The 470,827-nt window shown below is 38.1% G+C and overlaps 36 protein-coding genes and 6 non-coding genes across 55 annotated transcripts; 16 read left to right on the forward strand and 26 right to left on the reverse strand.

Annotated features, from left to right (window-relative positions):
- Positions 1-623: 623 nt before the first annotated feature.
- Positions 624-9,256, reverse strand: LOC148063467 (eukaryotic initiation factor 4A-II-like). The gene is made up of 10 exons (XM_087811766.1): positions 9,104-9,256; positions 6,049-6,181; positions 3,312-3,451; positions 2,794-2,962; positions 2,601-2,724; positions 2,190-2,325; positions 1,974-2,111; positions 1,817-1,906; positions 1,332-1,411; positions 624-1,271 (listed from the first exon to the last, which is right to left on the reverse strand). The coding sequence occupies exons 1-10, from the start codon at positions 9,254-9,256 to the stop codon at positions 1,127-1,129; spliced, it is 1,308 nt and encodes a 435-aa protein (XP_087667892.1). The 3' UTR covers positions 624-1,126.
- Positions 2,403-2,581, reverse strand: LOC148063468 (small nucleolar RNA SNORA81). Its single transcript, XR_015713601.1, has one exon. It is a non-coding gene; the product is annotated as a small nucleolar RNA SNORA81 (small nucleolar RNA).
- On the reverse strand, positions 3,050-3,124 carry LOC148063469 (small nucleolar RNA SNORD2). The gene has a single exon (XR_015713598.1). It is a non-coding gene; the product is annotated as a small nucleolar RNA SNORD2 (small nucleolar RNA).
- On the reverse strand, positions 3,532-3,606 carry LOC148063470 (small nucleolar RNA SNORD2). The gene has a single exon (XR_015713600.1). It is a non-coding gene; the product is annotated as a small nucleolar RNA SNORD2 (small nucleolar RNA).
- LOC148063471 (lactosylceramide 1,3-N-acetyl-beta-D-glucosaminyltransferase A-like) lies at positions 7,476-11,265 on the forward strand. 2 transcript variants are annotated; one of them, XM_087811974.1, is made up of 2 exons: positions 7,476-7,693; positions 9,647-11,265. In XM_087811974.1, the coding sequence occupies exon 2, from the start codon at positions 9,835-9,837 to the stop codon at positions 10,990-10,992; it is 1,158 nt and encodes a 385-aa protein (XP_087668100.1). In that variant the 5' UTR covers positions 7,476-7,693; positions 9,647-9,834; the 3' UTR covers positions 10,993-11,265. The 2 variants fall into 2 exon arrangements, with proteins under 2 accessions (XP_087668100.1, XP_087668101.1); XM_087811975.1 differs by lacking the exon at positions 7,476-7,693 and adding an exon at positions 7,706-7,906.
- A 9,681-nt stretch (positions 11,266-20,946) lies between these two features.
- Positions 20,947-25,964, reverse strand: eif4a2 (eukaryotic translation initiation factor 4A2). The gene is made up of 11 exons (XM_087811973.1): positions 25,855-25,964; positions 24,119-24,176; positions 23,914-24,046; positions 23,584-23,723; positions 23,066-23,234; positions 22,887-22,996; positions 22,454-22,597; positions 22,238-22,375; positions 22,081-22,170; positions 21,613-21,692; positions 20,947-21,552 (listed from the first exon to the last, which is right to left on the reverse strand). Exons 1-11 carry the CDS (start codon positions 25,881-25,883, stop codon positions 21,408-21,410), a joined length of 1,236 nt encoding a protein of 411 aa, XP_087668099.1. The 5' UTR covers positions 25,884-25,964; the 3' UTR covers positions 20,947-21,407.
- On the reverse strand, positions 22,675-22,853 carry LOC148063473 (small nucleolar RNA SNORA81). Its single transcript, XR_015713603.1, has one exon. It is a non-coding gene; the product is annotated as a small nucleolar RNA SNORA81 (small nucleolar RNA).
- LOC148063474 (small nucleolar RNA SNORD2) lies at positions 23,322-23,396 on the reverse strand. The gene has a single exon (XR_015713599.1). It is a non-coding gene; the product is annotated as a small nucleolar RNA SNORD2 (small nucleolar RNA).
- LOC148063475 (small nucleolar RNA SNORD2) lies at positions 23,804-23,879 on the reverse strand. The gene has a single exon (XR_015713602.1). It is a non-coding gene; the product is annotated as a small nucleolar RNA SNORD2 (small nucleolar RNA).
- Positions 25,965-27,435: 1,471 nt separating the features above from the next.
- On the reverse strand, positions 27,436-28,393 carry setd9 (SET domain containing 9). Its single transcript, XM_087811264.1, has one exon. The coding sequence runs from the start codon at positions 28,377-28,379 to the stop codon at positions 27,582-27,584; it is 798 nt and encodes a 265-aa protein (XP_087667390.1). The 5' UTR covers positions 28,380-28,393; the 3' UTR covers positions 27,436-27,581.
- Positions 28,394-28,736: 343 nt separating this feature from the next.
- Positions 28,737-31,727, forward strand: dcun1d1 (DCN1, defective in cullin neddylation 1, domain containing 1 (S. cerevisiae)). The gene is made up of 7 exons (XM_087811497.1): positions 28,737-28,952; positions 29,212-29,425; positions 29,532-29,700; positions 30,591-30,721; positions 30,788-30,870; positions 30,947-31,043; positions 31,108-31,727. Exons 1-7 carry the CDS (start codon positions 28,929-28,931, stop codon positions 31,182-31,184), a joined length of 795 nt encoding a protein of 264 aa, XP_087667623.1. The 5' UTR covers positions 28,737-28,928; the 3' UTR covers positions 31,185-31,727.
- Positions 31,728-32,084: 357 nt separating this feature from the next.
- On the forward strand, positions 32,085-41,906 carry ccdc39 (coiled-coil domain 39 molecular ruler complex subunit). Its single transcript, XM_087811854.1, has 19 exons — positions 32,085-32,156; positions 32,517-32,636; positions 32,798-32,917; positions 32,999-33,304; positions 33,379-33,471; positions 33,546-33,674; positions 34,243-34,434; positions 35,210-35,313; positions 35,394-35,526; positions 35,682-35,876; positions 35,954-36,118; positions 38,423-38,560; positions 38,744-38,952; positions 39,020-39,143; positions 39,199-39,358; positions 39,416-39,522; positions 40,211-40,351; positions 40,417-40,596; positions 41,561-41,906. The coding sequence occupies exons 1-19, from the start codon at positions 32,154-32,156 to the stop codon at positions 41,696-41,698; spliced, it is 2,757 nt and encodes a 918-aa protein (XP_087667980.1). The 5' UTR covers positions 32,085-32,153; the 3' UTR covers positions 41,699-41,906.
- A 189-nt stretch (positions 41,907-42,095) lies between these two features.
- LOC148063479 (uncharacterized) lies at positions 42,096-42,748 on the forward strand. 2 transcript variants are annotated; one of them, XM_087811768.1, is made up of 4 exons: positions 42,096-42,180; positions 42,280-42,339; positions 42,415-42,491; positions 42,564-42,748. In XM_087811768.1, exons 1-4 carry the CDS (start codon positions 42,129-42,131, stop codon positions 42,636-42,638), a joined length of 264 nt encoding a protein of 87 aa, XP_087667894.1. In that variant the 5' UTR covers positions 42,096-42,128; the 3' UTR covers positions 42,639-42,748. The 2 variants fall into 2 exon arrangements, with proteins under 2 accessions (XP_087667894.1, XP_087667893.1); XM_087811767.1 differs by having other exon boundaries at positions 42,280-42,491.
- Positions 42,749-50,940: 8,192 nt separating this feature from the next.
- On the reverse strand, positions 50,941-56,885 carry LOC148063480 (Y+L amino acid transporter 2). The gene is made up of 9 exons (XM_087810310.1): positions 56,387-56,885; positions 54,572-54,697; positions 54,365-54,509; positions 53,236-53,359; positions 52,941-53,044; positions 52,783-52,879; positions 52,571-52,720; positions 51,346-51,529; positions 50,941-51,279 (listed from the first exon to the last, which is right to left on the reverse strand). The coding sequence occupies exons 1-9, from the start codon at positions 56,871-56,873 to the stop codon at positions 51,185-51,187; spliced, it is 1,512 nt and encodes a 503-aa protein (XP_087666436.1). The 5' UTR covers positions 56,874-56,885; the 3' UTR covers positions 50,941-51,184.
- A 1,887-nt stretch (positions 56,886-58,772) lies between these two features.
- Positions 58,773-67,943, reverse strand: ripk2 (receptor-interacting serine-threonine kinase 2). The gene is made up of 10 exons (XM_087810309.1): positions 67,543-67,943; positions 65,078-65,231; positions 64,779-64,934; positions 63,318-63,487; positions 63,090-63,139; positions 62,857-63,018; positions 62,014-62,099; positions 60,758-60,902; positions 60,528-60,692; positions 58,773-60,030 (listed from the first exon to the last, which is right to left on the reverse strand). Exons 1-10 carry the CDS (start codon positions 67,734-67,736, stop codon positions 59,642-59,644), a joined length of 1,671 nt encoding a protein of 556 aa, XP_087666435.1. The 5' UTR covers positions 67,737-67,943; the 3' UTR covers positions 58,773-59,641.
- LOC148063482 (sorting nexin-16-like) lies at positions 67,906-71,474 on the forward strand. Of its 4 annotated transcripts, XM_087810312.1 has the most exons (7): positions 67,906-68,031; positions 68,982-69,012; positions 69,070-69,201; positions 69,710-69,796; positions 70,687-70,835; positions 70,971-71,037; positions 71,110-71,474. In XM_087810312.1, the coding sequence occupies exons 3-7, from the start codon at positions 69,094-69,096 to the stop codon at positions 71,248-71,250; spliced, it is 552 nt and encodes a 183-aa protein (XP_087666438.1). In that variant the 5' UTR covers positions 67,906-68,031; positions 68,982-69,012; positions 69,070-69,093; the 3' UTR covers positions 71,251-71,474. The 4 variants fall into 4 exon arrangements, with proteins under 4 accessions (XP_087666438.1, XP_087666437.1, XP_087666441.1 ...); XM_087810311.1 differs by having other exon boundaries at positions 68,982-69,201; XM_087810315.1 differs by having other exon boundaries at positions 68,982-69,201; positions 70,976-71,037; positions 71,110-71,130.
- An 11,150-nt stretch (positions 71,475-82,624) lies between these two features.
- Positions 82,625-90,715, forward strand: asip2b (agouti signaling protein, nonagouti homolog (mouse) 2b). The gene is made up of 3 exons (XM_087811391.1): positions 82,625-82,737; positions 89,472-89,554; positions 90,271-90,715. Exons 1-3 carry the CDS (start codon positions 82,638-82,640, stop codon positions 90,445-90,447), a joined length of 360 nt encoding a protein of 119 aa, XP_087667517.1. The 5' UTR covers positions 82,625-82,637; the 3' UTR covers positions 90,448-90,715.
- A 1,489-nt stretch (positions 90,716-92,204) lies between these two features.
- LOC148063484 (V-type proton ATPase subunit d 1-like) lies at positions 92,205-97,951 on the forward strand. 2 transcript variants are annotated; one of them, XM_087810974.1, is made up of 8 exons: positions 92,213-92,367; positions 94,797-94,968; positions 95,076-95,254; positions 96,151-96,230; positions 96,306-96,383; positions 96,442-96,618; positions 96,680-96,757; positions 97,399-97,951. In XM_087810974.1, the coding sequence occupies exons 1-8, from the start codon at positions 92,238-92,240 to the stop codon at positions 97,561-97,563; spliced, it is 1,059 nt and encodes a 352-aa protein (XP_087667100.1). In that variant the 5' UTR covers positions 92,213-92,237; the 3' UTR covers positions 97,564-97,951. The 2 variants fall into 2 exon arrangements, with proteins under 2 accessions (XP_087667099.1, XP_087667100.1); XM_087810973.1 differs by having other exon boundaries at positions 92,205-92,367; positions 96,151-96,383.
- A 3,219-nt stretch (positions 97,952-101,170) lies between these two features.
- On the reverse strand, positions 101,171-139,412 carry apoltp (apolipoprotein lipid transfer particle homolog). The gene is made up of 72 exons (XM_087811366.1): positions 139,246-139,412; positions 139,111-139,181; positions 138,260-138,425; positions 136,999-137,136; positions 136,737-136,911; positions 136,537-136,667; positions 135,986-136,089; positions 134,979-135,144; positions 134,738-134,920; positions 134,511-134,663; positions 134,246-134,390; positions 133,133-133,291; positions 132,923-133,041; positions 132,658-132,855; positions 132,408-132,566; positions 132,167-132,351; positions 131,921-132,103; positions 131,011-131,102; positions 130,681-130,850; positions 130,455-130,608; positions 130,318-130,394; positions 130,069-130,249; positions 129,428-129,583; positions 129,179-129,312; positions 128,590-128,748; positions 128,345-128,528; positions 128,065-128,276; positions 126,996-127,184; positions 125,997-126,136; positions 125,759-125,918; positions 125,589-125,672; positions 124,615-124,752; positions 124,371-124,487; positions 124,218-124,310; positions 123,932-124,152; positions 123,140-123,333; positions 122,824-123,063; positions 122,145-122,374; positions 121,915-122,079; positions 120,588-120,665; positions 119,025-119,396; positions 117,779-118,135; positions 117,101-117,436; positions 116,889-117,020; positions 116,464-116,616; positions 116,283-116,399; positions 116,050-116,223; positions 115,803-115,992; positions 115,569-115,723; positions 115,390-115,502; positions 115,237-115,318; positions 115,042-115,179; positions 114,015-114,177; positions 113,728-113,843; positions 113,517-113,663; positions 112,210-112,323; positions 111,569-111,685; positions 111,338-111,496; positions 110,809-110,970; positions 108,728-108,890; positions 108,470-108,657; positions 108,306-108,401; positions 107,567-107,771; positions 106,112-106,299; positions 105,889-105,986; positions 104,531-104,715; positions 103,851-104,050; positions 102,968-103,133; positions 102,794-102,903; positions 102,610-102,723; positions 101,488-101,611; positions 101,171-101,397 (listed from the first exon to the last, which is right to left on the reverse strand). The coding sequence occupies exons 1-72, from the start codon at positions 139,375-139,377 to the stop codon at positions 101,387-101,389; spliced, it is 11,280 nt and encodes a 3,759-aa protein (XP_087667492.1). The 5' UTR covers positions 139,378-139,412; the 3' UTR covers positions 101,171-101,386.
- Positions 139,413-141,754: 2,342 nt separating this feature from the next.
- On the forward strand, positions 141,755-149,707 carry LOC148063486 (Krueppel-like factor 9). The gene is made up of 2 exons (XM_087811148.1): positions 141,755-142,693; positions 146,873-149,707. The coding sequence occupies exons 1-2, from the start codon at positions 142,219-142,221 to the stop codon at positions 147,115-147,117; spliced, it is 720 nt and encodes a 239-aa protein (XP_087667274.1). The 5' UTR covers positions 141,755-142,218; the 3' UTR covers positions 147,118-149,707.
- Positions 149,708-151,950: 2,243 nt separating this feature from the next.
- tsen15 (TSEN15 tRNA splicing endonuclease subunit) lies at positions 151,951-152,879 on the forward strand. Its single transcript, XM_087811149.1, has 4 exons — positions 151,951-152,094; positions 152,154-152,235; positions 152,360-152,495; positions 152,555-152,879. The coding sequence occupies exons 1-4, from the start codon at positions 152,026-152,028 to the stop codon at positions 152,724-152,726; spliced, it is 459 nt and encodes a 152-aa protein (XP_087667275.1). The 5' UTR covers positions 151,951-152,025; the 3' UTR covers positions 152,727-152,879.
- A 1,972-nt stretch (positions 152,880-154,851) lies between these two features.
- Positions 154,852-159,875, reverse strand: LOC148063488 (uncharacterized protein C1orf21 homolog). 2 transcript variants are annotated; one of them, XM_087811694.1, is made up of 7 exons: positions 159,770-159,875; positions 159,557-159,696; positions 156,878-157,015; positions 156,359-156,438; positions 156,215-156,282; positions 155,686-155,749; positions 154,852-155,436 (listed from the first exon to the last, which is right to left on the reverse strand). In XM_087811694.1, the coding sequence occupies exons 3-7, from the start codon at positions 156,966-156,968 to the stop codon at positions 155,398-155,400; spliced, it is 342 nt and encodes a 113-aa protein (XP_087667820.1). In that variant the 5' UTR covers positions 156,969-157,015; positions 159,557-159,696; positions 159,770-159,875; the 3' UTR covers positions 154,852-155,397. The 2 variants fall into 2 exon arrangements, with proteins under 2 accessions (XP_087667820.1, XP_087667819.1); XM_087811693.1 differs by having other exon boundaries at positions 159,557-159,868.
- Positions 159,876-159,923: 48 nt separating this feature from the next.
- Positions 159,924-161,718, forward strand: LOC148063489 (vesicle-trafficking protein SEC22b-like). Its single transcript, XM_087811703.1, has 5 exons — positions 159,924-160,092; positions 160,640-160,749; positions 160,821-160,981; positions 161,038-161,184; positions 161,243-161,718. The coding sequence occupies exons 1-5, from the start codon at positions 160,018-160,020 to the stop codon at positions 161,398-161,400; spliced, it is 651 nt and encodes a 216-aa protein (XP_087667829.1). The 5' UTR covers positions 159,924-160,017; the 3' UTR covers positions 161,401-161,718.
- On the reverse strand, positions 161,615-162,997 carry imp3 (IMP U3 small nucleolar ribonucleoprotein 3). Its single transcript, XM_087811704.1, has 7 exons — positions 162,763-162,997; positions 162,594-162,701; positions 162,442-162,516; positions 162,283-162,362; positions 162,130-162,181; positions 161,991-162,063; positions 161,615-161,922 (listed from the first exon to the last, which is right to left on the reverse strand). The coding sequence occupies exons 1-7, from the start codon at positions 162,897-162,899 to the stop codon at positions 161,896-161,898; spliced, it is 552 nt and encodes a 183-aa protein (XP_087667830.1). The 5' UTR covers positions 162,900-162,997; the 3' UTR covers positions 161,615-161,895.
- Positions 162,318-173,097, forward strand: LOC148063491 (electrogenic aspartate/glutamate antiporter SLC25A12, mitochondrial-like). Of its 2 annotated transcripts, none has more exons than XM_087811695.1 (18): positions 162,318-162,401; positions 165,895-165,948; positions 167,680-167,825; positions 167,956-168,071; positions 168,158-168,297; positions 169,141-169,287; positions 169,356-169,494; positions 169,559-169,652; positions 169,728-169,812; positions 169,877-169,958; positions 170,021-170,179; positions 170,663-170,715; positions 170,793-170,873; positions 170,947-171,087; positions 171,144-171,282; positions 171,347-171,505; positions 172,187-172,277; positions 172,357-173,097. In XM_087811695.1, exons 1-18 carry the CDS (start codon positions 162,342-162,344, stop codon positions 172,568-172,570), a joined length of 2,100 nt encoding a protein of 699 aa, XP_087667821.1. In that variant the 5' UTR covers positions 162,318-162,341; the 3' UTR covers positions 172,571-173,097. The 2 variants fall into 2 exon arrangements, with proteins under 2 accessions (XP_087667821.1, XP_087667822.1); XM_087811696.1 differs by lacking the exon at positions 162,318-162,401 and adding an exon at positions 165,225-165,278.
- On the reverse strand, positions 173,047-183,647 carry LOC148063492 (dynein, cytoplasmic 1, intermediate chain 2a-like). 5 transcript variants are annotated; one of them, XM_087811700.1, is made up of 17 exons: positions 183,524-183,647; positions 181,421-181,529; positions 181,217-181,349; positions 180,671-180,755; positions 179,881-179,943; positions 179,213-179,340; positions 179,043-179,129; positions 178,239-178,401; positions 178,064-178,163; positions 177,812-177,937; positions 176,836-176,982; positions 176,646-176,759; positions 176,434-176,567; positions 176,229-176,373; positions 176,010-176,150; positions 174,956-175,081; positions 173,047-174,805 (listed from the first exon to the last, which is right to left on the reverse strand). In XM_087811700.1, exons 2-17 carry the CDS (start codon positions 181,526-181,528, stop codon positions 174,704-174,706), a joined length of 1,902 nt encoding a protein of 633 aa, XP_087667826.1. In that variant the 5' UTR covers position 181,529; positions 183,524-183,647; the 3' UTR covers positions 173,047-174,703. The 5 variants fall into 5 exon arrangements, with proteins under 5 accessions (XP_087667826.1, XP_087667825.1, XP_087667824.1 ...); XM_087811699.1 differs by having other exon boundaries at positions 179,043-179,126; positions 180,671-180,806; XM_087811698.1 differs by having other exon boundaries at positions 180,671-180,806.
- A 1,258-nt stretch (positions 183,648-184,905) lies between these two features.
- On the reverse strand, positions 184,906-186,462 carry and3 (actinodin3). The gene is made up of 5 exons (XM_087811313.1): positions 186,104-186,462; positions 185,972-186,029; positions 185,847-185,891; positions 185,619-185,758; positions 184,906-185,559 (listed from the first exon to the last, which is right to left on the reverse strand). Exons 1-5 carry the CDS (start codon positions 186,113-186,115, stop codon positions 184,906-184,908), a joined length of 909 nt encoding a protein of 302 aa, XP_087667439.1. The 5' UTR covers positions 186,116-186,462.
- A 1,381-nt stretch (positions 186,463-187,843) lies between these two features.
- On the forward strand, positions 187,844-193,343 carry pcyt1aa (phosphate cytidylyltransferase 1A, choline a). The gene is made up of 9 exons (XM_087811413.1): positions 187,844-188,108; positions 189,189-189,302; positions 189,802-189,901; positions 189,984-190,100; positions 191,158-191,309; positions 191,388-191,466; positions 191,541-191,683; positions 191,751-191,939; positions 192,005-193,343. Exons 2-9 carry the CDS (start codon positions 189,189-189,191, stop codon positions 192,218-192,220), a joined length of 1,110 nt encoding a protein of 369 aa, XP_087667539.1. The 5' UTR covers positions 187,844-188,108; the 3' UTR covers positions 192,221-193,343.
- Positions 193,344-193,996: 653 nt separating this feature from the next.
- On the reverse strand, positions 193,997-205,149 carry ap2m1a (adaptor related protein complex 2 subunit mu 1a). The gene is made up of 13 exons (XM_087811916.1): positions 204,960-205,149; positions 203,622-203,743; positions 199,872-200,137; positions 199,589-199,671; positions 199,179-199,184; positions 198,942-199,077; positions 197,699-197,843; positions 197,497-197,514; positions 196,980-197,099; positions 196,253-196,388; positions 196,088-196,185; positions 195,872-195,983; positions 193,997-194,962 (listed from the first exon to the last, which is right to left on the reverse strand). Exons 2-13 carry the CDS (start codon positions 203,693-203,695, stop codon positions 194,828-194,830), a joined length of 1,329 nt encoding a protein of 442 aa, XP_087668042.1. The 5' UTR covers positions 203,696-203,743; positions 204,960-205,149; the 3' UTR covers positions 193,997-194,827.
- Positions 205,150-205,667: 518 nt separating this feature from the next.
- dvl3a (dishevelled segment polarity protein 3a) lies at positions 205,668-217,676 on the reverse strand. Its single transcript, XM_087811918.1, has 15 exons — positions 217,177-217,676; positions 215,129-215,198; positions 213,954-214,066; positions 212,808-212,917; positions 212,566-212,701; positions 212,136-212,226; positions 211,978-212,047; positions 211,767-211,906; positions 210,748-210,824; positions 210,589-210,656; positions 210,354-210,503; positions 208,538-208,669; positions 208,304-208,471; positions 208,019-208,219; positions 205,668-206,810 (listed from the first exon to the last, which is right to left on the reverse strand). The coding sequence occupies exons 1-15, from the start codon at positions 217,335-217,337 to the stop codon at positions 206,452-206,454; spliced, it is 2,046 nt and encodes a 681-aa protein (XP_087668044.1). The 5' UTR covers positions 217,338-217,676; the 3' UTR covers positions 205,668-206,451.
- Positions 217,677-218,286: 610 nt separating this feature from the next.
- On the reverse strand, positions 218,287-224,406 carry LOC148063497 (coatomer subunit beta'). The gene is made up of 22 exons (XM_087812050.1): positions 224,299-224,406; positions 223,780-223,917; positions 223,627-223,713; positions 223,373-223,499; positions 223,163-223,311; positions 222,941-223,087; positions 222,729-222,828; positions 222,511-222,653; positions 222,134-222,333; positions 221,940-222,050; positions 221,679-221,767; positions 221,493-221,599; positions 221,232-221,375; positions 221,025-221,155; positions 220,715-220,922; positions 220,537-220,647; positions 220,242-220,456; positions 220,029-220,167; positions 219,127-219,264; positions 218,981-219,055; positions 218,766-218,903; positions 218,287-218,686 (listed from the first exon to the last, which is right to left on the reverse strand). The coding sequence occupies exons 1-22, from the start codon at positions 224,299-224,301 to the stop codon at positions 218,591-218,593; spliced, it is 2,796 nt and encodes a 931-aa protein (XP_087668176.1). The 5' UTR covers positions 224,302-224,406; the 3' UTR covers positions 218,287-218,590.
- Positions 224,407-226,262: 1,856 nt separating this feature from the next.
- On the reverse strand, positions 226,263-231,611 carry LOC148063498 (coatomer subunit beta'-like). The gene is made up of 20 exons (XM_087812051.1): positions 231,540-231,611; positions 231,131-231,268; positions 230,970-231,056; positions 230,723-230,849; positions 230,490-230,638; positions 230,258-230,407; positions 230,040-230,139; positions 229,821-229,963; positions 229,217-229,413; positions 229,025-229,135; positions 228,796-228,884; positions 228,609-228,715; positions 228,352-228,492; positions 228,059-228,189; positions 227,497-227,704; positions 227,319-227,429; positions 227,032-227,237; positions 226,826-226,955; positions 226,615-226,752; positions 226,263-226,548 (listed from the first exon to the last, which is right to left on the reverse strand). The coding sequence occupies exons 1-20, from the start codon at positions 231,540-231,542 to the stop codon at positions 226,468-226,470; spliced, it is 2,547 nt and encodes an 848-aa protein (XP_087668177.1). The 5' UTR covers positions 231,543-231,611; the 3' UTR covers positions 226,263-226,467.
- Positions 231,612-233,873: 2,262 nt separating this feature from the next.
- On the reverse strand, positions 233,874-235,040 carry rbp2b (retinol binding protein 2b, cellular). The gene is made up of 4 exons (XM_087811986.1): positions 234,934-235,040; positions 234,666-234,844; positions 234,011-234,112; positions 233,874-233,942 (listed from the first exon to the last, which is right to left on the reverse strand). The coding sequence occupies exons 1-4, from the start codon at positions 235,004-235,006 to the stop codon at positions 233,892-233,894; spliced, it is 405 nt and encodes a 134-aa protein (XP_087668112.1). The 5' UTR covers positions 235,007-235,040; the 3' UTR covers positions 233,874-233,891.
- A 4,462-nt stretch (positions 235,041-239,502) lies between these two features.
- Positions 239,503-243,112, reverse strand: rbp1.1 (retinol binding protein 1, cellular, tandem duplicate 1). The gene is made up of 4 exons (XM_087811985.1): positions 242,999-243,112; positions 241,711-241,889; positions 240,658-240,759; positions 239,503-239,587 (listed from the first exon to the last, which is right to left on the reverse strand). The coding sequence occupies exons 1-4, from the start codon at positions 243,069-243,071 to the stop codon at positions 239,537-239,539; spliced, it is 405 nt and encodes a 134-aa protein (XP_087668111.1). The 5' UTR covers positions 243,072-243,112; the 3' UTR covers positions 239,503-239,536.
- A 1,639-nt stretch (positions 243,113-244,751) lies between these two features.
- On the reverse strand, positions 244,752-253,032 carry nmnat3 (nicotinamide nucleotide adenylyltransferase 3). 2 transcript variants are annotated; one of them, XM_087811984.1, is made up of 5 exons: positions 252,999-253,032; positions 251,619-251,765; positions 248,348-248,531; positions 246,715-246,794; positions 244,752-245,992 (listed from the first exon to the last, which is right to left on the reverse strand). In XM_087811984.1, the coding sequence occupies exons 2-5, from the start codon at positions 251,728-251,730 to the stop codon at positions 245,583-245,585; spliced, it is 786 nt and encodes a 261-aa protein (XP_087668110.1). In that variant the 5' UTR covers positions 251,731-251,765; positions 252,999-253,032; the 3' UTR covers positions 244,752-245,582. The 2 variants fall into 2 exon arrangements, with proteins under 2 accessions (XP_087668110.1, XP_087668109.1); XM_087811983.1 differs by having other exon boundaries at positions 244,752-245,995.
- Positions 253,033-255,385: 2,353 nt separating this feature from the next.
- clstn2a (calsyntenin 2a) lies at positions 255,386-367,619 on the forward strand. The gene is made up of 17 exons (XM_087811982.1): positions 255,386-255,491; positions 315,130-315,252; positions 332,813-333,008; positions 336,007-336,215; positions 339,946-340,095; positions 342,596-342,781; positions 343,631-343,888; positions 346,269-346,390; positions 353,886-354,048; positions 356,314-356,480; positions 357,706-357,854; positions 362,065-362,270; positions 362,329-362,496; positions 363,858-364,003; positions 364,070-364,193; positions 365,699-365,889; positions 365,949-367,619. The coding sequence occupies exons 1-17, from the start codon at positions 255,419-255,421 to the stop codon at positions 366,138-366,140; spliced, it is 2,823 nt and encodes a 940-aa protein (XP_087668108.1). The 5' UTR covers positions 255,386-255,418; the 3' UTR covers positions 366,141-367,619.
- Positions 367,620-370,887: 3,268 nt separating this feature from the next.
- Positions 370,888-421,213, reverse strand: LOC148063503 (SPRY domain-containing SOCS box protein 4-like). Its single transcript, XM_087811711.1, has 3 exons — positions 421,072-421,213; positions 394,039-394,997; positions 370,888-372,487 (listed from the first exon to the last, which is right to left on the reverse strand). The coding sequence occupies exons 2-3, from the start codon at positions 394,769-394,771 to the stop codon at positions 372,360-372,362; spliced, it is 861 nt and encodes a 286-aa protein (XP_087667837.1). The 5' UTR covers positions 394,772-394,997; positions 421,072-421,213; the 3' UTR covers positions 370,888-372,359.
- Positions 421,214-421,902: 689 nt separating this feature from the next.
- On the reverse strand, positions 421,903-433,308 carry LOC148063504 (solute carrier family 25 member 36-A-like). The gene is made up of 7 exons (XM_087810964.1): positions 432,884-433,308; positions 431,585-431,749; positions 430,948-431,025; positions 428,612-428,712; positions 425,006-425,072; positions 424,652-424,941; positions 421,903-423,728 (listed from the first exon to the last, which is right to left on the reverse strand). Exons 1-7 carry the CDS (start codon positions 432,922-432,924, stop codon positions 423,535-423,537), a joined length of 936 nt encoding a protein of 311 aa, XP_087667090.1. The 5' UTR covers positions 432,925-433,308; the 3' UTR covers positions 421,903-423,534.
- Positions 433,309-440,980: 7,672 nt separating this feature from the next.
- On the forward strand, positions 440,981-448,856 carry LOC148063505 (E3 ubiquitin-protein ligase MARCHF2-like). Its single transcript, XM_087810263.1, has 5 exons — positions 440,981-441,527; positions 444,176-444,422; positions 444,485-444,680; positions 446,514-446,723; positions 447,886-448,856. Exons 2-5 carry the CDS (start codon positions 444,238-444,240, stop codon positions 448,039-448,041), a joined length of 747 nt encoding a protein of 248 aa, XP_087666389.1. The 5' UTR covers positions 440,981-441,527; positions 444,176-444,237; the 3' UTR covers positions 448,042-448,856.
- Positions 448,857-450,219: 1,363 nt separating this feature from the next.
- LOC148063506 (ras-related protein Rab-11B-like) lies at positions 450,220-455,975 on the reverse strand. The gene is made up of 5 exons (XM_087810264.1): positions 455,813-455,975; positions 453,728-453,923; positions 452,458-452,651; positions 452,292-452,372; positions 450,220-450,847 (listed from the first exon to the last, which is right to left on the reverse strand). The coding sequence occupies exons 1-5, from the start codon at positions 455,850-455,852 to the stop codon at positions 450,702-450,704; spliced, it is 657 nt and encodes a 218-aa protein (XP_087666390.1). The 5' UTR covers positions 455,853-455,975; the 3' UTR covers positions 450,220-450,701.
- A 1,328-nt stretch (positions 455,976-457,303) lies between these two features.
- LOC148063507 (mitochondrial import inner membrane translocase subunit TIM44-like) lies at positions 457,304-462,531 on the forward strand. Its single transcript, XM_087810801.1, has 13 exons — positions 457,304-457,378; positions 457,988-458,092; positions 458,183-458,347; positions 458,457-458,537; positions 458,609-458,758; positions 458,828-458,961; positions 459,694-459,779; positions 460,063-460,155; positions 460,266-460,390; positions 461,124-461,174; positions 461,287-461,376; positions 461,452-461,562; positions 461,633-462,531. The coding sequence occupies exons 1-13, from the start codon at positions 457,349-457,351 to the stop codon at positions 461,750-461,752; spliced, it is 1,341 nt and encodes a 446-aa protein (XP_087666927.1). The 5' UTR covers positions 457,304-457,348; the 3' UTR covers positions 461,753-462,531.
- Positions 462,532-469,453: 6,922 nt separating this feature from the next.
- ctxn1 (cortexin 1) lies at positions 469,454-469,732 on the forward strand. Its single transcript, XM_087811399.1, has one exon. It carries the CDS (start codon positions 469,454-469,456, stop codon positions 469,730-469,732), a length of 279 nt encoding a protein of 92 aa, XP_087667525.1.
- Positions 469,733-470,827: the final 1,095 nt, after the last annotated feature.

Genomic DNA, 470,827 nt, shown 5'->3' on the forward strand with positions numbered 1-470,827 from the left:
AATGTTAGAGATCCACCCACTGAAATGTACTTAAGCAATTTAAGAAGCGCCACTGTTGGGTCTGTCAATTCGTCATGAAGGTCAACATCTTGACTGAATTTAACACGAGTTAATGTTTCATGTTTTCACTGCTATAAAAAAAAGGGAAACTTAAGGGAGCCATTTCGATAGATAAACCTTTAGGGTGCAGGACAGATTATTGGTCAGAAAAATAATGTCTTCGAATCTTCACCCGTTTATCGTAACTAGTCGCTTCATGAACTTCCTCGAATACTCAGTAAAAGGTGTTAAACTAAATGCATTAATTTAGAACATTTCGCGCACTGGCCACGAGATGTCGCCAAAGCACATTTAAGCCAAGGAGCGTAGATACCGTAAAATTAAAGTTTAAATTGATTTGTGCAGATAATTTAAGGCTCTGAGAAATGTTGCTCAAGTCAGACAGCTTCGTATTACCATGAACACTGAACAAATATTTGATATCATTCAGGACTCAGACTGCATGCAAGCAGAAATAATTCACCCAGGAGGAAGCAAACCAAGTTACTTCACATTGAGCTTAGATCTGCATCTTCACTCAAAGATTACACCAATATATAAGTGCAATGTACAGTAAAAACAAGTTCACTTTAATATTTTTTATTTAATATTTATTTTTTAAAAGACAAGTTATACAATGTTTAAGGAGAAAGTATATTTAAAACATTAAGTAGAGACTATACATTGTGATACATGATAAAGACTAAAACTTAAGCATGCACAATACAAAACATAATTTAAACTACAAGAGGCAGAACATCGCACCAATGTTACAACATAATTGGCAGACTTTAGACAGCACTTATACCTTTTTGTCCACAAGAAGGTTACCAAGCGGTGGAGCACATCAAATATACTCATTTGAAATATACAGGGAAAGTATCTGAAATAGACCGAAGCGTTTGAAGCCTCCATGGCTCAAGAGCTCCAGTAGTTTAGAATCTACGACTTCACCTCGCCTTTAAACACATGCCAAAGCCGAACACGAGGTTTAGCGCGGAAAACTTCTGCCCTTTGAAAACAGTAGAAGCACAAAATGCAAGAGGACTTTCACTGGTCGCTCATCGAGAACAAGACGAGTCTACTCTCAAATCAAGTCGGCCACGTTCATTGGCATCTCGTCCACGGTCGTGTTGTAAAACGTCTCAATATCGCGAAGACACCGGCGGTCGTCTTCGTTGACAAAGTTAATGGCCACTCCTTTCCGGCCGAAGCGCCCACCACGGCCAATTCTGGGAACAGAAGTAGAGTTCAGCATGTTGTGGGACGCCATGATGGTACGCAACACTCACCTGTGTATGTAGTTCTCTCGGTTTGTAGGAAGATCGTAGTTTATTACCAGAGAAACTTGCTGCACATCAATACCACAAGCCTGATGAAGAGATTTAAACAACAGTTAACAGAACGAACAGTAAAAACTAAGTTTAAACAGAAAAAAGTGTCAAATTAACATAATATCCTGAAGTGCAATACATTTCTCTTGGTGAAGAAGACATCCTTAGCCATGACTATAATTTCAGTGCATTTGGTCGGACCAATTCCACTCAAATTTTAGCATCAATTACTCATTTAATTGAGTTACAGGATTTATTTTTAAACAACTTTGTCGCTCAATTTTAAGTTATGGAATCTTACAGCAGAAGAAACCACGGTGGAGATCGAGCCCTAATCTTCCAAACGTTTATACTGCCTAGTCATCACAGGACGGTTGCAGTGTAAAAACATTTGGGTTTCATGCAAGACATTTAGGTGGAAAGAAGGGTCAAGAGAAACTTACGAGAAGGTCAGTTGTGATCAGGACTCTGCTCGAGCCTGAACGGAACTCCCTCATAATCACGTCACGCTCCTTCTGGTCCATGTCACCATGCTGCGTGCAATGAAAACTTTTAGGTAAACTGCTGACTTGTGCACAAACCATGGAGGTTGATACTCACTAGAGCCGATACAGTGAAGTCTCTCGCCTGCATCTTCTCGGTCAACCAGTCCACTTTCCTCCTGGTGTTGAGGAAAATCACAGCCTGGGTGATTGTTAAAGTCTCGTAAAGATCGCACAAGGTGTCCAGCTTCCATTCCTGCGACATTAAATCTTAAATTAAATCAGCTGATGCAGTTTTAGCAGATTAACAATAGAGCAACAGAACCAAACACACCTCTCGTTCTACGTTCACATAGAACTGCTTGATACCCTCGAGGGTAAGCTCCTCTTTCTTCACCAGGATGCGGTAAGGGTCCCGCATGAATTTCTTAGTCACCTCCAAAACATCTGCTGGCAGAGAGCAGAACAACCTGAGAAAACAGTAGACATTATTAAAAAGGACATAGCATCAACATTTAAACATGCACGATGTAGCTTCATGACAAACGTTTGTAGCACTGAGCCTCGAGATAGAGGCCAACGAACATTAAGAAAGAGGTTCGACCACATCTCATTTTCAGCACAGTGATCAATCATCTCCTTCTGCGCAATAGCCGGCTAGCATGATCGCGAGACACAGCGAACTGAGTCACACAATTTTAGCAGGCTTCTGTTAATGCAGAAGTCGGGGCAACCACTTAGCTGCAGCGCAACAAATACCTGAATGTTGGTGCTGAGTTTCTGGAAGATCTCATAGATCTGATCTTTGAATCCTCGACTCAACATCTCGTCGGCTTCGTCCAGAACAAACATATTTATTGACTTGGGATCTGGAGACAAGAGACAAATGTGTCAGGACCACAATAGGGTCAAGATGCTGTCCAGCGGCTGATGCTTACAGAGATGCCTTCTGTTGAGCATGTCAAACACACGACCCGGGGTGCCGACCACAATATGAGGAGCTTCAGCTTGAAACTTTTGTATCTCACTGCGGAGGTTGGTGCCGCCAATGCAGGCGTTGCAGTTTGCCCCCATGTAGTCACCAAGAGCCACAATGACCTTCTGGATCTGTTGACGGTCAAGAAAATGGCGAAAGAAATGCAATCAATAAATGAGTCAAGAAGGTGGGAGGGCAATATGTGAAGTGTGCCGTGTGAGTGATCAGTGTTTAGATATGATATCTCCAGTTGTCAAGTCAGTCCCGAAAGATGGTATGCCATCATCTCACCCACAACAAATTCAACAGAGCCAGATCTCTTAGACCAATGCAGCCACTGACAGACTACACCAACCCTTAAGACAGTTATTGGATTCAGAATTTTGACAAGTTTTTGGAAAAGGGTACCTTCGCATTTCAGTTTCCTCAGTGTGCTGCTAGGTCTGTGACAGAGGTCTGTTGACCTCAGGAACAGCATACCTGCTGAGCCAGCTCCCTAGTGGGAGCTAACACCAGAGCCTGAGTCTCCTTCTGCTCTATGTCCAACTGCTGCAAGATAGAGATGGCAAAGGTGGCCGTCTTGCCAGTGCCTGACTGTGCTTGTGCAATGACGTCATAGCCTAACGACAAGAAGGTCAATTAGTGGTTTATTCAAGTCAAGAGAGGAGCATCATTGTCAAAAGGACTATCAAGGGAACAGGAGTGATCAGTATTGAAAAAAAAGTATCCCCATGATTGGGTAAGTCCCGAAAGATGGTAAAGCATCATTTCACTCAAATTCTTAAGCATTATGGTCGGCTCTCGATTGGTGATTGATGGCAGCTGCCAATCAGCCTCGTCTCCCAACAGCCAATCCTGAAACACAAAACATAACCCTGCATGGGGCCGTAACACTCCCAACCATAAAGATAGGGTCCCCACTGGACCCCTGGCCACTAACACCATATTCAACTCCTTTATCAAATTTACAGTTCATCCAAACCACACGTTACCCCTTTCCACACACCTGCCTTGGCTCAGCAACTGGTACTCTGAAACGAAGCAAAAGAAAGGCAAGAACGAGCAGGGAACACTGTTCACTGGTGCGGGGCCCTTGACGTCCTTCTTCATCAAGTTGTAGAGGAGTCGATCTCTGAGCTGCTTCTCTCTGCGCTGGAACTCCAGCGCTCGCTGCTTCTCCGTCTCCACCCTGCTGAGCTCCTCCTCCTACTTCCTGCGACAGGCTTCCAGTTCGTGAAGTTGCGCTGAAACTCTTCCTTCTGTCGGAGCAACTCCTGCTGCTGCAGCTCCCCTCGCTGGGCTCTCTCCTTCTACTGCTGCTTCTGCTCCACCAGTCGAATGGACTCCAGGTTCCGTTGAGCGAGCCTTCTTTCCTCCATGGCGATTTTCATCTGAAGCCTTTTCTGCTCCTCTTCCTGTCGTTTCCTCACGATAATCTTTTGCTCACGCTTTTGTATTCGCTCCCCTTTTTTTTCTCTCCTTATCCTCCCTCTGTTTCTCCAGCTCCCTTAACTTCTGCCTTTCCAAATTCCGACGAGCACATGCTACTGGTCTCCCCTGTGTACCAACATGCCTGCCACGAGCCTGGCGCACCGCACAGTCCTTTTTCCAGTGATCCCCCTTTTGTGACAAAAGTGGCAAACTCACGGCCGCCACGATCACCCCTCAACTCTGGGACAAAACCTCCACCTGAACGCCTGGAGAAATACCCTGCCTGACCCATACTCGTGTGTCAGCCAATATTCATCAGCTAAAGCAGCAGCTTCTGCCGCAGTCTTGACCTTTTGTTCACTAATGTACATGGCTATTTTCTGAGGGACTGAGTTCCTAAATTGTTCCAGCACCATTAAATTACACAAATCATCAACCCCAGATGCTGCACACCAGCGAGTGAAGCGAGTACCCAAATCACGGGAAAATTCCCGGTAAGACCCATCTCCCTTTCCCCAATATCTAAAACGCTGCCTATATGCTTCGGGGACTAACTCATACACTTTGAGCACCGCAGCTTTAACTTCAGCATAAACAGCACTGTCTGCTGTAGACAACGACGACAAAGCCTCCTGAGCGCGTGGGAGTCCACCCAAGCCCTCGCGTCTGCCACACGTTCGAATAAAGAAAAAAAAAAAAAAACTCAATCTCCCGCTCATTAAATTTAGGCACTAAACTGAGACTTCTCAGAATATCACGGCACCCTCGTCATCTGGCGAGCCTTCCCTCGCCCCCATTTTGTCACCCAATATTCCTTCTTTCATTACCTTTAACTTCTCAGTTTCTACCTCCAATTTAGCCAATTCGGTCCACCGTCTCAACTTCTCAAGAGTAACCTTCTCAGTTTCCAACTGCATGCGTAAGCACAATAATTCCTTCTGCTGCTCAAAACTCAGACAGCCGTCTCTCCTGTGGGACAAACTCAGTTGGACAAACAGGTGGGAGTGGCATCACAGATGATTTCAAAACCTTCATTTCCCACAAGCTTGACTTAATAATATCCTTAACATTATCTTTAAACCATTCATCACCCACAGAAATGTCAAAATGTTCTGCTAGTTTAACCAACTGTTCTCGTGTGCACTGCTCCAGCAACTCCTCTGACGGAGCCTCATAGAAAGCTTCCACAATACTCATCTTGCACGTGAACATAAACCAGCAAACGGAATCACAAAAATGCACTGTATTGACCAGAAATGCGGCACTTGCTCCGAAAACCACCTCTTAGTCAAATATCCCCTCTAACTACCCAACCTAACTTAACTGCACACTAGTCTTCAGGGGCTACTGACGGCGGTTATGTACCCACTGTGAACCAGTAGAGTGGCAAAAGCGACCAGCAAGCTGGCAACCCCTCCAAGTCTCTGGAGTGCTCCCGAGACAATTGCTCTAACCACTTTCACCCCACACTACAATCACACGCCAACGAATCCCAAAGAGGGAAACGCGCTACTCCTACAGAGGAACTCAAAAGAGAACCAAAGTACATTTATTTAACAAAAATGAACCAAAACTACAACAAACAGGAATGATCAACATGTGTGACCCAAGAGCACTACATGCTATCCGAGGCCCACAGCGACACAGACTGGCCCAGCTTTATTAAGGAGGAGTGATTGATGGCAGCTGCCACCAATCACCAATCAGCCTCGTGTCCCAACAGCCAATCCTGAAACACAAAACATAACCCTGCATGGGGCAGTAACATTTTGAAATTCATTGTTACCCTTGATGCACGGAATTATTGCCCTCTGTTGAATGGCAGATGGTTTCTCAAAACCATAGGCATATATGCCCCTGAGAAGAGCTTCCTTCAGGTTCATGTTGTCAAAGTTGTCGATAATCTCGTTCCAATTGCTCTGTAAGAAAAGGAAAAGAAAGTCCAGCGATCAAAACATTAGACCAGAAGTTTTTTTTTTTAATGCCTCATTACCTCAATGATTCCATATTAATCATTATATTCTAAAAACCCTTAGTCAAAATAAGGGAGGCATGAAAATTAGTAAATTTAGAATTTTGGGTGAACAAACAATTTATCTTGATAAGCAAAAAAATTACTCTTACAAGTAAATTTCAATTAGTTTATGCTTGAATTAAGTTTAAGCATTTCAGTCATCTTACCATTTTAAACCGGAATTAAAACACCAATTTATCGTGGAAGACATCTTAAATAACAATTAGAAGTTCAACACAGCAAACTTTATATTATCAAAACAAAAGTCCTGAATAAGCTTTTTTTTTTCTTTTTTTTTTTTTAAATTGGAGTTTCAAAGTCCAATAAGTTTTTCTTCGTAGAGAGCGCCATCATGTGGCATATGTGCGATAATGCGCTTTTTGCTTTAAAACCATTTCCCATTATGAAAAATACTTAATTCAAGTTGGTGAACAAACTCCAGTCTGAGTTCTACATCCACCCTTCATACAGTCTGAGTTAAGGGATGTCAAAATAAATAAAAAAGCAAGTTGCATGTAGTCCTCATTTTATTGAGTTCCAGGATTTCTTTTTAACAACTTTGTCGCTCAATTTTAAGTTATGGAATCTTACAGCAGAAGAAACCACGGTGGAGATCGAGCCCTTCTCTCCCAAATGTTTATACTGCTTAGTCATCACAGGACGGTTGCAGTGTAAAAACACTTGGTTTTCATGCAAGATTTTAACGATTGCTCTGAACATTCTCTCAACCTTAGTCGACCTAAAGTAGAGTAAAAAAAACAATTTGGAATTTCGGATGAACCATCTCTTTAACAAGTGAGTTTAGACATTTGATAGGGAAAAGTTACTCTAGTTAAACCAAACAAAATGCTTCACAGACCAGGGACCAGAGCTATAAAGCTTCTCTTTCACTCTTGCGGTCATGTCCGCCACTTCCACCCTCCCTGCACTCTCTTCTTCGCCTCCCTAAAAATCATTCTCCTTCCGCGCATTCGCACATATTCCGTTGCTTCTACAAACTTGTGTGTGAACCCAAATGAAAAGGTAACACATACTTGTGCATTGTGTACAACCTAGTCATTCATGTTGGGTTCTGGTGAACACCCCCCCCCCCCATAGCTACTGAACCTATACACTCACCCTTCACTCATGGTGGAGAGGGAGGGAGGAGGGAGGAGGGACACCATGACAATTAACTCACTCGTACTCAGACACTCGCACTGAGGGAAGGAAGGAAAGCACTAACCTTGTGACACTGACTCTGGATCAATGCTGTCCATTCTGAACAATATCTGGCCTCTGTCTGCTGACGGAGAAACCACCAGCAACTTGAGGCCAAGAGCCTGCAGCTGCTGGACTCGTGGAGCTGCTGGACGCTTCTCTGTTTTCACTTCTATTTTTACTCAGTGAGACTTGAGGAAGGGAGACAAAAGTTTCAGTAAGTGTTTTATATTCTCTTCTGTGTTTGCTCTCCGCCAGTGTCAAATAGCAGAGCTGGATCCACCCAGAGACAACAGACTCACTTCTCCTCAAGGCTCTTTTCAACTTCATCTACAAAAAATGAGTCGTATTTCATTAGTCGGAACTTTTTTCACCTGGTGTTCTTGTGGGCGTGAACGCACCTGTAGCAAACGGTAATGGTCTGATTATGGTAAGTGGTAGATTTCTAGAATTGTTTACGTAAATCTTAAAATGTGATCTGGTTGTTTAAACTATATTAAGAGTGAATCTGTGTTATTATTTACTTGTTTTTTTAAATATCTTTGTCCAGAGTGATTCATCTTTGTAGACGCAACAAAACTTAAATGACTCAAAATAAAATGTAAATGGTTATGAAGGATTCTTTTGTAAAAGACAAAAAAAGGATAAACAAAACTACAAGTTCAGCTCTAAACTCCTTACAGTAAATAGAGGTTTGTGTTTTTATTTGACTTTATGTTGGTATTTATTTGAGTTGAAAAGAACAAAGTATTATGTCAATATATTTTTATTTATTTTTTACAATTTTTTTTTTACACCCCGTTTTTTGTAAAACAAAAATAATTTTGAAACCAAAACATGACTCACTCACATGTTTTAAATGTAAAATGTTCCTCTCCAAGATGCAGTTAGTCTCTCATAATGACCATGTTTTGAAGTTATTACTTTATAAAGTACTTTACTGAAATCTGAAATCTCGTCAAACAAGAGGTTACAAGAGCAGGGTCCATTATGACGTAATAATGTCTCAGCTCCTCCTCCAGCCAGCTGTAATCAAGCCCTGCTTTGTTTATACAACAAGTCCCTTAGAGGTGGAGACTTCTGGGATTGATGACACGTGGTGACAAACCTTGATGTTTGACCAATAACAGCAGAGTGGGTGTGGTTATGGTAAACACTATTTAATCTCTAGACACAGGATGTGTTTTCAGAGGGCGGGGCTTAGGTACATTTTCTATATTTGAATCAAAAAAGAGTTTTGTATAAACAGACACAGACTGATGAGTACAATAAGGTCCAATATCTATTTAAGACACTTAAATCAACACATTAGTTGCTGTTTAGAAAAATGTTCTGAATGTGCGGTTTCTTGTTTTGTACATGATCAAAAATCTTTTTAAACAGGAAGTGTCAATAAAGCTTCCTCAAGATAAAACATCTGTTGCCTTTACAGTCATTTTTAAAGTAAGGGATCATAGCGTTGCTGAGCTCAGAGGGTCAGAGTTTAGCTTCACCCAGATCTTTTGTTAATCGACAGAGAATTTATCGTGGTCATGATCAACAGGCTCACTCACTTTCCGTGTCATCACAATTGTCTCTTAAGGGAAGTCTGTCTGTTTCCAATGCACAGCTTCATTATAGCGTGAACTCCAGTGCCGGCGACCCCCATTAGGCACAAGCCACCCAGCAGTGATTTAGAAGCTCTCAGAGTGTGATGGGAGTCCCAGGCCACAGGCCCATCATGATCTCCCCCTGCTTTTAGCTCATTCCTGCTCGGAAGCTCGCTATTCTTGTCCCGCATTGTACGCGAGCCTTTTTTTTCTGACTCTGTCTATTGTGTCTCAATGGTTTCTCTGACCCTCAGCGGTTTCACAGCGTGGGGAGTAAAACCCCTCCATTATTGACACTGCTGCGCTGGCTTTTGTATTCAGCATCACCGGCCTTCATGAGCGCCACCTTTTTAATATTTTCATAACTGGTGCACGTGGAAAAAAAACACAACCTGCTCTAGATCTGGAGTCTAGATGGAAATGGGGGATGCATTTCATAACTAGGAGGTTACCCAACTTTGCTTGAAAATAGCTGCACTTCCACATTTATCTATTGGGCAAGTGCGTTTTTCAACATCTTTTGAAACCTGCAAGTGTAACGTCAACGTTTCTTAACCGCAGCCCTTTGTGTCCTGATTCAGGTGCAGATGACAGTCCTTGTTGAGTGCCGGTCTTCCAGGTAACTCGGCGACTCACACCTTCTCGATGTCACCATCTGAACGCCATGACTGGATGACCAAAAAAGCAGTTGGAAGAACACTGGAAAGCTCCGCACACACTCCACCACCACTACCAAATAGCAGTCCACCGCCAGAGGAAGCCCGAGCAGATGACCTCGACCATGTTTTTCAATCTCCGTCGAATTAAAAAATGGCATCTGATCAAGCTGTTGGCAACGTTCCTGCTGCTGTCAGTATTGATGGTCTTCTGGGACCAAAACGTACTGAGCCACATCAAGTCCTACTCATACCGCTACATAGGCAACAGCTTTACGAGTATTAACCAGAGCCTCACCATATCCAGAGACCAGGCCAGGAGTTTTAGCAACTACCACTACCTGCTGAACCACCCGGATAAGTGCAAGGAGGATGTCCTCCTCCTTCTCTTTGTCAAATCAGCTCCTGGAAATATAAAGAGGCGCCACACCATCAGGACCACTTGGGGAAATGAGGCCTTCATCCAGAACACTCTGGGAGCGACAGTGAAAATCTTGTTTGCACTAGGAGCACCACCTAAAAACGACCAATCCTCCTGGAGCAGGAGAAGCGGCGCGTTTATTCAGAGGCAGCTCAGCCAGGAAGACACTCTGTTTGGCGACTTAATCCAACAGGATTTTCTGGACTCCTTCTGCAACTTGACCCTCAAGTTGATCCTGCAGTTCCAATGGAAGCACAGCTTCTGTCCTCACGCTCGCTTCTTCATGACCGCGGACGACGACATTTTCGTCCACATGCCGAACCTGATCGAGTACCTGCAGGACATGGACAGCAAACGTGTCAAAGACTTCTGGGTGGGTCACGTCCACAAAGGTGCTCCGCCGATCCGCAGCAAGGATAACAAGTACTACGTTTCCTACGAGATGTACCCGTGGAATGTGTATCCCGACTACACGGCTGGAGCTGGATACATAGTTTCTGGGGACATGGCTGAAGGAATCTACCAAGCCATGCTGACCTTGAATGCGTCGCTTCCCATAGACGATGTCTTCATGGGAATTTGCGCCAACTCGATCGGCGTGTCGCCACAGGATCATGTTTATTTCTCAGGGGAGGGAACGACGCTGTACCACATGTGTCTCTACAACCAGATGATTACCTCGCACAGTCACAACGACAATCTCTTCGATCTGTGGAAGGAGGCAACCGACCCCCAGGTGAAGGTGAAAACATCTGGAACCATCAGCAAGATCTACTGCACTATGGTGAAGTTTTCACTTCTCTGTACGGCCAGAATGCAGACGTACTCCTGCAGGGCAGCATTTATTTAAGCATGTGAGAAGGTAAAGCTCAACAGTCGCTCCTGATGCCGTTTCAAACACTCATTAACATGTGCTTTTTCTGTCAAGAGATCTGTATTTGTCCGTTTTTTTAAGGATTGAACTACAACAAAATATTCCACAAACAACTGATTTCTTTGGTTCTTTTGGTCCAAATATGTCGCATCTCACCCAAGTGTCAGATCTAAAACTGTTTTGGCCATGAAGTGAGAGATTCCACACCCTCTGGTTAACTGTGAGTTTCGATGTCTAATGACAATAAAAATGCTTTCAAAAACTAGTAGGGTTTTTTGGCCATTTCTTTTTTATGTCATTTACAGTCTTAGTAATTATTTGTGAGCAACTGGTAGTACCATTGATACATTTAGCCTGTTAAGTCCTATTGACATTTGACTTTGGTCACTAACTATGAAAGTTGTAAGTAAGAACCTCTATATTCATCCATCTGTTAGAAAAACAGTGAATCTAAAGTAAAACTTAAGTGATTCTCCGAAGTAGTCGGCCCGGTGCAGTTCAGCATTGAGATTAAGGACAATTGAAGCAACGTTTGAGGAAAAAGGAAGGATTTTTGAGACAGAAGGCAGTCAAGCCGGCTGACCTGGGAAGATAAATGCTAGCAGAACACCAATTCCAAAAATGCTTTCAATAATAGAAGTGTTGAATTTATTTTCATCAATTAACAAAATGCAGTGAATGAACAGAAGAGAAATGTCAATCAAATCAATATTTGGTGTGACCACCCACGCCTTCAAAACATTTTTTTGGTCCAATCATACGCCTCCCGGATGGTATGGCATGATGGATTAGTATCTGCCTGTATTTCTCAGCATTGAGGAAACCATTAATCCTGACCAAACCTCCAACTCCATTTGCAGAAATTCAGCCCCAGACTTGCAAGAACCTCCACCATGTTTCACTGCCTGAAGACACTCATTATTGTACGGCTCTCCAGCCCTTCGGCGAACAAACTGCCTTTTGCTTCAGCCAAATATTTACAATTTGGATTCATCAGTCCAGAGCACCTGCTGCCATTTTTGTGCACCTCAGTTCCTATGCTTTCATAGTTGAGTCGCTTGGCCTTGTTTCCATGTCGGAGGAATGGCTTTTTGGCTGCAACTCTTCCATGAAGACACTTCTGGCCAGACTTCTCCCGACAGTAGATGGTGTACTTCGGTCCCACTGGTTTCTGCCAGTTCTGAGGTGATGGCACATCTTCCGATTTCGAAGGGAAATAAGCTTCATGTGCCTTTTAATCTTCTGCAGTTTCCTTGGCCGACCACTGCGTCTGCCTCTCCTTAACGTTGCCCGTCTCTTTGTGCTTCTTCAAAAGAGCTTGAACATCTTGAAACCCCAGTCTGCTTTGAAATCTTTGTCTGGGAGAACCTTGTTGATGCACTAGAACTACCTTGTGTCTTGTTGCTGTGCTCAGTCATGATGTATGACCTTTGACATGAAACTGTCTTCCACAGCTTGGTAGCAGAGTTTGTTCCTCACCCAGTTTTAAGCTACACAGCTGTATCTTTTTCACTTAATGACTGTGTTTCAACCTACTTGTGAAATCGATGATCATTAGCAGCTGTTTGGTATCATTGGTTGATCATACACATCACTATAATCCTACAAAACCCCAGACTTTGTGCAAATGTACCTATAAGAATTGAGGCTGGTTTGAAGGCAAAGGATAGTAACTGTTAGATTAAAAATTATTATACACTATACGTATACGCCATACTTAAATTAATGCTAAAAGATAATCAAAATATAAAGTATAGGTTACTGGCTTCATCTAGGAGCTTGGACGTTTGAATACACATTCACAGTCAACATTTCACTCCAGACTGACACACTGTTTTCGGGGCAAGCTTGGAACAGACGTAGTCAACGACAATGGTTATTGAAACGTGTTTTTCTGCCCTTTTCACACCTTGGGTCGTGGATCAAAAGAACGAAGCAGGGACACACCCGTGAGGGGGGGCTAGCAGACAGGAGCTTCCACCGAAGAGCATTTGAATGATTGGAAAAGGAAGCAAAGTGGCAGGAGCTCTCCACAGGAGATCGTGACACAGGGAGTTTGAGGGAACCAATAGGGCGATAGGGGGAGGACCTCTTGGCCCGCAAATTTGCCTTAAATATAGCGATGTTATTATTGTTCGGGACCGTCTTTCCCGAGCTATTGACCTGTAGAGCTGCCGGCAAAGAGCGTGTCCGATCGATCGTAAAAGTTTGTATCTTTGTTTGACTTGAAGCGGTGAATAAACTACCCACTACACTCTGCATTGACCTCTTTTCTCCATAAAGCAAAGTATTAAGACCCGGAGGTGACGTCGTGTTGGAGCGACGGAAACGGACTCAGTTTTAACCGTTTTATAACAACAAATATTGATTCGATTTTTTTTTTCGCTCACTTTCAGTTTTTGATTTGATAAAAATAATAATTATTTTTATTTTTGAAAGCATTCTTAGTTTACAGCCTTTTTTCACACCTGCAACTTTTGCACAGTACTGTATATATTTAGTTTTCCTCTTCTTTTTTTATAGTTTAAACGAACAGGACTTTGTTCAGAGATTCAAATTTAGATACAGATTCCAAAAGGTTAAAAAGTCCTGAAGTATATTATATATTATTATAAATATTTTTTTAACCTAATATTATTACCTTCAGTAATTTGATTGATTCTTTATTTATAAGGTGTATTCCTTTCATATATATATATATATATATATTTGCTCAGTTACAATTATACATTATTTCTTAACATCATGTGACAGTGAAATGTTGCAACAGAACCATTTTGACTAAAAGCAAATGAAAATGATGGATCCATTCATGTACCTTCGTTTTGTCTCTTTGGAATCATTGTCCTCTAAATCTGTTCTCATTTTTCAACTGCGTCTACAACATTTTTGATTCAAGCGTCAGCAACCAATAACCACACAGCAGACTAGAATACACCATCCTGTTATTATTTCTACCAAGCTCTTGTACCAAAATCCTTGACTTTCAGCTCCATGAGACTAAAAGACCATCCTCCCCTCACTCATGAACAAGACCACCGAGGGCAAGAGATCTTCTCCAACCAGGTGAATTAAGAATTGGAGGTCTTCATGAAGCCGGCAGGACCACACATCTGCAGTACACAACATTCTTGAGGTCACCGAACCGATCTGGTGGAGCAAAATCTCTCTCTGGAAACCAGAAATGTGGACCAGACTCTGGCACCAGTCATTTGGAAACCAGATGTCTCGTTTCCCTTTCCTTGTACAGTAGCAGCAGAGCGGATTCTTTCACATTCACAAGAGCTGAGTCAGCTTGAAGGCTCATAAAAATCATCACTTTTCTCAGAGAGCTGTATTTCCCAAATTAGGGTTTAAAATTGTTCCAAAAATGACAATTGATGATGATATGATATTTGATGATATTTTTCTCCAGTGACTAAGCGGAGTTTCCGTACACAATGAAAAACACATTCTCAGCAACAGACGTTTTTATATATCCTGCCGTTTCAGTCTAAATAAACCAGACGTGCCTGCTGAGAACTTTTCGCTGCTGCCATCTTGACATGTCCCAAAAATACTGCTCTTCTGACACACACACACATTTATATACACACTGCTTATGGAAGCTCTGATGCCTTTTTATTAGCACAACACTTATTAACCTTTGTATTCCTTTCGGAACATAGGCCATTGATGAATAGTTTCCACCCCCGTCTGTCTTGTGCCATCCTCTCCAGCTGTTTCCACGTCAGTCCCTTCTTTTTCACATCTAGCTCTGTGCTCCTCCTCCAGGTGTTTTGGGCCTCCCTCTGCTCCGTTTGCCTTGTGGGTTCCATGTTAGTGCCTGTTTGGTTATTGCCGTTTTGCTTTTTCTTAGTGTGTGAGCTATCCAGCTCCACTTTCTCCTTATCAGCTGTATCTCTATTGGCTCTTGATTGGTGCGTTCCCACAGGTTGATGTTACTGATACGGTTTGGCCAGAAGATTCTGAGGATACGTCTAAAGCAGTGGTTGATGAAAGTCTATAGTTTATTGGTGATGGCATTGGTGGTCCTCCAAGTTTCTGATCCATACAACAGTACGGATCTGACGTTGGAGTTGAAGATTTTGACCCTCGTATTGAGTGAGATGTTCTTAGTTTTCCAGATCTTATTTAATATGTTGAATGTTGTTCTTGCTTTCCCTATTCTTGACTTCACATCTTCCTCTGTCCCACCGTCCACTGCTATCACACTTCCCAGGTATGTAAATTTGACGACCTCTTCCAGTGTCTGGTCCCCGATGTTTATAGGACTCATGTTTTTGTTGTTTATCCGCATTATTTTGGTTTTTGCTCCGTTAATTTTAAGCCCCAGTCCTGCTGCTGTTGTTTCTAGCAGTTGGGATTTATCTTTCATCTGCTGGTGGCTATGTGAGAGTATTGCAATGTCATCCGCAAAGTCGAGGTCCTCTAGCTGTTCTGTCAGACTCCATTGGATGCCAGTATTTGTATTGTGGGTAGCTTGCTTCATAGTCCAGTCAATGCACAAGAGGAAAAGGAAAGGGGAAAGCAGGCAGCCCTGTTTCACCCCAGTGAGCTCGGTGAATGTTTCTTGTGCCTGTCCCTGGTGGAGCACTTGGCATTGCATGTCCTGGTATGTATTCTTGATGATGTTTATGTATTTGGGGGGGATTCCATAGTGTGCCATTAAATCCCATAGCAGCTTTCGGTCTACACTGTCAAATGCTTTTTCGAAGTCGGTAAAAGGTAAGTAAACAGGTGTGTTCCATTCTATAGATTGTATAGATTGTTCGATGATGATCCTGAGGGTAGCAATTTGGTCACTGCATGATCTTCCGTTTCTGAAACCAGCTTGGTTTTCTCTCAGTTCATCATCAACCGCCTTTCGCAATCTCTCTAAGATGATGCGATTTAGCACTTTGCCTGGTGTTGATAGCAACATGATTCCTCTGTAGTTATTGCAATCCCTGAGGTCTCCTTTCTTAGGAATGATTGCAATAAGCCCATCCTTCCAGTCTGTTGGTATATTTTCTTCATCCTCCCATATTTCCTTGATCAGCTGGTATAGCATGGTGGTTGAGGTTTCAACATCAGCCTGAAGGGCCTCCGCTGGGATGTCGTCTGGTCCTGCTGCTTTTCCACGTCGTAGTGCCTTGATGGCCTTCTTTACCTCAGATCTTGTTGGGAGGGCACAGTTGATGTTAAGCATGTGTGCTGCTGGTGGAATCTCTATCTCTTGGACCGAGGATGGTCTATTGAGCAGCTCCCTGAAATTCTCTGTCCATCTTTGGTGTTGTTCTTCCTTGGTGGTAAGGAGTCGTCCCTGTTTATCACGGATTTGTGTGTTCGTCTGTCTGAACTTTCCTGAGCACTCGCACATGTGTATTATTGTGTTGACTTAAGGATTCAAACTGTTTATTTATGTCACCTCTTCCACTGTAATGGTCCCTGGATTAGTTGGACTCCAAACATCTGCTGTGTTGCCGTGGCAACATGAATACAAGATCCCCCCCAAATTCTTATTGAAGACAAGCTTCTGTTCAACACTTGCTTTATTCAAACGCAAACATAAATCCCTGACTATGACAAACATTCTCATTAATTGTTAACTCTATTGAAATTGAATATGTATGTCCGGGATGTCTCCTGCCTCTTGCACCATGAAGCTGATATGAGCTGCCACTTCCCAAAAGATGATAAAATAATCATTTCAATTCCCCAGGTGTTTTCCTAGGACTATAACAACTAGATTTATTTAACAATGACCTGTTTGTAAAGTGTTTTCTCTCATTACAACTAGATAAGCACTAAGCGACCTCCACAAGAAGCATTCACACAATGAGCTCTTTTTGTGGAGGTCGCTTAGTTCTTTAGTTAGTAATTGAGTTCCTGTTTCTCTTTATTCTTCTTTTTCCTCTTACTTCTTCTGACCCAAACTTTGTTCCGCTTCTACTTCCACAAATTTCATCCGATTTGAACCGTTCAAACTTTTATCAATTCAGCTCGATCCCGTCATTCCGGCTATGTTCTAGCTCTCTTTTATCTCTTCCCCTCTTTCTTTTATTCCTCTTTTTCTACCCTTTATTTCCCCCATTCATTTCAATGGGGAAACTCTTCAACTCAAGATTCAACTCCTATCACTACTTTCCACTAATAATTCCACTACTACTGCCTTATACTTATACTTATAGTTATACTTATATTTATACTAATAGTTATACTTATACTTGTACTTATACTTATACTCTTCCACTCCTTCATTCCTTTACTCTTCCACTCTTCCATTCCTTCACTCTTCCACTCTTCCATTCCTTCACTCTTCCACTCCTTCACTCTTCCACTCCTTCACTCTTCCACTCTTTCACTCTTCCACTCATTCACTCTTCCACTCCTTCACTCCTTCACTCTTCCACTCTTCCACCCCTTCACTCTTCCACTCCTTCACTCTTCCACTCCTTCACTCTTCCATTCCTTCACTCTTCCACTCCTTCACTCTTCCACTCCTTCACTCTTCCATTCCTTCACTCTTCCACTCCTTCACTCTTCCACTCCTTCACTCCTCCACTCTTTCACTCTTCCACTCCTTCACTCTTTCACTCCTCCACTCTTTCACCACTCAATAGTTAAACTTATAGTTATACTTATAATTATTGTTAAACTTAAACTAATAGTTATAATTATAGTTAAACTTATAGTTATACTTATAGTAATACTTATAATTATCGTTAAATTTATACTTATAGTTATACTAATAATTATACTCTCCTTCACTCCTCCACTCCTCTACTCCTTCACTCCTCCACTACTCTACTCATTAAATCCTCTAATCCTTCACTCCTCTACTACTCTACTCATTAAATCCTCTACTCCTTCACTCCTCTACTACTCTACTCCTTCACTCCTCCGCTTCTTCAATCCTCTACTCCTTCACTCCTCTACTCCTTCACTCCTCCACTACTCTACTCATTAAATCCTCTACTCCTTCACTCCTCTACTACTCTACTCATTAAATCCTCTAATCCTTCACTCCTCTACTACTCTACTCCTTCACTCCTCCACTTCTTTAATCCTCTACTCCTTCACTCCTCTACTCCTTCACTCTTTCACTACTCTACTCATTAAATCCTCTACTCCTTCACTCCTCCACTTCTTCAATCCTCTACTCCTTCACTCGTAGTAGAACTACACGTACGAGTACTACTACAAATACTAGAACTACTACGAGCACTACAAATACTAGTACTACTAAGAATACTAGTACTACTACACATACTAGTACTACTAGGAGTACTACAAATACTATACTACTAGGAGTACTACAAATACTAGTACTACTAGAAGTACTACATATACTAGTACTTCTACGAGTACCACGAATACAATTACTACTACGATTAATACTAGTACTACTACGAGTACTAGTACAACTACTTGTAGTACTATAGGTACTCATACTACCACGAGTACTCGTAGTAGTACAAGTACTAGAACAAAGAGTAATCCATTATAATTAATTTAAAGTGTCTTATAACAGTAACAAGTTATGTGAAGACACTTTACAGTTGAAGTAATACTATAGTGGAGAAAGTAAAAACAGATCAATAATAAAGTACAGTGCTGGAGCAGGAAAAAGTTCCTTTTAGAAGAACCTGGAGCAGAAGTAAACAGTTGATGAATCAAAACAAGAGCGTCCAGGTTTACTTGTTGAACAAAGACCAAGATGACACGATTGATCAGGTGAAAGCAATCGTGGATAAATGAACACATGACTTCCTCAACCAGACCCTGCGATGGATCACAGATTCACTGATGCACTGAGACAACAATGTTTTTAGAACATATGAAAAACTCAAAGACAAAATGAAAAAAACAGGAACCATTGCTTAATGCTGTAAAGGTATATCAAAAAAGAAATGTCTATGATGGTCTAGTGGTATGAACCTCACTCTTGGTGACTGAGGTCCTGGGTTCATAACCCGGAGGTGACATAAAACTTTAGTTTCTCTCTTCATTTAGATATGGTTTGTGTATAGTCTGTGGAAAAGTTATCTTTTATCTCTTCCATTCTTTCTTTTATTCCTCTTTTTCCCCCGTTCATTTCAATGGGGAAACTCTTCAACTCAACTTTCAACTTCTTCCACTGTAACCTACTACTTCTACTACTAATTCCACTACTACTTCTACTACTTATTCCACTACCACATCTACTACTAATTCCGCAACTACTGCCACTAATGCTGCTCAGCATTCACACTGCATTTTCTTCTGTAAATGCACTCTTTTCTAGTTTCATATGATTTTAAATGAAAACAATCAATGAAACAACAAGGATTATTCAGGAATTCAGTTGGTTTACCTCATAAATGACAATTCCCCATAGGAATCAAACACTGGGTGTGAATGCACATTGTCTCAACTACTACTAAACAACGTTTTATGTGACAGTTTACCCTTCCACTTTAATAAGATACTGATCTACTTTTAATTAATTAAATAATGGATTATAGAGGATTTTCTTTTAATTATATGACGTACAAGGATGATATTGACCTACTTGATCCTCTGAGGTGTTGTCTCTTCCTGCATCCATTCGTCCCGACTCTGATACAAAATAAATAAATAAATACTGGTATAATGTTATCTCATAATAAATACACATTTTATCATTGTGACTTTTTGTAGCACACCCACCTGTCACTCAAGTGCTGCCATCACTTGGTAGCTGTTTTGAGCTTAAATTTGAAAGACAATTACACAAGTTAGTTTCAGTTGACACTGACAGGAGAGTCAATAATTTAAAAAAGATTGTTCCAACCTGCTTTATTCGAAATATGTTTGTTTTTTTTCCACTAGCCAGCGTTAGCTTCAAATGCTAATAGATTACATTAGCGACTTGCTAGCAAGAGAAGCAACAAGACATTTATGTCCGCTCAACATCAATAGATATGGACAAAAGATGTCGTCTGGACAAAGATTAACAACTCACATTATTTCTGTTTATTTCCCCTCACCAAATACATGCGTTTATTTCAAAATCTGCCGCTTCTGTTTCCACTTCCGGTCGCCACCTGTCGCGCACCTGCGTCTGCGACGAACATATGTTCTATGTTGCGCCTTCAAAATAAAATAGTTCAATATAACTTGTGTCCATATTCCTGCGATGATGTTAAGTCAGTTAAGTTTTCAAAAACGTATTATCTAAAAATATCACTGCCGTCAAAGGAGTTTTTTTTTCTTGGTGAAAATATTTGGTGAAATAAAACGACGCTTTTCGGGTTTTGAACGGTGCTGCAACGCAAATAAAACCGGTTGCTTGTGAATTATTGACTATGGATCAAACAAAGATCTAAGAAATGTTAGAGATCCACCCACTGAAATGTCCTCAAGCGTTTTAAGAAGCGCCACTGTTGGGTCTGTCAATTCGTCATGAAAGTCAACATTTTGACTGAATTTAACACGAGTTAATGTTTCATGTTTTCATTGCTATATAAAAACTAAGTGAAACAACTTAAGGGAGCCATTTCGATAGATAAACTTTTAGGGTTAAGGACAGATTCATGGGCTTCTTCGAATACACAGGTGTTAATAAACTAAATGCATTCATTTAGAACATTCCGCGCACTGGCCACGAGATGTCGCCAAAGCACATTTAAGCCAAGTAGCGTAGATTCGGTGAAATTAAAGTTTAAATTGATTTGTGCAGATAATTTAAGGCTTTGAGAAATGTTGCTCAAGTCAGACAGCTTCGTATTACCATGAACATTGAACAAATATTTGATATCATTCAGGACTCAGACTGCATGCAAGCAGAAATAATTCACCCAGGAGGAAGGTTACTTCAAGTAACTCAGATCTGCATCTTCACTCAAAGATGACAAACATTTAAGTGCAGTGTAGCCAAACAGTAAAAACCAGTTCACTTGTTTAATATTTTTTATTTAATATTTTTTAAGAGACACGTTATACAATGTTTGAGAAATTATTTTTAACACTTAAGTAGACTATAAATTGTGATACATGATAGACTAAAACTTAAGCATGCACAATACAAAACATAATTTAAACTACAAGAGGCAGAACATCGCACCAATGTTACAACATAATTGGCAGACTTTAGACAGCATTTATACCTTTTTGTCCACAAGAAGGTTACCAAGCGGTGGAGCACATCAAATATACTCATTTGAAATATACAGGGAAAGTATCTGAAATAGACCGAAGCGTTTGAAGCCTCCATGGCTCAAGAGCTCCAGTAGTTTAGAATCTACGACTTCACCTCGCCTTTAAACACATGCCAAAGTCGAACACGAGGTTTAGCGCGGAAAACTTCTGCCCTTTGAAAACAGTAGAAGCACAAAATGCAAGAGGACTTTCACTGGTCGCTCAGTGAGAACAAGACGAGTCTACTCTCAAATCAAGTCGGCCACGTTCATTGGCATCTCGTCCACGGTCGTGTTGTAAAACGTCTCAATATCGCGAAGACACCGGCGGTCGTCTTCGTTGACAAAGTTAATGGCCACTCCTTTCCGGCCGAAGCGCCCACCACGGCCAATTCTGGGAACAGAAGTAGAGTTCAGCATGTTGTGGGACGCCATGATGGTACGCAACACTCACCTGTGAATGTAGTTCTCTCGGTTTGTAGGAAGATCGTAGTTTATTACCAGAGAAACTTGCTGCACATCAATACCACGAGCCTGATGAGATTTAAACAACAGTTAACAGAACGAACAGTAAAAACTAAGTTTAAACAGAATAGTGTCAAATTAACATAATATCCTGAAGTGCAATACATTTCTCTTGGTGAAGACATCCTTAGCCATGACAGTGCATTTGGTCGGACCAATTCCACTCAAATTTTAACATCAATTCCTCATTTAATTGAGTTACAGGATTTATTTTTAAACAACTTTGTCGCTCAATTTTAAGTTATGGAATCTTAGAGCAGAAGAAACCACGGTGGAGATTGAGCCCTAATCTTCCAAACGTTTATACTGCTTAGTCATCACAGGACGGTTGCAGTGTAAAAACATTTGGGTTTCATGCAAGACATTTAGGTGGAAAGAAGGGTCAAGAGAAACTTACGAGAAGGTCAGTTGTGATCAGGACTCTGCTCGAGCCTGAACGGAACTCCCTCATAATCACGTCACGCTCCTTCTGGTCCATGTCACCATGCTGCGTGCAATGAAAACTTTTAGGTAAACTGCTGACTTGTGCACAAACCATGGAGGTTGATACTCACTAGAGCCGATACAGTGAAGTCTCTCGCCTGCATCTTCTCGGTCAACCAGTCCACTTTCCTCCTGGTGTTGAGGAAAATCACAGCCTGGGTGATTGTTAAAGTCTCGTAAAGATCGCACAAGGTGTCCAGCTTCCATTCCTGCGACATTAAATCTTAAATTAAATCAGCTGATGCAGTTTTAGCAGATTAACAATAGAGCAACAGAACCAAACACACCTCTCGTTCTACGTTCACATAGAACTGCTTGATACCCTCGAGGGTAAGCTCCTCTTTCTTCACCAGGATGCGGTAAGGGTCCCGCATGAATTTCTTAGTCACCTCCAAAACATCTGCTGGCATGGTGGCAGAGAGCAGAACAACCTGAGAAAACAGTAGACATTATTAAAAAGGACATAGCATCAACATTTAAACATGCACGATGTAGCTTCATGACAAACGTTTGTAGCACTGAGCCTCGAGATAGAGGCCAACGAACATTAAGAAAGAGGTTCGACCACATCTCATTTTCAGCACAGTGATCAATCATCTCCTTCTGCGCAATAGCCGGCTAGCATGATCGCGAGACACAGCGAACTGAGTCACACAATTTTAGCAGGCTTCTGTTAATGCAGAAGTCGGGGCAACCACTTAGCTGCAGCGCAACAAATACCTGAATGTTGGTGCTGAGTTTCTGGAAGATCTCATAGATCTGATCTTTGAATCCTCGACTCAACATCTCGTCGGCTTCGTCCAGAACAAACATATTTATTGACTTGGGATCTGGAGACAAGAGACAAATGTGTCAGGACCACAATAGGGTCAAGATGCTGTCCAGCGGCTGATGCTTACAGAGATGCCTTCTGTTGAGCATGTCAAACACACGACCCGGGGTGCCGACCACAATATGAGGAGCTTCAGCTTGAAACTTTTGTATCTCACTGCGGAGGTTGGTGCCTCCAATGCAGGCGTTGCAGTTTGCCCCCATGTAGTCACCAAGAGCCACAATGACCTTCTGGATCTGTTGACGGTCAAGAAAATGGCGAAAGAAATTAAATCAATAAATGGGTCAAGAAGGTGGGAGGGCAATATGTGAAGTGTGCCGTGTGAGTGATCAGTGTTTAGATATGATATCTCCAGTTGTCAAGTCAGTCCCGAAAGATGGTATGCCATCATCTCACCCACAACAAATTCAACAGAGCCAGATCTCTTAGACCAATGCAGCCACTGACAGACTACACCAACCCTTAAGACAGTTATTGGATTCAGAATTTTGACAAGTTTTTGGAAAAGGGTACCTTCGCATTTCAGTTTCCTCAGTGTGCTGCTAGGTCTGTGACAGAGGTCTGTTGACCTCAGGAACAGCATACCTGCTGAGCCAGCTCCCTAGTGGGAGCTAACACCAGAGCCTGAGTCTCCTTCTGCTCTATGTCCAACTGCTGCAAGATAGAGATGGCAAAGGTGGCCGTCTTGCCAGTGCCTGACTGTGCTTGTGCAATGACGTCATAGCCTAACGACAAGAAGGTCAATTAGTGGTTTATTCAAGTCAAGAGATGAGCATCATTGTCAAAAGAACTATCAAGGGAACAGGAGTGATCAGTATTGAAAAAAAAAGTATCCCCATGATTGGGTAAGTCCCGAAAGATGGTAAAGCATCATTTCACTCAAATTCCTAAGCATTATGAAATTCATTATTTTACCCTTGATGCACGGAATTATTGCCCTCTGTTGAATGGCGGATGGTTTCTCAAAGCCATAGGCATATATGCCCCTGAGAAGAGCTTCCTTCAGGTTCATGTTGTCAAAGTTGTCGATAATCTCGTTCCAGTTGCTCTGTAAAAAGAGGAAAATAAAGTCCAGCGATCAAAACATTAGACCAGAAGGTTTTTTTTATTGCCTCATTACCTCAATGATTCCATCAGGCTCCATCCCACCTGGCCCCCCATGGTCACGGTGTCTTGGGCTGTTGAATAAAAAGACATATTGTAAACACAAAGTAGCACAAATCAGTTAGCGTATTAAAATATGGAGGTACATTTCCTTTTTACACCACATTACTCATAATATTCTAAAAACTCTTAGTCAAAATAAGTGAGAAAGTTAGAAAAAAATTAGTAAATTTAGAATTTTGGGTGAACAAACAATTTATCCTGATAAGCAAAAAAGTTACTCTTACAAGAAAATTTCAATACGTTTATGCTTAAACTAAGTTTAAGCATTTCAGTCATCTTATCATTTTAAACCGGATTTAAAACAATTTATCATGGAAGACATCTTGAATAACAATTAGAAGTTCACAGCAAACTTTATATTATTAAAACAAAAGTCCTAAATAAGATTCTTTTTTTTTTTTAAATTGGAGTTTCGAAGTCCAAGAAGTTTTTCTTCGTAGAGAGCGCCATCATGTGGCATCTGTGCGGTAATGCGCTTAGGGATTATTTGCTTTTTGTACATCTTTTGAACCATTACCCATTTCTCATTATGAAAAATACTTAATTCAAGTTGGTCTAACAAACTCCAGTCTGAGTTCTACATCCACCCGTAATACAGTCTGAGTTAAGGAATGTCAAAATAAATAAAAAAGCAAGTGGCATGTAGTCCTCATTTTATTGAGTTCCAGGATTTCTTTTTAACAACTTTGTCGCTCAATTTTAAGTTATGGAATCTTACAGCAGAAGAAACCACGGTGGAGATCGAGCCCTTCTCTCCCAAATGTTTATACTGCTTAGTCATCACAGGACGGTTGCAGTGTAAAAACACTTGGTTTTCATGCAAGATTTTAACGATTGCTCTGAACATTCTCTCAACCTTAGTCGACCTAAAGTAGGGTAAAAAAAAAAATAGGAATTTCGGATGAACCATCTCTTTAACAAGTTAGTTTTAACACTCGATAAGGAAAACAAAAAGTTACTCTAGTTAATCCATTTTCAATAAGTCTGCTTCCTTGCGTATACACCTGACCACCATAAATGCAACTTACTATTTTTTCGGTAAAATTGAAGGAAATTACTTAAACGCAGCCATAATAGCTGATAGATCTTAAATAGATTGTTTCATGTAATGCATTTTATAACCAAACACTTGTCGTTAACATTGTGTAAATAAAGTTCCAGTTAAACTGGCGGACACGCGGTGGCAGCGTGGTGAGCGACCCACGTTGCACCCCCCCTAGAATGACGCTCTTGACATGCGTTACATTCCATCATGTGCAATATAAAGTTACTTCTTATACAAAATGTACTATTTAAAAAAACATTCTGAATTCATAGTTTGTCGTTGATCCCATTTCTCGATATTCAATAACACTTCCGACATGTCGGACGCTTTGGCCTTCTCTGCATTTGAGGGAATCCTTATCCAACTCATTTGTATTAAAAATGTGCTTAAACGTTATCTCGTTTATTAAACTTTATTAAGTATTAGCAATAGATACACTGAGGAATCACCAAGAATAAAACTTTTTCGTGCACTGGTTTACAAAGCTAACAGTTAGCATGTGTGCTGCGGAAGCTAAAGCAGGCCTTTCTTCAGATTTCACATTAGTTTACGCGACTATGGAGATATATTATGACACCACTGTCATTTGCTGCGATTCTAAAACTAGGAAAATGATTATTAAGATATATTTGAGGGAGTTTTACCTGTTATAGTCTGCAGGGTCGCTAGACATGGTCCGTCCACGACTTCAGCATGCGCCTGGAAAGATCGTCGTTACAGACGTCAGCTGCCTTTATCTAGCCGGACTACTTTCGCAGACGATGAAAAAAAATTAATCGTAATCATTGAAAAAATGCATGACATGAACCTAGAATGGTAATACATTTTTATTGTTTGCAAAATTCTATATGTGAGATGTTAAATATAAGAGTATATAATAAGTGAAGAATATTTTAAGACTATATGTGTTTGCGGATGGTTATTGCAGCAATTGGGGGTGCTTAGGTAACTACGGCGTCCCAGTTGTATCAGAATTAATCGACACGGTTTTCTCAAGTTAGGGATGAGGACTTTTTAAAACTAATGGAAAATATTTCTTATATGATATGAATATGATATATGTAATTTGGGCATGGACGTGTGTAAGATAAGTCCACTTTCTACACATTTAATTTCTCCTGTAATTTCTGAGGAACATTTTGTGATTGACTATTGAAAGAAAATCCTTGGTTGCATGTGTTATAAAAGTGTACGTTTTATGTTTTATGTCAGTAAATATTGCTATATACAATCTTTACTCAGTACTAATAAATTCTAAAATATAATAAGAGCTAGTATTATTTTTTATTTAGAATTCATACACTTCTTTGAATGACTCAAAACTGAAAAGCTGGGGAAAAAAAAGATGTACAAAAGAAACATCTCAGGATAACTTATTTCCAATGCTGCTATGTTTACACAGCAACTTTTGGCTAAAATACACAATGTTAGGTCTTAGTTGTTATAGTTATTGTTGTTAATGTAAACAACAGTCCAAAAAATTCAGTTTCGAACCTACTAAACTGTTACCTTTCTAACAAAGGATTCAACATTATCTACTCAAGAATCTAATCTGTTCACCAAGTTCTGCAGTTATTTGTCAGATAATACTACCACAGTACAGGACAAATGTTTGGACACACCCTTTTATTTAATGTGTTTTCTTTATTTCCATCACTATCTGGATTGTAAATTATGACTGAAGGCATCAACATGTGAATAAATATGTTTGGATTTAACAAAATTGTCTTATTGTCTAGTTTCTTCAAAGTAGCCACATTTCTTTCTAGTCACTGCTTTGTAGATTTTTAGCTATTTACTGACAAAATTCAAGGTGTTTCTGGTCTGGGTTACTTTGTGGAATAACTTTTTAATAGGGTTGGTCCATCAGTTGTGTTGTGCAGAAGTAGATAGGTAGGTATGTAGAACTCTATTGATCCCTCAGGAAATCTCCTTCGGGAAATTGTTTTTTTCCAATTATCCACAGCAAATCCAGCAATTTTTCATAAAAATAATCAAAATAAAATAAGAACAAGAAAAAATAAAAATAAAGAGAAAGAACAAGATGATACAATCTAAGTCTAAAGATAAAGAATAAAATAAAGTAAGGTTAACACAGATCCAACTGACAACTGTTTGAATTCATTTTATTAAAAGAACCAATCATCTAAATAAAGAGAAACAAGTTACCATCATTACTTTAAGATATTAACGTCAGCCAGACAGGAAGATTGCAAAAACTTTGAATGAGCATGTTAGGCGTGTCCAAACTCTTGGCCTGTACTATATGCAAATATAACAAAGATGTCAAATGAATAAAAAACAACAGGTTGATAGGCAAGAATGTAACATGAAGTTGTTTGAAAAAAAATCCTCGTCTGGTGCTTAGAGTTTAATGGACAATGGTGTAGTAGTTGGAGAAAAGCTCCTCTCCTTCAGGAATGTCTCGGAGGGCTACAAGGACAACACAGCGTATAGGCCTCTGCATCTCGTGACCATAGTTTACGTTGGGAACGAACGTTCGAAGCTCAATGGGAAACTTGTCGGGGAGGTCGTACTCCTGGTAGCAAACGTTGGCGGGCCACTGGTTGGAGCAGTTGTTCACGTACTGACCCACTGCAAGAGGGTTCAGTGGTTTACAAGACAACCAGCTGGTGTCACTCATCGTGAAGGGCCCGACTCGGTCCCTGCCACTGCACGACTTGTAAACCATCTTCGATATGCCCTTGTCATTGCCGTCTATTAGGATGCCATCGATGCACCTGAAGACAAATTGGTTTCTGATGGACTGCAGTAGGATGGGTTCGTGGGGCTGGTACACTGAGCCGGGGTACATGGCCACTGTGGCCCCTTTGGGAACAGATCCTCTGCTGACAAACACACCGGTCCCTGCATGTGGCAACAAACTCGGTCTCCTGTCAACGCAGAAGCCCAGACATTCCAACATGACGCTCTGAGGACAGGCAGGGGAGAGAGTTCCGAGGCCGCCATGACTGCCAAGGAGAGTCTTGAAGAGTTTCAACAGGTTCCTTGAAACTTCCTCATCGGTGACCAGCTTGTCTTTAGCGCCTCCTTTCACCTGTCGGAGGGTTTTCTCATTTTTACGTATATTCAGTAGAACCCACGGTACAAATCTGTGACGATACAGCTTCCATTTGGCGTAAAATCTTCCCAAAACTGTTTTGAACATCCGGAGTGCGGCGTGTACTAGCAATACAGCAAACTATAGTTACAGGAACTGCATAACTAGACGAAGAATGCGTTGTATTCCAAAATAAAGTTCCCTTCCCACGAATACTATAAGATGGACGAGTATAATTGAAGCCCTGAGTAAGAACACATATAAGACAATATACTTATTCATATGTTAACGACAATTTGATTAAATATGTTTTAAAATCTAATCGTAAAAATGTATGTTATGCTTTTATTCTGTAAACAAATGTTCCCCCGGAAACAGTTTACTTGTATGAGCCAGCTGGATGGGTGAAAAGTGAGTCGGAGAAGATAAACATGGTGAGGAAAATATTTATTTTGGTAAAAATGTCTTGAGTGGAAATACAAGTAAATTAATTTTCAATAATTAAAGTATATGCATAAGGCTCGCGATTGGGAAGATAATTGTCGAATCGCTTCTATATAATAATAACTGTCAAGCGTAGCTTTTCCTCGTTAGCATAAGCCACCTAGCTTAGTGTTAAAGCAGCCAACTCGTCTAGTTAGCTCTCGAAGACCGGCGATGAAGAAAACAACCCACATGAAAGTAAGCTTATCCATACACAGTGTTCATCAACTTGTGGTTATAATACTCAACTTTTTTGCAATACTTAAAGCATGTGTCACAATAAAACAATATTCTTGCATATCTGCCATGATAGCGTGCTAGCTAGCGTTGGCTGTGGCACGTATTGTAACCAGAATTCCAGCTTTTTATTTTTGTTACAACGCCGCGATTAACATGTTTTTTTTCCTGCTATGTATTGGTCGCAAGTGTTTAACTTATTCACCACGTGTTTTCACAGAACAAGCTGAAATCCTCTCAGAAGGATAAAATTCGCCAGTTTATCATTTTCACTCAATCCAACGAGAAGACTGCACTGAGCTGTCTGTCCCAGAACGACTGGAAACTAGATCTAGCTACTGACAAGTTTTTTCAAAACCCCGAGCACTATGTGTCAACTTTAAAGGCTGCTCTAGACAAGAAGAAGCTTGATCAACTTTACAACAGATACAGAGGTATGGATGATGAATATACCGGCCGATTACAGATAAACAAGAAACAAAAGTTAGAATGTGAAGTTATTCCAAGTGTTATTGAGGTATTTAACTTTGTATTTATTAGATCCTCACGATGACAGCAAGATTGGTATCGATGGCATCCAGCAGTTTTGTGATGATCTTGGTTTGGACCCAGCCAGTATCAGTGTTCTCCTCATAGCCTGGAAGTTCAGGGCGGCCACACAATGCGAGTTCTCGAAACAGGAATTCATGGAAGGAATGGCGGATCAGGGGTGAGGATTATTACACTCATGCTGTGTTTAGAAAATTGAGATGTGAAGTGCAGAATGAAATGTTAATGTTAAAATGTGATTTTTCAAATCCAAAATGATCGAATTTTTCTTAGTTAATCAGTGTGTTACTAAAGATGTCCAACTGTGTCAAAGAATGACTCGTGTATAACAACTGTAACAGCAGCAATTGTTGGTTTAACTGCGACTCGTGACTCCAGTTGGATATACATTGAGCACCGTACGGGCCCCGCCCAACCTTCTTCAGTCATTCGATCTATCCACTTCGTATCTTGTCCCTTATTTTAAATTATTATAATTATTATATTTACAGCATCATTGTACATGGTGGTCCAGTTAAGCTTTACTAGTAAAGAAAATGATAGATAACAAGTAAAATAGAAAAACAATAATAATGATGATAAAAGAAATGAACATCTTGGAAACACAACCTCCACCCCTTCTTCTCAGACCAATAGTTCATACATTACTGCAATATTACAGTCAACACATCATTGAAGCTCAATTTAGATGTAATCATCATTTCAAGAGTTGGAAGTCAGGCTTGGCAACATGAATACTTTACATAAATAATCATAATCATACACCGGTGTTCACAGATCAGTTAAGGTGTGGGCGGAAAAAAACATAAATAGTATAGAGATAATTATTTTCTAGGTTTAAATGGTTGTCTTTTGTGTTGTGAAAATTTGCAAACAAGGTATTTTCTAAAGCATTTTTTATAACAAAAACAAGAAAACTCAATAAAAGCTCTATCAAGTTCATATGCAGGTCTTGAAGGGATGTCATTGATTCAACCTATGGTACAGCAGTTGACCTGTTCCAATGTTTATCAGTTTTCTCATCATGTATAATGTTCTGCTCTCTTTCAGTTGTGACACTATTGACAAACTCAAATCTCAGCTGCCAAAGATGGAGCAGGAGTTAAAGGAGCAAGGGCGGTTTAAGGATTTTTATCAGTTTACATTTAATTTTGCTAAGAACCCTGGACAGAAAGGTTTAGGTATGAAGCTCACCTCTGCTGTTTCAATGAAAATGGTATTGAATTCTAACCCTTTGCCTCTCTCAGATTTAGAAATGGCTATTGCATATTGGAATTTAGTACTGGCTGGAAGATTCAAGTTCCTTGATCTGTGGAACACTTTTTTAATTGTAAGTTGATCCACCACACAAACCCTTAAGAGTCAGAAATGATTATCTAGAAGTGATTTTTCATTATTTCTTTCAGGAGCACCACAAAAGATCAATTCCTAAAGACACCTGGAACCTCTTATTAGACTTCAGCACTATGATTACTGATGACATGTCCAATTATGACGAAGAAGGTTTGTACAAGTGTAGATCTAAATTTGCATTTCTGAGGTTTGATCCCCGTTGTCCTCCCAACAGGAGCATGGCCGGTTCTCATCGATGACTTTGTGGAGTTTGCTCGACCACATATTGGAACCAAAAGCACGGCAGTCTGAGCTCCTCTGTGAACAACGAGAACGTTTGCTACGAGGATTGCAGTAATCAAAGAACTAATGGACCACACTAAGCTGAGAACTTGGTTGCCTTTTAAACACTCAGGACTGGAATATTTTACACAACAGATACTTTATACAGAATGTATGTGTTTGTGTGTACATGCATAAAGAAAAAAAAAGGCGTACAACTCTGTTGGTCATCTTGTGATGGTCTTGGATCTGATCATCTAAAGTATTGGGGGGTTTTTTGTTTGTGTGATCAAAGCCAACTAGGGGATGAATTAGTCTTGGTGTTCTAGGTTTTATCATGTGCCAGCATTCTGCTCAAAGCGGGTCAATGGATGCACTTCTGAATTGTACTCCAGTGAGTTCTGTAGTTCTCACAAAATAAAATTGTCATTTTCTTGTGAGCATTTTTTTTTTGGTCTTATACTATTATTTGACAAGTTACTTCAGATCATTGATTGTTTTTTTTTAGCACATTGCTGTTCCTTTAAAACAAATGTATGAACATGAAATAAATGTTGGAATTTGGTATCTTTACAGTGAAGAGTTTATCTGCTCATGTGAAAGGTGAATCAATGACTGTCATTTTGTTTTCTGCCAATGAACTCGAGGCCCAGTGTGTAATAAAATGTACATTGACAATAATTATTTTATTCTGAAAGTAATTTAACTAGAGAACTGTGGGCACTAACAGGTGGAACAAGTTAATTGTTTCGCCCCAACTGAAGGTTTTATAAATTGACAGTCAAAGGAGTATACTGAGCTTTGTTATGTGTTGATTCCCTTTTTGTCACGTATTGATCGCATGTGTTTCAAAGCCAATGCAAGAGTATAAATGCAACCAAAGCCAATGTGTTAGTTTGAAAAAAGTCGGAGGAGGATGTTACTGTCAGACAGAAACACTGGTCTCTGTCAGCTGGAAAAGTGAAGTAACACCAACGCACCGTGCAAAATAATTTCAAAATGGCAAGTCTAAACAAATATATATTTTCATTTCTCATCGGTTGAAATAGTAGTCATAACTTAATATATATAGGGTGAGAAAGTGTGAAGACTTTTAAAAAAGGATTCCACATTATTCAGTTAAACTGAGTAATATAGCAAATATTACGTTTTTTTTATTTTAATTAGTGATCAATAGAAAAATGCATGACATCATCTACAAGTGTATTGTATTGTATATTAAAATATGTTTATCGCGTTGTCAGTATCACGTGACCACCGGAGTTTACTACTTCCGCTTGTTGCTACGGGAGACGGACAACAAATGCATCTCAAAAACTAGCACAAAAAGTGATACAGATCTCATTTATTTTATCTTTACAGGTCAAACTGCAAAGCAAGAACATGTCGTCCATCCTGTCGACGGTGTTGACGGACGTCGGCTGGGACACACGGTTCGCCATACCTGAGCCCAACGCGGAGAACCGAGCTCTGATCGACCAGGTGAGACAGACCCGAAAATATTGGAAAGTGCATTTGTTTTTGGAACTCCACACTAGCTATGGAAATACATTTTCATTTTTGGAAAGTGCCCCCCCTTTCTAATAATAAAATAGAAAAAGTTCTGAAATTTTTGTCTTGATCTTTTTCTATTTCTCCGACAGATTGAAATAAAACAGAAGCAGTTGTTACACTTGCAAAACAAACGTGAGCGGAATAAAGACCAGAAGAAGCTTATGATTGAATTTATCAGGAATTTAAGACAAGAGCTGGAAAACACTCAGGTGGATTTATTTTTCTTCTTCCTCTTGATTTACTGAATTTTTTTTTTTTTTTTTTTTCACATCTTGAATATATATGTTCAGGCTCTATGTAAAGCGAAGGAGAGAGACGTGGAGACGGAGAAACACCTGACAAACCTCGCCCAGAGGGAGTTGGGACGCCTGGCTCAGGAGAATTCCAAGATGGAAAACGAGCTCAAAACTCTTGCAGAAAGCAAGAACACGTTGGAGAACCAAATCTTCAATGCCGAGCAGAAGCTGGAGGACTTCAGGATGCAAATGGACTGGGACACGCAGACCCTGCATTCCTTTTTGCAGGATGAGTCTCAGAAGCATGAGGACATGATGGCCATAGCAAAGTACGCCAAGGAAGATGAGAGCAGGGTCAAGGTAAAGTGTTGACCTCAGTCTTTTTTTTAAATATTCAGTATTATTATGAAATAACCGCTGCTTTTCCTCTCCAGTCCCTCACTCTAGCTATAGAAAAGGCCACTGCCGAGGCCACTGAAAAGCGTAGAGCTCTGGACAAGGAGAAGACGGACTGTATGTCCACTCAGGTAAACGAACACCGGCTGAATGAACTGAACTCATTTGCGGATACGTTTATCTATTCATACCCCTTCTCCTTTAGCTAACCCTGGACAAGACCACAGAAAGTCTGCAGCAGGAGCATTTGGAAACACAGCAAATCATCCAGCAGTGGGAAAACACCATCAAACAGCTGAAGCAGCGGGACGACGAGATGCAGCAGAGCTCGCTGGTATGTTTGTCTTCACTGAAGCTCAAGAAAACATTTTTTTAAATAGAAATTCACCTCATATAATGCTCATGATGAGAAGATATATCATTTTCCCCTGGAACACGTTTTTCTATATCTATCTGTTATCTAATCCATGTAATCAAAATGAAATAAATGATAACAGCTGATGTGATTTAACAGTCTGACGTTAAAAAAAATGGGGTCCCCTTGCTCTGCCTGCACTCATAAAAACTTTGACAACAAAAGGAGGGCCGTGGAATACCATGTCCCGGACATGGCATGGTTTCATTATACAGCTTTCTCTCAAAGTTTTCATGAACATCTACCCCACCTTAAACCTAGTATTTACTCCCATTATCTTGAGTTACGGAATAATCATAATGTTTTTTTTTTATTATTGATTACACGTAAATAAAGGGTAAGTGTTGTAAATGTACAATTTAGAAAAAAACATTTTCAACATGGAGGAGCACGAACTGAGTCGCTTCTAGAGTTCCATGGTCATATTTTCTTTGAATGTATTCCAGACATCCTGTGGTGGCCCTGACATGTTTGTTTGGTCTTTCAGAAACTTGCACAAGACAATCAAAAGATTAGGGAAAAAAGCGCCGTCATAAACGAGAAGAAGGAGTTCCTGGACACGCTGAAGCAAACCAACAAGGACCTGGACAGGAAGATAGTGATCGGCAAACAACACGCTGAGAAACTGAGACGGGACTTGAAAGATCTGGAGAACGATCACACCCGACTACAGGACGAGGTAGGACTTGAACCCTCACCTAAACTAATGCCTGATGGATTTTGCTATTCGGTTATGTCCTGAATGCTGCTGTTGACCGATGAGCACATTGCTATCAATGATATGAAATGCTATAACACTGAGAAGCATATCATATAAAAACGGTAATCATTTTCTGTGAAAAAAACAGGTATAAATTGTAGTTTTTTCTTTATTATTCCTGTAAATAAAAGAAGTTGCTTCATTAAAAACAAAATCAAATGAAAAAAGATCTAAAATATGTTTCTCTTCAGTATTAAAGGACTTTAAAACTACTTGCCCTTCAGTTAAAAAAAAGACACCATAACTTTTCTCACTTTATTCAAAAATGTAATAAATACATTTCCTTCCCATGATATGGCCCAAACAAAAATTATAACTTCAATCAACAAAACTGTTTCATATACAATAGTGTTCAATTTTTATTATTCTTTTAAAGATAATATTTTCTTGATTTAAGCTTTGTGTTAAATTAAACCTAATTTCTAAAATCAAATATATAAGTAAGTAAGTAATTTGTATTTATAGAGCGCTTTTCCAGACCAGGGTAACAAAGCACTTAAACAATCAGAAACAATATTCAATAAAATATATACTTTAAATGTCAAGATAAAGTAAAAAAAAGGTTTTTTAATTGAAGCAACCTCTTCTTGATTGAACAACAGAAACGAAATACCTTCGTATGAAAAAAGCAGCTTACCAGAGATGTCCACTCTCTCAACTTCTCTTCTTGTTTGCGAACTTTCTCTTCCCACAGGTGAACAGTCAAAAAAGTGCGTTGGACAGAGTCACCTCAGACGTGGATGCTACGATGGCGAGAATATCCAAAATGAAATCCGATATTAGGGACAACAACAAGAAGTAAACTTAGCCATCATACAGTGTATTCATTATTTTCTGAACAAATAAGAATGTTTTGAACCGTGGTTTTGCTCCTTTAGACTGGACCAGGCCAAACTATTCAACGCCTCGCTTGAGCAGAAGCTGAAAGACGTGATGGATTCCGCTCTCAGCGAGGAGGAGAGAGCTGCACAGCTGGAACAATTCCTGAAAAATGAAGAAGAGAATATCAAGGTAAGCAAATAATATGGATTCATAACATATTCATGAGTCTATTTGAAGTTAATTTCTCCATTACTTCCCCATTATTTAAACGTAATACATCCGTTTTTTCACGTGTCTTTTTCTTGATATCCCTCATCTTATCCATTTGATGCAACTTCCTCCAGGCGTTAGACCTGCAGCTGCACAGCCAGAGGAAGGAGCTGGTGCGTCTGAAGGAACAAGTCAACAGCCTGAAGAGAAAAGAGAAGGACTCGCTCGCACACATCTCCAAGAGCAAATTCACCGTCCACAGTCTGACTGCTCAGCTGAAGAAAATGGAGAAGGAGTTGATCCGGCAGCAGATGATCATGAGTGAACAGGTCGGATGAGCAGAGGAGAAGACGACGTCTTCGTGACACACTCTCTCTAACTGGCGTCTGTGCTCTTGTTTGACCAGGACACCCAGATTGCCTGTCTGGAGAGAAAACTGGGTCGTCTGCAGGGCGACGTTGACTCGGATGAGAAAAACGTGTTCGAGCAGAAGATCGCCGAACTGGAGCAGGTGTTAGAGGAGAAGAGGAAATCGTCCGTCGTTCTCAGCAAGACGGTGAAGGAATCTGAGGTAAGAGTTGATAAGAGACGGATCAAAGTAGGACCGACTGCTCACTTGAAGCTTGAATGTTGCTCATTGTCGAACTATGGAATGGGTACAATTTGATTTTGCCTCCTCCTCATTAAACATAGACAGACGTTTCAATGCCTCACCCTATCATGGAAAATATTACACCTTTGGTTCCTAACTTTCTCTTTTAACTGTTCCTCTTATTAGGTTATGGATTAGTAAACGTTTGCTATCAACATATGACACAGGAATCCATCTTATTCCCTTTAAACAAGTATATATTCTCAAGAGATATTGGATAAAAGCTGGAGCTAGCTATATTTTTAAATTAATATTTCGAAACCTTTTCTTCGGACTCTCCCTTGAAGCCACGCCCCCCAAGCTTGGCCTCATATTGTCTGACTTCCTCTATGTTTTCTAGACGTTTCCATTTTTATTTTGATGTAAAGGCTCGTAAGAACAGCTGATTTTTGTCTTAATGTTTACATTATTTTTAAGGACCTACCGAAAATCTCTCTCTCTCTCTCTGTAGTGGAGATATTCTTTGTGCAAGTAATAATCAGGGAGTTTTAACGCCTTAATTAGCATTAAATGTCAATAACTAGCGTGAATTACTGCCACCAAAAAAAATGTACAACACTGACAATAAAAGTTTCTGATTCTGAATTAGCTTGAACTAGCTTGATTTTGCTATAACTACGTTGAACTAGTTTGAAGGAGCGGGAACTAGCTTGATTTTGCTATAACTACGTTGAACTAGTTTGAAGGAGCGGGAACTAGCTTGATTTAGCTATAACTATGTTGAACTAGTTTGAAGGAGCGTGAACTAGCTTAATTTAGCTATAACTACGTTGAACTAGTTTGAAGGAGCGTGAACTAGCTTGATTTAACTATAACTACGTTGAACTAGTTTGAAGGAGCGTGAACTAGCTTGATTTAGCTATAACTACGTTGAACTAGTTTGAAGGAGCGTGAACTAGCTTGATTTAGCTATAACTACGTTGAACTAGTTTGAAGGAGCGGGAACTAGCTTGATTTAGCTATAACTATGTTGAACTAGTTTGAAGGAGCGTGAACTAGCTTGATTTAGCTATAACTATGTTGAACTAGTTTGAAGGAGCGTGAACTAGCTTGATTTAGCTATAACTACGTTGAACTAGTTTGAAGGAGCGTGAACTAGCTTGATTTAGCTATAACTACGTTGAACTAGTTTGAAGGAGCGTGAACTAGCTTGATTTAGCTATAACTACGTTGAACTAGTTTGAAGGAGCGGGAACTAGCTTGATTTAGCTATAACTATGTTGAACTAGTTTGAAGGAGCGTGAACTAGCTTAATTTAGCTATAACTACGTTGAACTAGTTTGAAGGAGCGTGAACTAGCTTGATTTAGCTATAACTACGTTGAACTAGTTTGAAGGAGCGTGAACTAGCTTGATTTAGCTATAACTACGTTGAACTAGTTTGAAGGAGCGTGAACTAGCTTGATTTAGCTATAACTATGTTGAACTAGTTTGAAGGAGCGTGAACTAGCTTGATTTAGCTATAACTACGTTGAACTAGTTTGAAGGAGCGTGAACTAGCTTGATTTTGCTATAACTATGTTGAACTAGTTTGAAGGAGCGTGAACTAGCTAGAATCATCTTGCATTAGCTTGGATAAGCTTTAACTAACTGAATTAGTTTGAAAAAGCTTGAATTACCACAAACTGGCTTGAATTCCTCGAACTTGCTTGACCTATCTTGAACTGTTTTGAACTAGCGTGAAATAGCTTGGATTCCTTGAACTAGTTGAATCAGCTTGAACTGTTTTGAATTGGCGTGAAATAGCTTGGATTCCTTGAACTAGTTGAATCAGCTTGAACTGTTTTGAATTGGCGTGAAATAGCTTGGATTCCTTGAACTAGTTGAATCAGCTGGAACTGTTTTGAATTGGCGTGAAAAAGCTTGAATTATTATAAAGACAGTCGCAGGATATTTTTTTAATAAACTTTTAAAATCTTGTTTTGTAAAAAAATAAGGTTGTGTGCCACTGTGCCACCTGGGTGCAAGGTTAGCCATGATCGCCTCACGGCAAGAAGGTTGTCGGTTCATTTCCAGGTCGGGAAGGGAGGCAACCTTTGACCTTTCTCTGTGGATGTTCTCCCTGTGTTTAGTGGGTTTACTCCAGGCACTCCGGTTTCCTCCCACAGTCCTTAAACATACAGAAATTGATTAGAAACTTGGAGAAATGTATATGATATTTTCAAAGCTGTACTTACAATGCTGTAGTTGGTACTGAAAATATGAATTCATTTTTCACCTCCAGGATAGCATTCGCTTTTTCAAGAAAGAGATGGAGAAGTCGGAGGTTCAGAAGAAGGAGTTGGCTGAGAAGCTGGCGGTGATGTCGGTGCAGCAAACCATCACAGAAAAGCAGCTGAAGAAACTACGACTCAAGAAGCAGGTAAATAGTCCTGATGATCTGCAGTGGAAAACTTCAATTTAGATGTTTAAAGATGTTTATGAACTGGTCGTTGGGTTTGTATGGGAAAATTAAATATGCAATGTATACATTTTTGTTTAAAGATAGGAGTGAGTTTTATGTTTAAAAAGAAATGTCGTTCTACTCTGGGACTCTTCCGTACAGGATAACATGGTGGAGCACAACATCCTGAAGATGAAGGTCAAGCACATGAGAGATCTGCTGCACAACAAGGCAGACAATGTGTTGTCTTTGGAGAAGAGGAAGCTCAACCTGCAGAAAGCCATGAAGGAGAGAATCGATGAAATCCGGATGCACAGAGAGACTCTCACGCAGCAGCTGAAGATGTGCGAGAAGGACAGACGAAAGGTCAGGTAAAGACGACGGGTCGAAAGGCGATCGCATCTCGAGACTCTTTCTCAACCGTGAATTCTGTCGCAGCGTGGAACTGAATGAAAAAATGGCCAAGATTGAGTTGTTGAAGAATCGCTATGAGCTGGTGACCCTGAAGATGGGGCCGGGAGAGGGCGAGGAAGAGAAGGGACAAGCCTACTTCATCACAAAGGTGGGAACATTTCACATCTCGTCGCAACTCTTGATTTGAACGACTGTTTCTCCAGGCGGCTCAGGATAAATGCGATCTGAAGATTAAAGGAGACACTCTGGATTCCAAAATTCAAAAGATGGAGCTAGAGAACCGAGCTCTGGAGAACACAAATCTGTTGTTCGACAGCAGCAACTCAGAGTATCGGAAGACCCTCAACAAAGCCAATGAGAGCAGTAGGTTGAAACAAAAAAATGATTTGTATCAAGTTAAAAAACGTTTATTTTGTTCAGGTAAAGACCACCAAGAAAAGGTCAAGTTGGAGGAGCAGCTGAAGGTGGCAAAACAACAATCAGCAAAGAGCAAAAAACAAGTCCAAGAGCTCCAGCAACATATAGAGGTTTGTTACTCTGACACTAAGATAAAAAAACACTTGTTTTAAAAATGCTTTAAATTATGATTAGATGGGTTATGTAACTGTAACCTTTTTTTGCCGGTTCATATCCAATTTTTTTTGTTTTAAATCATCTCAACCTTGAATTGAAATGTCTCAATATATTGTTAATATAATTCCTAAACTTTCTTACAAAAATATCTCTTTTTTTTTAACCATAAACTTGATCATTATATATGTAGATGTACTTTATACTGAAAACATATTCAGTGAATGGAAATAATATATTTTACTTATATACTTTTACTTAGCACCTCGTAACGCTTGCATGTTCCGTTTATTACAAAAACAATGTTGCTTAAAGTGAGTAGCAAGGTGATGGCATTACTCAAACCCTTACAGGAGCCAAGGTCTCGAGCATGCAAGTCCCAACTTAATTTAATATGATTTATTGTTTTTTATTCTAGGTAGCTACTGAATATAGTTTTTGAATCTCAATCGTACCACCCTGTATATTTTTCAAATAAGAATCCTTAAAAATAGTTAGATAAAACTGTTTAAAATCTCAATATTACATTTTTTATGACAGGAAAACATTTAATATTTCAAACTGAATGTATTTTTTTTCTATTACGCAGTGTATCGTGTGAGTTATAAAACACTTTGAAAATAATATCTTGTGGTTTTTCTCCAGGAAATAAATTGCACCATAGAGAGTCTGGATGAAGAGGAGCGGGAGGAGAAAAGAAAGATGGAGGAAAAGCAGCTTCTACTTGGAAAAGTGAAGAAAGAAATCACCTTACAGCAGGAAAAGATTGAGCGAGCGAGAAAACAGGTTTGACGCGTCGAAAAATTTGAACATCTGAGCAAAGTTAATATTTGAAAAATGTCTGCCTTCAGTGCGCTAAACTCACCAAGGAGATCCGCTCGGCTCAAAACACCAAAGAGGAGACGCTGGAGGAGAAGGACATCAAGCTGAAGCAACTGAAGGAGTTCCACAAGAGTGTGGACAAGATGCTGTGTGATGTGATGGAGGAGAATCCTGAGCTGAGGGCGGTGCTGGAGAAGTCTTTCCTGCAGGTGAGAATCAGGAAGTTTAACACTAGCCTACTTTTTACTAGAATGAACTAGCTTAAAGTATCTTAAACTAGCTCGAACTAGCCTGAACTAGTTTGGAGTAGCTTAAACTATCCCAAACTAGCTTGGATTAGTTCAAACTAGCCTAAACCAGCTTGACCTAGCCTGGAATAGTTTGACCTATCTTAAAAAACTAGCCTAAACTAGCTTGATATAGCCCGAACAAGCTTTAACTAGCCTGAACAAAACTAGCCTGAACTAGCTTAAACTAGCCTAAACTACTATCGCTTGATCTAGCCGGAACTAGTGTTAACTGAACTGGCTTAAACTAGCATATACTGAACTAGTGTGATCTAGCCTGAACTAGCTTTAACTAGCCTGAACTGAATTAGCTTAAATTAGCCTGAGCTAGCTTGAACTAGCCTGAACTAGCTAGGATTAGCTTGAACTGAACTAGCTTTAACTAGCCTGAACTGAACCAGCTTGAACTAGCCTGAGCTAACTTGAAATAGGCTGAACTAGCCTGAATTAGCGTGAACTGAACTAAAGTGAATTAGCTTGAACTAGCGTGAATTAGCTTGAACTGAACTGGCTTTAATTAGCGTGAACTGGCATGATGAGAATCAGCTTAAACTAGATTGAATTAGCTTGAACTACTAGCATGAATTAGCTTAAACTAGATTGAATTAGCTTGAACTACTAGCATGAATTAGCTCAAACTAGATTGAATTAGCTCAGACTACTAGCATGAATTAGCTCAAACTAGATTGAATTAGCTTGGACTACTAGCATGAATTAGCGTGCGTGAACCAAATTGAATTATCTTAAAATATCTTGAACTAACATAAATGAGCTTAAAGAAGACTGAATAAGCTTGATGAACAAATTATTTTAAACTATCTTAAATAACCTGAGTTATCTTAAACTAGATTGAACCTGATTTCCATGTGTTTTCCTCTCCTTATAGGCTAATGTGCCGCTTCCTGTTCCCTCTTCTGGCCCGGCCAGTCATCGAGGTTCCAAGACCAGTCTCTCGGTCGTCGGATCTTCTCTCACCACCACCAGCAGCATGAGCAGCATGAGCAGCAAGTTCAAGAAGCCCTGATCTCCCTGATATGATATGAACCTTAAATTAAAATTTGTTTTAATTGATTCTTAATGCTTTTGGCACTTCCTGGTTTCCTCAATGAAGTCATCCGTGTCATACATTTATAGATACAAGCTTTATGATCTTTTTGAACATCCGGGATGACAATAAAAGTTTTAAAAGTTAAAGTGCAATATTTTTCCCTGCTTTTAAAAAAAGACATGACTCTGTTTTTTGCGTTTCCTACATGTTTGAATAAACAAATTAAATGAAGTAGCGTTTCCTTCAATATCATCTCAACAACAATTCATCTTTATAGTAACACCCACAACAGATCCCTTACAGTTCTGCTACGTGAGCACCTTTACCTCCTGAGGCGTGGCTGCTCTCGTGTTTCAACAGAGATTTGAAAGAGAAAAACTCAGACTTTGTCACCTGCTGATTTACCATGAAGCTGTTCCTGTTCGCTACCTGTTTGGTCACATGTGCCGCACAGACGGGTGAGAAAAGTTGTTTTGAAAACATCTTTTTTAATTTTTTTCCTGAAACGTTTTTTTTTTTCTTAATTTCCAGTTTTTTTTTTTCTTAATTTCCAACAGCGACTCCCAGCACACCAACGCAGTGGACGGCGTCTGACGTGACACAGTTACAAGAGAGCGGTGAGCAGGTTCCTGAGTCTTTAAGTCGGGGGAAAGTTGCTGGATTTCCCACAGTTAAACAGGCTTTCTCCTCAGATGTGGCTCTTCTTAAGTTACTGGTTCAGTCGTACGGCGAGCTCACTGAAACGTCAGTTGCTGCCATTTTAAAAACGGTACATTTTCCTCCAAATATTAGATCACGATCTCCTCATGATTCAGCAGTGAAATGATTTCTTTTGTTTCAGCTGCATGAGCTCATTCAGGAGCTTCAGCCGGACGCCTCTTTCAACCTGTCGGTCCGGAACATCACCAGAGTCTGAAGCCTTTCATCAGTTTCTATGCGTTTTTTTATTCTTCTGGAAATATTCTCTAACATATACATATATACACATACATTTGATGAACAACAAGTCAAAAAGTTTTTTTTTTTTTTTAAATAATATGTATCCACACTATTCCTTAAATCCTTAAACATTGTAATTATTTTGTTAAATGTAAAGTTGCCTTTTCTGAATAAATTCTTGTGAGACACACGTTTGTTTTATTCTTCTTAGTATTAATTTTAAGCGACTATTCTGAGCTATTTTAGCGAGCACGCATTTAATTTACTGGCACCTCCCGATGTGCAGTGTGTTCCTGGCATCATTTCTTACACCCCTGATTCCTACCATATTTACTGGATTTTACCTCTCATTTTCAGACATTTGTACTTGCAACTCGATACCCTGTGTCTTTACCGGCATCTCTGCTTCTTGGCATCTTTACTGGCACCTCTTATTCTTGGCATCTTTACTGGCTCCTCTAAAGATGCCGCTGATCTCGGGCATCTTTAGCAGTACCTCTGATTCCTGGTATTTTTATTACCACCTCTGTATGTGCCTCTAATTCCTGGTATAGTTACTGGCATCTCAGGTTCCTGGCATCTTTACTAGGACCTCTGTATGTGCCTATTACTCCTGGTATCTTCACTGGCACATCTCATTCTTGGCATCTTTTCTGGCACTCCTAAACCCTGGTATCCGTATTGGTTCCTTTGATTCCTGGTAACCAGTACCTTTGATACTTGGCATCTTCACTCGCACACCTGATTCCTCTCATCTTTACTGGCACCTCGGATTCCCTGCATCTTTACTGGCTCCTCTAAGATGCCGCTGACCTCAGGCATCTTTAGTAGTACCTCTGATTCCTGGTATTTTTACTGGCACCTATGATTCATGGCATAATTACAGGAACCTCGGATTCCTGTCATCTTTACTAGGACTTCTGTATGTGCCTCTTATTCCTGGTATCTTTAATGGCACCTCTAATTCCTGGTACCTTCACTGATACCTCTGATTCCTGGTATCTTCACTGGCACCTCTGATTCCTGGTACCTTCACTGGCACCTCTGATTCCTGGTATCTTCACTGATACCTCTGATTTCTGGTATCTTCACTGGCACCTCTGATTCCTGGTATCTTCACTGGCACCTCTGATTCCTGGTATCTTCACTGGCACCTCTGATTCCTGGTACCTTCACTGGCACCTCTGATTCCTGGTATCTTCACTGGCACCTCTGATTCCTGGTACCTTCACTGGCACCTCTGATTCCTGGTATCTTCACTGGCACCTCTGATTCCAGGTATCTTCACTGGCACCTCTGATTCCTGGTATCTTCACTGATTCCTCTGATTCCTGGTACCTTCACTGGCACCTCTGATTCCTGGTACCTTCACTGGCACCTCTGATTCCTGGTATCTTCACTGGCACCTCTGATTCCTGGTATCTTCACTGGCACCTCTGATTCCTGGTATCTTCACTGGCACCTCTGATTCCTGGTACCTTCACTGGCACCTCTGATTCCTGGTATCTTCACTGATACCTCTGATTTCTGGTATCTTCACTGGCACCTCTGATTCCTGGTATCTTCACTGGCACCTCTGATTCCTGGTATCTTCACTGGCACCTCTGATTCCTGGTACCTTCACTGGCACCTCTGATTCCTGGTATCTTCACTGGCACCTCTGATTCCTGGTATCTTCACTGGCACCTCTGATTCCTAGTATCTTCACTGGCACCTCTGATTCCTGGTATCTTCACTGATACCTCTGATTCCTGGTACCTTCACTGGCACCTCTGATTCCTGGTACCTTCACTGGCATCTCTGATTCCTGGTACCTTCACTGGCACCTCTGATTCCTAGTATCTTCACTGGCACCTCTGATTCCTGGTATCTTCACTGATACCTCTGATTCCTGGTATCTTCACTGGCACCTCTGATTCCTGGTACCTTCACTGGCACCTCTGATTCCTGGTATCTTCACTGGCATCTCTGATTCCTGGTACCTTCACTGGCACCTCTGATTCCTAGTATCTTCACTGGCACCTCTGATTCCTGGTATCTTCACTGATACCTCTGATTCCTGGTACCTTCACTGGCACCTCTGATTCCTGGTACCTTCACTGGCACCTCTGATTCCTGGTACCTTCACTGGCACCTCTGATTCCTGGTACCTTCACTGGCACCTCTGATTCCTGGTATCTTCACTGACACCTCTGATTTCTGGTATCTTCACTGGCACCTCTGATTCCTGGTATCTTCAATGGCACCTCTGATTCCTGGTACCTTCACTGGCACCTCTGATTCCTGGTATCTTCACTGGCACCTCTGATTCCTGGTATCTTTAATGGCACCTCTGATTCCTGGTACCTTCACTGGCACCTCTGATTCCTGGTACCTTCACTGGCACCTCTGATTCCTGGTACCTTCACTGGGACCTCTGATTCCTGGTACCTTCACTGGCACCTCTGATTCCTTGTACCTTCACTGGCACCTCTGATTCCTGGTATCTTCACTGGCACCTCTGATTCCTGGTATCTTCACTGGCACCTCTGATTCCTGGTATCTTCACTGGCACCTCTGATTCCTAGTATCTTCACTGGCACCTCTGATTCCTGGTATCTTCACTGGCACCTCTGATTCCTGGTATCTTTAATGGCACCTCTGATTCCTGGTACCTTCACTGGCACCTCTGATTCCTGGTACCTTCACTGGCACCTCTGATTCCTGGTACCTTCACTGGCACCTCTGATTCCTTGTGCCTTCACTGGCACCTCTGATTCCTGGTATCTTCACTGGCACCTCTGATTCCTGGTATCTTCACTGGCACCTCTGATTCCTGGTATCTTTAATGGCACCTCTGATTCCTGGTACCTTCACTGGCACCTCTGATTCCTGGTACCTTCACTGGCACCTCTGATTCCTGGTATCTTCACTGGCACCTCTGATTCCTGGTATCTTCACTGGCACCTCTGATTCCTGGTACCTTCACTGGCACCTCTGATTCCTTGTACCTTCACTGGCACCTCTGATTCCTGGTACCTTCACTGGGACCTCTGATTCCTGGTACCTTCACTGGCACCTCTGATTCCTTGTACCTTCACTGGCACCTCTGATTCCTTGTACCTTCACTGGCACCTCTGATTCCTGGCATCTGAACTACGACCTTTGTATGTGCCTCTTATTCCTGGTATCTTTACTGGCACCTATGATTCATTGCGTAATTACTGGCACATATAATTTCTGTTATCTTTACTGGCACCTTGGATTCCTGGCATCTTTACTAGGACCTCTGCATGTGCCTCTTATTCTTGGCATCTTTACTGGAACCTCTGATTCCTGGTGACTTTATTTCTACCTTTGATTCTACGCCATATTTACTGTCGAACCCGGCCAGTTAACAACGAGATTTCGTTGCCAGTTTCACTGCTGTGGTTTCTGTGCAATGACAATAAAAGAAAGTCTAAAGTCCGTATGTGGCTCTTATTTCTGGCGTCTCGCAATGATGCCTCTGATTTTTTGTTTTTTCAACATGAAAACCAAGCAGATTTTTTTCAGTCAGAAGGCCAAAAACTCTTCGTGGTCTTGACGAAATACAAATAAATGAAGTAAATCAAGATTATGTTCTAAGTAATAAACAATAATTGACAAGTATTAAGGAAAATGTACATTAAAGATATACATACTGGGACGTTTTTCAAAATAAAAAACAGGTAGGGTGGGTGACTCACACCAAGGGTCGGAAATCACCAGATGCTCACTGTTGACTCCACAACCTGTGACTCGTAAAGAATGACCCGTGTCAGAGAAACACATGATGAGTCCACACTTAATTTTTTTAAGCCACCTTAACCCTCACAGACAGACACCTTTCAAACGAGCATCTTATTGTCATGCAAATACAGGCATCACTGTTTTCTACACGCAACTTCACAAGTCCTCAGTAATTGATTTCAACGCTTCATTGTTTTTCTGTAATTCTAAATCCATGAGGACCGAGGATCCCCCGCCTCCTCGCCCCCCTAAATAATCAATGTTCTGCTCCACGTCTCATAAGCACTGCTGAGCCTCAGCCAGAGTATAAGAGTTGGAAGGAGGTCAGCAGAGAAGAAGCCAGCGAGAAGACATCATGAACCAGAAAGTTCTGCTCCTGGTTTCGGCCGTGGTCCTGTGCTCCACGCTCGCCATCTCTCTGGGAGTCCCCACGGCACAGTGCAAGGTCATATGGTAAAGTAGCTGCTTTTCATTAAGATGTTTTCAAGGATAATTAAGAATGATTTTTACTTGATTTTAGAGTTTAGTTTTCACACCAGAATTCATTTTTAAATCTCATGTAAGTCTTGATCTTAAACTTAATTTAAATTACTTTTAAACCCTTTTTGATATCTCTTTTTTCAATTTATCTCTTCGATATTTAACCGTGTCGTTTGGGCTTCAACGTAATGCAGAAGATGCTTATGTATGTACAGTATTTAAAGACAATAATTTGGTGATATTTTCTTTCCCAAAAATATGATAAAACAAAGTTTGTTTTGTCAATTTTATAAATAGCTTTTTAGATTTATCACCGTTTAACTATGGAGAAGACATTGGTTTGATAACATTTAACTAAAGTATCTTTTCTAAGGCGTCCACCTCTGCCAAGCAGCTAATCCCATTTATATGATTTTCCCTAGTACTACAAAAGTCCTATATTATTTATCTACGTGATTCAACGCTTTTTTAGTCTTTTAAATTGACAAAAAACACAAATCGGGGTTGGCTGTTTAGACTCTAAAGAACCTAGAACCACCACCACTTTATCTTGATTTGTCTAATATTGTCATTATTAGAAAAATCAAAAGCATCAGCTCTACAAAGCACGGTCAAAGTGTGGCCTTTATCATAATTCCTGTGGTCCGTAGTCTCCATTATGTAGAATTGTAAGGGTTTAATTGCGAAAACAAACCTTTGTCCCTTTTCGAAACCCTCTCATTTTCGAATGTGGCCTTCTCCCAGAAAATTTGGACACCCCTGGCCTTCATTAACGGTGAAAAAACAACAGTATTTATATAAGCTGTAGATCTCAAAATATTTTACCAAATATATTAATGTTGTTTGTGTTTGTTGACAAAATAATGAACTGAAATCACTTTACAAGAAGACAAAAGCAGGTTTTCATGACAGGCATGAAATGACTTAATCTGAAATTTACGACCACACAGTCATGAGCCCAAATAAATGACACAGTTGCGCTGCTTGTAATGACAACTTAAAATATGCTAATGCATTTTATGAATCAGATTAATTACTTCAGAAAGAAAAACAATTCGAACAGAGGAGGCTGTTCTGTTTAAGCAGCATATATATTTTGACGTTATTATTATTATTTCATGTAATAATTGTTTTGATTTTAAGCAGTCTTTGTGCGGTAGAGCGCTCAAAACTACAGTTTTTCACAAACCTCTTCCATGTGTCCCCAGAGTTAAACAAAATTGTAGTTACCGTTTTTGAACACTGGAGGAGCAAGATTAATTATCTTACATGTTGCACCTTTAAGGATCATTCAGATAATTCTGCATGATAATATCAGTTGAATGAGGATCATCCAAGTAAATTAGGATTTATGGAAGGACACAAAAATAGTTAAAATCCCAGTCACCATAAATAACAGCCATCAACACTGATCCTATATATAATAGTAGCATACTAAATCCTCTTTTCCGGATGCCAGAGCTTGTGTTAGCTGAAATGTCTGGTATTTTGTTGCGACAGTTTGTAAGTCACAAGAGTAAAAAAAAATCCCTGATTATAGAAAATTGAATTCTCATAGCAAATCACCATTGCAGGAGGTTTGGCATCCCCTGTAGCGAGGTCTACGCCGGTGTGGTGAATCAGATCATGGCCTGGCAGATCGGGAAGAGCTGCGGTTACACCGGAGAGAACTGCTCCTACGAGGTCAGATTCACTATTTCTTTAACGTTATCGACCGGTATTACATTTTCTGTTGTTGAATCTGGAGTTTGAATCCATCCTTAGCTCATCTCGGCCGGACTGAACCTGATCAAAGCTTCGCACACGTCACCGAAATCCATGCTGGTCAACAACCTTCAGTACAGCTTCGATCAAACAACCACCGTTTGTAAAGTGATGGTAAGTGATCAGATTATATTTTTTATTTTTATTATAAACCTTGTTAACACACCTTTATATTCTGATATACATATCGAAAGATCTTGAGGTCGACAAATAATCACTTTGTCCACACATACATAAATCTCACTTTAAAGCTATATGTAAAGTAAAAGCTGAAGTTTCATGATCATCAGTGTAGTTACTTTTTTCTCCACTAGAGGCGCTGCACTTGGGCCTGCATGTGGTTTAATAAAATATGCTTTTGCTTTACTAGTTTAGTTCGATCAATATTTAGTCCAGTTGTCTGTCTAAATATGCTCTAACATAGACAGGAAATCTGTCCCGGGTTCCCCCCGGCCTACACCCAGAGTAGCTGGGACAGACCCCCGCGAAGGGGTCGATGTAAAGGAACTTCCTGTCGTAACCTCTGTTTCTCTGGTGATCAGGGAGATTCCATCTGCGAGGCCTCCACAGACCCAGCCGACAACTCCACCAACTACTGCGGCCTCCAGAACGTGATGAACGGTGAGTGGAAGATTTTCAAAACGGGATTTTCTTTGTGTCGGGAACAAGCGAGTCTGATTCAAGATCTGTCCACACAGGAAGTGACCTGGTCAGCGCGGCGGGCTACAGCGGGTTCAGCAACAAGTGGATCTGTGCCGGATTTGACGTGGCCAACTGTACCTTATCATGAGTGACGTCACATGTAACAAAAACGAGGCGACTGTTTGAAGGTTGTAAGACGTACAACAGTGTGAAATAAATGGCTAAAACAAATCATGCTGACATTGGTATTAATACAGGAATATTCTGGTTAGACATAACTTCCCCATATAACGCTTTTTTTTAGAATTCATTTAAGATTTTTATGTTTTTGTATCTTTATTTTCAAACTGTTTGAATACATTTGAATGAGTGTACAGATAAAACCCCCAAAATGGAATTTAATATTTAAAGGATACGCAATTCAAACTTCTCTTATTTTTTACTCACCCTCATGTCGACTAAGTGTTGAGATTATTATTAGATACTTATAGAGTTATAGACAAAAATGTTTGTTCATTTTAATGTAGCGACTGAAGCTCACTTGTCTTCATCTTCGTCCAAAAAGACACTAAAAAACATACAAATACCTCCCTACTGTCCGTCTTTTATTGAAGCCTTGACATAAGGAATTGTTCCAGAAAAAACTTCATTTAACTTCAACAAGTCTGTATTTTTAGCCTGTTTTTAGCAGACGCTGCTAGGCTAGCTGCTAGGCTAGCTGCTAGGCCAACATCCTACACTGACAGGAAGTACCAGTCTACTGTCTACACAGGAAACGCTCGCAATGTAGGCAGCTAGCCTAGCAGTGTCTGCTAAAAACAACAAACATACTCAAGTTTTTTTCTGAAACAATTCCTTATGTCGAGGTGTAAATACAAGATGGACATTGCAGATGAGTGGTATAAGGACATATGGATGTTTTTATGTGTTTCTTTTTGGACCAAGATAAGGACAAAAACAACTGAGCTACATTCGCTACATTAAAATCAACAAACATTTTTTACCAATAATTCCAAAAAAAAAAGGATTACGCTGAAGTCAACATGAGGTTGAAGAGAAAATGAGTGATGTATGAATTTTGGGTAAACTATCACTTTAAGGAGAACAATGCACTGTCAAATGTTCAAGTAGTACAGATAGATTTGTAGCATTAACACAAGAAAAAATAGCTACAAGGTACTCAGGGAGCACAGACCTACCATATTATAAATTACCCAATACTATGGCCAAAAATCTATATTTGTAATTATATACAGCAATGAGTTAAACCCAACAGGAGGTGGTAGTAACATGTATAAACTTGCTTGCACAACACTTTTACACAGAAGAGTTTGAGCTTACATAGACATTTGTGGATCCAGATGGTAGGCAACAACACCACCAAAATCTAAACTCGTTTTCTCGGTCCCCACTGTCAACATTTTTTTGTTCAAAAGTCAATTTTCATTGACAAACCGATACAGAAGAATTAATATTTTAATATGATCATATTTTAAGTTTTAACACTTTTTTTCTACTCTTACATCGTCACGCTTCGTTCACCAGCCTTACAAAGGTAAACAAAAAGAAGAAAAAGAAAAACACATTTATTTCATAATTTGAGGTATTTCAACAGAGATCATTATAAAAAAAAAGCGCTTTATTTTCTTTAAGATTAAAAAACAACATGGAATATCTGCATTCACCCCAGAGTCAACACTTGAGGTAATAGTTGGAAAAATAACAAAAATTCCAAGAGGAGTCTCCAGAGTTCCAGGCAAGTCATTCGAGAAGGCAGGACTGTTTTTAACTTGACCTGGCAGAACAAACAGAACTCTAGTTCTCTCCGTGCTTCCCAGCAGCCACAGACAGGACACAGTGGAATAAATAAACTTTTCAATTTCCAGGTCAGTGGGACTTCATGTCTGCTTGTGTCTCCTCTTCCTCGTCGAACTCAGTCAGACAGCAGAAGAGCAACTTTTGGGTGAATCTGGTGGTGTAAACTGATGGAGCAGGAGGAGAAAACAAGGCGTTATTTTCCCTCTTGGGTCGAGGAAGTAGAAGCTTACCGTTTAACGGACTCATGAACTTGGGCCTCCTCTCTACAGGAAGGTAAATAGCAACGTAGTAAACTGGAATTCCCGATAGCGCGATGGCGATACCGATGAGAGAGTTGACAGTGTCTCCATAGAGCGGGACGATGACCAGGAAGAGGCTGCAGACGCAGTAGACGATCGGGAAGAACAAGCTCAGCTGTGGAGAGATGATAATGTAGACCATTGTTTAGTCATGAAACACTTCCTTATGCGTTTATTTGTTCTCCTCTCTCAGTCAGGTGGTCCACGTCCTGTATTTTGTGGACTTTGTGAGGTCATGGGGAAACTATAAAACCCATAATGTAGAAATGAGTCAGATTTAGTCGGTACCTTTTACGTTAGTTATTTCTACTTAGTTTCAAAACAGTAAAAAGTATTAACAATTCCTTTGTTGTTTTTGACAATTGACAATTTCAGTTTTCTGACTTTGATATTAAATGCAAATTTAATACTGAGGTACTTTACAATTTAAAAAGTCAAAAGTTACCACCAGAACATGATCAACAAATACAGAAAAATACAACAAGTGCAAAATATAAATCTGCCTTTAGGGACATCAACAAGTCTATTTCTTAAGATTCTCAGTAAAGTATCTTCTATTTTAAAGGTTTAAATAATGGTAATGAACTATGATAAATATTTTTTTTAATGTATGAAATTAAACTCAGGAACACCAATAAAAATTAATCATCTGACGTTAATTCCATAATAAACATTTTCTAAAAATGGAAAAAAAAAGTGAAAATTTAGAGTTATTATGCTAACAAACAGATAGATAAACACACAACTAATAATAGAAGCCATAGATAAAACGGAATAAGAAATAGTCATCATTTTTCTACTTCATCAGCAAAGAAAATATATATTTTGTACAAACTGTAGCTGTAAAACTTAACAGAAAAATATAAATCTGCCATTAGGGACATCAACAAGTCTATTTCTTAAGATTCTCAGTAAAGTATCTTCTATTTTAAAGGTGTAAATAATGGTAATGAACTATGATAAATATTTTTTCAAACGTCATTTTCAGCTAAAAAGGTTTCAATTTAAACTTTTTAATTAAATATTTTTTAATAACTAGAAGAAAGAAATGAATGGATAAAGTGTAAAAAAAAGTATCAATTAACAGCAGGTCTTTGAGTTGTAAAGTTTCTCTAGGAGCTCACGGGGGCCGCATGTGAATAAGAATCACGAGCACCTTGACGGGTCGGTGTCGGTCGGGCTGAGTGACCCTCAGGTAGATGAGTCCGGCCACTGACAGGCCGACGTAGAGCCAGTAGCTGAAGCTGAAGTAGTTTATCAACTGGAAGACATCTTCCACGCACAAGAAGATCAGACCCATCAAGCACTGCGGACACAAGGACACGTCACGTGGTTTTCGGCCTGAGTCGCTCATGTGCTTCCGCTCACGTTGAACAGAAGCGCAGGTATGGGAGTGAAGCGCTGCAGATGGATCAAGCTCAGGCTGTCCGGGAGGTGACCTTCTCTGGCGCCGACGAAAAACAACCTGAGAAAAATTCCCACAGAATAAAAAAAGTTCTCTCAGTTTAGGTCCTTCAACAATTTACCGTGACGCCGCGATGATGGAGGCGTTGAGGCCTCCGTAGCAGGACATGGCGACTGAAACGGGAATAATCCATTTGAACGGCCCCAAGGCTGCATTCCCAAATGTCTGTGGGATCAGATGCAGACACAGGAATCAGAGCCGGAGATCAATTCATTGGTCACAATGAATGGGATCCTTCACAGTGGCCTCAGCAGACACTCACACCGTCACGCTTAGGAAATATACTGTAGGTCGAGCTCTTCAGCTCCTAATAGTGGTTTGATCGTTGTTATAACATGATTATTACACGTTCTCACCACGGCGACTGCATCACTGGCCAGCAGAGACGGCATGTCCAGGACCACGTAGTAGGCCACGTTGGTCAGCAGATAGATGATGGTCACTATGGGCATCGAGATGGCGATGGCGAGGGGAAGATTCCTGAGTGACGATTCAAAACAAATACATTTTAAAATAAAACTTCAGTAATAAACTCTCAGAAATAACATTTAAGCTCATTTTAGGTTGCACTGTTGGCGACAATATTTACGCTAGATAATTAAGTCTCTCGCCTTTCACCCCAACTAGCTGGGATTAGCTCCACCAGTTTAAATGGAAAGCAAATGAATGAATAAATAAACCATGTTATTTCTTTACTTCAGTTTGACTATTTTGCTCTATTTGATATAAATAAATATTCAATATTGTGTATTTCACAGTTTTAGAATGAAGAAATAAGTCACTAATTTAAAGTAAGCTAAACAATGTATTACATATTATGTTATTATTACAAGACTGGTTTTAGTTTTCCTCTTTATTCAAAACAAAACTGTTAAGCTCACTCGACGTTAGTGAATTTGTTTGATTTTGTCACCGCTCTCAAATGCAAGTTTTCCTGTTTTGACCCTTTAGAGCTGCCGTAGTTCCTACTATAAACATCTGTTATTAAAAGCCCTAGAACTGAAAACCTTCTTTATATGAAATTAAACTCAGGAACACCAAATAAATTAATCATCTGACGTTAATTCCATTATAAACATTTTCTAAAAATGGAAAAAAGGTTTAGAAAAGTTATCATGCTAACAAACAGCTAGATAAACACACAACTAATAATAGAAGGGAATAAGACATAGTCATCATTTTTCTACTTCATCAGCAAAGAAAATATATATTTTGTACAAACTGTAGCTATAAAACTTAGCTCAAAGTTGATTAATGGTCCCATTGATATGGTGACATATAAAGATGCGAATGTTTAAGATAAGATTGACAATTTAAAAAAAATATATATATATATATATAGTCCGTCAGGCCCTTGATTTAGTGGCCTTGTAAAAGTTTTTGGCCCCTTGTGTTATTGAGTTAGACGCCCCTGATCTGTAGGTAGGTGTAAAGCAGTCCATATTTTAAGACAATAAAAGCCTACAAACGAAGTGGAATCATTACCGTTCAGGGTTCTTTATCTCCTCCGTGACGAAGTTGAGAGTGTCCCAGCCCGAGTAGGAGAACAGAGCCGAGTACAGCGCCAACGCAATGGCCCCCGGATCCGTGGTGGAGCCTTCGAACGGACTCTCGAAGCTTTTCGTCTCTCCTACAAAAAAAATGGGTCAAATCTTCTTTTTTTATTTTTATTGTTCTTCACCATTTTATTACCTGTGAACAGTTTCAAAAGTCCCACGATGATGATCAAGATCAGAGCCATGAGTTTGGCGTAGGTGAAGACGTCCTGGACCAAAGTCCCCCACTTGACGTACGCACAGTTGATGAAGATGAGGGCGCCTGAGGGCAGCAGAGGTACACACACATCAACACAACATACATCGTGTCACGTCCTGGAAGTCGGAACAAAACGCTCGTAAAGTGCTCTCTCACCTAAATACCACTTCGAGCAAGTGTCCCTCAAGCTGGCGTGTGAATCATCGGCCGGTCTAACTATAGCCGACCTCCTCTAGAGTTTGAGTCTGATGGAGCTTCACGCTCGCTCACCTACATGCACAATTCTTAAATATTCTAAACAAACTAAAACAACAGAAACATCTTACTAAGTCAAGGCCAAGAACAGCTCGAATATTTATGTATGTAGTGTGGTAAGTTTATCTTTATAGGCTTCTTAAGAAATGTAACACTATAGGTTCTAAAAAACATGGCACATACTAGCTAACTAGCAAGCTAACGAAACAGTTGCTCTAAGGGTGAGTTTAAATGAGTGCTTTACTATTCATCGTGTCTTATGATACAACATTTTTGAACATTAGTTCAACTTTTTGTTACAGAAAATAAATACATTTTTCAAGTACAGAAATAAGCGTATCAATGGGACTTAGTCACGTATATACGACTCGTGGCGATTTTTAACCAGATAACTGTCATTGTCATTGTCTTCCATTATGTTTGCTTAATGTTGGCATGTTTTGCAAGTGTAATAATTATTTCACCCAATAAACAATATAATCAATTATTTTGCTTAACTCTAGCACTATCACCACAAACAACTGAACTTGTGTTATTCAGAATTTCCGTTTAAATTGTTCCGTTTGGTTGTGTTTGCTATTTTTTTATTGTACACACTTCCAGATTTTACGGTTAATTTAAGTACATAATTAATACATTTTTTTCATTGACTTTTATCACCGAAAGAACACAGTTGTAATGTTGTTAAACTGGATACGGTCAACATAAGTGTCAACACACGCGTCACCAAGATTCACTTCCATCAGTTTGTCTTCATGTAGTTCCACACGTTCATAAATCCACATTGTAAATATAAGCAATGGAAAGACTAAAAGAAACCCGGTGTCTGTTAACTTTCCCTGCATCACCTGTCACGAGCGAATGATGCATTCAATGACATTGGGATTTTTAGTTTTTGTACAAAATTCCAAATACTCTGTATCTAAAACGGTATTCACTGTAACAGGTGTAAGAATCACCTATGAAGATTTCTTGTTCAATTTATGTGTAAATTAGTTTCAATTATAAACTATTATTATTTAATATTTGACAAATTGATAAATCATGTTATGGGTGAGTATTCGCAAAAATCTGACAAAACAATACGTATCACAAATCAGGGGCAACGCTACAACATATTGCAATACTAGGATATATTGGTAGTATTGTCGAGAACTTGACTCTGGTGGTGCAGAATTAAAAGACCACATGACTCAAAAGAGTTTCAAAAGATGCAAGAGTCCTCTCGCTGGATTTTTATGAACCTTTAGCTGCGGAGGACGTGACAAATGCCGCCATCTAGTGGCCGGAAGAAATGGAAACAAAAAAAATAACAAACCCTGTCAATATTTGCATGTTAATTGTAAATCAAAAAAGTAAAAATTAATAATTTATGACATAAACTTACGGTGTTTTAGTTTTCTCCCTTGTTTACCTGATTTTAGATTTCATCCAAGAATTATACATTTCGTTGCGTCCCTAATGTCCAGTGTAGGTCAAAGGTCAGGTGCAACTTACAGAGGCAGGCTGCGGCGATCAGGCGAACGGCTTCGTAGGGCGGCTGACAGGTGGGATAGAAAGCCTCCACCAGGTAGTTGGCGAAGGTCAGAGAGATCACGGCCTGGCTGGCCGGCTCGATCAGCAGGATGGACGTCCACAGTCGGATGAAGGCCAGGAACCCGCCGAACGACTCCAGGATGTAGACGTAGCTGGCGCCGGACTTGGGGATGGTGGTGCCCAGCTCGGCGTAGCACAGCGCCCCGAACACGGAGAAGATCCCCCCGAGGGCCCAGATGAGCAGGGACAGCCCGTACGAGGAGCTGTGCATCAGCACTCCCTTCGGGGAGATGAAGATCCCGGAGCCGATCATGTTGCCCACGATGAGACAGATGCCGTTCACCAGCGTTATCTCCCTCTTCATCTTCATCTTCTCATCTTTTGAGGCCTTCGGGTCTTCACCGGCGTGGGATCTCGGGCGGATCGTCGGCGACACCACTCCCGTCATTTTTCTTTCCTAGACCTCTGAAGAGAAAGCAGGGTCTGAGTCATGAAGGCTGATCCACTGAGCTCCACGTGTGGGACTACAAATAGACGACATGTCATCACCCCTGGTCTGAAAGCTGTTAGTAAGAAGCGTGAGGAGACGTAGAGAAGCTCACCAACTTTGTTGTTCCTCACACTCTCGGGCCTTGTTCCCGTCAGCAGCGGCAGCAGCACAGTTTAAATGGCAGTTCCTGTCGTTGAAGCGCGACCAAGGACTGGGTTTTTTATCCAAGCGGGTCACTCTCGTGTTGCTGCTGCGTCTATTTTCAGACAGGAGTGGGGCCTCATTCCTGCGCCCCCCTGCCCAGGCACACCAACATTCAAGACGGGCGGTGGGAGTCGTAGCGAGGCCAGAGGAAACTGTCTGGAACAACATCTCACGATTGTAACCAGACCTGGGCCAACAAGACGAAAAGGAATCGGCCATAACATTACGACTTCTTGCTACAACCTGGCATGATCCAATGTGTTCTGGTTTGTGTTTTTGTGTCACCTTACGTCCTCTCTATGGAGGTTGTTTGGGATACATTTTTACCAACTTTACATTTTTTTCACACATCTACAACAGGGCTGGTCAAGTGTCTTTTTTTGGGAATTAAAGGATATGCTTTAACTAAGTTAGATCGCGTGAAAAACACTTTAGCTGACCTGAAAAATCCAGAACATTTTGCTACAACTCCTCTTGACGTAGACAAGTCGGCTCTGAACCAATGGATGGATGGCTTAATGGATGCAAAAAAAAATACAACTTCTAGCTTTGGTTCCAAAACGTTTTCAATCACTTTTTTCAAAAAGGCTTTAGCATAAAAAAAGGCGATATTTTTCTTTTCTTTGAATTGGAGAGTTCCTTGTCAGCCATTAGTTCATTTTCCCCATTATCACAGTTCACTTCCGGGGATATAGAATCACAACACATGTGCGGGATTAAGAGAATTTCGATTGTCTTTAGGTTGAAACATGTATTTTTAAAGAGCAACTAATGTGTTAATTTAAGTGTCTCCTGAAAAGACGTTCCTCTATTGTACTCATCATTATGTGTCTGTTTGTACAAAACTCTCTTTTAATTGAAATATTTATATTAGAAAATGATCTTAAGCCCCGCCCACTGAAAACAATTTCTCTGAAGATGAATTCTCATTTATCATAACCACACCCACTCTGCTGTGATTGGTCAAACATCAGCATTTGTCACTGCACATCTTCAAATCCAGAAGTCTCTGCCCCCAAGGGATTTGTTGTATAAACAAAGCGGGGTGTGATTACAGCTGGCTGGAGGCGGAGTTAACCTACTATAACGTCATCATGGACTACGCTCTCGTAACCTCTTGTTCGCCGTGCTTTGATATTGGGCAGAACTTTATACATTTTCAAACATGGTCATGATGAGAGACATGTGAATTTAAAGCAACAATTCAGATTTCCTGAGTCAAGACAACGGTCTGAAAAAATACATGGTCACGTTCTGTCAGCATTATTTTGTACTTTATAACGTTGCTAAAATACCTTTCTCAAATACCCAAAATACATTCCAATAAGTTGGTGGCAAGAATGCATCAAAATATGTTCCATAAAAATAATATTTAAAGGAGCCATTCTGGACCCTCGAGGTCACCGTTTATAAAACACTTAAACAGCAAAACACATTAAAATATGAAACTCAGCAGCAATAAAGGGGATAAAACTGATGGGTTTTGAACAAAGGACTTTTTGGGGGGAATTTGAAAAAAACGTAACAAAGAAAACGCAATAATCTGCTTTGGTTATCGGTACTGATCACTACTCATAGGTAGTGCAAGCTAATCAATTCAATAATTCAAGTTTTTTAATACTTCATTTCTTTCTAATTGAACCACGAAATTGGAAACATACAAAAGTTTTTTTAATAAAAAGATGTTCGTTAAGTCCAGTTAAACCAGAAACAACAACTATTCCTTACAAGTCTCACGTGAACTTTCATACAAAAATAGATACAAAAACCTCCACAATTCTTAAAATTGTTTCAACAAAAGTGCTCGCCTTCATGGCAGAAACATCAGACATCAAACGAGGCACGGAAAATAATAATAATAAACATCATCTGACATATTAAATACATATTTTCTCTCATTGTAACGATAAAATTAAAGACATTTGTATTTGAAGCTGCACTCTAAGGATCTTCATTTAAGTACAGAATTTAAAGTTAAACCATGATATAAAAAAGTTATATTGCTGCCACTCTTCGACTGGAAGACACCTAAAATATATCATAAAATCGTAACAGATTTTTAAATAAAGTCTACAAAATACAATTTGACGGTTTCCGTCTTTCGCTTTAAGGAATAAATCAACTTCTTTTCATTATTTCAGAACATAAATTAAACATCAGTTTTTTTTTAAAGTAGGCAGTGGAGAATGTAACGAAAATGATTTATTAAACGTATTAAAAGTCTCTGACAAATGGAATGTGTCAGTTTTTAAACGACCTTAAAGGTAGTAAAGTCTGGTCCCATTTGAAACCATCTATCGGACCATTGAACCTGCCTCAAGCTGAACTCAAGACCTCCTGTGTCAACTCAAAAGTACTACTAGTAACTAGTACTACTAGTTACTAGTAGTACTAGTAACTAGTTTATCTGCTCATAATAGGAACCAAAATGGCAAAGAAGGCTTAATCTTCTAACTCAAATAAAGATCTTTAAAAAATTGTTTCTTTAGGAAAACAAAAAAGTTTGAATAATGCTGTCAGAGCTATATGTTTTTGGGAATGTTGTAAAACATGGTTGACGTGTTCGTGTGCGGCTGCGGCGCCGTGGGAGACGCGTTCACGACCTCCTCCGGGAAAGGTTGCAGGTTCATCTGCTTGTTCTCCCACAGCTTCCGCACGAGGACGAGGCAGAAGTCTTCGCTGTGCTTGTCGGAACAGTCCAGCAGCTGGCGCGCCTTGGCCGAGGGCGTGGGCTGGCTGAGGACCAGCTCGTAGTCCTCCCTCATGATCAGGGAGGCGGACAGCAGCGCGTCCAGGTTCTGGTAGAGACACGCCTCGGTCATCCTGGAGATGATCTCCTCTCGACGAGCCGTGATCCACTGGGAGATCGGACCCTTGGCGGGAGGCGAGCGGCGAGCGGGGGGAGAATTATCTGCAGGAGTGTGGAGGTCAGTATCAAAGTATATCAGTATTATCAGAATATTAAATTAATTTAACATTTATTGTTTTTTTTTTTATTGAAACTTTATTTAAAGAATATTTTCCTTCAATCATTTTATCAACCTTGTGTTGTGTTGGATCAGCATCAAGGGGAACAAGCTTTGGGTCACTTTGACCCCTGATAACCCAAGGGTTAAATAATTGCTATATTAAAAGTTGAATTTATTTTATTTAAAAAATGTATTTTAACAAGTTGAAAGGTATATTTGTCATTTAAAAATATATTGAATGTTTAAAAATGAATAAATAAGTTATTGTTTTGTTTTTTCACACATAGTATAATGTTATTATTTAAATAAATAAAAAAATTTAAAGAAATAATTCAATATTTAAATAAATAAAACATGTTAACTGTGTAATTCAACATATTAGGATGATATCCTTCCACACGTTTACATGTCAGATTAGACTCGTGAACGATGCGTGTACCTGCCGGCGGAGACTTGGCGCTGACGTCGTGGTTATAAGAGGCCGTCACGTTATCAGACACGTGGGGTTTGTCCCTGACGTTCAGATCGTTGATGGTGGTCCGATCTTCCATCAACGTCTTTCCAGGCTCCAGGGGCGTGAATAAGACCGACCCACGACGCCCGTCTGGAACGAGAAAAAAAATGAAGGGTCAGAGAAGAGAAGGAGTTGATGACGAACACGGACGCCACCTCTGGAGGAAGATGGCGGGTCGCTGGCGAGAGGTCCGGGGAGGGACGAGAAGGGGCTTGAGCTGCACTTCCTGAGGGAGTCCTGGTCCCCTCGACTCTCAGGCTCGGGCTGGGACAAGCAGTAGTCCGGGGAGGTCTGCCTCACCTGCTCACACAGCAGAAGAAGAAGAAGAAGAAAGTTTATGAGTCACAGTGACGGGAAAGAAAAAGCAGAACAAGCCGCATTGTTTTGACCCTCATGAGATCGAAAAACCGAGAACAAACGTGTTTGACATCACGCCTAAAAATGAAAGGCTTTAAACAACATCTGCCACTAGAGGGCGCACTAGCAGTCCATTTTGAATATGGATCGTAATTTGAGTTAATCCTCGTCACTGCTAGAGACACAAAAACTTTGAAAGTGTCATCAGAATATTAAATGGTCGAAATTAACATTTTAAATGTTAAAGCTTTTAATTTGAATGAAACGTCTATTAAGCATTGTTATTTATTTATACACATTTCCATTCATAATTCTTATATTGAAAGGCTGAATTTGTTTTTCGAATAAAAAAAAAAGAAATTCGAAATTAATTATCATTAAAACTATTAGAAATGCTAAAATACTGGTACTATAATACCAACATTGTAATACTCAATTTAAAATGAAAGGCTATAAATTAAAAAAAAATATTATATCACGATTATTTAACATGTATTCAAATGTTTATTTGTTCATCAACATTTTCTAATTCAATTATAAAAACGAAAACAAATTCAACCTTTCCATATCAAATAATCGAATTAAATTATTCAATAAAAACAAACGATTGGAATTAGAACGACAAACTCTATTATGTAAAAAAAAAAAACTGCATTAATTTTGAAAATGTTCACTTATTTAAACTAAGAAAATTGATTAATTCAAACCTTTAGTAAATAAACGATTTAATTATATCATTAAACAAACAATAATAATAATAAATGCTAAAAAAAAAATCCACATTTGAAATGATGAATTGTGTTTATTGTCAGTAAAGTAAAAAAAATCAATGTCTGTGACTCAACAGTAAAAAAGGGGAAGATCTTTTTCTTCCTTCGTCAGCTCATCATTCTCTGACACGACCAGAATTCCCCCTTTACATTACACATGGAAAGTACCTTTGGTGATATTTTTTTAACCACGTAACCTTATTTACTTCCTTATTTCAGTCCTGCTTGTGAGGGTTTTCCCCCGCTGTGTGGGTTAAGAGCTGATAAAATAAATAAAAACACACCTTTGCCCTCTTGATCTCCAAAACGGCTTCCAAGAGGAGGATTTCGTCATAACTCCTCACCATGGGCTCCAGCTCCACCAGACACACTAAAATAGAGAAAAGCGTTAAAACCTGATTAATTGTCATGACGTCCATCCAATCATATCCGGATCAGGTCACACGTGGGTGAGAGGAGCAGACCTGCTCGACGGGTTCATCACCGAGTGCAATAATAAAGTGAGGCATTTAGAAAATCCCAGAATGATTCAGGATTTCTTAATCAATGTGACAGTGTTATATAAACATACTATAATACATAGATAAACATCAATATACATTTCATTATTAGAGAAGGAGCAAACAACGGATCCCGCAGTTACTGTGTTCAAATATTCTCAACGTTTCTAAAACAAATATAAAACTACACTGTGGGGCCAAAATGTAAACATGTTATATATTAGCTTAAAAACATGATCATTTTTAATTTATCTTGGATAGAATGTACAGAACATTTTTACATTCTAATGGTAAAATGCGAATCCGAGGGAATTATATGTAAATATTAATATTTAGGATATTTTGGTAAATCGCAATTATATGCAAAAAAGTGTTCTAAATAAATGTAACTCTTGTGTTAACTTATGTTAATGTAATTTAACTATATAATAAAATAGAAAATTGACAGAAACAAAACCTTAATTAAATAAAAATGAGTCAAAACTGTAGCTTTTAGGAAAATGATTTGCACAGATTGTCCTTTAAATAAAAATGTTAGAATAAACAGATAATAACAACAATCACGATGATGATTAAAAAGAAGATAAAAACCAACTTCCTTAGATCCGGTATAAAGTCTGAGCTTACTAAGGAAGGAGGGTCGATCATCAGGGTTGGTGTTCCAGCCCGATTTCATTAAATGGATGAGGGTCTCTCGACTGGGAATGTCGGCGGACAGGAAGTCCGCACTGGTTTCGGGGCGCAATCCTTGCAGCACCCTGAACATGATGGTCAGAGGGTTGGGCACGTCTGGGACACGATAATTCAGAGTCAGTCGAGGAATCCGCAGAAGGAAAGAGACGTTATTTAAAACGACCAACCTTCAAATGGGATCCGTCTGGAGAGGACCTCCCACATGATGATGGCGAAGCTGGAAGAAGAACAAATAGAGTAGATTTACACTGAGACGGTTGAAGGAAGTGAGACGACTTTCAGGCAAACAATGACATTCAGCCGGGGTGACCTGGACTTTCCCTTCAGCAACAGCCAAACTTTCATTTTCACACCTCCTTTTCCCTCTCGACTAGAGTTTGCTTGTAAAGTCGTACCTGTACATGTCGTGCTTCACATCGGCTCGGTGGCTCTTGCTCGGCTCCTCCTCGTGCTTGTACTCCTCCGGAGGCATGTAGATCACTGTGCCCCTCATTTCTGTCGGCTTCGACCCCGAACCTTTGCTGACGGAGAACCTCCGCCACTTGGACAGACCGAAGTCTGCAATCTAAAAGAAGAAAAAAAAAATGGATCAAGCACCAAATAAAGATACTTAACCCGACTCATCCTTCTTTATCAAGAGTTGACTTCATTTCTTAAATACATTGCTGTGGAATGTTACTTCGATATATATCTACGAGATAAGCGACACGTTTCTTGCAACACGACATGAATTGAACTAAAGCTAAAAGAAGCAAAACTCCAGGAGCTGGTTTTGGATCTGATCCAGAGATGTCAGTACATTTTTTTGTTCCCTTCATGCTTCCACATTAGATAAACAGCTTTACCAACTGTCGCTTCTATCAGACTGACCTACTTCCTCAGTGTGTGGGACAGCAGGAAATTCTATTCTATTATCGGAAACTAGGTTGATGTGAACTACAGGAATAATTTGGGAGGGGCAGTTTCGGGGAATATTTCGAACCGAGTGGTTTTGGAGGCAAGAATTCAAAATGGAGCTTCTGCATAACGTTTTAAGATCACCGACCCTATCCTTTAAAGTCCCAATCAGTATGGTTTAGAAAAGTGTATCTGGCTCCCCCTTTGACGGAAAAGTGTTACTGCAATGACGGACATCGTCAGTTCTGCCGTTGTCAATTTTCTGAATGTCATTCGTTTAAAATAACTAATTCCTCATTTTATCCTCCTAGTAACGAAAAGACGATCCGTACTTTATATGAAACTGATGTCTCTGACCTACTTCTGTAAAGGGGTTTGAGAGCCAAGTGGCACTGACTCCCAGAGTGGGGCGAGCAAAGAAAATGACATTGAAAAAGCATTGTTAAAAATACTGTTAAAAAAAATAACAACCAAATAATACAGAAAATATGAGAAGAAAATAAACTTGCATTCAATTTATTTTTTACTTTCATTTAAATCCCGCTTTATTTATCTTTCATTTTACGTAATGTTTTTGAGAATATTTTCAAAAATAAAAGTATACGCAAACCTTTCATTTAAACAGCTAATGGTGCCTTCACTGACCACCTAGTAATGTCTGATAAATCATTTTTTGGTTTTAAAGTAACATCCAAAACATCACTAACATTTTAAACTTTTGTTATTCTTTATTTGACCAACTCTATTTTGTTCTTCTTTTAGTCAAGACCTCTTTCAACAGTTTATTTCTCACTTCCTCTCTGACATCTGATAACCAGGGATTATTCACTACTTACTTCTGCTACCCGCTTGAAAAACAGACGACTTGAACTTTATTGAATCGTAAAACCTTTTGGATTTTTGACAGACACTCAAGAAAGCCTCACTCTTGCTTCTCAGCTGATCTCTTCATAACTCACCTTTACATGGAATTCACTATCCAGGAGAATATTTTGGGTCTTCAGGTCGTGGTGCAAGAGGGGTGGGTTCATGTTGTGGAGGAAGTTGACCCCGAGGGCGATCTCGTACAGGATCCGAAGACGCAAGGGCCAGGCCAGAACCGGAAACAAGTCCTTCTATATCCAAGGAATTCCCAAATGTTAAGACTGGCATGCGTGACTTAAGACAGTATTTCCTCTCATGCGATTCTACTTCCTTCTTACAGTAAATCTCAAAAGCAATCCTAACAAGTAAAACAGGAACAGGCGAGTCAGCCTACCTGGTGCAGCAGCAGGTCCAGGGAGCCGTTACTCATGAACTCCGTCACGATGCAGAGGAACTCTGGCTCGTTGCAGATGCCAAAGATCTGGATGATGTAGTTGAACCTGACTTTGTGGAGGACCTCGGCCTCTTTCATCAGAGAGCTCCTCTCCCTTAAACACAGCCAGCCGCGCTGATTTAATAGCCTCACACGATGATCATTACAGCATGCGACAATATTTATCATGGACCTATTATCAGTCTCAGATGGAGCCCGGTGAACAATGCCGTGTGTTGAGGATCATTAGCCGGATGATTTATTTGATGCGAACCATAGCAACAGAGCGTTTCAGGAAAAACATGAAAAGGTGTGCAACGAAAAGGTAGATTCAACGGAGCCGTGAAAATAGATAATGAAGAAAAATGTATCTATATATGGTGAAGTAGCTCCAGCTGGAGGGGAAACACAGGGCATCCTTGAATTATGTGGACAGGTCAAAATGAAGGAGCTGCTGGAGTCGATCTAGGAGGTTTGGCAGTCGTTGATGGAGGTTTTGAGATTTAAGAATAACATTTGAATGGATTATCTTGACTTGCTGACATGAGGTTTACATGAAAGGATCAAAAGATTTTAATGACTTGTAAAGTATACAATTAGTGTTATAAAAATCTTTGTTTTATTAAGAAAAAAATGAGGGGAAATGAAATTAGGTTACTCTAAAATGATCGGAAGACTTGTGTGTATTCAGGAAACAGTAAATGAATGAAGCTTCTGATGGAGATAAAACCAACAGAACATTCCTTTCACATTTGCCGGTCTGCTGACAGGTTTCCTGACAGTCCACTCCTCGCTTCAAAAAACGCGTTTCCTCACAGTAGCAACATGTTGCAGAGTTGTGACTTTTTGACCTTCGGTTCAGGACCAGAGGAGAGAAATCCTTCCAAGCTTTGGAACGATCTTCCTCTCTCTTTGCGCTTGATAGAGTGTACTGACTCCTTTAAGAAACATCTTAAGACATTTTTATTTGTTCAGGCTTTTACTTGATTTTCTGGAACTCCTGTTGTGTTATCAGTTTTATCTTGACCTTTAAAGTTTATATTTTATTGAATATTGTTTTGATTGTTTAAGCGCTTTGTGACCCTGTTCTGGAAAAGCACTATATAAATAAAAAATACTTACTTACTGGAAATTTATCAGTTTTTTCACCCACTATGGACCTGTAGCTCTGAGGTGTCCATAGTGGGTCGGCGAGCACAGCCCACTAATAAATGAAGGAAACTAGTCGAGAATTAAAAGACAACATCACACGAACAAAGTTTTTTACATGTCAGAGATGTAGCTGAGGGATAGATCAGTTTAAAAGCAAGTTTAAATGAGAAAAAGGTCGATTTTTATCAGATAAATATTGTCTCCAAAATGCTAAAAAAAAAAAGGAAGATTCAATTACTTACATTTTTGGATGAACTTAATATCGGTACCAATTGAGTGGGTTTAACTTTGGTTAACCACATTTTGATTCTGTAAAAAATATAGTCCCTGATCTACCTCTAACCAAACTCTAAAAAGATGTAGTAGCCTTTTCAACATTACTGGCCCGACGCCTCATCTTGACGAGATGGAAATCACCAGCAACTCCATCACACACATCGTGGCTGAAAGAAGTGCTCAGCAACTTAAAATTGGAAAAAAAATACATCACACTTTAAGAGGGTCCAGCACTAAGTTCAAAAGGATGTGGGGACCTTTTCTGGCATATGCAAGGACAATGCACTTGACTGTCACCTCATGACAATCTTTTCTTTTATTTCTTGTTTGTCTTGAATGCTTGTTTAGATTGACAATGTCATTATCTACAGGATCTGGGGTGGGGTGTGTGTGTGCGGACCATTTGTGTTTCTCTTTTTTTTTTGTTGTTTTGCTTTTGTTTTTGTTTTTATTTTGTGTTTTTGGTTCTTTTTTATCTTCTCTGTTAATTATACAAGTATGTATCTTTACATCTTTTCATATTTTTTTTAATGAATATACTGTATATGTTTGAGTGTGTGTGGATATATATATCTATATATATATAGATATATATATATCTATATATATATACTTTTATTTTTACAGCTGCAAAAATGTTATTTCCCTTCTTATGATGGACATTTTCTTCTTTCATATTTTTTATTTTTTCTGTGTATCATACCATTTACACTGTTGAGCTGTACTGGTTGTTTTATGTAAAAAATCAATAAACAAATATCTTAAAAATATATATATATATATAGTCCCTAAATTTTCCCGTAGCAGAGTTTAGTTTTTCAGTATTTTTATGAATTGATGTCATTTGTTGCACAAGTAAAAAGTGACTTATGTCTTTATTATGTGAATCTTGATTTATTAATAACAAACCATGTTCATATATTGTTATTAGATTTGAATAAACGGTCTCGTGTTCATATGTTTGTATAGATCAAATCAAAAAGACATTTTTATAATACCTTTCTCCAAAAGGTGAGTCCAGGATGAGGCACTTGACAGCCACGGTGGTCCTCCAGTCCGAGTGCTGAGCCTTGAACACGGTGCCGAAGCCGCCTCTGCTCAGGTAGTACAGGTCGGTCAGCTTCTGGTAGGGGATCACGGGCAGGGTGCTGGTCAGACTGTCCAGGGTCAGGCAGCCCATAGCCGCGTCCATGACTCTTGTTTCCGTCGTTCCTTCTTCCCTCTTCTTCTCGTGTGACAGAAAAGCAGAAGTTTTTTTCTCAGTGATGGCGAGCTAAGCTAACGACGCCGGAGCAGGAGGTCAACGGCGGGAAGAACCGGCGAGAGATGTTTGTGAAGATGGAATGTTTTTGACTCTGCGACTGATCTTCTCTCGCTCCAGTGACATCGATGACACGAGCAGAGACGCATATATACGGCGTCGTTGTTTCGGGGGAAGGCAGGTGGTTTGTTTGGCTGATGACGACACACTTCCGGGTTTCCGCGAGGTGCGTTCAGGAACATGTGTTTATGGCGGGTGACAGAGCGTGGGAAAATGAATGGATGTTGCGTGTCATTCATTATTTGTAACGTGTTTACTTAAAGGACAATTCATGAGTAAACCGACCCATTAACTCTTTACTCACGCGTTTCAAATGTTGAAGTCTTATTGGATTTATCACTTTATTAAGTTCTCCCCCCCGTCGGAAATCTGAGCGAACGAGAGGTTACGAGACCAAAGTCTATAATGATAATAATAATGGCTTCATTTATTTTTCTCCAGCCGGCACGCAACGCTTGGAGATGGATTAATGACGTGTGGTGACCAACCCAGATGCTTGACCAATCACAGCAGAGTCGGCCTGGTTATAATAAACAAGATTTCATCTCCAGAAAAAACAAGCGATTGCAGTGGGCGGGGCTTAAAGCAGATTTTCTAATGCAAATATTTCATTTTTGAGTCCAAGATCTATTTATGACACAATTAAATCATCTCACAAGTTGTTGTTTAATGGAGAAACTGTGTGTGGAGCCTGTCCCAGCTACTCAGGACCATTTTTAAAACTATTATATAATCAATTCTACATTTTAAGTTTACGACATTTTCCGACTGATCATGAGAATGAAAAATTAATCGATTTTTAAAAAATATTATTATTTTCATGTCTCACTGAAAACACTAGCTAGGCTACTACAGTTGAGTTTCCAGAAAGGCGCCTTTAAATAACATAATCATAATGAGAATTAACAATAATAGTTTTATTTACAAGTTGCTTAACAACAAACATCTTTGCACATGGCAATAAAATTGTATTATGATTATTGTTGCAAGATTCAACTAAGATTTTCCCCCGTACAGATCATTAACTTTTACAACCACGTTCAATAAAAATGATTTTAACATAATAAAACACAGAGTGAGCAACTGGGCATCAATGAGTAACTTCTTCTTTTACAGGTAGAGAGTAAATCAGTCAAAAAGAAAAAAGGTACGATCATCACATGCTGTTCGGGTATTCAACTCACAAACACCTGCGTCTGGACAGTGTTCGTGTCGGCTTTTAAACTTGATGGACAGTTTAGACTTCGAGGATTCGCTGAGAGACGATTCCTGCGAGCGATTCTTCTCGTCATCACTGCTGGGATATGAGACCCGAAAAGAGAGGACCAAAGTCACGGTAAATGTTAAGTTATACGTCTATTGCGGTTGGTTTTCAACATCCTTGGGTGGTCAAAACATTTCCTAAGGGTCCACGTTATTTACAGTGACTGTCTTAATATGATATGGAAACACTTACTTTATAATACTTGAGATAAAAAAGTAGGATATAATAATAATAATAATATAAGATTTTTTATCAGTTTTAAATGCATTATTTTTATACATAGGATCAATAAAGTTTTACCTTATCTTATGTATTTATGTAAAAAAAAAAGGTCTTTCTTCTGGGAACTTAACTTATCTTAACTTTTCTAAATGCGTAAGAATTAAATAAATACTTTTTCGGGTCAAGATGAAGATATGTTCCCTAAAAACATACATATCTTTAAATAGTTTGAAAAGACACATTTTCAATATGATTAAAAATCATATCAAATTATATCAAATTATGATATAAAAAAAAGGAAATTCAATGATTTATTTTCTTTAATCAGGAATTCTAACTGGGTTTTTGTGTGCTGGAGGTTTACAAGATCCTGGTGGTCAGAGGTCACAGAGACAGCTGGGTGATCTTCCGACGGTACAAAGACTTCTGTCAGCTCTGTGAGCAGGTGAGGAACCTTTTTTTTCTTCTTTTTTTAACAGAAACTATCCATTACAAGTTAAAATGTAACTCTGAACACGGACGTCAGCAAGAAGGTATTCACACAGAGGAACTATTTTCTGCTTCAGTGGGCGATACTTTTGCTCTTTTGCCACTTTTTTATTCTCTCATCTGTAAATAATAAGGGGATAAATAAAAAATGCCAAATACAATAAACACAGATAATTATTTGGTTGACGTCCTCAAGCTTTTTTTACCTACAAAAACATTGTTTGTCGTTTTTATTATCAGTCACCCGGCCCGAAGAGGTCCTGGGACTATTTAGATCAACCTATTAGTCCAGGTCCTAATGTTAAAAAAAAAAGTAGCTTCAAGGAATGAAACACTCTCGTCCGGAAAAAAAGGTCCATGTTTCAAAATAATTGGAGACGGCGTTGAACTATGTCTGGAGGGTCCGAGGTTGAAATTTATTTTGTTCTCTACGTGACCCGGGTCTGAGTCTGGTTAGCTTCTTGGACCAGTGAATATTGGACCCTGCCAAACTATGCTCTAAAAGTCTCTGATTCTGTTCTTAATTTTTTTATTTCTCCGGGCACAGGCGAAGTGAGGACAACATCAAGGTCTTTCATGTCAGAGGGTTCTTCGTTAAGAACGTTAGATGGTTCTAGAGGAGAAATTTCTTTAACTTTGATTTGTAAAGATCAAAGTTGATCCTGTGCGACCGGAGTGGGCCGGAGATGGCGATTTTGTTCATTTCCTTTAGGCTGCACTTTGTGGTTGCAGTTACACTGTTGAAACAATGGGGGGAGCCACTTTCCTCATGAGTTCTTCCATTAAAAAGGCTATAACTTAAAGCGCTGGTGTTAAATGGCTGCACTATTATCTGTCCTGCTGTAGCTCAGGGTTGACTTCCCAGACGTCCACCTCCACCTGCCTCCCAAACGTTGGCTCAAAGACAACTACGACAAGGAGTTTCTCCAGGAGCGACTGAAGGGTCTTCAGACGTTTCTGTGCGACCTGATGACGTACAAGGAAGTCATCAACAGGTTCGAGTTTAACGGAAGATGTTCATAGTAAACCTGTAACATGAGATCTGTATCATGTTACAGGTATATGTGACTTTGTTTACCTTCATACACAGATCATCACTTTCAACTTAATAACTACATTTATCTCGTCAGTGAAGCTGTCAATCACTTTCTCCGTGGGGCAGATCCAACAGACCTCTTCTGTCTGGAGGAAAGCAGGGTAGAATTTTACTCATCAAAAATCGAATAATTGATGGTCAATATTGATCTGTGATATATTTTCTTCTTTCAGGTTTTCGGTAAAACACTTGAGGAAAACTACCAACGACTGCAGCGAGAACTTTTTGAAAAACAGACAGAGTTAGATCATCTGAGAAGAATCCTGGACGAGAAGGAAACTTACATCGACATCCTGTTGAAAAAATTCAAATAAAGACATTTTTATTTGTATTTCGCTCAGAGCATACGACAGAGCAACTCCCAGGAACTCAAGCTATTGTATGAATGCCTTTATTTATCTCCTATAATGTAAATCATAACGGAAATGGAGACTTTTGACGCGTCTCACCACAGGGGGGCAGTAGAACAATTGAATCTCGCGGACAGCAGGTTTACAAATGTGGAACTTGTTTTAGCTTTATTAAAGATAAGAGACGATAAAAGGATGACGCGTGGATTCTGTGGGAACATTTTTTATTTCTTATCTATCTATCTATTAAACATCAGAAGTTAAAAAATTAGATTTGACTGTTTTTGTTTTAGGTGTAATAGTACACTGTGCTCCCTTCAGAACATAATTGATAAAATGTGAATCAGATTAACGAGAACAAAGCAACTTTATCAAAAGAAAATATTGTAATAAAAAAAAGTTTAATCTATATTAGAAAATTAAAAAAGAAGACTTTAAACAGTAACAATAATATCCATTAAATAACTCTTGATTTTCTGGAACTCCTGTGTTGTTCTCAGTATTATCTTGATCTTTAAAGTATATACTTTATTGAGTATTGTTTTGATTGTTTAAGCGCTTTGTGACCCTGGTCTCGAAAAGCGCTATATAAATAAATACTACTTACTTACTTACTTCATTTTTGCTTCTTTTTATTTAAATATCCGGTTCTCCCTTTCAACAAAAGTTTACTAACTTGCAAAGAAATATTTTGTAAAATAAATGTTTTTTTGTTGACATTTTTAACAGGTTAATAATAACCAATACGATAACAACAAATGACTAAGATTCAATATTTATTTTAAAATATTGACACCTCTCTCTGTGATCAAAACGTAACAATAATTTTGTATTTATTGCTGTTAATTCTGTCCTAATAATCCTGGCAAAATCAACGCATCATGCTAGCTTAACATTCCCAAATCAATCTGGTTTGTCTATGTAAATAAAAAAATAAAACATCTATTAAAGATCTTAACATAAGTTGTTAAGCTTCACATGAACACTGTGCAAATGTTTTGTATATTAACTACAAGTAGCAGCTTGTTATTTTAGCAATATCACAAGAGTCTCCAGATTGAAGATAAAACTCTAACGTATTAAAATAGACTGATAGATTCAAGCTTTCAAACGGCCTTTTTTTTTTGTACCATTTTATTCAAAATACATCATGTCAAGCCGGATCTTCTTCTAAACTCCCCTGAAGCTTGTTGAATGTGTGGTGAAGACAACTGTATGGTCTCACTGGGATTTGTTTTGGCTCACGCCTGCCTTCACTCCCTATCATCAGTCTTACAATCTCAGACCGTCATTGTTTAGAATTTAAATCCGCAGCTGGAACTACAAGCCGTAGGGAGACAATGTGGCGGGAGATTGTGTGGATAAAATCTTTCCCCAAATGGTTTCCACCAAACCTGTCAGACGCGGGAAGATTGATGATCCATCTCAGGTTTTTTAAATATCTGCTTTCAGACGATTCTGCTTCCATCCAACAATGGAAGTGTTGCACACAAGTGTCGCTCTTGATCAATATCTTGAAACTTTCCTCCAGATCAAAGCCTCTCCCTTCGATTAATATTCTCATAAATACACGATTTTTTAAAATCTTTAGGGGCCAGAAATCCGAGCCTGGGCACCGGCTGCACTGGAAGTGTTTTTCAAAGTCGTTTCTAACCGGTTCGCCGTCCATGAAAAATGTGGAGCGTGGACCACTAATCGCCCACTTTTATCTCAACTATTCGTGTTTATGGCTTTTATTTTCGTATTTGATGCCAATTTAAGTGAAACGAAAATACCGCCCAGAAATTGTGTTTTCGGCATCGTAGCGGCTCATTCTTTCATCAGGTATTTATTTGATGTTTTGTTGAGCCAGAGGCTATTTATGAAAAACATTTATCTTTTTTATGTCCCACCTGAATTTGAAAGTGTACAGCAGGAGCAATAAGAAATTGATGTCGTGCAGTCATCAAAGTAAACCTCCAGATGCTCTTTGAACGTTACCTCTGCTGACTTGTTGCCGGCGCTGCCAAAGTATGCAAACCAAGCACATCAAGTTGCCCTTTATGGTGATAAATATACTCGCTGTGGTTGATTGATGCACGTTTGCTCCTGGAGGTGCTTCGGTGGAGGTCAGGCCGCTGCTCCAGGCGAGTGGATGATGTGTTTGGTCTTGATCCGTTTGTTGTGTTGATGAAACGGTCAATTATTTTTAATAAAAATGTGAGATTCAAGATGGCTTTACAATGTCCATATGTGTAGCGAAGAGAAAAGAATGACCTCTCAGACGTACAATATATAATCTATTCTGATGTATAGCAGTTCTTAACACTTCTACCATAATACTGCTACCATATGACTATAAGAAATCCATATTTTATATTTTATGAAACACTTGATATCTTTTTGGACCAAATATTGTTGAAAAAAAAAATGTTCAGAGTATCTTCGTTCGCTTGTCTACTGCATTTTATTAAATAAGTTTTAGTCTCTGATGTCTCCTCATGGCTCTATAAACATTCATTTTCCTCTTGTATAAGAATCTACCAGTGCTAGTTAGCAATGCGGCTATTTTATTAGTTGTAAGTCAGGAAAAAAGTAACGTCGTATAAACACAAATACTGTACATACGATATACATCTAAGCTTTATTTTTTATATTTAGTTTTATGTGTTTAAACGCATGGTTTGAATACAAAAAAGTACATGATTGGGAATGTTTATGCTGGCAGGAGATTATTCATTTGCACAAACATTTTAATAATCAGTTTAAAAGTGACCCAACTCAGAAAGGATCACATTTTTGTACAGTAGTTTCTCCTGTAGTTTGTATTGGTTTTCGGAAGGTTTTTGAAAAAAATCGTCACTCAATTTTAGGCTTATTAGCATTGATGCTAACGTGCCATGCTAAGTAGAGAAAACTAGTATACATTACGTACATGTGATGTGGTGGCAAATTGCTTTGTATAATCGTTTTCCACAAGAAAGTCAAAGTTTACCACTGCAAAAAATTTAAGAAATGTGTTTATTATATTCTTTGCGGTGACAGTGTTTATAACACACATTTGAATTCACAAATAAATAAAATAGTTGTCATGATTAAAAAAACAACAAGCCCAAGTTTGTTCAACTGAAGCTTCCTGGGGTTCAAAATGGAGACGTTATTATATACAGTACTGTGCAAAAGTTTTAGGCAGGTGTGAAAAAATGCTGTAAACTAAGAATGCTTTAAAAAATATAAATAATAATTGTTTATTTTATATCAATTTACAAAATTCAAAGTGAGTGAACAAGAAAAAATCTAAATCAAATATTTGTTGTTACTATCCTTTACCTTCAAACCAGCCTCAATTCTTAAAGGTACATTTGCACAAAGTCTTTGTAGGATTATAGTGATGTGTATGATCAACAAATTATACCAAACAGCTGCTAATGATCATCAATTTTACAAGCAGGTTGAAACTTAGGGGCTTAAAATCTTCTAAACTAGGCTTAAAACTGGGTTAGGAACAGACAAACTCTTCTACCAAGCTGAGGTTGTGGAACAGTTTCATGTCAAAGGTCGTACATCATGACTGAGCACAGCAACAAGACACAAGGTAGTTCTAGTGCATCAACAAGGTTCTCTCAGATAAAGATGTCAAAGCAGACTTGGATTCAAGATGTTCAAGCTCTTTTGAAGAAGCACAAAGTAACAGGCAACGTTGAGGGTCGGACAAGGAAACTGCAGAAGATGAAAAACATGTCAAGCTTATTTCCCTTCGAAATCGAAGATGTCAAGCCGTGTCATCACCTCAGAACTGGCAGAAACCAGTGAGACCCAGGTACACCATCTACTTTCCAGAGAGTTCTGGCCAAGATGTTTGGAACAGCCTACCAGCCAAGTTCCTTCAAAAACTGTGTGCAAGTGTATCTAGAAGAATTGATGCTGTTTTGAAGGCAAAGTGTGGTCACACCAAATATTGATTTGATTGACATTTCTGTTCATTCACTGCATTTTGTTAATTGATGAAAATAAACTATTAACACTTCCATTTTTGAAAGCATTCTTATTTTACAGCATTTTTTCACACCTGCCTAACACTTTTTGCACAGTACTGTATATCCTACAGAAACAATAAAATAGATGAGAACACATTTTTGCTCAATAAACTTTCTTTGGGTGTCAGTTCTGCACTTCAACTACAACCACGTATCAACTATTTAAAAGTGAATTTCCAATTAAAAAAAAATACTTAATGTTGTTCTTTTAACAGCCCAAATGTGTAGATCAAACTCAAGGTCATTACACCCGACCCACTAACTCAATGTATGCGTACTATCTAATCAAATTAAAGCAGATTAACGTTCATTTTTCACACTGTAAACTATGAAGAAACTGTTGTGTTAGCAGATCTTTAGCCTCCTTGCGTGGTTGAGTTCGACACCCTTGACAAACTACCTAATTAATCGTTTATCTTCTTCTCAGCACCATGAGGTCATGGTTCATGGAGCCAATCCCACTTTGAAGCACAATCTGCTTTGACTTGAGGTGATAGAACGCTTCATATGTTCCCCTCTTGTTCGCCTAAAACCTTACACTGGTGTTTGAAAGGTCTTTCTCCGCCCTGTTGAATAGCCACGGCTTTTATTATTACCAATAATTTGGTTGTCAAGTAATTTTAAAAAAGGTGGAATCGGAAAGATTTACATCCAGACGAAACATATTCTACTTCAGTCACGTCAACTGTTTCACGAAATGTAAAATATTTATCAATATAATAAAGTTTAGTCATTTAGCATCGGTCGTTTTCGAATACGGCCGCATAAATATCCGACTCCATCTGGGTGGATCGTATCTTAAAATGGCTACCAGAAAGACATCTACCATGAAATGACTGACTGGTTCTTACGTTCCTGGAGAAAGTGAGTTATTGAATCTCCAGCGTTTCAGTGGTCCAGGGTGCATAAAACCACCAGCTGCAAGACACTGGGAGATCAGAAGTGGTACGATTAAATGTGGAATTATTGTTCAGACTTCAGACAAAGACCAGACCTCTTAAGACAAAAAATGACTATTACACACCCTTCATTCTAATTTTCCAACCCACTAAATCTGTCTGGAATGACGGGGAAAGCTGCCTCAACAGTGCTCGCGTCAGGTGTTGCAAATGTTGAAAGAAATCTTGACTTTTCTTCAGGTGAAAAGATTCAGCATATGTTGCGCGGCAGCATTCTTCCATATCGTTATTTGATTAAGTCTAAATAGTTTACTTTAAATGTTTATCCTCCGATAAGTTTCGTGGCAAGATCCTCTCATCATGTCCAATAAGTTGGCAAAATCTACTTTAGAAAAAAATTGGTTTGATGAAATGTTTTGTACTTTGTTTTCCAAGTCATCCTCACTCCTCACACTTGTCCTCATGGATTGTCTTCTTCTCCTGTCTCCACCTTCAACAGTTTCCATGTCCCTCACAAATTTGTACGAGAGAAACATCAAACATTTGAAGACATGGTGACACAAAAATTAACCAAAAAAGGTTTGATTCCTGATTCCTCCTTCAGGGGATTTCTGTTCACGTTCTAATTGTCTTTTTTCACTTTAAACCATCTTTAGAAAGTTGAAAAAAGAAAAATGTAAAGAGGAGGGAATATGATAAAGATGATAAAAATAAGTCTGGATTGTAGTCCAGTCGAGTTTTTTTAAAAAATACAAATATATTTTTATTCACCCCATTGTTTTTTCACATTACTGTTACATAAATCATGTATTTAACCAATGTTTTCTTGTTAGTCAATTATTGGTTAACTAACCACAGGTAAAGAATATGTATTTTTTAATTCATTCAAATGTTTTGAGGAATCATTGGTGTCACAAAGCATTTAAATACAGAAAAGTCTATATTTTTACATATACTGTATATATATATATATAAAACAACACATTTTCCACCGTCAAAATGTTCTTTTTGCATTATATACTTTCTCTAAAATGTTTATTTTTTGTGCAAAAAAAGCACATAGAATTTTTTTTCTACGTAAGTAATTCATACATTTTGGCGTTTCTTTTGTATAAAACTTTCATCCTTATGTTAAAAAACTATAAATCATAATCGTGGTTATTATTGGCTTCACTTTTTGTTTCTTACTGATTTACTTTCCTAAGAAGATGAAACCAAAGCATTTCTTGATACTTGTCTCGTCTCCTCCAAGACAAATATGAAATGTAATGAGTTGAAACGATAACAAAGTCACTGAAACTATGTTATTTTTACCCTATTTTTACTGCTCCAAGCTTGAGCCGCTGCAGTGCATTATGGGACATCAAGTGCGGGTGTTGACGTTTCATTAATGATGTATCGACTGCAACTGAACAGAAGCTGCGATTGATTTTGACTGGAAAACTGTGAACTGGAAAAAAAAAATCTCAAAGACGGATAAAAAAGGCCATAAAAATGATTGTCAATAATCACGGTGGAGAAAAACTCTTTAGTTATTTATCGATTTAATAAAATCCTCTCCTGATAAACAGTGAGATGGGAGGCCAGGGTCAATAACACAGCGGGTGGACAATTTAATACACATAAGAATGAAAGCAATAAACCAAACAACCTGCTGCGTTCTGAGGAATATTGCGATGCACCCCTCCATACTGACTTATTCTTATTTAGTTTTACATGCAATACTCTTTTAACTGTCATTCATCACGCGCGAAATGAGCCGTGCGTATGATCTATAAAAACCCCGACCGCGGCACATCCAATAACTGACATCTAAGATTCCGACGAGATGTTCCGATATTTATTGTTGCTCTCGCGCGGATTATTGAACTCATCAAACGATCACAATCTGCGTCTCCCCGGTTTTTGTTCTTCAAAAAAAACTTTTCCAGATGGATTTGTGTTCCACATGGTGACCTTGAGGTATGATTTTATCAGTCGACCCTCTCCGAGCCAAACTATGAAGATCTCCTGATAGAGCTTTTGTTGCTGTCTCTGCGGGGATTCGCGAAACGGCCAAATTCTCCAAATTTAAAAATCCAGGTTCTGAAGCACAGATGAAAGATGAGCCCCGGAGAAGAAGAATGAGCATTTTCAGCCTCATTGCTCAGTGTTGGCCGTGGAAAGTGCAGCCAGGATCGCTGATGTATGGATGAGCTGAAGGTATAAATCTACATGTTTAAGTGTGTAGTCACATTCGGTTTGTGTAACATTTGCAGAGTGGACTTACACAAGTCTTTGGTTAGTACTTGAGTACTATTACATTTGCTCAGAATTAACAGATATGTATTCATGTGAGTCCAAGTTTCAAGTGACTTGTTGTTTTTTTAAGTGTTTGAAAGATGGAGGCCAGATAAGAAAAGTGTCTTCAGCTATATTTATTCATTTTATTCTGAGATGTCACGACAAACAAAATTCTGTTTGTGTTTACTACACTGGCATTCAAAGTTTCTGATTCTGATTTGTGGTAGCAATAATTTGTACTATTTACTAATAAAAGGCTCAACAAATACCTAAATTTTCAAGTTTTTCAGGGTCCCTAATGAAAAGTGGTAAACTTAAATACGGATATTTAATACATATTAACACAAAAATAGAGCTTTCGGGATGTCCACAAACACAATTAAGCCCCAAATAAATACGGACAGAACGGAATAAGTGGAAATTATGTTTTGTTTTCTTTAAATATTTGTTTACAACATCACTTTAATTTATTAAAGGGAAATATTTAAGGGGAAATTTGAGTAATCATTGATTAAAATGATATCAATAATCTTCTGGATGCAACCTTGGAAAAAAAGAGTCAAATTAGGGTGAGATCACACTAAAATAACTACAATACAATAATGATTAAAAATATGTTTTTGTACACAAGATTTTCGGACTTTTGTAAAAACAAACAGGTCCGGCCTTAAGGAAAAGCAGGTGAACAAGGGTCAGGATAGAGTGTGGAGATTCGGTGCCTGGACTTGAGCCATGACCCTGTAGCACATCATCTGTCAGGTGGAGTCAACTCTGCTCTTTTCCAACGACTCCTGCTGAGCTCGAAGTTCTCAACAAGAACAGAACATGCAGACGAAGGATAAAGTTGTTACTAGTCTTGGTCAACCTCGGGGGCAGACTTTGATCTGATGTCTCTTGAAGGCATCACAATGTTTTGAGTGATGTCACTTAAAGGGCAACTAACGTGTGGATTTGAGTGTCTCTTAAACTGATCTAGGACCTCCATTGTACCCGTTGTGCTAGCGTAACCTCTCGTTCGCTGACATTTCAGACTCATTTTTATGAAGTAATAAGTTATAAAACATCATCATGATGAGATCATCTTGGAGAGAATGAATTTTTTAAAGCATGTGAGTGAGTCAGGAAAGTTTGGTTTGACATTAGTTGCACTTTAAAGAAACAGTGTCATTGCAATAGGCATGAACATTTAAGGGTAACAGCAGAAACTGGCAGATTTCCTGTCAAACTCAAGTCAAAGAAAACAAACATTACATTATTTGAAGGTTGGGTATTGGGTTATATAAAATTCAATATTCAAATATAAAATAACAAAGCAATTACAAAGTGCGATAATAATAAAATTCAATATTAAAATATAAAATAACAAAGCAATTACAAAGTGCGATAATAATAAAATTCAATATTAAAATATAAAATAACAAAGCAATTACAAAGTGCGATAATAATAAAATTCCATATTAAAATATGAAATAACAAAGCAATTACAAAGTGTGATAATAATAAAATACAATATTAAAATATAAAATAACAAAGCAATTACAAAGTGCGATAATAATAAAATACAATATTAAAATATAAAATAACAAAGCAATTACAAAGTGCAATAATAATAAAATACAATATTAAAATATAAAATAACAAAGCAATTACAAAGTGCGATAATAATAAAATACAATATTAAAATATAAAATAACATAACAATTACAAAGTGCGATAATAATAAAATACAATATTAAAATATAAAATAACAAAGCAATTACAAAGTGCGATAATAATAAAATACAATATTAAAATATAAAATAACAAAGCAATTACAAAGTGCGATAATAATAAAATTCCATATTAAAATATGAAATAACAAAGCAATTACAAAGTGCAATAATAATAAAATTCCATATTAAAATATAAAATTACAAAGTGCGATAATAATAAAATAAAATATTAAAATATAAAATAACAAAGCAATTACAAAGTGCGATAATAATAAAATTCCATATTAAAATATGAAATAACAAAGCAATTACAAAGTGCGATAATAATAAAATACAATATTAAAATATAAAATAACATAACAATTACAAAGTGTGATAATAATAAAATACAATATTAAAATATAAAATAACAAGCAATTACAAAGTGCGATAATAATAATATACAATATTAAAATATAAAATAACATAACAATTACAAAGTGCGATAATAATAAAATTCCATATTAAAATATAAAATAACATAACAGTTACAAGAGCAATAACCATAAAACAATAATAAAATATAAAATTAAATAACAATTACAAAGTGCAATGTCAATAAAGTGCAATATTAAAATATAAAATAACAAAGCAATTACAAAGTGCAATATCAATAAAATACAATATTGAAATATAAAATAACATAGCAATTACAAAGCGCAATAATAATAATAAAATACAATATTAAAATATAAAATAACATAACAATAACAAAGTACAATGTCAATAAAATACAATATTAAAATATAAAATAACATAAAAGTTACAAAGTGCAATATCAATAAAATACAATATTCAAATATAAAATAAAATAACAATTACAATAGCAATACAAATAAAACAATTATAATATGTAAAATAAAACAACAGTCTTCACTATTAGCTAAAAAGTGCCTGTTAACCATCCCTTTAGGGCATTTTTTAAATAAATAAGTGAGCTAATGCTCTTCACAGATGATGGCAAACCATTCCAGGCCACACAAGCTGTATATCTGTCTGTTTTTGGACCTATATTTCTTTTAAATCTGACAGGAACCAGATTAAAGGATCCCCCCTGGTACTATGGTCGTGAACGTTACTAACTTTAGTAAAATAACTCTTCAGGTAATCCGGGGCAGCAACTATACACCATACATAGCTTAATTTGAGTAACACTCTCCTCGACTCTGAGCCATTTAAGGCTGTCAAAATGTTCCGGGAGGAGGAATCTTATACGTTTAGTTTACATTCAATGTGGAGAATTGTTAGCCGCTCTAGTAGAAGAACTCACATTTTCCTGATCCTTAAAACTCTTCACTGGCAGTCAGTTTCTTTCAGGATCAATTTAAAAATTCTGGTTCTTCAGATCTATTCATGGTCATGCTTTGATCTGATTCAGACTTACACCCCAGCTCGGGCTCTGAGGTCTGTGGATCAGAATCTACTGATGGTTCCTGAAGACGCTTTCGGACCAGAGGAGAGAAATCCTTCCAGGCTGTTGCTCCTAAGCTTTGGAACGATCTCTGTGTTTGATGATCTACTGACTCCTTCAAGAAACATCTTAAGACATTTTTATTTGCGCAGGCTTTTCCTTTATTTTCTGGAACTCCTGTGTTTGTCTTTTGTGTCTTGATCTTTTAAAGTATATATTTTAACTGTGTATTGTTTTTAATTGTTAAAGGCTTTTCCTTGATTTTCTGGAACTCCTGTTGTGTTATCAGTTTTATCTTGATCTTTAAAGTATATATTTTATTGAATATTGTTTTGATTGTTAAAGCGCTTTGTGACCCTGGTCTGGAAAAGCGCTATATAAAAAAATTACTTACTTACTTACTTACTTACTTTGTGACCCTGGTCTACAAATAAGGCGCTTTACAAATAACCTTTACTTACTTTCTTTCCACAGGAAGGAATTGTCCATATTTTTGGCGATTTATTTTAACCTAACTTTGTATTTCAATCGACAAATTACTAAAAAATAAATGATGCAACTTGCAACAAAATAAGTACCAGTCTTAAAACACATGTGACACATTTTGACCCAGAAAAAGAGTCTCTTGTCTAAGTTACCTGAGCACTCAAGTGTCCCAAAAAACTTTTATGTGTTCAGCAATTCAACAAATCTATTCTAAACATCCAACTTGTTTAAGTTGCTTTAATCTCACTGGGGGGGCACTGTGACAATCCTTTCTTTCTCTTGTTCCTTTATAAAAAAAAAAGAAGTTTTTATTCGGTTGCCAGGGCAACCGAGCCTGAGCTCGCATCCTCCACCAGCAGGGCGGCGCATCTCCGTCTAAAAGTCTCTCTTCCTGCCCCTGACGGGAGTATTTAGGACTCGTCGTCGCAACAAGTGCAACTAGTCACAGGTTGTTTCCCCGAGAGGCAGGAGCTTCCACGCATCTTCCACGCATCTTCCACGCATCATGAGGATCTCGCTCAGCCACGTCTGCCTGGTCCTGCTGCTCGTCTCTCTGTCCGCCGCGCTGCAGCCCAAGAGGAGCGTCAGGAGAGGCGATGTCTCAGGTGAGCGGCCGCGTGGACTCCCGGAGAAATGAAAGAAAAACTAAAGAAAATAAGAAAAACATCTTCTTTTTTTTTGACGCTCATTTCTTTGCGTGTTTTTTTTTTTTACGCGGGGAGTTTTAGATCGTTAAAAAAAAACACGCAAAGAAATGAGCGTCAAAAAATATGTTTTTAAGAATCGATGTATTTCTTTTGTTTTTCTTTTATTTCTACGGGAGTCAATTATTTTAATTTTGGTCATTTAATTTATTACAACCAAATATATTTAAAACACATGTTTTGGTATTTTAACTACTCTTCATATTGATTTTATTTTCAAAATTTAAACTTTTCTTTTAATTTGACTATATATTTGTTGGCTCAAAGCAAGTTATACCATTGCATTGATCTAATATTTGTTATATAGTCGAGTTTATATTTGATAAACAAGGATCACTTGATGATGAAGTCACCTGACATGTCTTGTTTCTCGTGAAATAAGACATGACACCAGCAAATGTTGGTTGAGAGTCTCCACAGGCGTCTCACAGATGCCGCGGAGTTCGCTCTGAAGTCCGTCCTGTTCCAAAGGAGAACATCCCGGGACCCCGAACCAGATGGAGAGATAACATCTCTCCATCTTTCACAAGGCTGTTCTGGGTTTTAAAAAAATATATCTTGGAATGTTATCTCCTGTTTGTTGGTGGAAATTTAAATTCTCCCCACAGTCCGAGTTAATTGATGACACAACATAGAAACAAAACAAACTCTCAAATCTCAAAATATGGTTTGTGATCGAGCTGGTTGCAAATTCAATACTGTTTTATCTCATCCACAAATAAAGTTGTCACAAAGATATGATCAAACTAATGACTGAGTTGAAAATATTTCTAAATAGTGTAAAGTGAAGGAGGATTTCTTTCTGACGTGATGGTATTCTATCCTGACACGCCTGGGTGGCGCAGTTTAGTCGTCCGCCTTGAGCTCGGAGAATGTTTGAATCTTCCTGAGGCAGTGGTTCCTGAACAACATGTGGTCCAACCTTTGACCTACAGACCCTCATCGTGATGCTTCAGATCCGGGTGGAAGTCTTCCTCGATTCCTCGTTTGAACTCCAACAGATCTTGTCTAATTGATTTTATATGACTGGATTTTTTTCTCACATCCTTTGCGTATGGAGGATAAACTAGATTAATCTCTTGTTATTTTTTGTGGGTCTCAGAGGGAGCTCTTTTCTCGAGGCTTCAGGGCTCACTCAAGCGCAGCCAGAATCGCCAGTGTCATGAAACTAGCAGCAGGTGTGCGACCGCAGAAGGGAAAATATTGTGAAATGGTGGAAAAGAAGTACAGTGAGCTTAGAACTGGCTGGTCCCACTGACAATACCCCTGAAGAGAAACCAGTACCGTTTTATAGCCAGCTGCTGTCCTGCTTTCAAAGTCAGTCGTGAAGTCAAAAGTTCAATCTCCATGCTTTGTTTAACGCGCACATTTCTCATGCTGTTTAATGATGATTTTATTTAGGAAAAAGGCTTAATAATTTAAGGAACAATATAAAAAAGATCATATACTGTAGTCGGCGATATCAGAAGGCGTATCTGATTAGAGCTCGGTATCGAACTCCGGTTCTTTTGTGGCGCAAAGGTGCCAAATTTCGATGATCAAAACATGACAAGGATTTTATTTGTAAGCAAGTTTTCTTTTACACTGTAAAATTATTTGTCATTAATTTTTTGATCTTTTAAAATTGGTATTGAAAAAGTTTTGTCCCTAGCCATTACATTTTTTTTATTTAATAGATGAATATCAACAAATGAAAATGTTAACCACATTTTTACAAAGTTTATTTTAAAGGCTGATAAATACTTCACAAAAGGCTAAATGGTTGAATTCAAGTGAAATTATTTGGTTGCAATGGTTGGAATCTTTAGTCATAAGATTACGAGGAGGAACTTCCAGGGCAAAAGATCTAGATTAAGACGAATTTATTTTGTAAAGATAATTACCATTAGCCTAATTTTCAAGTTAAAACATAATGTATTCTTAATATAATCTAATTAATTTATAATCCTTACGTGTTTTTTTTAAACATTGAAAGGTGTTTCTACCTTGTCATTTCCCAGAAACACTCCGAAATGTTTCTAAATAATGTGAACTATTGGTCGTCATGCCACAAAATACCATTTAAAAAAAAAAGTAGTTTACCATTCAAACAAACTCCCATGATCTTTAGCATCACTTTTTCTTAACTCGTAATAATAATAATATAACACAGAGGATGTTACATAAGTGTTCTATTCTATGTGGAAAATCACGTGTGACAAAATAATTTATTAATAAAATGAACAATAGAAAAAACACCTGGATATTGTAAAATCTTTATGGACATTTAAATTCAAACAGAAAACATTCATGCCTGTAAAAACATTCCTTGTCAAAAGGTTATGGAAAAGCCGTCTTAGGGAAAATCAGTAAAGAGCAGAGTAGAGCAGAGAGTCTTGAGAGTAAAAGCCGATAAAAAAAGCAAAGATAAAATGCCATGAGGAGACAAATATATCCTTTCAAAGATTTAAGTGAACTCAAAATATTTGATCTCCCAGTATGGAGAGGGGGAATGTGACTGGGAATCGTTTGTGTTGCTGGTTCCCTTAAGAATCGGTCGCAGATGTTGGAGTGGAAACATCCGTCGGCTTGACCACTGCATTTCTTTGACAAGTAGCTTCAGGTGAGAGTGAAGCAAAACATGAGCGGGACATGTGCAGAAATGTAATGCCTGATAAATCACATTATTCCTCCGATCCCTCTTGAGTCTTTTTTATTGCTGTGGAAGACATTAAGTCTGATTCTCAAGTGTTGTTGATGCGTTGGGATTTCTTCAGTAAAGTCCCTGGTCTTTCATAGTTTTTAATGAAGTAATTACAGCCAGCTGCGACGAGGAAAAAAAAACATCGGCTTTGGGAGCGTAAAGACGAGGCTACGCTAGAGTTTCAGCCGCACAGCTGACCTGCAGCTCAACAATGGAGGATGTTGTCTGATACCATCACTGTGGTCAGAAAGAAAAGATGACCAGACCTCCAGTGGTCCAGCTTCCACTCACAAATAACGAATGTTCTCCTGCCAAGAAACAAATTTAATCCGACTTGTAGAGCATTCCTGCACAGCCGACTGATGTCACAATGCCAACAAGTGATTATCATTTCTTTCTTTGACAATTTTTTTTATCAGTTCAGTGACTCCTTTTATTTTCAATTCCAGTAACTGCACAGCTATGGATCTTACAGTGCACATGGATGGCAGTGTTTGAGCAGTGACTTCAGCAACATAAAAAAGTCAAGATTATTATTTAAAAGTCATAGCTATTTATAAATATTATGTTGCGCCATGTGACAAAAGTTTGAATATAAGTTAACTATAAGTTGAAAATGTGACTCGCCCACCCATTTAATGAGTTATATATTTACTCACTTACCTACTGACTTAGCTATTCACTCACCCACTCATTTACTTAGTTATCTACTTACTTACCTACTGACTTAGCTATTCACTCACCCACTCATTTACTTAGTTATCTACTTACTTACCTACTGACTTAGCTATTCACTCACCCACTCATTTACTTAGTTATCTACTTACTTACCTACTGACTTAGCTATTCACTCACCCACTCATTTACTTAGTTATCTACTCACTTACCTACTGACTTAGCTATTCACTCACCCACTCATTGACTTAGTTATCTACTCACTTACCTACTGACTTAGCTATGTACTCATTTACTTAGTTATCTACTCACTTACCTACTGACTTAGCTATGTACTCCCCCACTCCTTTACTGAGTTAGTTATCTACTCACTTACCTAGAAAAACGTTTTGCAAAAGTTTTCACAGACAAATTCAGTTCAATAGCAAAAGATTCATACTCACACCAGAAAGACATTTGTCTTCACTCCGGAGGGAGAGCAGAACCAACATGGATGTCAGATCTCACAGAAACGAAAGCTCTTTGTCTCCCCTCCTTTATTCAGTTTGTCAATAGTAAGATTCATTGTGCAGGTTACATCACAGCATCGGCATCAGCAGTTCAAAACAGTCATATCAGTACATACAGATAACACTCAAGGTTTGGGTGCATAACATAGTCTCATAACTTTCTCACCTGCCCCCTCCCGACTCGTCCCCTGTTTTTCACTTGCCCTTGCTGACCCCTGATGGGATACATCTTGTGAGGAGTTTCAAACACATACACATTGTGCTAAAGCAATCAGCGGTTTCGAACATATATGCATTGTGGCAAAACGAACACATTAATATTGTGATAAATTAGTAAGCAGTTTAAAACACATTAATATTGTAATAAAGCAATATTTTTTTCACACTTAGCTATGTATTCACCCATTTATTTACTGTATTAGTTATATACTCACTTACCTACTGACCTAGCTATGTATTCACCAACTTATTTACTGACTTAGTTTTCTACTCACTTACCTACCGACTTAGCTATGTACTCACCCATTTATTTACTGTATTAGTTATCTACTCACTTACCTACTGACCTAGCTATGTATTCACCAACTTATTTACTGACTTAGTTTTCTACTCACTTACCTACCGACTTAGCTATGTACTCACCCATTTATTTACTGAGTTAGTTATCTACTCACTTACCTACTGGCTTAGTTATGTATTCACCCACTTATTTACTGACTTGGTTATCTACTCACTTACCTACTGGCTTAGTTATGTATTCACCCACTTATTTACTGACTTGGTTATCTACTCACTTACCTACTGACTTAGTTATGCACTAAGTCACTCACTCACTCAGTCACTCACTCACTCACTCAGTCACTCAGTCACTCACTCAGTCACTCACTCACTCACTCACTCACTCACTCACTCACTCACTCACTCACTCACTCACTCACTCACTCACTCACTCACTCACTCACTTGAATGTGATGAAAGTTAAGTTGAAGGAATGATACTTGATGTGGCTTCTGTTCCCAGATCATCCATAGATCTCTCTATCGACACACTAGCAAATCCCCAAATCCCATAGTCGTCCAGCTGCTCTCCTCAAGAAGAACTTCAGGTTCCACCGCTCGTGCTGGTCGGACTGATGTCGATCTGAAGTGTATTTGACTGAGATCATTATTCATGTGCTCACGCTCGTCAGGGTGATCACGGTCCATCATTTGTCGAAGGAGGTTTGTTTTACTAAATCAATCAGCTCTTGTTCCAGAATCAGAAGTCGTCCAGCTAAACTAGATGTGTGCGGCTCGTGAGAGGATCAAGTTTAGTGGTGGAGGTTCCTGAAATGCGGCAAAACCCGCCGTCTCCGTCTGGAAACACGAAACTCCTCAACCTATTGCCAGATGGTCGGATCATTAGTTCTTCCAGGGTTAACAAACTTGGACCGGTGCCCCAGGATGAGCCAATCACGGGTCGGACCCCTGTGGCAGACTTCACGGTGCCCGAGTGATTAACCAGCATCCTTTATGAACTGAGACTCTGACAGCAGCTCCAATCCAAACTTCCTGAGCCCAAGAAAGACCATCAGGCTGCCCCACTGTGACCAGACCACATGTATTAGTGGCCTGCTGAAGATATCGGTTCCAGATGGTGTTAACTGACAGGACATGCAGCAAGTGTTAGCAAGGTCAGATTTCCATCCCTTCATCCGTGCCCCCCAAAGATGACTCGTCGCACCTTCAACCTTTGAAGTTCCCGCGGAGCTGCTGACAACTTACCAAGGTGGGGGGGAACTGACCCTCCTTTGGTTACCAGTGTGAGTGACGGCTGTGTTGTTAACAACAGTGTTGGGGTCCCTTCATCAGCGGGTCTTGAGGTACCCACTCTCCTAATTATTCACACGTTTACCGAAACCATGAGTTGAGAAAAGAAAGAGACGTTTGGAATCCATTAAAAAGTAGAATGGTCTCAGGTTTGTTTAGCCCTAGGTGACTTCTGAAGATCTCCCGAGCACCTAGTAATACCGCCGTGTTAACGACCCCGTGTCCAAGCTGTTTCGCATTCTGGCGTGACCTGCTGGAGTGAAGTATTGATGGTCCTACACAGGTCCCAGGATTCCTCTGTTTCCAAGTGGCTGCTGGTGCTGTAGATTTCTGGGGTGCTTTGGGCGCTTAGGAGATCTTCTTGTTTGCCTTGGACCTTAGAATGGGTGCTTCGTTCCATCCAAGACATTGAGGCTGCTGTCCATCTCAGAGCGGATGAGGTGACTTGGATCCACACCTTTGGCTTTTCTGGTCTCGCGTCAGTTGCCAGGCCTTCTTGAGGATGCTTTTCCCCAGGTCTTTATTTGAGAGACCACATGGACATTCATAATTGAGTCCATAAAATCTTCTACGGATTCTCGTGGAGGTGCACTGTCGGGGACATGATGGGGATTCTTGGGATAATTTATAGGCTTAAAAAGCTTTAGTGCAACCCTCCGTGATAGAGGTACAAATGTATCCCACAAACTTGAGTGGTTGAGATCTTTAATTCCCTCCATGTGTTCCGTGGGTTCAGAGTGTCGGACACATACTGAGCCGTCAAGTTGTTTCTCTTCACCGACTCTGTTTCAAGAGCTGTTGACTCAGTCGGTAACTGTTTCTCATAATTTGGCCGTTCCTCCGTTTCCCAGAAGAATCGAGGAATCAGGATCAGAGGAAAACGAGGATCAGCTTTTTGTTTGAAACCAATAAGTAATGTTGTGAAAATTAATCCTGGTGTTTTTCTTTTTCCGAACGTAGCCTGGAACCAGGCGAAGAACAGACGACTGTTCGCGAGACAGAAGATTGAGAAGATGTCGGCCCCGCTGGATCATCGCCTTCCTGTAAGTGCTCCAGACCGACATCGATCTCCGTCGACCGACCGCTCACCTTCAAGTCTGTCGGACCATCCTGCCGTCGGCGCCATATGACGAGGAAAGAATGCATAGAAAAGAGGGATAGTCAGGGCAACCTGGATAAGAGGATTCATGAATGAATCTTAAAAAGTGGTCATTAAATTAAAAAAAAGGTCTAATTTAGTCATATATCCTGATGTTAAATCACTAAAAAAAACCACACGATTCAAAGGAACTTTATCCCAAATCTTTTCATGATCCAGAGATGAAAAACAAATCAAAGAAAAGTGGAAGCGACATTGCATGACTTGCATTCCTCCGCGGTTTCTCCAGTTCTTATTAGACAGCGTGAGAATTGCGACACCGCGCCCTGGATTTGCAGTTTTTCTCACTTATCCTTGTTCTTAACTAAACTGATGCGACGCATTTCTTGTTGTAGCCTGTAATTACAAAAAAACGGCGCCATCAGTAGAAACGAGGGCTAACAGTTATACGAACAGTTGAATAAGTAATGAATGGTTGAATGAAGAAAAGTGAAGTTAGCTGTAACATTTACATTTGATTAGTTTTTATAGTTTTACTAATAATGTATAATAAAGTCAAAGGGCCTGCAATTGGGCTTCCAGGGGTCCCCTTACTTTGATGTTGATCACGATGTTCACATAAATTAAATACTTTTATTTGATTTCTGTTCTTCTTTCCAGGGTCTCCAGAGACACGAGGTGGACAAGAACAACACGGTGCGGCGCTGTGGCCGCCTGAAGGAGGCCTGCTCCGGCCTGGTGTCGTGCTGCGACCCCTGCGCCTCCTGCCGCTGCCGCTTCTTCAACACCATCTGCCACTGCTGGAGGATGAACGGCCTCTGCTTCAGGAGGATGTAGCTTCCACACACACACACACACTCACACACACACACACACTTTCACAGGTGCTCTTCATAGAATGTTATTACACTTGAGAAGGAACCAGAAACACTTTGGACGACCATAAAAGCAGCTGAGATGAAAGTGAAGGACTCCATTCTTCCGTGCATGACAGACTTTTCTGGACGATATTAATTTCTCCTCGCGATCGAAGGACGAAGCGCTGCCGCGGCTGAACGTTTACCAACACGGATACAAAGTAGCAACGGTTCGTATCTATAGCATGTACGCGCAGTATCTACCGTAGGTATTTATTTAGGTTCTAGACTGTAGATATGAAGCATTATCGTCGAAAATAGCTTTGTAGTCACATTTATTTTGTTATTAAATAAACACTTTTTTATGTGAATGTCCTTGTAATTGCTTTTTTTTTATATTGTTTATTGTTATTGTTATTATGTTTAAACAGATGAACAAGTAAATACAAGAACAAAATGAACAAAGTTAATGACACTACATTTTAATTCATGATAGTTAATCATGTGTAACTTAATCATACGGAGGAACAATACTGACACAATTAAACGAAAACATAAATAAATAATTAAATAATGGTTTTATTAAAAGATGAAAAATACGAATGTAGTATTCAATTATTATTACTATTTCAAGTTCTTAGTAACACATTTTGTAAAATAAATATATAAAAGCCCCATTAAAACATACAATAAATGTTTTGTTCCATAGTTTAATAAATGTATTATTTTTATTATTGTAGAGGAAAATAAAATAAAAGCACCTGAGAATGATTTAGTCAAATTTAAAATAACATAACTAATTGTATATTGATCTTTTTAATGGTTATGTTTGGAAGTTGTAAGAATTATAAATAATTGTTAATATATACATGCAATAATTAGAAATAAATATATTAAAACTGTGATTTATGACTCAAAACTTTCGAAATTGTAAGAAGAAAAAAATGTTTATTTTGCTAAAAAGTACTTATTAACCCATTAAAGTTAAAAGTAAATACGGATTCTTTTTTTTAATGTAATACTATGTAAAATTGTATGATCAATTATAGGAAATATTACGAATAATATTGCTTAAGATAAGTTAAAAGGGACACAATGATAAAACAAATCCATTAAATAACCCATATATCAATAATAAACCATTTTTTTTCCAATAGCCACAGAAAATACAGCAATTTTTCATAAAAAAAAGTATCAAAATAAAATAAGAACAAGAACAAAGAGAAACAAAGAGAAAGAACAAGATGATACAATCTAAGTCTAAGGATAAAGATAAAGAACATTGATCAAAGAAATATTAAAACAGGTATTTTACATCACTTCACCTGTTCAGATTTCTTATTTGAGAAACAGAAACATTAAGAAAAGAACAACTCAGTGGGAGATAATCCTCAAGTCCATCACATCTCTTATTATTAAAACCATCCTCACAGTTTAGTTATCGTCCACCGGGTCCAGGTGACAAATCTGGATAAAGAAAGAGTGAAGATGAAAGAATAAAACTTTATTAACACAGTTCTGTTGTAGTTTGAATGTTCCAACACCAGAGGTTTTTAAGACCTGATCTCCAGATCTTCTCTTAATATTAACTTCACCATCTCACACTTTTTTTTTTTTTGACGTCTGAAAAATGAGGAACTGGGATTATTTCTGAGCGAAAATGTGGAAACTGTGTGTGTCAGCGGGAGCAGGAACGACTGCGAGGATCTTAGTCAGAGGCGGAAATAATAAGTCGAGCCGCCGAGATCGTTCACTCGTCGACCGGGCGTCATGGCGGTTCCTTCAGAGCTGAGCTTCAACGTGGATCACGGATATCTGGAGGGTTTGGTTCGAGGGATGAAGGCCGGGATTCTAACCGTCAACGACTATCATAACCTGGCACAGTGCGACTCCTTGGAAGGTAATTTCAAGAATTGAGTTTTAATTATCATCATATCCCGATGCCTTCTTAACTATACATGTAATATTTGTTTTATTTTTAATTTTAAAAAGTTTCTAAAGTTCGCTTGTACAGGAAACACCTTGAAATAAATGCGTGAAAAGTCACATTTTTAATAAACAAAATGTTTATTAGTTTTTGTAAATATAATATTGATTTAATTGGCAAAAATAGTAATTAGAGAAAATAAAGTAGCTTCAGATGATATTTATGTTTTCATCATAGTCATTTTATGATTTATACTCAAGAAATCTGAATAAAGTTAGTTTACATCCTAGTTTTATATGTACATGTTTAAATCTTATTATTATAGAAAATATGTGGAGGTGTTTCCTGACCTGGACTGACCCACACTTCCATGTTCATTCATTCATTTCCTTTACCTCTCAAACTCTCATGGGCGTCGCGGGGGACACCCTGGACAGGATGCCAGTCTGTCGCAGGATACACAAAGACACACAACTATTCACACACACACACACACATACATACACATACTCATACCTACAGAGAATTTCCCAAGTTTTAGTTTCCAAGTTCTCAAATGAACTGGTCACATGAGCAGCAGCAGTTCGTGGCCATACAAGAGAATCATTCAATTCAAAACGCCACCAAAATGTGATCATCATCATCGTCATCATCTTCATCTTCATCTTCATCTTCATCTTCATCTTCATCATCAACATCAACATCAACATCAACATCATCATCATCAGCATCAGCATCAGCATCATCATCATCTTCATCCTCATCATCCTCATCACCATAATCCTCATCCTCATCATCATCATCAACATCATCTTCATCATCATCAGCTTCATCATCATCATCATCATCATCTTTATCTTCAACTTCATCTTCATCATCATCATCATCATCAGCTTCATCATCATCTTTATCTTCAACTTCATCTTCATCATCATCATCATCATCAGCTTCATCATCATCATCGTCATCATCACCATCATCATCATCATCATCATCATCAACATCATGATCATCAGCTTCATCATCGTCATCGTCATTGTCATCAACATCAACATCATCATCATCATCATCCTCGTCATCCTCATCTTCTTCATTATCATCATCACCATCACCATCACCATCATCCTCATCCTCACCATCATGACCATAATCATCCTCACCCTCATCATCATCCTCATCACCATAATCATCCTCATCATCATCATCAACATCATCTTCATCATCATCAACTTCATCATCATCATCATCATCTTTATCTTCAACTTCATCTTCATCATCATCATCATCATCTTTATCTTCAACTTCATCATCATCATCATCTTTATCTTCAACTTCATCATCATCATCATCATCAGCTTCATCATCATCATAGTCATCATCATCATCAACATCACCATCACCATCACCATCATCCTCGTCATCCTCATCTTCTTCATTATCATCATCAACATCACCATCACCATCACCATCACCATCTTCATCATCATCATCATCATCATCATCATCCTCATCCTCATCCTCACCATCATCACCATAATCATCATCATCCTCATCTCCATCTCCATCCTCATCCTCATCACCAAAATCATCCTCATCATCATCATCATCATCATCATCATCTTTATCTTCATCTTCATCATCATCAGCTTCATCATCATCATCTTCATCATCACCATCATCATCATCAACATCATGATCATCAGCTTCATCAGCTTCATCATCGTCATCGTCATCGTCATCCTCATCCTCATCAACATCATCATCATCATCATCCTCGTCATCCTCATCTTCTTTATTATCATCATCACCATCACCATCACCATCTTCATCATCATCATCATCATCATAATCATCAACATCATCATCATCATCATCCTCGTCATCCTCATCTTCTTCATTATCATCATCACCATCACCATCACCATCACCATCTTCATCATCATCATCATCCTCATCCTCACCATCATCACCATAATCATCATCATCCTCATGCTCATCACCATAATCATCCTCATCATCATCATCATCAACATCATCTTCATCATCATCAGCTTCATCATCATCATCATCATCTTTATCTTCAACTTCATCTTCACCATCACCATCACCATCATCATCATCATCAACATCATGATCATCAGCTTCATCATCGTCATCATCCTCGTCATCCTCATCTTCTTTATTATCATCATCACCATCACCATCTTCATCATCATCATCATCATCATCATCATAATCATAATCATAATCATAATCATCATCATCATCATCACAACCATCACCATCCTCATCCTCATCTTCATCTTCATCTTCATCTTCATCTTCATCTTCATCCTCATCCTCATCTTCACCATCATCATCATCATCATCCTCACCCTCATCATCATCGTTCCTCTGGTCAGACATGAGGCTGCACCTCCAGGCCACAGACTTCGGGAAGCTGTTTTCTGCGACAGAGGAGGCTCTGACGGTGTCTCTGCTGGACACCAGGCTGAGGGAGAACCTCGTGACCGAGTTCCGCTGCCTTCGCTCCAACGCTCTCCCTCCTCTCTCCCACTTCCTGGATTACATCATGTACGTCACTGCTACACCTGGGGCCACTTTTCAAACTGTCGTGAGGGAAACGTCAAGCAATGATAGAAGAAGAATAAGTTATTGAATCTTCACGTCTGTTGCCATAGTTACAGCTACATGATCGACAACGTGGTGATGCTGATCACGGGAGCCTTGAAAAAGAAGGACATGGAGGAACTCCTGCCTCGATGTCACCCGCTGGGAGCCTTCGACCAAATGGCCGCCGTGGGAATCGCACTCACGCCAACGGAGCTTTATTCCAACATACTGGTGGACACACCGCTGGGTAATGGTTCGTTCATTCAGCAAATGATGAACATGTTTAGCTATTCAAATGATAAATGCGATAAAATGTAAAGTTTATATATGTTAAGTTTGAAAAAGTTCAAGTGTAAAAAATAACAATAATAAAACAAGTTCATATCAAAGAGTAATCTACAAGTCGGAACAGAAGAAAATACATATCAACACCCAAATATGAAAAATATTCTTAGCTAGAAATGAAAAAACCTAAAGATGCTTTATTAAAAATCTGATTTCAGCAAAGACGAATACAAACTAATACACTATTCATGATTTTGTTGTGTAAATATGAAAAATATAGTTAGTTTAGATAGAAGGGCAAGTAAACTTAATTTTTTTATAAACATGTTTGTTTTTTTCTGAAATATTTCGTTGGAGAAAACAACCTGTTAGTTTTTTTTTTAGATTCACATTTGTGTGTAGTTTTTTTTTAATAATATTTTTGTAATATGTGCAATATTGAGGCACATTTTCTGATGCTTTTTTTTACATATGGAATATCAAGAGTGAAATTGGAGAAAAACAAAGTTTAAAAAATAATTTAGTCTATTTTAGTTACAGTAGACTATTATTGGTTACAGTTAATCCATTTTTCCTTTTTTAATCCCCTTTATATATTTAATCTTGCCGTATTTATGACACTCCTGGCATACCATACTTTTGTAGTCTCTCAAAAAAGAGGAGAAATTTAAAAAACAAAATGGGTGACAGAGGGGCTTCTTGATGTTTTTTGAATGAGATGGTTTTCTGTGAAGAATGAAGCAGAAGTTGCTGTTATTGTGGTATTTTAGAGCGAGTACTAAACACATCCCAGAGACAGAAGTATAACTAAATAAATAAATAAACAAAGATCATTACAGTTTATAGTTTGTGTTCCAGCTCAGTTCTTCGAGGAGGCTCTGTCCGACTCGGACCTGGACGTGATGGAAGCTGAGATCCTCAGAAACAAACTCTTCAAGGTGATCACTAAAATCATCGTCGACTTCCACCAAAAAAAAAAAAATGGCAAAAATGACTATTTGTTTCTCCTGAAGTCATACTTGGAGTCGTTCCACTCGCTCTGCAGAAGAGCAGGTGGTTCCACCGAGAACACCATGTGCCCTATCCTGGAGGTACGTTAACGCAAGTTTGTGGTTTTGTTGCTGTGATGATGGCACTTGTTTGGTGCAGTTTGAAGCCGACAGACGAGCCTTCATCATCACCATCAACTCCTTCCAAACGGACCTGGGCCCTGCTGAGAGGGGCTCTCTGTTCCCCACCTGTGGACGCCTTCACCCCGAGGGTCTCCTCCTGCTCGCTCAAGCAGAAGGTCCGGAGCAGGTGAAGGCTGTGGCCGACTGTTACCCCGTAAGTCTTTCACAAAATAAACCTAAAACCAGCTGCAGCTTCATCTCCCTCCTGTTTCCAGGAATATAAACTGATGTTTGAGGAGCCGGAGCCAGGATCTGACTGCAAGACTCTGGAGGAGAGATTCTTTGAACAGGAGGTAAAAGTTTTTTTAAGAGGATATATAGGACGTAACATAAAATAATTATTGATTATGATGAGGTTGTTACATCTTTATTTTGTTTTATATCATTATTGTTAATTAATAAGTATGACTCATTATAAACAAGGAGGAAAATAAACAAAAAATAAATAATGAAATTAAATCTCGTTATTTTAAATACAATTTAAATTATATAAAATTATTTTACTACAGATTATAGGTATAAGCAACGTTACAGTTTCATTAAAATATATATATATTTTTTTTTATTCCTTACACATGCATTAAGATAATTGATTTTAATTCATTTTTTTCAAGTGGCAAATTATCCACTTAGTATTAAACTTTTTAATGATTAATACCGACATGCATTTAATTTTTAAAAGTCTTTAAAAAAAATGTTAATATATATTTTAAAAAAATAAAATAATTGAGTTTAATCAATAAGAATAAATAATTGTTCTTATATAATAATATTTAAATAAAACAAATGGTAAAAAATATATAATTAAATATGGTTATTTGTAATCAAGACACAAATTAAATTAAATTAAGAATATGGGATCTGATAATAAGAATGTAATTATTTAATTATAGTACAAATAAAGGATTTCAAACATGATTTTTGTTTCTCTCAGGTGAGACTGAACTCCCTGGCTTTCCTGCAGCAGTTTAACTTCGGGGTGTTTTACGCCTACGTTAAACTGAAGGAGCAGGAAATTCGGAACATCGTGTGGATCGCCGAGTGCGTCACCCAGAGGCAGAAGGCGAAGATACACAAATACATCACGATGATCCAGTGAAGTCTGTAAACATCACTGAAATATTTGAGTCATTTGGATCAGTGCGAGGTTTGGACATTCTTAGTTATGAGCGAAGGGGTCGTGTCGGGATAAGAGAATATTAATCCATTGTCCAGACGACCTTGTTATTCATTACACTAACATTTATTTGGAAGGTTTTCTGGCGACATTTTTCTGGTCCACCTGCTGCAGCTGCGAGTACACTGAGCTCTGGAGATCATGTTTGTGATTATTTAAGCTGCACAAAGTCCCGTCACAAAAAGCTGAATAAACAATTGTTACAGTCCACTGACCGAGGTCTGGTTTCAAAATAAACTTTCTCAACGGTTTCAGCTGTTTTGTTAGGATTCAACATCGCTTTTGTTGTTTCATAATAAATTTAGACAAATTCTTACCATCCTCTGTTTGTCAGTCTTCACTAGAATATTTTCAGGTATTTTTTATAAAATGACCTCCTCCAAAGAGATTTTGGGTTGTTTTTTGGCTTTGAAATGTACCTGTAATGGAAGATTATCAGTACTAGTAGGAAAAGGAATCTTGGAGAATAAGGTTTCAATATCTATATCTATAATTATTCACACAACACAAACATCTTCAGACTGTTGAGTCGGCATTAAACTAGGACGAAACATTGCTAATGCTAGTGCCAACAAGTTCATTTTTAGAGTTATTGACCAAAATGTTTGTTCATTTTAATGTAGCTCAGTTGTAATCGTCATCATCTTCATCCAAAAAGACCCCTTAAAAACATCCAAATACCGCTATAATGCTCGTGTTTAACGTCCATCTTGTATTGAAGCCTTGACCAAAAAAAAATGTTCCGTAAAAACTTAAACAAGTCATTATTTTAAGAGAGTTTGTAGCAGAGAATCCAGGCTATCAGCGTAAATCTTGAGCATCTGCGGAAACTTTTAATATACAGACTTATTCAAGTTGGTTTCGGAATAATAACTGCCATTACATCCAAGAATTATGGAGGTATTTAGATTTTCCTTTTTTGGATGAAGATGAAGACAATTTAGCTCCAGTTGCTATTACTCCATTAAAATGAACAAAGATGTTTGTCTATAACTCTAAAAAGGAACAGAATACTCTGAAAATAATCCCAACCCTTAGTCGCTGAGAGGGTGAGTAAAGAATGTGAAGAAGAAGTTTAAATTCTGGCTGACCTTTTACTTGCTCTGAGAACTAAAAAATTTGGACTATGCGAAGGTTGTTGAAGTCCTTGAAAAAGTCGACAAATCCATCGTCCAGTTTTACACATGCAGTATCATCTCTGGATCTTCCCAGAGAGTTGACATTTCCACGGTTTCAAATACATATTTGTCACATCTCAAACAAGCTAACAACTACATGCAGACCTACTCGAGCCATCGGTTAGGAATCCTTTTGTAAATTCCTGCCATAGTTTAAATAAACGGACTACAACGTCTGCGTGGATTACTCTCCTCAGAAGGAAGTTTGGCACCGGTAATCTTCACCATAAGTCACTTTTTCAACGGAGCATTTCTTCAGAGCCATACATTTAAAGATACCAGTCAGTATCCCATCGTGAACATCTTGGTTCTGTTCCAGAGTGACTTATTGCACTCAGCAGGGATGACTATCGGTATGTACGTCTGTCGGAGAGGACAAGAAGCAGATGCTTCTCCTAAAAAAACAAGATCACGGTACAAACGTCACTTTTTGTCGTCTCTTATTTCGTTGTTTTATTGTCGACCAATTCCCTCCAAAAATTCAAAAATACATTTCCTTCTTCTACGTCCTTCATGTACTTTTGTTGCTTTTGAAATGAAGAAATACAGAACGAGAGATAGAAACTAAATCATTTTGCTTGTATTATCTGGGTGTGTAAATCAGGTGGACACGAGCTTCAGAGATCTCAAATTTTCGGCTAAATCTGCCAACACTGCCTGTTTTGAAAATATTGAACACATGCAGCGCATCCTGTTCTTTTTTATTTATTATAAGGCTCAATAATGGAGTATTTCTACTTGAAATGAATACGGTTGTAAAGTCACTAATTGGACAAGTAACGTTGTGTTGCCCACCGACTGGCATGGAACCACTTTGAAGTCATGCTTGGCCATTAAAAAGCCAGGGTCGCTGATTTATACCGAGTGAGTTTAATGGTGATATAAGACCCGGGAGAGAAGGTCCTGTGACTGGCTCCGCCAAAATAATGTTCACAATATAATCAAGTGCGTGTGAAGCGCTGGTCTCCGTGCGTTCAGGCATTTAAATTACATGTTGAGGCTCAAAGAAAAATCCTACATCCCACACACAAATCAAACAAAGGAGCTTGAAAGATAAAAGTATTCAACAGCTGCGTCTGCTTGCAGATACAAAATTGTTCAAACCAATGATTCCATACTTAGGGATACTAAACAGGGACAGCCACCATACATCACATTGAAACCACATCCTGGAGGTCATTAAAGAAGCACTATGCAACATTTCACATTAAATGTAGAGTGACTGGTTCCGGACAGTGGGCTCTCCAGCTGTTTGGGATACTCCTCACTTCATAAATTTGACCAGGCAACCCGCCCAGAGTGGAAGGGACGACCAAAGAGTTTTATAGAAGGTTAAACTAGAAGAGCCTTTCCCTTGCAAATACTGTGTGGCACCAGATGTTCCAAATCATCTAGGTTGTCCTGTTCCAACACTAGGGGGAGCCAGTTACAATATCTTCAATCTTACGTATTTGGCAAAATGAAATGATTTTTCTACTCACCCTCATGTCTGCTAAGAGTTGAGATCATTTTCGGAGTAATCCGTTTTTATTCAGAGTTACAGGCAAAAATATCAGTCAATGCTAATGTAGCGACTAGCGCTCAGTTGTCCTTGTCTTCATTCATTCATTTTCTATGGCCCCTAATCCCTTATGGAGGTCACAGTAGGGTTGGAGCCTATCCCAGTTTCTTCAGGCAAAAGTCGGGGGACACCCTGGACAGGACGCCAGTCTGTCGCAGGACACACAACCATTCACACACAAAACAATTTCCCAATCAACCTCTGTATGTTTTTGGACTGTGGGAGGAAACCGGAGTGCCCGGAGCAAACCCCTGCAACACGGGGGGAGAACATACCACACAGAAAGGTCACAAGTTGCCTTTCTCCCGACCTTGAAAGCAAACCTACAACCTTCTTGCTGTGAGACGATCGTGCTAACCCTGCGGTAACATGCGCCACGTCCTCGTCTTCATCTTCATCCAAAGAGACACTTAAACGCATCCAAATACCTCGATACTGCTCATCTGTAACGTCCATCTTGTGTTGAAGCCTCAACATGAGGAATTGCTCTAAAATAATCAAACAACCCTGTTTGTTTTTAGCAGACGTGCTAGGCCATCATCCTAGAGCTCGTGCACATGCAACGCGTTTCAATGAGAATACACTTCTGCAACAACCAAACTTAGAATAGCTTGGAACAGGATCTAGTTTCTAATATCTTTCACATGACAGCATGCTTTTTAAGAACATGTAGAGGTCACACCTTTTACTATATTTATATATCTGAACGACCAATCATCTTAAGTGAGAAGAAGAGGTCTGTTCAATGTTTTGACTTCAAAAAATAAACTTTATTCCCCAAAACAGTGTTAGAAATATGCTGTGGTTGCATTTAATCTGATTTAGTTTAACTAAATGCATCAAACTAAGCGGTTGGTTAGAAGGTTCACATGATTTGTACAAACACTTCAAAAGTCGTCCAAGGCCTAAACATGTGTTGTGTAAGAGTGGTATCAAAGTGTCTCTTTTAGCAGCTAGTGTGCATCACAACTCACTCGTCTCCGCTCCTCGTCCACCTCTAAAGCTGTCATACTCGCACTGAAACATGAAGAAAACAAAAGTCAGTTTGTCAAAGTACGTTTTAGCCAGTATCATTCGCTCCTTAGGTTCTCTTAAAAATGTACTCACCACATGGTGGTGGAAGATTTAGCGGGACAAAATTCTGCTGGCAGAGGAGAACGAAAGCAGCTGCTAATGGACAAGCATCCGATGAGCTCATCTCACACTCCTTGAGGAACCGGCCTGGATGCACCTGACAGCAAACACTCGATTTTAACATCACATCCACTCACATTCCTTTGCTGTTGTTCTGCTGCAAGACCTCCGTGCCTTAATTATGGGTCAAAATTAAGACTACAATCTATGTAAACTTTAATAATCATTTAGAACTGTAAATGTGTCTCAAGTATAAGTGAAGTACAAGTGAACTGTAAATGTGTCTCAAGTATAAGTGAAGTACAAGTGAACTGTAAATGTGTCTCAAGTATAAGTGAAACAAAATCCTTATCTATCATGAATAAAAATCGTATTTACATTTATCCTTTTTAATCCAAGGGTAGCCAAACTATATCCCTTAAACCAGCCACATGCAGCCCTTTTATTGTATTTATTTGGCCCTCATGAGGTCATTTTATATAATGTTATATAAAGTTATTCATAAGTCCTTTCACTCTTAACCAGATTTTTTTGTTGTTGTTTTTTTTTTTTTATTTCCTTCCCCCCCCAAAAAATATATTTTTAATAAAAGTCTTTTGATATCATATTTAAATGTTCAATTTTTTATAATGTTAGGGCATAATAAAATACCTTTTTTTCCCCCATCATATGAGGTCTGGGGTTAGTCTGAGAGGGGTAGGTCTAAAGTTAGAAGAAACTCAAAATGGAAGCTGAATTCTTTAACTAAAGTTGAAGTGCTATACGTGTGTACAAAGGTACAAGGTACACAAGTCGTTTTCACAGAGTAACTTTGGTATTTGTGAAGTTATATAAATAAAATACATGCATTTGAAAAGGTTTTTCAAACACTGGTGGTGACATTTGCAGGGGAATCTGTGTATGGTTTGTATTTCTCTGAAACTGGTCGAGCCAGACATCAAAAGTGAAGACAGATCTCACTATTCAGAGACTTCGAATGAAACCATCAAACTGAGAAAGGTTCCTTTAGCGTAAGAGGGCAGAAGAAGCAGGTCATTTTGACACCCTGTCACATTAATACTCTGTTCGACCACATGTGTGTAGTGAGATACTCACAACTTTAAAACAGGAACTCAGAGGAGACTCAGGAGAAGAGAACAGAGAGCCACATGTCACTGGGCTGACAGCAGGTTCTGGTGAAGCTGAGCGTCTGGTACATTCCTCATTCAGCTTAAGACACAGGAAACCGTTTTTAAGAACTTATGTAGAAAAATGCGTGTCAAACCCTCCGTGTACCAACCTGCCAGGAGTTGTAAAAGCTCTCCATGTGTTGGGCCTGGAGGCCATCAGGTAGAGGTAAATCATTACCAGCTTCGTTGTCGTTGGTGCCCAAAACACCGGTGAACTTCCCTGTAACACATCATGAGTCAAATTAGCGTCAAATAAATCACTTTTGTTTATTTTCATCTTCTACCGTGCAGCCATCCGTCAATGGTCAAACTGCAAACCCTGAGCGTCAGATCACATGACAGGGATACTCCATTCTCAGTGGACACCTCAACGACGTTGGGTCCTCTTCGGATGGAGACGCCGGCGTCGCTGTGAGACGTGTGTGTGACTATTGTGCAGTCAGCCTCCACCTGCCACACACACATTCATATTACTCGTTTAGAATCATGTTTGACAGTTTGATAGTTTAAGAAAACTGGACGTCAACATTAAGAACACTATCCATGACAACAACTTATATAACCTTGCAAACAAAAAACAAGAACAACAATTCTAACAATAACCATCAAATAAATCAAATTACAGACATAAATCAATAAATGAAGGTAACAATTATAACCAAAAATATATCTAAAACAAACCTTTTTTTTTTTAAACACTCACCTTAATAATGACAACAAGTTGAACAGTACAAACAAAAAAGACAATAACAATATAAAAGCAGCACAAACAACATAAATGCAAACAATGGCTCACAACAACTTTAAATAAGAGAAGAATTGATGTCACAAAAATGATAACATTAACAACAGTAACGCAGTAACAACAAGAACTAAAACAATAACAACAACAACAGCATCAATAACATCACAGGCAAAAAACAACAATATAAATGACAACGTAAGTTACAACATCAACAACTGACTTTGGACTTCAATGAAGAGCATTAAACCAGAACTTTCCTTCTCTTTGTTCCTTTTTCAGTCGCTACAATCTGACGAGACTTCAACCATGATTAGGAACAACAAATGAAATGAATACAAAGTTGAGTAAATGCTTATGGAAAAAAGGAACAAAAGGGGCTTAATATGTCAGTAAACACAGAGACATCAAAGGTCGAAACATACCTGTCCGTCGTTCCGAATACTGATCGATCTGTTGTTCATCTCCATCAGAAGGAAACTCTGTGAGTCTGAATTAAGAACGAGTGTGAACGAGGGATCTGTGCTGATGTCTCGTGATAGAAGGAGCGGGCATGAGCTCGGAAGTGTGTACAGGTGACCGTCGAACGTTAGAACGAACCGATCTGCCACTAGCAGAGCTCGATCTAGGGAAGATAACAGAGTCAGAAGATGAAGCGAATCAATCATTTAAACACCGTAAGACAGAAACAATAATTCTGCACCACAATGTCAAGTTTTGTTGTCTCTTATCAGGTATTTCTTAAAGGGCAGCTACTGTGAAAACCCAACTCTCTTGACCCACTCTCCTGATTTCAAATGACGATTTAAAAAAGAAATCTCAGCGAACGAGAGGTTACGAGAGCAGAGTCCCCCCAACCAGCTGTAATCACGCCCTGCTTTGTTTATACAATAAGTCCATTGGAGGTGGAGACTGTCTGACCAATCACAACCGAGTGGGTGTGGTTATGGTTAATAAGATTTGTAAATATTTCAATTAAAAGAGAGTTTTGTACAAACAGACACTGATGAGTACAATAGAGGTCTAAGATCTAATTAAGAGACACTTAAATCAACTCATTAGTTTCCCTTAAAACTCCCTTAAGTACAGTATGAAGCTTCCTCACGAAGAAAGGGGCTGTCCATGATTTTTCTCTTCAGACGATAGAGTTCAGCTGTGGGTCTGATGGAGAGCAGAGTCTGCAGAGGGCTCAGGATCCACTGCTCCAAGAGGATCTCCACCACGCCCACTTGAGCCAGCCTGGACCAGGAGAGTGGAGGCAGCGGCAGAGACACCACTACTGAGCCGTCTCTGGAAAAAACATTAAAAAAAAAACATCTAGTGAAACCATCTAAACCAGATGGCGTTGTAAAAAATACTTAAGACTTCAAGCAGTTGTCCCCAACCTTTTTAGCACCGTGGACTGGTTTAAAGTATGCATTATTTTCATGGACCGACTAACAGATTAAACAAAAATGCACGACCTGCAAAAACCCTTTAGTGCAGTAAAATACATCTCACCATGACGCTGAATCAGAAAAAGCCCCCGAGCTTGTTTCTCTACAAGAGTTGTACAAAATGTTCTGCTATACAGTTAGTGTTTCACTCTTTTTCACTGCTTTATTTTTAAGTAAACTTGAACGAAATACTATCTTGACATGAGTCACAGGTTAATATGACTTTGGAGAGTTTTTTTTTTCTCCAAATAAAACCGCTTACAACAAATACAATATCAATGCAACACATATAATTTCTTCCATGATAATGCCTTTCTTTACGGTCTGGTATCAAATTCCTCTTGGACCGGCCCAGTGGTTTGGGACCACTGTCTTAAAGCACCAATAATTTACATTTTTATTTTTTTTTTACCACACAATTTCTCTGATTTTTGTCATCATTGTTTTCAGGATGACAAAACAAGAAACTGATAAGAGCCTTTATTTTGTAAATAAACTTGTTTCTGGCTCCCTTCGCTGTTTGAGCAGTTTAATTGCAGCGTCACAAAACGGATCAAAGAAGTCCGAGCGTTAGAATAACACATTCATCGTCAATCTGGGCCGCATCTGGTCCAACCCGTATATATATATATATATATATATATATATATATATATATATAAGTGCTGTCAGAAAACATGACTTTACAGTGTCATTAAAGATTTATTTGACACAATAATTTGTCCGATTTTTTCACATGCAAATACAAAGGCCCCTTGGATATGAATCGTGCAAAGAGAAAAAGCAGGTAAGTGGAACAGTTTTTAAATCCCCCTCAAGTCATTAAGTCATTAAATGACCCCATACTTAAATGGCCCTCCGTTCAAAGATTTGTAACCACATCATGGTAGAATGATCATTTACTTCCTTACATTCGCTTTGTAGTTGACATGCCGGACATCGTTTCGCTTCCTATGTAGCTCTTTAAGGAGTTAAAGGAAAACAAGGTCGTAAAGGTTAGCCTTCATAGGAGACTCATGAGGGGTACCTGGGAGAAAATTTGTAGACAGACGCCAGTTGTTTTCCAACTCCAGAAAGAGCCACCGCCATCCGAGAGTCTGCCCACTGGTATGTGTGCTGTCCTGCCTAATTCACGGAAAACACCATCAATCACTGTCTGGAACATCACACGTGTAACACAACCGTATAACTCTATTTTACTATCCACTCAAAAAACAATTAATGGGGTCACAATCTGTCTCAGGACGTACCACGTCAAGGGCCATACTGAGCGCACCGACACCTGCCTGAGCCAGAGGCTTCAGTTGAGGGTTTTCCAGAAGTCCAGTCAGGACTTGCGTTAGACCATCACTACACATGGACACGATTTCCCTCCACAAGGCCTCCACTTTTTGACCCTTGACGTCTTGATACACACCTGCAAGAGTGGCCAGAGGCCCTGGAGACAAAAACAATGTTTTAAATTTAACTTTATATATGAGTTTGTAAAATATCCATACTCTATAAATGTTCATATTTTTTACTTTCATTATGTTATAGACTCCAAAAGTACCATATATACATATAGATAATTGTGGCTAGATGAATATATGAGCAGAATCTCTGTCATGTCTTGTCTCATATTTTATTTTTAAACTTGTCCTTTCTGTTTCCCGAGTTCCACGGTATTCCAGGTTATAATCGTCACTCCCTGGTGTGTACGTTCTATATTTTGTTTTCATGGATTAGACTTTTCTCGTTTATAGTGTTTTTCCCTGATAATGCCTGAGCCTACATTTTGTCATTTTAGTAAGCACGTATTTTTGTAGCTCTCTTTGTTTTTTCAGTCTCCTTGAGTTTTTGTTCTCCGCCCCCTCTTTAAGTTTGCTTCGAACTGTGATATGGACTCTTTAAAACTTCTTCCCTTTGCTTTTAATTGCATTTATTTTGGAACTATTGTGATTAAACATTGTCATTTAATTCTGTCTTGTCTGTTGTTTGGTTGTTGTATCTGCATTTGAGTCTGGCTCTAGTCAAATCCTCACAATCTCTAAAAACTAGACTATGAATTTGGATTTTATTTTCAGGGTTGGCTGGAAATGGGCAAACATGTAAGTAACTCAATATTCTATTTCTTTATACGGAGATAAAGGAGCCCTTTTTTTTGGACACCAACAAAGGTTTCTAGTGTGTTCCAACTTGGAAATAAAAGCAGATATCTAGATTACTTCGAAAATATTGCAACATGATGACATTTTCAAATGTTTAAAGCCACAGTATGTGGATCTAATTATTGTTTCTGGCTCACCCTAATGTTGGTACACTGTAACTGCAACAACATAGTGTTTCACCAATCTCACTACTGTTTTCAAAACCAGATAAAGTTTTTCGTTCTATCTTCTTGGTAACTTTTAAAAGTCTCTCAGTACTTTATTTGGAAGCAAAGACTCTTTGGGTTGGTCGACCAGACAAAGTTACATAGTGAAGAGAATCATAAAAACATTAGTTAGACAATTCTGTAAAATATGAGAAGAAAATAAGAAAGATGAAACGCTTGTGTCTTGTATCATAGAGGCTGAAAAGTCTTCCAGAAAAGTTATAGCAGACGGATATTTCTTTTTGCTGAATCAAACATATCAAAGTTAGCTGCACATGTGGACACTAACTGAGGACACAAGCGCACATTTCGCCCGTGGGAACTAATCTTTGTAAAAGCCAGGACTCACTCCTCAGTTCCTGTTGTCCCAGTATGGAAGCATGCTGTAGAACAGCCAGAACACGAGGGAGGCTGACGGTCACGAAGTGGCGAAGGGAACTCGTTTTCCATCTGGACGCCAAACCTCCGTCTCTGTGCCCCAACAGAGCCTCTGCTTTCAGGTGAGTGTGATACAAGATGGTGCTGAAATCCTGCAGCAACTGACTGTCTCTGGACTTAGAGAGAAAAGACAGGAAGGAAAAAGTTTTTGAAAACGTTTGAAGAAACATATGGTAAAGTCAGATGTAGGTTAAGTACAGAAAATAATTTAAAAAAGATGAAATGAAAATGTTATTATAAAAATATAGTTGTATATATACATATACAAAATAAAAATACATTAGAATATATTGTTACAGAAATTGTTAGGGTTCGGTTATGTTTCAAATTGTTTTTGCGTTTTATTATTATTATTACATTTGTTTCTTTGTACTTTTGACATTTAAATAGTTTTACTTTAATATTCGATTATTTTAGTTGTACTTCAGTGTATTTGTTAAGCTAATTTATCATGCAATTATTTGTGTTCACAAGTATTTTTTTATATATAAAATGTTTTCTTTATTTTTTACTACTTTTATTTTATCATTATACTTGCTTTTTTTGAACTTCATGAACAAATTAAAAATAAATGAAAAAAAGAGGAAAAAGACTTTAAAGTACTAGTACAAGTCAGATAACCAAACATGGACATGTGTGCGTCTTTTTACTGCCTGATGCTGGAGTTCCCTGATGCTTAGTTGTATTGTATTCATTCTCTCCAGCATCATATTTCGTAGCTTCGTCTCCAAATAAAGAAGTCGTGCCTGTGGGAATAAGAAAAAAAAAACGTCAATCGTAGCATGAGACATGACAACTTTCTTGTTGTACCGACCTCTAATGCAGTGAGACAATCCAAACAGCCTGTCGCTCTCAATATCATCTTCTGATTGGCTGTTTCCATGGATAAACTAGCTAAGCTTTCAGGTTTACTGCCATCATCTCTTTTCTGAACATCAAACACCAGACCACGAGTTGATCCCACACACACCAGTGCAGCGACGCTCTCACTCAGTCCCGTTCCTGCAGTAAATCATGTTCATACGGTATGTTTATGGGGCTTTTACAAGCGTAGGAAATAGGAGTTATATACCGTTTTTATGGCCTGCTGAGGTTTGAAGACATTTCCCCTCTAATGTGCTGTCGAGCCACATCGTCTCTCTACCATCCAATCTAGCCTGCAGCTGGAAACCAGACACTAGAGGGCGTGACAGAGCGCTGCCCTGCAGGTCCAGGGTCCAGTTCCCGATTCTAGACTGAGAAATACACACTTCAATAACAGCTACAACACACCTGGAAAAGGCGTGGCCGAGGGGCCACATACGGCCCGATACCTGCACTAATGCAGGTCAGATCCAAACTATAAACCTTTACTTAGAAATGTTTTTGATCCTCATTATAAAACAAATCAAAATCTTTTTTAAATGTCATGTTGCACCATTTCATTGTTCAAAATATGACATGTTGAAGGTTTTAAATCATTATATGAAAACATGTTTTAGAAAACAATTAACTTTTTAGAGTTTTGCAGTAAATCACATTTACTGTTTGTGGTACTCTGACCTATACATTTACTACTTTTACATTCTGGTATTTACAATGAGAATCTTCAAAATAAATGTTATATCAAATAATCCCTTATATTATTATAATCTTTGCTGATATTATTTGATCCTTTTTCTATATATAATTTGTCAGCATTAACACTTGTTTTTCTAGTTGATAAAAGGTCATAGTATAGTGGTACATCTCACCCCCCCCCCCCGACTGTAACTAAAAATAATTATTCACAATTTAAATCTGAACATAACAGGACACAGCGAATGAAAATAATGTTCCTGCCTCGCAAGAGTTTCACATTTTATGATGATCAACTCTGGTGCAATATTTTTCACATTTAATGTTCGATCATTTATCACACTACATCAGCAGATTCGCAATTTATTCAGGTTTATTGCCAAAGATGAATTCAATCAATTCCATATACCTTTTCAATGATGGTGAAGTTTGTGGTGAAAGAAAAATCTGGCATTTTTTTGTAATAAATAAATCAAATCGGACTCTATGCCTCAGTCATTTATGTACAATCATTCACAAATAATGTAGAGATTTTTTTCAGTCTTACCTTTTTTCATAATTTGTACTAAAGTTTTAATTATTCTCTTGATTCTGTGACAAACTCTATGATAAATATATGATATGATGGGTATAGTTTTCTTCTGAATTAGTTAATAAACACAACTGCAACAATTTTCATGTCTTAACAAGAAGGAGCTGTCTCGCCTGCAGTTGATTCAGAACTCTGCAGCGAGAATTCTGACCCGCTCTAGTAGAAGAACTCACATTTCTCCGATCCTTAAAACTCTTCACTGGCTTCCAGTTTCTTTCAGGATCAACCTTAACATTTTGGTTCTTACTTTCAGAGCTATTATTGGTCAGGCTCCTCCTTACATCACTGATCTGATCCAGCTTTACACCCCAGCTCGGGCTCTGAGGTCTGTGGATCAGAATCTACTGATGGTTCCACGCACACGGTTCAGGACCAGAGGAGAGAAATCCTTCCAGACTGTTGCTCCTAAGCTTTGGAACGATCTTCCTCTCTGTTTGCGCTTGATGGAGTCTACTGACTCCTTTAAGAAACATCTTAAGACGTTTTTATTTGTTTCCTTGATTTTCTGGAACTCCTGTTGTGTCATCAGTTTTTATCTTGACCTTTAAAGTATATACTTTATTGAATATTGTTTTGATTGTTTAAGCGCTTTGTGACCCTGGTCTGGAAAAGCGCTATACAAATAAAAATGACTTACTTACTTACTTACTTACTTACAAATGAGGATTTAATAAAGAGAAAACCACAAGTTCAGTAATTCTGTGAACAAAACATTGAGAGCATTTGTACCGAGTCGTACAACTTGAGAGGCAGTCTCTCCTCTCTAATAATGTCTAATTGAAAGAGGCACTCTGAGTCTGGCAGTTGATTTAATGGATTACTGAAGGCCCCTTGTCTGAAATGAACGATAGTCACTCAACAGATCATAAGTGCAGTACGTGGCTGCTTTTGTCCCATGGGCGTAGTTAAGAGACTTTCTTGTGATCTCTGGTATGTATAATAACAATGTCATGTCAAGGTCTCTGGAGAAGAAGTATGACATGCAAGTCCTTCAGGGCATTTACCTCAGTGAAGAGAGACATGTTGGTGCTCTGAGCATTGGAGGAGTTGATCACAGCCAGAGTGAGACTGCAGAGGGGCGGCTGTCCAGTCACAGACAGACGAGATCGGGAATAGAACTGCTCTTTCCCCGAGTTCACTCGATGGGTTCCAGCCCACGACACGATCTTGGGGAGAATAATGGACAGTGATTGGGTTGGATGTGGTTTTAATCGTGGGATCGAGTGTTGCATTCAAAGCCAGTGTGGGGAAAAAGACTTGTTCCTCATAAAATAACCATAAGTTGATCTGTCTTTTGATTGAATTAAACGTATTTTCAAAATCTCTAATTAAAATTTTAAAAATTGTATACAATTGTAATACTTAAATAATTATAAATAAAATAATATATCATTTTTTGGAAGAACATTTTACCATATATTGTCTGACATTTCATTAAAATGAGTACCTGATGTAAAAATCATGTTTGTTTGGCCTTAAATGACACAGTGATATTACACAAGTTCTTGACAAGGGAAAGTGTTGCAAACTGACCGGTTTGGTTGGGCAGAGCCCAAGAAACACTGTGTGCTCCAGGCGATCTCTGAGGTTGGTTCGGATTTTAGCCAGCAGTGTGTGTGAGTGACAGTGAGTTGGAAACATTTTGTCGAGGCTCACGTTGACTTGGACACTCTGCATTCCTCTTGCAGCTCTCTGCAACAAAAACAAAACAAGAGGAGTCACATTTAAAGTCTGCATTCACACACAAAGAAAAGTTGCGTTTACCTGATACTTCAACCCTTGCTTGATGCTCCTGTCGTCCCATTTCAGCTCCGCATTTTGTGTGTAAGAGTTGCCCTGCCGACCAACTGACATGCAACCTTTGATAGTGGATAGTGTCATCTGCACACAGACAAACACACAACTGATTCACGGCACTTCTGCCAAATATGGCCGCCAAGTCATTTTATGTGGCCTGCACATTGGTTTAAAATGTAGATTAATGTTCATGTTGATATTGCCAGTGTCTAAGAAAAGATATGGAACAGAGATTATAGATGCCAACAGTTATGAAGAGACACCTTACAAAAGTAAAAGTGATGTTGACGGAAAGGAATTGTAGTGTTTAGTGAGGGACGAACAGAGATCATTAAGAAAGAGTGAGCCTATAAGAATAATCAGAATCAGAATCAGAATCCCTTTATTATCCCACGAGGGGAAATTCTTTTTAACAAACAGCAAGAGCAATATACCAGAAGAAAAATAAAAACACCCAGAAATAAAATATTAAAAAGAAAAGAAAGAATCTAAATAGAATAGAAAATAAATCTGCACTATATTATATATACATATTTACAAAAATAACAAGACAATATTAACCCGACCCAATGATAAGTCCCACTTCATATTTTGGTGTGTGAAACTACCTGCTCCGGTGAAAACAGGACACAGGCTTGTCCCCTGCTGGAGTTGAGCTGCCACTGCTTGCTCAGGGTGATGGAGACGTTTCCCGGCGTCGCGCTGTCCCAGGACACATGGGTCTAAGTCGGAAGAATTTTGTGTTTAGTGTAAACACATGTCTCTGAGAGGAACGTGTTTTCTGGAGGTAACAATATTCAAAGAAAAAGTGAGAGGTAATAAAAAGCATGTTTAGGGGGAAAAAGGATGCTTATACAGAAAAGTCTATTAACTTCAGCTGTTGTATTACACACTAGTCTCTCCACACCTGTGTGGAGACAAACATGCAAATGCCTTGAACTCCAAAAAAGAGCTATGAGAATCTTACATCATGCCAACTACAGGGCACACAAATCAGCTATACATTAAATTCAACATTCTTAAGTTATATGACTTAATAAACATCCGCAGGGCACAAATGATGTACAAGGCTGCTAACAAAAGCCTCCCTCACAACGTGCAAAAACTATTTCATGACAGAGAGGAGAGACACAATCTTAGAGGAAATATGTACTTCAGGCAAAGGAGGGTACGGACTACGCTAAAATCATCGGTTGCAGGTGTTAGACAATGATGCCATTGACAGAGTGTTCTCAACAAGATGTCCGGCTACACCCTGGATGGTTGGGAAAAGTGGAGGGTCTCGTGCCTTCCCCCGCACTGGATGTGGACATATTCTCGTTCATGACAATCGGAATGGTCGCCCTGGGATGTGGGATCTTCATGCAATATCGGAAAACAAGAAAAATCGCCAACCAACTACTCGGAGCGCTGTGGTTTCGGGATGAGCTCTGACATGACAAGAATGCGAGATGACCTGACCAAAGCTCTGGAGTGTATGGCCGAGTTAAGCACTAAGGAAGCCGCAGAGGATTTGGATTCAGATGAATAAAAGAACACGGCATAAAAGGGCCCTCACACCATCCAGATAACAATAACAGATAATAAAATACACTGGACTTTTTTCTCTCTCTGTCAAATGGATCCCCTGGTGACATATCAGGCTATAAGATGAGACTGATTGCCTACTGTTGTAACATTTCATATCCCTTTCGGACATCTACTGTATTATTTGAACCAAGATGAAATGTGATGATGATCTTGTAAACAGTCATGCCCGTAATGAACAAACTAGATTAAGTAACAAAGTTGAAAGTTTGCTCTAGATGAGTCCCATGTGTTTATGGACTGAATGAAAAACCTCTTCAGGAGAAGCACGGGACAAAGAAGTGTAAAAGCTCTAATTAGAATGATTTAAATGAGATAACTCAAGCACCTGCTGGTTGCTGATCTGTTCCCTCTGCGATCCGCTCGAGAGCGTGTGAAAGGATATCTGCCGAACCGCTGGGATGAAGGGTTGTTTTAGCTCCAGTCTGGTCTCACTCATCTCCTGGGATTGACTCCACCAGCTTGCAGCACTCACCTTGACGGAACCCAAACATGTATGTTTCACAGAAAACAAGTTCATTTATTTTGTGACACCACACCTGCTCTTGTCTGCCGTGTCTCGTCCAGGCCAGCGACACACTGTCGTGGCGACTCAGTGGAGAACCCTCCAGCGTGGCGTTCAAACTGGTCAAGCGGGGAGCACAAGTGATCTGGACTATATTTAAAAACAGAATAAACAGTATTAGTTTGTTATTTTTCATATTATGAGGGAAAGAATTCAACAACAAAAGCATGCAGCCACATGTAACGACCTAAAATTATTTATTTTAGTTTTAAATTAATAGAAAATGCTTGAAAGAAAAACTAAGAAAAAAAAGATGTTCACCTTTAAAAGTCTGGTTCCCATATTGTGGTGTTGGAGGAGACGAGTACAAACCAAACAAGCGGAACTCCTGATTACCAAACACAGATCCATGTTGAACTTGGTAACTCCAGTTTCTTGCCTCATAGACGGTCCTCACTGCGACTGTCCTCGGCAGCAGTTTGAGCTTTTAAACGACAAAATGTATATTATTTGAAATGGTGACTTAAACTAACACTACGTAACATTTTGAAATCATTTATTTTGTTTTCATATTTGATGACCAGCCATCAGCAGTAGATCCAGATTTTATTTAAATTATGCTCTTTACTAGAGAAACTTCTCTATTGGTTGCACTCATTTCCAGAATGGCTGAGTTTTTGTATTTTGACTTAACCAGGTAATAGGAAAAAGATCCAAAGAAAGCATTTCTCTCTTTTTGTAAACCAATGTACATGCGGACTGTGGCAGCAGGACTTTTCAAGACATCGCAGTTACACCGTTCTACCACAGGGGGAGTCATAAGAAAAAAATGTTCGTGCATAGTGTGCTTTCAGAAATCAGGAAACGTTCATTGCCAGTACTGTTAAAACATCAAGGGATTTTCTCTGGTATTTTGAATACATAATTAAATTAAATTAAATTAAATTAAATCAAATTAAATCAAATTGAAAGAATACATGAAAATTAAATAACTGTTGTTTTTGTTTATGAGGTTCATAATTTGTTTTTGTAATGGGATGATCTGATCTAAGACTTTTCAAGAAAACATGTCTTTATGCTGGCTACAGCAAGAGATGGAAGGATAAATACACCACATGTTTTCTGTGGGAGCAGAGTGAGAGGAGAGAGCGCCCAGATTTGTCTGAGCGCTTTGTTTTCCCATCTAGTCCTGGACAAATAGTCATTTGTTTATTGCTTTTATAATAAATGCACTGCAAGCACCGGCACTAAGCACCTTAATCTCAGTCAATTGTGGCGCTTCTGCAAATAAATGAAAGAAATCAAAGCAAGAGAAAGACTAAAAACACATTTATGATCTGAACATTACCTGGGGATATGAGTGTTTGAGCTCCACAGTCTGACGGTATCCACTCTCTACCGCTGCCAGCTCTCCCAGCACGTAAAGCCTCCTCCGTCCTGAAAAAAGCTCCATCGAGGCCCCCAAACTGGATCTGGACTGATTAAGCTGCAGAGAAATACTTCTAAAAACGTGTCCTTTAAGGAGTCAAAACACTGAATTCACCTGAGTGCGCAGGTTGAGTTGAGAGGGGATGTGGATCAGTATCTGTGGCACATTCTGGACCACCTTCACCATCAGGTCCACGCTGAGCAGAAGCATTTGTCGTTCACTGTGTAAGTGTGAGTTTTTTTTCAGAGCAAATATTTAAGTGTGTACCTCTCGGGTAAGTGTTGACCTTGAATTATAAGGGCCAGGGAAGAGGTGAGTTCTGGGTTCACGGCCACAGAGCACCTCAGCTGGGAGCCAGACAGTCGCCCCCATGCCTCCACCTGCGTTCAGGGCTCAATTGAAAAAATGCTCAGAGACGACAGATCCTGAAGCTTTTTGTGGATTACCTGCAAGGCGGGGCTGCTTTGATCCAGTACCATGTGTTTAAGAGTAAATCTTCCTTCCTTAGACACACTAAGTGACCCCCAGCCCCCGACGTCCCCCACCAGATGACTTTTCCACTCATGAGTTTGAACATCCACTGAGAGGCTTCTCAAAGGCCCTTAAGTGAACAGTAGCACTGAATTACCTCACAGACAATAAAACTGACAAATGGTATTGTTGCGTAACTTCAAACCAACCTTTGACCTGGACTGTCAAAGCTGCGTTTAGGCTCTGATTAGAAGGCCGGGGAGAGAAGACGAGGAGAGTGGCGAGACGTCCATCAGCCGAGCTCACGTTCAGGCCAGAAACGAGAAACTTGTAGCCGTCAACTTCTACCTGAACTCCAGAATGAAGTTGTGACAAAGGGCCATGAACGTAACAAGAGCCCTATAAAATAAATCATCCTGTCACTGAAGGCAACATGGCATTTTTGTGAACATTTACCTGAACATGAAAAGGAAAACCTCTTTCTTGGAGCCAGGTCCAGTTGTGCCACATGACTCCTCTTATCTCTTTGACGGAGGAGAAATTTTTCACCCGTAGTTTAAGTCCTGCATTCTTCTGTCCGAACTGTGACTGTAGGTTCAGAGTGCTTCCTTCGGAAGAGCCCAGTTCTACCTGCACATAGTTAAACAGTTACAACTTATTTATTTATCATTCACACAACATACTTTCACCTGGACGCTGCTGTTTCCAGACACACCGAGTTTCTTCAGAAAACTAAAAGTGTGTCTCAACTGACTCTCCACCTTTGTTGTCGTCGCCATTTTCTCCATTTTAATTTCATGGCTCAACTGCAAATATTGAGAAAAGATTTTCGCAATAATATCGTCGATGATCAAATTTAATTCCACTTACCTTTTGCTTCTGTACACTACAGTGCAATAGGCAGTAGCCGGACTGGTTGCCATGACGAACGGATTTCAAAGTTATTTCAGCATTTGACACAAAACCAAAGCTTTTCAAAAGAGGAATGGTTTGATTAAACAGCAACTGCATCTCATTCTGTTCCTGAAACAAACAAAAACACAAAGATTTTCCTTATATATCGTTGTTGATAGATTGTTCTACTAAAATAATATTTGATTCTATGGAATGTTTACTGTGTTGCCAATTATTGTTTTGTATTAGTATGGAAGTTGTTTGTCTATCATACTTTTAATATTACTTTATGACTTTATTTTAAAAGTGTCTTTTATTTTTTTGTATTTTCACTGGTGAATGTCGCTGGACAAATATTGAAGTATAACATTAAATAATCACATTTAATCCAGACTACGAACCTTGTTTTTTTTGAGAGACACCAAAGAATTCAACTCTGAACTGTCTATTGCCACCAAGACTTGAGCTTTTGCAACCGCAGCAGACACAGCTAAAGATCCAGATGCTTGTACTTCATCAGGACTGCCAAGTTCCTACAAATACAACATATTTAATGATCAGATCCGTTGTTACAATGAAAACTAATGTCGCGCGATAACAGGAAGAGCGTCACCTGAATGAAAGTGCAATTGTTGCGGTACAGCACTGACCCCTGCAGGCCGGGCTGTGACATCACAGCTCCAGCAGCTTTCAGCTCACAGTTGTCCACGTTAAAGAAGGCTTCAGTTTGGTACTGATGACGCTCACCTCGGGTTTTTAGGCTCATTTTGCTGCGTTCAGGAAAGCCTCTGAGAAAAGGAAGATTCTGACGGATCTCACACTCCATCGATAAGCCCGGCTGTGCATGAGAACTCAACTTAAGGAGACCTTTTTTCCCTTTGACGCTGGTCTCCATCATGGCCTGCCATGAACCCTGATGGTCGTACCATGCTGAGCCATTCAGATGAGCCTGGCACAAGAAATACAGAATATAATATTATTATTATCAACCTTTTAGGAGTTTGAGAACATCACTATTATTATATAATTACAATTCTGATATTAAGTGGATGAATATTTAATTTTCTAAACACCCAAAAATAAATATCTATTACATTGTTTATTATTATAATTATTTAAGTTAGATAGAGATAGAGAAAAAAAGAGATAAACTATTTCAAGTGAAGAGAATTTGCTCTTATATTACCAATTTCTTGTCCCGTCAAGATTTAGGTTAGGTTAGGTTAAGTAGAACTTTATTGATCCCTCAGGAGGTCTCCTTTAGGAAATTGTTTTTTTTACAAAAATGTACCTGAAGCAGTGGACACTTGGACTGCAGCCTCCAAACCCATCGTGTTCTTCCTCTCACGTCTCTGTCTGTATCCACTTGAAAGTAACAATTCCCCAATTTGATCACCAAGACGCCGGTCGGCTGTGGATCACCAGGAGCGGTTACTTCTATGGAGAGGGTCTGTGGGACGCCTCGGTTTTTCAGCCCAGTGAGCGTGTGCTTGAGGGTCCCGAAGACTCGTGGAGACCTGCTGCAGGACTGCCCCAGATCCAGGGACAGCTCCTGGCTGTCGGCTTTGAGGAAAGTCGTCAACATCAGTTGGCACGGGACAAGGGAGAGGACGCCCGAGTAGACAAGGCTGACTGGAAGAACAGTTTCCTGTGAGACGAATGAGAACATTAAAATTGAAAAGAATCAAGGACATAACTTAATGTATCTTTTGAACAATACAATTTTTAAATGTGAGCACCAAAAAGGCACAAATTGGAATTTTTGTACCACAAAAATGTAATAACACATTCATATATTTTATATCTCCAGGTGTTGGAGTTAATTGTCGATAAAAACATGTGTATAAACTACATTTATAATTTATACATTTATATAAAGTTCATAAATATGCATATTATTTTTAATTACATTTGACCCACCCATTAATAATTGGTTATTTTCTATTCATAGCTCTAAATTTGAATTATATTTTGTCTATGAATTTAAGGGGTATTTCTTGAAAAAAGTAAAGTGTAGATACAGAAAGTTAATCATTAGCTAGAGCCATTTGTTGATGTTGAATGACACTGTTAAAAGTAGAGAAATATGAAAACTTTTATCGTTATATTATGTTTAAATTACATTTTTTAGTTTGCATTCATATTTTTGTTAATAAAAATTAACTAGATTTATAGGAATCAAGTTCCATTTTAATTCCTCAAGTTGAAAAACTGGCAGTATAGTGGTACATATTAACCCCTAACAGCAATACAAAGATATACCCTAAAACAGTGTTGCTCATCAGAATAAATAAATAAGATTAAAAAAACATTAATAGGGAAAAATATTTAAAAAATGTACGTGATTACCCCACGTATTAGTATTAAATTACATGAAAACTTTTGTTTGTTTTACATTTAATCATAAATCAATCGTATTTGGAAATATTTCAGACAAATAGTACATAAGTTAAAAAACATTTTCTCTAAATATTCTTGTTATGATCACACATTTAAATTAGAAGAACATAAGATATGTTACAAAGAGTGGGACTCACCTGAAGTGCAGGACAGTAGCTGCTCAAGTTAACGGCGTACAAAAACCTGCTCATGTTAGCATTTGAAGATTTCGTATTTCCAACATTTCCATTGAAGTAACACCGGCCGAGGTCCAGGTTGACGTTCACGGCCGGCAGGGGGTCAGTCGAGACATTCAGGACCATCAATCCTTGCTGGAGGAACCCCATCAGGTGCAGCGACTCTATAGAATGCTGGAAAGATGCTTCCACACGACGACTGGGATGGCAGGAGAGCGACAAGTGCAGTTTTCCTTTCTGCTCATCCGGGAGGCGAACCACGGCGCTGAGATCGCTGGAGCAGCCGGATCGACTGAGAGAGAAGTTCACTGACATTTGTGGAGGCAGGAGAGTCTGTTGAGGAATAAAGGGGAGTTAATTCATTCTGAAAAGTTAATATGTAACATAACTGTCAGGACACAGGAGTGGTTTATGCTAGTTAGCAAAGAGGAAAGTCACAAGTCATCTCTGGAAAAGATGCCTCTGTGAGTTTCCTACTGATGGGAAACAAGTTTATGGACTTGTTTCCTGTCGAACCTTCGCTAGGGAACATCGCTGATGGACAGAAACAATCCAGCTCCTCTTTTTCTCCTCCTCCACTACTCTCTTCTCTTGATGGACGAGCACGCTGCACACGTCACTGCCGACCTCCAGTTGGATGTGGGAAGATGTCGCCCTGATGACCAACACTTCTGGAATCCGATGGATGACGTTTTGCTGGAGCTTGGCGCTGAAGGCGGGGGAGGGACCCGAGCTAACGGTTGCATTCATAAGCACCGACCCACTGTTGAGGAGAAGGTGAGCGTCTGCAGTGAAGGACGTGTCGTTGTGTCGGCCTGAACCTTTGAAGGTCACCGTTTCTGGAATGACGGAGCTCAGAACAGGCCATTGGTGGTGAAGAGTCCAGCCCATATCTGCTCTGTAGTCCTTCATCCGTAACGACCAGGACAGATAGATCATATCATCTAAACTAAAAAGTCCTTTAGATCCATAGTCTCCCACCTGAGCATGAATAATGATGGCGGTCTTCTCAAAGACACCCTCCTGCTCCCTCCTGACATTCCACACCAGTCGCCCCGCTCCCTTGCAGCGCACTGACAGCAGCAGGCTGGTACCAACAGAGTCCCACGATCCGCCAACGTCTGCCCAGATGTGACACCAGCTTTCCACCCTGACCCGGCCTCTCAACTCAGCCCGGTGGATCATATTCTCAGACCCATAAAGCAGAAGTCCATGCCAGCCGTACAGCCCGTCCCGCTCCGCCCTCACACCCACGTTCACGTCCGCTTTCCAAGAAGCGAGTGATAAACTAGCACTGAGGGTGGGTCTGCGACCACCCGGGCGGGACGCGACGCTCAGGCCGGACTCGGCTGGCAAACCCAGATGTGTTAACAGCAGCTTGGAGGAGTGAGAGATGTTTGCTCGGAGATACTTCTGGCCGTCGGCGCTCACACAGGCTTTACCTTGAGCGCTCAAGCTGGAGTGAGAGAGTGAAAGGAAGAAGCAGAGTCTTTTTTCAAGTCTGCGGGAGCGAACGAGTCGTACCTCCACAGCACGACCGGCAATGTTTCCATGACACTCGGCGGTGAGACGGTCGACTTCAGTGTCTCCGGAGCAGTTCACCTGTGGAGACAAACCCTCCAGTGTCAACGATTCTTTAAAAGTTCCAATCAATTCTATTTTTTATTTTAATGTGAGTAAATTCTAAATATATATTTTAAAAAATATATATGTTTTATTAACAAGAAGATGGACATAAAATCATACATACATTATTGAATGAAGGTAAAGAAAAAAGATAATGAAAATTAAAAATAAAATTCCAGTCACCTCTGCTTCCCAGTTCATTGCTATGAGAGAATAATCTCAAATTCTTTTTTTTTTAATTTGAACTTATTTTTACTTTACTTTTTTTTCATATATAATACAGGATCGTCATTATTGCTGTCAAATAAACAGTAGGGAAAAGGGGAATGCACATTTTTAAACCTTTTATTTCATTTATTTATTATCTAATTGGCTTTAGAAAAGGTGATATGGGTGAGCACTGTTAAATAAGATTTTCAATATATGGTTATTTAACTAACAGGGAGTTATTTTCTGAAAGATAACACCTAAAAAAGTATTTTAAACTATTATAGACATTTCTAATCAAAACTTTCACTCTTATTCTTATACTTAAATTGAAACTAAAGTTAGTTTTTAGTTTGTACCAGTGGTCACAAACCACCGTAAAGAACAGACAAAAACAATTGTATAATTTATTTTCTATTGATTATTACTCACTGAAAGGTTTTGTTTTAAAAAAAGATTGTATTTTCTTCTAAACAAAAAATTGCTGGTGCGACACAATGCAGGTTTCAGTCACATTTACACAGAAATAACCCTATAAACTAGTGAAAATGTTTGCAACACAAACTTTTACATGATTTATTTTTTACCGTTTTTAATCTGAAGTTCAATCCATGAAAATAAAGCCTTCAATGAACCTGTCACAGGTTGGGAACCATTGATGGTTTAAAATAAAATAACTTTTTACATACATACTCTTAAGCTCTTCAATTTGTACTCGAGAACTTCTCTTTCATTGTCTTACTCCCTCTCATTAAACTCATCACTTAAGCTCGGTGCAATATTGTTACCATCTTAATTTATGCATCATTAGAAATATTTGATTATTTTAAATTATTAATTTTTAATCAGACCAAAACTTCAGGAGGATGTACTTTGGATATACAGTCCAAGAGTAGCAGTTATTTTATTTTAAATGTTTTTTTTTATTTTTGAAACAAAGTTATATAGGTAAAAAAAATAGTAACAATGTTTTCCTCATGTATAATCATGCAATAGTAATAGTAAAACACATTTTTACCTGCAGGTAGTTGGGTATGATTCCGTTAAGCAGCTTCATCTGTTGCCATATTGATGCAGCAAGTGTCACACCAGCCTTCTTAGATCCAACAGCGAAAAGAAAATCCACAATAGGTTCATCTTCCATGCGTACCTGCAGGCCTGTGTCCATCCCATCCTCGTTCATCTGTAGGTTTGACAGAATTATTAAAAAAGAATGTGTCTCTGCCTCTTACTGGCAGAGACACAGACCTGGTAATGTGCTCTGGCTCCAGATGAGTCGGATATTCCTCTTTTCAGCAGCGACTTCAACTGCTGCTGCAGGCTGCAGGTAAAATCCCATCTTTGACTGAACGCTCTCGACCTTCCTCCATTAAACTCTGCTTGAAGATGTTCCGTTCCGACCTCTGCCTGGGCGGTGACCCAAAGTCGACCGCCGTCATGGGCCCATCCGACCTGAGCAGCGCTGCTCATAGGTAAACCTAAATGTTAAAAGAGACTGAAACTTGAACCCTTGTGTCGTCTCAGGGTCAAGGTGACCCGAAGGCCTGAAAACAAATGTGTTTGTAGTATCCCTTGTGTTGTCTCTGGGTCCAGATGAACAACTTCCACCCTTGCATATGTGTTAATGGAAGACATAGTTTTTAAATACAACAAGATTCTATATACATTTAAATAAATACATATCATTTCCTTCATAGTCAATGAATGATTTTGATGCATTATAATAAAACAGCTATTAAATATACTTCCTATACCAACGTATTTATTTTGTTTTTAAATACACCAGATTAGATTGATAAAACTTGAGCTTGACCCAGATCATGGCTATTGATTTTTAGTAAATTTAAAAAAATTGTACATCCATTATTCTAATGAAAATAAAAGAGTATTTTGACACTGAGTGAAGCAGACCAGTGTAAGAAGTTACCTGAAGCGTGGAGCTCGTGAAAGGAATGTGAAAGCCGCGTGGAGATATTTCTCATTCCTTTGGGTGAAATCTGATGACTCGCATTCAGACACAAATAATCCACACCGGACCGAACACAGATCCAGTCGAGCGCTGTGTTGGCTTCCATTCCTGGATCTTCTCCTCTGCTCTGATCTTCTCCAGGATGATGCTGCAGCTCCACACCGTACAAACTCTCCATCACACGGACTCTCATCTGTCCTGTGTGTCAAACCGCCGTCACAGTATGTGTTTTTTTTTCAATTTTCTACTAGTTAATCGTCTTTAGTTCACCCACCTTCGATCACTGACTCTGACCGAGCAAACCCTGCATCTATGCTCAGAGTGGAGGGGACGAGGATGAAGTTGGAGAACGGGTGTCTCAGGTCCGCAGACACGTCAAGTCGAACGCCACTCGTGTTATTTACAGACACTTTGATCTGGGCTAGTATGACATCATGTCCTTTTGTGAACGAGCCATGTAGAGAAACACTGGAAGAAAACGAAATTACTGAAAAATGATCAAATGTTTGTTGACCGAGAGGCTACACAAGGGTTAAAACCTTAAATTAAAACAAAATAATTATTAACTTTATTATGTTTACACTTTTTAAATTACCATTAACCAACTATTTTTTATTCAGATTAATTTGCTGTCTGAAATAATTCACACCAGAATATATACACATAAATGTACAGTATATATATGTATATACATACAATTTATTAAATTCAACTTCCAAACTGATCATACCAAATTATTTATGATTTAAATTTAACGTAAATGTATGTAATAATGTATTCATATAAAAACATATGAACTATTTATAAGATATATATAATAATAATCAGTCTTAAATATTGTTAATAATTTCACTCTGTGACAGACTTTCTCTCAACATAAATTTTTGTTTTTATTTTGTCTAAAATTAAACAGATTTTTGTCCCTTCTTTATTGATTTATTATTATTATTATTACTTACTGATTCATTGATTGATCAATTTTATCTCTACTAGCCTACTTTATCAACAATTCTGCCTTAAAATAGAGAGACTTGCAACTAAAAACCACCACTGAAACCCAAAATACCTGTTTGCTGACATGTTGGCGGTTGTGTTGACGTACAGGTCAGGGAGTGCAGGCAGCAAACTCTGGGATAGGTTCATCCTCAGGCCCACGGATCTGCTTCCCTGCTGGAAGGACTGAGACATCTGGGCCTCCATAAGGACACGGTCTTTCCCGTCAGCCTTCACACGCATCGAGCTCTCACCTCCTCCAGCCGACGGAGAAACATATGCACTGGCTTTTGCCTGAGGAACCAAAAAGTGATCATTTTCATTGCGGAACCAACTGACAACCCTTAAATGAAGCCAACCTCAAGTGTCTTCGGGAGCTTGGATTTAAAGGGATGTTTCACAAACGTATACAGATCCAGTTTTCCTGAGGTTCTATTGAGCTGTGCAGAAATCTAAAGACACAAACGCTGAAAGCAATAAACACATTAATGCAGAAAGTGTTTGTTACTCACTTTACACTCTTGTCTTTCGACTCTCAGTCTTCCTCGGGTTCGATAATCAAAGTCAGGGCTGTTTTTGGTTGTCCAACTTACGTCTCCTTCTACCACGGCTGAGGACGGGAGTTGCAGCTGAAACAGCAAATACATTTGAGCCGGTCAAAGGTTTGAGCTTCACGCTCTACCGACTAACCCTAGACTAAACTATTAAACAATCAAAATTTACTAGAGCAAAGTTGTATCTTTAAAAAAAATATACCTGAAGCTGTTGGCTGATGTTGGCTTTGACTTTGATCATTTGATGTTGCAAGAGCGCAGGGTTTGCTTGAACTTGTCCAAAGAAATTCAGCTTCTCTTTGCTTCCAACACGCAGCCTCCCATGAACCTCCTTGAGAGTCTGAAGACGATTTATTTTTTAAGGAGATTAACACTTTTTAAGAAATTTAAACGATAAAGGAAACCACACTTTGTTATTTAAAAATTAAAGCAATAACTTGAAGGCTTTCAGTGTAATAAACACAAATAGTTGCAAAAAAAAAAAGCGGCATTATTTTGATAATAGTACAAATTTGAAGGTTCTAATGCCTCTAAATGTTTTGTAGAGTTCATTTTTGTAAATGTTAACTTGTTTTTGTTAATGCGTGATTTCAATTTTTAAAATAAATAAATCATATCTAACAACTTAAATGCTAAACATATTTGAGGATACATTTTATTAATGGATGTTTTGCCATTAAGGCAGAATAATTGTAACTAAAGGTTTATTGTACTAATTAAAATAAAAATTAATCTAGTGCCAGAATAGTGTAGATAGTTGTAAATACTTTGTTTTGCCGTTACCAATTTTGCCGTTACTATGTGTACATTAATTTTTACAAAACCAGATAAAGAATTTTTTTGAGGCAGTTTCTACTTTTATTTTCCTGGCAATTTTCAAAAGTCTCTCAAAAATACTTCATATGGAAACTTTCTCTGACCGTTTTGTAGTCACGAGGACACTGGGTTGTTAAGGCAAAGTTACAGAGAGCATCGTTAAAATAATATTAAATATATTCTACTATATGTATCTGACTATTTTACAACTAAGCCAATCATTACAGCTAATGTTGAGGTTCGTAGGAGATGTGTTTTACTGTCTCAGCGGTGGACTTATCAACAACTCTTTCTAGAGAGAGCCTCCAATTCTCACTCTTAACTCCTAACCTAAAGTTAGTCCACAGAGTAGTAGCTCACCTGGTTGCTTGATACAGTAACACAGAATTCAGAATCTGCTGGGAGAGTTTGCGAACTGAAAGGATGAACCAACGCCGAGCAAACCTGCTGGGGGAGATAAGCAGCTATTGAACATATGATAAGTTCTCACTGTTTCTTATCTGTGATACTGCTGTGTCCACTTCACTTACAAAAGGGCTCGGTGGTCTGTAGCCGACGGTGAGTGTGTGAACGATCTCTCTGTTGTCATGGAAACCCACTCTCGATTCTAAAATGTAAAGACCCTCGAAAAGATCGCTGGTAAACGTTTGTCTGAGGAGAAAACTGGGAGGAAAAGTCTGGAAGGGCTGCCTGTGTGTGATTTCAAGCATTAGTTACAAACATTACACGACTTCATTACGGCAGGGAAATTGCATCACAAACACAAACCTGAAATGGACGACTGCAGTTTTTTGGTACATTTTCTTGTCCTTTCTCAGCTCCTCCAATGTTCCGTTTATCTCAAACTCTTTTTGACTTTTAGGCCCAGACAGGTTTATCCTCAGTTTGACTTGCCTCTTTTTCAAATTCTTGGACAAAAACAATGACAAAAGTCGCACACGACTCAGGACCAGAGGAGAGAAATCTTTTCAGACTGTTGCTCCTAAGCTTTGGAACGATCTTCCTCTCTTTGCGCTTGATGGAGTCTACTGACTCCTTTAAGAAACATCTTAAGACGTTTCTATTTGTTCAGGCTTTTCCTTGATTTTCTGGAACTCCTGTTTTGTTCTCAGTATTATCTTGATCTTTAAAGTATATACTTTTTTGAATATTGTTTTGATTGTTTAAGCGCTTTATGACCCTGGTCTGGAAAAGCGCTTTATAAATAAATATTACTTACTTACTTACTTACAATTATAACACTAAATATAAAGATGAATATCAGTTAATTACATTTAAACTAAGAAAGTTTAAATTATTAAGTTACATTATGTTATGTTTTTTTTATTTTATAGCACAATTTGTAATTACTTGTGTTGCCTTAGTGCTGCAGGTGTTTTTCCGCAATGACATTTGTTGAAGTGAGGATAAAGGATAGTCGTAAACATACACATTTTTTTAAGGTATTGAAGATGACAAAAGTCAAAATTGGTGATAGTGATTCAGCCCCTCAACCAAAATCAAATACTGTGCTCAGCAGGGTTTGTTTCAAAGTGTTTCAGCTTAAGCAGTTTAAGGGATTTTATAATATCAGGATGATGAAAAATATCAGTTTTATTTCCATTCGCTTGAAGCAGTAAGTATGTGTTTCAACTTATCAGGTGGCTTATCAACCCCTAATGACAGTGGGTTTAGTGAAGATATCTCCTTAATCATCAGGAAACAATTACAGCTGCTAAAAAAAGGCGAAGTCGGCTATTTTAAAGAAATCATTCGGCTTTCACCCACCTTGTTGACTGTGGTCAGGGCAGCAGCCAAGCTGGCGTTTTGCTTCCCAGAACTCAGAAGCAAGTGTAGGGTGTGGCTGAGTTTTAAAGTCTCCAGAGAGAGTTCTCCTCTCAGAGGTGGCGTCCACAGCGTGACCAGGGAGCAGTACGTTTTAACATGCTGCTTCCCGACAAGCCCCCAACCTTCTGCCTGGTGGGAGAGAACATTGGGGTAACTTGGAGTGGCCTTGTTAGTAGTTTAATTATTAATAATAATAATAATAATAATAATGGAAAAAAACACTTTTTAGCATCACTCAACATATGTATGTTGAGGAAACCACAGTACCCAGACTAAACCCATGTAAACAAGAGCAATTGTATTAAATAGAGTACTTAAATATTAAATATAATAATTCAGGGTTTCAAACTAAAGTGAACTGTGGGCCACTAGATGTGCAGCACTCGGGGCTGGGCCCCTTTTGTATAATTGTATGTTTTATTTATTTAATATAATATACTGTATGATGAAAGGTATATAAATGATAACATTTGATATGTTTAGCTTTATTTATTAACAGCTGACATTGAACAAAACTTGCATTCATTGCTCATAAAAAGGATAACTGTAACAATAAATGAAGGGCCGTAAGTTCAAGACCCTCTGTTCGAAATGGAACATAAATTTCAATAAATTAAAGAAAATAGTTATTTCGTTTACCATTACAAATTACAAAATAAATTGAGCAAACTTTGCTACTGATCTGTTACTAGAAAATGATAAACAAACAAGTTGCCCTGCTTTGGATGCTTCACTCAAAGTAGAGAAATGAATTTGCGATAAAGTGATTTTTCTTTTCTTCCTAATTCTTATGTAAACGTTGTCATTATATGTAATATTATTTCACAATGGACAATAAAACAACTAGTAATATTTATTATTATTTATTAAGTTAAAGCAAGGATCAATATGGGGTAAAAATTACGGTTTAATTGAGAAAATGTTATCAAATTAACTTGAAAAAGTGGTATACCCCAAATCTAGGATGAATAAACCAATTAATACTAAATGCTTAAAGGTCATTGCTAACCTGGACGTAGATGGCGGCCGGGGTGTAAAGCTTCAGTTGGGCCTCCTTCTCTCTACCCCTGTCATGGTACACTCCCTCTAGGACAAGATTACGGACAGTGATCCACTTGCTGAGCGTCAGTTCTGACGACAGCTGCAGAGAATGCTGCTGGTCCTGGTTGAACATGTGAGTTGTGTAGATGTACAACCACGGTGTGTCCATGCTGAATGTTCCTGAGAACAAATACATACATTTTTAAAGATTAAAAATGTTTGGGTTGAGAAATGGTGACAACAAATACCTTCCCAATTATTCTGCAAGTCCTCACTAGAGGGGCTTTTCCAGTGTAAACCAGCCACCAGTGGAATCAGGTTGTTGTAGTTGACTTTGAGGTGAGTGCTGCTTTCAGACCCAAATTGTCTCAGGTGAGAGTGGAGCAGCTGAGTACGGTAGTTCAAGTTCTTCTCCGGTACTTGAAGGTTGAACTGAACGTCAAAAGTGAAATGTTAAAGCTGATATCTGGGTTAAAAGTTTGTTAAAGTTTACCTCTAGTGTGTAACTGGTGTGATTGTGCGTGGATTGGTTTTTGAAAGACTGGCTGAGAAGGAGAGTTTTCTTGTTGTTGATCTCATCCCAGTGTTTACCGTAGCTCATGTCCAGAGAAGATTTAACGTGACTGGGGCTTTCCTCGTGCCTGAGGTGGACCTGAAAAACAACAACAGTTAAGTCTGCACTGAAATCTTACTATTGAAAAACAACTAGAACATGCGTGTCAAACTAAAGTCCCGAATAGTTGGCTCAAAATTCAGAAAGATTGATGTTCTATGATGATGACCCATAACGACATCAGTGTTGAACTCTTTATCTTAGAGAGATAAAGAGAGTCAACAATTATACAGACGTTTCCAAAAAGAGTAGATGGGGGTGTTTGATGAAGGAGGGCAAACACAGAGAATGAGATAGATTTGTCGTTCCTTAAATGTTTTGCCCAAAACCTAAATTGTCTAATGATTTTGGACCTTGTGTGATTGAGTTTGACACACCTGCACAAGAACAAAAAGTAAGATGGACCCAAAGAGGATATCGGGACTGTGAGAGGTCTCTTTGAGATCAATAAATCAACGGAACAGTGTACCCGGTGGTTGATCAGAGCCGTGTTGGAGCAGTAGAACTCGTGATCAGCTCTCAGGTTATTCGTGGAGTTGAAGTGTCTTTCGCTTCTCACCCGTTGTGCCGTGTAACACTCGTCACGGAGGTGGCGAGCATCACCTAAACAGGGATACATTTTTTTTTAATAATAATGATTCTTTCTTTTAATATGTATAGTAATTATATCTTAGAACAGTCACAGCCGAGAGTGAGTTGATACCGGTGAGGCTTTTACCTCCAACACCATACTTGAGTCGAAGAGCTGAGCTCCACAGTGAACCTTTGTGCTCCATCAGTCCCAACATCCTGCTGCCAAGAACACCAGGGAGAAGAAGCTCCGCCTCCACGGAGTATTGTTTACTGCTGCTATCTCGCCGGCGCTCCAGAGACACTGTTGACGACCGACATCTAGTTAAACATGTTTTGTTATCTACATTTTTGCAAACAGCTGCTCATTTGGACAATCTGTATTTAACAGGTATATATGTATACCATGTTGATTAACACTTTTAATAAACTAAATGTCAATTTATTTTATTGATTTAACTGCAATTCCTGAACTGCTTTCTATGCATGAACAAAAGAAAGACAAATTAAAATAATTAAAAAATAAGCAAAATGATTAATACAGGCTGGAAATTGCAACCTGTTTACACAAGTTTCACGTTTGCTATTGACATTCATCAAGAAAATAATAGAATGAACATGTTTTTTTCATTAAGACGGTTAAATAAAATATATAGTTGCTATTGGTTGGGTTGTATTTTCTTCTCAATGGAAGATGGTAAATGAATATATCGAAAACATGTTTGGTCTTTAGGAAATCATGTGGACACGTCACAGTAGACCCAAAGTATTTAAGTACGTATTCTGTACCTGAGACTGTGGCGGTTTCCCTAAAAACATTCTTCACAGTGGCAGAAAAGCTGGTTTTGCCGCCAAGGCCCCGCGTCACATTGGCAGAGAGGATCATGGGACTTCCATCATTGCCCGTTTTGGCTTCCAAAAGGTAGCGTGTTTTCTTCTCTGACGCAAGAGTTTGACTCTCGATCAGACCCTAGAGTGGACAAAAAAAAACTATTTCAAACGTTTTCTAATTTAAATTTAGGGTAAAATTGTTATTACCATGATATAATAATGAAAAGTATCAATAATTAATTCCACTTTTGCTCGTTTTACACTCTTCTCGTGTTCAAGTTGGCCTGAGAAGAAATAAGAGATCATCAGTAGTTTTCTTATTTTTCTTAGTGTTTCTGACTGACCTTGAATGACGATAGTCTTCAGAGGATGGGTGACCCTCAGCAGCAGCCTCTGTGAGCTGAAGGCCAAGTCGAATGACATGTCTCTGGGTATGGAGGACTGAGGAGTGGCCAGGAAGAAGTGGACTGAGGCCTCTTTGGGAAGCCAGCTGCCTCTCTGGAAATGTTTTTGTTACAACCCAAATATCTTTTAACATGAGCATTAAAATCAATAAATGATTTCGAAAACCTGCAGTAATAATGAATACGCAGCCTCCAGCAGGTAGTAGTGGAGGCCTCGGTCCAGCTTCAGCAGTCTGAGTGAGAGGTGGACCGGTCCAGATGGAGGAACAGAGATCCCAGTAGCCGCCAGTGGGTAGGACGTGTTGGAGCAAAGTTGCCAACCAATCACTTTTGACACTGGAAGAATAAAATCATTATGTTTTGACATCAGTTAAAACTTTATTTAATACTTAAACGTAAAAATGTATATTTATTACACAAATACATTGCGGTTTACATAATTGTTAAAGCATTTGTATATAGTATAATCAAAACTTTACATATTAAAATAACATACAGGCCTTAGGGGTGCAACTGGTCTTCTGAACGCGAGTCTTTGGCCCCCTTATCTCTTCTCTGTGGTCTCCACTGAGCTGAAACACTTGAGAGCTGTAATAAGTCAACATTATTATTGAGGATTGGAGTATTTTTAGTACCATTCTGGGTACACAATTGAACATTTTTTAAAGTATCTAAAGTCAAAGTAAGTTTAAATTATGTGTTCGTCAAACTACAAGAAAAGTATTAAATGTTATATTATTCTATTCCATTTATCATATTTATATTAAATAAATATATAAGCAGATATAACCTTTAAAATACATTAAAATGCGTTGCAATACAAATAAACTAAGTACATTGAATTATGATATTTAGCGGTAACTGAAAATGAACAAATAATTGTCCTAAAACTCTTGTATTTAATAATAATAATAAAACATTACATTTAAATGCGCCTTTCTAGGTACCCATGGTGCTTCACGAAGAAAACAATTAAATAGCTTAATACAATAATCACATAATACACAAAAAAACATGAAATACAATAAAACATAATTTTTTGTTAAATGTGTGTCTCATGCTTTCACTCAGAGTTATGATGTTCTAAATCTCTATTACTATATCTTTTATAAGAATTTAGTATTTATGAATGTACTTCCAGGCCATATCTGTAAACCAGAGTGTGAAGCACACTTTTCTTATCTTGTAAAGTAGAATAATCTTAATAGATTGACAGTAATTATACTAATGTTTCGACTTCCTGCTAGATTTTTGTGGTTCTTTTATTTCATTGTTTTTATTTATTATGAGTAGGTAATTGTGAATAACAAATAATAAGAAAACTGGGGCAGAAGGGAGGAATGTTGATAAGAACATGATCCGTGATTAGGGATCAAACTAGCCACAAAAAAAGTCGAACAACCTACTTGAAAGCGATAATATCCATGACATCCTCAGGCGTGTTCAGTGTGACTCGCACGTCCTGACCCTCCTGCAGCTCCACACTTCCATCCAAACTTGTGGAGCTTTTCAGATCAGACATCCACTCGACAGCAGAGCGACCCAGAGCGCCGTCGACTCCCATCCTGGCCGACAGGCCCGCATGCACACTATCGATAAAAAACAACAACACATCAGCTGCTGATAAAAGCTTGATTTATAAAAATGAGGACCTGGGTTTGACGTAGCCCATCACTGAGAAATGTGACGTGTCTCTGTAGTTGGCGTTCCCCTTCAAATGCAGGGAGAGCAGCGACGTCATGTTGATGCTCAGCTTGACGGGCAAGCCAGACAGAGACGGCAGAACCAGCTGGTCTGTCATCAGCACGGCCCTGTGGTTTAACTGAATCTCCTGACCCTGCAGTTTAAACAGGAAGTGAAACACCAATGGATCCAGAAACAGAGGAAGCTCACCTTCAGTAGTTTGACAGCGAGTCCTGCTGTGCTGAGCGACAGCTGGTTCATTTGCTTGTAGATGTCTTCACAGGTGAGAACACTGATCTCATTCCCAAAGACTCTAACAGCAATGGAACACCTCAATCCATTGTCTTTCAGTTGATCTCGACCTGAGAGCTGCAGGAGACAAAATAAAAACCTCTCTTCTGCCTCATCGTCATTGATTTATGTCTCGCTTTAACCTCAAATCCATCATGCTAGTTCTCACCATGGCTCTGGCCTGGTTCAGATAACTGCTGCTGCTTGACAAACACGCATTCTTATCTTCCCCGTTCCCTTCGGTCTTTACAGTTCTCACTGCTCTGGAAGGCTCTCGTTTTTTATCTTGAGAGGTCTCTCCATCCTGACCGTTGTGTCCAAATAGGCTCTTCAGGAGAGGTTCTGCATTCTCGACTCGAACTTCCACCTGTTCGTTTGAGAAGATTTACAGGCAGTGCTTCATTTACTCACGAAGTAAAAGAAAACTAACTTACTTCTAAAAGGTTGCTGGCTCGACCGTTGAAAAACACAGTGAGGTTGGCAGTCGCAGAGCGTGGAATGAATGATTTCGGGGAGAATATGAGCGATGATTCGATATTTGCCATGCCAGAACCTGGAATTTAAAAAAGAAAAATACAACATGAATAATACATTTTGAAGCCCACAGGATTTTGGTGATCTGAACTTTATATACAAAACTAAACCTGAAAGGAAAGTGTGGTCTGAATAGGACGAGTATTTGAGAAATTCAGATTCAAAATCTTTGCTGATGATGTCATCAGGCAGGGACTCTATTAAGGCCTTCTTCATGGGGTCTTCGCTCCTCAAGATGTTCGTCAGGTGACTCCACACAAATGATCCGACTGGTAAAGCAAAAAAAACAAAAACGTCAAGACAAATAGTCAATATAAAACAAAATTGAATCTTGATAGAGGCTGTGAACCTGATTCTGGAAACTTAAACTAAATGTGTCCCCTTCTTACACACACTTTTGTTTTAATTAAAATAAATTAATTAAAGGACAACTAATGTATAAACACAACTCTCTTGACTCACTGACGTGTTTCAAATATTAGTCTTTCTCTCCAAGATGCAGTAAGTTCCTCATCATGACCATGTTTTGAAATGATTACTTTATAAAGTTCTCCACTGTCTGAAATCTCGGCAAACGAGTGGTTACAAGAGTGGAGTCCATAAGGACGTAATAATGGCTTCACTCCTCCTCCAGTCAACTGTAATCACGCCCCGCTTTGTTTATACAATGATTCCCTTGAAGGTGAAGACTTCAGGGATTGATGACGCGCGGTGACAAACCCAAATGCTTAAACAAATGTTCTAATGTTAATATATGAATTAAAGAGAGTTTACACAATCAGACACATAGTGAATACAATTTAAGAGACAATCAAATCAACACTTCAGTTGCATTTTAATTCCACTTCTGTTGAGGTCTTGTTTTAAATCATAATTAATTAAAATAAAAAATAATAAATGAATAATATTAGAAATAAAGATTTTCTAAATAAAATCCCATATTTATAACCCATAAAGTGTTTTTTTTATTAAATTGAAGGTGCCTGATTTTGTTATTTCCATTTATATGAAATGCAAATTGGAAAATGTTTATTAATATTGTCTCGGATTTAAATAATGCATTTGTTTTGTCCTATTAAATTTAAAAAACGTATATATTAGGAAGGCAATAAAGTCATTTAGCCCATTTAACATTGAAAAAAATAACATTTTAATCAGCTTTAAGATTTAAAAATAGAGGCAGCAGGGAAGTTAAAAGACTAAACTCGCTTCTAAAACTGAACCTTGGCTCGACGTCTCTTCTCTCAGCGTGGTCTTGACCACTTTGTACACGTGCAGACTCGGGCAGCGCATGAGCTGCTGGTATGCAGCGATTCTGACCTCCGGATCCTCCCGGGAGGAACCATACAGCTGCAACAGCACAGACCTCTGGAATAAAAAGAGAAGCTGTCAGACTCCTGCTAGCCTCCTCACTCTCACGTTCGGTCATCATGCAATGATTAACGTTTCTCTGTCAGCTTTTGAAGTCCAAATGTAATCCTGACTTACATCGCTCGTGCAGCTGAAGCGTCTGAAGGCTTTGAGACCAGCGAGTCTAATCTCCGTCGGTGCAAAGGTGTCCAGCACACAGTGGTTTAGAAGCGGTATCAAGGGTTCAGCAGGTACACCAATGTTGCCCACTGATTTCAAAGCATATAAAAGCTGTAAAAAAAAAGTAAGTATTTTGATTTGTATTTTAAAATGTAAACAAATCTAATATTTTCATCACATTTTACCTCTTTGAGTCGTTGTTGTCGTCCGCCGTAGCTGTTCTTTAGGACGTCTTGTATGGTTTTGACAAGGGTTTGGACTTGAGGGAGGTCAATGCAGGGGGTTGTGGACTCCTTGCAGAGTTGATGGACCAGAGAAGACCCGGTCAAGAGTGCCTTGAGGAAGAACTCGGGGACGGCTACCAGAGACTGACGAAAACATCAGAGATTAACAAGAAAATACACAAGAATTAATAAACAAACCTACATTGATGAGGTGTATAATCTTGGCTGAAGGATGAGGAATAAGTGATATGGAATCCAGCAAACTGCTCGCCTCACTTTCATCTACTTCCTTTTTTTTCAGGAGCTCCATCAGTAAGACGACGCAGTTTTCAGATCCACATGCAGGGAGAGCCTCCAACAATGGCTGCCTGTGTAGCATTTAGCACTTCTGTTAGCCTTAAGGCTATCAAAGTCTGTTACATTCAAGCATGACAAGTCTTGAGCGTTTAACAAGTACACAAATAACAGTACATTCATTTAAAATTGTGGTGAGAGAAAAAAGAAAACAAATCTAACATGTAATAATGTACTAAAGCTAGCCAGATAGCTAGCTAAAGTAGCCAAGCTAGCAATAAGCTAAAGCTAACATGCAAACGGCAATATGGGTAAAGGACAAAATTATTTATTTAAAAAAGATCACATCAACTAAGGTTATATCAGGTTTGAAATATTTTATTATACACATTTTTTTATATACATTTTCTCATACAGTTTTTGTCATATGAATTGTTATTTTCTTTTTTAAATTATTATCAGTCTTATAGTGACAATATTGTTTGATTATTTTTTTGATTAATAATATGTATTTAAACCAAAAATATTGAGATACATTTATTAATCTGATTTCAAGAAATCAAGCAAAATAAATTGCCTGTATCATATAATTTCATTTTTATTTTTTGTAAATAAACATAGAAAATATATACAAGAAACAATAATACTGTTGTGCGTGTTAATTATAATAATAGTACGTACATACATACAATAATAGTCTTGTTTATTAGGGAGACAAATATTGGATCTAATCCTTTTTTTTGAGGAAGTTAAATATAAAAAAATGTAAAAAATATTTTAAGTGATTCTACAAATTCAAACAGGTGATAAATATTTGATGTTATGCCAAATAAATATATTTGCAAGACTGGCAATATATATAATCCTGCATGTGTGTGTTAAATATAGCTCACGAACTCCAGACCAAACACTTACCAGTCACTGCGGCACTTAAAAGCGGCTTCTTGCCACAGTAGCCTGAGCTGTGGGAGCGTCAAGTCTCGGAGCTGGAAGACCAACTGAAGGAACTGTTGAGACACCTAGTAGGGGACATAACCCAGACCACCAGTCAACTCAGGAAAAGCAATGAATAAACTTTCTCTTCTCATATATTTTCTAATCCACACACTCAAGTAATCAAATCAGAGAAAGCGTCTACGTTCGCTCCCATGTCAACATATTTTGACGGCGGCTGCCAGGTGAGTTTAAGACTAAGTTCTTTGTCGGCGGGTCTTTTAAACCGTTGGCTCGTGTACACTCGAGCCTCAGGAGTAGTCAAGCTATTACTTATAAATGCAAACACCTCAACAGTGGTTTGGCAGCAGGCGACCTACTTAAAAGTGCGGGGGATTCCACTCGCAGTTAAATACAGGTAAGCTGCACATATGAGCTGTCATTAGAGATGATTGTTTTGGGGGTTAAAGAAAATGGCTGCCAAATTAAACTCCAGTTAAAATCACAAAATGGTGTTGACTGGTGAGAAATACCTGCTGTTGTTCTGCTCCAGCCACGCACAACACGCGGGCGGTTTCACTAGCGTGTCGATGCGTGATCTGTTTCCTCTGAGCGGCTTCGTTCTCGAACTGGAGGTCACTTGACACGACGAAACCGCCGAGCTCTGCGAGATCCAGAGCGATGGTTAACAAACTTTTCATAATATAGATGCATTTATTTCATCTTTTGAAACCTGCTGTCGACGGCGAGCCGGGTTGGACTCTTAGCAACTTGACGGTTGACACGGTTTGGGTCTTGACTAGTCCACTCCTGGACCATATCACCAAGGAGACGGATTCGGTACAGTTGACCTCCTCCACTGCTGTCGAACCAACCTTCTGGCTGCAGTGTAACTCTGACTGCACAGACTGATGCTGAAAGCACACACTTACAAATTTAATTTCCTTTTTTTTTTCTTTCAAGAGTGAAAAAAAAAAGAAAAAAGATGAGCTCACTGTGTCGTCGGTAAAAGCGACTGAATGTGGCCAGAAGTGTTCCAGTCTGGACTGTTGACATTGTTTTATATCCCTGGTTTTCAACAGTAGAGTTCCTCGCCTCTCGTACCTGCTGGCACATGTCCCATAGACATCTGTCTGAGGAAGAGGAATTAAGCAAAAGTCAGATAATTACTCAGTGAAAACGCTACATGACCGATCAAGCTTTTTGGCTGTTTTTTTTGTCAGGCTGCAACTTAGAAAACACTTCCCTACTGATCAAAAATTTACCTTTTTTATTACTTCATCCTTACCTTATTATAATTTTATTTTACATTATTGTATTTCTTTGCTATTTATTTCTACTCTTATATTAAAGTACTCAGAGTTTAACACATAAAACAACTTCTCTTTTTTAGCAAACATATTGTTTAACTGTATTTTTTTTAGTTGTGATTCACAAGTTGATGTCTATTTTCCCTCATTTTATCATCTATTAATAAAAATATAATCTGTTTTTCTTTTTAATCTTTGACTTTTCCCTCAATACGAAAAAAAAATTAATATCAAGAAAAAAATATTCATTATGATATCATATCATTATAAATATTATATTAATAGAATAGGGAAATAATTTCAAGTATAAATATATATTATATTATAATACAGTATTTTGTCAATAGAGAATTTACAGAAAAAACATTATGACCATATGTTTTTTTTTATATCGAGGATAAGCTAAAAGATCCAAAGAAAATATGGAAAACACATTTTTAATTTTCAATCACAATAATTATTTATTGTTTTCTATCTGCATTACAAAATAATTCATATTAAAGCAAAGCAAACTTCATTTTATGTGGCCCTCCGGATTGAAGGCTCTAAATTTACGTGGATCGATGTTTATGTTCATATGGTGACTTATTATTTATTCCAGTGTTTAAGATAAGATGAGGAACAAAGATTATGGACGTGAACAATATGATAAAAAGTGGAATTTGTTTGGTAAAGGACAATAAATAATAAGATATTTAATATAAATAGAGCCTCAAATAATGAAAAGAATTTTTAAAAAAATCATATTAGTAAGCCCTGTTGTGTAAATATAAATATAGTTTGGCTAAAAGATTTTTTTTAATTAATTTTGACACCCCTGTGTTAAAGTATTACTTTTTAAGGTTCTTTGGTTGCTCATTTATCAAAGTTTTTACCTAGAAACGTCAACAAAAGAACTTAAACAAGTGACATCAGTGATGACAACTCAAAAGATGAACCATCTCACCTCCTGCTCAGCTTCTTGCTTGGAGCTGGTACGGGAGGTCTGCAGCATGCTCAGAAAGGCCCTTTTAATGTTGAGGGTCCACACCTGCTCCCCCTCTTGAAGACAGAGGGCTGTGACCTTCCCCCCCTGGAGGGAGAATTTGAGGCGCGTTTTCTCCAGCGACTCTCTGTGAAACAAAAACATCAGATGAACCCCCTGCCGTCTGAAAACACAGGCGACCCCAGCATCTGAATAAAGTATCATGTTCATAAGATTAAATTGTCGCTGTGTTTCACAAATGTGTAAAAATTATAAAATAATCGTATTTTTAATGGTATGTTATGTTGATTGTTTATGTCATATATTTTTTTATTTCTTTGTGCTAAATAACTAAAAATATTTACCCTTAAAATGCAACAGTTGGATTTGTTAAACAGAATATATTATTTGAAACAATAAATGAAAAATAGATATAGAGATAACATTAAATAAAAAAATTAATGTGTGTCATTAATAATAATTATAGAGACAGATTTTTTTAAATTATATTATTGGGGAATTTAATTTGTATCTAAATAAAACTTTTGAAAGAATTAAATTGCAATATTAAAATAATTTACAAAATATCATGGGGAATTTATTAAAGAGATAATACATATTTAATACAAATATATACCTAATAAATATATAATTTCTTATCAAATATGTAATATTTGTAAAAGATTCAAACATTATGACTTAAAAGTAAAGATTGATAGATATAGTAAGTAAAGTTCAATCAAGTCCATGTATGTTTTTAAAAGTTTAAAAGTACAAATGTATAATATTTTTCTTAAATTAAATGAATAGTATACAAAAAAACAGTTCCCCACCTTAATTTTTTCAAGTGTTGCACGGAATGTTCCTTCTGTGGGGAGAGACGCTTAATCTGTGGATTCCTTATCTATTAGAAAGATGGTTAATGGTAAGAATACATTATTATTTTCCGAAGATGTAATTGCTTTGACCTGCATGACGAGATGACACTTGGAAACCACGATGATATCAACCACACAGTCCAGAGCCAGTCCAGCTCTGCCCGCATTAGAGCCCTGCAGGGTTGTGGTGATCGTTGTGCTGAACCTGTAAGTAAACTTCATCCCTCTTTGAGACGACAAGTCCGATGCAGGGATGTCTATAGGAGGTAAATATAAAGAAATGTTTTTCATGACCAGTTTCATTATATTAGGAGTAGAAAGTCTTACCAACACAACTTGAATCACAGTCAGACTTTAGGGAATGTCCGCCTGCAGAGCCAAAAATACTTTTTAATACAAACACAAAAACTCCTTATTAAATCATTAAAGAAAACAGCTTACAAAAATATCAACTCACCCATCAGTAGACAAACCATCACCAAAAGTAGACAGTAAATCGAGGACATATTAACCCCGATATCGGCCCGTCTGAGCCTCCACATGCACACAGTATGAAAACCAACCTCTGTTCACGGTCGCTGAATGACCGCACTTGTATGTGGCTTCCACAGCGACACACTCTGCTCCCGCTGACCAATCAGGAAATACCTTCCAGGCTGGAGCTACAAACATTACTTGAGCCAATCGCATCGCTCAAAAAAAGTTTGGGGCCCCCAGCAAAATATCAAGCATTCAGGAACCCCCCACTAGCTCTCAAAGATGGTTGTTTATTTTTTTTGTTTTATTAATTGGAACAGCTTGTTGCATTCGTCTATTTTCGTCCACTTAATCCCTCCATTGGGTTGCGGGGTTGCTTGTCCCAACAACAAGCTTAAAAACCCCTCAAGAGAAATTGATTAAAATCGAATTGGTTTAACCCACAAAAATAAAAGTGGAAATTAGCTTTACTTTAGCTTATCTTGACAATAACAGAGGGGGATTGTGAAAAAAAAAACATCTCGCAAAATGACGTTTTGCACTTTATTAAGACTGTGGATATGGACACTTGTCTTGGTCTTCACTGTGTTGTAACATATTTTGTAATAGGTGTCAAATTCAAGACCATTGGGGCAAAACTTGTCCCTGCCAAATGTTTGTATGTGAGTAGTATCGGTTTGAGTACCATTTTAAGCACTCAAAAGATCACCACAAATGCATCACACAGTGTATATATAACCTTTCCTGATTATTTCTTATTACACAATTTATCTTTTAAGAAAATAACTTAAGTCATCGAGTGAGGATTTAATGAAAGACTATAGTTTTGCTTGAGTTATGAGGTAAAGTTGACGGTAATATGGGTGAATATATATATATATATATTTTTTAATAACCACTGAATAATACGTTAAAATGTGTTTTTAATAAATAACATACTGTGTTCTCGATCTTTTTGTATGTTTTTTTTCATTTGGACAGTTTTCTAATCTATCCTCCCTTGTATGATTTTGCACTATTATCATTATATTACATTATGTAATTAGAATGTTGAAATGCAAGGGGCCAAATTCTTAAACTCAGTCCTAGTCTTGGGGCCCAACTATGTTTCCATTTGTTAAAGAGTCAATCGCTTACCGACCATTTAAAGGAAATGAGCCTAAAACAGAGTGTGGGAGTGTAAAAATGTGGTTAGTGTGAAAACACTTCTACAGCACACTTCATAAAAGAAAATCAGATTCAATCGTTTATGATCTCACTTTGATAGAAAACCAACATAAAAGCCCTTTGCAGGCCACATACATTGACTTGGTATTAAGCCTTACATTTTTGATTATAGTTTTTAACACGTTTGTGCTGCCAGGTCAAGTTTTTAAAAGTTGAAGCAGACTTTCTGCCTATTATTGTTTATTATATTATTTGGACATTATGTAATTCTTAGAATTAGATACTTCTGACTTTGAAGTGATAGAGTTTATTTTAAAGTGTGAATTCTGAGACTTGTTTTTACCAAATTTACTAAATTATCTTCTGAAAGATTCAACTCATTTATAGTTTCGTTTTGTATCTTTCTTTCTAAATACAACTCTGTGAAGGATAATGATTTATAAAGCCATGATCAGCTCGTTGAGTCATATGTATGAGGCGTTATAGTGTTAAGACTCTTTAAAAAAAAAAAAAAAGAAGAAAAAACTCAACATCCGCCATGTTGTCCTCTCAACAAGGCAAAGACTTTATTATCCAACACGCCTTTCATTCGCATCTCCTTCCTTCCCCCATCATTACTGCCACCTACTCACCACGATGCATCCACTGCCACGGTCCACGCCCGCCTCCGACGTCAGCCTTTACTCCGTTGCTGCTCGTTGGTGGTGCGTTCAAGCTTTCACCAAAGGGTCGTATTTATTAAAGTCGCAGGGTAAAAAATGTGGTTTATATATTAAAACCAGAATTGTTTAATGAAAAAATACCGCTTCGCACACTATGTTAAGAAACTAATAAGTAGATAGCGATGGAATTGTATTTATTATCACTAATCTACATTTAACTATACAATTAAGTAGGAAGTGAAGTGGATTTCTCGTCGAATACGTTTTTATTTATTTTAGTAAATTCATCTAGATGTTGGTTTTTACGTAATTATTATTATATAATCCAAAACATTCGCTATAGTTTTTCTGCGATTGTGAAGTTCAACAGCGAACTTTTTTTTTTTTTTCCTGACAGCCCTTGAACGCAGCAGCAGTCCGGACCAGGGGGCGTAGGTTTGACCGGCTTCTGTGCGCCTCAGACACAATGAACCGTCAGACTGAAGGGGACCCACACATGTCGGGGACAGAGGTACCGGTACCATTTTAAGCACATCCTTTTTTCACTCCCCCCCCCCGTCAAAGTCACTCCTTTTTTTTTAAAGACTCTTTATTCTCGAGACTTAACGTTGTATGGCGGTTCAACGACTCGCTTGGGATCCTTTGCGTCGTCGAGTTCCATGAAAACGAGGTCAGGACCAGAGCCGAGATAACACCCCCTCCTCCCTCCCTTCCTTTTTTTGTTGTGTTTTTTTGTGTTTTTTATATTTTTTTAAACATGTCACTGACGGCTCCCTCCGACTATTTCGCCGCCGAGTGTCTGGTGTCGATCTCCAGCGGTCCCGTGCTGCACAGACCCACCCCGCTCGCCCCGGCGGCCCCGGGCCTGCTGCTCCCCGGGGAGCCCGCCGACGGGGGGTCGCGGGAGGACCGCGAGGTGCGCGAGACCCTGCGGCTGGAGGGGGCCAACATGATGACGGTGGCCGGGATCCTCACCGACCTCCACGGCAAGTTCCGACCCATGTCGGCCTACTCGGAGAGCAGCAACTCCTCGTGCGGGGGGGAGAGCGGCTACACCACGTTGTCGGACCCGACCACCCCGACCATGACCCCCTCCGCCACCCCGGTCCCCGGTCAGCAGCTCCGGGGGGCCCCCCGGTCCCCGGTGAAGCGACACCAGTGCACTTTTGACGGATGCGACAGAGTTTACGGGAAGTCGTCGCACCTGAAAGCACACATCCGGACACACACAGGTATGGTTTTTTTATTTCACTTTTCTAACCACCATGTTGTCCCATCAAATGGCGGATCTCGTTTGTACTTATTATTAACCACTAGTTAGTAACGTGGTGCTAGTCGCCCCCCCCCCACCCCACACCCACCACCACTAACTAGCTACAATAGCTATGGCCGCACAAAAGACAACAAGTCCCGTGTAAAAAAGGGTCTGACAAAGAAGTAAAAGTAACAAAAGAAACTGGGCTGGACGTTGGAAAAGCGGTGACGAAGGTCTTCCTCTCGCCGCGCACGCATTTGCATGTGAAACGATCGTAAGACGAGCCTCGACAGAGGAGGTTCACTTCAGCTGCAGCACTTTGATGTTACTCTGGTGGTTTCTCTCTATATATTGAGGAAGTCCTCGTGAGACCCATCATTTGAAAGTTATTCAACTTTTGCACAATCTACTGGATTTCCTAAGCGAACAAGAACATGTAACAGTGCTATTAAAAAGCAGAAGTTCTACCATCTTCAGCTACTTTTTAATTTTAATTTACTTGTACTTAAGTGTACACACTTAAGTATCAAAGGGCTAACAAAGACTTAAGAAAGTTCTCCACCGTCGGGATTCTGGGCGAACGAGGGGTTCCGAGAGCGGGAGTCCATTGTGACGTAATAAAGGTGTAATCATGCCACGCTTTGTTTATACAAAAAGTTACTTCCTGGGTCGATGACATGTTGATTTTCTGGAACTCCTGTTGTGTTCTCAGTTTTATCTTGACCTTTCAAGTATATACTTTATTGAATATTGTTTTGATTGTTTAAGCGCTTTGTTACCCTGGTCTGGAAAAGCGCTATATAAATAAAAATTACTTGCTTACATGTAAGAGTGCTATTAAAGCAGAAGTACTTGAGCCTCTTCAGCTACTTTTATTTACTATTACAGCTATTGTCTACTCTTAAGTATCAAAGGGCAACAAAGACTTTATAAAGTTCTCCACCGTCGGGTTTCTGGGCGAACGAGGGGTTACGAGAGCGGAGTCCATTGTGACGTGATAAAGGTGTAATCATGCCACGCTTTGTTTATACAAAAAGTTCCTTTTGGAGGCGGATACTTCCTGGGTCGATGACATGTGGTGACAAACCTCTATGATTGACCTATCACAGCAGAGTGGGTGGGGTTATAGTTAGATTCCTGTCCAGAAAAAAACTGAGTCGTTTTAAGTGGGTGGGGCTTAAGTACATTTTCTAATGTAAATATTTCCGTTAAAAGAGAGTTTTGTACAAACAGATACATAATGATGAGTACAATAGAGAAGATATATTTAAGACACACTTAAATCAAATCCATTTTTTTTTTAAATAAAATTTGCTTAACCTGACGCTTATTTTACTTTTCGGTCCTCTGGGTCACCCTGACCCAGAGACAACACAGGGGATACCACAAACACATTTGTTTTCGGGCCGACACATGGGGTTAAATTAACACATTAAATGCCCTTCAAGGGTCCATAGCTTTAAAGGTTTCCGAGCTAGAGGCCCCAAAACTATAATCTCAACCAGACGTGTCCAACTCACTTTACGTCAGGAGCCACATGGCGAACATGCCTCGCTTCAACGTTGTACTGTATATATATCACTGTACTTTTTCCTCAAGTACCCATCGCAGGACACAACTTACCTAGTCAAGAAGCGGTGCAATACGTTTTAAAATAAGTTGGCATCCAATTATTTGAGATAAATTGACTTTGATATTAAAGTTTAGCAAATATAGACGTATCAATCTTTCTTTTTTCGCATTCATTATCTTGAGAGAATACCTGGTTGAACGTAATCTTGGCTAATGTTCAATGTCTTTCTTCCTCTGCACTTTGATTAAATAAGTGAACCTCAACATTTGGAGTCCTTACACTCTTGGAGGTTCTGCAGCTTCACACTAGAAGGTCAAAGGTTCAAATCCAGCTTGGGGCATCCCAGGGCGAGTCCTTTCTGCTCGAGTGGGTATACTTCCCCCAGTCCTCCAGAATACAGAAGTTGATTGTTAATTATCAATTGTCTGCTGATGTGTGTGTGTACTGAAGTGTTTTTTTTTTTAATGTGGGTCGTCGTGTCCTTATCATCTGCCCTGTGTAGCTGGGATTGCGTAACAATGACAGACAAGTCCTCTTGGCTAAACAGCATGTATTTCTCAGATGGTTAAATATAATTCTTAAATAACATTTGTGTGGATGGTTTTATTTGATGAATTATTTTGTTTTTACTAAACCAAGTTCTTGTACTATTCCACGTTTTATCTGTTGTGTCGTAAATAACGTCTAATTGACCGAAACGGTGTTAAAAGTGCAGGCGAGTTCTCTGTCAAAACAAAGGGGAGTGGTGCGTTCAGGGTCGCTGAGCAGGCGCAGAAGGATTAAGGACAGGAAGCAGCACAAAGATGTGGTGTGTGTGTGTGTGTGTGTGCGTAGAGTTCCCGCGACAACGACGTGGCTGGACTGTGTGATCTTGAAGAACGTCTCTGAGCATCCTCTTCTGTCAACCCCTCTTCTGTCAACCCCGGTGCGAATGCAGGGTCGTGGCAGATTAAGGCTAGTGGTAGCTTAGCCGCGCTAATCTCATGTCTCTGGAGCCTGGATGTTTGGTCATCTCTCATTTATGTACGATACACTCTGGAGCTCAGAGGGTTCAGCTACGACACTGGGATTGTTGTGAAGACGCCAGGAAGGATCTTGGGTGGACTTGTCTTTGTTTGAGCAGAAATTGGGTGATTCCTTCCTGAAAAGTCTGTTTTCTTTGGCTTCGCAGTGGATTGATATTGACAGTTGGATCCTTCCCTTGTTTTGCTGTTTGAAGACTTTCTGGTTTTTTTTTTTGTGTAACGATGACACACATGTTGTGTATGTAGATCATGAACTGAAGAGTTTATCCACATGGTTATCATTGAAGGCTTGTTAATAAGCAGAAGTAAACACAGCGCATCATATAAAGGAACCCTCGAGTCCAGAGGGCCAAAAAAAATGGCCCACCAAGTGATTTTCTATGCAGTCCTAAAATGGAATACGAGGTATATTCATGTTGACGCGTGACTTTTAAAGATAAAGTAGGTGAAGAAGGTGATATTAAAACCATCCAGTTGGTAGTAAACTCTTTATTTGGCCCAAAACTGCAAAAAGATTTTCGTCCTCCTGTGGGATTTTGACACTCCTACGTTATGCAATATTAAAATAAAAAACATGTCACTTGACTTTAAGGTTTAAATTTTAAAGGTACGAGCACAAAGAGAATCTGTGGGAGTATATGCCATAAAGTAGAAAATACTTTGAACTTTGATATGCATCAGTCTCTGACAATAAGGTTAGGTAAGGTAGAACTTTATTGATCCTTTAGAAATAGTTTTGTGTATTGGCAAGAATCTGGCGTTACGATACTTGTCCCGATACATGCAGCGATCAGATATATTACAATACTGTAGTAACAAGGATATATTTGTAGTATTGTCGAGTACTTGATTTTGGTGTTGCAAAATATGTCCAAACATCAGCTTTAAAAGCTGCTGGAGTCAACTGTATCCTCTCATTCTCAGTCATCGCCAGGGTTTCAATCTAGTGTCTAAGTTTAATTGCAGCTGAAAACTCGCTGGATATTTGCATGTTAACTTTAAACTAATAAATTCAAATTAATATATTTCATACAAAATTTTAAAAATAGGTTAGGTTAGGTTGAACTTTATCGATCCTCAGGAGGTCTCCATCGGGAAATTGTTTTTCCAATTAGACACAGCAATACAGACTATTATTCACAAAAATAAGAACAAGAACAAAGTTTCTATAAAAAGAAAGAACAAGATGACACAATCTTAGTCTAAAGATAAAGAAAATGGCTCAAAGACAAAGGATAGAAAGATTAACATAGAATAGAATGTCAAGATACTTTCGCTCACTCCTGCCCCCAAACTCAGAATTGTACAATCTAATAGCCCGAGGAATGAAAAGAATTGATAAAAAAAAAAAGTATTATATGGAAGCCAATGTTTCTTTCATTTTCAAGTGCGGTTGAATGTCGATAATGTATCATGAAGAGAAAAAAAATGCGATATTTAAGTGTATCAATTTTCTTCCTACAAGCCTTGGTCACATGCAAGTAAGGGTGTTATTCATTAACTATTGGTCGTCGTTTTATTGAATCTTCTACTCAACTGTGGACCTACTTTTTTGCAGGCGAGCGTCCGTTCCCGTGCACCTGGCCCAACTGCGAGAAGAAGTTCGCCCGCTCGGACGAGCTGGCCCGCCACACCCGCACCCACACCGGCGAGAAACGCTTCCAGTGTCCGCTGTGCGACAAGCGCTTCATGCGCAGCGACCACCTGATCAAGCACGCCCGGCGCCACCGCGACTTCCACCCCTCCATGCTGGGCCGCGGCAAGGGCTCGTCTCCCTTCCCCGGCCCGGGCATCCAGCACTAAAGATGGCGAAGGTTCCAACTGGACCAGCTACAATCAGCGTCACCGAGGATAGTTTCGTCTTCACCGTGTTGTTCTCTACACACCCTCACACCCTATCAAGTCCATGAAGTGGAAGTCCTGTGATCTAGTCCGACGAGGGTGAAAAAAATAAATAATTGAAGTGACGCCGTAGAAGAAGTGTCACGATTGTCTGTCATCAGCGGCAGCTTTAAATATTTTCCGTAGTACGATGAACACACACAAAAAAAAAGAAGGTTCACAGAACAGCGACACTGTCTGTCATGAATTATTATTCTTTGATTTAAACATTTCACTCATTTTGTTCTCCGGAGCGATGAATCAATTCATTATCTGTATGTACGACAAACACAAATTGCAGGGATTTTTACACACTTTCTGTAACAATCTGTCATCAGCCAAAACTTGTTTTTTTTTTTCATTTTGAAATACTAGACGATTGTGCTCTTCGGTATCTTTTATTTACAGTATGTAGCACAATATTGTGACGCTAGCTAGCAAGGCAGTGACTAGAAGCTTTTTTTAGCTCAATTTCTTTAGCTTTGCTTGATTCATCAAATGTTTTTTTTTTGTTGTCGTGAGACATTCCCTTTGTACCCGCTCACTGGGTTATTTATCTCATGAATTTAACTATAAATATACATTTTTGCCCGCGAGTGGCTCGCTGTAAAAGAGCCGGGTCTCCATGAGTTAGAATCCCGACACATAATACGCTGTTGTATTATGTCTAATACTGATGCAAATGTACATAAGCTTTAAGCTTTTAATGTAGAAGAGGTCAATTGTAATGCTTCTAGCAGCATAATTAATACATGTGGTGAATTGTAGTCCTTATATTAGGGGTGTTGGTATATGCTTGATAGGTTGGAATTACCTGTGAGTGTTTGTCCTTTTTTTTTTTCTTCTTTCTTTATAGACTCAAGCAAGAAAATATATATACGACACATCTGGATTGAATATAGTCTGATAAAGCAGACCCAACAAGTCGAGTGGCTCTGCCGAGTCACTTTAAAACAATTACTACTGAAAAACAAAGTTATTAAATTTGCTTCTATCCTAACAACGAGTGACACACAAACCTCTCAGTACAAAACAAACAAACAAAAACTAAAGACGCCTCAAGCTCCACCTCACGTTCTTTTTTTCCTCTCAGTGAACAAAACGTATTCAGGAACATTCTGAAAGCCTTAAACTTTTGTCATAACTACTTTGCACCGTGTTTACAGCAGAGTCATTGTACAGGTATATCTGGCCTCACGCGGCCTCATCACAAACTCATTATGCAATACAGCACTTTTTTTTTTTTTTTCCTTCCTCGAGTTTATTCGGCTGAATGGTGTGACGGCTTGCACTGTTATGTTCACGAGCCAGCGCTGCAGAACTTTGCTAATGTGTTAATAATAGCTGTTTGTAAAACTGCCTTTTGTCCAAGTGCTTTAGAAAGCGTGATAAAGGAAGTGGGTAGCTGGGTTTTCTCTTTTTTTTCTCTGTTTGTGATGTTGTGGAATTTGTGGCCATTTAAAAAAAAAAAAATGAAATCACTGCTGTTTCTCAATCTGTCAACTCCTGAACAGGCTGAGATGGATCGTCACCACTGACTCTCATCCATCTGTTCTTTGTCACTGTTCCTTTTTTTTTTTTTTTTTTTTTTCCCGGTCATGAGCGAACGCTCGTGTGCAGGTCCATTTTGCCGATGGTCTCTGGTTACTGCTGGCAGTACCCACAAAACTCGCACAGATAAACCTGTTTTCTACCTTTCTTCAGTACTCTGGGTCTCATCACAATAACAACATACCTCACCGCTCTTCCTTCCGGACTCAACAAAATGTATTTTCCCGACAACCTCAAGATATCTCAAAATGTATCAGCTGTGTGAGTGTGTTTCCTCTTCTTTTTTTTTTCTTCTTTTTTTTATGCAACTTCAAGCTTCCCGTGTCTGATTTCTTCTCTTTGCCTCAACGAGCCGGTTTGAACGGAGCGACCTCGCGCCGTGTCTTCCCGGGATGTTCACGACTTCAAATAAACACACGTTTACGATGTTATTTCACTGCAAGATGTCGCTTGCAACAACAACCACAAAAAAAAAAGCTCAGTCCAAATCTATTTGTTCATATCACTGAATGTGGTCTTAAGTCGCCGCAACAATTCAGATATGCACATTGTACAGAAACGGATGTTTTTAAATTGATGCCTAATTTTTACATTCATTTTTAAGTCTTCATAAAAAAGCTTTAGCTACAAATGAAAGAGGAACTGTGGAACTAATTACTTGCTGCAACAAGCTGTTTTTTGATATTTATATTCTCAGGTGTCTTACATTTTTGAGCATTGGAGTTTCTATTTTTCCTGTGCACCACCGAAGTACAAGCCTGTTTTATTTCTTTTGTTATGCTGATTAATTTATTACCAAAAAACTGCGTATCATTTGTGTGGTTTAATTATTCTTTTCATTACTCATTTTGTGGAATGGAACAGTCTTACAAAAAAGGGCTTCCATTGTTTGCTTGACATGAAAATGCCAGTGCTTTTTTTTTTTTCGTTTTGTTTTTCCAAATAAAATCTGTAAATTTAAGCCTGTGTTTGTTGTTTTCTCTTCATAAGTGTATAAGTGTGTAATGAACCTGCAGCGATGGAAAAGTTATTTAAACTTCGTGACATATTTAGGAAGGATGGATGTGTTTTAGTCAGTCTAAACATGTGGAACTTGACATATAGTCATGAAGTGTGTATTGCTGAGTCCGTGTACTGACAGGTGGTGTGTGTGTGTGTGTGTGTGTGTAAAGCGGGATTACCATCCAGCTGGCCCAGGGCCCCCCAAAGCTTCAGCTTACTATTATTCAGCTGTGTCAATTCATATGATCATTAGTTCACAACTAGTTCACCAATCAAACTGAAGATCTGTGTGTAATCTCTATTAAGTTATAACCTGACAGATCAGTGTGATGTTAAAGTGGCACAATTTAAAAAAAGATTTTAGGTCAAAATATACATTCAATTTTTTTTTAGCTTAACTTGTTGTTTTTCACTTTCTCAAACCTGAGAAACCTGATGTTTTAAATTATATTATCTCTTAAATTCTAACAGTGAATATAATTACATACAATCAGTTGCCGTAATTTCATGTATATCTATTTAACATAAATAGAAAAAGTAAATATGAGGCGCCACTTTAAATTAATAACATTGTTGTTAATTGTAAATCAGGAATAAAATACAAAAATACAGTCCACCAATGGAGCAATGTGCTACTTATTTTTATGTGAATTTAGGTTTAACATTAGCTATTAAAGTTGGATTGACGGATTAATTAATTGTTCCTGTATGTTTTTATCTATTGGTTTTCTGTCATATTTTCATTGTTTTTGTGAACATTTGGGTTTTTTTCTGCCTTTTGGTATTTAAATGTAAGTACATGTTCTGGCTCTCTTGAACATTTAAGTGAGCTAAAATCAGTGTCCATTAGAAACATCAGGGGGGATTACACAAAAATATAATCTGGTGTGACCCCGACAACAACAAAGAGATCTACTCTTAGAAGTATCCTAATGTATCTAAAGTAAAGTATCTAATAAAGCTATTTTCAATACTTACAATGTCATAGTATATTTATACTACTTTTTTGTCTTTTCTCTGGTTTCCCAAACTGAAAGAATGAAACCACTGAAGTTAAAACTTTAGTAAAATGTTGCTTTTTTATTAAAATGGACATTTTCTAGTCTACCTTTCGCCATTGCTTGACTCCATCCAGCAATGAATCTCAATATTTTGAATGGGTTTTTTCTACACATCAGCCTAACTGATAATCTCTGACTCATTTTATAGTTCGTCATTTAGGGATACATTTTGTGATCGTCTCTGACAATGCAACTGTTTTGACAGACTCTGAAGTTATAATCTAGTATCAACTGAAATATCTGCTTTAAATACCTTCCCCAGTACATAGTATAAATGATTCTCACATGAACCTCAAACCTGTTTCCAGATGCTACAGCAGAAAAATTGCCAAAGAATAATGGTCTTTGTCACACTCAACTAAAGAAGGAAACTTTCCACAATGAAAGAAATTCCTTCCATGGAAATTTACGCTTTATTTGTTTAATGAAAAGTCATACATCATCTGCACTCTAATCCTTTCAGAGAATACTTCTTTCGTGTTGCATAAGTGCCCATTTTAAGGTGTTGTAATTGCACAAAAAGACATTTTAATGTCACAAAGTGCCATAAATGTAACAATGTCCTGCTGTACTGTTGTCACCCCCGCCCTCGGATAAGAATAATAATAATAATAATAATAATAATAATCTCTATTTATATAGCGCCTAATGTCCCTTAATTCCTCAAATGTACTATCCAATATTGAATTAAATGTTTATAAAAAACCAACAAACCGTAAATTCTTGATCCTCCTTCATGGAAACACATAGGATGTCCATAAAATATATATACTTTAATACTTTCATGGAGGAAAAATCTTTATTTGTTGCTGCTATTTGTTCATTGATATAACACTTAACAATATTATTTTAAAGCTCCAACAGATATTGTAATTGGTACTTAGGAGTAATGGATGACAGACTATGTATAATGTTAAAATATAAATTAAAAAGATTATCATAAAAAATGTGTTTTTGCTCAGACAACTAATTGGAAACTACATGTTAATTAAAATAGATAATTATAAAAATAAAATCATTATTGTAACCTTTTATTAAAAAACCAAGTAAAGTAAATCTTAAAACGAAGAGTGCTGCAGGAACGCTTAAAATACCTCGTCTGCAATTTCCACCCGGACCCGTTACCGTGTAACACCCAGTCCAAGTTGCCCCTGCATGAGCACATCAGAATGTTTGAAAGTGAAAATAAATGTATTTTGATATTTAAGTTACAAACATGTCGGACGAAAATAAACTGAAGGAGGATGAGAAGCAGCATCCGGTGTGGATCCTCCATCATCCGGTGGTGAGACGTTGAAAAAAAAACGGTTATTTGTTGTGAAGTATCAAGACTTTTTATTTCAGTTCCAGCAGATGAACTCTCTGGACGTGGATGACAGCTCTCAGGTCTACGCTGCTTTTTTAGTTTTCATGGATCTTACAGAAGGTGATACATTTTATTTTGTTGCTCCTCAAACGTGAGGTGATGACGTCACTTACAAGTTCCTACTTTTAGCTCAACAGATGTTGAAAGCTGATCTGTAATCCACTGTGTGTCCTGTTGTTGTCAGTGCGTCACTGGACCCAAGTGTCCTGTGTCAAGAGTGCAGAGCTGCAGCTTGTGTTGCTCCAGGGCCAGGAGAAGGAGGGCTCCAGCATCCAGACGGTTCTGCCATTACCTTCCCACAGAACCTTGAGCCACGAGAGGTGATGGAAGAGTTTTTATGTTCCTTCGTACGTTCCTCAAACTGAACTCTCCTCCGCAGCATCCGACACGTGCTGGACCGAGGTCATCCCATGCTGCTGTGTGCCGTGGCTTCGGACTCCACTCTGGTGTACCAGAGGATGACCGATGGTCTGGTGACCCCCGACCCTCCTGTCGGTCCGTTCCAGGACGCCGAGCGGCGAAGGCTCAGGAAGAGGCGGCAGCAGGTGTGAAGAGAGGACGGTCCAGGAGGACAAAACAACAGACCAAAATCATACTTTTTTTTTTTACCAATCTTTAGGTGTCAACACATTTTTTTTATATAGAAAATGAATGGATTGAGTGACTGATCCACGACTGCATGAATAAATACAACTGAAGCTGCAGGACACACTTGACCTTCTTATTCGGGGTTACAAGGAATTAAGTCTTGAATGTTAAAATGAGGCCTGTTAATGACATTAAAATGTCTTGAAACACATTTTTTAAAGTCTTAAAAATGTAAACACATGATAAATTGGATTATTTTAAGTTTCAAATGTTAAATAACTTATTTTAAAGATAATAGATTGAGACTCTTGGCAACATCGCACAATCATAATGTATTTGGTCTTTAATTTAACCTGAAATTATGTTTGAAAATTATGGAATTTAACTTGATTTAAGCTGTAGGAACCCCGTTATTAAATCGACCCAAAGTTCTTACCACTTTTCAATTTTTCAAAGTGATGTGTGTTGTTCGCTCTTTTTAAGTGACTACACAACAATGATTTTTATTAACTGATCGTTTTCTCTAGGTTTCTATCATAGTAAATATCATGTCTAATTCTAAAAGCAGTAAGATTTTACGTTTCTAGTTGTTTTGCCGTTTTTAAAGCGAGGTGAAACGAATTAAGCAATGTAAAAACTAATTTGTTGAAAAAGAAATGAAGGTAAATGAGGTTGTGTTATTCTTCTTTTTAAGTTCAGTACCAAACAATTGAAAAAAACACATTTTGCATGAATGTATGATGGTGGGATTTATGTATGTTATGTTAAGATCGATATATTACTGACAGGAAGTTGATAATTATGTTGCTAACAATTCACTAAGAAGCTAATATAAGTTCCTTTCACGACCATTACACCATCCAGGTTGTCTCCATGTGAGACTCTTCCCAGCAGCTCTAGATTTACTCCCCACGGCCCGACTTACTTTCTCTTAGATCCATACCTGATTTAGAATTCCAAAATTATTTCAACTTTGGCTTTTGTATAACGTAAACTGCAATTGTTGCATTGCATTGTGGGACTATTTTGAGAGGTTTTATCTCAGGAATGAATGTGTTAAACTTCTAATAAGGTTTGAGAATCCCAATCATTTCTGAACGAGCCCTGAAGCCACGGTAGAATTTTAGGTTGCTGAAAACTCCTGCAAATTTAATCCGTGTTAATAATGCAGAGCTGCACATTAGAGTCCTGGAGGTTTTTTACTTCACGGCACAAACAACCTATTGCCACACTTTTTGACAAACACACAATCATCTGCGTGATCAATAATACAGTTGAAATAAATAGTTAAGCAGGTAAGGTGCTAAAAAAAATTACACGAGATGGCATGTTCTTTATGACTCAAATCACAGACAAACCCCTGCAGGAGCCAAGGTAGCATTGTTTTCACATGATGTCACACAAAATAGAATTGTTTAGTTAATTTTTCAACCAAATGCTATATAGCAATTTGCTAGGCTGGCTAGTGGATAACATTCATTAGTGGAAATTGACTTTGCGTAAAACAAAAATATAATTTTTGAGTTATTTTTTAAGATAGACAGAAAAAGTAATAAAATAATTTATGTTCTGTTGATTTTTGCTGTCTTAAATGTGTTTTATGACACATCAAAAATGCTCATTTGAGTCAAGTTTACTAAAAAAATAAACCTACAAATTAGTGAGGAAATGTTTTTAAGTTCCGTGAATATAAAGCCCACATTAAACTGGTCCACGATTCAAAAAAAGGTTGCTATATATCACTTGTTAGCTTTGCTAGTTTTATAGCGATGCTATCTATTTGCATTTGGTTGAAATGTATCGATTTGCGTTTAATTTCTTATGCTATATAGATTACAATGTTGATACCAAGGATAGTTATAGTCTATCCAAGGGAATAGTTTTGTTTTTCAACTGCTATATAGAATTTGTTAGCTTAGCTAGTTGGAAACCAGGCTAGCTGCAGTCATTGTGAGTGAAAATGTTGCTAAATAATGCACTACTTTTGTGTATATCTTAAGAATAAATAGCATTTGTTTTTGCAGGGCTCTCTCATGAACTCAAACGATTCTCACGGAGCCGTTGACACATCATGACACAACAATGTGGTGACGTGTCGCTGCAACACTTTATTTTGTAAAAAAAAGAAAAGAGAAACCAACATGAATGGACACGTAAATACTGGTGAGTGAATACAGATTAAGACTTAGGTGTGAGCCAAGAAGAAGAAGAAGCGGTTACAGAAGCGCTGGGTGTGCAACAGTTATAGATGTTTACAGGCGACATGACGATGAAAACACATAAACCCTGAGCCTTTTGAACACAAACAGTGAAGTGTACGAACAAACACGTAAACACGGTAGAAAGAGTCCAAACCTGCTGACATTTCAGAGAAACGCTCACAGTGACGGACAGTCTGTTTTCACTGTTGACGCAGGAGGCGGGCTCTTCCCACCCTCGCTTGGTTGTCCCGTAAAATGGCTTTTCTTAAAGGAAGTAAACTTGAACTGTAGTTGGGTTTCTTTCTTTTTTTTTCGTCTGAAGCTGCGAGCAGGCAGGGGGGAAAAGGTGCTTGATACAAATCTGCTTTACATCAGTCCCATTTTGGAATATCTGGTTATTGTCTGTAGTGACGACTCCCACTTAGCGGCGGCGCTATGTCATGTCTTCCTCCTCGGAGCAGTAGTCCCGGCCCTGTGTGCGACACCAGAGAACTTCCTGATTAAAATCCAGAACGAAAGTGTGAAAGAAATCCTGTGTCGCAATCGCAATAAAGCCACAGATGAAGCGGTTTTGCGGCGACAGATGGAGGCTATTTTCTCCCGTCATCCGCCGGACTGGCACAGATTTGAGACCAAAGGTCAACGGGATTAACCTCCAGTATCAATATCAATTCTCCTTTTCTTTTTCTGTCTTTTAAAACAAACCATCGTTAGTCCGTACCTTTTCAATCTTCTCATCCAGCATCCTGAAGAACTCCTGTTGACTCTCAGAGGAGTGGATGCTCCTGGGATGATTTGATGTTGGGGAGAAGAGGGACAATGGTTACGGCAGTGGAAAGAAGAGTTTTCAAAGTCGATTAATGTTCATGTTGATCGTGGTGATCTATAAAGGGGTCAGTGTTTAAGATAAGATCAGGGACAGAGGTGATGGATTTCATAGATAAGAGTAAACCTAATGTAGGACAAACACTAAGATTATTTGGATAAATTGAGCCTCAAAGAAATTAATTTAAAGAAGATTTTGGCCCCTTGTTTAGTTGGGTTTGATACCCCTGATCTAGACTTAATTATTAACCTCTATGTTTTTTGTTTTTTTGGGAGGAAACCAGAGTTCCTAGAGGAATCCTGGCCCAAGCCTGTGAAAACAGCAAACCTCGAAAATTTGCCTCGAGATAAAAATCAAACCTGTGACCGTGCTGAGCCGATAAACCAAATCAAAGCAAATTGAGTTTAATGAAGCCGCCACTCACAGAATCTTTCCATCTCCATCTGATCCTCCTTCCACGAGTGGACTTGAGCCCAGGAGAGCACTCTTCTCCTGCACAAGACAAACAACAGTCAGCTTTGTGAGCATCATGGCGTCCAACAATCAAGAGTGAAGCCCCGTCACAGACCGTGCTGTCCTGGCCGTCCACTCCTCCCTCTTCTCCACTGATGTACTTGACTTTCTCCACTTCCTTCATCTTGTACTCATCTGAAACAGAACAGACGGGTTTTCTTGTGCGAGGATCGCCGAGGAGGAGGATGATTACCACCGTATGTGGAGGAATAAGTGATTACAGCCGAGGACTCGAGTCTGATTCTTGCCCCAAACTATTAATATTTTCTCTGACATACTTGACCCTCTTGCTAACTCAGTCTTATAGTTGATTGATAAGCGGTTAATATGATCATTTTAAATACATTTGAAACATTTAAAACTGCTTTTTAATAAATAAAAGAAAGAGTTTGCAGTTTTGTTCTCACTATTTAGATGTATTTTTAAATGACTTATATTTTAAAATGTGCTCAGAATCTTAAGAGATACATAGACATTTACCCAGTTATATTTTAAGGGTAGGAGAGTCAAAACTTTCGAATTAAAAGCTTGAAGAACATCTACCCCATGTTTGCATCTGAAAGCCCAGACTGACCTGAGAGCAGGTCTCCGTTGCTGTGGGCTTTGCTCTGCTCCTCCTCGCTGCTGGGCACGGCAGAAACCTGTTTGGCGGAGGTGCAGCCCATCTCCTCCTCCTCCTCGTCGTCCTCAGCCCCGAGCGACACCAACACACCTGAGGAAGAAGAGCCGCAGGTGATATGGCAGATGGAGAGGTTTGTCAAGCATGGAAACAATAAATGCTTCACAGAGAATTTACAACACAACACATCTAACTACTCACTGGTCCTCACAGAATGTTGTGACTTCCACCTTATAATGTGCTTTTACCTTCCCGACGTCTTTTAATTCAGCAGAAGGCTCATTTTCAGAAAGTACCAGAGACAATTATCACCAAAAGTATAATTCCTATATTCCTTCTTTTTAAAAAATCAAAATTATCAAAGAGTATTAAAAAAAATATGATTTATCCTGGTCCCTCAGTTTTACATCCCACTCTGCAGGCCTACAAGTTCTGGCTATCTAAATAAATATCACATACAGCAGGGACCACTACTCAAACCATTTCGGGAGCCAAGGTCTCAATCAAGTGGCCACAAGAACATTTATGATCTTCTTTTTTTTTTTTAAGTTAGATCACCTCATGACTCATGAAAAAATGGAGAAACTATTTTTTTTAACTGTAATTAAAAAGAGCAGAACATCAAAAACATAATGCCTACTAGCTAGCTTAGCTATTCGATAGCAGTGCTAGCTGTAGTCATTCTGAGGTACTTATCTTTAAGTACTTCTGTGAATTAGAATCCAAATTATATAAATCTATAGTTAACAGCCTTTATTTTAAATCAAATTTAGTATTATTTTTATGACAGGAAAACATTGAAAAAAAGCAGGAATTATGTTTCAAATCGAGCACATCTTGTATGTCTCCGGTATGGTGTGGTAAAGACTTTATAAACACCATTGGTTTATAAATGTTTACATTATAATGGCTTCATATAGGGAGTGAAAGCATTGAGTCAGAGTATCATAGATACATTTATTATTATTAGTATTGTAGCAAATTATCAAGTTAGCTTAACTGTTTACTAAATAAACAATATACCAGGTGACCTAAAATGGTTCACAAACGTAACTGTTGTTGTTTGTTAAGAGTTGTTGTTAAGTACTCAAATATCTCTTAAATTCACCATCACAAACAATATTTCTCTGTAAAATCTAACAGCGCCAGTAGCTATAATGTCTTCTTTATACACGCCAAGCAGTTGGCCGTAGTTGTAACTAAGTTGACTTAGCTTCACATCATCAATTTGCTATATTTAGCTTGCATTGTTTTCACAACACTACATCACTGATCGCTGATCTGATCCAGCCTTACACCCCAGCTCGGGCTCTGAGGTCTGTGGATCAGAATCTACTGATGGTTCCTGAACACGCTTCCGGACCAGAGGAGAGAAATCCTTCCAGACTGTTGCTCCTAAGCTTTGGAACGATCATCCTCTAACTTTGTGTTTGATGATCTACTGACTCCTTCAAGAAACATCTTAAGACATTTTTATTTGTTCAGGCTTTTCCTTGATTTTCTGGAACTCCTGTTGTGTTATCAGTTTTATCTTGATCTTTAAAGTATATACTTTATTGAATATTGTTTTGACTGTTTAAGCGCTTTGTGACCCTGGTCTGGAAAAGCGCTATACAAATAAAAATTACTTACTTACAACTATTACTGAAAAAAAGATTTATTCCGATTAAAATAAGGAAACTAATATGAAGTACAAGATAATGAAATATTTGACATATTTTTTCCGTGAAGGCCTCTGTATGAAAGTGGCCCCCGAGGATTTGAAGGGCCCCAACACTTCTCAAGACACTCGTGGAGCTCATCACTCATACCTGAGGAACTTGAGAGAGAGATGGAACTTTATTGATCCCTTTAGGAAAAACCCATTTGGGAAAACGAGGCCCCAGCCTGACATATCATGTCTCCACTCTGGCTCGGGGACATTATCTCCATGGTAGGGGGGGCCACTAACACTAAGCCTTGTTTACTCCCTTTTGTTGAAACTAGTCTGCGGGTGTGTATCAGATTTAGGTTAGATGCGGACAATCTCGGGCACCATCTGCCCACCAGAACCCCGCCTGTATCACTGGAATCCGGATCAGGAATCTTCTGGACTCCATCAAGGGAAAGAAGCCACCAATTTATCACCATCAATTAGTCATGGCGGGCCCCGCCCTCCGTGAGCGACACACCGCAGGACACAATGAAATCACCGGCTCGGTTCCCGCACCAGCTCCGGCACCAATGGGAGCGAGAGCTGCCAGCTGCCCGCAACAATGAGGCCTTTCACAAGCACCGGGGAGCTTCCCTGTGCCAAGGAGCAGGATCTCCTTACAACTGTCTGCGGATCAAACCTTTTTAAAATGCATTTCTTGGAGGAAACTAAAAATAATTGAATCGACGTTTTGTGTCGCCATTTGCAGTTGTGTTATGTAGTCCAGCTGCGGTCCAGCATCCTCTTCATCACTTGGATTTCACAGCTCAATAAATCATCGCTCGTGCATATAAACCAATAATAATAAAATAGCACGCTATGGTCGTTCAAAAAAACCTTAATCGTTGTTTTTTTTTAATATTCTACAGCAGCTCCGAACGAGCTGAAACCATGAACATGCGCGAAACGCATGGGATCGTGAAATCGACTCGGAAAATTACCGTTCTTTTAGATCCATGATTCCGGGTCCCCACTTTAGTTGAGAGGTTTTCCTCCAGACTGGAGGACCCCAACACACCGCATCAGCACCTCAGTGGGAGCTGCAGTCCGTCAGTCTGCCAGCTGTCTGCTCCGCCTGATCCTTCCGTCCCGATTGGAAAAAAAGATTACCCTCGAGCTGGTCCTCAAACTTGATGGGGAAAAATGTGACTCACGATCGATCCTTCTCGACTATAATCTCTCGACTTTCACGCCACAATACATCCTACATAATGTGATGCAAATCCACGACCCAGCTGCGAATCTTTTCTGTTGCGAGCCGGATGGAGATCAGCGGTGCACCGCCAACTTCCGGCGTTTCCGCTCTTTTTTCCGACAACGTCATTACGTTTGACAGAGGAAACAGTTTTGGTTGAAAGTTGACATTTCTGTATTTCGAGACATTGTTCACTTTCTCTGCAAAATGATTTTACTCACAATGATCGCCCGGGTGGCGGACGGGCTTCTTCTCACGGGCTCGGTGCAGGACAACGACCAGGTATTGACGGAACCTGCCAACGAGGCACCAAACTCCATTTAAAAAATTGGATATTTTTTAAGAATAAAGCCATTCGCTAAACTTTAGAACTCAAAATATGATATATGGCTATCGTTTAAGTGCTTGCCAAAATCGGCATTAAATCCAGTTGGCATGGTGTTCATTTGTTTTAATTTTGAGTTGTTTTATTTTAAACAACAGTATTATTTAAAAATAAAAGTATATGAACGACGTTATGTTTAAAGCTTGACCTCACATGACTTTAAATCAACATTTCTTGATGATCAATTATTATTAACGTTTTAACATTTCGTTTTATTTATTTATACTTTGGTATTTAACGTAGGAAGTTGTGTATAAATGAATTATAAGTATACCTGACTTAAAGCTTATGGTACTAATTAGATTAGATGGACTTTATTAATCAGCTAATGGAAATCACTTCTTTATTTTAAAGAAACCGTCAATATATAATTTATTGAATTGAATTAATAATTATAAATAAAATAATTGTGATCAATAATGAGGTGATGTGTTGTGTTTCCAGGCTGGGTTCGACTTCACACACTACCAGAGCCAAGCCAAGCAGCTGTTTCGTAAACTGTCGGCTCAAAGTCCCGACCGATGCACGCTGGAGGCCAATGACAAGAACTTCCAGTGAGTTTCTTCAGCGGTGAAGTGATGCTAAATGTTGAAGAACCCGTTTGATACTTACTTTTTTTTTGCAGCTATTTAATAGCAGAAGGAGTTTGCTACCTGTGTCTTTGTGACGCCTTGTTCCCAAAAAAGATGGCCTTCGCTTTCCTGCAAGACCTCCACACTGAGTTCTATGACCAGTACAGTCGAAAAGTGCCGACCGTCACCAGGCCGTACTCCTTCATAGAGTTTGGTAAGAAGAACGTCTTTCATTATTGAAGACAAACTTAATGAAACTGTGTTTTTTAGATACATACATCCAGAAAAAGAAGAAGTTGTACATTGACAGCAGAGCCAGGAGGAACATAAGTGGCATCAACAATGAGCTACAGGACGTCCAGAGGATCATGGTGGCAAATATTGAGGAGGTTCTGCAAAGAGGCGAAACTCTCTCAGGTGAGATTTCATTTCAAACGTATGAGAAGACCCATCAGACCTCTTCTTTCTCTCCCAGCTCTGGACACAAAAGCCGGCAACCTGTCCAGCATGTCTAAGAAGTACCGGAGCGACGCGAAGTACCTCAACACACGCTCCACTTACGCCAAAGTGGCTGCCGTGTCCGTCTTCTTCATCACTCTCGTCATCTATGTTCGTTTCTGGTGGTTGATTTAGGTCTTTTTCAACTTTAGAGATATTTTAAATGTTTACCATACGGCCTTATAAGGGGTTACACTGGTCAGCATGAGGTTTATACTGCCACCGATTCATAAACATGTATGGGGTTCATTTCAAGACATCACTGCAACACAGCATTCCTTCAGCAAATCTTTGGTAATTATTCAATGGCAGGGTGTGTGTATTTAAAGCATTGAAACTGTGAAAAATGTTTACAGATTTGGAGTCTTTATTAAGAGTTTATTTTATACAAACGGTTTGTAGTTTATTCATAACAAACTTTTTCTATCCAAAATAAACAACGGCAAGACATCATGTGGTTATCGGCGTTATCTTGTGGTCACATTGAAGAACAAACTACACCGAAAGTAGCTTTGAGTGGCACAACAGGGTCTCATGTACAGACCCCCATACACATACATCTGAAGTACAAAGTGAATATCAGCTAAAAAAAAAAACATCTTGGTGTAAACAAATGGTTGAGTGACACGTTTATGTCACCAGATCAAAGTCGTCTCTCTGCAAAAGATAAACATGATTGTGAGATGATTAAAAATGACTTTTGTTCCCTCAGAAACTAAACGCACCTCCTCATTGTAGTTCAGAACATGCTGTTTGATCTTGGATGAGTCCACCCACGTGACGAAATCTTCCATATTTCTGTGAGAAAGACAAAAAGTTAGCTCGGCTCAGAATTTTTCAGTCAGGAGAAAAAAAAAACATTACCTTGTCACAAGGAAAGCCGGATCTGTGATGATCTCGGGACCGACGCGCACATCTGAGCCGGAATCAAGGACATAACTAAACAAACGCTTTATTGCCACATATTAAAGATCAACAACATATCAAAGATAAATAACACAACACTGACAAGGATACGCCCTTGTTCTATGAAGGTGATGGCCGTCCTCAGGTTTTGAGCCATTCGGAGCTTCAACATGATGGAAGGAAGCCTCCTCCTGGAAGAGTTGGAAGAAGAAGAAGATGACGACAACAATGTACGTTTAAAAATGATCAAAATTGTCTTTGTTTATTTACCTGCAGAAAGAAGAGGCAGTAACTTTTTCAGTCAGCGACAGATTCTGCTTTGTGGGTACAAGTCCAATACTGTAACTATTAAGGAAACAACAGTCACAGGCTGCTCAAAAACGTAGAATGAAAGTTGATATTACTAAGAAAGTGTGAGTTACAGTTTCTCCAGCAGTTGTTGAGTACTTTGAGCTCGGAAACCATCTTTTTCATTGAGGTCTCGGATTTTCTGAGCCAGATCTCTGATGTTACGACTCAGTTTGTTGTATCTGATAAGTAGAGAAACGCTCAGAATGCAAAAAAAATGCGTTAAATGTAACCTTCACTCACTTCGTGTAGTCTTCTCTCTTCTCGATGTGATATGTCCGAAGCACTTTGACCTCGTGTAAGTTGTTGTCAACCTCCCAGTTTATGAAGTCTACCTTCTTTAACAGCTTCTCCTCGTGGAACTTAAGCTTCCGAACCATTTTCGATGTAAATTGGAAAAAAAATGTATTATTCTTTTAACAAAAACTCTGGTAAAAACCTTATACAGCGCCACATGAGAGCAAACAGGAAGTACGTGTTCTTCTTCTACGGCCGCTGATCAATACACTCATGCTGCCACCTAGTGTAAAGGAGGTCTATATTGATTTGTAGAAAGTGCGTTATTAACAGGGAAAACGTTCGCGTCTAATAATAGTTATGGTTGATAACGTAAAATATATATCATTAATAATAATAAAAAAAAAATACATTAATCAACAACTGTTATAAAGTATTTTAGAAAAAACTAAATAACCAAATATACATACATTTTATTTATTTATTCTCGTTTTATGAATATGTATTATAGATTAATTGAAGGTCAGTTTATTTAATGTTTTTAAAATCAGAATCATATTATATTTAATATGATCAATCATTTGTATTGCCATTTTCAGTGAAGGGTTCCACCAATTAAGAATTTGCTTGGGTAAAGTTGTCTTAAACATAAATAAAGATACAGTTGAACTATCTACATAGTGACCAAGAGTCTCCAAAATCTTAAGTGACTTTCCTCTTTAGGTGCTCGTATTAAACTGCTTCATTATCTTGACTGTCGCTCCCAAAAGAAACACTTTGGTGAAAAGAGGAAGTGGTTAAATTGATTAGGTCATCACTTTTTTTTCAGTCAGCAGAGGTTGTTGTCACATCTAACTTGTAGTAAAACAACATACAAGTCGAATCAGTCAAGTTTTATATACCATGTGACTGTAACGACTGGTTGTAAATACACGTCTAAGATCTCCTTTAAGATTTTATTTTTACAGTTACATTCCTTCTCCTGTAAAAGTTGTAAATTATATTGGTAAACTCACTTTGATCCAGACGCCCATTTACAAAACCACATGCTACAGATATCAACCAATCAATGGCACTTAAATAAATAAATTCAATATCCTTGTATAGACCTGGTTCCAGCGCTCACCATCTTACGGTTTTTTTTTTTTTAATTCTCAACTGACATAGTGAACTTAATATGAGCTGTGACCTGTGACACAGGTGAGTCGAGTTCACTGTCTTATCTCCACGAGCAAACCTTGTTATCTCATATCTGGTCACTTAGACAAGGTCAACCAGATAAGACTTGTATAGTTGTTAAAAAGGGAAAGCACATCTGGGCGTACGATAAACATCTGCATGAATTACGTTAATCATAAGTGCCAGTCGCCTTAAATACAATTTACATTATATACATTATATATTTTTTTAAAACAACCATAAGATATTGAGTATACACTTCTTCTATCCTTCAGCTATTTGAGAACATAATATGTGGATTCATTCATCTTAAGCTGCATAGTGTCTCACATTTGAGCCCAAATATACATTAATAATTCAACTTTAAACGTCATTGCAAATTAAACACGATTCTTAGCATTCTTACCTAAATCAGATAACACTTTCTACAGGATTAAAAAACGTTCATTATCAGAACAGAAATATATCAAAAGCAAAGATTTAATAAACAATAAAGTTGTAACAAGCAGCAAAAACATTATTCTATAGTGAAGTAGTTGTAACTTAAAGCAAATGTACTGATCGCACAAATAGCAGTTACAATAGAGTTGTAAGTAGTTGAATATTTTTATGTATTCAATCCTTTTCCTTTGCTTATGATCACCAAATACTTTTTTATTTTCACAAATCTTTTAATATTATTGAATAAAATGAGTGTTGTGATGTTAAATAATGAAACTAATTATATTCAAATATACACTGGTTAGTAAAAGTAACATTTACAAGGAGGTATTGGCAATAATATCAATAGTATTTGCTAGCACTGCAGTAGTAGTAGTAGAAGTAAATCGGTTCAGGTTTGTAGACCTTTATTTTTCAGTTGGATAAACGTTTCAGATGATGGTTAATAATCAAACTGCTGCACTTTATGTGTCACTTTATGTGTTTATGTATCAGACGTCCTCAGTGAACCGGCCACACCTGAACGCATCACGTTTTTCTTTTTTAAATTTCTGTTGATTCATTCTGCATTTTATCAAATACTGCAACACAAACATCTGTTTTTATTAAAAAATACTCAATGATAATGTGAATGTATTCCCTTCACGCAAGTAACGCTCGTTGTTACGTCAGCCTCCTTTTAACTCGTAAAAATCGCACAACGGTCATAAAAAATCATCCCAAATATTTCTTAATCTACGAGCACAAACTTGACAAATCATCTTCCCACGGTGTTCACTTATCGATCTACTGATCGATCGATAAATCTGACAGGCGTGTTTTCTTTCCTCCTGGTGGTGGCGGGGAAAGGGGGCGTGCCTACGCCTCACTGTACGTGACGTCACACCAGCATGGCGGTCAAGGTGACTTCGGCATCGCGAACCGAGCGATTTTTTAAACCTTTATCTTGTATTTCTCGCATGTTTCTTCCGGTTTTGTCCGTGCACGGTTAGACGTGGAGGTTTTTTTCCCCTCCCGGGTCCAGGCGGGGAGAGGACGCGGCGGAGGCGACGACGTCCTCCTCGGCTGTAGCATCACCGGGGCTGCTAGCTGCTCCCCGGGTCGGCCTCTGAGAAGAACATCCTCAGCCTCCGAGTTAGAATCAATGTCTACCTGGAGGGGAAACAGATTCACGTGTTTCTCTGAGAAAAGAGTTTAATTTGTTTTGATTGTCGCCATGTTTTGCTGTAGACGCAGGAGCGCGTCCTCGCAGCTGTGATCTCTTGTTAGCTAGTTAGCTGCTTACAAATGAAGGTTTATTGTTGCTATTTTTATTTGTCAATGTTTAGTTTTTTTCTAGTGTAAACGCTTGTTTAATAATCCAGGTGTTGCCACTTGAGAAGGTCGCAACCTTGGTGTTTTCAAGAGTCTGACCCTGAGGAATTTGGCTTATTGTGATTTATGTCACCAATACAGTCTTAGTTAGCATCGTTTTTTAATAGTTTTTAATACTTTTTTAACTTGTCTTTTACGCTTTAGGTGCAATCCACCAAGCGCGGAGACCCGAGTGAGCTGAAGACCATCTTCCAGAAGGTAAGGATTTGCACAGATTTTGGTCTCTGTTTGAGGTTGTTTGTCGAGACACACCTTCCACTTCCTGCCTGCGTCAGCTGAGATGTGTGGAGGATTCGGAGAAAGTCGTGCGAGTTTTACTGTGTCATGGGATCTCAATCTGCATTAGCTGACCCAGGATTAGAGGAAGAAGGAAGTGGAACTTGATGGTCAGTGATCACAGCTGAGAATAAATGTGACTCTCTTGAGATCAAAAGATCATGTGGAAACTACTGTATTTTGTAATCAATTATTAGTTTTTGTTTTATGACTTTTATTGCCAGTATTATAAAGACAACATAGGTATTTTGTTAAGACTAAAAGGATGAATGAAACACACAAAATAAGCAACAGAAAAACAGAATCTTTTTGTCATTCGTTTCTATTGACCTTCAAAGAGATACAAGTGAAAATAAATAATTTATTGCAGGACACGTGTTTAAATATCAGATTAAGAGTGAAACAAAGTCACATAAAATTTAATAAAAATAATAATTTAAGCATATTTTGCACCATTTGATACTTTGAGGTCAGCTACTGAATCTTCTGAGGAACTTGAATTGCCCACCAATTGCGTTAGAAGATGGTTTTGCGTCGGATGATTATTGTAACCCGAGTTGTTGTTTGGCTTTGCCTTAAGGTTGAATTGTTGAATCTGCTGATTCTGAACACGATGAACTTGTTTAACTTAAACTGCTGTGGCATGTGCAAGTAAATATTGACCTCACTTAAAATCCAGCGTTGTCGCTGCAGTAAGATTATGTTCTCACGATCTTATAAAAAAAGCCTAATGAAAGTGGAACGTGGCCCTAACAGTCCGGTGAACGGCCTTGTGCTGCTGCCCGTGTATGGATAGACTTGAGCCCCGCAGTGTGACGGAGATTAGCGACGGTGTGACCATGTCTTAGGTAACCGTGGCGGAGGTCGACCTTCAATGTCAGCATACTGATGAACATTCTCCTGATGTCGAGCACAAGGCGTGTGCAGCAAATGCTAACCACATGTTTATATACATGACCTTTCCTGACTTCTAGAGAGCAATAATATTTTTAACACTGACGCGCTGAAGCTGTCCCTCGTAGCACTGAAGGAATTGTCCTTTTTAAATAGCAGCTGTTGAAACAAAAGCTTCTTTACCTGGCGGTCAGTGCAGTGATCCGGCTCTTAACATGCTGGTCTAACAGGTTCTCAAATCGACCACTAGTAACTACATTGACATGTTGTTTCATAAAGCCTCACAGGATTATTGTGTAATTGTTGCATGTGTAAATATTTAGACTTACTTCAGCTTTGAATTTATAAATAATATTAAAAAAAAGTGTTTGGTGTTGTGTAGTTATACCTATATCTACAAATGTTAAGTTTTAAGGTTTTTTAATTCACTTGTATGGCCTCTATGCGCTGCTGCTCATGTGACCTGAATGATCAAATGGAGCATATCCGGGCAGATTAATTTTGGGGGGAAAAATAATCAAATTGTGTTCTATTTTTTTGAACAAATATTTTTTTCTCTTACTATACAAGTCATGTTAACACATTCAAAAGGATAATTCAGCCCTAGAGAGGTCAATATCTGCTCCAGGACCTCTTAAACCAGCACAAATAATATATATATATATATATATGTTTAATGATATCCTTGGGGGAGGTATGTGCTCTCTCTGTGCTTGTCTAGTTGAAGACACCTTGACGTTTGTCTCTGTCTCCTCTCAGTACTCCAGTGTGGTGGACAAGGATGGTGAAAAGTTTATGACCCCGGGAGACTTTGTCCAGAAGTTTCTCGGCCTGCACACACAGATCCACCACAACCCCAAAACTGTTCAACTGATCGCTGCTGTGGCTGACACCACAAAAGATGGGTATGAACGCAAAACTGATTATTCTTATCGTTCGGTTATCTTTCATTACCTCTGAGATAAGATAGTTAATAGCTGCTTCTGGTTGTTGTTTTGGTTGTCCTCATCTAAATGTTCTCGTCCATGGTTGCAGTCTGATTTCCTTCCAGGAGTTTCTTGCATTTGAGTCGGTGCTGTGTGCTCCAGACACACTCTTCATAGTTGCCTTCCAGCTGTTTGACAAGAGCGGAACAGGAGCCATTTCCTACGGTAAGAGGGTTTTTTCTTTAGATTATCTCTGATGTCCAGCTTTGGTTGAATCGGAGTTTGAGCGTCCACTTGTCGTCTTCCTGCAGAGAATGTGCGAGACATTTTCAGCCAGACGACGGTGCACCACCACATTCCCTTCAACTGGGACTGCGAGTTCGTCCATCTGCACTTTGGACACGACCGCAAGAAGCGCCTCAACTACCTCGAGTTCACCCAGTTCCTGCAGGTACGCTGAGCTCGTCATCCCGTCTCTAAAACTGGATCCATTTCACCTTGATTAAAAAAAATAAACCTTTAGGGATAAATAACATTATAGATGAGACGAGACGATAATCTCTATTCCAGACACGTTTTATTTACACACATTTAAAATCTTTCTAAATATACAAAAGTGTTAGGCAGCTATTGACCAGGTAATAGTCGTGTAAGAAAATATCCATGCACTTTAATATTTGGGTTATCTTTTTTTTCAAGATACCATATCTATAATAAACAGCACTGTTGATGTTATCTACATATTATCTTTTGACTTTTTAAATCTTTTTTTTTTTTACCATATTTCTTTTAATAAAATAAAAGCATTTTTGCTCTATAAATTTTTTATATTTCTTTTAAAAAGGAAATTTGTTAATTTTTGATAGGCAACAGTCATTATCTCCTGAGTAGCTAAACATTGATATCCTTTGAGACCCAGCAGTGACTGAGGACGAGAGGATACAGTCCACTCCAGCAGCTTTTAAAGCTGATGTTTGGACAAATTTTGGTTTTAACAAATGAAAGCAGTAACGACTTCTTCAAGAGTCGTGTGGTTTGTAAATTCTACGATTCCAAAGTGAAGTACATCGTGGTTTATTTAGTATCACAATATATTGCAATATTATGTTTCACTGCCACTGTATCGTGGTACCAAACATATCGCCTGATTCTTGCCAATACATACCTACTAACTAAGCCAGCAAGGAAAGCATTTTGATAGAAATTGTGTTCACTTGTATCTAAAAAATAAAATGTCTATCGTTCTGAGTTGTGTGATGTGTAGTTGAAAGGTGGTGTTGTTGTGTATTTGCAGGAGCTACAGTTGGAACACGCACGACAGGCGTTCGCCCAGAAAGACAAAGGCAAGAATGGAGTCATCTCAGCCATGGACTTCAGTGACATCATGGCCACCATCCGACACCACGTGCTCACACCATTTGTCGAGGAGAACCTTGTCTCGGTGAGTTATAAATACTAAAACCGGTCATTACTGTGACACAATAAATTAATGGATGTCCTCCCCTCCAGGCTGCAGGGGGCAGCACCTCTCACCTGGTCAGCTTCTCCTACTTCAACGCCTTCAACTCCCTTCTCAACAACATGGAGCTGATCCGCAAGATCTACAGCACACTGGCCGGCACCCGTAAAGACACGCTGGTCACCAAAGGTACGCCCTTCTCCACCTGGTGGTTCAAGGTCGTCCGCTTAACTCCTGACCTCTCCCCCCGCAGAGGAGTTCGTTCACGGCGCCAACAAGTTTGGTCAGATCACGCCCATGGAGATCGACATCCTGTACCAGCTGTCGGGGCTGCACTCCCCCTCTGGGTAACCCCCGAACATTGCAGCTCGTCGTCACAGTGACGCTTGTAGGTTGTCTTTAACGCTCTCCGTGTGCGCCAGGCGTCTGAACCTGTCCGACATCGAGAGGATAGCGCCTCTAGAGGAAGGATGTCTGCCGCACCACCTGGTGGAATCCCAGAAGCACGTGAGTGTCCGCCTCGGACTCTCTACGATGTTGTAAGTGTTGACTCTCCTCTGATGACTCGCAGTCTCGTAGCGACGGTTCCAGGCCTCTGTGGCTCCAGATAGCAGAGTCCGGCTACAGGTTCACTCTGGGTTCTATTGCCGGAGGTGAGTCCGATTTTCACATGGTGTTCGCTGTGTCCATCTTGACCGTTTTTTTGCGTCAAAAGCTACCGGAGCGACGGCCGTCTACCCCATTGACTTGGTGAAGACTCGCATGCAGAACCAGAGGTCCACCGGGTCCTTCGTCGGGGAATTGATGTACAAGAACAGCTTCGACTGCGCCAAGAAGGTGCTTCGCTACGAGGGGTTCTTCGGCTTCTACAGAGGCGAGTGATTCTGTCTTTTTCTTGGTTTTTAACCACCAGCTCGTTGACTCCCAACTGATGGCTTAGAACTTGGTAGATGCTGGTGTAACTGGACTTTGTGCTCAGACCAGATTCACCTTCACACGCGTCAAAATTCAGTGTCCATTTAAGTGTTTTTTACCATCTTACGGTAGTTTCTACGACTGAAAAAACACTTTTTTGCATACCCCTGAAGTGATGAGTTTACTGAGAGGGAGTGAGTGGTGTATGGGCAAGAATCTGTCGACGCGATGCGTATCGCAATACAGGGGCGATAAGATGATACGTTTTTAGTATGTTGCAGTACTGTTGGAGTGAGGATTTTTGTTTTACTATTCTTTAAGAGTACTTTACTTGGGTATGTAACTTCTCCCATGCGAGAGTCTCTTTGTTACACATATTTATACGTCAAGAAAATCCAAGTAAAGCCTTGAAAGTGTTGAGTTAAAAGTCTGGCTCCTGCAGGTCTGGTTCCTCAGCTGATCGGCGTGGCACCTGAGAAGGCCATCAAGCTCACGGTGAGTAAATAGAATCTTCCACGTGTCACATGATCCGCGGTGTAACGTGGAGGCACTCGTGTGCGTCTGATCCACAGATGAACGACTTGGTGCGAGACAAGTTCACCAACAAGGACAACACAATCCCGTTCTTTGCCGAGGTCTTGGCCGGTGGTTGTGTGAGTACTTGAACGTTTGAACGTTTCCACCTTCGAGAAGAGCGTCTGGAAAGCATCTCTTGTGTCGTTCCAGGCTGGAGGTTCTCAGGTCATCTTCACGAACCCTCTGGAGATCGTCAAGATCCGTCTACAAGTTGCAGGTGAAATCACCACCGGACCTCGGGTCAGCGCCCTCAACGTGGTCCGCGACCTCGGCTTCTTCGGCCTCTACAAGGTAACGTGCATCGGTCGACTCGCCCTCTCGAGTTCACGACCCATTCTCGTCCGCAGGGGTCCAAAGCCTGTTTCCTGAGAGACATCCCCTTCTCGGCCATTTACTTCCCCACGTACGCCCACACCAAGGCGGCTCTGGCCGACGATCAGGGCCGGGTGGGACCTCTGCAGCTGCTGACGGCCGGAGCCATCGCAGGTACCATCACAGCCTCGCCCTCCGACCGCTGCTGCTGCTTTAACGCCTCTTCCAAATCTCCCAGGTATCCCTGCAGCCTCGCTGGTGACCCCAGCTGACGTGATCAAGACTCGCCTGCAGGTGGCAGCACGGGCGGGACAGACCACCTACTCCGGCGTCATCGACTGTTTCAGGAAGATCATGAGAGAGGAAGGATTCCGGGCCTTGTGGAAAGGAGCGGGAGGTTTGTTAGAGATGAGCTCATCATCTTCGTGTTTATCATCTACGCCTTCATCCACTTCTTTTTCTTCATCATCTTCTTCTTCATAAGACATTTGAATCCTCAACTTCGTCTTTATCATCCTTATCTTCATCTTCTTTTTCATCATCCTTCTCTTCATTTTCTTTTTCATCATCCTTATCTTCATCGTCCTTATTTTCACCATTTTCTTTTCCTTCAACATTTTAATCTTCATCCTTATATTCATCTTATTTTTCATCGTCTTTCTCTTCATCTTCTTCATCCTTAACTTCATCTTCACCATCTTCTTTTTCTTCATCAATATTTTAATCTTCTTTTTCATCATCTTCATCAACATTTGAATCTTCTTCATCCTTATCTTCATCATCTTTCTCTTCAACAACATTTTAATCTTCATCTTCTTCATCATATTGATCCTCTTCATCATCATTTTTATCTTCATCATCATTATTGATTTTAATTTTCTTCATCACCCTTATCTTCGTTGTTTTCTTTCTCTCCTTCATCATTCTTGTCTTCATTTTCGTCCTTATCGTAACCCTTATAAACGCAATATTCGTCATCTTTCTAATATTCTTTTTCATTTTTATCAATCTCCATTATCTTTTCTTCCTCGCCGTCATCTTCATCAGTGTTAACCTGCAGCAACTTTCTTCTCCACAGCTCGTATGTGTCGCTCGTCTCCTCAGTTCGGCGTGACCCTGGTCACCTACGAGCTCCTGCAGAGGTGGCTCGATGTCGATTTTGGAGGACAGTAAGTAGAACAATTGATTGCAAAAAAAACCCCGAGCTAACTTGGTTATAAAATATTAAAATGAATTTCTCGTCTGCAGTCGCCCGACAGGATCAGAACCGACGCCAAAGTCCCGCATCTCAGAGCTTCCTCCGATCAACGCCGATCACGTGGGCGGATACCGTATAGCCGCCGCTACCTTCGCTGGAGTGGAAAACAAATTCGGCCTTCACCTCCCCAAATTTAAATCCTCTGGCGTCGTTTCCATCCATCACCCGGAACAAGATGCTGCCCAGCCCGCCCAGGCCCAGTGAAGGTCCTGACCCTCGGTTTCACTTCGCCATCCCACCCGACCTCCATGAGCCCAGACACTGAGATTCTCACGCCGGAGTGAGCTGAGGCTCCGATGGTCCATGTTCTCATCTTCACCCCCTCCTGTCAATCAGAGCCTTGGCCTCCGCCTCTTAGTAGCCGCTATGATTTTGTATTCAGTTTTCTTTCCGTCTGTTACTCGGCGCGAGTAGGACATCCTATTGGACTGTGGGCATGAAACATTAGAATGGTCTTGATGGTTGTTCAGGGCGAGGTGTTACCATGTTCTCGCAGAAGTGCTGACGAAAACTGTCACATGTTACAAGAGCCCTGTGACGTTGAGTCGGCTGACGATAATCAATGAAATGTTCTGAAAACAAATCCAGATTACTGATGTACAGACATTTTCCATCATCTTCTTGATACAACAAGAATATTGAGCAGAGAATTAGATATTAATAAATTAAATGCATTTAAATCCAGTTATTGTATTTTATTGAAATAAATCATCCATATGGTTTTAATTTTACTCGCACGACTGGAGTTTCATTTCACTGGGAAAGCAGCACCAGTGCTTTTGTCCTGAACTGTAGTGATGAGGTCCAGTCCACACGCACACAGACTCGAGGCCAGATCTGGGCCATCAAGTAATTTCAAAGGCCTGCAAATGCTTAACTAATTTGACTTCAAAATGAATTTGACCTGGTTTGACAGATGGTGTAGAAATAGATGGATATAACAAAGAAATAAAATAAAAAGATTTCAAGTTCTGTTTTTAATATTTTAATTAAATCTCTTTTTTTTCATCCCCGCATTTGGACTGTATTTAATATCGTGGCTCCTTACATGCTTGAGTTTCTCCACAACCATCAGTCTAATGCAGCAATGCAGTGACAGTTCTTAAACCCACCACTAAGGTGCGCCAAAGCTGAATCACAAATACTAGATCAGCTTTAAGTTCAAGTTTAAAAAGACAGTGATAGATGGATAGATAAATGTTATTGATCCCTCTGGAGATCTCCTTCAGGAAATAGTTTGCTCAGAAATCAGAAAAATAATCAAACATATCCTTCGTCCACTTAAAAAAAAAAAAAAAATCTAACGGTAGAATCCTTGAAATCCCTGAGCCAGAGTGCAGGTCCTGGACTCGCACTAAGTCTCGGGTGGCTGATGTTTTTCTCTCAAACAAAGATTCTGTCTGAAATCTGGATGTTTGTTCACTAAAACAAACTCATCCTGCCTGAGTCAACATGGCTTTGGGGAGCTGTTTTTATCACGCTTGAATTTGGGTCATAATACTGATTTCAAGATTAAATTATAAGACAAGATGACCTAGAAAACATGGCACTCTGAGACACTCTGAGTCTTGTCCATCACATCATTTCCTAACGCCTTATCAACGTTCTGTCCCATAATGCACTGCAAAAGTAGCTCATTTAACTAACACTGTTCATCTTGGAATTTTCATTTCATCAATGTTTGTTCATTTGAATGGTTGTTTTCAAGCACCTCGGAGATAAATCCAAAATAATTCCAACAGGAATATTTAAAATTCCAGCAGGTTCTCATCCCGACAGTCAAAGTGACGTCACCGTACCATTGTTCAGTGAAACAAATGGTCGCTCCTCGTGCACGCGTGGACTGGACCCGCCTTCACCTTTGATTACATGTCATAGAAAAGTCAGAATGGAACACAAAATATAAAAGCGCTGTAACGGCGGAGGAAATGGTTTTCTACCATTCTTGACAAACGGTATCAAACGATGACCTTTGGTACAGAAACGTTAGTGAAGCTCGCGGTGATGAGTTCAGGATTGTGCTACGTTTAGTACAAAGCTTTTAGTGCCACCACTGGAATAAATAAATAAATATCGTATTTAAGAGCAGATATGCTTGTTTGCGTTGGGGGAGATTTCAAATGAAAAAAACACTTGTGGAGAGTAAAAAAAAGAAAAAAGGTGCATCTTTCCGTGACAAAAGGGGCATTTAGAAATGATTTAGAAGAAGTTATTCAACCTTTTTCTTTCCAGGCTGCTACACACGATATTCTACAAACCTAAAATAACCTCCTCACTTATCTGCCGGGTCCGTTATTCTGTAGTGCTCTGAAAGTGTTTCAATGAGGGTTCGTGAAATCAAGCTTTGGCCAGTTCCTCGGCCTCGTCCCTGTTCTCGTTGATCTCCGCCAGAGTCCGGACGAATCGTGTCCACTCGTCTGCCTTGGGCACGCAGATTTGCTGAGGACAGAAGAAAGTGACGTCAACTAAAAAGACCTTTTTGGTTTTTATCCCTTTAGCTTTCAAGTGTCCCATGCACCCCGCTGGTCAGTCGTCTCCACCCTGCCTGCACTCTCCTCTTCACCTTCCTTATTGTCTGTGTATTCTCACCTCTCCGACATCGTACACCCGCACTTGTCCCTCTGAGTCTCCGGTGGCGATCTCCTTGCCAGAGTGAGCCCACCTGACCCGGTTCAGAGCCGGAGCCCCGTCCACGTACACACTGGCAGTGGGAACCTGGAACAGCAAACAGATTTCAGGTTTGTAAAACGAATCAAATTGTAGCTCACAGCAGCTTTTAAATAATATCTCAAAACATATGCAACTTAAATAGCTTCATCTTATAAACTCTTCCTTGATTAAAATCAAGGCAGTGAGGTCAACGTATAAACAAAAATAAAAGAAAATAAAGGCACAACACCCTCATTTCTGGATCAACAGTCAGCATTTCAAAAAGGATTTTCAATCCAACCTTTTTTGCATTTTATTTAGGTTTTCTAAAGGTTTTTTTTTGCCATGAAAACCTTTACCCTCAAATTATTAGTAATATTAATATTATATCACTTCTATAACTATAAATGTAATATTATCATTAGGATTCTTTTTTAATTAGTCTTTTTTTAAATGGCTTCACTGTTAAGTTTCAGATTTTTATTTTGTTAAAGCTCTAAACCACAATTGGCAAACAAGCTGAGGCCAAATCCTTTTAATTGGTCACCAAGATGGGTGGATCAAAAAATCTTAGTAGATTAATACTCATGTTGATATGGTGGCATGTAAAAATATCAGTGGGGCTAAAACAAAGACTTCCATTAGGAGTAAAACTGAAGTCAAAGGAAAGTCATTTGACTGCAGTGTTTGTAGAAAAGGTAGTGGAAATCAAGATAGATCTTTAAGATCAGACTCATACTTCCTGTTAAAAAATGCACATCCCGTAGTCCAACCTTGGCTGCTAAAAGATTGTGGCTCCTTGATCGTATTGGATTGTGTATTTTATTATTGCTTGTGTGTATTTTATTTGTTTTATTAACCCTCGTATAGCCCTTCATGTGTGTTGTTTTTAACCATTTACCAAATTACAATGGTATGGTATTAAGCATATCATATTTTAATTCTGTATTTCTATTTTTCTTTTTGTGTAACGCTGCAGTGTTTTTGTACATACTTCAGTATCATTGTTGAGGTTCCACAGGTCCAGACGTCCAGCCAAGTCCACACAAGCAAACAGAGCCGGGTGTGTTGGAGACCACATGGCGTCATAAACGTAGTCGCAACTGTCCTCAAACGAGTAGAGTGGACGGGTGCTCTGGGTGGACAAAGGAAGGAGGACAAAGTTGACGTTTGTAGCTCGAAACACGTCATTTGTGTGACTGTAGAGCCTCACCTTAGTGCTCCAGAGTTTGACTGTCCAATCAAAAGACGAGGAGATGAAGAGGTGAGAGAAGTCGACTGGACCTCCAGCGCTGTGGCAGCTCAGGCCGGTGACGGGACCGTGGTGACCCTCGAACACCTCTGTGATTCCAGCTTTGCTGTAAGACAACGTTTGATTGACACATCCCACTTTACCGGCAGGTTGTTTTGGAACTCACCTTCCGTGCCGACAAGCTGTGTAGACGGAGCCGTCCTCGCTCCCCACCACAAAGTTGTTGACGTCACCCAGAGGAAACGCCATTGAGGTGACGGCCACCGCCTTGCTCTGCTTGAACACCAGCTCCAGACTGTCCTGTAGGGAAAACACAGAAACATCTGTCGGTCCCGGAAGATCACAAGAATAAAGTTTTCACGGGAATGAGTGCAGCACCTGTGGCTGAGACAGCATGTCCAGACTCCAGGAGCACATTTTACCATCGGTGGAGATGCTGATCAGATTGTTGGCGTTCTGGGTTCCTACCACGTTTACACAGTACACAGGATGCTGGAGGAAAAGAAATCGGATAAATTAGATAAATAAACCAGTAGATGAGGTAACGACGTATGTATGAGTGCATTACAGTGTGTGCTGAAGCCGACAGCGGAGTTCTTTGGACAGGAGTGTGTTTGTTGCTCCTGTTGTCCCACAAGACGATCTGTCCGGAATATGTTCCGCCCACCACCAGGTTTGGGTGAAACTTTGCAAATCCAGCTGACATCACCTCAGACTGGACACAAGGAAGAAAAGATTTGATGGTTTTTCTTTGCCCACCTGCAACATTTTTAATGTTTCTATATCTATGTGTTTTTGTAACTATATTGCACTGATGTATTAGCATTTTAACTTTTTTTATTTTGAGTAATTTGAAGCGTAATACTATGAAATAAATACTTGCTTTTACCAAACACAGTGTAATGAGAGTAAAACTGACTAGCTGGTTTTGCTTAATGTAGTTGTTTTCTTTGTCTTCATCTGTTCACACGTCCATTTAGTGTCTAATCCCATTGCACAGGATTAAAACTCAGACATTCCCTGTAATTATTACAAATTACCAGAGGTACACAGGTAATACTTATCCGGTGCGAGTAGGGCTATAGTCGTAGTCTTTTCTTTTCCCTACAAACTTGTCCTTTAAATATGTAAATGTTTTTTCAAGGAGTATTTTTGTCATATCCATGTGTTCAAATATTGCATTGGGTATATTTTGTGTTTCTGTCTTTTAACCTTTATAATAAAAAAAAAGTGTGCTTCCTTTCTTAGTAATTGATTTTTTCTATCTATCTTGGTAGTTGTTTTTTTATGTTTATACATAAACAAAATGTATACTTGAAAACATGAGGAATATATTGTTAAATAAATACTTTGTTTCCTTCTGCATCTGTTTTATTTATTTCCTTTTTACCCAAACTTGTCCATCAAAATGTAACATTTTATACAGTAATTTCTCATTGTTGTATAAATATCGCATTTACTTATTTTTGTCATTGCTTCGAGAACCACTTCAGGAACACTTGTGTTAGTTTTGTAATACAATAATAGTTCAATCTTTTATCCACCTGGCAGTGGAAGATGTACTCAGGTGTCCCCTTTTTGTACTTCAAGTTCCAGACCAGGGCGACTCCATCAGGCTCATGTGGAGCGTCTTCATACTTGTTATATGATGCCACCAGCAGCTCCGGATACTGAGAGAGAGAGTGAGAGAGAGCAAGAGAGAGAGAGAAAGAGAGAGAAGCCCGTCAACATTCTCTAATATATTTTAGCACCACAGGGGGTATTTAATCAATCTGACTACTATGATGCTGTCATACCTGCAGCGACCAGTCCATACAAGTGACCACTCTGTTCTTGGTCCAGCGCTCATCTGCAAACTGTCTGTTGAGAACCAGCTTGGCACCTGCCTGCAGGTCACTGAGGAAACAACGTGAATTATTTAACAAGATCTAAGCTTTCCACTCTTCCTCTTTCCTTTTCTTCAAGCCTCACCCTTCCTTATCCTCCAGATCTCTCCCGCTGTAGTCGAAGCAGACGTCCACCTGCTCGGCCAGCGCTCGCTCCACGATCCTGCTGCCTCGCTCGAAAAACGACACGAATTCCTCAGAGTGTAAAATCTGCAGCTTCTCTTCTTCTGTCAGCTCTTTTGGGGTGTCTGAAGGTTAAAGCAGACGATTGAGTTGACTTCTTGAATACTGTCTTTCACAGACAGACAAATCATAAAACGTGTACTGGTTTGAGGACAAACTATTTCACTGACTAGTTCTCAGACAAACGAGCTCATCCAGTACGAGCAGTTGGACTCAAGCTAGCGTTGATCAACATCTCTTAAACGCTAAATGTCTTGTTAATATGTGATTTTTCTTTTTAAACTCATTGAAGTATAATCCAGCAGAACTTCAAGAATTACACAAGTAGATATTAAAGATTAATTTCTATACATTAATGTAGGAATTAAAGACGTCTATGTTGGTTCATTATAGACATGTTCATCAAGTTAAAAGGTTAGTGATCAAGATAGAATTTCAAAATTCATTATCTTAAGGTCGGGAGGCAGCCAACTCGTGACCTTTCTGTGTGGAGTTTGTATGTTCTCCCCGTGTTGCGCGGGTTTACTCCAGCACTCCGGTTTCCTCCCACGGTCAAAAAACATACAGAGGTTGATTTGGGGTAAATTGTCCGTAGGTAAGTGGTCTCAATAAGGGATTTAGCAGCATAGAAAATGAGTGAACCTTAGCTCAATGAAAAAAATGGTTTGGAAAAAGATTTCCGACAACTTTCATCATCTGTATTTACCCTCTTCGTTTTCTCGCTGCTCATCCTTCTCTTCTTGTGACTCTTCAGCAGGTGGAGGCGCAGGGATCTCCTCGTCTTCATCTTCTTCTGGTAAAAAGCAGAGAGATGTAAATCCGATATGATTCATTTAGCAAATAATGGAAGACAAAAGAGTGAGTGTATTTTATTACCTGCTTTTTGATCAGCGTTTGTCAGAGTTTCTGTGGGCGTCTGCGTTTCTTTACAGTAAGACACCATCTCTTTGGGAAGGAAGTCCACCTGAGTCAGTTTGGAAATGGTCAGCTTCACGGCTCCACGCCTGCAAACCATCGTCAACGCAGAAGTACAAAAGTTAGTTATTGGCATTTTTATTTATTTCCGTCAAAACCAACTGGAATTTTCCATAAATTCCATGGAGCTGCAGTTTAAAGATACTGGTTTCTATTTAAATATAGATAGGGGATAGATAGATATATACTTAATTTATAAAAATTCACAATTACAGTTGAAACGAGCCATTAGTCTCAAGATCAATAGTGTGGTGTTTATGGATTGTCACTTATTCGTCGTTATTATCATTAGCCAATTGTCATGATCAATTATTTTGTTTATATTTGTCTATGAATATATTACCAAAGTAATCAGACACCTTTTTTGCATGCAAAATATTTTTTTCTAACATTTTCTTTTTTTGCATTACAGAAATGTTCATTTATGTCGCATTATCTGCAACAACAATTTATTGAGAGGAAACAGACAAAAATTACGATGCACAGAGATATTATCGACACTCAAATGTATTTCGACATGTTTGAGATGAAGCCAGAAGACAAGCCTAAGGAAAGAGGAGGAGCAGTACCCAATCAGCTCAGAGTCGGAGTGCAGTTGCAGAGTAGAAGGGTCAGGATCCCAATGCAACGTCCTTACACAGCCAAAGACACACGGTGTTAGCCAGAGACGAACAGGACAACCAGAGGAACAGGTGGAGCAGTAAAAACAAGTGGATGGAAAACGAATGGGGAAGAATTTGGACCATAGGTGAATGATTTAGAAGGTAATAAAGAGAAGACAGAGGAAAGAAAAAAAGAAAGAAAGAGAAGAGGAATCATTCAGTAATCATCAGCATGCCGGAGAAAAAGCAGAGGAGATTGTTCAGAATTCAACAATATAAACAAGAAACTTTAAACCAATTATTTAAGAGAGTGTAACAGAACACAGACATTTAAGTCCAGAGCATACACTGGAATTTAATGAACAAAAAGGATTCTCTCTCCAAAGTCAAATAAATGTTGATAATACAACCAACTTAACACCAAATAATTATTTTCTCAACCATAAGACAGTATTTTCATTTTTTATTTTACTTTACTACTAAGGACAAGATTTGCAGATAAAAAATAGACATAATTTATTTATTAAAAAGATGAAACTTGTGGGTTTCTAACTTAATGTAAATGGTTCATTCAATAGAAGACTTATTGTCCGTTCCATGTGTTTTTATCTCAACTTTCCAGTGACAAATAATTCTGCAGACCAAAATTTGAAAAACGTATCTGATAAAAATGCCTCTGAGTCTGCAAGTCAGTGAGAACTGTTACACTCCCTTTCACCATCAAAACCACAACGATCACTTGAGAAATCATGCACACCTTGGTCCGGCGTTGCCATCTCCAGAATCTTGACTTCCTGCATCACTGCCCACTGATTTGTTGGAGGGAGACATGGGGGCGGGGACTAGGTAGTGAAACAGACATGTATCTTCTGTTACTACCCGGAGGGGTTGAGCTGTGTGAGTGAGTGTGTGTGTGTGTGTGTGTGTGTTGATCAAAGGTGAAGTGAAAGAGGAAGGTGAGTTCAGCCAACAAGTGATTGAGTGAGGGATATATATATATATATTTAGGAGAGGAGAGACGTGTGTGAGCGAGTGAATGCATGCAGTAAAGAAGACAAAACACAGGAGGGGAGACAAAAGGGAGAGAAGAGAGAATGAACATAAATGACAAGCAGGTTTAGGTGCCATGCTTTAAATGATCAGGTCAAGGTTCGGCTGCTGTGTGAGGGAGTTTAGACATTTAGCCAAGCTAAGCCAAACCACATTGTTTTTATTATAATTGCCAAGCAAATAATCTCAAGTGAAGCAAGAAGAGTTGTGGATAAAAAGGGGGGAGGGTGGGGTGTTATCCTTGTGTGTGTACCATGTTGTATGTCAGGGGTGATGCCGACACTCTGAAGAAGGGCCTCTGCTTCCCTCCTCTTTCTCTCTAGGTCTGAGTCTTCATGGCCCGCCGAAGAACCTCCTCCCACGTCAACTCCACGCTTGGAGTCACCCTGCAGAAGAAAACCATTCAAAAAGATAAATGTTAAACTCGATAAACTTATTCAACCTCACAAAAACGTACATCTTTCTTTTTCTTCTCTTCTTCTTTTCTTTTTTTCTCTTCTCGAATCTGGGCGATACGCTGCTTCTTCCTCTCCAGCTCAGCCTTCAGCTCACTCTTGTCAGACATACTGCAGGAGAAAATTGAGTAACCAGTTAAAATACACATTATATAATTTTACATTAATCTCTTTAAAAAATGATTCAGAATTGCTAAATGTAAGACAAAATAAAATACATTTCAGAGGATATAATTCATATCAATGATCTTTGGACACTTAAAAGAATCCTCACATTTTCTATTGCAATAAAAATATAAATCAGTTCTTACACAGAAAATAGCAGTAGTTTTATGAAGGTAGATTTGTTTTAGTTTTATTATCCCCCGAAAGATTAGTTTATTTTATTTAAAAAAAAACATGACTTCAAAACTTTTTTCATTTTGGGTGGAATGGGTGAAGAAAAGTGTCATGGGTAATGTGTGAAAAAGAGTATAAGCCAGAATGAAAGGAAAGATATACAAGACAGTGATGAGAGCAGTGATATGTATGGTCTAGAGACAGTGGCACTGAGGAAGAGGCGGGAAGCAGAGCTGGAGGTAGCAGAGATGAAGATGTTGAGGTTATCTTTGGGAGTGAAGAAGATGGATAGGATGAGGAATGAGTCAATCAGAGGAACATGTTAGATGTTTTGGAGATAAGGCCAGAGAGGCCAGAATGAGATGGTTTGGCCATGTACAGAGGGATAGTGAGTATATTGGTAGGAAGATGCTGGGGTTGGAACTGCCAGGCAGGAGGTCTAGAGAAAGACCAAAGAGAAGGTTTATGGATGTAGTGGAAGAGTAAGTAAATAAGTAATTTATATTTATAGAGCGCTTTTCCATATCAGGTTCAAAAGGGCTTAAACAATCAAAACAATACTCAATAAAATATATACTCAAAAGGTCAAGATAACACTGAGAACAACACAGGAGTTCCAGAAACTCAAGGAAAAGCCTGAACAAATAAAAATGTCTTAAGATGTTTCTTGAAGGAGTCAGTAGATCCATCAAGCGCAGAGAGAGAGAGGAAGATCGTTCCAAAGCTTAGGAGCAACAGTCTGGAAGGATTTCTCTCCTCTGGTACTGAACCGTGAAAGAGGACATAAAGTTGGTTGGTGTAAGAGAGGGGGATACAGAGAACAGGGTTAGATAGAGTAGGTTGATTCGCTGTGGTGACCCCTGGGGGGAGCAGCCGAAAGGAAAAGAAGAAAAAAAAGGGAATTTAATTATTTAAAAAACAAATGTCCTTATTATGGCCATAAAAACAAAAATGACAACTTTAATCATAGAACACAGTTACTCTTTTTTTTCTCATTAAAGCATTTTTTAAATTTAATAATAAAAAAACAAATCCACCCTACATGTAGTTTTAGGTTTATTGATTGAAAGCCAAAAATATGTTGCCTCTTTAGTCTAAAAATTAATGGAATTATCAACTTAGTTTCGCCTTATTTGCCGCTCAACAATCCCTGTGTATCAGCAAGGCATCATGCACTCTTTTCAGCACAAGGTTATCTTGTGGTCTGACTATTATTAAATGTCCCACTTTCTGGTTCTACTTACTGGCTTGTATTGAGACCACAGAGGAGCCCAGGGCTTGTCACACTAGAACCATGTGAACACCAGGCTTGTCAAAATAAAAGTTCTCTTTTTCTACAATATATACAGATGGAAAATACAGCGCAAAAGAAACACCTTTGGAAAATGTCATTATGACTTTGTATTGCTGCTGGTTTACAAACAAGATTTAGTTGGAACATAGTCATGTAATAACAGTGTAACAATAAGTGAAAAACAACGCCTATTCAAGACACAAATTACTAAAATAGAGCAACAAACACACGCGTATTAAACGTAAAATTCTTCCAAACTTAAATTGTATACATGTGTTTCTATTTTAGAACCGAAAATACGATTTTAATCTTATTAGCGGTTAGCTGTGTTAGCATGCTAATCTTCATAGCAGCACAGGCCCCGACATTAACAGATAGACGGACATCGCGGACATACGGTGGTCATCTCAGTATTACTCCTTTAGTTTACAGCCACAATGTTTATCGTGGTTGTGGAGATGAAGAAACATACCTGACGTCGATTTTTAGGGCGTAGCAGAGCGATGCCGACAGTTAGGAGGGACGTCTGAGCAGAAGTGATGGTGATGATGCTGGAGGCTGACACACACACACACACACTCGCTGCTTCCTTTCTTCTTCACACGCTGACATTACCGACCCCTGCCGGTAGGAATCAAGTACTGCAACCAGGCTGAGAGGAAACACCCAGTTTATCGACGATTTCGTTTGTAAAAACCACGAGACATTTTCTGAAAGCTGACTTCTGAAACCCAACAAGACCCGAGCACAAGCGACAAATGAACTACTGTTCTGTCCTAAAAAAGAAACGTTATGTGTCGTCAAAGATGACACGTGGCGATTGCAGTAAACGGTAATGTTGCATGTCATGTAAATCAATATTATTTTTATATAAAGACAGGAAAAAAACTAAAATCAAAAACACACCATTTTAGCACAAGTAGAAGTTAGTTTTAAATTATAATATATTACTGATTGTTTCCTGTTTTCTCATTGAAAGTGACTCAAACAAATATATATTCTGCAATAGATCCAACAGCATCAAAATATTTGAGGATGAATTTGCAAATTATATTGAAAAGAAAAAAATACAATCTGTATCTGTCATGCTCCTATGTAGTACATTAAGTGTAAGCTAAGAGAGAATTTATGTAAGATTTTATAGGAAAACTCACGTTTCAGCAGAGAAAACAATACAGACGAGAACAGAAAATAAACAAATATTTGTATAACTATTTAGACTGTGTAAAGCAAAAATAAGGTGATACCACGTGCAGCAAGATACACGAGCAGTGATACGATATATTGCAATACTATAGAAATATTGATATATATTTTTAATATTATCTGAGCACTTGACTCTGGTGTTCCAAAGTTTACACACCCCATGACCCTTGACAAACTCGTAAATGATGTACAAACAACAGCTTTAAAAGTTGCTGGAGTCGACTGTATCCTCTCGTCCTTAGTCATCATCAGAACGACATGGGATTTCATTAAGCTCCGTAACTTAAGGGAGGACATAATGATTATCTAGCAACCAGTTTAATTGCAACACAAAAATGTGAATATTTTATTATTTATTATTTTTACATAAAGAAATGGAATTATTTTAATTTTAAACATGTATTGCCTTATAAACCATCAAAGACCTACGATAAAATATAATTTGAAGTAAAAAACACACAGTGAAACCCCAAAATATAAATAAAATACAACAATTCATTCAAAATCCTAAATAAAGCACAGTCATGTGTTTTATATACTGTGTATATATTATATTGTTTATTTTTGGAAGGAAAATCTTTAAATGAAGCATCAAACATGTACATTTTATTGGTAATTTCCGTTCTTTTGCTACAGAAGACAATCCTTTTATTCTTCGGCATCAGGATTGGCATAACGGAACGGGTCATACAGGTCTCGTTTGAAGTCATAAGGGTCAAAATATGGGTTCAGGTTTTCCTGTTTGTCAGCTGGAACACTCTTCTCAACTTCTTTAACTTCCTCTTTTACTACTTTTTCCTGGACAGGTGCCTCGGGGGCTGTTGTTTCCTGAAGGGGGCGGGGTGGGTGGTCAATCAGGCAGTCGGGGTCCCAGTATGGATCACAGTCGTACTCCATGGCCTTGGCGACGACAGCAGGAGGTGGAGGTGGGGCGGACTTTTTAGGAGCAGGAGGAGGAGGAGGAGCAGCAGCAGCAGCTTTCATCTCTCCTTCAGTTCTGGGTCTGCAGGCCGGGTTGCTCCGTGGGTCGCACAGAACGGGGACAGCTCCGGTCGGCAGGTAAACTATCTGAGGCTTACAAAGGGGGTCTCTGGGATTGCACAGGTAGAACTTCTGAGCGTCCTTTAGAGGATCTGGAGTGGGGGCCGGGGTGGTGGGAGGCGGCGGAGGTTTGGTGGAAGGTGGTGCGGCACTGGTCAACACACCCATGACATTTTGGTAATTAGAGGCATCTGGGCCGTAAGTCACCTCAAAAGAGCGCATCTGTTGATACAGCATCCTGAGCTTGTCGATCTCATAGAGCTAAAAAGAAGAAAGAAACATCAGAAAACAATAAATGTACGAGTCCAGGAGTCACTTACCCCCTCGATGTGTCCAATACTGCTGTAGAAACGGTAGTAGGATTGAAAATCCGGAGTTCCTCTGTACCATTTTGGATCAACGTTCCTCTTTGGTCGAGAATTAGCCAAGAAAGCATTAGCTCGGGCAGAATCAATGCTCACTGCGGATGAACATTCAGAGGATTATCACTATGAGAAAATCATTTTAAAGGCAACATCTTTTTGGATGAATGATAAAATGTAACTTACAAGCGGGAGCCTTCACTTTCATCAAAGATGTTGCATCCAGCAGACCTTTACAAAAAAAATTGTACGATATTAAAACAACTAAAGATTGCATTAATAATCTTTTTTCTTGCAATTGTTATACAAACCTGACATCAATAGAAGGCAGCTGAGGGCCCTGAACGTCTGGGGAATCATCCTTGACATCTGTTAAAGTGACAAAAAAAAGAACTAGAAGATGAAGGTCAGCAAAACTAAATAGAGAGAGTAGAAATACTCACCTGCTCCTGCATCTCCTCAGACCTGATCTCCTCTGTTGCTCATCATAACTCTTCATAAATACTGCAATCAATACAGGAGGCCTTACCATAGGCCGCTGTGTCCCACCCAGACCCAACCCCTTCTGTCATGGGGGACGTGGATCATCGAAGCTGTTAAAAGACCAACTTCAAACAAAATCAGACGCCTTGTAAATCCACACGAAAACCGGGAAGCAACAGCCTGAAGATCAATGGATAAACTCACAATCTCTTCAGATTACTAGTTCAACCAGAGACGTCAACTTTTATCAACTTTGAATTGCAGTTATTGGTTCAGAAATATAGGTACATTCTCTGTCCTACTGTTGAGTTGCACTTGACAAAACACGTCTGTCTGGTAGAAATTAACCCCCTGGCTCAAAAACAGGTGGTCTTGTCCACTCAGAAAACAGAGGGTAAAGTCAAGTACTGTTTAGGGCTTTAGGAAATATGCAGAAATTATGGGTCACAATCTCACAGTTTGTCATTTTTATGTTGAAACGGTACATTACTACATTAATATTTGTGTTTACTTTGACCTGCTCCCCTTTCATACCCGCATAAACCACTACACTTTTTGTATTGGACTTTATATATTGGACTTTTTTCCATCAAATGTAACAAAGCCCAAAGAAAATCTACGTGTCTTTTATATCTTAAGGACATATAGGATGAAGAATAAAAAGGTGAAATAAACCCTCCAAGAAGTTGGATATACGGCAAGTTCGTAGTTTAAAACCATGAGCAGGAATATTATAACAAAAGTCAAATTATAACTCAAGGGTATAGAGTGTTGTTTAAGCTGGTTATCTTTGGTCTTATGAAAAATGATTCATTGCTGTCCTCTCACACACATTTGCTGCAACAACTCTACTTGACTTTGTCATTTCAACAGTTAGGAAAATGCTACCCTTAAAAACCAGCAGGCCAGGTTGCGATCAAAGAGCAGAAGAGGGAGACAGTAAGTCTGGAGAGTTTTTGCCAGGTGGCTAACTGTTCTGCAAATTGCTCTGTGCGCGTAACAAAAATGGAAGGTTGTGCGTTGGAGCGTTTGTCAAAAACACAAATAAAATAGTGCATTCATTATTTTTTCTTGCATATAGAGAAGAAAACCTGAGTTTTCAATCCTTCCAATCCTGTAAATAATAATACTGCTGACAAACCCAAAGATATATTTCTTGTCCTATTATATATTAGATAAGATATAAACATATCAACAAAAAATAAACACTGTCTTGGGTCATTTTGAGAACTAGTTGCAATTATATACTGCAGAATATTTTTAAATGTATGGGGAGTGAAGCAACAAAATTTCAATTTAAAATTGATTGTTATATAACAAATGTCAACAGCGAAAGTCATATTTTCAAAGTCTGTTATTGACTTTCTTGTTCTTAAAATTGATCTACCCTCCTACTTATAGATCATAAGTGTTTATAATAAAGCAGAAAGAGACCCTTTTTTCTGCTAAAAAACGTTTTAGCCATTAAAAACCACCAGAACCAAGATTAATCCACTTAGAAGATCAAACTTGACCATGAAGAAAAAATTATAAAAGGTCATTTGCCTTTCATACAAACGAGACAATATAAAAGTCTGTTTATTCCTCGGGCTGATAGCATAATGGCTCTCCCCGCTAGATGGCAGCACAGGCGAGAGGGATCACCGGGAGTATCCCTCGAAACGTCACTTCCTTTAGGGATGGCGCACTTTTGTAGTTCTTGTGCTGTTGACCTGTCAGCGTTGTAGTACAAGCTGTCACTGCCCGTCACTTCTCTGTCCTTCCGGTCGCTATAACCGGTCGGACGAACCGCTTTGCTCGATTTATCTCGTCTAAAGAACGGCGGCGAACTAGAGACTTGATAGCTAAAGTTAACTAGCAGTTCCTACAAGTTGACAGCTAGCTTGTTAGCCTGTCGTTAGCAGCTAGCTAACTAGCCGGTATTAAGAATCTAAGGAGCACCGCGTTGAAACAAAGTGGTCTGCGGTAAGTGTGTTTTATAGACGTTCATTTATGGTTAGTTAGGTTGCAATCCGATGGGATTTAAATCGACTTAACAAAGTTATGCATGGGTTGAAAACGCCCAGGCGAAGTTGAACCAGTATCTCCAGTTCAACGGCAGTCATCGAACCGTAAATGTTAAAGGACGAGTGTGTTTATGCAGTGTTTGCTGAATTTCTATCTCAGATTAAACACAACAACGGTGGTTTTATTATGGTGCTGTTGAATGCACCCAAGGGGTCAAGGATGTATTTTTTTTCCCAGAAACTAACCAGCTGTAAGGACGTGAAAAACGAAACACTTTCACCTTGAAGTTTTGAAACACGTTTTAACACGTCTTATTTATCCACAATAATGTGTGATGTTCTTTCTTTGCACAGTTTCGAAAAAAAAAAAAAATCCAGCTAAAAATGACATGCAAAGTCATGTTTCAAGTTATATCACGAATCTCACAGGCATCCGGCTGAGCAAGCCTTGGCTGCCCCTCTTTTGTTGCCTTCTTATTTTAGCTGTCAGCCGGTATGAAGGCATTCGCTGTGCACTGGCTCAGGGTTCCTCTGCTGGAGAATCGTTCTGACCTTCACATATTTAAAAGTTATGCATTTGACATTTTGCACAAAGCGCTCTCTGGCATTGATTGTCCTTTGGTCACAAATTCTCTTTTCAAGTGTAAATAAATCCCCTTTTTAATTTTCATTACCGATTATAATAAGTGCTCTTAAGCAACATACTTGCCCCTGGCTTAACCCCCACACCCCCCCTCCTGCTTGGTCGCCCAGCTTGCCGGGGTCAATGCAGTGAACCTTTTTTTTTAGTCGTGTCAGCATGTGCCGTCAGCAGATTTTCATGCAGCTGGATCACACAAGCAAAACTAATTTATTCAATTATTAGACGAGTGCAGATGATGTCATCGTCTGTCTTGTGTTAAAACCTGCAGGTGTGACTGTTTTAATGTCTTAACTGGATTTGTGCTTGTCTGATTTATCCAACTATCTCACTGTATTCTGTGTAAAGTGCTTTTTATTGTTATTCAGTTGGGTTCTTTTGGTTTCGCCTTTTCCCCAGATGGAAGCAGAGAGCTCCAGTGGGCTAATTCTGTCCAGAAAAAGAAGGAGAGACGGCTCAAATGGGGAGACGGAGGAGTTTGAGAGGCTTGGGAAAATCCCCAGATGTGAAGTGGTGAGTCCTCCTCTGTTGCACCAGCAGTGCCACGATTGTAACGACAAATGATTAAAAAATAATCCTCTCTTTTGTTTTATTGCCACATCCATTCACAATAGATTAACTAAACTTGACCACATTGAATAATTGATTAGCTTTTGAACAATTAAATAATAAGTACAATAATATGTCAGTTAAATAATACTTTATTGATACATTGACCAGACAGAAATATAAAGGTACTTGGTGATTAATATAAATATATAGCGGTTTATTTTCAGGTGTCATTAGTTGAGTTCATTGCTGGAGAGTCGAGCAATATTAAAAGTTATTCCAGATTACAATATATATTAAAATACGGTTTTATCGCCAAAAATACATCGGCATGGTGATTAACTGCTGCAGAGAAATATTTGAATAACATTTTGGCTTGATAAGACGAACCATGTTGTTCTACTTGTTTAACAAAATGGTTCCAAACATTATGGATATGAGAATGTGCTCTCCTGGTTTGCAGGGTTTGAAACATCCTGCACCTTTCGCAGACGAGCTGGTACCAGCTAGCAGTAAATCCTACAAGAGGGTCAGTATGGAGGAGGCCAAAAGAGGAACGCTACGTGAGTTTCTGGCTTTTTTTTTTCCGTGTTCCTTATTGTTCACAGAGTTTCGGCAAAGCAAACAATGAGTCTCTTTGTCCAGCTGAGCGACCAGTGCGAGTGTACGCAGATGGAATCTTTGATGTTTTCCACTCGGGCCATGCCAGGGCACTCATGCAGGCAAAATGTCTCTTTCCCAACACACACCTCATCGTGGGAGGTGAGTGACATTTCCACAGAGGACGCGGCAGACACACTATTGCAGATGAGGAAATAAAATGAGTCACAAACACTGCTTGGGATAAAAAGATTATTGTTTTTCCTGTTATGGTCGTGACGATAGAGAAGAAGCCTATCAAGTCAGCTGACATTTCAGCTGACTGTTTCATTGTGCGAGTGGAATCAGGAACAACACGGAGGAGACGAGATAATGTGAATCTAAAGTTCTGCAAGGGACACTGGAATCGGAGAGTAAATCTAATCTCGATGATAATTCAATTTATTGCATTTGTTTTTTTGTTACATATCGCAGCTAATAGATTGATCTTCTCAGACGAACCATCTTCGTTCTGATGGATTTTCAAAAGGTCCAACAAAACAGTTAAAATGGTCATTTGTCTGATGTCCCTCATTCACATTGGTCAGGACTTCAACAATCTAAAGTTTAAACACTGTCAGGAACCGCAAAAACTTCTAACATTCAACCCGTAAATGACTCATTGATAACGTCTCGTGGCTCTGACTCAGGCTCATGTGCAAGGAGAGGAACTTATTTAAGGTATTGGTCGTGATTGTTCGTAGATTTACTGCGATATGTGTCATAGATGCAGCAAAAAAAAGCGTTTTTTAAATCACAGATGCTCATTAAAATTACCTTGCATGGACCTCATGACACTGTTTACTTGTACAGTAATACAACAAAGTAGTTCGACTCATAATAATAAGTGTCGTATTATTTTTTTTAAGTGTTGGCATACAAGGAATTACCCTTGAAAAGTCTTAAAAGGCATTCATTTCATGAATCAAAAAAACTTTTAATTAGCCTTAAATGGACTTAATAAAAACATCAACGTAATGTTCATGTGGATGATCTATTATGATGCCAGCGTTTAAGATAAGATAAGGAACAGACTGCCTTTGTCAACACTTGCACAGGGACTTTCGACAAGAGTAAAAGTTGTATTGAACGAAAGGAATTTGATGGGTGTGTTTGTTAAATCTCGACTGTTGAGTTTGACGCGTCTGTTCTAAACAAATGTGTAACTTCTCCTCCTCAGTGTGCAGCGACGACCTCACCCACAAGTACAAGGGCTTCACCGTCATGAACGAGGACGAGCGCTACGACGCCGTCACACACTGTCGCTACGTGGACGAAGTGGTGCGGAACGCTCCCTGGACATTATCGCCAGAGTTCCTCGCCAAACACCGCGTCAGTAATCGATATACACGTGTGATAACGTTTCTTGTGTAGTTTCGTGTGCATTAAGTGTTTTTTTTCTTGTTGCAGATTGACTTCGTGGCTCATGACGACATCCCGTACTCTTCAGCCGGCAGTGACGACGTCTACAAGCACATCAAGGACGCAGGTTTGTAAAATACTCTAGTTGTATGATCGAGCTGACGTTCAGGGAGTTTAACAGGGTTTCTATCTGCACGACAGGAATGTTCGCGCCCACCCAGAGGACCGAGGGCATCTCCACCTCTGACATCATCACACGCATCGTCCGCGACTACGACGTCTACGTCCGGCGTAACCTGCAGAGAGGATACACGGCCAAGGAGCTCAACGTCAGCTTCATCAACGTGAGAGAGAGCCTCTGGTAACGACGGCTTTTTCCTACTCTGTCTGACCTTCGTCTCCTCCGAGCAGGAGAAGAAGTACCACCTGCAGGAGCGCGTGGACAAGGTGAAGAGGAAGGTGCGCGACGTGGAGGAGAAGAGCAAAGAGTTCGTCCAGAAGGTGGAGGAGAAGAGCATCGACCTCATCCAGAAGTGGGAGGAGAAGTCCCGGGAGTTCATCGGCAACTTCCTGCAGATGTTCGGCCCAGAAGGCGCTCTGGTGAGGACTTCGTTCGGGAAAAAAAAAAGGTCTCGTTGTGATCCTGACACGTGTCGTCCGCACAGAAACACATGCTGAAGGAAGGGAAGGGTCGGATGCTGCAGGCCATCAGCCCCCGACAGAGTCCCAACAGCAGCCCCACGCGCGAGGAGCGCTCCCCCTCCCCCACCTTCCGCCTCCCCTTTTTCACCAGCAAGACCTCCCCGCCGCCGTCGCCGCCGTCCCACCACAGCGGGGCCCGCGGGTATCTCATCAGCGAGGATGACGACGAGGAAGACTAGACCACCACCGGTCGCTCGCCAAGTCCAGTCATCTCTTTGTTGGTTTTATTTTAACAGTTAGCACTTCCGAGTCCCACGACACTCGCGTCTTAGTTTAGCGGTCGTTTCACTTCATCTCATCCAGGTGTTCCACTCGTCGTTGTCACAGGTGGCCGAGGGTTCTGGTCGTGAGTCAGCAGCGGTGCTTTTCGTCTTCCTGCTGGGTCAGTGTCGGAGATCTGAGCGTGAAAATAATTCCAGGAAGCTCCAGATCATGGAATCAGCATTTTTCCTCTTTTTTTTTTTTCTTTGTTGCTGCTTTCAAGTGAAACCAGACGTGCGACTTCAGACTGAGATCAAATCTGAGCCGCGAGCGAGAGCAAATGTGTGTGGAACCGGAGCGTGAGTGCGCGTGTGCATGTGAAGTTTGTGCGTGTAAGCGGCATGTTTGTCGAGTCTTGCGTCTCCCGACAGGTTTGAGTATCTGTGCACAGAATAATTAATGTATTTGTCGTCTCCTCACAGACACTCAGAGGTGTTTAAAAAAACTGTAGAAAGAAATTATTTTTATAGCTTCATTTGTTTTGTGAGCGCAGATTAATCAACACAGATTCAACACGGGTGGCGAGGAACTTTTAGTCGAAGCACAAAAAAATGCCAAATCATTGCTCGCAAGTAGATTCTCCCTTTCGATTGATGCCAGCATCGTTGTTAACGTCCGGAGAGTCTTGGTTCCTGCAGCGCTGATACGTGACCCGGTCAAATATTTGACATTCTTCCAGCCTCCTTCCTGAGAATGTTTCCTTTACACAAACTGACAATTGAGCACCTAAACCCACCCAGAGATGTGTAATGCATGACTCGGCCCCAGACTTTGTGTCTAAAAAGTTACCAAAACTAATATAACCAATTGATTTTTCAGTGCTGCTTTTGTAAACCGTTGCCTTGATTCTCGTGGAATCTCTTTCAGGAACAGCATTGTGGGCCACAACTACGAATCAACTGTACATGTTTCTTTTCAGTGTTTTGGTCTTGTTTTATTTTTACTGTTGGCTTCATGTTTATGGATGTAGACAGATGGAGAATTGTATTAAACTAATCCAAATAAATTCTTGAGCCGACTGATCTGTAGAATAAACTAATGGTGGTGATGGAATGGTATCTTTTTTTTACACAAATAGTCACTTTAATCAAGAAATGTTTTTTTTTTTTGTCGAGTTGCCACTTTAAGAAAACTATTTTTTATGTAGTTCTTTTGGGTATTTTTAGGCTTTCTGGTTTGACTTAAAACCACTGCAGCAAATTACATTCATAAAATTTTAGACCGCATTCAAAACAAATGGTGTAAAATACTTTATTTACGGTGAATATTTAATCATAAATTAACCGTCACGTGTTTATTAGACCGTTTTTTTTCTTCTAATTTTATCACGTCCATGATAACGTTCTACTTTCTAATCTAAGACTAGAATCTTAATCGCATTACGAGGTGTTTTTTTCTTTTTTTAGAATCTCGTTTGTACTTCAACTCCCATAATGCTTTGCGGGGGTAAAAGCTCATTTCCGCCACTTAGCTTTAGCTTCAACTGTTAAAAAGTACTTTTTTTTCGAATGCGACGAAAGTTTTAAAACAATTCTTACTTTTATCAAGTCCTCACATTTTAGTAGGTCGGGATAGTAGACACGCTTGGTTTTTAAAAACGAACTCTACTAAGCAAGTTACTTTAACCGAGTTAATCGATCGTCTGACTTAGTTTTTCGACCACCGGTCATAAAGAAAAACAGCTGGTGAAGTAGTTTGGTTACATAGTGAGGTTTTATTGGACACAACGGTCACCAGGGCAACAAACATGAAGAAGCAGACGAAGTGAAGAGGCAAACACCAGGGGGAGACATCACCTCACAGCAAATCTGCACCGGCCTTAAATCTCCTCAAAACATCTTTCAGTTGGTCTCACGTCACATTTTTAACAAGCTTTGGACAACACACGAGTCTGTCTGGAATGTTCTCTGGTCGACTTTACCAAGTGCTGACAGAAATAAACCGTGGATGAAAGAATCAGCTCAGAGGATCCGTTTATTTCAGATCGACACGCGTTTATTTTATCGTCTGGTTCCTGCCGCGGCGAGAGGAGAGTTTTTTCCGGGAAAAACACGGGTCAAATATCCATCGGTCCACAACACAAATCGGTCGAAGGGGTTCAAAGTGGTGAGAGGCTCATTTACAAGAATCATGAATCATCTTAAACCACAACATCTACGGGTCATTTTAGCCAGTTATTCTCTACACTAAAGTGGTCGGCCAAACAATAACACTGAGTAAACGACAGAGTAGACCCTTGACTCCCCCTGGTGTCGCTGCAGATCTCATCCTCTCAAGACACCAGGCGGCTTCCAGGTTTACTCACCACTACAAGATATATACGATAACATGGGTCACATTTGCATATATCTGTGCGTTATATGTCATTTTTTTTCTTAAACAATTTCATCTCCAACATCTAAATCTGGAGGGCGAGGGGTGGACGAGAGAAGCTATAAGATGGGATAGGATAGACAAGGAGAAAAAGAAAATCAAAATAGATGGGGGGTTCGGGGGGGTCAGCTCGCTGCCTGGCGGGTTGAACTTTAGCAGCGTGTTTCGTAAATGCCGGAACGACCGATGTACCGAACCCATTTGATGACGTCGTGGTCACTGTAGTTGAGTTTGGACTCAAACACCTTCAGGTAGCGAACCTTCAGACCAGACGGGGCGAAGGGAACCTGCAGAGCACAGAGGAGTAACGTTACCACGAGTCTAGGCATGTTTGACAGTTCAGAGGAAGCTTGTCAAGGTTCTCATTCATCCGGGTCATGGTTATCCAAGTGGTTCAAAAAGCGAGTCACTGTGTAGAGTTGTGGGAAGAAGTTTAACTGCTAAGAGCAGTTCCGAACTCTTTTGGGAGTGTCACAGAAAGTGTGTTAATGGCACTGATTGTGAGAAAATACTTATATACGCCTGTACATAGCAATTTTTCACAGTACTGTATAGTAGTTTTTGAGCCTTAATATCATACTTTAATTATAGTTATTTCATAGTTTGCATTTCAATACAATCATACATATAAAATATTCACAGCGTTAGTTTATATTTGTGCTCAAATTAATCAGTGATGACTGAGGTCGAGAGGATACAGTTGACTCCAGCCGCTCTTTGAGGATTTTGAGGTGGTGTGCCTTTGATTGATTTTTAAAATCAAATAGATAAATGTGAAACAAAATTCACAATAGGGGTGTTAAAAATATATAGATTTTTTCCCACGATACTGTATTTTTTTTACTTAAAAATATATTTATCATTATTATCGTTATTATTTCGGCCACAAGACGGCAGCAGTCATTTTATCCTCCACCGCTTAAGGAACAATGGAATCTAGTGACATGTTTTTGATGACTGAGGACTAGAGGATACAGTCGCAGGTTTTAAAGCTGATGTTTGGACATATTTTGGTTTCAAAATAAATTACGCTACAAATTCATTAAGAGTTATGTGGTCTGTAAATTCTGCAACAAGAACTTGGACAATACTACAAATATATCTTTGTTACTACAGTATTACAATACATGGCATCGTTGCCCTCTGTATACACACACCAACTGATTGTAAAAATATGATTCTGTGTTTGTGCTGACCTCGAAGTTCATAGAGATGGGAGGTCTGGCCCACTTCTTTTTGTCGTTGGTCGGCAGTAGCTCGATCTCAGCGCTGATCTGAGACTCCTTCATTCCCGCCATGCGCTTGATCCTTCAAACACAAATATTGAACATTAGTTAAATGCAAATCAAAAATATTAATTTTGAGTGCAAAGTATTCTTCCATCCATTTAAAGTGCGTCAGTTACTACTCACTTCCAGACGATGGCGTTCTCACTGGCCTTATACTTGGCTTTCCCCTTCATACAGATCACCTGCACTCCACTAGTGTTAAGAGGTGTTGGTATACGGACCTGAAGAGTGGAACGTTATAGAACAATATTTTTGGGTTGAATTTCTCCGGTATACAAAATAATGTACCTCGATCTTCTGGGCCAGTAGAGAAGGTTTGAAGTTGGACTTGATGACAACCTTCACCTCCAGTTTAGTGCGTCCGACTTCCCTGACCAGAGGAATGACCCTGAATGGCAGGATGATGTCCTTAGTGGTTCGATACCTGAGTGCAGAGGAAGTCAGGATTATAGAAGCAAACATGTCAATTGTACTTTTTATGAGTTTATTGAGAGGGGAGTTTAAAACATTTTGCTATACAGTTCTCCCTCTCCCGATCGAGGTTCCCCTTCTAAGGTCAGGCAGTTTCACAGAAACCTTCTTTGTTCAAACTGTTACAAACAGCTCATTTATTTGAACAGCAGATAAACTTCAACACAACCACTGAACTTAGTAGAGGCAACAAGTACGTCTTCACACTGCTCCGTTTACCGACGACCGAAAAAATACTGTATTTAAATGGTACTTCCGAGTTGCTACGTGAAAGGTGATTGGTTGGCTGGGCGGCAAAGCATTATGATACCTCATGTGCAATGCTGAGTTTGCTAGTTCAAATAAATGTCGTTTAATAAAGATATTCAATTTGAGCGATTAAATGGTAACTATGCTGCAAATTTCCTTTAAGGGGCCATTTTACATGCAAAATACTTGAGAAGCATATTCAGGCAGCATCTACAGCAAACCTCACATAAGTCAAGTTTACAAACTTCAGGAGCTCATAATCTGTGCCGTTAATCATGAGAAAGAAAAGACGCACCTCATGAGCTCGTACTCTCCATCGGGCGGGATGAAGCTGATGCTCCGCTCAGAGTCAAACTTGCTGAGACGCACGCACTGGTGGAAAGTGCAGTCGTCGATGGCAATGGACTGTTTCCCACTGCGATGGAAACAAAAGAACACATTTGAAATCACAGTCGTCGTCACCGAGGGAGCAAACTAGTCTACACGACATCTACACTGCAAATGTGTATGATCGACACGACGTCTAACACAAACACATCCAAATCTGCTCGGAGGTTAATGATTGTGACGCTGAACAAATCATGATTCCACTTGAGTGAAAACGGTTAGAGGTCAGGCAGGGGTCGTCAAACAAAACCAAAGAAGGGGGGGGGGAAACAACCACAAGGCAAAAGGTGTGTTTGCTTTGAGTGAGGTTGTGAAGAGGTGTGTTGTCAATTTCTCGCCCGTGCCAGTGAGTGCCACCATTTTGTTTTTTTTGACTATCTGTGTGTTTGTGTTGCAGTAGGCGAGGACACTTGGCAGTACAGTACCTTCCTCCCCCTAAATCACTGAGGTACAGCACATAGAAAAGAAAGAGAAGGAAAGAAAGGAGAGATGCATCCAAAGGAAAGAAAAATAAATAAATAGATGGCATGAAGCCAATCTCGTCGTTGACAACAAACAGTACAAAAGGTACGACAGACAAGGTGAGGTCAGAAATCTTCTTGAATGGAAGCATTGAGGCAGACTCACCTCTTGCCAGCGTCATCAGAAGCTCCTCCTTTACCCTGTTTGTCGATCACAATCTTGTCGTTCATGCCAAACTTGCATTCCGGCATCCCACTCAGGTAGCTCTTCATCACCACCCGGCCCGACACGTGGGCACTCAGAACCTGGCCTGGACGGACAGAACAGGGTTGGTGGAGACGCATTTATTTTCGATTCCAAACAACAGTGCAACTTAATAGAATAAGATGAAATGGGGAAAAAAAAGTTACGGAAACTTTACAGTAAGGGGCGGCAAAAACAAAAGCAGTCGGAAGCCTTTCATTATGTTTTTGCCCTTTTTGCTTGTAGTACAAATGCAAAAAAGTTTTACATTTTATATTGGTGTGGCCAATTTAGACTTTGCACTTTCATTTGTTTAAAATCTTTAATTATTTGTGACCTTGCAGGTGTGTTGTACAGACCTGTGTTAAGTGCAAGTTTTTATTTTAACAGTTCAAAATTAAATAAAGATCTTTTCATCAAATCAATGTATGCAACAAACAATTCATCTCTTTTTATAATAATATGCAGACATGGCCAGGGAAGTGTTAGATGTTAATTCTATCAAATGTTGTGTTGCTCAAACTATACAAGGACTTGTGTCGTTATACAAAAAAAGAAAAGACACATACTGAACCACAATCACAATACTGGTTGTATTAATACAATAACTAAAAGGAATTACAATTAAATCTTTTCACCCAAATCATTCAGACTTGGAGATATACATTTAGCTTTTATCATTCCAGATATTGAGACGTTTAATGTGATTTAAATCATAAATAAACAGCATGTTACAGCTCATAGTTGCTAAAGTTAATTGTAAAGTTGTTAAAGACTTCAAAAATGAACCACATTTTGTTGTATTTACCGGGAAACAAATTATTTAGGTTTAAGACAGATTTTGTCATCCTTCTTGTTTTTTGTTGAAGGCTTTTATTTTGAAGAGCAATGTTTCAATCCCAGGATGCATATCTACTGTTAATTTACGCCGGTAAAAAAGACGAAGCTGGTTTGTTGTTCTTGTTATGGAGAGATCTGCAGAAGTGCAGTTTTTAACCGAAAAGGTACATTTTTATTTTACGTCACAATGTGTTTCAATTAAGCTTAATCTTTGTGTTAAATTGTTTTTTCACAAACTGCAGGGAGAGAGTTATTAAACTTTAACTTAGTTTGATGCTTTTTATCCATCCATCCATATGGTTAGGATGCTTTATAAAGCACCGACCTTGTGGCGACATGAGCAGGTTGACGCTCTCCAGCACGTCCAGGAAGAGCTCGTTGCGGCGATACTTGATGCCCTCGCGACGCCAGCCAATCTGTCCCGTCACCTGGCTGGTGATCTGAGACTGCTCCTCTTTTGTCTGACGGACAGCAGGAGAGACATTAGGACCGAGGACAAAGGAGAGACCATAGAAAGACAGCAATGAAAGGAGACACTTGTAAAAAGGGAGCTGATAATTACCTGGTGCTGAAGTCAGCATGAAGGATGACGATGGTGGTTAAATAAGAGAAAGAAAACAAGTCAGTTTTTAATTTGAAAAAAAAAGAAGAAGTTACTATCAAAAGCAACATACCTGATTAATAAATTATTGTTACTTATTTCCAAGTGGTTACTTAACCTTCACTGTCATTTTAAAACTATGCGTTAAATTGTCTTAAACTGACGTAGAGAAAGACATAATATATGTCTGCAAAGCATTGTGGGACGTGTGGTTCATGTGGTGACAAGAGCTTTTAACCAGCAGCGGTCAACAACAATTAACAGGCTCACCAACATCAGTAATTAAACTTTATGCGTACAACAAAACAAACACGTCTTCACGTCTCCAACTGTTCTATTATGATCCAAACCAGGACTCTGATCCGGCCTACCTGTCCTTTAATGCCCTGCTGGGTGATGAAAGTCTTCAGAGCTCCGGTCTCAGAGTTCTGGGGGTAGCCAAAGTCCAGGATCTCTGTGTGAGCAAACACAAGCGGTTCATGGCAGGAAAATGAAACCAGAGAACAAACGTGACACATGAACGATAAGAGGGAGAAGGTCAAGGTTCAGAGATGATGCTGCTGCAGCGGTCATTGCAGTTCAAAGAATCTGTTACTATATTAATCCTCAACCTCGTAAAACATCTTTACATTTTTATAGAAGTTGGTGTCGTACCATCCAGCAGCTCGTAGATGAGCACAAAGTTGTTCTTGATGTTCTCCTCGCTGATCTTGCCAAAGTAGGCGGTCATGACGTCGCACATCTTGTACAGGAACTCGAACACCATGGCGGCGTTGACATTCTGCTTGGTGACGGCGGCCAACCAGATGTTGGAGCGCTTGACGTGGAAGAAGCTGGTGCGGGCGATGTTGGTCACCGGGGATCGCACCTGCTGCCGAGCGTGGATCACGTTCACGCGGAACGCATCCACGGCATTTCGCCTGCGAGGAAAGAGAGACGACTCGTGAGTTAACAGAAACATGGCAGGTAAACACATCTGTGAAACCATTATGGTAATTATGCTGATGCTTGCATTTATAAAATGTTACGTTATGAAAATAGAAGTTTTTTTTAATGATAGTGCTTCGATATGCAACATTTTTTTTTACTATAGTTCCTTCATGGTTTATATATCAATAACATGTGTAAAATAAAAGTATTTAACATTTACAATGAACATGCAAATATTTGCGGCCTTTGTTCATTTTGGTGTTGCAATTTAACTTCCGGCTGCTAGATGGCAGCAGTAAATACATTACCACCCACAGCTAAAAGGCACAATGTAATCCTGTAAAATTCAGGAGATGACTGAGGACGAGAGGATACCGTCGACTCCAACAGCTTGTAAAGCTGATGTTTGGACATATTTCGGTTTCAAAACAAACGAAAGGAGTTACGACTTCGTCATATGTTTAAATTTTGTAACACTAGAGTGAAGTTCTCAGATATTACTAAAGATACATCTGTGTTTCCTCGGTAACACAATATATCGCAAGGTGTGGTATTGTAACCTCTGTATCATGATCTGTATAGTATAGCAAGATTCTTGCCAATATACACAACTACCATACATCTTATGGTAAAAATTGATACAATTTTCATATTTTATCTAGACACTATTCACGATATTCTCTACTTATAAAGTAGCATCAAAACAATTAAAGATTTATTTCATGGGAATTGTGGAACAAAAAACAGATACCATAAGGAAAACATTAATGCGCTAGAAATCCTTGTTTCATTCATTTAATCCAGTAAAGTTCATCCACTTAAAGCCACCATGTAAAGAAAAGTCAAAAGATAAAGAACAGTGAAGTGCAGGATGTCGGGGCACGTCCAGACTAGAACAGCAAATCTGTCCTGAGAACATCTACAACCTTAATTCCCTACAAACAAAACGTGAAATGAGCTGTAATTTAGTCGACTCAATCGTGTCACTGATGGCAGTGTTCTAGCAGAAATTAATTTAGCACTTTCTTTCGATAATAAACAGAAGCCGAACCCGAGAAGCCACAAAGTCCTTAATACTAGAAACTGCACAGAACGTCGCCAAGAGTTCAGTGAATAAAAATTGAATAAAAATCAAGATAAGTCAATAATCTATTAGTTTTTTTTGTAGATACTGTAGAGGTTTAAAACATGCATCACGACTGGTGTTTAACACGTTAACCTCACAATTCAGATCCTATTGAAAGGCAAACGTTACAAACGCTTCTACCTATGCATTGATATTTACTTTACTGATTTCACTTGACATTGGCCTTTGAGCCCCACAACTGAAGGGGAGGGTATAAAGAATGCAAGGGTGAAATCAACCTTCACATGCTCAAACTACATGCTTCACCTCCGAGAGGCATTTCTAGGCTTCAGGGAGAAAAAAGAAAGAAAAAGGAATAAGGATTATTTCTTGGTCCAACTCTGAAAACGGGCCTCAGCTGGTCTCTAAAGAGACGCCATGACTGGTGACTCATGCCAACAGGATGTTAAACCGTGGAATGAACGGACATGCAGTCAGGGTTAAGTGATAGTGGCCAGGTGGAGGAAGGGTCATGCTGGTAAGGCCGGAGCATCTCTTACCTATTCCTACATGAGCCGAGATGGACAGATGGAATGGTGATACAGAGAGGAAAAGAGAGGATGAGGTAAAAAAAAAAAAAAAGAAAATCAAAAAGAAAGAGGCAAAAATGCACCGAGACATTTTTGGGAATCACAGAGAGACGGACAAAGATACACAAATGTTGATATGATGACACTTAGACCGTCACAAATGGAAATTGTGTAATTTGACGGCGAGCCCGGATGTCTGAGTCGACAAGGATATAAAACCAAGAAATAAATAAACCACAGCAGCATTTTCCAGTGTAATTCTGATCCATTCTCCTCTGCATTTTAAATGGTTCCGGAAATAAATAAGTCGTAGTTTTTCAAAGAGGTTTGCCTGTTAAAACACTGTATTAAAACACATCGGTGCTCTTATCATAAAGGAACACAAGCTAAATTAAACAATGACTGGTGTTATGTGGTAGGAAACGGATGTAAAAATATCAATTCACTTAAACACCGATAGTTAACATCCTGTTTTTGATTACAAATTAAAAACAATTCTACTTTTATTCAATTTCTTTTTCGAAAATATTCTTGTATTTTTCTCTTGCGCAGTATAGATCCTTTATCATCTGAATTGTGTGTCGACTAGGACATGAAAATTAGTTAAATAGAAAATGAATGTACCATTGATCCTACGGTATTGCAATATATCGTATTGTTCTCCATGTATCATGAATGGTATTGTATCGCCAGATTCTTGCCAATACACACCCCTAGTTGGAATGGTTGACTAACTAACTGGATAAGGAACATTTTACATAATTTCATCCCGAGAAACACATTTATATTGAGACAAATAAGATAAGTAATATATACCAAGAAAAGTAACATATTATAAATACTTATTGCTAAATTGTAAATGTATGAAGACAAACGATAATTGGATCAAGTCTACCTTGGCACTATTTAATTACAAATCTAAAAATATCTATCCAATTTGCCTTTAGTTTAGCTGTTAACCGCCATTGCTCTGTGAAAGATCCCACAGCTGAAGAGATCCAGACGCCACCTCAGGACATCTGGTAATAATTACTGACTCACGGTTTGTTTCTACATGGAATGCCGTGTGCAGGAATTCTCTTTCGTCAAGTTGGAGTTAATTGTCGAAATCTCACCCGCGTCCATCAGCTGACGGAGGTTTGATAACGACCAAGGCTTTTCTTAGTTTGGTCAAGATAACCTTGTTTTATAACAACTTTTTTTTATGAATGGCTGTTTAATTATTTTTTTTTTGCATGAAGGGAAATTACTAGGTTTTTGATGAAGACTAACAAAGTTCATTCATTTTCTACTCGCCCTCATGACGACTTAGGGAGGGGGGTTTATTTCAGAACAATCCATGTCTTATCAGAGTTATAAGCAATCATGTATTTACATACGACGGTTACCACTGTGGCTCACTTTTCTTCATACAAAAGGAAATGCCAAAAACCATACATGTATGTATACACACACTTATATTAAAGCCCTGACATGAGAAATTGTCCTTATTTTCTTAACAGATCTCAGGCACAGATACCGGCAGCAACGTGAACTCAGACACTGGGAAATTGTGTGAGATTTACATTTTAGAGATTTTTAGACACAGGTAACTTCCCCCAACAAACAAGCTTAAAGAGTTATTGATTTCTCGTGTCAGGGTTTCAATATAAGAGGGACACAACGAGCAAAATGGAGGTATTTGGATGTTTTAAAATGTGTTTTTGGACAAAGAAAAGTCAGCCCCTTGCAGCTTCTGCTTGTAACCCTGTGGGTGAACGATCACTTAAAGGCTGATCATAAACGTGACATCATGTTGTGTGAGTAGACAAGATGTACCCTATATCATCGCGATAGACCCGGGAGATGAGGACCTCCCCCTTGTGATTGTAGATGAACAGTCCCCCTATCATTGTGGCTGCTCCTCAAACCCGACAGGCCATGATGAATCCAAACTCCACCTGTGAAGAGACACAAATGACAGAAGGAATTACAGGAAGGAAATCGGGGGGGGGGAGAGGAAAAGTGGGTGACAGAAGTGAAAGCGATGACCATGAGGACAGGGAGGCGATTGTGCCCCATCTTCCGCTTCCTCCATTTCAAGCGTTCTCGACCGTCATTGTGACACATATTCCACGTTCTCTCTCACGATTAAATGTCTGCGTCTAAATTCTCATGATCGAGGAATGGAAGTGTAAAGTACGATTAACCCCAGATTAAGAGACAGAGTTCGAAGATGAGGATTCGTCTGGAAAGATCTTAATCTGTGGCAGTTATGTCAGGGTGATCAAGACGATTATTAGAATATATATATAAACACAAAAATAGAAAGAAAAGGCGCTTCAGTCCCATTTAAGAAGATCCAGAATCCACATCAATGAAGCTTCTAAATGAAGGGCATGCTTGGAATTTACACAAAAAATGTACTCCAATCCCGAATGCGGGTTACACTGCCTTTAAATCCCGGGTCTCCCATTTCATTTGTGACTTTCCTTCGAGATGATATTTCTAGGTCGTGACTTATCGTTCAATCGTCTTCAGCCGCAATAATCGCTCGTTTATTGGCCGAAGTCAAGATGTCTGCTCATTCAGGCCATTTCCTTTACGCTCATAAAAAAAATCATGTTGTCCAGACATCGGTCTAAAACTATAAAACATGTTGCAAAAAGACGCACAGGTTTAAATCCACATCGTCGTTTACCGTTAGGAGGGAGACTTGACCTTCAGCGAAGATCAGAGTGATGGAGAATCGACGGCGAGAGATGTAGCGTTAGCAGGCTAATTTAGCTCATAGCAGGCTAGCTGGCAGGATAATAAAGCCACAACGCGTATAGTCCCGAATAGGTTAAATACAACTTCCGGTGATTTAAAAAAAGGACATATACCAGTCTTAAAATTAAACAAACGTATAACAGTGTATTTAATACACCTCATAAATATAAACGTAACTCGTGATTCTAACAGGGTATGTCGAAAGATCGACAGAAACACCAACTAATCCAACCGTGCTTTTATTGTGAAAGACGGCGCAATCCCTCACAAACGAACACTTGATGCTAAGCTAGCTATGAAGGCGCTAACGTTAGCATTAGCTAGCTTTACCGGGTGCCTAGTAAATGGAGCGAATACGCGTGAATAGCGATATATCGTGTTACCGACGTGCCGCGGCGACCTTACCCTGACTTCTGCACAGACGTTCCCCGCAAGGGTCGTCGTTTTGTCCGTATCCAGACCACACACCTGCTAATTCCGCGGCTTCCTAGGGCTCCTCTGAAGGATGTCAGCTGACGCGCCGTCCTGACGCACGACCGGGGACAGGAAAAGGCGCGGCGGCGGAGTAAACCGCACCCAGGCCTGGATCCGATAAGCTACACACGACCGAGCATTTAAATAGTAATTATTAAAGTTTGTAATTTCAAATATTTTCTCATTTAATCGCTATTAGGATTCATGCGTAAACATTGTCACCCGATATTTAGCCAGACTATTTTTTACCTTGTAGTGGCCCTGTATTACTGAACCTTGTTCTTTATTACAAAACGTCTCTTTTGATGAGAAAGTAAACTTTAAAATGCCCCCCCCTACAAAGAACAGCGTGTAATATTACTGTCTATGACCATTTATTACGCTTAATTCAAAAAGTTTACATATGTTCCAGTGACATACATTCATCTGGTCAATGTTTTTTTTAAATAGAAAGTCTGACCCTCCCCATTTTTCGGCCATTCCCTCCCTTAAAATGGTGGAACATTAGTTCAGGGTCAGCCACATCTAAAGTACACATGCTGATCTCTGATAGACAAACATCTGTGCACCAGATTATTTGAAAACCTTTCCTTTGAAAAAAAAACACCAGCGTGCAGATCCAAGAAACACAGAGTCAGGTTAAGTCATAAAACTATATTTATAAATAAAAAGACACATTTTCTTGATAAAAGAGTAGTGTGAAAGACATGGAAAGATATTTTCACTATACATTCTCAAGAGAGACTAGAAGGCTCTTGTTGACGATTGAAAATGTCGTTTGTTTTTGCGTAAAAATTACTCTTGAAGCTGAATGAAACTAGTTGTGACCAGCTACATATAAAGATATGTAAATATAATAAAAACAGTTGCATTCTTACAGTAGAAAACAGGTCATCTTTTCTTTCTTGCACTACATAGACTTTTTCTTTCTTTCATAGGACAAACAATGTTGGGAGAAAAAAGTTAGAAGTTAGTGTTTTTTTTTCTTGTCAGGCATCAGGAAGTTGGAAAGACAGCGGAATATTTCTCTCACGGATAGAGAGAGAGGATAGCTCATAAAAGATAAGGAAGACAGAAGGGAGGGAAGAGTGCAGAGAAAAGACAAATGAAAAACATCCATGCAGGAAAGCGCCGAGTCATCTTTCTCTTTTCGTTTGTCCTCTCGTGAGCTTCCCCATTGAGGACAGGAACTAGAAAAAGGCGCTTTGGTTCCATATTGTGTGAGGGGATTTCTTCATTGAAGAAAGTATGCCACTACTGCAAAGAAGAAAAGCACAGGAAAAGGACAAACACTTCCTCTCTACAAGCAGCAGGACTGGTCATCGTGTGCAGGAACCATGGTTATTCAAACCATAACCTTAAGTCCTGCTGTCCTTCCCAATCCCGAACCCACACAGTCCAAACTTCTCTTTTTGGATAGCGTTCACATGACATCGACGAAGAACTCTCCAGCGTTGCCGACTGCCATTCTCAAGGACTGGCGTGACCCCGTGAGCTCCGGGGGAACAGCGACGACCTCTCTGCCCGGCGGGGCGCCCGGGGCAGATGTAGGCAGATGTGCGGGTTGTGGGGGCAAGCCGGGTGGGCCGTAGATGAGCCCAGTCGCATAAGCTAAAGAGTGGGAATTGGCACTGCGATGGCTGACGGAACTGCGGATACTTCTCTCACTAGGAGGCGCCACTGAGCGTTCACTCGGAGCTCGGTGGCTCCGGTTCTCGGGCTCGCTGCCACTACCTCCAGATTTACGAGCCTCGTTCTTGCTGCAGTTCGATCCACTGCTCCCTGCGAGTAGAGAACAGAAACAATTCTGTAAATCAATTCATCCCTCATAAAAGTTGTCTTTTCAGCTGGATATGTGGGCACAGATAAACAGCCTGATGAAAGCTGACTGATGGGAAGCAGACTGAATCTATTGTGGGCGATTACCAAGAGAGAAGAATGACTAATCCACTCGCAGTCAGGGCGGATTCACCGTCTTTCACACAATAAGCTGTTAGGGCCATCATTAGATCTGAACTATTATCGGACTTGGAACCATTATTGGACTTAGCCAAATGATTGGAAGCAGGTAAAAACTTAACTCCCTTCCAACTTTAACAGTCAACCATTCACATGCTCAGGGACTTTTTGAATGAGGACTCTCTGACATCCTTTTCTTGTTTGCAAACATTACCAGAGCTGGGAGCAGTCAGAGGGATTAGTAAATGTCTATTACGTAAACCAACTGCTGGCTTAACCACACGTCTGGGGTTTCTACAGATACACAAAATACCATTTTGTAAATAGGAGAGGCTTTGAGTTTTCGAGCAAAGTGTCTCACACTCATGAGTAAACTATTTATACTTGTCTGAAAACAGATTCCTCATTTGTATTTCATCAGAGAACATCTTTAGGAAATGTTTCTTCTCGTGAAAAGAATTTTCTTTATCTCAGCTGGTTTTTGGTATAAAAGTACTGGTTTGTCTATGATTTTATAACAAGTATAATCACAATGAAATCCTTTAGCTTTTTAAGTCGCTAGGCGGTCAAAAAGTAAATTTGCCACAAAGCACAAGTCTGACTGCGATTTGGTCTTTCTCGTCATATATATATATATATATATATATATATATATCCAAATAATCTTTAATGTGGAAGGACGGGAATTTGCTAGATGAGTCTCATGTTTGACGTCTCCATAATTGTTGACATAAATAATCTCAGTTACTTATCTTAAACATTAGCATCTTGATAAATTAGGATATCACATGAACATTAATCAACTTTACTATGAGCCCATCATCCGACGGACCATGTTAAATTACTTAGCAGGCCCCTGGCCCTTGAAATAGAAACATGCTGTTTTATAAAGTGGTTGTTCATATGAATCCAATTTTACTCAGACTGAGAACATAGGCCTCGACCACGACGACACACTGTAACTTTAATGTTGATGTTAGATCCTCCTTCATTGCTGTAAACTGAGAGTGAATGTTAAAAAGTCTGCTCACCACTGTGCTGGCTTCCTGCACTGCCAGCTCCAGGACCATGGAAGGGCTGAGGAAGGTCATATGGGTGTGGAATTGGAAACTGGTATGGTATGGTCATAGGCCACGGTGCTGCTCCCGGGTGAGGCAGGGGGAGGAGAGTGTCTTGGTCTGAGGCGCCACCACTGGAACCGTCGTGGTCATGGAGAGACAGATGGGTCATATCTGGCAGAGAAAAAGGGAAAATTAAAAACCATCTTTTGTGGACCTCTGACGAACCGAAACGGCAGTTGAAAAAAAAATACTAACTTCCACATAGGTCACCGAAAATATAGTAGCACTGTTCAGAGAAGGTGATTTTGTTCACGGTGTGCCGGATGTAGCCGGCCTTCAGTAGGTTGCTGGCATATTTTCGAGCTTCCCTGCGATCCGAGAAGCCCTCGACATGATGAAAGAGCCAGTCGACCACATCCGACCCTGACACGGGAATACATACGGTGTTAGAGAAGCAGCCATATAAACGAGCTCACAATTGTTTTGTACCAATAAAGGCATTGGCGATTGTGATCTTCAGCCACATCCGGTCTCGCACCTCCAGACCAGACTCTGGACACGCCATGGCCTTAGCAACAGTTGCCATGTCGCTATGGATGGATAGGTGGAAGTCATCAAATCCTATGAAAGAAGAGAGATTTTGTTAAAGATACGATTAATTATGTACTGAAAACTAAATAATAAATATGTAAATAAATGACAAGAAAAGGTTCATGCATAGGAATGGAGTATTGTGAAGAAGAAGTGCGACCTTAAACAAACATTTATCTTTGGAGAACACACAACTAATCTGAATCTTTTTTCTAATGCAAAATAAATCTGCCATCTTTGACAAAAAAAAATAAACAAGACAATTCAATGAACAAACAATGTAAATTTAAGATAATTAAAACGTTTTTAGCCATTTAAAACTTTAAAACTACGAAAAGCATTGTAAAACTACACTTGATCTGCATCGTGTCAGGTGGAAAATTAGTTAATCCTTGAATTATTTGAATTAAAATATCGGCACTTCAAAGGAGAAAAGAACAATGAAGCCAAGTACAAGCTTGTATCTTTTTCCCGGAAACATTTTTGTAACTCTGTCCTTGATCCTTTGGGAGCAAACAATTCCCTTTTTGGCACTTAAGGCTTAAGATAAAAATGCTTGCTGTGTCAATTTTGGAACTTATCTATGTACAGGTTCAAATATCAGAGTAGGTGAACGCTGGGAAACTACATCTGATATGTGACCAAAGCCCCCCCAGAGTTTGCTTCTCTGCAGGTGAGAACATGATACGTGTTAAATATGGGAGGTGAAGCAGCTTATCTCACACGCAAGAAATATACTGCGACTCTTGTTCAGGACTCTTCCGGATACTGATAGTTCATAAAACAGCTGAAATAGATAGATCATTTATTGATCCCTCTGGAGGTCTCCTTCAGGAAATTGTTTTTCCAGCCAGTACACAGAAATAAGGAAAACAAGAACCAAGTTTCTATAAAAAGAAAGTGGAATGTTTCCTGTCATTGCTCAACTTTTGATATGCGGTACAGATAGACTATAGAATGCACAATAGATGTAAAACTGTAGAAACTCACACAGTACTTAGTGGCGAGGGACTTATTCACGCGACCAACTCTTCACAAGGCACCATTTAGTAACGGCTAATTTGTCTCTGCAATAATGCATTTAAAATTCTAGTGATTGACAGTGGTTATTGTTTGGCTGGGCGGCAAAGAACTATGAGAGTTGTTCAAGTTAATCTTACTGAGAGGGTTGTTGAGAAGGATGGCACCTCATGCATTGTTGAGTTTGCAAGTTCAAATAAATGCTGTTCATTTAAAGAAGTGGAAAATGTATCTCGATACTTTGTGGATCTGTTTATTGCAGGGGTTACCATTTGAAACCTCCGCAATAGACGAGGGACCAATGAGTTCCTTCCCTGGTTGATTTATGATGACGTCAGGAGGCCAACAAAAATGTTTTTTTGGAAAAGAGAGAAGTCAAATTTTCGAAGAAACTCTGTCGAAATGATCAAGAATATTATTAAAAAAAAGTGTGAATGAATCAATCACATCTTGTCTATTGAAGTAGAAACATATTTGACGGGTTAGTGGATCAAAACCATATGGTCCTTTCACAGATCACAGGAGAAGCAGGAGGTTATGAGTTATGAGTTATGGTTTCACTTTGACGAGGGTAGATGGAAGCAGAAGAAGATGGTCAGCCGCTTCTAAATCAACTTTAATGCTGTGACCTTGTTTTGCAACCATGACAAAGAAATGGAGATGTATAAAACTAAAGGCGCCACATAAGACTCACGCTCAGTTTCAGGAATGGAGCTGCTGATGGAGGAGCTGGTGGAAGTGACTGTGCTCATGGAGGGACTCATGCCATAAGCAGGATACACTCCAGTCATAGCAGCTGTGTGAGACACCCAAGCTGCGGGGTCAATGGGTCGAATGGGTTCACCTGGAAGACGAATAGGCAAGACATAAGGTTAATAAAACAAGGCGTTATGGAACGAGACGAATGATTTAATCTAACAGGTACTTACTTCTCGGCAGAGCAAAGCAACTTCGAGGGTTTGGGTCCCAGCACTTGGCCACTGTCAATGTTATTGGTCTGATAATTAAAAAAAAATAAGTTGGAAAGTCACCTTTACAATTTTTAAAAGGCCAATTAGGAAATGTCAAAATTAACGAGAGGTCCTTACCCGGGTTTGTGCACAATATCCCTCAGGACTCGAACTGCATCATCGTTGCTCATGTTCTCGAAATTGATGTCATTCACCTAATGACGCAAATACAAGAGAGAAAAAAGCAATTGTTGAAACATATTTCTATGCGATCTATTACATCGTAGAGGAAGATATTCTATATTGCCAAAGGCCACCGTTATACTGTAATAAAAGCCTTTAATTTAACCCTTGCGTTATCTCAGGGTCAATGTGACCCAAAGTAAAGAAAACAAATGTGTTTGTGTATTTGTAGAAATCATTTTCAAATTGCAGAGCAATTTTTGACTTTCTGCAGATTTGCAAACTGAAAAAAAGGATTTCTACCGCTGATGTGTATTTCTGGAAGCCATGGAGGTTGTTCACCCATAAGGGATATCACAAACAAATTTGTTTTACGGGCCTTCAGGTCAACTTGACCCTGAGTTAACACAATGGTAAAAGAAACATGGTATATTTGATATTGCCAATTTAAAAAAAACTGTATATACCATTTTAATTGATGCACATATTCAGTGGTCTTTAGTTAAGCAGAGGCTTAAGTTGATCTTAAGGTTAAACGACTTTACTCCTTATTAAACCCTCTGGGGTCAAGATAATTTTCTTTAAAACAAAAATAAAACCATTACTATTAACGTCCTGCATGTTTTTGTGAGGTCAAGTAAACTGTTGGCAACTTTCCATTCCATTAAGAGTCGACAATCCATTCACTACTCTCTTTCTGATTCACACCAGTGGGAAACTTGGGAGTCGCCTATAAACAGGCATTCTTTTAAACTGTGGGGGGGAAACCAGAGCAACCAAAAGGCAACACAACTTCCCAACCTTCAGGCTCAGAATGCCCTCTAAAGCATGTCAACGCTGCAAAGATATGGAATAACTGAGGTTTTATTGAAATGAAAGTTTGCAAAATATATCTTTACACTGATCTGAATCATGGAATTTGTGTATTTGAGTATCAAGTATTTTACAGATTTTGTGTCTGCGTAAACACACACCTGCAACAGCATGTCCCCGGGCTCTATACGTCCATCCGCAGCCACAGCTCCTCCCTTCATGATGGATCCGATGTAGATCCCACCGTCTCCCCGTTCATTACTCTGACCGACAATACTGATGCCTAGAAAGTTGTATTTCTCTACAAAAGGCAGATAAACCCCAAAATAAGCAACTGCTGATCTCAGCATTTACAGAACCAACCACTCTTACCCATGTTCAGCGTTACTGTGATGATGTTCAGAGACATGGTGGAGTCTGTGATGCTGCTGAAGGAAGACGACTGGACACATGATGAGCAGAGAAGGAACAAATAAGTAAAGTCATGGAGCAACAGTTTTTTTTAAGGATTTGCAGCTGATTTTTCTTACTCTGTCCATATTAGAAGCTTTGGGTTTTCTTCGACGTCGGCGATGACGTCTCATCAGACGAGAGGAACTTTGTTCAGTTGAGCTACTAAACCTGGAATTAATTTTTTTTTATCAAACTCAATGTAGGTTGATCAGTCACATCTGCTTTTTTATGTCTTCAACGTGTAATTGAGTTTCCGGTCTATAACTGTAACATTCACTTTGACCCGTCAACAAATAGGTATGCTTGAGAAAACATCTCCAGGCTGTGAATAGAACCATTACTGGATACACACACAGTTTGTCTACTAGACCCGCAGTGGAAAAAAACCACAAAGCATGTTGTGTTATTTCTAATCACCAGGACCCACCGACCACATTCCCTTGTTTAAGAAGTGGTTTGTGTTGACGCTCCTCCGAACAAGCCTATAAGCGACGCAGGATATCTGACCTGCTAGTGGCGTCGTCATCCTCGGAATCGAAGCAAGACGTGGACTCCAGCTCGCTGCTCATGAAAGACGAGCAGCTGTCGTACTCGGCGGCGCCGCGGCCCATTGCTCTTGATGAGTAACCGTTTTGCCTCCCACCTAGAAGAGACGCTTGACTGGTCATTGGATTCACAGAAGAGCAATTTCTGCTGATGGATGAAGCTTATAAATAATGGGAAAAAAATCAGTTGAATATTTTTCCTACCATGGTCCGAGTGCTTCCTGCGCGGCTTCTCTTTCTCTCTCCTTTGCGACACCATGGAACCAGTCTCAGTGTCATTGTCCAAGCTGTCTCGACCACTTGCTGCTTTCCCACTAGAGTAGAATAAAAGCTAATTTAATAATGATTATTTGTATTATTTGTATGTCAATAAAAAAACATCCCAGTGCAGCCGATTTCAAACATTAAGGGAATAGAATATCAACACTGTAATTACCAGCAGAACAACTTACAGTGCAATAACAACAATAAACTTTTGAATTTAACACTTTCAATGCTTTCAAAAATAACTTGAAGTTGCAACATTTAAATATTTCTTAACAATTTATTTGATTAATTTCTTTTTTTCTTTTTCTTATAATAATGTATTTAAATTATTTGTATTTAAGAGTTTTATTTATTTATTTTTAATAATTAAATACAAAAAGAAAATCGAGCTTGATATTATAATTCCAAAAAAAAAAAGGTTTCTTGATTCTATCATTGTTTAATTTGTAGCCTTTTAAATTAATTATAAATAATTTTGGTACACAATACCAGAATAGTACTAAACGACACGCAGACAATCACTTGACAGATCATTTTGCCGGATACTAAAGCGTTTTTTAAAAATGTAACTATGTCTAAAGGAATATTTACTTATTTGGAAAATATTAATAACAAAAAAAAAAGAAGTTCCATTATTAAAAAAAACAAAAAAAAACAACAATTTATACAAATTACTGAAGTGTATTATTTAAAAAAATAAAATAATAACTTGACTATTCAAATGTTCTGATGTTACTAATATATTCCATAATTCAAAGCCAAACATTCCATTGGCATGGAATGCAGTTTTCATGTTTTGGCAGTTCCAGTAATTGTAAACCTTCCAGCAGTAGGTTTCCTTAAATGACTTAATGTAATGTAATAAAGCTAATTAGTTCACTTGCGATGGTTGTAATAGATGGTGCAGAAATACTTCATTGGTGTTCTGAATAACAATCCCTTCAAGATTGAGTCACAAGATGTCAGGGAATTTAGAGAGATTGAATCAGACAGAAGATTGAATTAAAGACGTATATTATCTTCTTTTATGCACAAGGTGAAGAAACACTGGTACAAAAAAGGGGATTCTAAGGCGTTACTCACTGGTAAGATGGTGGTCTGGAGTCTCCGATCCCGCCCGTCCTCTCCAATGGGGGCGCTTGCTCAGAGTCTGCCACAGAGCCTGCATCTGTGTGGGCTCCGTCTCCTGAAACCAGCTGCACACAGGAAAAGCTTCAAGTAAAAGAGGACAAGAAACCACAGGAAACTAATCCAAATAAATAATGGCAGGCAGAGAATAAAAAAGGGATTCAGTGAGCTAACATTTTTAGCATTTATGAAACTAATAATGGCCAATTTAGATTGAACTCTAATGCTGCTCTTGGAAAGAGAAACAGGAGGAGTATCGGAGGGGAAAACCCGGATAAAACAAGAAGAAGCATTCATATAATGACCAGGATAGAGAGTATTTAAAGCAAAAAAAGCTGCTCGCTCTAAAAATGTTCCTTGGGACTTCGACTGTCTACTCCTTCAATCAAAACAAACACCATTGTTAGTGCTCTTGAGATAATGCAATAAATATGACAGCAGATCACAGGAGGTTTTCTCCGTTTAAAGGCTTTAAATCAGATGTTTTTAAGAGATTGAAAAACACAACTTCAAATGTATAAATAATAAATGGACCCAAAATAATTACAAAACCAAACAGTCTATTGGGTGTTGCCTGTTTTGACAAGACAATCGGTCAGATCACTGCAACAACATAACTTACTGCTAAACCAGCAAAATCTCATGGTTAAAGAAAATACTTTTTATCTACTTTATTTTCTTACCAATCCCCTAAAAATAATAACCATTGATTTTAACTAATTTTTAAAAGTCACGCTACGAGCTTAGACACTTGCAGAAACTCAGTTTAACTTTTAATCATAACCACACTGTCAAATATTATCCACACACAAAATAAAACTCGTAGATTCTTCACTCGAGATTCAATCTTCTTGTTAGAGGAGACGCGTCTAAATATTTTCCAGTTATTTGAGTCGTTTTAAAATGTAAATCGTAACACTGGAGTTCTTGCTAAACATTATTTTTTTGAAAGACTGATAATAATTTGTATTAAATGGTTGAAACACGATAGCATCTTATATGGGAGTGAGCTGACGGGATTCTTTTCTAAAGCTGAAAACCAAATGTTGTTGCACACAGCCACATAAACAGTTCAAAATAATAAACACAACAATAGGCCACTATTACTATTACTGTGCTGTGTAACATACCCATGACACCACACGTCCATTAAAGCAGGGCAGTTTAGCGTTGTCGTCCGATATTTCCTCTTTTACCACCCTGTGAAGAAAACAGTTTCAGTAAACCTTTACCATGACAAAAGCACTCTCAAGGCAATAAAACGTGGAGCTGCATTAAGAGGCGAAGCAGACGGGCAATAGCTCCCATAACTGGGACAGACCGAGACAGAAAGGGCCCATCCACGGCAATTTAATTGTGCACATATGTTGCATGCAGTCAACCTGTTCTTTAAAGTCCCTCATGCTTGAGACTAATCCATTATGTATAAAACATTCAGTACGCAATGTGAGCCCTTAGGACACAATAGTATTACGCAGTTTTAGACTTTTGTACATCTTGTGCGACGTTACAAAACAGATTATAGATACTGTATGTTTATTATTAAACTGGGGATTGAGCATTTTAAATGCATAGAATCTTGGGATTGGTTAAAACCTTTTGAATGAATGAGTCTGTTTCTGTTTGCAGGGAACGGTATCTATAGCAACACTGTTTTGGGTTGAGTGACTTCCAACCGTTCTCAGTATCAATCCAACTGGATCCTCACGTAGGTGTTTAACTTGAGACATTAGAAAAATGCTTCACACAGGTATTTTTACCGTTTGATCAGGAACATAAAGCGTCTAAATTTCAGGCCGTGTTTAACACAAACCGAACACGCCTATAAAGATGCCATAGGACATTCCTGCGTGCAAGTCGACATTCCTAAAACTAATGGACAACAACAGCAGGGGCCTGGACAAAACTCTTAAATCGTGACGCTAGCTCAGTGAGTGGCAATTAAAATTCCTCAAGGGACACATTTTATACAGTGACTGTTGTAAGGGGCTGTCAAGCCAGTAGAAAGAAGGAACATATACATACATATATGACTATGATTCAATCTAAAATGTATGAAAACTGTGGAACCATTGTTAAGGATTTCTAGGGCTTTTTTATTAAATTGACGTACCTACACAAAGCAAGAGAAGTTTTTGCAAGCTATTTATTTTTGTTCTTTTTCCTGACGGTGCGGATTACCTAAGGTTTTTTGTCGAACACCATGTTGTGGCCAATGAGGGTTTCTTTTCATATTTTTGTTATTATTGCGTTCACACCCCGGTGTATTAGTGCATGATCGCCATTGCAGTGAATCACTTCTTGAAGCTACATCCTACAATATTATAAAATATACTTGAATTATACTGGTACGTATAGGCGTTTTAAAATGTGGTTATTGCTCAATAAACGCATGTAAGCAGAAAACTATTGTGATGGCCGTTCCCAGTTGATGGGGGGATTCACAAATACTTTGACCACTTTAAGTGAGTGATAGTTTCACTCACTTTCTATTCACCTTCAGGAGCTCAGACTCACTTAAAAAAACATCTGAATAACTCCATACTGTTGGCATGTAATGTCCTATACAGTACCTGTACTTACTTTTTCAAACATAACTCTAAAAAGGAACGTAATACTCTGAAAATAATCCATACATTTTTGAGGGCAAGTAGAGAATTTTGCAGTGTTTAGATTTGTTTTTTCTGTCATCTTATTTCATAATTTTATTTTTTACTGCCCCCACATAATATGTTGTGTTTACAACACTGTCAAGCTTAGTTTATGATCACTTTAAGGGCCGAATAAATGGGACCTAAATGTTCAGGGTTAGCTTGTTAGCATCAGCGTCTGACAGTGACGGACGCGGTGACTTGTTATTTCCGGCGTTGACAACATGTCTTTTGAATGTACAGTAAAAATGTTGGGGTGCACACACGAGCCTCCATGTGGCTGCTTAACACCAAACTTGGTTAAAACACAGCAGAGCTTCAGAGCGACGCGTAAACTCGCCACACAAGCAATGTAAACAAACGCAGAGCAGACCTGGGAGCAGCTAACAAAGGATCTACAGCAGCTAACCCAGGTAACCAGCCGGCTCCAGACCCGTGACAAGACACTGGGGTCGGCAAACGAAACTCGTAAAAACAAATGGAGTACAGTGGGAGCAGAACGAAAAAAACACGGCGCCATTAGTTACCCGAAGTCATCGTCCATGGATTTGAAGAAATACTTGTAATTTGGCTTCTTGAGAACATTTTTGAAGTCTGCGAGAGTGACTTTGTCCGCCGGTACAGGCACTTTCACCAGATACGGCGTCTCCTGGTCGTCCAGGTGGTAGATGATCTTGGTCTCCCCCATCTCGCACTGCTGCTAGAGCAGACCCAGTGCATCAAGCCGAGGGCCTCGCAGGCTCCCTCTCGGGCCCCGACTCCCCGTGGCGCTGGAGTCGGCGGCGGCTCTGCCGTGGTCCTCCCGGAGCTCCGTGGGTCGACGGACTGGTGGTTCTCGTCGGCGGTCTATGACGCCACGCCTGTCTTTCAACCAGGAGGCTTCTTCCGTGGACTCGGTCCGTCGACAAATCCTGTTAAATCCACCAATTCACTCCCCGAATGCCAGGGAATATGTTTTAAAAAGCAGTGTTTGTTGAGGCAGGACGGGTCTGCTGCAGGAAGCTCGGCTGCTAACTCGCAGCTCCCTGGTCTGGTACGGTCGCACAGGCCTGTCTGTAAATGACGCCATCTACAGGAGAGGAGGCGAACTGCTCGTCCGAACCCCCCACCCCCTCAGCCGTGTCATGTAAAAATGCTTCTGACAGCAAACAACTAACAATTTTAATTACAATTACAATGAATATAACTTAATGTAATGATTTTGAAACAGTTCTATCGTGTTTCTTATTTCCTTTAAATTATTCTTATCCCTTAACATCAATTAAAAGATAATACAAGACATTTTGATAGTATTTTTCGTTATAGTCCTTTTGTGATTCATATTAAAACAAGTGTTTGGAAAAAAAAACAAACATAATCAATATCTTATTTTTTGAATATCCTTACTACTGAACTTTTCATTGGGTTTTTTTATTTTTTTAAATTGAATTAACTAATGATACAATTAACACAAGGGATTTCATGCCTCTGGTACGAAGAGAAAACACACGGTTTAAGGCAATTTTATGAACCAGTTATTAAATAAAGTGGAAGGCGGTCAACAAATGGCAGGCCGTAGACTTTAGGTCTGTGAACACAATTTCAACTGGAACTTGACATCTCATATATTGTATATTTTCTCAGTGACGACAAACATATTATGTACAGCAACTGCAGTTTAATGGATTAAGTGACTTTTCCATGAGACAAAGATGTAACCGTAACCAGAAAAAAGGAGAACTGAATACAAGCTGAATAGAAGTTAATCAAAGAATGGTACATAATAGAAGCAGATGATTCTAGATGGTTTCATCTATTTGGAAGAAAAAAAGAATTACATTTGCTGTCTATTATCCACTGCAGTCAATATAACATTTTATTACGTACAAATACAAAAAGGTTGTGTGTTTGGTCTCTGATTTTTAAATATGCTCTGAAGGTTGTAAAAGGTTAAAGACGTTCCTAATCATCCAGGAAGTCATCGTCAAGGTTCACGTCTGAGGTGTCAATGTCATCCAGCTCCATGTTGTCCAGGTCCTCCTCCAGTTCGTCCAGAGACTGTGATGATAGAACAGTAAGTAAGTCATAAGTGAAAAACATACAACATCAGTATTTACAAAATATGTTGTTGACTTACCTTTTCTTTTTCTGGCTCTGACAGCGAAAGCACTTCATGCTCAATCTCTGACAGAGGAGACACCTCTGGCTCTAAAGGCTCCACCTCTACAGGAAGTGAAGCTGCCACTGGTGTGGGCTCTTCCTTTTCCTCCGTCTCCTGGACAATAACAACGAAAAGTTCAGCAACACAATGAAAGTTAACCTTTAAATAAGTTCGTCACCAGTGATATATACCTGTGTTACAGCAAGAAATGTTCCTTGCGGCTCAAATCCTTGTGCTTCTTCCAAAATGTTCCTGTCTTCATTGGCCTAAATAAGTAGATTTTGATATTATTAAGCAGAGAAAGGTGAAGTCTGTTGAATGATTCCTGCACACGTACTGTGACAAGAGGGTAATCTGTTGCCGGTCTGGTGGCGCCCGAGCAGGATTCTCTGAGGTAATGTTCTGCTGCAAAAGCTTCTTTAAGTCCAGGGAACAGATTTTCATACTCGGTGGGGTCAGCTAACGAATCAGCAGCCTATAATAAACAACAAAGGAATGAATTAAGAAACCAGGAAGACATTTTTTTTAGGTTAGGTTAGGTTAGGTAGAACTTTATTGATCCCTCAGGTTGTCTGATCCCTCAGGAGAAATAAAGAGAAAGAACAAGATGATACAATCTCAGTCTAAAGATAAAGATAAAGAACATATATCAAAGAAAAATAACAAAGATAAAGGATAAAAAGACTAACATAGAACAGCACATCATGATACTTTAACTCCACTCCTGCCCCCGAACTCAGAATTGTACAATTTAATAGACCGAGGAATGAATGAGTCCTTGAGTCTATTTGTTTTGTACCTGGGAAGGAGCATTGGTGCTCTCATTCTACTTCTCTGCTCACTGATGACAGTGCTGAGAGGATGACTGTCATCATCCATGATGGACAGTAGTTTGTCCAGTGATCTCCTCTCAGCAACTGTCACCAGTGAGTCCAGCTTCATTCCAACCACAGAGCCAGTCCTTCTGATCAACCTGTCCAACCTGTTGACACTCCTCTTGGACACATTCCCACCCCAACACACCACAGCATAGAACAGGACACTGGCCACCACAGACTGGTAGAACATGCAGAGGAGCTTCCTGCAGATGTTAAATGATCGGAGCCTCCTCATAAAGTACAGTCTACTCTGAACTTTCTTATATACATGGTCTGTGTTGCAGGACCAGTCCAGTTTACTGTCCATCCACACACCGAGGTACTTATAGTTGTCAAATTGTAACTGATTTGTCAAACTAACCTTCTGGTTAACCTTGGCAAGACTTTCTCTCCACAACTTAACCACACGAGAAACCTGGCTGGGAAGATAAGTACGAGCCAGGAATGCTGCTTCAGGCAGACGATTGGTTTTGATCAGGAGGTCCAAACAATTATCCAACCTGTGAATAGATAATAATGAATAGTAAATAAAATAAATGTGTATCGTTTACATTAAAACACATGTAGCACTTACTTTCCCTGCAGGAAATAGGTCATGAAGGCAACATTGTTCTTCCCGTCCCTTTCAGCTCCTTCAGCCAGCTTCCCCACCATGGTAGCATTCCCTGAAGCGGTAGCGAGGAGAAGGAGCCCACCATAGTCCTGGGCATGATGCAGGCACTCCTGGGCCAGCCCAAACTGACATTTACTTATTGCCAATTCTGCCAACTGCTTCCACTTCTGCTCCGACTGAAGACACAAGAGAAATGTTTAACACTGGACTCCACAAATACAGAGCAGATTAACCCCTAAGAAGTAGAGGATCATACTTCTGCCTCGACTGCAAGCTGGTAAGCGATCTTCAGCTCTCCCAACTGTAGTGCCAGCTCAAACCTGTGCTCCGGGTCTGTGGAAACAGCCAATGCCTGCTGCTTGAAGCCCTGGAACACGAAAGGAAAACACTTGAACTGGTCCGCTCAAACATTCTAGATTCTTTTGATCCCTCACCTGTTTCTCCAGGAAGTGTGCCACCCTGGTGCGCTGCTCTTTAGGAATAGTGGGAAGAACCTTGTCAGCCATCCCAAAGTCCCTCCTCATGACAGCAGTCTGGTACTCCAGGACAGAAACCAGCAGAGAGTAGCTGACGATGTTGAGCTCCTTGTCTCCAAGGTATAGGCGGTCATCTTTGGGAATGTACCCCAGTAAGTACATTGTTCTGTAGAGAGTAGAATTTGTTAAGCATTAACACAAAGAAGTCTGTGGAATCCTATTTTAAACAGGTTTTTGCATCAAAAAAAGTAAGAAGTGCTTCTTGTACCTGTCCAAGTGGGCAATAGTTACAATCTCGCCTCCTACAAAGTAGTTGAGTCTGTTGACGGAGCTGGTGTAGATGAAGCAGTCTCCCACCCACAGTCCGGTTTTCACAATCTCCTGGATCTCTCCCTGGACCTGGAAATACGGAAATGCGTGTTTCACTCATTCATCATCCAAAAATTGTGCCTTTTATTCCCCCACAAACACACACCTCAAATGCATCCTCAATACCGTCCTCCGTCACTCCTTCATTGTTTTCTTGAGAGGCAGCCACTTTATCTGCCAGATAACGAAGGATGAAGAAAGACTCTTCTGTGGCGATGCAGACCAGCTCACCCGAGTCTGACCAAAAGATCTGATCGACAAACAATGAAAAAAAAAAACACATTAAAATGTAAACAATGTAGCATGATTCTTTAAAGACGAAAAAACATAAATAGAAGAGCTAAAAATGTAAGTGATGCTATCATACATGTTTCGGTTGGATTTCAATGCGACGGACAAGTTCCGTATTTTCCCAGTCATAGAAAGCGAGGCCATTCACAGACCTGACCCCCAGCAGGAAACCGCCATAGATTCCTGCAAAAAACAGAGTAAAATGTTCAAAGATTTGAGTAACTTCCAAAATGACAAATCGGAAAACATTTATTTGTGTTACCTTCCGCTCCGAAGTCTGGTTTAAAAGATTTCTTCTCTTTAAAGTTCTTGAAGAGTTTGACGACACTGCTACTCTCTCTGATTGCATACCTGCAATAAACAAGTGACGAGCAATGTTAAAGAAATTAAACTTTACTCTGAGAAGTTTTATGTCCACCATCAATAAACACATTTAACATAAATAATAAGTCAACTTGTATACGTGTTATAATATCATGATTTAAAATCTCTCACAAATCCACCTGTAAGACACTGAACTTACTCAGATGAGTCGTGAGCCCAAACAAACTCCTGCGCTGAGCCAAAGCTCTTGTTCCTCAGAGCCATAGCTGTGTAGATGATGTACTCTCCATCTCCACAGACAACCACAAACCTAAAATTACATACATCAAACTATTGTTTTCACATTTTCACAATACATTTTAGAAACACAAAAGTCAGAAGGATCCTGCGTACCGTCCATTAGGATTGTGTTGAATGGTTTGTGGGTAGATTTCACAGCTGCCCATATCTTTGACAGCCAGCGGAAGTCTTTCTCCATCCTTTATCTCAGCATCTCCCATGGCCTTCAGGTTGGCCTGCTGGATTTCACTGTGTTTGGCCCAGATGATTTTCCCATTGGTGTCCATGGACATGGCTGGTTCCTCACGACCAACCTAAGAACAAAAAACAAACACAAACACACAGAAGAACAAAAGTTAGATTGCACTCTACTCTCAATAAATGAGAACAGATATGGATTTGAAAATAATATCCTATGTCATTTTAGAACAGATTAAAAAAACCTTAAGATAATTTCTGCCTCACAGTTAAAGACAAGACAAATATCTCACCTTGATAATGATGCTGCCTTCATCGTAGCCCAAAGCTACATTGTTTGACCCTCTCAGTCCACAAACACACCAAACTCGCTCCATGCCATAGTTCAGAGTGCTCTCCAGTCGATACGTGCTTGAGTGCCAGATACGCACGGTGCCTTAAGAAGGAAATATATCATTAATTTGAGACAAAGTAATCTAACTTGAAGCATATTTTTTTTATTCCAGCTCACCATCTTCTGATCCAGTGATGATGATCGGCAGCTCTGGGTGAAAGCTCACACAGGAGACATTCTGGGCATGACCCTCCAGAGTCTGGACGCAGGTTTTGTTCTGTAGAAACACATACATTTTTGCCGTGTTTATTATTTGACTCAATAATTAAAAAAGAAAAAATATACTTTCAGGATCATCATTGCAGCAAAACCAACAAAATGTCCCTGACCTGATAGTCCCAGATTTTGACCTGACGATCATCAGCCCCTGAAATAAGGTAGGGCTTGTCACCTCCGCTGTAGTAGTCGATACAATTGACTCCTTTCTCATGGCCCTCCAGGGTGAAGTTGGGAGCCGAGGAGCCGAGCTGCCAAACCTAAGAACAACAAATAATATCTTAGGAAAATAGAAAACATTGCAAGATCAATGATAAGCTAATATTCTGCCACACCTTTATTGTTCTGTCCAGGGAGGCACTAGCAAACTGGTTGTTGTCCTTTGGATTGATCACTATTTGCATGACATAGTGAGTGTGGCCTTCAAAAACCTGGCTGCATGACCACTTTTTATCCCAGTCCCACAGTTTGATCAACATGTCATCTAAAAAAACAAAAGTGTTTTAATAAATGCGAGCAAAAAGATGAATAAGTTATTACCATACCACTGCTAGTCAGGATGTAGGGCTGGGTTGGGTGTACTGCAATGCAGCGTATGTAGTCTGAGTGGGCCTCGAACATATGGACACGCTCCAATGTGTTGTAGTTGAACACACGGATCTGCATGTCATCCTGTAAGGAGAAAGAACATCTTTAAATGTTTTTATTTAGTTTTATCTAAACAAGGACACAGATAAAATTGTTTATGTTTAAACAGAAAATATTTTTTAAATGTTAAAATTGGAAAAATGTCACTTACAGCTCCTGTGATGACCCAATTTTTCCTGGCCACAAATTTGGATGCCCTCACAGGGAGATCGCAGACTTCAAAAGTTTTGACCAGTGTCTTAAAAAACAAGTACATGAAAATGTTTAATACAAATATTAAATATTCATTCTGGGGGGGTCTCACCTGTGTTTCATGGTTCCAAACACAGACGCTGCCATTGTAAAGACTGGCCAACATCCATGGCTCAGTGGGATGAAGATCAACACTTTTGACTCGGTCAGACCTGGCTGTCAGCCTCCTCTTAATATCCAGCCTCAGAGGCTGGGGGGAAAAAATGACATTTTCTTGATATTGCATGTAGTCAAAAAAAGCAAGTAAACGCAACTACCAATGACGATAACATTGACTGACAACTAAGGTTAGCTTGACACGTCATAGCGTTTAACAACACACAATATAAATAGAAAGCAATAGAAAGCAAACGTTAAACTCGTCAGTACATAATTGTGATGTTTGTTGAATTAGTAAAGCGTTAATAAAATAACCATAGAAACAGTCTGCATTAAACCAGTGTAAGAGATCCGCAGTTAGCTAGATGCTAGTTAGCAGCGGAGATAAGTCAACAACGGTGGTTTCTGCCTTCTCAATATAGCGAACCAATACCATTACGTTGTGTGCCAGAAAACAATAAGTTGCTCTTACCATTGTTCATCGACGAGTTGCCACAATAAAAGCAGAGAAATCTTAGATACGTGTCAATGGCAATCGGAGTCTCAACAAATTCAGGGTACAGCTCATTTGCGACTGACGTGGAACTTCCTGGAAGTAAATCTCGCGAGAATTCCAGGTTGGGAATGGTGACGTGCCATGAAGAAAAGTAGATAATTCAACAAATACGCAAAAAAAAGTTAATTATCTCAAAATAATTGGTGTCTTTTTACTGGTTTTGAAAATATAATTGTTTCTGATTAGAAAATCATACAGATCACATCAATGGATACAACGTTAGTGTCTTGAATACAGAGGATACTGTATGACATACTACAATAATTGAAAGCATTAACTTCCATCTAGAAGTTTTTCTGTTATCAAAAGTGACTTCGACTGAGGCAGCATAAAAAACTAATTGTTGCTTATGAAGCTGTTGAGCCAGTTCAAACTACAAATGTTTGCACTGCTTGAGGTAACACTTTCCAACTTTAAAACATCCGAGAGCCTATGGTAACACATGGCATCTGTTTTCTTGACTATTATATTTGTAGCCAGTATTAAAATTGTAAGTTACTAAAATGTAATTGATATAATTAAGAGTCCTTTTATTATTTTCATTTTTCTTATGACTGGTAGAGTCTATGTTGTGCGATCAAATAAATATGTTGACAGTGAGCAGCCTTGACACGTTACCTTATGGATTTGGTTTGAAAGACACGTCTCAAGTTCAACACTGCAGAAAACTGACCAGAAACTGTTTCCTTCAACTGAGAAAAATCTCCAAACTTGTTGTCATAAAATGATCTGGAGCTTGTAATCCATGCGTTTGTGTCTTCTGTGTTTTCATGTCTAAACAAGAGGGAGCTGTCACGCCTGCAGTTGATACAAAACTCTGCAGCGAGAATTCTGAGCTGGTCTAGTAGAAGAACTCACATTTCTCCGATCCTTTCCTCCGATCCTGATCTATTCACTGGCTGCCAGTTTCTTTCAGGATCAATGTTAAAATTATGGTTCTTACTTCCAGAGCTATTCATGGTCAGGCTCCTCCTTACATCAGTGATCTGATCCAGCCTTACACCCCAGCTCGGGCTCTCAGGTCTGTGGATCAGAATCTGCTGATGGTTCCTCGCACACGGTTCAGGACCAAAAGAGAGAAATCCTTCCAGGCTGTTGTTCCTAAGCTTTGGAACGATCTTCCTCTCCCTCTGTGTTTGATGATCTACTGACTCCTTCAAGAAACATTTTAAGACACTTTTATTCTTTCAGGCTTTTCCTTGATTTTCTGAGACTTATGTGTTGGTCTCGGTGTTATCTTGACCTTTTTAGTATATATTTTATTGGGTATTGTTTTATTGTTTAAGCGCTTTGTGACCCTGGTCTGGAAAAAGCACTCTACAAATATAAATGACTTACTTACTTACTATACAATAAAATGCCTTTTCTTTGTCAAGTGACCAGATAACTTCTGGACAAAAAATAACCTTTTATTTTTCAGGTTAAACCTGCTGATAATGAACAGCTCCTCCAGGATAGACAAATCAAATAATGTCCCTCAAAATTGACGTTCGACTCAGTTGTTTTGATTTGTTAAATATGGTAATTGAATTGCGCAAAGGTTACATTAATTTAAGTTACAAATGGACATTACAGAATACTATTTATAGCTCTATATGTAAAAGTTGGAAGTGTTTCTAAGCATCCAAGAAGTAATCATCAAGGTTCACGTTTGAGGAGTCAAAAGTCATCCAGCTTCATGATGTCAAGGTCCTCCTTAAAGTCATCAAGAGACTGTGCAGATAAAAAAGTAAGAAACTTATAAGTTAAAAAGAAACCCCAGCTTATATCAGTATACATAAAATAGTATGTCATTGTCTTGTCTCCAATTAGTGGAGGTGGCTGCAACGATACTTTAGTGGGTTTGTATAACTCTGATATGAATTGAGCACAGACACAGGTTGCAGCACGAACAGTTTACTTCAAGTCACACACACGCTACAAACACCCTGCATTGACTAAACCAATCGAACACCGAATTGTAGTCGTAGAGTTTAGAGAAGAAAAAAAAACAATAGCAATACAATGAAAACGATGATTAAATGATGATGTATAACTCGGTCACTGCAGCGAGGAATGTAAGGTAAGGTAAGGTAAGGTAAAACTTTATTGATCCCTCAGGAGGTCTCCTTCGTGAAACGGCTCGAATCCTTGTGCGTTTTCCAAAAGGGTCCAGTCTTCATTGGCCTGTAAAGTATACTTTGAATTAAACAGAGAAAGGTGAAGTCTGTTGAATGAATCCTGCACACGTACTGTGACAAGAGAGTTATCCGTTGCCGGTCTGGTGGCGCCCGAGCAGGATTCTCTGAGGTAATGTTCTGCTGCAAAAGCTTCTTTAAGTCCAGGGAACAGATTTTCAAACTCGGTGGGGTCAGCTAACAAATCAGCAGCCTATAATAAATAACAAAGGAATGAATTTAGAAACCAGGAAGACCTTTTTTTTTAACTGATTTGCCAAACTAACCTGCTTGTTAAGACTTTCTCTCCACAACTTAACCACACGAGAAACCTGGCTGGGAAGATAAGTACGAGCCAGGAATGCTGCTTCAGGCAGATGATTAGTTCTGATCAGGAGCTCCAAACAATTATCCAACCTGTGAATAGATAATAATGAATAGTAAACAAAAAATAATTGTGCATTGTTTACATTAAAACACATGTAGCACTTACTTTCCCTGCAGGAAATAGGTCATGAAGGCAACATTGTTCTTCCCGTCTCTTTCAGCTCTTTCAGCCACATCCCCCACATTCCCTGAAGCGGTAGCGAGGAGAAGGAGCCCACGATAGTCGTGGGCATGATGCAGGCACTCCTGGGCCGACTGGGACAGACATTTAATAATTGCCAAATCTGCCACCTGCTTCCACTTCTGCTTCGACTGAAGACACAAGAGAGATGTTTAACACTGGACTCCACAGATATAGGAGCAGATTAACCCCTAAGAAGTAGAGGATCATACTTCTGCCTCGACTGCAAGCTGGTAAGCGATCTTCAGCTCTCCCAACTGTAGTGCCAGCTCAAACCTGTGCTCCGGGTCTGTGGAAACAGCCAACGCCTGCTGCGGGAAGCCCTGGGAACAAAAACAATAACACTTTATCTTGTCCACTCAAACATTCCAGATTCTTTTGATCCCTCACCTGTTTCTCCATGAAGTGTGCCACCCTGGTGCGCTGCTCTTTAGGAATAGTGGGAAGAACCTTGTCAGCCATCCCAAAGTCCCTCCTCATGACAGCAGTCTGGAACTCCAGGACAGAAGCCAGCAGAGAGTAGCGGACGATGTTGAGCTCCTTGTCTCCAAGGTATAGGCGGTCATCTTTGGGAATGTATCCCAGTAAGTACATTGTTCTGTAGAGAGTAGAATTAGTGAAGTATTATTAAAAGTATTAAGAAAAAAGTCGGTGGAATCATATTTTAAGTACATTTTTGTATCAAAGTTAAAAACTTACCAAACGTAATGTTCTGTTATTTTAATTTTGATACTTCCTAATTTAACTGACCGCCGTTCTTTTTATTTGTAGTAGTTTGTTCTCAATCCGGTTTGAGTTAACCCTTTTGGACTCTAACTATCATGGAGACCTCATTGGATCTATTCGTGAATTTTATTTAAACGTCTATTTTCTTTTTTTCTATTTTTTGGTTGCTTCACTGTATTTGTGGTTTACTCTAATGTAGACTTCACAATTGTTACTTTTCTTGTACCTGTCCAAGTGGGCAATAGTTACAATCTCGCCTCCTACACAGTAGTTGAGTGTGTTGACGGAGCTGATGTAGATGAAGCAGTCTCCCACCCACAGTCCAGTTTCCACAATCTCCTGGATCTTTCCCTGGACCTGAAAATAAAAAATAAAAATACAATCTAGTAAAAATGCTTCATCCAGGAAATAGAAATAGGAGGTTTGTGTTAATACTGTTTCTTTAGAACACCTTCTCATTCCCAGGAAACGCTATACTCACCATTCAGTCATATCTGACTTTTACAAAAAACCACACACCTGAAACGCATCCTCAATACCGTCCTCCGTCACGCCATTATTTTCTCGAGCGGCAGCCACTCTATCAGCCAGATAACGAAGGATGAAGAAAGACTCTTCTGTGGCGATGCAGACCAGCTCACCAGAGTCTGACCAAAAGATCTGATGGAAAAACAATGAAAAAAAACCCATATTAAAATGTAAACAATGTAACATGATTCTTTAAAGTCGAAAAAACATAAATAGACGAGCTAAAAATAAAAGTGATGCCGTCATACCTGTTCTGGCTCAAATTCAATGCGGTGGACAATTTCCGTATTTTCCCAGTCATAAAACGTGAGGCCATTCACGCACCTGACCCCCAGCAGGAAACCGCCAAAGATTCCTGCAGAAACCAAATTAAAACGTTCACAGATGTGAGTAAGTAACAACATGACAAATTTTGAAAAGTATTTATCTTGTTACTTTCAGCTCCGTAAGATGGTCTAAAACATTTCTTCTCTTTAAAGTTCTTGAAGAGTTTGACGACACTGAAACCCTCTCTGATTGCATACCTGCAATAAACAAGTGTTTTAGACTTTACTTTGAGAACCTTTGCGTAAACATTCAATAGAGCAAGTTAAAATACATTTTCGAACAGATTATATTTTTATTGATCATGATCATAAATCACCCTGTAAGACACCAAACTTACTGAGATGAGTCGTGAGCCCAAACAAACTCCTGCGCTGAGCCAAAGGTCCTGTTCCTCAGAGCCAAAGCTGTGTAGATGATGTACTCTCCTTCTCCACAGACAACTACAAACCTAAAATGATATTCATCACACTCACATATATTATTTTACAGGACATTTAAGAAAGAGAAAGGTCAGAAAGATCCTGCGTACCGTCCATTAGTATTGTGTTGAATGGTTTGAGGATAGATTTCAGAGATGCCCATATCTCTGGGAGCCAGAAGAAGTGTCTCTCCATCCTTTATCCCAGCATTTCCCGGGGCCAGGTTGACCTTCTGTAATTTTCTGAGTTTGGCCCGGATGATTTTCCCTTTTTTATCCATAGACATGGCTGGCTCCCTTGAACTAAGCTGGGGAAAAATTGTCACATGAAGTTTAAAACACAGGATGTGAAAAAAATCAAAAAACGTTTCAGAGTGGCCTCTATTCCCAGTAAATGGTAACGGATCTGGATTTAAAGCATAATAATAGCAAATTTTAAACTTCAGTCAATGTACTCCACACAGTTAAATAACAAACACCTCACCTATACAACACAAATACATAATAATACAAAACATGACATAGTATTCTATCCTGTTTATCTTTGTGTTATTTCTTTGATCTGTGTTCATTATACTTGGATTTTGCTCTTTTGTATTGCGCTTTGTTCTTGTTTTTATGAATCCATCATCTGTGTCTGCTGTGAAATGGAAACCCAATTTCTCGAAGGAAATCTTCAGAGGGATTAATAACGTTTATCAATCTATTTATCTACCTGGACCATGGTGCTGCCTTCATCGTGGCCCACAGCTAAATTTTTAGACCCTCTCAGTCCACAAACACACCAAACTCGATCCATGCCACATTTCACAGTGCTATCCACAAGATACGTCCTTGAGTTCCACATATGCACGAGGCCTTAAGAAGATCATACATCATTAATTTTAGACAAAGTAATTTTAACTTGAAGCATCTTTTTTTTATTCCAGCTCACCATCTTCTGATCCAGTGATGATGATCGGCAGGTCTGGGTGAAAGCTCACACAGGAGATATTTTGGGCATGACCCTCCAGAGTCTGGACGCAGGTTTTGTTCTGTACAAACACAAACATTTTTTTTGCCGTGTTTATGATTTGACTCAATATTTAAAAAAGAAAAAATGTACTTGCCGGAGTTCATCATTGCAGCAAAACCAACAAAAATGTCCCTGACCTGATAGTCCCAGATTTTGACCTGGCGATCATCAGCCCCTGAAACAAGGTAGGGCTTGTCTTCACCTCCGCGGTAGAAGTCGATACAATTGACTCCTTTCTCATGGCCCTCCAGGGTGAAGTTGGGAGCCGAGGAGCCGAGCTGCCAAAGCTGAGATCAACAAATAATATCTTAGGAAAAATAGGCAATATTCTGCACTGACTTACAATAAACAGATTGATTACCAATATACCTTAATGGTTCTGTCCAGGGAGGCAGTGGCAAACTGGTGACTGTCCTTCGGGTTGATCACTACTTGCATGACATAGTCAGTGTGGCCTCTATAAACCTGTTTGCATGACCATTTTTTATCCCAGTCCCACAGTTTGATCAACATGTCATCTAAATAAACAAAGAATATTTGAATATACATGAGAAAAAAATAAATAAGTTGATCTTTAACCAGAGGTATTAAAGTCACCCTACCACTGCTAGTTAGGATGTAGGGCTTGGTTGGGTGTACTTCAATGCAGCGTATGAAGTCTGCGTGGGCCTCGAACATGTGGACACGCTCCAATGTGTTGTAGTTGAACACACGGATCTGCATGTCGTCCTGCGAGAAGAAAGGTGTTTTATTCATTAAGGGATTTCGTCTGAATATGAGTAGATCGTTTTTCAAGTTTAAAAGACAATCTATTTTCTTTTTAATGTAAATCAGAAAAATGTCACTTACGGATCCTGTGATGATCCAATACTTCCTGGGAACAAACCTTGATGCTCTCACAGGGAGATCACAAACTGCAAAAGTCTTCTCCAGTGTCTTAAGAAATTGTTTAACACATGTTTAATACAAATATTAAGTATTAACGCGGGGGGGTGGGTGGGGGGTCTCACCTCTGTTTCATGGTTCCAAACACGGACGCTGCCATTGTAATGTCCGGCCAACATCCATGGCTCAGTGGGATGAAGATCAAGACTTTTGACCCGGTCGGAGATGGATGTCAGCGCCCACTGAATGTCCAGATTTAGAGCCTAAAAAAAGCAAGTTGGAGCAAATGTGTCTTATTATTGAGCATTTAATTAAAACTAAATCTTGCTTGACACGTGTAATTACATTTATATTTTAAAAACAACCTTGAAAACGTAACTCTAACGTTACAACTGTATTTGAGTTTGTATTAAATAAGTAATGTAGTTGTAAACTACCAGCCTGTAAACGGTGTAATAGGACCATTAACGTAATAAGCAATAACAGAAGCACTTCAAGAGCATCTTAGTTCATACAATTTAACGTTTTTCTCACCATTATTCAAGACGAGCACAAAAGCAGAGAGATATGATACGTGTCAATAACAAACAAATACAGAGGGCAGCTCACTTTCTAGCTGTGAGGAACCTTTTGACATTTTAAAGGCACATTCTGACTTTTAAGTCCCACTTATTGCTATGAACTCTGGGTAAACATCAGAGTTAAAGGAAACTGAAAATAAGCACATAATGAACATATTTTAAAAATCATTTTGATAATAAAAGACACAAATCTCAAAAGTATGAATACTTTTGGAATACAATAATAACATTTATAAATTGGGCGAAAACGCGGTTTCTTATACATCGTCTTTGCATTTCAAATGAAACAAAATGCAATTAAAAATGGCGTCAGTTCTGTCAAAGAGAACAAGAACATTTTCAACAATTCCGTTTGATTGTCCTAAAACAAAACAACTGTGAGGATTTTGCAAGTTTTTATTAGGAAAAGTATATACGTAAATCTAAATGTCAAACTCAAAGGCATATTGTTTCATTATCAACACCACGGAAATTAATAATACGATGTTTAAGATCGTTTGATCATCACCAGCAAATATCTAAATTTCAAAATAATCACCTGATGTTGAGAATTTCATTTGCGAATTTAAAAAGTATCTTGGAAATTGATGAAAAGTAAAAAAGCTAATCATTCAAGTACATTTAATCATGGATTTATGGATCATTCATGGATTATACATACGATATTATTATTATTATTATTATATTTTAAGAACAAACCTTGAAAACATAACTTTGACATTAAATTTGTAACTACTGTATTTGAGTTTGTATTAAATAAGTAATGTAGTTGTAAACTACCAGCCTGTGAACGGTGTAATAGGACCATTAACGTAATAAGCAATAACAGAAGCACGTCAAGAGCATCTTAGTTCATAAAATTTAACGTTTTTCTCACCATTATTCACGACGAGCACAAAAGCAGAGAGATATGATACGTGTCAATAACAAACAAATACAGAGGGCAGCTCACTTTCTAGCTGTGAGGAACCTTCTGACATTTTAAAGGCACATTCTGACTTTTAAGTCCCACTTTTCGCTATGAACTCTGGGTAAACATCAGAGTTAAAGGAAACTGAAAATAAGCACATAATGAACATATTTTAAAAATCATTTTGATAATAAAAGACACAAATCTCAAAAGTATGAATACTTTTGGAATACAATAATAAAATATATAAATTGGGCAAAAACGCGGTTTCTTATACATCGTCTTTGCATTTCAAATGAAACAAAATGCAATTTAAAATGACGTCAGTTCTGTCAAACAGAACAAGAACATTTTCAACAATTCCGTTTGATTGTCCTAAAACAAAACAACTGTGAGGATTTTGCAAGTTTTTATTAGGAAAAATATATACGTAAATCTAAATGTCAAACTCAAAGGCATATTGTTTCATTATCAACACCACGGAAATTAATAATACGATGTTTAAGATCGTTTGATCATCACCAGCAAATATCTAAATTTCAAAATAATCACCTGATGTTGAGAATTTCATTTGCGAATTTAAAAAGTATCTTGGAAATTGATGAAAAGTAAAAAAGCTAATCATTCAAGTACATTTAATCACGGATTTATGGATCATTCATGGATTATACATACGATATTATTATTATTATTATTATATTTTAAGAACAAACCTTGAAAACATAACTTTGACGTTAAATTTGTAACTACTGTATTTGAGTTTGTATTAAATAAGTAATGTAGTTGTAAACTACCAGCCTGTGAACGGTGTAATAGGACCATTAACGTAATAAGCAATAACAGAAGCACGTCAAGAGCATCTTAGTTCATACAATTTAACGTTTTTCTCACCATTATTCACGACGAGCACAAAAGCAGAGAGATATGATACGTGTCAATAACAAACAAATACAGAGGGCAGCTCACTTTCTAGTTGTGATGAACCTTCTGACATTTTAAAGGCACGTTCTGACTTTTAAGTCCCACTTATTGCTATGAACTCTGGGTAAACGTCAGAGTGAAAGTAAACAGTGACCTGACTTGAACAGATTTTAAAAATCATTTGATAATAAAAGAAAAAAAATACTCAAAAGTATGAATACATTAAATAAATTTGTATTTTTAATTTAATTAATGTATATTTTTTGCAAATTATTTTTATATTCTGTCAGTATTTGCTCCTTGTTTGTCTTTCAGATCTGGATTGTTTGAAACAGAAACTAAATGTAACCCCCTGTCTTTTGTCCCAAAAGGTTATTAAAATGGTGTTTTTTATTTATTTAATTTAATTCAGACAAACACTGGCATTAATGCGAACAATGACATTATAACACAACATGAGTTGATTCTTATTTATTATTTTCTGGTGAAGACTTGACGACACACCACGTCTTCACACGTCAGCTCCTGTAAGAAAAGTAAAAAATCAATTAAACCCATATTATTATGATCTTGACAACATAAAAATATCTCACCAGATATAGCTTGTCTCCCTCGATCCAATGCTTCCACCCACGATTGGATTTTTCTCCCTTCTGGGTGCAGACCAGCATGTCCCCATCCCAGGTCACCAGACTCTGGAAGAAAAAAAAAGGAATATTAGAATTCAATTGCAAGTCATTTCATGTGGCCCGTTGAATAGTCGGCTCAAATCAAAGTAGATTGATGTTAATGTTGGTGACCTATGGAGATGACAGTGTTTAAGACAAGATAAGGGGCAGAAAATATTTAGGTCCACAATCTGAGACGTCCAAAAAGATTAAAACCGAGTTTTGTTTGTAGTTCTTCCGCCAAAAAAACAAACAAATATAAAATTAAGATATACGGAGCCATCGAGAATGTTGATAATAGATAGATAGATGAACTATCAGAATCATATTTTCTGTTAATAATTATTTTCTGCCCATGACCTTGAATGCTAATAACATTGTGACCTCTTGAGTGAGTATGACGTCCCTCATTTATAGTCCCAATATGCACTGCAACAATGGTTTTGATGAATGGTAGTAGAATTATTATTACTATTGTACTTTATTTTGTCTGTTAAGACGTATATTTTCCTGTGTACAACTTATTAGACCGGCTATTGCCATTCCTGAACTTCTGGACAAATCAATAAGATGGACTGACCTTTACATTTCGGTTGTCCAGACCTTTGGTGTACTCGTCAAACTCCACTCCCACGGTGAAGCCCAACTCATAATTCCGGAAGGTGCTGAGAGTTTTAAACTCAAACTGGTCTCCCTCTTGTGCCACCACTTTGGTCTGGGACAGTGAAATGGCTATTTTTCTTGTGGCAAAGTCGATATCTGGATCAAGAGAGAAACATTTATCACAGTATTTTTTACAAAAATTGATTGAATAAATGTATTAGATGAGTTAAAAAAAAAAATCTTACTCAGTGCTTTTAAGTAGTCCTCGAAGTTTTCGCTGGTTTCAAGTATCCATTTTCCTTTAAAGTTTACCGGCATGATGGCGCTTCTAGTCTAGCTAGTGTGTGGACAGTGTGGGGAGACGGAGGGGGGGGGGGGGGGTTAAAAGAGTGTCCATCTTTATAAGAGAGGGGCAAGAGGGCAAAGAGCTATTGATAAGTGACATTAGCTTTAACACGATTGGCAGTAGTTCAGCAAGGGAGCTTCCCGCCCCCTTTTTGCTTTCATTTGATCATAGAGGACACACAGGTTCATCTCCCACCTATTGTCCACCTCGCCGTCAGTGAACAGAGCTGCGTTATCACATGCTGCCCAGGGCGTGTGTGAACTTTGACTTGATAGACATTGTACAATGTACAGTGGGGGCGGGGGGAGTTGTTTTGAAACATTCAGGGATTCTGTGAAAACACACAATTTCTAAAAGGTTAAAAAAGTTCATTTCTTTACAACGACAAATACTAACTTGATTAAAACAACAATTCCTCATCAGATTTTTGTGTTGTCTAATTTTAATAAAGTACATTTAAAAAAGTAATTAATACATTTAATTAAAAGGGTTATATTAATAATTCCTGAAAACTATGTTATATAACGTGACTCTAGAGGGCTGTCAATCCAAAAAAATAAACGGAAAAAGAAAACATTTGTTTAAAATCCCCTTTTTCACTTCCAGTGCAATATTTAGCTCAAAGATCGAGATAAAAAAGCTTTTTTTTTTAAAAAAAGAATGTTGTTGAACTATAAAGTATAACATTTTTAATGGCTGTATCAAAATAAATGTATATGTACACACACATGCAAGCAATACGAAAATGTGAATAGAATGTTCTAGAATTAAAAATGGTCAGAATGGAGCTTTGACTTATAAATAATTATTTTAAATGTAAAAATAAAGCAAGTGCGGAGTTCTGTAAGGAAATGACAACTTTACTGTAATCAATCATCTAGATTTAACACACATTTCAAACAGTCACTTGATTAACTGATAATCTTACATATTTAATTCATATTAAATAATCATTGTCTTGCATTACATTCACTCACTGCAACAACTCAAAGGCCGAGGTCACAAAGCCCTGCAGACACACAGAAAGATTATACAATCCCAGATTCCCAGCAAGTCTGTGGACACCTGTTTGAGAACTCCCACTGAAAGACACAACAGGCCAGCAAGTCGCTGGGAACAGACTCTCTAAGAGAAGACAACAACTTTTGGTAAGTTTCCACTACTATCACGTGCGACCGGCCATCTTAGAATCAAGTGTTTACAGTTACTGACCAATCCTACATTCACATTTGACTAGAGGCGTTAACCTGAATATTCTATTATAAAGATCCACCATTTTGTCTGATCTTTGCGTTCTGGCATTCGAAGACGTCTGCGATAGATCTCTCTGCTTGTTAGCGCCCGTGTTCACGTAAGTTTGTCTCTGACTTTTGCATAATTCACTAAACAAGCATTTTTCTTAAACTCATCCATGTGTCTGTCCTTCATTCCACCACCACGTACGAGGCTGGGGAGGGGTCGGTTCACAGAAACACAAAATCCCCACAACTTGGTGGCCGTGACCCTTGGCGTGGACTGGTGGTTTGAAGGCCTTTTCAATTCCGAGACGAACTCTGAGCTGATTGTTCTCCAGGCAACCAGAGGCCTCACAATACCTTACTTCAAGAATCAGGTGAGAAAGATTTTATCTTATTTTTTACATAGATTTTTTAAGTTTATATTTTTAGTTAGGAAAGATTACTTATATTTATATTTTATATTAGCTTTGGTTGCCTGGACGAATAAACGTAAGTCTCTGGTTCTGTCACAAATTTACATTATATATTTCAACAGTGTTTTCATAAGCTGATGCTCGTTTTTTGGTGTATTGCATGGTCAGTTGTTGTTTATTGTTGTTTTAAGTGTAGACGACATTATCGTGTCCCGGGAAGAAGAAGCATCGTTGAAAAAAGAAAAAACGTTGATTAGAATTTAATTTAAAATGGATAGGCAGAGGAGCCGGTTACACGACCTGGTAACCCCTGGGATTCTGAGTAGGGGTGGAGTATAACCGGCTCCCTCTACGGGGCATCTGACGTTTTTCCAGGTTCCTATACTAGTTAGGATACTTGGCCTATAGTTGATTATGGTAGACGTACTTTTTCGGTAAGCCAAGTAGCTATCATAAATTTGGGGATATGTGGTGATTTTTAGTAAATTAGGGAATGGATTTTTATCTTTTTAATTATTGGAGGAATATTAAGTTATATGTTGTATTTGGTCTTTAGACAGTCACTCTTATTCCTCTTTGTCAATTGTGCTATATATATATATATATATATATATGCAGTATACATTTGATTAGATCTAATTGCATTTATTATTTTCAAATTATTCCATTTAATTTTAATTTTTATTGTTTTTATTATTAATATCCTAGTTTACTATTTGTTTTTTTTTTATTATCTTGTATTTTATAATATTTTAATTAGTTAATTAAAGTTTTGGTTCTTAATTTAGATTCTTCCTCTTTCATATTTTCATTTAATTATTTATTTTGGTAATTGCTTCTTTACCTATTATTATTATTATTTTTAGCATTAATATTAATATTATTAATATTATTATTAATTTGTTCAATTAATTTATTGACCTCCTCTTTTTAAAAGTAACTATTACTACAGGTGACAAGTTAAAGCTCCTGACAGGGAAGAAAATAAGGAACATTACTCTACTTTTAACTTAATGGGAAATCTTATTATGAGTGGGTTACTCACATCAATGATTTCTGAGAATTCATAATAAATAGAATGGTTAAACAAAGTGCTCTTATTGAGCTAGCTTGATACAGCTAATTAAGATTCAACTTAAAGACTCACCGAGGGACAGTGGAAGTAGCAGCTGAATACCACACAGTGATGGAGGAGTGTGTACATATAAAAGCTTGAGCTATTCTGATATTCATTTACAGTATGTTATGGTTCATTGAAGAGCTCATTGTCATTCATCCAGGATGAGATCAATCTACCGAAGATAAAGAGGACATAGATAAATTTCCCCTCTTGTGCTGATTCACACTTCAAATACCTCGTTCCCGGCAAGTCAGAGAGCAGAGATCAATGAGACCCGTCTGGGGAGAAATAAATGAACAGTGCCTGCAGGTAGATGGAGCTAAGGAGTGAATAAACAAGAAGCAGCAGCAGTGAGAGCCTAGAATGAGAAGTGAGTGGGACAGGTTTAAGATGCTAATATAACAGAACGAGAGGGCAGATGAGATTTATCAGAAGGCGGCATGAATAAGGTTGTCAAAATAACATGTAGAAGTCTAGTCAATTATTTGTTGAGTCACTTATGGGGCTCATGATGTATGTATTGTTTGAAACATCTTCAGTGTGATCATCACAATGTAAGAATTCTACTGTCAAGTTTGATTTCTACACTCGTCAAACCAAATAAAAGCTAAACAGGTGCAGGAAAACAAAACGAGTGTCAGTATTCCTCTGAGAAATGTGAATTAAATCTTCTTGGACTGAATGTACAAAAATAAATATAGTTAGTAATCTACAAATATACACTCATGGTATCAAAGGCAGTTCCTGAAAGGTTGAAAAAAATACTGCAAAACTAAATTGAAAGAAATAAAGAAGGAAAAAGGAGGGTTTAAAATCAGTAAAAGAAAACAAATGTCCCATTAGTAAAAAGCATTATTTCCGTTTAAAAACTTTGCAAACATTTAGGCCAAAAAAGCAACACCAAAATAGGCCAGGCAGGTCGTATAGTCCTTGAACGCAACATATCGCAACACGGCGCTTTCTATTTTAACGTAAACGGGTTATTAATGTTTTTAAAGTTTTTTAATCAAAACTTTCTTTACATCTGTCCTCATATTTCCCATGTGTAGAAAATCACAGTATTTCTTAAATAAAATATATCTATTTAATATCTCTGTCATGCAAAAAGGACAAGATTTATTGTCAGACATTCCAAACTTCAGTTTTTAAGATCTTCGTCAGAGTTAATTTTCAGTCTTGATTACCTTCAAAATGCCCATAAGTCAATGAAAACACACTCATTTCTAGTTGCTAGTTTCGAGCAGCACCGGTTGAAGCCATAAAAGTGAATTATAAAGATCACATGACCTCCTTGGCAGAGGTCATTAAAAGGTGAAATTCCAAACACCAACTATGTGTGGGTTCATTTTATGATTTTATTTGCAATTAAAGGCACATTTCCAAAGCATTTTGAGTGTATGTACACAATTTTTCTTCATTCCGGGGACTGGATGAGAAGGAAAGGCACTTAACAAGCTTTCACAGACACTCCTTTCATTAGAGCCCGGGATCAGCGTTTCTCTCCTGTCAGATCAGCTTTATCTACGGATGCACCTACAACTTCTAAGCATGCATATCAAAGGAGCATCCTTTGATTTAGGCTACAGAATATAGACTACGATGGAAGTGATTGTCTGTTTGATGAGTGTCGGAGGAGGAGGATGAGTAGATGGAAGGTTCGAGGCTAACGGAATGCGAGCCAATCGCAGCAGGGATCAGGGGGTCACCGTCGCTTTAGATCAAACCGGCTTCTTAGGTCTTTTTGAAGACCTGCTTGGAAACAATGCCACCAGCTCTCAGCTCCTGTAGGACACACACACACAATAGATGTTCCTGAGGATTCATGAAGGGATTCCAAAGTTGATTCATCTTGTTTGAATATATGCATTCAATTATCTTTTTTCTAGCCCTAACCCATCTTCCAGCTACTTGAGAATGTATGTACAAATGTTGAAACAAACAAAAAAAAAATACTTGTAAATATTTATTGTAACTTAAAACCACATTTTAAATTGGAAATATTATGCAATGAACTGTTTTGTACAAAGTTATTTTAGGCAGCTATTTATTAGCTTTATTACCATCGTATTTTATATATATAACGACTTTATTATTTTACTTCAGATTATTTTATGCTTTATTATTTTAATGTTTATACTGTGAATGTTACTTTTTGTATGTAGTATTTTCTCTGAATATCGAAACGATCCACAAAAATATATCTATGTTTACAATATATAACCAAATCAATGTAATTCATATTTCTAAAGCCGACTTATTTGTTTCTGATACTAATTCGGTACATTTTTTACAATTTAAAACAAATTCAACAGTTTCGTGTCAAGCAACATAGTTTTGTTTAAATTAATTTCTGGTCGTTTGAAATTCCGTCAAAGCATCTTACTGCCACTGGAGGTCGCTGTTGCTCCACAATCAAACCCCCCTCGTCCTCTCACTAAAAACAATTTAATGTGTAAATGCGATTGAAAAGACTAGGTTTGAATTAAATAACACGGACGAATCTTTCTTTTTTTCTCCCCCCGAGCTTTGATATGAGTAATCACACGAGAGAATCCGATAACAGCGCCAATGAAAAAGATAATGTTCCTTTAATTCTTATCAGATAATAACACTCTCATTACAGGCCGCTGTGTGTGAATCTGGCGCAGAAAAATGAGTTTATTGAAGTCAGAAATTAAATGTCTGGATAATAGGAATCACAATATGACAAGGTTGGTTAGCTGGGATTGATGAAAGGCCATTTTAAAAGGCGATTATGGTGGGGAAATAATTGAGGGGAGGAAACAGTGCACGAGTTTCATTAGGATATTTCATTAACGTTGACAATGACTTTCTGTAGTAGGATCTCTCACCAGATGCAACTCATCTCCTTCCACCCAGTGAGTCCAGCCTCTTCCTTCGATCTCACCCTTCTGCACACACACCAGCTTGTCGCCCTCCCAGCTGATGGTGGTCTGAGAGGAGAGACACACACATTAAATATCATATAGTGCCTGGGATTTGTCTCCAACAGAGGTGAAGTGGAACACTGCTTTCTTAATATAAATCTTAATATAAATATTAGATCATGAGGGCCTTTCACAGCCAAACACCAGCGAACAGCTTATAGTAAATCTATAATCTGCCTGTGGACACACAAAAGGCTTGTTTGACGAGAGAAACTGTGAGTACTTCCTGATCCCCTTCAGCACTGAAATCTGATTATAGTTTCGAAACCATTCGTCATGAAACAGCAGCTGTTGATGTGAAAGAAGAAACTAAAAAAAGTACCAGCATGAGCCTTCATGATAGTTACATTCGTTATAAAACAAAGCAATTTGTTGGAAAATGAATATAAATATACATCCAGGAAATCTGTTTTTGTCGCAGAAATATTTGACTAAATTGCTTAAATATTATGTCAGACTTAATTGCAAAAAGGGTCACAATTATATTTAAAAAAAAAATCCAATTAAGGGAAGAACAAAGTCTTTATTTGTTGAACAGTCCGAACATAATTCAATATCAGTTTCTGGTTAATTATTGGAAGAACTTTCAATTGGTTAAAAAAAACGTTTTTCTTTAATTGTGCATCGACTTTCTGCATTAACTTTTGGGTTGAAATTAGTATTGAATTAGATTTTGTGCCAAATGTATTTATTAAATAACTATTTTGGGATGCATTTAAATGAAAACAACATTTTATCTTTTGTTTTATTCACATTTCTCACAATTTTTTTAATTTTTTTTATTATATTAACACATCTGTTGGTCAACAGTATGTTTTGATAAAAGCCTTGTTAATGCTGTTTAATAACCATTTATACAGTTATTTTATTCAGCTCATACTAAATGTTGGCTTCATACAAACAGTTGAAAACATTGATTTGAATTGTTTGCAATGATTCCGGGGGTTCAGATCTCACCATGCACTTCCTGTCGTCGACTCCTGACAGATCCTCTTCGAACTCTTTGCCCACGTGGAAGTCCATGTTGTAGTTCTTGAAGGTGCTGAGGGTCTTGATGATGATGTGGTCCCCTTCGTGGCTGATCTCCTTGTCCGGCTTCAGCAGAGTTGCGATTTTCCTGATGGCGACGTTCACATCTGCAACAAGACGAGTATCACTGCGATAAGTTCTGACGTGAGAAAAACGAAGAAAAAAAACGGCTGGATAATAAAACGCTGACTCATCATATTTAGCATTATGGCAGCTACTGGAGAGGGGACACCCTGGAAAGCCATCTTGTTAGGTTGCAGAGTTATCTCATATCCCATCATGCTGTCCAATAATATTTTATAGTAAAAAAATATTCACTCTTTTTAAAGTAGAAACTACACAATCCGCAAAATATAACCAATTTAAGATTTATGTACAAGTAAATGTACATATGTGGCATTTCATTTTTCAAAAAAACACGTAGATAAATTATCATAAATTATCTTCCAGACTGCAGAGCAAAAGATGTAACTTTTTTGAAAACCAAGAAGTAAAAACATGAAAATATAGGTCAATTAAAACCAAACAAAACCTTTTTCTTATATTGTGTTTAAATGATGTCCAATGTATCCAACAAAAATCAGGAACAGACCATAACAGTCCACCAGAACAAGCCTCAGAGATGAGGTCGTGGAAAGAGTGTCTTTTGTCCAGTTTCCCTCCTTGTTCAAGTGTATGTTTGTCATTGAATGCACCACATTCACCCAGTAGAGCAGGGGCCTTAAACACAACTCACCCGAGGTGAATCCAGACTGGGCTGCATCTTTTTCAGCGAGTCTACGATCCTAATATCCTCGTATTTTATTGTTCAATTGGTGTTTTTCTTCTTGTTCGTTTTCACTGTGAATTTTGGCCCTTTTGTCCAATTGTATGTGTTTTTTTTTAAATCTGATAAATATGAATCATACAATCAAAGATACATTAATGTTTAATGTGATATTTACTAACATCTAACGGAGGACTTTAGAATATCAGCTCTCGAGACACAAGTGGCCCCCGAGCCATAAATGTGAGAATCCTTAAATAGTTCAATAGATGATCATTAAGAAATGTTAATTTTTTCAAGTTTTTTTTAATGCTTTTGAACCTTGATTCCTTTGTGTAAAAAGGTCAATAAGGACCAACAGATAGGATTCTGAAGATGGATGATAAGAATTAGAAGAAGCTAAAATCTGTGTATAAAAGAAAAATTGGCTGATGTGTTGGTAACACTCACCGAGAGCCTTCAGGTACTCCTCGAAGTTGTCATTGGACATCATCTTCCAGTATCCATTCAGATCCACGGGCATGATGTCTGTCTCTCTGCGTTCTCACCTCCCGTTGATAGAAAAAGATCAGCGATGACCAGCGACTGGCGAGGAGTGTACGGTCCGCCGTCAAAAGCCTCCTTTTGAACCCAACTGCCTTTAATGCGATTACTCACCTGCCTTTCACTCGTCAAATAGAAACCGGCGCTCTCTCCTCCCGACCTGAGAAGGTAAGCCCCTTAATCCTCGGCATCACACCGCCCGCCTGGGCCGCGACGCACCACGTACACTGGAGCGCTTTCTTCGAGAGAATGCTTACTGCGCCAGAGTGAGATTACAATGAATGCACTTCCTTCAGTCATTAACCAGAGGCACATATGTAATTCCACGTGTGACAGATTTGGACCTTACTTCTTTTGGGGAATAATGAGCTCTTTTGAGTCAATAGCATAGTCTAAAGAGATTAAAGGGTTGATCAGTTGTACCTTCTTTATTTTTAACTCACTAAATGGAATTGATGGAGCTTCATTAAGAGAACTCAGGTCGGTCAGGTTAGATTACTGATAATCCAACACTTTCAATTGATGATGGATGATGTTCAGACTAAGGGTAACCAGGGTGACTCGGTTTTAAACCTGGATCCTTTCTATTTCAGGGTTTTTATGCTGCTAGTACAGGTTTCTTTGGGGCAGTCCAAGAGTAAATACAAGTAAACATAATTTCTAGTGCAACTAATGTGAAACTCCAACCATACTGACTCACCCACATGTTTCAAATGTTGAAGTCTTCTTCTCCAAGATGCAGTTAATCCCTCATCATGACCATGTTTTGAACTTATTACTTTATAAAGTTCTCCCCCGTATAAAATCTCAGCAAACAAGAGGTTACGATAGCAGAGTCAATTATGCTGTACTTATGGCTCCACTCCTCTAGCCAGCTGTAATCAAGCCCTGCTTTGTTTATACAACGAGTCCCTTGGAGGTGGAGACTTCCAGAACAAACCTCAGTGTTTGACCAATCACAGCAGATTCGGTGTGGTTATGGTAAACAAGATTCCAGTGGGTGGGGCTTAATCACATTTTCTAATGTAAATATTTCAATGAAAAGAGAGTTTTGTACAAACAGACACTAATGAGAACAATAGAGTCCAACATCTATTTAAGAGAACATCTAGACAAGCACTCGATAGTGCAGACAAGATTGTCATATATATAATATAATTGTCCTGAATGAATCTGCTAGATATAATTCGGAACCTTGTTAGAATTTGAAATATTGCAATACAGAAATTAGTTCAATGGGACAGCAGGTGGCAGTAGTGTTCTTAAACAATTGAGCACACAGTAGCAGCGAGCAAGAGTAGAAGCTGCCACAAGAGTGAGGAATCCATCTCACTTCGTAAATCATTTCTTTGTAAATCTGTTTATACAGTAAAGGCCAAAAGTTTGGACGCACATGATGAGATCATTCAACGTTCTCTTTTCAATTTTCCAGTCTTGCGTTTCTTATAGTAATGATGGTCACTGGTTTCTCCTAACTTAGCTGATTGATTCTTGTCATAATATGAATTCTAACAGTTGAATTAGGATGTCGACAGTGTTTCAACCTGACCGCTGCACAACACAAGACATGTTTATCATTTTGTTTAATCCACATGTATTCATTCGTAGTTTTGATGATAATCTACAATCCAAATAGTGGTGACAAAAAAGACAATACATTGAATGAAACAGTGAGTCAAAACTTTTGGCCTGTACTGTACTTTCTTCTACTTATTTTGCTATAACAGACTTGGATTGTTCAACTGAAAAAAAGAGTGAATTTGTAAAATTGTAATGTTTACAGCAACACAGTCAAGAATAACGTTGGATAGTTATATGAAAGGAAATGTAATATCATTTAATATTGACAGCACAACAAAAAACGTCACATTTCTGTCCATGTTTCCAACATTGTTACTGTTTCCGTGTTTATTTTTTATCAAAAACAGATATTTAAGATTCTTTCAAATGGTTGTGTCAGTTCTGGCTTTGAGTATTGACAGCTTTACTTGTGATGAGGCTCAAATGTTTAATTGCATTTTTGTTTCATTATTTAAAAACTATGAAAAAAAGTTTTATTATTAATAGTTACTTTAGATGCCGCATCAATGTTTTCATCTCACTAATGTCGTCGGAGAAACACAAAAGTTTTATTCAACACTTTAGCTGCAAGGCAAAGGAAATAAAATTGGAGCATACTTTTTGGAAGTGGCTTTTATAAAAAGATCCAATGTGAGCTCCAAGTCTGCCCGCTTCAGAATGTTTTTCCCGATAGATAGAAGCAGATGTTATAAAACACTCATGGTGTGGGTTCCCATTCTTTTTAGCAGACTTTATTTTGTAAGTAGCTGAAATGTATTCGCCAACAATCTCAGAAGACATTTTTTGTTCAAATCTCTGCCAGACTGCAGAGCAAAAGCAGCCTTCAGTCCCTGAAGAGAAGCAGAGATGTGGTGCTGGAACTCATGCTTGAACGACTCCTGTGATGTGTCCTAGCAGCACCGAGGCTCAGTCAGTCATCCAGACTCTGCACGGGCTGCTGCGCCAGCTTGGTGAGAGGCCTCAGCGCCGCATCCTTATTCCTCTTCTCGCTGTCCTCCGTGTACAGTCTGTGCCGGTGGATGTATTCGATCACGGCGTCTGGGATCAGGTACTTCACGCTCAGTCCCCTCCTCAGAGCTCGACGGACCTCGGTGGCGCTGGTCTCGTTTCTGACCCATTCCCTCACCAGGTGGATGTTCCTCTCGTGGCGAGAGAGGACGTCGGACTGGTGCACGGCGAGCTCCGGCTGGAGGCCCCCGCGGCTGACGCAGACCAGGCCGAAGCGTCCGGCCAGTTCCTCCAAGTGCTCGTCCGACCACATGCCCGGGATATCGAGGGTGTGTAGGAAGTCGGCGCCACAGAGCAGCTTTAACTGAGGAGCTGCTGGAACGACACAAACGTAAAGATGCTGGAAATACATTTTGGATCAACAGCTGGATTATTTTTTCAGTATAAACCAAACAACACAATTGTTACTTTAGCCCAGACATCATTTTACTGCTCTTTAAAACAACAAGAGAAAGTAGATGGATGACTATAGTTTAGTTAGTGTCTGCATGTCGGAGAGTGTGTGTGTGTGTGTGTGCATACAACGGTGTGTCTCAACAGCAAAACCACATCTTTACTTAAAATCAAACTGATAAACTTCCCTTAATGCAGCTTTATGAAAGATGGCTCCCCCTAGTGTTAGAATGATTACACTAATAACTCTGTAATAGTAAAAACTACTCCAGCACTGCTGCCGCGGTCAGCAAGTGGATTTGTCTATAAAACAAGAGAAAGACTCTATTTGTGGCCGTTTTCTCTCCTTGGAAAAAGTCTATTTCGTACTTGGTAGCCATTATGGAAATAAATGCAACCGCCATATCCAATCCAAATATATATATTTTAATTAAATGTGACTGGTGATTTCATCAAAGTATAAACCACCAAAAACGGATTCCAGGTCAGGCACAGATATACCATTTTTAGGGCTTTAAAATGTAGTTAAAATAATAACAATAATGGTGTTTTAGGGTGATAGACTAGATGCTCAATCCCCACTTTATGACCTTTAATTTTGATGAAGTAAGATTTGTCTGGACACAAGAGAAGCTACTTACTTGAGATGGGAGGAGGGTTTCCATTGGAGTTCTTGTCAGTTCTCTGCTCGTACTCCTTCTGAATTCGCCCATAATGGTACCTGGACATAAAGAAAGAGGATAAGATGAACTCCAGGACTTTTGCAATGGAAGCTCCCAAACATAGAGCAGATTCATGTTGCCATGAGTCAAGAGCGACGCAGGCCTCTGGGTTAAAACAACCCCAATAATGACCAGTTTGATAAAAATACAAAATAAAAATACAGTCAATGATTTCCTAAATCAGAAATCAAGAGCTTTTTAAATAATAATTTTACAGCCAAACATCTAAAATAAAATCTATGCTTAATATATATGCAGAAACTGTTTCCTTCAACTGAGAAAAATCTTTAAACTTAGGAAAATGTTGTCGGAACATGATCTGGAGCTTGTAATCCATGCGTTTGTTTCTTCTCGTCTGGACTATTGTAACAGTTTGTTTTCATGTCTTAACAAGAAGGAGCTGTCTCGCCTGCAGTTGATACAAAACTCTGCAGCGAGAATTATAACCCGCTCCACTAGAAGAACTCACATTTCTCCGATCCTTAGAACTCTTCACTGGCTTCCACTTTCTTTCAGGATCAACTTTAAAATTCTGGTTCTTACTTTCAGAGCTATTCATGGTCAGGCTCCTCCTTACATCACTGATCTGATCCAGCCTTACACCCCAGCTCAGGCTCTGAGGTCTGTGGATCAGAATCTACTGATGGTTCCACGCACACGGTTCAGGACCAGAGGAGAGAAATCTTTTCAGGCTGTTGCTCCTAAGCTTTGGAACGATCTTCCTCTCTCTTTGCGCTTGATGGATCTACTGACTCCTTCAAGAAACACCTTAAGACGTTTCTATTTGTTCAGGCTTTTCCTTGATTTTCTGGAACTCCTGTGTTGTTCTCAGTATTATATTGACCTTTAAAGTATATACTTTTTTGAGTATTGTTTGATTGTTAAGGGATAAATAAATATTACTTACTTACTTACTTAGTTACTTAATCAGAACTATTCCGCACATCAAAGGATTTCACTCTCCAAATCTACTCACTTATTCGCCACATTATCACGTCAAAGAGTTTTCCCAAAAAAGAGCAGAGAAATTTAAAACAAATAAATAGGTGACATGTTCAAGAACCTGTATTTTAACATCTGTGGGGAAAGAGTTCAATCCCCAGATAAAGCGTGAGACGGAGGCAGCGTGGATGAATCGAATCTCTTTGTGTGAGTACGCGTGAGCGTGATGACGAATAATGCGTCAGGACCTGCTCAGAGCTCGGGGAACAACAGGCTAATTCATGTTGCACAAACGTCTTAGTGCCGCCCAGCTGGGGGACGGTGACAACACGTAAGTGGATTTGTGTGAAATGTGAAGAGAAAGAAGGGGGAGCAGGTGGATTTAATGGACTTTTAGTGGTGCAGAGGTGGAGATTCTTTCTGAAAGTAAAAGTGTAGATTGTTGGCAGGAGCCTAGAGAGTCTCTTTCACCGACACATCATGTTGTTTTTTACCTTCTCAAAAGCCTGACGACGATCAAGTCAGACTGAGATACGCTTTATGACTCAAAACAAACATGGGGATCATCTAAGAATTTCATTTTACCCGACATTCATTCAGATCTTTGTACCTCATAGTCACCACTGTTTCCGTCCAGTCCGGCTGTCTGCTCTCCCAGTCGTCGACGGTGACCCAGTTCGAGGTCCGCAGAGCCAACTTTGCCATCGCGATTCTGTGTTTGGACTCGACCAGGCCCTGTTTCCCATAGCCGTCGCTAACTGGAGACACTATTCCGCCAACTACCTGGTACTGACCTGCAAGTGGAGCTCGATCAGTAAAAGATGGCAAATTGAGTGAGCTATGGATGTAATACTACTACATACATGACATGTTTGTTCTTGTTAAATAACTCAAATATTTTAAATGGTTACATATCGGCTCAAGTCTGAGTTGACCTTGGACAAAGGGCAAAGCATAAGAGCATTACTTATGTGTCGGCCCACTTAACACTTCATGGTGCGAAAGTGTCTTAACGGTGACTCAGAACATTCAATCTCTAGTCTTCATAGGTTTCTTTGCATGCAGTGATAAGTAAGTAAGTAAGTAATTTTTATTTGTATAGCGCTTTTACAGACCAGGGTCACAAAGCGCTTAAACAATCAAAACAATATTCAATAAAGTATATACTTTAAAGATCAAGATAAAACTGATAACACAACACAAGTTCCAGAAAATCAAGGAAAAGCCTGAACAAATAGAAACGTCTTAAGATGTTTTTTAAAGGAGTCAGTAGACAGTTGGGGTTAAAGACAACGTTTTAGTTACAGTTACATATGCAAACGCATTCACAAACGATCAAATCTACTTTCGTAAAATCTGATTTTATTCAGCTTCCTGCCTCGGGCATAACACCTATCATTTGTGACTTAAAAGCAGCTTCAAACAGAACTCCAGTACGTTACATTTTCACATTATAATTATTTCTTTCAGTCTCAAATAATAGGTTTACCTTTGAACATTCAAAAAGAGACAACTCAAAATCGCACAACTTCCAAAGCACAGACCAATCAGCTCTTCCTGCTGTGGTTACAATTTGTGTATGTTTTACAAGATATGTCTGTAAATGTAGAATTTGTTCGGATGACTCGTTTCCACCAGCAGGTGGCGCTATCACCTCCATTCAAGTAGGGTTGCGGCTCAAGAGACTGATACTTGCATTGACTGTTTTGAAACAATAATAACCCAATAAGGTTTTTTCATGGGAGTTACACTTTTTAAACACTAGAGGGAGCCAGAAACGATTTGTTCAATGCTGCGTATTTCGGCTTTAAGATAATTTTGATTAAAGTTTTTCCAGTGTGGTCCAATCAGTTAAATGAAGTTGCGAAAATAATCAGCTACAGTTTTACTTTTTTTTTTTAGATTACAATGAATGCACTTCCTTCAGTCATTAACCAGAGGCACATATGTAATTCCACGTGTGACAGATTTGGACCTTATGCGCCTACTTTTGGGGAATAATGAGCTCTTTTGAGTCAATAGCAAAGTCTAGAGATTAAAGGGTTGATCAGTTGTACCTTCTTTATTTTTAACTCACTAAATGGAATTGATTGAGCTCCATTAAGAGAACTCAGGTCAGTCAAGACACATTACTGATAATCCAACACTTTCAATTGATGATGGATGAAGTTTAGACTAAGGGTAACCAGGATGACTCGGTTTTAAACCTGGATCCTTTCTATTTCAGGGTTTTTATGGTGCTAGTAAAGGTTTCTTTGGGGCATGTAGTCTAAAGTCTATGTGTCTAAACAACTGAGTATTTTTTGAAAAATGTTTTTAGTTCATTGCTGACCTTGTACCCTACATTTATTTGAGGCTTTATAATGATATACTGTATATTGAAACATTATTTCTAGCAATGAGCTTAAATAGACAGGAGGTGGAAGTAGCATTATAAAACGTACTTGCACAACACAGTAGGCGAAGAAGAGTTGTTAGAGCATCTGAAACATCACCCAAACTTAATAATGCGTTCCATTATTAACAACTTTAGTCGAACGAAAGTGGTGTCCTCTAATGTTTGGAAACTTTTAGAAGACATTTTTGCTATACTGGCCAAAGGCCCTAAAAGAAAGGAAATGGAAGGTTAATGATTAATGAAGTGCTTTAATTAAAACCTCATTAAGTATGTCAGGATGATAAACTGCAACGACGCAGGACGTATCAAAGTCTGGGACGAGCTAATGTCAGAATATTATATTTTTATAGTCCACCTGTCAAGGTGACTGAATGTGTCAGACACTGTAGTGTACTTTCAATTATTTTTTTTTAATAAAAAATAGTATAAAATAACCTCAATATACAAAGATTACTTTTATAGACTAGCTTTTCAATTGATGTCGTTTTTTAAATGTCAACTGGTTTTACTTTCCTTTAATCAATCACTGTGTTTTACCTAAATATATTCCACATTAATAAATGTTTCTATCCTGTGACTATTGTGCTATTATCAATGTATTGTTCCATTTTTAAATTGATCCATATAATTAAAAGTATTATTATTATAATTATCATTATTGTTAAATAGTGAACTAAAACAATGTTTAGTAGGATCTTTAGGGGTAATGGATTAAATAGTTGGTAGGACTTGTGACACAATATATTGTCGCCAATGAAAAGATCAACTTCTGTTCTCGGCTGATTGAGACAATTAAAATGGCCAGTTGCTCACTCTTGGTAATAATTCAAGTCTTCCTCCCTTTACTACTTGTATTCATGTCAATTTGCTGTTTCCTTCACATTCGTGCCTGAGTAACATGAATAACTCTCCTGTGTTAATGTTTGATGTCTACATGGAAAAATAGGACACACGACTTTCCCTCGACATCAGAAACTGCACCGAAAATGCTTCATGTAATTTCATGAATGATTAAATTAACTCAGTGTGACTGTTATAAATGTGTGCAACTTATTGTTATTGTTACAGCTGATAGCAGACACATCACGATGGCAGCAGGGGTTCTGAATACTTTTCATAATGAAAGCCTCACTCTGGAGATTGAAAGTATTTTTGACTTGCCTCTCAAAAGCTTCATTGTTAAATCTAAACTTCACATTAAAAAGCAGCCTCTTCATGGAGAATCATGGACATTTAACTCAGAAAATTGATTAAATCCTTGTGTTATCTCGGGGTCAGGGTGACCGGAAGACTTCCAGGAATATATATGCAGTGGTGGAGGTCGTTCACGTTGACCAAGAGACAACACAAGTGACACCACAAACACATTTGTTTACAGGTGTTCGGGTCACCTTGACCCAGAGCTTACACAAGGGTTAATGATGCAGGATTAAAAGTCAGCTTGACAAATCATTTTGTACAGATGGTAAGAATTGTATCTCACCTGTGCCATGCATGTGATCTCTGGCCAGCTCAAACAGCCTCATGTGCTGGTTGGTGATAGGATTGAAGGAGCCACAGGCCAACAAAACCAGTGGAATGCGCTGGATGCCCATATCGGCGACAGCACTTCTGGTCTCGCTGAAACAACCTGACAAGAACAGATATTGATGGAATTGTATTCAGGAGTAGAGAGTATATTTATTGAATTTTAACTATCGCATTTTAATCTCTTCATGTTTTTTTTATATTATTTTTATTTACCATTAAAAAATACCATGTTGTGTTTACAAATACTGGTGATACATGTTTTCGGATTGCTGATATAAAATGGTGTGATGATAATGGTCAGTAGGTAAATTAAATACTGAGAAAATCACCGAGACAATTCATGCCTCCACCAAGAACCTACTTTCCAAATAGTTTATAAAAATAAATCATAATTTTTTAGTTAAGCTGTTTATAAAAGACGAAAAAAGCACATGAAAAAAGACAATTTTCTTTACATTGGTTTAGTTTCGGTGTTTCATATCTTACATAAGAAACCTAAATAAACTAAACTAAATATTTACACTTTTGTGTCACTTTCGGTTTTAAAATCATGTAAGGTTTAATTGAATTAGTGGTTCAGAACCATATTGTACATTATGAAGCAGAATTTCATCCAATGGCTATTGAAGATGAGAAAAATATTGTAGCTGGACAAACTTTTGAACGTTTCAACGGTAAACTGCTTCAGAAATCTGCCCCCCCATATACAGTATAAGATCAAAAATAAGAACAGGAATAACAGTGTGTGTTGTTTAATAGAGAACCTTTAGTTAAAATACATTGTGATTTCTCGTTCGGTTTGATTAAAATGAAAATATAAACCTGCATCAAATGTCTCCATTATTTTCAGAGTCGTGTGTAACAACTACTTGTTCTCAACAGGGATCAATGATTATTAGAGTTTGTCAACTTGCTACATCATCAAATTACATCATTAAAATATGAATAAAAGTCAAATAGTTCTGTTATGAAGCATAAAAGGACGCGAAATACGTTACTTTCACGCAAATCATTGTAATTAAATGAAGTTTAGGCAACTGGCCTATAGATTTTAAATTTGCTTTAATTTAGTATTCACATGATGCACATTTATGATACTAAAGTTTCTTTCATTCATAGCTTTAATAGAACACTATTATTGGATCTTTCTGATCTAAAACCATTTAACAGTAGCATTTATTCTGTCACCATCGACCTCATAACATTTGACTTTGACGCCTTCGATGACGCAAGAACAAGCAGATTAGCTCAACAAATATACAATAGTGCAGTTGTATAAATGACATGCATAGATCTTGAATGACAGTTACAAAAAAAACAAGATAATTCTTACTCCAGTTGGTCTCACATTGTTGACATTTGGTTGCAGGTGTCGCACACAATTCCTTCCGCCTACTGTACAGCTGCCATGGATGGTTCCGCGGCAGATACCCGGCTAAAGTGCGACTCCTCGTGGACAGGCAGCGATAACATTAGATCTCTCCATGGTCCTGATTTATTTTCTTTATTTTTTACCAGAATCCGAATCAGACACTTTTATTGCAAGTGTTGTAAACACAGCATTGGATTTTTGTGGTGGCAGTTTAATATAAAAGAAAGGAATTGAGTAAGACACAAAATATGCTATAAAGAAAACAACAGAACTAATGGAATCATAAAAATGTCAATAATACAAAATATATCAATAGTGAATCTGTTGAATGAAGATTATATCAAAAATGAAAAATTTATTTTAGTGCAAAGTCATCGTTTTATAACTGAAACCGCTTCAGATGTACACATCGTTTCCTTGTTTTTGCCCAAAGTGCCGTACTTCTGTTGAGACACATTTTGTAATCACAAGGTGACCTTTATAGTGGCACTCACATTCCGCTACCAAAGTCTGCTTCTTGTACGGGGGAAATAAACAATGGCAAGCAATAATTGACTGCTTTGAAGTGCACAAGTGAATCCAACTATTTATATTGAACTCTGATAAACAACAATAGGGAAATTTCGCTGACAAAAAAAACAATACGTTGGCCAGAATAAAGGTGTAGAAAGCGCTCTGACATTTTACAGACCACAGCCTGGCATTACTGCGGGGCAAGTTTTCCGAACAGAAGTGACATTTTGCTACTCCTCCAGTGCCTTGCATTGGTGGGAATATGACATTTGTTTCTCCAAAGTTACTCATCCGGAGCCCACATACACAGAAATGTTCTCTTCTGCATTTACTGTCAAAACATTTATTGAATCAAAATCAGATCCACTTTCATGGATGAATAAAAATGGTCATATATATAGACATCTCACAGTTTATATTTGTAGTTAAGACTTTAAAAAGATTAGATAAATTCAGTTGCAACTACAGTGTGAGCTTCCCCTTGGGATTTTGAATATGAATGGACATGGATAATATGTGAATATATTCCTACACTGTTGTCTGCCTGCCAGTGTTGAACGTCTAATCCCCGGCACATAAACCAAACTCCAGGGGGAGGCACAGGGAAGAATGTAGGAACATATTGCTAACAATTTGTCTGTAGGGATTTTGCCACAAGAGACAACATGTTGGTGGGTGTATTTAGAATCGTCTCATGATGAAGCGCCCATGCATTTAGCGAATATAGTTGGATTTACATAATTTTTCAATTTATCTTTCTTTTGTGATCATTTTTTATTGAATGACATAAAGATATTTATTTTTCCACTGTTGTATACAAAAGACCCAGACCCACAGCTTACCCACATCTCAATGAAAAAGAAAAATACCTTAAGAATAGAATTACTAAAAGCAGAGTATATGTACAAGTGTTTGATTCATCTTTCTACATACTTTGCTAGGGGTGTGGCCGATTTTCATTTTATTAAGTATGGTTTTATCTTTTTTTCCTTCTCATTTTTTTTTAAAATTGTCATTCACAATGGCAAAACAGACATAATCGAACATAAGGAAAAAATAGAATTAACTTAAATAATAATATTATTATTGTTTATACAATATTCATTAACACCCTTTAAGGAGGGACTTATTATTTCGTTTTTAATCGTTTATTATGCATCTTCAGGATTGCCTCTCTTATTTTCTTCTTCTTATTGTTTTTATAAACAATAACAATGTGTAAATTGTCTTTCTGAATTTACATTATCCAGCTTTGTTTTCTCAATATTTATATTTAAAAAAAAAACAGTTATTTTATTTTATTTTTACTACATTAACTTATTTTCTCTACTCCGAGTCAGAATCATTGTATGTCAAATTTGAATTAAATTAATTAAATATAATATCAAAAGTAGCAACAATGAACGCACTGTCAATCTGTAGAAACTGTAATTAAAATGCTTAATAACATTATGTTAAATATCGCTATTTTTTCTTATTCGTTTCCTCGGTTACCTATTTATTATTTCAAGCTGTTAAAATTAAGTTAGTTAGCGGAGGGAACAACCGGTTAGAGAATAAAATAATAAACATGAAATATGACATTTCTTTTAAATACTATGAGTTATTCACGGTAAATAAAATGTCACGATAAAATGGGCGATCGTGTGTTCAGGCCACTGTACAACGATAACCAAACAAACGTCAACAACAACAACAACACCTTGTGTTTTATTTTGACACCGGAAGTCTATTGCGACTTGACGCCCGCAGCGTCCCTCCCGCTCTCGGAGTGGGTTTAACAGTGGAAACATCGTCGCTCCTCAGAACTGAACCACAATCACAGAAGACAGTGGAAGACGAACCAACACCCTCGGAACTGGACCAACATGCGAACCGTCGGGCTTTCTCTCCTGCTGGTCTGGCTGCTGCGGATCCGCACCTGTGCTGCCGGAGCTAAAGGTAGGAAACGCTGAGGTTTAAAAAAGAAAAAAAGATGAAGTTGTTTTTTTTCTCTGTTTAGTAAAATGAGTCGCAGATGCAAAAACAGCAACTTCGTGTTGTTTAAACTTTATCTTTTTTTTCAAATGATCTGATTGCGTTACATTATAAATATAGCGTTTGTGAAGTTGAATTTATTTATTTATTATTTTTTCCAGCATTTTTACCATTTGTCAAGTGCTGTCGGATGTTGTGATTACAGTAAACAAGAATCTGTAAAATTATATTTCAATTTTAAAAGTTAATCTCATTTCTTTGTGTGGGAAAAATACTTTAAGTTGTAATAGTATCTGGTGTATCAAGTGTTTAAAATATCTTACAAAATAATTAGAGCCACATGATTCGATATTTATATATAGAAATACACAAATTTGTGCCACAAAAAAACATTAATCTAATTTAAAACCATTATGTATTTATTTATTTATTGTTATAATGCTAATTATAAACATGATGTATTTTTTTTAAAATCTGCATCATGCAAAGACCTACATCAGAACTTTTGAATGATTTAAAATGTAATTAAAAAAAAAAAACTTCACTCGCTTAGTAGCTAGTGCTAATGGAAAGCTGCCAAAAACAAGCATATACAGTACATGACATTTCAAGATTTCTTAAAGCTATAATTGTTTGTTTCTCTATTATATGATGTCTATTTTAATAAGTAGTTGGTGTTGTTTATTCTTAAAAAATGTGTTTTTAAATGTCTCTCTCTAGCGACGTATAGCCTGTCACGAAAGGCAGATCAGAGGTAATTTTATAGTGGAGACTGACGGATCATAAAGCGCTCTAAAGATGATTTTGCCTCACAGTTATTGATTATGATTTGGCAGCGACGGTGGGGAGACCGAGGTCGATCATGTCCTCGGTTTGGCACCGCCATTAAAGTCTTCCTTCCACTCTCACACGCTGACAAATACACAGGTTGTGTAGCCACGGAGGGCAGCAACAGTTTACTGGTGGTATTAATTGGGTCTCTGGAGTCAGGGCTGAGCAGACGGACTGTCTGTGCTCAGCCGAACATTAGCGTCATTATCCTTGTGTATTTGCAGAAAGTGTGACGTCGTTTCTGGGTGGGCTTCAATGACCCGTTCAATTTTTAAAGGTGATGTTGAAATGGTACCCCCTGCTGTCAGCCTAAACCAACTGAATATGCTGGATGGAGATTTTTTTTTTGAAACTTTTGAAAAGCCATAACATTACAATCCAACTGTTCTTTGAGATGATTATTATGGAAGAAAAGATTCTTTGTAGAGCCTTGAAGATGAACACAGACTGAGAGGACGCTGTAAAAAAAAGGAAGAAGAGATTTATGACTGTTATTCAATAGAGGCGTCTAGCTGCATTATCCATGGCCAAACATAAATCGTGAAAACCATGTGGAACGCTGAGGAGTAACTCAGGATTTTCCTCTTCAGAGCGAAGACTGATGATACAAGCTGTGGCAGGGACTTGCGGTGTCAATCTTCTCTTCTTCAATATCATCCATGCCCTTTTCACTTGGGCTTGTTTTCCCGGCTCCCTCCTCTTCTCCCCTTCTCATTCCGTCCTTTATTCCGCGTCCTTTGACTCCGCATGACGTTTCGCTGATCCGCTTCGATGCGCTGCCGCCTTTCCGAGGGTCAAAGGCCACGAGAGAGACATGTTTCATCATTCTTCTCCCTCGTCCTTTCTTTTCAGGCTTGAGCAGATTTCTGTGGAGGTTTTCCTGGTCCCTTCTTCGCTGCACCGTTTTGATTTATTCAAAAGTTTGATGAGCTTAAAGTGAGATCTGGAGCTGCTGGTTGACTTTCTCATACTCTGATTCCTTACTTACAAACCTCTTCTCCCAGCTTATTGGTATTCTCATCCCCTGCTCAGATGTCCACATTTCTCCCTCTTCCAACACTATTCTGCTCTTAAATTCAACTTTCACCCACACCGAGCTGCTGCCTCCTCCACCCAGCCAGTGTTTAATCCCAGAGTCGAATTCTGCACAGAAATAATGACGGGGTCATTTTCTCCGAGACGTTATTAGGATGTTTCTATTCTTTGCTACAGCCGGGTTTTATCGCTTGAAAACGTTGCTTTTCAATTTGGTTTGAATCACAGCTATTTGATGGTTGAAGTTTATAGCTCAACAGTTATAGTTTTTTGTTTTATTGTTGTTAAAAATGTTTGTTTATCCTCTAACAACACTTTTTAATCTCAGAATTCATAAAAAATATAAATATTACTGATAGAAGAAGAACAAAATGGCCAATCTTCAGATCAAAAATTTCATAGAATTACATAGAAAATAAGGCAGGTTTTACACAAAAGGCATTCAACACAGTACAAGACTTCACTGTGATATGTACAGTACTGTATATGTATTGACTTTGTTCTTCTTCTTGCTTTTATGAAACTTCTGTAGCTTCTATCGTCTACTGTTTACTGGAAATCTAATTTCCCGACGGAGATCTTCAGAGGGATTAATATAAAGTCTATCTATGAATTCCTTAATGCTCATTTCAGCATAAAGCATATCAAAGGTTTACGCCACATTTGAAGAAAACATTAGCTTTGCTTTGTTTTTTCTTTATTCTCAAACTGTTTGCTTGCTTTGTCGCCTTTAATTGAATTCCCCAATTTTCCTCATGACTTGTTGATTTTTTTTTTTAGATCTTTGCTTGAATTGAAGACAACTCTATATTGGCAAATATAATTATCTCTGTCCGCTTTGATTTATCAGATGTTCTTTAAGTGCCTTTTTAAACACACTCTTAACCACCTGAATATATGTAAGTTTATTGTGGGCAGTATAAACTGCGTTGGTGAGCAGGATGTGGCCCCTGGACCTGAAGTTTGTTCCAAAGTTGAAAATAATAGTAACTGAATGTACTTTTCACATTTTATCCATGTATTTATCTCATTCAATAGTTGTTTTTTCTTCTGTTTTTCATTGCAAGAGATTCAATAACAAATGTTTCTGCAACAACTATCAAGTTACAACGATTTAACTCATCTGCACTCGTCTTTACAAACATAAAAATGCTGGATTTGTGAGTCATATTTAGTATTTTGTCATTAAGGTGCATCCATGCTTAATAAATACTAATCCTGTCTAAGAAGTCCATTCATATTATTGTGGTGCTAACAGTAACTTACAGAACTTGTGTGTCTCTTCACGTGAAAATGACAATGTTGTATGTAAATGAGTTTTGTGTCCAGTACCGACGTTTCTTTGTTTTGTCCGCGTCAGCGAAAAAATCATTATGTAGATCTTGTCAAATATGCAGATTTAATTCCTAATTTGGGTGTCAATTACTCCACATGGCTAATTATAACGTTGGCGAAGAGGCAGAAGGTGAAGATGAGAGAGGATGAGGTCTGGCGTAGGATGATGAATGTGTGATGAGGAGAAACAAAGTGTGTGGGAGAGGAGAGTTTGCACACACACATACACACACACACACACACACCAGTAGCTCACCAGCTGGTGCCCCGGATCCACCGGGGGCTCGGGTTGGTCATCCAATATGCGCTGGATAAACAATTTTCTGCATCTCTGACACTGCAGACACATTCTTCCCAACAAACATTTGCACATCATTTGCTTTCGGTAAACAGAAGGGATTTATTTTAAATGAAAAGCTCCGCCATGTTTGTTTGATCAAAGGTGCAGCTTAAGATGTGTGTGTTTGTATATATCGTTATTCATTATTATTCATAACATACACTTCATTCACTTGACTAAGTTTAAACTTTAATCGATTTTTTTTTTGTTAGTCATTTGAATGCTATATTGGCTAAAACAAGTTTTTGCGTGAGTGTCACAGCTAGCGTTGTTGTGCTATTAGCTTCCGTAGCCTGTGTTTCTCAGTTAATAGCTAACAGGAAGTAGCTGGTCCACAGGAAGTAAGACATTGGCTTAGAGATGTCGGTTTCTTCTCCCACTCTTGTGTTGACCAAAAACGCTGTGTTCGAACCTTAGAGCAAGGCCTTCAAACTTGTGGTTCACAGGCCATTTGTGGCTCTGTGAGATGCTATTCTGTGGACCTTTGTACTTATTCATGAGTAAGGGACTCCATCTTTGTACAAAGTGGGTTAATAAACAAATATAAATGCATTTAAATATATATGATTATATTTTATACAAATTGAACAGATTGTGTTCCTAATTCAACATCAGATTAGACAAAAACACCCCAAATATACAGTGAAACAACATAAGACATTATTTTTATTGCCCCCCATCCAGTTGAGCTTGAGGGCCCTACCAGAGGTGATTGATTTTTTTTTCTTCTTGCGTCTGAGGTTTTGATCCTCAGAGGTAATAAAAAAAGGTTGAGGTTCTCAAGGTCACATGTCACATATGGTCGAGTCTGACGAAAGAAAAGAAGTTTAATTAGGCTCGAAGACGGATGACGTCAATAGTTTTAATAATTCAGAGTCAAACGTGAAAAGGATACAATATTAATGGTTAATACTGTGGATTTGTTTTTACGTTGTCTGGAACAATAATATTTTAAACCAAATATTTGGAGAGAGTACTTCCTGGTTTTAACTGAGAGTCAACATTTCTAAATGACATAAAACAAGTAAATTAATTGCTTTTCCTACCAATATTTATAATGATCTGCACAATTATATGATAATATGATTTTTTTTTAAATAAAAATGTGAAGCTCTTGTACGTTACCTATTAGATTCAGGTCTATTCGTAGTAGAAAACTTTAAAAAAGTGAACAAAATTTTAATATCTCATTGTTTTTGGACTGTTCTCCTCCTTAGCCTGAAAATGCTTAGCGTTTAGCAGTGATAGCATTTAGCTAATGGTTCATATGCTAGTTGCTAACTGCTATTTTCCACAAAAATGCACAAGTACTTGGACAAAAAGGATGATTTTTACGTATTGAGATCAACCGAAAGCCTTAGTAGAAGTATGAAGGAAGGAGAAACTACTTAACAATCCAAATGTAGTCTTGTCTGTCTCACTGTTTAACGGACGGTTCTGAGAGAAAGACGGACTAAAGGTCTCAACGAACGAACTACGAGATGGATCTTTTCACTCACAACAGTGGTTGGAACAAGAGTTGGAATCAATCTACCATTGATTTAAAAGTCAAACCAAATAATGAAGATTAATGAAAGAATACTTTTTTTTTCTGCTAACACCGTTAGCATCCATATATTTAGACTTTAAAGTTTTAATGCCTAAAAGTTGGATGTGAAAGTGAAAATTATCGCCTCCACCTCACAGTAGCTCAAGTATTTCAAAAAAGTCCAGTTTTTGTTCTACTTTAAATTATTATATATTGCTAAAAATTTAAAACTAATGCTGGCCGGATAAAGTTACTCGTTGGGTCGCATTTGTGAGTTTTTACACACAGTCAATTTGGGTGTTTCAAGTGTTACAGTTCGGTTGTTGAAACCTGAGAATAATATATATAATTAGAACAATAATTGGACTCTTAAATGATCTTGAATTTGAGTTAGTGCAGTTGGAGATAGCGCCCCCTTAAGGATGTGTCTGTCAGTCAGCCGGAGATTAAAGATAGTAAAAAATGAAATGTTCTCTCATATTTATTCAATCATTGTTATTGTGTAGAAGAATCTTGTCTGAGAAGAACCTAATGGGTTGAGGCTTCTTCTCTGTCTGAAACGGTTTGTCTTAGCAGAGATAAGTCAGCCTAAAATGAATCAAGTCGTCTTCAGAGGGAGGAGAACAGAACCTTAGTCGATACACAGTGGGGACCCTTGGAGGAGAAATGGTGAGAGAAAAGAAAAATATATTTAAGAGTCTGCATCAACCTCTTCTGTCTGCAGGGTATTGATTTGAAAAGCAAACAAGGGATTGTAGTACATGTACTCATAATGGAGTCTAAACATATTGAGATACGCATCATCCGTGTACGAGCCACCAATGTTTGATGTTGCCGTGCTGCTCACTTAAACACAGGCTTCTTGTTCCGTGTTGCCGACCACTCAAATGAGTCATCGCCTTCATCTCCTGCGCCGCCGCTCCAGCGTGAGGCTTTTGTACATCCATCTCTCGGCTCACAAATGTCTTTGTATGATTTTTCATGTGCCGCCGATTCCCTTCAGCCTTGGAATAATTGAGCGTTTTTTCATCTTGACATTCCTTATAACACCAATGGTGACGCTACTTGATCTGAAAACTTTTTTTTTTCCCTTTTAGGCTCATTTCATAAACTTCATGCATTTTGATTAGTTGATGGTAAAATGACATTCAAAGTCACAACAACAATTTAAAATTCCTGAAGGTTTTGTTTTGTTCCATCACTGTCATCGTCGCTTATTCCATCTGACAGTCAACTGTCATTTGAAGTTTAGAAAATGAGGAATATTTATGTTCATTGTCGGGTCTCTTTTCAGGGACTTTTCAGAATTCAACGAGAGAAACTAATAAAATTCCCAAAATATTTTGCAATATATTCCAATATATACTGGCCATAAGACAATTGGAATATATCACAATAAATGAAAGTCATTACTGTAGACAGAAAATGAATATAGTGATCTATAATTGTATTATTGTAATACAATTAATTGTAATTGTAATTGTAATTGTATCATCTTCTTTCTCTTTATGTTCTTGTTCTTATTTTATTTTGATTTATTTTTAATGAAAAATTGCTGTATTTTCTGTGGCTATTGGAAAAAAAACAATTTCAAATCAATAAAGTTTTACCTTACCTTACCTTACCTTAATTCAAAAATTATATAATTTTTATTATTACAGTAATTTTTCCTAGAAACGCGTTTGGAAAACCTTTTATAATACTTAAAATCCACAATGAAGAGTTAGTCAACAAATTCTAAATTATACAATTTTATAAATAAAATAACCTTGTGTAAAATATATGGTGACATTAAAATAAAGATCCAGTTTATTTTTCTGGGTGCAGGGTTCTCACCAGGAGTTTTTCACAGCGTAGTGGGACCTGTGCGCGCACAAGTGTGCCGCAAACTCGAGTACTGTAGGGGGATCCGGGGGTTTAGATAAGGAAAACAATGCAATCTTTCCCTTTCCTTTATTTACGCGCCTCTGTGCCGACATGATCAGTTTCACTGGACTTGCATTGGTTTCCCGCGGAACTGATCAACATCCTCTCTGTGAAGTTTACGAAGGAATCTTGTGAAGTGCAATACAAAACAATATACACTGAATCAATAATAAACCCCATTTCCTTATACACGCACACGTAACAGTTTATAAATGACCTGACGCTAACAACTTAGCTCATTAGCATATGGCGAAGACGGACAGGTTTACACTTGGTTGGAAGTCTTAAAAAAACCGACGCTAAAAACAACTGAGACGAGATGAAAAGTACTTGCAAAATGTTGCTTTTGTAAAGGGGGTTGAACCAGATTAGCGCTTGCTGACTGGAACACTCGCGTTTGAGTAGCGCTCATAAGCTAATCTTACTTCCGTGTATATACTGAGCGGCGCTAAGTTAGCGCGTTGGCAAGATGCGTCGCCATAGAAACCGAGCCTAGCAAGCTCACAGACCGACGGACGTAAATGACAACGAGACGCACAAGTACAAATTGACAACTTAAGAATGTGACACATGCATTATCACGGCGGTACGATTAAGACACAATTCACACCGTAGGGGATCAAAATCAGCCGCCTACGCTGAATGGCGCTGGCGAGAACCCTTGGGTGTCTTTATTGCTTCCGCAGCCAGCCTCATGTGGTACCTTGATGAACTGTGGCTCTATCAACTTCTGCATTGGCTTCTCTTTTGAGAACCAGGTGCGGAAATAAAGCCAAATACCAAAGAAAACAAGAAAAGAAAATATTGTAAAAATTGTAATAAAGACTTTGAAGCATATATTAAATCAATGACATATACAATGAAATTTACAATATATATAAATACTGGCTTGTTGGTGAAGTACTGAAACGTGCATTTCTGTCCATGCACATTTTTACCCTCCATCCTGGCAGACAGGTGGATATTTCATCCCACCAGCTCCAGTTGGACGGCTTATATCTGTTTCGCTTTATCTTCCTCTTTGACGCTCCACCAGCCTCCTGTCTCGCTCTCTATTCATCTGCCATCCTTGAAAGTCAACACCTGTGTCATTTCCCTCCGATTGCTTCTCATCTTTACCTTTTTTTTCCATGTGAGATTGCTCACCTTTTTCCCGGTCTCCTCTCTCTCCCCCTCTCGCTCCACCTTTCCTCTCCTTCTTCCTACGGGGATTCATAAAACAAAAGTGACGTTTTATTGTATCAAATAGTTCGGCAGAAGCTTCATTGTACCCGACGCACATCAGTTCTTTATCAACACATAAATGATTTGTAAATCTGGCTCGCTCGGGTGCGATGGCATTTTCTGTTTGTTTTATTCATGGTCTACAGCCTTTTGTTATTAAAACTTTGCTCCTTGTCAGCAAAAAATCCCATTAATCTTTCTGCTGGTTCAGCTCTCTCTCTCCCCGATGATGCCGCTCGCTGGGTTTCCCTCCTTTCAGCAGCTTATTACTGTTAAATAATTGCCGTTTGTCATCATGTTAAATGAAACATCTTCTTAATAAAGCTTAATTTTCTTGGTATTGGCAGCGTGTTCATCATATATTCCTTATTTATTCCTTTTCTATCCTCTTCCCACGAGCCTCACTTGCTGATATTAATTGCAGACTTTCTGCTTCAGAAATGGTCAAAGTTCCCCCTTTTATCTGTGGAAGCATAAATATTCCTGCCAAGATTCGGGTGTAGAGAGAAGAATGTTTGTCGCTCTTGAAACTCTGGTAGTAGGCTGCAGAAAAGGGCCTGCTCCTGGCCCGAGATGAAACAACAAATATTATTTCTAGTGTATTCCGTCTCTTGTGAGCTCTTTAGATCTGCAAAGCTTTGACTGCAGTAGCATCTGTGATGCATGGTTTTAGAGAAAATATTATGAACCAAAGTACCCACCAAATTTTATATGTTATAATGTAATTAATGCTTCAAGTTCATTCAAACTAAACCCAAGCTTTACTTGCTTTCCAGTAGCTCAGACATTTGTGAGACTTGATCATATACCAAATGGCCTGAACTTCATTTTCATTAAACAGAAAACATTTTTCTAAAGATACATTCAACTTTTCAATAAGAAATTGCAAATGAAACCTAATATTAAGACAATACAAATCAGATCAGACATTTAATCAGAAAATGTCCAGCCCAATATAAAACTGAATCACTAAACAAAATAATTAAAAAAAGTATTATATTAACATTTGAAAGTTAAATTACCAAACAAGTCAAATGAGAAACGTAAACGCTTATAGCTAATACTTAAAATATGTTTTTCTGTAAAGAAGTTAACAATTACTTCTGCGATGTGTTGAGTTAAACTGAATGATAGATGCTATTAAGTTGAGAGACTTTGAGGAAACACTAAAAATGTGTTGTTCAAAATATGTATACTTTTTCTCAGTAGCAAAAGTATTTGTTTCTCTTTAACTTAATCTGTATTTGGTACTGTCAAACCAAATAATGAAGATTAATGAAAGAATACTTTGTTTTTCGCTAACACCGTTAGCATCTATATATTTAGACTTTAAAGTTTCGTCATGTGACCGCCATACATTTTTCTACGTAAAAAATTAAATAAATGTTTGGACAACACGGTTTAGGCTAATTCTTACATTGACGGCAGTAGGTTGTGATGCCAGCTTCATACAGGTTTATTTACTTTAGTGTTATATTTGCTTCTTCTGGGACTAAACTACAGAAACCCCTCCATAGATGTTATCAACTCTACCAGTCGAATGTTCTCTTCAATCAAAGCATTGATCGTGCATTTGTGCAATTACTTGTATTCTATTTTTCATATTTTTTGGGGCAGATTTTTACTTTTAAGTTTAAATGTAATTTTAACATTTTGTGAATTTGTATTACACATTTTGGTGTATCACCTTAAGCAACATTATAAAACATGAAATAGCAACATTGCATTACTATGACCTCTAGTATGATATAGATGTTTTATATCACTAGAATATTATCAAAAGTACATACAGTTGAACAATTCAAAGTTTCAAGTTAAACAGGGAGCACGAGCAGTGAGTAAGAAAAAGAAAATTAGGTCTTTCTGATGTTAAATTTAGCATCTTTCATCTTGAAAAACACCATTCAAATTCACAAAAACCCAACTAACTAGAGGAATTCGCAATATATCTCGATATGTGATGATACTGTCATAAAAATCTTTGAATGATAGTGTGATGTGTATCATATCGTGAGGTACTTTCAAGTACTCAACCTTAATATTTTGTCTTTTTTCACTAAAGTGACTAGTTTAGTTATTTATTTAAAGACTATACAGGCATACCTTGGATTTGATCTGTAAATCAGCATTAATTTATCTCCAAGCAACGTTCATGTCAAACACAATCTAAGCAACATGTCAAAAGCCTGAACTATATATGTACAGTATATATATTTAGTCCACAACTTTCTCCATTGGGCTTGTTGCTATGGAACAGCTACTCTTGAATCAGAATCAATAACCTTCTCCTACAGTCAATAAGTTATTGAGTGAAGTATAGTGACAATTATGTGCACATAGGAACGATGAAAACAAGATATCATCATTGTACTGCCAGTGTTTCTTCAGGATTATTCGTTTGTTAAACTATTGAAATGATCGACTCTCTCATGTCTTCTTTTAACTGTATTTATGGATATTTAAGGAGGTATGAATAAACATAAGAAGCATGTCTTACCAGGGGCAGTTTAAGAGAAACGCTGACGACGAAAACCTCATACAAGTGAATATGAGCATCGACACTGCGACATTTAATAAGGATATATTAGCTCTGGATCCTTCCACCTCTCTCCCCGTCTCCCCGTGTGACCACACTCGCTTTGTAATTAATTTAAAAGTAATTGCTGTGGAAAGTCTTCAGAGATGCCATCAGAAGGGAAATTCTCCCTATTAGCAGCTGTTGCAGTTGCGGAGACGCTTTTCTTATCGATATAATGGCTGTTAGTTTTATCTTCCTTCTTCCCTTTCTGCCTTATCTCCAACCGTCCCCTATGGCAGCCCCCCCACGTCCATTAACCGTGGCTTCTTCCTCCGTTTTATCGCCGTTATTCCCGGGTACGGGGGATCAGTGTGTTAGCGAAGTGATCCGAAGAGACGAGGCAAACTATCAGACATGGACTGCCCCTCCATCCAAGGATGTGAAGCCGTCGTGCATTAAAGGTCGTGTCCAGAGTTAATAAAACGAGACAGTCGAGCTGAACATTTCTGCTTCCACAGTGTTGCACAAACCTTTTGTGTGTGTGCTGTCACAGTTCTTAATTACAAGACATGACAAGGTAAAAAAAAAATAAAGCAAGTCATGGCCACGAAATAATCAGTTGTCGATCCCAGACTATTGTCACTTTTAGTGATTATTTTTGAAATCCTATTGTGATGCGGCTATTTATATATTTTGGCCACAATAAAATACATTATTTTGACAATGAAACTGCAAAGAATGGGCTAATTCAATAGTTTTTTTCTTTTTGTTCAAACATTATTTATATTCTCATATAATTGACATCTTTATAATTAGTATCACTATGATTGGTTAGCCTATTAGAGAGATATTAGATTGTATTTTGTTCAAATGGCCAAAGCTGAATCTCCCGGGGTCACAAAGCGCTTGAACAATCAAAACAATACTCAATAAAATATATACTTTAAAGGTCAAGATAAGTTGTTCACATTCCTCTCTATTGTTCTTAGTTCCTGTCCCTAGTGTTGTTTATATATATATATATACTGGCTTCGAACCCCAACTTGTTTGGACCTGAAGAAACTTCTCGGATGAGCAGTGAAATGTCTTCTTACATCTCTACACAGTCCAGATGACTCGCTTTCGAACCACTTGGATAACCATGACCTGGGTGAATGAGAACCTTGACGGTTATCTCTCGGGTCACCTTGACCCAGAGATAACAGAAGGGATACCACAAACGCATTCGTTTTCGGGCCACTGGGTCAACTTGACCCAGAGACTCCACAGGGGCTTAAATAAAAATATTTGTGGATGTTAATGATGGTAAATCAACTGATTTATTGACTTGTTCTAGTTACCTATTTGTACTCACTTTATTCTTGTTTTTATTATATTTCCATTTTCATCCAACTGCTATAAATTCCAACATTAATCTTATTTAATTATAACTGTTGTTTTTTCAAACGTTTTTTTTGTATCCGAATTGTTCTTCTAACTTTGAGTGCGTGTTTGGAAATCCTCTATGAAGATTTTTTTCAACATGCTTTAAATCAAACAATGAAACCTACAGGTAACAATAACTTTTTTTCTTTCTTTCTTACCCAAGTGTGTTTGTTTCTGTCCAAAAAATGATGCACAATTTTATTCCATTCTGTTTTTCGGAGAGGATGCCAATTTAAAGATTGAATGCTGAAGAAATAAAAAGAGGGGACGCAGATGGTAATTTGTAAATGAGCAAAATGTTCCTCATTTTATCCTCAACATTCCCTAAAAAATCTCATTGAGATTCCTCATCCGTTTTTGAGTTATTTTGAGTGCAAAAGATTGCATGACCTCCATGGCAGAAAGACATATTCAACATTTTTGAGAAAAAAAACTTTCTATATCAAACACTTTGAGGATGGAAAAGAGAATATTTAACCAGTTTTGTAACATTCAGGAGCAAATTCACAATTTTGTCTCGGTAACTATTGGAGTGTGTGGGATGAGTTATGTTTATCATCAAAAAGCCAAAATACACAAGAATCGGCTCACATTCTCCTTCCTGATGTGCGAATGAATAATTTAAACCGGTGTTTAGCGGGAGAATCATGGGACTCGAGGAGGATAAGAAAAAATATTTCTCTTCCATCGGTGTATTCAATGGTCTCGCACACGCTGAGACAAAAATGTTAATAAATACTGTGTTTACCTCTCTCAGTGCTGTTTAATTCTCAAGCATCATTCCTCTCTTCAGACAGTCGCCTGGAGGAGCCGAGAGAAGCAGAAATACTGATAATTGGTTTTTGCTGACAGCAATACACTAACTTTTAATGTCTGCAAACTTCACCCACTTGCTTGAAAATGTATTTTTGTTTGGGCAAATTGCTTGTCACGCTTGAAATCCACAAGTGAGATGACAAATATTTTAATTTGGAATCATTAATGTAGGAGCTTTTTCTCGCAGATTTCAAAACTGTCTAATTTGTAGTAAAACATAATAACAATTATTTGTTAAATGTCGTTAGATTTTAGATTTGTCATATGTATCTCTTTTAAGATTATTCCCAGTATTTGCAGTATTATAGGGACATTTTTTTTAAGCAACAAGGAAAAAACTAAAAATAAAGCCTGTATGTCATAAATAAGGATATTGATTTATGATGGAAGTAATAAACAGATTTTGTTTTTTTCATTGTATTCTATTTCATTTAATGCAGGGCTCCCCACACTTTTTTGAATCGTAGAAGGATTTAATGTGGACATTATATTGCCAGACCTTCATACAAAACATTTTTCCACTTTATTTTTGGAGTAAACTTGACTGAAACGACCCAAACGGGCATTTTCGATGTGTCAAGAGTCAAAGGGTAATGTTACTTTGGAGAAAATACCATCTTTTTTCAAAATAAAACACCTTTAAGAGAGTAATAATCAATAGAACAGAAATTATCTAAATATTCTTTTCTTTCTGTACGGCCCAGTAACAAATACCCCACCGACTGGTACCAGTCCCCAGACAAGGGGTTGGTGACCACTGATTTAATGTACATATAAACCAGACCCCGGGCAATGTCGGCCTGGGGGCCACATGTGACTCCAATTATGCAGCTAGATGAAGCAGATAATACTGGCTCTCTAATAAATATATAAGTAGTCTACATCCTCTACATATTACTTGATTAAGGTATTTTTTAAAACCTGTTTTCCCTCTTGTCTTTTTTTTTTATTGTTATGGGTATATATATATATATATATTTTACATTTGTGTATTGTTTTTATATCTTTAAAAGAGAAATGGAAAAAAAACAACACTTTTTTGCATTTTAAGTTATTGCAAATTGTATTAAATACAATTATTTTTCCTTTAGAATATATACAAATGAAATTCATTAAAAAGAAAAAAAATCTTATAAAACAAAATAAACACTAAAGCTTTATTTTTAAAGTATTCCCATCATATTTCAATTTTAATTTGTCCCTTCCCTTTTTTTTGGCCCCTTATAACAGTACCAGGATATAATGTCCCCCCCTAAGAATTGTAACTGCCCACCCCTGATATAAACCACATATAAATTCTGGAGAAAAAATAACACTAAACATTTATTTCAACCTTTTTTTTCTTGTATTTTGTTGGAAAATGTATACTCGCCAAAAAAAACAATCTCAATCTTAACCCTTTCTCTTTCAGAATTAAACCGTTAGATAATAATATTTAAAAATATATATTTAATAGATCAGTTTTATATTTTATCATGACAACATAAGGGCTGCAGTCCTTTGTCCTTTGTTCGTGATGAAGCAATAACAACAAATCAACATGAAGTTTTTCTAGACGCTCACTAGTCATAGTGCATATAAAACCAGGCCGTGGACTGACTCCCAACCTCCCCCCGGCCTTGAGGTTCTCACCTGAGCTAAATGATCTGTCGCCGAGCTCCGTTCAAATGGCAACACTCTGGTGAATCACCGGGAGTAAGAGAGGAGAGACATCTGTTTAGCAGTCCTTGAGTCTGAACGTCTTGTTAAATTGGATCTTCTAGTGAAGCATCGAGTACCGAAGGACGCCGTGACACAACTCTAAATTTAGACCAGCAAGATGAAAACATTTGTCACGCTATGAAAAAAACCCACAATATCTACTTTTTCAGCCTCAACAGTGCGAACCACTGTATAAATTATTCACATGTGAACACAGACTAATGTAGACAAACTTTTGTTCAAATTCACTGAGACAATAGAAGCAGCATGTCACAGAATTAAAACCCACCTTTGTTTGCTCAATTTTTGGCAGCGTGAGAGTCTCTGGCGACAGAGTCCTCCGTGATTTATCACGATTATATGGCGTTGGCAGGTAATGTCACTGCAGGACATCGAAGCTGCTATTGTTTGTAGCCACATGTTCATATTGTTCCTCTTCTCCTTTTCAAGTCACTGTTATCTCAAACATGGATCATATATATATATATATATATATATATATCAGTATATATATTTTTTTACAACACAAAGGCAAAAACATACGTTAAGTGCCAAAAAAAATACATCCCACTTTAATGCTAACTCAGCAGGAGTTTTGGGCTAGTTTTTTTGTGATTATAGTCTCATATAAAGTTAGTGTTTAACCCATTTTAGGTCTTGAACAGCTGTTTTTTTGAGTTAACTTTATCAGACAGTCGGGTCTCAGAGAAAGTTGGTCAGTTCTCAAGAAGAAATGAACAGATCTCAGGAAAAAAAATCAGATCCCAATAAAAAAATTATCAGGTCTCAGGAAAAACTCTCATTATCCAGGAAAACATCCATGAGGTTACATGAACTCAAAGAAACATTTGTCTGATCGAACATTCTTAATCTTCAAAATAAACGACCTATGACAGACTGATGGTTGAGTCTCATCAGGCTGATTTTTGCTAATGTTTTTTTCCCTCTCTGACATCAAAACTCACATAAAAGTCTATTGATTTAATTGATCACATAAACCTATTAAACAAAAACAAAAAAGAAAACTTGATAACATTCATAACAACCTGAAAAAAATATAAATAATTATATAAAAACAACACAACGTGTTAAATAAAATAAATAACCTGGAAACTAAAACAAGTTAGTATTTGTTTCTTCTGGTCTGTCCCTCATCCATATAATAAAACTATAAAGTTCTAAATAAGATAAATAACTTGAAAGGTAAAATAATAAAATGCAGACAAAAGATAAGTAATTAAACCCACAATGTAAACTTTATTTATTTCTCAAATAATAGCATTTTTTCTCCTCAAAATGTTTATGAATTGCATTTATGAGAAAGCCATATTTTATCTGAGTGTTTTGTTTATTGAAGTGAGTTCCCTTAAGTTATAGTGTTTCATGTTTAGTTATGAAATATCGTAACGCATCATAACCATCCTGATGTCATTGAATGCATCATTCACATATGATACAATGAAGTGATGTATTTGTCAAAGAACAGATTGGAATTCCAATCAGATACCACTGAACTCGGATCTGAATATTGGAATTCCAATCGGTCCTTGAAGGATTCCAGATTCTACTAGTGAATTCCAATCTCTCCTATTAGAGATTGGAATTCACTAGTAGAATCCTACTACTGTATTGGGATCTGAATATTGGAATTCCAATCTGTCCTAGTAGGATTACAGAATCTACTAGTGAATTTCAATCTCTACTAGGAGAGATTGGAATCCTACCAATGTATTGGGATCTGAATATTGGAATTTCAATCTGTCCTAAGACAAAAGGAAATTCTATCGATCTCCAATTCTAATATGAGAAATTCAGATTACATCAAAATAACATTTTGTATCAATATTAAGATCCAAGTACAGTAGCAGGATTCCAATCTGTACTAGTAGATTCCAGATCCTACTGGATTCCAATCTGTACTGTGACACATATAAAGTCATCAGATGTTTAGTTTCTTCCAGTCTTTTCCTCATCCATGCATTCATTGATTTATTTTAATGGAGTAATAACTAAAAGTTCTAGCCGTCCACGAATATAAACAGCATCTCATAAAAGTATAAAAAATCTGTGTATATTTGTCATTTGATCGATCAGAACTTTAAGAGGAAATGAATAAAGAATGTCTTTACTTTCCAACGACTTTAAGGAAATACAAGTCGACATTCTAGTCCATCCTTCATCCGTTTCTGTCTCCCAATATCTTCTGACATGGGGTGGCTCCTCTTTTCTTTACGCCTTTAATTCCTCTGACTTTCTGTTCTGCCGTCGTCTGTCACATCTAACCTTGATCCGTCTCTTTTGTGTTCCTTCTTTACAATTCCACCGAGCCACCGTTCACATCTTCTGAACACAGAGCACACTTTGTGCCGGAGACACGGCTCCCATTTCTAAACAAACAAACAAACAAAATAAAAAACCCCGATCATGTTGTGTCGGTGTGTGTAGAGGGTGTAAGTGACATGCGTCTGCGTGTCGTAATCTGGTCCACAACAAGACAGTAATGCAGAGGGTAGCAGCCGAGCGACTGAATGATTCATTAAGAGTTGTGAAGTGAGTCTCTGAAGGCAGGAGCAGAAGCAGCATCATAAACTTCCTGTGCTCGGACCATCAATATTAGATGAGCTATAGACTTGTCTAATGAAAGGCAACGCAGGCCTGTTCAAATGTAATTCAGGGATATTTCCAGCACCTGTTAAATACATGTAGTACGATATTTAATTAGGAAAAGATGCATTTTCTTAAGGCTAACAGGAAAAGCTGCAGCTTTACCTTTGTCTCTGGTTTTAGCAAAACGAGCATCGGTGGAAGGACATCCATCTTGAACCTCCTCTTTATGATGCGTGTCATTCGTGTTGAAGTCACGAGTTCAAGGACCACCAAGTATCGCACTGTACTTGAGAGGCAAGAATCACCTGGTTCATAAAATGCATGCATAGAAGCCCCAGCATCACACACCGAGCAATGGTCAATACTTTTTATATTCATTCACTAAAAAATATATAATTCAATTATTTCTGATGATTTGTTTAGAGTCACACAGTCGATCTTCATTCTCAACTTTAAATATTTCTATCATCGCTGAAATACCAATAGGACTTTTGGAGCTTACAGGAAGATAAAACCTTCTGAATAAGACCTTTTCGCTCTCGTAAATAAAGGTCTGAACACCATTTAAGTAAATGCTTTGGCATAATACTACTGCCACTTGTGGAGTAATACTATGTAGTGTTGCATTGTAAAACTACAGTGATTCTCGGTGGGGCTTTGTAGTTGACCAACATGTTTGATGGATTTTTTGAAAGTAAAACCAGAATTAATACAGGCGCACTCTCGATTTTTGAGAAGATTTAGGAATTTTAAGTGCGCCTTTTCGTCGAATAAATACAGTAAATAAAGCATTGTGGTTTATCTGTTAGGTTGATTATAGTTTATTACCTATTCAAAGAGGGTTTTTTAAGAATAGAGCATTTTTTTCTCTGATAGCTACTGGAAGGGCTTTGCTGTAATGGGATTAGGAGGTGTTTGAATAAAGATGGTAGCCTCTAGCGGTTATACACGCATGTTGTTTGTTTCTTAACAGGATGTCTCTTTCTAACAAACTTTAATCTACATTTACATCTGTTTCTGGATATGCATCTCCAGATTTTTGTTTATACTACTTCCCATGATGTGAGGTCTACTTCGGTGGAAGGACTCCAACCTCCACACAGACATTTCTCCATCTCCGCCCGAACATTCAGTACCTAGCTAGTCGAGCTGTTCCATCCCGCTGCACTTAAGCCGCCGCTGAAGCCCTTTGACAGCTCGGCTCCTGAACCCAGAGACGTCGCAGTCTTCACATCAGGGGAAGCATCCTCGGCATCGTTCGTCTCGTTCACCGTCCACATCCTCTCACCATGGCGTCTTAAATATATACTCTCTACATTCCTGTTTGTGCAGCCAATGACGTACATGAGATCCTCGACGTCTTCGTCCAGATGGCCTCTCGCGCTCCTGGATATGTAAACAATGCTCTGAGGAAATTTAAATTCCCAGGTTGATATGCTGCTGTGCAGCGCTCCCAAAATAATCCACCTTTGACAGTACGTTAAAAAAAATCTTGCACCTATAAAAGTTCTGACGGCAAATCCTACCACTTTGTTTAAGGATGATCCAGGGATTTGGAGTGAGGAGGAGATGGAGAAGGCGAAGAAGAGAGTGCAGGCAGGGTTCATTTCATTACAAATGATTAGAGGGACAAAAGTAAATAAGGGACAAAGAAAGAGATGTTTCGCACGTTGGGAAATTATGGAAATAAAAGACTATAGCGGTGAGGAAAGTAACAAATGCAAAGTAAGAAAAGTGTATTAAAACATGGATTTATGACTGGACATTGAAAAATATACAGTATATATTTTATTGAAAAAGTTTGTAAATATGATACTTCATTTGAAGGCATTATATTTTATTTGTGAGGTGCAAAACTATATAAAACAGTTAGTCCTGAATAAAAAACTTTTACATTAAAAAATAATCTATTGAATAATGTGAAATATTTTATACTTCTGACAGTACAGGTTATATATTTCCACAAGTTAAAATAAAATAAAGCATATCCTATGCTGAGTTTCTGCAGGAGTATTTAAGAAACAAAAACATATTTATTTGTTCTCCACTGGCTTCACCTGCTGGACGTCGTTCAGAGCAGATGATTGTTTGAAACGAGGCTGTTACTCAACAATAAATCATCATTATGTAATAATGTGTGTGACGTTTCCATCGCCGCGAAGGTAATGAGGACGCCTCCTGTCGCATGATCTCAGCTGAGACTGCTTCACCTGTCGTAAACTGCAACACCTGTCGTAAACGCACACCTGGGGCGGCCCTTTGACTGTATTAACGTGGCCCTCATGATTTTAATGTTCTACGCAACTTACAATAAAAACATAAACATGAAACCAGTGAATTCAGTACTTTGTTTTAGGTATTTTTCTTTTGTTCTGTAATATTTTGCTCATCATAATAGCTCAAATAAAAAGTAAAGAAATATTTGTTTTGTTTCGTCTTTTATTTATTTACTTTGAGAATATTAAAATAAAATGAATTTACGATGAAGTAAATCAAATGATTACTTCAGCTAAGTTTCCTACCCTTTCTTATATATATATATTTTTAAACCTTTTTCTTGTTCTTCTCGACGCACTTCTATGATCTGTATTTTTCTCATCAAATTCTATAATTCTTATCCTGTTGGTCATATTTCTGACTGAATCTGCTTGCTTTTCAACAACCTTCTGCTGTAAATTCCTCATTAATCTTCAGAACAGAAGCTCAATTCAAGCTTGTATGTCCCAGTTTAAACTTTACCCTTTGTACACGATTCTTTTTGTGCGACGATCCTAATATCCCTCCATTGAACATGCTTTCTTCTCTGTCCTATTTCACTGTAACCAAAACCAAACCCCATTTTATGAGCTAAAAATAAGCCACCGAAGGTTTCCCTCCCTATCAAAGTTTTCTTTGATAATAATTAAATGGCCTAGAAAAGTCTCGATGAAGCTCTATTTATTTCTGTAACTAGCTTTTGTTGGATCTTATTGAAACAAGTCCTAATGAGAGATTTATCCGTCAGTTTCACCCACAAATACTCCTGTTTAGCCTTTTGTTGGACGTGTAGGATGAACAGATCATTTTTAACGTTTTTTCTAACTAAATCCCAGAGTGGTTAAAACAACAAACACAAAAAACTGGATTACAATTAAGGATAAAGAGTTATTATGGTTAGAATTGTTGCAGTGCATTGTGGGAATCATAATAGGAGTTAAGTATAACTAAAAAAAGGTTATTTTGCTGTTCATTACTGTTACTGTTGTCATGTTATACAAACTCTATATTAATTAATTTCAAGGAATATAAAGTGGGGTTTTGAAAACGCAATTAAAAAGAAAAACATGGTTTCAACAACAGTAAAAACAGAAGCGTATATTGCCGTAAAAAGATAAAATCAAATCAAAATCTGAATCAAAAACATGTATTTCCCGCAAAAGACCATTGAATAAATTGACAAAGTTATTGAAAAAAGTTTTTTTCTACGTTTATTATAATATTACCGTTATTTTTAAAGAAAAATAAATGTTGAGGAAAAAATACAACTCTATAATTATGAATGAAAGAATATGTTTAATAAGTTGTATTACTCTGCTTCATGTATCAATTGATGTATTTTATTTAGTATAAAGTAAAAATATATGATCATCTTTTTGTATTAAAAAAAAAATCACAGCAAAATTAAGAAAAAAAATCTTTCATTAATCTATTAAATTAATCTTTAATTTAATAGATTGTAGTGTAATGTAACAAATAAATGTTGCTGTCTGGAATTATAAATATTATTTAATAAATACAATTTATTTTATTTTATTTTTAATACGTGTAATTTATGTCAATGTAACTTGGTTTATTTACATGTATTGTATTTCTTTGTATGAATCTTTTTATTTTTTTATTCCGCCACAAAAGAATCCTGTCTTGTCTTTAAACCACTAACAATAGCAGTTTCTGATTCCAATATCATATTCAGATACAGCCTTTAAAGTATCGATACTTTTCAAGTATTTAAGGACCCGTGTACAAATGAGAAGATTGAATAGATTTTGGAAACTGAAATTGTCTATATGAGATAAAGATAGTAGAATTGTAACACAACAGTGGCTTCTAATGCTACACAACATTGAGTCTATTTGTACTTTTGGTTTAAGGCGACAAGAACGAATAAACAAGTCGCTTTTATTGCATGAACAAAATCATTCTGCTATTGATTTGAAGGTATTGTTTTTAAATTATTACAATTAACAATGATTGAATAGATCTTCAAATATCCAATATACTTGCTTTTGTGTTAGTGTTTTCCTGATATTCTTGCTTTAGAGCTTCAGTTAATAACAGGATCAACAGGAAAGTTTGATTCTTCTTGACACGCTCTCCAGCGTTTTCCAACATAATGGGTTTTACACGCTGTAGCCTGTAATTCGCTTCCATTAAAAAGCATTTGTTGGAAAATGTTTGTTTACTTTTAACGGAGATCTCCCCCGGAGAGTTCCATGTGACGACCTGCTGTTACACAAAAGCTACACACTTTTCACACTTAAATGTTCCCTGTTGAGGTGAGAAGATAAGCTGACAGAAAAAACAGTAGAATCAGGGAAAGTAAAGAATCTAAACTAGTGAACGTGTTGTATCCATATGTTTACAAATGGACACACACACACACACACACACTACCCCCCCCACAAACACACACACACACACACACGCGTGAGAGTAATTGCTTTGAAGACAAACAAGGCTGAAAATAATGTGATACCTAAGTAAAGAAACTGAACATGAATCATTTGATGTCATTCAAGTTAACGCACTTTTATATAATGCAAAACTAATTAAAATCCAAGTCTTAACGCGCAGTGAGTGAATAATGACTTTGCTTTAATGGGCTTTGACGGTAGAAAGAAACAACTTTAATCCACTTTTCTTCCGTCAAGTTAAGCTGCCTTATTGACGTACGCCGTCGCCTGGATGAATGAAGCACAAACGTTTACTTGAAGGTTATTTTCCGTTTCTCTTCCCATCATTTGTGTCGGTAAATAAGTGGAACAAAACAAAAATCAATGATAGTATCAGTAGTTTCCTTGCAGTATTGACAAGTGCTAACGACTATTGAATAAATTGACATAAAGCTATTGTATATTATAATAATAGTATTAAGGTTATTTATAAGGAAAAAATACAAATGAACAATTATGAATGAATAAATATGGTTCATTAGTTGTATTACTTTGCTACATCTCAAGTATTAATTGATGTATTTTATTTATTATTTATATCAAAAATATATATATATTAGATTATTTTTTTAATATATAAATACAAAATTACAGCAAAATTAAGAAAAAAATACAGAATCAAAGATTGTCTTTTTACAAAACATTGTTTTTTTTAATAATTGAAAATAGTATACAAACAAATAACAATGAACAATATGATAAAAAAAATACCATTATAATAAACAATTATAATTATAACAAATCAAAACACTAGTGATCGCAATAAGTATTAAGAATCACACCATGAGAGAAAAATAAATAAAGGATATTAAATATAACCAGTCACTTTTTTCAATTGTGTATCTAAATGTAAATAAATAATATCTTATTTTTCAGGTTAATCAAGATAAGTTTACAAATGTTTGCACATTTTATCATCTGTTTGTTCCATTTTGGTTCATTTATTTATGCCTGAAATCAAAATATTATTATGTTATATTATTATATTGGCAAAAAAAGGAACTATTCGATTGATAAATGAATAAATGCATCTAAATCTAAATAAACAGATATAAAATACAAAAAAGTGTAAATAATTCAGATTAAATTAGGACAAAAAAATAAAAACTTGTGGTCATAATGTTATGGCCCATTTAACCTAAGGTTGTCAGAAAAACGTTTAGTAATTTTGTCAGAACGTTATTATGACCAGAAACATCTATTTCTGGAGTTCGAAGCCGTCAGTCACGTTGTGTGGATGTGAGTGAAATGATATCGGCTCGGTTTTATCTTTTCCCACCATGTGTTCTTTCCCAACTCTGGCACCAGATGAGAGCGAACATCAGTGGACAGCTGAACGGTTCCTGATTTGACTTCACGCCCTGGAAGAACGAGCGAGGATTCCCAAAACTGCCTCAGAGAAAACAGAAATAATCTCCCTGCGCTAAACTTTTTTATTTTTTTTTAACCCCCCCGACGTCGCTTTACCTGTGCGGCGAGATTAAAACCGTCGCCTTGTTTGATCTAAACAAACAACAACAAAACCTGTAGTTAAAAATCCTGTTCTGCTGAGATGTATCTTTTAATAGAACGCTAACTATATACGTTTCATCTCAAGGAAAGGCTGAGCAGAAATGTATAATTAGAATGAAATTAGAGAGAAAATAGTAGATTAAATTAAGTATAATAAAGTATAATAATATTTGTGTTGTATTTATCAAAGATTGAATTAGGTCGGGCCACAGAGGAGCTACAAATGGGTCAAATTTGGCCCACGGGCGAATGCCCAACTTTTTGAAGTTACAATTTTGGTAACTTATCAAAGTTCATTTTCTGTTTGGATGTATTTATAGAAAATATTAAAAAATATTAAAATGGACATACACATGTACAAAGGTATATTTTTTTCTTTATTTCTTAATCAAAAAGGAAAAAAACAGAATCCAAAGTTCTGTTACATTTTGTTGAATCATTAAAAACTGCCTAAAATGTTGTTATTAAATCCAAGAAAAGAACGTTCAAATTAAAGAATAAAATTCCCCACAAATAATTGTGTGAATGCTGGGAAGCACTAGTACTTCTACTTTTACTACTAATTCCACTACTACTTCTACTTTAACTACTAATTCCACTACTACTTCCACTACTAAATGTACTACTAATACTACTACTATTTCTACATTTACTACTAGTTCTACAAGTACTTTTACTTTTCTACTACTTCTACTTTTACTAATAATTCCAATTCTTCTACTTTAACTACTAATTCCATGAATACTTACACTACTGCTTCTACTACCAATACTACTACTACATCTATTTTTACTACTAATTATACTACTACTTTTACTTTTCTACTACTTCTATTTATTTTTACTACTAATTCCACTACTACTTCTACTACTAATACTACTACTACTTCTACATTTAATAATAATTTTACTATTACTTCTACTTTTACTACTAATTCCAATTCTTCTACTTTAACTACTAATTCCACTACTACTTCCACTACTAATACTACTACTACTTCTACATTTACGGCAAGTTCTACTACTACTTTTACTTTTCTAATACTTCATTTTTCTTTTACTACTAATTCCCCTACTACTGCTACTATTAATACTACTACTACTTCTACATTTACTTATAATTCTACTACTACTTTTAATATTCTACTACTTCTACTTTTACTACTAGTTCCAATCCTTCCACTTTAACTACTAATTCCATGAATACTTACACTACTACTACTACTACTAGTAATACTACTACAATATCTACTTTTACTACTAATTCTACAACTAATTTAAATTTTCTGCTACTTCTATTTTTACTACTGATTCCACTTCTTCTACTTTCAATACTAATTCCACTACTACTTCCACTACTAATACTACTACTACTTCTACATTTACGGCAAGTTCTACTACTACTTTTACTTTTCTAATACTTCATTTTTCTTTTACTACTAATTCCCCTACTACTGCTACTATTAATACTACTACTCGTCTGGACTATTGTAACAGTTTGTTTTCATGTCTTAACAAGAAGGATCTGTCTCGCCTGCAGTTGATTCAGAACTCTGCAGCGAGAATTCTGACCCGCTCAAGTAGAAGAACTCACATTTCTCCGATCCTTAGAACTCTTCACTGGCTTCCAGTTTCTTTCAGGATCAACTTTAAAATTCTGGTTCTTACTTTCAGAGCTATTCATGGTCAGGCTCCTCCTTACATCACTGATCTGATCCAGCCTTACACCCCAGCTCGGGCTCTGAGGTCTGTGGATCAGAATCTACTGATGGTTCCACGCACACGGTTCAGGACCAGAGGAGAGAAATCTTTTCAGGCTGTTGCACCTAAGCTTTGGAACGATCTTCTTCTCTCTTTGCGCTTGATGGATCTACTGACTCCTTTAAGAAACATCTTAAGACGTTTTTATTTGTTCAGGCTTTTCCTTGAATTTCTCGAACTCCTGTGTTGTTCTCAGTATTATCTTGACCTTTGAAGTATGTGATGTTTTGAGTTTTGTTTTGATTGTTAAAGCGCTTTGTGACCCTGGTCTCGAAAAGCGCTATATAAATAAATATTACTTACTTACTTACTTACTTCTACATTTACTTATAATTCTACTACTACTTTTAATATTCAACTACTTCTACTTTTACTACTAATTCCAATACTTCTACTTTTACTACTAATTCTACAACTAATTTTAATTTTCTACTACTTCTATTTTTACTACTGATTCCACTTCTTCTACTTTAACTACTAATTCCACGAATACTTACACTACTGCTTCTACTACTAATACTACTACTACATCTATTTTTACTACTAATTCTACTACTACTTTTACTTTTCTACTACTTCTATTTATTTTTACTACTAATTCCAATTCTTCTACTCTAACTACTAATTCCACTACTACTTCCACTACTAATACTACTACTACTTCTACATTTACGGCAAGTTCTACTACTACTTTTACTTTTCTAATACTTCATTTTTCTTTTACTACTAATTCCCCTACTACTGCTACTATTAATACTACTACTACTTCTACATTTACTTATAATTCTACTACTACTTTTAATATTCTACTACTTCTACTTTTACTACTAATTCCAATACTTCCACTTTAACTACTAATTCCACGAATACTTACACTACTACTACTACTACTAATACTACTACAATATCTACTTTTACTACTAATTCTACAACTAATTTTAATTTTCTACTACTTCTATTTTTACTACTGATTCCACTTCTTCTACTTTCAATACTACTTCCACTACTAATACTACTACTACTTCTACATTTACGGCAAGTTTTACTACTACTTTTACTTTTCTAATACTTTATTTTTCTTTTACTACTAATTCCCCTACTACTGCTACTATTAATACTACTACTACTTCTACATGTACTTATAATTCTACTACTACTTTTAATATTCTACTACTTCTACTTTTACTACTAATTACAATACTTCCACTTTAACTACTAATTCCACGAATACTTACACTACTACTACTACTACTACTACTACTACTACTACTACAATATCTACTTTTACTACTAATTCTACAACTAATTTTAATTTTCTACTACTTCTATTTTTACTACTGATTCCACTTCTTCTACTTTCAATACTAATTCCACTACTACTTCCACTACTAATACTACTACTACTTCTACTTTTACGGCAAGTTCTACTACTACTTTTACTTTTCTAATACTTCATTTTTCTTTTACTACTAATTCCCCTACTACTGCTACTGTTAATCCTACTACTACTTCTACATTTACTTATAATTCTACTACTACTTTTAATATTCTACTACTTCTACTTTTACTACTAATTCAAATACTTCCACTTGAACTACTAATTCCATGAATACTTACACTACAACTACTACTACTAATACTACTACAATATCTACTTTAACTACTAATTCTACAACTAATTTTAATTTTCTACTACTTCTATTTTTACTACTGATTCCACTTCTTCTACTTTCAATACTAATTCCACTACTACTTCCACTACTAATACTACTACTACTTCTACATTTACGGCAAGTTCTACTACTACTTTTACTTTTCTAATACTTCATTTTTCTTTTAATACTAATTCCCCTACTACTGCTACTATTAATCCTACTACTACTTCTACATTTACTTATAATTCTACTACTACTACTAATACTACTACAATATCTACTTTTACTACTAATTCTACAACTAATTTTAATTTTCTACTACTTCTATTTTTACTACTGAATCCACTTCTTCTACTACTACTTCCACGGCACAGCAGGGTCAGCATTCACACTGCATTTTCTTCTGGAAATGCCCTTTTTCTAGTTTGAAGATGTTTTTTAATGCAGTCAAAATATTTTTATTTCAAGCCTCACAAGGAGACATGATCCTGCAGCTTGTTGTGGAGTAAATATGTTCATTGAGCTGCTGCTGCTTCACAAACCTCGAGTGTGTCATGTTTAAAAGGCGTGCAGCACACATGTACGTCCGGTCGGAACCAGCGTTCACGCCGCTGAGGTTCGTCCCACAGCAGCGGGACACGCATGATGAGAGGTTTTCTCAGAGGCAGCTTTGTGGAAACTGTGAGTGTTTGTTTGCTCACCATGCAGATGTGAAGGCGGAGAGTGTCAGGCTTTGTGTGCGAGAGATGAAAGCTCACACGCTGCTGCAGAAGAACTCACTGATGCGCTGACGCTTTTGGACCGACTCAAATATGTCGACAATAAAAACACAAACTGAGGGGAAAACGGCAGAAACATTTGTCATTTGTCAACAGGACTGATGGAGGGATCGTAGGAAATGTATGCGGATAATACGTTTGTCTAAGCATGATTTTAACAATATTTTGAATTTTAAGTGATTTAAGTGTGATTAAAAAAACAAACTTTTATATTTTTCTTACTAGTTATTCGCTTTGTTTTTGCCAATATACTTGTTTTCTTTAATTTTAAAATTGTCTTTAAATTTCACTGTAGCATCAGTAGGGATGTTTATCAATTTATTAATTTGTGTAATTTAGGATTTTTTTGTTCAGCATTGAATCATTAAATATATTTATTATATAACTATATTGAAAGGTTGAATTTGTTTTTATTGAACAATTTAATTCAGTAGTTTGAATATTTAAAGGTTGATTTTCTTTTTTATTAAATAATGTAATTTAAGAATTTGAATGTTAAAAATGTTGAATTTGAATTTGTGATTATTGAACAATTCGAATATTGAAATGTTAAATGTATATTTTAATAATTCAAATCAATAATTTGAACTTTTTTATTTAATCGTTTCCTTTAATAATTTGAATATCGAAAGTAAGAAAGTAAGTAATAGTTATTTATAAAATGGTTGTGTTTTTGTTTATTTAATAATTTCAGTCAACAAATTTGAATATCGAAAGTAAGTAGTTAGTAATATTTATTTGTAAAATGGTTGTGTTTGTGTTTATTTAATAATTTCATTCAAAAAAATTGAAATATCGAAAGTAAGAAAGTAAGTAGTAAGTTATAGTTATTTGTAAAATGGCCGTTTTTGTGTTTATTCAATAATTTCATTCAAAAAATGTGACTATTGAAAGTAAGAAAGTAAGTAGTAAGTAATAGTTATTTGTAAAATGGCTGTGTTTGTGTTTATTTAATAATTTGACTATTGAAAGATGAAATAGTTCAATCAAATAATTGGAATATTTCAAGGTTGAATTTGTGTTTATTGAATAATTGATTCACCTTTAAATACATTTCAAATCAAAAGTTTCAACAATTTAAATGTTAAATTCAAACATTGAATATTCTGTTATACTTCCATACATCAGCTTTGTTCTTGTTCTGTTTTAGACGCAAAGTTCACATTTTGTGCTGCTGTGATTTCATCCAATAAGGTTAATTGGACGAGCGTCCTTCTGAGAACATGGAGTCCTTGCTGTGATGCTAAATCAAGGGAAGTCATTGCAAAAGAAAAACAACAACAAGGACATTAGAGTTTGACTTCTGTAACGTTTAACCTTGAGTTAGCACTGCTAGCTTAGCGAGCGGCGGAGGAATCAACTCAACAGGTATCAGGGAGCGTCGACCTCTGCAGCAGAAAACCGCACAGTGATGACGGAGGTGATAATTGACGTCGGAGGTTGGACCTCGGCAGGCGGACTCTTGTCCTTCTGGGTCGGATCCAATGATGTGTTGATGGAGCAGCGAGAGATCCGTCTTTGAGCGGATCCTGATGGACGAGGTGTAAATCGCTTGATTTGTCGCCTCCTGTCCGACAGGAAGTCTATTATCATTATTTTCTTTCCATTTTAAAAACGGCGACTAAATCTGTTACTCCTCGTTTAGAGGACACATCTCCAAATGAATATAAATGACCCATTTTCTACGTGAGAGTTTAATATACTTTATTATCTACAGCAGAAGAAGAAAAAAACAAAAACAGTGTTTGTTAATTTCACATTAAAGCATGGCAGCTGTCGCAGTGACAAGTCTGTTTACTAAAGATAAGCTGTTAAGATGGCTCCTAATTACTTTGTCTCACGTCGTGTGATTTGATGTCAAACTGATAACAAACTAAAGAAAACAAGTGGTGTTTACAATGTGAACTTGATTTGACGGGGAACACGGTTCTCCTATAAACGACTGATTCCAACTTTTTCATTCCTTAATCTGTCGTCTTCTGGACATTTGTTGGAAACAAGTTGAGGAATAAGTGTCTCCTCTGATGCTCGTCTCTCCTCCTCTCTTCGTCCTCGCCTTTAAAAATAGCGGCGCCACGTAACTGCCTTTAAAGGTCTCTGTGTCTCTCGGATAAATGGTCAAAGCGACGAGCTTTTCTGACCTTGATATTTTTAGCTCTTCGCAAATATCACTAACGTCACTTCAGGTTTACCTCGCTGTTCTTCTCTCGCTGTTCTTCTCTCGCTGTTCTTCTCTCGCTGTTCTTCTCTCGCTGTTCTTCTCTCGTTGTTCTTCTCTCGCTGTTCTTCTCCCGTTGTTCTTCTCTCGCTGTTCTTATCTCGTTGTTCTTCTCTCGCTGTTCTTCTCTCGCTGCTCTTCTCTCGCTGTGCTTCTCTCGTTGTTCTTCTCTCGTTGTTCTTCTCTCGTTGTTCTTCTCTCGTTGTTCTTCTCTCGCTGTTCTTCTCTCGTTGTTCTTCTCTCGTTGTTCTTCTCTCGTTGTTCTTCTCTCGTTGTTCTTCTCTCGCTGTTCTTCTCTCGCTGTTCTTCTCTCGCTGTTCTTCTCTCGCTGTTCTTCTCTCGCTGTTCTTCTCTCGTTGTTCTTCTCTCGCTGTTCTTCTCTCGTTGTTCTTCTCTCGTTGTTCTTCTCTCGCTGTTCTTCTCTCGCTGTTCTTCTCTCGCTGTTCTTCTCTCGTTGTTCTTCTCGCTGTTCTTCTCTCGTTGTTCTTCTCTCGTTGTTCTTCTCTCGCTGTTCTTCTCTCGCTGTTCTTCTCTCGTTGTTCTTCTCTCGCTGTTCTTCTCTCGTTGTTCTTCTCTCGCTGTTCTTCTCTCGTTGTTCTTCTCTCGCTGTTCTTCTCTCGCTGTTCTTCTCTCGCTGTTCTTCTCTTGCTGTTCTTCTCTCGCTGTTCTTCTCTCGTTGTTCTTCTCTCGCTGTTCTTCTCTCGGTGTTCTTCTCTCGCTGTTCTTCTCTCTCGCTGTTCTTCTCTCGCTGTTCTTCTCTCGCTGTTCTTATCTCGCTGTTCTTCTCTCGCTGTTCTCAAATAGATCTTATGGTAAAACGATTATATTTCTGATTGTCCTTCGATCTATGTTTGCCATGATTAAGATTTGATTCATATTTTTCAAACTGTTCTTATCCTGAGCTTCTTTAACGAAAGTTCTTAAATAGCAGAACTCTTTTTTGAGTCTCTGAGGGATGACGGAGCTTAGTACCAAGAGTACCTGGAGTAGAATAGAGTAGATAGAGTAGTAGAAACTGCCATTGTAGCCATGAGATAAGAAGTCTTACCCACGACAATTCCAACCTTTAAAAAAGGTTTAGAATGTGAAGCTAACTCATCCGCCAGAGGGAGAAATACTATCTGCAAATAGTACCTCCTTTTTTCACCCCAATTGTTGCTGATATATATATATACAGTTTATATATTTAGCAATTGGCATCGACTCTTCATAGCTTCAATTTGTTGTATTTTTTATTTGTTATAAAAAACCTTAAAATATTTAAGAGATTTATTTTTCAATTATTCATGTTACTGATGTACTGATATCATGGCAGCGATAATTTGAAGCGGAAATCACCAGGAAAGGGCAAAAAGTTCAGGTTCAACTAAATGTTTGTCATAGAAATCAATTCTGACCATCTTACAGTGGAGCATGGTCATCTGGGAGGAGGCCCTGGGGCAAACCCCAGGTCGCACTCGGGAGCTTATGTACTATATCTTCTGCTGGGGAAAGAGAAGTCTGGATATATTAGTTTATTTTTCCGTATCCAATTATGAAAACATACAAAACAAAACAGCCTCCACCACTGCATATATATTCCCTGAAGCCAGGGAGGTCGTTCACTTTGTCCCGGAGATAACACAAGGGATACGACAAACACATTTGTTTTCAGGCCTTTGGGTCACCTTGACCCAGAGATAACACAAGGGATACCACAAACGCATTTATTTTCGACCCTGTAACCTTGACCTAGAGATAACACAAGGGATACCACAAACACATTTGTATTCAGGCCTTTGGGTCACCTTGACCCAGAGATAACACAAGGGTTACTACAAACACATTTGTTTTCAAGCCTTCAGATCACCTTGACCCATAGATAACACAAGGGATACCACAAACGCATGTTTTCGGCCCTGTTACCTTGACCTAGAGATGACACAAGGGATACCACAAACACATTTGTTTTTTTGGGCCTTCGGGTCATCTTGACCCAGAGACAACACAAGGGATACCACAAGCACATTTGTTTTCAAGCCTTTGTAACACCTTGACCTAGAGATAACACAAGGGATACCACAAACGCATTTGTTTTCAAGATTTAAGATCACCTTGACCCAGAGATAACACAAGGGATACCACAAACGCATGTTTTCGGCCTTGTTACCTTGACCTAGAGATGACACAAGGGATACCACAAACACATTTGTTTTTTTGGGCCTTCGGGTCATCTTGACCCAGAGATAACACAAGGGATACTACAAACACATTTATTTTCAAGCCTTCGGATCACCTTGACCCATAGATAACACAAGGGATACCACAAACGCATGTTTTCGGCCCTGTTACCTTGACCTAGAGATAACACAAGGGATACCACAACCACATTTGTTTTCAGGGCCTTAGGGTCACCTTGACCCAGAGACAACACAAGGGATACCACAAACACATTTTAAAGGTTATTTGGGTCGCCTTGACCCATAGATAACACAAGGGATACCACAAACACATTTTAAAGGATATTCGGGTCACCTTGACCCAGAGACAACACCATTTGACTTGATGATCTTATAGTTTGGATGCAGCACAATATGATTGATCCGTTTTTCAATTCACTCCAATTTCCACTACAGCCTCGATAATAATTGAATTTCCGCTTCCATGCAAGATATGAATTCTGTATCTTAAATCTCTGACTGGACCTGTTTCTGCAGCGACGGTAGTGTTTCACAGCTGCATACGGTTCTGTCTTCATTAAAATTTAAATTATTTCCCCTCAGAAACCAGTGCTCCATTTTTGCTTCTGACTGAGCTGTGAATCTTAGATTACACACACACACACACGCAGACACACACACACACACACCTCCACTATCTAGGCCACTGCACCTCCGGCCATGAAGATACTGTAGAGACTGTTACACAAAGACACACACAGGTAATGGAGGTAAGACAGAGGCGCACAAATGTGGAACCCACATCTTCCTACAAAAGCGCACACGCGACACGAAACCCAACCTTCGATTAAGAGGTAGTTTCTTACTTCCTAATAGGTCATTTTTCAACAAACCAAAGTTTTTATAAAATGAGTCTTTAGCCACGTAATAACAGACTTAACTTGATCTTTTTGTTTTGGCTTTGATATACGTGAGAACTAGGGATGCGCCGAAAAGACGATTCCTGGACGAAAACACTTAAATAACTAATGATGCTAATTATTGGTACATTCTATTCATTTCTATTACTGTGTACTTACCTCACTAACATAAGTGCATTCAATTGCTTTAAATCATTCAAAGAATAATTCAATGACAGAATTCAAAAGACTATTTATTTTGCACTGATATTTCAAAGCAAAATGTTGTGGTCGTGTAACTGAACCACACTCCTGATGAGTGAAAAGGCCTTGGTAGGACTAGCCTGCTGAATGATATTTACAATTGGTGAATTATGAAACATTTTCTTCTTAATTAAGCACATTTAAGTCAGGTTTTATAAAATATATTTGTAGTACGACAACAAAGTGCGTTCAGAACATTTAAGCTTGTCTTTTGCCTGACATATGAGTTCATATTAATATGAATTATTTAATAAAGCATCGGTCAATTGTGAAATAATCATTATTAGTAATAACTAATTGACATATAAATAAGTAAGCACATGTGTTAGTTTGTTCAGAGAAGTAAATATTGTTCTGTCATAGTGTTTTCGATCTTGTTACGATAAATCCTACTTTCTTGAACGCACCATTGCAATCCCAGTGTACTCATTAGTAAGTGGAGTATCTGGAGATTCATTCTTGTTTACTATAACCACGCCCACTCTGCTGTGATTAGTTTAACAAGTTTTTTGTCACCACAAGTCATCAATCCTGGAAGTCTCCACCTCCAAGGGACTCTTTTTATAATCAAAGCGGGCGTGATTACAGCTGGCTGGAGTATGAGTGAAGAGCATTCTTATGTCATAATGGATTCTGCTCTCGTAACCTCTCGTTCGCCATGATTTCAGACAGAGGGAACTTTATAAAGTAATAAGTTGGAAACATGGTTATAATGAGGGACTCACTGCATCTTGGAGAGGAAGACTTCAACATTTGAAACATGCGAGTCTGGAGAATTATAGTTGACCTTTAACAGACGATGTGTTTCATCAATTTCCATCACACAATTGTACAGTGTTTAATTATTGACCACAGGAATAAAACATGACATCTTTACCCAAGGAATTCCATATCCTGTCATCATCACAGCCTGAGTTCTTTCAGTGATGGAAGTGTTTATGACGTACATTTTGGTGGCTGAAAATTCGGTGCATCTCCAGTGAAAACACGTCTAGTTCTGATAAAAATAAGGCATCTTCACCTCATCTAAGGGGGGGGGGGGTTGATGTTCCCTCACCCAGTATGTGATCGTCTTTATTTCACCATTAACGTTTGAAAGGTCAGGTGACGGCAGACGTTCTAACGGATTAGACGCCATTTTGAACTTCATGAAGCCATTTATATTAGTTTGCAGTAAAACTTCTCTCTCTTCCGTCGTCTCTTTTCTTTATTGGGAAGAGGTTGGTGTCAATCATGACCGCAAGAAAGACCTCATGACCAAATCCTCATCTCATGACTCTTTACAATCATCAGATACAATTGCTAATAAATGGCCTTGAATGAGCCTTTATTTTTGGAATAGAATCCCGACGGACTCTCGGTTGTGTTCGAAACGGTTTGGTCCTCCTCTGATAATTATTAACACGATGCTTGTTATGGTAAGATCGTTGTAACAACAAGTTTCTCTCTAATAAAGCAGCTAATTGGAGCGTGGAGAAGTGTGGCGCCGGGTAAACAGGACAGATCGCTGCCACATGATGCTAGAAGTGTAAACACAGGCCTGAAATAGAAGCATCTGAAGGACGCTGTGCAGGGGGAACGTAGAGGAAACACAGATGTGCCCTCCTGGAGAACAAAAAAAACCCTGCATAAATAATACATGTTTCTAACCACTTACCCAGAAGAAATCAGAAAAAAAGTGGATCTCGCGGGGTCAGCGAGGGATCTTTAGTGTGTCGAGGAAGCCTCAACTCTCCGTTCATCAACTGCTCATTGAAAGTATGATGAAGAAAAATGTTTTGCAGTGAAAAACATGAATTAAAGAAGAGGAAATACACGGGAAGTGGGCTCGACTTTGGTCATGAAGCTCCGCGTCAGAGTCGGTCGTTAACATCGAGACTAATTTAGTGCATCGACTGAGGTGATGGACGCAGACGGTTTTCATTTCTTGTCCTTGAACTCAAGTAATGCATTTCAAAATAAATCATCCATTCAACCTGGATTTTTTTTAAATTGCCACCCCACTTCCAGCTTGTTTCAAAATGGCGGCCATTTTGACATCAAGGAATGACATGGAAAAAACGAGCAAAGGTCCATTTTTCAAAATAAATTCAACTATTAATTGAACCAGTTACACAAACTTTGAAAAGACAGGAAGACAATTTTTCAATATATATATATTTAGAAATTTTCATTGACTCTTTGTATTTTATTTGTTATATGATACTTTTATTCATTAGTTACAGTATTTTCATTTATTTAAATCTAATTTTATGTTGCCACCACGACAAATTCCAATGTTGTGTTTTTATTGAAATGATCTTGATGATCTGATGCTGAATTTTTGATGTGAACTATTTTGAAGATGATACAAATTAAACTTTGGTTTACGCAAAACAATATTATAAGACGTGCCTTCATGGTGCATTGTACAGAAGATTCGTCTTTCCAATTAATGTATCGTTAGCTTCCAGATTCGCAAAAAGAAAATACAGACACGTTTCCACTTATAAGTAGTTTTTCCATTAATTTGTATTAGTTTGAATTCAACATGAACTTAGACGATATAGGATAATTTCATGCTAAATATTTATGCATAGTTCCAACCATCTGCATGCAAAAGAGATACAATTACTTGTTGACATTTGGTCTTGTATTTTCCAGATATCAGATGTGTGTCATTTATTATTATATAATGACCAACATGTGTAAGCGTTGCATGGATGAAATGTTAAATAACAATTTGTGGTCACTTGTTTTCAGTGCCATAGGGTCACCTTGACCCAGAGATAACAAAAGGGATACCACAAACGCATTTCAAGCGTGTTTAGTATAGATTGTTGACACCAAATACGATTTTTTTTTTAACTTTTGTAGGAGAGGTGGAGGATGAGATCTGATCAGGCCATAAGAAAGCCAGAATACTAGGATAATAGAAAATTAGTATTTTACTCAAGGTCAGGGTGAAAATATCACTCTTAAAACATCTGCCAGGTATGACCTTCAAAATAGTGATTCCATGAACATTTTCATGAGGATTTAAACATGGTTTCATCGTTGTTTTTAGACGATCTGTTCTTCTCATCTCTCAAAAATAAACATCACTATGCAGGAAAAACAATGTGCGAAATAACTAACGAGACTTTATATTTATTCCTTTAGAATCTCACACACTCACACAGACACACACACACACACACACAAGGTTATTATGACAGCCCGATGACCATCAACTGACCTTTCCACATTTACTGCTTGTCTCATCTTATCATTTATGGACCTAATGGGTTTCGCTAATGTGATGATTTTATTGTGGTCAACTGAAAGGTGGAAAAAAACGACAAATGAAGGGCGATGATGTTTCGGCGCCAGCGCCACTTCCTGAGGCGAGAGAGAAGGAGAACGAGAGCAGATATGCAAAATAACGTGAGCTATTTTTATGCCTCGCTGCTGTAGGTGGACCCAAATAGCAGGAAATCTAATAAAAGACAATTTGAGGCTGTTAGCTGCTGCTCAAATCACCCTTTATATGTGTGGATCTAGTTCAAGACGCACCTCTCCTGAACCTGCACACGAGTGTATCCTCCTGGATCCTGGAAGAAAAGGTGTCAGAGCTGCATCACAGTTGGTTGCATCTGTGAAGGTGTAACTGCTGACTAGTAATGGGGTCAGCGCTGACGGCTGGCAGAAAATAATGGGCGCAGGATGTAAGAGAAAACTTCAACATGCATGTTGATGCTTGACACTGTCTTTTCAACTCATTATCTCTGCCCTTCGTTCATATGGAACATTCAACACTAAACCAAGAGTCTGAGACCAACTGATAGTTTCAACTTTCCTACAGTTCAAGTCACAAATTTATGATTAAAAAAATAAATAATTCATCTTATTAAACTTTTACATTGGTGTCTAGTATACATGTTATCTTATCATACAAATTAAAAACCATTTCCAAACGTAGTTGTGTAATAATTACCTGATCCATTTAATACTTTACATTTATTAATAATATATATATATATATATATCAATAAGTGTCAGTGTTGACCGTCAAAAGCTGAAATTGGTAGCAGTGAAAAAAGCTTATATAGAAAGAGTTGATATAGAAAAACACATTAGTATTGAAGCAATAATAAAGCACCATGATAGAGCATACATCTGCCAAGGATGGTTTTGTAAAGAGTTTCATGAAAGCTCACCTTTTGCATTACTTTATATATATGTATATATATAAAGTAATGCAAAAGGTGTATATTATATACTCATTAATTAATTAAATATATTATGTATATATATATATCCTAAAAAACATTCCTCAACCAAAATGGTGTTTATTTATGTATATATATATATATATATATATATATATATATAAAAATAAACACCATTTTCGTTGAGGATTTTTTTTTTTCGTGAACATTTTTCACAGTACATTTTCCGAAGCCCTAATATTTTTCCCCACTTTTTTTTCAATGCAAAAGTAACTTGGCCAAAATAACAAAGAAAAAAAACAGACCACAACTATAAAATAAAAAAAATGATGAATTTTGTCGAACATTTTACAATTTATTTATATTATAGCCAATATTTTAAATAGTCATTTGACATCTTTATTTTAGCGTATTTCAATTTTGATTGAATCCGACGTTCAATGTTTTGAAACTTTTCATCATCTCTGCAGTCTTTTCTCTGATAACTTGAAAAAACACTGTCAAAAACAAGAATCCGTCTCATCTCTAATTCATTAAAAGCACAACAAAATGACTCTTCAAATGTACGTCAGGATTCCCGCGATAAAATCTACGACGAGTCGTTCAATAATGCATCATATTGTACGTTTTTGGTTCTGACTTTTAAGGATTCTCAGATCAGCTGTGATCATCTTCAAATGCTCTTCATCTCCAGCGAGCGAACAGACGCCGCATCAGATGGCTGCTGCTCACGTACTTCAGTGCCAGGTCGGCACCTCTGAGCTGCTCGGCAACCCGCCAGCATCTCAATACTGGGCCATCTCAATATTTCATTGCACAATATTCCCTCGTGCGCTTTCTTCTCCGCCTGTTTAAAAACTCTACAGCTTCAATTGCAAGGATGGGAATAAAACAAAGTGTGACTTTTACGGATCCCTAGAGTGGGAATCAAACCATGAAAAAGGACTCATCTTAGATCACCATTACAACAGTACAACAATGCCCTGATGGGTTGAAAATCATTTAAAAAAAAAGTGTTTTGTAATCATCATTAGGATCGTTAAATAACAACTACTGTTTGTATATTATCAGATATATCAAATTTTAAGTTTATGTTCCACTTTTACACACACAAAAGAAGTTTCTTCCTTCAAATCCAAAAATACAACATGAAATTCGAACCTAAAACTCATCATAAAATGTGATTTTTAAGTTTATATATACTGTATATGTCCGTTAAGTTTTCAGATATGTTAAGAAAAAATATTGCACTTTTTTGTTATTGGTAATTAATGGATATTTGGTTAAAATCAAATGTTTTCCAAAGCTGTATTTGTATTCTGGTCCACAATATTTGCTGCTTATGTGATAATTAGATTTTTGGATTTGTTTTCTCCTTCTTGTAGTGGGCGAGGAGGAGGAAGATGGGGGGGGGGGGGGGGGGGGAGGAGGAGGAGGAGGAGGTGGAGAAGGAGAAGAAGGAGGAGGAGGTTTCTGAAAAGATCTATGGGAGTGTCTAATGGAAAGACACAGAGAGACAGATGGTGATCTATCAAATAGACTACAAAATGTTATTTAATTCCGGCTCCGGTCCTGGCAGCCAGGAGACGCATTTTCGGGATTGACTTATTGCCGAAAAATGACGCAAATTGAAAGTGAGGAGGGTGTAACAAGATTCAATATGATTTTTTTTTTCTGTGCTTTCCAGCCCCGAGTTAAATCACCTGTGGTTTGTTGTTTGTGTGTAAATATATCAATCTAAGACAGTCTGTCACTTGTCTTTATAGAGAATAAACTCTTTTATAAAGTGGCTTATGTAAATTTTCTTCATCAAACTTTTCTTCACAATATCAAACTCACTGAAAGAAGATATTCGACAAACATCAATCGACCTTGACGTGACTTTCCTTTCTTTTAACAGCAAAGCATATTTGTTGTTCTAGGTTTGACTATCGGCTCAAGAAAATATATTAAAATAGGGAAAATGTTCTTCAAAATGATCTGATGCAATTTGTTGTTTTTTTAAAATGAAATATTTATCTGTTTCAAATGTTCCCAGAAGCCACACGAACAAAGCTGCAGCAGCAAATTGTGTATAAAGCTCTTTACAAGGCTCTGGTTGCTGACGGGGAAGGAGGGCAGGGCAAAAAATGGGTACGTTTGATTGACATTTTACAAACCAATCATGATAAACGGGCCTCTTGACAATGATTGAATGATGTTCTTACAGTTGTGCACATTCCATAGGTGACCAATTTGAGTTTAAGTTTAAAATAAATCGGTAAAAACCTTTGATAAAGATTGAAAGTAGAAATTAAAAACCCACCATGTGGACAAAAAATGTACCCACAACTAATAGTGTCAAAATATGGAAAAATAAGTTGAACTTTACTGCAAAAGTTTCATAGATAATATGTTTGTTTGACATGTTATTGGCACTGGTTCCCGCTTTTGTGAGTGAATGTGTGTTTTGTTGATGAGTAACGGGGAACAGAACCTGCTGGAACAAACTGTGTCCTCTTTGTTCTGTCAGCAATTGTTTTTAAGGATCGTTTGGTTCAAGCATCAGTGGAGTGGTGAGGCAGCAGTTCTGACTCACTAAATTTTTGTTTTTTTCCGAAACCTCAATCATACCCTTTTTGTTTATCACCTCTCTGAATAAGTGTATTCGTAAAGAAAGTAGAGGTTATTTGTAAAGTGCCTTTCTATGCCAGGGTCATGAAGCGCTTTAACAATCGAAAACAATACAGTTACGATACAGAAGATCGTTCCAAAGCTTAGGAGCAACAGCCTTCTGGTCCAGAAGCGTGTTCAGGAACCATCAGTAGATTCTGATCCACAGACCTCAGAGCCTGAGCTGGGGTGAAAGGCTGGATCAGATCACTGATGTAAGGAGGAGCCTGACCATGAATAGATCTGAAAGTAAGAACCAGAATTTTTAAATTGATCCTGAAAGAAACTGGCAGCCAGTGAAGAGTTTTAAGCATCGGAGAAATGTGAGTTCTTCTACTAGAGCGGGTCAGAATTCTGGCTGCAGAGTTTCGTATTAACTGCAGGCGAGACAGATCCTTCTTGTTAAGACATGAAAATAAACTGTTACAAGAGTCTAAACGAGAAGAAACAAACGCATGGATTACAAGCTCCAGATCGTGCTGTGACATTATTTTCCTAATTTTGGAGATTTTTGAAGTAAACAGTTTCTGTTCAGTTTTCCTCAGTGTTGAACTAGAAATAAGATGATTTGGTGAGTTTCTACACAAGCAGCACCATTTCAAAATATACTCACATCTTCAAATCCTGTGAAGTAAGTTGAGCATAAAGAGGTGCTTTTTATAACAAACTCTGAGAGTGTATTTTTACAGTTTTTGTCACACTACAATTTGAGACGTCTTCATCAGGGCGACTGCATGATAAGGATGAAAGCTACTTATTATAAATAGATTTTGGAAGTAAAATATTTTATTCTTCTCATTTTACATTTTAAAAATGAGCTTCATGAAATTTTGTAACAAATTCACATTGTGTACATGAGTTTTGGGGAAACTTTAAGCCACAGAATGCCTTCAGAACCAAATGATATAAATGTGTTCTTTGTGTTTAGCTTTATAAAAGTAAAATGCAATGTTATTGTGGGCGTCTGACCCCGACTGACCTCGGTTTATTACTGTAAAAATAATGAACTGAAGCTTTTCTAACCACAGCGATAAAAGTATTCAAGACATGTTTTGTGTTTTTATGAGAAATTCTAATACTGTATTGTTTATAAAGATAAATCCTTGAGGAAACAATCATGAACTTCAAAATTCTTTCTTGTTTAAAGATTCATATTGAAAAATCTTGGTCCGAGCGTTCGTAGAATATTGCCTAAAGCAGGAATGGATGTTGAGCAGCTTCACTTCAGATCTTCATATAATTAGTGAGGATTTTGGCCCTGATGGCTTCATTAACAGTCAGTGAATCTGTTTCCCTGAACTATTGAGCTCCTACGTTCACTGTTTTTTACCGAGCCCGTCTCAAGGGTGCCTCAATAAGCTGGCAGCAAGAATAATCTAGCAGTGGTCTTGAATACAAAGTTCAAAACAAGAAATGTTTCAACAAATAACTAGAGTTATTTAGCACAAGAAATAAAGCTGAGAATGCTCGCAGTAAATATGTAAGTAGATATTAGGGTCATTTCGTTACTAATAATGAAAGTAGGTATTACATGAATGGAACTTGATGGACCAAATAAAGGATAAAATGAAGGGATTAATGGGAGGTTTTTAATTTTGGACCTTGAGAGCCTCTTCAGTGGAGTCTTGGCGCTAAAATCATTATATTCCTTCCATTTATGTTCTCACGGTGATATTAGTGCTTTACGTGATTATACAGTTAAATACTCATCCAGTTTGTGCCATGAAGAGTCAAATATCTACGCACCATACCATAACACGTCAATGAGTTTTTATCATGGAGACATGTAGTCTTGACTGAGGAGTTGTTGAGGAGAGAGTCTAGTGACACGATGTCAGAGCCGTCAATTTAATGTTAGTTCTTATAAAGGAAATAGTTGGTCTGGCCGGAGGTAGACGGAGACAATAAATGCCAATCCACTCAGGAAAAGAGCTCGAAGACCTAGAAGAGAAAATGAAGACGCACACAAATCAAAAACGGTTTAGAAAGACTTTAGCTTTATGTGACTTTTGTTTACACCCATTGATGAATACTTTAGACACAATAGGAACAGATATTTCTTTGCCTCTTATTTACATGAAAACACAGCTTTATTATTTCTATTTACAGTGTGTCTGGTTCTTTTTATTTTTCTTAATTTATTCATACTATATTTAATGTTTAAATATTTGTATTTTAATGTGTAATGTATTTTTCAATAGGATTCATGTTCAATCTAATCATTTAAAGTCTGATTGTGCGAAAAAAAAAAAAAAAAAAAAAGATTGAGAGGAAAAAAAAGACACAAAAAAGATTTATTTTCCATTTCAACATTAAAAATAACTAACCTGGCAACAACGCTTCCAAGATATACTGCAGGTACATGATCTGCATATATTGTTTAAATATAGAAATACTGCGAGCAACATGTTATATTTAAAAATGGTGGGAACAGAGGGAAATATTAACTTTTCTAAATAGCTGGTTATTAGTAAATTTGGCATCAATAAATACGCAGCATAATTGAACATGTTTTATTTAAGAAATTTTAATTATTTATATTTATTTTCCAGACCAGGGTCACAAAGCGCCTAAACAATTAAAACAATATCCAGTAAAATAAGAAAGGAAGTAATTTATATGTATAGAGCGCTTTTCCAGACCATATATATATATATATAAACATATATTATTTATGTTTAATATATGACAAGAAATGTAATTAGTCAATAGATGAGTCAAAACTGATACTAAAACTGATACTAAAAAATAACGCATGCAATTTGCCAGCTCAACAATAACACTCTCTATTCATCCCTATTTTATTCAACCACTCATCAATTTTTCTTTCAATAAAAAACAACGGTTCAGCCGCACGGAGAAAACACATCCGTCATGCTTCATTATCTTTGTGCAACACTAATGCTCTGCTTGTTAATCGCAACAATCTCTAGTTGGTGTGTGACCCACTTTGTTTAAAATGTCTCAGATCTTTACAGCGCTGATGAAAAAATGGACGCTTGAAACACACTAGGGAGTTTGTGTGATTGATTCTCATCCCATGAGCTTCTCAAAGCTGCTTATAGATATTAAAAAGTGAGATTCATAAAAGGGTGTTTAAGATGAAACGTGGACAGATGTACGACGGAAGCAGATTCCTATATTGTTGGTGGTGTATTTACTTTATTTTATAAGGTAGAGGGAGCTTCCCTACAACAGATAGCTGGAGGCAGGGAATAGAACTTGAAGAATCCGTAGCCGACTACAAAACCCCCCCGACGTTCTCACAGCATGAAGCCCAAAACCCCAGAACACCATCCTCTCTCATAAAAGTGAAACTATTGTTGTAACCGTGGATCACGGATCAGTGTGTGTGTGTGTGGCTTCTCTGTTCACTCTTCAGATTCTTATTCATTCATCTGGTCTGAAGTGTAGGCGTGAGATGCCGCTGACTTTCAGGTATCTGTCCTTCTCTAATCAGTTTATCGATTCCTCCTAAAAGTGTCCTGTAGATCTATCTCGCTCTCATCTGTGCCACATAAAAAAAAACAAGGACACAGAGGACGTATCCACAAGGTTTATGTCACCTTTTCTCATTCATTGACGAGTAATAATAGTTATTTTGTTGTCCGTCGATCATATCGGCTGCATCGTACTCTGAAGATTTTATTAAGAAAATCTGTGTATGAGTGTTAGATACAGAGCCTTGTCATAAAATATGGTGGATTTTGTTGATTTTTTAGCAGGTGTACTATAAAAAATGAGTTGTGAAAAAAGGATTGATGACTAATTACCTCTGCCAAGGAGGTATTTGAGCCTTGTTTTATCTGATAAACGGTTCAAAATGTTAGTTTTTTTTCAAATTATCTGAATCTATTTAGTAAGGTTTTATATAGGGCTGTGTGTTGACAATATACATGTGACAATACCATATATTGCAAGACTATAGTAACTATTGTTTCTTTTAAATAATTTAACTGTACAATAACCATCATAGCATAGTAAACGTTCAATGCTATTACATGCTTAACATCAGCCATATTAGCTGCACATGAGTTACAGTCGGATGTAGAGAAAAATCATTTACTCAAGATCTTTCTGGAAGACAAGCTGGTCCATGTGCCCAGATTTGATACTGCAGACTCTTCGAGGTCGCCACCGTCTTGTTTTAAAGCCAAAATAAGTCTAAACATCAGCTTTAAAAGCGTCTGGAGTCTTGTGTATCCTTTCTTTTTCACTCATAGCTGCCATTTCGCCTTTTTTTTTTGTTACTTTAGCACAGAGGAAATGACGAATGTTGCCAACTAGTGGCCAGAGGTTTAATTGCATGGCACAAATGAATGAACGCTGGAAATATTTGAGTGTTATTTGAAAATAGAAAAAAATTGAATGATTGTCTTTTATACCCACACTATTAAGATATGAACCATAAAATAACTATGAATTTAAATTTCAAAGGAGATTATTATTAATTTTTATTATATATATAAATATACATAAAGTACTATTGTATATCGATACAGCATCGGAAAAAGAAAAAAAAAATCGAATATATGGTTATATGAATATTTTCTTACACCCCAGTACTAGCAAAAAAGAATTCCCAGAAATAGAGTTGTTTTAAAAAAAAATAACCAAAATTTTAGCTTGCTAGGTAAGAGCGCAAGATGCTAAGAAATGACAACTCCCTTTTATTGAATTAAAAAAGGAGATGTATCCCGCTTTAAACATAACAGCTCCACTCATACCTTGAACTAAAGAAGTTAACAAATCTCTACAGTGATTCATTGATTTAACCTGAGCGAAAGAAGGCCGTTGTAAAGCATGTAAAGGGCTTCATATGGCCCCTGAGCCGCACTTTTTTTTGTGTCGAGTTGTAATAAAAAAATAATTAAAAAGTTAAAAACACTATTTTAAATCTCAATTAAAACTGCTGTTTACCCTCGTTCATCCGTGTTTGCCAAATGATTATAATTTCCTGCCGTGTCTTAATTGGTTAGTCGTAATAAAGCAAAAATTAATTTGTTTCTCCTGGAAAGACGACCTTCTTTGAAAAGTTTCTCTTCCACTTAATGAGCGGAAGCGTGTCTGTATTTGATTAATTCTCAAACACCACTTTTCATTAGAAAAAAAAAACCCAAGCTTTTATTTTCTGTCATAACAATCTTGGCTGAAAAAAGCTCCAACTTTAGTTCCTCAGTTGGAGGACAGGTGGTCATATCTGCACTGCCAATAAATAACAGTTATTAGACACAATGATGGCTGAGGAGGATATTTCTCTCTTCCTCTCGCTGGCTAACCGGCTGCCGTATCAGAGGTGCCGTTCAATTGCAGTCATTTATCTTAGCTCTGTGTATATGGCAACATGAGTAATGGTACTTTCACGCTTCTCAGCCTCCTTGATTACTTTGGCCCCCACCTTCACTCCCACACATGCCTTTTTATTCTAATGACACATTCTTTCAAATGTTTAACTTTGACAAAGTCGGAGACAAACTACAGGAAATGACATTTGCAAAGCACGACAACAATCGTGTCCCAGTAGCTTCACGATTGGATGAATTTCTCTAAGGTTGTTCATAGTGTTGCAATAATCCACGTACGTTCTCTGAAACAATGACGCTCCGTATGAGTGAAGGTTGGTTTTCTCTGGCCGGTGACCAGTTTCTTCATGGAGTTTGGAGGAAAATCCTGCTGGGAAAAGTCTGATTAGTCTCAGCGACGGCTCGTACATCTCAGCTCGGTCTCCACTCGTACTTCTCTCTGTCTGACGCATGAGGCTCAAGGCAGAACAATTGAACTCACGTCATTAATCCTTTTAAATCATCAACCAAGTAAACAACTTAGTCACCTTTTCGACTCATCTACTTAGGTTCCTGTTGTAGACCTCGGCTCCTGCAAAGTTTTGAATGGTATCAGTATCTGTCTGTGATTTCAGTTAAATAGTAAGTAAGTAAGCAATTTTTATTTGTATAGCGCTTTTCCAGACCAGGGTCACAAAGCGCTTAAACAATCAAAACAATATTCAATAAAGTATATATTTTAAAGATCAGTTAAGATAAAACTAATAACACAACAGGAGTTCCAGAAAATCAAGGAAAAGCCTGAACAAATAGAAACGTCTTAAGATGTTTCTTAAAGGAGTCAGTAGATCATCAAACACAGAGAGAGAGGAAGATCGTTTCAAAGCTTAGGAGCAACAGCCTGAAAAGATTTCTCTCCTCTGGTCCTGAACGTGTGCAGTAGATTCTGATCCACAGACCTCAGAGCCCGAGCTGGGGTGTAAGGCTGGATCAGATCAGTGATGTAAGAAGGAGTCTGACCATGACCAATAGATCTGAAAGTAAGAACCAGAATTTTAAAGTTGATCCTGAAAGAAACTGGAAGCCAGTGAAGAGTTTTAAGGACCGGAGAAATGTGAGTTCTTCTACTAGAGCGGGAACAGTGTCATTGTAATAGCCAGATCATGAAAGCATAATGGGACGGTATTTATCTATCATATTTTTATCATTATAATTATTATTTTATTTGTATAATATCGGCTGGTAAAGAAATGAAGGTTTTTATTTTCTTCGCTTTGTAATATATATCATTGTTGTTGTTTTGTCTTTGTTTTGTTTTTAAAACACAATACAGTGTCGAACATAATTCACAAAACATTAAACAACGAAGAAAACAGTTCAATGATTTTTAAATTGTTATGTTAAAAATAACATCATATAGTAACAACAATATTATCAAATGATGAAAAAAATGCAAAATTCAGTTTCTAAAAATGAACATTTAGGAGATTGTCCCTGCCCTTGTTATATAGTAAATAAACGTGGATTTAAATGTATTGTCAGTCCAAAAACATACAGAGGTTAATTGAGAAAAAATTGTCCATAGGTATGAGTGTGTGTGTGAATGGTTGTCTGTCTGTGTGTGTGCCCTGCGACAGACTGGCGTCCTGTTCAGGGTGTCCCCTGCCTCTCGCCCTATGACTCTGGGATAGGCTCCAGTTTCCCCGCGACCCCGACCCCCGGGATAAAGTGGTTGTCATTGAATGAATGATGATGTTTTATGTCATTTTACATTTAGAATTAGTATAGTAAAAATGATTTAAAAAAAGGAATTAGTTAGTCAAATGTACTCTAATTTCGACTTTTTTTGTGCTTCTATATTCATTTACTTTTTTCCCCTGACTTTCATTTTATTATTTATTATTATTTTTCCCACATAGACATCAACATATGAGATTCACATACGGATTTAAAGAGCATGAACCCTATGGAAAAAGTACATCACACCTTACAAAACACTTATTTGAACATGAAAAAAAAGTTACCAAATTCTTGTATTTTGTTTATTTTTTGGCTTATTTTCGGTGACTTGCTGCTCCACACACTGGATTCCCCTTCTTTATCCGCCTGAAATGATTCTTACTTATACACAGAGACTCTTCCACCTCGACGATTTCCTCCTCCAGAGCTGCCAGTTACCCTTTTCACATTCCAAGGAAAGCAAGCGCGACTGTCTAAACTGCACACCAGCAGCAATTAGGGCTCCGTGGTCCGGCACACATTCATGCTGGAGTGAACAAGTAAACGACCAATTACACAAGCACATCGCCCCCCCCACCCTCTCTCTTATAATGCTAGACTTTACTCCGGTCGAGACACTGGGCTCAGAGTGGATCATGGTCGCACGTACACTTAATGGTTTTTCTCCACATTCTCTATGAACCTGGTATAATAGTCATGTGTGGGATCATCACTTCGTTCCTATAATTGCGTTGAATTACTTTCCTCTCTTCAAAGCGACCTACATTCCCAACATGGACACGAAGACTTGAATAGAACAAAAGTTATTTTTGGTTTTGCAGCTCGAACTGAAGATCCTGCCGTGGCCTTCGTTCCTACAGTGAATTAGAAAAAGCTTAGTTAAGGATTTTTCTACTTTTTTATTTTTTCTGTGGCTAATTACTCACATGTTTTTTTATTCTTGTAGTATTTTTTGCTATTTACACCAATGACAATGGACACCCTGGACCACTAGAGTAATAACCACTTTGTTTTCCCTCCCCTGGTGGGCGACTGGGGTTTTTTTCTTTTGAGAAAGTGTGACGATCAGAAAGCCACACCAAATAATCCTCGCTGATTTCTTCAGGAAAATATAATTTTATCCACTAAAATGTTCATATCTTTCAAAGCAGACCTTCTTAGAAAACAAAAAAAATAGGTAGGTGTAGAGTATTTCAACAGTATAAAAAAGTGTAAAAATAAATACCCTCTAAAAATGGCTGCTCCTATATTTTTGTCACACACCGTATGCCAAAAAAAAATCAAAATGGCTCTCTAATATCTTTCATGGGGCCCTCATTATGACCTTGTTTTGAGGTTATTTCTTTATAAAGTTCTCCCCCGTCTGAAATCTCGGCGAATGAGAGGTTACGAGTCCATTATGACGTGATAATGGCTTTACTCCTCCTCCAGCCAGCTGTAATCGAGCCCCGCTTTGTTTATACAACCAGTCCCTCGGAGGTGGAGACTTCGGGATTGATGACTAGCGGTGACAAACCTTGATGATTGGCCATGATGTAATTATTCAACTTAGGCTATTTCAATTATTATCTGCATAAAAAAAACATTTATTTGTTTTCTTTAACGAAATATTTATATTAGATTTTCACAGATTTGTTTTTTTTGCTAGTACAGTTCTACTTATTACTAACTTATACGTTTTCTGGCTCATAGTTATTTATTTATGTAATTTTGTGAGCAGATATGAACTTTTAAACATACTCGTACTATAAAACATGAAATTGAAAAATATTTACCGTAATTTATACTTTTGCCCTTTTTCTACACATACTTTTTAAATGAATACTTAAATAATAGCATCTATCAATGTACATTTAAAATGAAAACAAATGATGTGATGGTTTCTGTTTATATTCCATTGATTTTCAAAATTTTAATACGTTTTATCTCAAAAGTGTGTTAAATAAAGAGTGTGTTTTCGGCAGAAATGTTGATTATTTCCTTCATGTTTTGGTAAAACACAGTATTTTATGCGACGAAATTAGTCGACTGCTTTGACTCTCCATTCTCACTGGAAACTATATTCTTCTCTCGCACTGATGAACTGAAGAGGTTCTTAAAAGTCAGCAAATCCCCTGCATTTTCAAAGTTTGTCTCCGGCTTTACAGGGTTGTTGTTTTTCATTCTGGGCTGGAATTTAGTCTTTCTGTGGAACAGCAGTAAATCCTGCCCCCCATAGACGCGCTCACACAGAGCGAGGTAGCCCAGGGCTATCACTGAAATGCCTCACTGACCACCAAGAGAAGCTGAACCAGGCTGGACCAGTGTAGACCAGCGTAGACCAGCATAGCCGGATCTCTCGAGGATGCTGTGAATTCAGCAGAAAAAAGCCTGAAAACAAACCGTGGAAATGTACAAATAGAATTGAAATGAGGTTATTGTTCATGTGAAGACACTTTCAAGTTAATTAATATAATTAAAATAAGATGTTTTTGTCACATTTTTTCCACTTATAAAACATACATGTTGTTGTTATAGACCTGACATCGATGATCGACTCCATCTCCCTGTTCAACATGTCTGATGAAGATCACAGTCTTCATCCTTCACACCAGAGGACAATAACATATACGTATCATGATGTTGCTAAGCAACCAAACACTGTTAATTCCAACTAAATGATTTGTTCTTAATGGAACGTCTGATCTTTAAAGCACATTTTCAAGTTGATCACTGTGATTCACTGTGAATCATCTCAGTGTTCTCACACTCGATGTGGGTCTTTGTGTGAGTTTGTGCGAGTGTTCAATCTTTCTTGAGGGGACTCATCGCTCTCTTCAACCATGACTGGAGCTTTTCCCCGCTTTTTGATAAACCTCCAAAGAAGAACATCGTGTGGATTTTGGCAACAGTCTGTTAATTATATTCATCTCTTGGAGTGAACCCTGGGCGTATTGGCTGTCAACCTGTGCAGGGTGCCCTCCGCCTGTTCACCCAAATAGCTGGGACAGGCTCCAACCCCAGACAACCCTTTAGGGAATAAAATGAATAAAGAATTTTGAGAGAATTATATTGTTTGAGAATGTTTTATTGCTTTAAATCGGGTATGTTTTTGGATGAACACATTTGATTGATACCTTGATACGAGCTTTTACTGCTGCAGTGCATCATGGGAGCTAATACAAGTTGAAACATTAAATGAATAACATTGGTTCACAAAAACAAAACTATCGACTAACACAATTCATTTCAGAACAATCAATCATTTTAATCAAAACACAAATAAATAAACATACAAACTTAAACAAAAAGTCTTAAGAGGCATGTCATGAAAATAACGCCTTTATTGGCATTGAAATGTATTTATTGATATTTTCAAAAGTCTTAAAAATGTGAAAACACGATAAGTGAGATTTTATGTCGGTTCTTAAACATATATATATATATTTTTTTTTTTGTACGAAGCATGATTTACTTCATGCAGGACGTTTCTCAAAATCAGCAGAGTTCAGGAGAGTTTTTCAAATGACTAAAAAGCTATTTTTTTGTTGTGTTAAAATTAACCTTTGGCTAAATTTGTCCCTAAACCGTACAAATAATGTGTTTTAAAAAATGTTTTATATTGTATTGATTGCAAAGTTGGTCTTAAATTTTATTTTACATGGGAAACGGCTTATTTTGTGGTTATTTATATATAGTTTTGAAAGGAATATTAAATGCAAAAACGATTTTTCACACCCGCGGACAGAGTTGTGTGACAGTGATGATGTGAGACAGATGGTCGTCCACACTTACCGACACAACTCATGGCGGAGAATCAAGTCGCCACATTAGCGCGTCGCACGCTCTCCTCCCGCCGTGAATCAAACGCTCGCATCAATCACCGCGTCGAGACGATCACATCCTTCTTCCCAATATGTGACAACTTCGACGCAGTGGCAAGTTCCCGGCGTGTGAAGGAGGCTGGAGTCGTTCGTCAGTCGACACCTTTCATCAGCGGCGACGTTAATACCTGCTCATTTCGAAGTCACAACTCGCTGACGCGACGCCAACATGCCTCGTGAAAACACTGATTAAAGACAGCCTTGAAACCTTTACTCTTCGTTGTGTTGCTCTTTTTCTTTTTCTTAGAATTTGGCGTAAACACGGACAGATTTGTTTTGGAAGCAAAACAAACTTGTTACTTTTATGTCAAGACGATCAGTATTTTTAACATTATTAGTCATATTTGTTTTATTGCGGGAGGAACACCATAGTTAAGTGAGTCGACCTCAGACTACTATGTTTCTTCCTCCACTCTCGCTTCTCTCCGTTCTAATCCTTCGCTCCGGCGTCCTCGCCGGCCGACTCGCTGAAACTAATCGGCAATTCTCCGTCACTTAGAGAAACACTCTGCATTTCTTTCATTCGCTGGAAGAAAATCAGCGACTCATTTGCTATTCCGGAGCCGTCTTCGAAACTCCCTCAGCGAGACGTAGACAAACCGCCACACAAATGTTCCAGCAAAACCCAGGAGCATGCTGGGAAGTCGTGGGCTCTTCATTGTGTTTGATTTAAAATGAACCTAAAGATATAACATCGTTAAACATTTGAGAGAAAGACTGATCTAGAGGCGTATATGCTTCAGAAAGTTCTACCTTCTGTGAAACCTAAAACACTAATGTGTATAATATACATTAAAAAAAATAGATTTAGCATCTTTTAAGGCTCATTCATTATTATTATTATTATTATTTTTTAGCAAAAATATAAATTTAAATTATGAAAAAGTTCAGTTGTCTTTGCTATGCTTTGTTCAACACTATATAATGTATTTGTTGGTTACGAATTTATAACAATGTCCTGAATTCAAATTTAAAATTAAGAAAATGTACCTTTATCTAGTTTCCTTAATTATATGAGTGTCATCTACACCTGTTTTATTTAATACATTTCTTTAGATGTTAATACCTTAAGAAAAAATACAAATAAAGTCTCACTTATTGAATCATTTTAGCCTATAGTAAACTTTTTTGTTTTTTGAATATTTCATGAATAATAGAAAATAGCTATGTCAATTTAATTTAAAAAAAAAATCAAGTAATGCCATCGCTCCTTAAAAATGCATAAGTAAAGAAAAGAAAAATAATATATATATATTTTTTTTTTAAACGTTTTTTTCAAAATGTTTTGCCTTTTGGCTTCAAATAATAGACGATTTCAAGTTTACATTAAGAAATTAGGTAAATTTACCTTATTTATAAAAATTTCTTTAACCATCTACAACCGTTTTTATATACCTTTTCAGAATTTAATAAAATTGAATTTTACATGTTATTCACAAGTTGCTGTTCGGCTTCTTACAATTAATACAATAAAACAAATACAATAAAATAAATTGTTTTGGTTTTATTCTCATGACATTTGACAACCTACAATTTTAACAAAATGCTTAAATATATGTGTTTTATTTGGCTTCGCTTCATCCATCCTTCTATTGATCACCTCTTATCTGAGGCGGGGTTTTTGGGGGTCAGCACCTTCAGTTCTGAACCAGAAATGAAAGTAGGACCATAGAACAATCGAAAGCTTTTGTTGTCTCACAAATATCCTTCATACGGTGAAGCATAAAATAACAGTCTCTCGATAATACGCGTTTGAAAATTCTCCAGATCCGGTTCTGAGGTTCTGTGTGTTTGTTAGACGTCAACCTTCTAAACACCTGGTTCCTGCTCAGTGTTTGTGAACGGCTGGAACCCTCCAGAGACTCGACTATCGATGAAGCCATTACCTGGCGTTTAATTAAAATAGCAACTCTTGCCTCTTAACCACATCTCACTTCTGAGGGCGTGCGTGAGGAGATGCTGCCGGGGGTCGAAGGTCAGCCGTCTTGTTTTAATTGTGTAAAACACGCACGAGCATCATGTCAACTGTGCAACACGCCGCCGAGTCCACGTGATTAGTGGGATTTCTCAGCGAGTGGGCGCACACGAGTGTTCCCACATGTGCAGATGTCACGATGGGTTTGTGGTGAAGAACAAATCGCCCTCGACTTCACAACTTTACCAATCGCCTAATTGCAATGATGGCCGACGATGACAGAAAACATGTTCTCAAGCAAGTGTTGAATCTGAATGATTCAGAAACGTAATTTAATGCAAATTAATAAAGGAAAAAGAAGCAAATATTTTTAGGAAAATGTTGTCACAACATGCTGTAGAGCTTATAATCCATGAGTTTGTGTCTTCTCGTTTAGACTATTGTAACAGGTTTTTTTTTGTGTCTAAACAAGAAGGAACTGTTTCACCTGCGGTTTATACAAAACTCTGCAGCTAGAATTCTGAGCTGCTCTGGTAGAAGAACTCACATTTCTCAGATCCTTAAAACTCTTCCAGTTTCTTTCAGGATAAATTTTAAAATTCTGGATTTTACTTTCAGAGCTATTCATGGTCAGGGTGACACACTGGACACCCTGGACAGGACTCCAATCACATGACACAAAAATACACACAACCATTCACACACACACACTCATACCTACAAACTTTTCCCTCAAGTTCCCAATCAACCTCTGTATGTTTTTGGACTGTGGGAGGAAACCGGAGTGCCCTGAGTAAACCCAAAAATGAATCTAATATTTACCTGTAAATATATTAAAGCCTTTCAATTATTTTATCTTCATCATTACATTAATAACACAGTACATAAGTTAAAATACTTGCATTCTGTATTTAATGATCATTTGTGTTTGATGATAATATCAGAAAAATATATTTAAAAAACATAACATCCTGGTCACATCAGAAGCTTCTAATTATTTAGCTTTTTTTTTTTGTCTGTTGCAAAATTCCAAAGAAAAATATTACCCATGATCCTCCGTAGTTTCTTCTCCAAAATTCTTCGTCCAACATTCTATTTCGCGAGATACTCATCTCCGGTCTTGGCAACCTCAGTATCTTCATCTCTGTCACGTCGACAAAATGACTCGACGCAGCAAATGTGCTTCAAACTGACTTATTTTCAAGATAAGATAAGGAATAAAGAATTATCCAGAGACTTGTAATAAGAGTTAAAAATGGATTAGGAAGGATTTTGATGAATACCACTGAGATAATTAGAACTCTTCGTTAAAGAAAGTTTCCTAAATAAACATTGGATTTCTTGTCAAACTTTATCGATGCAAGAGTTTCATATCATTGCTTCACTTCTTCCTCCCCCTCAGTTTCGTTCCAGCACCTGAGAACATGTTTTATTTCAAGATGGTTATTACACTCATGTTCTGCTGCCATCCTTCTTCTTTCCTCCTTTAGTGAAGAAGGAGATAAGAGACAAACCCGTCGCTTTCCTCCCTCAAGTTCACTGGATGATCCTATTTCCAGTCCAGGCTTCATTTTAGAAACATTTTTGTAGCTTTTATTTTCAGTTTTTTTCCCCCTAGATTATAGACATGGTCAGTTACTAGGGGTCAATATAATTGGATCTGGACGACATAAACCGATAAACACGTTAACATGATTTAGTTTTGGGTGTTTTATATCCACGGAACAAAAGCACATTTTGCCCGTGGACCTGCGTGTACAGTATCAGGCTGATATCAAATGTCATCTGGAGCTCTGCCTGGGTCCACTTTTAGACCGATGGCCACACTAAGTGAATTAGCTCTCCATAATGTGCCGTCTGATGTCATTAGGCCGTGATGGCTACTGACGTTTTTAGGAAATGACAAGAGGGCGAGCTCATATCTGACACTTATTACCATAATCCAGGGAGGAATTCCAGACACTAATGTGTAATGAGTTTAAGCTTCTCTGACATCAGCTCCCTTCATCTTGGACTAAATGTCGGACGTGAGCCAGAAGGTCAAAGTTTTTAATTTTTTATTAATTTTTTTATCCTGACTGAACCATTTAAGGTAGGTTGTAGGTCTAACATCAGGTTAACCCTTTGTGGAGATACATTTATTTGACTTTTATTGTTCCAAGTGAAGCTTCTTTGTTCATTTTAATATTGTCCACTTTCTTTACTATTATTTTTATTATTATTATTTTTTTTTTTTAACATTTTAAAGCCAATTATACTAATAGTGTAATGATGTTTTTTTCCTTGACTTATTGTCATCAATTAATTTTGTTCAGACCTTTGAATACATTGTAAATATTCTAGTGGATATTATTTAAAATGTCGTATATTATTTGATTTATGTTGAAAAAAACAACAACTTAAGTATATCATCTTATCTTCATAATAATAATAATAATAATAATAATAACTTACCATAATGATGTAGTTATTACATCAAATAATTCAAAAGGCTTTTCAACGCATTCCCATGTTACATAACGTTTTGGAATTATTATAATATTTGTAGTTTCCTTTAGTAAATAAAGAAAAAAAGAAAAAAAGGAATGTATCTTTAGTATCTTTGTCTCCCTAGATATAATATTTTTAGTTGGTTTCACAATTTTCCAAAAACAACCAAATATAAAAAGATAAATAAATTAAAAACTCCATCCATCCATCCATCCATCCATCCATCCATCCATCCATCCATCCATCCATCCATCCATCCATCCATCCATCCATCCATCCATCCATCCATCCATCCATCCATCCATCCATCCATCCAAACAACCATGCATCCATCCAAACAACCATGCATCCATCCAACGATCCTTCCTTCCTTCCTTTCATCCATCCATCCATCCATCCAACCATCCATCTATCCTTCCATCAATCCATCCAACCATCCATCTATCCTTCCATCAATCCATCAATCCATCAATCCATCAATCCATCAATCCATCAATCCATCAATCCATCCAACCATCCAACCATCCATTCAACCATCCATCCATCCATCAATATATCCATCCATCCATTTATAAACATTTATAAAAGTCTATAGTCATCACTGTTCTTAAAGTACCAAACTATGAGCGACAACTGTTTTTGTTTTATGCAGCTAATGTGAGACTTTTCTAACAAAAGTGCAAAAATGTCAATATTTTTCTTTCACTCCGACCCCTACTGAGTCAGCTGTCGATCAATGACCGCCACTACAGTGGTCACAGGCTTATTTTTCGCCAGCAGCTTTGGATCCATGCACACTGTTTTGTTTCAATAAAGAATCAACAACAAAGGTCGCAGCTCTCCGCCGACACACATCACGAGTGCGTGACCCTGTCGGTTGTTTTCTCACTTCTCTCTCGACCCTCTTGACATGTGTTTTCGGTGGCAGACTGAACACTGCACGACGGCAAAAAAAAGAAGCTGTGACGTCTCCGTTTCAGTTTGATCTCTCTATCATCACCGGCAGCTGGACACCACGCTCCCTTATTATCAGGAGACCTTTTGTTTGCCCGTGAAGGATTAGGAGGTCAACTCGACGATCACGGAGCGTAATACTCACAAACACATATGTCGTACTTTCACGCTGATCCCGAATGTGTGCGGAGGATTCGGACGAGCGAGACGGAGAGTTGACTTTTCCCTGGAAGTAATCATGTGTGATCCGTGTTAATCTTGGTCTCATCTGTGCTGTTAAATTACATCGGGAGCTCCGTCCTCACAGCAGGAGGCGGCGGAGAGATTAGCGGCAGTTCAACTCCATTTATAAGGACGTAAACTAAAAAGCCGTTTTGCTATCCATGCTTGTCTTCAATGATTTTGGATTTTTTAATTAACAATTTCACTGGATATTAAAAACTCTTACTGCTGTTAAAGTTAATGAGGTGCAGCGACTGTCGCTAACTGTAAAGCTGTATTTTAGCATTTTGATAAAAAACATTTTTTTCCCTTAAATAAAACTTAAATTGACATATTAGGAATGATGCTTTATTGTTTAATTGGAAATGTACAGAATTTTTTTTTTTAAATCTTGCAACTATTCAAAGAAAAGCCAAGTTAGCAGTTAGCCACTAGCTAAGCTAGCAAATATACCATTCAGTTAAACATTTAATTCACTTAATATTATTGTAAAATGTTTCATATTATCTATGGTATGTTACTAGGTGGTGAGGTTAAGATAAACAGGCTACATATTAATAAATTATATTGATGGTGTTGGCGACTACTGGAGACCTTGGCTCCTGCAAGAGTTTATAATCTGCTCTCTGAACACTTAAGATAACAGTGTCCTTGTAGTCGTATGTAATGTGTTTTACTAAACATATTTAAATGCTTTCTTACTTTTTATAACTTCATAAACACGTCCACACTGGTCTCACTCCCTCTCAATGAACTCATTGCTGCAGCTAAATGCATTTAGATCGTTCTTTTTAATCATCAATATACTTTACTTTTTTCTGCTTGAGGGACCAGCATAAATCAAATAAACAAATGAACGATAAATATGTACATGGATTGGACTTTATTAACTTAATATTGAGGATCTTTGACTTGTGTTCAGGACTCAGAGAATAGTTTTGGTCTCAACAAGTACAAATGCCTTCAAGCAAGAATTGACAGATGCTCTTTTTGAATTTGCAAATTGAAATTGGAGCTTTTGGAAGAGTTTGACTGTTTATCTGGTGCCAGAGTGATTCATAAATCAACCTGAATTGTCTTTTGTCAATGGCCGCCCTGATTTGAAAACTATGAAGCGTAAATCAATAAGTTATTCTGGCGCGGTGACTTCTATTCATCTGGCTGTCGTCCATTAAACCTCACAGATCAATCTTAACCACTCCAGGTTTTTTCATCTTCTTCTTAGGTGCGTATATCCAGGTCACCTGGGATTGTTTTCACGACTTATAATTGTGAGTTGTTGATTTTGGTCAGTTTTTCAGAGTGTCAGTTCTATTATTATTCAGTTTTTGGCAAAAAAGAACATTTGAAATGCAACTTCATTAGGAAACTTTGTAACATGGTAAGAACAATAAGTTGAACATTCCTGGACTTTTATTTTTCAGTTGTTCTGCCCATTCATGGATGTAATTCTTAATTATTTTTTTTAGCTGGTTTGGTAGGACTGAGCATCCTTGGTGGATTTCTTATTGTGCTTGGCTGCTTCACTAAAGTTTTGTGTCAATTGTGCTCAATCATGAATGGAAAAAGCGGAATAGCCAACATATTATAATGTTTTTTCAGCAATAGTTTCTTTTACACACCTTTTCTTTTAATGAGAAGGTTGTCGTTGCAGTTGTTTTGCTACATTAACGCGCTAAATAACTAAGAATTTAATTGATAATGTTCACTTGTTCAAATGTTTATTGAATATATTCATCACACTAAACACAATTTAACTTGTATGTAAACCAGAATAAAATGACGAGGCTCAATGTGACGTGCTTGTGACATCGGACTTCTCACTGCAGACGGAGTTGTAAGAAGTTTGGGATCCGATCTTCATACGTTCCTCATACTCACAATGGTGTTTTCGGATCAGACGGTGTTGCCACCGCTAGCTAACACTTAGCAGCATTAGCAGAAACTGAAACGTTTGAATCCGGCCAACCTCTAAACCACATATCCGTCTCCTCTTTTTGACATCATTTCTTTATCATCAACGCATGCTTCAGCTTAATAATGATAATAAATTAATAAACGTTTTCTCCTGATCTGCTGCCATTCTCTCCTGAAAACTTCTCAGTGTTCTTGCGTAACAGTTAAATGGGTCCCCACTGAAACAAGTTTCTTATAGCGGAAAATGAAAATCGATTTTCAATGAAAATGTATATAAGTTTGCCACCCAACCCTACTTCTGCCTTTGTTTTTTTAACTTAATACACCCCTCCCCTGTAGAGTGTTTGTGCGTGGCAGTGAAATAGGTCCCCCCTGAAACACGTTCCTTAGTTCAAGTTACTGAAGTAATAATTAGTCTGTATACAATGGTATAGCGGGATGATTTTGATTTTTAAACTTTATGGTTTTACTTTTTTATTTGAAAATAATCAACTGTAATGATTTCGTCTTTTTATAGAGCTTCTAAACAATACTACTGGTAAACTATATATGCTTGTCTACATGCAGTTACTAGTTCAGTTAGCTCACTTGGTTGCACGCTCCATTTTTGAACTTCGAAGACACAAGTTTTCACTCTCAACGTTTAAATTTCACTTAGTGTTTTCTAATCTACGTTTTTATTTTGCGTTGTGTGTATTTGTGTTGGTTGTGTAGAAAGTATCTCTGTAGTCCTGATGCAGATGACAAGTTATAAATAGTTTTCCTTTAGTTCTTTATTCATTTGTTTTTTTTCTCTATGATGTCTGTCATAGAATAATTCAAATGTTTTTGCTTTTTCAATCTGAAAAAAAAAGGAGCATAATAAACAATCGTTGTTAGTCATCATTAGTTGTCAAAGTATTTATTTATTCATGAAATTAATATTGACATCTTTTAAAAAGACTACTTTCCCACTGTTTTTTTTATTGGTATAGGCAGGTATGTCAAATGTACTGGGACAGAGCTTCACCAAGAATATTGTTTTCACCAGCTGCCATCGTCATAAATAAAAGTTTACCCCTAGATTTCACACCCAAATGGAAGTTCAAAAGCCCACATAAAATCTAACCTGATTTGTTTTGTTGTCATTGCAGTCAACAAACACAAGCCGTGGATCGAGGCGTCGTACCATGGCGTCATCACCGAGAACATGGACACGGTGCTGCTGGATCCTCCTCTCGTGGCTCTAGACAAGGACTCCCCGGTGCCGTACGCAGGTGAGACACACAAACCCACCAAAAGAAAATCCAGTTCCTACCTTCTGCAACATTTTCCTGCTTATTCTCGCTCTCTTTGAAGATATATTTTTTAATCTCCTCATGGTGAAAACATCCTGTTAAATACTGAAGCGGAAAAGCTGTGAGCTTTTACTTCATTAAATCAACCCGTGGGAGGTATAGCTTTTGGTCAACGTATACTTATTAGAAAAAAAAAAATAGAATTTCATTTTAAGCTCTGAGGCGGACCGCACCAACTGACTCTCTGGCCCAGAGTTTGACACATGACCGTGAGGGAGAGCGGCTCAGTCCAGCGTGGGTTGAAGCGCCGACATCTACTTACTGGGCCTCGACGTCTGCAGGGAAATTTTTTATTCCATTCCCCAGTCATGTTGGCCTTTGTCTCCACTGGAAAGTCACGTCGTGTTCTGATTATTCTGTCCCACGCAACCATGAGGAGCACGGCGACAATTTTCAAATATATCCAACGTTGCATGTACTTGAAACTACATGGTTTATATTCAACACTTTGACTGCATAAACCCGGTGACATTTAATGCTTTTAATTTAATGTGATTTATGACGATTAAAATGTCAACACTTGTTTTCCACTCTGCTTGTAAACCATCTGATCATTTGTTTCAGTGGCTCATTCGGAAGCTTTTTTCATGGACATTAGACATACCAAGACAAGCAGTAACACACACACACACACACACACACACACACACACACACACACACACACACACACGACACATCGATGCTTCACTCAGTCAGTAGAAAAGTGCAAAATGGAAATGACCTTCACCCAGAATCATTGTTTGATACGCATTTATACTCTTCTGTCTCACATCGTTTCAAGTCTGACAGGAGTCTCTCCGCCTTTGTGTTCTTCCATCAACGTCCTCGCTAACGAATCCAGCCCACGTTGTTCGTCTTAAAGAAAAAGCAGCAGAATATCTGAAGAATTCTGTCAGTCTGGATCTTTTCGCCCCAATTAAACTGAAATGTTTTAACCTTTTTCATTTTTTTGGTGTATTTAGTTTTAGTCTTTCTTGCAGTTTCAAATTCTTACAAGCATCTACTTTGATTATTAATCACTATTATATATTATAATCACTATTATTTGTATCTGTATTTCCTGTTATGAACAAACTCAAACACTAACTTATTTTTAGTTATTTAACAGTCGCTTCTGCGAGTGTTTTTGTAATGTGTATTTATTTATTCATATTTTTTTTATTTGTTTTTACTGATGTCAATTCGCTTTGATTTTCTCCTTTTAAAAATAACTTATGTCATCTTCAATACTTAATGTATTGAAAAGAATACGTTTTTTTTCATTTTATTGCTTTCATGTATTGTAATTAATTTTATTATTAAAGACCACTTTGATATGGATAATATGTGTAACTTTTAGATTGTATATCTAATGATGTTTTTTTTGCATATCAATTTATAAAGTAAAATAACATCATATTATAATTATTGCATGATAAATAATTTTTGTATCGTTTTTTTTTTTATGGATTCTATTTATAAACGTTGGTTAAACAAAAACAAGCTTAATTTCCTTTTTTTTTTTAATACAATTGGTTTAACAAAGCCTAAAAATAGACCTCAGGTATTATATGATATTCAATTTGGTTAATTATATTCTATGTAATAGAATTTTATGTTCTTATTTCTTAATGTATTTTGCTGGGTATTTAAAATAAAAGGGTTTTCCAGTTTTAAATGTCAGTTTACAAGAAGTCGTTTTTCAAATCCTGACATGTGACGATTGTTTCGAAGCGTCTGAAGTCTTGCGAGATGATCTAACTCGCTGCATAGCTCAACTGAGCAACCGAGTCTTTTCCTCGGGGCACGGCGACCAAAACCCAGCTGTTGAACAAAGCGAGACATTTACTTCCTTTGCTTCTTCAGACAAGATTAACAAGCGGCGTGTCGAGCCGGAGAAGGTCAACTTTTGCAGAGTTATAGCCGGAGAGATCCTGTCGCCGGGTGATGCATCTCTCCACGGTCACTTTCTAAAGAACCACAGACTTGTAACGGCTACCAAGGAGACTTTGAGGAGTGGAATGAAGAAGCGCTCGTGATAAATCCTTCCATTGTGTCGCCGTGACGCACAGTTTCTACTTCTCTTTTGGGTCGGTTTCTTATCACCGTCTCACACTCTTGTTCTTTTTTCCACCTGTCGTTATTTTTTTGCTTTAACCGAACGTCACCTCAGCTAAAGTGTGTTCAGACACTCGCATCCATCCTGCTTTTATTTCAGCGGAAGAAGTGCTCCGTCCTTCTGGCTCCACATTAATTGCTGAAACAAGGATTGTTAAGCACTCCGCTTTCCTCCCTCCGCTGGGAATCGTCTCTCGTCTTCCTCTCTTTTCTTGAGCCGCCATATTGACGCGACGACAGGATGATCTCACTTGTAAGGCTGGCATTTTCGTGTAAAGAACGGCAACAAAAAATGTCAAATTGTTGTTCATAACCCGAGGCGTAAAAGGTGCGAGTATCAGGGATATTTGCCGAGCCAGCAATTTCGAAGGTGTAAAGAGGGAAAAGGTGGCGGCGCTGCAGAGGAAACATCCACTTTAATTAGCTTATTCTTTATCTTCAGCCTCAGGAAACAAACTCATTCCCTCCATTCATCATGCTGCGAAAAGAAAGTTAGTTTTCTCACCGAGAAAACCTTGTGGAAGGAATGCACTCAGGTGAGACCAGCAGCAGGAAAATAACACTCAACAGAAAAAATGTCACTTTTTATTTACATCAGAGAGTATTTTGGTAACCTTATTTTCCTGTTTTACGTTGACTTTTCAATTTGTTTTTCATATTCATTTTCTCTCCGCAGCGTTGAAAACGGATGAATTTGCTTCATTCCAAATACAAAAAAGAATCACTTACCCATAATGTTTTGTTATTATTAGCAAAACATCTAGCTTAGCATTTATCGTAGCAACTAAGCTACCACTCAAGCTAGCAATTAGCATAGCTATTAGCTTAGCTGAACATTATGAATTAGTAACACTGCTGATTAGCATTGTAGCATGTGTTAGCATTGTTATTTTGAAGTTAACAGTAACAGGAAGTAAACACACACCAAATAATTATTTTATTTTATTTTAAGTTAACTTATTCAGATAAGTTGTTTCTCCTGATCACAGACAACTCTCTGTTTTTTGTTTTTTTTTGTTTTCCATTAGTTCACCTCCTCGTACCCTAAACTATCTGTTATGATAAATTCTTCCATCAAATTTTTTTTTTTCCCTTCATTATTTTAATGTTTTAGGTGAAATAGTTTTAAATATTATTAAAACATGTATATAAATACACCATAGGAATCTAATAAGTAAACAGGTCACACATTATTAATAAAGATATTTTTCTAAATCGATCAATATCCTTAAGGAAATACAATATATTTAGCTTAGTTGTGATAAAATGTGAAAAAAATATATGTACGTTTTCTAAAGAGAAACAGATGTAAATTTAATGTTAAGAAAATGTGAATTAAAGTTATACATTAATTATTTTAAGCTTTTGCACAAATAAAAATGTTAAAAACTCTTATGCATTAAGTTCATTATAAAATTCCCAAAAGTTTGATAATAGTTTCATAGCCTTGGTGATAATAACGATTTTAAAACTAAGTAATTGTGTAACAAGTAGAGCCTGTTTCTAAGACTTAACTACTCAATTGCTCACTCCTGCTTCCAACATTCATCATTTAGCTGAAAACAATAACCTGAGCATGCTTTAATAACTTTTTAATAACATTTGTAACGTCAATCTATGTTGTCTACGTCAGTTTCCAAGGCAATATTATGAATCCCGTCCGAGCTCCTTCTCTGCAGCAGCATGTGGATAAAAAGCTCTTGAGTTTCTCCGTGCAGACGTGGATGAACGCCTCGCAGACTTCTTTATTTTAGCTGCTGTGCGGTGAAAAGTGTGTGTCAGCAGCATGTCAACTCGAGTGGACGATTACCATCAGCGCTGAGAGCTTTTAGACCTCATGCCGAACGTTGTTTTTCGAGTTGTAACTGGAAGTTTCTCCGAGGCTTATTAGTCGTTTTTTTCATCTCGGAGCCATCTGTCACCAGAGCTGTCACAAAGAAATGTTTGTTTTTTTAAATTAAATACATGTTGTGGAGCCAACGATGGAGTAATGACACAGTACAAGTGGTGCATTAACAATTATCTTTCCTTCTGAAAAAACTTGTTTTTCATTCATTTTTGAAAAAACAAGGGTCAAAACCAAAGGTGTAATTATAAAAGCAATGTTTCTGTCACAAAAATGTTTCAAGCTTTTCATACATTTTATGTCCTTATTTCAAAACTTTTTTTCAACATGGCAACGTTAATACCAGCTTAGAAATCTAATAATAAAACAGTTTATAAATAGTAGATAGAGATTTAAATAAATGAAAAAATCATATCAAGTTTATTTTGTGTAAAAATGGATTTAAGTTCTTTATAATTTAATAATAATAAGTTAAAAGTGAAAAAATGTTTTCTTTTTAAAGAATGAAAAAGTATAAAAAAGTGTGAACGTGATTTAATGTTATTAAAATAATGAGTGTATAACTTCTATATTTTTAAGTAAAAAGTAACATAAATTGATTGCATAACAAAAGAATAATTAGAGAAAATACAAAAGAAGTACAAATTTGATTCATGCTATTATTTTATTTCTCAAAAGAAGGTGAAGATTTTTTACACATAGTTAATAAAGTTTTTAATACAATTTAAAGTTTATTTGTATCCAAATTGATCATTATTCCTAGAAAAATACTTTATATCTACATTATTAGTGATACAAAGTGGGAAAATATGTTTTTAAGAAAAATTATAATTGTGTGTACCGATAAAAAAGTTCATATTTATTTGAAAATGTAAACAAAAAAAGTGAAAGCTATGCATTCATTATTTAATAAAGTTCATTATAGAAAAACCCAAAATGTTGATTAAATTGATTAAGTGGATCATTTTATTATCCCTTATGTTGTCTCTGTGTCAAGGTGACCAGTGGGCCGGGAAACAAATGTGTTTGTGGTATCCCTTCTGTTGTCTCCGGGTCAAGATGAACGACCTCCACCACTGCATATGTATTTAGGGAAGCCAGGGAGGTCGTTCACCTTGACCCAGAGACAATACAAGGGATGACACAAACACATTTGTTCTCGGGCCTGAGATAACAACATTCAAATCTGAATAACAAAATTCAGAGTTTGTTCAAGTATTGCCATGTCCATGCCTTTGAAGGTGTTTCTAAATCAAAGTTTAATAGAAATTCAAGTTGATTGACATTCAGCGCTGATTCTGGTTTGCTGTGTTTTCTGACACGTTTATTTTTGTTCCTCCACACATGCAGGTAGTTCCATCACTCGTCATGTTCCAAACCTGCAGCGAGGCGTTGAGGTGTTAATTGTGCTTTGTCACTTGTATCTAAATGAAAAACCTGAACACAAACGTGTCGAAAATTGAAAAGTAAAGGGAAACTTGTGACTGTGGGCGGATTCTCCTGTAAAGTAGTTTTAATTACTTGTTACCCTTTTTTTTCTCTGATTTCATTCTCTGTGGAACAAACATTTGGTCTTGAACTCCTTTTCAAAGGCTCAGCACAGTCACAGACATTAGCTAACAAGCTCCACAGCAATGTTTATTTCATTATTCCTCGCCTCCTGCAGAGACTAATGCCTCTGTCTCCGGAAACCATGGAAGAAAAGCTTCTCTTGTAAACACCAGCAGGAAGCATTAGCTGGTGCATTATTGTCTGCTCACATGTGTCAGCAGTGTCTGCGCTGAAATATCCACTGTCATGTGAGAGCAACGTCAGCCATTTCTTTAAAGGATTGAAGACAGACATTAAGTTATTATACAGTTAAGAAGCACTTACAGTCATGTAAAAAGTGCTGAAGAGATTTTTTAAATGTATATTTGTTCAAAAGTACAAATTTAAATTAAGTTAAAGAATATAATATGGGCTAAAACCTGGAATTCATAGAAAAAAAAATCAATATTTTAAGATTAACAATATGAGTTATAGTACAATATATATAGTACTTTGTCTTTGTTATTTTTCTTTGAGCTATGTTCTTTATCTTTATCTTTAGACTTAGATTGTATCATCTTCTCTTTATTTCTCTTTGTTCTTGTCCTTCTTATTTTATTTCGATTTATTTTTTGATGAAAAAAATTGCAGTATTTTCTGTGGCTATTGGAAAAAAAAAACTTTCCTTAAGGAGACCTCCTGAGGGATCAATAAAGTTTTACCTTTACCTTACCTTACCTTACAAGAACATTTTCAATACATCTAAAAATATAAGTAAGTAAGTAAGTAATATTTATTTATATAGCGCTTTTCGAGACCAGGCTCATTATTTTTTGAATATAATAAAAAAATATTAAATATCAATTCCTTAAATGTTTTAAAGTCTTGACTTTAATATTTAACAAATATTGGCAATTATCTAGAGGTCTAACACAAAAGCAAAACATTTTTGATGTATTTCTTATTATTTGTCTTATAAAAATAGATATAATATACTGTATTTGTTCAGGCTTTTCCTTGATTTTCTGGAACTCCTGTTGTGTTATCAGTTTTATCTTGATCTTTAAAATATATACTTTATTGAATATTGTTTTGATTGTTTAAGCGCTTTGTGACCCTGGTCTGGAAAAGCGCTATACAAATAAAAATTTCTTACTTACTTACTGTAGTGTACTGTGATATTAAAAAATAAGCCTCATAGAGGGGGAACAACATTTATACGGATAAAAAAAAATAAAGATGAATAAAATTCGACTTTGCCCTCGTCCAGCTTCATTTTAAACTAATTTCAGTTAAGTTAAAGAAAAAAGTTTTCTGCCCTCTTTTTCTTTACACCTGTGTTATCTTAGGGTCAAGGTGACCCAGAGGCCTGACGACAAATGTGTTTGTGGGATCATTGAAGGGTTAAGAATGAAGTGCACGACAAGCTAACGCTGCCTCTCGTCACGAGTACCAACATCTCCGAACGAGGCTCTAGACTTGTGTTCACGCTGCGTTTCTTTTCTCTTGATGATTTTTATAATAAGCTGCCATTAAGGGACAAAGAACACGACCTGTATTCAGAGTTTAATGAAGTCAAAGAAATGTGCTGTAGATACTAATTCATTCTCTGTGACAATAGTTTGGCAGACATTCAGCCGCTTGACAGACCAATTAGGAACAATTTGCATGTCTTTCATGCTCCACTCGTTTCCCGAGAGCGTCGAGAGAAATGTGACATTCGACTTCCACCTCGGCTGTCGTCGGGAAAACGTTACAAGCATTCTCCGGAGCAGAGCTGAGAAAAGAAAATCGACAATGATTTTAAAATGCAATTTAGCTAAGACAATGTAGATAATTGTTAAATTGACTTAAAATCTAAAGTATGTCAAAAATAATGTGGGTTTTTTTTTCACACATTTTTAAGCCAAGAATATTATTTATTATTGATAAAATGTCCAAATATTGGGGAATATATATACAGTATATATATGATTATCTTAAATACAATCTTTTTTTTAAGGTTTTCTTAAAGTTAAAATAAATAAAGAAATAATAAAAAGATTTTTTAGCTAATATTGCCCTACTATGATACAATAACATTTATTTGGCATATACTGTATGTGACAGTGAGCTCAGTAGCGCAAAAGAGAAAAAAAAAAACTTGCTCGCACAGCACACGTTAAAGGAAGATGAAATGAAAGAATGAGCCATCTTTTCCTATTTTTGCTAAAAATTGTTATTGAATGAGTTGTTTTGAAAGTTATGTATTAAAAAAAAAGTCAGAGTCTAAAACTGAGATAGTGTAGATCTTAAAGCAACTGAAGTTTTTGTTAATACAAATTATGAATTTGGTTATTTTTGTGTATTTTAGGAGTAATTTTTCGCATATTTAGTAAATATTACACTAAATAAAATGGGGAATAATACATGAATAAATGAGACTAAACACTAAAATTGTTTAAAAAAAAAAATGTTAAGCTAACATGCTAAAGACCGCCTTTTCATTCATGGCAGGAATTTTCCTTCCAACTGTGAAACGTTCTCCTCAGATCGTAGCAATGATAGAACCTCAGCCGACATTATTTATAAAAGATTCTTTCATTCCTCAAACTCTGATTCAACAGAAGCAATTTTGCCAAACAGCCCAACGTCAGGCGTGACATTTTACCTCAAAATGTCATCCTTTTTTCTTTTTTTTTTTTTACAAAAAATCATTCCCCGAACTTTCAACGTCTCCTTGAGCACAATTTAACCGAACGTTTCTGCTTCATCCATGTTGTGTCATTTTTTCTTTCACCGTCACTGAGTTCTCTGAAGTGGTCCTCCAGGATCCGAGGCGCTGAGAGTGAAATAAGGTTTCCTGTCTCCCCTCGGCAGAGCGGTCAGAAAACGAGGCTCTCTTTTACGCCGAGACGTCGGAGGATTTGAAAGGCAATTTGAATCCAGTGACAGAGTAAATGGACGAGGGCAGCGACGGGCGTCAGTCACAGAGTCGAGTCGGTTCCTCTTCGGCGTTGATGACTCCATTGAACTTCGAGTCAAAGTCAACATCTTGACAAATTATGTTTTAAATGTCGGCAAGAGATTGAAGTTGTTTTTAAAACGGAGTTTCTGCTGACCTTCTCAGATTGCCACAAAATCAGAATCGGAAGGTTTATGTAAAATCGTTTTTTATGTGGTTTTATATGAAAAAAACGTTTTGTCTGATTTATAACAAAATCTCTTTCATAACCCTTTGGTTTGTGTTGTTGTCTCTTCACCTTTCCTCCCAAAAGGTGCCGACCTTATCAAAATAAATCAAATAAATTGGTTCCATTTATTAAAAATAAATAGCTACCGAGAAATATATAACAATAGGTTAGTTCAGCTCAATTATTTAAAGTTAAAGCAATTCATTAATTTAGATTTCCAGTTGTGCCAAACGTATAATAGAATAAGTTTGTGAATCCAAATATAAAGTATTTTTAAGTGGATTTATCATGTATTGGCTTATTTAAAATACGAAAACAATAAATATTTGTTATGAAGCCAGTTTTTACCATCTGGATCCATCAATCTTTTGAGGAATCCAACAGGATTTATTCGCAAAAAATAATTCCACCTGCTCTAAAAATGCTATTGAAGCTAGTAGTATAAATGGCTAAAGAAATGTGTCTAAAGGAGCTGCTTGGCAGAGGTCTGCACTGCTTTGACTTTTGAACATGATACTAATCTTGTATAACGTTCGATTTAAAATACTTATGACATCATCAATTCTACATTTGAAATGTCTTCAAACAGTTTATAATTTACTGTTAAAAGAAGTCATAAACAAAAGAATGTATCATGACAAATACTGCACTTATTTATATTCTAAAATATTCTTAGTTTATATAATATCTGTCTATAATATAATATGATATCTATATTATTGGTTTTACAATATAATTATCAATATGAGGATAGACTTCTGACTCTGACTCGTGTCATCATCTTGCAAATAGTTGTGTAACTATTAACGATAATGAGACACGACAGCTGCGGATTTAATTCGTTTTTCCTGCTGTTATGACAAACGTAACTAGCATTGATCGATGAATCCTGACACATTAGATCATCCTCTCCTCCTCCCTGCAGACCGCGGGTGAATTCGTGTAGAGGATCTGGATCAACACACATCGTCCCCTGCTGTTCTTAAATGTCGCCGCAGTCAGGGGTTAGGCCTCTTCAGCGTCGTTCATTTAGTCAGAATCAACATGAAGATCATTATATTCTAAATGTCAGCGAAAGAAGAAGTTGGGTTTTTTTTAAATGGCATTGATACTGACTGCTGAGTACCTAGAATAATTAAAATAAATAATAATAATAAATCAGAGATATTATATTTAAAAAGCTCCTGAAGCTCAATTATTTAAGTAATATAGATTCATTTTGTTCAGTTAAATGTTCAAATAAATGTATTTCCTCTCATTTTCCTTTTTTTGTTTTTCCAATTTAGTCATATTAAAATATTTATTGTTATATTTGTCCCTTCATGTGATTTATTTTTCACAAATTTAATATTAAAATGATTTTTCGATAATTCTTAAAATAAATCTTATTATTTGTACCTGTAACTCTACCTTATGTTTTTTAACTGGTTAGTTCGTAAACAGATTCTATCAAATTAATTAATTATTTGAAAAACAATTGATTATATAATGTATTTTTCTCCAATTTTTGACATTGATATTTACATATTTCTGCCCTTTTTTTCTGCCCTTACCCCAACCTGAGGAGGGATCCTGCCCGGCGTAACCCTTGTGTTAACTCAGGGTCAAGGTGACCCGGAAGCCCAAAAAAAAAAGTTGTTTATGGTATCTAGGGCTGCACGATATTGGAAATGAATGTGCGATAGCGATATTAATGTGATTTTTTTCACCTAAAAATGTAGCTGTGAGTACTGTAGGGGGGTCCTGGGCTTTAGAAAAGGAAAATGATGCGATATTTCCCTTTTGTTTATTTCCGCGATTCGGTGCCGACATGATCAGAGAAAAATATCACTTATAACGCTCAGTTTCGTGGGACTTGCATCCCTTGGTTTCCCGCAAAACTGAGCGACATCAGAGAGGAGCCGCCGGCTCGTCGCGATGTCACCAAATCAATAATAAATCACACCTCCTTGTACACACACATGTAGTTTATAAATGACCTGACGCTAACAACTTAGCTCATTAGCATACGGCGAAGACGGACAGGTTTACACTTGTTTGGTAGTTCCGCGATCTTATAAGAACGCTGAAAACAACTGAGAAGAGATGAAAAGTACTTAACTTAAGGCTAAGTTAGCTAAGTTAGCCGGCAAGACACGTTGCCATAGCAACCGAGCCACACAGACCGAGTCGCAACGACAACAAGACATAGAAGTACAATTTGACAACTTTACAGAACGTGACACTGATTGGCCAAAGTGCACATTTAAGAAATGCTTGATTTATACAATAAAAAAAAAAAAATTATCGCACATGTTTTCAATATGCATATCGCACGTGCCAATATTGCGATATCAATATTTTTTTTAGATATATCGTGAAGCCCTACTGGTATCCCTTACAGAAAAAAAAACATGTGTCACGTCTTGTGCTTCCACGGTTTTGTACGATTCTCCCAAACTTGTGTCAGCTTTTCAGTCGTTGTCATTCAGTCGTCAGCCGACATATGTCTCCTGATATCTTCCGACATGAGACGAGAGCAGAGATGCGAGCAGACGATCCGACGGGGAGATAAGTCGGAGGAATTGAAGACACGCGACTCTGTACTGAAGATTAGAATAAAGAAGTTTTTTTTTTTACACATCAGGACATTGTCGTTATTTCACTTTGACACGCACAGATTGTGTGTTACAGGGAAAATAAGGATTTTTTTTTCTTCTTTGACACCCGGAGTGGATGCGGTCGGGTGGGCAGTTGTTTACGGCGCTCTCGCAATCTCTCCGTTTCCGCTTCACGTTTCACATTTTCCGCCGACACGCTGAAATGAAACGTATGTTTCGCTGTATATTGCCGCCGTAATGGATACATCTGTCTTCGTTTCCTGTCAGTTAAATGATGCTTCATGAAGTTAAGTATGACATTGTTTAAACGTGACAAGAATGAAGTATAACCATTTTAATGATACTTAATATGGATTTGTTTTTTAAAAATAAAACTATATTTCAAACTTCATTCCTTATAACTATAACTATTTTGCTGTAAATTTCATCGTACCAGAATAAAACTCATTGGCGTCTTTATTTATTGTTACATATTCGTTTTATATTTAATTAATTTTTGTGTTATTTATATGTTAAAATTTATTTAAGTTTAATTTTAAAGTGTAACAATCAAATAAAATTCACTTTATTAGATTCAAGTGGATAATTCTGATTAAAAGATCCACTAAACTTTCCCTAATTCTTCTATAATGTCCTCGTTTTTTTTTCATTTTCCTTTGTTCTGTCTTTTTCGAAAGACTTATCGCCGGATATAATGTGCTCCTTCCTGGAGATGTAATTGCCCACCTCTGGATCGCAGTCTCGAAACGCATTAGAAAACAAGCCAAAGTTTGGCTCTTCAATTGCTCCGCACAGGCCAGTTAAGAGCGATATTTATTACAATTACGTCGTAGAAAAGGGCGCTCAGGAACAAATCCGCGTGAGCCATTACCTTCAGAATAAAGTGGGAGTCGTAATATACAACAACACTGTGATCTTAACTGCCTTCTGCACGATTCGCTGCATTTAAGAAGGAAGGAGTACGACTCCTCCAGGTGTTGATGCTCGAATCCTCGTAGAAACAATTCATCATAAAACTATCTTGTTGTTAAATTCATTGTTTGCTCAAATAAAAGTGAATAAACAGGAACAGCAAAGTGTTTTTAGACAAATATTGTGATTTTTAATTGTTGTTAAGTGACACAAACAAGTCTTTATATTGTTTGTCATGTTATTTTGTCGTTGGAATTAATCCATTTGTCCTTGGAACAAGAGTAGATGATTAATTTTTGGTGGTTTTCAAAAGGACCATCTGGATCCAGGAATCATTTGAAGATTGTGTTATTAGAACTAATAATCGCTAGTACTATCCCAGGTACTAAAAATACCCTAAAAATGTTTTTCATAACCAACATATTCTGTTTAGTGGTTTACCAAGACCTACCGAGGGCCACATTAATACATTAAGAGGGCCACCAATTGCCCACAGACCTCATTTTTCCAGGGTTAAGGTACTTTTTTTCTATAGCTATGGAAACAATTAAAAAATACTTTTTTTCTGTTTTTTAATTGTTTCCACAGCCACAAATATAGACCATATACATTCTAAATAATAAATAACTGGTAAATAAAGTTTAAATAAACTGTAAACAAGATAAAGTATTTAAAATACACTGTTGGTATTGAATTATATAGATACTATTAATGTTATGCAGTACTTTTAAGTAAAGACTATATGAAAGTAGTTATTTCCCATCAGATTATCGAACTGCTCGATTTTACATTTCACGTGTTTTCACGTTCAAGTATTCATAATAATAATAATAATATTTTATTTATATTTAGTGCTGCTTGATCCCTTATAGGGGTTTCGGGGTGATGGAGCCTATGGACTGTTGGAGGAAACCGGAGGAGTAATTCGATTTTTTTTAACAATTTATTCAAACAATAAATACAAAAAGTATTATATAATTTTAATTTTTCATAGCTTTTTAAATTCAATATAAGTGTTGGTGCTGCCAGACTTTTAAAACCGAAGCAGCACCGAGCTACTTGAACTTTCAGCCAATCACGCAACGCGTAGACGATCAGGTGACGACATAGAAGCAATGGTAGGTGAATTCAGGTATTTTCCTGTAATTGCGTCAACTTTGTTTTGACTCTTTGTCGTCACCTGTTCGTCTACGTGTTACGTGATTGGCTGAAAGTCCAAGTAGCTCAGTACTCCTTATTGTCTGGTGGTTCTATTATACCAACATTAATATTGAAATTAAAAGGCTACGACTTAAAATATATTTAATAGTGAACAATTATTTTTGTATTATTGGAAACAGATATTAAAATCTATGTGTCTTTCATTTTGAACATTGGCCGCTTTATCTACCGCAAGAATAATTTAATGGTATAAAATATTAATCATTTAAAAAGTGTGAAATGTTAAATTAAACTATTCAATATCCTTTATCTTTTATCCACCTTTTCCTCCCCGGTGTAAGTTGAATTCCACATCTGCAGCGACTAAAACGGTCTCAACAGGTGCGAGTGCGTTCAAAGCTCGCAGTAATTTCCAGTTAACAGTGAAGCTGTTGAGGCGCCGGGACATGATTTGCAGCTTTTATACAGCGTTGTGTCGGCGACTCACCTGCGGCGACGTGTTGTGCTTCGCCGGCATCAACATTCACAGCCACGAGTCGCTCTGGCAGTCTTCAATTTCAATTCCCCATCAGGGGATAAATGGAGTCAAACATTCTTCCGTCTGCTTCCCTTTTGTTTGCCATGAGATCAGAAACCGCTCCAGAAATATTTTGATATTCTGATCTGCCAGTACGAGTTCTTCCAGGATATTGATGATAGTTTCTAGAGTATTGTGTCTAGACTGAGAAGATATATTGGGCTCAACATTTGTAGGTCGGAGAAGTGATGAAGTGATTAATTAAAGCTCTTGTGTGACTTCCTCTCCGGGCCAGATAGGGAGGAAATCTGGGCTTAAAAATGCCTGACACTCTGTAATCACCCGACTCTTGCTCTTACACACACACATGTGCGCACACACACACACTCACACACACACACACACACACAACAGATGGATGGATCCAGTTTGTGATTATAAAGAGGAATTACTCTCCATCTTTATTCAGCTGCTGAATTTGACTTTCAAAAACACAAACGCCTGATCTGAACTCTCCGTTCCTGCTGCACGTCCGTGGGTGTGATTGAAATCCCACATTTTTTAAACGAATAAAAAAAGGCAACACAAAAATGACACAGAAGAGTAAAATTAAATGATATAAAAGTTATATAATTTATCCAAAGAATAGTTGAGTTAATTCAAACACAAACTAATATTTATTCTCTTTATTGATCAACACCATTGAACATTTGAAGTCATTAGAAAATATTTTATTTAATATTTGTTAAATCATTTCATCACTTTGACTTCTTGAGGGGTAGATTATTACAACGGAAGTGCCCCCAATGGCCCACGAACCTCACTTTTCCAGGGTCCTATATATTATAAACATTAAAAACTGAAAAAAAATCACAATAAATATGAATACATTAAACATAACTAACTAAGACCTGCTTTAGAAGGTTAAAATTAAAAGGTATTAACGTTATGTTGTTAATTACAAGAATAGTTAAAATAAATTAAACACAACATTTATATTATAACAACTTTATTGATTTACACCTCTGAACATTTCAAGTCATTAAAAAAACGTCATTTTTATTAAACTTTTTTTTTTAAATCATTTTATGGTTTGACTTTAACTTTTTGGTGGCCACATAAATCCAATCCGAGGGCCACCAATTGCCCACGAACCTCACTTTTCCAGGGTCTTATATAGATACTGTAAACATTAAAAAACGCACAGAAGAATCACAATAAATATGAATACATTAAATATAACTAATAAAAGAAAATTAAAAACCTGCTCAAGAAGGTTACAATTAAAATGTATAAACCTTTCATTGTTAATTACAAGAATAGTAAAGTTTAATTAAACGCAAACACATTTGTATTATAACAACTTTATTGATTTACAACAATGAACATTTCAAGTCATTAAAAAAAAAAAAAATTGTATTAAACATTTTAACATCATTTTATAGTTTGACTTTGTCTTCTTGGGGTAAAAGAAGGGTAAAGTTACATGATACAAAACCTTTATAATAAGAATAGTAAAGTTTATTGAATCACACAATTGAACATTTGAAAATCTTACTTGGCTAGCTTAGAAGTTTTTAGCTCACGATATCAACAGATAGGATGTACTTTAAATTAGAAATTCATTAATATATACATTTTAAAGTTCCTGCGGGCCACTTTCTTAAGTCATAAAAATATGTTTATCTACCTTTTTTTTTAAATTAATCCAGAATATTCAAGAATCTATAAAGTTTATAACCTTCTTTACTGGGAGAAAATAAAATACATATGTATTTGCTGGTGAAATTGAAAAAAAGTGTGTACAGTTGGAAGATGAGTTGTTGACGCAGTCGTCCAGCCAGGAATCTGTCATTACCATTTAAATACACTCGGACACAATCCACTCTCCTCTCGCTTCCCGCCTCAATTTCTCCCACAATTTTCCTGACGGATACATTTACCTGTGGAAGGTAATCCACAGAAACACATTTGCCACGACAGATGGAGCAGAAAATGGATTTGCATGCAGCCCCGAGCTGCTCCTTTCACTGCGACTCACAGCCACGCCAAACTTTTCCTTCTTGCATTGACACACAAATGTGCTTTTGTCGGCGCCAGACGTTTCTACACGCGTGTAGTCACTCGCCAGACCGTGTCATTACGTTGATATCACACTTTTGTCATTACATTTTTTTTATTTATACATTTGATCCTTAAATCCCTTTATTTTCCCTCGTTTTGTTCATAATAATGCAAAAAAAAAAGAAGAAGGGAAAACTATCTACTTTATTTTCTGGTCAGACATTTTTTCCACAAGGTTAACTATAATTCTACACAAGACCTAACAGATTTGAATTTAACTTTATTATTCAATGGGTTTAACAATGTCAGATTTCTCTCCATGATCCTCCCTGAACTCTACACCCTTCTCTCTTCTCTGGCTTTATCCTTCCTCTTCCTTTTCCTCATCCTTCTTCATCCATCTCATCCCTTCCCACCCTCCCAGTAGGGCACAGCAGTGAGTCTGGTTCTGCTCGAGGCTTCTGCCTTCTAAAAGGAAGTCTTTCCTCACCACTGTCAGGCTTTGATTCATTAATTTTTAAAAATTACTAAAGAGGATTTAAATAAATGTTTAGACTTCCGAGTAAATCCATTGTTTTTTCTGGTTGGTCCTCAATGTGGCCCCTTGCATAAATTAGTCAACCCTAAGTTTTTTGGATTTATTTAAAAATATTTTTTAACAATTGAATTATTTAAAAATATATATATATATATATATATATATATATATATATATATATATATATATATATATATATACTTCGTATTTTCTTCAATTCAAAAAGTTATTATCTGATTTACACTATGAATAAAAAGACAATGTTTCTCCTTGGCATAATCTTCTTTTTTTTTCAGAAAGTTCTGATATTATTTCTCAACGCTTTGTTTGGTAGCCGCTTTGCAAGTCTTTTGCTGACATTCCTGCCATCTTGATTTCACTACAAATAGAAATTTTAAAAAATCTGAAACGCAAAAGTTTTAGGTCTTTAAATATATATATATGTTAGATATATATATACATGGAAAAATACAAAAAAAAATGTCATAGTTTAAGACAGAGTTTTCTCATTTCAAAAAGAAACTTTATCTGGTTTGATCTCAGTGGCAGCAGTTCTTCTGAGACAGTGTAGCTCTGCTTTAAAGTATGCTGTGAGCAGGTCCCACACTGAGACGGTTTTGTGATGTGTCTTCAATGACCCACAACTTCCATCACGGGGCGCATGGTCATGGCTCAAATCTTTAAAATGAACACTGGCACAGGCGACTGACTCTATGAACGCACAACAATACACAACATTAACACCCCCCCCCAGTGTGTGCTAACACACTTAATAGAAAGTTCATAAGTTTGTGTCGGTTGCAAGGGAGACATGCTGACAAAGTAATGTCTTCAAATCAGACAATCAATCAAATAAAGTTATATTTTTATTTGCCATCTCAGAGCTGACGGTGTCTCGAGAGTCTTCTCTGAATTACAACATAAATGAATGAAAATATCTCCTGCTGTTTCTTCTCAAAACAAATAACTCACTTTTGGTTTACCACAACAATTTTTTCTTCACTTCTTTTGCATCTGACTGTCTTTCCCGTCGTTGCAGGGGAGATTTGTGCCTTCAAAATCTTCGGCGACGAGGCTCCGTTTAAAGCCGTGGTGTTGAACCGCACGACGGGAGAAGGAGTTCTGAGGGCCACGGGGCCCGTCGACTGTGAGATCCAGAAAGAATACACTTTCGTGACCCAGGCGTACGACTGTGGAGCCGGGCCTGACGGGGCGGGCTGGAAAAAGTCTCACAAGTGAGTGAAAACATTTCACTTTTTAAAGCATTTTTAAAATCAATGCATCTCGACTGCAGTGTTAGAGACACTTTTTGAATGTCCCTGAAATCAAGAAGTTGTTTTTTTGAAACATTTTGTTAATAGAAGACTTCCTTTAAAATAACAAAAAAGTAAATGTGAGAAAATAAAGTCATATTAAGATTTAAAAATATATAAAAACAATTCAATTTGTGCGATTATTATTGCCTTTTGGAAATGTTTAATTTTCTAAAGTCAATAAATATGAAAAAATGCATGATTGAATTAAATAAAATATATATTATAGATTTTACTTGAAATATATTTGCCACATATGGTCAAACCTGTCCTTTTGTTCCAATATAACTATAACAAAAATGTATTTCATCAAGATTATTAATGCTGGGTGGAAAAATGTATTTCCTAAGGGACCGTCTTATAAACCAAAATAAGGCCAAAATAACAAAGGCAAATAATGGTAAATAAAAAACCTAGAGTAAAACATTTTTAAAAGGTCATTATGCCATTATTTATTAACTAAAAGTTGAAGTTTTTTACTAAATGTACATTATATTAAAATACAAAAAATAGTAAAACAAGTTAACATGACAATTATTAGCTTTGTTATTTATTTAAAGGAAATATAAATACAAAAAAACCCCGAAAAGATTGCTGTGAAACATGTCTACACAATTATAATTCTTTTTTTTTTACTCCAACCTTCTCTGGGCTTCATAAACCACAGGCCAGACTTTAACTGATGTTATTTGTTATAAAGCACCAAATAAAACTCTATATAGAAGTAATATAAGGGTTAAATATGCATTGAAGTAGTACTTTGAAGATGAAATATTAAGTCACACTGACCTCATGTTTGCTTTACATTCTTTGCATTTGTTCCTGATAGAGTTTTGTATAAGACGACTCGAAGTGAAAAGAAGTGACCTTGAAGAATCAAACATTAGATCTTGTCTTCTGGTCTTTTTTTTGGTGAATCCATAAATGCTCCGATGTCCTCATGAATCCGAGAGCAGCGAGTTCAGCTGATCTGGACTCACGCCGACACGTTCTGCATCACGACCCGGTGTCACCGAGCAGGATCTCAGCAGGAACCTGGCGTCCTCGCCGGCAACATCAGAAGACGGAGCAGAAAATAAATGAAGGATCATCTTTGATGTATTTGTGGCGGCGAAGATAAATGCCAGAGTTTCGGCGTGACATTCACGCGGCTTCGTTTCCTGAGTAGGCGTCGTTAAGCTAATGTCATTAATTAGCCAGATGTGACTCGGATGCAAGTTCTCAGAAGAAGGAAAAAAAACTCACATTTATCTGATTCATCGTTTGTAAAGTTTTGCAGCTCAAACACCACAAAGTGACAAGTTGATGAATTCCGAAAGCGTCTTATCTTGTTTGTCGTTTATCTCCGTCAGACACGGGAAGGAAAGTTCAGTCGCTGACGTGATAACGAGGGAGAAACTTTTCAGAGTCAAATGACTTTGATTGACATTGTCAGTGAATCCTTCCACCGACTAGACACGAAGTGTGTGGAATTCAACCTAATTTTGTGTTCATGAGTCAAATGTTTTACTTTTGGTTCGCATTGTATTGAAGATGTTAATCATACCGTTGTTATAGATCAGTGATTCCAAACCTGTTGGCCGCAAAATCGTTTTTCAAAATGGTATCATTTTTTTGTGGGAGGGTGGATGTAATTATATAAAAATAAAAATACACATGTATGTTCAATCTTCAATAAAAAAAAGTGCTCTGAGAACGCTTTAAAGTGCCTTTGTATTTATGGGGTCAGAGGGAGCTGTCTCGCCTGCAGTTGATTCAGAACTCTGCAGCGAGAATTCTGACCCGCTCAAGTAGAAGAACTCACATTTCTCCGATCCTTAAAACTCTTCACTGGCTTCCAGTTTCTTTCAGGATCAACTTTAAAATTCTGGTTCTTACTTTCAGATCTATTCATGGTCAGGCTCCTCCTTACATCAGTGATCTGATCCAGCCTTACACCCCAGCTCGGGCTCTGAGGTCTGTGGATCAGAATCTACTGATGGTTCCTGAATACGGTTCAGGACCAGAGGAGAGAAATCCTTCCAGGCTGTTGCTCCTAAGCTTTGGAACGATCTTCCTCTCTCTCTGTGTTTGATGATCTACTGACTCCTTCAAGAAACATCTTAAGACGTTTTTATTTGTTCAGGCTTTTCCTTGATTTTCTGGAACTCCTGTTGTGTTATCAGTTTTATCTTGATCTTTAAAGTATGTACTTTTTTGAATATTGTTTTGATTGTTGAAGCGCTTTGTGACCCTGGTCTGGAAAAGTGCTATATAAATAAAAATTACTTACTTACTTACAAAGGTTTTTGACAATTAAAAGTGGGCCCTTAGTTGGAAAGGGTCGGGGGCCACTGTTATAGATGATTTAAACATATATTAACAGCAGGCATAAACTTATTTAAAGACAAAAACAAATTGAGAAAACAAAATGTAAATATAAAACTTAAAAAGTATTTTAAAAGTATATATATATCTGTGACTTCCGTGTTTAACTTCCATATGTTTATAATTTTTAATTTAAATAATGTTTTTATGCTTTTAAAAATTGTTTGCGATTGATAATAATTGATAAAAGTTGCACTTCATATGATTTCTTTATGATGAAACATTGTGCAACAATAATTTGTAAATAATTATACTTGATTTACTTGACAAAGCGTATAAAAACAGTCTTAATTGTTGTTAATCACATGCTCAAATAACTTTGAAATAAATAAAGTAAAGATAGACACGTTCACTTTTCTCTTCCTAGATTTAATTTGACAAGTTTTAATTAACTATACCTCTAATGACTCAAAGTGACTTCCCTACTTTAATCTTCCTTTTCAGGTCTTTCTTTTGTACATTTTAATCCAATCTGCGTCTTAAACTTCTGAGTCGGTTTCATCTTTTGATGTGTGATGTTAAGACGTCTGAAGTCCTGCTTCTCTGCGTGCAGGGCTGTGGTTCACATCCAGGTGGACGACGTCAACGAGTTCTGTCCTATTTTCCGGGAGCCGCTGTACAAAGCGTCGGTGACGGAAGGGAAGATCTACGACAGTATCCTGCAGGTGGAGGCCTGGGACCAGGACTGCTCGCCCCAGTACAGCCAGATCTGCACCTACGAGATCGTCACCGCCAACACGCCGTTCGCCATCGACCGCAACGGTACGTGTTCCTGTCGGCATGTATGACGTCTCTTCACAAGAAATACACGCACATTTCACCGAGTTGTCTTGTACACGGTCGTCGGGGACGACACATCCATCCAAAGACAAATAAGTCAAAGATACCACAAACAAACACTAACTGTGCCTGGTTTTAACTACATTTCTTAAAACACAATTGACTCACAAACGGTTAAAAGTTGTTTTTACAGACTCAGCGATGTGACTGGATGGTGATCTGTCAATCAAACACAGCTCATTTGTCCCGCCCCTACAAGACTTTTCCAAAAAGTAAATTTTCCACTCATTGTTAAATGTCTCTAGGACCCATTTTTATATATCTATATATATAATTTAAGTTGGGAGTCAGAAAAGTCAGAAAGGTTACTGAACATAACTCAGTCACAATTTGCAAATTGAATACCAAAAATTATATTTAAAGTAAGTAACTCCATCAAATTATATTAATATTTATATATTAAATGTATATATTACATTTATATTTATATTTATATTTATTGTATATTTAGTATAGTATTTTTTTTAATATTATTGTATATTTTAAAAGCTTCAATATGATACTTCATTTGCCACTAGTCACAGCGCCATCTTCTGTCTTGGAGTACCAACAATACAGTTACTGTGTCTCAAATCACATACTTCTCTTAGTGCACTGGCGGTTAGTATGCATCAGGATAGTGTACGTACTAACTAGTACTCGAATTCTCCACAGATAGTATGTTTCAAATCAAACACTGTTGTACGCACTAACAGGAAATGACGCGTGAGCTTCTTCTTCTTCTACTACCATTTTAACGATGGTTGCGACCAGCTGTAGGAACACTATCGACACCTGCTGGCAGCACGTTTTGCAAGATGGACCAAGAAATATGAGAAAGCAAAAATATGACATGAAAAACTTACATTGGTTTAAAGATGAAACATTAACCGAGGAAGTGTCGCTCTCAACGTTTTCTCTTGCCGCCTCCATTTTAGCGGTACTGGCGTAACTTCCGTTTACAAGGTCAACGTCATTAAGATGGCGGCCGTTTAGGGTAGAAATTGTCCATCGATCCATACTCAGTTTTGTGAGCGTTTTAGTACGACAATCTAGTGTGCATGCCGCACTACATTCCGCGTACTAAGAATTGAGGCACACTTATGCACTTAAAATACTTAGTTTAAGTACGCAAGTATGTGATTTGAGACACATTTTAAAACAGTTTCATATCTTCCTCTTCACTTCAGAAAAGGTAAGTTAAGGTAAGGTAAACTTTATTGAGACATTATTATTATTATTATTATTATAACATGTAAAGTAAAACGTGCATTAGTTTAATAATTAAATATTGAGAAGGGTTGACATATTGTGGAGCGTACACATCTGCTTCTATATCTCAAATTGAAAAAGAATATTTTGTCTCACCCACCCTGTGTCCAACTTTTATTGTCCTTCATGCTCACGGTAGAATTTCTTTAAACTCCAAAATCCATATTTTCCTTTTCTGTCATTTGCACACAAATGATTTTCTAGCTGATGGTTTTTATACGTGTTTAAAACAAACATAATCACCATTTGCAGCCATTGATATGATAAACGAAGACTCTGCGTGGTTCTTTTCTGAAGAAGAAGGGAATAAAGAAGGCATGATGGTGTAGCTGCCAGGACGGTTTTGTAAAGAGATTCAGTTCTCAGTAGCCTTCCATCTATGTTGCTTTTGCTTTGATCATGAAGCAGATCATCGCGGTGGAAAAACCTGTCAACACCCACCTCTTGAATTAAGTTTTGGAGTCACAGCGCGAGAAGGGAAGAAGGATTTCCTACATGAGCTGCGTTTATTCTTCACTGACGGAGCCTCGTTGACGAAATGATGATTCATTTGAAGGCGTCACAATGTCAGGAGAGTCTTCAGCCGCACCAGGGAATTAAAGTTCAGAAGCAACGGCAGTAAAACGTTGCTTCACCTGATTCTTGGCCGACAGTTTATTCTCAGTAAGAAAAAATCAAACTGCTCAACTAGTAACAAAAAAGTGGTGAAAACATGTCGAGGTCACAGTATTTTCTTGAACAGAAGGACATTTTTTTTTTTTCGTCTTGTTCAATTAAATGATCCATGTTTTGAAAGCTTGGATGTGTTTTTTATAGAATGATTGATGTTTTTCATTTCTCTATTGAAAGGTTGAATTTCTTTTTCATATAATTTAATGACAAAAAAAATCCAATATTGAATGAATCCAAAAGTATCCTCTTTTATACATAGAGTTTAATATCCTCAATATTAAGTATCCAAAAAATACATTTCTAAATTCAATATTTCTTTATTCGTAGCCTTTTAAATTCAATATAAAAATGTTGCATGATTGGCTTTTAGTTCGATCAAGTAGCTCCTGTTTCACTATTAAGCCAACATTTTTATATTGAATTTAAAAGGCTATGGATTAAATAAAACAACTAACATATGAAAATTGATATTGGAATTTTTGCAATTCAATTATAAAACTATTTAAAAAATGCATTCATTTCGCAAATATTTAATTTTTATAATTTCAACATATACCAACATTTTGATATTGAATTCAAAAGGCTATGAATTTTAAAAATACTGACATGTGAAAATTTACATTGGAATTTTTGAAATAAAGTATAAAACTATGTAAAGAATGCATTCATTTTTTAAATATTACATTTTTTCAATTATAAAATACAATAATACAACTATTCAACCTTTCTGTGTGCAAATAATAAATGAAATAATTCAATGCTTTTTAATTTAAAAATTCTCTATTCTAATGGCACTGAATGTCACTGGGATCTCCTCCCAGTCGGCCCTCTTGAGTTTAAATAAAATAAAAGATAAATATGAATTTCCTTATTTCATGTTTTCACTTCTACATTTACTTAGTAGGTCATGCAGTTCTACTGACTTTATTATTTTTATTAAACTGAACTGTAATCAAGAAAACATTTCAAGAGAAATTACCTGAATTATCTCCATTAATTTCCAGATAACAGTTGTTTTTATGAGCGCCAACAGGAAGTGAAATCTATTCCCCAGATGTGACAGTAAAGTTTATTATTCCCAGTTTGATTCTCCTTAGTTTTCATGACTGATTATTTTTTAATTACAGGCGTCATTTTACAACCGTCTCTGTCGGCGTTCGTCAATTAGCTCGATAAACACCAATTAAATTAAATGAGCCATAAATAACGTATTCAAACAAACTGATAAACACTTCCTGGTGATGGAATAACGTCTAGTCTTGCCAGAGATTCAAACATAATGATGATATTTTTATATATTTTTTAATCCACACCCTCAACAATAAAAATAAATCAATAAAAACGATAATTCTATAATCACTAAAACATTTTTTTAAATCGTTCAACAGGGGAGTTTAAAATAAAAAACTTTTATTAACACATCTTTATTATGAGCTAAAAGATTTGCTATTTTTCTATTTCACATATTTTTCTCTGCAACTCTGTTCTTATTTGACCTTAAATTCTTCTGCTGCTTCTTTCCACTCAAGTATATGAACCAAAATGTGTTTCCAACAGTAACTAATACTTCAATTCTTGACTATAGAACCTTTGATCTTTCAAATATGTTCATAGAAATCCATTTTTATTTCCCTATATTTCATTTACAAAAGAGTCCTTAAACTACTGAAATGTAAGTTTGACCTTGAAAAAATAACTCTTTGCTAATAGATTTCTGCTGGTTTCTTAGGAAACATCAGGAACACGGAGCGACTGAGCTACGAAAAGCAGCAGAGCTACAAGTTCGTGGTGACGGCGTTCGACTGTGGTCAGAAGAGGGCGATGGAGGACGCCACGGTGCACGTGGACGTCAAGCCCGTCTGCAAACCTGGATGGCAAGGTGAGCGATGGGCAGGTGGATTCTGTGGAAACATAACCGCTGCGTGGAATGTTACATTTATTGATTTTTTAAAATGTGAGTCGTTCGTTAAAAATGTGCCACAACGTCTCTGGTTTCAATCAAGGTCTCGCTGGAAAATCTGTCGGAAGGAAGTTAAATACAGGAGTTTTTTTTTTACTTCAGCGGCTTCTGCAAAAACTGTCTCTGACGCTGATCTGCTGTCAGTGTCTGTCAGTGTCTGTCAGCGCCTCAGCATCACAGTCACAGAGGAAAGAAGAAGTGGTGGAGGAGGAGAGAGAAGTGAGGAGAGGAGGAGGAGAGGAGGAGAGAGAAGTGAGGAGAGTAGGGAGGAGAGAGAAGGGAGGAGAGAGAAGTGGTGGAGGAGAAAGAAGTGAGGAGAGGAGGAGAGAGAAGGGAGGAGAGGAGGTGAGAGAAGTGAGGAGAGGAGGAGAGAGAAGTGAGGAGAAGAGGACAGAGAAGTGGAGGAGAGGAGAAGAGAGAAGTGAGGAGAGGAGGTGAGAGAAGTGAGGAGAGGAGGAGAGAGAAGTGGAGGAGAGGAGGTGAGAGAAGTGAGGAGAGGAGGAGAGAGAAGTGAGGAGAAGAGGACAGAGAAGTGGAGGAGAGGAGAAGAGAGAAGTGAGGAGAGGAGGAGATAGAAGGGAGGAGAGGAGGAGAGAGAAGTGAGGAGTGGAGGAGAGAGAAGTGGTGGAGGAGAAAGAAGTGAGGAGAGAGAAGGAAGGAGAGGAGGAGAGAGAAGGGAGGAGAGGAGGAGAGAGAAGTGAGGAGAGAAAGGAGGAGAGGAGGAGAGAGAAGGGAGGAGAGGAGAAGTGAGGAGAGGAGGAGAGAGAAGTGAGGAGAGAAGGGAGGAGAGGAGGAGAGAGAAGTGAGGAGAGAACGGAGGAGAGGAGGAGAGAGAAGGGAGGAGAGAAGGGAGGAGAGGAGGAGAGAGAAGGGAGGAGAGGAGAAGAGAGGAGAAGTGAGGAGTGGAGGAGAGAGAAGTGAGGAGTGGAGGAGAGAGAAGTGGTGGAGGAGAAAGAAGTAAAGAGAGGAGGAGAGAGAAGTGAAGAGAGGAGGAGAGAGAAGTGAATAGAGGAGGAGACGCAGCAACAGCAGGAGGAAGAGATGAAAAGGAATTACTTTGAAGCACATGATTGTTAGTCAGGCTCAGGGAAAATATATTCATTTATCCACCAGTGATGAGTAAACACACACTTGCACACACACCTATACATACACACACACCTATACATAAACACACACCTATACATAAACACACACCTATACACACACACTTATACACACACACTAACACACACACTCACTTATACACACAAACGTCTCTCTCATCTGAAGGATGTATGTTGAATAACTCTCTAGTACTAGTACATTTGCTTTAAACTTATTGTTTACTTCACATCCCATAATGCTCGGCAACACTTACAATATGATGTATTTAATTTAGATTTGCATGTCTATTCATTTCTATACATACGCTGTATCAGTTAATCAACACAAAATATTAAGTTTTCAAAAGAAGCCTAAAACATTTTGTATTGTTAGAGTTTCAACTGTTGCTGTGCATTATGGGACATTTTCCGAAGCAGATCTCCAGAGGGATTTATAAAGTCTATCTAATCTAATCAAATCTAGTATGAAATGATGAGAATGCTTACAAATGTAAACCATGAACATGTATAGACTCATTCATTCAAACTGTGAATTTATGTGAAGTAAATGTTGAAAACATGAAACATTTTTGTACAGTTTTAACTGTTGCTCTGCATTATGGGACATGGTTTTTGAAGTGATAATACAGTCTAATAGAAACAACATATTTACATATAGATACAATATATATAATACATGTATTCATTATGTAAAAATGTTAATTAATTGTAAATAAGATAAACCTTAATAATATTTCTTGTTGTAGACTAATCTGTTGCTGTGCATTATGGGACATATAGTATAAAATGATGAGAACGCTTGAGAAATGTAAACCATGAACCAATATAGACTCATTAATTTAAACTAGAACTAAATTAAACTAACTAAATTATAAAATGTAAATTATTGAAACCTGAACATTTTTTGTACTGATTCAGTTTTAACTGTTGCTGTGCATTATGGGACATGTCGTTTGAGATGATGAGAAAGCCTAACAAAAACAACATATTTCAATATAGATTTATTCATCAGTCAAAAATGTCAATGAATAAAACGGTAAATTAGATAAACCTTAAATATATTTTTCTTGTAATAGTGTAAATTGCTGTTTATTATGGGACATGTCGTTTGAGATGATGAGAAAGCCTAACAAAAACAACATATTTCAATATATATTAATTTATCATTCAAAAATGTCAGTCAATAAAACAGTAAATTAGACAAACCTTAAACATATATTTCTTTTTTTAAGTTTTAACTTTTGCTGTGCATTATGGGAAGCTCATTTATGTTTCATCATGTACTAACAAATCCATTTTTCAATTCTCTATAGACTGGAAGAAGCGTGTGGACTACGAGCCGGGCACCGGGAGCAAACAGCTGTTTCCCAAGATGCACCTGGAGACGTGCGGTGACCCTCTGTCGGGCGTGAAGGTGATGGTGGAGCTGCAGACCAGCCACATCGGGAAGGGATGCGACAGAGAAACGTACTCGGAGAAGTCTCTGCAGAAACTCTGTGGTGAGGCTCCTTTATCTTTACCTTCCAAACGCAATATTTTGTGAACTAAAAATAAGTAACATTTAAAAATGTATCCGTCTAATAAAAAAAAAAAGGTTTATTTTGTATTAAATGTAGCTACATGTTAAGGCTTTTCCTTGATTTTCTTGAAATCCTGTTGTGTTATCAGTTGTATCTTGACCTTTAAAATATATATTTTATTGAGTATTGTTTTGATTGTTTAAGCGCTTTGTGACCCTGGTCTGGAAAAGCGCTCTATAAATACAAATCACTTACTTACTTACTTACAAGACATTCTTTAAAATAAATCGTTATTCAACTTAAAGTCTTCAAAGCATTTTTGCCCACGGAAATGATGGGAAAATGCATTATGGGATGTGTAGTTTAAGATGGTGAGAATGCTTACAAAAAAATCAACCCAAATAAAAACAGATTAATTCCTTCAAAATTAATTAAAAGGTAATTTAAAACTAAAAAAAGTAAAATAATTGTAAATAAAAACCTAAACCTATCATTAGAAAAATGTGTTTTCCTTGATGAACTTTCATTTTATTTGCCATTTTTTGTCTCATTGCAGTTGCAGCTGTTGCATTATGGGATAGCATGATAGCATATTAATAAAAAAGAAAAATGTATGAACACATCATTAAAAAAGTGATAAATGTACATTGTTGTAAATTACAGTCGGATAAAGTTACAAGTCTTGGTTTTTCCGTATCAAAGTTTCATTTTCGTTTGCTTCTAAAGATCAAAAGTACTGATTTAAAACAGTGGCGTCTCAAAGTCTTCTCTCTGACGCATGTTTTTGTGCCATTTGACCGTGATTTTGATATGATTTGGCCGATCCAGGGGCGGCGTCGGGAAGCACGGACCTTCTTCCCGCCCCGAGTCCTTCCACCAACTGGACGGCGTCCCTCCTGACGGACAGCGGCCGCGACAGCGACCTCATCTATCGCTTCGACGGACACCAGGCCGCCAACGTTCCGCCTCACGTGGTTCCTCAAAATCTGACGGATCAGTTCACCATAGCAACGTGGATGAAGCACGGGGCCAGTTCAGGGCTGAGGGCGGAGAAGGAGACATTACTGTGTAACTCCGATAAGACTGGTGAGTCAATGTTATCTTTGTCTCCCGTCGTATCGGACTTTAAATGATATAAAAACCTGTTTTTTTATGAAACCAATTTTCTTCTTCAGGCCATCTGCAGAGAACACACGCAGAGTTTTCTCACAGATGGCTTATTAGCTCCGGAAATATGTTCTTGATCTTGCTTAGCAAGATTATTAATGGTTTAAATTCCTCACGGCTGCTTATTCCCCGAACTGTTAATAAGACACAGAATAAGTGGAAACAAAGCAGCTCACGTCTGTTTTTATATAAGGTCAGTAAAGCTGCCACAGTTGGTTTTTAATACATTTTTATGCTCATATTATTATTATTACAAGTGGTTTGTGTAGTTTATTAACCTTTCTGACAAAAGTAAACAAATACATATTATTAATTATACATATAAAATTAATAATATCAGTGAAAATAAAATAGAATATGAGCAATTATCAGTGTGTTAAGTGGTTGAAATTAGTATTTAATTTGCTTTTATCCTGCATTTTGTTAGAAAATTGTGTCAAAGAAACATTCTTTTTTTTTGTTTTGTCTTTCCTCAGTAGACTCTGATTGAGTTTGACACAAAGTTGGAAAAAAAAGAAGGCAGATCAAGATAGTCGAGGACCAGATCCATTTCTTGTCGGGAAACGAAATGTCAAGAGAGTTTAGGATTAACGACACCGAGTAACAGACGACAAGAGCGGAAGAGAAGAAAACAAGACATTTACTTTAGATTGTCTCTGTTGTGGGAACGTTTGTTTGAATCGAGTCAAAACTTGATTTATGTGACATGAAATAAAGTAGAGCAGGTGAAAAAACAGGTGTATTTCCAAGAGTTATTAGATTCCCAATAAATGATGGAAATGAGATTAAAAATAAATAAATAATATATAAACAATGACTGCTTTCGTTGTGACAAGATAGTCTCAAATAAGGCTTGTGTTTTAATATATCATTGTGTAGTTTAAATTAGTGGTGCCACTAAATATTGATACAGCGATGGATCGTGAAATGTTTCTCCAGTTTATTTACCCAAAATTTCCTTTTTTTTAATTTAGTTTTGAAATCATCTTTATTTTAAGTTATTTTATGGTTTATAGTTCAATAAAGTATGTTTAAAATATATTATTTTTAAATGCGGCATTTGTTCATTTTTGTGCTGCAATTAAACTTCCGGCCACCAGATGGAGGTCCTTCGTAGCTGAAGAAACAATCAAATCCTGTGAGATCCCTGCAATGACTGTGGATGAGAGGATACGGTCGACTCCAGCAGCTTTTAGAGATGATGTTTGGACATATTTGGGTTTAAAAGAAATGAAAGAAGTTATGTCTTCGTCAAGAGTCATGTGGTCTGTAAATTCAGCGACACCAGAGTCAAGTACTCGGACAATACTACAAATATATACTTGTTCTTACTGTATTGCAATATATTGTTATAGTTGCCCCTGTATTGCGATACGTATCTTTTGCCAGATTCTTTCTCAAACGCACTCTAGTTTAAATGTTTGTATTTTTGACATTTCAACATTCACAGGCTTATGTTACTTTGTAAAAACTACTCTTTTTTTTCAAAATAAAATACTTTCAACACATTAATTATCAAGACAACAGAAAGTAAATGTTTAAGTATTTTTCTTTCTGTGTGCCTTAGGCATTACGGGCACATTACAGCTTCTGAAATATTTTATTGTCTCAACATCTTTTATTTTGTAATTTATTTTTATGTTTAAATAAAAGCATCTAGACTGAGATAATCATTTTATCCTACAGAAGAAAGCTAAACTACTTTTATATTTTGAGTAAATTGTTAGAAATGTAACTGTACTTGTACATTGTATATACGTTTTATCCATGTAATGATACCATATTGTGTTTATAACGTAGTATAGTTTTATATTTTTCCAAACTGAACATTCATTTTTAAACATTTGACAGTTTTGCAGTGATTTTTATTTTGGACAAAAATCTCCAGTGAAGCGAAACTCTTGAAGTCTGGGACAGTTTTCAGTCACAGATGAAATAAACACTTGAATAATCCACTCTTGATCTTCTCGTCCATGTTTTCCTTAAAGGGGAAGAAAAAGTTATTTTTGTTCAACTCCACCAAACAAAAGTTTGTGGATAAAACTTCCACCAAAGAGGCGTCAGTGAGTCGGTGACACGCCGGACGTCATCTCCCACCGGCTTTGATTTCTTTGATGCAGAGAATCAAATCGGCTTGAATTTCGTTATTCAGGACCGAAGTCTGACAGTCGCTAATAATGGCTGCCAACTTCCAGAGAGCTGGCAGGATGAGTCAAAGTTAAAGCACTTGATAGCGCGAGGTAAAGAGTTTCAAGAAAAGCGGTTGATGTTTGTTGTCGTTTTTTTTGTTTTTTTACAGAAACAAACCGCCATCATTATTCCTTGTATGTACACAACTGCCGTCTGGTGTTCCTGCTGAGGAGGGACTTCACTCTGGTCGACACCTTCAGACCCGCGGAGTTCCACTGGAAGCTGGAGCAGGTACGTGTGTGTGTGTGTGTGTGTGTGTGTGTGTGTGTGTGTGTGTGTGTGTGTGTGTGTGTGTGTGTGTGTGTGTGTGTGTGTGTGTGTGTGTGTGTGTGTGTGTGTGTGTGTGTGTGTGTGTGTGTGTGTGTGTGTGTGGGGGTGTGTGTGTGTGTGATGGTTAGTTAGTGCATGGCTTGTTTGAGGTCCTTCTAAAGCACGTGAAGTCATTACTAGTGCGGGGATGTTGAAGAGACTCTTCATTCCGATGACTGTGAGTCCTTCCGTCACTTTCATGTGCTCACGGCAGGAGATAAGAGCCAGAGTCTGATCTCGCACACATACACCAGTGAGCGGATAATAGCCTCCGCAGCTACGATCTCCATCATTTGTCACGCTTGATAAAAAAATAAAAAATGTTCAGCTAATTTGCGGTGAAGTTTCAGTACGGACTTGTTAAGAGACTGAGGACGAGATACCGCAGATGACCTCTGATACAAGTGACAGTGCCGTGTTGCATAGAATAGATTTGTATCATCGTTAATTCAAAGGTTATACAAAAGTTCATCGACAATGTTATGTAACGATCAGTTGTGAATATGACAGAATGGGCCACAAGAAAATGAAGGAAAATGGTGACACAACACGATTTACAGCTCATAATCCATGCCTTCTCGTTTATTTTCCTGTCTAAACAAGAAGGTGCTGTTTCGCCTGCATTTATTAGAAAACTGCAGCGAGAATTCTGACCTGCTCTAGTAGAAGAACTTACATTTCCCCACCCCTCTGCATTGGTTGCCAGTTTCTTCCAGGATCAATTTTAAATTTCTGGTTCTTACTTTGATATTTTCATGGTCAGGCTCCTCCTTACATCACTGATCTGATCCAGCCTTACACCCCAGTTTGGTCTCTTAGGTCTATGGATCAGAATCTACTGATGGTTCCTGAACCCAGTTCAGGACCAGAGGAGAGAAATCCTTCCAGGCTGTTGCTCCTAAGCTTTGAAACGATCTTACTCTCTCTCTGTGCTTGATGGATCTACTGACTCCTTCAAGAAACATCTTATCGAAATACGTAAGATACAGAACATTGATCCTGGCTCCCCCAGTGTCAGATCAGTGTAACTGCATTGTAGTTGAACCTTTGTTGCCATCAAAAACATGTTGCTATTTGTTCGCCGAAAAATATGTGAATACTTAAACTCATTATGAAAACTTATTTTGAAAATATTAAAACATTTTGGAATATAAAGCAGCAATAGGTAAGATTAAAAAATATTTATTTTCCCCCTGTGTCATATTGGTGTAACTGCATTGTAGAGGAACGTCTATTGCTATGAAAACAACAACATGTATTTTTTACCTAGTTATATTTTATATATTTCACATTATTAAGAAACTTAAAGCAGCAGTACCTGAGATTGAAAACATTGTTTCTGCTCCCCCTGTGACAGATCGCTGTAACTGCATTGGAGTATGCAAATATCCATTCACTTAATTGACATTATGCTCGTTTTTGTCCAAAATAAGACATAAAAGTACTACCCACTTACCAAAAAATATAAATAAAAGCAATAAATAGAAGTGAAAAACAGCGAAGTTGGAGACTCACTTCTCTCTTGGATTTCCTGAAGTTTAATGAGAGAATATGTTTCCAGAACAGAAGTTTTCACTGGTGCCACAACAAAGAGCGACAACAGATGACAAGCAGCCACAAATCCTGGACAGTGATTCTCGTGCTGTCTCATGTTCTGACGCCTCCCTGGGCTCCTTCACAGTCACTCACTGTAACTATTAGTGGGAGTGAGTTTAATCTCCGGCTCCCTCTGGATGCAGCACATACGTCCTCCTCGTACTCAAATGTACTTCAAAAATTCTGCATAATTAAGACAAACTCTCGGGAGGCGTCCTCGCAACAGGACTATCCTCCATTTTGTGTCTTTACTCCATCTAAAGCAGGACCCCTCACTGTTCCTTCTTTCGCCGTGAAGCAGCCACCAGGTACGACTCAACAAAGATATCTCTCAGAAAGAGAGACGTTTGCAAACAAAAATGAGCGTTTGTTGTCGCCGCAGATATTAAATTGTCTCTTATTTTTAAGCTTCAAATCTCTTCTCCCCCGAGGCCGGTGAGTGTCGTAATGAGATTTCTTAACCGGTATCTCTGAGACGCAGCTCTGCAGACTGTTTATTTGGTTTACTCTCCCCTCACACGTGGATCTGCGCACATCTTGTTAGCGTTCAGGTGTTTGGGCGGTTTTAAAAGAGTGTATGAAATAATAATAATCTGATTGATAGATACAGCTTTATCCTTTCATTTATTCTATCTATATTATTTCAAAGTTGATTCAAGGTCCCGGTGTAATCATGGCATAAATTGTATATTTCAGTATTAATTAAACTCAATACTTGTATATTTTTTTACAGCAATCTAGAGTTTTGCATCAGGGGCTTAACCACTGAATACCGGTGTTTACCAAGATTACAAGTTCAATTTCAATCAGGTACTCCACAATAGTAGCTAGCAACTGGTTAATATCACGACTTAAGCTAGCAATGCCGCAGTGTTTGCTAACATGCTAAGCTGTGAAATGTCCTTCGGTAAGTGGGGATGGGGGGGGATGGTTCGTATGTTTTATTTAATTATTATTCGGAATTTAAATGTAATGTATGAGATTCATCTTAAATCATCCTGGCCCACTCACTACAGCCACACCCACAAACTTAAGCCGTAAAAACATTTTCTAGTGTTCTAGTGTTTAGCAGGGAATTGTATTCATTCATTGTTGTTTTTTTGTTTTTTTTCAGATTATCAAGTTTGAATTTTCACTCTATTTATTTCCTCATGATTCATATAACCATATGACTGTATATAAATGTAACACAAAAGAGAATAATTAAAAATATGCATCTTATTTTCTAATAACAATAGCTGCAGGCATGTCTGCACAATTACTCATAGACTAGCAAATTATTGATGTGTTTAACCTTTGATTTACCAGGTAGGTCAATTGAAAAACAGGTCTTATTTCTAATGGCCCCTGGACTATTCAGTATGTGCAGTGGAAAATTACATTTTCCCTTCATAAATTGTATTTTTAAACATTGATAAATCATGTAGTGTGTTGCAACAACTTTTTTATTTTAAACTGGAGGATTGTTAACATTAACATTTTTTGGTTTGTAAAAAAAAGGTTACTTGAAAGTTTATTTGGTTGTTTATTGTTTTTGAAATAAGTTCCTTGACAGAGGTATGCTTCCTGCTTTTCCACCGATCAATTCCACAACAAAACATTTGCATTTAAATGAATATAAATGATTGCAAGAACATTAAAAAAAAAAAAAAAAAAACGCGGCTCATCTAAAGCTTTATAACGTCTATCTCTGTGACCTCTCTATTTAATTCGTCCGGACTTCATGCTGTTGAATAACTCTTTTCTGAAGAGCAACAAGAGAAAACTCGGCAGAGGAGAGTGTTTTTCAAAGATTGCGTCAGGAAGACTGAGGAGGCGACTAAAGGGTGTCACAACACTTTCTCACTGTCCTTGTTCCCGCGGCACTCAAAGGACACTCGATGGCTTCCGTGGCAACTCCATTTAGCTCTATTGATTTTTCAATTCTCAGCTGGAGGAGGGAGAGGGATGAAAGAACGCTGGCTCGCTCTGCCAGATAGAAAGAGATGCTGCCGTTGATTGAACCCAGCGAAGGAATGTCATAAAGCATTGACAGACTTTCTTCTTCTACTCTCACACCTTCAAACCAATCATTGGGATTATTATGAGGCGCTCGGTTCAAAACAATGTTCAAGCTAACTTGGTGCTAATCCTGATGAAGGTGTCGTGTTGAGGTAGAACTAGCTTAAATTCATCCGCCACCAGGTTTGTGTTGCACCAGAAGAGGAGGTTAGATCAATGCATCCCTCAATGGAGATCTACACAAAGATTTGTTCTTTTGTTTGGCGGTTGTATTGACCGCGAAGGGGCTTATTCTTTTTATCCCAATTTGTTTTAAAAAGCTGCAGACGTCCAGTTTTTATCTATTCATGGCCCAGTTCAATAAAATAGTACTGCGCAGAGAAAATTCACTTATTCCTCCATGAGTGCAATTACCAGCCTTTGTTCGACTTTCTTTGCGATGCTTGTTCTCTGCCGGGCTCATTGTGTGCTTTTTTTTTTTTTATGCAAGTACTTTTATCTTTCACTAAAGGCCATTGTGAAACAAAAACTCTTGATAACTACTTTATCCTCCGAACTCGAACACACTACTGGCTGAACTGAATTTTGTTCTTTATGCAATAATATAGAAAATATATATATATATAATAATATATAATATATATAAAAAACTAGTTTTCTTAAAGGGCAACTACTTTGAAATTTCCACTCTCCTGACTCACTCACATGTTTCAAATGTGGAAGTTTTCTCTCCAAGATGCAGTAAGTCCCTCATCATGACCATGTTTTCAACTCATTACTTTATAAAGTTCTCCTGTCTGAAATCTGAGCGAACGAGAGGTTACGAGAGCGGAGTCGATGATGACGTAATAACTGCTTCCCTCCTCCTCCAGCCAGATGTAATCACGCCCCGCTTTGTTTATCCAACAACTCCCTGGAGGTGGAGACTTACAGGATTAATGTCACGTGGTGACAAACCTCAATGTTCGACCAATCACAGCAGAGTTGGCATGATTATAGTAAAAAATGTTTCCTCTCCAGAAACACTGAGTTTTCAGAGGGCGGGGCTTAAGTACATTTTCTAATGTAAATATTTCAATGAAAAGAGAGTTTTGTACAAACAGACACTGATAATACAATAGAGTCCAACATATATTTAAGACACTTAAATCAACACATTAGTTGCTGTTTATCTGTGTTTCAGGCACTAAAACCTTCCTTTGGCTGGAGTTGAAATCTTCAATGTCATGTTAACATTGATCTGTGGTTATGGGTGTTAATAAAAAGACTAACACACAGTGTTTTTTTATTTAAAAAGTATGTTAATAATTAGGAAAAGAACACAATTAATGTTCATGAGGTGAAAAGACACAAGTTGAAAATGTAAACAAGGATTATAGATTTATTCATTTTTTTACAGTCCATTCCCTTTTTGGGGTCTTAGGGCCTTTAGCCTGTCACAGCAGCTTGGGCAAGAGGCGGGGGACACCCTGGACAGGTCCCCAGTCTGTTGTAGGGCTCCTTGACAAGAACAAAAACACATTCTTCAGGTTTTAGTGTTAAATCTAGCTCTGAATGTTTAGCTGTGGGAGGAAACAGGAGTGCCCAGAGTAAACACATACAAGCAAGGGGAGAACATACAACCTCCACACAAAAAAAGGTAACTTAAGTTGTGAGACTAAGAACTCCACCATTAAGTGTCATCATATTTTGACACCTTCGCTAGCTAGCGTATGAGCTCGTCTCACACTTACAACATACCATTACCTTAGAACATCTTTCTTTATTCATGAGTTGTTTTGTACTGACACACAGTTACATCTTTTATGGCAGGAAGAACCACCACGAGGAATTGAACTCAAAGCAGTAACAAGTACAGAATCAATGCTACTAGCCTGTTAGTGCTATTAGCATCACTGCACCGAGTATTAAAGTGTTTCCTAATCTTATATAGCAACCCCAAAACAATGAAGAATATTGTTTAAGTATTTAAATTTGACTGATTTCAGTTTTATAGTCATTTTTTTTGTTCTTAGTTTATTTTCTTTTTTGGCTAATTTTGATTATAGCAAGGTGTGCTATATAAAACTTCAAACTACCAGTTAGCATTTTCATTTAAAATTATTTTTGGAACTTTTTACATTATGAGACTTTCTAGCTGAAAATGGAAGTTTTAGAATTATAAGAACTTTGCTGACAATGCACTTGTTTCCAACACCTCGAGGCTGTCTTCGGTGACATTTCTAGCTTTTAATAACTCTAAAAATCCACTGAAATAGATGAAGTGACATTTTTCAACAAACGTCATGATATCAGACAAACAATAAAGATTTAAAGCATAAACTTTTGAAACTATATTCACGTTCAGACTGTCACACTTTGATGCTCTGGACCCACACTGTGTTATCTTAGTCACCAAATCTTCATCCAAAGACTTTGTCGAAATAAAAAAATAAAAAAATCCTTTGAAACAAACAAACAAACAAGCTTGTATGTATCTGGGTCCCTCGCGGGAGTCGTCTCAGTTTCTGTCCCTCTCCACTTGAAATAAGACAAATATATTTTTACTTCTAAAGAAACACACAAACACACACACACCCACACACACACACACACAGCGGTAAATCAGGAAGCGCCTTAAGGAGCAGCTCTGTCAAATGAGGTCACATGAAAAATACATCTCTAAAATAAAATAAACAAATGCCGAGGATATTCTCACCCACTTCTCTCCTTCTCTCCCCCACACCGAGAGCTTCTGCCACTGTAAACACTGATCAATAAAACAAGAGGATTTACAGTGATTCATAGTTCAATATGTCTACATGTTCTCCCTCAATACTCATGTTGTGTTGCTCCATGTTATTGATGCGTCCGTGTGGAGCGTGTTTTACTTCTTAAAGGGGCAGCACCTCATTTTCTTGATACTCATCATTCTGAGGCGTCTACTGCTTCTGTTATACATTGTTTATTGTGATTTTACTGCTGTTGAACTGTCATAAAAATGGGTATTTAGCATTATTTGGGGTGTTTAACTCTATAATAAATATAAGAAAACACGTGAATTTTGTCTCCTAAACTTTCTGGCAGAAACTAGTATAGTATTAAGAATGTGAAACAATTATGTCCAACTAGATTTCTATCTAAATTTAAAAACACTTTTCTTGGTTTACTTGTTTGTTTGTTTTTTCATTTAAAAGCCTGGTATGTTCCAAGTGCGGCCTCGGGGCAATTTGTGGTCCTTCAAGGATAGAAAATGTATTATTCAGAGTTTTATTGGAAACATTATACTTTATAAATGTAACACAAGCTTTTTATTAAGATATTAGTCAAATAAAAAAACACCACAGAGTCGAGCTGCTGAAGTGTCTCTGTCTTGGCAAGATGTCGAATGTGGCCCCCACTCTTTTCCCATCAAATGTTACCACGTCTCACTCCCTCTCAGGACACTCAGCATTCATTTTTAGTATTTTTAAAAATGTTTATACCTGCACATACTATTTTGGAATAGTATTAGTAGTATAGGAATTATTGGAAGAATCATTTTCTGCTTTTAGATAGAACTTGTTTTTTTCATTGTGTTCATGGGTTATTGTATTGACCTTTGACCTGTGTGTTTGGGGTGGTCGTGCTACAGATATTCTTAGGTCTATCCCATTGAATACACAACCCCGATTCTCTGTTCAAAGTAATATCTAAAAGTTTGAGATCGGATAAACCCTCGAAGAGTTACGGCCATTTGAAATGTGCCGACGGGATCATCAGTAAAGGGCTGAACATCTATGAAGTAGACAATTTTCCTTTCAGTTCAAATTCGATGTTTTATTTTTCTCTCCTCCTGTAGATCTGCGACAAAGAGTGGCACTATTACGTCATCAATGTGGAGTTCCCAGCGGTAACTCTCTTTGTGGATGGAGTGAGCTTCGAACCGTACCTGGTGACGGACGACTGGCCCATCCACACGACAAAGGCGGACACTCAGTTGACGGTGGGCGCCTGCTGGCAAGGTCAGTCTCAGGCTCTTTTGCCAACAATTTCACTGAAATCAACAGCTCTTTCAATGTTCAACAACTTTCTTCAGAATACAGGAAGTTCATTCAATCTTTTAATAAACACCTTTGATGTATTCGGGGCTGGCAATCTCGTGTTACTTGTTACTTTTTTGTTATACACAAAGTCAGTTGATTTTTTGAATATATCATTGACATGATTGAAATAGTTGTGATGAATCAGTTGGTTATGATGGACAGAAACCCTGTAAATAATCTCAGTAGTTTTTGCAAATGTAGTTTAAATTCAGGCAAATGAAAGATTATATTGGATGATCTCCTGTGGAAGGATAAAAAAAATACCGATTTATTTCAATCTCATCTTGTTCTTAACTGTCTATTTGTAAGTTTTATACAATCGTGCAAAAAAAATCATACACAATTTCTTATCTTACATGTCCAATCGTAGAACTATTTTAATTTGTAATCCAACAATTTTCAACTGTATTCGAATCGTTTTCAACTATAATTAAACAATTTTCAACTATAATTAAACAATTTTCAACTGTATTCGAACAATTTTCAACTGTTATCAAACAATTTTCAACTGTTATCAAACAATTTCCTTCTATAATCAAACATATTCAACTGTAATCAAACTATTTACAACTGTAATAAAACTATTTTCAACTGTAAACAAACAATTTCAACTGTAATCAAACAATTTTCAACTGTAAACAAACAATTATCAACTGTATTCAAACAATTTTCAACTGTATTTAAACAATTTTCAACTATATTCAACCAATTTTCATCTATAATCAAACTATTTTCAACTATAATCGAACGATTTTAACTGAATTCAAAAGATTTTCAACTGTATTCAAACAATTTTCAACTGTAATCAAACGATTTTCAACTGTATTCAAACTATTTTCAACTGTATTCAAAGGATTTTCAACTGTATTCAAACTATTTTCAACTGTATTCAAAGGATTTTCAACTGTATTCAAACGATTTTCAACTGTATTTAAACAATTTTCATCTATAATCAAACGATTTTCAACTTTAATCAAACGATTTTCAACTGTATTCACACAATTTTCATCTATAATCAAACCATTTTCAATGAAGCATGATGAAGATGCTGGTGATGATGATGATGCTGGTGCTTGTAGGTGTTCTCTTCAGTAGCGAGAAGCGTCATTATGCTCCAGAGATTCATCCCCACATAGAAAGAAGGCCGTGAAGGCGAATCCTAAGGTGGGCGGGGACCGAATGGCAGATCTACTGGAAAAATCGTCTGTTTTGATTGCATAACATCTCCAGTGACAGTCATGACGGCTACATTGAAATGAAGCAGATCCTGACAGAAACCCACTGAAATGTCTCCAGCACTTATTTAACGCCGCTTCACTTTTTCATCTGAACATCGTCTTGATGAAGGAAAAAAAACACCTAAAAAAAGACATGAAGTGAGTCAGATGTGTGCTCTTCGCTGAGGCTTGTGGGTAGAAAAAAACAAGAAGAAATCCTGCCTGTCACCTGCAGGCAGCGACAACCAGTCACGTTGAAACGAACAACCGTCCTGCTGTTTGTGACTTGATTTCTTAAACACTTAACAGGAATGAGACGGCAGCGAATCGGTTCTGCCGCTCACTCCAGTCACTCTCCCGACACTTGCCAGCGACTTCAAACGCTCCTGGTTCTCTTCGCCGTACATGTTTTTCTTTTCATCGCCAGCCTGATTTTCTTTTTTTTTGTCATCCTCATTTTCTCCCCGGCGACGAACAGCCCCCACTTTAGTGCCTCCTTCCACGAAAAAAGTGCCGCCCGGAGGAAGGATTATGAAGAGTGAATGGAGGACAAGTTCGCCAGCTATTACATCCCAATGAAGCTCCTTTAAGCTTCACTAAGCTGCAACTGATAACTTTGCAGGCCATTAGTGAGCGAGATTGCCTTCAGAGTCCCTCGTTCTGTCGTTCGTTTAACCCGGGAATCAGCGGCGTAATGAGGAGAAGGACACGTGCGAACACTTTTGGAATTTTGAGTGCACGAAAAGACAGTTCCAGATGAATCTCCGGAACTCATTTGTGAGCGTCTGGACTCGTCCAGACCATCTGAAGGTTCTGTTTATCCAACCAACAATTTCTCATCCCTCGGATAAAAGCAAGCGAAGTTCAATATGTTTTAAAAGCGTCATCTGCGTCTGAGAATAACCACTTGTACTAAAATAAATGTTTGACCTCCAACTTCCATTTGAATTTTTTTGTTCCTGGACAGGTGGGATGGTGGAGACGCCGAGGTTCACGCAGTTCTTCCACGGCAGCCTGTCGGGTCTGACAATACGACCGGGCCGAATTGAAACCCAAAAGGTTATCTCGTGCTTGCAGGCGTGCAAAGAAGGTCTGGATATTAACTCCCTTGAAAGCCTGGCTAAAGACATCAAGGTGCGTTCATGGTCGTTACGGAATTAAGCCCTTTCGGTTTGAACTTTGAAAAATGATTTCGCAGCGACCTTTGGAACACAAAATACTCATTATTCAGGGTTTTTTTTTAATATCCATTTATATTTGTATAGTTAACAGACAGAAAGTTTAAATAAAGTTAAAGATAAAAGGTACAAAAGACTTGTTGTAACAAGTTCAGGTTTGTCCAGTTGTTTGTTTGGTTTGTTCAACTGAGGATATTTCTTTTCATTTGTATTTTATTCTTAATCGGTCATAATAAAGAAGAGACTAAATTAAAGAAAAGTAAAATACAACAAGAAAAAATTTAAAAATAATAACAAAATTCATCATTTAGTGTCTTAAACCCAGAATATTGTTTATGTACAGCATATTATTTTTTAATTGATTTATGAAAAAAATAAACAGCCAAACATTTTAGGTTAGAAATTGTCAAATACAAGTTTAAAAAAGGGAAGGAAATGACAAGGAAAAAGAAATTCCTATATTATTTAAATATATTTTTATTAAATTGATTTTCTATCATAATGAACGGACTAAAATTTGAAATAAATTAAAGTTAAGTACATCACAGGAAAAAGAAGGAAACTATAATGTAAAACTTTATATATATATATATATATATATATATTGATTGATTTTAATAATACGTTTATTTATTTCAATCAGGATAAGTGAATTAAAAAAGCAAAAAGGTTTTCACAAAATAAGTAATGAAATTAATCATATTTATCGTCTTTAACTAAAGATATTAGATTTTACGTATGTAATTTACTTTTATTGATTTTAAAGAATATTTAACAGATTTTAACTTGTAAAAATAAACTTAAGTTAAATGCAAAGCACACTTTTTTTTGCTGCATTCATTCATTGGCTAATGCTAGCTAGCTCTGCGTTTGGTCATTGGCTAATGCTAGCTAGCTCTGCGTTTGTTCATTAGCTAATGCTAGCCAGCTCTGGTTTGCTGAATAAGGGTTTATTTTATCTGTTATAAGAAGACAAAAATGGTTTGTTTGATCTAACATTACTTTCAAAATAATATTTAAGATCAAATAAAATTAAAGAAGTAAATCAATGCTAGCTAGCATCAGCTAACAAACAAACACAACGCTCATCATTCTAGTCCTGTATCTTATAAGATGTTTTAAAAATATTTGAAATACATGTCTTTAACTGAGGATGAACATTGTTGGGTTTTCCCTCTCAGTTCCACTTCAACCCTGCTCAGTCGGTGCTGGTTCTGGAGGGAGAGGATCTGGACAGCATCAACAGCGCCATGACTAAAGTCTCCTACATCAACTCTCGCCAGTTCCCCACGGCAGGCCTGCGACGCCTGCACATCTCCACCAGCGTTCTGTGAGTGCGGAGGCTTGACTGCTGCTCTTATGAAAGCACGTCGTGAGCTCGTGTGTCGAGAGATGATGTTCTCGTGATCAGTGGTGAAGACATCTTCGTTTTAAAGGTTTTAAATGTTATATCTGAATGTTAACTGTAGACACGTACACCTGTGAAACCTGCTCATCCCTGATGACCTTTTCAGATACTTATGAGGAAGAAAAGTTTGGAAAAAACATAGTATCTGTATTTAAAAAGTATATTTTCAGACATGCTTTAGTTGTCATTTAATTGCATATATTTAGATTATATTTAAATATCCTAAATATGTATTATTAAAAGACTTGAGACAAAACATAAATGATTTTTTATGTTTAAATTGTAAACAATTATAAAACAGAAAAGCTTTTAAAACAAAAAACTTTAAAAAGTCATATTCAGGCTCAAATAATAATAATTCATTGAAAATAAACAAGATGTACAGATTACATTTAAATAAAAGATGTGTCACTCTCTGTGGTGGAGGTGGACACAACATCTTCTTTTCTTCTTTTTACTTTGCAAGAAAGTTCCAGATCGCTACTGCCCCCTGCTGCCCCCTGCTGCCCCCTGCTGCCCCCTGCTGCCCCCTGCTGCCCCCTGCTGCCCCCTGCTGCCCCCTGCTGCCCCCTGCTGCTCCCTGCTGCCCCCTGCTGCCCCCTTTAAGTTATCACTCTCATCTCTAATGCTAAAAAGGAGGTTAAATGACTGTATTATAAATGTTATAATACAGATCAGAAGTTCCTGACTGGTCTAATTTGGGGTGAAAAAAAACCTGTTAAATTTATATTTTAAATGTTGGAACTTTAATTTTCTCCTTTTTTCATGTTTAATTGTTTTTAATAGAATGGAATAACAATTTCTACATTGAAAGTTTGAATTTGTTCATTTTCAAAATCAATACATTTACAGAGAAATAATTCCTTTTAAATTAAATATACAGATGTTGGCAATATCATACCGACATTTTGAAGTTGCATTAAAACACTATGAAAAAATATATAAATAAATTCTAGTATTTCTTAACCCTTGCGTTATCTCAGGGTCAGGGTGACCGGAAGGTCTGAAAACAAATGTGTTTGTGGTATCCCTTGTGTTGTTTCTGGGTCAAGGGATTTGTTTTCAAATACTACAAAGGTTAATTATTGGATGTAGTCCATCAAACTCTATGTGTACAAAGAAATAGTGCCATTTTTAATTCAATTATTAAAAATAAAAAAACCTATATAGAAATTATTAAATTGAATTATTTTAAAAATATGCTAAAAAAAACAACAACAATTAAAAAAACAAATTCAACCATTCATTATTCTAATGGCACTTATATACACCTTTATTTCCCTATGTGTGAGATGTCCTTGAATGCATCACGATTGTTTCCCCTACAGTGTTACTTCTTGTGTCTATAAAACATTCTCTGAAAAATGAGTATTAGTGCTGAAACTGCCGCATGTTTTGTAAGTATAAAAAAAGAACGATGTGGGAAGCTGCTTGGCAGGGGTCTGCGCGCCACACTTCTTCTTTGTTAGTTCAGCTGAGTGCCTCTCTCAAGTTCACCTGGTCTGCAGGTGGTCGTGTCCGTCTGCTTCATTTGGTCCAGAGACCTCTGCTGTCAGGTCTGCTTTAGTCCACATGAACACGTCTCTCTGTGAACTTTTTCTTTTGAAATCCCAACAAAAGTCCACTTTTAAAAAGTAAATAAAATGAATTTTAGCTTCTGTTCATTTCAATCATCATATTCTGCGCGGCCTCCGTGATATTTAGCCTTTGCTTCTCTTTATTTAACAGCCGTCGACGAGGTCAGGGTAGAATGGAGTCAGAGTTTTTCTTGCCAAAGCTTTGAATATTTGCTCAGCTGCACACACACACTGGAGGAATTTACATAATCAGGTTAAGGTTTATTAATGAGTTGTGTTTGTGGTGAGTTTGCTGTCGTTCGAGCGGCGTCACCTGAGCTCACCTGGCGTCGCCGTAACGACCGTCATCAGAGGGTTAATGTTGCGTCTCACGCCTTGGCTTTGCTCGGCTCGTCGTCCGACGACACGCTTCTGATCGTCAGCTGCTGCCTGATGACACGGAGAAGACGAAGCACTTCTGAGAGGAGTTTAACAAATGGAACGACACTAAGATGTTGAAGTAAAACTCTGGAGACGTCAGCAGGCGTTTCAAGGTTACACTGAGTTAAGGTGCTGACACTTGAAATGTGCAGAAATACATTCAATATAGTTCAATTTCAAAGCAATACATAATAAATCAAAATTATTTTGCATCCAAGCGGGAAAGGTTTTAATCAAAACAAATTGTACTCTGTAAAATTTTATTTAAAAAAAAAATCTTATATTATAAATCTCAAATTACCTATTGGTTCAAAAATAGAATAATTTTTCACCTCATTTTGTGCCTTTTTTTCTGTATAGAATAGAATAGAATAGAAAATGTTTATTCATCCCCAGAGGGGAAACACACTTTTACAACAGCAGCACAATTGAAAATAAAGTGCAAGGAAAAAAAGAAATAATAAAAGCGATAATAAAATAAAATAAAACGATCTTAAAAATATACAAATTATGTACAATATCAGAAAATTAACACTATTAACAAAATAAAATAGAATAAAATAAAATAAAAATAAAATAAAATAAAATAAAAACAAAAAAGAAAAACACACGAGAAGAAAAACACACTACGGATTAACATCAGGTTATTTAAAGTAGAGAGTTAAATATCCTGACACCAGTTGGGATGAAGGACCTTCTATAACGCTCCGTCCTACACTGGGGGTGCCTGAGCCTGCCACTGAAGGAGCTGGCCAGCTCCTCCACGGTCAGGTGCAGTGGGTGGAGAGTGTTGTCCCTGATGGAGGATAGTCTGGAGAGTGTCCTCCTCTCTCCCACCTCCTCCACCGAGTCCAGCGAGCGGCCCAGGACAGAGCCGGCCCTCGTGACCAGCCTGTTCAGTCTCTTCCTGTCCCGGTCCGTGCTGCCTGCTCCCCAGCAGACCACAGCGTAGTGGATAGCAGAGGCTACCACGGAGTCATAGAAGGTCCTTAATAGTGGTCTGCACACTCCGAAGGACCTCAGTCTCCAAATGTATGTAGTCATTTAAATAAAATATAAAGAAATAGGTGAAAAATATTATTTAAAAATGTAAATAATTGTTATCTCAGCTTCTGTAGTATATATCAGAACATTAATATTAAAAAAATGTTTTTATATATATTATAGATCTTTCAATCACGTTTGTAATATTTTTGACATGTTTTAATGTGCTTTTTTTAATATACATTCCTTTTTCCAAGACGTAGAAAAAAGTTTTAAAAAAATAATATAAATAACACTCAAGACCCTGTTGTAGTATTTGTTAGAACATTTGTATTTTTATCAAATGTTTTTAAGTCAATTTTATATTATTGATCTTAAATTTGCTATTACTTCAATTATTTAAAATATTTTTGTAAATGTTATTATTTTATTTTTTTAATATTCATTCCTTTTACTAAGACGTAAAGAAAAGAGTGGAGGAAACCTCATACTTTAGCTATACTGTACGGTGGCCTGGAAGTGCAAAATAAATGTACAAACTCTGAAACATAGTTACAATTTCATGAATCAATTTCGATTTTGTGAAATTTAAAATTTGAGTTTATAAATATGTCACTCCTGAGCCACCGTAGTAGTAGTAAACTTTTACAAGAGCTGCCACATTACCGTCGTAGTATTTGAGCAACAAAACAATACAAAGTGTAATCGTACTGTAATTATGATAATAATGTGTCAAAAATATTTGATTAAATATTATTAAATGTAATTATTTGATCCTTAAGTAAATTATGAATATTTAAAAACAATGTAAATATGGAATACTACACATTATTTAATACCTTTTTGTTATTATTTAGGCTGGAAAACATCTACACGTAAGAATGTCATAAAAAAAAGATACTATTAGATGTTGTGGATATATCTTATTGTTTTACTCTGAACTAATGAATGACGGAAAGAAAAAATGCATTTATTGTGGAAGCGAAGCAGTCTCTAAGGACGATGATGTTTGCTGATGGTATAGTGATTTATTGTGAGCGTCAGGAGGAGGTAAAGGAGGAAAGAGAAAATACATTCAGATATCGAGGGAGGTGAAGAAGAGAGTGCAGCCAGGGTGGAATTCACTTCAAACTCAACTCTTTCCTTCTCAGGTGCTTCGGCGAAGACACGTGTCTCACCGTCCCCGACGTCCGAGCCGTGGTCCTGGTCCTCCCGCCCAGCGAGCCCAGGATCACCATCGCCGGGTCTAACCGACTGCTGCGACCCGCCGGCGACCTGCGGGGCGCCCTGGGCGTGGCCCCGTTCAAGGAGCTCCACATCACCAGCACCGTCACCAAGGGCGACGTGTACGGCGGAGGTGAGGAACCGACCTCCCGTCAAAACGGGCCGAGACTCTCGTGAACGTGGAATGTCAGCCCGCAGACCCGCAGTGATGGAGCTCATGCACAACCTGGACTACTGCGACGTCCTGGTGATCGGAGACGAGCTGGAGCCCGGGAGGGAGAGTCTGGAGGTTCATCACAGCGCTCTGCTGGGGAAACACCTGGACGCCACCAACTCCACGTCTGGAATATCTATATACGGTTGGTGGAAACATCACATGCACTTATTCATCGTCAGAAAAGTTATATTGCCAGTGATTTATTTATTAGTGGCAACAAACAATTACATATAAATAATACAAATATAGTCTTGTATAAAACTTTCTGTTGAACGAATGTGAATCTAACATTAAAAAAACTTTATTTTTATATTATATATAAAACTTAAATAAATTACAACTTCTTTTTTTTGTTAATTAAGTTTATTTTTAATTTCTATTAAATGTTTGTTTATCACTTTTTTGTTACAATACAGTTACAATTTTTGTTATTATTTCTTGTATTTTTAATTAATTATAATTTTTTTCACAATGTTTTCTGGAGAATTCCAGAGTCGTTTGTGTCGTGTGACATATTTATTTTAGTTTTCTTTGTAAAAATTATATTATATATGGGTTTTTTTGGGTGTTTTTTTTGTTACTTTTCTGTTTTTATTCATTTATTATAGATCTTAGTTTCGCTGGTGTACCTTTTTTTTCATATGATCTATTTTATTATCTCCTTTATTTTTTCATCTACTGTATATATTTTTACCGTTTCAATTATTTACTTAATTTATAGTCAAATGTCTCAGAATGTAAATGTGAACAATTAGCATTAGCTTATAAACAAACGCAGAGCTAGCTAGCATTAGCTAATGAACAAACACAGAGCTAAATAGCATAAGATAATGAACAAAAACAGAGCTAACTAGCATTAGCTAATGAACAAATTAGAGCTAGATAGCAACAGCTAATAAACAAACGCAGATATAGATAGCATTAGCTAATGAACAAACGCAGAGCTAGCTAGCATTAAAAAGAACTTCTTCAAAAAAATCTTTTTGTGTAGCTATGTTTGGTTTATATTTCTTAAACTGAGAAATTTATTTCACGTGATTTATCTTTATTTATGTTCATTTTATCATATTCATGATATATCTTTTAACGAAAATTAACATATTTTTATATAAGTTTGATTTACATTTTTCCTCATAAGAGGTTTTATACTTGAAGATCGATAAGGATAGTTATTTACACTGTGTGTGTGTGTGTGTGTGTGTGTGTGTGTGTGTGTGTGTGTGTGTGTGTGTGTGTGTGTGTGTGTGTGTGTGTGTGTGTGTGTGTGTGTGTGTGTGTGTGTGTGTGTGTGTGTGTGTGTGTGTGTGTGTGTGTGTGTGTGTGTGTGTGTGTGTGTGTGTGTGTGTGTGTGTGTGTGTGTGTGTGTGTGTGTGTGTGTGTGTGTGTGTGTGTGTGTGTGTGTGTGTGTGTGTGTGTGTGTGTGTGTGTGTGTGTGTGTGTGTGTGTGTGTGTGTGTGTGTGTGTGTGTGTGTGTGTGTGCGTGTGTGCGTGTGTGTGTGTCAGGGGTGGACTCCATGTCTCACTACGAGCAGACGCTGAGGCAGGTTCGCTACAGGAACTCGCGACCCTCGGGTCTGAGAGAGAGGAAGTTCAGGATCACCTGCTCGGAGCTGAACGGACGTTACACCAGCAACGAGTTCATCCTGGAGGTTCGTCGTCGTCTCGCGCTCGCTGACCCCATCGTGACCCCGTGACCTCTGCCGTGTCCCCCGCAGGTCAGCGTTCTTCACCACTCGCCGCCGGCCGAGCGCGTGAACCACATGGCCGCGGCCCAGGTCCAGTTCATGAGGCCCGTCCACCACCCGCTCATGATCCACACCCTCAACACGCACATGTCGGGTGAGGAGGAGAAAAAAAACGACAAAATCCTCATTAGCATCTTCTAATCATCTTTTAATCTGTGAAAATCCTCTAATCCCCGGACGGGGTTGTTGAAGGAAGTCAATCCTGGAAATCTGAGTTGATTGAGTCGAAGAAGGATTAAAGAGCAATGATTTTGGTGGTAAAAGTAATAATAATAATATATTTTATTAACATTCATTAGCTTGACAAGCTTGAGGGACCCCCTGGAAAGGTATCCAGTCCATTGACAGGTGATCATTGACCAAGATTGTCACTTGATACAGTCATTAAGGAAAAGTATTTTAAATCTTTAAAGCAACACTAGGGAATATTTGTGTCTGGCTCCACCCACTGTTAGGACAGTGTAACTGCATCAATCTGTCGTGAAAACTCAAGCGTTCACTGCCATGTAAGTGTCTGGATTGTTTACAAAAAAGATATAAACTCTTGTGTCGGGCTCACCTTTTTATTTAAGCACCTGGAAAATTCATAATGGCCTCGCAGTACTTTCATAACTCAACTTTATTTATAAATAACTAAAAACAACAGCGTTTCATACAAAAAAACAAAAATATCACTAAAATACAGTTTGAAACACTAAGATAATGCAATACCAAAAAAAAAACAAGTAAAAGGCACTAAAAACAGCTGCCAAGTCTCATGCTGTGTTAAAAGAAAGGGAATTAAAGTGTGTTTGAAGACAAGATTTTAAAACTTTAGCAAGTATGGAAATGAAGGCAACAGTCAAACATAATTTAATCCACAACATATTAAGGTAAGGTAAGGTAAGGTAGAACTTTATTGATCCTCAGGAGGTCTCCTTCCGGAAATAGTTTTTTTCCAATAGCCACAGCAAATACAGCAATTTTTCATAAAAAATAAATAAAAATAAAATAAGAACAAGAACAAAGAGAAATAAAGAGAAAGAACATGATAATACAATCTAAAATTAAAAAATGTAATTATAAATGATTTTTTTGGGCATATTAATGTTTATTTTATATAGATTTTTTTTCTTACCTGTTTGTTTTTCAAAGATATTCCATCATATTTTCTTTTTTTTTCTTGACGGTCCCTAACCCCATATATTTTGAACATCAATCAGCTTCAGGTGTTTTTGTTTTATTGACTCAAAACCATAAGACAAATAAAAATTAACCAAAAAAACAAACATTTAAAGAATAAATCTGATGTTATGAAATTTTTGGGGAAAAATCTGGAATGAACAATAACTAAATAAAATAAAAAAAAAATAAAATACATTTAAATTTAAATAAAAAAGAATTGCCATGATTTCACATCTTTATCATACAGAAATAAGTAATTACGTCGCTTTTACATTCGTCACCGACATTATTACGAATCTAAAGTCATTTAAACACAAAAAGCTGTTTTTATTGAGTGTAAATGTGAACGTTGGACATAAAAACGCTGTGAAAACGTCACTGATTATCTGCGACTAAACCATCAGGTAAAACTTCTCCTCCTGGTTCCTCCTCCAGGTCCTCCACCTCCCGCCGCCACCGTGGTCATCGTGGTGTGTATCGCCGCCCTGGTGGTGATCGTGGTGATCGGCGTCTACAGGATCCACGCCACGCACCAGGAGACGACCCGGGAGGACGAGGACGGGGTCAAGGAGCCGGACTCGGACTGGGACAACTCTGCTCTGACCATCACCGTCAACCCCATGGAGGTAACACTGGAACATCTGGTCCACGCCGAGCTGAGGAGTTAACTCTGTTTGTTCTGCAGACCGTTGGAGGAGGATCTGAGGAGGTGAAGGAAGAGGAGGAGGAGGAGGAGGAGGAGGAGGAACAATTGGGAAGTGTGACAAGTATTGAGTCAGACAGCAGCGATGATGAAGAGGAGGAGGACGAGGATGAAAGCGAGGCTCACGACGCTGGGAAGGAGAACAAACTGGAGTGGGACAATTCCACATACTGATCAGAAGAAGAACAGATGTAAATATCTGTCGTTCCTCCTCCTCCTCTGCTCCACATCCCCCTCTTTTTGTGCTCATCTCTGAAGGTTCATGTTTCCCTCTGGCGGACGCGATCGGAACTGCAGCCTCCTTTAACCTGTTTACATTCGACGAGACTAGCGCTCATCCACGAACATTCTAAACACAACTTTATTAACACATTAATCATAGACACACTGTTTTATATTATTGTTTAACTACATTTTAACCACAGCTACTGGATAATGTTTCATACTACAGTAGGGCTTCGAGATTCATCCGCATCTCGATTATTAAAAAACGTTTTAATTTTTGTTTGCTTTAACAAACATGAATAGCCTTAATAAGACAAAATGGTTAAAAAGATGTAAAAAGAATAAAAATAAATCCTGAAACACGTCAACATACCTGCATGTGGTGCGTTCAAGTACGTAGAAATAGCTATGGTGCGTTCAAAACCATATGACGGAAAACATTTACAAAAACAAGCAATTTAAGAGATCAAATAAATAAATAAAAATAGGATTTGTATAATTTGTATGTCCCCATTTTGGTGTTTTTTATTTTGATGCGTAAAACATTTTCAGGGCTAATCCATTTTTAGTAATTGAGATAAGATCTTTGCCAAGATTTTACAGCCCTACTGTAGAGAAAGAAGCATTGTACTCATAATACATCTGTCATAACATTAATAAGAATCTAAAGTAAATATTCTCGTGTCATGATTCATGTCGTGGCCTGATGTAGCCTGTCGTGTAGATCAGTGCGTGTCGTTCGGATCGCTTCAGGATCTCCTCTCTCGTGTCACATATATTTGATATCTCGAATCCTCTATGCAAGTTTGACCCGGTTAACTGGTGTGTCCAGCATTTCATCATCACTCATCTCTCGTGTCAATAAAGGTTTTATCGTTCGATCTTCCCCGACAGTAGTGGTTTAAGAGTCACCGAGGACGGTTCAGTGATCGACGCATGAATCAACAGCTTCGTCTTGTAGCTCAGCTCTTTTTAAACAGGTTTCCAAAGAGAAATAAACCATATTTATCAGATTTTTTTTTTTTTTTCTCCAAAGAATGGATCATCACATTCGAGGAAATTAATTTAAACAATACGTTTTTGCAGAAAACCATAAATAAAGAATGAAATAATGAAGTAGCTGAAAAAAGACTAAAATACGGCCAGATTCAAAATGGCCGCCTACTCATGCAACTGCACATGTTTACAAACGAAAAAGAAGTGAATGCATTTTCCTATATCATCCACCCCGACCCTCTCTTTCTCCTCTCCTCCATCTTCCTCTGTCGGTCGTGATGTCATCATTGTGAGCCCCCCGTCATTAATCGTGAAAGAGAACATACAACAACTGTATAAATGTTTAAGACGGTTATTTTATTTATCTTTTTGTAAACAGCCGGGGGCTCGTCCCTCCGTTCTCTGTATAATAAAGACTTGTTTTAGAATCTACGCACGTGTCGCCGCACTTATTGTCGCACACTCAGCAGAAACAGGGTGAAAAGGTGGGGTACAGGTGTGTAGCTGGTCGATGAATCATTTATTGTTGTGTTACTCTGAATAAACACTTAAATAGATATTGACTCGCTTCTCAAATGAGAGACTAAATCCCTCCTGGGTCTGACCCGGGGCCTCCTCCTGACTACGACAAACACAATCGTCTCATTAGCGGGTTAATATGTGTTGACAACATGCAGAGGGATTCAAACCATCATCCTCAGGTTGACTCAGCAACTAAATCTTGACCTTTTTTGTCATCCCTCGGTGATGACGTCAGCAGTCGTGGATCGTCTGTAAATACGCGGGGAGGATTAAAAATACATATATTTATATTAATTTACTTTAATACTTTTATTGACGTTGATTGTTAAAGATGATTTTCGGTTAATTTTGTCCTTTCATTTTAAGTTCAAAGTTTTTATTAATGGTAGATTTGAGTTTGGGAGGGAATGTAATATGCGGGTTAACCACAAGAGGGCGTTTAATTTGGACTCGACTGAGCATAGTTGTTGGGTTTTTTTTATCTTTATCTTCCTTAATTGTGTGTATTGTAAATTTGCATGTGAAAACGTAACACGTGTGTTTATACATTTGCTGACTATTTCGTCATGTTAATGTTTAGGTTAATCTTAGTATAAACTTAAAATAGTATTAATTTTATTATATTTTCTGTAGAATTATGAGCATATGTTTCATCCTGGACAGACGTATTTCACTGACAAACTCTGACAGTAAATTTTCATTTGTTTCAAAAAGTTTAGGGTTAATATGGGTGTTTGTCCACCAGAGGGCGACATTTCCTCGTAAACCGAACGCAAATAAATATTTATTGGACACGTCTAGATTATTTGATTATTGATTTGATTATAAATCCATGTTTATGCTTAACCTTTTCTAAAGGTAAAGAGGATTAAAACTAAGACAACAAAATTCTTGGAGTTTCTATTATGATATTCATTGATTATACTTTTCTTTATTTCGTTTTTTTGGGTATATTGTACCAATTGCGGATCAATGTATGGCCTTTTCTTACACATAAATTAATAATAATAGTTGAATAGTATTTTTGTACTTATTCAAAATAACGCCACTTGCTGTTTGAATAACATTTCCTGTGTATCATATTCTATTTCACACTTTTGTATAATCATATCATTAAATTAATATAAACGTTGTTCTTTTCACTTATTTGCTAAAATGAATGTTATAAGATGTTGTATTTATTTTGACAATTTTATTAATTTCTTATTATTTAAAGGAGTTTTTAATCAAAATTATGATTTTTTTTAATCATATAACTTTACATACAAATCAGTATCTTTAGTCTGTGTTTTTTTTGTGTGTGTATTATGTTAGTTTTATATGTTGTTTGAACTATTAAAAGTGTTTTTCCACCATTTATTTCTGTTTTAATTCGACATAAATCTACTTTAAAACTCGTTCTTCAATAGAACGACAGCTTTGAAGTGTGACGCTGCTGAAGCTCCTCAAACACACTTTGTTCTCTTCGGATCAATACTTAGGTCCGGTCGGAGATTGATCCTGACAGCCGAGCAGATGTGAGGAGCGAGTGGAGCCCAAACCCTGAGCCGACCCAGATGGTAGCAGACGGTGACTGACGGACTTGTTGAAACACCTTAAATGATGCTTTCATTTCACTCTGAATCGTTTCATCATCGATAGTTTCTCACTCATGATATCACTTACTGTCTCACACGGATGATCACAGTTTGAGTCCCGATGACGTCAGGACTGTAAGAAGAGCTGATGCGAGCGTCCAGACACTGCAGTAGAAACACGATTCCTGTGTTGACGTCACCGGCAGCATCGTCCAGTCAGACTCTGTCCATCCTGGAAACGAGACGCTTCCTCTTCCTCGTCGACGTGCAGGAAGGACGGATGATGATGATGACAGCTTCCAGTCATGCAACCGTATGAACAGGCGGATCCAAATGACTGGTCTAAAGTTATTGGAGAGTCAAAACGATGGATCCGTCTGAATCGTGGCTCTTTATCAATCTTCTGAATCTAACTTCATCCGCCGTCTCATCCCTCGTTCCTCTGCTCCTGATCCCCGTCGCCCCGACAGACCACAGATCATTACTTGATCAATACCTGCATTCAATTCTAAATAAAGACCGTCTACAGTCAAGCATGTGGGGATAAGATCCTCTTAGTGTCGTTACTGTAAACACAATTATTTGAATCATCTCTAAACTGGCAGATAAAACACATGAAGCTGTTGCAGTGCATTATGGGACTTGTATTATAAAAGGTGAGATTGAGTTTTACTGCAAAGAAACAAACCGAGAAGGCCTAAAATCTGTTCCGCAGACTTTAAAAAAATATATTTTTATTCTTTAGTTATCACTCCTAAAGGAACCGAAAATGAGCCTTTACTCAAAATTAGTTTGTAGTGGAGTCAGATAGTTTCACCTCATCTTATGCCAAGTTGCTTCGGTCAAAATATGACACCCCTAAAGACTTTAGTCAGAGATTGACAGAGAAATCTGGGAGCATGTGTCCCAAATCGTGCACTTCTGCACTTAACCAGAAAGTTGAGTGTGGATTGATGGACACTTTCCACCCTTGACGGCCGCCATCTTAGTGACGTAGATGACGCTAAACTGAAGCTACGTCACTGACGACGCATCTTCGGAGCAGATACCGACATAAATGTATTGAGAAAACACTCAATTTTACCACAAAAAAAACACAACAGTAATAACACACTGAAAAAAAAAAGTTTGAATTGGCGGAAATCGCTTCTTCTACTACTTTTTAACACAGATTGCAACCAGACCTAACCCTATCATCGACACTTTAAAGTGATTTATCAACAATTGAAACAAGTTATTAAGTTGTGTCACATTGTGTTATTATTGTTGTTGTGTCCTTTTGTGGTTAAATCAGTGCGTCGTCAGTGACGTAGCTTCTGTTTAGCGTCATCCACGTCACTAAGATGGCGGCCGGTAAGGGTGGAAAGTGTCCGTCAATCCACACTCAATTTAATGGCTGTTTAAGTGCGCCAATCGAGTGCTCATTGTGCACTATATTTTCGTGCACTCAAAATATTAAGTAACCCTAGCTTGGGTACATAGAACATAGAACCCTCCTAACCGTAGACGTAATGTCGTCGGCCCAGTATGACTAAATAAAGGGTCACAGGTTGACACTCTAATTGTCCCTATTGTACTATTGATGCTGCAGAAAACACACGTTTAAATTCACTTGGCTTTTATTCACATTTCATATCCGCTGACAGCTCATCCGACGCTCCATACATTCATGGACCTGCTTGAACGCTCCTGGCGGACGCCGAAGGTAAGACCAGCGCTTCCCAGCGACAATGTAACGACAACAATAAAAGCAGCATCGCAGTAACAAGTTAAAATCTCTCCTCCGCCTTTGTATCCAAATGACCTGAAGGTAACTGTCAATCATCAGTTTAGAAACAGAGGTGATAAATAAAACAGAATCCACGCGCACAATAATAATAATAATAATAATTAGAGAAGATCAAACTCACGAGTAGAAAAGTGACTCAAGCCTTTTTAGGAAACATAACAAGTCTACAGTGTGTGCATGTATCTTTGCGTAGGGGGCGCCGTTACACCAGAACCTCCGTCTGTGGCCTTGATATGGACCCGCGGAGACCAGGCCCGCGTTTCAGTTGAAGTCCTTAAGACGGCTTTGGTCCAGGTCGGGTCCGGTACCACCGACTCTTCATTTTAGGGTGCGTTTTAAAAGACAACCGTAAGTACTGTCTGGTACTTCCAGTCGATTTTCTACTTTTAAAGATACAATTTAAGAATCTAAAAACGCACCGAATGAATAGATTTCTCTCGTCAGTGGTCGAAAAAAAATCTGGAAAAGTAACAAATTATTTGCTTTTTTGTGTTTCAAATGCGCCTCTAAACGCCTCATCAGTTAAAGTTAAAATAATGTGCTTATGATGCCTTCAAGGGCTGTAGGAATGATTTAAAGTTGCTACGATTTTATTGGCCAAAGAAGTAAAAGGCTGGATCGATCGTTTACAGATGGATGAACCAAATATATTTGATCACCTTTAGCGTCACTTAAATCCCCGTGTTAGCCTGCTATGGACGTTAGCTTCGATGCTATCATATACTTCTGATCGTCGGAGTGCGAATGAAGGCGACGCCAGCGCATGCTTCGACTCTAAAAGGTTATGCTTCCGACTCATGCCTGAAAGGGTCTTAAATAGTCAAGTTTTTTTTCGGTGGAATGTCTGCGGTCAGTTAAGCAAAAAAAAAAAAAGCGATTGTGCTCAAAACTCCAGTCGTCAGCAGTGATATGGTGAAGCGACTGAGCGTCTTAAAGGCCTCGGGGGGGTAGTGTGCTTGAACGGCGCCGATCTCCACAACATCTCCACCGTCTAGTCCACTACACGACTGCACATCAGAGGATGAGGTTTCTGTCTGGAACAGTGACACCCCTGAAGGGACACCATCGTCAATAATTTAATCATATTGAAAGTAAAAAAAAAAAAAAAACTGCATAAAATCTCCAAAAAACGCTGGTGCTGTCTTCCCGTCGGTCCTGATGACACCAACCACTCTGACCTTCCGTGCAAAGAGTCCTTGTACATCCATCCATTAATCCTTCAGCCGTCACTCAAACGCTTCCGCTCGGCCCGGGGGGTCCGTGTCCTTGAACTCCGGGGTCGAGTCACTGGTACTGAAGGTAGTTCTTGAGCGACTCCGGCAGAGGCAGCGTCTCGATCTCCTGGAGTCTCTCGCGACCCAGAGCCAGACGGGCGGCGCGTCGACACAAGTCCATCAGAGGAAGAGGTTCGGCTGCGAGGAGGAGAGAGAGAACGAAAGATGAATATTTCATCCTCCACTATTAGGAGGTGAAGAGCTGCAGGTGCAAACTCTCGTCACAGCACGAGAGGACGACAGAGGTCAAGTGAGTTTAAATATTAACACCTTTTTATGTGACAACGCGGCGTCAACACTTCTGCTGAAAGTGATGACACCAGGACCTCGTGTGATAACAGGTGATAACCGTCAATAATTTATAATTAAATCGTTGTTAAATTTCAATCGCACTCGATCATTGTTTTTCATTCTGTTTTTTAAGCTTTAAATGACTTCATGAACATTTTACAACTTCTACTCTATAAATCAAACCTTTAATTCCTTTATTGTACTTTCCAAAGTATAAATAATAAGTAAGTAAATCATATTTGTAGAGCGCTTTTCCAGACCAGGGTCACAAAGCGCTTAAACAATCTAAACAAATCTAAGGATCGGAGAAATGTGAGTTCTTCTACTAGAGCGGGTCAGAATTATCGCAGCAGAGTTCTGTATTAACTGAAGGCGATAGAGTGTGTATTGACAAGAACCTGGAGAGGTACCAACGTATCACGATACATAAGTAAGTAAGTAATTATTATTTATAAAGCGCTTTTCCAGACCAGGGTCACAAAGTGCTTAAATAATCAAAACAATATTCAATAAAGTATATACTTTAAAGGTCAAGATAACACTGATAACACAACAGGAGTTCCGGAAAATCAAGGAAAAGCCTGAACAAATAAAAACGTCTTAAGATGTTTCTTAAAGGAGTCAGTAGATCATCAAACACAAAGGGAGAGGAAGATCGTTCCAAAGCTTAGGAGCAACATGTACGAACATACAATATATTGTGATACTGTAGGAACAAGAATATTTGTAGTATTGTAGAGTACTTGACTCTGGTGTTGTAGAATTTACAGACCACATGTCAAGGTCGCAACTACTTTCATTTGTTTTGAAACAAAAATATGTTCAAAATATCAGATTCCAAAAAAACAAAACAAATTGACGCCATCTAGCGGCTGGAAGTTGAATTGCAGCACAAAAATGAACAAAAGCTGTGACTATTCCATCCATCTTCATTACAAATAGGAATTATTCCAAACTTCTGGACTCTGAGTTCTAGGAAAATCCTACACCGACTAATGTAGTATTGTTGACTGTTGTAATATATTTACAGTACTGTTAAAATATTACAATGTATTTAAAGTGTATCAATATTTTTTCACACCCTAATAAATATACAGTCATCACAATATTCTGTCTGAATATTACCTTGTTGAGCATATTGAATAATAACTATATGATTTTATTTAATTTGAATCTAAAATCTAATTATATAAAATATATGTATATACATCTTTTTCCAATTATTATTTCATTATTCTGTGTCTAAGTCAGACCCTGACGATAAAAAGACTCAATACTGGAGGAACCATGGACGGAGAGATAAAGCAGAAATTGAATGAAAAGAAACTGCAGTAATCTCCTTAAATAAGAGGTTAATTTCGGTTCCATTTGTACTTGACTACAGTAAACAAAAAAAAATTAACAACCCTGAACATTCTCTATTCATGAGCCAAAGTTGAACAAATTAAATTGATATTTATTCAGTATAAAAGCCAAACATCAGCAGAAACGGAAAATTAATTTCAAGCCTCATATGTGAATTTTGCTTCAGATATATAAAGTTAAAATACTGCTGTATAAGCTCTGCGTTCGTTCAAACAAAAACAAAACTACCTCATTCTATAAAGTTTTGAATATTGTATTTCTGGAAGAAACTACACCCATGAAGATTCAAATCCGTTTCCGTTTTTCTCTGCTGGTATTTCACCACATTCTTGAGTCAAATCCAGTCATTATATGATCACTGTTGGCTTCTTTATATGAACATTAGTGACTCATAACTTTATTTTTCTTGCTCACAGAAACAGCTTCAGATCTGGTTCTTTCAAACCCACATCTAGACAAACTGTCTTTCATGTGTTTCTTGGTGACAAATTACCAACCATTAAATGCAAATATTGATATTTTAGACACAGGATTGTCTGCAGCTCTATTCCCTTCTGTCGTCTTCCGGATTCTCATTTCCAAAAGTGCCCACAGCAGAAGAACCTACTCCACTAATGTAGACAAACACATCTAGTCGAGCATGAGTTCATTAGGTGTTAATGAGCAGAGTTTACTCGTCCTCGCTGGGAAGAGCAGAGGACGGGTCTGGGATCAGGAAAATGTTTGTCCTGGAGTTCAGTGGTGTTGACATGTAAACAGGTGGTGATTAGAGCGGCTGATCGTTTTTAATGGCGCTCGGAATTGCACCTACGCACCATTAGGGCGCGAGGACGTCCTCCATCTCCCCGGCTCTGGTGTGACAAGGTCACAGCAGGAGGTGTGTGTGCGACTACACACTACACACCATACAGTTATGATCATCCATTGAAATGACGCGTCAACTGTTGCAATTTGAATGAAGTATTTCATATGTGCGGTAACTACACAATGAAGTTACACAACAACAAAAACAACTATATATACATTTTCATCATACCTAATAACACAACCAATTACAAAAAGATACAATTATATATTTTAAAGGAACAATGGATAAACAGACTTGCACACAAGCTGGGTTGAAAACTAATTTAAATTAAATACTTAATGCTTTAGTATTTTTTGTAAGGGAACCAATTTGTCTGAATCCATCATAATCTTTATTGATGCATCACCAATAAAAATAATATGAAGGTTATATTTCTCTAAATATCACCTTTGAAAGGGGGGTAGGTGTTCTTCAAAACAGTGTGATTGCTAATCAAGGCTCTCTCACAGAGGATGGAGAGGAGGCGGAGCAAATGACAGGTGGGGGTTTGATTGACATTTTACCATCGTTTTCAAATCATTTAACTTCAGGCCACTTAAAAAAAAATTGATGTTTTCATTCTAGAATTTAAAATGTTCATGTTTTGAAGGGGATTTTGAGTAATGAAGTAAAAAAAAAGAGACTTCATCTCTTATGTTCTTATTTTATATTTCATTTAATGATATTTATCTTAATCCCATCTCTTTTCTACACAAAATCAACAAACCAAATTGAAGAACAAGTTTTACATCTTTATTATATTATTTATTTATGTTTAAGTCTGGAATAAAACATGTTTGAGATCAGTCTCAAAATCTTAATCCCGATCTTCTGAAAACCGACTTATTTGTGAGATCCGAGTCTGCAGAAACCTTGACAGAACCAGAGTCATAACTTGAAGAAAAAGCCAACGGTAGTGTTATTCCTAGAGAATTCTTTCCGGTCATAAATTAAAGAATTATACGCTAAAATATTCAGTCCTTCCCCGTCTAAGAAGCGCTGACCTTGCGCGGCGCTGTGGTGAAGGCTAAACACAAGTGTTGTTGCTACGTGACGCCGGCCAACAACCACAGACTCTCATTACACTTCTAAATATAGAGCTGACAGGAATAAACGCCGATGCTACCAGACCAGAAAATTGATGAAAAATCTGTCCTGTGTGGAAAAAGCGTCTGTGGATCAGCTGCACCAACCAAAGGTGACTCGTCCTGTCATTTGTTCTTTTTATCTTTAATCCCAGCGCGGTGGGAAATGTCTGTTGACCCCGAGGTCAAGTGCGACTGATGACGTCTGGATGTGAAAAGTCAATCTGAGGTCGCTGTGGAAAAATCACACTTTATGTCGGTGACCTTGTGTTTGTGTTACATGTTGATATGTTACAGTGCAAGCATGGATTATATTCATTCTGAATTATTTTAAACTAGTACTGAGACCACATGCATGTGTGTAAATTATATACTATTAACCCACACTGAACCGTGTTATAGATACAAAAAACAACAGTTAAATTAAATATCTATAACTATTTTACCAGTTTTTTTGCATTTGTCAAACAAAAAATAATGCAATGAAGGGATTTTTTGTTTACTAAACACTTTAAATAAGGACATAATCAAGAATGCAAATGTGCTAAAATAAAAAAGGTGCTAAAATATTGTATTCTAAAAGTAGTAAAGAATATATTATTATTAATGAAGATAAAATGCAGAAGCATCATAACAAGTATTATTGCTATGAATTGTATTATTTTAATGAGGCGAATATTTGGGGCAAAACAATCTGCAAAAAACACAAAATAAAAAAAATAAAAAGAGAAAACGTTTTTTTTTTGTTTCAATTATTTAAATTTAACAACTAGGGTTACTGAGATTGAATATAAAAATGAAAAATAAATAATTGAAATAAAGAGAAATAAATAAATCGTTTTATTTAGATTTATTTATTGAATAATAAATAATATTAATTGTTGCTAAATGACGTCATGAGGTCCAGATATATACAGGAAAAGCCCCCCATGTGACCACATTATAGTTCTCTGGTGACTTTATACTATTGTTAAATAAGTAAGTAGGAAGTCAACATTTTAGCTCTAAGAATATTTATTTCGGCCATTTTCTTTTCTAGTGCAGGTGACAATATAGTTTGTTTTCTTCTAACTGATGAAATGTTACTAATCTTTAATGTTTGAATGAGTTAATTTAGTGCTGACACTGGGAAAAAAGGTGGTTTGTACTCGCAGCTTCTCAACTAATCCATCATTTTCTAATTGGTTGCAAATCATGTGGAGGATCTGTCGGCGAGTGTAATAAAGTCTGCTTTACTGCCCCGTAACTGTCCGGCATGAAGGTTGAGGACGCAGATGAAGCTTCGCCGTGAGCAGAGCCGGAGGTGAGCCTGACAAGAGGGATGTGATGAGATGAACCGTCACGGATTTATGGTCTGTGCGGGTCGTTCTAATGTGCAGGCGTGCAAACAGTGCAACGCTTTTATGACAGATGTGGAAACTGACCTTAGAGCGAGAGACCAGTGATGAATGACTTCATCAAACTGAAACTCCTTTTGTACGGTTACAGTTTATTTCATTATTTATCATAAAGATGTTTTTTTTTCTATTTTAAAAAAGCATTACAAACAAGCAATTAAAAAAAAAAAAATGTTTTTACACTATTATAAAGAATTATTTGATTAGTGTGTCTTTCTTAATAATATTAATATATATTTTTTTTCGTTTGTAATTTTCCTGAGATGAAAGTAAAAATGAACAAAAATTAAACAACATTTATTATTACCTTTTAGTATTAGGACTTAAATCATTAACTTTTCATGTTAATTAACTTTAAATTATGAGTAATCTCTTGTTTTATTCATTTATTTTTTTACCCCCCCTTTTTTTTTTGTTTGTTACAATGAATACTCTCTTGCGGGGAGATTTAAAATGTTATTAACCCGAATTAAAAAATAATGGATACAAATATATCATGCAGATTAAATAAAGATATTTCTCTCTCACTGCTCATCGTCCACTATTGTCAACAGGACAGAGATTGTGTCGAGAGTCCCGAGAAAGAACGTTTCTATCAATATCCAGACGTTTTTTTAAAAAAGGACTCACAATAATCCCCAGGGGTTGACAAATTCCCAAACCTCGGAGCCGAGCGTGTAATCCTGTAATCCTTTAATTAAAGTCAATATGACACGACTCTGCAATTAGCGGGATTTGGAACCAAGACGACGGCGAGTACAGTGCGACCCTGGTGACGGCCCCGCATCCGGGTCAAGGGTAAAACTGTCCACGGCTCAATACCGTGACCAGATATATGGACGTATGCTAATCTCGTTCTGACGCTGAACTATCCACCCTGGAGATGAAGGACATGAGAAGAAGCGTCATGTTGCTGAGACAACATTAGTTTAGGAGGAATATTATTGAACTATGCATCATATAAAACTCTCTTGACTCGCAGCTGAATATTTTTATTTGGTGTTTATTCAATTCAACACCCTGCAAACATTTGCACTTGGCAGCTTTTCCCCGTTTCACTTGGGAACGTATCAAACGGAAGAGCATTCGAGGAATTCTGTGCTGCTATTGACAACAAGTCCAACAGAAATAACGAGTCAAGTGTTGACATAACAACAATCTCAATAGATTCACACGCAGAAGAGACGTCCCACTAGAACATACGACAAGTATATCATTTACGGTTATTGGATTATCTCCGTATAATTGTTAAATTCTATTACCTTGGTGACTTATCTTATCTTAAACACCGACATCCTTACATATCAACCTGAGCATGATTAAGAGTTTGACGCATGTGTTTAGCAGCTATATCTAGATGAAAGAGAAATTAAAAACTTAATTATTAGTATTTTTTTTAAATGTTTCAGACACTCTGGTTTCCTCCCGAAAACATATTGACGTTACTTTAAATTGAGAGTAGAGAAATATGTGCCATGTGTGGGTTTGGTTGCAAATGTGTCATTTTTAAGAGACCAACTAGATCTAAAAAGTCGTTTTCTAATTGAAAAATTAAATTAAAAATAAGTTTAAAAAAAATCAAGTATTGACTGTAAAAAAACAACAACAACAAATCCAAATATTTATTTATTTTGCAATTTGAAATATAAACCCTTGGAACATTCCACTATTATACCTTTTTTATTATACCTTTAAAGGTAGACGAATAAATGCATACGAATATAAACAACAATGAAAGCACTCATTGAGTGCAGACCTCCCCCAGGCAGCTTATCATCAATGTAGTTTCTTTAATTCTTTGAAATATAATTGATAGACGTTACTTAAAGAGGACAGCAGATGGCAGTAACATTATTCAGAACTCGCTTGCACAACACACACAACAAATGACTGCCATGGCTTACGATGCAGCAAAAGTTATTATTATTATTATTTCTATCAAATTATTTCATCTTAAAATCTATTTATTTTTATATTCACTTGAGCAGTTTAGTAACATTTTTTAAACAATCCAGTTACAAAATGTTTCTATTAAGTAAAAGTAAAACATTTTACCTTGTGGGCGTTTTAAAGACTTGATGTATTAATTTCCAATGTTTATTAATGAATTATGTTTTTGAAACACTGTTGTTTTCTTTAAATAAATTAAAAAAAATACTGTTTTTTGACGAAGTAAAAAACCTTCAGGGCACAGTTGACGCACTCCTGGAAACAGTTAAAGAAATAGAAATGTCTGAAAAACGGTGTCAGAACACAAACCACACCAGCACTTACACTTGCATCATGACGCGTGTTCACCTACACAACACACTGCATTGTTGTCACCAAACACGGAGGGTTTCTTGGAAACCTTTGTTCTATAAAAAGCCACAGAGGAGGAGCTTCACTCGCCTCCAACACAAGTGTGTCCCACTCAGCTGCACACTGGGTGTGAAAACCCGGAGATATTTAGAGAAAACGTCTCCATGTGACTCATGTCTTATCACCGCGCTAATGACACCGAGGACGGTTGCCGAGCAGCGCTGCGACGTGGAAACGAGTGGAGGGTAAAAAACAAGATAAGCACTCCAGTGGAGGAAGGGAAGACGGGAGGAGGAGGCGGGGGGAGGACGAGACGAAGGAAATTACACGACGACTGGAGACAATATGGACGTCTTTATATTTGGGGGATCTACCATCAGGGGGAGTCGGTTTCCTCCACTCTTGTCACTCCCATCCTCCTTATCAACATCATTGTTGATACTTCTACCTCCACTTCCTGTCTTTCCCGCGGTATCTATCCACCCTGTCTGCACTCTCTTCTTCACCGTCCTTGACTTATGGCCACTATCCTTTCTTTTATTCTCCACTGTGGCGTCTTAAAGTCGATCACTGCTCATATTTCCAAAAAATAAATATAATTTATTTAACCAGATATTAAGACAGATTAAAGGCACTCTGTAAGTGCATACCTCTGCCAAGGTGCACATTTTTACATGTATTTACACAATTTACAGTATTATTGGTACCCAATTTTTATGGCCCTAAATACATTTTTGGAACTTTTTCTAGCTGCGACCGACTGGGGTCCTGTCCAGGGTGTCCCCTGCTTCTCGCCCTATGACTCTGGGATAGGCTCCAGACCCCCCGCGACCCCGAAAGCGGTTGTCAATGAATGAATGAATTAACTTTTTCTAGCATTTAAAATGCTACCAATAGCAACATGCTAAATAGAACAGCAGGTGGAAGTAGTGCTGCAGAACTTGCTTGCACACAGTAGGAGCGAAGAAGAAAAATCCATCGTTTGTGGATTCAAATAGTAAACTATAACACTAGAATGTCAAGATAAAAAGACCATTTAAGCTACTCAGCAGGGGTGATAAAGTGTTCCTGACACATCCCTCAGGAGGGTTGAAGTTGGGTGTGTAGACGGGTGAGATCTTTGTGTGCACATGCAACACAAACTCAACGACTAGAAGAGCTTTGCTGCTTCGGCTCGAGTGGATCAAACAAGGTGGGAAACGTAAAACGTGCACAAAAGCACGATTCCTGGCACGTGCAGGCGAGCAGGGCTCACCAGCATGTGCCGCGGTTAAATTCCCACTTAGCCTCTAGTGGACTTATCCGTGGTGTCGACTCGCTTCGGAGGCCGAGGCTCTGACACGGGAGCGGCCAGACGCTCTAAATTACAAGTCGGGGAGGAAGTTTGAGTTCTTTTAAAAAAGACGTGTCTGAGGAGTCATCGCCTACATTTCCTCTCACAACCTGCAGCAGGCGACAAGATGGAACTTGCAGCAGACATCAAATACCACAGGACGAAGAAGGTGGGAAACCATCCGAGCACACGCCTGTGTAATCTGAGCGCAGGTTAAGCTCTCGGACGTACAAAACATGTGAGCGAGGATCGAGACGCAGGGATCGTGAGATTTGCAGCTCAGATGTGACGAATGCAAGTTGTTGGACCAACATGAGGGCATGTTAGGATCGTTCAAGCCGCCGATGGATTACAAACTGGATCGTATAGATTTCACCATGTGACCCTCATGTGGGTCAGTGTGGAGCGAAAAAAACGTGACGTTTTTCCATTGTTTTCCGACGGTTACATTTGTGTTTGTGCATGTACACGTCAATATTTGTATTCAATATTTGAATGTATTCATCAAAACCGTTATGCTAATGTATTTAATCCCATGAATTCTATTATATTCTGTATCCAAAACGCAACAAAAAATCCGGTATTGTTTTAGAAATTACCTAAAAATTATAATAATAATATTTATTGATCAATCTATCAATTGAAAAACTGAAACAATGTTGTCGTTTTTTAACTTGATTTAATTCTATTACATTCAGCTTTTATTGAGGTTTTAAATCAAATTAATGAATGCTGTTCAATTTATACTCAATTTATTTAAATATTGAATTTTCATGTTTTATTTATTATTTTATTCGTCCACTTTAGTGAAGAAGTCACTCATTTTATGGCATGAATTCTATTATATTCTGTATCTAAAACGTAACAAAAAACCTTGTATTGTTATTAAAACTACTATAATAATAATATGTATTAATATACTACCTTTCACCATAGGTGCTTTAGATAGAAGCAGGAATAAAACTTTTTTTTTTTAATCATTCTGAAATCTATTCATTCCTGTCTTTTATTTTAACAATATTTGCCTTTGTATGTTAAAAAACAACAACTTTTGGTCGCTGATATAATTTGGTTAAGTTTGGGTGTTATTAGATTTATCTTGCCCTTTAAAGTATATACTTTATTGAGTATTGTTTTGATTGTTTAAGCGCTTTGTGACCCTGGTCTGGAAAAACACTCTATAAATATAAATTACTTACTTACTTGGACTCTATTGCTTAACTTATCAATAATTCATTATCATTGTATGATAGACCAGCTTTTTTTTTTTTCTCTTTTCTTAACTTTGTCACCCTTTGCTTATCCGCGGTCGGGTCACTGATAATCGTTTAATGTAACCTATAGATATAATCAAATCCATATGTACAGTCGCCATTCATTCAAAAGTCCATTTTAAAAAGCTGACATTGAAATCATTATCTAGCGGAACAAAGTGAGAAGAAGTGAATGAACAAAGTACTTAAAGGAAGTCACTTCTCTCTCCACACGGACGAGGATACGTTTGACAAGTCATATTGAAAAGTGTGTCAGTGCCAGGAGGAGTGAGGAGGAGCGAGGAGGAAGGATATCCATCACAGAGCGACTGAGGCCAAGGAGACGAGCGCTGGGATGGAAAGAGACTCTGATGGACTGAGGGAGCCGGGCCAGGGGGAGGTTACACAGTGATAGCTGGAATTAGGCTTCCATGTCTGGCTAATGGTTCATAAAGTGAGCTTGTCGAGAATGTGAGTAAAACTCCCATTAGGCTGCAGGTTGTTATACATTATTGATCTCTACGGTAACAGCTCTGTGGTGAGACGCCGCTTGTTCAGCAACGTGTATTTACAAGCACTACAGGACCGACGCTATCTTAGAGTATTAATGGTCATTTATGATCCCTTTCAACAGCATTTCATCGTCGTGAGTAAGATGTACATGAGGAGCTTCGCAGGCTAGCACTCATCGTTCCCGCCGGCAGGGACGACTAATCCTCGTCGCTGGCTCCAGATATGATGCCATGCAAGGTCATCGTCATCAAGAGACAACATGACCGCCAGAAAATCCTGATCCAAATAGCGTCTCCTTTTTTTTTTGACAACTAAGCTGAACCTCCCAACTCTGTCCAGCAGCACAAACACTAAACCGTCATTGATTTTTTATTCTCTCTGTAATGAAAAGCGATGACTCACTCGAGCGTTTATTTCCATATTTGCTCAAGTTGACAGGGACTGTGGCAACAGAGCTAATAGTATCACAACATAGCAATTACACTGTTTTAACACAACGATCAGTGATGTTTAACATTTTCCTCTCGTGAAAAATATCAGAAACTTTTATTGCAAGTGTTGTAAACACAGCATGGGATTTTTTTTTTCGTGGCGTCAGTACTAAATAAAAATAAATTTCTATCAGACTACAAACAAAATAAGCAATGGAAACACATATTGAATAAACAATAAATGATAAATCAAAGTGAAGCAGTAGAGATGTATGTTCATTGTATGGTGTGTTGTGCATTTAAATGAATTAAAATTATTTCTCAAATACATTAATTTGTGTTTATAACTTCCTACCCCCACTAATGTATTTGTTTTCGTGTACCTGATTAATATTATATATATTTTAAAATATATTTATCATGATTTTATTTATTATTGTGCTCTTATTTATTTTATCATTTCCTTTTTTTTTTATTATTCATTATTGTTTCCATTACTATTATTTTGTGTACAGCATATCTTAATGTAATGCATTTTTTACTGTTCATCTTTTTTGCTGTAACAACTTAAATATTGTTTAATAAATAATAAAATGTATTACTAACATGGTCCAGCCCCCTGTGTTGTTCGATTTGCTCCCAATACCACCTTTTATTTACTAAGAACATTTGAAAAAACAACTTTTAATTATATTTAAATGGCGCCTCCGTCAAATAACAGAATTGAGAGCGGGGGCTGTGAGTGAATGTCTTGAAGACAACACATCGGCATCTTCAAGAAAAACAACAGCTGCTCGGAGGAAGCAGCAGTTGAAGCTTCTGTTGCTAAGAGATAATTGGATCGACTCCGCACTCCTTTAAACATTCTCAACATTTATTTATTTTATTCCAACTCAGCGCTTAACCAAATATATTTCAGAAAACGAGGGATAAAAAAAAAAAAAAGGAACCTCACTCCGAGGATGAAGGGGCGACTCCAGTGAAATCGGTGTCACTCGTCTCACTTAAAGTCGCTTAGCAACTGTCACCCCTGCACGTCAGCACAGAAGTTGAAGGTCGGCGAGTGACGTACCGGCGCTGACATCGCTCCTATAGGAAGACTTTTACATCTTAACGGATCCACTGATGAGAAAAAACACATCTTGCTGCAGCTGATTTTTACAAGCAGTTCTGCAGAAGACACACACACACACATTTTCTCACCTCTGGTCCTTCGTAAATGTGAATTTACTGCACAAATCGAGTTCGCCAAAAAAGACGAAGGTGAGCCGACAATCGGAACAGAAATTAGTGTCCTTGTCATTTTGTCTCTTGTGCCTCCGATTTTGTTTTTAACCTTCGCAACTTTCTCTCCAAGTCCTGCTTCAAAGACCGTTTTCTACTCTTAACAGCAGCACAGTTTGTGGCGTCGAACAACCTCTTCAAACTTTCTTTATCCTGGTCATTAAAAGCAGATCGTGGAGGAAACATAAGGTCAACCGAGTCTCTACTAAGTGACCATTTCTTCAGAATCAACACCACACAACGTACGCGTTGAAAAAGAGTGATGTCATGTCAACGTATGGTTGCTAGTAGTTTATTGCTAAATCTAAAGAAGAGAAATGGAATGAAACTGAAGAACTATAAGGCATCCAAGTCTTTTGGGTTTTTTTTACCCTTCAACTTTATATAGAAGGCTGAACATCTGCCTCAAAGATAAGCCATTTTGACTTTCCAATAACTTTAGACCCCCCTCGAGTAGACTTACCAATGTCTTGATACAACCAATCATTTAAATTAAATCAAATTTAAAAGCATTTAAGATAGTTCTGTAGTGAGTTGTTGTATAAGATGGTGAAAAAAAGGCCAAAAAAAGGACAGCGGGTAGAGCAGAGAGGTCGAAGGGACGGATGAGCTGGAAATCCATAATTGGAAGGTCAGGGATAAGAACCAGGGAGAGCCATTGTGTTAAGACACAGAATTAGACGGGAGAACACAAGAAGAGAGGGAGCGAGGAGGAGGAGAGACACTAATACAACATGAAATTAATAGCAGCAATTATGTCACAGCATTGTTCCGTCCTCTGTAAGAAAGAATTACGCCGCTATTAGAACAAAGAAAATAATATTCACGTCCTCCAGGTGAAAATGATTTTGACTGATGTACAAAATCCATTCAGAAGGGAAAGGAAGTGAATGAAACAAAGGGTTAAAAATGACTTCAGATGCCAGCATATATTAACAAGTCTAAGAAATGGACTGTAGCGCCTTAAGCCATGGTTTTCCACGGATGCAATATCGACGCAATACGACAATCAGTGGAAACTAGAGTCAGGTTTTTCACGAGATAAGGAAAAAAAACTTGTAGCAAGGCATCAGATTTTGACCAGAGTGAATCTTATCTGGTGGTTTAGAGGTTAACAAAAACATTTATGTAAAAAAATATATATATTCGAGTGGGCATCGAATGCATTGACCCTAACTCTAGTGCATGCAGGTTGGTGGGCTGTGTGAGGGTCCAATCTCCATGGCAATCATTCAAACCCAAACTGTCAACTCGGTCCAAAAAAAATCAGGAGGATAAAGAAGTATTGAAAGTTGCTATCTTAAGAAGACAAAGCTGTTTTTAACACACTTCTACTAAATACTCTACGAAAACATGGCATGAAAGAACCAGAGTCCGATACTAGCCCAACGGTACAAAGGTGTCTCAACAACATATTAAAAAAAACAATAAATGTCTGAAAAGCTAATGATTTCATGTGTTATTCCTGCTTAAATGTGAAGAAAAAGCCAATAAAAAGCGAAAAAAGTTGAGCTTGTGAGTCCACGGGTCTCTTGTGTGTCTTTGAAAAGCGTCAACATTAGCGCAGGAAGTTAGCGCAGCTGCACAATGACTCATAGATGATGAAAGTTTAATGCTCGTTCTTAACAATAAATAAATGGTTATAGTCGTTTTCCCCTCGACTGATTCTTCCGTGTGCGTTGGAGCTCGAAGCGACAGAAGCCACACACTTTTGCGCACGTGGAAGCGATGACAACGTTGTTGATTTTCACATCTTTGTCGAGTAGAAAGCAGGTGTGCGTCGTGTATGTCGCGCTGTTCTCTCCGACAGGCGTTTCATCCGCGTCTCGCTCCGGCAAATGTGTTCATCGCGCCGTCAACATGACATCCATCATGCCATCACAGCAAAAGTGTCGTCAGAGTAATAGTCCTCAGATCTGGTGTACTTTCAGGGAAATACACAGCACCGGAGTTATTTCTGTGAGCGTAGGAATCGTCCCGTGTTTCCAGGCAAACGTAAGCGAGGGTTGATTATTTCAGGAGCTCGATTCAGCAGAAGTATGAGGCGGGAATAAAGGAAAGCTCGCTGAACGGACACACAAAGGAGTTGAAAGGAAGAGTAAATTGGTAAAAGCCAGGAGGCCAAATGAAAGCTCTGATTAGAGTTCAGTCCTTCATCTTCCTGGACAAAGAAGGGAGGAGATTAAGATTGGAAAGGATTACCTGGTGCTCATTCACAACTGCTGCGACTCACTGGAAGGTGATCGTGTCGCACAGAAGCTGAGGTGGATTCTGTTAAACACTTCTTTACACTTTGTCAGTGTGATATATGCATTAGTGGTATAGTGCTCCGATATTTAAGTCATCTACTGAAAGTCAATTACACTTATGCAGCACATATTGTTGTTTTTCTTCATTTGTATCCATCAATTTTAATAACAATTACTATTAATAATTATTTAACTAACAAATACAGTATTAAACTTCACTTATTAATAATTGGCCAACTGGTTCCCTTTTACAGATAGTGGAAATACAAATAAATATATATATATATACAATTATAGGATTAGGATTATTACTTTATTATGTTTAATATGTTTTATTTCCGTGACATCCCATATAAAAACTAATCAATATGTTAAATACAGTTAAAGGAAAACAGAGTTTAAATAAATTAATAAATACAAATCCTACCCTACCTTTAATAATCAAACTTTGAAAATTCTAATTACATGTTTTCCCCTCAATGGAACAAAAACTATTTTGCTATTGAAATACTGATCATATTCTCCAATAGGTTCATCTTAAGTATCCAAATTCAGTATTGATAATAAAATGCTAAATGTAACTGTTTTTAGTTTAGTAGTACATTTCTGTCAATTTATACTGTTCTTGTTGATAAAAAACATGTTAATTTACAATTTGGAGTGTTGTTTCTTTCATATCCATGTGGTATCTAAAGTATTATCTGGTATCATATATTTCTATGAGTCGCGGTGTCACGTTGAACATTCAAGTATCAAAACCAGCCTATTCCCCACCAAGAGGAATTGCGAGGTCTTTAAGCACTTGCTCAGCTTTCAAGACTGCGAGTGAACACTTTACACCTCATCATGATCCTGCATTTATTGTGCGTCACGCGCATTTCTGGAGTCATTTGAAAGAATAGCAGGAAAAAAAATCATCCAAACAGGAAGTTGAAATATGTGTGAACTCGTTCCTCACCCATGGTTCTGCCCAGAGAGGGTTGGTTTCTCATATAAAGCGAGAAGGGAGCAGGCTTTTAGCATTCAGAGTGAAGGTACGGTAAAGAAGTGTGGCGCTGACAGCTCAGACAAGTAACTGCTCCCCAGAGCACATCTACATACAAGATTTAATGACTACTCTCAACTTCCCCCTGGTCCTTTTTATCACTCATCCTTCGCTCCTCCAGTGTCTTCTACGAACATGTTGCTTTTCACTTGTGTGGAACCATTTAAAAAAAATTATCATCTAATGTAGGGGGTCTTAAATTAGTGGAGAGTTAATTGAAAATCTGAATTCATTTTCAGGAAGACAGAGACAGGATTGTTGTCATGGTTCTTTTAGGGTTTATCCAAGTATGTATATTCACAAAAACCTACTATATTTGTTTACTTTTTGTGTTGCAAATAAACCTCTGACCACTAGATTGAAGCAGATATGTCTTCAACAGCTAAAGGGACAACGAAATCACACGAGATGACTGAGGACGAGAGGAGACAGTCGACTCCAGCAGCTTTTAAAGCTGATGTTTGCACATAATTCGGTTTTAAAACAAATTAGGGAAGTTATGACTTCGTCAAGAGTCATGTGGTCTGTAAATTCTGCAACACCGGAGTCAAGTACTCGACAATACTACAAATATATTCTTGGTACTACAGTATCACAATATAATATATTGTTACCCCTTTATCGTGATATGCAACTTAATACCTCAAGTTTCTTAACATAAATCTCATAAATACGAGTGAATAGAAAAACAAATGCAGATCAATGGAGTGATTAAAACAACGTCCCCTCTGGAGGACTTTTAGCCCATCAATTATATCAAATTGAGCTCATTAGTCGTTTCATCCTCAGGCAGCTAATACATCTCAGATCAATACCAAAAAGAAAAGAGGCCCAAAAGGTAACAATTAAAAAGAAAACCATCTAATTTGATTCCACACCACATTATTAGCTTGTAAAGCTGAAATGAAAGTCACATTTGTGAATGATCTACTTTATAAGTCAATGAAAGCTTTACTAAACGTGTTTGTTTCGCACCATTAGGCAGCAACATTTTCATCTTCCTCCTCCGAAGAGGCTCAGTGTCATAACTCACTCTTCCTTTTCGTGTTTTTTCGTTTTCTTGTTCCGTCACTTACGCTTGAGCAAACACACTTTGATCCTCCGGCATTCTCACAAGCGGGATCAAACTCCTGCCTCTGATCATTAGTTTATAAGAAGAACTGTGGAGTTCTGCGTCAAACTACCTTTCAAAGCATTGGGTCTAAGGAGGTTAAGGAGAACCTGTACAAGGGTATCACGCCTAATACAATAGCAATTTTTCAAGAACGTTTGGACGCGTTTTAACCAACATATTGATCATCGAACCGCATTGAACTTGTAACTGGGACCCCCATCGTAATGCAAACGATCTAGAATCTTATTTTATGTGAGTGAACTAATCATACTTCCTGGAAAAAGACCTGCTAAGTTGTGGTGTAAAGCTAAAACTCTTTAACTTACTGTAAACCCGCTCTTATTGGTTTAGAACATGTGCGTCGATAAGCCACTGATCTTGGAAATCCATGCCACCTTGTTTGGTTTTCATCCATGCGTGACTGTTGGACTCAACTCAGAAGGTGGATTCAGACGATTAGCAACATTAAAAGTGTGTTGGATACCTGTATTTTCAAAATAAAGTGTGTGATGTCGATTGAAAATGGTTGCCTGAGAAGCAGCGGTTGGGTTTCACGGTGATCCACAGCATGTGAGCTGATGTGACGCAGACTAAATAGTTGAGAAAAGGTCGGAGGGCAGAGAAGTGGGTCAGTATTTATTGATGGATGTGCTGGAATGCGAGGCCTAAACACAGTCATCACGGCATATCAATTGGTCACGGAAAGCTGCAGCCGAACGTCACATTTCTCCCTCAGAACACTTCAAGTTGACAGATATCTTTTGTCCTTTTCTCACGAGTCATTCTCTATTCTTCCCCAACAAGTCTTTTACTTCCCTGACGCGATGACCTCACATCCTCCCAGACAGTCAGATGGACATTGAAATGAGCCCGAGAGTTGAATCATATCCCAGGTGCTTGATTTCAGCCGCTCAGAAGCTGGTGTACAACAATCTGTGACATGACATCACCAGCAGCAGCAGGAAACACTTCAGACAGTAGTAATTTAAGTAGAACGGCCCCTGGAACACATTTAAAAACAACTTCTCTCAGTCGATGCTGCAGGTAGTTAAGGACACACTGTAAGTGAGCCACTGCTGCTGGAAAACACACTGAGAACAGGTTGATCGGAAATAAACATTAGAAAAACACATTTATTTATACACAAACATATGTCATATGGTTATATTTACTCCCCAATTGTATACCATGGATGTTTTAGTAAATAAAAGCTAAAAAGGTGGAGCATAACTTAAAAAAAAGAAGCTAGATAAGCATGTAGGAGACGGAAGTTGCGTTTGGTTACATTCATCATGCCGGAAATACCGATTGTACTTGAAAGATTCCAGGAAGAGAAACCAGGCACAACAAAAGCTTTCGTTTTGTAAACAAATGAAAATGGCCTTCAAGCTTCGCTCAATTACACAAGGGGACTTTAATTCCAAAAGATTTTTAGTCAAAAAATTATTTATTTAACAAACGTTGCTTATCAAATTCTTTACTTTTTTTCCCTAAGCCTTGTTAGCATTTATTACACCATTTCCTTAGCTTAAACACACTTTATTGGTCAACAATTAAACATGAATAAAATGAATATTCTAAGTCCATGGTCAGGATGTGATAGTATGATTGATTTTTATATTTTGACACAAAGTCCTTGGTGTTTTAAGTTAAATTTTTTTTTCTAGGCCATTGCAGAAAATAATAAATAGATATTAATTCTATTCATACTGCAGTAACAGTTTTAATATCCCAAATAAAGTGTTTTTCACTTGTTAAAAAGCAAGGTAGAGTGTAGGAAGGTGTAGAGCTAACATTTGCTTGTCAATTTAAAGGCTAAGCTAACGATTGAGGCACTGAATGCTTCTTTTAAATTGTAATACGACTTTCAAAGAACGACTTTACTTTCATGTAATTCAAGGAATGGCTTCAAATACAAGCTCCGCTCTACCCCCGCAGCAGACGATTTATTTTGGGATTTTGACTGGAGCCAGACGGCAATAAAAAAAAAATCACGAGGGAGTTATCAACTTTCTTATGGCTAGAAACTCTCCACCAGAACTTTGGCGATTGCGGAGTCAACCCATCTGACCTCGCAGCCCCTCGCCATCACGGTCACCCTGGGGCCCGGTTCATGTTGTGTCTCACAAGTCTAACTACATAAATGGGAGCAATCATGTGCGAGAAGATGATCAACTGCTCGCTGTGCAGTGAAGCCCAAACAGTTGGCTACGTGCAGCATTAATCTTTTTTTAATACCCCGCAGCAGTTCAGTTTCCCCTTCTAACAATAATTCACAACAATCCAATACTTGTGAACCGCTATTAAAGAACCTACCGGCAGCAATTTTATGTCCAAACATTCAGATTTATATGGTGCATGAGATGAGTTGAGGCACTATTTTGGAAGGCGATAAACTGATATAAATACAGAGTGACCCGCTGTTTTGTAATGACGGCGGCATCACAGCCAGAGTTCATTCTCACTATCAGACTCACCCTCCGGGGCAGAGACTCGTCAAACGGAAAGTGATACTGAAAGAAACTCGGGAGACAAAATACCCAAACTTTCCTGAGCCTTTGGCTATTGACTTAAAAACGCTTTGATGAAATCTAAAAATACAATGAAACCGCGTATCTCACTTCACAGGACGCCAGCTGAACACACTCATGCGGCCTCACACACACACACACACACACCGACTACTATGTGCTGGTGCTGAGAAAACATGGTTCGAATCCAGTGGTAAACTTGGATTTCCCCAGTCTGTGGCCCGGGATTTCAAAATGTTTCCGCATTTGGAAATTCTGGAAATCTGAGCATGTATAACTAAAACTATCAGGAATCAGCAATAAACTGATGTCACGGTTTCATTTTTCTGGATCATAGGATATAAAACCAATGGCCCGATTGTGGCCAATAAAAAAAACTGAATTGGGCCCACAATATAATAGTGAGTACCCTCTATACAGTTCCTGCAAAACCCTACTCAACACAACCTTTCCGACTGACATATCATATTGCTTCTTGCATTTTTTTGAAGAAATTTCAATGGCTTTCTTGTGTTGGGAATCGAGTGTACAGAAGAGTACAGCTAGTGGAAAAGGGACAATACTCGACCGTTCAGGAAACAACTGAAACCTATCCTGAATTAAAACTAAAGTCATCAATTAACCTGAAAGTTTCTATCATTTATTTGTCCAAAAGAATGCCACCAAACTTTAAAAACTTTCTTGCTAGATAGGCAACCTAATGTCAAAAGTCCAACTGTGGTACACATTCTATTCTCCAAGGCCATCCAATAATTTTAATCAATCCAGCGAAATTATGAGATACGTCTATCAAGTTCAACTATTAGTCGAACCAGTCTCACTACAAACAGCTATTCTTACAAGTTTACCTTACAGACTATCGAGAAAAACAAATGACATCTCCAATTTCTAAAATTAGAAACTGATAAAAATGATGTTAAACAAGTGTTTCGGAGTCTAAAGAAAGCGGGTTGAACTTTAAAAGTAGCTTTCCAAGTATGTTTGACCAGACGATTTAATTTGTCTTCCAAAACTTTATGTACAAATATAGCTTTTATTGAGACGGACAGCACGCAAACGTTTGCTTCTCTTGTTTGCTTAGCCACCCAGGCATTCCCAGAAACATTTATGTAGTCACTAATTCCCAGCAACAGTTGTGATATTAGTTCATTAAAGTGTAAACATCGTGATGTTATTGGAGTGCTTGTAGCTCAGAATAACCCAAATGACCTCTTGTTTTTCTCATCACTCATTGACACGACAAGCTCACATTTAGCCTGATTTTGGAAAAAACGAAACTCAAACAAACTTCCTCTCCGACTTTGCAAGAGAAGACATTTATATTAAGTCAATCTGCAGACTCTGAAACGAAGTCCTGATGGAGATAAAACACTTCACAGCGCACTCTTGCTCTTTAAATCATTCTTTCTTCAGCCGCCATCCTCCTCCAACACATTTCCCTCAATTCACAGCATGAAGTATAAGATCCTGCTTCACCAAGAGGTTTTCAAAGGACTCGATATTACTCTTATTCTCTCCACTCTTGGACGGAACGGTGCAATCTAGCGGATGGTTTTGAAAGGGAAAAACCAAGGGATAAGGCGCAGACATAAATTAAAGTGTTCGTTTTAGCAGGATGTTTTTACCATTTAGCAAAAGCTTTCCCGACTTCCTGGAGACCATGTTGTCAGAGCAAACAGCAGTAAAAGGTAGACAAACACGTGCAAACATGTCGAATGTACACACGTCAGTTATCAAATGGATTTCATGTAAACTGGAAAACAACAGGATTTGACGTAACAGTTTCAAAAACAATCTTTTATAACTGTTAAAACGATGGGTCATTTCTTATTTAATTTCTTTATGCCCATACTTAAGAATGGTGATGTCATGAAATAAGGGTGTAAGAAAATATATACAGTAATATTTTTTCATGTTACCGTATCCATATCCAACAACACACGAATTATATATATCTATATATATATTTTGTATCAAATCATATTTTATACTTAGTTATTTTTAGTTTAATTTATACACACTTTATTGAAGTATGGAGTTTTTTATTTTATTTAGTATTAAACAGGTCATTTTTGTCTTGCAAATAAACTTTTGGCAGCTAGATGGCAGCACTACATCCTCTGCAGCTAAAAAAACAAGAAAATCTTCTAGATCCCAAAGATGACTGAGGACGGGGGGATACAAATCAACTCAACCCGATTCGGACTTCATTTTAAAACAAATAAAGGAGTTAAGATGACAAGAGTCATGCTTGGTCAGGCATCTATACATTCGTCAAGTACTTATGTAATGGTTGTATATTGTTGTTCCTACATTATCGCAATGTATCGTACCGGTGGCCCTTATATTGTGATACGTATCGTAATGTCAGATTCTTGCCAATACAAACCCCTAGTCATGATAATGATGATAAAAATACACAAACTCACTCAGTCAAGAGCACTTGCTGTTATGTTGATATGTTTTTCTTATGCACTTTTTTTTGGAATGTCATTCTATTTTTAATTTTCCATCTGAACGTTGGTCCGTGATTGTAATCCTTATAGGTAAGCGGTCCGCGGTACAAAAAAAAGGTTGGGGACCATTGCTTTTGATAACAACATAATCAGTTCAAGCAGCAATAAAAGTAGTAGTAGAAAAGTGTACTCACGGTCAAGGCCATTGATGTACTTCATGGATATCTCACAATGTCCCCACACAGCGCTGACGATGGGATGTAGCTTCTTGCCCTTAAGTCCCCTGAACGCCACACCCAGATACTGTCCTTCTACCATATAGCTCAGCGTCCCCTCGTCCATATCGAGAATCACTAGAAGCGAGTCAGGCAGGGTGAAGGACTCCTCCGGCTCCAGGAAAGAGGGGTACGTGGGCAACGAGCTGTGGGAGCGGTTCTTACTGTCGTGGTAGAGTCTGTTGCGTCCCAGATCCCATCCCCACGACTCGCAGTCCGAGCCCACCAGCGCCGTGTAGCCCACGGAGTGTAAAGCTGCGTCGCTCGTGGCCACCCCCACCACGGCGTGCGTCCCACGTTGCCGGGAAGGCCAGTGGATCCTCCAGACGTGGAGGCCCCTCGTGTATCCGACCCGGCCCCGGATGCAGTCCGTGCTCTGGGCCACGGGGTGACGATGAAATGTCAACTTGTCTTCGTCTTTGATGAAAATGTTAAGCGAGCGGTCGTCCGGGTTCCAAGCGTGTCTCTGCTGGGCGTCCGGCCCCGCGCACGGCATGTCCAGCAGGAGGTCCAGCCTGGGGGGCTTGGAGAAGTCGGGTCCTCGGAACTCCAGATGCTGCCGACGGTGAGCCGTGGGCCGGTAGGACGGGGAGCCCCCGGTCTCCCCGCGACCATCTATAGCTTTGATGCCCCCTGAGATCTTCTGACCCATGGTTGAGGAGCGAGGTCGGAGGGGAAGGGAGAGGTCGTCGCAGGTGAGCGCTGCACGGCGTGGATTCTTGACGCTACCTCATCAATGCGGCGGGGCAGAAGCGGGACTTCCTGTCTGAAGGCTGGTGTGGCGGGATGACGGCGGATGAAGATAGAAATGAAAGATGTATGTACGCTCCTGTCTCATGCCAATGATGTCGTCAGTGTGCCGAGAGCTGCTGCGAATCCTGGGGAGAGAAGAAAAAATAAGTCAAAAATAAGTCTACGAAACCACTTTCAGGAGGAGCGTACAGTAGACGTGTGCATGACTGCGTTAGTCAATGTTTGCATGACTTTAAATACGTGTTGGATTTTTTATTTTCACCAACACGAAAGTGCAACACAATAGAATTGTGAGAGTGGACGGTTGAGTTCAGTGTTTTGTGGGTTTTGACTCTCGTCTCCGTTTCACTTGACCAGACCACAGCGTCCCACAAACATCCCATAATGACCTTCACTTTTGGCCGGCGAAGGGCAAACACACAAGTTGGTGTTTTTATTTACAACCATTTAGAGAAACACTTTAACTACTAGATTTGTTTTTTATTTTTCTGGAGAATTAATATAATGGGACTAATGGCACTAAAAACATGTTATTTCAAAACATTTTATGAAAAGAGTTTCAGCGATTGGATCCTAAAATAAGTGCGAGTGATTTGTGGTATTATATAAAAATGTATTTAGAACCTTTATTTAACCATGTTTCTGGCATGAGCCCTAGTGAAGCAAAGGAAAAACCCAAAGAAAATACAATTACTATTCAAAGTAGCTCTAAAATATGCCATTAAGCTCTGTCAAGGATACGACTGGAAATGAATGCATCTGAAAACATGCTTCGAAAACAAACAGGCGAGGCGGAGATGGAGAGTTTCGGGTTGAATTGACGTCCTCTTCCAGGAACAGCAGCGGGTGTTTTCAGCTCAGAAAAGAATCACACTTCAGACAGACGGGGAAGTGCATGACACAATCTGCATCATCGCCCGTTTACCTCAGCGCGACATTTAACCTCATTACATATAAATGTGGGCTTTAGTCATGAGGAAGCTGAAAACTCCCCGTTTAAAGACAAATATATACGTATTGTATTAATTAATTTGAATTTATTTATAGTAAAACATTTTTCCCCCTATTCTACTGTATTTGGGCCATTTTTTTATATATATATATATATATATTCACATTATGAAAGACATTAACGACCTATAGAAATACTGTAGTACAGTACAAGTATAGTAGCAACACCAATTAATTGTAAAATTAAATGTAAAAAAAACATGTTGGGTTTTTTTATGTTACATGGAATCTTATTGTACACTTTCTGGCTACTAGTTGACATGTCCATGTTCTTGGTAAAGTTACAAAAAAGTGTAAATAAATATACAAAATCAAATTAAAGCTTGCATCTTAAAAAGGATCACAGATTTTAATAGAATATTCCAATAATCTCTAATGCTTTTAAGATGTTTTTTGTACTGTACAGAGAAATTAGAGGTTTTGTGAAAAACCCAATGACATTTTTTTTCATTTTATTTAACAATTCTAAACAAAAACATAAATATATATTACACATATTAAAAATGTACACCAATTAAGTAAGTTAGTAATATTTATAGAGCGCTTTTCCAGACCAGGGTCACAGAGCGTTTAAACAATCAACACAATACCCAATAAAATATATACTTAAAAAGGTCAAGATAACCACGGAGTCTCAGAAAATATATGACATTTTAAATTTGTATTCAAATTTTTACTCGTGGTATCGAAACTTGGCACTGTAATGACGAAGCATGTCCTGATACTACCGAAGAATTATGGTCGGTGCCACAAAAAAACCCAATTAAGATGCTGATAAAGTATGTTAAATGCAAATGTTGACGTATTTACCATAAGAACTATGACCGAACAAACAGGCCGCTGTGTGTCATTCTGACCGCTTTCAGTTTCCTCGCCCGTCTCTCAGGATGAGATCATGGCGCTCGGCTGCCAACGGGAGCCCCAACTCACTTCACTCGTCTGCCTGCCAAGGTTCAGTTCTCGGACACACAGACAGCTGCTTTGGTGTGTGTCATGGCGTCTGGCAGGTGGGAAGCCACATGAAAGATTCCAGCGCCTTCACTCCCCGAATCCGCTCTCACCAAAAACATGTTTTAACAGTGTACAAACTATCTCAGCGGGCGAGCATATGCGTCGCCGTCTGGCACAGTGCAGGGGATGGCGGGTCTGGTGTATCGCGCCGTCATCAAGAAGGCAATTGACCTGCGACCCCGTTTCGTCACAGCTACGGTTGCGTAGTAACCCCCCTAAGTGGTTGGTGGGCTGGCACAGTAGTCCTCTGCTGTGCGTGGAGGCAACATGTTACCATCTGTTGTTTACCTTCGCTCTTCATCTCCCGCTTTCTTCGTTAGCCAGCTCATTTTCCTGTCGACTTGGTCACCGTCAGAACAGGGATTTTGTGTTTTAGTCTTTTTTTTAGGACGATTGTAGGATGAACGGGTGAAGACAGGAGGGTGCAAGAAAGGGTCAAGATAGTATTTCCACAGGGGTAGACGAAACCATTGATACGAGTATCGTGAAAAAAAATTGCAAAGTGTATAACAATTAAACACCACTGTATCAATACAATCATCATTTTGTCGCAATTGTTCGGCCCTCACCAAAGGAACAGTGAAATCCCACGATATGACTGAGGACAAGAGGATACAGTAGACTCCAGAAGCTTTTAAAGTTGATGTTTGCCCTCCTTTGTTTTGAAAGCAAATTATGTCCGGTATTATTCGTCTGTAAATTCTGCAACACTAGAGTCAAGTACTTGGACAGTACTGCAAATATATAGCGATATATCGCAACATGTCACAGATTATCAAATCGTCACATGTACCGTGATATGTAAATTACAGATTCTTGCCAAAACACACAGCTAATGTCAGCTAATGTCGGCCATCTCTAATGTAGTGATATCATTAAAATAAGTAGAAGTATAATACTTTTTTTTTTTTTAAAACTACCACAACTATTATTATGCAATGCTATAATGGAACTCTTAAACTCTTGTGTAAAAATGTATTTAATATGTGATTTTATATATTTTTATTGAGTCTCTTGCAAGGCGCTTTTGTATTATTATTATTAATATTAAAGCAACGATTATAAGTCGAGCGACGCCAGTGGACTAAAGTGGTATCGTGGAGACCACATTTCCCATGAGCACTCACTAAACGTCGCAAAAATTGCCATTTCCCTGTTTACAGCAGTTGGACGAATTTTCCGTTTCCAGACTTCCATTGTCTGAATGAAGGATGGATATCGATGAGGTAATGAATCAGATTGTAAATAATGAAATCTGTTATGGCGTCTTTGTAAATAACATAACTTTAACTTTGTTTTTGTACAGTTTTTCACCCCTCAAGCGAATGACCAAAGTAAACAACATTTATATATACAGCATAACTGAAGAAGAATCAGGCGTTAGAAGTGAAGAAAAAGGAAAGGCGTGGATAAATGGCAGAAAATTAAAGAAATGTTTTTTGCTCCCTTTCAATCCCCATGAAATATGATGGAATGATGAAATTATGATAACGTGGTAACACATGTACATGGATGAGGGATTGTCAAAAGAGGAAATAGATTGTGAAATCCCCGGGGGACGTCAAGTATATTCCGTGGAAATTAAAGTTCTGCTGAACATGCTTGTGACGTCCGAGAGTCCAGACGGTTAGTCATGGCTCAGACTCAGCCCTGCTCAGCGGTCGCCGAGCAATGAGCCGGAGAATACTGGATTTATCATTTTATTTAAATGCTTAAGAGATTATTGTCTAGAACAAAAATAAGCTTCATAATTAAAAAAGAAAAACTGTGCCCACCCTTCTACCAAACCATAGAGGTTGCAAACAGGCTATAAATGTCAGAATGACCTCATAAGGTCCATTACATAAGTGTAGGAACTGTCACAGCTAACTCACAGGAACGTTGTCCAATTCCTTCGACGCCCGTTATGAATCACACGGAGTTCACTTCTTTCCACTTTCCGTTGCTGCAGACACTTTTTTTTCAGACGTAAGAAACCACACGTTCATAATAGGTCTTTCCTAGGCAACTGGGAAATACACTGCGCTTCAAAAATACATGCAGAATTTTGAAGAGAACCTCACCAGAAACATCTACTTGATGGGTCAATATTACCTGGAGACAAGCCACCAAAATCCCCAGCATCTACCAAAACGGCTATTAATGGCAACTCAGCGAGCAGCAAACGCAGTGTAAACAAGCAATTTCCAGAACCACTGTGCGCACAAATGAGTCCCAGCACTCGCCACGACAGGCTCCAACCAGCTCGGACGGGGAAGGAAATCGACTTTTGCGTCGCTGCCACTCAGAATCAGAATCTTATCCCAGCATTTCTGACTTTTTTTAAAATGGCCCGCCCAGAAAGACTTTATTATTATTATTATACGTCGCTGAGGAGGGTCAGCGTCATCTCAGGACGTAAGTGACCTATGACCCCCGTTTACAGCCATAGTAGAGATATTTTTCAGTCAAAAACGATTCAATAATACTATTCGCACACAAGTGGATGCACAAGATGCATCCTCTCCAAATATGTGTAGCCATTAGCTTCGCAGTGATTTAGTGCTTCTTTCCAACACCTTCGTGAATCCATATCCACGCACGGCTACTGCGGAGTCATCTTTGTAGTAGATTTACGGCAGATAAATATCGCCGGCGGCAATGAAACTTCACATTAAATTCAGCCTGCGTCAACAAAGAATAAAATATAGAATTTTTTTTTTTAATTGCCACCCACATCCTGCAGATTCCCTAGTTATACTGAGAATTATTTGGATTTGATTATTGAGATTTGCATTAAATATACTTTCACAGATTTAAACAAATCTTAAAAACGATAAGTTGAACATGGCAATGGAATATTAAACTGGAATTCTTAACCTTTAACACAAAGAAATAAATAAATGTTATATTTAATGTGTATTCTTTTCTGCTTTACATAGTCTTGTTGGAAAGGGCGCAGAATGTAAAGACATTTGAAATAAATATCACAACATATTTCAAACATCAAATACAGAAATCCATAATTAAGGGTTCCTCTTTCTTTTTGTGATAATTTGATTTAATTACTTGCCATTAAAACTGTTTTTGGCAACACTATTAGCCCACTGAAAACATAAATAGCAGTATAAAAAGGAGAAACAATATAATCTGCCACTATTATACTATCATATAAAGTCTTTTTTTTTATACAGTAGCACCTGAAGAAGAGCCATCCATACCTTCACTCTCCTGTTTCTGTGTAATTGAAACTGATGCAAAGTTGAATTTATATTAGGGCTGCAAGATATCGTAAATAAAATTGCATTAATATCGATATCGTTCAAGACACCAATATTCTTTCACCTAAAAAGTGCACGCGCCTGAGCGCGAGTACTGTAGGGGAAAACAGTGCAATATTTCCCTTTCGTTTATTTCCGCGCCGACACGATCGGAGAAAAATATCACTTATAACACCCAGTTTCGTGAGACTTGCATCGATTTTCCACGAAACTGAGCGACTTCAGTGGCACGTGGCGATATCACTAAATCAATAATAAACACCACTTCCTTGTACACACACACACACATATAACAGTTCATAAATTACCAGACGGCAACAACTTAGCTCATTAGCAAGACGCGTCGCCATAGCAACTGAGCCAAGCAACGAGACATGGAAGTACAAATTGACAACTTTACAAAGCGTAAATTTGAAAAATTGTATTGATTTGATTGGTCCAAGTGTGCATTTAAGAAATGCTTGATTTACAAAATAAAATAAAAAAATATTAATTATGGAAATGTTTTATAATGAGTTAAAGTCAAGGATAAAGCCATTACTATAGTACACTTTATACATGTTATTATGTCAGATTTAAACTCAGTAGCTCCAAATTAGCAACAGAAGTTATGTCTCCCAATTAAAAGGTCTGTTCTACAGCTTCTTCCAATATTATTTTAAGAGTTTTTTCTGCCAAACTACATGTCAACACAGTAAGAAATTAATGACGTAAGTCAAATTAAATTAACTTTTTTGTTATGATCATCCCTCAGTCAAACAATGAAGATAAACTGCGGACCCACAGGAGGCAGAACAAAAAGTCAAATAAAATAAATCATATTTTGGTGGATTTGAAACAAATCGAAGGGAAGACAGCGGAGTCCAACAATGAAGGCAGTGAGGAGAGAGAAATGGAGGTCGGGCAGCTGACAAAACAAAAGAATCAAAAAAAGAGAGCAGCCATCTCTCCGTCCCAGGACTGACCACACAAACACCCTCCGGGTCACGTCCCAGCGGCCGCGAGATTAAGAGTGTTAGTTGCGTACAGGACGACACTGTGAGCAAAAATAGTCGCCATCCATCCCATTATTGTGAGCGAGCCTGGGGGAAATCCTCCGGCAGCTTATGCACGGAACCTTTTGACTCTCTTGTCTTAATGCCGGGGCCACAGCGTGAGCAGCACATGCTCAACACACACATGCTCAACACACACACACACACACACACACACACACAGGGGTATCCCGGGTGCCCAGCTGGGGCCACAGGACCATTAGGGGACTTAACGGCAAGAAGAAAAAAAAGAGAAGGGGTGGATATGAGCATGTGAATGGACTGAATGGGGGATTAAAAAAAAGTGCAACTTAAAAGCATATTTCCACTCAATATGTTGACAACCGTCGCACCAGGTGAAGAAGTGACTTACAGATCATCGCTTGAGTCCACATCTCGTCAGGAAGAATCCATGTTTAAGTCCTGAGGATCCAAAAGTAAAGTCCTCCAGTCACCTGGGCAGCAAGAGGAGGAAGACCAGCGACTCAGAGAGGAAGAGAAAGACTGCCTTCCTCTCAGAGCTGGTCTCCCCTCCTCCCTCCTGTGTTCCCTCCCTCTTTCTCTCCCTTGAGCTTATCTGTCCTGAGGCTATCACTTCTTACTCACCCCCCCGCCCCGAAACCCTCGCCCGGCGCTTCTATATAATGTTTCCGATGCCCGTGTGGAAGACTTTCTGGCCCACTTCTGTTCCCGTCCTCTCTCGGATCTACTAAGAGCTGAAAGCTGATCCCCACTGATCTCATCAGGCAAAGTCACCAACGGCAACCAGACCGGTAGGCAGCCGAGGAAAAACACCCGCTGCACTTCCCACCCACCTCCTGTCCCACCCACTCCGGTCTTCACACAGGTCTCTCGACGAGCAGGACCACCCCGGAACCGGGTACACGTGCTCACCCGAGACTCATGATGGGAAGTGTATATCTGATAATCAGCTTGTGGAGAGAAGCTGGATATATAAAAAAAAAAAAATCATAATAAAATAAAATGGTAAAATCTTGTATATCATTTGATTCATATAAATTCTATAAATTGTTTTGGGTATAAGTAAATGTAAAAAAAATTACTACATGTTGAAAGAAAAAGACAAAAAATTAAAGACGTTCAAAACGTTTACTGTTATATATTCATTAATTATTGTTTTACTTTTAAATTATAGTTTTTGTTTAATATTTTTGTAGTTTTTTCCATTACTATTTTTTTTGTTATTATTCTGAATATGTATAATGTATGTCCTTATATAATGAGTATGTATGTTTAATATTTTTCTTGTGATTTGCTGAAACAACTTGAATTTCCCATTATGTGGGAAAAATAATTATTAATATCAATCAATCTATACCAACATATTTGTACAGTACATGAATAGGTACTTTATTACTTTAATTGTAAAAACAATTTCCCGAATATAAAAATGTTTGCATCATCTATAATATATTATTATTTATTTTTGAGTAAATGACATGGTATAGAAAAAAAAGGGTGAAATTAATGCATTTGATATTTACTACTAAATTCTATATACTCAATAAAAAATATTTATTTTCTCTTGAAATTATTTTTCTACTCAAGTAGTGAATATAATGGAAAAAGACGCAAAAATATGAACATACACCCGCATCATGTTTAATACTTTTGTTTTAGGATAAAAAACAATGTTAAGCCAATATAAATTAAATGAAAGATAAAAGGTCTTATCGTCTCATCCTCTCACGGGTCACATTAATACATTTAAAGGGCCACACTCTTGGTCTGAACAAAGCTTTGGTTTTCATTTCCTAATTAGAAGCACTTTTAATTGGATGGTGGCAGAAAAACGCAAACGTCCAGTGATGCATAAAAATCACCCCCTTCACTCTGTGTGACCCCCCCTACAAAAAGTGACCCTTGATTTTCTGCCCCAGGGCACCTTAACACTTACAGCACCCCTGTGGGTTCTGGGTTCGCAAGTGCGTGTGTGTGTGTGCGTGTGTGTGTGTGTGTGTGTTTGAATCCACAAAACAATAGGGACTCCGTTGTTAGCCTTCAATTAAGCCCATGAATGTGTGTGCATGTGTTGCCAACACACATGTGAGACACAAAGCCTTCCAACTGTCCACATGGCCCAGGGGAGAAGGAAGGATTGAAGAGGGGAGCGACGGATGGAAGAAGAGAGGCGAAGAAGAAAGGAAATGGGTGGAACGGTGATGTAAAGTGTGCAGCCTCGGGGTGAAGGGTGAGGACGGCGAGTCGGGCGAGGATGGCTACAAAAACAATCAATGGTACAGATGGCAGATCAACAGAAAAGACACATTAAAACAACCTTTGTCTTTGGAATTCAACTTAAATACTGGCTTCATGTCCAGGAAGTCTTGCATGGATTCGCTATAAACAACATTCAATAACAACATTTTTTAAATATGATGCCCTCTTGATGGTGATGCTTATAAGTTCTAGTTATTACAAAGACACCGTTTTTTTAAGTGACATTACAAACAGCAGGAACCATGGTCTAAAGCAGACAAGATTCCAAAGTTTTTACCCATTTAGTTGTTCTTTTTAGTGGTAAGAAAGGACAATTATACATATATATATATATATACACAATTTCTCATTCAAGAATAACAAATTACTACCTTCGTTTTTACCTTTCACACAGTGACATGTTCTTACATGTATGCGAAAGTGACATTACAGACAGTAGAAGCCCAGGTCTAGACATTTCCTATGCATTTTTAAACAATTTATAAATTATTTTAAGTGGTAATAGAGGGTCTTTAAAACTAAAACTTTCCACCCCGTAACATATCATAGTAATGGTAGCAACAATGACTTACACCAGACCTAATAACACCCCATAACGCTTATATGTTCTAGCTAATACACTGTTTTTTTTAGTGACATTACACACAGATATTTTAACATTTAGTTAGTTAGAACTATTAAGTTCACTTTAAAAACATATCACCCCGTAACAATAAAAGTGATGTCACTTTCATTTCAACTTAATTTAAACGAAAGAAACTTTAACGCAAGATAGTAACATTGCAGTAATTCTGAGGAAAATAACCAGCACATAACACTTTGTATCTTTTGAGGATTCTGTAATTATCTTCATTAGATTTGTAGAAACACTTAAGTACAGATCAATAAATGAATAAATATAAAATACATTCTAGGTCTTGAGTGACGCGCTTACAATCCAAGTCAGTTTGATACACACAAGAAGAAGAAGCCAGTTTGAACCGTGAACAAGGCAAAAATGGAGCTTTCAGTGAAAGACTTTTCCCCTCCAGTGTTTCCACACACACTCACACACACACACACACACAAACACACACATCGATACAAACACCAGCTATCAGAGAACAGCAGGTAGGTTTTATTTCAGCCTGGCTGCACAATCAATTCTAAATGTAGGCAGCGGAATGGAAGGATGGAAGGGGCGACTCTCTCCTCTTCAAATACACAATGTTCCTTTTCATTATCAGAAGCTTTTACTGTCACTTTAAAAATTAGACGGAGCACAACTTTACTCTAGCTGGACATCGCTTTGAGCGATTTCTTTCAACTTTTTTTTTTTTTTTTTTAAAAGAGAGAAGCGAATGAACTGGCCTTCGATCCTTGCGATCGATATCGTATCAAGGTCTGAGAAAGACTTTCAACATCGTGCAGCGTCTTCAGGTGCCGCCGGAACACATGTTTGTTTTATTTTTTAAATATATTTAACATTGCTGCGTTTATTATATATTATTTCACTTCAATGGTGACTTTACACTCCAATCTCCAAACACTCCAGTTTCCATTTCATGCCCCCGTCATACCTTCTCCCTCCTTTCTCTTCCACGTCTTTTATCCTTGCTCATCCATCCATCAATTCAGCCTCTCCCTTGCCACTCCTCTCCACCCACTTTTTTTCATTAGACCCCCATGACTCCCCCCTTTACCTCCACTGCCTCTTCCTCTTTTTTTTTTTTCTCTTCAGAACAGCTGCTGGTCTGCGTCTGTCACTCCTGACCTCTGGTTGCCACGTGCCCAGTCGTCATCTCAGTGTCCCAGAGAGACTTTAAATCATTAACACACACGCCGGCACATGATAGGTGGCCGTCTATCGCGCCGCCGAGTGTGAAAAGCACACAGATTTAGCCTCCTATAGCCGACTCTCATTACAAGGCGGTATCATTTGTCAATTAAATGACTCACAAAAAGGGCAAGTCCTTCGATTAAATGAGCCTAAAAAAAAAAGAAAACATGTGAGGTTGAATCTCAACAGAGTACAGATAAAGACGTGATGACATTCCAGATACTGTATGAACATCTGAGTAGACACTGAATAACGTCCACTATATCTTGAACTCAAGCGTATTTGTGTGAGAAACACTCATTTAAAACAATTATATTATTATTGAAACTGGAATTTACTTGTGTTTAGGTTGTTTTTTTTGGCGCCATTTACATTTAAATTGTCAGACTATTACTCCAATATGGTTGCAGGTATATGATTGGACAATTTTTTCTTAGAATAAGCAATATTTTTTATTGCAATTATCTCAAGGAAGAAGAAGTACTACCAAAGTATTTGGTCACATGATACACTCAAAAGAGCTTTTTCTGCAAGCCCTCGCCACCACAGTGCGTGATCATGAAACCTTTTAAAACGTGTTCTCAGTTTGTTCTGACAATAAACGACAATGTGGACAGAATCATTTCAAAACCATGAATGAAACGGTGCCCACCGTGAGTAGGTAGGAGGACATGTGGAAACACAACAGAAGGGAGTCGAGTGGGGTCAAGTAGGGCTGGAAATGTGTCGGGAAAAGCGCCCAAAAAAAAACACAAAAAAAAAACACATTATCCGGACCTCTTGGTTGTAACTCACCAAAACATCTGTTCCATTATCAACGAATTCAATTGAAAGCTTTTTTTTGTCATCTTATTCAGAGACAGATTCATTCTAACGACCACCTTCTAAAATCATGTTGCTAAGAAGCTTTATTTGTTTACACAAAAGCAATCTTAAAGATGTAAAGATTCAATGAAGGTTCGGACAGTATTATTTACGATATAAACGCCACACTTGACAGATGCTTAATGTCTCTGTAGAAAAAGAAGCAAGCAGACAAACACCTTTATCTTGCTTAGCGTCGAGTCAACGGCATTGTGTCTTTATCCCATTAATGTCTGGAGTTCAAAGGTAACAGATAGGACACAAAGTACGGTGGCCATCAATACATCACAGTTAGACACAGAGTCGTCACCCACGTGCTGATGAAATGTACACAGGGCTGACAAAGAGTCAACAAAGTCATCTGATCCGGTGATTGATTCTGGACGAAACTACCGATAAATGTACAAAGACGAGACAAGAGTCACGATACCACGTCACTGACTGCACACGGACGTATTTGCAGTTCAACACAGGTCTTCCCAGTAGCCAGCTGGAGTCATAGAAGCTTTAAGAGGATTAATGGAGACACAATGGAGGAGGACGTGAGAAGGAAAGCTTGTGGAAGCATTAGCAAAAGTAATAAATGCTTTTAATAGAACCAGCGACTCGCTATTTGTATCTCAGATCAATCGAACCAGAATGGATGCTCAACATTAATGTTGCAGTGACACCGCCAGGTCCTGGGTCAGCCAAGTGATCACTTCCACCTTGCATCTGTTGTTTCAACTTTCGAAGATCAATAAGCTTTTTGCCGGATTTGAGCTAATTTTGAAACGAGCGTTTCATCTTGAAGAGATCGTTTCTTCCTCCCCTCGCGAACAAGCATTCTATTCACCTTCTGCTGCTAATAATTCCCCATCACTTACAGATCTAATCACCTGTCATTTGACTCTTCGCCCCAGCTGCTCCGTTTCGCTTTAAAGCGAACCTGGAAAGCTGAGGCCTCGGGGCCACATGTGACTGTCTTTGAAGCGGCCCTTATATCAATAATTTATTACAAGGTTAAGTCTAATAAAAATCAAGTTATTTGGTTTACACTTTATTTTCTCTTTCCCTTTAGATTTTTAACATCTAGTTTTGGTATGTTAAAAATATATTAAATTATAACTATCCAGCATTACCGGTAAAGGTGTTCATTTGTGTATTGGCAAGAAACTGGTGACACAATACATATCAGGATACTATATATTGCTGTAGATTTGTAGTATTGTCGAGTACTTGACTCTGGTGTTGCATAAATTTACAGACCACATGACTCTTGCAAAGTTGTAACTGCTTTCATTCGTTTTGACACCAAAATATGTCCAAATATTAATTTTAAAAACTGCTGAACTCTAATGTATCCTCTCGTCTCCAGTCATTTAATTTTACACACCTAGTATTGTAACTGAATCATACAAGAACTATAGTTACACATTAAATATGATTTGCGAGCCACGAAATAAAAACATAAATACTGTATATCAATACAGTATCGTGAAAAAGAATACCGCAATATATATATTTTCTATCACACTGATTGTCCGAGGAATTTTATTAGATACAAATCCACTTAAAAAAAATATATAAAATGCTTTAAATTTTTATTTTCCTTTAACATGATTGCATGGACTTTAAAGGATGCTTGTGTTACTTTTTCCTCTGTGGAATGCGACGAAAGAAAACGAGCCAATTCACGCTACATAAGAGAGTATTTACGCACACAAACTTCTTTGGCTTTTCCGGGTGAATCAGACCAAAAAGTAAAACTGAGGATTGGTCAAGATACAGTTTATGGTTGTCATTTTTCTCAAGAAGAAGGAAGTTCGTAAGTAATTACTTGCAAATCGCCTTTCGCGGACCAGGGTCACAAAGTGCTTGAACAACAAAACAATACTCAGTTAAAATACATAAAAAATAAATGTATACTTCATACTGCCAATAAAAGTTTCTGATTCTGATTCTATACATTTATGTTTATATTATACATTTCCTGTCATTCAAAGTTACTTTTCTTTTTTGATTTAAAAGGTGAGTTCAAACTTCAAGTCCTGTAGTAGAAATTAATCTCTGGAGTGGAACAGAATTTTACATCAATTAAACAGGACGTCTAGAATATCAAACAGGCTAAAAATCCCAGACTAAGAGTGTGGAAGCCAGACATTTCAACAGGGTAAGAGGTTCAAAAAGGAGCGGCTGGTTGTTGACAGTGAGGGAAGCGAGTCTGCATCTGTAGATTCATTTCCTTCAGACTGTCTGAAGAAGATGTATTTGGAGGGGGCCATGTTAATCTACTTTACTTCAGGATTAACGCTTCTCTGCGGGTATCTGGCTTAGTCTCGTCTCCGCGTCCTTGTCTGATCTCGTGTCCTCACTCTCACTTGCTACTCCGGCTACTAATGATGCCCACATTTAACTACACCTGCATGACACCGGGTTTTTGCTGCAGTGAAACGTACAGTCGAGGGTCAAGCCCTCAAGATGGCGACTCTTCTGCGGTGATGAATGTGAGCACCGACGAGACACAAGTCAAGGTGATGCATGTGGGGCGAGCTGAGCCAGATCCGAGTTAAAAAGTCACACTAATAACTTTGCACGTTGTTTTTCGAGCAGGTATTTGAGCAATTAAAATGATTATTTAAAAAAAACAACAACAAAGATACATGGCCATGTTTCTAAATCATCATAGATGCACAACAAAAAAGGTACCAGGCTTCTGTGGCACCTCATAAGGTAAGGTAAGGTAAGGTAAAACTTTATTGATCCCTCAGGAGGTCTCCTTCGGGAAATTGTTTAAATTAATGTTAATAAACCTCCGGAAATAAACCTCCGAAACCAATGACAATTAAAAGTCTTATTCTAGTTGGTATAGCCAAGAAGTGTGTCTGTGTCTGTGCTTATGACACACTTTTTTTAATCATGTTTTGAGTCACAATGACGATCTGCGGATGAATAGTTTGGACTCATTTTCTGGGTTGTAAGTTCTTAGAAACAGGATAATAGTGGTTTATTAGTTTCAGGATATTACCTCAACATCAAAAGGACTATTATGGTCATCGTTAACTATGTTGCTAAAGAATCTTATCTGATAAGTCACCAACATTAGATCCCTTTTAGCTAAAAATATTAATTATTTTTCCGAAACAAGGAAAGCAATTATGCATCTGGACATAAATATAAAATCTCCTCCATCACCCTTGTACACCGTAAAGCTGCGTCTTCAACTGAAACTATTGATGAATATATTTTCTTATCGCACATAAACTCTCCAGAAAAATCCAGCGTTGCCAAGACAACAACAGAAGTACTGATGATGTGTGCAGGCGCTCGGCGATAAAGGCCGTAGACTTTAGTGGGACATGGACCTTCTGGGAGGACGTCTCCGCCGGTAGCGGGAAGAATAAGAGACGGGGAAGTGGAGGTTCTAAAGATAGACGCGGTATAATGAGCTTCGTATCAATCATTTCCATATCTCCATCTCTCTGCCCGTCCCGCCTCACAGCTTGACGGGAGCAAATATTCCCCTGGAGGCATGCTTTTGTGCAGAGGATGAAGGTTGCACAAGGCGGTGCCCAAAACCCGGACGGGGGGTTCAGTTTGCGGAGCGAGAAGAATCAACAGGACAGTTAAACCGGTTCAAAACGTGACACGAGGAACGTCAGTCATCGCGAGTGCAAGACTCCAGTTTCACCGCCGACTCCTCGGATGACTTTGACTTATTCAAGGCTACCGGTCAGATCCGTTACGGACTCGGATGAACCGAACCCCCGGCTCTTTCGGCAGACCTAACCCACATAAGAAAGTAGCACAATAAGTTGAGGAAATAAGCGTCTTCAAGCATCTATAAATATCTAAACTGCTGCTGCGACTGTTGCAGAAATATCAGCAGCCTCATCCGAACGTGGAAATTCGTTTCGACCCACATTTTTGCTGAATGAAAAACAAAGATACATTAATAAATCATAGGCAATAACAGAGGCAGCGCAGTGTGACCCTGATGTGGCAGTTAGGTCTCATGCCCTGTGAGTGACAGTTGAATATACCAAATAATCTCATGCTAGCTCAGACTTTTTTAACAAGAATTATTCAACGACTTACTGAAACAACTCAAATGACTGTTTTCCTTGGTTTAATTTTTACACAGCCACAAAGTAATATTGAGTTCTGACCGTGTTCACAGCGCTCCACAATTTGACCCACTTTACGTCGCTGCTCACATGATGATCCAGAGTATTGGATGAACACTTGGAAGGATTAAACATTCTCCAGCGCCCGGTGGAGCTGCACAGTAGTGAGCTACATCTACAGTGCAGGGATCGACACACGGAGCGAATTCATTTCCAAAGTAATTATTCTAATGATTTAGATTCAATAATTGAATTCATAAATGTCAATATTTTCAACCTTTTGATATACAAATGATTAAATTCAATTGTTAAACAATGAATTCACCGTGACAGTTTCATATTCTCATTGCACTGATACTATAGATGTATAACTTCTATACATTTCTCTCAGATTCTTCTTTTTTTTTTCTATCTAGATTTAGCTCCTGGTTGACCAACTGTCAAGAAGAATACATGTCAGACTTCCTTACATGCAAGTAAGTAAGTAATTTTTATTTGTATCGCGCTTTTCCAGACCAGGGTCACAAAGCGCTTAAACAATCAAAACAATATTCAATAAAGTATATACTTAAAAGATCAAGATAAAACTGATTCTGAGTTCCAGAAAATCAAGGAAAAGCCTGAACAAATAAAAACGGTGATATGAATTTATCTTCTAAAGAAAGAAGATCTTAAAGCAACAAAAGCAAATTCCTTCATTTCTCCATCACCGACATTCATGTTTCAAAGATTCATAACCTGTGCAAGTACAACACACCAAACATGGCATTGCTAAGGTGTGAATGTCTGAAGTTCAACCATTTCTACTTCGTTCTATAATAGAACACAAGCCACTGAAGACGATCCAATGAAAACCACAGCCTAACGGATGCAAAAGTGCAAAAGACTAAACATATAATGTCTATTTTTGTTTTCGCTAATCAACAGAGGATTCAACCGTTCTTACTCTCGGTTGAAATTCACACCTCTCTCCGGCACGCTGTGACAATTACCGCCGACTGCAGGGCTTGTTTTCCATCCATGTGTCATAATACTGCCAGCTGCAATTGCTCTGTGAAATATAAAAGAGTTGTGCGGAGAGATTTTCTGACAAGCACACCGTGACATTCTCTTTGATCAACGCCACGTTCTTCTTAATGCTCACGGCTATCATCTGCTGCCTGGAGGAAGAGTCGCGGGTCTTCTTTACTTTCCCGTCAGCTGGTGTTTAGCTGGTGTGTTTAAACATTTAGTGGAAACATTTGCAGCCCGTATGAAGGTTCTGATGCACATCTGTCTCCAGTTATCTAGACCAGATGAAGGAGCGATTACTAGCCGGTCACACATGGCCCACATGCAAAAAGTTCCCTGGCGGACCAGTGACACAAGCCGTGAAACCGTGGCCCGACCGAACACGCGTGTTTGTGTGTCTTGGAGTGGGTGTAATCACCCCCATGTGTGCCGGCGCGGCAGCAGCATGCCTTTCGCAGCATGTGGCGGTGATCTGGTTTCCGCTCGGAAAAGGCTGTGAAGTGGCCTGATGAAAGCTCGCACGTGGTGGCCACGAGACGAAACTGCATCTCCCGGCGTGACCGCGGCGCTCCAGCAGCTGGAGGAGAGGATGGGAAACGTGTGCGACGCTCGTGTTCAATGAAGGCTTGTTTCCGGTTTGTGTTCCCGAAACCTTTCATTTCAGAAAAAAAAACTTATGTGGTTTATTATGAGTCACACTCAGGTGACAGGTCCAGGAAAATATATTATTTCAAGACATTGAAGGACAAAATCAGAATTGATTTAAATAAAACATTTAAAGAACATCTGCCAAAATGCTAAGAAAATAGTTTCTTGTATGAAACCATTATTTTTGTTTTGGGAAACTGTACAAGAAAATGTTTCTTACCCCATTGGCAGGGTTTGTCCGGCTTCACGTTTGTCTATACATCAAAGGTTCTATACATCTAGATCTTTATTATTAATGAAAAGTCTTTTCAGTGTGTGTGCCACCTCAGTCACACCACAAAGAGCAAGTACTAACACAGTTATTAAATCATGGAAGTATCTACAATAAAACAATTTCAACAAAATATGATTGTTGCACTTTGAAGGTTTTTTTTTTTATTCTTCTCAGCACCATTTAATCCAATTAAATTAAATATATATTTTTTGGGTTATTCTCTGTAGGTTTATACATTCATGCAAAGATGGGAATTTTTTCATGTTAAGTTTATTCAATACCAGTGCCACACATATGTTTTAAATGAGGCTCAAGTTACCTAAAGAAATGCTTAATGAGTAGATGACAAATGTGTAACTATTTGTTACAAACTATTTATGCCTTAACTCAAAGTGGTTCTTTTGCTTATTAAAAGTGATATTTTAAGTCAATATTTTTTACGCTTTTTAGGAGTATCCGCTTGTGGATGCATCCAGCGTGTCTGCAATGATGTGAAGTTTTTCCCAAGGTAAACATTTTTATTGGGGAAATGAAACCAAAAATAAGTACCAAGATGTCAGTGTTTTCGTCTGGTTAGTGCCTTCAATTTCAAGAACCTCCCATCTAGCTATGGATCTATCCATACATCTATCGATATCTATAATGTTCTCCCCTTCTTGTCTCAGCTCAGATTTACACCAGCTATTAAAGCTTAAAAAAAAAAAGCCGAATATAGTCATTTCTGACTTTAAATAGAGTCAGAATTTATAGAATAAAATGTACTCTGGGGCAGAAAACATAAAAAATATAAATGCTTTTTTATTTATTTGGACAAATAGAAACACCAAATTTAGGATGATTCACTTAAAGAAAACGTATGAAACTGTAAAGACCACAAAACCATAAACCCGTTCAAGCAGGGAAATCATCTGAATCTCAACAGTAGATTTCACTCAACTTTTTTATTTATTCATTCCCGACATCACAGCAGATTCTGTCAACAGACCGTCATGTGGCAGCGCGCACACAGAAAGGCTGAAAACAATTCCAAGTTCACGTTCAAATATACGCTTCTCATCAGTTCCAATAAACAATTCATGATATGGCGCCGCGATTCTGTAGAATCTGTTCCAATATAAATGCAGATTGTCGCCATAGGGACCATTTCTAGGTCTCGATCAGAGGTCAGCTCTGACGTGCACCTCATGAATGTATTAAATCCGTGTACATACTACTGTGATCCGACTCATTTATTCCATACAAGCCGTTTCCAAAAGGTTGAACGAAAACACCTTCATCTGTACATTTTTTTCATGAGGACGGAAACAAACTAGACGGTCATTCATAGAAACTCTCTCTAATGACATTATATTTCTGCCAGAAATGCTAAACAAACCATCCTCCCACTGTGGTAATGAGTCAGAGTCTTGGACGGTGCCTGGCAGAGAGACCATCCATGCAACCTTGACCCTCATCTGTCAGGCTCTGGTGTCTGTCATTAGCTCACAGTTCCACAAAAGGATGCCCGAAAAGAGCAGCTGCAATTCCGGGCCAGTCGCATAATCATCGCCGCCCCCCCACCACCACCTCCACCCCGCTGGTTGAGCATCTGTGTTGTCAGACCGGTAAATCAAGAGTTCCTCAAACCATTTATTTCCAAATAAAGAGAGTTCAAAGACACCAAATAAGCCAATTTTAGGGGGAAATGTAATGGTTAGTTAGGTGCTTCTTCAAGTGATAGTTTAAGTTAGTAAGGAAGTAATATTTATTTATATAGCGCTTTTCGAGACCAGGGTCACAAAGCGCTTAGACAATCAAAACAATACTCAAAAAAGTACATACTTTAAAGATCAAGATAATACTGAGAACAACACAGTAGTGGACCCAAAATTCAAACTTAAATCATTTTCTCCTCGCCCTCGTGTCTATTTATAGTTGGGATAATTTTTTGTTCTTTTTAGAGTTATAGACAAATATGCATGTTCATTTTAATGTAGTGACTGGAGCTCAGGTCCAAAAAGACAAACTTAAAAACATGAAAAACCTCCATAGTGCTCGTCTGTAACGTCTCTCTTGTACTGAAGCCTCGACTAGAATTATTGTTCCGGAGAAAAATTAAATAAGTCAATATTTTACACTCATTTGTGGCAGACATTTAAAGAACAATAGTGATGTAAACCGAAAGTATTAATATCAGTAATATCGCGAGCGCTTCTAGTGTAGACAGCAGCCGTACTTCCGGTGTTATTCTTTAAACCGTCACAAACGAGTGTAAAATACAGACTCATTTAATCAATAAAACAATTATTTTCGTCAAGGCTTCAATACAAGATGGACATTTCATACGAGCATTATGGAGGTTAATGGATGTTTTTAAGCACCATGTTTGTTCCCCGAGCATCAGTCGCTACATTAAAATGAACAAACATTTTTGTCCATTAATCACACAAAAACACATTATTATATCCCAACTATAAGTCGTCAGGAGGGCGAGTAGAAAATGAGTGAAGTTTGATTTTTGGGTGAACTATCATTTTAAATAACCAATGTGTGTGTGTTGTAGTAAACAGAAGATTACTGGGGGTGTTGGGGGGGCACCATTATGTTCCCTGAAGTGATAAAACATGTGTGTCTCTATAATTGGGTAGGAGCCGGCACACATGGGTCTCCCCGGATGCTTCCCCTCTTCGGCATGTAAATATTCATGAGAACTTAAATGCTCTATAATTATGGCTGAGACAGTTTTCAGGAAGAGAAAGTGGGAGGAACAGATCAGGATATCAGCTCTAATGAGCACCTCGGCTACAGCGAAGCAGGGCGAGGAGAGTAAACAATAGACAGTGAAAGTTTATTTAGCTTCCAAATAAAGACGCATAAACTGTCTGGGATTTGTTGAAAAATTGCCCTTTAGAAAAAAAAAACTGAAGTGGGTCAATGTGAATATTCTTTTGGGTCAACAATAGGAGCTTTAAGAGGACTTCGGGAAAGACTGGTAGAGGTCAGGAAAGATAAATATTTAGTAACCAGAAGGAGAAGCAAAGCAGACTTGGGAGCGCCAGTTTCATTTCCTCATGTTATAATTTGGAAAAATACAGCCATTCAAATTTTGCCCCAAAATAATACTGAAAGAAAAAAATAACACAGAGAGAGTTTTCTAAAATGCACGAGCTCAAATCTCACTTGTAAGTTGTTGAATATTTTGATAAAAGCATTCATTTAGGAGTGCCATTGAGGAATTAAATGACCAAAAACAAAATCAGTCATAAGTCTAAATTAATTTGAATATTTCTTGACTTCTTCTACGGTTTTAATTCAGTGTTTAACTGTACCAATGGCCATACCCATGATTTTTGATATCAGAGTCAGAAACTTTTATTGCCACATGAAAAAACACATGTTTTTTCTGGTGACAATACAGAATAATAAAATAAGGTAACACACAAAATAAGAGCAATGTTACAAATTAAAATGCTGTTTATATTAACATTATTGATTAAATTCTAGAATCAATAAATTAAGTTTATCTTGGTTTAAGAAGGGAAGAAAGGAGGGGGAAGGGGTCTACAAGTCACAAGCTACATTTTATCATGCCATCACACCACATCCTTATTTCAAAAGTATTACTCAAATGAAAGCAGAACGTCTTCACATGCAACACACAAATCTTTAGCCCACAAAATATTTGAGAGACGCAGCAGATAAATATCCGATAGTTGAGTGAAAATAAAACTGTAAACAGATCATAATTCTGGCCATTGGTATGTTGTTTTTTTTAGTTAATTCATATTTTTACAGGGGCACAACAAGGGGCTAGAATTTTTTGGCAAACAAGGTTAAGGGCCAAACAAAATGTACATTTACCAAACTATCCGTTACCTTAACCATCTTTGTGTTCGTCTTTCTTAAACACTACCTTCAAATTCCCATTTCATCCATTTTCCTCTTATTGTAAGTCTCTTTAGAATCGTTGAAGTCTATAACCTGTTCCTTATCTTATCTTAAACAGCGACCTGATTATAGGTCAACATATCAACACGCACATTATTCTACTTTGATTTTGAATCAACCATCTGACGGCCATGTCAAACGACATGACAGGCAAGACTCATAATAACAACGTTTAAAAGAACCATATCGATGTTGAGAATGTCTTGGAGGACAAAAGCATCACAAGCTTTAACTTTGTCACACTTTCAGAGCAAACCATCACATTGCAGAACGAGTTAGTTTGAAACAATAGTCCTTAACATCCGCATTAATATCCGATAAGAACATGTGGTGAGAAAATGTTACGATCGTGCTGCACAAACAGTCGTGATGAATCCAGCAGGACACGAGTCTCGGAGCTTCTAGATCGTGCGTCTAAATGCGCTAGAAGACAGAACGTGTGGAAACCAGGACTCGAAGTGCCGTCTGCTCTATTTTTAGACGGATGAGTAAATAGATGGAGGAGCCAGGGAGGATTCCAGTTACAAAAACACTCGGGGATGATAACCGAGACCTCTTTTAGGCCGGCGAGCCTGATGGGAAATCCTCTCGTTTCAATAGACACATTCACGGCGAGCACGGACGAAACTCACATGAACATCACAACACCTGCTTCTTTGCTTCTACAAGCTCGGAGCTCACAGAGTCTTGACGTTCCCCCCCGGAGCTCTTTGGTTCTCCAGAGAAGTCTGGAAATGTCATGTTTAAAAGTCATTCATTGAAACAAGAGGCTTTCACTAAAGTTAGTGTAGTAGTGGTAGTAAACAGGATGATAATCTAATAAATGCTGGATATAAATGAGACTAGATTTTCCACACAAATCGCAAAAGATAAAATTGTGGGACATTATTTTTTTTTTTAACTACCAAAGTATTGTCTTTATTTAAGAACAATCAGATGAATCAATTGGAATAAATAATGGATCCATGAAACATTTTAAGTAGTTAAGTTGTCTATAGTGTGTTTCCATGAACAGTTCCTTACTGAATCAAAATATATAGACGGCATTAAAGGCAATAATGTTCGTTTGAAAAGAACATTTTAAATAAGTTTTTCCATTGAAATGGGGCGATTTAGTACTAGTGTTCTGGGAAATGCATGCACAGCACACACACAAACGGCAAAGAAAACAAACATACCAATGGAAAAATTGAACGAAATCATCCATTTTGATAAATTGAGAAAATCTGACATTATTTTGGGAAAACCGAGTCAAACAATTCGTCCATGTTCAAGAGTCAGGACTCTGACAGGACATACCAAAACTAACATTCCAGTTTACTTTCAAACTTTCCATTATTTTGTTAGCCTGGTGTGGGGAGTTTAAAACACTAAACTAAAGCGACATAATCAGAATTTTTCTATTAGGAATAAAACCTGTTTATTCACATTGTCTTTTCGACTTTCAAACACTTAAACTCAACTGGTCTTACAAGACAGAGGCCTCGTCAGAAGCAAATGACTGGAACCTGAGGCGACTCTCTAGCCATGATGGAAATGAATGGAACCACCGTCCCTGACCAACATAATGTGAAGCAGTTTGTAGTCGACATGGAAACTCCAAGGGCTTCTGAAAAGGTCACCCAAGCAAGGTTGGCAAGAGGCAAGTGTTATTGTCATGAAAGTTCAAAAGTAAACGAATCGGCAAAAAATGTTTTTTTAATCTTATTAAAAATTGCTTTGTGAACCGATTTTCATGATACATTTCAGCAGCTTTAACAGCACTATGCTAAAGAAGAAACAAGATATACTGTGTGTATATTTGTCGTTTGTTGCCAACACTGATCACGATTTTCTCGATGAAAAACAAACAACAATTTATTTAATTATATAAATTGCTGATTCATGAGTCCTTCTCCTTAGTTTTCAAATGCTGCGATCATGTTACACCTAGATCTAGTCCAAAAATGAAATCGAATATATCTTTTTTAACTCTGTACGACATCCTCAGACACTTACGAAATATTGTTTTTACTTCCGCAACATTGCCTGCGAGTCGGTGGCGTGCTGAGCTGAGAGACACTAAGTACCTGTCAAGGGCAGAAGGACCGCGTCACCATCCTGTTTGTTTTCCTCCACAGCTGTTAATGTCATTGTTATTGACTTGGAGGTGCACAAGGAAGCTGTTTAGTCTGAGCTGGTGGGAACCAACGGCTACGTCAATACAAGCTTGAGATCATGCATCTGCCGGTAACTGATTTCACTGCATCATCCAGAATATTTACATCATGTTCCTCTAAAAATCTAACATGTCAACCATTCCTAACTGGAAGCTCACAGAATAAAACTAATTATAACTAAAACTGAAAATCCAATGACAGTTCAACTATTCAAACAGTATATAGGACAGTGTGTTTATAAAGACTGAATGTTTGGAATTAAAGTTTAATGTGTCAATGCAGCCGAAATAATGAGAGAATAACTTGGAAAAACTAGTTTAAAATTCAACAAGGGTCCTATAAAGCCAAGTCATGTTGAGAAGATTTTGCATTTCTGTGACATTTTGTCTGACTCAGCGGTTCTGTCCACAGCGTCTCGAGAGACCGGGAGAAGTAAGACATATTCTCAAAACTATTTATGGAGCTTTCCTGGACAGCGGTAGAATGAATACAAATGGGCTTTCACTCCCTACAAGATGCACGACCAAAAATACTCAAAAAGTACTTTTTAAGGTCGTTTTATTACATTCGGAATCGCAGTGAATGCCTCATTGAATGTCTTAATATGGAATAAAGACTTTTCGACCCAAATGTTCTAAAGCAAAGTAGATTTTGAAAGAGTAGTCGATTTTATACGAGTATTGTTTTACTTTTAGGTAGAACTTTATTGATAATAAATTGTTTTGCTTTAGCAAAATACCTCAAAATATGGGGAATTAAGGAATAAGAAATGATATAATTTTGGTGCATTACAATCTGGATCTGGTAAGATTTGAAGATTGGACAGTTTCAATAGTGCAGTTAAAGGAACTTTACTTCCAGCAACTTGCTCTCCAATGATATCATTGCTATACCAAATGCTAATAAATGATATAGTATAAATATATAGATGACATAAAGACATTTTCATTCAAATGGGCCCAACTGGACAGCAGGTGGCACTAGTGCTTTCATGCACAACACATGCAAAACAAAAAAAAATGTCCGAACCGATTCTCAGTCTTTTTACTGGTTGTTCCATTACATTCGGAAACACAGTGAAGGCGTCTGAGGAAGATCTTATTAAGAAGACTCATTTGATAGTTGCTTTTAGTGTCTTCATCCGAGCCTTATATAGCTTCACCTGAGGAACATATGGAAAGTCAGGACGGAACATGAGAAGGGAGTGTTCAGTGTACCGTCCGATCAGACATAGTGACCAGCTGGTCAGATTCTGAAGACAGATAAATGACCCTCTGTCAAAATTTCAATACTTCCAGCCCTCCTTCCCATCCTTCACCCGGACAGCCCATCCATCAACGTGAAGCGTCAAGCAGCACCGCATGTAGCAACACTTGCTGAATTGCATAGTTCACCAGCACCGAGAAACAATCTTCCACAAGTATGTCTTTCGCGTTATTTTCCCTCCCGCTCTCCTTACAACCCTATCATGATGCAAAGCTGAGCACATGTCAAGGTGTATCTAACGCGATGAACAACAGGTCAACTGTTGAATCATGAACTCAAACATGAGCAATATATCTAAAGGTCTCAAAGTCAATTCAAGGTAAATACGAAGTTTTGCGTTTGATTTATAATCCCACAGTTTAATTTGTTGTTCAAAACAAGGGAGGTCATCATGTTTAATGCCGACATAACTGAGAGACACCAGTCTTCTTCGATGACATTTCAAAAAAATTGTAGATTGATATGGACTTCTATGGAAGAGGTTAAAGGGTAAGAAGTAGGTATGTGTGTACATTTTACTTCCTGGATATTGGCAGTGATCAAAAATAGATGCTACTGTCCGTCATCTGAACACTGTCATCAGTGAGCAGAGAAGCAGATGGAGTGCACGAATGCTCCTCCCATGATGCAACACTAATAGACTCAGGGACTAATTCATTCTTCGGGCTATTAAATTGTACAATTCTGAGTTTGGGGGCAGAAGTGGAATAAAAGTATCATGATGTTCTGTTCTATGTTAGTCTTTGTATCCTTTGTCTTTGATCATGTTCTTTAGCTTTAGACTTAGATTGTGTCATCTTGTTCTTTCTTTTTATTTCTCTTTGTTCTTGTTTTTATCTTTATGAATAATCGTATGTATTGCTGTGTCTAATTGGAAAAACAATTTCCCGAAAGAAGGATACCTCCTGAGGGATCAATAAAGTTCTACCTAACCTAACATTATACAGAAGAAAATGATGTATAAATAGATAGATTTCCTTTATTATTTTAGATCTTATGATCTGAAAATTCCTACTTATGTAGCTACTTAATAAAAAAAATACATATGCATGAAATAAAAAGTTCAAAGGTTCATAAACTCTTTGAAACCCATAAAAGCAGGAAGTGACGTCAAACGTGTTTTACCCTCTACCGGTACTAATCCTTTTCCGAGGAGTTTACCATTTCCCTTTACTTTGTTTCATCTTTTTATAAGTCATTGTGTATACAAGAAAGAGTGTAGTATGAATTAAAAATATGTTATTTTAATGTGTTTTTTCTGATACTAGGAAGCGACGAAAAGAAGAGCATTTACAAATAAATTAAAAATACTTGCGTCGTGTTTTAAACAGCATTTTTATCTCCTTCTAATGTGGTCAATACTGGTCAAGATGACAGAGAAGGTGACATCATTGACACACAGCTCGGTCACGCACCGACAGCAACAAAACACACTTCCTTCACATGGACAAGTTGAAACATTTCAACGTCGTGTCACTCAAACGCCATTTAAAAAAAATGTGTTTTTCATCTTTTCTAACATGTTGCCAACAAACAGCAGCTCTCAGGAGTAAACAGAAGACACTCACCGAAGAAACTCAAAGTGGCTTCAAATGGACGTGTTCGGCGGTGATGTCCCGGAGGAACGAAGACGCCTCGTCCTGTGAAAGTGTGTTGTTGCCGCGACGCCACATGAAGGAAGACGCGCTCTTTGTTGCGGGAAACAGCAGTTTTGACTCACACTGGCGGACAGGAACCCGATGTTCGCGTTTATTCAGCAGCGAGCGCGCTGATTGGTCAGCGCCACCACAACAGGAGGGGATACTCGTGTCTGATAGGTTGAAGCTCAAGCGGTGCGTTTGTAGACGTCCTAAAAAAGTCGGAATCTAATTTGATTAGCAAATGTTTCATTTGTTTCCCTCTTAAAAGTGAATTTAGTCAACTTTATTTATCTATTATCTATAGTTTTTTGTAGTAATTTATATAAAATATATATACATATATAATAATATCCATAGGTCAACTTATATGCAACTATAAACGCTTTGAATCTTGAGGCGCCCCCTGGACCAATGAGGAGATTATCCTTTAAGTTAGTTGTGGGTCTGCCCTTTGACCTCATTATTTCTTCTGAAAAATACAAGTCTTTTCTAAAGTTCATTATATTTCAAAGACGTTTTTATTTGTTCAGGCTTTTCCTTGATTTTCTGGAACTCCTGTTGTGTTATCAGTTTTATCTTGATCTTTAAAGTATATACTTTGAGTATTTTTTTGATTGTTTAAGCGCTTTGTGACCCTGGTCTGGAAAAGCGCTATACAAATAACAATTACTTACTATTCAAATAGTGTCATGTAGCGCCCCCTTGTGTCAATTTTCCGCAAGTACACTACTTAAAATACAAACAGGACACAAAAGACTGTTAGATTTTTATTTTATTTTATTTATGCTTAAAACAAACACACAAATGACAACAAACCGTCCACTAGAATCCAGTGGCGGATCAGTCCAGTTGTATTTTTAAAGTCAAGTTTTGGTAATTTGACCTCAAGTATTACAGCAATTGTGGACAGAAGTTATTAATGCTCGACAGGAAGACAAATCGATGAGTCAGCAGCTATCCTACGACAGTATCAAACGCATAGATGTGAGAAGAGAAAACTTCCATCAGAACCAAGACGTGGTTCTGTAACACGTGGACGGTCAGAGATAATACTGCAGGAAGTAATTATTAGAAATAAGCAAGATTTTTTTTTAAGACCAATGTTGCGTTTCTTTTCAATAAAGCATTGAAGTAAGAAATCTACAGTTTGTTTGTTTTTTTTACCCCCAAATGTAGCATTGAATCATCCTGCGTTTGTTAGAATACTTGTAAGCACCGATGCTTACATCACAGTTTAGGTTTCACAGAATAAAAAAAAAAGTGTCAAAATCTGTGTCAAACAAAGCTTAATTGCACATAAAAAAAATGAAAAAAAAGCAGAAAATGAACTTCAAGATAAAGGATATGCATATACATAAAATTACAAACACACAAAAATCGACATTCTTCACAACTACTGGAAACAATATACTGTACAATATATCTAGTATAAGAACTATTTTGCAAAATACATTTTTGTCTTTCATGTACACTTTATACTGTCCACGCAATTAATTGCAAAACGAAAGGCCCCTGAAGGCCACAAAAGTGCATGTTATTAGGTCAGTTGGAAGCCACTGGAAGGAAGAAGAGAAACCGACATGAGAGGGAAATGGATTAATATTCCGCGACGTGAAGGAAGGGGGGGGTCTAGTGTAGATTTATTTTACATGCATGACTGCAGATGTGACGTCACACATTCGCTGAAACAGGTGGTGTAGTTGATGAATCCTTCCAATGAATCCCAGCACCGTTACATTATCTTCAAGTAGTCGGTTCCACTCGGTGCAGACGGTCTCGAGTTGGTCTTCATTTTTTTTCTCCCTCTCAGGCGAAGAGCACTAACTGGGCGGCGAGCACCTCAGTGTGCACCAGAGAAACAAGGCAACTCCCAACACAAGCACATTGCCACCAGGCACTGGGTCATGAGCAGAATTCCATTCATTAGAAACCGGTTGGAGAGGTGGGGACAGACGGAGGATTGTATTTGACCCGAGCGTGAAGATGGTTTGGAACTGGGAAACTACTTCAGTCAATCCAGGAGAAAATTAGCAGAAAAACATGTTGTTTTTTTTTATAGCGTTACTTGCATTAGTCCGCCAGCATTACTTCTTCAGAACACTCTTAAGGCAGTTTTTTTTTCGTTTTTGAGGTACCATGTTCTAAGGTGCTCGACCTCTTCATGCCTCGCTCACTGTCCCCACTAATCCGCAAGTGCTAAGACCTGCAGCTCCATCTATCCGACATCACATCCAAATAAATAAAACGGCAGGTCTTGACGCTCATCTACGCCTTTTTTTTTTTTTGTGTCAGTAGCTTTACTTTGGTCTTCATGTTTGATTCTAACTGTTCTCACTCTGCCACGCTCCGTCAAGTCTCTGCACACGGGAATGACATGGGGATCGGCACCGGCTAACGGCCCAGAAGGTAAACCACGACTTCGTATGTGCACATCATGATTGCCGTGTTGGGGATTTGTCTGATCAGGTGTGTGGTCAGGCCTCGGTAAAGAGCCCGGTATCCCTCCTCCTTCGGCACCGTCAGTAATGTTCGGAAGAATGACTTGTACTTGGTGCCTTCTTCTCGTAGCCGTGTTCGGATCACCTCTGAAAGACAGACATTCTTGGATTATTGTCGGCTCTTAACTCTCAGGAAATACACATGATATTGCATTTTCAATTATATTGTATTGTATTATATTATATATACTAGTAAGAGACTGCAAAGCTCTTTATAATCACGCGATATACTTTAACAAAAGATGAACTTCAACAAGCTTCAACCCAAAGAATTGGGGGTGGCACTCATTACTGCACCCACTTTACTTATGGTGCCAACAAAACAGTGGATTCCCATGATGCCGTTTTACTAGCATTTGAAAATATCGTAATGGTGATTCATTTCACAAACTGTATTGATATTCGATTTTTCTTTACTTTAAAAATCAAATTTTGTTTTTAACCGCATTTTTTTTATGGATTACAGTTCAAGAAGTGTGTTTAAAATCAAATATGTAAAATTAATTAATCTTCCGCTGGATAGTGGAAGATATTGCATCCTAGCTGCAGCTAAAGAAACAATGAAATCCCGCGAGATCCCAAAGACGGCTGAGGACGAGAGGATACAGCCGACTCCAGCAGCTTCAAAAGCTGAAAACAGTACTGCTTTCGTCAATAGTAATGTGGTCTGTAAATTCAAGTCAAGTGCTCGGACAATACTACAAATATATCCTTGTTCCTACAGTATCACAATATATTGCATAATTCTTCTTCTTCTGTACCCTACACACGACAATACTGTATTTAAATCCTACGTTGCTCTATCAAAAGTGATGGAAAGCTGTGATTGGTTGGGATCAAGGGAGCTTTTCAGGTCATAGTTATAGAGTCAATTTAAAGCAAACGAAACATTTAATGTTGACTACTTTGCAGATTTAATGCGTGTGGGTTTCAGAACCCAACCCTGGCAATAAACGAGGGACCCCTGGATCGTGAGTGTAGACAGTAAGCGGTGTTGTGTCAAAGCTCACCGTGTGGGTAGGCGATGGTGGTGGCACACGTCTTAGAAGTAGCCGCCGCGAGCATCATCCCGACAAAGTCTGAGGCGTCCTTCACCGCCCCCTCGCCTTCATCCACGGCGGCGTGCGCCTTCGACTGACGCAGCCTTCGTTTGATGCTCTCGTAGATGACAAAATGGATGACTGTCTCGGAAATGCCGGCGTACGACGCGGACATGCCCCGGTAGAACCCGCGCAGGCCGTCCATCTGGTACACCCGCTGAACGCACTCGAAGGCGTTCATGCGCCTTTCACCTTTGTGCCTGAGGACGTTCGGAGAGTCATGACTCTGATCCGGGAAATAACGTTCAAAACAAAAGTGTTCACCTCGAGTCCAGCTGCATCCTGGTCTTGATCAGCCAGATAGGGTTGGTGGCTGTGATGGCCGTGAAGCCTGGAATATTCAGAAATACAGAATTTCAGAGACGTGTACTTCAACGTCACATTCAACATTTGACATTGTATCTGTCCTTTTTAAAAGACAGAGGACAGATCACTAGCTAAAGAAAACATACTTATATAGGTGGATATAACTATCTAAGTTTGTTTACATGGCTCCATCACACTGTGATGATTCTCAACTCTTCAACTCAGAGACACTAAGACGTGTCCAAGGATGATAAATGCAGATGAAGATTATTTTGAGTCCAATTCTTCCAAGACATCTTAAAGAAAACTAAATATACAGTACTATAAATGATATTATTGCATTATAAAGTGCTATGAATACACATGATCATTTAATGTTATAGTTGTTCCTGCTTAAAAGGGCCCAACTGTGCTTTTAACAAATCTCACGAGACTCTTCGTTAGCTTCAAGTTTAATTAAAAGAACTAGTTATTGCAAAGCCATATCAATCCCATGATCCTTTGCGAGAGTTACCCGCTAAGGTAGCCTCATATTCCAAACTAAAATATTGGTAAATGCATGAATATCCTCATTTTATATTGTAATTAGATGAAGTTTAATCTCCAAGTAGATGGTTTAAACACGGTTAATAACTATTCAAACAGGCACAACGGGTCCTTTTTGAAGATATTTTCAACATAAGGTAATGTAAGGTAAGGTAAAACTTTATTGATCCCTCAGGAGGTCTCCTTCTGGAAATTGTTATACATTAAACGTATAGTAGAAAAATTGTGACGCTAAAATGTATTCGCTAAATGGATTTATAGAAATAATTGAAACATTAGATCGATTGATCACATCAACAAGCTACAAGTACAAATAAATATATTCATACATTTATAATGGTTTTCTGACCATTATAGAAGTTTAAAATGTTATTTAGTAGCGTGTTAGTTTACAAACAGAGCCTCTTGTGCAATGACATCACATGACGGCCCAAGACTCGTGGCGATTGTTTAGAGGAGACGATGAAGAGATGTTCATCACATGTAAAGCGTCAGTGCGACACAAAGCCCTACATGAAGGTGTAGAGAGTTGGACACAAGGAGGAGAAGAAGATGAAGAAGAAGAAGAGTAGCATCTATAGCGTGTACTCACGAAGGAGGGGCAAAGCTCCTCCAGTTCCTCCCCGCTGCAGCTAGTAGCCTGCAGATTTTTTTTGAGGGGGGGAGGTTTCAGACGGCGGGGGTTGTCCCACCCAATCACGCAGGGGTGAAGGCTTTACAGTAAAGCCCTAAAATAGACACAGGCTTTTCTGTACCACAGTCACACACAAGCATCAGTCACACCCACCCCACCCTCCGTACAGGTCCGACATGAGACCCTGACCAGCCCTCCCCTTCATCTTGAGAGAGATAAAGAATTGTTGGGCAAACTCTTGAACTACAAACAGAAAAAAAATGACCTTAAAAGTGAAGCGTAAACAATCATTAGTTTTACCTAAATCAATGGTGGGGGGACAAGTGGAGGGTGTTGGAGAAAAACATGAATAATGGTCGTAAAATCATATTAATTTTTGGTTGTTTTTAGTATTTAAATAGTTCCAACAGATTTTCAATCTCTGGTTCAACGGTCTTTCTAGCTCTAGAAGACAAATATCTTACAAATCTGTAACGCTTCTGGTCCAGTGACAGGGTTAAGTTAGGAATGTATTAACCAACGTGTTGATGGAACAACTCACGTGACGGAGGGCGCACTCACACTAGCATGTTAGCACTGCGTTGCTAAATCCACTATTTGGTTTTCAAGTGCATCTAAATGTTTCTGCCGTTTGCCCTCCGCGCTCAGGATACCCTGTTTTACAAACATGGTTTTTCACTCATAAAAGGTGCAGGTCTCAGTCATGTGACAATGTTTGCATCATTATGTTGTCTAAACTAAAGAGGTAATAATTGACAAATGACACTTTAACTTGAATGCGAGTCTTATCACAATAATTAGCTTAAGCCATGGGGACTTAATTGTGAATGGAGCCAAAATCCCGAAAGAAAATGAATGAAAATGTATTTTGAATAATTGTAATTCTATTATCTAGTATCACATTAATTTGTTTTCACTGCTAACCCCAAGTTAAACTTTAATTTAGTGTTTATCTTCTATTGAACCAGTTTTGTTCTAATACTTAATATATTTAATAACCACAAATACCTACATTCTAGTAAACTTATTTCATGTCAAGCCTTTTGTTTTTAATTATTTATAAGAGATACAAGTTAAAATATATTTCAAACTTCTAAACAACCTTTTGCATCTATTATTTATAACTGAATTGCGGAACCTTATCTAACCATAAACAAACAAAAATGTAACAATAAGTCTTCAAAAGGAGGTCAGTCGATCAGGACGTGTCATGACATGACGCAGCAAAGATGGGAAAACTCTCAAGGGAGTCTCAATGAAAGTGTTAAGACTTGTTCTAGACGAGTCACATGTCATCTTGTAAACACGTAAGTGTTACTATGAAAAAGGCTGAGTATACTTATTCGATGGTTGAAATGGGAAAGGGCAAATTTTAAGGAGATTCAACTATATTTTAGATGTTATTGCAAACACCAATTGTCCTGATTTAAGGACTACCTTCAAACACATGAAGGTAATACCATACTCTTCTCTATTGTTGTTATTTCTATCGATAAAACCATCTTAAGGTTCTCAAAAGATACTCGTTTGAATGTGTAAATGATTCACCATCTCTAGTGTGAGTTTGCCCAGACACATCAGGTGGGGATGACTATTAAAAATACTAGACAGCAACAATATCCACTAAACAAAAGAGATGTTTCTAAAACTACAAACCAGCGTTGCGACAAGCAACATTCTTATTGCAGCAACAAAAAGAAACATCACCAGTGTAATGAAATGGGGTGCTACCTGACGCGTCCGCCCGAGTGCCAGGGGCCCCGGTCGACCATTGTGGGCCACGCTCTCTCCTCTATACACACAGAGCAAAGGAGGGGGCCCAGACCACACTGTTTGAGTAACAACTGGGATGTGAAGCAATTTAAACATCCTCTAAGAAGGTTTTTTAACTTCAAAATGCATAGAAAAAAAGTGGGAAAACAATGGGACTAGAGTAAGAGGAAAGCACAACCTAAACTTTGAGGACCAGAAAATGCAGGTTGCAAAGCAAGTAGAAACCTAGTCAACACAAAACATTTTAGTTCAAACACCAAACACCAGTTTAGTATTATTAATAGAAGTGAAAGAACTCAATTTAGTTCTTTACGACTTAAAATTAAATAGAAAATGTTAGTGTTTTTATTAAAGGTTATACGTAAGAACTAAAATCTATCAAGATCCTTAAGAGTCTTAAATTGTGCTTTCTATTGAATTCCTGACCAAAAAGAATGAATTTAACTTTAGCATTCTTTGACTGTTCTTGATGTCAAACTGACTACGAGTCTCATTTTAAGAAACATCCAGTTACCAGGCGTTTAGCAAGCAGGCAGAGAAATTAATGGCAGAAGAACGAGTCCAGAGATAAACACACTCGACAGACAGACGATGGGACGAGGCTTCGTTACCTGCCATCCCCGCAGACAGCATGTGGACCTGCGTGGAGTCGGGCTCCAGCACCGCATTCAGTTTCTCTTTGGCTGTAGAATAGGCAGCAAAGTAGATCGCCCTTCGGAGGTAATGACAGTCGTGTTAAAAGTGAAAACAATGGGATGATTGAGACATACTTTTCAAGGTGGGAAAGGGGAATAAAACAAAAACATGGTCGGCAGGTTATACAGTTTGCTTTGGTCTGTGTCACTTCAACATTAAGTTTGGAACTAAAAAAAATAAACAAGATACTGTGAGAATACTATACTAGGCTTGAATCTATCTACAGCAGAAACTAATCATTTCTAACTGGGCCTCAGATTACACCTTTATGATTAACCAGACACACACCTTTTTGTTTAGATCGCTCAAAGTCTGAACCCACATCTCAGTCGTGCAGCATACGCTATACAAATAAAAGTGACTAAATCCCAAAACCACTGAACGTTAGCTGAAAACATATTAAAATGTACCCCACCACAAAGAAAATAAATGTATCTTTTACATGTTTTGTTATACAATATAGCTGAAATATCAGTTTTCACATATTAATGTGCAAAAAGGCACTTAAAAACTATTAATGCCCAAAACCTGAATATAGTTTTGACAGATGCATACTATGTAAAATGTTATTCGTTTTCTATCGACAGAGAAGCTAAACTTTTTAGTTATAGAAAAAAAAAAAGTCTGTCAAATCACTTATAAGCCCATTTAAACATTCTTCTTTTAGATTCAATAAATTTGAGGTTTTGACAAAGATTGAAAATTGACACAATTCTGTGTGTAACAATCCATGGTACATTCCAATCATGACAACATAAGGCAGGATGTTATTTCCCACCAATTCAAATGGTTTGCGAAAAGGAAGCCATTTTCACCGTCATTGCGATTAAGTTAATGCTTAGATTGTCTCAGGGTCAAGGTAACCCAGTTTGTTCCAAACCAAATCGGATGTGGTAGTATGAACGACCCCCACGACTGCGGGTCACAGGGGTTAAATAGTAAACAACATTGTGTTAAGTAGGAAACACACAATTTAACTTGAATCATTTGTTTGCCGTTCCTTACAAAAATTGAATTTAGAATAGAAAAAAATGAACCAAGTGACCCTGCCACGACTATGAAGCCATTATCTTTTGATCCGCACGTGAGACAGATGAAAGTGAGTGTTTGTGTATATAAAGTAGCATGGTGATCCATTTTAAATATTTGTGTCACCAATAGCTGCCAAGTGAACCATGCCCCCATTGGAATCAAAACAGTTTTAACTTCCAGCTCCAGCATGCCACTGTGAGGAAAAACACTGGAGCGTCCCAGTGACACGTGCAGATAAGATCATGTCATATCATTTCTGATCAGCACGTGAGCCTCGGGAAAGTGTCAGTGAGTGGGAAGCAGTACGATAGCAGATTCACCATCTAAAATGTCCGTCTCGCCAAAAGCCTTTACCCTTGCGTTAGCTCAGGCACGAAAACGAATGCGTTTGAGGTATCCATTGTGTTGCCTTTGGGTAAAGGTGAATCGCGTTCGTTTTTGGGCTTTTGGGTCACCTTGACGATGAGATTACGCAAGGTTTAGAAAAAAAAAGAAAATCAGTGGCACCTATCAGTGACAGGCTTCACATGCAAGTAAAAAGGAAACATAATTTCAATAAACTAGTGACAGTGCTGAACCCCTTAAATTATTTATAGCAGGGTTTCAGATGATTCTGGCATGAAATATGATACTGTTCCACACGGGAAGGACTGGGAGATGCAACAGTACTAGAATATAATTTAAGATTTTGTTGTTTTTGTGTTTAAAAGCAACAATAAAACTAATATAATACAAGAGTTAAAAAACCGGCTTGAAATACAATGAAGGCCAAATGTTAAGCTTTAAGCTGTTCCAAAACCCCCATCACTTGAGTAATTAGCAATGACCCAAAAAAGACAATAAGAGGTAAACAATTTCAGTCACAAGATGTTGGTAAACAATGTACTGTGTTGTTATGAACAAGAGTCACATGGCCGTGGCGTCACCGTGGGCTTCTGTCCACTTCTGTTTCGTCCAGACGACGGTGGACTGAGTTCATGTTGTTACGTAACCATAACCATGCTGGAGCAGAATTAATCTGCTCATTACTGAAGGGATTTAAACTGTGAGGGACCCAACGGCTTCAGCGGACATTTTCATAAGTAAATATATCCCAGAGAAAATGCACACTCAGCGGTGATGAAGGAAATGAGTCGCGTAGATGTGTGGACACCATGAGCTTGATATGTCGTAATACTCTATAATAATATTTACAGCAGTGACAGCAAGAAACACATACCTGGATGGTGCCACGCCTACAAGGTTGGGCCCCAGTCCTCTGAAGAGTGAACGTGGACCCTCTCGCTCCAGGATTAACCTTCAGAAGCAACAAAAAAACCATTAGATCCTCACGTGTTTTGCTTTTTCATTCGATTTAAGCAGGAAATCCCAGTAACTTACATACCGATTCAATGGTTAGCAGACTTTACTATTTAACTAAAAAAGGTTAAGATTGTTTTGACCTTTACAGCCTCAAAAAAGTGCTGTTTCAGGTTTTAATTGAACAGTCATTGTGTCACCGCCCACTTCAAAGTGTTTTCCAAGAAGCTTCTCAATACTGTAACTGTAAAATAAAGGCCAAAAATAGCCATGTTGTCAACACAATTCAAAGCAAGGAAGATGGGAATGGGAAAATAAATGACTAGATATAAAATGAACATTAACGTGTAGCAAAATAAATAAAAAGTCAGGTCCTCATGACCTGCTACTGTTTATAATGCTAATGTTGCTTGCACAGTCAATGTTCATGAGATCAAATGGAACAAATCATATTTGGTACGTCCCATTTTACCAAGTTTGGAGACCTGAATTTAGCTTCTTTAATATCCATTAAGTAAATAAATAGGTTGTACTGTTTAAACAGTCGTTCTCCTCACTTGAGACAATGCAGGGGTCCGGGCGGAGCCATGCGGGCGACACTTGCTCCATTTACAGTGCTGAGCTGGACTTCAGAGATGTAGAGCGTGATCGAGGAGGATTGCAGCCTGGTCTTCACCACTTCCAGAGGACAAGTTAATATTGCACCAACTGTTCCTCCACATCTATGAACAGATAAGCGGTTGGGGGGGACGAGAAACAGAAGTCACGTGCCATGACAAACAAACAGTTTGAGATCAAGCATGTCAGACATCTATTTAAATCCTGTTTGACATTTTAACAAATCGAAAAATAAACACCGTTAACATCTCGGCACGTGTCGACACACCTCTCTTTCATTTACACAAACACGATACTTAACTTAAAACTTAAAATCTCTGGTCACGTGAAAAACTGCGTCAAACTAGACTAGACGTGAGCGAAACGCAACCCAGGGGCCCTTATGTGGCCCTCATGTTGTCAGAGTAGAACAGATTATTTTGTATTTCTTATTGAATTACTTAAGTTTTTGGTATTTTTTGTGTATATACCATGACCTTCAAGCTGATTTGAGTGAATATTGAGAGCTTATTTAGAAAAACAAGTAATTGTATACCTTTCTTTTTCATAAAATGTTTCTAAATCTGATGTTGTTGATGGCCAGACGCTTGATACCGTCCAGCAGCAGGGGCTATATTTGCTTTTCAAGGACCAACCCACATTCATGCATACAGACAGCAGTGACCCTTGCCCTACATTCGAGTCTTGCAGCCAGTGACTGGGACTTATCATTGAAATCGGGTTTCAGCATCATATTATTTAAATACATGGGGTGAGGTGAGGTGTGAACTTAAGAGACGGGGATTCTTCAATACACATCTTGAATTTCAAAACACTAATAAACAAACAAAAAAAAATGAACGTTAAGGTCACAACAAAACGGGTTTCTTCATGTTGACATGTTTTATATACCAACAAGAGCTAAAGTACACGTGTTTTATTTTAGGAAGTAGACGATGAATGCGTCTTTGTTGTAAGGCATCACAACATCAAGCTAGTCAGTAAAACCTACGGTGAAACCGGAAAAACAACACTACAAAGTAAAAGCGTGCACGTATTTCATCATCGTAAACCCCCAAAATAATACTTTTGTTTTGCTAAATATACATATCGAAAGCTATTTTAGGATTCATTTTAATAAACAAACACGTTTTAATCGCGTTGTTGGAAAAGCGAGAGCTAACAGGAAGTAGCCACGCTACAGTGAGTTTTTAACAAAATAAATAAATAAATAAATAAATAAATGTCACTGAACTTACCCTCCTGCAAACAAATGAACCAATGTGTCCCTTTGGCTCATTCTTTAGCATATGCTCTGTCGAGGGAGCACCTCGGGGGGGTCGCTGGTTCGGACGCGGGGGGCTTGTGGTCCCGGCGAGTCTCTCCTTCAGTCGGGGATGTAAAAACGTCGTTGCGACAGTAAAGGCCGACGGTTAGTCTTCTCACGCAGCGGCGAGCGTCGTCGTCTTTTTTCCCTTTTCGACACGGCGGCTCCGACGGACGCACAGGTCGACAGGCGAGTCAAGAGTTCCCAGGTCCACGTGAAGCAGGCGTTAAATGTGTCAGAGTCACTGACATGCCTGAGCTCCGTCCTCGGCTTTCATCGCTGCAGCAAGAAGAAGGAGGTTCTGAGCGTAGTATTGACTGCACGCCCATAGGCTGCTGAAGGAGCTCCGTGATTGGGTCGCTTGCGTCGGTGACGTCACGCGATCGCGCACTGTTCACATGCTCAGAATGGAGTTAATGAAAAGATAACTTTTTTTTTTAGTTTTCACGGGACTGGACATTCTGGGCAGATTATATATTTTAATTACGTTTTTTTTTTTTTAAAGGTGGTTTCACGTGTCGTGAGATACTGGTTAACGATCAGAGAAATTTACAAACATGTGCAGTTTATAATATTATTTCTTATTATTTTTCTTTGATCTATGTTCTTTATCTTTATCTTTAGACTTAGATTGTATCATCTTCTCTTTATTTCTCTTTTTTCTTGTTCTTATTTTATTTTTGATTTATTTTTTATGAAAAATTGCTGTATTTTCTGTGGCTATTGGAAAAAAAACAATTTCATCTCTGTAGATTATTTACTGTGTGTTCTCTCCATCACCCCAAAAAAATAGACTATGGTTCATATTTTTTTGCATTGCTCAAATTTCATTAATGAGCAACAGTTTGGGGGTTGAGTACTGAGCCCTGGGGTACACCAAACCCCCATTTTGTAAAGGTAAGTAATATATGAAAGCAAATAAACATCACATGAAGCTTTGGAACGATCTTCCTCTCTCTCCGCGCTTGATGGATCTACTGACTCCTTCATGAAACATCTGGAGACATTTTTATTTGTGCAGTTTTTTTCCTTGATTTTCTGGAACTCCTGTGTTTTTCCCCCTTTTTTCGTGACCTTTTAAGTATATATTTTAGTGAGTATTGGTTTGATTGTTTAAGCGCTTTGTGACCCTGGTCTGGAAAAGCGCTCTACAAATATAAATTACTTACTTACTTAAATTTCATCTCTGTAGATTATTTCCTGTGTGTTCTCTCTATCACCAAAGAAAAATAGACTATGGTTCATATTTTTTGTATTGCTCAAATTTCATTAATGAGCAACAGTTTGGGGGTTGAGTACTGAGCCCTGGGGTACCACAAACCCCCATTTTGTAAAGGTAAGTAATATAAGAAAGCAAATAAACATTACATGACTGAATATAAATAAAGTATTGCTAGCTTTTTTGCTTTTTCATGCAACTCATGGTTGGATCTCGTGCCAGAAATTCATTCATTCCTTTTAAATCAGTTTCACTTTGCAAACTAAGTCACAGAACCAGTTAAGTTGGACAGCATTACCTTAGACTCCACCTGACTATGAGATCACGTGTACAAAGTTATCATATTTGCTTTATATTTTTTCAACCTTTACATAACTCAGACAAAAACGTTGTTATATGCAGTTTCAAAAGCTCTACTAATAAAAAGTCAGCTGGTTTAGTAGAATCAGATGTAGAATTTAGGAAATTACCCTTTTTTTTATTTGGAGCCAATGACTAACAGAAGCATATTAATTAGAGCCACTACAGATATATTGATCGATTTACAAGAAGAAGACATAATTGCATTCACAAGGTTCGTACCTCACTGGCTGATACTACACATGGCAACGTAGAATGATATAACACTGCACTGTGGGAATTATTGAAAATGTGATTTGGGGAACAAATCTAAACCAGATCTGGTCAACCTGCCAGCCTCTGTAGTTGATTCAATAACACGGCTGAATGGAAGTGGCTTTGTAATTAGGAACATAGTAGGACAAGTTGAAATCATGTGCGCGCTGTCACTGCACGCATTTGTCAAGTCTAAACTAATAATGGCGTGCTCCGAGTTAGAGCGGTTATGCTGGTCTCATGACAGAGAAACGCCTGCTACTAGTTTGAGCAAGTTAGACGCCAACGTTGAGCCAAAAGGTGAACACGGTCATAGTGGAATGCATTGTTAGCTGATTATAATATCTTTTACAGTGTATTTATCAAGTCAAGCATTTATTTGTGTGTGTTAAAGGTTGAAACGTACTCTACACTTTTGTGTCCCTGTTATTGAAATTAATACTATTCATTTGTACTGACAGTTGAGAGGAAGTCCATGTTGTTTTGTGTTGTAGACCAGTGGTCCCCAACCACCAGACCGTGGACCAGTATCGATCCGCAAGACATTTGTTACTCAAATCACATCAAATACATGAATAGATTTATTTTTAGCCAGGATTTTCTCCAAGAGAAGAGAAAGCAGCCATTATGGTGAGAGGTTTTCTAATGCACTCAGCATTTGCTTTTTGCAGGTCGTGCAATTTTATTTTTAAATCTTAAAGTAAGGTCTTGGACGATAATCCCAACATGCAATCAGTCTGCGGTGCAGAAAAGGTTAAGGACCACTGTTTTAGTCCACTTCTTCGTGGTAATGTCCTGGTCTTGGAAATCTATCGGTTCTATCTGGTTTCTTTCTGTGTCGTCCAGTCTCAGGATGCAAGTGTTCCTGAAGAATACCTTCAGTCCATTCCACAGAGATCTTTTGATAGCAGAATGTCGTCAAAGTCAATACCAATATTATTCTGATATTCTTTAACTCAAGCATTTTATTTTCTATATAATGTGTATAAAATGTTATTTTAAATTGTTAGTCATAATTGTTAAGAGCTTCGACTCAGCTTAGCTTGGTCTTGACATACTCTAGTCCTGAGAGTGTCTTGACTATAGGTTTAGGTCGAAAGCTGGTTTGATTTAGACAAAACCTCATTCTTTATTCCCAACATGCACCAGCAGTGATGGATGGATATTGATAGAGAGAAGTTAACTGTTGAAAGCGACGTCAATTGACAAGTGTCAAAATAGCATGTATTTTTGCTAAAGCTAACATTAGCTTCATCAGCTAATAAATAAGAACCTGAAAAAAAGAAGAATATTAGGGACTTTCAAATAACTTCAAACAACCAGAAGGACATGATACATCAATGTATTGAATATCAACTTCATCAAGAGCTTTCTTTTGTGACTGTGAAGTGGAAATCCTCCATTGTGTGATGTTTTTGTGAGAACCTCTGTAAATCAATAGTCTGTAATTTGTAAAAGTCCAAAGTACCCGAAAATAGATGGCTGAGCAAACATACAATTCTTCTTGGAAAACCCCTTTATTTGTGTGTAGTCCTGTTTCTGAAATGAAAACATTAGGTTTGAGGTATTGATTGAATTGTAATTAGTTTAACTCACTTTTACCAACTGATAAAATCACAAAAGTGTTCTTTTGTTCACAGAAGTAATCAATCTCTTCTCTTTTTATATAGGATTAACACTTTTTTTTCTGCTGCAAATGTACATATTTTTAGAATTTTGACCATGATTTATGGATAATTTGTCCTTAACAATGGCCTCCAGAACAGCTTCCAACTTCACCGAAGGGGAACGCACTTGAGTGTGTTTACAAATGTAGTGTAGCGTGGCTGAACTCAACAGCAACCCGCAGTAAAATGATGCGTACATTGAAGGGGAAATAGGCCAATGAAAGATTGCCCCACTTTTTCTTAAAGATTTTTAAAGCAGTTATCTAGCAGCCCTCGTGTTAAGAGTCTTAAGACACGCGAGAAAGATCATAGTCACGACCTCATAATCACCTTCAGCCTTACAGTGCATACGGACTACATATCAGTCTTGTTACCGTCTCTGTCCTGAATAGAGGCCAGGTCGGTTCTGATAATCCTCTCTGTTGTCCTGACAATCTGTCACGGTCTGCTGGCCCGCCATGACAGACTAAACAATGACACGGCCCAGAGCAGACACTAAAATGAAACATTGGACATCTATTCACCTCAGGTGCTTGGAGATGATGCAGCCCAGGTATCTATGGACCTTTAAAGCAGAGCCCAGGATGATGAGCTGAGTACACTTTGGCACAAGTTTGGGATGACAGTATTCAAAACATTGGAGAAAATTTTGACCCCAAAAAAGTTAATAATTGCTTTGTTTGGTTTAATCTAAAACATTCGGTTCAAGAGGTGAAAACTTGCACACATTGTTCAGGTCAGTAGGTTCATGACTGGTGCTTTTAAGAAGATGAAACAACGGAAATACAAAAGAAATGGCTGCCAGCAGAACTTTAATAAGGACTTAACTTGGTATTTTAAATAGAATTTAATTTATCTCTTCTTCTTCTTCACCGAGGACTCCTGATGGCGGTTAGGAATCACGAGATGAAAGTGCAGGAAGAGAATTATACAGTTATTGAAAGCCAAACGCTTTGAATAAGTTACACAATCTCTAGTGACGGAGTCGATTCCGTACTGACGCTGTAAGTGGTGGATTACTGACTGCACGGCCACAGCGAGACTGATTCCCATGAACATCACTTCATCGCCCTCAGTTATCACACACGCACACACTGTATGGAGGAGGCCAGGTAACATGTCAACGAGCTAGAAACATATTTTGAATGATCGGATTCAAATTGTTTATTTCTACATAACTTCACTTGCAAAATGCATAACATAATGCATTAGAAAATCACAAAGGGAGCACATACCTCTGTCAAGGAGCTCATAGACAATGAAGAAAACATTCATGACTAAAGAAGGTCAGGAAAAATTACATGGATCTATTTTCAATTTATTTTATTCATCAGATTTTATTTAATTCATTCTAACTTTCATTTTATTTAATTCATTCTGACTAAAGAGTGTGTTGTGTTTACAGTACTGGCAATAAACTGATTCTTATTTCGAAGTTTCTTTTAGCAATCTTACTTTGCAACCTTGAAACCTTTTGTCGTACAATTTATACATTTTTAGTAAATAAATAAATCTTGTTTTTTTTTCATTTCGTTGCTGATTATGAACAAAGCAGGTTGTATGAGCCGCATCGGTCAGAGGCCATACAAGTGAATGATACAAGCTTCAAAACTGGAAGAAAAAAATAAAATAGCAATTTTTTACCACCAAAATGTAATCTTTTATTAATTGTCCTATAATCAAAATTTCCTAAATTTAATTTGACATACACAGGTTGTTTTTTTTGACACATATATGGATGAATCATTTTCCTCAGCGTAGTCAAACATTCTCATTGTATCTTACTCGGTCCTTTTAACAGTGTGATTTGGAATTGATGTCCTATTCAAAAGACATTAAAGTGAACATGGTTGGTTTGATGACTCTAAAAGTGAGTTATTCTGATACAGAAGGCAGCATTAATCAACTCTCAAGCCTGACAAAGAAAAGCAGAGCAACTGCAACAGAGATTTTGGTTACTATGGAAACTGTGAGCTCTCTTGCTCCAACATATCTGTTTTGACTAAATTGATTAAGGTGTCATCGGGATAGCAGAGACTGCATGACACGAGTCAGTGAAATGCTCAAGGATGAGATTTCATTTGTTTCAGTGATGTCAACAAATAAATACACAAATGTTCCTTCCTGGAATTAATAAATCATCGTTGACATATCCAGAGAGTCTACTATAGTCAGGCATGTTGCCCTCAGCGACTGCAGTTGATACAAAACTCTGCAGCCAGAATTCTGACCTGCTCTAGTAGAAGAACTCACATTTCCCTGATCCTTAAAACTCTTCACTGGCTTCAAGTTTCTTTTAGGATCAATTTTAAAATTCTGGTTCTTACTTTCAGATCTATTCATGGTCAGACTCCTCCTAACATCAGTGATCTGATCCAGCCTTACACCCCAGCTCTTTACACTGTGAATTGTTTTTGATTGTTAAAGCGCTTGGTCTAGAAAAGGCGCTTTACAAATAACTTTTAGTTACTAACTTAGTAGTCACTGTCGGTTTTATCTTCTGTCATTAGCAGATACACAGATATAGACAACAACATATCAAGCAAAAGTGACCCGTTATCCAGCTGGAATGCAAAGACCCAAAAACATATAATCAGTCATAATCTCTTTGTTGTCATGCAAAGAAAATCCACGCTAATAAAGTAATAATGGATGATTTTGTCTTATGTCTTTGACTTAATGTCTGCGATAGAAACTCACGGAACAATGAGGAAAGCAGTTTCTGAACTATATTAATAGCTTTGAAGACTCCAGGCAATTTTTCTTTCAGTAAATCAACTATCAACCTTGATTAACTGCTTTGTTGTCAGGAAAAGAAAATTGTGAGTTGATCGTTTATATCAGGGGTTTTATATCTGTACCATGGACCGGTTTAAGGTCTGCATTATTTGCACGGACCAGCCTTCAAGGTGTGGAATAAGTAACAAAATTAAATCCGTTTTTTCTGCATCAAGTATTATCATTTAGAGTTTGTGTTGTACTATTGACATCTGTATATTCACTTGTTTACGGTAATAATTAATACAACATACATAATAGAAATTATTTTTCTTTCTGTGCAACCTGGTATCAAATGTCTCACGGATCGGATCAGACTGCGGCCCAGTGGTTAGGGACCAATTTATATGACACGTTTGTATTGATTAAAAATAAATTTACACAAGTGGTTAAACAGATATTGTGTAAATGTTAAATTATATAACATCCTAGATACATATTTTGATCTGTATTCAACTTTATTGATAATGATATAACATATGCTTGTAATTTATATAAATATATTCTGCAAGTATTCGTGTGAGTCTGTGTTAAAGTCCACCGATGCACGTCTCATGATGTTCAACACGCGAGCTTGTGTCCGTCTCATGATTTGAGTTGGACTTTCACCGAGCTGATGGCTCGTGTGTGTGTGTGTGTGTGTGTGTGTGTGTGTGTGTGGGTGTGTGTGTGTGTGTGTGTGTGTGTGTGTGTGTGTGTGTGTGTGTGTGTGTGTGTGTGTGTGTGTGTGTGTGTGTGTGTGTGTGTGTGTGTGTGAGAGTGTGTGTGTGTGTGTGTGAGTGACCCCTTGTTCCCAGTAACTCTACCCTATCTGTGTTTAGGTTCAAAGTGAGAATGGTGATTTGTCAGAGGACGAAAATAGACATTGTTTAACTGAAGCGACAAAATAACCTGTGGTGTCTGCCAGTACAAAAAAATCGATTTTACAGTGGAGGTGGAGCTTGATTTGCAACATTCAAACTGAGTAATCACTCCCGTAGCATTGACAAAATTGGAAATATATATATATTTAGTACTGTGAAAAAGTTTTGGGCAGGTGTGAAAAAATACTTTAAACTAGGTTAGGTTAGGTAGAACTTTATTGATCCCTCAGGAGGTCTCCTTCAGGAAATTGTTTTTTTCCAATTAGCCACAGCAATACAGCAATTATTCATAAAATGTTAAAATTAAAATGAGAACAAGAGCAAAGAGAAATAAAGAGAAAGAACAAGATGATACAATCTAAGTCTAAAGATAAAGAACAATAGATCAAAGAAAAAATAACAAAGACTAACTAAGAATGCTTTCAAAAATGGAAGTGTTAATGGTTTATTTTCACCAATTAACAACATGCAGTAAATGAAACAGAAGAGAAATGTCAATCAATTAGCATTTTTTCACACCTGCCTAAAACTTTTGTACAGTACTGTACATATATGTATATATATTTCCAATATATTCAAGTAAAATAACCTTTAGCTTTTTGAGGTATAATGTTTTATAGTTAAATATCCAAAGATATATTTCGCAAGGTAATAACTTAGATATTTTTCGAATTTCTTTTTACAAATTAAGTTACAATATGTTATTCGTGTCACAATTTTCAAAACGCGTGTATATCCGCTAAATGATTCATTGTTTCTTTTAAATGTTTGTGTTGCATAGATGCCTGTATTATGGACTTCATTGCCACCTAGTGTTCAAAATCCGTCATGACTTGTTGGTAGGTGTATGTTTTTCGAGACTTTAAAGTAAAGTAAAGGTCTGGGATGCATTTACCTTATACATTCTGGGTATTTGTTTTGTAAATGTTAGATTATGGTACGCAATAGAATTTTTTTTTTTTTTTTTAAACATAGCCAATTGAGTTACAAAAAACTATCTTAGTTGGAAGATTGGTAATAAAAAACAGTTTAAATTGTTATTGTTAGACTTTTATATATTTTTAATTGTATTTATTTACAATAGGGTTTATTTTGTGGCGCGGTCACGTGACGCGCGCACAGCTGAGTGAGGGATGCTGAGGTAGGCTCGCCCGTTGCTATCAGCCCGTTAGCCGTTAGCTCTGGTCAGTAATCCCGCTACACTCGCGGATATTCGCCCCTTTTAAAAACCAGAGCCGAGGACGCGGATATTTCACCAAACCATGGAGCGAATACAGCGTTCGCGCTTCTCCGTCGCGTGCGACCACGTCGTTCATCTTTTTGTAAATACCAATGTCACAGTTTAGGGGGGTGTCCGGTTAGCCGAGCTAGCTTGTGTGGTCTAGAGCGCAGGAGGGCCAAGGCCAAGGCCGAGGAGCGACAGAGGCTGTTGTGGTGAGTACTTGACTGACGCTTCACTCTCGCTGGTTCGTGTCTCTTTTCTTTTGACATTTGATGGTTTCGATTATTTTCCCTGCATCGAGGCCAGTCGTGGTCGGCGATCGCTTGTCATCGACAAATACACCATTATTATCGAACAGCAGCAGCGATCGATATGTGTAACGAGTCGGTTGATCGTCGATCAGTACAAAGACTTTATTATGAGCAAGTATCTGATCCTTGTGCTTGAACCTGGGCTTGTATCCTTTGTTATACTTGACTGTGTGATGAACATCACTTGCTACTGTACCCCATTGTCTGCCGGAATATTCATCCGAATGCAAATGCATACATTTTTTTTTTAAGCAATAAAAAGGCAAACATATTATTTTAAGTGTTGCAACAGTTGTTCTATGTACTGGAGGTTTATGAACATATTGATACAGCAATATATGGCAATGTTTTTTTCCCATCAATATTCAACCGCACTGTGTCCATTTTTACATTTGTTATTTTTTTAAAAACACGTATTTCTTTGCTTTCAAATCCTATAGTATTTTTATGGTCTATATTATATGTTCTATATATACGTTATATGTTCTATTATTATATATGTTTTGTGTTTAAAAAAAAAAAGAAAAGGTTTTTTATTTATTTACAATTAAGTAAGTAATTAGTATTTATAGAGCGCTTTTCTGGACCAGGGTCACAAAGCGCTTAAACAATAAAAAAAAAATACCCAATAAAATAAATACTTAAAAGGTAAAGATAACACTGAGACAAACACGAGAGTCTCAGAAAATCAAGTAAAAGCCTGCATAAATAAAAATGTCTTTAGATTTCTTGAAGGAGTCAGTAGCGAGAATTAATGTGCCAGCGTTTTGGTTCATTTTTGTGTTGCAATTAAACGTCCGGCGGTCATTACATCCTTCGCAGCTAAAGGAACAATTCAATCTTGCAAGATTCCTTCAATGACTGAGGAGGAGAGGACACAGATGACTCCATCAGCTTTTAACCCTTGTGTTATCTTAGGGTCAAGGTGACCTGAAGGCCTGGAAAAAAATGTAATTGTGGTATCCCTTGTGTTGTCTTTGGTTTAAGGTTTGTATTGATTAAAAATAAATTTACACAAGTGGTTAAACAGATATTGTGTAAATGTTAAATTATATAACATCCTAGATACATATTTTGATCTGTATTCAACTTTATTGATAATGATATAACATATGCTTGTAATTTATATAAATATATTCTGCAAGTATTCGTGTGAGTCTGTGTTAAAGTCCACCGATGCACGTCTCATGATGTTCAACACGCGAGCTTGTGTCCGTCTCATGATTTGAGTTGGACTTGAATGACCTTTGGTTTAAGGTGAATGACCTTGTGTTGTCTTTGGTTTAAGGTGAATGACCACTGCATATTTATTAAGGGAAGCCAGGGAGGTCGTTCACCTTGACCCAGAGACCAACACAAGGGATACGACGAACACATTTGTCTTCAGGTCAAACAAAACCAATAAAACGGTATCACAATATATTGTATCCTTGCCCCTGTATAGTGATTGTTATTGTATCGGTAGATTCTTGCAAATGTTTTTTTTAGGGTTTTAGAAAAGAATCTATATAGCATTATTCTTTTCCATGATACTGTATCGATATTCAATAGCACTGATCAATTTTTTTTTATTTTTTTTAAAGTAGCTTTTAAAGCTGATGTTTGGACATAATTTGTTTTTTAAAACAAATGAAAGCAGCTACGACTTCAAGAGTCATGTGGTCTGTAAATTCTACAACACCAGAGTCAAGTACTCGACAATACTACAAATATATCCTTGTTCCGCACTATTGTTCTACTATTTTTCCTAGACAATTTATCGCAATATGTGTTATTGTTGCCAGATGGTATCACCAGAGTCTTGCCAATACATACCCCTACTATTTATTACATTGCTCAACATTTGATTAAAGATATTCAATAGCCCTAGCCTTATTTGGTGTCCGTTCGAGGGGTCAACAATGTGAAGTCTTCTTGCAGAAACTTTCTCATGACCTTCTGAGGCACCGAGACATTCCCTCAAGCCTTCTACCCCAAGCTTATCTTGTGTTTCTAGTCTTGGGCTGCAAAGCTTTCATATTTAAATGTTGTTTATTTTTTTTACTGGCAATGGTAATAAATTCTTCCGACGTCAAACTGCTATAAATTCCAGAAAATACTCTCCCCCCGATCCTGAGCTTATTTACTTACACCGATTGAAGTCAATAGTTACTACTTACCTGAACACATCACGTGTGTAAGGACAGACATGACAGGTCATCAAATTGTTGTGGCATGATTGTGGGTCCAGAGCAGACCTGTGTTTTGTCACACTAAATAAAATGACAACCTTTGCCAAACAAGCATAAAATATAGACTTGTTATTTTAAAGGAACGGAGTCCAACCCTTAGTAGACATGAGGGTAAATAGAAAATGAGTAGTTTGAATTTTGAGTGAACTTGACTTTAACAACTTTACGTTTGCCGGCCCTAGTCTTTTACTCTGCAGTGAAATTGTGTCCTTTTGCAACAAAATTACTGGTCATTATTAGTGATCATCCCTTGTTATGGTTTTCCATTTCCTTTACTTATGGTTCTTATTTTTCAAACGCCATTCTCTTCTTCCCCAGGTTGAAGGACTCGGAACTACGATCGGAGGTGAAGACGCTTCACTGTCCCTTCTTGAAGAGCCATGACGTCATCGGGGTGCTGCCACTTACCCGGATCCCTTTGTGACTATTCTGGAAACACCGAGACCGACGCCTCTAAAGATTCAGAGGACTCGGATTCCACCGCACAGGCCCAGTACGTCGCCAAGGTTACGGCCAAAGACGGTCGCCCACTTTCCACCGTGGTCAAGGCCGTGAGCCTGCAGAGGTGAGACGAGGCGAAACTTTGACATGAGATTATTTGGTGCATCATGTGGTTTCTCCTCTCAGTGATGTGGGCATGTGTCGGATCTGTCACGAGGGCGCCGGCGGGGAGACGTTGCTCTCGCCCTGCGACTGCACCGGCACGCTGGGGAAAGTGCACAAGAGCTGCCTGGAAAAGTGGCTTTCCTCCTCCAACACCAGCTACTGTGAACTCTGCCACACGGAGTTCACCATCGAGCGGCGGCCGCAGCCACTCACGCAGGTCAGATGCTGTTTACCTTCGGAGTACATGTGAGACCGACTCTCTCCGACTGTATCTGTTGACTGTTTTGAACTCCTGCTAACTGGCGGAAAGGTTAAAACGGCACTGGACTTCCATCACAGGAACCGGGCGGTGAATCCTTGCGAGGGTTGTGATGCTACAGACCAAACATGACTTATTGTGTACTAACCTCAGGTCAGCAAATGAAAACATGAGCGACTGGTTCAATTTGAACTTGGTAAAAGACTCATCTGGGGCTCACAATTGGTGTTTTCATTACTGCAACTTCCCTTTTTTCACATATTGAATATATCTTCCTTGACTAGGTATGTAGCATGCTTGAACGTAATTAACAAAAAACGCTATTAAAGTCAAAATTAACCCAGATTTCACTTGTTTTCTATGCACCCTAATGTCAACTAAGGGTTGGGATTATTTTCAGAGTAATCTGTTCCTTTTTAGAGTTATAAACAACAATGCAAGTCTATTTTAACTTGGACACAATTAAGTTGGATGTATTTGTATCCATCCTCATCCAAAAAGACGCTTAAAAACATCCAAATACCTCCGCCATGCTTTTCTGTAACGTCCATCTTGTATTGAAGCCTTGATGAGAGGAATTGTTCTGGAAAAAAAATATACAGACTTTCTTTTAATGAATTTAATTGCAAAAAAAAAATAATGTCATAGCAAAGTAAATACACAATGTTGTTGCATGCTTAACATCAGCTCATTGAATTAAAACAACATTATCTATATTAATATTTCACAAGAGATTAAATGCAAGCAATATCGAGTGTATATTTTCATTTAAATCAAAATGTAATTTAATGTAATTTATATCCATATAGTGCTGTTGAATATCGGTACAGTATCCTGAAAAAAACCCATCTCAATGTGTATATTCCTTTGCTGTTTTTACAACACTGACAATACAAGTTTTTGTTTATATATATTTTTTTCATATTATATTTATATATTATATATTATATTATTTTCTTACATCCTTAATATTTAGTTATACAATGTCTTCGTAGCCTCCCGGAGTAATACCACGGAGCTTCGGGGGTTCGGCTCCATAGTTCACCAACATTTTGACAGATATTTGAGCAACTTGTAACATTACAAAGGTACTAGTAGTCAGTAGGTACAACTAGAATAAATGTATATAAAATGCACTGGGTTCTTAGGCACGCTGTTGATTTTCAAGAACGTTAAAGGGAAGAATAATACTTCAATCTCAAATTGACTGACTATGGTCACCATGTATTATCGAGTTAGTTGGAACACTTTCTCCGTTGTCAGAATTTTCAAAATCTGCCACATTGGTCAGTCAAAATCTGCAACGCTGCACAAATTATCGCTGGACGCTCGTTGAGCTCAAGAAGTAGTCGTGGCACGACCGAGGTGTCATAATAACAGGGAGTCATGCTAGTTTTTGTTTGGAGTGGAAAGTGGCAGACCAGTCATGGTGGCGCACTGACCTGAGAGGACTGCCAGGAAAAGTGGTCAGTGACTTTTCAGCAATTTGAGCTGACCACATGATCCCCCCGAATGCATCAGTTTGGCTCTGGATCCAATGACCTTTTCACTGCTTTGTCCTTTGTTGGACCACTTTTTGGAGGTACCAAGCACTAACCGGGCCCTCTCTTTGTCTCCCTGTCAAACTAAAATCAAGTTTAGGTTGTTTTTTTTATCCACATTTCAGTCACTTTCCTCTCGTCCATCTCCGAGTTGGGTCTACTGGGGTCCTGGAAATAATTACAACGCATGGCCGAGTCCTAGCCAACAGCCTTTTACTAATGACCTCTTCATTTTTTTGTTCCTGCTCAGTGGCTGAAGGACCCGGGCCCCCGCAGTGAGAAGCGAACGCTGCTGTGCGACATGGCCTGCTTTCTGCTCATCACGCCGTTGGCAGCCATCTCCGGCTGGCTGTGTCTGAGGGGGGCCCAGGACCACCTGCAACTCAAGAGCAGGCTGGAGGCTGTCGGCCTCATTGCCCTCACCATCGCCCTGTTTACCATCTATATCCTCTGGACACTGGTAATTACCGATTTATATACATCACAGATTGTTAAACTACAGGTTGAAAACGGGGTCAAAAAGTAGGTGTGAGATTGTCCTGTTTATTACTTCTGTGTTTATGGCTCACAAGTACTCCCTAAATCTAAATAGAGTCACTATCAGCTGCTGAAACGTGACGGTCTAAACCGGGAGAACTTTGCACCGTTTCTATTTTCAAACCAAACAGCCACTCAATTAGATAGCGCTCTTTTCAAAGGTATGTTTTCCAGGGCAGCGTGTCATCGACCCACACCCGCTTCTCTGTTGCAGGTAGAAAACAGTCTAATCAAATTACTCTCTTGCCACAACCTGCCCACGCAACCGTCTCCTGGTGTCACATCAGGCACATTAGTTTTCCTTAAAGGGGCCACGTCACATACTGGGGACTTTTTGAGGGGCCGCTGAAAGAAAGAAGAAAAGGGGGTTTGATATGATAGGAAAAGTAAGAAAAACATATTTTAAGGAATAAACTCAACCATATTTGTGATTTAATTCTATATTATTCAATTTGATATTGATTTTATTAAAATATATTGAATATACTTTCAATTATACAGTCACAATTCCTATATATTATGAAAGCCCTTTACTTTAACTTTATTTTGATATACAATAAATGAACAACAAAAAAAAGGACGGAAGTCAGAAAACAAGATTAAACAAGTTTTATTTTCCTACTAATGAAAATGTAAAAGAAATTTAAAATAAAATGATTTGTTAGCTGTTAGAAACGGTGATAGATTTATATGCATGTGGGCCACTCAAATACGACCAGGTGGCCCCCGTGCAGCACTTTTGGTCTGATTTTATAAACTCACTTTTATATTTTAAATTCGTTTTTGAACTAAAAACATTTTCTCGTACAATAGTAACAGACTTTCCATAAATGAAGAAAACATTAAGCGATCAAAGTCATCAATGGCAGAGCTCTAGATAAAGGAATAGTCTGGTTCAGGGGCCCTTTGCGTCCTCTGGCTGGATTAATTGTGTAATAAACATTAAAAATAATTTCTAAACACTACAAACTTCGTGTTGAAACGTGCCTCTATACAACTGAATTACAAAATAATAAGAGAAATTAACGCTTGATTTCTCCTCTTTTGCCCCGCCCCCCTCCATCCCTCCATTTATTTTCTCTCAGGTGTCGTTTCGGTATCACTGTCAGTTGTACTCGGAGTGGCGGAGGACCAATCAGAAAGTGCGCCTGCTCATGCCCGACATGAAGGGGGCGCACACCACCCAGCGTTCAGTGCCGACCAAGTCGACCAAGAAAATGACTGACGAGACCATCGTATGAGTGACACCAGACCCCCCCCTCTGAGGCGCTCGCTAAATCATTTCAATGAACTAATGCACTTCATACGGGCCGCCCTGAAAGAAGGCGGACGCTTTTATCTCTCTCTCTGTGGTTCCTGTAAAGGACTCGATGTAAATAACCGACCCACGAGGCTCGTGGCTTTTAGGAAGAACTCATTCCAGAATCGTAGTCGATATTAACACGCTGCAAGTCTCCGGGACAATCCGAGGAACATCGAGATGGTGGACTCACCAGCTGTTTTGTCTGTGACACCCACGTATGAAATACTAAGACACAAGCTAATGTAGCGGAACATTACTGATTCAGCATGCTACTACAGTATAATAAGAAACATACTCACTACCTATAAAGCCCCCCCTCACATGTATTTAGCTGTTCTTAAGCAGTGACACGGTAGCTTCGCGACAAGAGCCTGAAAAGAATCGACAAAAAGTCTCTCTCTGTGTATATCTTTTACGACAAAACACTTTCACACACATGTCCATAGGCTAAACCTTTTCTTGTGTGTCTAAGAAGTGAAGGTGTTTTTCTTGGGTTAACATACACTTTGTCAGGGTCCATGATGTTTGTACGACAAAAATTGACACCTACTTGTACATTTTAGCGATGCAGCCGAGACGTCCCAAAACGACAAATCAAGTTTTTTTTTTCTCTAGATTGTTCTGGTTCAACAGACGCAGGAGTTTTGAAATGTCAATCAATGTACGCAGCAAAACAGTATTTTGTGTTATTGTAGTCTTCCTGCTGCATCCCCTGGAAGAGTTGGGTTATTGTGCAATAAAATCATGAGGGACTCCCGGACTCAGTCACTGGTGAAGCGACTCCATCTAGTGTTCGGAGACACTCGCGCCTCAGGCTACTTCTACACAAATATCCAAGTTTAAAAATGTAAAACTAAGGCCTTAGTATTATTTAATTTTTTTAAATTTACATTTTACTCAAGTTCAAATGTTTTAACATTTAGTTTTATTTTATTTTTAGAACTGGATCAAAGTCATAGTAAAATAAAATTGTTAAATAATTGTTCCTAACGCTTTTGTCTTAAATGACAAAAAAAATTCCAGACTAAAGTGGGAAATCACAATCATTTACTCATTTATGGACAAAGACATTAAAAGTGACGCACCTACCATTACTTACTTACCTAGAGCTAATAAAAATAAACCGTAATATTACTTAATCTTCAAATGCTTACCTGGATTAAGAATGCATCGTCTTCATTCCTGCAATTAAATCACTGAGGCAGTGAACGCAACACTGTTAAATCAAAAATATACTTGCATAAATCTTATTTTACTGCAGCTGTTCCTTGAACGCACCTCAACCTACACCGTATCTCTATCTGTATCCGAATATATTATTTTATGACTGTGAAATAATTAAAAAGTGAAAAAAACGACACAGTTAACATTAATGACACATCATAACACGTCGTAAAAAAGATAAATACCTTCTTCAGGTGAACCTTCAGATGACCTTCATGTTGTGACGTCATCAGGTAGCGATTAAAATAAATACTTACCCGGGTAGTGACGTCACGCCGAGAGTCTCCTCCCGGAAATGGAAGATTTTAATGGCGGCCCATTATTGTGATGATAGGAAACAGCATCTTTTTAAACCCATTATTTAAAACAATTATTGCCGTTCAAATTCTTTTATCAGTATGCTTTGATAATTTTATTTAAACGTGAAATATTAATGATATTAATAGGACAGCAGGTGGCAGTAGAAGCAGCAGGAACATGTGTTTTAAAGAGTGACTCATCCTAAAATGGTTCATGGATCTCAAAGGTAAGTTAGAACCAAAATAGTACAAACTGTTCCTATTAAGAACATTTGCTGAAAAAAAATCTCGTAACAATCTGTTCATTTGTCATGTTATTTTCCTAACAAATGGACTCCTGTTGTGTTATCAGTTTTATCTTGCCCTTTAAAGTATATACTTTATTGAATATTGTTTTGATTGTTTAAGCGCTTTGTGACCCTGGTCTGGAAAAGCGCTATACAAATAAAAATTACTTACTTACTTACAGATGTACTCAACCCTCAGCACGTGTTAAACTATAGTTCTATTCGAGGAACATTAGAGACTATTTTTTGTGGTTTTTCGTGAAGGTAAAAACACACGTTCTCCCGATAAAAAACAAGGCTCCAGGATAATATCGTAAAATTTAATTCCATGGCATTATTATAACGTATGTGAGCAAACACACTATGAAAATCAAAAAAAAACAAACGTAAAAAGAAGATATCTTACAGAAAATTAAAGTAGCATCAGCAGCATCACGACCACTTTTGAGATGAAGACTGAACAGAGAGGTGCGGAGCCCCAAAAACAGGACTGCCGGTACAGCTAAAGCTTCCTCGCGTGAGGCTCCAGGCTCGCGGGCCCTCTATTGATCTGTGTGTGGTACCATCAGTCCTGTTTTTAATGCACGAGAGCAGCAAACTGAACCTGGGTCAGATCGACGTCTGAAATCAACCGGTGGTGGCGGCGGTGGTGGGTGGTGGGGGGTGTGGATCTAGAAAGTGCCGATCAGAACCAGTATTGCGCGATGGGCAGATGGAAGCAAACCAGCGCTCTGCATTTCAACTGATAATCTACCCAGGTGAGAGGAGCCGCCGGCGTCGAGGGGGGGTTACAGGTTCTGGCAGCACTGCAGCTTGCCCCCCCTCTGGCCGTCCGTGGTCGGCGGCACGCTGATGTCCACCACGTTGTTCCCGGGCGACTCGTCGTGAGCCGACCGCTCGGCGATCTGTTTCTGCGACACGATGCGATAGATTTCTGGAAAATAGTTTAAATAAAGAAAAGAGTTTTGAGAAAGTTGAATTGAATTTAAATGTTTTGTATTGTGAATAGAATCAATATAAAGTTCCTTTCTGAAGGCCAGGCCTGCATATTATAATGAAATTAAATGAATTGATAAAGAAATTGATTAAAAAAATGTTATTGAAATGTTGTTTTTTTCTGAAAATCTAAAGTTAATAAAATCTTAAATGATCTTCCTCTCTCTCTGTGTTTGATGATCTACTGACTCCTTCAAGAAACATCTTAAGACATTTTTATTTGTGCAGACTTTTCCTTAATTTTCTGGAACTCCTGTGTTGTTCAAAGTATTATCTTGACCTTTAAAGTATATATTTTATTGAGTATTACTTTGATTGTTTAAGCGCTTTGTGACCCTGGTCTGGAAAAGCGCTATATAAATAAAAATACTTACTTACTTACAACACACCTAGAATAAACAACATAACAAACTATGATAATTTCACACACATTGCAGTGCGAAAATCAAAATTAAACTGGCTACATCAAACCACAATGGAATATAGAAAACTTTTTTGGCACTTTTTAATGCAAGCAAAAATTAAAATGAAACACAGTAAAAGCTCGCTTTTGTTTCTGCTGCCACCTACTGTAGAGTCAGTGTAAGCGCGAAAGTGCGATGTTTTCATTGAAAAAAAGAAATTGTTTTGCTCTAGTCCCAACCATTTTTTTTAGACTATAGCAAACAAATCGTACAAAAGATTGGTGTTATTCTTCCAATTATTTCCATTATCAGCCTACTGTCTTAAAAGCCTTTTGAATGGCTCAACACTTCGAAACGGTCTACTACGGTCCGAAAAGCATTTAATTTGACCCATAAGAGCTCAAATTGAAATTCCAAACCTATTTATTGTGGATTTAAAAACTAGATCACCTCAAATTTTGATTAGAAATTCAATCATACATTCCAATCCATAGTCCAACAAGAAACAGGAAATAGAACTAATTGTATGTATAGGGTTCCCATAGCAAAATATATTGATATTTTGACAAAATAATTTAGTCTTGTTTTTTAATGATTTCAATGATTTTTTTATGAGTTGAAGTAAGGAGGAATTACACTTAAAAATAAAGGTAGGAGTTTTGATGAGCTTAAAGTTTATAACTCTGATTTACATATTTGAATAGAAGTGTTTTTTAAGGAAAACGGATTTGATGTCATGTTTAAATTGCTAATAATAACCTCCTGTGATGAATCACGAGGTTCAAAAGGACGTTTTAAAGGCAGGTTACATAAATGATAAAAGACAAATATTCACAGTAAAGCACAAGTAGCTGATCCACAACTAATAAGCGTCAAGGTAGTACTTTTTAACTATGTATTTCTAACTACAACAGACCATTTCCAGTTCTCTATACTAAACCTCTGAACTCTCTTAGTATAAACATTTGTGCTACACACCTGTGAGGATGTTCTTAAAGGCTTCTTCCACGTTTGTCGAGTCCAAGGCTGACGTTTCTATGAACGAGAGGTTGTTCTTTTCTGTGGAAGGGAGACATTTCATTTAGCTCGGCTGTCCCAGCCACACAGGGTCAGGGCTAGAGAAGTGTAACCAAACAGCAGGTACCTGCGAAGGCTCGTGCCTCGTCCGTGGGGACGGCCCTCAGGTGACGCAGGTCGCTCTTGTTCCCCACCAGCATGATCACGATGTTGTTGTCGGCGTGATCTCGCAGCTCCTTCAGCCAGCGCTCCACGTTCTCGTAGGTCAAGTGTTTGGCGATGTCGTAGACCAGCAGAGCCCCCACGGCCCCTCTGTAGTACCTGTCCGGGTACAGTCGCAGTTGGAGTAAGACACACCTTATTGACTCCACCTGGACTAAACCATTTCATTGTAATTTTCTAATTAGAATTTACACTTGTAAAAAACAACAACTGAATTTGTTCTAGATTATCTGATAATATTGATGAATTTGCTTCTAAATCAGCCAGTTTCTGATACATGGATACATGATTTTTATAATGCTAATAATAATTGAGTTAGCTTTTTATTTGCAATGTTTCCATTTAATATTTTACATAATGTATGTTCTAATGTATTTTGCATTTATACATTTTAATGCAGACCACATGGGGCCCTTTGACTGTATGCAGCCCTAATTAGTTTAATAAATACATTTCTTTCATAGCTAACTAACAATTTTTTTTTTTATTATTATTTATTTTCCCCCAAGGGATTCTAAAGTAAATTGAAGAAATGTTTGTTTTTTTTAAACATTCCTATTATCATATTTTTTTATTATTTTTTTTATCGTATTTCATGACTGTCATTTAATTCAATAATTTACATTTATAAAAATCCATTTTATTGTAATTTTTAAATAAGAATCCCTGCCTGCCTTGTATAACATGCAATCATTTTACTCTATTATTTTAATGAGTAAATTCAATTTAATAAATGTTATTTATTTCTCATACTATTTTATTTATTGTTAATCCTCTGATGAGGAAATTTTTTTTTATAAAATTCTTGCCCTAAATGTGTAGAAAAAAAATACTTTGAAATTTAAGAACTACTGAGTAAATTGGACATAAGACCTGTTCAATGTCCCCCAGTATCCCAATAAGAAAACAAGTGGTAGAAAATGTATTAATTAAAGGTATAAGTTGGATTCACTTTAGATCAAATATGAACACATTTTATTAAGATGATGTAAAGATACTTATACTTTAACTTAACCTTAGCTACCAAGTACTCTTGAAGTATGAATCTTTAACTTCTACCAGCAGCCAGCGAGTACTACGAGCTGCTAGAGTTTCCTTCCCTGACAGATCATGTGTCCCCACGACCTGCACCACTCTGGGGGGGTTTCAGGTGTCACACTGTGATGCGGACTCACGCGGAGGTGATGGCTCTGTAGCGCTCTTGTCCGGCCGTGTCCCAGATCTGAGCCTTTATCGTCTTGCCGTCCACTTGGATGCTGCGCGTGGCGAACTCCACTCCGATGGTGCTCTTGCTCTCCAGGTTGAACTCATTCCGTGTGAATCTGGAGAGCAGGTTGCTCTTCCCGACGCCCGAGTCTCCGATCAACACAACTGTGGAGAGAATACATGGACATCAGGGATGTAGAAACACTTCATAGTAGTATCCAAGGCAAAAATACTATATTGTCATGACTACTAATAATAGCACAGACTAGGGCAAAAGTTTTTGTTAAAATCCAAATCAATTGATTAAAATATGTTTCGGTAGAGTTTTGGATGCCATTAGATCAAGTAACGGTCCGTGAAAGGCGTTTTATTTTGAAAAACTACATAAAATTTGCCTGTTCCTCTACACGTCAAGACGCTTTTCTGTCTCTGAATATATTGAGAAAAAAAACGCTAGTTTTAACTACTTGGTTGCAAAAAAATAAGCCAAATTGTGCTAATGGTAGGGTTGTGTATTGACACGAATCTGGTAATACAATACATATCACGATACTATATATCGTGATACTGTAGGAACAATTTACAGACCACATGACTTTTTACGAAGTCGTAACTGCTTTTTGATTTGTAAACAAAAGAAAAAATATATATATATGTACAAACATCAGCTTTAAAAGCTGCTGGAGTCGACTGTATCCTCTCGTCCTCAGTCATTACCGGACATCGCGGGATTTCATTGTTCATTTAGCTGCTAAGGACTTAATGTCTGTCGCCATCCAGCGGCAGGAAGTTTAGTTGCAACACAAAATATTAACAATCTCTGTGAATAATTGCTTATTAATTGTACATAAAAGAAAAATTGGAATATTTTAATTTATACACACGCTATTAAAACCTAAACCATATATGGTGATATGTTTTGAAAGCCAAAATCTGCCTAAAGGTTTTCTTTTCATCCTATAAACGCAGCAGATATCGACGGTATAGTGAAATAACATCTCAATGTTTATATGTATTGATATTATCTATTTAAAATGCGTCTAAAATGCCAAAGACATCCGTTTAAGAAGCACTTTTCGTCACAAACCCTTGGATTGTTCTGTTGAAAACACACTTTTGGCTTGTATTGTGGTCAAACATGAGGATGCATTTTGTCTACATATTTAACCACTTCCTGTTGCTGATTGGACTAAAGATAGTGTCCAAAACCTGTGTGTAGTGGATTGTGTCTTATGATGACCTGCAGCGAGTCATCTGAGCAGAATTACAGATTGATCGGAGCTGGTCTCAGGACGGGCCTGCTCAGGGGAGGCAGCAGAGGTGGAGCCTTTTGTTTTCTCGCTCCCCCGACGGAGGAAATACAGCCCAACTTTGTTCCTTCTGACCGCGAGCCCTGGCTGCAGGAAGCCGATAACAGACCCCATCATAACCTGAATCGACAGTTTTCAGCCCTCCTTCCCGTTACGGGGGGGGGGGACCATGAGAGGAGGAGGGGGAGGGAAGGGCGAGAGCGAGAGCGAGGGACCCCCTCGCCTCCGGCAGATGCACTATTCATCCCACAGAGGAGACTTTGTTAAATCTAAATGGCCTCTTGGCTCCTGCAGGCCCAGGATGTTAATGTGCCACAGGAGGCCGGTGATCAAAGGAGGTCATTCTGGACTCCACCGGTCTCTGAAGATAAACAAGAGTCTTCAGCTCTGATCCCCCCCCCCCTATAGCAGATCAGGTACCAAACCTAAAAGCAGATCCAGGAAGTCAGGGCCTCTTCCCAGTGTGTGCTCCTGGTGTAACTAAACCCTGATCAGGCCCTTATTTCACAACCAAAACACCAGGGATATGAAAATGAATGTTTCTGATCAAAAGATGATCAATAGTTGATGGAAGTTGAACACAAAGGCCACAGATGTTGCATCCTTTACCTACAGAAATACAGCCTCCTGAAGGACCAACAACTCCAACAACATCCTCACACACACACGTAAGAATCGAGACAATAACACACACTACAGGCGGTGAAAGAGAGAAAATGCAGTTTTTTTTTCTTCTCTCGTTACCTTTGAACAAGAAATCGTATTCATCGTCTCGGTTCCCCATTCTAGACGAGGCCGCTCCCGCAGCAGGACTGTTCCGCGACACGACGTGTGGAGGATCACGGATGTTCCCGCTGGATGTGACAGAAATCCGGGTGAGATGGTGGCGAGAGTCTGCGCCAGTGTTGGCTCTGACAGGGCGAGCTGTCTGCAGAGGGAGGGAGGAGCCCCTGCGCCGCGCATAGCTGCCGAGAGGGGGCGCTCTGTGTTGACATGCCGGCAGATGGAGACGGAGATTCTGAATGAGAAACAAAAACCAGGTCACAAACCACTTCGTGAAACGCGAAACATGCATTTACACGAGTGTAAGATTGTTTTACAAACCCTGGTTTATTTGACATGATACGGTTCGTTCACTCTGACGTCATTTCCTTTCATTTTCTACATAACGTTGCACACATTTAAAAATATTTATTATGAGACATCATAGGTGTGTTTTGTTTTGGGCTTATATTTTTTCAATGCCAATTTTACCTGGAATTATTATATTATATTTGAATTGAAAATTAAAATATTGCTTAAACAAAATTAGAGTAGAAAATAAAGGTTTACATGGTAGATTTATCAGCCAAAATACACCTAATAGATATACTTGTTAAACTTTAATTTGGATTTATTTTTACATCTTGGTGTGGTTTTCCTACTTCTGTAAAAAAAAAAAAGTACTATATATCCATTTATGTATGTATCCAAAAAATATCAGCCAAGATGTTATAAATAGATAGATACAACTTTATTGATCCCTCTGGAGGTCTCCTTAGGGATATATATATATATATATATATATATGCCGATTTAAGCCTACACTATTCTAAGCCTATTGGAAATGGTCCACCATTAAATGTATAATAAATATACGGATCAGTTTAATTGTTTTAATGTAATATTTTTCGACCACACCTAGACAGAACTATTTTCTATCCCGTCTATTTGTCAACAATATTTATTTAATTATTAATTGGAAATATTATAGCAATTGGACTTTTGGTCACTGTTTATTGTGTGTTTTAAATGAAATAAAGTTAATTTGAAACCCGTCTATCAGTCTCAACAACTTACATACAGAAGTATAATTAAGTTTGTTTTTTGTATTTTTACATTTAATGTATGGGTCTTACATTGGTGGTATAGTGATCAGTACCGTACCCCCCAAACACCTCAATTAAATGAAAAAAAATAATGATAAAACTTATTTTATGGACATTACTATTCTATTCTATGACACCACATATATTTAATTATTTGGTCCGAGAGATGAGTGTAAAATAGAACTACCTTTTAATTCATGTTTAGAGTGTTTCCAACTTAAATATTCATCCTAAATGAGAGGTAGAAAGTGAATAAAATGATATTGTTATCAAACGTCTTTAAACAGTACGTCCCCTTTAAATCAGGAACCGTGCCAGCTGGTTGCTAGCTGGCCTGCTATTGGTCGAGACATGGTCAGCTGGTGTTGCGCAGACACACGTGCGTCGCTAGTTCGTGCGTTCCAAGATCAAGATGGCAGCGTCCGTGTGTCGCTGTTACGAGGTTAGTCATTCAAACCACTGCATATGATTTACGTATTAATTTAATATTAAATATCGCTTTTCATCCGATCATTTTCTAGTTTATATCATTCGCTGTATTTATTTTACGAGACTATTCTTACGTCATGTCTTTATATTCGACAGCAGCATGAGATCAGCTGCTGATGTTTGCTGACCTTATCAGGGATTTAAGAACAGTGTGTTCTTGCATGAAAATATATTTTAAAAGGATGTAATAAAATGTACTATGGCTGCTGAAGATTCAACGCATTACGCAATATTCTGGATGTTTTATTTGAGTTAAAGCGAGCTGTCATTGTAGCTCAGTAGCGTCTATATATAATTAAATATACATATTGTGTCAGACTCCTTTCTACAGTATTAGCGAAAATGATGTCAATAGTACGTCCGTGTGCTTTATTTAAATTATTGATCCAAGTTATTTGCAGTGCAAACAGTGCCAAACCCCCCCAAGAGTCGCATTAATGTGACGTCATTGATGTTACTTGGCCTCCCTATGGTCAAAATTTAAACAGATTCATGCCAGATTTAAAAGTGAATGATCTCATCTATTCCATGTTCCTTTACATTGTTATTCTCCTCCTTACAGCTGGTTGGCAGACGTGCCTTCGCCCTCTACCCACGATACTTGGCGACCCCCCTGTGGCATGGAGATGTCTACAGGATACAGAGGACCGCAGCTGCAGCAGTGCAGGTACTTAAAGACACTCACTTGTCAAATAAACGTGTCTCTAAACCCCTTTTTTTCTCTAGTCGTATTTATTGAAAGTTTCCCTCTCTATAGGTGCGATACGCCTCAAACCGTAAAGGATTCGTGGGAGAGTTGATGGAGAACCTCCGTCAGGAGTTTAACAAGAATCAGGAGATGAAGGATAACATCCAGAAGTTCAGAGATGAAGCCAAGAGGCTCGAGGAGTCGGACGCCCTTCAACAGGCGCGCAGGAAATTTGTGAGTCCTTCATAGGAATAACTCTTAAAGTAGATTTCAGCTCGAGAATTAACTGGTTTATGTAGCGCTTTAGCCAACTATAATTCATATTATGTCCTTCTGTAAATAGAAAAACATCGAAGCTGAGTCGGTGAAGACATCTGAGGTGTTGAAAAAGACTTTCGGTTCTCTGTCGGAAACTGTCAAAGAGGTGAGACACGGGTGTTGGTGTAAGACACAACGTAGTTTGTTTGTTTGTTTTGACGGTTGTTCTGGTTTAAGGGTCTGGAGGAGGTGAGTCGTACTGATATAGGAAAGAGGATCAAGGAAAGCGTGGAGGAGGCGGCAAGAACTGCCAGGAGCTCGGCTGAGACCGTTTCCAGAGGAGGAGAGAAGTTGGGAAAGACGAATGCATTTCGAACCATCTCAGAGGTTTGTTAAGATTTGTACCTTCTTTTTTTTTTTTAATAATAATTCTAATAATTTTTGACTTGTCTGCAGAGCGTGGAAAGCATGAAGAAAGAGATCGAGGTAGAAGATGCCGGTCCTTACAGGGCCCCCCCACAGCTGAGGAAGAGGAGCGACTTCTCTTCTAAAGGAGCAGAAAGCGACAGTCGTGTGTTTGAAGCGAATGAGTAAGTGAGACCACTCAATAGTTTTTCATCAATTTACTCTAATTCTTAGTGGGGGGTGGGGTGGGGTCAAGGTTTACACTACAGTTTCTCCTCCTCTGTGTTCATTTATCAACTATATATACATACACACACCTGCTGGAGATATGGAGATGCTTTTGACCAATGAGGCGTGTGTGTTTTGGTCATGTGATGCAAGACTCGGACGATAGACTGATGTAAATAAAGTTTTAAGACTTAAGCTTTTATGAGCAATTGTTAAAATAAACAAAAAGTAAACATTTTTTCCCATAAGCGTTTATTGTACTTGGGGGGGTTATGGAGCTTCATGGTGCAACACTACGGTGACCCTCTGAGTAATACCACATTGACCGGCAGAGTAATACTACTTCGACCTGCGGAGTAATACTACTTCGAGCAGCAGAGTAATACTACTTCGAGCAGCAGAGTCATACACCGTTGACCGGTGGAGTAATTCTACTTTGAGCCGCAGAGTAATACTACGTTCACCCATGGAGTAATACTGTTGTGACTCCCAGAGTTATACTATTTGTCTGATAACTTCTGGAAGGGCTTTGCTGTAACAGGTTTAGGAGGTGTTTTGGTGGAGACGGAACAATGTAGTGGTTATATACTGAAACTGGCTGTAAACGGTTACACAATGGTTACAACCCTTGACTACACATGTAGAAAATTGTAAATATTGACAACCGTAATTCTTATGTTCCACCTCAGGGAAGCGATTGGTGTTGTTCTCCACAAGGATTCCAGGTGGTTCCAGCAGTGGAAGGACTTCAAGGACAATAACCAGGTTTTTAACAGTAAGGATGTTTCTAATTAAATATCAATTTTTAATGTTGACTTATGGGGCCTCATCATTTTTCTTGCTCTTCTGTGTGTTATCTTATTTCATTATTTTATCCTCTGCAGACACAAATAAAAATCCTATGTTTACAATAAGTGTCTGTGATTCTAAAAACAGTTTAGTCTCAAGTTGTAGTACTACTTGAGTGCAGCAGGTGGCGCCAGAAACGCACCGTGCAATTGAGCCTTTAACCTCATAAGTCGTGAGTTTGTTTAATTAAAATGTGAATCTTCTCACAGGAATCTTTGAGATAAAGACGAAATACGATGAAAGTGACAACATTCTCATCAGAGCATCCAGAGCCATGACTGACAGAGTCACTGACCTCTTAGGTTTGTAATTCATGATACAATTCATATTGTAGTGGGTGTTTCCAGTTGAAAAATAAATTATAAATTCAATCTCACTCGTGCATACAAGTAATGTTGAGGTTTTTCTTCAGGTGGACTTTTCTCTAAAACGGAGATGTCGGAAGTTTTGACGGAGATCGTGAAAGTAGATCCACAATTCGACAAGGATAGGTTTCTCAAAAAGTGTGAAAAGGACATTATTCCAAACATTCTGGAGGTGAGTCTTGAATGAAGTAAGACTACATATCTGATTTATTACTTTGCTGCGTTCAGGACTAAGTTTGTATATAAAGTAACAAAAGGTTTCATTGCTGTACTTAAAAAATATAAAATGAAAGATTTATTCAAGTTTATTAAGATTATACAATGTAGTTTTATAGGCTTTTATCCGCTTGTAAGCTAAATAAAACTTACATATTTTTATATTTATTCAGATTGTTTTGAAATGTCTGTGTCCACAAGTCATTAGGGTTCACTGCAGAATGAGACACTGCCCTCTGCTGTCCCATAAACCTCACTGCTATCAATGTTTCAAATGCTAAAAAAATGATCAGTTATAAATCAAATGAAGTCAAATTTATAAATAAAATAATAGAGTGGATTATTTATTATTAGTTGGATTGTTTTTAATCTCATCATTCAAGAAATTTGAACGGATAAAGTAAACTTCAAAATAAAAGCTCAAAGTCAGCACTTGCTGATCAAGGCATGTTCTCCGTTGTCTAAAGATTTGGATAAACGCACACGACACCAGCGTTAAGTCGTCGGGGGGGAAACACATTTGTCAAGAAGTCGTGTATCTGTTGCCAAGGAAGTGCTGAGCTGGCGCTTTAATGCCGACGCCAGCAAATAACAATGTAGTGGGTAATTGTGCGTCGGCGAGAGGGAGGAAGTCGTTTGACGGCAACAAGTCCACGCGGTTGATTTGTAAACTTTGTGATCCTGTGCAGGCCATGATGCGAGGAGAGCTGGACGTGTTGAAGGACTGGTGCTATGAAGCTGTGAGTCCCTTTACAATGAACATTTAATTCAATCTGTGAAGGTCGTAGAGAAGAAAATGCCTTTTAATTAGATAGTTATGACATTTAATTCAATAATTGTGTTTGTTTGCAGACGTACAGTCAGCTGGCTCACCCCATCAAACAAGCCAAATCTTTCGGGCTCCGCCTCCAATCCAAAATCCTGGACATTGACAACATAGACGTGAGCGCCTCAGATTAATCCCTTCACTTTCTCCCCGTCACACATAAAGAGCCCTAATTATTTCTGAACTCGTAGCTGGCGATGGGCAAGATGATGGACCAGGGCCCGGTGCTGATCATCACCTTCCAGGCTCAGGTCGTCATGGTGATCCGCAGCCCCAAGGGAGACGTGGTGGAGGGCGACCCGGTCGGTGTCTCGGGGCTCTGTATTCTCTCTAAACTCCTCGACGGCGTTCCTGACTCTCGTGTCTCCACAGGAGAAGGTGTTGCGGATGATGTACGTCTGGGCGTTATGTCGGGACCAGGAGGAGCTGAACCCGGATGCCGCCTGGAGACTCTTGGATATCTCTGCCTCTAGTACTGAGCAGGTTCTTTAGAGGAGACACAAGGACTATGGAGCACATGTTTGAGGGCAAACGTCGCTAAGTTTGGGTCTCAACTGTTGGTGTATAAATGTAAATACATGATAAATTATTCATAGTGATTATATATGCATTCCCACAGGTGACTCCAGAAATATGTTCTTCAAAAACATGCCAGTATGATAAACCTAACATTAAAATGGACTATTAATGTCGATCAGACATCCTTGGACCACGAAAGAATAAATCAATGTATACAAATACTAAGTTTACTGCTTAAAAAACATTTTTTTAATGTCATTTTATGTGGATACAATCTAACTTTTAAAGACCATTTGTCTGCTTTTATATTGTTTAGTTGTTGTTTTTTTTACAAATGTGTCAGCATCAGATTAAATGTGTGGCTCGTGTTTTATTTAAGTTTAATTTCAATCTGTCTGCAAAAAAATATGAATGTTACAAAGTTTACTTTTGGGCTAATGGTTCCGATCTGAAAAAGAAAACATGACTTGTGTTAGTAACTGTAACCCTAAAGCCTGTTATTCAAAGTATGAATAAAAACAATAAATGATATAAAATCTTGCCACAATGATCGGCTACAAACTGGTGATATTAGTTGATCAATACTGAAAAGACTTTTCCAATGTTGTTGTTTCTGCCTTTATTTTGAAGGGGGTCATAAAACTACTGTATAAACTCTACGAGTCAGCACATTTGGTCTGATCTTAGTGTGTGTGTGTGTGTGTGTGTGTTTGAGTGTGTGTTTGTGGAGCATTAAACTGTCTCTGTGTGAATCCATTGTTTTCTCATTCCAGAGCTGACGTGTCTTGATAAATGCTCATGATCATTGACATGCTAAACCTATGAATTATCTTGTGTCGTGATGATAGATTTGGCTTTAAATGGCGCACGTGCACACGCACACGGGGGGGTCTCTGTGTGCTGGGGGTCCTCATAACAGGCTGTTGTGACGAATGACTGAACACAACGCCGTCGAACCTTCTGACCTCACAACTCGAGCAAGACGTTCCTACTTAAAATGTCAACTCGTCCTGCCTTTGAGACACAAACAATAGTGCGAGTTGAATTCTGCCAGAGTTCCCTTGAGCTACTCTTACTGAACACAAGCTGCACGACACAAAGTAGAAACGGCCCTCGCAGGCTTTTTCTCAACGACGCTCGAGTGTTCTTTGAGCGACAATAAACCTGCACTTAAGACTTTATATAAAGACTTTACACAACAATTATGTCATCGCTTCTTATGCAATTATTCAGGCTGATAATTTGATTCATTTGGGATCTTTTCTTGTTTTTAAAACTATTCTATTGTTGATGCATTTGTTGACATGTTTTGACGTCAACTTATGTTCATATTATTGATGTGTTTAGACTTAAACCACCACACACTTCATTTATGTAAAGGCAGGAAAAAACACTTAATACAACCACATTATATACTAGTATATAAAACAGTTTATGTAATTATATGTTATTATTAATATATACATACATATGTGTATTATCAGGGAGAACTTATAAATTACATGAAATGTTGATTAATGTTAATTAAAGGAATATGTTTAATAACAATTGATTGTCAATATAATACGTCTTGCTTAAATTTAATTTAAAAAAGAAAACTAAATGAATCTCGATTAGAGAAGAAACAAATGGATATAATATGAAAAAGAAACTGTTTTTTGTCAACGTTCAAATAGTCAATAAAAGACTAAACACTAGCAAGGGAGAGATAAAAATGAGATGTGTTGAATCAAACAAGATAACTCAAAATTCAATACATCGAAAAATGGGAAATTTAATTCAAATAAAACTTATTATAGTTCTGGAACTTCAAAGCCACCTGCTGTCCTATGAAGCTTATTGCAATCATATTCAAATGCAAAAAAAAAGGTATCAAATGAATCACTTCATTTTTCTGTTGCCTTAAAAGACAAAAAGTGAAAGAAACAGAAAAGAAAACCACACGAGGTCCAGCTTCTCACCTGCAGCCTCATGACCCAGACGCCCTGCTGCGGTGACCTTCTACTGCTCCCTGAACCACAGCTTGACCTACTAACTTCATATGTTACAGCCGTGATGAGAAGTTGAATTTCATAACCTTACGACGAGGGTCTTTTTTTATTCATTAGACACACAGTGGGTGATGAAGGTGATTCCATTAGAAAACATGACGGCAATTAATGTCTGCTCACAGTTGGTCTGGAGATCATTGGTCTGTTCACCTACTTTCTGATGTTGAACATGTTGTTATTGTTGAACATCTTCAACATTACATAACATTTTGTTACACACTAACCCAGGGAAAAAAAAAGCACAAATGTATGTGTATGTCTATGTACATTTTTTGTTAGACTTAATAGATTTCCATGTACAAAATGCCATTAACAGAAGCAGTATTGAAAACAATGAGTAAAGTTAAATAAATATCAAAACTAAAAGACATTTAAGCTATAAAAGTGGTAACCTGTTGCTGATTGCTAACGTTGCTATATCCAAAAAAAAAGCTAGACATTAAATTCTTGACGTGTCATTTTGATAAATGTTCACTTTGATTTGACACGTTTTTCAAACAGTTTATTTTGCAAAAGCCTAAGCCAATATTAGCAGATTAGGTAGCTAACACATTTAGCATTACTCTTTTGTTGTTTGCCTATACAACACCTAAAAACAGATACAGCAAGTAAAATGTTTTTAAATCCTATTGTTTGAGCAAACAATGATTCTGTTTTTATACACATTTAAATAAATATCCTTAATGAAAAATATTAACAGCTGTTTTTTTATTTTTGTATTTCTAATGGCATGAAATGATTATATAGTATAAGCCCAACCTTTAGCACGAGATAAAAATGGTAAAAAATAAAATATAATGGATAGAACAATAACAACGTAAGTTGCATGAATCTCACCATAACGCTGAATCAGCAGAAGCTCTGGACTGATTTTTTTTTAGACAAGTGAGGATGTGTATTTGCAATATACATATCATGATAAAGGGGCCACAATACAATAAATTGCGATATATTGCAATACTGTATTAACATATTTGTAGTATTGTCGAGTACTTGTCTCTGGTTTTGCAGAATTTACAGACCACATGACTCCTGAGGAAGTCGTAACTGCTTTCATTCGTTTTGAAACCAAAATATTCCCAAACATCAGCTTTAAAAGCTGCTGGAGTCGACAGTATCCTCTCGTCCTCAGTCATCACTGTGTCATCTCAAGGGATTTCATTCCTCCTTAAGCAGCAGCGTAGGACGAAATGACTGCTGCCATATAGTGGCCGGAAGATCTTTGGCAACACAAAAATAAACGGTGTAAATATTTGAATGTTAATAGTGAAATAATAAAATTAAAAATTGAAATATAAACCTTGAAAATATATGATTCAAAAAAATCATCTGATAGTATTTAATATCGATACCGTATCGTGAAAAAAAAAAAAAAAAAACATGTCTTTGTTTTGATATTTTCTTACAACCCTTGTTTGTGTTTAACTCATTTTCACTAATACACAAATGTATTTGTTGTAGTGAATTAGATTGTGTGTCTTGATGCATCAAGAGAGAAAATCCGGTCCATTTTCAGAAAACTTTTATCAAACAGAAACAACCAATAGAACAGAAATTCTCTAAAATATTCTTTCCAGTGCGGCCCAGTAACAAATGCCTCACAGACTGGTACTGGGACCTGGGTTTGGGGCTGATACTGGTTCACTTCCAACTATAAATGTTGTTAGGTTGTATCATTTGTAATCACAAAATTAAGTTTCTCATTATACAAACCATCCAATCTCTCTATTAAATCATCTTATATTCATGTCTCCGCCCGAGCGTCTCGGAGCTGCACCCTGAACTTATTAAGGTATAATGGACGAGGACTAAGAGCTCTTCCCGGACCTGAGTGAGGCCGTGGCGCACAATGGTCTCTTACATAAGGCAAAAGAAAACAACAGCTCTGGGCTACAAATGAAAGGATTACATGTGCAGATGGTCGTGAGTGGGCCGGCAAGATGGGAGGTGGGGCGGATCCCTTCAACTCGGAGGACTTAAAGCTCCTGACGCCAGCAGAGGTGAAAGACCCGCTGAGGTGAAGAGGCGGAGTGATTATGGCTGAGCGAGCCGGACGCTGTCTGTGGTGCTGAAACTACATCGTCATCATCAGCTGTAAGTACTTAGTATTTATTTCTATTCCAACAACACGAGTCATCAATATCCAGCTGAAGAAGAGTCTTGGCGGTGTTTAGTGTCTAAAGAGGAAAGTTATTTACTACGACCTTTTAAAAACAAGTAGTTAAATGCAAAATAAGAAAGTTGCTACTTTTCTCTGAGCTATTGTTGCCTGTTGAGATCAAGTAAAAATGTAATAAACTTTAGGATCTCTTTCTGTAAAGCACTTTTTGGTTACTGCTAACTTTTAAAAACATTAATTTAATCAAAATTCACTGCTAGTCTTCTGACTAAATAAAATAAAAAAGTAATAAATCACCTGTGGCATTTTTTTAAATGACTTTAAATCTAAGATGAAATAATGATAATAATAATACGCCACTTTTTTTTTAAATTTAGAAAGTTTCCTTAATCTAGAGTAAGTTAATATATATATTTATTTTAAGACCATTTTGACAATTAGATCCATTTTTAAAAGTCGTGATATTAAATCTAAATATTTTCTATACAACTACATGGCGTTCAGTCACGGTCAGGGTCACAGTAAAGGTCAAAATGTACAGGATGTCGTTGGTATTAAATGCACCATATGCTACTGATCTGCAGCATAAAAATAGAATCAAACCGTCACATTTTCTCAGCGCATGCGTAGATCTACTTTGTGTCGTCTCTTTCTGAGTGACGAAGTTTAAAACGGTGGATTAATGAACCTTATAATGACATAAGAGTGAACTTGAGTGAGGAATAAAACTAATCAAACTGGTGATTAAATCAGTGGAGTATTGTTAAAGATGTGTCAAGTTTTTTAAAGAATTAAAATGTATTCTTGAGACACAAGAACTACTAAATAATATTTATATCACGTGAGAAATGAACCTAAATCTTTAGCCCCAATCAGTGGTTATTCTCTTCTAAAAAAAAGAGGTCAAATATAATCATTTGACGCCGTTAAAGATAAGTTTGTTTGAACATTTATTGACAAATATTGACTTTTTGAATTAAATGAACACACTCCATAATACAAGTGTCAACAATTCATTACGACGGTGTGATAAACCTCCACAAAAATATTTGTACAAGGACAAATTTCAACTTCCCGTGTATCACCCGAACACTGAACTTCGTTCACTGACGACTCTCGACTCTGGAGCTCATCTTGTTCCTCACATGCAGCGGATTTAACAGCCCATTTGATAATTGATACTGAGGCAGGCACTTTCTTTCATTATGGCTTCAAGTCTCCTGTTAAAGCCTCGCTCTGCCCTTTCCTCGTCTCCTCGTCGGTGGAGCGTCGATGCTGGTTTGCGAGGGTCAGCGGCCCAGAGAGGAGGACGCGAAGAGGAGATGATGCTGACTTGAGGGAGAATCTGCTTCACAAATAGAAAGTCTGTCTGGATTTATTCATCAGCAGAGTTTGGAACGATATGAACAAGATTCCCAAAGATTTACTTTTATGCATCGATAAAAATATATATAATAATATAAATATTCCAATATTTTCTTTCCTTTAATTTCCTTAAAAAAAAAAAGGGGATTGTGTTGTCCTGTCCAGGGTCTCTACTGGATCTCCCCCTAATAGCTGGAAGTGCATTACCCTCCATTAGGCCAAGCCAACTAGTGACCTTTCTGTGTGGAGTTTGTATGTACTCCCCGTGTTGCGTGGGTTTACTCCGGGCACTCCGGTTTCCTCCCACAGTCCACAAACATACAGAGGTTGATCGAGAACTTGAGGAAATTGTCCGTAGGTACGAGTGTGTGTGTGAATGGTTGTCTGTCTTCGTGTGCCCTGCGACAGACTGCCGTCCTGTCCAGGGTGTCCCCTGCCTCTCGCCCAATGAAACTGGGATAGGCTCCAGTCTCCCCGCGATCCCCATGGACAATAAAGCGGTAGAAAATGAATGAATAAATAAATGAATGAATGAATGAATGAATGAATGATTTAGCGAGAAAAAATACAAATGTTTGAAAAGAATGGAGAGAGAAAGAGAATCAAGAAAGAGAGACAATATTAGAAGAGAGAAAAACTAGAGAAAGAAAGGAGAGAATGAAAGAGAAAATAGTGAATGAATGAAAGAATAGAAGGAAAGAGAAAAATAATAGTTATGAAAGAATAAAAGAGAAAACGAGAATAGCAAAAGAAAGAAGAAAAGTGTGGATTAAAATGAATCCAAAGAAAGATAGAACTAAAATAGTGAAAAAAGAAGGGGTGGTTGAAAGAAGTAAAAGGAAGAAGAAAAGAAAGAAATATAGAAGAGTGGAGAGGAAAAGAGAGAGATAGTTAAAGAAAGGAGGTAAGAGGAAGGGAAACGATAGAATGGAAGGAAAGGAAAAAAAAGAGAACAGTGAAAGAAAAATGGAGAGTAAGAGTAACAAGTATTAGTAGGAAAGAGAAATATAATCTTATTTTTAGAAAGGACTGAATGAAAGAAGGGAAAACATTTCAAAAGAAGAGGAGAAAAAGTGAAAGGATCGGAAAAGATAGAAAGAAAAAAAGTGAAGAGGTGAAAAAAAAGAGGGATAGGACATTTTAAGAAAGTGACGAGGGGAAGAGAGGAAAGGAGGAAAGAAAGAAAAAACAATCAAAAGAACGTCTTAAAACTTGATCTCGTTCTTCAAATCACCGAAATATAAATTGTTTGCATCAATATCTCAGTTTTGATCGATAGAAACAACAATAAAGTCCATTAACTGGAAACCATTCGTCCAAATGTCACAACTATTTATAGATCATGGATTAAAACGCTTCACAACAGTCTGTTCAGTACTTAAAGCAGGAGGTTCCAAGAATAGTCGACCCTGGAGAAGAATCAATGACATCGTCGTTAATCTTTACATGCATAAAATAATAGTCGCCTAAAGGAGGGGTCCGAGAGAGCAGGTGTAGGGGCCTGAGGAGACAGGTCTGCATTCAGCCACTTTATGAATAAAAAGGAAAACAAGAAATAATCATGCTACAAGTCAAGTTAAAATCTTTTATATAATAAAAATAATAATAAGATATCAAAGCACTTTTTACCCCAAAACATTTCTTTAGCGACTAGAAAAAAAGGACTAGAGTCCTATTCTACAAAATCCTGTTTATTAAATTTACTCTGACTGTATTTATGTGACCCTCGTGAAGTCAAAGGGCCACATTTTCCACGTCTGACCAAACGCATGTTGTTTTTTCTGCAGGCATCACCAAACACAGGAGCTCCACGCAGAGGTCAACAGGTCGAGGTGACGGGGGGCCACACCAGCCCGGCCTATTAAATACGCTAAACCTTTATGAAGCACAAGAATCATTCGCCGCCGACAGCCGTTGATCTACGGATCGGGATCTGAGATTTACTCCTTGGCTCTGTAATTAACACCCGCTCGGCCCCTCATGCACCGAGAGGCCCCTGCTCCAGATGTAGGAGCCGGAGACCGTTTTTAATGAACGAGCGTGTCGTGGCTCGCGGCTCCGTCCACTAGAGAGTTGCTTCCGTTTCTGCTCGAGTGACCGCGTCGACTCCTGTGTAATCACTTTCCATCGACCTTCACTATGAGCAACACAAACTACTGGGTTGTGGACTATGATCAGGGCTCGTCGGCGCCCCCGCCGGGGCTCCCCAGGGGCCCCACCGCGCTCCAGCCGATGGGGGGCCACCCGGACCAGGGGACGGCTCTGTGCTTCGTGGGCCTGCTGGTGTTGTTGCTGCTTTTCCTTCTGGTGCGCTGCGTCCGGATCCTCCTGGACCCGTACAGCAGCATGCCGGCCTCGTCCTGGACGGACCACAAGGAGGGTCCTGACCGAGGACAGTTTGACTATGCACTGGTGTGAGATCGGTTTCTATGGACTCATCTGAACCAGGCGGTTGTAGATTTTCTATAGGTTTTCAGTCAAAACGATCAACAAATTAACTTAAATACAAGTTTTGCGTCCGACTTTATGATCTGTTTTTGTACAGAATTCAATTGTTATCAGACATTTTGACACAGAAATATATCCTTATCCTATAGTATTTTCCTATAACATGTATTAAAATTGTATTTAATCTTGAATCTGCCATTTTTAGACAATGATTACAAACGTTATATGTGCATTTATACATGATTCTGAGAATAAATTAGATTAGCAAAATTATCCTCAAAGCTAATGCCAATGGATTGTACGATACTATAAAGAATTTGGGGAAATAATACCGTTTATGCATCAGGGGTTTCAAACTGGTGGCCTGAGGGCCATTTGCAGCCCATGACTTTGTTTTTTTGTGAATACAGGCAGACCAAGGGACTCAACATTTGTTTACTGTCGATAGTATCACATAAAGATTATTATCTATATTACATTGATTTAAAAAACAAAATAAATAAAATAATATATATAGATATATATATCTATATATATTTCAAATTAGACAGAAAATGGCACCAATTCACTGTGAAATGGCAAAACATTAAACAACTGAATATCAATCAAATAAATAAATAAATGCGGAAAGACCCCCCAGCCTGGAGCCAATAGTTGAGTTTAAGACCCCTAATCTAAGATGACAACAACACAAGAATTATTTGAATGTGTATATGAGTAATGTATAATATGTATACAAATGTATTTGATGGTTAAAAAAATGCTATTAGCAAAGACGCTCTGGATGCTAAAGCAGCCAAGTGAAAAAAAAAACAACAATAAATATAACTTTAGAATTGAATTCACTGAAAATAAACACAAGTATTTACCAATGAATATTTGAACATGGTCGAGTGCCTATTGTTGGAACAAAGTCGCTAACAGCAAGTATGCTAGGGATGCTAACGGAAACAAGTGTGAATAATAGCCAAAATCAATATCTTCACCTTTTTTAAACTGGATTTTATCTGGACTTTGTATTTGAAAAATCAATATATATATTTTTAACAACTACCACAAACTGAT

Source organism: Callionymus lyra, chromosome 16 (genome assembly GCF_982586985.1).
Source record: "Callionymus lyra chromosome 16, fCalLyr1.hap1.1, whole genome shotgun sequence".
In the NCBI taxonomy this organism is placed as follows: domain Eukaryota; kingdom Metazoa; phylum Chordata; class Actinopteri; order Syngnathiformes; family Callionymidae; genus Callionymus; species Callionymus lyra.

Bases quoted from the DNA above. Each gene is read 5' to 3' on its own strand.
- LOC148063467 (XM_087811766.1), bottom strand. From the start codon at position 9,256: ATGCGGGACAAGAATAGCGAGCTTCCGAGCAGGAATGAGCTAAAAGCA. The intron at 2,963-3,311 runs GTATGCTGTTCC...GACCGTCAACAG, and splicing joins CTAGGGAGCTGGCTCAGCAG to ATCCAGAAGGTCATTGTGGC. The intron at 2,725-2,793 runs GTAAGCATCAGC...TCTTGTCTCCAG, and splicing joins GCTCAACAGAAGGCATCTCT to ATCCCAAGTCAATAAATATG.
- LOC148063471 (XM_087811974.1), top strand. From the start codon at position 9,835: ATGACCTCGACCATGTTTTTCAATCTCCGTCGAATTAAAAAATGGCAT.
- eif4a2 (XM_087811973.1), bottom strand. From the start codon at position 25,883: ATGTCTAGCGACCCTGCAGACTATAACAG. The intron at 24,177-25,854 runs GTAAAACTCCCT...TTTATTCAACAG, and splicing joins GACCCTGCAGACTATAACAG to CCCAAGACACCGTGACCATG. The intron at 23,235-23,583 runs GTATGCTGTTCC...GACCGTCAACAG, and splicing joins CTAGGGAGCTGGCTCAGCAG to ATCCAGAAGGTCATTGTGGC.
- setd9 (XM_087811264.1), bottom strand. From the start codon at position 28,379: ATGTTCAAAACAGTTTTGGGAAGATTTTACGCCAAATGGAAGCTGTAT.
- dcun1d1 (XM_087811497.1), top strand. From the start codon at position 28,929: ATGAAGAAAACAACCCACATGAAA. The intron at 30,871-30,946 runs GTAAGTTGATCC...TATTTCTTTCAG, and splicing joins TGTGGAACACTTTTTTAATT to GAGCACCACAAAAGATCAAT. The intron at 31,044-31,107 runs GTTTGTACAAGT...TCCTCCCAACAG, and splicing joins GTCCAATTATGACGAAGAAG to GAGCATGGCCGGTTCTCATC.
- ccdc39 (XM_087811854.1), top strand. The intron at 35,314-35,393 runs GTAAACTTAGCC...TTGCTCCTTTAG, and splicing joins ATTAGGGACAACAACAAGAA to ACTGGACCAGGCCAAACTAT. The intron at 40,352-40,416 runs GTTTGACGCGTC...GTCTGCCTTCAG, and splicing joins TTGAGCGAGCGAGAAAACAG to TGCGCTAAACTCACCAAGGA.
- LOC148063479 (XM_087811767.1), top strand. From the start codon at position 42,129: ATGAAGCTGTTCCTGTTCGCTACCTGTTTGGTCACATGTGCCGCACAG. The intron at 42,181-42,279 runs GTGAGAAAAGTT...AATTTCCAACAG, and splicing joins CACATGTGCCGCACAGACGG to CGACTCCCAGCACACCAACG. The intron at 42,492-42,563 runs GTACATTTTCCT...CTTTTGTTTCAG, and splicing joins TTGCTGCCATTTTAAAAACG to CTGCATGAGCTCATTCAGGA.
- LOC148063480 (XM_087810310.1), bottom strand. From the start codon at position 56,873: ATGACGGGAGTGGTGTCGCCGACGATCCGCCCGAGATCCCACGCCGGT. The intron at 54,698-56,386 runs GTAAGTTGCACC...TGCTGCCCTCAG, and splicing joins GATCGCCGCAGCCTGCCTCT to GCGCCCTCATCTTCATCAAC. The intron at 51,280-51,345 runs GTAAGCTTCTAC...CTGCTCCATCAG, and splicing joins GTTCATGAGTCCGTTAAACG to TTTACACCACCAGATTCACC.
- ripk2 (XM_087810309.1), bottom strand. From the start codon at position 67,736: ATGGACGCGGCTATGGGCTGCCTGACCCTGGACAGTCTGACCAGCACC. The intron at 64,935-65,077 runs GTAGGCTGACTC...CCTTGGATATAG, and splicing joins TGGACCTGCTGCTGCACCAG to AAGGACTTGTTTCCGGTTCT. The intron at 60,031-60,527 runs GTACACGCATCG...ACACTCCTGCAG, and splicing joins CGCCAAGTCTCCGCCGGCAG to ATAATTCTCCCCCCGCTCGC.
- LOC148063482 (XM_087810311.1), top strand. From the start codon at position 69,094: ATGGACAGTTTAGACTTCGAGGATTCGCTGAGAGACGATTCCTGCGAG. The intron at 69,202-69,709 runs GTAAATGTTAAG...TGTGTGCTGGAG, and splicing joins AAGAGAGGACCAAAGTCACG to GTTTACAAGATCCTGGTGGT. The intron at 71,038-71,109 runs GTAGAATTTTAC...TTCTTCTTTCAG, and splicing joins TCTGTCTGGAGGAAAGCAGG to GTTTTCGGTAAAACACTTGA.
- asip2b (XM_087811391.1), top strand. From the start codon at position 82,638: ATGAGGATCTCGCTCAGCCACGTCTGCCTGGTCCTGCTGCTCGTCTCT. The intron at 82,738-89,471 runs GTGAGCGGCCGC...TTCCGAACGTAG, and splicing joins CAGGAGAGGCGATGTCTCAG to CCTGGAACCAGGCGAAGAAC. The intron at 89,555-90,270 runs GTAAGTGCTCCA...TCTTCTTTCCAG, and splicing joins CGCTGGATCATCGCCTTCCT to GGTCTCCAGAGACACGAGGT.
- LOC148063484 (XM_087810973.1), top strand. From the start codon at position 92,238: ATGGCGGTTCCTTCAGAGCTGAGCTTCAACGTGGATCACGGATATCTG. The intron at 92,368-94,796 runs GTAATTTCAAGA...TCCTCTGGTCAG, and splicing joins ACAGTGCGACTCCTTGGAAG to ACATGAGGCTGCACCTCCAG. The intron at 96,619-96,679 runs GTAAGTCTTTCA...TCCTGTTTCCAG, and splicing joins CTGTGGCCGACTGTTACCCC to GAATATAAACTGATGTTTGA.
- apoltp (XM_087811366.1), bottom strand. From the start codon at position 139,377: ATGAAGTTTACTTACAGGTTCAGCACAACGATCACCACAACCCTGCAG. The intron at 112,324-113,516 runs GTGCTTGAGTTA...CTTCCGACTTAG, and splicing joins AACAGATCAGCAACCAGCAG to ACCCATGTGTCCTGGGACAG. The intron at 104,716-105,888 runs GTACCCCTCATG...TGTTTTTTCCAG, and splicing joins GTCTACAAATTTTCTCCCAG to AGACGGCTCAGTAGTGGTGT.
- LOC148063486 (XM_087811148.1), top strand. From the start codon at position 142,219: ATGTCACTGACGGCTCCCTCCGACTATTTCGCCGCCGAGTGTCTGGTG. The intron at 142,694-146,872 runs GTATGGTTTTTT...ACTTTTTTGCAG, and splicing joins ACACATCCGGACACACACAG to GCGAGCGTCCGTTCCCGTGC.
- tsen15 (XM_087811149.1), top strand. From the start codon at position 152,026: ATGTCGGACGAAAATAAACTGAAGGAGGATGAGAAGCAGCATCCGGTG. The intron at 152,095-152,153 runs GTGAGACGTTGA...TTTTTATTTCAG, and splicing joins GGATCCTCCATCATCCGGTG to TTCCAGCAGATGAACTCTCT. The intron at 152,496-152,554 runs GTGATGGAAGAG...TCTCCTCCGCAG, and splicing joins AGAACCTTGAGCCACGAGAG to CATCCGACACGTGCTGGACC.
- LOC148063488 (XM_087811694.1), bottom strand. From the start codon at position 156,968: ATGGGCTGCACCTCCGCCAAACAGGTTTCTGCCGTGCCCAGCAGCGAG. The intron at 156,283-156,358 runs GTCTGTGACGGG...TGTCTTGTGCAG, and splicing joins TGGACGGCCAGGACAGCACG to GAGAAGAGTGCTCTCCTGGG. The intron at 155,750-156,214 runs GTGAGTGGCGGC...AAATCATCCCAG, and splicing joins GATGGAGATGGAAAGATTCT to GAGCATCCACTCCTCTGAGA.
- LOC148063489 (XM_087811703.1), top strand. From the start codon at position 160,018: ATGATTTTACTCACAATGATCGCCCGGGTGGCGGACGGGCTTCTTCTC. The intron at 160,093-160,639 runs GTATTGACGGAA...TTGTGTTTCCAG, and splicing joins CGGTGCAGGACAACGACCAG to GCTGGGTTCGACTTCACACA. The intron at 160,750-160,820 runs GTGAGTTTCTTC...TTTTTTTTGCAG, and splicing joins GCCAATGACAAGAACTTCCA to CTATTTAATAGCAGAAGGAG.
- LOC148063491 (XM_087811695.1), top strand. From the start codon at position 162,342: ATGATGGAAGGAAGCCTCCTCCTGGAAGAGTTGGAAGAAGAAGAAGAT. The intron at 167,826-167,955 runs GTATGAACGCAA...CCATGGTTGCAG, and splicing joins GCTGACACCACAAAAGATGG to TCTGATTTCCTTCCAGGAGT. The intron at 170,874-170,946 runs GTGAGTACTTGA...GTGTCGTTCCAG, and splicing joins AGGTCTTGGCCGGTGGTTGT to GCTGGAGGTTCTCAGGTCAT.
- imp3 (XM_087811704.1), bottom strand. From the start codon at position 162,899: ATGGTTCGGAAGCTTAAGTTCCACGAGGAGAAGCTGTTAAAGAAGGTA. The intron at 162,517-162,593 runs GTAACTCACACT...TTTCCTTAATAG, and splicing joins CAACAACTGCTGGAGAAACT to TTACAGTATTGGACTTGTAC. The intron at 161,923-161,990 runs GTGCGTTTAGTT...TATCTTTTGCAG, and splicing joins TTCTGAACTACAATGAGGAG to AGAGACGACTTTGATCTGGT.
- LOC148063492 (XM_087811698.1), bottom strand. From the start codon at position 181,528: ATGTCTGACAAGAGTGAGCTGAAGGCTGAGCTGGAGAGGAAGAAGCAG. The intron at 177,938-178,063 runs GTATGACAGCAT...TCTCTCTCTCAG, and splicing joins GTATGGACTGGTCGCTGCAG to TATCCGGAGCTGCTGGTGGC. The intron at 176,568-176,645 runs GTGCTGCACTCA...TTTTCCCTACAG, and splicing joins ACATGCTGTCTCAGCCACAG to GACAGTCTGGAGCTGGTGTT.
- and3 (XM_087811313.1), bottom strand. The intron at 185,892-185,971 runs GTTTGTATAACA...TTTTTTGTAAAG, and splicing joins CTGCCTTCTATTGATGTCAG to GTCTGCTGGATGCAACATCT. The intron at 185,759-185,846 runs GTAAGTTACATT...GTTCATCCGCAG, and splicing joins GAAAGTGAAGGCTCCCGCTT to TGAGCATTGATTCTGCCCGA.
- pcyt1aa (XM_087811413.1), top strand. From the start codon at position 189,189: ATGGAAGCAGAGAGCTCCAGTGGGCTAATTCTGTCCAGAAAAAGAAGG. The intron at 189,303-189,801 runs GTGAGTCCTCCT...CCTGGTTTGCAG, and splicing joins AAATCCCCAGATGTGAAGTG to GGTTTGAAACATCCTGCACC. The intron at 189,902-189,983 runs GTGAGTTTCTGG...CTCTTTGTCCAG, and splicing joins GGCCAAAAGAGGAACGCTAC to CTGAGCGACCAGTGCGAGTG.
- ap2m1a (XM_087811916.1), bottom strand. From the start codon at position 203,695: ATGATAGGGGGACTGTTCATCTACAATCACAAGGGGGAGGTCCTCATC. The intron at 199,672-199,871 runs GTACGACACCAA...TTGCTCACACAG, and splicing joins CATCTACGAGCTGCTGGATG to AGATCCTGGACTTTGGCTAC. The intron at 194,963-195,871 runs GTCAGCACAAAC...TGTGCTCTGCAG, and splicing joins CCATCTCTATGAACTTCGAG to GTTCCCTTCGCCCCGTCTGG.
- dvl3a (XM_087811918.1), bottom strand. From the start codon at position 217,337: ATGGGGGAGACCAAGATCATCTACCACCTGGACGACCAGGAGACGCCG. The intron at 212,048-212,135 runs GTAAGAAAAATC...TCATGTGTCCAG, and splicing joins AAGCTTCTAATATGGACAGA to TCGTCTTCCTTCAGCAGCAT. The intron at 208,472-208,537 runs GTACAAAACAAT...TTCCCGTGTCAG, and splicing joins AATCGCCAATGCCTTTATTG to GGTCGGATGTGGTCGACTGG.
- LOC148063497 (XM_087812050.1), bottom strand. The intron at 222,051-222,133 runs GTACGCAGGATC...ATGTAATTTTAG, and splicing joins CAACACAATCCTAATGGACG to GTTTGTGGTTGTCTGTGGAG. The intron at 221,768-221,939 runs GTAAGTTCAGTG...TGTTTATTGCAG, and splicing joins TGGGCTCACGACTCATCTGA to GTATGCAATCAGAGAGAGTA.
- LOC148063498 (XM_087812051.1), bottom strand. The intron at 230,140-230,257 runs GTCAGGGACATT...GTGTTTGTACAG, and splicing joins TCAAAATCTGGGACTATCAG to AACAAAACCTGCGTCCAGAC. The intron at 229,414-229,820 runs GTAGATAAATAG...ATTTTTCCCCAG, and splicing joins AAGGCAGCACCATGGTCCAG to CTTAGTTCAAGGGAGCCAGC.
- rbp2b (XM_087811986.1), bottom strand. From the start codon at position 235,006: ATGCCGGTAAACTTTAAAGGAAAATGGATACTTGAAACCAGCGAAAAC. The intron at 234,845-234,933 runs GTAAGATTTTTT...CTCTTGATCCAG, and splicing joins GGACTACTTAAAAGCACTGA to ATATCGACTTTGCCACAAGA. The intron at 233,943-234,010 runs GTGAGATATTTT...CTTTTCTTACAG, and splicing joins AGGGAGACAAGCTATATCTG to GAGCTGACGTGTGAAGACGT.
- rbp1.1 (XM_087811985.1), bottom strand. From the start codon at position 243,071: ATGCCCGTGGATCTGAATGGATACTGGAAGATGATGTCCAATGACAAC. The intron at 241,890-242,998 runs GTGAGTGTTACC...GTCTTGTTGCAG, and splicing joins GGAGTACCTGAAGGCTCTCG to ATGTGAACGTCGCCATCAGG. The intron at 239,588-240,657 runs GTGAGAGATCCT...TGTGTCCTACAG, and splicing joins AAGGAGATGAGTTGCATCTG to GAGCTGAGAGCTGGTGGCAT.
- nmnat3 (XM_087811983.1), bottom strand. From the start codon at position 251,730: ATGGGCATCCAGCGCATTCCACTGGTTTTGTTGGCCTGTGGCTCCTTC. The intron at 248,532-251,618 runs GTGAGATACAAT...CTCCACTTGCAG, and splicing joins AGATCACATGCATGGCACAG to GTCAGTACCAGGTAGTTGGC. The intron at 246,795-248,347 runs GTACAAAGATCT...CTTTATGTCCAG, and splicing joins GAAACAGTGGTGACTATGAG to GTACCATTATGGGCGAATTC.
- clstn2a (XM_087811982.1), top strand. From the start codon at position 255,419: ATGCGAACCGTCGGGCTTTCTCTCCTGCTGGTCTGGCTGCTGCGGATC. The intron at 346,391-353,885 runs GTACGTGTGTGT...CTCCTCCTGTAG, and splicing joins TCCACTGGAAGCTGGAGCAG to ATCTGCGACAAAGAGTGGCA. The intron at 362,497-363,857 runs GTTGGTGGAAAC...TGTGTGTGTCAG, and splicing joins GTCTGGAATATCTATATACG to GGGTGGACTCCATGTCTCAC.
- LOC148063503 (XM_087811711.1), bottom strand. From the start codon at position 394,771: ATGGGTCAGAAGATCTCAGGGGGCATCAAAGCTATAGATGGTCGCGGG. The intron at 372,488-394,038 runs GTGAGTACACTT...TCCTCCTCGCAG, and splicing joins GTACATCAATGGCCTTGACC to CCGAACCTCTTCCTCTGATG.
- LOC148063504 (XM_087810964.1), bottom strand. From the start codon at position 432,924: ATGAGCCAAAGGGACACATTGGTTCATTTGTTTGCAGGAGG. The intron at 431,750-432,883 runs GTAAGTTCAGTG...ATCTGTTCATAG, and splicing joins GTTCATTTGTTTGCAGGAGG to ATGTGGAGGAACAGTTGGTG. The intron at 431,026-431,584 runs GTGAGGAGAACG...TTGCTTCTGAAG, and splicing joins GGACCCCTGCATTGTCTCAA to GTTAATCCTGGAGCGAGAGG.
- LOC148063505 (XM_087810263.1), top strand. From the start codon at position 444,238: ATGACGTCATCGGGGTGCTGCCACTTACCCGGATCCCTTTGTGACTAT. The intron at 444,423-444,484 runs GTGAGACGAGGC...TTCTCCTCTCAG, and splicing joins AAGGCCGTGAGCCTGCAGAG to TGATGTGGGCATGTGTCGGA. The intron at 446,724-447,885 runs GTAATTACCGAT...ATTTTCTCTCAG, and splicing joins TCTATATCCTCTGGACACTG to GTGTCGTTTCGGTATCACTG.
- LOC148063506 (XM_087810264.1), bottom strand. From the start codon at position 455,852: ATGGGGAACCGAGACGATGAATACGATTTCTTGTTCAAAG. The intron at 452,652-453,727 runs GTGAGTCCGCAT...GTACCCGGACAG, and splicing joins TACAGAGCCATCACCTCCGC to GTACTACAGAGGGGCCGTGG. The intron at 452,373-452,457 runs GTACCTGCTGTT...TCCCTTCCACAG, and splicing joins CGAGGCACGAGCCTTCGCAG to AAAAGAACAACCTCTCGTTC.
- LOC148063507 (XM_087810801.1), top strand. From the start codon at position 457,349: ATGGCAGCGTCCGTGTGTCGCTGTTACGAG. The intron at 458,962-459,693 runs GTAAGTGAGACC...GTTCCACCTCAG, and splicing joins CGTGTGTTTGAAGCGAATGA to GGAAGCGATTGGTGTTGTTC. The intron at 460,391-461,123 runs GTGAGTCTTGAA...GATCCTGTGCAG, and splicing joins TTATTCCAAACATTCTGGAG to GCCATGATGCGAGGAGAGCT.
- ctxn1 (XM_087811399.1), top strand. From the start codon at position 469,454: ATGAGCAACACAAACTACTGGGTTGTGGACTATGATCAGGGCTCGTCG.